Source organism: Ooceraea biroi, chromosome 5 (assembly GCF_003672135.1).
Source record: "Ooceraea biroi isolate clonal line C1 chromosome 5, Obir_v5.4, whole genome shotgun sequence".
NCBI classification, from domain to species: domain Eukaryota; kingdom Metazoa; phylum Arthropoda; class Insecta; order Hymenoptera; family Formicidae; genus Ooceraea; species Ooceraea biroi.
This window is the reverse complement of record NC_039510.1, coordinates 5,228,473-5,754,764: the sequence shown is the minus strand read 5'-3', so window position 1 is coordinate 5,754,764 and position 526,292 is coordinate 5,228,473. Positions and strand designations below refer to the sequence as shown.

Here is a 526,292-nt window from a genome sequence, read left to right as displayed (position 1 = left end):
CTCCCGTTTTATATCCGCCGGCGCGCGTATTCCGTTAGCGATATTCGTCGGCATCCTGATTATTGGCAAAACGTCGCGCGAAATAGCGACGGTAACAAGTCGTATGGATTATGCGAGACGTATGGGATCATATTAACTCGCCGCTGTTAGTTAACGGTATTATCGCGAATGATATTTTCGGTTAAATAAAGGAGTTGAACAATATCGCCTCGTGGCGCGGAATATCAGTATCGATCGTGCGTTCTGAATCTTTTTTTCTGTCTTTAGATTACGGGAGGAAGATTACTTACCGCGGCAGAGTCGAGACAAGATGAATATTTTATTGTTAGATTTAACTTGTGACACCGATCATAAGGAGGTCATTTGTATCATTCGCGTATCCGGAACTTTCCTGCGATTTATATGTTAAGATTACGATTGGTCTCTTACGTCAATTTGGTAATAATTAATTTATTCTTTTTCACACATTTTCTTGTACCGCATATTACCAGGAATAACATTATTGTTATATAAATTCTATCAAGTCACGTGCAACCAACAACTTGTACAAATAAATGTAACGTAATAACAGCAATAAACTAATAGCGGAGAACGCGAGGAGAAAGAACAGAAAAACGTGAAAAAAAAGCGCGGACGGGAATTCCGGGGCGACGATCGTACGATCTTTCGCGATTTCTCGCCGGTCTCTTGCTATCCGCTTCCTTTTTCCACCCTCGTGCAACGAAATGTAAAAAGAAGAGAGGGAAAAAACCGAACGGGGAAGAAAGTAGTTCGCGGCGTGCACGGCCGGCTCTCTCGCGTGTAGCCGAGTTAAACCGACGCGGCGGTGATTGATGACGCTTCGGTGTAACGATCGCCTCCTGCACCCGCGAATGTAGCGCCGGGTTAGGCTCCACCGGGAGACACGTACGGGGCCGAGAAGGAGAGCTGAGAGGGTAGAAAGAGAGCGAGAGCGCGAGAGGAAGGAGGCGAAGCGAGCGAGACGGATGGACGTAGGAACGAACGGAGCCCCCTCGTTACCCTCGATTTTACAGGAATTAAAGGGCCGATTACGCGAGACCCGTGCTGCACCTGCGATGATGAACGCGGATTAAAATCGCGTTGCAATTTTAATGACGATCTTGGGCTCGATCAAACGACGCTGCTTGAAAAAGCTGAACATATCACGCGATAATCCGAATCTTTTGGATAAGTCGAAACCGACCTACAATTAACATTTTCAATTATGTCACCGTTTTCAATTATGAACATCCCCTTGTATCTCTTTCTTGTAAAGAAAGATTAACATGAGATCATGAGATGACCTCGATCGCTTTTCAATAATGTAACATAAGTGTCTTCGTCAATGCGTCGCGCGTCGTCCAAATTGAATCACGATAGGCGGAATTTCGAAACGTAGCTGATTACGCCGGTATTTCCGGACTTCGTAAAATCGCAGAGACGTCGATCTCTCACGATCTGAAAAGCAAACGGAAGAGATCGTATGACAGCTTATTACGCGGACGTGTTACGGTGGCGGATTCGACGCAGCCGGAAGTCTTCGTGGAGCGCGTTCTTTACCCGCTCGCGATTCGCGCTCTGGCGAATTTACGATGAAATTGAAAAATTTATCGCGTCGAACGTCGTGCAGGAGGCAGAGGAGGAGCAGAGGGTGGAGAAGAGGGGCAAGAATTTCGACGAGGAGCGAAATTTATCGCTCGTTCCGCCGAATTCGTCGGAGGAGCCGTCGTTCGGGGCTGTTAACTGTCCCGCTGATAATGGGAAACGTCTGAAGACAGTCTGGTAGATACGTACATTTATACATATATATATATATATGTATGTATGTATATATGTATAAGGAAGAGTGGAGAGTGTGAGACGCGCTCCTCAGGAGAGGACCACGACCTGGGTCGCCAGTAACTAAAGCCATTAATCGCCCGCCATACCTGCCTACCTCGTCCAGTCATCCCGCCTTGCCTGGTCCGCCACCCGTCTGAGCATCTCCACTTGCAGTATCTCCCCGTCCCCTTACTCACTCTCTTGCTCTCTTCCTCTTTATCTCTCTTTCGAGAGAAAGATAGAGAAAGGAAGAGAGCCTTTCTCATTCTGTCCTTCCTCTTCTCGTCCTCCACCTCGTCGTCCCGTGCTCCATCTCGCATTGAGTAGCAGCCACCGTGGGCCTTGAGCTCGTCAAGTCGCCAGCTTGGAAATTGCTTTCCTCATTTATAACCGGGCCACTGTCCGACCCCCCTTCCCTCCCTCTTCGTTCGCCTTGCTCCTTTTCTCCATGGTCTTACCGGCCTTCCGCCTGTCCTCCCCCGCCCTCCCTCCCTGATGCACTACCCCTACCTGAATGTTCGTCCTTCCGCCTTCGCGCGTCTCCTCGCCGCTGTGTATCGCCCACCCCCTCTACCCCCATTTCTCGCCGCTTCGCTCACCCTCATCGGCCATCGACCCCGGTGTAATCTGTGTAGTCCTTCGGCATCCCAACCCTCCCATCCCATCCCTCCGACCCTTGTAAGTCGGCCGATTTTTTATCACGTTCCAGCTCGAACTCTTGATGGGCGGTGGTCGCAGCGGTGATGTACCGCAGCGCTCTACGATGGATGGAGGATTATGAGAGCGCGCTTTAACGCGGACATCTTGCGTTACTAACTGCGTCCGGTTATTCTCGAGGATGTAATTTCGTTTGCCAAGCCGCGCGGCTTTTATGTAAAAGGGACCACAAGCGGGAGAGATCCGCGCTCTGTTCCGAGCGAGGAAAACGTTTCGGGTACCGGGGGATCGAGGGGTTCGGGCTTCCCCGAGGGGGTTAAAGGGCGTATATAAAATATTTCCGGGCTTTCTGCTTCCCGTAACCCGGCCGAAAAATGAGTTTAACTCCAGATTGCGCGCCGCGTCCGTGTGCAGTCATGATTATCCGTAGCCTCGCGTCTCTACCTAATGGACTTGGGTTAACTTCGTAAACAGGATTAAGATTTCAAGCGGGCCGATATGATCTCTCCTTAAGAACTCAATTACACATTGCGCCCCCTCCCGGGCGCGGCTGAGGGGGCAGACGCAACGCAGCCGAGAGAGCTTACATGCAACGCGACACGAGGGGGCAACCCCGATTACGGAACGTTACGTTAGACGGCGGATTAAACGCGTCACGCCGCGCTACAATCGGCCGCATCAAAATTACGGAAGACCTACAGCCGATCTCGATTAAAGCGATCCTCTCGCGCCATCCTCTTTCGTCGCGCCTTATTTGCATACCACTGTTTGCATCGGACTGAATGATTTTGTAACGTTCGCGAGCAAACATTCGCGTCAAAAAAATTGTGCAATATCCTTTCCTAAATCTTTACTAAATCCTTTGTTCTATGGATCTCGTTTATTATTTCGAGAAGAATCGATTATTGGCAAAGAATATTAAGTCGCCGTCAAATCGTTTTTTCGAAAGGTTTTTTCTAAAAAAAATCCATGCATAGCACAGTTTATTTGACAAGATAAAAAGAGATCCAGCTTTTTACTTTTCTGTGCGCAAAAGCAATAAAAGATAAAATACAAATAAAGTAACGGTGTGCATCCTTGATTTTCACTTTTAGAAGATGATCATCAATTTCTCTCGTTCAATCGTTTGATCGTTCGGTGATCATCGGGGGATAGAGCGCACCTCCGTGGACCTTCGCGCGTAAATTCAAGCGAATTAAACGTACCGAAGATATGTGCAATGGTCAGTCAGGCACGAATATTAGGAACGCGAACGAGGAAATCTGGTTGAAGAAGAACGCGTTCTCGGCATTGCATCGCGTTACGTGTCTCAGCTGCGGAACGAAAGCGGGTGCTGAGTGTGCTGACAGACGAAACCGGCGGAGGACGGCGGGACAGGAGAAAAAGAAGGGTCGAACCGTCGGACGAAGGGCAAAAGTTGCGGGCAATTATGCGCGCTCTCGGTATCCGCAATTACGCGGTAGCAGCGTGCGGAAATCGGCGACTTCGCCAAGAGGATCAGTTCCCGACCGACTAACAAAGGAGAGCCTGCAGGCGGGACCACTCGCGAGGCGCGAAGAATAGACGTTTTTGCTTGAGTGGTGCCGCTCGAACGAGGCGATAAAAACGCTAAATATCCATCGAGCGCCAGGTTTTGATAATTTGTGTGGCAATGGAATTTAAGTTACATCAAAGGAGAATAGGTATTACTTAAATTGCATCGAATATTTTGATAAATTAGAGTGAATCAGAATCCAATACAAGATATAAATTATCGTGACTAGATACACTCTTATTTAAGTAGATATAAAGAGTAAGACACCTAAAACAGGCCACCTGAATATCTCGGCTGTTATTGGTGATATAAAAAAATGTCTCAGACCAAACTTGCATGGTTTCGAAGGACACATAATTTGTTCTAAATAGTTTTTTATTAGGTGGACGCGTAGAGGTCATATGAAGGTCAACTTCGCTTTTTAAATGGTATATGATTTTTTACGTACCATCTAGTAGAGCGTTTGAAGATGCGCACATTGATCTACGGGTCAAAATCATTCAAGGTCACTGAAGGCCAACTGCAAGGGAAAATAATTTACTTTATATTGCCTAGAGTTCTCTGCTATTAAAAATACTGTAAACTCAGAAATGAAAAAGTTCTAGCCCTTAGAAATTTTTTCGTTTTCCGCGAAGTTCTGAGTTGTTGTTATCATTATTTTTTATATTGCCTAGAGTTCTCTGCTATTGAAAATACCGTAAATTCAGAAATGAAAAGTTCTAGCCGTTAGAAATTTTTTCTTTTTCGAGAAGTTCTGAGTTGATAATATCATTCATTATTATTTATATTGCCTAGAGTTCTCTGCTATTAAAAATACCGTAAACTCAAAAATGAAAAAGTTCTAACACTTAGAAATTTTAGCCTTCAGTGACCTTGAATGATTTTGACCCGTAGATCAATGTGCGCATCTTCAAACGCTCTACTAGATGATACGTAAAAAAACATATCATACCATTTAAAAAAACGAAGTTGACCTTCATATGACCTCTCTCTACGCGTCCACCTAATAAAAAACTATTTAGAACAAATTATGTGTCCCTCGAAACCATGCAAGTTTGGTCTAACACATTTTTTTCTATCACCAATAACAACCGAGATATTCAGGTGGCCTGTTTTAGGTGCCTTATCCTGTATAGCCTTTAGGTGCAAGAGAGAGACGAAGAGGAAACTGTTCGTGACGGAGAAGACTAACGTACGAGGGCTGACTATGCGAAATTGACGCGATTCGATCATCGGTTTCGATCGAGCGATCCAGGCAGGAGGATGAAGGGCGAGTGACGAAGTAGCGAAGACGAGTCGACAGGATGATACGCGCGCACGCGCTTCGCATCGTCGAAAGGAAAGTCAAATCAGCCCTGAAAGAAGAGGACGACTGGCGGTTGGTGCCGAGGAGGATACCATCTACATTCTCCTCGGAAATTGACGATTCAAGTGACGCGAGTCGCGCTAGAGCGAGGAAGATGGAGAAAGAGGATGAGGGCAAGAGGCGAATGGAGAAACGATAGAGAAAGACGGATTGACCGGGTAGCAGCGTCTGTCGGGCGATCAAAGACGGAGGGTAGATGGCCGGAGCGCGGCGGCGGGCTGCTATTTATGCCGCTCGGCGGAATCGAAGGCGCGAATCGAAGCCGCTCCGCTGCGTCGTCGATCGAGCGTAGACGAAGAGCGACGCTTTTCGAATCAAAAGGGGGAGAACGAATCAAATGAACGAGAGAGCGAGCCACGACGACCGTCGAGAGCGCAAAGTCAGGCGAAGGTAGACAAAGGATCGCCGAGTCGCACGGTTAGACCAGAGGGGGCGGCAGGTTGGGAAAGGAAAAGAAGAAGGAGGAGGACGGGCGGTTCGCAGTAGGGTAAAGGAAGAACGAAGTCGAAGAAGATACTATCGACGCCTCTCGGAAATCGACGCACGGAACGAAGGCGCGAAGCGGACGACGGGAACGAGGGGCGACAAGCGGGTTGAAAGAGAAAGACAAATTGACGGAACGAACGACTGGCTCGAACGGAACAGAGCTATGAAGGAAGAAGGGAGGAAGGAAGAACGAGGGGAGGAGGCTGCGCTATTTACACTCCGCAGAAGTCGCCGAGTAAGAGGACTCGTTCCGGCGACGAGGAGGAACCACGCGGCAACGGAGACGGAGAAAAAGGAGGAAGAGAGGCATTGGAGGATACTGAGGATTCGACTGGCCGCGTATCGCGACGAGGGCGGAATCAATCGGAGGGAAAGAACGCTGTCTACGCGTAACTCTTCGGGGTTCGAGGTACAACGGATGTAAAACACGGTGCAGTTTAAGTTATCACGTGAATCTCGGAGGCGCGAGATTATGACGAAAGAAGAGAAAACGAGAAGGAAACGCAAGATACGGTGGTATCAACGCAATCTTTCAAACATTCGGAAGAAATGTCTGCGGTGACGGTAGTGATTCGCTCGATGATCGAGGAGTCGCTCGGAAATCGTAACGGTTTCGCAGCGGAATCCGAATTGCAATGCTAGGTCATTAAAGGAGCAATGCTCAACGCGCTGCTTGGCAGGAGCCAACGTAACCGCGCGTTCCTTCCAAGGAGATAGGATATACGAACAAACATAGACATTGACAAAAACCGGAGGTACAAAGATAGGCGAAGTTACGCACGGGAGAATTCGAGACTCGGGCGCTTGATTAAACGCGAGAACGGTGCGTGATAAACGAGCCAGCGGGGCGACCAGGCAGACAGATAGAGGAAGGAAGCATGCGAGAAAGAGAGAAAGAGAAGGACACATCGACGGAACCGCACTTCGTGAAGAGCAACCGGAGTCTGAAGACTGAGGACTACGAGAGGTGGAAGATGAAGAGAAGAGAAAGACTCTGGAGAAAGGGAGACGCGCGGGAGCGAAGAGAGCACTGCTATCTACGAGAACGCGTACGTATTCCATCGCGCGCCTCGGAGGCATAGATTGCAGCTTACGAGGAAACGGCGCGGGGAACGATAAAGAGTGGAGATGCAGGCGGAGCGCGAGGGGAGAGGAAGCAGAGAGAGAGACAACGATGAAGGTGCGCGCGTGAAGGGAGAAAAAGGGGAGAAAAAGAGACTAAGCGGAGCGATGGGGAAAGAAAGATTCCTGCTCGATAGTGTACACCGTGGCGAGCTCTCTCCCGCCCTCCCCCCCCCCCTCTTCGTCGTCACGGCACACACGTTCCTGCGGAATGAACTAGATTATTGGCTGAACCCTGACCGTGGAATTACGTATTCGGTAAAAAAGTTTCCTCTCGCGAGGAGAGCCAGGACCAAGCAGGCAAGAGAGAAACAGAGACAGAGACGAAGGATGCGTGCACGCCGATGTACCCTCCCTCACCCGCTGCCTCTCTCCCTCGTTCCTTCCTCCTTCTCTTTCTAGCACATGTGCGGTGCAAAGGATTCTCGTAGCTGTACGTGTGCGTCCGAGAGCGGTCGAGTGTATGTGGGTGAGCGTCCTGAGAGCTAAGGTGAAACCCGTAGCCGGGGTTGCTGAGGTAGGGAGGATCCGGGTCACAGATCAGCGGGCCCCGCGTGAGCGCCCAGCGCCGGGGAACCCGCGGCGGCGGCGGCGGGGCCCCTCGGTCTCATCGAGAGCGCGTATCGCGAGCAAAACCCGCGCGCTCGGTGTACCCGACTATCCGCTTGTCTGGCTTCGTTCTCCGTTCTCTCCGTCCTCCTCGTTCTCTTTCCTACCGAATCATCTCGAGTCCCTCTATCCTCCTCAGGAGGAGTCCTGTCCTTCTCTCGCGTCGTGATCATCCTCCCTTTTCCTTCGCAGGTCATCCTTCGCCTATCCAGTGCGTGCCACGGCGCTCCTCTGTCCTCCGTGCTTTCTACCACATTCCGCTCTGTCCTTTCTTCTAGTCTCTTCTCCTCGCCGTCCCCCATTCCTCTCGGTCCTTTCTCTGCCTATTTCCCTCTCGTCCCGCCGTTCGTTCCTCCACGCTTCACTCTTCTCGCTCGTTGTTCTCTCTCTCTCTCTGGCCGCGTTCTCGCCGGCCGACTATCCTGCCGATACGGCCGCCTACCTGCTTGACTACCTAGTACTCGGTACCGGGTACTCGGTACTCGGTACCCGGTACTCGGTATACACGGACCGACCACCGCGAAGTGGCGAGCATGCCACGCCGGAACCGACGCCACCCCGAGGCCCACCGCGTTTGTGCCCTCCGTCGCGTTCTTCTTCGCCTCCTCTTTCTCCGTCAGGAGGTATCCCTTGCCTCTTCGTCTCGGTTTCTAGAGAAGAAGAAGCGCACCAGGTCGAGACACACCATGAGCTCACGCACTCCACATCCCCTCCTATCTTCTCCTCGCTTCTTCGTTCTCCTGCTCCTGCTTCTCTCCCTCGAGTCTTTTGTTCCTTTTACTTCTTCTTCTTCTTGTTCTTCGTGTTATCGTCTCCTCGTAGTCTCGTTACGAGAACCCTCCTCCTCGTACTCATCCATCCGCCCCTCTTCCCGAACGAGTCGTAAACGAACGTGCCTCTTTGTCCGGATGACGTGATGATCCTTCGTGCTTTCCTCGGCGTTAACCCGGGTTACCCGAGGGTGGATGGCGGCACCCCGGACCGCCGTGGGATCATAATGTACGTCGAATCCACGCATCCTCATTTCCGCAGGGGGTTGCGCGTAAATTCTCGTTGCGTGCTCTTTTAAGCGATTAAGTGTGCTACACCGTCTACCTTGCGCTAAAACGGATCATGGATCCTCAAAAGACATTTGGAAAGAGATGTGTCATCGAGAAATTTCAACGTTGACATAACGCATTACTGCCGATTCTATCTCGATTCCAATTTCTCTTTATTCTCGCGTCGACGGCAGAGATTTATGAGGAACTGTTGCTCGATTGAGAGCGTTAATTGCGGAGACACGTCATCTCGCGCACGTGTCGCCAATTTCCAGTCAATCGCGTATCATCAATTGCACGTCTGGATCATATAAACTCGCTCTGTCTCGCGAGATCCGCAGCCACGAACTGGATCAGGTACACGTCATCGCGGTGCCCGTTTTCCCACGGATTGGCCGGGCCCCGTAAGGCGAACGGCTCCGGGAGGATTTTTGACGCTGCGGCCGCGCGGTATGCGCGGCGCGTTAATTGGATTGCTATATTAAAAGGTTCGTGTGCGCTCGCTCACTCGCTTACGCACGCACGCAAATGGCCACGCACGTTAATAATTTTGAGTTGCGCGAGCCGAGAGCGTACGTTCTAACGTTCCGCGCCGGCTCCGCTCCGACTAGAAATGCGAGCGGACCCCTGACCTTTCGCGATATACCCGTTACGTCGTGCCTCCACTACGCATTGCGCTCCTTTTTATTGCCGATCGGCGAGCGGTAATAACGTAAATCGAGGGCCCCGCGCCGCCGCTACGCCTAGGAAACGCAAAGGAGCCCGACCACCTTCGACAAGCGAATCTGCTTAAGAGCCGCACACGACTAGGACTCTCGCAACTCGGATTCCATCGGGATCCCGGCGCGCCGATAACGGGAAATCTTCCTTGAGTTACCCCAGGAATGCTCACGACATTGTCCGTTTCAACGGGCCGGATATATAGAATATCTCTCTCTATTTCTCTCGCTCTCTCTTTCTTTTCCATTTGTCTCTCAAGCACGTGGTTTTGATGATACTTCGAGTGTCCCGCGGATCATTAAATTAACCGCCATCCACGTGAAAACGGATCCTTGGAGAAAGACGTTCCATTATTTATCCTCTCATTATCATGCAAAGACTCTATTGGAGGGATCAAAAGAACAGTTGTCTCTGGATCACGATCAGTTTTGAGAGCTACTAGGAGAAGTCCCTCCCGTGAAGATACAACTGTGAGAATAACTGACATATATCACGCATCACGTCTCGTTCACATAAAACAATGTCACCTTTCACTTTCGCGTGGATGAAACCAAAAAGTACACTTTCCTCAGACACATTTTCGATATAAAACGACACATTTAACCGTGATCGTCCGACGAGGAGCGCGAGCAACATTATACTTGATCGATAATTACTCTCTTGTGTAACACGCACTGTTGCACATGTACAATACGGAATTTGCATTCCATGTAGTTCAGCCGTCCATTCCGCGTTTTATTAACAACATTATCGTTAATGCGGACATTAAGTATAGCGCTAAAAGCTTTCTCATGAGCTCCCGAAAGAAACGTCGTTATCGACATTATCCTACACAGGGGGACCATGACGAGGACCGCAGCTTCGGGCCCGCAGATGCGCCTTAGTACGCTCCAGCGACGTTACATTGTACAACATCGCGATTGACCGATATCAACCTAATTGCGGGTAGGATATAATCGAGATGCCGTTGATTGAAGTCGGAGCATCGGTTGAAGCATTGTGCCCCGTCCTCAGGGTTGACCGTAGAAAAAAAAAGAAAGAAAGAGAGAGAGAGAGGTGCATGTATAATATGTACCTATATGCACGCGGATAAATATTTAAATAGAGGGTACATACACAAGCGTATGCGCGTGGGGATCCGACTGCGGGACTTCCGCAACGCGCGACTCGAGTCACATGCTTGCGTACTTTTGCGCGCTTGCAATTGGCGGGATGCCGGAACACTTTGATGCGATATCTTCGCATCTGCAGCGCGAAAGAGACAGGGGTACTATTCAGTACGTAGCACGTCGACGCGATAAGGGCGCCCCGGGTTGTTTGATAATGTCGACGAGAAAGAACGCGCGCGGCTATATCGGCCTATAAATATCTGTTCTTAACCTTGGCAACGCTGTTCTTGGAATTATCATTGATAAAAATGCACTTTTAGATGTTGCACGTAGCGTTTGCCGTTCGCATAAGTCGGCAAGTCGCCGATCGCAGATAAGATCCGTATCGGCCGTCTTAATGATAAATAGCAGATTTCATTCGCGCTTGACATTCTATTCTGCTTTCGCAGCTCCTTCGGAGTCCATTCAGATGTCCATTGTTTCCGTTCTCTATTCTCCGATTTATTCAATTTTTCAGACGTTGCGCTATTCGCTGATGCATATGTATTATATACTATATATAATAATACTATCGCACCGCACGTTGATATTAAAATGATTCAGTTTTGACACATATTTAGGCGTTTCGTCGCGTATATGTAATTTGAAAAACGGAATACTGTGCGTATTTAAAGCTAATTGCGGAGCCGAAACGCGCGAGCGAGCGAGCGGTATTAAATAAACGGTTGTTGTAAATCGTAGAGATCCCTTTGGATCGTTAAAGAGTTCAATACACCGAGAACAAACACGCGCCGTTTCCGCGCGTTTCAAGAGAAGAAAACCGCGCAATGGAAAATCCGTGAAAATCACGGCGAGCGCGCACGGTCAATCACGGTGCCTCGAGCTTTTTCTCCGCGGTATTTTTGCAACGACAAGCCGATATTTTCGCCCCACGAGTTTCTGACGAATAATTAGAGGCGCGCGCTTTTACGCGAGCGCCGACGTACACACGAGCGCAACGGTACTACACAACGGTACCGAAGTATCCGTAACTTTCGCTTTGGTGTTCCATTACTTTGCGTATTCGCGGGTACGCTTGATACTTTCGGCTCACAATTTCTTAGCTGCGTAGTACTGCCTATCGATCGGCTATCATGACGCGCTATAAAATGATCTTTTTTATAGCGCGAGATAATCGCTGCAATAATATTGTCGCAAAATATCGTCGTGAGGGGGAAAAAATGGAAATTACGTCCGTTTCAAATCTCTTCGAATTTTTAATATCAAGCTGGCAGCACTCGAGACTCTCAGTTCCTCCGAACGCAACTTGAAAATAGTATTTCATAAGCTTCTGAGAAATCATATTGAAAACTTGAACTTTTGCGTGAATGTGTATTTGAGCGGATATTTAATGACGATAAACCCGGCTCGAGATAAATTTCTTTCCGATCGCAAGCGAGACGTTGACACTTTTTTTCCCCATGCACCAATGTCAACTGACGAGCAGCTATCGAGTGCACAGTGGGCCAGAAAGCATGCAAAAGCGGACAAAATTCAAGATTTCTTTAGACTTTTCTGAAATTCGAGGTACTTGAGGTTTTGAGGTTGCTGATAACGAATCTGACATGGAAAATTCAATATTCAAATTAGTGGATCCAATATGGCGGTCAATATCTATTAATTTTGATCGGATTTGTATGGAACTTGATATTTAATGGTTTTCAAGGTTGCTGATAACAAATCTGACATCAAAAATTCCTACTCCCTACTCGGAGCGTACAAGCGCCGCGAGAGACAGTGCCGGCACGGTAGAGCGGCCTATCAGCAGATGGGGCACCGTTGCGTAGGACAAAATATTTTCTATTTGTTACATTTAGAACAATGAGAAATAAACTAGTGAGATAAATTGTCGAACTTAAAACTTTGGTGTCTATCCGTCAAACTAGCTTTATATCGTGAAAAAATGCATTCTATATATTACTATTAATAAATATTCGCTATCACGTGAATTAATGCACCTTATTGTACGTATCTAGTCGCGTAATCGTAGCAAATCTGGGCGATTTAAAACTCATGTACACATAGCAAATTACAGTATTCGCAAAATATCGCCGAATAAGTTTAAAGTAGACATTATAATGAAGATCCTGACACCTTCAATTTTTTATTAGAAAGTGGAGTCTTGGGGAGCAGGAAAACAATAACCTGTACAAAAGCGAAATGAATAAAATTGATTTCACAAGAAGTCATGATACTCAAATCAGGTTAACGTCCACAGATCTTTACTAGCTTTTTCAAATTCAAATACCCGTAATACTGATATTACATAAAAGAAAAACCTTTAAAAGTGATAAGCTAAATTTTTCATATGAGAAAAAGAAATTATAAAGACGTTAGGAGACAAATAACATTTTTCTTGTTCATAATGCCCCTATATGAACAAATATTGAATAACCTGTAAAAACATTTCGCTACGGCCACTTCAACTACTCTATTTTAAGATATCGTGATAATTGAGTAAAAATTTGAGTGTTGGTTTTTTGCCACTTTTGTGAGTTTTCTGGCCCACTGTGGAGTGTCGGCGTTTCGTCCACGTCGTAAGATCGTGCGAGTACGTGCGTGTACGGAAGCGGACGCGCCGAGGTGCGCACGTCATTATGATGCACGTGCTGGTGCGCTTCGTCGCATGCGCGATGTGTTATGCTCGGCTCGGATCTCGACACGAAGAAGTCGATAGTTATAGGCGTACGAGATCATCGAGCGCGCGGGGATCTCGACACGCCCGGAGTTCACGCTCCGGCCAGCGGGGTCATTGGGCAGCCTACTCGACAACAAATCATTGCTAATGATCTACCCGTACCTTTGCAGTTACCGTGCCTTATACCGACCCGAGGCATCCCTCGCCGGACCTTAACAGCCCTCCTCCTCCTCTTCGTTCTTCTCTTTCCCGCTCTCCTCTTGCCATATTCGTCCGTGATCGTCGTGGAGTAAAATACGTGCCTGTGGAACGCACAGAGGCAGTGCTCGACCTGATACAAATTTGAGGAAATCGGAATGAGAATCATATGTCTAACACGTGATCTCGATATTCGATAACAATTTCAGATAATGTGGATGCACTTTATGTTGTAAAGTGACCGCGTGGTATTGCTCAATTCGAAAAGTCCATTTGTCTACAAATGGGCCAAAGAAATTAATTATTGTTTCCTCGCAAAGAGAAAAATTATGTGGATGTATCACATTCGGGAATACATTGCGGTCAATTTTCAAAATATGGATTCTTCATCATAACAATTTTTGCGGAATGGAAAGTTCGATAACGGACGTCGTCGTATTATTCGGTAGATTTTTACTTTAGTGCATGTTGCTTTCAAAAGATCTGTTTAATCATCAAATCATAATGAAGCACGTGCGCAATGATGCAACGTGTTGCTGCTAATGCACCGTCAACAAATCTCAAATCTGTCGCTCACTCGTAAATTGCCGCACGACGCTTAATTAAATACGAAGGAATATAATAGCGCGCGTGCGGCAATGGCGCGGGGGCAGAAACGGAGCAACAATTATAAGTGGGGGATAACCTAGGCCATATAGTCACGGAGGCAGCAAACGAGAATTACGCCAACTAAAACCTACCTACGATCTCGCCATCAAGAAGGCGGAAACGACATGGACGACGACGACGACGACGACGACGGATCGTTTCAGTTCGCAAATACGGATCTGTTCCGTACGCGGGCGTCCCCGGGGGTCAACTCGGGTCAAAGAGAACTCTCCACGGCGACATATATCGATGTCGCGATGCCCGGCGGGCGGAATCGCCGAGGGACCACTGCGTCCTTTCGAGAAACAGATCACGGGCGTCGATCAGCGTCGAGAGCAACGACTCGCTCGACCGAATATTTTATAATCCCCAAGTTCGTCGAGCCATCATTTCCTATCAATTTTGCGCATTAATATCCTTCTCCCTTTCGCCGCATCGAGATGGGATGAAGAAAATTCCACGGGTCGGTTTTAATAAGATTCAGTGGAAACGCGCGGCGAGAGTAGCGAACGGAGCGAGAGGAGCGATCAGCCGGAGCTGGTCAGTCGCGCCGGCTAATCGGGCGTTCCGCATCGCGCTCGTCGATCCGAGATATCGGCAGCGGTCGGCCGAGGTTACGGCGGGTCACGGCGACGTTCGTTCGAGCGGTTCCACCTACGCGCCTACGCTCGCTCTCGCCGTTCAGAGGCCGGCGAGCCTCCGAGGGCGAGGCGGACGGGCGAATAGAATCGAAAAATGTACGCGAGCACCGTTAGTCGTGCGCGAGAAGTGTGCCCGTGGTCACGCGTGCGTACGCGCTTACGTGTAGGGGGCCCGTCACGTGTATGTGGGTGCGACGACGCAACGGGCAACGTATCGCCCGCAGCCTGAGCGAGTAAATGTCCTTTGTGTCGCGGGTAATAGCCGATTCCCCGCGCCCGCTTTGCGTTAATAACGATCGCGGCGTTCGCGCGCACGGAACGACTCGCGATCGGACCCGCGCGTTTCCGTGTCGGCGAGCAGATGTAATCGGCCCGCGATTGCGACAGACAACCGACTTGGAAGCTGGACTCAATTCAACGCGGAGAAATGTCGCGGCCGCGCTCTAAATGCGTCACGTGGAAACGCGTGAACAATATCGTGATCGTATGACTCGACTCCATGAATTAATTGGACCACGATCAAACTAACGATATATTGGCGTCCGAAGGAGCGGATTCACGCGCGGTCGTGCGGAATCGGACCGCGTTTAGGCGCACGCACGTGCGTCCGCGCTCGAAAAGGGCAGTCGCGGCGAAGGGTGCAGAAGGGGACACGTAAAGGCGAACGAGCGGGGGTCCGTGGGGGGACGCAGTGGGCGGTTCGGCGTGCGTGCGTGATCGTGATCAGGATCGTGAGGCCGAGATAGCGAGGTCGCCATCATAAGCGTTCTCGTGCTCGCTGTACGGGGTGATCCAAATCTCACGGTCGGGCTCGCGGGATCGCACGGCAAAATTCAGCCGCGCCGACGAGAACGTGCCGTCGCGTTTTTTCCGCGCCGCGGAATTATCGATTCAACGACTCAACGACCGCCGCGCGTCCGCTCGATCTCGCGCTTCGCTTTTCTCGCCGGGATGCGCGCGATGGATTCAAATGCACCGTGATCACGAACACGCGGCGTAACCGGCAATTGGTTTACCATTCGGCGTCCGCTCGTTTTCTCGAGCAGTAATGCGATTCCAGACGTTCGGCCTGACCGGCGATAACTTTTATCACTCGTGTGACAGGGAACCGGCCGCGATCGCGCGATGGCTGCATAACGAGAATAGTCGAAAGGTCGCAAAGATTGATAGAGAATAATATCAGCATAATTCTTTTGTATATTATAAAATAGTACAAAAAAATATATGAATAGATATGTAACTAATAGATGCTAATAATACAATAAACTCGCTCGATTTATCTTCGCTCCAGTTTCAAGTTAGCGATTCATCTGCTTTTTTATGATCGGACATGAGCTAATTGACGTGAGCTCGTCGCAATTTGAGTTCCGAGTACCGCTAGGGTCAAATCCGCTTCGCGGTGTTACAATACATCCGTAAATCTCTCCCGCTCGCTCGCTCGCTCGCTCTCTCTCTGTCATTCGTCTCTTCAGAATGCGGCACGCACAATGCGACACTTTGCGATGATACTCCGCTGTCCGGCATTGTTTATGCACGCATAAATTATGACATGAGTTGTCGTGGTGATGAACGATAAATCGGTCAACGATAAATACCTAAGCGCGGAGGACGTGGGGGGTCGAATCTCGTGTAAATGTACCGAGCGGTAACGCCGCGCCCTCGAACCCCGATCAGTCAGTCGCCATGGCGGTTAATAACGTCAATGTCCACTTTTACGCGACCATTCGACGTCGATTTATCAGACAATTGTGACCCGGGCACGGTACCGATCACCGGGTGAGACCAGAGAATTGGACATCGCGCGTTAACAGATTCCGGTTATCCTTGGGTGCACGCGTGCGCGACTCGCCGCTGAAATGTCTTCGGAGATCGTTTTGCGGGGAGTAAAGATCGCGGGGTGAGGTCGGGTCGAGAGCGGTAGGCAACGAACGGAGAGCAGCGAGGAAGATGAGATTAAGAGAGACGCGCGCGGGGTGGAGCGGAAGGAGATAGAGTAGGAGGCGGAGCCGCGCGGTGTACGGAGGTACACGTGAAAGGAGAAGAGAAACAGGGGGAGAAAGGGAGGAAGAGGAAGAAGAAGAAGAAGAAGCGGCGGCAAAAGAGATGAGGGTATTGTTAGGAGGGCGGACGGAGGGCGGGTGGGTTCTGTCACGTTTCGCATTGCACGCACTAGAACTTTGTGCGCGGAACGGGCGAGGAAGAGAGGATCCACCGTTCTCCGCGAGCGCAGCATCCTGCGCGAGCGCGAGGAGCTGATCACAAGCGCGATCTCGCCGTCCCTGGACGCCGCGGAGGATCACGACTTTTCGACGTGATCCGTCGTGACGACTATATACCCCACCCGCGCGCTCATCCTCCCTATCTCTCTTTCTTTCTTGCGTTCGTGCCGATATTATTATTATATCCTTTGCCAGGGAGAGCCACGTACAGAACGAGCATTCCTACGGCGCGTATCTGATATATATTGCTCGCCGCCTTTTTCGCCGGCCGCTCCTCTCGTCCGTCGATTCGTCGCCCCGAACTTAATCGGGGAAAAACGGATACACGAACTGGATACCGCATGAGGCACCCGTTGCGAGAGCATTTCCGGGAAAAAGAACGTATCACGTAAAGAACGCAGCTTCTGGAGTAATAAGTTTTATTCCATTCTAATGGTGTCCAGAAACAAACTCGTTTTGCCATCATTTCATCTATGCGCGGACAAGATATTTTCCCGGCGGACATTTCGTTAATTTTAAATGTTTGCATTATTAAATACAAATCTTTATTAGACCGCGTGTTATATCCTCTTGCGAAAGTGCTAATCGAATGACGTTTGTATAATTCATGAAAGGAGGGGAAGAAGCTTTATAATCCGAAAATAACATGCAGCTAGGATCGTTTCTCGATGATATTTCCGTACGCTCTGATATCCGTATGATCTACGAATTTATGCAACGAATTGAATAGCACTCATCGCGGCGAACATTTTATATCACGTGCAGAGAGAACTGCATGTAATGTCGATGATATGGACGTGTTCCGTTCCCTAAAATTCGCTATTTCGAATTTGCCCTCATGAAAAAAATGTGCGCGTCTAATGGCTTGCGGTAATCATTTGCGTTCTCGCGAAACCGATCGTGGCTCACGAGCTTTTAATAACGCATATTAGAAACTGAGACATTAAGAACGGCGACGGGCACGGGGAAGAGCGGGGAAGAGTGGGAAAACGTGGAAAAAAATGAGATTTCTCGAAATGTAATTTCTGGCAAACGTCAAAGCTTTGCGCGCCGCGCCGTTCCCCCGAAGTGCCTGAAGTTTTAACAAGCTCGGTTCATAGAACCCTCGTATTTCTACTGCGAAACGAAGTCGGGTGGAAAGCGGATTCGTGATCTCGGTAATAATTCATGCCAGCCGCTCGATCCCCCAGAAAAATGAAAAAAGATCCCGCCGTCCTCTCATCGCTCGCGATTACCAGGGGGCGGGTTGGTGACCCCACGGTTTAACCGTCCCTAATCTAGGAGATGCGGGATCATCGTGAATCTCTCTCGTGAACGTTTGATTCTTTCATTAACGTCAATCCTGCACCGGTTAAAATCAGTCTCTCGCGTCGGATGTTGTCCATTTTCGTGTGGTCAGTTCGTCTAATATTTAATGTGAAATATTTCTCTCTTCGCGTAACCACATTACTAACAATAGTGTTTCAATGGAGAAGCTCCGAAAAATATATTATCTGTAGCTGCGAGATTCTCCGTATAAAAACCTCTACGTCTTGAATTACTTAGAATACAAGAACCGTCCGCTCCAAATTGATCGAATAACCAGTGAATCGCTCGCTGAATCTGCAAACTCTGCATGTATATCGGATGCTCGCGTGTATCAGGGGCCAAGTAGTGAAAGAGAGAGAGAGAGAGAAAGAACCAAGAGCAAGAGGCTGGAGTACCACATCCATAATTCACGTATGCTGCTCTCTGTTATTCAGTCGTGATGGCGGACTTGTTATTAAGAGGACACCAATAATGTTACCGGTACGGCTTTATTACGGCACTCGCTTAATGGGCACCGGTAAGTCAGGCTATCGATTTATAGCCCTAATTTATAGGGATTCAGTCATTTGCAAGCGTTCCTCGAGCCGTCAACGTGAGAGCGTACACGCGCGCGCGAAATGGCGAGAATTATTCGCGATACTCCCCGGGCGCGCAGGGGTTAATCAAGCCCGACCGTTACGAGTCTTCGAGATCGATCGTGGCGGATGAAGATGTGATGCAAAACGATCGCCGACTCGTGTCGGATAATGCGAGGATGCGTTTATCCGTGTTTCATCGTTAGACGCAGTCGTAAGTCCAATTCGCGAACGCAAGGCGAGCCGCGATGCGAAGAATGGATGCCGCACCGTTTCGGATCGACAGATCGCAAAGATAAAATTAAATATACTCGCCTTTTGACTCTGTGTGCTCTCCTACATAGAAAATTTATTAATATCTCTACTTTTATTTCCTTATTATATCCTTATATTATACCTATCCTTCTACTTATTTTCGCCTCGAAGTCTCGAATCGGTAAAAATAACATTTGTGAGATCATTCTCTTTTTATGTGACTTTTACAGAATGTCCTCGTATTTTTTATTTACGCTATAAAATGTCACGCTTGTTTTTTTCGCCTGTCGGTTCCTGTCATCTCGTCCATTAATTCGGCTAATACAGCTTTAACATTCCCTGCCTTTCATTTTTTTTTTGACATCGGGAAAGCAATTCTATTCTCAAACTCCGAGTTCTATCGCGAGCTGCATAGATCATACACACAGCGCGGCCACGGACCGGGACTGTTCTCGGACTCGCTCGCTCGCTCGCGCGCGAGGCAACGACCTGACTCGCGCCGCGTGATCCCGCGACGGCTACGCCTCTACTCGGCCTCAGATCGTGAGTCAGCTCTAGCACGGTTCGTGGCTCGATTGTGGGCCCAGCGCCGCGCATATCTTCGCTCGATTTTAAATTGGCCGACTTTTAATACGTGTTTGCTATTGCATGTGTTCCGCGGATAAGCTTCGTGCGCGGCCGACTCCACGCCGGCCGGCCTCGGCGCGGCGATTCATTTTGCCCTCCCTTTTCCGCCGCGCGCTCGTGTGCCACGGCATACACGCGCGGCTCGCGCCCTACACGGCGATATTTAAGGGACCGTTTATCGATCGACCGCCGAGCGACCGGCAATATCGATGCCGCGATACGGTAAATCCCAGGGCCGCCGCCGGCGCTCGCGGATCGACCTGTCTCGCACGTTAGCTTTCCGAAGCGTGGAAAAGCTCCGAATAATCTTACGGATCGTGTAATAATGCCCCGTAATACCAGCTCGATGCTGCAGTCTTTTCGTCTCACTTGGCGCGCCGTAAGTCAGCGCTTAGCTCGCGTTACGATACGTGTTTCTGATCAACGGAATCGTTGTTGAATGAAGAGTGAATTTTTCTTTGAAGATCAAAGTTCGGAATTATCATCATTGGAATCGTTGAGAATATCCGGTGAGCTGCGTTGCGTTTTACAAAATTATGCTTCTATACAGTATCAATACACTCAAAACAAAATTCTTCATCATGCGTCGGAGAAAAAATCATAACGTAACAGGGGCGAGGGAGGTAAATAAAATCTGACCCAAAGTCGAAGGATTAAAACTCGTCAGCGCGCGTAAGTCTCCGTTGCCCAATTACGTGAAACGAGTCGCTCGCGCTGGCTCATTACGCGACTGATGAGAAACGCAGGAAAATCTCCGGATGAAAGGAAGAAAGACCGCAATGCACGCGAAGAGACACGAGATTGCTCGTCCTGAAGCGACTGCTTCAGGATGCTCCAGGACGCGCTCGCAAAATAATAAGCTCGCGACTGGCGCGCGCTAAGTTGAGACCGCGAAATCGGCCAGAAGCGAAACCGGCGCGCTTCGCGAGTTGCATTATGTTGCAGAAGTTGGCCGATAATAATCTCGGACCGTTCTTTCTGCCCGCTCGGCGCGGCTCTTTCTACTTCGCGCCTCGTGACGCAAGATGCGATTCGCATGTGAATTATGTGGCGAGGCGCGTGGAATTAAAAACGCACGCGCTAGTTCGCCTCAATTAATCAGAGTAATTTACGCGCGCAGGAGCCTGGAAGCAATTAGGACGGTATCGTGTCGTGCGCATCGCTCGCGCGCACTTTTTCTGGCTTTCCTCCGACAGGCGCGCCGGAAACGCGCAGAATTTTCGTTAACGCCAGGAAATCACCGCGCGCACCTCGCCACAAAAATACAACTTTCCGGTTGCCGCGTGTCGCGGAAACGCGCGCGCGCACAGCACTGAAATCCGCGTGCGTGACTCGGTCAAATAATTTTACGCATATCTCTCTCAGGTAAACGGAACGCGTATATTTCTGGTCACGTTTCTTTCCAATCTTTCTGCACGGCTCCCAGACTGGTAATTCATCGCGACGAATTGATCGGAAGCGTGAATCGACGTCGTCGAACGAGGCCCTTTGTTGATTCCTGCTAGGCGACGATCTCCCGGCGAAAGCAACGCGAAATTGCACGTCACCGGCGCATACATCAGCCGCGTGCAGGTGCGTGTGCCACGGCACATCACGCATCATCGCTTACCGATGCACCGTTCCGATGGATCGCGGTGAATGTTGCGGCTCCGCCGCTGAGTGGCTAGAAAGCCAGCTCGAGAAATCAACAATGTGATGCATGCATTCTAATTAACGGATATACGCGTATAACGAAAATCTCTTCACTAGAGCCGAAGCGCGCGAGAGAGAAAACGGCGTTTCTCTCTAAAAAAAAGATATAACATATAATTCACACGCATACAAGAGCGTATCGCATCGAGAACGATCCGAATCAATCTTCGTAAAGAATCAAGATGTACAGAATAATACATCAGGAGAGGTATTTAATATGCGCGTTTCGCATCGATAAACTTTTCGACGTCGCGGGATTGCCGAGGCGCGCAGGTAAAAATGCAAAACTGCGGGACGTTGCAGTGGAGAGTTGCAGAAGCCGAGATATGACTACGAGGGAGAGAGATGTACTGGAGATATATTTTTTACGCCCGTGTCGATTCGCGTGCGATTCGATTTCGAAAAATTTGGTCGCCGGCGAGTTTCGTGCAAACGGTCCTCGATTGGCCGACAGGAAATACGCGAGCGGACAGCCTGCGGTGCGCCGGGGGGACGCGCGTGTAGCCATCGCGGCGTGCACCACTGTCGACCTATGACACGCACGCTATAAACAATCCTGCAAAGCAGTAAATGGATATGTGCTGTCACGCGGCGCCGAGTTGAAAACTGATCCGGCCCGATCGCGGCTCCCCTCGCGAAACGCTCATTCGATGCGCGACATGCTTCCAGCGCCAATCCCACGGGATCGCGGGTAAATATTTTTCGCCTCATCGGCTGGATTTTCCGCGACGCTGGACAGCCGCGATCACCGGCGCTTGTGCACGCGTGTTCGCGTGGAATCTACTTATTCCACCGTTGCGTTCTCGTAACATTGTCACACATGGTGTATCTTATGTATCCCTCTGTGCAAAGTGCAATGACGAGACGGAAGTGAGCAGGATTGTGCAGACTTCCGCGGCAAGGCGAACGAATGCAGTGTGGATCGCGAAAGGTAGGAGACCAATTAAAAAGGTCGGAACGTCGCAAGACGTTTAGAAGCAAGACTCGCAGCGAGTCGAGCGTTTCAGCGAGTGTCCAAGTCGTCGTCTCGCGCGACACCGGCGCGATTCCGCGCGTTTATTTAGATTTTATTACGGAAATTCGTAGCTCCGTCGCGAACTCTCCCCCGCGACCAGGCGGAAATCATATCCGTCTTGACTTAATAGTTTTAAAGGATGGTCGGTGCGCGCGCGCAGCAACTTTAAGAGGACTTCCCTCAATTTAATCCCCGGCCGACGAGAGACGGGTGCGCGGAGAGACGGTTCCTCGCACTTTCGGGAAGAGCAGCCGGGCGAAGTTTCTTTCGGTAAGGAGACGGACATGAAGAGCGTAATGCCACGCCGCTTTCCTTAGCGTAGTGGCGGATCCTGCCAGCCGGTTCGTAACGAACGTTCCGCGAACTTCTTAATTCCAGATAGGCAGGAGTTTGTCCCCGCGGGAGGGACTCCATCGCTTTTGTCTTTCTCTCTCTATCTCTATCTCTCGTTCTTCTCTTGCGCGATATCGTTCCAGTTGTACTAAAACCAGCTCGCGCGGCCAAGAACGAAACTACCTCTTCTCCTCTCAGCTCTCGGTACTGCTCTCTCGTCTCATTGTAACCGTAATCTCTTATTAACCCATTTCACCTGGGAGCTCCGAAAACTCAGTGTGGCGAGAGTGAGTGATTTTACACGTTCTCATTTAGTATCACATCCTTCTCTCCCTCTCCCCCCCTCCTCTCTCTCTCGCGCAGCTCTCTCGTTAATAACGCGCACATAATGATTTGCGATCATGTTCCCGCTTTACGCAACGTGATCATTCCCAATTTAGATTCAAGAGGATCGTCTATGATCATCGATCTGGTCCAAATTATCTTGTACGAAGAGTACCAATCATTTTAATTTCTGACGCATCTTATACGTCCGGCCACCCGAACCGACTAACTTTATCGGCCGCTTTCCTCTCTCTCTGCGAATAAGCGCCACACGCTCGCCTACCTCGAAGTTCACCTTTGAGAAACGGACGCGCGCGAGAGGAGAAGCGTAATGCTAAGCGACTTCGCGGGATAGTTGGTGCACGTGGAGGCGGTAGTTGCTTTACGGGAGCGAGTTACAAGCGGGATCTTCGTAAGCTGTAAGATGATACTCTCCTCTCTCGCTGGAGACGAAGGTCGTCGACGAAGAGAAGGCAACCAACACGGTGAAACTTTTGTTATTAAGACTCTCTTGAGAGGAAGAGTAAGAACGAGTAAGAGAGAGAGAGAGAGAGAGAGAGAGAGACCCGGAAAGAGAGATCCAGAGAAAGAGAGAAAGAGAGATGGAGGAGAGTCTCGTTGAATACCAGGGAATAGATGCGATCGCGAGTATTAGGAAACGAAGCCGGATTTTGTCGCAACTCACCGCACCTACATGCCGGGTTAGAGTCGAGCAGTTCACGTTTCAGAAATGCGACACGATACCGTACACATGACGCGAGCCGCATCGCAAGACGAAAATGTGCGGAACGATGGTTGACATTCCTAATTTTATGACGAACGCTCTCTGTAACGAGACCTCGATTCGCATCTCGCCATATATTTGCTAATATCGAATTGCAACATATATTCATCTCGTTTATTCAGTGTTTTTAATAACGAATGTATGTTACAACCCATGTTATTAAATAGACTAAAAAGACGAGACGATATGCTGAAACTCAATATATTCGATGACAATATTTAAGGAATGACACTGCAGATCGAATTCTAGATTTTTGCAAAAATTTATAGACGAAAGAGAAGGTAAACACATAATTCTCGCAGAGAAAAAATTGTTTTTCATGTGTTCGTCTTTTATCTGTTTCCAGCGAGAGGTACCCACGAGAGAATAACTGATAGTGTCCGCGAATACGCGCATTACACATTATCGCGCGATTATTGCGGTGCGTGACGCTTGCGTTTTCCGCGTCACCGCAAAATTCGCCGGCCGGTCCGCCAACGAATCAGCGAGAAAATTACGATGCGGATGGCCGCGGAAATCGGTCAGACCGAAAGGAAATTAATAGTTCGTCCCGGTCCGCCGCGCTCCTGTCGCGGGATGCGCCACAAATGTTCACGTTACCGTTTCTCGTTGCTCTTCCTCGCAAGGGAGTCGAGAGGATCCCGACGAATGCTCGTGAATTCTTCTTCTCGAGGCGCACATATAAATTTATCGTTTACTAAATTGCGTTTATTGAATCGATTCTCGTATGTATGTATAGCCAAGTGATGCGGCCTCGCGACTGCGTCAGAAGAGCGACTCTTTTCAGGATTGCTGCTTCACAATTAAAGTCCATATTCATTAATCACGTTTAGCGTTATTCGACATGCAAAAATAAGTTATTCTCATCAGGCAAGAATTTTACGCATCCGGATTGCGTTTGAAACCTACAATTTCATACTACTGACCGAGTTATAAATAAGTTATTCAGTGCATGTCCTCTCGCGTTTCGTTACCTCACTTCTACGTCCCGATCGTATCCAAACGTTCCCCGGCGCTTCCGCGCGCCCGAGATTCATCAACTGCGAGAGGATTAAGATTCATTGTCAGATCGAGCGTTTACCAACATTTCAAGGGATGTAAAATCCGGAATACAAATCCGGGAAATTTTTACGGCAAACTTTCTCATGGATTCTGTGTCCGGCTCCGTTCTCGCATATTTTCTACATGATACTCGCGCGGGGAGGGGCGCGCGGGTAGAACACGTCGGTCGCTTGGAGCTGTTTGCTCAGGTGGTGTCTAGAGCGGATGCTGAGGCAGATTAGAAGCCGTTTCCTCGACAAGGGTAATCTCAAAATTGGGGAGCCGTCGAAGCATCTTCTCCACTGAATCGCTTTCCGAAACCGGTCGCGGTCGCAGCGCAAACGCGTTCTCCTCGTGTTCTCCTCGCGTGCGTGCATGCGTGCATGCGTGCGTTGCGTGCGTGCGCGTCTGGTCCGTCCGTCCATCCATCCATCCGTCCGTTCATCCATCCATCCGTCCGACGGTTCGTTCGTTCGTCCGTCCGTTCGTGCGTGCATGCGTGCGTGCGTGCGTGCATACGTGCGTGCCAAGAGGATTCGGTCGGGATGAGTTCCTAGAAATGGCGTGCGGTATCATCCCGCTCCATCCCGGTGTGCCGTCAGCTGCGTAGGTGATACAGACACGCATGCCTCACACGCGCGCGTATCGTATCGTATCGTCGTATCCTCGCATCGTCCGCTCGCACGCATATGTATCCGCACAGGCGCGTACACGCGCGGGCGGCATTGCGGACGCGGATTCCCACCTCCGGGGTCGAGCAGGGCCACCGCCAGGTAGTAGGTTTCGTCGTCCGTAGCGGTGCCGGGCGATGCGAACGACAGGAAGGACTCTGGGAACGCGACTTGGTGGTGGACGAAGAGAAGCTTCACGGAGGAGGATGAGAAAGAGGAGGAGGAGGCCGAAGAAGCGGCGGAGCGCGGGGAACAGGGATCCACGAGGAGGATCGGCAGGGACGGGCGCGGTAAGGGAACGGACGAGGATGAGAAGGTGGAGGAGAAGAACGGGGTGGAGAGGAAGCAGGGGAGGGAAGAGTAGAAGGGCAGCAATCTCGCGGTAATCTAATTTCAGCGTGCGGAGGGTTCTAGGAACGCGGCGTGACATTAGCGAACCACCTTCAGCATCGTCCGCTCGTCCCGTTCTCCGCTCTCTATCTCTGTTTCTCTTTCTCTCTCTCTCTATCTTCTCCTCAGTCGCTCTTTCCATCTCCATCTTCGTACCTGTCCCTTCCCGCCTCTTTCCCGCTCTCTTTCTCTCTCTCTCTCTCTCTCTCTCTCTCTCTCTCTCTCTCTTCCTCTTTCTCGTTCTCGTTCCATCTACGCCATGCCATCTCCACTACCTCCATCGGCTCTTACGCCGAGGGAGGCTATCTCCTCGTCTGGTTACTGACGCCGAATAAAGCGGTTCGACGTTTACGTCGCGACTCGGCCTAACGAGTAACCGCTCGCCCTCCGCATCCCTTACGCTCGACAGTTTTCCCCCCTCGGAGATGCCGTATTTCGATATCGTCCAAAGTATCGGCAGGTCAGTTTCCTAATACCGAGAGATCTACGGTTCACTTTTACGCGGCTCGCCAGAGTATTTCCATTATTCTTCGCGCGTCCATCATTATTATTTGCATCGATTTTCGTCGGTTTAGCATTGCAGAAGCTGCGTTCATCGCAAACAGCGCTGACGCAGCGGGGCACCAATGCTCCTCGGAAAAGCATCGATGTTCACGGTGCTCGAAGGGAGTAAAAGTTCAAGTTTAACTCTCGGCCATGGCAATTAAACGTAGGCGATTCGGAGCTAAACGGACAATGTAGTTACGCAACAATGAGTTAATCTCCACAACACCATTGTTCCGACCACGCGCACTGACCTTACACTTCAACATCGCACTGTACTTGAGAATCTCCTCTCTATATTCTCATCATTATTGTTTAACAAATCATATCCATTCTATATAAATTCTGTAATACAAACCATGTAAAATTTAACTTTTTAATTAATAAATTCCAAACAAGCAAAAAACTTCAATTTTCATTAATTTATCAATTCATTTCATTTTTATTTTCGTTACTTTTATTTTTAACAATTTTAATTATACACAATCTTTATTTTTTTCTGTTGGACGCTTCTTCAGAGAAGAAAGTTTCATGAAAATGGATCCATGAACTCGTCGTTGCACAACTTCATCTAGATATCCTTACTCTCAATCGTAATGCCACACGGAACTCTCGTTACGGCCGCGTGGCCGATCGCTGCGAGGATCGCCGGCACCGGACAGGTGCACGCATAGGCAATTCGCGCCGATTCCGGGATCGTCGTGAGGAATGGCGCGGCACGGGTGGGAGATAAGTCGGACGGCTGTGTGACCATTACAGGGAGTAATAGCCAGCGCAACGTCAATGTACGAGAACGCGTCGATTCTCGACTCCTAACGAGGTGCGAATCTATCGCGGACAGGATCATCGTGATCTTCGTCCGAATCGTCGTCTCGCGTTGCCATGTCGCATTAATGACATCACGTAGATAAGCGTCAGGGATTTAGGAAAAAAATCTTGGTATTTAGTGTAGCATCCATCTGTGAGCGTCCTACAAAGTTTCTCTCAGACTGCTTTAAAATTGAATTAATAATAATATAAAAGAAGCAGGGCGCTAATAATGCCGCCGGGGATACGCACGGACCGCGCAAAAGTGAAAAACTTGTCTCTGATTTCAGCAAGTTCCGCGAGTACCTTTCTATGCAGTTCTTTACCTCAAAAGCTCGTCTCTTAAACGCGGGTTCTTTAAAGTTGAATGCGGTTTTTGTCGAACAACGCGCGGGAGGGAAAAAGAAAGAGATTAAAGAAGTACAAAAATATCCTGCAGGAATTTCGAACAAATTGCGCTGTGATCCAACATCTTGCAAATAATATATATATGCTGCAGTATCTTGTACGTAACGTATACGCATGTACAAAATATAATTATATCAAATATTGTATCGCATAATATATTGCACAATTATCAAATATGACACATAAAATTAATATTATTCCCGAGTATTCCCGAGAATCTCTCATTCATCCGGTAGAATCGACGAAACGCGGCTTTGAGGAGGACCGAAACTCGTTCGAGGCGGATCTTCGGGACGCGCCACCGCAAACAAAGGGGTCTTTCACCCGCTTTTATCTGCCGCGTACGCGCGTGGGTGATTTAAAAAAATCCCCAATCTTTCCCTAGCCTCCCCCGAAAAATGCCAATGCGCTCGCACGTCTGAAGATCTACGACCGCCCGTAAATCCGGGTTCTAGCGGCGGTTAAGTGACAAGCGTATTACATCCATACACGTGTGCCGTATCGTGACATTCGAACCCCCCGCAGAAGGATCCATAAATCGTGCGCGCGCGGGCCGACCGCTCGGCCGCTCGCGCGCTTCTCCACAAATCCATAAATCCGAAAATCCATAATTCGTTGCACACACAGCCGGCCTCCTGGCTGCTTGCACCCCCGCGCACCCCCGTCATGGAGGATATATAAAAAAATTTTCACGACGCGCGTTTTACAGCAATATTTTATGATTGTCTTGACCACGCGGCTGCCGACGCGTGTCCGCGTATTTCCCGCGTATTTCTCTTCACCGGCTCATCGTTCCTCATTTCGTTAGTACACCGAGAGTAATGGTCCATAATTCTCCGCGCTGGTATCGGATAGGAGAGGCCGAGGAAGGAAAGAAAAACGTAATTTCCGCCGTGAAATCGTGACTTCTCGCGAAAACAAACCGGAGATACTCCATTCGAATCTCTCGCGAAGCTTTTTGGTATCCGGCGAGTTCAGATGGACAAGATGATAGCGAAAGTAGCGCACAAAGTTACATATGTGCATAACATTCTGTTGCTGAGACGCATCAAATGTTACGTTTTTAAGATCCTACACAAAATCTTTATTCTAATCCTTTCCGCAAGCTTTGGAGCTTTTTATAAAATCTTCGAAGCTTTGCGACCAATTTATCATTAAACACGAATAACAGAAATGCACGTGCAAAAATTATGTGCACTTGGAATACATTTGGTAGTTTCCCGGAGACGTGCGATCGATGAGAGCGAACGTGCGCGAGAGAGGATTCGCGAGCCCGTAAAAGAGCGGTAGACGATCACGTAAATCACCACAGTGAACGGTTGGGTAATGCCGATTAGGTGGATGCGCCTCGAGACATCTTATACACACTGCCGAGACTGAATTCCGCTGGAACATTGCAGTCTGATCTTCCACTCTACTCGCGTTTCTCCCGCATAGTGATCGCAAGGGAGGATTTGCGATATTATTTTATATGTATCCATATTATATCTGTATTATATCTATATTATCTGATGAAATTTATATTATTTGGGCTCTCTGAGAAAAGAGATTGCAATAGAATATGTGCCAGTTATTAATATTATATTAATAATAAATATATGACTGTTAAACTAATTGTCTCTTTAATCTTTCAGACCACGTTACGTATTCATTTATTTGCGATTAAACTATGGTGCATATTAGTATTAATGTTACTCTCGCTCTGTTATTGATAAACTAATATTTATTAACTCACACGTGTCCTCTTATATAAAATTATTTATTTATTAATAACGTTCTCTCTCAGTGTGGCGACTGTTAAATTATCGCTGTTGGAACTCCAATTCTTTCAAGCTTATTTTGAAATTGTTACTCGCTTTCCATGTAATCGATAAATGATCCCCAGTCTGTGAGAGATTATGAAATCGCGGTGATCAACACCGGGCGATAATTGCGCGTCTCGGCTCAAGTGCATTTGATTTTCTAGCTGCAAAGCGTAACGTAGACATAACTGTGCAGCGAGCAAGGAAAACCGTGCCAAATATACCCACTCGACGCTCTCATCTCCATATTATTCCGTCACTGATTAATTAAGGTAACTCGCTTAAACGATCGCTACTACTCTGTTAATGCTTATTGATCGGCCCATGCCGCGTTTCATATTATCACTCATAATCTCGCGAGCGTTGACGCCGATCTGCTTGCTCGACCGACTAGTTTCGATCGCCACGTGGACGGACGTGGTTCGCTCTTTTGTTAATTAATCGCCGCGATTTCGTCGCCTCTCGTGCGCCGACTGGCCGCGCGGTTCAGAGAAACGACGGTCTGCTCGTCCAGCGTGACGGCCGCTTTTATTTGCCGCGCTTTTTGTATTATTACTCCGGATCCCATAAATATTGACGCAGAACTCCGTCCGCCGTTAACGTTCACTCTCCCGTTATTACTTGCTGTTACTCGCTATCGACGTGCGCCGCTTGCTCCCGGTTACCCACTCACTGATTGACAACGCGATGGATGCGGATTTATTCTGTCATATATGTAGCATACACTGCTCGATTTATCCGTGAATAACAGAATTTTATGTATTCGTATAATCATACAATATTATTGAAACATGAAAAACAATTTATTGCGATAAAAAAAGGCATTATAACAGCAGAAAACAGGTGGAATACATGCGATTTCCACAAAAGCTGGCTTCACCGCGTAACAATACCAACCAGCACGAAGGAACAAACCTGGCGAAATATATGTCGAGAGAGTTTCGTGTTTAAGAAGCGATACTTGTAGTCCCTCGCGTTTCCTCGCTCGGCTCGAGCCGAGTCGTTCGCCAACGGTGAACGGCATACGCGCGGTCGCGGCCGCTTGCGTAACGCGCGTAAACGCGTGAATCGCCGCCGCCGATCTCGCGCGAGGGGCACTCGCTCGAGTCCTCTCGCGATTATCCGATGTGAGCGTGTACACGTCGAGCAAGAGATGGAGAAGCAAGAGGAGAGAAGATAGGAGAACCGAGGTGGCGGCCGCGCGCTTCTCGTCCCCGAGGATTATTAATGCAGAGTTAAGGGGAGCTACGCGACTTATCGTTAGAGAGAGCCGCGTGTCCCTCGGGGGTCCCTCCTCGCCGACTCCAGCCGTTTCTGCGCGCCGCGCCGGAGGTTCACGATTCTCGCGTGACCCGTGAACTCTCGCACGTAACGAGATCTGTGCCCTCCCGCGTAACCCCTACCGCGTTGTTCCCTCCCGGCGGCGGCGGCGATGGTGGTGGTGGCGGCGGTACCAACACCAACACAACGACGCCGCGCGGCGTCGTGTGCGAGAGAGGCGGCGGTGGTACCCCTCGGTGCCCCGCACGCACGTTCACGCTCGCGGCGTTGTGTACGCCGGCTTGTACCGTGGAAGCACGCCTCGGCCGCCTCCGGGCCTAATAAATTATCCCTCTTATATATCTCCCCGGACCCCGGACCTCTCGACCATTTGAACTCCCGCGCGCCTCCATGGGTATACGTGCGAGAGGGGACCACCTCCGCCTACTTGCTATACACCGGCCGATGGCGCCGCGCCGATTGAATTGCCGCTGCGACGATACGAGGTGCGAGCGAGTGAGCGAGCGCGCACGCTTTTCTCTTTACTTTACGTCCCGGACTCGTTCGTGACATGTCATATTATTATTGCGATATACAGCCTCCGGTCGTTGACCCCCTAGCCCCGCAATGTACGAATCTATGGTTTCAGTAATAGCACTCGGCAGCTTGTGAAACTGATAAATTGAATCGATATCTCGAATCGATAAATAAACATTCTTCTCCCTTTAGCGGCTATACGAGTCATTATTACAGTTCGAGATTGAGCGGAGATCTTTTCTCATCTGCCGACCGAGGGGCTTCGTTTTCTCTATCTTTTACGCCTCTCTTTCTATTTCTCGTCTGAATCTCCTCTCACCATTGCCCGAATGCGTTGGTATTCTTTGCGCAAATTTCGCAGTTTGTCGTGGCGTTTCGCTAGATGCCTCGCTAGGATGTGAGGGAGGAAAGGGAGCGATGCATCTCTCCGCAATATTGCCCGATATACACTGCGCCGCCTCCCCGGCAACTCGCGGTGACTCCACGACGAGAGAATGCAAGGCGAGTGGTTCCTCTTAAAACGGCTGCCGCCTGCGGCGTACACGCACGCCGATCGAATGGAGCGCATCTCGATAGATCTCGTACCACCCGTCCTCCTACCTCCTCCCCCTTCGCCCGTCTGCATTAACGTCTTCCACCGGTGCGATTCTGCAGCGTCGAGTTTCCATTTTTCATATCCACGCGTGCGGGGTTTTGCGTGCGCGTTTCTCTCCCCCGTTTAAGTATTTGTCTGCAGAAAGGGAGAGAGAGAGAACGAAAGGAGAGCAAAGAAAAGAGGAGCATGCAGCTTTTCCCGAACGCTTTTCTTGCGTTTTCCATCTCCCGAGTGCCTCCTCCTCCCGCGGTCCCTTCTCCCGCGCTCTCCCTTCCTTTTTCGCGTATCCGCTTGCGGCTCTGCTCTTTTCTACCTCCAAGAGAGAAGTGCGTTTTCTTTCAAGACTCGCAAATACCATTCCCCCTCTCCTTCTTTCCCCGCCGGCCGTCTCACTCTGTCTCTCTCTTCCTTCTTTTCTTTTACCTTCACTCGACGGAACCAGTCCTCCACGCGTTTCTCGGCTTTTCTATTCTTCATGCTTCTTTCCCGCGCCTCCTCCTCCCTTTCTTTCACCCCCTCTCTCTCTTTCTTCCTCTCGTAGTTTCGCCGTCTCGTTCCTACGTTTTCGTCTTTTGTTTATGCATCTACCGATCTTGGAACCAAGCCCAAGCTGCTCTCTCGGCCGAGCGGGGCGATGCGTCAAACAACGGGGGTGGCCGCGCGCGATAAATCCCCGAAATCGACACGGACTGTCGACGGTAAAACGCCCTCGCGAATTATGTATGAATCATGTGAAATACGCGCGTGATCTCTCGCGACGAATCGATGAATTTACGAGCGCAGGGGATGCAGATTTTTTCTGAAATAGCGGCGAAGAGAAACAAAGAATTATGCGCACTCGACTCGCTCACGCCGATTCCAGGCGGACCAAAGAAGGATCCGCGAGTGCTCATCCGGAAGTTCCACGCAGCGCCGCCATTATCCGGGATTCGTCGGACGGGCAGTGGAGAAGTCGGTTGAGATTCGATGAGGAGCGAGTTTGCTCAAGAGTCCCTTGTTCCAGAAACGTACACAACCGTGCGCAAGGCGCAAAGTTTTCAACCACGGCTCACCGCTTCCCGTCGCCTCCACCGCCCGTTCTTCCCACCTCGTTCACCCCTTCGCACTCGACTTTTAATAATCCGGTCGCACGTCCCAGTTCCTGACCCGGAAACGTCGGGTCGTTACGCCTCCTCTCTTTGCACGCCAAGAAATCGACGACGAGTCGTCGAGATAATATGCGCGCACGCGCTTTGGAGTTTTTCGCCGCTTCCCGGCGCGAGATTAATAATTCGCGAGTGTCGCTTCGCCAGCCCGACACACTAAGCAGCAGCTTCCGGTCCAACGATAAACTTGACGCTACGCGATGGTCGTCGATTCGTCCTGCACGAAACACAGTTCCGCCCTCCTTGATCGCGATACGAATTTACCGAATAGATAGACGGTGCATCCGAAATCGCTCGAGCACTCCCACGTCGGTGCATTATCTCACGTAATAGCCATTCCGCCGAACATCTCGTTAAGTAGGTAACGTCGCCCTTAATCGCGTCCGCGGATGATCGGACAATGGCGGCCGCGACGTTCCTCTCCCGGAAGGCCCTTCAATTAAGGGCTCTCCGACATCGCCTCGGCGTCGCCCCGATCCGCGCTCCAGCGAATTGATTTCCATTCCCAGGATTTTATCGCCCTCCGAGTACTCGCAGATTCTCGTCTCTTTCTCTCCCCCTGCCTCTGTCTCTCTCATCGTCTCTCACCTTGGGTGTACAGAACCGAGCGCAGCCGAGTATCGAGGAATACGTGTATATAAATGAGACATGTATATCGACGCCATTGTTCTAAAGTCGTGACAGCGGCGGGTCAGGAACGCGTGTTGTCGACCGTGGAGGTCGGAGGGGCCGAGGGTGGACGGGAGGGCGCCGAGAGGTCTCCTCTCTCGCATTAGCATACCCCCGTCGCCGTTTCTGCCTCCACCTCTCTCTTTTTCTCCCTTTTCCTCTCTTTCCTTCTGCACTCTCCGTATCGGCGACTTAATCTCCCTCGATAACGGCCAGCTACGTAACGACAAAAATATTTCGACGGGAAAAAGTGGACCGTTAAAAAAAAGAAAGAGAGGAAATACTGTTCGCCCCGCGAATTACCTTGTGTGTGCACGAGTTAACTTCTCTTCAATCGCGCGCGGTTGCATAACGTTATGCGCGGATTTAATGGACCGACACTCGCACCGCGATATTCCGCTAAGCGGCAATCCGCGCGCGGAGACAGCGAAACCTCGTTAACGTCCAGCGAGTTTCGCCGGTCGGAAAGGATCAAGTAGATTTATCGTGTGTCAAGATATTTAATGTCGCCAGCTGAAAACGTCGTGGCGGACGTGCATGCGCCGTCTCTCGTAAATATTCTCTAAGGAGAGATCGACTGCGCGCTGTTCGTCAAATCACTCGTCAATAAAATATTTTCCGAAGAGAGAGCCGCGCTCTCGAGCAGTAAGCGGCTACGGTTGACGACGTGATCGGCTTATCGCGTCATTTGATGTCATTAATGACTGTCGTCCGAACGACTCGTCGAACGATTTTCCAGTCGCTCATAAAAATAGATCGTTGTGAACTATACGAACGATCGCGCCGCGGTCTTGCCTGTATTGCACGTTGTGGAACCATTTCTAAAATGGCGTTTGCGGAGTGATACATGGGGTCGTCTCTTCACGGGCGCAGCGCCGGTACTTAAAAGTGAGGAGAAAGCTTACGACCCCATGGAGTCGCTTTACTCCGCCTTCCTCTATTAATAATGCGTAGAAGACTCGACTGCGCACGTGGACGAGTCTCTCAGCCGGCTGGCGGTTTTTCCGTTCTCCAAGTGATGCGATAATCACGCGGTGACAGTTAAGGAAATCTGAACTGTCGAGCAATCGCTCGAGATCGAGTCAAAGATCGAAAATTTGGATACTTTTACGCTCGAGGAACGGAATGGAGATCGAGTGCGGCGCAAACAAATGATGCACCCGAACTCCATGAATCGCATAATTCCATGAGAAATGTTTGGATTGATCTGAAGGATTTCATATTTATGAACAGAAATTTACTCAGAGTTGCCAGTTAATCCATCTTTGCGTAATACCGTTCACGTACGAGACGACTGAAACTGTTAATTAATTCAGTTGTGTCGTCAGAATTAAAACGAGAACGAATTAATGAGAGAACGCGAGTCACGCGTATTCGTAAAAGGAAGACACGTGGAACGCGGTGGATCGCGCGATCCGCAGACGGTGCGGAATCGCGGCGGGGGCGCATTATCGAGGAGATGGCGCGGTGAAAGAGGGATGAAAATGGGACGCGTGACGAAAGCAAATGTGTACGTGCACGTGCGTGCCTGTATGTATGCGTATGTATATATCTGTGTGTGTGTGTGCGTGAGAGAGAGAGAAAGCGCGCATGCCGGAGGGCAGTTGCAGAAGGCTCGCGAGGGTTGGAAGCGCAATTTTGCAGCGTAAACCCCTGGCGTCGGGCCAAGGGCGTGTATCACCCCGCATCGGAATTCGTTGTCCCACGCCTGGTTACCAGCGCGAGTGTTTTCCGCACTCGACGCTTTTATCTCATCCTCCCTCGCCCTCCGTCCCGCCGGCCATCCCTCTCGTCTCCCACCATCAGCGGCTATTTACCTGCATAACAGAGAACACGAGGGAGACGTCCACGCGCCTCCGCGCATTCAAGGTCGCGTCCCAGAAACCCCGCGCGATCAGAATAGATCCCGCAGGATCCCGGTGGCGTTCGCCGCTAAAAGCGAATCCGCGTTACGTCCGATCATCGGAGAAATTAAAAATACCAATTTCTCACGAGGGCGGATGTCGCAATGTAATAGGGAATAATTAGCTCCTGACATTTTGCGCCAATCACTTTTACACGAAGAGAAATCGCAGTCGCGCCGCGATTGTAACCCCCGTATTTACAATTAATTAATCAGTTAATGCCGATTAATTAATCATCTAAAAGTATTCGCTGCAATATCTGCGCGATACTTTCGAGTGTATTTTGCGATGTATTTGCCCAAGGATTACGTGGAAATTATAGCGGGACACTCGCGAGCGAGCGCGTGGCTTTGGAGGCACCATCATCCAATTCCGGGAACCTCCCCCTCGATAATCGCCGACCGTTATTGATGATATTGGCGTAAACTGCCAAGCCGGACCGTGCACATTTTCAGCGAGCGTACGAGTGGCGTTGGTGGGTCATGGAGTGTCCCGCGAACTGACCGCCATTCGCGTCATCGTCGAGTGGTCTTCGCGTTCGTTTCGGTACGAGGGGGTTTACCGCGCACCCCTCGCGCCAGATGAATGATGTAATAATGCCGACACCGGAACGTGCCTCAATTCGCGCCGTAACGAGCGATAACGATGGGCAATGATATTCCGACGTAAATTTCAATCAATTCGATCCTTTCGTCTGAAGATTTTTTATGCGGAACGTTGAGAGGTGCACGCCGAGGAGATACATGCTAAATTAATGCGAGGATTTAGTTATTGAAATCGAGACCTTCTAGGCAAGTCTGACAAGGAGCAGACGCGAGCACCGCGGAGAATGAAATGGATTATTAAATATCCGCGCGTAATCGGATCGCCGTGTGTCTCTAATCAGTTTAAACGCTCGCGAGTATTTCGAACGCGGCCGCGATAAGATACCACGTTACTTTATTCCGCAGATTTACACGACGAATTAAGATCGAATCAAATAATCGAGTCTGCAACGGAGATTACTCGTCACGGCGCGTGATCGAGTGGAATTTTATCATCCCGCGTACGAGATCGCGCGAGCTCGACCGTGCGCGATATCGGCACGAGGCGGACTCGCACGGGTTTAAAACGCTGATAATGAGATTTCGCGAGGCCGGCCGTGATTTCGTGCGGCCCCGTGCGCGAATTATCGGGAGAAAATCCGGCGCGCGGAGTTTACTAACATTTTTCGATAACCTTTCGGTGCGTGCACCTCGGTATTCTCCATTTTGCCCTCTTCCCTCCCATCAACCCCGTAGTCGTTGCCCGTTTTATCGCGCCCACGTGGTACTCACGTAATGTAATAACCGGGTCGACGTAACCTACCCCAATAGTCGAAACGTTGGTGCCGCGGCAGCCGAGGAAATGGTGGATAGCTACGAAATGCGCGGAGATACCGACGTGATACCGAACCGTAACGCGATTTTCCCGATTATCTTTTCAACGTGAGTCCGCGGGGAGAACTTGAGCCGGATTATTGTGTTTGGGTCACGTTTTGCTTAGCCCTTCCTATGACGGAATCGCGAGGGTGCACACGGCGGATTCCACATTCGTCGGCGATCCATTAGCGTGTCAATAACATAGAAACGCAGTAAAGGCGTATTTCTCTCCCGCTGCGATGTAATTAATTGATAATCCTGCGTAATCTCTGCGCTCAGATCTCGCGGTCGTATTAATGGATGTATTTTGCAAACGTGCATCGCAGAATCTCTAAGTCTACGAGGAGAGTAGAACTGCTTTGCGACACACGACGACGTAACTTGTGCAATGTTGAAACTCCGAGGGCGTCGGCCATCGCCGCCTCCCTCCTAACCGTGATGGCTCCTTCTCGGGCGAATCCCCGCCGCGACCAAAGGGCTCTTTCACACCCAAAGGGTTAAAGAAAGGGACTTCCGGAGACGCGGTCGGAGAAGCGCCGCGCCTCGTCGAGCGAGTAGTCCGCGAAATGCGCGATCGGCCGTGATCGCTCTTCAGCTACCTCGAGCTCTTCTTGCTCGCCTTGCCGAGCCCTTCTTACACTAGCTTCGTGTGCTCGCCTGTTACCGCCCCTGCCCCCTTCCCGACGATTTACGCCGACCGCGCGATATAATAATGGAGGCCGACACGACCTACCGCAACGGAACGCGCGCGGAGGGAGCCAGACGAAGGGTCGGGGGAACGAGCCCCATCCACCCCGATGCGAGACTCGAGGGTCGTAAAACCCCCTACGCTCCAACTCAAACTCGTCCTACCGCCCTACCAGGCGGGACGGGGGAGGAGGACCCTAACCTGCCTCACGTCTGGCTGACGTTGGGCGGGTTGAAAGGGGCGACCGAGTGTCTCCCCTCGTGCCACAGAGACACACTTTTGTCGCGACCCGACCCTCCCTCGATTCCCGAGCCCTCACTCGCCCGCCTGCCCCTCTTTGAGATCCATCAACCGATATACTGCATTACTGCTCGTTGCTCGGGAAAGTCGACGCTCAACCGCGGTTTCCGCATCGCGTTTGAATACTCCGGAGATCGAACGCGCGGAACGAGACGCGAGTTGTTGATTTGCGATGGTCACTTCTGCTCAACACAATTAAACGGAAAAATTCGTCGGAAATTTTACTGTGATACCAAGAATAATTGAGAATAAATATTATTTTAACGTTCTGTGAAAAAATCTCGGTGTTATATAACTATTCGTATGAAAGCCTTTGAAAATCGATATCTCCATGTGTATATCAGGGAAATAGAGAGAGAAAGAGAGAAAGAAAGCAAACGAGAAGGGCGTAAATCAAGGGGAAAAAGGAGATGCACGGACCGCATGACGACGCTTAACAAATAAAGGAAAACGCGTGCGCTTGATTTCGAGGAGAAAAACTCGCGAACCGCAAACAACGCTATTTCCCTGATAAATACTAAGCGATCGGATCCCGCGCGATCCCGTAACCGATCGCGATAGCCACGAAAAAGCTCTTTTCGCCGTGGTAATTCGGGGCAATTAATCGGTCGAAGGTTTCGGCCGGTTCGGTAGATATTTGATGCCGAGCGGAATTCGTTAAGTTTAATTAGACGCAGCGACCCCACCGCGCGCCACAATGCGGTCGATTATCGGACTTATTAAAGATCGCTACCGTGGAATCCGTGGTGTACGAATACTTTCGAATTCGATCCGGCGTGGTCGTGCCGGAGGAATATAAATAGGAAGAGTGGAGAACGGGGCCGGGACGATGTAGAGCTCGCAGCTGAAAAAAAGAACTTGGCGCGAACGGAAGAGTGAAAGGGTGGCAGATAAGGCTAAAGAGAAAGAGAAAGAGAGAGCGAGAGAGAGAGAGAAAATTTCGCGCGCGCGAACTAATTTATCGGGCTTCGCCCTCGTATTCGCCCCTTCGGCGCTCCGTGGCGAAGTTTCCGCTCGACAGGCGGAGGAAGGCAGGCAGGAAGGAGGTCACGACAGCGCTTTAACCCTTCCGAAGCCATCCGAGACGATAGCGGGCGTCTTGACCCGTCCTATCTCCACTTTGCCGTGCCCTATCCTCCAGCGTAGCGTGACGTAATTCCACTCCGTGAGCCCAAGTTCGACCTACCTATCTAGACGAGAGAGAGCGACGTCTACGTGTGTGTGTGTGTGTGTGTGTATGCGCTCGCACGCGGGTGCATGTGTACGTACTCTTGCACACATACACGTACGTGCATGCACATGGAACAGACGCGCACGCACGCGCGCGGACGTATCCGAGCTCAACGTATCCGAGATTCGAGCGGGCAGAGAAGATTCTCTCGGACGAGGAGAGCAGAGAGAAGGAACGTCGTCGTCCTCGTCGTCGTTGTCGTCATCTTGCCCTGGCTATGTATTGGTCGCGTAGCTGCAGCCGTCAATACACTTTGCCAAAGGTAGACGCGTTCCGTCGTGCGGTATAGTCCCCGACTACTTCCCCGCAGAATCCTGCGGCCTGGTCGACTCTCTCATATCCTTCGGGCCTCTGGGCATTCACCGGCAGCGTCGTCGTCGTCGTCGTCGCCGTCGTGGGAGTTCTCTCTCCCTCTCTTTAGCTGCTCACTCATCCGGCAACGTCACTAACGACGACGGACATATTGGTATCGCGTCTCCTTAAAGAGAATCCTCTTCGACAACGTCGCAATATCATGAATTCGACAGTTAAGTAAACGAAAGTACACTATTCGCACTTAAAATAAAATGGATATTGGAAGTTTCTTGATTCAATGAAACGAGTATCGATTTCCGCATCATCGGAATATGCAGATCTTTATCGCTTTATCAACGTGAAAAAATCTCTAGTCAGCTGAGAATCTTGAAAAGTCACGTGGTAGTAAATTTTTCATTACAAGCGTACGATAAGTGTTGATTTTAACTGGTACTCTCTCTGAAATTACTTTTAATGTTTCGTAACGCTATTTTCAATCTTCTCGCTCGTACCCTCTTCTCGGCCGTATCCATGCTCGTTGCGCGGAAAAGAAATCAAGCGGGGATAATCCGCGCGCTTAAGTATCGGAAATAATTAACGCTGCGAGAGAAAGCGCCATCATAAATATGCTTCGCGGCTCATTACAGTATCCTCGATCCGCTATAAAATAGAGCAATCCGCTGTGGCTCCTTAATGAACTTTTAATTACTCGGGCACGCTTAAAAATCCGCGCGATGATCCACCACGATAAATCGATGGCCCCGCGTTTCGGATCTCGCTCCTAATGGCATGCTCGCATTCCTTTTTTTTTGTTTCGCGCAACGTCGAAATCGAGGCAGGTGGTATCGGACGAAGAATTCCGCCGCGGACGAAACTATCGGAAAAGCGAAGGGGTGGGTCGCCGATAGTTGTTCTCGTCGCTCGTCAATTTAATATCTCACGTGCGTTACGGATATTCGATTCGAACTTTCGCGCACTCTATACACTCGATGCAGTCCTCTCCCCCTCTTCCCCCGTAACTCCCTCTTACTCTTCGGTACACACAACATCGGCGGCAGTTACCGCGCGGCGCACCTCTCCTCCGCCACCGTCACCCCACCAGCAGTACCACCACCACCTCAAGAAAGTTTCCTCGCTGTTCTGCATAAACATTACGAGCAAAAGTGAAAGTACCCGTGGCGTCACCGTGGCAAAGTTTCGCCGCCACGGCGGGACGGCACTTGCACCCTCGATATCGTTAGAAATATGCCATTCGCGCGCGCAGCGGCGCGCCGCCGTCCCACTTACCATTCAGCCATTAAGTCAACCCATTACCATATACAACGTTGTATAACCCGTCCCCGTGAACTTCCATTACCATACGCCCTTTCCAATTGATCGCCGAATGCCGCTAATTAGTCGGGAATCAGGGTGGCGCAAGCACGCAATTGTAGTCGCGCGATGCGTTTACCCTTCTTTTTAAATTTTTGCATTAATAATAAGTGCGGTCGATTCCCTTAAAGGGCACGCGATGTAAACGCACACCCGTCTGCGTATTATGCTCATTAGCGTTGCGTAGAATCGCTCTAATTGTAAAGACATAGGGAACACACCGCCCTATGTAAATGCCCAGCGTTTCATATCTTCCCCGTGGGAAAGCATGAATATGCACGAGGCATGAGGGGTGGCTGGTGGTGAATGGAAAAATCTTCGAGCGCCGGCAAGCTTGCGCCCGCGTTTCCAGAAGCCCGTAGTTCTCTGCTTCGTGGGAAGAAGATCCGACGCGTTTTTCACGAAAGGGTGGACCCGCGTCTTCTTAATCTTCCCGGGACCGTCGATACGCCGAGTCCGGCGGAAGTTGCAATCCAGCATCGACGAACTAAGCATCGAGGGTGTTCGGGTTACGCGACGAGGAGGATGAGTAGGAGAGCAGAAGAGCGGGGGGACGCTGGAACGGTTGCAACGGAGCCGACTGCAGTTTTTCCACGGTGAGAAATAGGGTCTTGGGGTGTGTAAACCCGGTTACTTATGGAGGCCATTCCAGTCTGCGGGCTCGCCGGCCTCCGGCTGAGGGGTTTTAAGGACTTAGCTCGACATTAGCGTCCCACGGGGGTGGCGGCGGCGGGTCGGGCGACGGGCGGGCAGTGGATGTGGACGTCGACGATGTGGATGTGGAAGCGCCGGTCGTCGGAGGAGGAAGGAAGGAAGGAAAGCCGAAGTAGACCGGTGGAAAGGAGCGAGAGAGAAGGAGGGACAGAGGGAAAGACAGAGGAGAAAGCCGGAGGGAGTTACAGCGAACGTAGAAGACAGAGAGGAAGAGAGAGCGAGAAAGAGAGCGAGAGGGACAGAAAGCGAGAGGGACTCGTTCTCTCCGAGGAAGTAAGCTCTGGATAGGGTTGCGAAGGCCGAGAGTAAGGGTGAATGGTTGGCGGTCGGGGGATTCCCGGGGGGGTGAACGCGGGGTGGAGGAGAATCGCGGAAGCGCAGGGTGAGGCAGCGGTGGCGGCGGCGGCGGCGGTACGAGGAGGGGGATGGATGTGCGGCGATTTGGTTTCCAATCATGGGACGACGGGACGCGCCTCTATCGAGCGAGAGCAGAGGCCCGGCCATCCTGCCCCATCCTCTCCTTCGCTTGGAACCATGTCGGTGCGTTGGTGTGGTGCCGGTGCAAACCAACCCGACCCAACCCACCGGACTACGCTCTCCTTCGCCTGCACCTCCGCGTCTCAACCGACCGCCCTCCTTCGCTCTCCACTTCCTCCTTCTCTTCCTCCTCCACCTCCTCGTCCTCATCCTCCTTCGCCACCTCCTCCTGTGCTCGTCCTCGTCCTCTTCCTTCTCCACCTCCTCTTGCTGTTGCTGCTGCTGGTGCTGCTGCTACTACTGCTGCTGCTGGTGCTGCTGGTGCTGGTACTGCTTCTGCTGCTACTACTACTACTACTACTACTACTACTACTGCTGCCGTTGCCGTTACTCCTTTGCCACCCTCGGCCTGCCACCCACTGCTACCTACCGCCGTCCTTCGCCTCCACCTACTACTGCTCTTCGTCCTCCCGTATCCGTCCTTCGGCCTCCCAAACCACCACCCCTCCTCCCACGTCCTAACGCCGCCTCTGCTGAGACGATGCACATACACGGACACGCACACGTACCTACGCGTACACCTCATCCCCCTCAATGTCGATGTCGTCCGCACTTTTCCCCATGGTCCCCAACCTAGGGCAATCGCGTGAAATCTTAATGCTTTCCTCCGGTCGTCGGAACGTCCTGAGAGCGAGATCTACGTTCTCGATATCGCGGACGCATCGCGGAAAACGTTCCAATACCTCCAGTATCATCGCTTGCTGTAAACGCGTGAACATATTTTCGACACCCACATAATTATATAAAACACGAGAGTTGATATTCCGTGTAGATTCCATGATTAAAAGCAGCAGCCATAAATACGGAACACTCGATTCCTCCGAAAGCAAATTCTATCGGTCTTCACTTTGTATCGTATACACGCGAACCTTCCAAAGTACAAGAATCGAGCAACGCCAGCCAGCGCATGGAATAACAATACCGCGATACCACCGCGGAAATAATTATCAGACTTCGATTTCAACCACCGTGCGAGTGATCGATCCACGGTAGTCCGATAAAAGATAAAACCGACGAGGACGACGATGCAGTTAACATCGATCGTGACGTCGAACGCCTGTGTCCGTGTTTGAACAAATTTCCGCGGGTGCACGCCGGCTAAAAAATATAATTCCGGCGAGCGGTCCCTCCGCGCGGTGTCGTTTATTTATACGCGCGCCGGCGTTTCGGATGTGTGCACCATCAAAATAACGCGTGTAGATTCATAGCGGCGAAATGAATGCGACGTTTCCAGCGACAGTCGTGATTAGTACGACGCGCGGCGGGAGTTTTTTTATGCCGTCCCTGCGTGCGCCAAAGGTATTCCTGTGCAGATTGGCGATCGCCTATCCTTCTGAATGCGAGGCGCCTTCCAAACTGGTTAGCAAGAGGGTTCCCGCGGGGCGAACGCGAGCTCCCCGCGAGCATATCGTCCCTAATACGGTAATCGCGTTTGCCGCGAGCGACAACGCGATTAGAACGGATTAAAGATGTAAAGCGCTCTCGTGATTCAGCGCTGCTCGAGTATCTTGTGCTCTCCACGACGTCGCGATTAATCGTCGATCAATAAAAACTCAACGAAATGAAGATGTATATTATCGTCAGCGAGAAGGCTTCAATGCAATTTACAACTGCCTTCTATCAATTTAAATCATCGCACGTGTTGCATACATCGAGTATTGTTTTTTTTTTATTAAAAAGCCAGGAATGCCCATTAATGATATTTATTGACATGTCGTGACATTATTCACTCGCTGCTCTTCTCTCTGGTAAATCGTATTAAGACACAATGAGAAGGTACCGCATCCGTGAATGGTTAAATGCATTTTCATCGTTGTTCACATCGTTTCGTTGTTTACGGAAGGATGCTTTACAAACGTTTCTCCACGTTTCAACGAGACGCACCCCCATGGTCGAGCGACCGACCGCCACCCCCGGCTTCTCACTCCCGTCAGGAATGTTTAATTAACACACTTCGACCCTCTTCTCCTTGGGCTTTCATTACTGAAATTTTTCTGCCGGAAACGCCGCGGTCCTTCCCACGAGGGACTCCATCCAACTTCCTTAATCGCGTGCCCGCTCTTTAAGTATTATCAGTATGCACGAAGTGCAAAGTTTCGCGGTCGCAAGCCGCGGTTGGGAGGTGTGAGGAACAAAAAAGAAAGAGAGAAGAGAAGCCCGCCATATTTCCCGCGGAAATTTTTTCAACCGCCGATAATAACGTCGTGCTGGTCGTAACTCGTGGCCGAGTCTCGCGCCGAGGCGCGCGGATTCCGCGCGCGTGTCGGGAACTCGGATCGATCCGGCAACGACGAGCGAGCGAGCGAGTATAATCGGACGTGTACATTTTCCCGACGAGCGAGCGGAACGCAAACGGAACGCACGCGGGGTGATTAGCGACGATAAAATATTGCGAAGAATCGACGCTGCCGCGGTAATTGATCTAGCTCTTCACAGCGGTTCTCAGTGAGCGAGCGAGCGAGCGAGTAACTTGATCGGAAGTTTTATCTTCGCCAACTACGTGCGGAAGGAGATTAATCGCCGTGCAAACTCGCGGGAACTGCATCTGCTATGTTAATCACGGAACTCGCTCGACGGGGAAGAGAACCGCAATATCGTCGCGCGGACATTGCGAACGTAAAGAGAGCTCGGCGTTCTCCAGCCAACTGTAGGAATTAGTTACGCACAAATTAAGAGTTCTCCATAGCTAGCGTTAGATTAATTAATAATCTAATTAAAAATTCAATTAGCAAACGAATAAATTTATTCGTAAGGAATAAAAAAGTTCAGTATCCGTTACGCATAAATCTGGACGGAAATCTACGCAGCGTTCACGTTTACAGGTTGAACGATATTCCGTAAAAAGCATCTTTTTTCCATTGTCTAGAGTCTCGCAATCTCTCGCGTGGGAAAGTTGCCGTATTTATAACTCCGTTTTATGCTTATAAACTTAGATCCGCATCGCTTTCAGCGCTTCGCTCACGCGCATTCAAAACGTCAAAGGAGAAAGTTCAAGAGAAAGATCCGCTGAAGCGAGAGAACACGCGAGCGCCGATATCGAGGACGCGTCCGGCACGAAGCGGGGGTGGTCCGGAACTCGTAAAAGACATCTTATCGTAAGGGCGACCTTTCCATTCGATAATTTCCTCCCACGGGAAATACGCGGGGGCTGTTGCAGCCGTTGCTGCTGCTGCTGCTGGTGCCGCTGCTTCACCGGAATGCTCAACCCCAATGTCCCCCATGACGTCATGCCAGAGCTTATCCGCTATTATCACCCGTAGCCGGCATGCACGTTCGATTGCAAGGTGGATTGCGGGAACGGCAAGGGGCTAAAGGAAGAGGATAGCTGCGGAGGCTGCGGAGGGAAGAGAGGAAGCAGCAAGAGCCGACTCGTGGACAAGACGCTCTCACACAGAGTGCGTAGGGGTTGAGCACCCATTTGATGCCCTACATAGCAGAGAGTCTCGGAGACCGGGGGGTGGAGTGGGTGGGTGGGTGATGGTGGTCTGGGCAGGGACGAGGAAAGTGGCGTGAGGATGGTTGGGCGACGTAGGAGGCGAGTTCCGTGGAAGGAGGTAGACGAGGATCGGGGGCGGAGGTGAGACGCGCGGAGGAAGAGGACGAGAAGGACGGGAAGAGCGGGGGAGGCGGTGTAGGACGTTGGAGCTCTTTGGGGCTCTGAAAATGCAGCGTAATTTGTCTTTGTCTGGCGGGGGCGAGCGCGTAGTAACGGCGAGAAGGGCGGCTTGAGGCGCGGGGGAGGACGGCCAGAAAGGGTGGATGAGGGCGCGGGGGAGAAGGCGGTGGGCCACGGTTCTCAGTGGCGAGAAGAGTGCAAAGGGGGTGACGGGGGAAGGACTCCAGTGGCGGCCCGTGGAGAGTGATGAAGAGAGGGCTGCACGCGCAGGGACGACAGAGAAAGAACGCGAAAGAGAGAGAGAAGTAGAGGGATAGAGAAAGAGAAAGCGAGCAGAGAAGAGAAAGAGAGAAGCGGCTCTGCGACGCGCGCGAGAGGTGCGCGGAGGAGACGTGGGCGAGGATCGAAAGAGAAAGAGGGAGACGGAGACAGATTCCGTGCTTGACCCGCCTGGGATCGATGCGTTCGTCTGCCAGAACGCCGAGACGCCCGCGTCCTTCCTTCCTTCCTTCCTTCTCTCTTCTCTGCTCTTCGCTTCCGCTACTCGCCTATCTTACTTCGTTCAGTGGTCTTCGTCTCCGTCTCTCTCTGCCTCGTCTCCTTCCCTCTGTCTCTCTTCCTCCTTGTCCCTCTTTCCCCGTCCCTGTCTATCCCATTCTTCGTCTCTTTCTCTCTTTCCCTCTCGGTCGCTCCTTCCCGCGAGTTTCGTCCTCCGTGCTTTCACGTCGTGCTGCTGACGCTGACGCCGGTGCTTCTGGTATAGCTGCTACCGTTAGCGCTGCCACCCACACCCTCCACTTTTCCTCCCCCGCGCGCCCCTCCTCGGTTTCCACCCTTCGCCCTTCGGCACTCCTCCTTCGTCCCTCTCTACTCCCTTTTCGAAAAGCAGCGTCGTTGGCCGTCGGCGCAACGCACACGCCGTTAACCGCACTGCACAACGCGTGCAATCCGCCTCACCCGCCTGCCATCCACCCCAACCACCCACTACCGACCGACCGACTGCCACCCGCCTCCACCCGCCGCTCCTCGCTACCCCGCTCCTCCGCCCCACGGTCCTCTCTTGCCACGCTGCCTCTTCGACCCTCTTCCACTGGTTACGACACACCGCACACACGCACACTCACACACGTAGACATGTGCTTTTCCCCGCACGCACGTAGGTATACCTAGAGTACGAAGTAACACGCACGTATCTGCTCTTTCCAGCGGTCGCCTCGCCACTTCTCTCTCTCTCTCTCTCTCTCTCTCTCTCTCTCTCTCTCTCTCTCTTTCTCTCCTCGTCTCTCATTTCTCTTCTCTTTTCCCATCTTGCTTTTCCCTACGTTTGCCCTCTCTTGGTCTCTGTTGGTCGCTTCAGTATTCCCTCTCTCTCTCCCTCGCTCTCTTTCTCTCTCGACCTCTCTTGGCCGCTTCGCCTCTCTGTCCCTCTTTCTCTCTCTTGCTCTCTGCCACGCTTCGCTCCCTTGCTCACGCAAACCCAGGACCTACGGACCTAGGAACCGCACCCCGAATATCGAGCCGCTCTCTCCGACGTCGCCAAATGCTTTTCGGGAATGCGGCCCAGTCCGATATCCCTCTCGCTGCCTGCCTGCCTGCCTGCCTGCCTGCGGGCTTGCATTTTCGAGAGACACCACGCACACGTCCAACGAACCAAGTGGGAAATCGTAAATTCGCCTCTCGTCGACAAGCACGGTTTCGTAGCCGGGATTACACTCCGTGGTCGCTTTCATTTTTGCAAACGGCTAAGAAATAAGCTTGCATTCCCGTTTCTCATCCTGCCTTATTCAAAAGACCGGACTGATGACGAGACTTAAATGAGAACGATATTTATTATGCAATAACGATACATTTATCCACTGACTGACCTATCTCGACGACGGAATTATTACGTTAATCATGTTAGAACTTGGTATAACTGCAAACAGTTCATTAAGACCGGTTGACGTCAACGTCAATTAGCATAACTACGATTAAATAAATTCTCCTGCATCGTCTAGGTATCACGAAAAAAGGGACGAAATGAGATACAGAGACGACAAGTCGCGAAATCAGATTCGCGGACATCCGCGCGAGATGCGTGAATTTTTGAGTATGCACAGTATGAGCGAGCACGCAGCGAGTTTTTACGCAAGCGAATACATGTCCGAATAAGTTACCGTGTCCTCGCTGTCAAATTTCTGTGACAGGGTGCGAAAATCACGCAACGCGCATTATCGTTGGATTTGTCGAGCCAGACGTTGGCTGGAAACGCTCGAAACGTCAAGTCAAGTCGCGACCGGCCGCGCTGAATTCCGAACGCGCTGAAAGATTCACGCGCTGTTGTCCGCGAGTCGAGTCAGCGAACGCTGGGTTGAGGAAGGGGCAAAGGGCGAAGGGCGAAGGGTCAAAAAGTGGCAGTCGACCTACCGGTCGTCGTCCGCCGATGTCGTCGGTTACCGGTAGCCGCGCGAATTACGTAATCAAACGACCAGTCGAACGCTCCGCGTCCCGGAGCATCCCGCGGGTGCACGCCGCGATTTCCATCGCAGCCGCCAACCCTCCCGCCGCCCGCCCTCCATCCCTCCGCAATCGCGTTACATATTCCAACCCGTCCGATCCTGCGGCGCTTTCGCGAATCCTGTCACCGATCCGCGGCGTTTTATTCCCACCGATAATTGTATTTCCGTTCATCGCTATCAACGCGGACCGCGGATGCTCGTGTGCGAGGATATATTTACAATCCGACGGGTACACGGGGGATGGGTGAAACCGTAACGTGTAATGGACATGGAGGCGAATAACGAGAAATGCGTCTCGGGGCTACTGTTTTTGTTATTGTGGGGGTGAGTAACCTCGCTGGAGAACCGTCTTATATGCGTTTAATCGGATACGCCGGCGAGTAACGAAAGACAGTAATATCGAAATAAAAAATCGATCATTGCGTTCATTATTATCACAACGTAATATTCAATCTGTTATAACCTGATTTTTAATGTTTACCTGCGCTTCTTATAAGACGCCTCAAAACTTAATGAGCGTTCACCATTCTGTTAATAAATATATCGCTATTCTGCTTTCATTAATTATTACTTAAGGAAAAATATATTAATAAATACATTAATGACAGGCAACATTCATCATCAAATTATCTTTCTGCACACTCGTAAATCCCACTTCGAGTCCAGACTGTCTGCACAAATCATAAGTAGATATCGCGGGTTACACACGAACGAACGAGAGAATCCAAGCAGCATCGATAACGGATCGCGCGCGGCGAGGAATCGACACATTCGCTGCCTTTTACGCAACATCGAGCGCCGGTCGAGCAAAGCAATCGGACCGTTTCGATTCACTTAACGGGTAATATTAAGCCGCGTAACGTATTACGCCGGGGATGTAAATACACAGTAAAGTATCTTTACGAGCGCCGTCTACGAGTCCGCTCTTATCCGGGCGATAAAATTTACAGCGTGGCTGGTAGCGGGCTCGCACTCCCTTCCTCTCTCTTTCTTTCTTTCTCTCCGTGCAGACGGAATCCCATGCACGTGTACGAACGCCCATACACACACGCTCCCGTGTGTAGTGTGTATAAAATATCCATGCATATTTCACTCGGCACTCGCGACTTCACTGTCCCGTCTCGTCCACTGTCTGCACCTCTGACTCTTCCCATGATTTTATGCGCGTCGAAGTATGCGACCTGCCTTAACGCTTCTCGATTCGAACCGACTCGCTCGTTTCGCACGCGAGCTTGTAACGAGGTTGGGCGAACAGAACTTCTTTGAATTCTCGAAGAGTCCGGAATATTTCGAAAAATTCAGTATCGTATGTATAGCGAACGTATAAACTGCGACTGAATAATTTTCATTGTCGTAGTTTGTCTAAAAACAGATATCTCGCTATTTTTTATAATTTGAAATAAGATTGTATAGATGTGCAATTTTCGCGAATGTATTTGCATCATGTTTGTTGCGATACGAAGAATGCATTCTTCTTTAATATACAAAAGTATTGCTAAATCATTCGTGCTTAACTGTACGCCGTTCTTGTCTCTATCAGATTAAGATTTTAGAAAGGACCGTCACTCGGTCAACCTTCGTCTGAAGGTTAACGCGATTATACGCTTAAGATCTCGTTTGGTTGATCTTCAATCATCGTTGAACTTTAGCTACCATGTTTTTACCGAGATGCGCACGAGCAAACTAACTTTATTAAAGATATCAATATCAGCCCAAAAGTAGATCAATACTTAATGTACCTAATTTTAGATTTAATCAGTTTAGATTTCAAAAAAAATTCTTTTATATCGAAGATACTTAAACTTTAAAATCTACGTTTTTAACTCCTGAGCGAAATGGCTCAAATTTCATTTTCCCACACACAGTTTTCTCGAGTCTCCGAAGAAAAGAGCAATTGGTGGTCACCGTTGCGTTGAATTTTTTGATTGGAGGCAGATGGGCGCACTATGAGGAGAAGGCGCACTTTCGCGCGTGTGACGAGAGGATAAATGAGAGCGCAGGAGGTGGGCGGAAGGGCGAGAAAGAGAGGGCGGAGAAGGACGGTGGCGTTATTAGACACTCGATCTCTGGCCGAGCGTGCTCCCAAGCAAAACGCGCCGCCAGCAGAACAGTGCCGGTAAGTTCCGAGAAGAGGCGCGAGTTCCGGCTATACGCAAGTATGTATATGAGATGCACGGATGCTGGACGCGCAACACACAGGTTCGGGATACCTGCGAACTCCCGGTCGGTTCTCAGGTTGGTCCCGCTGACGACTCGAACTCGTAAAGCTGCCCGGGGACCGTTCCAGGAGGCCGCGCGGCATCGCGCCGGCCGGATGGAATGCACCCGGTTGAACAGATAAAGCCGGACGACGGTGGTGGTTTACGTATCGCGTGTCCCTACGACACAGATAATGGGGACACTACGGGTAGCCGGTGAACAACACCGACCGACCGGCCAGCTGTTATGCCCGCACGAATCGCCGCCCCCTCGGCTTCGGGCTTCTCCTCGCATGACAGATCCGTTATGCAATCTCCGTACGCCGTGTACGCTATCTTTGCAACCTCTACTTAACGCCGCGCTTTATAATCTGGAGTAATTGTCTTGATAAATTGACGATGATAATGATGATTCTCAATTAACTTTTTCGGGAAAAAAGCCTCCGATTGTTCTCGCAGTGATGTTGGCGGTTTGAGAAGAGATTTGCGTTAACTTGACTCCACGTATGTTCGTTCAGCGGATGAGACGCACGACGGTGCGCTCTGATTAACGAGAACGCTCAAGTTGCCGGTTTGCGCGCACGCATTCGTGTCGCGACACGAAGCGACGCGTGAGAGTATCGTGGATAAGGGGATGCATGAGAGAAAGAGGGAGAAGGAGAAAAAGAGAGGCGGCGGAGAGAAATTCCCGCGACGTAAATGGAGACGAAGAATCCGATCGAAGGAGTGCGTCTCCGTGGCGCCGTTGCGTCTCTGCGTGGTCGAGACGATAGTCTGGGAAGGTGCCGTCACGGAGAACCGTCCGTTTATTCAGGGCCCGGTCTTGGAAGGACTGGAACGCCCGGGGAAAGGGAATGGCTGCATAGATAGAACAGTCAGAGAGAAGAATAGATGGAGGAGGGCGCGTGCGGTTCTTACGAAAATGCACTTGTTTTCCGCGGCTTCGGAGTCCCGGTAATCGATAGCGTTGTTGTTACGACTTGCGGCGCCGCACGCGTCCTGCCCTTCGGGACATTCCTCCACTTCCACCGTGTTGGAGTCTTCGATCCTGCGATCTTGCGATGATCGATAGCTTCTCTCGCACAAACGAGCTGATGATGATACCTTTCTCGTCGCAGTAAATTTGAAGACGCTTTCGCGTATTCACGCGGGGTTCGCGGACGGTACTTTCTGCGAATCGCGGTCTCTCTGGAGATTATTCGGTATACCGTGTGCTTTAGGAAAAGATACTTTGAGCATCGACAGCGGAGAAATTTATTTGTCTGTACTTGAAAGGTAATTCTGCAACGCCTTGAGAAACAAAACGAGTCAAACGTTAAATTCGCATCCTTAAATCGTAAATCTACAAGACTTTGCTTCGGTCGGATCTGAACGGAGTGGACTGTATCGTCCACAAAAACTGTAAGGGCACGTAAAGTAATGTTCCGGATCAGATGTTCGCCGAGGAATCTCTCCGAGCGCCGACAACGTGTACGCTGGTTGCGTTTTCGACGACGGAGGTTTTCGCGATCGAGATGATACCGAGCATTTTCGAGCCGTGGATTTCCCGAGAGGAAGGGCCGCGCGGCTAAGGGATACGCGCGCAACGCGATCGGTCCGTGAATTCGACGTCTTCTCCCCGGGGAGACAGACGAGGAGCCGAGACGAAGGAGACCAGCGGGCGCCAGAGGAGAGGCGAATCGTGGAGAGCGAGGAAGGAGCGACAGATAAAAGAAGAAAAATAAAGGAAGACGGGAAAGCCGATGGAGAACGATGGATAAAGGGTCGGGGCGCTGCGGAGGCGAGAGAGAGGACTAAAGGACGCGTCTATTTGAACCAGGGAGACAAAGATAGCAAGGAACAGAGGAAGAGGGAGAGGAAGAGAGACAGAGAGATCGGCACCGAGAGTCCGAAAGGAATTAGATTTGCTCGGCGCTAGCCAAGCGCGACGGACAGAATGCAACGCAATCCGCCGGTAATTCGAAACGCGTTCCTCGGAAACACGGGGAATTATTCCTTTGGCACTGCTGGTGCTGCTGTTGCTGCTGCTGTTGTTGCCGCTGCTGCCATTACTGCCTCGACGATCCTCTGCCTCCGTTACCTCACAGCGCCGCTTCTCTGTACCTGGAAGATGACCGAACAAATCGCTCGTCCTCGCGCGTTCCGCTCTTGTGTCTCAACGCCGCGCCGACCGCGTATCGATCCGATCGGCCACTCCGAGGTGGGCACTCGCAGCGTCGAATACCGGTGACGGCGACGAGGCGCCGACGAAACGCGATTAATTAGATTCGGAAATAAGAAATCAAGTCGAAGAATTCTTCGTCTATTTTATAAATTTAATTTCAGCAATCTCTACGATTCCGTGCTTGTGCAAGAACGCACACACGTTTTTTTTATTTGAATGATACGTAGACGACAATATAATATAATATGCAATATTCGTGCTCTTAGTTATTATTTTTTATGCAATCTGTTAAAATAATGCAAATGATAAAAATTGTATTTTATTCGGAGAGACGATTTATATTTGTCTTCTATATCTTTTTTGATGGCGGATACTATTTGATTTCCCGACGACAATTTGGCGAGACTTTCGGCAAGAACGCGAAAGTGGGGCGCATAGCTCGAGAGTGGATAGCTGATTACCCCGTACAAATTGATCGAGCGAGCAATGCAATCTGGTTAGCCGCCGTGCTCTTCATTTACGAGTCCTCACAGGCACTCCGATGTGCGTCGAAGTTTCCTTTACGCTGCGGTGTTCGCGTGTGCTAAGCCGGAGATCGAGGGGATCTCTCGCTAGAAGCGCCGAGGTCAAGTAAGCATAAGTGCTTGGAGTCTAAACAGCCGAGCGCTCGCTAATTGTCTGGCGGAATCGATTCTGATCAAGTTCCAGTCCTGATGTGCGCGAGTCTGATAACGATTATACTCCTGTATGCACTAGCGGCCAAAAATGTATGATTTTTGTTACAAATTATCTATTATAGCTATGATAGATAGATAGACGTTTATTTGCACTCTGGGACAAGTCCCCTCAAGCGCTTGACAAAAAAATTAATACATAACAATTACACAACCATAGACGCAAATATCAATACAATGCAGTATTCCATATACAAGAATATAGAGAATAATAGTAATAGTACACGTGACGTAGACACTGCAGACATTACATTTACGACAAAATAAAGTACGACGTGAATTATCAAAAACGAGAATTCTAGAGTGACACGAAATACCGCTTTGCACGTCAAAAGAGAGAATGAGCAAAGATACGTTACGTATTTTAGAAAAGAGGTTTCTTCCTGAAATCACGTACGATCGGCACAGTGTAAGTGCTACTAAATATACCGTGATATTTAAGGATTAAAGAACGCGCCACGTTACCTTCAATAAAATATGTTTCCTCGCGCGATCGTGAAATCACGAAACCTACGATCGAATCGCTCGATCTCGGATGCTCGATCGTGCGGATCCCAAAGTGAGAGACGTGGATATTCGCGAATTCGCGAGTTTCGCGAAATCAGCGGATCGGCATGGGTAACGGTTAACCGCCAAGAATGGCAAATCGCAAAACGACCAATAATCGGCGGACGGCCTGTACTGTATAATCACGTAACCGCGCGGCGTCGCGCGACGCTAATAAGATCAACCGGTTCATTAGCTCGGGGGCTAACATTACTTCCGACTTGATCGCGCGCCTTGAGAACGGAAAAGACATCGGGAGACCACGGCGAAAAACAGGTTTCGAGTCTATTGCCGATCGCGCGAGTGCCGCTATGCGGACTTCTCCCCGTGTTAATTAAGTAATTACCGCAAATTGGGTTGCACGCGCGCGCGCGCGGGCACCCACTCGCTCGCTGCGGCATAATATTAATTAGCATTCAATTAATTACAGTTAATCGATTCGCCGTCGGGCCAGTACGCCGCGTCCCTGTTCCCTCGCGTTTATATCTCGAGCGATACCGATCTCCGTGACACTATCTCGTGCGGGCGACTCGTCGTGCATCACCTTGCGGGCAATAAAATCTGCGAATATTCTCTCGCCTGTCTCCCTTTCTCGATGTATCTCTTCTCTTTCTCTCCATTTCTATTCCTCTCTCTCTGTCTTTTCCTTTCATCTTCCCTCGTAACGCACCGGATTTCTCAGATACTTACGCGGCACACCAAGCCTTAATGATGGCGTAAACGTTGCCGATGTATCGCGCGATATTCGATCGCCCCGTTGAAACCACCTATAAATTAAGACGCGTAACGAGAGACGGTTGAGCTGGTGTAACCGGAGATTTTGCGGCGCGCGTTACGCGTTTGCATTAAGTCCGAATCGGGCGGCAGCCGATGGCTTATTTTATGACGACCGGAACAGGTGCCCGATATTCATGCGCTCGAAGAGCGACCTGCGACCCTTTCGGCAGAAATTGGATCCCGCATGTGAAGTGGCTACTTTCAGACATACGTTTTGCGATGTATTTCGAGTCATCTCGGCAATCCTCATTCTGCCTTCAAAAAGTATTTATGTCTTTTCTTGCGAAACTCGTTCCGATCACACGTATCTCTTTTCAGAGTTTTATAAAAGATTTAAAATATTTAAATGTACATATCATAAAGATATTTCCTTGGAAGAGACATGATCCACCTTGATGAAATATGCCGAGATCCTCGATGTTATCGCGTCATTAATATCTTTTGCAATCTTGTTACGACGTGCATATAATTTTACATGATCTGCTCGTATGGAAGACAAAGTGCCGGCTATTAATGCGATTCTCCCATTCGCTTCTCGTAAAGATCACCGGCGCATTTCGGTTTCGCAACAAGTAGCGTCGCCAGCAGCACGACCAAAGAAACGCCGAGCGACCCCCCGCGAGCGGAAGGGTGCGCCGGGCACTTTTACATATCATCTAATATCAACCGCGCGCAACACGGCGGCGGTGGCGAACCGCCGCAAAGAAAGCAACTGAAATTTAACTTTGTCACCGGCCAGAGCACCGTGTGTCCGCCATGTTCCGGGCATACGTCAAACCGTGGCCGCGCGCACAGCCTGGAACTTGAATAGCGGTGCGGCTGTCGCCACATTTAGTGTATTTTTACACCGTGGCCGCGCGCGTTCTCGTTGCGCCACGTTGTCCCTTCGTCCCTGTCACCCTTCCCTTCTCGTTCCACATCTTCTCCTTCTCTCCTTCTCTCCTACGTCTCTCTCTGTCAATCACCTCCGCCCCTCTCGTTTTCTCCACTCGGTCAGCGCCTCTCGTCCGTTCCCTCCCTCCGTGTGTGTACCAGGTAATTGGGTGTGAAATGAAATCTAACGAAAACCCTTTTAGGCGTGTGCACAGTCGCTCGACTGTCGGCAGAGTAGCCCAGCCCCGTCCCCGGCTCGCGCCACCCTATCCATCTCACCTCTCTCTCTCTCTCTCTCTCCTCTCTCTCTCTCTCTCTCTCCTCTTACCACTATTCCTGCCCTCTTCGCTCCCGATACTTGCGCACCTACACTTCTCCTCCTGATTCTCCGAGCTCCACTACCAGCGCGGGGAGGCAAGCGATAGACATCCTGTGTGTATCACGATCACAGCCAGGTGAGTATACCACGTCCGGGAAGGGTGGCGGGACGGTGAGGAGATGGTGTAAACGCCGAGAGGGAAAGAGGAAAAGAGACAGAGAGAAAGAGAGCGAGAGAGAGAGAAAGGAAAAGGCACGATGAGAAAACAAGAGACAGAGAGAAGAGTAGCGGGAAAGAGAGGGAAAGCGGGAGGGGGAGGAGGCGGTTCACGATCAAATAGTTTCCATTTTTTGTCAGCACCGACATCCGCCCTTTCTCATCTAACCGTGCCGCCGTCGCCGTCGCCGCCGCCGGAGCAACAGAATATTACGGGACGATGGTTAAACTCCTCTCTCGCGCCCATCTCTCCGCCACCACCTCGTCGTCCCTCCCGCCCCCTCGCTGCCGCCTCCCTCTCTTTGTCCGTACTTCTCTTTCGCCGTCTATTCGCGTAATACGTACCGTTCTTGCTGGACAACCCGCGCGATGCGATGCGACGCGCGACGACGCGACGCGATACGACGGATGGACGACGGACGCGGTAAAGTCGAGCTACGTGAAACGCATCCCGAAAACCGAATGCCGGATTAATTCCATAACGGCACCATGCTACCGCGCCAGAAAGTCACATCGTGACCGCGCAAGAACGAATAAACGGTCGGCGCCGTGACCGCATTGGCGGGACCAACGTTTTCTCGAATGAGACAAGACTAAGGAAGTTGCACGTGGTTGCGGTGCCCCTTTTTATAATTTTCATTCGTCAGAAATTTTAAAAGATCTTCGCGGCTGCCAGACGCGAGTGGAAACTGCAGTGCGGCGTTTCCCCGGCGCGCGCGACAAAGCAAACTGCGCTGCAAAGTTACAAAATTAATTTTAGTTACAAACGTCGGAAGATTAAATTTATTAGAAACATTTGGACGTCAAACAGGTCAATTGAATTAACGAACTCCGCGCGAATTATTCCTCTGTGGATAAACGTGGTTTTCGATCTTCAATTAATCGTGCAACAGCAGTGTATTCCTGCTAGTGTTTCCCTTCAGTGTTTTCCTCACCGGAAAATGCATCGTGAATTACAGTCTTTCGCTCTTTGTTTCTCGCCTCTGTACCTTCGGTACCCCATCGCCCAAAATAGCTTGCTGCCGTACGTATACATTTTACGCGCGCGCGCGCATGCGAGAAACGCATAAAAGTTTATACGCTGATGCACCGTCAATGTCTCGCCATTTTTGGAAAATCTCCGTAAGCTCCTCCGTGTGGCACATGTGTGTGCGCGCCAAAAATTACGCCTGTAAAACGCAAGAAGCCTCACTCCGTGCAGGCCATTACTATTACTACAACGTGGCGTATACTGTTTTACACTCATAATTCATAAAACTTGAGTCTTTTAATATCTATATCAAATGTTAAGATAACGCGATTTCAGAATCTGATATATTCATAAATGCCTGCACTGATGAGATTAATTTAGAAAATCATTTAAGTTATATGTCATAATTGAAAATATCCCTGTGCTCGTAAAAATCTCCATTCTCTACTTAAAATGTCCAACAATCACTGACACTATTTAACAAAGAATTACATGACAATATTTATAGATGTAAGAACCAATCTTCCTTGAAATGCATTTAGTTTTTGCCAAAAGAAACCTATCCTCACTATGAGAGCGAGGTCGCATGAAAACATTTTAACAAATTGTAGCTGTCATCAACACGGCATGCAATTATCAATAACATCGAGATAATACCACCATCTCAGGGACCAAAGACTGAAACAAAAGTTCCCCGAAACATCAAAGTAACTCGCAAAACACGAGTTTTACGCAAGTTGCGAGTCGCTCGCTCGAGTCGCGACGCGATTCCAGACGCAATCGTGAACGTCTCGGACAAATGAGCAGTAAGGACGCAGGAAGAGGCAGTGAGACCTCCGGTCAACTCAGGGGTTTGCTTTATTGGCTCGTAAACGGCGAAACGGAAGTCAGCAGCCCCTGCGGCCGCGGTAGCGCCGCGCACAGACACCGATGCCTTTCACGCGTATTTGTTCGCGGCTCTCCAATTACGTTCGGATTTCTACGAGGCGCATATAAGAATGGACACGTTGCATAATCGCGCATCCACCGGCGGAACGAACGAATGAACGAACGAACGAACGAGCGGACCGACGGCGAAATGAGACGAGCACAAGTGGCACATGAATCATTGCAGAGCGGAGTGGCTTCGTTCGTCCAGAAGCTAAATCCCTCCGTTAAATTTCAGCGACCGCACGGACGCGTCTATAAATTCGCGTAACGACCCCTGTCGCCCACGTCGTTCGCCTTACCGGGTGCAACGCGACTACCGTGCCTCGCTTGTGCGTTCACGATCGCAAGTAGCTTGAACGGACTACACAACATTCTCTTTTTTCAGCAATTATTCGGTTTAGAGGGGGAATATCGGTAACAGTTTGGTTCAATCTCAAATGGAAGCTTGAAGATCAGTTTTGCGAATTACGCGTGCTACTTTGTTCTATGAGCATGAAAAAATTATGATTATAATTAATAATATATAATATGATTAAATTATGAATCAACGGTATCAATGATGCATGTAAACACGAGCATTTCTTTTTTAGAAATTATGAAAGAAGCTGACGTCGAACATCAATCCAGGTACCAATTTGTTTCGGAGCGTAATCGTCGGAGTGTTAAGATAAACGCGCGGTCTTTATCGAGGGGGAAAAAAAGGGAGCGACGTGTGAAAAATCGGTTGCCGATCATCACGTGACGCACAGCCTCCTTTCTTATCCAGCGTAAGAAGAACGCTCCTCGGATCTTCGCCACGGAGATCGCGCGTCCGTGAAATTCCACCGTTTTTGTCAATCCCGCCGTGTCGAGACTGGCGTGGTATCCGGTGCGGATTTCGAGGCCGAATTTCACCGTTTTCCGCACTGTCGTGCGTCGCGTTCGACTTCACCGCCAGACGGAAAAAAGAAGCGAGTCGAAATCGCCGTATCTCTCTCTTTCTCTCCCTTTCTCGCTTTCTATTCTGTGATGCGCGATGTTCCTACGTCAGTAAACTCGCGTAACGATCGCCGGAACTACACTCGATAGCCTGAGATCGTAAAGACCGAGCCGTCACCTCGTTTAGCATTGCACTTACTGCATATAAGATATTCCAACAGATACGTGTCGGTGCGTCCGCGTTCAAAGGTAAATTAGAACTGGTGCGTGCGGTTCTCACTCAACTCGCACCGTTCTTCGAGATCGCGTATGCAATGTTTACCCTACTTTCGCACGCACCTCATCCCAGGGCGAGATACTTGAATTTCGAATTTTCGTGCGCTGTGCTTTGCACGATATTATTACGTGTCACAGTAAGCGACAGATTAAATTATTTCGGCGAACGTCGCGTGCGTTAAGTATCCCTCCAGTATCGCGACACTTAAGACGCGAGAATTTTCCAGTTATTAGTCACAAAACGCCGTAACTTTGGAGTCACTAACTGCAGCGCGACAATACACAATTTACGCAAATCAGGAGGAGACGGAAGGAGTGGTCCCGTACTCTGTCTCTGCGGTCTTGAATTATAATCATCACGTAGCGAGAGATCGCAGGTCCGCGATGTGCATATTCACGCGAAATGGGCCCCCTCTCACCCTCCCGAATGAATGGAAAATTCCATCCAGACTAGACGGCTCGCCGTAACTCCGCGATTCTGGGAGCGCGATGGATGTTCTTTATCACTCCTCGTCGCTGTTATCTTACTACTGGCGTCGGTAATAAACTCGAAACCTCGGATCGATCGGACGAAATATCTCTGTCCCTCCTGGCCTTCTCGTTCGCCCTCTCTATCTCTCTCCTTTTCTCTCTTTCTGTTTCTCCCTTTCGTTTTTCCGTCTCTTCTTCCTCGCAATTCTTGCCTCATCGAGCCGAGCGCGCTCGCACCTGTGCGGCAAACCTTCCTACGAAGGAATCGCCAGGCCGACGGTGATTGCACTCATCGTAACGGCAAGAATAAAAGCTGACTGCCGCGCGCCGGCCAGCAATAATGAGCTGCGTGAGAGACGTGGAACGGACGATCGGATAATATCCGGGCTGAGAAGGACCAGAGTGTTTTTTCTCGCCTCCTTCTTCTCGTCCAGGTAATAGCTCGGTTTCGCCAAATCGTCACTTTTCTATTATTCTCAGATAATGTGTAAATTGCTTTTATTTGCGTTATTTGATGCTTGAAACAGTACGGATAAACGTTTTTGTGTTGCGGAATTTATAGACTACTTCACCGCGAGTCTCCATCTAGCACTGATCAAGTGTTAAAAAAGTTAAGATTACTACTACAAAATTTTGTCTCGAACGAACAATAGTCTCGATTGCCATAAACATATCAAAAGTATTTTTGTGCCAGCCGCAAAGGATATCCAGTTCTGCTCACGTCCCGTAACGCCATTTCGAAATTGCGAGCAAAAATATCCAGGTAACAATTGAATCGACTCTCGTGCGACTCGACCGCCGGATATTTATCTCGCTGTCGTTTTAGCGCGTAACCTCGTTTTCGGCCGTGTTAATTGGGTCGGACCGCCGCGTTAATCTTCGCGCGATGATTCGGCAATCAGTCCGCGCCGCGTCGATCGTCATTAAATCCGCCCGTCCGCCAGCCAGCCAGCGGTTCGTCGCGCTCAGACCGGGACGGATTCAGAAATAGGTCCTTTCGCAGTCGGCGATTGGTCGAGCCCCGGGGGCTGCCATTATTGATAGCGGCGTATATAAACAGCCACGGAATGAACGATAAAATCGATACCTTCAGACAACGCGACGAATAATGAAAACGGAGCGCACGCCTCCGACACACCGGGAGCTTTGAGCGTCGCGACACGTCGCGACGCGACGCGAACCCAGAACCAGAGAATTGCATTACGCCCGGCGCTTCTCCCCCGTTTAAATGCTCGTTACTGCTGAAACGCTCAAAGTGGGTCCTCATAAAGCGCCAAGCGAATCTGACATCTCGCTCGTTAACGGCGGAACGACGTCACGCGCGACGTTTCCGAGAGCGAGTGCCGAACAACGAGCAACGATCAGAACGCGGCAGGAAAGAGAGAACCCTCTATCTCGCCACGAGTTCAAGTCAATTCGATTTCGGAACTTTGATCGCCGGAAAATCGTGATCCTAATCCTGTACGGAAACGTGCGTGTCTTTACGCTCGCCGCGTGAATCGCGCCAATTTAATTTCCGATGCATCGCGAATGTCCAGGCGACGCCTCGCACGCATTTCCGGTCCCGCAGCAGCGACAGGTCGCTTTGTTGGCCGGTCTATCGTCTGAGAAGCCGAAATATACTCGTACATGTAACGGTGCATCTTCAGTCGCCGCCGCCGCTTCCGCGTTCAGCCTGTACCGCCTATGGTTATACGCGTTTCTGCACTCGGTAATCGCATCCGTTTCCCCACGTTCTCCAAAAGCTCTCCTCGCACGCCTTTCGCCTTCCTTCCTTTCTCATCCGCACTCGCACCTTGCCGCAATCGCCACGGAACCGTAAAAGAGAAACGGAAGGTAGCGAGAGAGAAACGTGATGAAGACGAAACGAGGAGAAGAAAGAAGGATCGCCGAAAGGGAGACTCTATGACAAACCTTATGATAAATTCTTTTATCGCGAAAGTAATGGACAGAGGAGCCACTTCGGCAGCTCGTTGGAGATGATTCGATCGTGATTGATTCGATCGTCTCTCCCGACTACATCGCCAAGTCTGCGATAGTCAAGATCGCTATTTGAGCGGAAAGTGTCAACGTTCCTTGTAGAATACAGATGCGAGATTTGACGATTTCTCTCGCGGTTCGCACGTGATAGAGAACGTTTTGCTGCGTATAGGCGCAGGAAATCTGTTTGGAGTGTCGAACATGTCATAACGCCATTGAGACTCGATACTCACCTCGTCGTAACGGAGCGACGAGAAGTGGAGCAGTATAACTGGAGTAACTGGAACTACCACCAGCACATTTCCTATTTCTGTTGGCACTCAGTTTTTATTTTCGCATTGCGCAGCAAGAGAGAGATAAAGGGAGGAGGAAACCAAGGGGTGAAAATAATTACTCTCACTACCGTAACGCGCGGACGGAGAGCGAATGAGAGACACAATGCGGCAGGATTTATGTAATGGCAATAAACAGCATGATATACGGCATGCTCGTATGTGGATAGAAAAGGTTAACTAAGGTCAGAGTCAAGTAACGCCTAACAGTCGCCAATTATCTGACGCGCGAGGGGCAGCTCCTCTCTCTTTCTCTTATAGAAGAACTGGCCGCGAGCGCAGCGAGGAAGAAGACCAAGGCGACGTTCACCTTCGAGTGAGGCGGACGAGATCGACGTTCGCCTTCATGATGCGAGAGATAACGATTCAATCGCGCGATTCCCATCGTTAACGATCGCGAGGCGATGCTTGGAAGCGAGGAACGGGCGTTTCTCTTCCGCGAGGAGCGGAAAATTCATGTCACTGTTACAGTATGCCGCGAAAAAATTATAAAGTAACAAAGATAGAGTGACAACGTAATAAACGTATAAAAGATCGCGCAATGAAGGATCCGATCCAATCGCACAGCTCGCTACAATAATCCTCCAACACTTTCGGAGCGACGATCGCCGACGTCGATCAAGAAGGCCGAGTCCGATCGGGAACCACCGCTCGATCTCGCGCACCTGTGCTCCTCGGGTTACGGATAATGGCCGGTTGTCCAGCCCTGCGGACAAGACCGGTAGCCCTTCCATCCATATGTGTGTATATGTGTACACGCCCATCTCGCAAAGCTTATTCCTGAGCGAGACGTGTACACGCACACATACACATGACACCGCGTCGCGAGACGAGATTCTCTCGCTCTCTCACCTCGCTCGGGCTCTCGCGTTTCGACATCAGCTCGCAGCATCTGCTGGTACAAGACGGACATTCGCGTCACGACGTAGCATGAAACCGGCGTTCGTGGGGGGTCGCGCCCTGAGGAAGAGTCGAGGCGCTCGATCAGTTGCTCGTCGCAGCTCGGCGTTTCGCGAATTGTTCATTCTGGGATGCTTCTCCCGCGGGGATGGCGCCGAAGAATCTGCGGAACGCAGCGCTCGACGAGGGTGCTTCGTGCCACACGGCGCGATTTTAATTCTATCCCACGCGAGTCCGCGAGATGTGCAGCGGACGGATGTTGCGTTGCTGCAGGATGATTCGTCTCTTCAAGCGGCGATCTTCGACGAACGCCCTCGCGAAACGTCAACTGCGAGAGGTACGGCGCGTCCACGTGGTGGTCATCATCGCGGAAGATTGCTCCCTCGTCATGTACCCTGAGGGTGCAATCACCAGCGTCCCTCGTAACTGCGATCGTCCTCTTCGCGCGCATCGAACGGAATTCCGCAATAAGAGGAGGCAGTAATCGACTCGGCAAAGTGACTCGCCTCCCTGAATTATCGCGCGTTACAACGTGTCGACGAGACATTAACGCGCGCGAGCTAGATTGAAATGGAAATAATTTTCGCTTTACAACATAATTCGCCGGTAAGATAAATTTCGCGCTTCGTGCAGCACCGTTACGTGTTTCGGCGAAGGTAACGGCAATTTGTACTTGCGTCGTAACGCGTTTTATGTTTTCCCATTTGGACCATCGGACGGCAAACCGAGGCCAGTCTCGCCCACGAGCTCGATTAATTTGTCCGCTTCCAGCAATTGTCGCTTGACTATGCTCTACATGATCGGAAAACGCCCGAACGACACCATAAAGTTGCTCTCAATCGACGGTCGCCCACGCGACTCTGTTAACTAGTTCAGAACAGTTTTCTCAGAACGTATCGATTCGTGCACGATAGCGAGCCGCATAGGGCTAACGTTTGTCCATGCACTGCGGATGCCGTTATTAAGAAATTATCGATCACCGCATTGTCAAACAGTCGCGTTTTTCGTACGAGAGGTTTTTCGCAGGATTATCGCAATCCAGTTTCATCTATTGCATCGTACTCATAAATTTTCTCGCGAGAAGGAATGCCGATCAGCGAACGTCAACGATTCAACGGATGGTAGCCTTTAATGTACGGTGAAGCTTGCAAATGATTTTTTGCGAAATATTTCTGCTACTTGAGAGATCCTTAAATAAAGTTTCTACTGCATAACTTTTTCCGAACACTTTAAAATCACTTTAAATAAATCTCAAGCGAAAAGGATAAATTTATTGAGAAATGATGGACAATCAAACTTAATGAAATCTCGCATAATGCTGAAGAGCACATTTCTGGGATGCGCGATATATACATATATATATTCGTGGGTGAAAATTCTGATTAGATACATTCACTCGTTAAACTCACTCAACGCGAAAAGAAAGAGCGATTTAACTGGCGTTAAACAGTTTCGCCGGAGAACTCCTCAATCGTTTAACGCCAATATCGCGATAGGTGTAGTACCGAGAATCCTCTTACGGTTGAGAAAATGGCTTCAGCGATATCAGCTTCTGAAAGTGAGGGGAACGGGAAGGACGGGAGCAGAGCATATGACCGGTCGAAGTTCCGTGGCATTCGTGATACAATTCCGCGCAACTTTGTGACCCAACTTTTATTCCTGGCGAAGTTCACCTCTGTTTCGCCGTTTGCCAGAGAGAAACAGGTGGAACCGAGGGAGGAAGGCGAGAGGAAGGCAAGGGAACGCCTTGGAAAATGCGCAACAGATATCGTGTATCTCTCTCCTCATCGAGTCAAGTTTAAATTCAAAATTAACTTCTTGTTCAACACCCGATAGAATTAGATGGAATTTGATTGATCCAGTAGAATTATATCGACGTAATTATTCTCATCTAGTTATACGAGATGTATCACAAGCGACGAAATTATTTTTAACCAAATAGAGCTTGCACGAAGAAATTATAACAGAATTGACATCTTTCGGCGACTTCTTTCTATCTTTCGCCTCGTCTCTTCTCCACTCTGCTTTATATCTTTTCTGCGTATATGTATTTATATATTAGTTCTATTCATTAAATATCATTAAATCATTTAATCATTAAATTAGAGTTCCTTTATTAAATCAAGACACGCGCAGGATTAAATCCAACATATCGCATTTTCATCTATTCACGGCGCCGGTGGAGTTTAAGATCGTCCAGATCGTTTCGCTGCCAGGCGACGTCCAGAAAATAAGTAGACGCCGAAATAAATTAGTGTTCTTTCCCTCTTGTAGCTTCTTCTTTATTAGAAATTTCGCTTTTGGGGATAGCGAATGGCACGCACGAAGTACCCTGTACACGCTTCGTAACCAGCTGTCGCTTGATCCTCGGCGAAGTTCAACCTCAGCGAGATTCCGTGTTGCACAAGCTCCGCGCGGCAAGAGGGAGACGGCGGGGCCGAAGATGAAGGCAAGATAGCGGCCCAGGAGGAACACGGAACGGGGCACCCGGACGGGGCCCGGTATTTCTGAAATCGCCGTGCCTATATAATGAGCGTGCACGGCGAGTAAACGCGTATATGCGCGGCGTGCCGTGGCGCGAAGTTAATACAGGTGCATTCCTCTTCTCTCTTCCTCGCCGTTTCTTCTCCTTCACCCCGCCGCCTCACCTCTCGCTTCTTCTTGCCTCACAATAAGGAAGCAGTGGCGCGGGTCGACCTTCAAAGATTGCCGGTGCTGGGCAGCGCATGATAATTATCATCGCGCTCGCGCGCGGGCACGAGCGCGACCGGTGCGCACGTTGATCTTCTCGCTGCACGCCGCTGCATCGCGCCGGTGAACGCCTGTCCTTTTCCTCCCGTGCACGGGAGCACGATAACGCGGATCTGGAACGGAGCTCCTCGGTGTGCACACGCACTCGCTACGCGAACTCTCGACCTCGCGAACTTTCCGGCAGGTACGCGGAACCGATCGCCACAGGCTCACGTTGAAACGGTTAAAACGTTCAACAAACATGATCTTTGGTTTTCCTTTCTTTTTTTCAGGATTTTTTCAGACTTGTCAAATAAAAATATTTTTACGTGACACTGTGCCGACGTTTATTTCATGCATAATTTCTGCGTGCGGCCGGATTATGATAATTCTAAATTATGCAAAACTTTCAATGAACAGACGAAAGAGATTTCCAGGTACTGTATCAGATCCCACATCGAGTTTCCTGGTAGACACGCATTTACGCGAGAGAGCATCTCGCTTTAATCGATCGGAGCGCGAAGTTACCGCGAGAACGCCGCAATTGAGAATCTCGCGAAGTTCGCGAGATACGCACGTCTCCGTTCTTCCGCGGCGTATCTAGACAAACGACGACGTGACGCGTGTGATACATTGTACAAAGTTCGTTCTGTTAAGAGTACGCCGTTCTGGCGCCGAGAGCACGGCGTTGCGCCCGTTACAGAGACGGTTACGGTTCGCAACGCGTACGTCCTCACGAATGCAACGCGTTGCGCGCACATCGACTGGCTCCCTAGCCGTTCTCGTAGGATCGCGCTTTCCCGTCGCGATCGAGGATTCGCATTCGTAACATCCGTTAGACCGGATCCCGGCATCGGTGTCGAACCCGGAGCTTGGCGCGCTCATTTGCATTAATCGCGCCCGATTTATCTTGTCCGACGCGAGTCGAGCGCCGGCTCTTCCGATATTCGGCTTTAAATAAATAAAACCTCCGCGCCAGAGCTGCCGTGCATTCGGCAGAGACAGAGAGAGAAAGATAGACAGAGATAGACAGAGGTAGATAGAGCAAGAGAGAGAATTCCGAGATACACGGACGGACGCAATGTCCCGCGTGGTGTAAATGACACTCTCTCTCCGCGCGATGTAACTATGCACGCGGTAATTAAAATAAATATGTAAACGCGTGAATCACGTAATTAAATAAAATTAAAAGGAACGAAATCTCTGTCCGCTCTACCGATCCGCAACACTGAATCTGCCGCGTAAAACCTACCACAAAATGGAGTACATTTCGCGCGCTGGTCACGCGACAAATAAGCGGAACATGGATCGCGCGCATGGATGGAGGGCGTTGCGAAAGGCGAAAGGGTTGCGATCTAAAATCGAACCGCAAACGGATTGTTGCAAAGAGTGCGATGTGGCGCGCGCGAGAATCTCGAGCGCAGCAGCGGCCAGATGCGCGCAGCGTTGCAATTTCGTCCCGGATTTACTGGCCGGGTGCCCGGGGAGTATTACTTTTCGCGGAGGAAATTCCAGCGTCCGCTCCCGACTCCGTGCATACCGTAATGATCGCCTAGGTTTTTGCTTGGAAGCGGAGGATCTAAGCCCGGCTCGTCGATGGTATACGACACCGCAGCGAGTTTTCTCGGGTTGCACGCCGCGCGCACCGACTCTTTGCCAACCGTTAAAATCGTTTACAACCTTCGTACCTTGTAAACGAAGGCTGGTGCTGGCGCGCGGCTTAACTGGCTCGCTTGCGCGTCTCTTCGCGCTGCTAATGACGAGCGGCCCGAAAGGAGAGACAGAGAAAAGAAACGAGAGGCTGGAACGACGGGGTACGCGCGATCTGTATCCGTCGAAGGATCCGCGGAATCGCGGTGATTACGACGTACCGTGATTCGCGCGCGCCGCGGAATTTAACACCTTTGTGCATCGCGCGAATCGCCGGTAGCGACCCGCCGCGCCGTTACGGCGTTGGCGCGTCGTATTGACTTAGAAAACAAAAGGGATCGTAGGAGATAAAAGCCGCCACGAGAGATACACGAGAGATTATAACAGAGGGTAAGAAAGATGATACGTACAAAGGGGATGATTCGAGGGGCGATACGCTCGTCCACGTATCGGCGAACGAATCGAAACTTCGCTTTGGGATCTTCGGGGTGATTCCTGGTGATCAATCGGCACGATGTACGAGTCTACGACCAGCCGGCTTACAATTAGCGCTTAATTCAAGTGCAGTTTCAATATGTTAAGGTAACGCTTAATTAAATGTTCCCTCACGATATCTCGCGACGATCGATTTTCACGGGTTTACGGCCCCGGGTATCTTCAGCTGCCGTGACAGCGGAAGCCAATGCGCGGATCTATCGCGTGAAGTTACCGGGAAGGTGGCCGCCGGACCTCGGTTGCCAAGTCCGAGGAATTACGGTCTTCCTGTGTGTACTTCGCGAACGCGATGCGTATCTGCTGCGCCCATCTCATAATTTCCAGGGAGGCTAATTGCTCACGCACCGCGCGAGACGCGCGTATGTACATGTATTATATACGTGGGAGGAAGTTAGTTCGAAGAGCATCGGCTCGAAATTAATTTTTCAAGACCGGGGCGAAACGCAGCGCGCGCTCACACACGCACACAGATTACGTACGCAAGCACGAATGCACGCACGCACGCACGCATTCGCGCGCTCATACGTGCACACTGCGCTGCGCATAATTACAACGAGGGCCAGCTGCATCGCACTTGTCTCGGCAAAAATTACACGTCTACCCGATAATCGTCGAAAAGGTCTCTAATTACTCGCGGTTGGCGAGTACGGCGGCGTTTGATCCGTTTAATTGCGAGTTGCGCGTATACGGTTCCCTTTCTCTCTCCTCTCTTTCTCCCTTTTTTTCCATTATTCATCCCGCGCGCGATGAATCCCGCACGACAGGAATCGCTCGCCTCGTTACCTCGCGCCGCGCACAGTTCTCTCTCTCTCTTTCTCTCTTTCATCTTATTTCATTTGAAAATTCAAAACCGCGCGCTGGAAATGCGCTCCTGTCCGGTCAACACCGACGCGACGTAGCGCTTCGCTAATGATTTTTGAGCGCGCGTGAGCCGTGCCCCAGATTCTAGATAAATTTACCACTATTACTGCTGCCCTGCCGCCGCTGTTGCTGCTACTGCTGCTGCTTCTACTTCTACTACTACTACTAGTACTATTAATAATACTACCACCGACGCAAGGACGGATCCGGCTCTCTCGACCGGCCAAGATGCATTGCACCTGCGAAACTACCGACGGACAGATATTGGCATTTGAGAATCCGCCACAGGGGTGGCGGGCGCGCGCGCGGGGCCACGGGGGGTTCGGCAAGGAAGGAGGGAAATAATTATTCCATGACCGAGTGCGCGTCGATCGAACGCGAGCCGAGGTCGCCGGGCGGTTATCAGGCCACAGGTCCAATCAATTACAATGTTGTGCAAAATGTAGCCTACCTCTGTGGACGCGGACGGCGACGCGGGCCGGCACATCGGCGCAACTCCATCGGAAATCAATGAAATTCGCCAAAAACTACTGCTTTATTGATGCCCGACGGGTTTAAATAGCCGTCGCCGCCTCTTCGCCGTCGCGCTGACACGGCGAACGCGATTGTGATTTTCTCTCGGCGCGGTTCTCTCGAGAGCCGCGAGAAATGCTCTCATCTTCGAGCTCGACTACTGCATCGGCAAAATAAAGAGAGCGCGACAACGACGAGCAGCACGGTAAAAGCGATAAATTGATAAAATCGTTACTTTCAAACGAGACAGGTAGAAAAACGTGCATCAGTACCTTTCAGCATTCTTGTGTTTCAATCAAATGCGAAATGGATAAATATTTTAATATTTTCAAGCGTTCCCGATGTGTTTTTTCGAATAAAACGTATAAGATCGCAGTCTCGGCGAATCTGTCCGAACATAAAATTACATTAAATAAATAATAAAGACTTCACATCGCGGGACGTCTCAGTAATTATTCAGGAACAACGTAGCGCGTGAGCGCGCGGATCGTAACTGGATCGTACATCCGAATTATTACATCAGACGTTGGAGACTGTCGGGATTTACGGCGGCGAATGAAGATCGAAGTAAATCAGAGAGCGGATATATTGGACAAACCGCGCATGTGGGAAGAGGACCGAGACCCCAGGGTGACAAACGCTGCTCGATCCTGAGCGCGCGGACGATATTACACCGTTTCTCTCTCTTCTGTTTTTTTTCCTCTCTTTCGCAGCAAGTCGTCCAGCGTCTTTGTTCTCGTATGGATTTTCAGCCAAATGACGGCCAAGGGAAAAGGAAGAGTTCCGGGCCGGCGGCGGGCACGCTTCGGCGAGCTTCCCGCTCGTCGCTGGTGCGCGCTCATCGGACGACGACGCCTCGCCCGCGCGCGCGCGCGACGACGAAATTCAGCAGAAAACCGTCCGCACCGGTCCGCGCGCGAAATCCCTATTTTTTGCTAGAGAAAGAGAGAGAGAAAAAAAGAGGACGAGAGAGACAGAGATGGAAAGAGGGAGAAAGAGGAAGACCGAAAGGGCGACGGGGCGAGCGAATGCGACGAGCGAGGGAGAGGCGCCACGCCGCTCTGACCGCTGAAAATAATCCAAAATAAGTCGCCGGTATCGATCGGCGGCGGCCAGAAGGAAGGAGAGAAGTCAGCTACACGCGCGGTAGCGTGTGTCTCGCAGCGCACGCTAACCCACGAGCGTTGGATGTGCACGCTGATGTTCTGCACCACCCACCCACCCTCTCTCGACGGCACCCTGCCATCCTCCTACCCCCTGATCCCCCGCCAGCCCGCTCGCCGCGCTTTTCTCCTTGTCCCTTCGCGCCCTCTCGACGGACCTTATGAACTCTCCTCCTCCTTCTCCTCCTTTCGTTTCCCTCCTCTCGCTTTTGTGTTTCGTTTATCGGGCTTAACATGCGACTTTTCCCACCTCTCTGCCCTCCCACACGGTAATTCGTGTATATACCGTATACCGTGCGAATAAGCATCATGACGAGAATGGACGGCCGCTGATCGCACGAGGTAAGGCTCGCGTCACAGCGGCGACCGCGCCTCAATTAGCGACGTAATAGTGATAAATGTAACGTAATGATGTAACAGAATCAGCCGGACACGGACGAAGGAAGAGCGTATGAGATTCGAGTAAAATTAAAATGTCCATCTTGGACTACATTATTCTTATAAAAGAGTATAACAACATAATACATTTTCCACGCAACGCTTAACGTTTCCGCTTCAAGTTAGAACTAAAGGAAGTTCGAGCGACTTTTAACTACGTGTAAACAAGTCTGACAAGAAGAAGTGAAGAACGCGTTTCCGCAGGTGTCTCTCGTTACTATCCATTGGACAAAGAAAAAGTAAGAAAACCAATAAAAGCGGGAAGAGGAAGAAACAAATAAAATAAATTCTCGTGTTATGAAAACGATATCTCATTAGGCGGATGCCGAGAGGCAAGGGCTACTATCCCTGTCTCTGAATGTATTCCGTGTCAGAATGAGAACGGTCCCTTCACTGTGCATAAAGGAAGAAGCGCGCGTCCGTCATCCTCTGTTATCGCGATCCGCGTAATCTATTTCGATGGATTTAGCGTTAAAGAACGCCCGGCCGATTGTTTCGAAAGCACGCATCAGTGGGCGGAGGGGGCTTTTGTGCCGTGCCGTTAAAAGCGGATCCCGCTTTTATCTGGTAATCGTTACGCGCGTTCCCTCTTCCTCTCCGCCGTCGTCCGGCCGCGAGCATCGAAACGGGTAATCGTACTATTTCGCGGAGAGCACGGCCGGTCAAAGCACGTAATTCGCTCACCCGCCGTCGAGCTGAGGGGGGATCGAGCGGAAGGGCGCACTGGAGAACGGGTGTGCATTAAAAATTAACGAACTGTAAAGCGGTGCACCGCCCGGCCCCGCGCCTAGTCCATGCGAGCGACAGAGAGGAGAAAGAACGAGGATAAAACTGTAAAAAGAGGCGAACAAGAAGGAGATAAAGTATCGCGAAGAACGCTTGAGAATCTATTAGTCTTATCGCATGCTACGTGCGCGCGTATCGAAAGCGGATAAAATAATGATTGTGATCCTAAACGTCTCCGCTGGACACGTCGCATTGTTCGCACTCTCTACCCCTGTGAACCCTCCAGCGTTTCTTCCTACCGATCGGCGATGTGCCTGGCGATTGCACGCGAGCGAGCAAACGAGATCGGCCGCATGTAAATTTGATGATCGCGCGGATGAAAAACGAGCGGCCGCCCCGGCGCGACATTCCCCGCGCGCGGAAGGGTGACAAATACGCCAGTCACCATCGGTCTTGGCCCCGATAGAATTAACGCCGAGGCACACCTCTGGGAAATCTAGTCTGGGAAACGCCTCCTAACGCAGACGTAAATTACGCGGTTCCTTAAAAGACACGGCATAAATCACGCTAACGGGGCATCAATTTTGGGCGCGCGAGCGAGCACGAGCGACCGGGACGCGCAAAAAGTCGGCGCGAACGAACTACTATACGTTACAATTAGATCCGCGGGGAGAAGCCCCGTGCGGCTCTAGTCACTGGCAATTAATAATCCGGCCGGACACTTAATCACCATTTACCATGACGAATGTGCGCCGCGAAATACACTCGCGGCCCTTTTCGCGAGGAACGCGCTCGTCGCGAGACCTCGCGAGACGAGGAATCGTCCGAGGAAACCGGCGAGTATTTTAGCGCTTATACCATTCGATTCGTGTCACTCTGTATCAAAGGCACCCGTTATCGCGATGTTCCGCGTAGCTTCGGGCGGTAGGTGGAATGATAATTCCGCGGGTGGATAGTCCGTCCTTCCATAATTTTCCGATTTCATGTTCAGGCACACGGCACGGGCATCCTTGACGAATTCAAGCACGTGCTACCCCTCACTCCGCGATTTCACCGAGCGAGTTCGAGGACGACCTTACGCGTCACCCCGTCGCGCACGTGCGAGCCTCGACATGTGAGTTATACGATGGCGCGTGAGCGCGCGTGTGTGGGTGTATGCTCTGTGTGCCAAGAGAGAGCGAGAGAAAAAGGGAGAAAGAGACGTAAGAGGAGTACGAGCGGTACATGGAGCGGGGGAAAGCGCGGAGGGCGGATCGATATTAAAATAGTGACCGAATTCCGGCGTGCCGCAACCTACCCTAACGCCCTCGACTCGCCCTTAAACTACCCGCCTTTCCCCCGCGCTCCACTCGACCACCCTCTCGTTCCCTCGTTCCCGCCGTCGTCCCACGAAACCGCGTTCCCATTTTACGCCCCTTTCCGGACTCTCCGCTTCCCGAGACGTGCGCACAGTTATGGGTCTGGAAAACTTTTTCCCTCGTCCTCCCTTCCACCCCCTCCTCATCAGTCGCCGGGAAGGAAAACACCGTCGTAAACCGTCAGCCGAAATTTCCAGCCATCGCGAAAGAGCTCTCGCCAAGGGATGATACGAAGCCGCCGTGTGCGAGAACGTGTGATGCAAAAGTACACGTGGTGCCACGAGGATCGGGCGGACGTGTACGTCGCAACGGGGAAAACTTCTTCGGGAAGGTCCTCGGGCCGTGGGCCCTGGACGTCGCCTAATAAATTCTCCCTGTCATCTCCCCGTCATCCCTGTACATCGAGTTTATGCGCGAATTTTTCCGGAGACGGTAACGATGTCCCGGATGCCGTCAAATTTTCACCACGCGAACGCTCAAATGGATCTCCTGAGCGCTCAACGAGTTGTTCCGCAAAAATCCAATATTTATAATCTTACTCTTTTTGCAATACATGTTTTTTCAAAGTTACCATAATTCGTTACTGTAATTTTTTTGTAAAACTCATAGTAACAGAAAAAAGATCAATTAGTAGCCTAATGTCTGTTTTTTTTTCCATTTGAACCTGCTCCGCAAATCTGGAGACTTTGGAAACTCGTCGAACTTCGACTCGGCGAGACCGCAGCGTCATCCAACGTAGACGATTACTTCGCGAATCCGAGGGATAAGGGCGATGCTCGGTGTGATGCGGGTAGTGCGTGAGGAGATACTCGGCGGCGTTGCGCAATATCATCGAGAACACAGGACCCTGCCTAGGGGCCCGCATCGTATCGCACGCAAGAGCGACGCGAATGCGAGGAGCGAGAGACGCGAGAAAACGCCGGGTCGTGGCAGATAAGTATTGGCTTCTTCCAGCGCGTATTTCCCACGTCATTAGTATAACACGCCGGTATGAACTTTCGAGGCGTCGTGACTGCCGCTGGTAGAAGCGGCCGGTTGCTGCATTCCCCGGACGCGCGCGCGGCGGAGTCTCTCGCGCGAAATTCCACTGCGAGCTCGTTTCACCGCGTCGTGCGCGATTCTTTTGCGAGCACCGGCTTGTGCCGATCCGTTGTAATTTCGTGCACGCGTGATCGTTCGAGACGCGCGCGCGATCAAGCCGTCATTTCAAGCTCGGCGAACGGTCGAGAGTACCAAAGTCTCTATCTCTCGCAGACTTCCGATACTGGTATCCACCAAAGCGGTCAAGAACAAAATCGGGTGTCTGTTTACGACGCGGTTCTGTCCTCTCGCGATCCCGTCAATCCCGAGAATTTCCGCGCCGACGACGTTTCCGTTCGAGTTGCAACGGACGCGGTCATGGATCTCGCGTTCGCATGAGTTGCGACCATGTCGCATTTGATCGCTCGGGGAAAGCGAAGAGTATCTTTCCGGCTTCGGGTGGAGTGACGAGGGAGAAGGGGGAGGCAAAGATCCGCGGGAAGAGATCCGGTGACGCGGACGCGATATCGCGCGAATCGATCGAAGCCGCGGACACGACTGCTCGATAACGACGACGGCCGTTCGACGCGCTTTCCCGACTATAGAAAGGTCTCTAGCAGGTCTTTTCTGGGTGTGCGTTAAAGAGCCCCGTTTAACCTTTTACAAGGTGTAAGCGGGTCGCATGCCGCGAGTTCCCACGCGGCGGATCTTCCGCTCCGCCGGGGACCCGTGCATGTGCAGGGCGCAACGCGCGAACGCGCCCTGAGAGAGAGCACGAAATGTGATGTAACCGTCACGTCGCGCCGTTAAAAGCGCGACTACGTACTGTCGGCCGAAATAAATCGCACGTATTATAACGCACTGTTATTTGCTAACGCGCCTGAGGCTGCGTAATCGGCCGTGTAATCGGTCGCAAGTACCACCTCCCTTCGATCAGCGCAACCCGGATGGTCCTAAAAGCCCACGATACCAGCTGAATAATATTTGGAGCGACATTGTGGTCTAGTTATAGTGCGTCAAATTTGTAACCACGAGCAACCAAGTTCAAGTCCACTTGATAACAGAAATTTTATTCTAAGTTGGATCCTCTGTACATCGAATAATGGAAGAGATTCGAATATGGAAAACTCCGGGTTCCGTCTTTCGCAAGCCATTGGTGATTATTTGTTCAATTGCATGCCGCAATGCTAAGCGTAATATTTGCGTTTAGATCAAATTGGAATGGACCAGTCCGAAGCACATACTCAAATCAAAGTATTAACCCAGTGAGCGTGGCCTTCCAAGATTCTATTGGGTTGGCAAATAAGTTGGTTCGGTTTTTTAAGGTGGAATAAAATACAATTTTTTTGATACACGAAATAAATTTTAATCAATTATATATTGACCATTTTTATTGATGACTTCTTGCCATCTTTCCACCAACTTCATTATGCCGCGTTCGTAAAACATCTGAGGCTTATCGGCGAAAAACCAATCCAGGTGTCTTTTGACGTTCTCTTCATCCTTGAAGATTTTTCCGTTTAAAGAGTTTTGCAACGACCGGAATAAATGATAATCGGAAGGGGCCAGGTCCGGTGAATACGCAGGATGAGGCAAAACATCCCAGCCAAGACTGAGTAATTTGTTCCGAGTTGTCAATGATGTGTGAGGTCTGGCGTTATTGTGGTGGAAGACAACACCTTTTCGATTTATCAATTCTGGACGTTTTTTGCGGAGTGCTTGGTCCAATTTTGTTAACTGCGAGCAGTATATGGTTGAATCAATTGTTTTGCTTGACGGTAACAGCTCGTAGTAAGTGACACCTTTGAAATCCCACCATACGGAGAGCATGATCTTCTTCGGATGCAATCCTGCCTTCGAGGTTGTTTGTGGTGGCTCGCTGCTGTGTCCCCATGATCTTTTCCGCGTTACATTCTCATAGACGACCCATTTTTCATCTCCTGTCACTAACCGCTTCAAAAATTGATCGTTTTCTTGACGTTTCCGCAGCAAATCACAGATGGATATGCGAGTGGCCAAGTTGGCCTCGGTTAATTCATGCGGCACCCACACATTGAGCCGAGAAACGTATTCCAGTTGGCGCAAATTGTTTTCTACGCTTTATATGAGATATATTAAGTGCTTGGGATGGATTTTTATCGATGATAGCTTTGACATTACTTGAATCAATCTCGATCGGGCGACCGGAGCGAGGCGCATCATTGACGTCAAAATCTCCAGAACGGAATTTGGTGAACCACTTTTGACATACGCGTTCTGTTAAGGCATCATCTCCATAAACACGGCATATCTTTTTATGAGCCTTTGCAGCTCGTTTGCTCTTCTTGAAATAATAGAGCAAAATATGACGATAATGCACGTTATTTACTTCCATTTTTACAGCTACGCAGCACACACAATATTGATGTTAGTCAAACCAAAATTTACAGAAAGGTTATGTGAAACATGTACTTTTAAATGCACTCTGAAGTTGCGCGATAGTATCGAGAAAAACAAGAGTGAATTGGAAAGAAGTTGCACCGAAGCAAAAACCGAACGAACTTATTTGCCAACCTAATATATAATACACCATCTTCTATTCGACATTTTTTGACGGTCGTATCTTGAGAGACAGAATATTTTAGGCCATTACTGTCCCATCTAATAATACAAATCACACTTTTTGCATTATTTTTTTCTAATTCCGTAACGGCTCTTAAATAAATGATCAACACATCTTAATTCTTATCCCGATTGCCTGCCGCAACTGTTCAACATTTCCCTTTTCTCTGAACCATCTATATCCTGGACGCAGCAAGTGCCACAAAAAGCCAACATAGTACTGCACATTTTAGTAACGCTACACCGAAGATTCGCATCTTCGTGTTTTACCCGTCGGGTTTCGTTATCGACTAATCTCTTTTCGTATTTTGAAGGGTTCGCTTTTGATCACAATCTGCATTAACACCGTCGATCGTGAGACGCGAACGCTCCGAAAGGTTAAACGCACGTTATTCTAGCTAGCGAAAGACAGCCTGCGATCGCGAGGCGGAGTACATTACCGATCCGCGAACAACTTCGACAAGAACGATCGGAAATTGGCACGCAATCGTGCAAAGACTGCATGCAGGGAAGTCTATAAAATTATCAGCTGTCTATATACTCCGATTACTTATGCATCGTCGTCTGCGGCGGTAATCCTTGGTAATGCACCGCTATTTCGTATCGTTTCGCTGCTACATAACTTGACATATGTGATGAATATTTATAGAACCAACTTTTACCGTTGGTGTAATTCACGAAAAGTTTGTTAATGAAATCATTCACGTCACGCAAGAACGAATTAACACTTATATAAAAATTATTCACGGAAATGATTTGTCAATCAGTTGCGAATTACATGTTGGATTTTCGGTCTCCCGCTGGCGGAGGGTCCACGTCGAATCGATTCGCAGCTCTTTTGAAATACAGAACAGAACGGAGTGTTAACGCGTGGAAGCGCATTAATACAGAATAACAAGATATCGGTGACGCAAAAACGTCCCTGTGAATACAGAGTTTAATTATCGGTTATACGGCCCAATTATTTGTTCCTCATGAATTTTGATCAAAAGGCGGCATTACACGGCTACGGCCGAAATTAAACGCGTCGTGTGCATGATTAACGCGGCGGTGTGCGCATCGAGTAACGAGAGTGTCACTTCGCAAAACAGACCGTCCGTAAGTTTTATTTTTTCGCGACCGTGTGCGCGCGCATCGCATCGCAATTTAGCATATTTTCTTGACTCGGTTCCAGAGCGGCGCGTCGTTTTTAGAGTGATAATCGCGCCGGCGATCAATCAACTTTGCCCGCGATGGAGAGAAGGAAATAAAAGGCCGCAAATAAAACAACTTCCGACCAGGCGGAATAAAGCGGAATGGCGAATAAGGGAGGTACAAAAAAGAAAAGGAAGGAAAAAAAGAATAGAAATGCGAGCGCGGTGCGGGGCGTATTTGCGCTTTCGAGACGCCGACGAGGCGCGATGACGCGTCGGCCGCATTTTCGTCGCGGTCCTTTCGCGTTCGCGAAATGACACGTAATGTTCAATCCCCCCGACAAATGCACCGAATACTTGGAAAGATGTCCTGAGATGCAGGTGAGCAAGGAAATCGAGTTGCACCCCGTTCCGTCACGTCGCGCGCGCATAGTTGCCGAAGAACTTTACCGATGACGATCAGCGCGGGTAAACGGGTATATTTCAGAGAGTACTTTTTAGCACGCGACTATCCCATTATTTCGGAGCGCAATACACCAGCTGCCGCGCCGCTTCCGTGCGTTTTAAAAACCCTCGCGTCACTTCCGCAAATATATGACGCGAGAGAGAAGTATCAAGCGTCGCCAAGAGTGGAGGCGTGCTTCCACGTTAATACATTATACGTGTACATGGCAAGCGAGGGAGAGAGAGGAGGAGAGGAGGGATGTCGGGGGAAGAAGTCGGCACGATGAGAGGAAGAGAAAGAGAAAGTGAGGGAGAGGATATCGCCGATGGGAAGAGGCGAGGAACGGAAGATAAGTCATCCCGAGGAGTGCATGTATGTGTATGTGTATGTATAATCAGTGAGCGCGCACGACGGCCGGCTTCGGCTTGTCGAACGGGTTGTAACTCGCCGCCCTGTTACTCACGCGCTCGCGCGAAATTAATCAACGGTAAAGTAGAGGTAAGGTAGAGGTGTGCTTCGTCCGGCCGCTTTAAACGGCGCGCCGCGTACATCTGCATCGTTGCACGCGTGCCATTCTTCTCTCGGTCCCGCTCGTTCCATCTCGGCATATCCGCCGCCAAAGTGTCGATGGAGATGATCGTTTCGAGGGGAAGTTGTTTAACGTTTGATGTTTCACAGTTGACGATGATTACAAATCATACATGTCGTGTATGTGTTGTATTTACACGCCATGTAATAAACTTGAGTTAGTTCCTTGGATTCTGTACTGGATCTAATACCGACAATGAATGTATCGAGTCTATCTAGTGTTCATAAAATCGAATATAAATATACAGGGTGAGGCACCTAAAACAGGTCACCTGAATATCTCGGCTGTTATTGGTGATAGAAAAAAATGTGTCAGACCAAACTTGCATGGTTTCGAGGGACACATAATTTGTTCTAAATAGTTTTTTATTAGGTGGACGTGTAGAAGTCATATGAATATGATGGTACGTAAAAAAACATATCATACCATTTAAAAAAACGAAGTTGACCTTCATATGACCTCTACGCGTTCACCTAATAAAAAATTATTTAGAACAAATTATGTGTTCCTCGAAACCATGCAAGTTTGGTCTGAGACATTTTCTTCTATCACCAATAACAGTTGAGATATTCAAGTGGCCTGTTTCGGGTGCCTCACCCTGTATATAAAACGAATCTTCCGTTTCTTATACACAATATGCATATAATTCAATTGATTTTCTATATTATTTATTTCTAATATAATGGAACGTGATTTCTTCATTTAAATATAATTCTCATAAAGAACTATAAGGTGATATCTCATTAACTCATTTTTATTTCCACAAATTCGGCACAATTTTTTATTCAAATATATTTTATAATATTTATGGAATTATTTCCATAAAAAAAATCACAAATCGCGAAAGTAGACCGATATTAGCGCGGTCTCGAACAGGCAACAAAGTTTGGCTCACCCCCGCGGCGAACTATCGGATGTTTGCTTAGCGAATAGTCGGTTCTCGCGTTAAGATCACCAGACAGCCACGGTATTCCGTAGCGTTTCCCGCGCGTATATATGTATGTACATATATGTACTTAGACAGGCTGACTACCGCCGCGGCTGACTGACAAGCGGTAAGGCCGGATTGTTACTCATGCATTCGCGCGAAATTAATCAGTGGCAAAGTACGCGCGCGAGCGCATGTAGCTAAAAGGGTTTCTCCTCGCGGGCCACGATCCTCTCCTCTCTCGGCAGGACTCGTGTGATCGTGTCCCTCTTTTTGCAGCTCGCACACTACTTGGCCTTTGACTCCCGGGAACTCGGAGAAATCCAGATTAGATGGTGACCGCCAGATTAGCCTTTTGCCTTCTGGACTGTATCACGTAACGTAAAATGTCAATAATACGCGGCTATACATGTGGCGGCGGTCGCGATATACGTGCAATCGCATCGATTCTCCGCGTATTAAGGAGAATTTATAACGCAGGTATTCATATGTTCATAAAACTGCTGCTTGGATTGATAATCAATGGCAAAATATACGCGCGCGTGTTCACGTGCGCGTTCAGCTAAAATAAACTAAAACTCGGTCATAAGGAGGAGAATAATAATATAACTGCTTGAGACATTTATCGAGAAATTTTATCACGTCTTTCTCTTCGAGAGACTTTCTAAAAATTCTTTCAAGAAATTTTTCTGTTCATATGAGATGCACAATCCTCCAATACAATGCAATGTTATTCTACCTTTAAGCGTGTCTAACGTTCAAATATTCAATCGGTCGAGTTTCTCTCTCTCTCTCTCTCTTTCTTTCATTCTGAATTAATCAAGGGCATACCTACAGCCGCGAATAGACACATTGCCGTAGCGATTGCTCCCATTTTCCCGTTAACCCTCTCTTTCTCTCGTGCTGGTAGTAACGATCTTTCAGCAGCTACTCTGCTATCGCGCGTAAAACTTCCATCGAAGGTGTCTATAAGAACGAACGCGGCGTGCATACAAAACGACACCGTTCGAGATTAACATCAAACGCTGCCTTGTAAAACTTGCGGTGAGCTTTTTGCGTCCGCAAAGAGCTCGCACTTCGCAGTCGCGCGTCATACTTAGCGCGAGAGGAAGATGGCTGGCTAAGTACGTTCGTAGTAAAGCCACTTTCTACGCTGTTAGCCATGTTATCGTCAGTATCTCAAATTATTAAAATAATATGTGGTTAGCACAAGAAGTTAAACTGATACAGATTCTATCCCTATAATCTCGTATAATCAGAAAACTTTTCTAGTTTAATTAAGAAATATTAAAAAATTGTATTTTTAGAGTTCGACAGATCATTATTATCATTCTTTTGTAACCAATTGTAATTTAAAACTTCAAGTTTGGATGTACATTTGTATAATAAGTAATTTATGGCGTTTTAACGTGCCACGTTATGACCATTTTGCACGACGCCTCTCTAACCAACACAGGCCACCGGCGAATACCGTAAATGCAATAACGAGCGCGGTAGATACGGAATGCTCTCTCAGCCAGCCAGTTAAATAAGTCGACGCCCTGCCGACTTCCGGTCGAAGGTCGGCGGATAAATCTCGCGGGCGGCGGCGTTAATTGCCGGCCGTTTTCGGCGCGGCGTTTCATCATCCCCCGGGATCCCTCGTAAAGTCACCCCGAATTAAATACGCGGCCGCCACCCCCGTGTCCGCCGGCTATCGTCCCGAAAGAAAGGAGCTTCCCCGCCACACTCCTTGCCCCGCACGCCCGCCGGTGAATTAATTAGCGCCGCTTAATGTAATTTCGTGTGTGAAACAACGCGCGGACGTGAGCTGGCGCACCGGTAATGCCGGGTATACACCACGCGGTGGTGAGTTTAGAACATTTTCCCGCGGCACGGTGTATAAAAGTATCCCCGCGCCTGTCTTTCTTCATTCTTTCTCTCCTGTGTCTATAAACTCCACGTCGCGCGCGATCCTACCCTCCCTCCCGCCGAGGAAACTGCCTGGAAATACCAGTAATTTTCAAGTTATTCGAATTAATGTAGGGATCCCGCTCGCCGGGATCATTGAGCGATTACACGATGCAAATATTGATCGATGGACGGCTAACTTGCGATCAAGAGCAATACGCACGACGCGAGGCATCCGCTTGTACGGACACGAGCTGAATTACGATCAATTAATGCGTTCCGAAACGTATTATTACAATATAGAGGACAGTTTGCGTAAGAACATGCGTAGTGTCCGGCTTGTCGCGGCTCTTCCTCCCTCCTCTTCGATCTCAGCCGCTCTCTTTCTTTCTACCCTTTCTCTGGCCTTCTTCCTTCGGTCCCCCATTACGAAACGAATTATAGCAAAAATATCTCTAATCGCGGCTAGGTGCGCTGTATCGGCGGACGCGCGCGATATTATGTGTGCTTTAAAGAGCCGGTGGGTGAGAGGCAGAGAGAGAGAGAGAGAGATGATGATACGCGGGAGAGCGCAGGGGGCACGCTTTATCCATGCCGTACCGTGTAATAGCCTCGGACTTCCTGTTCATGTAAAGAGCGACGTACAGCACGTGCACACGCAACACGCGCATACATGTATATCCAGCTGAGTACGCGCGCGCGGTTGCTGCTCACCGTGGATAAAAGTGAATCGATAATGATACGCGGCCCAACAAAAATGCCGCCGCCACCGCCGTGGCATTGCCGCCCCCTCGACATCACACGGCCACCCCGTCCTCCAACCCCGTGGGAATGCACGCGGGCCACGTCGAACGTTCCGGCTGATAACCGTGTTACAATTTAACGCCGGGATAACCGGTGTCAGTTTCGTCGGCGCATAATGGCCCCTCTGTATTCCCACCCCCTTGTGCGCCGATTCGTGTGCCAAAGGCACAGGGGGCAACCGCCGTGACTCCAAATCGAATTCGAACACGATCGCGCAAGGCACGCGTCGAATGTGGATACGAAAAAGAGTGAGCAGGATATCCCCTTGCCATGATAGCATCCCCTGCGGAAATGCTTCCTCTCCTCTTCCTCCCTTCTAAGTAGATCATGTAACATGCAACTGTTTAGGTAAGCTAATTACGCACTTTGCAATCAGTTAATCATTATCAAAGTGTAACAGTATATGTCTTACGCACATTTCTGTATCGTTTTACATTTATTATTGAAATATACGCCTGACATGTCACTTTGCAAGGAAGAAGTCTCCAACCCTCAATCCGTTCGCCATCGATATCGATGCAGGATACAGGGAAAAACGCGCTCGTAAAAAATACAGCACGGATGCGAAGCCTCGTCCGGTTCCCGTGATTATCAAGGGTGAAGCGTGTAAATTCGCCTTTACGTACGCGCTCACGCGCGTACGCAAGAAGAACGTCCACGGCCGCGGCCTGGACCGCCGATCTTGCAACAAATCTATTTCCACGGCGCGCAAAAACAGAAGACACGCCGTGCTGGGTAATGAACTAATCTAGCGAGCTTCGCCGTGGACGTGGCGGAGGCTGGTCGGCCGACCGACCGACCGAGGGAGGGAAAAAGGAACGGAGGACTTTTGCCGCGGCTTAATAACATGAGTTTTTCCCGGCTACCGGCCGTAGTAAACGCTCGCGGGGGGACGAGAGATCGTGAGAGCGACGCGCGCGTAGCGAGAGCGTATCCCATCGCCGCCGCGGCTCCAACGGTCGTTCGACAATCGAAAGATACGCGAGCGTTGGGAGGAAGGAACTATAAAGTAACAATTTTAGAACTCGTAAGATCCAATTGGATTCTTGAAAGATTGACTCTGCTGATCAACCGCGGCACATTCATATTTTTATCCAATCTTAAACTGTATCTTCTTCAATTCTTGTTGAAAGCATCAAGTGTTGCTTGAACGTTAGTATTAACTGCTGTCCGATAAAGTGAAATGTTTATGTTCCTCTCGTGAATTGTTTTCGAATTTGCGAGGACAAAGGCTACTGAAATCTTCCATCTTTCGAGATTTAATTATAATAATGGACTTACAAAGAGACGAATCTCGCGAATTGCAAATTTTCTTCGCTCTTTCCCTCGGAATCTTTCAGTTGCCGAAATTGAGATATATTAGAATATGTGGAATAAATTTATTTATTGACGCGATGCATTCTAGCATATATGGAGATCGATGGCATTATACTCTTCGGAAATACGCGATAATACGGGTGCATTTTGCATGCCGACCGATCAATTGCTCTCCATGAACGAGCGTACGAATCCCGCCTTGTCGATTTATATACTCTCGTCGAGTGCGGTGAACGCGCGTGGTGCCCATAGATACCTACGAGCGCGAGTTGATCAACATTTCTATTCGCGCGCTTCCGAAGCGCAATTAAATGCATAATGGAGAGCATGCCGCCGTCGCAGCGTCGCCGTGCCAAAGTAATTAGAGGTATTTCGTTGACTAATTCCCGGATATCACACGGTGTAACGTTCGCGCGAGCGCTGCCTGCGCCGACTCGCCGCGAGTTTCATCGCGCGCGCGGAATAAGTTTAATAACCGCACGCTGCGCCTTCTGGAGTGCCTCAGTCACCGGATAGTCGCTCGTCGGACTGTCATTATCCCGACCCGACTCTCGCCCTTGCCATAAGCGCACGATTCTTCCCCCCCGCTCTCGGGATAATGACGGTCGCGAGGGTGGCCGAGAGATACGGCGTAACGCGTGACCGCTGCGTGCCGCGCACGGAATCACGCGCGAAAAAATCTCACCGTGCAGCGAGCCCGGGAATCCGGATTGCGGCGTGAGCCGTCGCGCGAGTGCGTCGCTTTAGATTACGCGCTCGCCGGTAATTTCCGCGTTACGTGACACTCAGCTTCCAACGCGACAAGATGAGAACGCAAGCAGCATCGCGACATCGTTTCGAGCGGAACACGTTGCGGAAGTCGCGCGGGTATCTTTACGCGCGGCAATCCGCGCGGTCGCGCGTCGCGGGGGTGCTCGCGCTACGATTTTCGACGGGCGAATTAACGTCGCAGAGATCCGCAGGAGTCGTCGGCGAGCGTGATCGCGCACAGCTTATGAAATCTCGATTTGACTCGGTGTATCCGACCTCGGCGGCGAGCGCGGTTGATCGAGCTCGTGTGCGTGCACGTCGCGAGGTGTGCGCTCGCATGCGATCGCCATCACGACACGCGAGCGAAAGAAGCGCGCGGCGTAGCCGCGCTTACCGCAAATACTGCTGCCCAAGTATTGATATTTCGCTGTAGATACTGCACCGGCCATCGTGACACTGTGATACTTTAGACGACAACCGCGCATCGATAACCGGGAAAAGCAGCAGCGAGTAAAAATATCGGCTCCTCGAAACGCCGAACGAGAGTGTGTATTCCGCGAGGCCGATATTTCTGATTGGCCGGTACGCTTTTACGGCAGGATCTAATTTCAGACATCGATGTCGCGTGGATTTTTAAGCCACCTCGAGAACTTGATACTAATCCATCGGGCAACCGCTCATTAATCGACCACTGCGAAATCAGCTCTGACCGATCACTTCGAGCGACACACGTGTCGTGAAATATCGACAACCGTCGCGATGCAAAGTGAAACTGACAAAAATACCCGAAAAGCTTGATTAAATTTAAGTATCCGTAACAGGAGCAAATGCGAAAGGCCGAACGATTCCCGAAATAAGGGAATGGGGGAACACACGGCATCGCTCTTAATTTAAGCGCGTTGTTAAGTAACGTCGGCAATTAGCCGCGAGCGCAACGCAAAAAACGCTACGTCGTGCATGCACGGTGATAGCGTTTTATAGGACATCGGACGAAAGGCCGGGGGGCGCAAGAAGCGGCTATCATAAAATCTCCTCCTCCATCCCGTCGGCGGGGGAAAGGCGGATCGTCCTAAGAGGAGAGCACGTAGCACGACGGTGCGTGTGTTTCCGGACAACGTGTGCATTACGTCTAAAGCTCCGTCGTACGTGTTTGCACGACCATGTTCGCGGATTCCTCCCCCCGCGGCAATCGTGGAGAGCTGCTCCTCCAGTACCCGCATGACTCCCAATCCCACGTAAATCAAGTCTCCGATGCGAGGGTAGCGTCGCCGTTCATCCCGCTCCTAATACCCGCGCCGCTCAAACGAGGTTTGCTCAAAGCCGAATTGGTATTACACACGCATTATCGTTATTATGCACGCCGCTTTATTATTATCTGCCGCGCGAGTGAGCGTTGCGCGATTATCCCGCGCAATCTCGTCCGAAACTGAATTTTTAATGGAAGGTTTAAATGGAACGGTTTCAGTGGTTGCGGCTCTTTAGGTGATTAAAAGAGGACATTTTGAGAACGTTATGATTGTTATATGTGTACCTATCTTTGCACTCTGTTTTTCTAATCTACAAATAAATAATTACGTCAGAAATAGAGGAGTGACAACCAAAGATACATCGCGCTATTCAAGTTATTCAAGAAATAAGATATTCTTAATGTTCCTAGAATTACAGGAATAAGTCAGACGTGCGAGCAATTACGGATTGATTGCACAGCTAAATTTTTGAAATTCGAACGATCGTATCGCGCAAACGAGAAAGAGAGAAACAGAAAACTTGTGTCATTCTGCTCTACGAGGGGAAGTCATTAGTTCCTTAAATATAAAATGACGATCCGTAAGATGAGACACGTCAATTTGTACCCTTCCTGGGATGCATGAAATCCGTCGGTTTATCTCAGAATAATCGCAGAGTTCGATGACATCGCGTGATTACTTCACGGTCGCCTGTTTTAATGACCACTGCCTGCTTGGCCACGTGGTATCGCGGCTCCCATGAATGTGCTTGGCACTCCTCCTCGACTCGCTCATTTTTTTCGACTTTGCAAGATCGACTCCGCCACGCGAAGAGGTCTGTCATAATCTCACAGAGAGATAAATCTGTACGCGATAATTGATTAGGCGACAAAAATAGAGTATTTCATATCTACGCGATTTACTATTGCGTCACGGGGTTACAGGAGGGCTGTAAGAATGAAAGAAAAATATGTGACTCCGTAGAACGTCGAACGTGTTGCATCACGTTCCCGAGAAAATGCATCTGCATCAATCAGACATTTTACAGTTTTTGTACATCTTGTCATATACGTAGCAATATAAAAACGTGAGAAGCACACATGTAGCCAGAATCTATACGTGTACATTGTTGATTCACCCAACAATCGAGGTATATAATTAAGGAGCTAGAAAAAAAATGTTACATCGTTATCATTCGCGCTAATTCCGTGTGTGTCATCGCGCCACGTCTCCGACAGCGTCGCATCACACGCACACGCATGCACACGCCTGCGGGATATCCGTCCCGCGATAATTAAACTCATCTATCTATCTGTCTCTATACCGTTTTTACATTGTCGTCAGAAAATTGAATGCCAGATTAAGTCCGCGCGCTAATGGCCTCGCCGAGTGAGCCGACGAGCGAGCGAGCGAGCGAGCGATCGATCGATCGCCGTGCGAGAAACGCAAATCGGATCAAACTTAATCGACCGGTCTACGTCCCTTCGCTCTATCTCGACTCTAATATCTTCCGCCAATACGCCGTGGTCGTCGGCCGAAGCCGTCGCCGAAATTTCGCCGCGCGAGAAGCGGGAATCGAAACGAGCACCGACGCGCGTTCCGCGTTGCGCAATCTAGCGCGAGCACGTCGCTTGCGCAACGTTCTAATTGCGCGCCGCGAGCAAGAGGAGTATATAGGAATCACGACATAATTAATACCTTACGCCGCGCGTAAATGCGTGTATGTGTGTACACGCGCGTACGTGAATGCGTAAATGCGCGGGTGCACGCGTAGCGCGGCTGCTTCGATTACGACGAATCACGCGGCCGCGAATCACGTGCGCGAATACGCTTTTATCTTCGCCAGCGCCGGATTCCGAAGGAATCGCGCGCGGAAGGATCAAACGCGATTCCCGGCCGCCAGTCCACATCATAAAGAGGAGGCTGGCGTGACGCACATTTCTGGCGTTTAACTACACACCGACCGTGCCAGTGTACGATTCGTGCGTGCGTGCGTGCCTTCCTGCATGCGTGAGCCGACCGGCTGTCACGCACGTTGCCGAAGGTGGACGGCGAGAGGGGGAGAGGGAGAGGTATAACGAAGATCCTATCTCTCCTCGCTCGAAGTGGCCTCGCCATTAGCGCTGCCGGACTCCAGAAAGGCCTCGTGTCCACGTCGGAGCCGATTGTGTCCGCACGCTTCTCCTCTATCGAGCGAAACGCGTGTCGATCGAAAAAAATCTCGCGGCTGCGGCCGGCAACTCGCGCGTGAAGCACGGTCCCAATGGAACGAACGAACGGACGTTAACTAATTTTTTCTTTCCCCCTCGAACGAAGCGTCGCTTTTCGCGCGCCTTTACGTAACTCGGCGCGATATTATCGTTACATAAATGCCAATCGGAATTAATTTTTACGAGTTTTACGCGCGCGAGTGCGCGCGGCAAAATGGCTCGTTCCTCTCTGTCTCTCTCTATCTCCCGATCGCCTTGAGGAGACTCGCGTTCTCGACACGAACGTTTGATTGATAATTTATAATTGCGCCGATTTATGTGTACGATGATTACAATGATGTACAATACATGAATCAATAACTTATCGCTCGATTATAATAAACTTCTCATCGACGAGAAGAGAAATAACCAGCACCGCGAGATTTAATCACATAATACATGTTTCGAATATTTAATGCAGCTTCTAATTATTCGTTCGTGCGCGATAGTAGAAACCGGGATCGCTTGCGTTAACGCATCTTCAGATTGAGCCAAAGATGGTACCGCCGGTCAAGTAATCTGCAACTTATTACGACACAATTTTTCTTTGACTTCGCTGCGAATGTAAATGTTGACTTGGACTATTGTCCAAAATGGGTAGATATTCTCGCTGTTCTTTGATTAATCGCGTATGGCGTCGAAAGGGCAACACGTAATAACGTAACGCGAATTAAACGGTGAGATGGGCAACGGCGAGCATTTCGGTAGCATTTCTACCGAAATATTCGAAAATTGTGCGCGATTAAACCTCCGAAAGCGGGCCGCGGGCAAGACTCGAAATACCATGGTGGACGTTATGTATAATACAATACATTCCTGCAGCTTCTCCATAAGAACCATTTCTCTGCGCGCGGCGAGTCTTCCGTGCGCGGAGATCCGCGTCTCTCCCTCGCGCGTAGTCGCGAGTATGTGAACACCGAAAACGGGATTAAATGCTAATCGCGGTTACAGCTGCGACAACGGGTTGGTCAGCCCATTCCCGGTCGTTTCGCCATTGTGCGAGAGCGGCGTGCACGCAACGCACGCAACGGGCGGCTCGCCGAACAGCGAACGGACGATTGGTTTTTCGCAGCGAGTCGCCCTCGAAATTGCTCCCCACCGAACGAACGGAACGGGTAGCCGTATGAATAATTAAGCGCAATTCAACAGTCCCTGATACTTTTATCACAGGACAGCGTCTCTCGCAATATAATACGGAATAAATTTTTTCTGCAATTAAATTTTCGTTCGCCGGCGAGACGACGATCCATCGCGGGAGCCACGGCTGTCAATCAGTCGGCACTCTTTCTGCCTCGTTTGTACGTCTTTCTTTTTCCTTTCTGCCTCGTTTCAAGTTACGCGGCACGGCGCGCCGAGGCTGGTAATTAGCATTTCGAGCTAATAAGAGCCGCGCGATTCTTCGGGAAGCCGCCGGCTCGGAAGCCCGAGCCGACTGCATTACGACATTACCGGTGTGTGCAGACTCATTCCGCTAATCTTGCGTAGGCACGCATGTTGCTCGTGCTTGTCGGAAACGCGACGTCGTCGAAACGTCCCTCGTCACGGAACGACGAGAAGGTGGTGGAGAAGGAGGAGAAGGAGGAGGAGAGCCTTCACGCGGTTGCATGCGCGCACACGCGAGCGCGTGCACGTAACGTCGCGCGATGCACCGCGAGGCGTAAGCCGGCGACGAGGAGAACGTATATACGTACACGCTTGCGTACCGCGAATTAAAGCCGCCAAAGTGCGGCCGCCACAACCGGTACTTTACGACAGCGGTGCACGATACCGTCGCGTAAATGCATAAATACTCGCTGCGGCAGCGACGAGTACCGTCACGATTACCGAATTCGACGATTCCGCGCGAAGCACGATCGCGGACCACTCATCGTGATCTCTCGTTGATTAGCTGCGTCCGCCCCCGCTTGTATCACGTACGACCTCGAACATCGTATCGCGGACGACCATCGATTGCCGCTCGTACGTGTCACGTGTCCGTATGCGTTTTGTTGCAAGATAGTGGAGGAGCGAGCATACGCTGCTGGATCGAATTTCAAACGGAGATTAAGCGATACTCCGAGTTAGTCCGGGATATGAAAAGATTCTCTCGCGTATCAAGAACGAAATGATTCTCCGAATGTAATGCGCTCTTAAAAGATTTTTCAAGAATCTGTTACTCGATATCGCGGATGGAAGGAGAGTTTTGCTAACACTACAATATACTCCGATACGCGAACGGACGAACATTGAAGTTGAAGTGATTTGAACGAGCCGGCTGCGTGGTATTTCTTTTACAATGTTCGTGCGTAATACTCGCTTGCGAGTGCTCGGTCTCGCGTGCATGAAGTGCGTCTTCGCAGTTGCAAACGCAGACTTTTCGCTGGAGCATTGCATAATTTTTGCCGTTGCGTAAGCGCGATGCCGAGGTACGCCGTTACGTAATCGTAACGATCGTCTTTTTCTCTCTCTCTCTCATCCTCTTTCTCGCTCTCTCTCTCTAGTTTTCTTCCTCTCTTTGCTCCTGGAAGCACCTGCAATCTATGCGAATACATCGCGCGGGATACGAATTTTATTGCGGCGCTTTTTAATTCCGCTCCTGTACCCGCGACGCTCCCGGATGTCGATGGCGACATTATCGCGGCATTCGCGCGGATACCCGCGCGATACCCGAACGCGCGCGTACGTGCGCTCACGCGGGAACGTAAATACATCGTAAATATGCAAATGCATTTATGCACGCGTATCGGCCATGCAAATACCCCTAATGCCTTTTGTTCGCGCGCGTCGATCTAATTCAAGCTTTAAAAGTGCATTACCTGTTCCCTTCGCTCGAGCGCGCGCGCGCGTCATCCCGCGAGAGCGTCTTCCTCGCGATAGGGAATCGTGTCCGTCGCGTTTTACACGCGTTTCAGTAATTCGATCGATGCGAGAACGCTGACCGAGTCTCATCAAAGTACCGAGTCGCGGTCTTCGGAATCCAAACCGCTTAAATCGCGATGGAAAGAGCCGTTCCAGCGGCTTTAGGCATCGGGCGAGACGTCAAACGCACAGATTGCTTTCGATAATCCAGCAATTACCACTATCACATCCACCGTTATTCCTTTCCCACCTCCCTCATCCTTTCCCGTCCCGCTCTCCACTGTCATCGCGCTCTTTTTGTGAGGTGTATTGCTACTTTGTTCTTCGTCCCCTGCCACCCCGTCCGCCTCGTTTTCCTTTTTCCTCTGTTCGCGACGCCAGCGACGCGGCGGCGCGGCGCCGACGGATCGTCGAATAAATTTTTTATCGCCCTCGTCGACGAGCCGGCTCTCTAACCCTTTGTAACCGCCCGCCCCCGCCTTGCCTCACCCCCGGGCCTGCCACCGCCGGGGTCATTTTCGAACGCGTTAAACGCCCCCGCGGGATCACCGCTCGACCGCGGCTCGACGCATCGAGATTCGTCGATTCTCTCCTCTTGGCGGTCGCTTTTCGACTCGCCGTGCCCCTCGATTGGCATTTACATCGCCGCGAGTGCTACGCGCACGCGGGTGGAAGAGAGTTAACCGCCCCTATCGCGTTTCTCATTTTTATCGGGGGTGGAGGATGCTCGGCGCGCGCCCTTTGCATTTTTCTCCTCTGCGGCGCAAGGGAATAATCGCGTTTGTTCTTCGCGACGTTAACCGACGCTCGATCGAAACGAGGACACGTATGTATCATGAATCGCACGACGAAAGAGTTTGCAACGAAAGGATGTTGGAACGTTGCGCGTCGAATTAATTGCTCATAAATGCAAGTATTATTCATTGTCCGTTGAACGATACTAACGACAACAGAATTTTGAATAGACTAAATTCTGAATTATAAGCAATCGAACAGAAAGAGACCTGATAAATAAAACTTGGAGGATACAAATAGATAATCGAAATCTAAGATTAACTGTTGATATTATTGATAACGATTGTCGGTTTGGATAGAACCTCACCTAATTGCCAAATGATATAGATATATCGCGGTAATAATAAAATAATTATTGAGAGAGATTTGCGAACTATACGTATACGTCCTATGCGCGTCTGCTCAATTATCCATGAATATCGTCATCGATGAGCCTAGGTAATAAGCGGACTCGTGCATCAACCATTTCCCTAATTTCGCCCGTGGCCGAGGTTCGCACGGTCTTGGGGCGCGATAATCTCTCGAAAATTGGCGAGATGCAAGCCGGCATTCCTCCGGCGGAAAAATCGAGCTCGCCGAGCCGCGAATATACACAGTGTGCACGGTAGTTATGTGCCTGCTACCACCTACAGGCAACCTGCACTTCAATCATTCATCGACATTATACCAGCAATCCAGAAATTGTGTATATTCAATCATTAGAATTAAATTAAAAAGCAACGAGATTTCGTCATTTGTTTAATTTGTTTAGAAAATCACAGGGAAAGACTTTACATTGCGTAGAAGGCATAATTAAAATTCAAGTTTACAAATCCAATCCGGGTCTGTAAAGAAAGATAAAGTAATAAAAATAAAATTATCTCTTCTTCCTCTCTCTTTATGGTCTTATATTTCTATCTAAATCTAAAATATCATGCACGTTTAAGAAACTTGATGATATATTAAAATCTCTTTTACAGATAGAGCAGTAATATTATTATTATCTCTCTTTTGTTAACACGATAAATTTAGACATCGAAAATTCTGTCAAAAGCACGATTCCACTTCGAAAACCACGTTCTTTAGAACGCTCAGAAGAAACGCATGATTTCTGGAACACCGCGTATACACGTGACGTACAAGTCGGCGATGTGTACGTACAACGGAGACCTGCCGAAGTCGTTCCGCAGGCAGATATTTACAGAGGCGAGCAAATAGTTCCCGATCTCCCCGTGCTTTTCTCGTGACTACTGTTTTCAGTTCGTGGTCGACTTCGATCGACCTTTGATCGATCGTGAATGCACGTTTAATCGAGCGTGTACGGAGTCACGCGAGAATGCACGTTCTCCTCTCCCTCTCTTTTTCTTTCTCTTTCTCTCTATCACTGTTTATCTGCGCGCGCGAGCATTTTTTTGCTGTCTTGGAGAATTTTCTACTTGTTCCCTCTCGGTATGCGACAACGCATTGCGAGGACAGCCACTGATATATCTATAATTACAACGATCCATCTAGAATTTAAACTCTACTTTAAATCGACACGGTCGAGCTAATGATCTTGCTATACCAATTTGATTTGTCATATCATAATATTCCACGTTCACTAAATTTATTCTTCGAAAACAGTGCATTCAAAAATCGACATTAAATAAATATGATATTTAAAAAATGTAAGATTAATCATTTTAGCATACTTATATGTACTTTTGCAGACATCACGTTTGCGTGCGAGAGATTCGCGTCGCACTGAAGCGATCTGATGCTCCATCATCCGATTATGCTCCATGCGTCATTCTCGACTTAGAGACTCACGTTTTGTGGAGTCCTCGCGAAATCGCCCGGGGCAAAGCGATCAAGACGCATTTAAGGACAGTCTGCGAGTTATAGAGGCGATCAGGGTCCGTCCGTCTGACGATGGGGGTCCGACTGAAAGACCAGGCTCAACCGCGAGTTGCGTCTGAATAGCTAATGTTGCGTGCGGAGATGTGCGTTCTCGCGCGAGGATGCACGCGCGTTCGAGGATGTACGCCTTCGTTCGCTTTGCGGCGCGCGTGCTATTCACGCGGAAAGGAAACGATCCCGCGAACGGTCTCGCGCGGTGAGAATGCCGTACGCGAATTAACTCTTTTGCGATGCGCGCGCGAGCTCGTGAGCGACCTTGGAGCTTGGAATTAACACCCCGCACATACAAAGGGTAGCCCGCCAACGTTATCATTATCCCTTCTGCCTTTTCGTTTCTCTTTTATTTTGTTTTTGTTTTTTAATTCAAACTTCAGAGTTGCCCGCGAGTCGGTCCAAAAGGTAGAAAAAGCCGCGCATTATCATACGAGCCTTTCAGAACCACACACTGCCCTCAAAAAACTTTCGCCCCAAAGTTGCGTAAAAAAAAGAGCGAGAGGGAGAGAGAAAGAGAGAGAAATATCCCGGCAACATTAGGTGGATTAGCCAGGCAGCGAGCGCTGTTTTCCAGCCGGAGAGAAAGTTTGTTCTTGAACAACGGTGTCTGCCTTTTTAATCACTTCGCACCTGATATAATTACGAAATGTAACTCTCATCGTTGAAAAAGAAACGAGGTTTCCGCATGAGATAGAGTTCGTTTAGCGCCTGAAACTAAGGTGATGTTTTGGAGAACATCGCGAGTATTCCCTCGCCAAAATTCGATCGTTACTCGCTCTTAGTGAGTTAACTCGCATCGTTCTCCTCGCCATTAAATCGTGTAGAAGACACCTGCAGGGCAATACTAACAAAATCCACCCTTCTTTTGATCTACAATATTTTTTCATGTCCCAATGATCAGATACTTTCCATGCCGAAACGCGTTGCCGCGAAGCATGATTCGCACGCTTCGGATGATTTCCAAAGCGGACCTAGGCGAATCCATCGTATTCGTCCGCCTCTCGTTACGGAATCCACGATGCCGGGATTTTCCGCTGGGTGTCCGCGCGTATCCGCGGAAAAACGGCCGCCAGAGCGGCGCGACGTCGATCCTCCGACGCGGGAAACGACTTCCGGCCGACGACAGGGGAGCAGAAAGCACGTCCTGTTTTTGCGCGATCGCCGACGAGTTCAATCGAGCGGATTTTTAGGAGCGTTGTACTCCGCGTCGGTCGATGGGGTAGCTATCAAGGATGATTAAGCGCAAGAAGAAGATGGCGAGCTTATCACATTTAAAACTCGGTCTCTCTCGCACGTAAATTGATTGCGCAATAAATTCACCGGTTAAAATTAAGTTTTATTTGCTTATCGTCACAAATTGGTCAAATTATTCAACTGTTCGCCGTGTATTTACTAAATCGATGGTTCCTGTTTTCGCGCAGTACTCAAACTTCAAGTACTCTTTTTAATCGAACTTCTCTACTTCACTTCGAGGATGAGGGCAGCTGATTCGTCGTCAAGGGAATTCTGGCTAATCCTCTCGACAGCGTGCTACTTTCTTACATGAATAATACGTTTCGAGACACGGTCGGGACGTCGTTAGACGTGGCCTTAATTCGACATCACCGCTCGAAAGACCTCGAGGGCCTCGCGTTCTCGATGGATTCGACGCGTCAGGATTAACCGTTTTACGTTAAAAAATAATGGCTCTACTTCTTCTTCTCTTTCTCTCTCTCTTTTACTCTCGTCTTCTGGCTGACATTCCGGTCACAGTAGCCACGGGCGAAAATTCCGCTTCGTTGAGAAGCCTCTAGCCTCCCCCAGCGGTGCACCTAAGACGATGATAATTATTAGCCGGGCAAAAAGGCCGCGCGGCGGTCGGACATCCTGCGTGCAGGTCAATATAACGCTATTTATGCGTTCTAAAACGCGGTAAAAACTGGATGGTCTTCGGCCGCCTGTAGCTCCCAGCCTGGCGTTTCCTCTCAAGCATCTTCGTTCGGTTTTCGCTCGTCGCGTGAATCGCGTTTTGCACGGGAATCGATGTAGGTATTAAAAAGAATTAATCGCTTGCCGCTGTCTTGTAATTCGCGAAATCTGGTTGGGAGGAGGGACTCTCCGAGTAATACATTAATCACGAAATTGCAGCGCGACTGTAATCGCTGGGGAATTTTCGCGTTCGCCGTCTCAGTGAGGCCGTAAAAATTGTATGCGCGCCGCTCTTGCGAAACTGGGACTCCGGTCGCGCATCGAATTATTCAAGGTGCTCGGCACGAGGGCCCGACAACGGAGAAACTATTTTCATACTCCAATAGCTGCATAATTGCGTATCCGTTCAAGTGCGCGACTCGACGTCGATTCAAGAACCGAGAACAAACGGCTTAAGGCTAGGAATGACGAGAACGAGTGGATATCGGTATCTTTGCGCCTTTGTTCCGAGTATTTTTAACGTCGATTCTTCGCAGCTGCGGCGATGACAAAGATAAGGTATTGGCGTACTTGAAACAACATGCAAATCGATGATTTTCCGTCACGGACGCCTCGATTCGCGGGAGCGTCTGAAGCACCAGCCGATTCATCCGAGAGGTGGTTACCGAATCACGAGCGACCGTGACGAATTGCTATTGCGAAAAAGCCGACCGGACCGGTTTCGCGATTCCGCAGAATTACGGAAATTACGGGACACGCGGGTGGCGCGTACGCGTGCCCCGTTATTTCTGATTATTTGTAGTCTAGAACTACGGAAACGCCAATTGCCGCCTTTATCGGCATTTCTGCTCGTCAATATGCTTCCATCGAACGTAATCATCGACTAGATTAAATAAACACTTGTACCATTTGTCGCGATGTTAGTTCAATCAACTCGATATCGGGGCTTCCTCTCAGACGGTTTTCTTCGTTTCAATCGATTCTTTTTCTCTGCCTGGATGTACGACAGATCGTCCGATCGTCGAATGGCCAGACAGCGTGAACGGAAACGTAAAACATGAACGTATAACGCGCGGAGACTGGACTTGTTGGCGTGCATATCACGCATCGCCATCAACGAGACACTTCGCGTGGCACGCCGGTGTGTTAAACAATCGTACGTATTATCGGCATATTATTGCACTACGTGGTCGATCACGTCCCGGTGCCGGTTCAGTGGCGCACGGCGAACGCCTCGATTTTTGCGATTTCGCGCCGATTTGCCGGTCGCAGTCCGTCAAGGACCGGCGTCTTTCTCTTTTTCTCCCTCAAGCAGAAACGTACGAAGTGTGCACAGCCGCGAGTTTCACGCTTATTACGCATCAACGTCAATTACGCGCCGGTAACTTTAATTGCGCGCAATTCAGCCGGCGCTCGTTCCACGTACGTCGCTTCATTCCGCTAACTTGGGGCAGCTTTAAGAATTCAAAAACGCGTTTTAACCGCGAGCAAGAAAGGCACGAACTCCGGAGGAAGCGGGACCAGAAGGCGTACAAGGCGGACGAACAGAAAAATGGAGAACCAGACAGGAAGAATTAAAATTTTCCGCAATTTCCATGTTGTCCGGTGTTTCTTCCACTTTATTTCCCACCTGCCCCTGCCCTCACGCACACATACCTACTGTACAGTTTGGAATTAATTTGGCGGAGTTTTTCCTCTCTGTCCCTCTTTCCGATTTCGACTGCCATTCTCGAGCGACTGATTTTATTATCCACGCGACGACGTTCCTCAGCGAGCGATGCCTCCTTCGACCGTCCCGTCGTCGTCGGCCGAGCGCTACCGTGAAATTTGTTTCGCGTGATGATTCATAACTGTCCGTAGCCTACTCATTTACTCTCCTAGCGAGTAGGCAGGCAGGTACGCACCGTTCGTTCCGCGACCTCAACCGCGGCGCGGCAGCTACGCGGAGACTCGATTACAAAGACAAGACTAGTTTCCTTTGTAGTTCGGCGGGGCTTTGTTCTAGGTATAATCGATACTTCTTGCGCGGCCATCTCGCAACGCAGCAGTAAGAAACGCTGGTGTTCTCTCGTCTCTTTCTCTCCGTCTCCCTCCCTCTCTCGCCCGCCGCTGCTTCTCGTCAATTCTTACATTCTCGTGATTTTCGTTATAAACGAAAAACATCGAGAAACATAACGATACTTAGATGAAAAAAAGTCGGAGGGATTTAAATTACGAGATGCGGAAATCTATGTTTATTTGTTAACTGTACGAATGTCTGTCTGCGAATTAAACTGTTGATAAGTGAGATGCAACGTTTTTGTACAGATCTGCATAAATATGTATGAATCGGTTTTTATATCGATATAATATGGATAGAATGTAATTAATTATAATATTAATGAATTTATTGAAACTTTTTCAAGACGATTCATTAATTCATTGTATGTCTACATCTAGAATTGTACTATTTTACAAAGCATGAATTGTTACACGCATAATAAAAAAAACAGACTTTCTTCCGCTACTTTTACTTTTAATAAAAAGCATCGTCGATTTTTTTGATAAACCGCATTCTCGCCTCGCCGTCGAGCTTTTGTTCGACTTTCATTCATCCCCAGCGCCGCCGCGCGCATATCGCCACCCGTTTCCCGCGTGTACTCCCGAGCATATTTTAATTCCGTAAAAATGATACCGTTACAACGAGAATAATCGGTGCGAGAGATTAACGAGCGGACGACGCGAATAAGCGGAATAACGCGATAAACGGCGCGTGTTTACGCGGAAGAGATTCGCGGCCGCGGTTGTCGCGGTTGTCGACGAAGAGAAAAGAGGGTGGCGTCTCATCCTCCTCCCTCTCTCTCTCTCTTCTCCCGTTCTCCTTTTTTTCTCTCGTCCGCTCGAAAACTACCCTCTCCCGCGAACTCGCGGCAGCTCGGGTATTTAACGGCGCGTTAAAAAAGTAATGCGGAAATATAATGGGGAACAAAGGGAGAAGAAAGTTTCCGCGCGCTCGCCCGCTCGCTCGGGCTTCCAACGGCGCGCGCCGCAGTTTCACTCGCCGCCCCCTCGCTATTTGGTTTGGATAAAGAGCTACCTGTTTGTTTACGTTTCGCTTTCAGCCGTTTGTACTCCCTCTCGACGGTGCACCACGGTGCGGCGAGCGTGCACGTGTATATGTGCGCGCACGTGTCCCATATATATGTATGTATGGTTCCCTCTTTCTCTCTCCCTCTCGCTCTCCGTTTTGCTCTCTCTTTCTCTCTCGTTCGTCCGTACCTCCTACCGCGCGTCTGTCATTCTCTCTCTGTCTCTTTCTCTTTCTCTCTCGGTCGCAGCAACGTAGTTGTATCGCGAACGATAAGCAGCCGCGTGTGCATGCAATCACGACGAGCGCGTGGATCCGTTTCGCGACGACGCTCTCGACGCGCGATCCCATGTCGTAATCACCCCGCGGCAAGCATCGAAAGCGAATTATCAGGGAAGCCTTGTTATTTTTGACAGGTCCGAAAAAGGGAGTGCGGAGCAAAGGAATACATCTGATCCGGAGCAAGCTGGGATACATTGCGCGTGACTTATGCGTTGATTAAAAGGATGACACGAATGTTATGTCATCGTAGAAATTTAATTATCCCCGTATCGCTATATCACATGTAAACAAATTTTGTTTAAGAGGAATTACGCAGGCGATGACCAGAAGCGCGACCTCGAATCTGAAGTTACGCAATCTCTCCGACAATATAATCCAGCAACAAGCTATCGGAAGCTATCGGGAGCTGTCCGATCGCACGAGTGGCCGCGACGTACGAACACGGTTCACAATGGCAACATCCCGGCCACAGCTCGCGTCGGGACGGCGGGCGCTTGTGCACAGAGACGCGGAACGCGGGTTGGCGGAGGGTAAGACGGTTCATCGACCAAACGGACGAAAACGTAACAAAGGGAGCGGAAAAGCCGCGACGCGCGTTCTCGAGAACGGGCGAGATAATAAAACGTGAAACTGGATGAACGCGAATCGCATACCGTTGTCCGAAGAATAGGGCCAAAAAGGGACGAAGGAAGCTGAGGGCGCGCGGGGGTTGAAACGCGGATGTTTGTATGTCTGCGTGCACGTTGCTGGATAGAGACGAGTAGAAAGGATAAGAAGAGAGATAAGAGGGCGAGAGACAGACAGAAAGGGCGAGGGAGAAAGGGCAGAGGGTGAAGATGCGTTCTACGGAGCTTCACGGGGTGAGTGGTTTGGCTCCGTTTATCACCGGGAGGCATACATTTTGCAGCGCCGTGACGCAGATCCCGAGACCGCCTCAGCGTCGCGACGTCGGCGCGGGCGTCGTTAAGCGACGCCGCCGACTACGTCGTCTGCGAGCGTTAAAAGCGCAGGATGCACGCGTTATCTCAATACCATCGATACTCACTCTCTCGGCACCGAGAGAGTATTTTTCACATCGACGCGTCAACCCCGGCATCAGAGTGACGTTGCCGAGCAGCGAGTCAAGTAACGACAGACGGATGTTTACAGCCGCCCTCAAAATTGTGATCTCTTGTGTATAATTTTTGAATATAATGTAATACAAGTGTTATTTGCACTAACTTTTATTGATGAATTGTTTTCATTGATTTTCAATGAATTCAGTCATCGTCGTGAATGATTTTCTGCCTGACCATCGTAAACGCGTCCGATGCGAAGAGCACGCTCCGCGTGCTCACATCTTTTTTATGAAAGGCGTCGATATACTGACTCTAACATAGACTTGAGCATGGAGTAAGCCGGAAGTAAAGCCCGCACTTTGAAGACGATCAAGATGTCCGCGTGCGATCCATCGTCGATCGTGGCACGCTCATGAAGATCTCGCGATGCTCTTGCAAGGCGGGAGCGCTTATTAATTAGCGCGGAAAACGCACGCTCACGAGACAAAGACGGCTTTTTTATAGCCGCTTTTTTTCGCGACCGTGAACGTCGCAGAAGCGTGTCACGCTTCGCGACGAAACGAAGCGAGTCGGAGCGGGTGGCAGACGAGCGCCAAGCGAGTTTCTCTCGTTTGCTCGACGTGGAATCGATCTGGCGCCATTCGATACGTAACGCGTACATGTTAAAAAGAGACCAACGTATACACAACCGAGATGGATAAAGCGAAGATCGCGTATCGGGCGTTGGAATTCCGGAGAAATTACTCTAATCGCCAATGCGGCGCGATTATGCGCGAGTGATGAAAAACGTGCGGCCTCTTTCGTCATAACCGGCGACTTTTAATCGATCCGACATCTTTTTTTCTTTTTACCGACATCTCAGACTACGGAGGAAGGGCACGAATCGGGCGGTGGGCCTGAATCGCCACGCCTGCGGGAGACTGACAAGAATTATTAGTGGGTGAAGGTAGCCAGTAGCTGAGTCGAGGATCAATACTAGGCAGACGTCCGTGCGGTGTAGTGGAGTGCACTTCTACACGGCTCTAGGCTAGGCTAGAGCTAGGAAAGGCCGGAGGGCTGACGGAGGAGGGGGTTGGAGGTTGGGTAAGGTTGGATCGCGGGACGTCTACGTAGACTCCGGTCCCCATAAACCAAGCGCCGGCTGACTTGACGCCGGTGCCGCCGTTAGGGGTTCCAGGTGGAGGCAAAAAAGGGGAATAAAAAAACCAGGAAAGAAAAGAAGCACCGATCCGAGGCATTGGACTTTAATCTCCGCGGAATCCTCTAGCGGAGCCCGTCCGATCTGGATTCGGCTCTCGATTACGTAACACGCGCGAATTACAGTGCGTAAAAGGGCACAGATTAAGTATCATAAAAAATTTCAATGTATTATAAAAAATTTCAATGGGATATCTACAAATCGCTTCATGTTTCGCGTTTCCGCGATAATTCACGAAGCATGGAATTCTTAATCGCGCTCGCCCCTTGCTTCTAAATGAAAACTTGATTCGCGACAATTGCGAAAACGCGATAATATTATAATATTACGTCAGTTACAGAAACACTTAGATTCCATTCTCTCTCTCTCTCGCGAGTGGCATTATCGCGCTGTACGATTTCCACAAATACGTACATTTAATTCGTGCGTTCACCGTGAAGTATCCTTACGTAACCCGTGCCCGCGTAACGCGGCACCGAGGGGGCGATTTTTTCGCGCTCGCCGCGACCGAAGCTAATGGCGATCGCTCGCCATTGCGAATTAGCGGTGGAAGGCCACCGCGTTCACGATCGATGAATTTTACGATCGGCGAGCGGACACGCGGCACACGGCCGCAAAAATGATCCCCGCAATGCACGAGCGGTGCAAGAAGTTGCGAAAACTAGTTAAACCGCTCCAAGGTCGGGACCGTGAAACTCGTGCAATTCGCGGTGCAATTCCGCGCACACATCATCCACTCGCGCGGATACGCTGCGGCGTGAGTTAGGTAACGGCGAGAAATATCGAAATTGCACGAGATTTTATTGACGTCGAACAGCCACACACGACAAACTATCCGAAATATTGGCAAAAACATCATGTAATTTAGTGATGTAATTTAGCATTAATAATCGTATTAATAAACCTCGACGATCATACGATTGAAAAGTTCATCGGGATTTTATTTCAAATTCACTCAAACAAAATTGAAAATTTGGGAGTCGGCAATAAGGATTAAATGCGATCGAGTGTTTCTAAAAGTTACGCGCGTTATTACGATATATCGGAATATATCAGAATCTCGTTGTAGTACAGGCGTTTAAATACAGGAATTCGAAAGTCAATGAAAGTTCTACGAAGTACACGAAGTAAGGGAAAGGGTCGCGTGGGCGAATTAATGATATCGAACATCCCTATATTTCAATACAGACGTAATTAGAAGATTCCCGTAGCCACCGTGAAATCGAGGCAGCGGATACGCGTGGGTGCGAGATTGTTCAAATGTTCCAGCGTAGATTCCATCTTGACGCAGTAGCTAATTTCCAAGCAGCGCATCTTGATAAAGTGAGTTCGCGTGAGCGCGAGATTAACGGGATCACGTGTTACCGAGAATCATATCCTCTAACGTAGACGCAATTAGACGATTCCTAAGAATCTACGCTTCGCGCTGACAGTCGAAACGTGCCGAAAAGTGCCGATTAAATTTTCCAAGTAAATTTAAAGACGAATATCATGAATCGGAAATGCAACTCTACGAAACCGTTTTTTTTTCGTTTTTCGATCTTCATTTTCGATTTTCATTTTTCAATTCATCTCCTCAGAAACATACGTTTTCAACGCATTATCCAACAGTTGGTCGAGAGGTAAAACGGTTACGTGAATTTCGCTACCTCGATTGTCGCGAGGAAGAAGCTTCCGCTTCGCGATCATCGAAGCGAAGCAGCGTGGGCGCGACGACGAGTCGCGCAGGGGTGTGAATGCACGTCGACGAGGGTGCGACGCGTCGCGCGTACACACGAATGAGTACACGCACACGAGCAAGCTCGCTAGCTCGCCCGGCTCGTCCGCCTGTTCCCGCGAATGCTGATGATCATTCACGCCACTGACCTACTCCGTGCCGCGCGAGCTTCGCCCTCCGACGCGACGGCTGGGGAAATGATGAGAGACAGGGAGGCAGACAGGCAACGAGAGAGAGAGGGTGAAAGACAGAAAGCCAGAACGAAAATGCGATTCGCATGCAAACGAGCGAGAGAGATATACGGGAAAGCCGAGGGCGAAGGGATAAAAGGGATGAAAGTACTGAGAGCGCGGGGAGGGCACGAGAGCGAGGAGAGAAGAGAGTCTGGTGTCTGGTCGGCAGGTCTGGGCCTGCGTAACGACGCGTGCACGTCGGTGCAAGTACGCGACGGCGGTCGAGGGTTGATGGTTTCGTGCGAGTCGCGTGGGATGATGCGGGGGTGGGTGACGACAGGAGAAGCGGAGGATAAGGGCGACCGAGGGATAACGGGGATTGGGGGACGGGGGAGGGTGCGGGAGGGCACGATCGGAGAGAGGGACGGAGGGCACGAAAGGAGGAGGCGAGTTGCAAGGGGGTGCAAGTCGGTCGGCTGTAGTAGTCGACGGAGCGAACCAGAGGGGTAGCGGGAGGAGAACGGGGGTTGAAAGTCGACCGAGGGGCGGCAGGGAATACGGAAGGCTACGATTGATCCGTGGTCGCTCTCCTCATCCCCCTCGGCCTCCACTATCATCCTCCTCCTTCTCTTTCGTCCGCCTCCGCTTCTCCGATGTCCCTTCCGCGCCCTTTCGTCCTCGGCCCTCGCCACCCGCTCCTCTTCGTCCTTCGTATCCTGCCTCAACGCTGCCGCGACCTCACGAATTCATTGTGCGCTTCCGGCCCTCGTCCTTTTTCTCCCCGGCGGCCATTAGCTGTCCGTTTGGGTCGCCTCTTATTAGCATAGTTGCAAATTCTACGCCACGACGTCCCGCGGCACAGTTGGTGGCCTCCTCTTAACGCTTGATTGGAGGCCAACGCGACGGTTGGGCACCCCCTGTACCCCCCGTTGCACGTTACACGCGTTGCCTGGAAACTGGACGCGGACTGGAGGAACGTCGCGCGAGGTATATCCGGTTTTCGGCCGCGCTGTCACCGAAATTCCGTATTTCCGGGTTTGCCGTGCCAGACTGCCACCCTTTTCGCGCGTTCCTTCACACGAAAGACCTCATCTAAAGTCGGCTCTTGCATACCTTTAACGCTAAAGTCCCTTGTGTGACTTTGCAATTAATTACGCGTATCGGCGCGCCGGTTGAACGATTACGATCTTGAGTGATAAACTACGTGCAGAAAGCATATGTACCTACGTTCGTGTTTCGAGTCACTCTAACGATAAACGCAAAGTCCGTTTATAATTAATTATTCCGACAAATTTGAACGGTTTTTCATTTTTCATTTAAAAGAATAACTTCCTTCTTTAACTCCTAATTCGCGTTTCTTTAGAACACAACGTATAAATAACACATGTACATTTCGAGATAAAATCCACGATATACGTGCGAAGCTCGTTCAGACTGAACTCGTTCCCTCATAAGAGACGTTAACGATCACCACGTGCTAAGGGTGTAAAACAGCGCGCTCGAGTTTGACCGCGCGATTAATAATCCGTTCGGTCTCGCTGATTGATGATAGCGCGTTTATCGGACGCCGGCGGCGACGATGGCGGCAACAACCAGTCCGGATTATCCGTCGCATTAAAAAGCGTTTTCGACGTACGCGCGCGCATTCATTCGGGTGTTACATTTCGATAAATGGAAACTTAAACAATCGGCCCGTAGAAATTGGCACGGGCGACGCCATATGACGTACGCGTGTATGTACTGTGCGCTCGCAATTGCACCCGCCACCTCCTCTGCCTCTCTTTCTCTTTCATACATCGTAAATAGAATTATACAATACCGAACGTGCTACCCATTAATTAGCGTGACTTCGCATCACGGGCGCACGCGCGCGGCTTTCATTCCCAGCGTTTCCTGAGCGAAATGTTTTTGCGCCGACCGAAACAAATTGCGGGACTTTTAATTGAGATCCATCGCGCCGATGATTCCGCCCACTCGAAAACATCTCATCCCCGCTCCGCCAGTCTGTCCTCCAGTGAATTTTATTAATATTTTCCGATAAAAATTGGCGGTATGACAATAAGCAAGGACTTTCCCGCTTAATTGACTGCTATCGAAGCCGTCAAGAATGCTCGCGGGCTTTACGCACCGATCTCAGTCTTCTCTTTACGATTCCCTTTTAATTTACTCGAACAAATGGATCCACGTGATTTAATCCGCTCGACGTGGCGCGTTCTGTGCGCTGAAATATGCGGACTTTGCTTTCGGGAAACGCGCTTTCCGAGGACGGAATAACGTGATATAGGGATCGCGAGCCGTAACGAGTTTGCCCCCACTGTCGCGTATTACCGAGAAGAAAAAGGGCTGCTATGTACGCACGACGAGATGTATTACTTATGTATATAGCGTGTCGAGGTCTGATTACACGGCTTGTAAAGCGGAAAAGTTCCTGCTGTTTCTTGAAATCCCGTATCGATCGAGCGCATCGGAACGCTGCCACGCAACGAAAAAACTTGGAACGCGACTCGGTCTCTCGCGCAAGCAAAACTCTCTCTCTCTTTTTCTCGCTGTATATATTATACTTTGTAGCGTAATGAAAGACGCGAACACGCGCGGCTGTAATCGGTTACATCGGCAAAGTTGCGTTCAGAAGCGGCCATTATTCGCAGAGTAATGAATATCGTTACGCAATGCGTCTATTACTATCGGATGAGATAATTTATGACGATTGAGCAACGAGAAAAATTATGTATCTCCATTGCGCCGCCACAAAGTGGTGGAATACATTTACAGTTATTTTGCGGCGGCCTGCTTGCATCCGCAAAAGGTCCGCGAAATGTACAGAATAGGTAACGCTAGTTCCTTTGGTGATTGTTCAATTACAGATTAGCCAAGTCGAGCGTTAATTGACGACTAAAATGGATAAATTTCAACGTTTGCGGGAAGAAACAGGGAAGAGTTTGTCCCGTTTGATTAACTGATTTATGCCAAAAGCACATATTAGAGTAATTTACATATCAAAAAATAAAGCTGTTTTTCCAGCAAGCTATGCAAATTCTATGGACGGCGATATTATTGCGAGTTCCGCGCTGATTGCAATGAATTTATTTTTTTTCTTTAATGAAAATACCGCATAAAATAAAATACCAAAATATAAAAAAGAAAATTGGATATTTTTAGCTCGCAAATAAATACATTCCGCGCATGCGGAGCACTCACGTTCGTTAAGTATGCGCTTCATTTATTCGATCGAACACTTGATGCACTCGTTATGTTTCTCGTTAAACTTTCATATTGTCGAATTACGCGGCGATGCAACCGACTATCCGATTCGCGATCTGATTTGACCCATCCGGTGAGAATCGGATTTTATTAAATAACATAAATATCTCTCTCTCTCTCTCTTTCTTCCCCCTTTCTTTCTCTGTTTATCTCATTCGCTATATTTGTGCACGAACAAAAGTGCGTATTTATATAAAAATATCGCAAGGTACTCATTACGCAACGTCTCTCTCGACAGGTCATCTAAGGGGTTACAGATTAGCATATAATATATTTTAATACTCATATTAACGGAGCGATTGCGCCCTACTTCTCTTCCCACGGACAGTTGTTTGTTCAATTTCTTGAAAAACTGCAGACACGATATGTGAATCGATACCTGCGCGATGGATACCTTCTATTCGTCTATTGTGACGATGCTATAGTTCCTTTTACGTAACGTTCGACAATGTGATGTGGATAAGTGAGAAAGATGACTCTAAAGTCGCGATCTCAACGACGGAATTCTACAAGTCTCTGCTTAAAACGAAAATTTTCGTGAAAGTTCCGGTTTCGTGATATTCTTGTTTCGAATCTTCCATGTTCAAACATCTCTTGCCAGTCGCGTCTTGGCAGTCTGCAACCACGTTCACGCTTCGAAAATCATTGCCACGCCTTTGAAGCGAGCGCCACTTGTTTTAAATTGGCAATTTTTAATTTAATTGGCGTCCGGCATGTGGTCGGTTTGAAAGAAAACAATTCCGAGCGGCACTTATTAACGATATTATGGCAGGTGCAGTAATAAATACGTAGCGCTACGTGATAAGCGCAATAAGCATAGCTATTTCTATATACACTGTAGAAACCGTTCGTTAGATTACGCACATTATCTCACGCCGGCGCGCAGCGAGACGTTTAATCCGTGAAGGAAAAAAAAAGGAGAAAATGTCGCGTCAGATAATTTGATATCGCTCGGTGTACACGCGTGTACGTGGATCCCAATTTTACTGCCACAATGCGGTCACCATATCAATACGCAAGATTATAAATAGGTTAGTGGGATATCCTCTGAAATTCTTAGTAAAGCACTCGGTCGATGCTATCCGCCGCCGGATTATGCGCAGACATGACCAGAGAAGCGAACATTAATTTCTCTCTTTTTTTTTCGTGAAAGAGAGAAACGAAAGAATCTTCGTAAATAATTGAGACGCCGTAAACGACACGTGCACGCGTACCGATTGCACGCTGTGGCAAAATAATTAATGCGGTAATCGGACTGGAAAGTGCTTTTTAGCAACTTTTCTATTCACTATTCATAGCCGATGCTTAAGTGCACGGTATCGCGATGAGCGAAAGTCGTTAAATTGTTGAAAATTTTCTAAGCCTTCGTTTCATAGACTCTCTTTTCTAAGGCTTGTGCTTGTAAGCTCTCGTGCTTTCGATCCGTATCAGTTTCTGCGGTTAGCTTAACGACGCGTTGTCCCTCTCGCAAACGACGAGAACGTTGGCGGCAAAAGACGAGACACACGCATCGATACGACCTAAACGTCACATAAGCGAAACTTTACGTTGCGTTTTTTTACGAAAAACGACGAGACAAGTAGTTTTTCCTGCGCAGAGGGAGTTACGGGAGAGACTAAGGCTTGCCATTGTAAAAGACGAAAATTGCGAAATTCGGCTCGGCAAAATGTTGTCCGCGCGCGTATTCACATTCGCTATGTATTCAGTTACTAACGCGTTCGCGGGACGCCCGTGTGTCTCGTATTTCCGCGATACTCAAGTACAAGTGCAAACGGGACATGAAATTAACGTTTAGCCGTTTAAATCGCAATGTTTACGACGCGCGTGACTATTTTAATCTCTTATTTAATTCCTCCTCTATCTCTCTTTCTTTCTCTTCCTCTCTCTCTCTTTCTCTCTCCGCGGCGCGCGCGCGTAACAGTGCCAGTTTCCGCTACCTCGTACTCTCTTTTCTATTTCTTTCCATTTCCATTTCCATTCCTATTTCTCTTCCTTGCTATATTTCCCGCCGCGGAAGACGACGACCGTAACGCGCGTATCAAAACGTATCGAAAGTAAATCCTGAACGCGTAGACGCGAGGTGAGAGAATAAATCGAGTCACCGGACCGCGTTCCGTAATCGTCGACGAGGAGAGATCTCCGACCCTGACGGCACGCTATCTCGGGGTTACCTAATAACGCACACGCTCGTTCGCTCGAGGATGCACTTTCGGGCGACGTCACCGAGCGTGTGCGTCCGATACGACTGATCGACCGGCCGGCCGTACGCACTTTGCGCACGCATGCACGCTCGCGCAAAGCAAAAATTAACACGGGCGAGAGCGGTCTGGCGATCCACGTTCACACGCAACGCGCGCGCCGCGCGTTACTTAAGTACGCGCAATTCACCGTAACCACGCGGTTATAAAAAAAGGGTTGCACAAAAAAAAGAAAAAAGAAAAGAGACATTGACATACGCGTGGTCGCGCGCGTGCAATCGCCGACGGCGCGATCGATGCGCGTCGCACACTCGCGGCCGGACGGCTATAATCGCGCGTGCGACGCGTGGAATCGCGGATACCCGAATGCAGGCTCGACAATGTCTGCCAGCTGCTTCTGCCTCTCTATTTCTTTTACCTTTTTTTAACCTTTAAATGAAAAAAATCGATCTACGAAAAAGATGGAAAGTACTGTTCCATTACGAAGCAATTTTCTTCCCGATAATTTGTTCGACTCGTAGTTCTTTTCTTCAACTTGGATACTTGGAAGTGTAGCGGAGTTGAAGTTATGTTTGTGATATTTAACGTGTCTGCGGGAAAATTTTGTTTGTTAGGTTGTAAAACTTTTCCTTTCTCTCGCGCATAATGGGAAGGATTTCGTTTAACGCTTTCTTGTCAATATATTTTATATACTTTCTCGGCGAATGATTGGTGATGTTTGCGCGTTGCGAAATGGCACGGCGATCGTGGAAAATACGCGAGGGTAATAAATCGTGGTAGGTGTTGCCTATTTCAGAATATGAAATTATTAATTACGCCTGGCACGCAAACGCGGAAAATATCAACGCCGATTGCGCCACGGATTCGGCCCTCCTCAGGTTGAAACACTTGGTCCGTGCGGTATGTACCCGCGTGTCGACTGTAAATCACTAATCTGCGCGTAATTTACGAGTAACGATCGCTCGATAGTGACCGCGAAACCACTTTTCTTCGTCTAAACGTGCCCGCCAGCGATACACACGCGTCGAAGTATCGAAGTGCCCCCCAGCCATTTTCAGCGAGCATCTCGATCCATGAAAATATCGCCGTAGCTTCACGCGGTACATATTCGTCATTATAATTATATACCCGATTGTGCGCATGTCATTTAAATTCGCAGACGATACAGCCACGTCCGAGTCGTCTTATTAAAATAAATTGATACGTAAATTCTGCCTCGGCGATGTTTCGAAAGAAAAAGATAATTCAAGCAGATACCAGAAAAGGCAGAGATCTTAATATGACCACGTTGTTCGTGATGATCCTTTGTACATTACTGCCCCAAGATAATGCACCACGACTAACGTCAGCCTGCAGCTTTTTGATTAAAAGCCCTCTATTGCGCTTTAATTAGCGATTTCTTTTGCGGGATCGATCGCTCGCGGCCGCAAGCGAAATGAAATGATTCAGATTAAAGAACACCATTTGTTTCTTGCTGAATACTTCTCTTCTTCTCGCCCGAATGAGTGCGAATGCAGGCGAGCATCGCGATTCGCGCGTTATCTAAGAATCTATATAAAAACGTAGTGCCGCGAGACTCGCGATAGACGAGTGCGCGCGGTGGAACTCAAAGCACACGCACAACATGCTCGCGCGAATAGGATCGCGAGGAGCGAGAAGTGAGACGCGCGAGAAATGAGAAAGGTAACCGGTATAGCAATAGATGTGTGATCGAGAAAAATAGAACTCACTCAGAGAGTTCCGGTTGTCTGTGAGGTACACGAAAGGGATTCCTCTTCAGCACATTCGTCAGACATCGAAGGCAAGTTCGCAGATGCGGATCGAAAATGTAAGGGACGAAAGGGTGGACAGTTTCAGCGAAGAAAGATGGAGGAAACCTACAAAAGAGGAGAAGCCTCATGTTTATCATCGGCAAGAGTCTGTACTCATAGTAAAGTCAAGATTGTCTTATCTGCGAGTGTATACAGAGATATACAGGGTGTTTCCTCTAACTGTAGCACTTAGAATATCTCCGCTTCCTTTGATGATATGAAAAAAGTCAAAGGACGAAAATTGTTCGATTCAAAGAGACTAGTACTCTGGTAAGAAAATTATTTTTTTTAATGTGACCTTTCACAAGATATCAAGGTCATGAACATTTTTTTAAATGAGATGGTATATTTTCCTTAACGAAATGATGTAGCTTGTAAAAAAACAAATTCAACCATACAGAATATGTTGACCTTCAAATCGCGATAAACTTAATTTTTTAGGTGTCCCCAAAAAAAAATCAAGAGGCGTAAGATCTGGTGATCGAGCCGGCCAAGAAATTCTTCCACCACGTCCAATCCAGCGATCAGGAAATGATTCGTTGAGTATGTTCCGTGCAAATGAAGTTTATCGCGATATTCCGACAACACCTGAAGATATGCGAGAAAGAATTCAGCGTGCGTGCACCGCAATTACTCCTGAATCTCTCAAAAACGTAAAACAATCGTTTATTCATCGAATTCGAAAGTGTATGGAAGTAAACGGTGATCATTTCGAACATCTGTAAAAAAGGTATATCTTTGTAGTTATACATACAATAAATAGAGTTTCTTTTCCTAAACGTGATTTTTGTGGTTCAAAGTCATTTGAAGGTCAACATATTCTGTATGGTTGAATTTGTTTTTTTACAAGCTACATCATTTCGTTAAGGAAAATATACCATCTCATTTAAAAACATGTTCATGACCTTGATATCTTGTGAAAGGTCACATTAAAAAAAATAATTTTCTTACCAGAGTACTAGTCTCTTCGAATCGAACAATTTTCGTCCTTTGACTTTTTTCATATCATCAAAGGAAGCGGAGATATTCTAAGTGCTACAGTTAGAGGAAACACCCTGTATATGTGCACGTACAGTGTGAGTATTATAAAATGTATCGCAAATACGCTGGAACACGCCGGAATGTGCTGTAAATGTACTATAAATATATTAAGATGTAGTAAAAATGTCAATTACACGGGAGCTTTCACATGCGCGAAGTTGTCGCTCCTTGTCGCAGCGCGCAGAAACCGCGGGAACAATTAGAGGTTATCGCGGAGTTCGTCGCGACGCGCTCGATGCATTCTCTGAAATTTACGCGTACCCGAGTGCGATGCGAGCCGAGGATTTTCCGAGGTGCAAGATTCGCGCTCCGTTTGTCCACTCACCGGGTCCACTTGGCGAGAAATCTCGCGATCGGGCCGAAGGAAATCGATCCGCCATGACAGGCGGGGGGAGGGCCGCGTTCCCGCGAAATCCGGCCGCGACGAAAGTGATTAACCTACGAGCGGCGGCTCGTGACGTAGGTGCGTAGCGTGAGATACTTTTACGTGTGCCACCTTCACCCTTCTCCCGCGATAACCTCAACTCGGCCACGATACGCATGAACGCGTGTTTTTTTGATCGCGCGACGACGCCGGTGCCGCGAATCGCGAGGATTCTCGAGGAAATCACGCGCGATGCTGCCTCCCACTGCGCGCGTGTATGTGCCGTGCGTGCACAGTGTACGTGAGTGCGTGCGTGCGTTCGTACATCCGTGTTTCGCGTCGAGTCTCTCACACGCGCGTCGCGAATCCGCGGTTGTGTGCGTGCTCGCACGTCGCGAAACTGCGAGTGTGTTGGTGCGCGTGCGCGCGCCCGCCGCGCCACTCCGTTGTGTGGGTGATGGCGCGGACGCGTGTGTACGCGGCGGTGCGCCCGTGAGCGTTTCACACCTGACTACTACGTGAGTCGTACGAGCGACCGTACGAACGTCATCGGACGAGCGCGGGCGCGCGGAAAAGCGCGAGTGACGCCAAAAATCGCGGCGGCGTACGCGCGGATTTATCGCGCGGCGCTCACGGCGCTGCGGCGCGCAGAATCGATTTATTTTGTCGGCACGGTCCGCGCGGCGAACACGGTAGGTTAGTTGACCGCGGGGCCGAGCGAGCGCTGAGCTGACAGTAGGCCGGCGACGTCACAGTGGGCCGGTTCGAGCCTTCCTTCGTTCGATTCAGGCAGGCTCCTCTATTCGTTTTACATGTAGCAAGGTAAATATTTTGGACGCGGTGCATTACGATTTCACGTGAGCGAACGTGGCCCAGTGCGCGAACAATATTTCTCCCGTTTTCGTCATTTTCGTCGTCTTCGTCGTTGTCGTCATTGCTGTCGTCGTCGATGTCTACGTCGACATCGTCACGGGGGCGGACGTTCCGTTCCTCCGTCCGCTCGTCCGGGCTTTCTTATAGTGACCGCGTGCGATCACGTCGTGACGGACGGATTTGATTTTGTCACCTTACGTCAGACGACGGACCAACGGCACCGAAACGCAAAGAGGGCGAGAGGGAAAAGAGAGGAAGGGAGAGAAAAAATGTATGTATTCACACGGCGGAGAGGGTGCGAGCAACGATTTTCACTGTGCGTCGCCGATGCGTCCACGTCTACGTTAACGAGCAACGCCGTCGTGTCCGTTAACCACCGCTACCACTGGCCTCCCGTTGCCATTGACGTTTGCCGCCGCCGTCGACCGCTGTCACCGCTGCCTGTCGCGAGTAACGACGAGTTTGCGTTCGGACGGACAGACGGACGGACGAACGAGAAAAGATAGGACACAGAGAGAAAGAGAGATTCACAGGCGAAGCAAGAGAGAAATAAAGAAAGCGAGAGAAAAAGACCGATAACGAGTGCAGAGGACCACGAGGAGAGGAAGAGAATGAGCGAGAGAAGTCGCGACCTCGCGTCAGGCGTGAAAACCGCGTTGAGAGACACGCGCTCTCTCCGCGGGTTTCGCGCTTAGGCGCGCGGCGCGCGCGCTCTTTTCGTGCGCGTCTCTCTAATTTTCGCGATCTCGAGGTCGATCCGTTCGACTCGCCGCGCGGTCGTCGCTCGTGCAGTTGCATTCGCGCACCGGAGCCGTCACGCGAAGCGCCAAGTGGCGGAAGAGGAACGTTCCGCACGCACGCACGCACGCACTCGGAGCAAACGTCGCTCTCGCCGCAGCGATCACGAGAGATCGACACGGCGACACGTGAAAACGCGTGCTCCTGACAGTTCGCGGCGCGTGCGGCGCGGCGTGGCCGCGCGAGTTTCCGGCAGTGATCCGCGTGATTCGCCGCGACTCGACCTTGCCGAAACTTCTTGTTTGGCAAGGTATGCCGCGCTCTTGTGTCTCGCTGCCGGGGGTTTCCGCTATACGTTCCTCCGCCGGCTTCACGACGTTCTTGACGTGCACGTTCGAAATAGTCCGCGGCTACCGCGTCGATGACGAAAGCTTTGCGGGAGGACCTCCTCGCCAGGAAAAACACGACGAGACGGAGATTAGCGGGAACAGAGCGCGTACGTCTCGGGGATGTTACGCTCTTGGCACGATGCGGGGAGCTCTCGCGCGTGCCGCGACGTAACGTGACGTTACGCGACGCGACGCGACACACGTGACAAGTGGAAACCAGTGCAACGCGTGTACAACGGGTACGAGCGAGGAAACGCGCGAGGAGACGTTAAACAGGAGTAGGAAGAGCTGGAGGAGAAACGGACTTCCCGCGCACGGCTTCCGTTCTCGCGCCTCCTGGAATCGTCGACACTCGTAATCGTAGCGTTTTGTGAAGAAAATCATTTGCGAAGTCTACTTCTCTCTTTTTCTCTCAGTCTCTCTGTCTCTCTTTCTTCCTCTCTGCCTCTCTCTCTCTCTCTCTTTCTCTCTCTCTCGGAGCTGAAAGAAAGGATGCAAAAATTGACTACGTAACAATCAGGAAAATTCTCGTCAAGGTTGCACGTTACATGACGAGAAGAGAACGAGAAAGGTGCAACGAGCGGTGCGGATGTACACGCGCGTGTGTCGAGAAGAAGGCAAGCGAGTTGCGAGAGTGCGTGTCCCGCGAGCCGCCAACACGGGCGGACGAAAATACCTCACGTGCGTCGAGAAATTGATGATAGAGCGGGAGAAGGAGAGAGAGAGAAAAATAGAGATAGAAAAAGAGAGGAAGAGGGAGGAAAACGCGTAGGGGGAGGTAAGCGGCAGGCGGTCGTTTTCGGAACACGATGAGGGAGTCGGGGAGGTGATCGCCGTGCAGAGGAGCGTCGTCGGGTGAGCGAGCAAAAGCAAAGCGTGAAATCGGTCCTGATCGGTAGCCGCGTAAATCTAGAACGATCGAACGGTCCGCTCCGAGCGAACGCGCCAAGGAGGTCTCGAGCATCGCGGTATCCTCTTCTCGTCGGTATCGCTTTGGCAAAAGATCGGCGTAGTGACGTAGTTTCCCCGCGGTGGGCCCTCGTTCCGGCAAATTCGTGCCAGATCGATCGGACGCGATCGATCGGACGACGTTACGCAAGAACGAGTCGGTCCTTAACGCCCTTCCGCGGCGATGATCTTCTTCCTTTCTTCGTTCTTTTTCTCTCATTCTCTCTTGCTTCGTTCTATTGTATTTAATGCCGTTGAATTTCACGCCCATGAGGAGTTTTCGTGAAGTTGCACGCAAAACGTCCAGCCTCGGGACGTTTTTGGTAGCACCGCGAATACCGCGCTGTCATGTGGATCAATGAGGCGACGTGACAGCATCGTCGCGAGTCTGAGAGACAACCTAGCGATGCCTAGAAAGCTGAACTGAAGCTACACGTAGCCTGGCGTGGAAACTCGGCTTGATTTCAAGCTTGATTTACCCGAGACTATCATCCGTGAGTTGCCAGATTCAGATGTGAAACTAGTTCTAGATTAATAATGCATTAATAACTCGTTTCTGCACGACACAATTAAATCCGAGCAATCGTGAATTCTGAGAGAGTGTCGATGCGGAGGAAATCCTTTTAGTAGAATCCCGGCGTTTTCTCTGCGTTTTCCCTGCGCTTTTCGTTTCGATCTGTCTCGACCGACGAGCCGTCGACTTTCCGTCCGTTCTCCGAGTTTCTTGACTGACAACGATCCAATAATAGGTACTCCGAGCGCGGCGCGCGCTTCCGCGCGGAATTTTCTCCCGTGCCAACATCCACTTGCCCTTGACGGGGCTGCCATCCCGCCGTCCCGTCCTGCCGCTCTAATTACTCGAATTCGCTCCGTAAAGGGGCTTAACAACTGCCGCAGAATCCGATCGCGCGCGATTCGAGCAAAATGCAAGTAATGGTGGCACACGTTACTCCGATCGAGTCCCGCGGACCGCCGCAAACCCCCTGCGATGCACGTATCCCGCGGTGTTCGAACCCTTCCCTTTGACTGCGGGAATCGGTTCCCAATTCGCGAATTAATTCAATTATCTCGTACGGATTCGATTGTCGGCTTCTCTGGCGGAGCACGCAACCGATTTCGCAAAGATCGTGACGTGTCGGTGGACGAATTCGGGATCCAATTCGCGGTGTACGAAGACAGAACAGCCTTCGCCTCGAAAGCGAATGTCTCCTCTGATATGTAAGAAAATGTTCTCGTCATCCTCGCTCTTCCCAATTATGGGAATCTCGCGGACGTTTCCTCACGTGTTCGAGCGCGGGACGTGTTCGGTCTCCAATTACGTCCCGCAGATCGCGTATCCTGCTTCTCTCACTCGCACGTCTCATTGTGCCGCGGTCCTGGCACGTGCACGACGGTGCGATAATAGCGGCGTTTCCGCGATCGACTCGCCTTGACAGAGACGGACCGCCGCGTGACGTATCGCCCGTGGCGCGAGGACGGAAATACCGAAGACGACGGCTACGTCCTCGTTCCCCGGCACGGTTCCATCGCGCCGTGCAGTCTGTCCTCGTCGAGGAACCGCGTGCGATGTTCGCACGCGTGTCGTCACGCCGCGCGTCGAATTTTACGGGAATCTCGATGGAACGAGAGTTCGCCGATACTTTTGCTTGAATACGGTATGCGCCGACGATTTTTCGTACGACAGCCTGATTATTCGCGCCAACACAGATTAGCCTGATAATTCTCGCCTCAGACTCGCATTTATCATTCACTGCACGCGAGGACTTGATTGATGCTCGTCCGTGTCCGAAACGCGCTGCCGCGAAGAGATCTCCGCCTCTCTGGCGGAATTGATTAAGCGGAAACTCTCGTAGACGCGCTCGATTAAGCGATGCTTCACGATTGTCAGTTTATAATTAGCTGTATGACAACTTTAGCGTACTCGCGACAGAAATTGGGAGATTACTGTAACCGTGATAAAATTCTGTGGTACTCGCCGTGAAGCGAAATCATCATTTTGCTGTTGTATATAAATATAGGCGAAATTTGCGTTACTTGAGGTTTGAAAATCAAATCAGCGATACGGGATGACGAGATTATCTGTTTGAGCGAGACGCTCAAGTTTTTATTTTCTTTGACAAGTTCAAGTTTGACAAGAAACGCGGAAATCATGACGTCTTTCATATTATATTGCAAAGCGAGTCATTAAAATTAATAATAACAAATATGTGACAAAAATAAAAGCAGCATTTTCAATCATAACAACCAATTCATTATTCATACTTCTGTACTTTTTTCTAAGCTGGCAAAATTCAAGATATTTAAGATCAAAAGAGAGAGAGAGAAATAAAGACACGAATAACAAACGAGTCTTCGTGGTAATACTAAAATCGATGAATAAAGCATGTACGATAACACCTAGCGCTCGATACGCACGTATAATAAATCGCGGGTGCGATTCTTTTGGCAATACGGCCCTGCACTCTAAGCAGCATAGGCATTTGACGTTTCGCGAAGGCCGCGTGTCCCAGCTCTCTCTCTCTCTCTCCCTCTTGCTCTCCGTCCGCGTCTCGCCCCCGTCTCGCCCCCGTCTTTTTTCCACCTCGTGCTCCGTCTGCCTTCCGCACGTACGTACGTACATACGTACGCGTACGCACACGTACGTACATAGTACATACAATACGTGCGCTCCGACATTTAACGATCGTTACGCGTTCAATTGTTCAACGTCGCCGAGAGGCCGCGCGCGCCTGACTTCCCTGACGAACGAGCGAGCGAGCGAGTCGAGCGAGCAAGCGAGCACACGAACGAGCCAGCCGGAGCCGCCTGTTTTATGCGGCGATACTTTCCGCCACGGCGCGTTATCGGCGTACGTGACATTGAGGATCGCCCGACGGAGAGCGAGAGACAAAGAGGGGGAGGGAGGGACAGAGGGAGAGGGAGAGAGAGAGAAAATTGCAACGTAACGCACCGCGTTAGCCGCCACCGCCACCGCCGCTATCGTAGATACCGCGACGTCGCGATGCGCCGCGCCGCGGCGTCGATCAGCTGGCGTCGCTCCGTCTCTCTCCCGCCACGGCACGCCACCGGCGTGCACGCTTCCGTCGTGCTCTCCTCTCGTCTCCTCTCGTCTCCTTTCATCTCCTCTCGTCTCCTCTTCGTCGTGCTCCACGTACGCGTGAAACCGCGCCGCTAATGGTGCGTGCGTACAGACGCGCGTTAGACGTTGCTCGTTGATTTCCGCGTGCGAATCTCGCGCGCGATGCCGTCCAGAAAACGACATAAGGATCTGATGAGCGGAGAAGTATATTGTAGATTCGAGAGTTGTCTTTGTTTCTTTTTTTTTACGAGGATGCGACTCGGCAAAGAATGTGAAAGCTCTTAGAATTTGCGGTTGCTCCATTTCAGCCTCTATTTCTTCCACTTTGGAGTTGTCCACTCGGCGCGATAGCGATCGAAGGAATGATCGAGGAAATAATCGTCACGATTGATCTGTAGCTGAGGTAATCAGAATGATTATTTTTCCATATGACTGATAATTTCCGTCGCGGCAGTCTGTGAATTAATTACCCTCGTGTCCATTATATTTCTCGCTCTTTTTTGCAGCTCGCGTTTCGACTTTCGTATACGTACATGTATCCGCGGTGCAATTTAGATTTTCTGTCTCTCTAATATATATATATATATATATACATATATATATATTCGCTCTCTAATTTATGTATTGCTTGACAGAAAGTCGTAACAATTATTACGCGACTAAATGGACAAGGTATAATAAATGTTGCCTTTCTATTTCCCGCGCTCTTTATCTCTTTCTCTCCCTTGCTTTTTTCATTTTCGTCAGATTTTTTCAAATCTACGAGATTTAAAAAATTAGCCAATGCACGCATCACGACGGCGTGAAAAGCCGTCATTTGGCTGCAACGAAGAAAGAGATAGATAGATAGAGCGATATTTTGTACATTTTCTGCACTGATTAACGCATTCTCGTGCCGCGAGGTCGTTAACACCGATAAATCAAAAGAAAGCGAGGCGTCCTAGTCTCCTGCCATCCAAGCACCGATCGAATTTTCATCATTTTCATTTTTCAAATAATTTTTTTACAATGTTACGATAAATTAGACGCAGACAGATGTATTTAAATACGATGTATTTAAAATCCTAAATTTGACTTTTATTTCCGCAAAATTTCAGCGATTTCTTGTGATTTAGAGTGATCTGTTTTAACTTTTTGCGATTAAAGATTTAAAATGCAAGACGATGTTTAGTGTTATAATATAAATATTTCAAGGTAGTTGACATATTTGTAACGTACAGGCAACATCTTTTCGAACTTTTATTTTATTCTTTCATTTCTTTCTTCCGTTTAGTCTCTTCATATATGCAGCTTACCTTTCGGTTTTCGCTAATTTAATATTACGCAAGCATTGTTCTGTGATCACTTGCAGAATCACATGTATAGTAGCAAGTTCTGACGCAACGCTTTCGAAGAAAGTGCGAACTAGCATCGATACCGTGCGCGCGTGAACGCGCGAATAACAGTCTCGGTATCCTGTTGAGCCTCAGGCATCGTTACTTAGCGTTCGTGATCTAATTATCGCGAGAGACGGGAAAATCGTACGCGGCGAGACGCGTGCGTGTATCACCACGCACTAGTGTATATGTCGGGCGCAGGTTATCGATTCATAATCATAATCGCGCGACAGAGAGACAGAGAGAGAGAGAGAGAGAGAGAGAGAGAGAGAGAGAAAGAGAAAGAGTTCGCCTGTTCGAGGTGTTACGTTTGCGAGCAATAAATAATAGTTTGTTCGATTCACAAAAACATTCGAGCATATTCTAATCTGTACGAGAAACTCGGAACCAGAATAAATCTGATTTCATAAGCTTTTTCAGTTTTCACGTTTTATCTGCACATTTAATTATATCCCATTCCATGTTTGTTCTGCAAGATACGGGTACGGTCTGTAACGTTAAGAAAACGTGATTCGTGACGCGAGGAAGTCACTCGAGATCCTTTCTCGAAGGTGCGAGCCAAGCACCGTTGCGCAGAGTGCTAGAATAAACTTTACGAATCAAAGACTCTCGGTCAGAACCGTTCACTCGTCCGCTGGTACCGAAAGTTGAACGGTAACCCCGATCCATCCAACCATCTATCCATCCATCCATCCATCCATCGGTATATGCCGGGTCGACATCGCGCTTCCATGCATATCGTAGAGAAAAAAAAAGCAACAAAAATTGCGTAACAGCTATCTATCCCGTTGTCATCCGGACCGGCCGACTTAAATCGGTTTTCCACTGGTTCCACGATCTTTTGATTGGCGGCATCTCTGCAGAGTGATTTTCGATGGGCACCGCCGATGGGCGGTTTTGCCTACAATCTCGACGTGCACTCGTATCGCATACACGTCGAATATATATCTATATACATACAAAAACACACACACATATGTATACGTATCGTGATCATTTTTAAAACGTGACGGAGACAGACGGGCGAGGCGCTCCCAAGCGACGAGATAGAGACGTAATGATTGCAATATTCCGCCAGTAATTGCTCCAGTCGGCCGCACTGTTGAAACATCATTCGCGCGCCCGCGCGATTCGTAGATTTGTTTTTCCACCCCTGGTTCCCATCTCCGCGTGTCGCGTCGCCGCCATGCCGTCGGCCGAAATGTCATTCTCGCCGGGGGAGAATTCGTTTTCTCTCTTTCTCTCTCTCACGCGCGTTCCCCCCCCCCCCCCGATCCCCGAACCCTATCCGACCCGCGCCACCGACCGAGCTACCCCCCCTCGAACCGCGTGCCGTTCTCGATGCCATTCATCGCGGTTCGAAATCGATACGTGCCATTAAATGCTGGCGATGCATTTAAAACGCGCCACGACCGATCGAGTCGCGGGCGACGCACGGGGTGAACGGGAGGAGACTGGGGAGAAGGAGGAAAAGGAGGGTGGCAGCCACGCACTCGATTAGATCCGCGAAATCGATCCTCTTTAACGCTGTTAGCGCATCACGAGTCATCCGCATGTATGCAGCCCTGATGTTCGCCAGTACTATTTCGCGGCGGAAGCAGTCGGCCGCGTGCAAGTTAGACACGCTGACAAGCATGAGATTTATACTTATGGCCGCGGCGAGACCTAAGACGTCACTTAACTTTTAACCGCGCTGCCACCGATCATCCCCGACTCTATTCCGGGTGCTACGCCGGCTGCTATACCAGATACCAAGTATCGACGTCCTCGTTCCGTGGCCTCGACGCGACCGATGCTCGGCGTCCTCGGCGAACTCGCACGGAGGCACGAACGTGCGTACGGCAAACAAGTGCGCATCTCTCGGCCTCCGCATTCCTAACGTAACGTAAACGCGAGTGTTCGTTACGTAGTCCTCGTATTAGCGTATAACCGACACGAGTCTCCTTGAACGCTGCTCGTCGATGCTCTCTCACGCTAACGCGACGATACTTTGTCGATACTTTACCACCTCCGTCGCAGGACGATACTCGGTTGCCCGCACGGGCCGACCTTACACGCCATCATCCTTTTACGCGAATGACTGGGAGAAAGGGCAGAGGAGAGGAGAACCGACAAAAGGGGCGAGCGGAACGGCGCTCACGAGCGTGTCGCGCGCGCGTGAAAGGATCCCCCTGGCAAAAAGCTCGCCGCGAGGGTATTAGTCATCGGTAACCGAGCGAAGCTTTTTCCTCTTGCCACTGTGGCACTCGCGCGCGATTCCCGCAGTCGTGACCGTCGCCTCGACTGATTTATGACAAGCCATCGTTATTTTCGCCTAGCCTGGAGTCTAGCCTCCGCCTGGTTCAAGCCAACCTGGCGTGCTCGCGCTTCTTCTGGACGCAGTCCGTCTTCCTCCCTCGCGTTTGTCTCCGGTTGCTCTTTCTTTCGTCCTCCCAGCGTTCTTTCTTCGCGATCTCTTCCGTGCTCTCTGGTCCTCTTTCCTCCTCCGATCATCCCCGCCGCCTGTTTGATCCTCCTTTCCTCTCGCGCTGGATAAATCTCTCGTGTTACCTGCGCTTAAGTGTGGGTGGGAAGGAAGGAAGGAGCGAAAGAGAGAAAGAAAGAGGAAGGGAGGACCGGTCGTTACCACTGGTTAACGACGGCGTTGGGTACTACCGCCGAACACCTCTCATCCCCTCGTCGGCACCCCGTAACCGAGCGAGATTGTGCGAGCACGCGAAAAAAAATGCCCCGTGGCCGTGCCGGAATGCCTCCGCGCGTCGCCGGAAGTCCGGCCGTTACGCGTCAATTTCGCCGAGTAATTGACTCGAACATCCAGATAATATCGTTATCCTTGACCGATACGCAGCCATCGTCGCTACCGCCCGCTCGCTTGCTCGTTCACTCGTTCGTTGCAGCCTCAGATTCATCTTGGACCCTCACCGATAGGTAGAAATCCACGGAGATCTACGGATCTCCAGCTCTGTTCGCGATTACAGCTTTTCTCAGGCTCGTTGATCCCAAAATCGGATCCCGATAATTTAGGCTCGCGTATCAGATCTCAGAGTTTTCGAATATCCGATCGAATTGTCAGCATCTCCGAAGACGATCGCGCCTCCGGCGCGCGTTGCACGATGATCTCCCGTGAACGGGACTTTTCGGTTTACTGTCAACCGCGCTGCTCGCAATCGCGACATAATAGCAATATAATCCCTCTTCATTATATTATATTACCTGCGTATGCATATACATGTGTGTATCCGTTGAACGATTCGATTATTCCTCGCCATTAATTTAACAAAATTTGCGTTACACCGCGCAGAAACAAAGCGTAAATTATTACCGCGATCAAAATTACCGCCCCGTCATTGCGGTCCGGCTCGTTACGAGTGAACGATTTGCTCATTCTAAAATTCATCATTTAATTATAATGCGTTACAACCGCGCTGTCACTCCGACGATAATGCCAGCTCGCCGCGTCGACTCCTGTGTTTCGGTCCGATTCGCGTCGATTTACCGTCGACCGACTCGCGACTGAATTTCGAAACGCAGACGAGAGGCGAAGGGACGTTCCGGAACTGCCGGATATCCTTCCAGTTCACGGGTCTTGCGACAGGCTCCGGATCGCTTTCTTCCATTTCAGCGAAAAACTTTGCCGGGGGATTTATTTATCGCTTTTGATCCTCCACGGCTTCGACATGAATGTCTCGACGAGCAAGGCCGAATTGAATCTTCATCGATTGTAATTCGTTTAGGATTCACTGCACAGAGGGTTGCTTATCGTTTATTTATATTTTACCGCCAGAATTCTTTGACTTTCATTTCCAAATATCTTCATTGACGGCCGTGTTTCCGTATCAAAGTAAGCGCCATTTTTCTGGATATGCTGTTTTCATGTTTCATGCTGTGGATGTGTTGAAGGAGCATTCGGTGGTTACTACGAGACGTCCTGTACATCTCGTCATTATTCCCAGCGTCTCGTTTTCCCTCTCAAACGGATGCGCCGACGTCCTTTTTCTCAGTCGGCAGTCGATAAACTGTTTGGAATGTCGTTGAAGTTGTAACGAGGCGCCATAAAGTTACGACTGCGTCTCCGGCGCGGAACTCTCACAAACTTCCGAATACCTCTGTCCAGGTAAAAGTTTCAGGGAAGCTTTTGCAGCGTACGCGCTTCCTCGCACAGTCGCACGCGTCTCCCGCGGGAACAAAAGCGCGAGTAATCCGACGCTTATTCACCCTTTAACGAATCCGGGACTCGATATTCTCTCAGCGAGAAATTTCGGCAACGAGCCAGTTCACGCAGGCATAATGTTTCACATCAAAAATTCGTAAATATGAAATATCGAGAATGCCAGCGGATTATAAAACGCAATTTTCAATCGAAGTAAATTTTACTTGAACAGAGACTTCATTTAATTAATTAGAAACCTTCATTTAATTAGATAATTGCTTTTATATCCGCCGCATACATCGTCGAGATTTGAAATAACAACATGCCACTTTAATCAATACAGTGGAATTTCATGCTTCTGTATCGCTTCATATTATTCAATTTACGGTAATTTCTTAACGCCAATTTATCTTTTAAACCGCTGATTCTCACTTTTTGCAGAGATTGCCGCTGTTTTTGATTCTGGAAAAAAGATACACATTTCTAGTCTAACGCAAATTAGCCTCTTGATTTTATATAAAAAAGAAGATAGTCGATACTTTCTTTATTTCCTTAGATAACATTTTCCATGTCGCGTAAATCCTGAAAATTTTCTGACTAAATTCCACGAATTTTTATTTTGATTCTTTTCCCAATGACGTCTCGCAACGCGTAATTGCCGAAGAGTATTTCAGAGTCCTGCATACACCGTTAACGTAACGGAAAATTACATCTCTTCACGTAATCCTTCGATCGACGAGACATTCTTCGAGTGTTCGTTCGATCACGCGGCGAAGAAAGAAACACCGGCAATAAGGCAACAGTAGCCTTGATTACGCAGCGTCGTTTCGTACTTTAACGATTAGCGATTACGTCGCTCGGTGATCGCCGCCACTGGTACGTACAAGCCGTGTGTACGTTCTCCAGGGGTACGTTCTCCTGTTTAGCGGCCCCGTGCCTTCGTTATCTGTGGCTTCGGCCCACGATATATCGTCATTAGCCGTCACGCACCGCCTCGCAATACGCACACGCCCGCTAATTAACGCGGGTCTTACGTCTCTTCCAAATAAATTTCCACGCAGCCTCTAATTAACTCGAACGTTAGGCCGAAACGAATTCGCTATCCCCCTGCCTCCACCCCTCGCTCTCTCATACTCTCTTTTCCTTCCATTCTTTTTCTCTCTTTCTCTTGAAAGCTGCAAATAATTTCTGAATATCTGACAATATATTTATGCAGGCTTGTTATTCCGCGATCGCACAAACGTCCCTCGCGTATCTCTGAACGCGTAAAAGTCAGCCCGAGCAAACAGGATGTCGGAAAAACGCAGCGGTGAATCGGATGATAGGACGATCGGCGCGATCAGCCTCCCACGTAGATTTAATTTTAGAGCAATCGATTGCGAATAATGAGCGGTCATTCCGGTATATGTCAGCGTGTCTTTAACATATCGGCGTCCCTTCAACCGTTATCATTAAAATGCCAGATATCGCGAGATATGAATGTACGCGTGGGTGCATCGTCCTGCGGAGGCAGAGGAAGTCGCTCTTAAAGTTACGACTCTGTAAAACGGCTCGCCCTAAGTTTCATCGCGAGTGTTATCGATTCCGCGCCCGTTCGCTCGTTGTGTTTTCGACAAAATGCGTTTATCGCGCGGGAAACGCTCCGTTATGCTGCGCGGGATTTTTCCGGACGCGCGTTTTGCATCGTGCGCGTCAGCCGCATCGACGACTGACAATAAATCGCATTTTAAGTGACGCTGTTATAGATAAAAAGGAAAAGATTGTGTTATCGAGTTGTTAAATATGGCGTGCATAATGCATAATCGCGACCGTTCCTCCTTCGCGTTAATTCGAAAAGAATCTCTCGGTGTTTTGCAAGGCTATTGTTACTATTTTTAATTTAATTGTCAGCGCTAACTCGCGTTCACTTTTTGATCGTCGAATTACACGAGCTAACTTGTTCCGAAAAATCAATGCAGAGATGCGGGAAGAATTAACAGACTGAATTAATTTTTGTTCTCGGTTTATTCGTTTAAATAGGATGCATCTTCATGAGAAGTTAAATAAATAAAGAATAAAATTAATAAGATGAAAAGTAGAACGTACAAAATAGACGAAAAACACCGAATTTTCGAGTAACGCCTTTACGCCTAAGGAGAAACTCTCCACAAAAAACAAAGTTCTTTCCTCTTGGTTACGCGGGTCTTCCGACGCCGAGGTGCGCCGTAGTGCATAACAGCTTGTAAAAACGCACACGCGTCGTTGCATATCGCCGCGAGAAGCGCCGCTAGTATTGCACCTTCTAATGACTTCGCGAAGAACGAAAAAGAGGAAGAGGGAGACAGATAATAATAAGGTAGGAGAGGAAAACAATGAGAAAAAGAGAGAGAGAGAACGAAAAATGAGGAAAAACTCCTCGCGCGTCTCCCTCGATGTGGAGGAACACGCGCACTCGCCCACGCCGGCTATGTGCATTCGTGCTGTTTGCGGAAAATCTGCGCGTGTCGATCGTGACGCGCATCTGCGAGTCGCGCGTGCGTGCGTGCCGGCGGCGATACGGAACGCGCGATTTCGTAAGACGCACTTGACGCAAACCAGGGACGGATCTGAAAAATCCCCGACCGGGCGACTGCCGCCGGTGTAATCGGCCGTTTTTACCGTAATCGTCGTTCCGCGTCACGGCACGATACCTGGAGTGCCGGATAGGAAGCGGAAACGATACCAACTCGCTCGGATACGTTTCGCGATTAATGAAATCATCGGGGGGGGGGGGGGGGGAGGAAAAGGGAACATGAGCGCGCGATTGCCGTGTTTTCGGAATTTTCTCTCTCTTATAGCGCTAGCAATGATATAAATATTTGCTCCGTTTATATGTAGATACGTTTGCTGTTTATACGTGTCCGAGCGATTTCGATGCGATTTGCGTTACGTAATGGTTCACCGATGCTGAGAATTCATTCGGTTGACTCTCATATTACCGTACGCAGGGTAAATACTTATCTCATGAAAATTTATACTTGGTAAATCTCGAATTAAAATTCAGTGGAACAGGTATTTAAATATGAGTCAATATTGTTATTTAATTATTCAAAGCCTGGTCAATGAGAGTTTCTTTTCTTTCTGAAATTTCTTACAGATAATTTAAGGCTACTGACACTTTGACGAGATCTAGCTGTCGAGAAATCTGCCACAATTAACAACAATTTCGCATATTTAATTTTGTCAAAAACAAATCAAACATATCAATTTTCACTCTTGCGAAAACACAACTAGTCATTATCTGAATGAATCTCAACGCAAGAAAATACTAAGAATATACTCATTATAAAAGAGTTATTCTGATTTCTTGATTACCCGTAAAGCGAGAAATACTCGCGTCTCAATACTCTCAAATGAAGATTGCTATATCCGTGAGAAGCGCTGCCACGTGCACCGGACACGTCTATTACCGAGGACGGTGCATGTACAGACGTAACAGACCCGTTACGAAAATTTTTGCGTAACGTGTCGGGCGCGAGAAGAAAATTCGCAGAGCATCGAGCCGCGCGTGCCTCCCACTCGGAGGACCCGATCTCTCTCTCTCTGTTTTCTTCTCTCTTGTCTCTTTCTTGACAGCGTTATCCATCCCACGCGCTCGCGCGCACACACGTTCGCGGACGCATATCAATTAACACGCGCCGCGACTGGCCGTGCGTGCGCGCGACGTGCGCAATCGCGAATAACGCCTGGCCTGGCTATGTGATATAATGTGTACGTACGTGCGAGCACGAACGCACGCACGCACGCATACACTCGCGTCACCCACGCACGCGATCGCGAATTTTTGCCGTACCGCCGTCGCCGCTGGTAGCCACCGGCTAATTTTACCGCGCAGATCGCGGGTGCAAGTGGAACGCCGTAATCCCGTCGATTTACGGGCGATTTACGCGACTAGATGGACCCGTTCTTTTGCTCCCTCTCCCTCCCTCTCCCTCCCTCTCCCGCCCCCGCCACCGACTCGATCAATTTTCTCTTATCGCGATATCGCGGTCCGGCGATTTCTTTCAGGCTCTCTCACTCTGTCTCTTTTTCTTGAACGCGCCCGATATTCTCGTAGCTTTCTGCGTAGGCGACAAAGAATGTCAGACCGCACCGAATTTCCTGAGAAGTGAATTTTCGTGGATGAGACATACCTGCGTTTAAATATACAATAATTGAAACTACAGTATCTTGATACCGCTCCTTGCGAAACGAGATTCTGATTATAAACAAGACGTTACAGGCCGGGACGGACAGCGAGATGCATCTCGCGGTGTACGTTGCCAAGTTTCGGTTCGAGAAAAATTACTTGTCACGCTCGTATGACGGAAAGATAAAGAGACAGAAACGGATGCTCCTCCGTGTACATTATTAATCCTAAATCACCGCACGGTAACGGCTGTTAATTGCGATGCGAGAATCACCGATAGCCCGATAAGCTCCCGTAATTAGAGCCGTGGTCGCCCATAAACGCGGATATAAAGATTCTCCCAAAATTCCACTAATTATGTGTCTCGTATATATTCTCTCTCCTGAACGGTCCCTTGAAAATTTTCATCTTTACTAGAAAGAAAAAAAACCACCCTGACGTCCCGCCTCCCGGTCGGTCCGCGGAATTAAACTCCGCGTGGAGCCGGATCTGTACGATAAGGTACCCGTATAATTCCGCCGACGAGCGGTTCACCGTTTTTCAAAGGCGACTCGCAGTGTTCTACCCGGGACGAACGTACGAGCGCGAACGAGGTACTCGCGCTCGTATCGCTCTAAACGGATTGACCCAGGGAAAATCTCTGAAATGACACAAATAACGGCAGGCGTGTGGGCCGTATCGGCTTACGTAACAATACGCGCCACCGCCGTCGCCGTCGCGAATCTCGGCAGAAAAATCGCGCAGGAAGATTAAGTACACGCGGCGGGACGGAAGCAGACGCGAGCCGTAGCGATCGCGACAAACCCAGGGAAACGCCAAGACCGAGAGAGCGAAGCCGGGAAATGTTCCAAGTCGGTCTCCGCGCGGCAGACCAATGGGATATCGATCGCGCAGTTATCAGGGAATTTTTTTCGCCGTCGAGAAATTTATAGATAAAAGGAAATATGGAGCCAGCCGGGAGCTCCGTGTATCTCTGTACTCTACGCGGTTCTTTCGGAAAAGGCTAGAACAGTCTTTTGATAGTTTTTAATCCAAATGTTCCGGTATACGAATGGTTGTAGCTTTTCTTTTTCACTTTGGATCACGAATTTATATATTAGCTTATGGTCTACAGTTGTATCTTGAAGAGTATTAATTTTCCGAAATTTATAAAACGTATAGAGTCTCTCGAGGGAAAATTTCTGCACTTGCTCGACGTCGAGATAAACGTCGTGGTACTGGCAGGGCGCCGAGCTTCTGCGAAATCCGATCAGACAAGCATGTCTCCGCTCTGTCGATCTCATATCGATAATTCACAATTACAGACGTAGGTTATCAGCCGGGAATGATCTCTCGGCGACAAGTCGGCTTGCAATCGCGCAAAAATCAAGCTTCGATTTCTATCTGGCGATTGTATTTCTGAGACACTCAGTTATACCGCGATGTATCAAGAAATAGCGGAAGACGAATACAGTTGGCAGTTAAAACCGGATCAAACATATCCGTCCTTACATCATATCGTAAAAGTTTTATCAGTAATTGATGCTTTCCTTGAAACCTACAAACAATGTGAAACTATATTAAAAAGAGAAAGATACTTATTTCTCAACATTGAATTAGTAAGAACAATAATACCGATTGTAAAGAGCAGGAATACACGTAATAATCTAAACGACTGAAAACAATCGACAATGCACTTAGATATCGCGCGCTCCGCTGGCGTTCACGAATACGCGCAATGCGTGTCGCGCATTCACTCCGGTTTCTTAACTTTCGCCATTAAGCGATTTCGCGCTGAGACTGGGCACTTGGACGAGAAGTTTGCGATGCATGCTGGAGAACTCGGCGGGATTGCGGGGTGTTTATCGCGCGGAAGAAGCAGCGGCATCTCGCGAGGCGCGCGTCCGCGTCTTCGGTGGCACGGATCGGCTTTTCGAATCGGTCTCTGCATTCGCGGCTGATAAACCGCGCGCGCGCGCGAGTAACGCGATGAAGGGCGGCGAGGGGGGTTGCATTTTTTTATATTTAATGCGGACAATATATCCCGCGCGATCGATGCGACGTGCCTCGTACTCGGCGTTTATGCGCCCGAGAACGTGCTGTATCGAATGCAACCGCGCGGTTATTGCGGAAAAAGTGATAACGGCCGGCCTAGGTTCGGCAGAAAATTATTTAAACGCTGATTCCCCCCTCCGCCAGCTTCTGCATATTTTATCCGTCTTTCTTTTTTATCTTTATTTTAGTTTTCGCTAAATAGGTATACGTAATATCGATTGCGGCAGGCCTCTGTCGCGAGCGATGTATCTGCGAGTGGTTCTACGTTGCCGGGCGCGTTTAATCGTTACTTTTATCGTTGTTTCTGCAAACACGCATTACCGGCGTTACCGTTATAAATTATTGTTATTACAAATTTGCGTCAAACGTGCGATGATCATACTGAGCCGCGCAAATTGCGAGCGCCGGAGATGTTATTTCAAACTCGCCGTGAATAAATTCATCTCGCGGCCGGGGATGAATGGGGCAAGCGGGGACCGGAGAGTGCGTACGAAATATGAGTGGAGAGCGTTACACACTTGTAAACACGTCAATCGATACTCTGACCCTCCCTCCGTGATGAGGCGCGTGTCGTTACACACCGTCAATGAATGAAAATGACTTGACGCGAGTCGGTGAACGCGGCGTGGAACCCGGCGCTTCCGGCGAGTGGGGAAAAAAAGACAGGAAAAAAGTTTCGAAGGTTCCGGTAACGACCGACGTTATAGCCGTTAAAACGATGAAATCAATGCGTAACGATCGTGTGCCGGCGCTATGTTTAGCCGGCGCGCGCGCGAGGGGCTACAGGTAATTCCTATAACCGTCCCGCGCGCATTGACAGGTGCAATTTATCTGAAGCCTGAATGCGCGGCGGGCGCGTGTGTATATGTATGAGAGAGAGGGGCTCTGTTTTAAAACGCTCGAAAACTGATTATTCGCGCTTCGACGTAGCCTCCCGTTCCCGTTTCGTGATACGGTAACCTCCGCGCGCGCGGGTTGTGGCGTATAATTGGCCGTGCGGTGTATAAAGCGGCGTCAAGGCACAAAAGGGATACCTCGCTATGGTATCCTCTTCTCGCTACGGTCTCTCCTCCAGCTGTCAATTCTCCGCCGTTCGGGGCATCTGGTCTCCCCATCGTTACGTAATAAACGGTGGTTTCTGCAAAAAGGAAAGAAAGGGAGAGCTGTCTTTGGGGTTGAAACGATGACGATTGTAATAAAACCCCGCTGCTCAATTGCGTCGCAGCGATTGCAAATGAATTCGTGGGGTGAGCTCTTCGCTCTCGGTCATCTGCAACGCAAAAACCATTGGTCCTTTGAAATTCGCGTTACTTTAGAGTTTGCTCCATTATTATTATTTATTTAATCGAAATTTACTTTAAATTTATTTTAAATAAATTTTACTTTTAACGAAGGAGAAATTAACTTGAAGTAATAATTGCCAAAATAAACCGGACGGTGTTTCGATCGGACGATGGCGGTGTGTGCATCGCAGCGAAGGTTTCCGTCATGCGTCGCCGTAATATCGCGGGGGCCGAACGGATCACGCGAGTATCGCGCGGTACGTACACACACGCCATCGCGCATACATCCGCGGATGGATCACGCAAATGTACGTTTACGCGAATAAAACGCTTCGCCGTAATTATGTGCGTGCGTGCGTGCGTGTCGCCCATCCTGGAACTGCGTACACGTCCGCTACACGTGTGTGCGCGCCGTCTCACGCATTAGGAAGCGGCAATAAATACAGCCGAACGCGTGGCAGAAGAAATAATAAAAGATAAACCGACGCGCGCGCGTATCGTCAGCTGACATCGGCCGTGCATCTGCGGATGTGCTCGGGGATGCGCTGGCATTAAAACGTGATGACGAAGAGCGGCGCTCGTTAAACAAGCGCTCGCAAAAGTCGATGCGTCGGCGGTGCATCAATACGCTGGAAAAAGAAGAGAGAGGAAAAAAACGGACGTTACTTGAATAATAAATCGCGATTACGTGTCAAAAATATCGCGCGTCGCTCGCGTTGCTCGCGCGCCTTCCACTCAATCGTCCCGACGAATATCGGATGTCTATTAATAAACGCATTTAGCGCGCGTGCCGATATCCCATGCGGAAAATTCGTGTGATTTTTCTCTCGGAGGGAACATCGGGACGCGCATGGTAATTGATGAAAGCGCGCTCTTTTTACTTTTCGTTCCCCCGGCAAACTGCACTTTAGATGGCTAACAAAACCTTACTCGTTTAGCCGTATCAAATATGAGCAAGAACTTGCAATAAAATACTTTGCTGTGCAGACCTGACATGTAATTACCAAGACATTTACTCTTAATGCTCCAACGACTGCAGAAAGACGCGAGGTAAAACATTGTGAAAATGTTGATAACGACGTACTGAGCTCGGCATTTTCCACGCGAAATCCTGCGTTCTCTAAACCGCGTTTCCAAAATCCATACGAAACATAAGAACGGAGGATTATAGAAGTCGCGAAGCGTGATACTGGGCCACGTGGTCGACGCCGTATTGTCGGCGAGAATCGTCAGTTGTGTGTACGCAGCGTACAAAGATCCCCTTCTTTATCATGCAGCAGGGTTGCGGGGTGCAGTTCAGACATGGGAAGTGAGCATTACTGCCTGAGGTGGAACAATCATCAGAGCAACTTGCTGGGTGTGTTCAGTCAACTGCTGGAGTCGGAGTCGCTGGTGGACGTGACACTGGCGTGCACGGAGGGACCGTCGATACGCGCACACAAAGTAGTCCTCTCCGCGTGCTCCAGCTACTTCCAGGCCCTGTTCCTCGACCATCCGAACCGCCACCCCATTGTCATCCTAAAGGACGTACGTTTCGCTGAGCTACGTACCCTCGTCGACTTCATGTACAAGGGCGAGGTAAACGTCGAGTACTGCCAGCTATCGGCCCTGCTCAAGACAGCGGAGAGCCTCAAAGTTAAGGGTCTAGCGGACATGACGAACATCAACGCGGCGGTAGCGTCCAGGGACGAGCAGCAGCAACAGCAGCAGCAGCAGCAACAACAGCAGCAGCAACAGCAGCAGCAGCAACACACGAGCAGTTCCGACACGTCGCGAGAGCATCATCGAGAACGGGAACGAGAACGAGAACGAGATCGAGACCGAGACCGAGACCGAGACCGAGATCGAGACAGAGACAGCATAAAGGAGACGAGCGGCAAGGATCGGGAACGAGAGACAAATGTCGCCGGCGGGTTGTCGGTCAAGGAATGCGAGCAGCAGCAGCAGCAGCAGCAACAGTCGCAACAGCAGCAGCAACAGCAACAACCCAGCATCACACAGAACACGCCCAGCGAGCCTACGGAGGCGGTGGACATGACGGATTGTCCACCGTCGCCCGCGGGACCCGGCGGCAGCCCGTGTCCGGGACCGCTCGCCCTCGACCGACCCAGGAGGGACTCCGAGGATGCGGCCAGCCTGGAGGAGACGCGGGCAGGCTCGCTCAGCCCGATCTCGGTGCATAGCGGACCATCCGACATGAGCCTCAGCAACAACACCGGTGGCGGTGCGCCTGGCGGGGTGCTGCCGTTGAACCTGCCGCAGAGCCGACTTCCGTCCCCGCACAGTACCGAGCCCCTCGCCGGCCCGTCGGGCTTACCTCCGGTCCAGCAAGTTCCGCTAGTAAGTAGCAACGAGATTAATGTGTCAGAGGAGGCGCAACTTAACTTTGCCCGGAAACGGGCAAGCGGGATCCGTTGGATCCAGAAGTCGCCGGAAGCTTGGCTGACGCGCTGTCATATTCGTATCTGATATGGAGGAACCATGGAATATGATTATTTAATTCTGAAAATTCTGGAATAATTAAAGGGTTCTTGATAGGGTCAATGATGACTGTAATTGTTAGTAATAACTTTTGATCATTTTTTAAGGGCTTCAGGTTGCATTTAGTACTATATTCTACTCTAAATTAATTAATGTTAGTTAGTTTAAATTAGTTTAAATTAATTTGATGTACTTACGGATTGAAAACGTTAATATTAGCTGCGGATCGGATGAACCACGCTTATCCGACTGCATTGCGAAATAATTCCGTGGAAAACTAGTTTCCAAATATCGATAAAACGCCAATCGGTCGTATTACATTGGTGGATTGTAGAACTGAACTCAAATTACAAATTGTCCCAAAACTCTATCATTCAAAATTGACACCTGGGATTTTACAATATGTCATAGGAAAATGTTGGCATGTCAGCGTAGACAGAAATTTGGAATTCAATAACATTTGCAATTATAACGACACTTTGTCTGCATGTAGAAAATTTCGATTCTCTTATGTAGAAATTATCATGACAGTTTTATGCACGTTCAGTCCATCTGAATCTGAATCTGAAACATTAATATCCAACGTTTAACATGCAAAATCAAAATCGACAGTAACTTCAATCTCAACTTATCAGTAGCGGCGCATTTATCGCGCGTTCATTATCTGAATGTAAATCCGATACATCCTCCCGTTTCAGTCCCTGAAAAAAGAAATGGACTGGGAAAGGTCAACCGAGGAGCGCAGCGTGAGCAGCGAGATATCTGCCGACTACAGACTCCCGCCAGATCCGGTGAGTTTCCCTTTTCTTTCTCCGGCGAGCCGTATATATATCTCTATATTTCCAATTTATTATTATTGACTACTTTTTATATATTCTCGTATATATCCTCTCTTTGCTCTGCATTTCTATACATATATATATATATTATACATATATAACCATATTGAGATAACCGTAATCGTCCCGCTCATTCGCAATCGTCGGCAGAGGCGGCGCGTTGCGGATGAGATGACGATGCGTACTGCGCCAAAAGCGTCCCTCCGAGCTGCAGCTGCGATTGCGCGCGTACGTACGCAACATATGCATTGTGTGTCACGCGTTACGTTATCATTAATGTGAATCGAATCACGGCGGGATCGTTCGTGACGTGCTCTATCCACCGCCCGTAATCCACGACGGACGACGCGGCTTTCAAGTATCGCCGGTACATACAGACGTACTTCGCTTCACTCCCCCGAAAATCCCGATGGGGTGATCGCACACGCACGTGCACGCACGCGGCCCCGCGTCCCTGTGTGTACGTGCGTGCGCGCCGAAAATTCACTTTGCATGTGGGTCTCTTGCATGCGCCCAAAGTGCTTTGCTGTTTGCTGCTCTCCCTGCTAATTCGACAGCATCGCCGCGCCATATTAATGATATCGCCGGCACCTCGAGGATCGCGATCGCTGATCCTTCACGATGAGCGAGACTCTCTCGACTCGCAATGAATCTCCCCCGTCGAAAATGTCCACCCCTCATTGATCGAGCTCCTTGAGCGTCTCGGCTCGCGCGAGACGCGTTTTTCAGAAACTGTTGTAACGTTGACGCTCCTGTGTCACGTTTTCTATCGTTTTAACGTCGAAGCGAACCCTCGGAAGTATCTTCTATACAATTCTCATATGGAAAATTATAGTCATGACTGTTTGTGTTGCGGCTGGAGCTGCGCAGTATATAACGTAACTGTCGTTTCCCACGGTGATCGACGAAAGAAAAGAGAAAGAGAGAAGAGAAAAATAGCGGAGAGAATCAAAGTTGTCGTGGCAGAGATCGCGCGAAGACTCAGAAACGTTGGTTTTACGAAGAATGGCTGTAAACGTTATGTACTCGTAAGAAAATCTGCCGCACTTTGCTAAAGGACGCACTTTCTACAAGAGCTCAAAGAACGCCGATTATTACGGAACGGGGTTTTAAAAATTTTAATGGCAGGAAAAACTCTGCGGTACTGTCACAAAATTTGCGGCCTTCTCTGTACCGAGTCTTCGCCCGAGTGTCGTCCGACGTCAATTTTGAAGCCTCATCGGGATGTAATAGATACAAGAAAAAACGAGATCGTGCTTGCTACTGTATTATCTTATATACCGTCTACTGTATTATCTTCCTCCTCGAACTTTGTCGAACACATTTTTCGAGTACATTGTCCATCACGATTCTCGTGCATATTTCCGTCACGTGTTCGCTCTGCCTTCCGACACCGGGATGCACATTCTCTTTCTCTCTCTTTTGCTCTCGTCGTTATTCGTTCATCTTTCCATTTACGCTACCGATTATACGCCGTTCGTCTGTACGATTCTATTCGCCGGGCCTATTTCTAAACACAATCAGCAGAGGTGCGAAAAGTGTCGGAATAAAGCGAGTTACTTCCAATCTGCTTCTTCAAGTAACGTAATTGTCCAGACTGAAACGACAGCGAGACACATTAAAGCGAGAAATAGAGCCAAGTTGCATTCATAATTAATTAATTAAAGAATACGACATCTTCGTCCGTCGGTTTAATCAGTTTCGCGCCTCTGCACCTCTCTCGCAGCCTCCTTTCCGCCCCCGTCCCCATCGCGCAGCATTCTTCTCCCTGCTTACGCGTGCAGCTCGCACCAAGCGCGTACCACCCGCATCGCAAAAGCTCGGTCCCTTCCACCTGTGTACCCGATATCTCCACGTGCTTCGAGGGAACCGAAGGGAAAAGTGCGCTCAGAACCTACCGCTCGAAAGATAGAGAGAGAAAGAGACGAGAGAAAAGATTGACGAAAAGCGAAAGAGACTACGGAAAGCCAGACGAATCCTCTCCCGTCCTGCCAGCCTGTCTTGCTAGCTCACTGTCAAGAAGTTGACCTTCGTTTTTGGCCATGGTTGTTTTTTACTACATTTATATATATATATACATATAAATATATATACATATATATATACACATACGTTATGTATACATCGCATACCGTTTGTACACTGTGGTATAAATATCTATATATATTTACATGTATATTTTTGTTGCAGTATATATATATACATATATATACATATATATACATATATATATTTATTTATTTACACATGTATATCTGTGTATATATATATCGCCCGGATTGTTGGCATATTCATTATTACCATTTGTCACTTTGTAATATCTGTATTTCGATTTGTCGTTTTGGTTGAGTGCAATGCCTCTTGCTACGACGAGTAAATTCTGCGGCGCGGCATAAATGCCGCGAAAATACGATAAAACGGTAGGAGGGACGAGACGGGGGGCGGGTTGAGAACGAGGCTGTGGGGGTTGTTATGGGCCCGTATATACATCTGTATCTCTGTTGCTTATATATACTTATATCTACGTATATATATATATTTATACATTTATTTATATGTATGCAAGATGCATCCCCCGGAACTGCCGCCGCTCGTTTTGCCTACGAATTTCTTGACCAATTTGGAGTCTGTTTCGCAAGATAAATCCTAACACATATATGCTTCTCCTCGTCAATATCAAGCATTTTCGTTACTTCGCTTTGATCAAGTTTATTCGGTTTGATTTAAACTAATTGACGAATCTGGTTCTGTTTACTTGAACTGTTTATTGTTTGCGTTTCGAAAAATTTCATCATTCAAGATTACACTTCAGATTAGCGACTGTTAATAAACCGCTTGTTCCGATTCGTGATTGCTGTTTTTGTCGAAAAGAAAAATTTTCCAATTGGTCAAGGAAGGAAAGTGGGTGAGAGGAATGGCAATGTGGAGCTTGGGGGCACTCTGTATACATATACATATATATATATATACACATCGTAATACACTCGAATAGTTTGTCATACATGTGCCTGGGGTGCGCGACGCGCCAAACAAAAATGAGCGTCAACTTCTTGTGAATACCGTCTTGTGTGCTGCCGAGAAGCGTCAGCTTCTCGCCACGCCGGAGACACTTTCTCCTCCGAACAAATGGAATTTGTGAATTAGACACGGAAAGAAAGAAAGAGAGAGAGAGAGAGAGAGAGAGAGAGAGAGAGAGAGAGAGAGAGAGAGAGAGAGAGCGAGAGAGAGAAAGAAAGAGACAGAGAGAAAGAGAAAGAGAGAGGACCTCGTTTAGTTGCAACACGTGCTTAGTAGTGTCAAGAGAACGAGCTTGCCTGTACCTTCTTTATTTATTTTTTTTTATCGAAAACTTAGATGCATTAGAGAGAATTAGTTGTCAGAGAACAAGAGAAAGAGAGGGAGAGAGAGAGAAAGCGGAAGGAGGGAGCACGATGCGAAGCGAAAAAACGTCTTTTTGTTTTTCTGGCGCTCGTCCCTTTCGGAAACGATGCGCCACGGTATATATATTTATAATAATAGCATACATACATATATCTATATAATATACATATATATATACATGTATGTAACATATATGTGCATCTGTGTATCCCTGCGGATCGAGTAGCGCCGAGACGAATGATCTGTCACGCGTTATTACGATGTATAGGGTAGCACAACGAGCTCGTAAAATCGTATCTTTTGGGACTAGGCCAAGAAAAAGATCAAATATATAGGCCGAGAAGAAAAGAATAGATCGGAATAGAGAAATAGAGCTCGAAGTAGATTAAAGTAGAGACAAAGAGAGATAACGAGAGAAAGAGAGAGAAAGAAAACGAGAGCAGAGAGAAAGAGAGAAAGAGAGAGAGAGAGAGAGAAAAAAGAGAGAGAAAGAAAGAAAGAGAGAATCGGAGATAAGTCTTTCCCGCGGGGGTAGAGAGCGCCGGAGGGGGAAGACAAGAAGTTGATGTTCTTGTTTGTTTGGTTGCAGGAGTTGATGGGTGTGGATGAGCGGGTGTTTGCGTGCATGTACTGCGGTGCGTCGTTCCTCCACCAGAGCAAGCTGACGCGGCACATCCTCTCGCACAGCCTCGAGTCGCTCAAGTACCGCGAGCAGGCGGCCCACCTGCAGCTGCAGGCGCAGCTGGGCCTCGAGCCCGGCATGCACCTGCCGCCCGAGGCCCACTACCCGGCCGCGGGTACGATCGAGCCGATGGACTTCGAGCTCGCGGCCCACTCGGATCCGACCTCCGGCGTCGTCCTCTGCAAGTTCTGCGGCAAGTCCTTCCCGGACGTCGGCTCGCTGATCGCCCACCTACCGGCGCACACCGGCGATCGGCCGTTCAAGTGCGAGTTTTGCGGCAAGGCGTTCAAGCTGCGCCACCACATGAAGGACCACTGCCGCGTGCACACCGGCGAACGGCCATTCCGGTGTACGCTGTGCGGCAAGACCTTCTCGAGGTCGACGATACTCAAGGCCCACGAAAAGACACATTATCCGAAGTATGTGCGCAAGTTCCTGTCCCCGAGTCCCGTGGACCCCTCCGAGGAAGAGGCCCCGCCGCCGCCACCGCCGCATCATTGAGTTCGCCTTAGCCTCAACAGCAATGACCGCCGCCACCACCGCCGCCGCCACCGCCATCGCCATCGCCATCGCCATCGTCACGCCGACGTCACCGCCGTCGTGGATGGTGTCATCGATGATGACGACGATGACCGTCGTACGGGACGCCCTGCTACCAATCGCCGCCTCCGCGTTGTCGCCGTCGCCGATCGCGCGAACGGATCGACGACGACGATGATGATGGCGTCGTCCCCGCTTCCGGTGCCGCCGCGACGCGTTTCCTCGACGTCCGCGTTCCGCACCCGCACGTTCCGCCCCGCTCCCATCCCGCACGTTCCCACCCAATTCATCCACGATACCACAACTTCTCGCCTCCTCTCGTCCACCTGCTGATCGAGACTCCCCGCGTCGTCGTCACCGAACAGCCCCCGGCAATCGCGCGACGGGGCAAGTGTAGCCGGTGGTGTTTCTAGTTAGTCCTGTGATTTTGGTTAGGATGGTTGGTGAACGCGTGTTCAGGGGGAGGGACACGTTAAAAACGAGCTCCCTCGTTTAATCAGTGCTTTAAGACGAAACGTTTAGCTTATTATATACATATAAATAGATATATATATATAGATATATATATATATATATATTATAAATTATACGTATATATATATCGATAAATTATTGGAGGTATATATATACATATATATACAACATAACACATATACACCCACACATACGATACACGAGCGAGATGGGGGGTCAGTTACAGAGAAGGAAAAGAAAGGCAGAAGAAAAAGCGGGACGAGAGAGAGTAAAAGGGATTAGGGTGGACAGGCGGAGGGTGGGACGGGGAGGGAATTTGAGCCGCCACGGTTGGTGCTTTTAAGAGATTTTGATAAAATGCTGTGAATATTATATTGATTACGATTAACTATAAACTATTGTAATAATTGTACTGACGTTGTACGATGCGACTGTTGTTGATACGATTGAATATTTTATACAGTTGACACGGGGGGTTGGGAATAGAGCACGCACGCGCGCGCGAGCGCGTGCTCGCGCTCGCTCACCGAAGATGGTAATGACACGACCCGCAACTGAGGGGGAAAAAGGTGAATGAAATGAAGGTAGAAATGTCCACTTGGCGAAATTCTACACTGTGCGACTCAATTCGGTGGACGCGTGGTTTATAAATTCGTAATAGGGAAAAAGCGGGAGAGAGAAAGAAAAGGAGAGAGAGAAAGACACAGAGAGCGAGAGAGAGAGAGAGAGAGAGAGAGAGAGAGAGAGAGAAAGAACGTGAAGCAGAGGGAAGGAGAAAATTTGTTACGAGTGCGCCGGTATTCGGTACAGCGGCCTCTTCGACGCGTATTTTCGTTCCTCGTTTTTCTTCTCCGCATCGTCGTCGTCGTCGTCGTCGTCGCTTTTGCAAATCGAAGCGAGTCGCCGTCGACCCGAATAATCGATCCGCCATTCTTTTACGCTTGCGACGTTCGAAGGGTGTTTCGCGCGTGCTGCGGCGAAAGTTCTCCGGAGTGCATTTTCCAGTGAGTTCGCGCGTGGCCGGCAACGACTCATCGACTCGTTGCAAATCCAATCGCGAAGAGGAGATCGGCCGATTCCTGAAACGCGGCATTACCCTCCTCGCGTTTCGCGACCTCCGATTGCGAGACTGCGGTGAGAAGTGGCCATTAAGACATTGTGCAATACGTGACCGCGCGACGCAACACTTACCACTTATGCCACTTTCCTTACTCGTAGTCGAATTTTTATTTAACGTCCAAGCTCGCGCTCCTAAGTAAGGTAGCTGTTAGATAGTCGAATCCCGCGCCGACTCGGTTTTCCGGGCGATGCCGTCTTTCGTTCCGCACTCCTTATTTATTTATAACGCTCGGAACGAACGGCGAGGCACTCGGACGTGCGTGCACTCGGGGAAACATGGTGGATCGCATTTCCACTCGGTGCAATTCACCCTATGCCGGTAGTGAACGGAACATCGAGCGTTCTTATCGAACCACGTTCAAATCGAACACGAGCGAACGAAGTAGGTTCGACGTTGGAAACTTGCAACGGGGACCGACACGGAATGTCACGGAATGTTCGATAGTAGGACGATATTTCTGCCGAGGCAGCAAAACGATACTTTCTGTCCCGCAGCTTCTTAAACTTTAGTGAGAAATATCTTGTGATATATATACATATATACTAAAACACAAAATCTGTTTAATTGTCGATTTACCACAGTTCTCATTCTTTAATAATTTAACGCGATTGATGCACAACAACAACAATAAAATTGTCTAACGTAACGAGCCCGATTAATTTTTCAGGAAAAGAAAAATTGCCCGAATTTTTATCAGCGATTTTACGTACATTTCGCGTGCCTCCCCTCACCCCTACTACCCCCCGCGATGACGTCCGAGTGATACGAGAACCAGTATTCGAGATACGCGCTTTCATTTTCCTATTAGGTAAGGTAAGATAATTAGTGCGCGCCTGTACGCGAGCGGATCAGCGGCTCTTCTTTTTTTTCGTCCTCCTCCCCTCGGTGGAAAACGGGCGGAGACGGCTTCACGGACCGTCGTCATCGGTGCAGTCGGCGGTCCGATTCCTCGAATGGTACAAAACGCAAGATTTACCCCATCGATTTCCTCGCGAGGGTAATTTAATTCGGCGTGACACGCGAGCGTACACGGACACGCGGAGCGGGCAGGCAAGCATGCGGACGCGGCGTCCTCGCGGATCCTCGAGAGCGGATAAACACCGGCCGCAGCGATTCGCACGCGATCGCGCGAGCTTCTTTTCATCCCTCTTCGTCTCTGTGCCGCCTGTTAAGGCGATTCGGCGAGCACATTGTATATTTAGCAGCCACTTACTTTCCGTCGTCCTCCGCGCGACGCCGCACCACCCGGGACCGAGCGCGGAGACTCGCTCGAAATCGATCGATCTCTAAAATATTCATCGCATTCCGTGCGCGGAGGCGTCCCGCGAAACTGCACCGAAGGAATCGCCCCGTGGAGGAACGGGAGGGTGATATCGATTAATCGAAGATGTGATAGGACGCGCGCGAACCCAATTCTGCTCGCTTTCAGATTCTCTTCGTCGCGAATGGACGATCCGCCGCGACCGACGATTTTACAAATTCTGAAAATCGGGATTTCTATATTACAGAATTTCTAGGGCCCTGAAACATCGCGCGTGAGACATTTCGAGATGTGGAAACAGTTACTTTCTCTGTGGACAAATAAATCTGCTTTTTAAATTTTTATATTACATATGTATAGCGATTCGATTTTAATGAGCGTGAAATTTGAGAGCACTCGAAGATGCATCGGCAAATTAAACTTATCGGGCTGCAGCGCGCTTGGCGCATTTCTCTCATTTCGAAATCGGAATCTGCGTCTTCGTCTCGATGATCGTGACCCCCCGCGACTTCTGTGATACTTGGCGAGCGCACTTATCGTCTCTTTACATTCCATCGTTGTTCTCTTAGTTTTAATGCCGACGGTGCGTCCCCATCTCATGTTCCTTTGATGTCCCCTGCTCGATTAATAAACTATAAGTCGCGGGCCTTCGGACGTGCGGGATTTAATCACGATTTTATTCCTTGGATAGCGTTGAACTTAATCGTGACGCACGATAGATCGTTGCCAGTTATCAGAACTCGTTTATTTTCGCAGAAAAGCCGCGCGCGTTTCAGCTCCGGATCCGTTTCGCCTTAAATCTCTCAAACGCGCAGCGCGCGACGCGTTCTCGGGGGATGCCCTTCGAGATGAAAAGGGAGGAACGGTCCGCGCCGATCTGCCGTGCCCGGAAGAGATCTCGCTCTGTCCCGCGAAATATAAATCTTCGCGTCTCGATTCGAAAACCCGAACGTAGGCGTGATTTATTTTACACCCGCGTAAAAAAACAAAAAAAAAGGAAATAACGGGGGAGAGGGATAGCGTCCGAGGTATTGGGCGCGTCTATCGCGCGCGTCAATCCGTTCGTTCGGACGAAGAGACGGACGGTAGGGACGCGAAGGGCTCGCGAGATGCGCGAGACTAGCCGCGCCGGGCGCGTAACTTTAATTAGAAATATTCGCTCGGCAAATCGGCGCGCGCCCGGCGAACGTGCGGCGGTTTTAATTAATATTTACGAGGTATACCGGGCGACCGTTAATGACCGGCAACCGGCGTGAGGGCGCATCGGAATGAGGGGCGCCGCGGAGTGATTCCGCACCCGCGAGCAGATTAGAGTCGACGTCCGGCAAATGGATCATAAAGTCTCCGAGTATCAGAAATGCCCGTCAGCGCGTTGTAAATTTCCGGAATACGATTAAAATGAAATCCGCGCCGTTACACAACGGGATGGCGACGCTTTTGCCCGTTTGCCCGTCCGTTCGTCCATCCGTCCGTCGTATTAAAATAATGATATCGCGAATTAAACATTCGGCACATTCGTTCTGTCCCTCCGCGCGCCAGCACTCGCGCGACTCCGCTCGGAGCGGCGTGCGTTTCCATCGGCGCTCGCGGTTTCCGTGCACTTCGCGCGCATTCGCACGTTCGTTCGTCAACTTATTTGTCTCAATCGCGTTTGTCGACGTACATTCGGCTGATCGGAATGAGAGGAATTGTCGCATAGTTTACATAGTCGCTATTCAATGGGTGGAGAACACTTTTTTCGCATTGATGCGCCGTTGCGTTACGCAAGACCAGAACGCGTAAAAGATACTTAAAATGTACTTAAACTGTACATGGGACGTTCATCCGCAGATTGCTGTCTTCTGGAAGATCTCCCTTCAGATCTCGAGCGCGCTTATTTGCGTTTTTCCATCGTGTCTTCTACTTTCTATTCGCGTTATCGTCGGCAATGATATCGCCATGAGTGTCCGTACTTGTCGCGGCAATATCGTCGCCGATTCACGTAATCGCGTGCGTGCGCACGACGTGGATGTAATGTTGCAAGAATAGAAAAAAGAAGATGAGAAAAAGCGCGACGAGCGAGAAAATGAAGTGTACATGAATCACGGCCACTTGAAATTCGCGACGCGACTCGGTCTCGCGATGTTCGCGAGACGAACGCGCTTATCCGCGCTAATTCGCCGCGTAATCGCGCAGAGCTACGCGCTTTTTTATCGTCTCGATCGTGGTAAACAGCCGAGGTGGTTTTTCCATTAAGAGCGTGCGCCGCCGTCGCCGTCGACTTATCGGCGTCGATTCTTTTCGCTGTCGCCGCCCGTTATCCGCTCGCTAGTCGGTCGAATCGATCGGCAAGGAAAACGCTGACGCCAGTAGGATTCCGCGGGCGTAACCTTGCAATCGCGAAGATATAAACGCGTGTCACACACGCGGGGAAGAAGAGCATAACGCGTGCATCGTCGCGGCCGTCCCGTGCGTTATCGCGCTGCGCGCGCACAGCACGACAGATAAATCACATAAATCATTAGAAATTGTAACCGTAAATATCACATAAATTAGATAAACAAGTCGTAAATTAAATCATAAAGTGACGCAGGAACGAGCGCGAACTCTCGTACGCGCTCGCTCAGGTGCGCGTCCGCTCACTCGCCGAAATTGTGAATTCGGAAGTCCGAACTGCAAACCTCGCTAACAACAACGTAAGACGACGATGTTCACAACTGATACACGCTTCTCAATGTCCAACGATCTCGCGGCATGAAACTCATGCTCGGTGATCCGCTTCGCGATCCGAGAACGACATCCTCGAACACGTCGAGCGCGACTCTGCTCCTAGTAATCACACGCGTTTTTTTCGTTACGTTGATGCAATTCGCATGGTCCCTCCTCGCCTCGAAGTCCTCGGCGTCGCTTGAAAGCGTGGATTTCCTTGCTCGCCGTCGAATTCCCGCGCGAGCCGTTTCGTTCGCGATCTTTGTTGTTCGTAACGCCAGCGTTATTCGAGATACAGAGAGGCCGGCGAGATCTCTCGTCCGTTAAAGTGCAATCGAGGGGAGAATTAATGAGCGACGCGACGCTCGCTGCTGGCGTAGGGTGCAATCAGTTAGCAAAGTTCCAATTAACGTAGGTTTTAAGTCATCTAACGGCTCATGCACGCGCGAGAGGGATAGGGAAAGGAAGAAAGAGAGAGAGAGAGAGACAGAGAGAGAGAAAGATGGAGATGAGAAAGGAAAGAGCGAATGTAAGATTTGACGTTTAGCCTTCCAGCGGCCACGTCGCTCACAAAGGAGGGGGCCTCCCGTCTCAAAGGAATCCTCTTTCCGACTCGGCGAGTCAACTCTCCGAGCGAAACTCGCTGCGAGGCACTCCGCGTCTCGCGATCGCAGATATTTCAGTCGTACGCGACAGGATGGGCGCACCAGCAAATGACTGCTACATCTCTTTCTCTCATCTCTGCGAGCGCTCCGCGCCCCCGTAGATGTCAAGCGATACAGATGTAACTCTTTCTGCAGCCGAATAGAACACGCGCTCCGGCCGATGCGTAATTCAATAATTACGAAGAGAAATTAAATACAGAGTCACGAATCAACGCGATCACTCCGATCTCGTCGGTACGGCTCGCTCGTTTGCCGCGTTCGGTTTCCACGCGGCTCGAGAAGGCCGAAATCGCGTGGCGATGCAGTAGTATCCCGCTTTCAGGAACGAGTTGCGCAGCGGGACTGTTTAACTTGCTTAACTGCTCGGTCACTGGTGCATCCGTCCTGAATGTCGAGCGCAGATCGTTTGCGAGGACGCCAAGCCCGTGTAACGCGTTCAGAGAGATCTTGCGGTTGAACCGAACGCTTCGTACGTTCCGTTAATGATTTTCCCGTCATTCTCCCGTTCCCCTCCGCGCTTCCTATCGCGACGTCTTTTCGATCTCATCATCATGTTCGCCGTGAATCCTCGCGAGAAAATGCACGTGCCTCGGATATTATTGTACGTCGGACTGTATTGTACATAGGCAGAGAGAAAGAGAGAGTTTGTACTTGTATATGTTGCATAAGTATTCGTCGTGTGCACACGCATACACACACACAGAGATATCCACATACGCAGACACATACACACACGTGCGTATACACTTAGGCTTTCGTTCCGTTTAAGTGCGACTTTGGCCAAAAATACTGAAACGATCGTGCAAGATGCAAAGGTCCCTTCGTCCGTTTCATAGAAACCCCCTTAATTTATCCTTAATTTATTATCATCGGAGCGAACCCGGAGAAAACAAAACGGAGAACATTGTCGGGGACTCCGAAAAAGTTGCACCCTCGGAGGCGATACCGCAGCCCTCCCAGTTAACTCCCCCCGTCGCCGTTGGCCGTAGGTCCTAGCTTAGTTTCGTAGCGTGGCTCTTGAGTTTCTGTTCTGAAGTTCCTAGAAGAAAGAAAACAAAAAACCCGCGTTCCAAACTCGACTGTACATAGTATCGCTAGCACGTAGCTCGTACCTTATATTAGGACCTGTAATGATACCGCGACGAACGTTGCGTTGCGTTGCGTGAGAGCGCAATCGCGACGACACGGCGAGGATACCCCGAATACTCGACAACCCCGAAAAACTCGCCCCGAAATACCGCAGGCCAGTCTTGAGCGCGATTATCCCCCTCGGATTGCGAGGATCCCCCGACCCGATGGAACCCGGACCGATTGAGTTTCCACCGTTTACTATCCACTTCCGTCCGCATGCGTTGTGAAATATATTTCCGTTTGTGGTATATCGTAGAGCGTACTCTTAAGTTTTCGCGCGCGCGCGCTTACCGCGCGTCAGTATGTTTGGCGAAAAGTCTGCTGATACATACACACACACACACACACATATATATAATATATATATACATACATGATCAGCCAGGGAGATGCAGGAACGTAACAGAACCGAAAGCACAAATTGCACATAATCGTACAATCGCGCGCTCGGAACTTCTCGCCGAAACAAACGCATTAACCGCGGATGGTGACGATCTTCTCTGGATCGCCGATTTTCTAGGTACAACTAGATACGATAACTTTATACGATATCAAGAAAATTTAATAAGAATTACTCAAAGTCCGTACGACGTTTATATAGATATATTTACGCGACGAAAGGGCGTTTTGTCGCAAGACGAAGACGCGAATTCGTAGTCGCTGCAGTAATCATATCGCGACGTGTGGGAATCAATAAAAGTATCACGAGCGGATGTCTATCCTGAATCACGCGTTTCCGACTTCAGACTCTTGTAATTAAGCATCTCAGTTATTACACTGTGTGCTGTTACCCTCCTGCGTCTCTGGCACGTCGAGCAGAGCGGAGAGACGCGAGATGCAGAGGAGCATCCGTAAATCGAGCGAGGCGCGAGATTTTATCCTCTTGCCAGAAAGTGTCATGATGCAATACACACACAAACACATATCGAGTAATAGACTAATTCCTAGTTAGAGTTCCTGTGCAGGGAAGAAGGCGGGCTCACACTCCGACGAGCGGACTTTCTCGCCCCTTCTCGCAACGCGATCACGGCGAGAGCCGGCAGTAGCGACCGACGCGCGAATCTCGCGGCAGATTCACCCCCGCATCGGATCACCTTCTTTTTCGCACGTTTCCCGCGACCGGCGTTCTATTTGAGGGAAATCCGCTGTCGGGAGCCGCTCCCGCGAATCATACAAATGGACGTAGCATCGTAGGGAGCGCCGTATAAAGAGTTATTTCTCTTATTTACTTTCCTTATCCTTTTATTCTCCCCGCTTCCGACAGTCGCTCTCAGATGGACACCGAGCATCACCGTTCTCTTTTGCTACTCGTGTGCTTTTGCTACTGGAGTACTGAAGCCGAGCGCGGAGACGGGGTGGAAGAAAACGATGACAGAATCGACAAGGTGGATGATGCGCCACCGTCCGAAACGGCGGAGCTGCATAAGAATATCGTCGGAGATATAGGAAAAAAGGCTGTCCATCTTAATATAGAACTTAATTAAATAGCGTACGAGAGAGAGGAACGATATATCACGAATTTTAGCGTATTTTCTAGAATTTATCTGATAATCAAGAAGACTAATTTTTGTCTCACGGTGTTTCCGTCGTAAAATTTACGCACGGTGGCGTATTAATCACGATTACGTGAATCCACGAGATCCAAAATTAATTTAGAATCCAGAGTTGATTTCTGGATTCTCGATTGGATAGACGAGCGCGTTTCCGTCTCCAGGTCGATTCGTTTGAGCGAAAGGGGAACGGTGATGCACGATGCGTCAAGTAGCTTCTTCTCGCAGTTTAATAATGATCTTCAGCGCGATTTGAACAAACGGGTGACACGGTGGTCGCTGAAATCCTTCGAGAGGTCTCGAGCTATCATCCGCAATAATAATCAACGTCGTTTCGACATTGTGCATAATATATCGCTTACGCATAATATTTACTCGATTTTCCTGCCTCTGTTTGTCCGTTAGGAGAGGATCGATAACGCAACATATTTATAGAGAGAATCGCGAGATCGCGTTCCCCGTTGCACAACGGACAGACAGCGCGATAGCGTTCCAAATACGATTAGCAATAAAAGACGCACGGGCGATCGTCGGGCGCACATCGTCGGGCCAGCTGGCAGAACACGGATTATGCTAACGTAAACGTAAACGCGAATCTGAAACGCTCGTGTCTTGCCTGATTTTCCGCTTCCATCTCGCGGAGCGCCGTCTCGATTGTGGTTTCGATCGTTCGCCCGCGCGCTGAGGGAGGCGCGGATTTCTTTATTCTTCTCTCGTTTAGTAGAAAACGTGGACAGTATTAAAAGAGTTACAAAGAGTTAAGTGATCCTGTCGGAGGTTGTTCCGAGCGTACGCGTGTATACTATAATAATTATCCGTCGTTAATTTTATATATAATATATACATACATATGAAAAAATATATATATATACATTTACACGTATATACATCTATATATACATATAAGAATACATCTGCGGATACACAGCGTGTAATTGGCAAGCACTTTAACAGAGTACAAGATATTAGGATTATTATCGTTCCGATCGGATGTTGCGTGCGTGCGTGCGTGAATGAGTGTGCGAGTGAAATTGTACGACTCCTCTTCGCCGGAGGTGACGCCGCGCGCGAAGTACGGACGGCGAAGGCGAGAACGCGTTTAACGTAGTAACAGGGAGCAAGAAGAAACAACGTCGGATGTACAATAATCATTTTTAGGTACTTATATACGCGTACGGATCCATAGCACGCGCGCGCGTGCAGATAAACCTTGGCGTTCGCCGCTACGTTGTTTCCGGACTAAAGTTCCTCAGGGGTGCATTCGCGGATTCGCTCCCGAATTCGGACGCGCCGCCCCGATGTGTGATGACGGTGCTTTGTTTCTCCTTTAATTGTACTATTAATTATTATTTTTTTCCTTTTTTTTATCACACCATCCATACGCGAAATATACTTAAGTTACGTTAGATTTATTTTGTTATATTCTAACATACACACACTATTATTATTATTAATTATTATTATTAATTATTATTATTAGTTATTAATATTATTGACTATTCAGTATATTAATACTTATTACGTATGTCTACATCATTAAGATACATGGATACCTATTTTCAAATACAAACTTCCGTTCACACACACGATACCTTTTTTATTTTATTCCTGTCACACCGAAAGCTCCGAAACACTTAACTCCCTTTTAGTAATCTCGATATCTCAATCCCCCTTTTTATGCCTTGTGTTCTCATGTCATTTTCTCAATGCGCCTCTCCCTCAATCATCATTAATTTTTATGCGCTCGTTCTCACGAGAATAGTACATCGTTCCATCTTTTAATCGTTCCTTAATTAAACTCTCGATTATCACGTCTCGATTATTACGTCACCAAGCGTCTTCGCTACGGATTGACGCATTCGAGCGCGAGAGTTTCATGACGCACACGTAACATCAACGCGTAACATCCGCATGACATAGACGAACCGAACGCCCTAACGTTGCGAAACGTCGGGAGGACCGCATTACCGGAAGCTAACGCCACGTGCTCGAGTTTCCCGACACGCGACGCGGAGAGATTTCCGTTCGAGGTCGTCTCGGGGATTTGATCGCGTCCCGGCTATCATCATCCGAGAGGAGAAACGCGGATTCGAAGCGAACGCTCGGCGAGGCCGCCGGCGCACAAGCAAGCATTAACGATCTTTAACGTCGGCTCAAAACCGGGAGGAGGCAGCCAGGCACACATACAATAAGTGGCATAAGCATACCTACGTATAGTATTTTATCGCAAGGCATAGGCGAGCAGCAACAGCAACAGCAGCAGCAGTACGTAGATTTACAATTACACGTAGGCGAGATAGCCTTTACACACAATACGCGTATTATCGTCGGTGTAACTGCTCGCGCGTTTCCGCTCTGTGGGGCAATGCGTGAATTTTCGACACGCGTCGCGCGGTCGCTTCGTTCGATCGATTGATCGCGCCGATCCCGGTAGGGGTTGCGTGCGCGTCCGGAGGATCGTTCCCACGTGATCGAGGAATTTTTCGGATTTCGGAGATTAGGTCGAAACGGAAGTGATTCGTAAAGAATCCCGGGAAGAGATCACCCGGAAGTGATGACACGCTCGCGCGTTCGCACGGCACTCGCACGAGTCTCGCAGTGTGCGTGAACGAGAGGTCACTCGCATATCAGTTTCTATTCCATATCAGAGTGCGTCAACAGCGGCGAATCGTCCAGATCCGGAAATGCTCGATCGTGGGGCTATCGCAACATGTGCGCGAGAAGTTCCCGTCGCGGATCCCAACGTGATTCTCGTAACTAATCCGCATCGTAGACGGGAGAAGAATGGAAGGGAGAAATGAGTATTCCAAATTCAAGACCGCAAAGATCCATGTCACTATATTCCCTTGAATATCAGGACTTGCGGAAGAATCGTCGAAACGTCGAAGTGATCTCGGATCGATATTTTTAATTCCGCCCTCCCCTCTCCCCCATCATCTTATCCGCCCCCTAGCCGCTCTCTTGGATTACGCGAAAGTCGGAAGATCGGCGGGCGATTATGTCTCTTATTAGCTTGTGTTTTTTTGGGGAGACGTTGACCGCTTTTCTTCTCTTCGTACATGTACGCGTGTAGAAAAGAGGCTGCGTTGAGGAGAGGCGTACTCGTAATCGTTGATGCCTTCCTTCGCACGTTTCCGGGCGACTTGTGTGTATTGTTATGCGGATGCACTCACACGGCGACGACACGGCGGGCAGCCCGCACGAACTTGGAACCAGGTCAGGGGATGAGAGCTTATGCTTAACGCCTAAAATTGAAATTATCGATTAATTTCGATCATAGCCGGATGTCGAGTATCCGGAGCGAAAGGAATGAACACGATGCTCGTGAGGCTTTATCGGCAATGTTACATCACCGATATCAAATACCGTGATAAAACTTTCTACCAAGTGCAAAATTATAAATCCGTTCCTCGATGGAAGAGGAAGGGTATAGAAAGAAATGTCGCTTTAAATTCGTTTATTGTTTATTCATCTAATTTTGATGACTTGATCATCAAGGAATCTTCAATTTTGAGTGAATTTGACATTAATGCAATATATAATACTTGGAAATTAAATTGGCAAGCAGCGAAAAACAAAAATGCAAATCGAAAGATGCTCCGGAGAGACATGTGGATGGATATTTATTTTTAAGATTAAAAGAAATTTTTTCATCCTCAATCCTTGACCTGGGTTGATAATTATCGCTGTTAAAATGGGGAGAGAAGTGCGCGAGACAGAAAAATAGTAATAAATCTTAGGATTAGCGTAAAACTGATATCCGATCGATATTAAGCGACGACGAGCAGCAAATTAGAGCTCGTTGCAGTAGTTGCTCATGGAAGAGAAGATCGAGTGATCGAGCGACAGAGAAACATTGTGATGGTCGAAACAGAGAAAGAGAGAGAGAGTGTGGAAGAGAGAGAAATTGGCATGATATTTTAATCCTAGAGTTAACGTAAAGACGCTCGATATATTTTACATTTTCTAACGAGGAGACTGACTGAATTGGGAAAAGGGGGTACACGGGTATCAATATTTCCGGAATCGGCGAAAGAGAGGCTGTCGCGATTTATCCGCGCGATCTACGCTGCACTTTCGGGTCGCGAAACAAAATTCCGTTAGACGCGAGAAATTCGCGAACGTCATTAATCAGCGGGAGAAAAATGCATCGTCGGAAATTTGTTTTCACGCGTGACTTCGCGTATTCCGGATGATCCACGATGACGTTCGGCATCCTCCGAGAATACACGCGCGGCGGGAGACAACGCCACGTTCGTTTTCGCGCGAGTTCGGGGATTCGATAGATATAATAAAAACGTGGCACGACGTGCAGCGGGAGGGGGACGAGGAGGAATACCGTATCACGGTCGGACTGATGTGTAGTTTAAGCTAAGCCTCATAAATTCTCCAAGTCACACGCTTGATCGCACAAAGAAGGTGTAACTGCGGATCGTTCGCTGCTTGGTGCGTACCCGCGCTCTCTCTGAGGTAGGATCCTTACCCGCTAATTAATACTCGCGATTAATTATCCCGGAGCGTACTCGGAACCGCTGCGCACTTTGTCCACGATCGGAGAAGCGTGAAACGACGCGATCACGTCGCGCGCGAGCGGCTAATTTCGACGATTCGCCTCGCTCAACATCTTCTCTTCTATAAACCGCCGTGAGCGAGCAAGGAGGGTGAACGAGAGGAAGAAAGATAAAGAAAGAGTGGGAGGGAGGGAGGAAGATAAAGAAAACGCCAGGCGAGTATAAAATGAAAATGAATATATCAGTTCACACACACATACACGGGGAGAGAACCTACTACGCAATGAATCCGATAGCAATAAATGTAAAAAGAGGCGAAAGAGGAGGCAACCTCGCGGAGACGTCGAAACGCTCGGTGCGATCGACGCTATGTATATCGTTTTCAACACGTACACATCCACCCCCGTTTCCGCGTCTCCGCCGCGATCACTCTCTTACACTATACATATATAAATAAAATAAATGAATGAATAAATGAATACATATATATGAAAAAAATATATATATATTATATGTCGAGAGATATTTATACTAGTATTTTAATAGTTTAGTATATGCGATACAATATATAAATATAAATATATATATATTACAAAAGAGAAAAGTGACGAACGTGTAATATACAAAGATCGAACGTGCGAGTGTGCGAGTGAGCGTGTGTGACTGAGGGAAAAAATGAGAGAATAACTGAGAGACACTGTAAATATATATAAAACACGCATAGAAATATTATATATATATATATATATATATATATATTCTATACGATACATTATATACATATATTGAATATGACTAGTGATACAGATCTATATATATATATGCTCTATGTATACATAGAGTTATTGTATACACCACCAGCATATAGAGACAAACATGTGAATAGGAATTAATCTAAACTGAAATTAACTTTAGGGCAATGAGTATTTAGAGACTAAGACAAAGTTTATTATTATGTAAAGATGCATAGGCATTATTATTACTACGGGGACACCTAATCATAATTATTGACATTATGATAAAGAGAGTTAGGCAGAGGGGGAAGAGGAAAGAAAACCTAGCGCGGAGAGAACATGTTGATAAAAAAGTTCTTAGGTAGGAATATATATATATATTATATATATTATATACATACTTTATTGTTTGTACATTGGGCGCGCACGAGTGCTCTCTTATTTTACTGTGATCCATGTTTTGTACGATTTTCGAAGATCGCATCGCATATATACCCACGTGGGTCGGCATCAGCAGGCAAAACGCGTCGCTTTTTCGCCACTCTTTACTCCCATCGACTCGTCGTACGTACCTTTCAGTAGAGCAATCGCGTCCCCGACGAAGACTCGCCCGCGTGCAGAATGCTATTCGCACCAGAGTAATGCGGAGTGCGCGCTAAAGTCTCGTCCGATCGTAGCGTAGCGGCAGATATCCGACGACCGTCCATCAAGATCCTCCCAATTTTTTCGAAGCCTCAGAGTGTCATCGTCGACGGCTCCTTTGCTGAATCACCGATTTTACTTGGCGATCACGACGACGCTCGTGTGATCGCCAAGTAAAATCGTGTTGATTGACATCGCGGATCGATGTCTGCGTTATTTTTGCCGAAAAACCGGACAAATTCGTTTAGGGAGATCTAGCCTTGAAGAACATACGTGTGTCTCTGTTTCACGCACGAAGACGTGTCACAAGACTCTTTCGGTGATAATGGGAGGCGCGGAATCACCCTGCGAACGTGACGATGAGACACGATTTTTGACGAATTTACGCTGTTATGATTTCTCTACCGATTTACGGATTCGCTGCAGATTACTTTCGATTATGCTTATATTTGATTGCCGATTATGATTATGCTATCGCGTTTTTCTCCGAACGATCATATCTTTCGCTGCAGACGCCAAATCGACGGAAGGGCGTGATCAATTCTCGCAGACTGACCGATCTCGAATGCGATCGCGCTTATGGAATCAAGCTAAACACGAAATTGTACAATTTCAAAGTAATTCTTGTTGACAAAAAAGACAATTGAATCTTGCATCAATTATTTAATCAATTATCGTGATACCATTGGCTTCGATGCATGAGAAAATTTTTTTTCCAGAATTCGGATTTGTAACTCTGTTCAAACGCGAAGCCTCGTAAAGGAATAAAGCGTCGTATCAACCCAATATCCTAGCGTATTCTCTCTCCGCATCGAATCAAAGTGAGGGAAAGGGCGGAACGGCGTGTTGCGCGATCATAGTGTTCGTGGACCGGCGTGTTCGTGAGAGATCACGGGGCGATCAGGCTCGAATCTGACGAGACCTCGCGTTACGCGGAACTCCGCGAGGACTGCACGCGCGTGTCCAAGTGTACTCTACGGTCGCGTCGAGGGTGCGGAGGGATGCGGTACGCGAGAAACGAATAGGAGATACCAGGCGGAGATGCCCACCAGCCTGATGCATGCCTGTACACGCACGTGCGCGCACACTCTCGAGTACGCCTTAGAGCGAGGAAGAGACCGAAGCAAATAGAAAGAGAGGGAGAAAGAGAGAAGGAGAGAGAGAGAGAGAGAGAGAGAGAGAGAAAGGATAAGTGGAGGGTAGGAAGGGATGCCTCCCGAGTTACCAACGGTTACAGCGATCGACCTTTCGCGCGAGTCGGTCGAGCGCACACGCGCGGACAAAGAAATCGGTAGCCGATATAAATTCGGGGACACGCGTGTACCCGAGAGCGGGAAGAAGGGGAGCGAGCAGAAAGAAAAAGAGCGGGAGAGAGAGAGAGAGAGAAAGAGATAGAGCGAAAGGGAGTTGAAACGGGGGTTGAGGGTGAAACGCGAGGGAACGAGAGAGGGAAAGAGGCATAGGTCAGGGGTGTATTCACCTGGCGCCGCCCCAAGTCACGCCTACCTGCGCGATTCCGAGCGTGGGTAGGCACGCCTACGCGTGTGCGGCCACCGACACGCGACGCGTGTACGGACGACGCGCACACGCGCGGCTCGCGTCCGCGTGGTCGTGCGTCCGTGTGCTGTACGTGCAGGCAGCCGTACGCTCGTGTGCGTCCGCCTCAGGCGGGTGTGCGTGGAACGGGAGTCCCTCCGGGGTCCTCCGTATGCCACGCTGAGGCCTACGCCTACCGCTGGCCTCCTGGGCCTCCGCACACACGTCCGGACGGCACGCGATCGACTACTGCCACCACTGCCGCCACCGTCACCGTCATCGCCTCCGCCGAGTCGCATCTGACTTCTACGGCGAACGCCGGCTGTTACTGCTAGCCCAGTTCGTGGCATCGTAGCGCGGGTCGCGCGTTTCGCGAGTTTGCGGATCGGGTCACCCGGTGACACGTTCCCGTGGCTGCATGTCGCGTTACGTTGCTACGTGCCCTCGCGACTACGCGGCTGCCAGCGGTCGGATTTTCAGACGACCGTCAGTGAGCACGTGTTATGCGAGAGCGTGATTAAAAGATCGTATCGAGTTGTTTCGAGCGAATAACTTATATAGGGATATTGGATAAAGTACATTTTGGCGGATACGGAGATACAGTTTTTGTTGAAGATTGGTAAAAGATTTGATTTGATGACGATATTATCGAAAAATTAATACCTAATCTTGAATGTTTCATACAAAAAGAGATACTTTGTTTAGTTTTAATCGAGGGATTTAATATTGGAAACTAGATAAAAACATAAACGACAGAGATGAAAAGCGACAAATGCTTACTTTTATAAATAGGAATTATGCATCAAGAATGAGAATTTATCATGTTGCAAGTTACTTTTATGCAAATTATATAAAATATAACAGCATATTTTCCGAGAAACAGATTATATATATATATAGAATTACTTTTTATAGAATTTATTTTTTTCATGATTTGACGATGATTTGACTTCTCGTATGTAAAAACCGTCCAATTGTATTTTGTATAAAGCTATATCTTGAGTTGTATCTGATCGGATAGCGGTCAAGCAAAAATGCTACTTTATGGACTTTTTAAGAGACTGTCATTTAATTGACATTGCTCTTCGGTATCTTAAATATGATATTAATTGCGTGATGGTTACAATCGATAATGTAAGCCAGGAAAATTAATTGGATCTCGAGCATGTCGCTTGCTGATCGTAGTAAAAATTGATTTATAAGAGACCGTGATTAATGTTACTGTACTTTGAATATCGGCAAATCTTGTCGATCACACGTGATAATCGTGTTGTGTAATTTAAAATAACATGAGAAAGAGTAATTAAATATCATATACAGGTGATGCCAGTTTATCAGATTGAAAAATCATACATAACACGGTTAATCCTACTATATTTTAAATTTCCAATTTCAATTTGATAACATTATCAAACATGCAGAATTATATTGACTAACATGAAACCGTAGGCAGAATTACAAAAGACAATATCGGGAGCAACATTAACAATATAAAGGCTTTTCATAAACGTCAGATCGGGTTTATCTACTGTAATTCAAAGAAATTCAATACTATGAAATGGAAATGCCAATCTGCATTACAAAATGTCAAAGTTCGAGCATTCGTCATAAAGTACAGCTGTAAAGCGAGATCCCTTACGAGTGTGATATGACCATTCCGATAAATGTAATAATCATTCCGATTTAAATAGAATCACAACGATCCAATCGATCATTAACCGTGCAATGCATTTTTTCATTTTTTGTTACATTAGTAGTTACTACAACTACAATCAATTTTCAAAAATGTAACATTATTTTACATTATTAATATTTAACATTATTTAATAATACATCATTATCACAATTTCATGCAAGTATAAATTGATCAAAACACGCGTCGTAAATGTTCGGAAAGAAATGCAACTTCCATTCCAACTTTATCAGAATACAGCAACATGGACAAAGAAACAAGATTTTACTTATTGCAGTCTCTATAATCGATCGTCGCCGATCCGTTTAATCGACGCTACTGTATTTTTTTCTTTTCCTTTTTTTACGAAGCTCGCGATTTTTTCCGCGGAAGCGCAGGTAGCCTCGCTCATGTCATCGTCATCGTCGTCGTTGAGTTCACATCCGCGCACGTGTGTCCCACATCTACGCGAGACGCAGGAGGAAAGGAGGGGCAGGGGATTGGAGGAGGACGCGGGCGGCATGTATGCAATAGCGAGAGATGATGCAGCAGCAGCAGCAACGTATATACCGACTCGTGAAGCACGTGCATTTCCTCCCCCGCGTCCTCCAGGGCGACGGGCCGCGGGTACGTGCCTGCTTGTCGCTCCGTTATTAATGGGATCTCTTCCGCGGGAATTCCGCCAATAAGGTCGACGCGCAGGATCACGGCCTCTCTCTCTCTTTCCCCCCGTCGCTCACCCCCGCGTTCATCCACCCACCCCCGGTCCGCGCCTACCCCTTATCGTGACGCTGAGCGGCTCGTCGAGCCGCCGTTCTTTCTTTCTTTCTCTCTCTCGCTCTATCTCTGGTCGAGAGATTTTCAAAGTGCTCCGCGTACATGTAAAAAAAAGTGTGGAAAAAAATTGTACGCCTGAGACACGTCATATCTTTACGGGGCGTGCAACACCCGCCGACGCTCGCTCGCTGACGCTCGATAGCCGCGTTTGATGATTGAAACCGATTTACCGCATCGCGATTACGCGCGTATGTGTATACGTGCGTGCGGGCGTGCGTACGTGGATACGTGCGTGCTTGCATGCTCGCGCGTGTAGGAGTATCTCTCACCCGTTTGTGCGCGGTATCATCTTTCATCCCGCGCGGCCGCGTGCGAAAGTGCTCGCGAAACGATCCAGGTATCTCGCCCGGAAAGCGGAAGATCGGAGACCGACGATTGTGTAACAGAGAGACGATCACGGATGGAGAACACGCGATACACGTAGTTTAAAATATCCTGCACGATCCGTTATATAAACTCAATTTTCTATGAATTCGAAATTATTAAAAATCCAAATTTTTTCGATTCTAATAATTCAACGCGAGAGCAACGTCTCGCAGCGAGCGCAACGTCTCAGCGCTCAAAGAGTGAATATGAAAAATAATGTTTCTTGTGAAAAATAATGTGTTTCGAGTATTCCGATTTGAAGACGTTTCAAAAACGCGACGCGCCGACCGCCGTCCGCTCTGAATACCTGCGTCGAAGGATATAATGAAAGCTAAGGATACCGAGAATCGCATCAGCATCGTCGGACGCGTCGCGCCTGTATTGTGCACCCGTGGCATATTTCGCGCCCGCGAGGCACATCCGTTTCCGTCATTGTTCCGCACCGGGCGGACATTGTACAACCGCGATACTCGGCAAAGCACGCTGTTCGGGATCCACGAATGCATTTTCGCCGTTTCCGCGTCGCGCTTTCTTCCGCGGGGGCGGCATACATTTCGCGCGCATTAACGGCTTTTTGCTGAAACAGATGTGCATCACGCAAACGGTGCAAAGGGTCCCCTTTTAAATGATTGCGCGATAAATTGGTAGATTTTTTTAACGTGTTCTCGAAATCACGTCGAAATAATTCGATTCGTTGGTTCGTTAATTGTTTTCCTTCTGGTATTACGGTCAATTCTGAAATTAAGAATTATTGATTCGTTATAACAAAAATTAAGAGTTGATTAATTAAATATCACGACTCTCGCGAGAATAACGGCCGTCCGTCGAGGCTCGATTACGGCGCAACCGAGTTCACATAATTTCTTTTTTTTTTCGATTCCCCGGTAAATCAACGGAGAGACGGAGAATGATGGAAAGAGAAGGGAGAGATCGCATATACACGTAGACACGTATGGAAAGACACACACACACATACACACTTATATACATACATACATATTACATTTACACGTACACACGCGCGCGCAGAGACAGGACAACGCAGTGTTCAATATTTTCAGAGTCACCCTGTAGAATCGGAATCTCGCATATAGTAACTAACAGATTGTATAACACTTAACTAAGCTTTCCGTAACGATACGAAAGGGATACATACGAACCTACGAGTTGTTATGTTTTCTACAGTAACGTTTGTACTACCGACTTACAACAATATTTGTACAATATACGATAAAGGGAAGATAAACGTACCTATACAACATAGGTTACCCAGATGCAATAACTTTTTTAAAAACGGCGTGTTACCGGTTACCGGAATATTTTTCATACTCGCGACGACACCCGTCGCGGCGCCCGCGCCCCGTCCGTCCGTCCGGTCCGCCGCGACGCGACGCGACGCGGCCGGTACCGCGGCGACCACTACTACGTTTCGTTTTTGTGTGCCAACCAGTGTCCGTCTTAGATTTTTGCTTTCCCGGGTCTTTTCGATAGTGAAAACGTGCTGTTAAACGAGAAGAGCGCAACGACACACGCGTTTTAACCCGACCTTTAAGGAATCGACGCCCATTGCCATTTCCCACCTTAGCACATCTCGACACCAAGCACCCACGCCCATTCGCTTGATTATTGAACATTAGAGAAGGAGAGAGGGAGAGAGAGTGAAGAGAGTATGCATGTGAGAAAGAGAGAGTCGGAAAAGAAACCGAAAGAAGGCGAATGTATAGTGTACACGGTGTAGTTTGTTAAAATGAAATAGAAAAAGAGAACGTTGTTCTCTCCGGGCGAGAGCGAGGGACAGAATTCGAGCGCTGACAAGAAAATGTTTGCGACAAGAAACTCCGGAAACCTATCTGTAATTCGATTATCGGACTTTGTGAGAGAAAAAGAGAGAGAGAGAGTGTGTGTGTGCGAGTGAGTGAGTGAGTGAGAGAGCCAGAGAAGAATTGTAAGCGAAACACGAACGCCAAGCGATGCTGTTACGAATTTTCTGTTCCGCGACGACGTCGACGCGCCGATTCGTCGTGGAAGATTGAGAGCAATATATACCCGCGCTTGTCGTAGCTCGCAGAACAAAGTAGCGTTTTTAGGAGACTCTTACACGCAACGATGTCACCGTCACGTTTTCTCAATCGCGTTTTGGTAGCCGCGCGATCTTCGATTTTCTGTCACGAAGAGGCGAAGATGCGAGCGTTAATGCGCGTCTCGGAAGTCTCTCGGTCGCATTCTGGAGATCGGCGAGTTTTTGTACGACGGTAAAATAAAATTAAAGATTATCGAAGCACAGGGAGAAGCAAAACGATTAAAACACGATGGAAATGAATCCACGATCTCGTTTTACGCGACACGTTGCAGCGAATCGCGCGAGTCACCTGTAACTTTATGCCGGACTAAATAAGTTGATTAGTCTCGCCGCGTGACGTAAATTATGTAATCGCGTTCGCACGGAATTCTCTTTAATTGTAATGAAGAAGAAGAAGAAGAAGAAGCGCGAGGAAAGAACGGTCGATGCAGAATGAAAACTTTCAATAAATGCAATTTTCCGTCGTCGGTCGCAACGTCATTGCGTTAATCGCGTTGAATTGTTACCGATAACGTTAATCAGACGTCCGTTTTTCCGCCGTTTTCCATCGAAAATTATCGCGGGGCATTATCGCTCGCTCAAAACAGCCGCGCGATTTTCTCGCTTCTCTCGCTTCTCTACTTTTCAGACACCTTGTACGTATGCGGTATCGCGTGATACTCGGAACTCCCGAGTGCGACCTTGCTGATCTTAGATATTATGGGCTGCGATAGGACACGTATGCGAGTTATCGAAGCGCGATCTCCTCGCTGCGGCAGGATAAAAAAAAGAAAGAAACTAAAGAAGGAAAAAATTGGATCGACCGAGCGAGCGAGCGAACGATGCGTCTCGTTTTCGGATATCCGACGATTTGTTTCTGCGAGCCGTTCGCGATATCGCGGCGACGTGATGTTAATTTCACGCGCGATTAGATAATGGACGAGCGACGATCTCGAGAACCCGAGTTCGCGCCGATCTCTGGCAGGATATTCTTGCGTGCACGTGTCGCCGTGTTGCTTAAATTATCGGAAAGCACAAAGAAAGGATTCAGGACGAGATTGCAGCATAATGAGTAACGTCCGAATCACTTAGGACCACGCGCAAGTTTAACGACTGAAAAACTGCGGGAAATTGGCATTGATTATATCGTAATTTATTTACGTCGCGCTCGCGACGATTAACAGTTAATTGCCGTTGGAACAAATTTATCTTGCGTTACGAAATATTGATTTTACAGTGTTCAAAAATGCTCAGCTTACGTCCGAGGAATCGTTCAATGATCAAAAATGGAAAACGGACTCTGAAATGCGCTATCGCGAACGACTCGCCGTCGAACACGAAAAAGGAGCGGAAAATCACAATGCTCCCGTTACGAGCGAATTCAACCCTTGACGCACAAGCGTTCACCGGATGAACGAGACGTGTAAGATGGACGCGACCGAGCGAATAATCCGAGAGTATTTCCATCCGTCCATCCGATACGTTTCAATCTGTACTGTAAGTGTTAGGGATATCGTTGTGTCGCGAGGCCCGATGTGTATTAAATCGCCCGGAACCAAATACGGCGAATAAATTGAATTAGAGCCGTGCGCGCGAACACGCTCGTGTACACGTATACATTCCGGCTGTGTGTCACGGGAATCGGAGCTGTTTCGGAAAATCGGCAGAACTCGAACACGACGTAGGAGCTCGCGAAGGAAAAGAAATAGAAAAAGGAAAAAAAGAGGGAAACCCACTCCGAAAGCCCACTCGCGTCCGTGAGAACTTCACCGAGACATCGACAATGCGTTCTGAACGTTTCCGATCATTGCGGAACGGCCACAACTGATTCGACTTGGCGTAAGGGAAAGAGTATAAAAGAGTAAAAAATAAAAAAAAAGAAAAATATACACAGACATACACATATACACACATACACATATACACACACTGGGTTTGTTTCGGTTCTTAGACGAACGAATGCATATCATAGTTGTAAATTAACGATTTGTGAAATAAAAGCTGCAAACTGTTTGTGTTAACAATACTTCACGTGCATTATACGTTTGCGTATGCCTCTTCTTGTCCGCCTTTGCTCGCCATGTCCCGCAAACCCTCTCCCCGGCCACGGGGCTGTGTCCAACCTCGCGTGAAACCCAGGGCGACATTGTGCCATGGGGATTGTCTGTCTATCGCTATCATAAGCCGCGCGCCCGTGCGAGACAAAGGGTAAGTGCATAGTTCATAATCTTCCATTCGCGCGTGAAACGCTTTCTGACGCGAGGCATCCTGCACCCCGCGGGGACTCGCGTTCGAGAAACGGACGAGTCGTCGAAATGAACGGTAGGAGCTCGCCTTCTCGGCGAAATTATTCGCATCGTGGGAATCGCACGGGAGAGACTGCATCAGACTCGTCGAAATAATTCGAATTATCCGATTATTCAGAGACAATCCGCAGTTTCGTGCTATTGCACTTATCTAATCAGAAAATTGTTCAATTTATGTAGTTAGCCTCGTGAAGTCATATCCAGATTACGATCGAAATTAATCGGGGTCTTGGATCATTTCAATATTGGGTCCTAAGGATCTTGAATCATCTTCAAATCGTTGCTTCAATTCTGATCGAAACGACTTCAAATTGTAGCTCAAATTATCTTCTGAGAAAAGAAATGAGATTGCACGACGTGATCATTCTTATTCTGTTCCAGGTCTCGCTCGCCCTCGGCCTTGAAGCGGGCGGATGGGGTGCGCTGGTGGAGCGGACAAGTGGCGCAGGGGGTGGCGGAGCGATCCTCGGGCACGGCGGCTTCACCGGCCTGGCCGGGTTGGCGCGTCGCTGCGGCGTCTGCCTGGCGACGTTCCCGTCGCCGTGGTTGCTGGAGCGCCACGCGTTGCTGCAGCACGCCGGCCAGACCAGCGACGACAAGCCGTTCACGTGCGAGCAGTGCGGCCAGCGTTACCGCTACCGGTCCGCATACGTGAAGCACCGCGAGCAGAATCATCGCGCACGGCTGCCTGCCGACAAGCTGTTCACCTGCGACGTCTGCGGCATGCAGTTCAGGTACCTAAAGTCCTTTAAGAAGCATCGTCTCAATCACGCGCTCGAGCGGCTGCAGCGCGCGCCCGAGCCGCAGAACAGCGTGGTCGTGGTCACGGCGCCGGCCGAGCGCAGCGACCAGGTGTCGAGCACCGGTGAACCATCCCAGGTGGAGACCGGCAGCGACACGACGACGAATCCGGGTGACGCTGAGGAGACGCGTGGTGCGTTCTCCGAAGGCGCACGTGGCGATGAGAGCGTCTCGGAGACCGCGAGCGTCCAGGAGAACCTCGGCGAAGCGGTGGAGGTGCAGATCACGGAGACCACCACGGGGCCCGCCGGAAGTGGCGTCGGCGGGGGTGGCGGTGGCGGAGGTGGCGGTGGCAGAGGTGGCGGCGGTACCACCAGCGAGGCCGGCGACGTGGACATGGATAATGCCGTGGACGACGACCGGCACGAGACCACCGACGCGATACTCGGACTCGTGCATCGCGGCGCCGTCGCCGCGGTGCGCGAGGCCGATCGTCGCGAGCGGCGTTTTGCCTGCCCGTTCTGCGGCAAGTGCGTGAGGTCGAAGGAGAACCTGAAGCTGCACGTACGCAAGCACACCGGCGAGCGGCCGTTCGTCTGCCTGTTCTGCGGCCGCGCGTTTGGCGGCAAGAGCGACCTGACCAGGCACCTGCGCATCCACACCGGCGAGCGGCCGTATCACTGCGAGATGTGCGGCAAATGCTTCGCCCGGGCCGATTATCTGTCCAAGCACCTCACCACGCACATCCACCAGCGCTAACGCGACACCTGACTCGCCGCCGGCGGCTTCCGCCCGACCGCCTCTTCGACCTCTTCCGTGGCGGTCGAGCGGAGTGACGACGATGTTCCTCTTTCTTTGCGGATCATTGCCAGTCATCGCCGGGACTCGAGGGTTGATCTTGCGAGGTTGCGCGAGTAGCGTGGAGTAACGGGAATGATGTGTCGACGACGAAGAAGGCCAGCGAGATCGAGTGATACTCGTCATCATGCACCGAACTTGCTGTCCTTCTGACGTTCTTTGACAGAAATGATTGTCGAGTGTCAGTTTGACGCTTGAATATCTGAATACAGATGCTTAATTCAATTGCTTATCCTCGCAAGATCAGTCCTTGAATCGCGATCTGCGATCGTTCTTGATGGCGCTACGGTGCCTGCTGTTCGAGATCGCCGAGCGAGTACGTCGAACGAAGAGGTGAATTCTACTGGTGTAAGGACCTCTACCGAGAGAAGAGGGATGCAGGAGGAAAGAAAGAAACGGACCGCGTCCATCCATCGCCGGCCCCAACAAGACGTGTCAATTACGGCGAGAAAAGGGAGAATCCGCTGCGAAACGCGCGCGCGATTGCGCGCGATTTCGCTGCTGCTGCATCCGCGACCCGTGCCAGCGGCACGTCCGACGTTGGTTTCTAGGCTACGATAGTGAGACTAACTTGTGATAAGGGATACGAAACCAAAAGAAGAAAAATAGAGAAGAGAAACGAAACGAAAGAGAGAGGTAGAAAGAGAGAGAAACGAAACCAAAGAGCGCAACGACGCGACGGCCGAAAAGCCGACGATCGAATGGCTTCCTTTTGTTGTCTTCTTCGTCTTCGTGCTCCGTCGACAAAGTGATATATTTGTAACGTTAATAGCTAAACCAAACGATATACTCGGTGTGTACTCTCGATATGTAATATAATTCGCGACCGATGAGAGATAACGATGAGATGCCGCGTGCGATAACGATAATTTCTCTCTACGCGAGCTCCGTGCAGACGCGAACACGTCGGTGGACCGTTTTTTTTCCTTTCTTTCACGCGGGTGAGGACCGATTTGCGCGATTACGAGAGGAAGTCGAGGTACAGCTAATGGGCAGATTCATCTTCTTTGTGAATCTATTTACAGAATTAATACGGAATGTCTCTCTTTAATTTCTCTATTATTAAATTGTTTGACACTTTATGTATTCGTAATTCTGAGATTCTATAATTTTCTTTGATTGTTCAAAAAACTGACTAGAGTACCAGATGCTCTTTAACCCAAAGAGCCCTTCCGTCACGAAAAATTGCACCCTAGCAATTAGTAGCGTATGCTTGCACGGCACGTTTGCATCCGTGGAAGCCGAGTCTTACCAAAGTCTTATTAAAGGCTCGCGATACCCACGCCAAGCGTCCTTGATTATGCTGTCAGAAGCGCGAGGCGGGGCACGCGAACGGCTTCACGTGAGAAACTTTCCAAAAGTCTCCGGCCCATTTTATTAATTGACTTTTATTCTTCGCGGACTAATATGAAGGAAAATGAAGTTTGATATAATCTCCATCTTGCAGCGGAAGGGTCAAGGGTCAAAGGGTATCAACGGAGCTATATAAAATGTCACAGAAACTATGTAACATCAATTTTTCATGGATAGAATCAGTCTCTTAAATAGTGACGAAATTAAAAAAAAAATATATATATATATAGAAATTTTATATAATATACGGATTATATATAAAATATACGGATACGACCATTGTACATCTTACCTCGAGGTTCCATTAGTCCATGAGGGTCGAACCGTTCATCGAACAGCTGCCTTGCTCGAGGATACCACCCGCGTGAAACGACGTGTTCGACGTTGGCACCGAACGGGAGGGCGAAAACCTCCCGGAAAGCGTTGCCGGTGCCTTTGAATCCCCGAACGAATGAATGAGTCCTTTCCTTGACGCGCGAGATGCGGATAGCAATAATCTATATATAATATATATACATATATATATATACTTATATACATATATTCTTTCGTTTCTCCCGTCAGAGATACCAGCGCGATTTAGGTTCGTCGTTTGGGAGCCGCGAAGTAGCGTCTTGTTGCACGGTCTACAATTCGGATCCTTCCAAGAGAGTTCTGTCCGCTTTAGTCGCTATCCAATCTCTTCTAGGTATATTTCTATACGTGTACATACGCGATATACGTGCACACACATACACATGCACACGAATAACACACACACACACACGCTGTCCGGTTATGCGTGAGCGCAGAACGAGAGTGGCCGGCTCATTCTCTCGGGATTTCGGTCTCGTAAGTAGCTTTAACTTCTGACCACTTCTCACACAACACACCCACCCACATACACACACGCACAAACCAAGTCCGATCGCGCGATCACGATCGCGAACGAGACAGAGAGGACGACGCGAGAGCGAGGAGAGATGAGAAGAAATAAAGAACGAAAAGAATCATCTTTATGAAAGGATTCCTCCTCTCTGACTTGGTCAGAACACTTATTTAGCCCCTAAGTGATACCGTATATACACGTAACGCATAGTGTGTGTACTCGCTGCTGTGTGTACCGTCGCGCGCTCCCGCTCGCGCGAGCGCGCGGGGAAGCGAAGTTGAATAACGAAGGTGCTACCTAACGAATAAGGGGTTGATCGCCAGATACCGGCCGGCCGGTACCTCTCACTCGGGTGACGAAGAAGGAGCGTAAGGAGATGACGAGAAGTGAAGAGAAAAAACTCCACGTTGCCGGCTTACAAGTCTACTGTGCCAAAAAAAAGGGAACTCTTTAGAAACGACGGAGAGAAAGAGAGCGAAGAGCAGCTGGAGAGCAAGAATGACAGACGGAGAAAAAGAAACAGAGAGAGAAAAGAGAAGAGAAGAAAATCTATTCCGTCGGGCGAAAATTCAATTTCCCTCCAAGACCGGTCCGGTGCTGCGATAGGCCAATTTAGTCCGTAATCACGCCGTATTATTATTATTATTATTATTACCGTCTCGATAAGGATGTAATTTAACGATTGGACGGTACGTCGATACACTGTCGTTCGCGTGGTCGACCATCGCGTCGAGATTTTATTAAGAGAAACGTGTCCAACGAATGTCAACGAGAACTCGCGGCGGAACGCGAAAAGCGTCTCTCGCTCGCGTTTGCACCGTTTTAATGTCCCACTTTCTCTCGCCATATATATATAAAATATATATATATATAAATATATATACACATATACTGGTCCGCCAGTAATAAGCTGGACGTACACACGTGGTCCTCGCGCGCTCGTGCTCGAGGAGCGCGAACTAGGAGATTAAAGAAAATAGTTCCGTGACGCCTGACACCCCGATCGTTAGTCCAACTGCCCAACTGTCCAGCTGTCGCTCTATTTTCGCTGTCCACACCGTTATCGGATAATCGGAGAAGACTGCATCGCGCGAAGCCGAGATTAGAAACGCGGTTCTTGAGTTCCAAAGCGAAATTTCCGAGTGTCCTTTTCTCGAGATGTCACGTTTATTTATATTGCAGTGCGATTGATTTTACATGTACGAAAATTGGTACTAATTTTATTTCAGAATATTAACCGGAATTTTTGAGTAGGAAATCGTGCGCTTCAGAATGATGTTGCTACATGCTGAAAATGCTGAATGCTGAAAAGATTTTTAACGGATTTTCTCGTAATGCCATTTCTGTAAGATTTTAATTTTGACGACCGGTAACTTTTTTGCAAAAAAAAGAATGCATCGAAGCATTGAAAACTTTCAAAGTTACTTTCGAATTTTACTTTTATTATACATTTTACTCATTTTACCGTTGCGACAGACTTGAATCGCGCGGTGTCCATTCTCCCGAAGCTTTCCAATTCATAATTCCCGAATCTTTTGGCTCTCAAAAATCTCGATAATCCCGGGGACTCTCAGCAATCATGCAAACTACATATGCGCTAAGAACACACGATCTCGTCAAGAAGAATCGCGCGATTTCACTAGAGTTGCGATGTAGCCACAGTGCCAAATGATTGTTCCGCATCCGTGGAGGTGGATCGGTCGGTGAGCTAATCTAGGGGGTGGCGTTTACCACTTACCGAATTTCGGCGCGGATCGACCCTTCGCCCCGTAAGATGGGAACGAATGAAGGTACGAAGGTTTCGAATTAAAGCGTCGGCAAACGCGAACCACCGGACGAAGCGCTCGCGCACGTGCGAGCTAATAACGCTAAACAGTAACTACGCGGACAATCTAATCTCGTTTACGGAGGGACGTTACAACGGGTGGCGCGTTGTTTCGCTCCTGGTTACCGTGTTAATTGTATTTTGTAGACGGCTGGCTCTACGACTCGCCGGGTTCACACATAATTGCCATCGTTTTCGGTCGAATCAACCGAGACAGAGTGCCGTGCACTGTCCGACAGCTGATATGGGAACCTCACGATTCCACCATAATGTTCTTGATGGGTGACGGCAAGGACGATGAAGATTCCTCCAGGGAAACGCGTTCTTTTTTTTCGTCCAGAGATAGGACGCGATCGCCAAATACAAAAGTACCTCGAAATAACGGTTATCCAATGTGATATCTCTCTCTGTATGTGCCAGACGTTTAGTATATAGCAGAGACTATACTAGTCACTTCTCGCAATTAGTTGAGGTCTCCATAGGAACCCGTGGAATCGTGCGCGTGGTAAAGTTGATTGGATCCAGACACGCGTGCATCAGGAACGGAACTTGTGTGTCCAATTTTTCGTTTATTGCTATTATATTTGCACGACGAGTTGAACAAATATCAACATTACCTATTAAATTTATTACTTTTAAACCTGTTGGTGCTACCGTATCAGTGTATTATATTATTAACAATAACATACAAAAACGAAAATCATACTGACAAATTCAACATCACAATCCTTGCAACAAACTATGATAATATTTCCATTTTAATCATTTTAATATTTTAGGTTCGATTTACATAAAGACATAATTAATAATAAAACAAGATAATTAAAGATAAAAGATGTCGAAAAACAGACGCGATGCCGGTAGCTCTTTCCTGATTTCTGGACGACACAAGATCACTTAGTTGCAACTTTTATTAACTGATATACGCGAATATCGAACCCGGTTCGTTCCTGGAGGCTCGTCTCGAAACTCACCTCGGATTTCACGAATCAATTAAATCGCGACACGCGCGACTCGCCATGTCTCGCACGTTAGCTCGCGTGATAGCCGCTCGTCTTTCAATCGAACCCCCGGGGTAAAACTCGAGAGTACCGCAGTTATCCCGCTACCGAATGCGACGCGCGGGATAATATATTTATCACCACCCCATGCGCGCCGTTCTCGCCGTTCTCGCCGTTTCCGCGGACGAAACGATCGCAGATAGTTTTTGACTCGCGCCGCGGCTCGTAACTTTCGGCTCGGCGATATCGGCACCGCGATATCAGACCGAGCTACGAGCATCCATCTGCAGGGTGCATGTCTCGGATTCCGAGTCAACCCTGGAAACACTGACCCCTTCCATTTATCCCGCCGGCTTTACACTGCAAAACCACGGAGCCATATTTTTCGCCGAACCATATTTTTCGCTACAAGTCTTTCTCATCTGTTTGAACAATTAATTCGCCTCTTTGTTTAACAAAAATTTTGATTCCGATATGTGATTATATATGAATATATTATATATTTCTATCCTCTGTAAGACTACATCTATATTTTATATATTTGAATATATTTAAATATATTTATATTTAATATATATATACTTGATATTAATATTTATATATCTAAAAGAATATATATTGAAAGTATATTTTTATACATAGAGATACATTACGTAATCACGTGTGACTCTGAGCGATAGCGACGGGGACAGGTTTTCGAAATTTTAATTAAAAAAAACGAGAACTTTTTAGGTAAGATTTCTCTTGGCGGCGGCTATGCTCGGTATTTCCAGGGTTGCTTACGTCTCGCATATTTTACGCAGCATCTTGTGCTGGTAAGTGCCACAATCACTACGGCGTAACTGCGATTGCAATTGCAAAGCGTGCGACGTCACTCGGAAGTTTCGGATCTTGTGCAACTCGATCTCCGCAATATCCCCCGTCTGAATCAGCGTCCCTTAATGTCCTGCAAATGCGTTTACGAAATTCACCCACCGGGAATTAGATCACTGCGGTTTTGTCGTACAAAGCGAACGCAGACTCCTTTCTTTTTTCCGATTGTCCTTCACGCTCATCGATTGCTAAATCGAGAATTATTCGAGGCTAAATCGAGAATTATTCGTGCTTTGTCTGGCAGTTTCCACCGTTCATGGTAATCGAAGTTATTTCATAATCTCTGTAAATATGGATGCTACGAAAACACGGGAAACCGCGTGTCTCATCGGGCAACAAAAAAAATACAATGAATTTTGATTCTCTGTAATACTAGAATTGGGCATAGTCGGAGTTATATCGATTTTGATCGTTTAGCATATAATTCTTTAAAACTTTCACAGAAAGTTCATCTTAAATGATCGATATTAATAAATTCAAAATATTTAATTCCTGAGTCAGTATTTTTGTATTCTGAGAAGAATAAATTTCGGACTTTTTGACCGGCGAATATGTCACAATCGTGAACGGTAACATTTCTATTCACCAATGTATTTACACGCGTTACAGACGTCGCGATTCATTGCAATACGTCTCTTTTATGGCCTATGTACGTGTCGGGCAAGTGCGAGCCGACGCGACGTTACGTGTCCTTATAAAAAATGGGATCTGCATTCACGAAGGATTTCTCGACGGTAATCGATACTCGTCATCTCGTCTATCAATTTTTATTCGGTTCGCTTGGCCTTTGAGACACGCTTGGTTTGATCATTCAATCTCCCGAAAATAGCAGACTAATCACGGTGTTCAGGCGTTATGGAATACATTGGGCATTTTAAACCACGTTTAAAGTTATATAGCTACAACACCAAGTAATATATATACATATATATATACATAAAAATATATACAAATATATACGCACGTATGTATTTGTACATATGCAAATTCTTATATATGATATGTATATATATAAATACATATATAAAAATATAAATATATATATGACGATAATATTATATATATATGAAAATATATTTAATGAATGTTCCTATATTTATACTATAAGTACATAAGTGTATTATATTGATATTCGATGGCGATTTCAGGTTTTTACCAAAACTTAAATGTCTGTTTAGATAGTAGCTACTATCGAATACTAGTTTAAAACGTTGGAAGAGCGAGAAAGAGGAGAGTGTGCGTGAGGAGGCGAGGGAGAGAGAAGAAACGAGAGGGCGATAGAGATAAACGGAGATTAATGGAAAAAAGGTTGTGTAGCGAGGCGACAAATTTCAGAATTTTCAAAGAGACGAGATAGAACGAGAGAGAGAGAGGGAGAGAAAGAGAGAGAGCAAGAGAGAGAAAGAGAGAGGAAAAAGGCACATTATAGGGCACGTGTATTAAACGGGTTTGCGTGTGTCGACGGCGAGGCGAGGGTCTTCCTATACTGACTGAACGATCAGATGTGATATACGCATAAGGATTAATTATTTAACTCTAATATATCGTACATATATAAATATATATGTAATTAATACTATATTAATATGGTTATGATATACAAACATTATATCTATATATTGTGTATAGGTAGATAGGGACATATACAATGTTTTTAATGGTTTATCTATGTTCCGAGGATATATACGCTAACAATAAGTGTATCTAGGTAGGAAGCTGTAAGAAGGTCTCTCGCCGTTAATGTTTGATCGATAGAGACCTCCGGCTAGCGCGAGAGTGATTCTATTCACGCCAGGAAACCCTCCATTGCGTACTTTCGCGTGCCCGTGTAGACGAGAGACCAGCCTTGCCAGCCGGAAGGAAAGTATCCGTGTCCCGACCACGTCGCGAGCGATATGAATGATTCACGTGTTTTGCAGCGGGGAAGCGTCCTCGCGCGCTACTCCGTCTGCCCGAGAATGTCTGCTCGTTCTGAGACGTCGTGGAGACGTCGATGAATATAGGAGAAACATTCGGTATTCCCGATATCCAAGTCAATCGCTGTTACTTCCCCGCGCAACGTCGCAGACATCCTCGATGACGTCTTGCGCGCGTCCCTCCATCGATGATTCATTTGCGAACGTGACTCGGGATCATTCTCTCCTCTGCAGGCTCTCGGACAGATTCGGGACACTCTCCACGTTTCCCCCGGGATAGTTTCGCGATCCTTCCCTCGAAGGGTAAAACCTCGCCGGAAAGACTTCCGTTACGTTTCGCAGACGTCTTTTACTACCGTCTATTTTTTTACACGTTTAAACACCAAGTGTCCACGGCGGTGTCCGCACCTGTGCGCGCGAGTTGAATTCTTCAGATGTGTAAATAGGTAAACGGCATCTCATTTTTCAGTCAATTCTAAACGTACACTTTGCTCAAAAGGAAAGAACCGAACGAAATGTCTAATACGTGTTAAGGATTCATTTAGAGTTCCATCGAGACATTTCAGAAAATCCGATTTCTCTGGATTTCGTCCGCTCGCCCGAGTGTCGCTCGGAAGGAGGCGCGAAACTAGGCAATGCAGGCTCTTCTTCACTCGCGAATCCACACGGCTGGCACGTAAGATTCTGCAGAAGAGGTTGCGGGGAGGAGGTAGGGGGTGAAGGGGGGAATTTTCGGGAGTGTTTCGATTTTCACGCGTTCCGTGCAATAACAGTTTGCTCAATCCTCGGTGTCCGTCGGTCCGTCCGTGCGGAACGACTATTCGTAGATTATAAATGAGACGAAAATAGGAAGAGACGGGAGAAAAGCGTGAGAAACGGAAGAAGGGTGAACACGCGAAGAGGAGGACGCGAGGACAAAACGCGCGTCACTGCGTGAAAAACACGCGCACGCCTGTGCGTAAGGCACGAAACGACAGTAGAAAGTAGTAGCTCGTTAATAGTAGCCATTTTTCGAACCTAATTAGTCGAACGGACTTTATCTCCTTTTTCGAAACTTCCTTCGAGTCTCTCTCGGTGTCTTCGGTGTCTATTCTAAAGAGATTTAAAAAGCGAAAAAGAGAAAATATAAAAAAAAGAGGAGAGAAGAAGTTAAGCGTCTAGAGCCTCGGTCTGTGTAATAGCAAGCCTAAGGAGAACCTTTTTTTCATCTCGGCGTGATTGCAAAAAAAAAAAAGAAAAAGAAGAGAAAAAGTTCCGATCGGAAAGACGAAGGGCTGTCGCACGATGTGTACTCGATGTAGCTTGCGCTTACAACTTTCAGCAAAATTAGTCGTCGCCGCTGAGAATCTATCCGCCCTACCAATCCGTCGCTGCTCTCGATGAGAGACGGCAAAGTCGCCGTTACTTCCTCTTTAAACGTATAACCGACCTGTCTAAAACGATCGCTGATCAGCTGACCGAAACCGTGGGCGCCCCACTTATCACGAGAAACTAACGTAAACTTGTAGATTGGTATAAATTTCATTTCTCATCCATATCAATCTTTTCACATAAGTAAATTTTTATCAATCTCTTATTTCGCTACCGACAGAAAATGCACTTTGTACAATGTTTAAGTTAACCCTCCACTTTAAATTAATTCTTCCTTTCCATTTCACGCATGTGTTGAAGTAAAAGATTTAAAAAAAAAACAAACGAAAGTTATATAATATCCACGGATATGATTTCCACAGGAACTCTGATACGCGAAACACGTGCACATGTACATTTCCGTTTACTCTTTCCTCCACGTGTTCGCAGCTGATACGACGGTCTTGTATCTAAATTTGCTCTGCTGGTTCGTTCGTCGAGGTTCGAGTAACTTTGCTGAAACAGTCACGCGCGATCCACCCCGTGGGTATCCTCCGAACAATCGACGATACAAGATGAAAGGCTCCGCAGGACGACGGAGGATCCCGCGTTTAACTTCAACGAAAGTCGATTTTGCAATCACTTCGCCGTCGCGAAGGGGAGATCTAATAAGTCGTGGCCGTATTATCGTAATTGTTTGTCGTACCTACCGTTAGACAATTAATTGTAATTTTAACGACTAGCGTAATTAACGCGATAGCTGTATCGTGCAAAAGGCGACGCCGCGGACGCGCGACTCGCGAGGCGGAGAGGCGGGTCCGCGTCGCCGCGCGTGGATGTTAGAGATATTTTTCAACTTGTACTAAATGTGATAAAACCGATGAATTGACAATGAGCAATCTAACTGTAATATATATACATACATGAATATTATATATATATTACTTAAATATATATATATATACATATACAAATATATTCTATATATATAATATTACGCGCGCGACACACAAATATTATATATATATTATATACACATATATGTGTCTGTCGTACAAGCCGTATAATTAGGGTTTACTGTAGCTAGTACGTGTTAGCTTATTAAAACGAACACACACACTCTCGTAAAATGGCAGATGGCGGAAGGGAACGCGCGTTTTGTGCGTTCACCGTGATGCGTGAGAAACGGGGTGGTGAAGCGAGGGAGGGGGCAGAAGAGGTGCGGGATATATATATATATATGTATATGGAGTCAAGAGTAATATCGTATGCCGTCTCGAAATCTGTCCACGAATTTTCCACTGACGCTGGGCGCTGTCGCGCAAAAGCGAAGAGAAGCGCGTCTCCGCGACCCTCCGGCTCTTCGGCTAACTAACTAATTAATTAAGAGAACCTGGAGCGCAACGCGCGAAAACAATGTCTCGCGAATCCTTGGCGCGCGCCGCTGCAACGGGATTTGCGATCGCGTCGCGATTTAACGTATAACGACGATAACGTTAAAGTAAGGAGCGTGCGAGAAGAAAGAAACGGTTTCGCGGGGAGAATCCGTTGTTAATTCATTTGTTAAGAGTTACTCATTCTTTTTTGTTGCTCTCACGTTGCTGCGTCATACTTGTTGTTACTGATTTATTGAAATTAAATTTAAGAGATATCGTTGTAGTATATTGTATCATCGATATGTTCCTCTAGATATTATTTGCTTCGAACGTAAAGTTCCCACAGCCGCAAGGCATAAAGCGACTTCCTGTGAAGCAAAATTTTTGTGCAATCAGGAGGCTTATTTTGTATGGCTTTCGTATTTAGATTACGAAATAACGGCAAAGACGAAGATACAAGATTATCCTTTTGTGAATCTTGCTTAAACGTTTTAGCGCGCGGTACCGCACACCGGAAGTGGAACGGACGTCGAAGCCGATCGCTTCGACCCTTATGGCGTCCGTTCTCCAAGAAAGGGTTGCGGTACTCAGCTGCGATCGCGACGCATGGATCGCGCAGCCACGTTCTCGAGAAGTGCGTTCGATATACATATTATTACGTATATTATAAACGGCCGTTGGTACAAAACGTTGCGTGACCCCCACCCCACCTGTGAATCCGATCCCATCGATCGCGAACGCCGATCCGTGATCGACGATCGATCGACCAAGCTACAAAGAAACGACTTAAGTGACGACGAATTAATTGTAGTGTTTTACGAGCCACTTGGCGCGGCGCCCCACGTCATTGGTACGCTTTAAATAAACGGGGGATATAAAAGTATTGTGTGAAACAAGCACATCACTATTACCGGTATATTATATACATTGTAACCGATTGTTGTCTACGATATAATGTTATTTTTCTAATTCATATTCAATTGTTATTGTTGAGCGAGCGAAAGCGAGAGAATGATAGAGAGAAAGTGAGAGAAAGAGGGTGAATGGAGCTGTGAATGACAGAAAGAAAGAAAGAGAGAGAGAGAGAGAGACACGGGATGATAGAGAAGCGGAAAAGAGAGAAGAGAAACGGGAGGAGAAGAGAGTAACGAGAGAAAAACGAGAGAAAGAGAAAGTTTGCGAGAGGAACATGAGAAATGCGTGCGAGTGGAGGATGAAAAAGAGAGCACATCGAATACTTAAGCGCGAATAATGTATTCGACCAGGATAAAATCTCTTGTACTTTCCATTTCCATTTGCTTCCCTTTCGAGCACACACCGTCGCGTACAACGAGTCTTTCTATGTCTTTCCCAAGTGTGTTGGCAGCTCGATTCTTACGACACGAAAACGAGAAAAGAGCCGTGTTGCGCCGCGCGAGAGATGCGATTATCAATTAATATTCATTGCTACGATATCGATCGAAGCCGAGGAGTCTCAAACGTGCCAAAGAAATATTATTCCCGCCCCATCGTCGCGAAACCATTGTATCCCATTCTGATCTGATTTCTCCATCTTACGTGTGAAGCGTTCTGAAGCTGGAATGGACCAGCTGCGCAATTTGTGAGGTTCACTCTAGCTGCCGCTTCGGACCGGTGGAACTTACTCTTCACTCCAGAAAAACAACGAAAAAAAAAAAACAAAAAAAGAAAAAGTCTGTAATCTCTCAAGACCGGTAACTTCCGACCTGTTCCTTTCCGCTTTCCGGAAGCAAGATACGTTAAGTGCACGTTATATACCTATACGCAACAGCGCGTATCCTCCCATGTGCGTCAGCGAATCCCGGTTTTCTGGAATTCTTCGACTTCTTGGCACTTTGGAACTTTGCGACTTGAATTTTAGCGGTAGTTTGTAGCGCGCGCGACCGCCGAATCGACCCACCGTCGTCCCAGTTTTCTCGTACCCCGCGGACGCACCCGCGCGCGTTCTCCATCCGTGGGACTTCCGCTTTCCGTTCGCCATCGCGCAGGCGAATCGCCCTCGCGACGGAGGGCGGAAATCGCGACGCGGGTCGTGATTATCAGCGCGACGGCGCGCCGGTCGTCTGTGATATACATAGAAAAGTCGCGAGCGCGCACAAGTATTGTATTTTTTGTATGGCTCATGTACGCCACGCCAGATAATTGTGATAAACCAGGTTCGCGGCGTCGTCGCACGTGGACGGACGACGAGACCGGCGTGCCCGACTTACTATCTGCGCTCGGAGACGCGACCCGGGTACTCGACTCGGCGGCGCGGGTCTTCCTTGATCTCCCTCCGGAAGCAAGAGAGAGAAAGAGAGAAAGAGCTGTGAGAGAGCGAGGCCTGTTACCGTTTTAGCTAGTACGGGGAGTGCGATGCTTCGACCCCCTTTTTCCACGCGCTACCCCGAGCAAGTTTCGATCGATCGTTTCCCGACTTGCGTCAGAAGAGTCGTCCTCGAGGAACGCGACGAGGACTTTGAGACGCTTCCGATCGCTCGGGAACACGTTTGTTGTTGCTTTCTTTCGCTTAATGAGGGAGACATTTTAATTTCTTAGCGTACTGGAGATTACGGAGATCGACGGGTCTCCGCACGAGGCAACGTTTCTTCTAAGAAGAGGCTATAAAGAGTTCAGAAATTCAATTTGATTTCTCGCTTCGGGGAAATCTAGCGAAACGTACCGCTTACTGGGGGTAATTTAGGGCGGTACGAGGGAAACGAACGCTGCCTTGTATTCTCATTTGTTTGTTACAGCTGTCGTAGAGCTTCGTCGACAGAATATCGCTCGCATGTTGTCTTGATTAATTATTGTTATCATCTGCGACTGAAACGAATCTTCGCCGAGTCTGGAAAGCGCGCGGAAGAAACATCGATTTAGTGTTTCGGCTTGAGCGAGCGATCGATTGGCGCTTTTATTCATTTCTAATCGGCAGTTCGCAAAAGTTCGCGAAAACGGTAAATTTCATAGATCGAAGAAAGAATTGCTCTCTCGAGATAGATAAACGTCTCGCGAAAACGAAGTTAACTCTAGAAATTACGTCCACAATGAATCGTACGAGTAATTGGCCAGAGAAGCCTGCTTATTCCAAGTTACGAGAGAGAGAGAGGGAGGCATAAAAAAAACTATGTCGGATTACGTAAAATTATTTGGTCGCGAGAAAAGGTCCTAAAAAAATCGCGGTCTTCCGCGCACGAGTTTCGTGTCCGGCGATCATTAATCGCGCAATCTGACCATCGGCCTGCCTCACATAAAAACTGCAAGTTTTATTCCGGTTAAGAGCGGGAACGTTCTGCGACACCGAACGCGCGCGGTCTTGCTCGCCGGATGCTCGTAAAGAAAGTGTTAAAGAAGAAAAATATATGTGCACGAAATCTACATTAATTCGAAAGAGAAACGAATAGAATGTGCATCCGTGGGATGCTGCGAGTACAGACTCGGCGAACGATTCCGCGACGAATCGATCTACGATACTCTACACGCCGTTTAACGGGACTGCGTTAATTATGTGATTTCATTACGCATAATTCGCGTAATTTTTTGTGATATTTTTAATCTGCGGGTGCGAGCGTCTGCGTGCGTGCGTAAAACAAGTGCGTGGCCATTCTATGTGCGTGCGTGCGTGTGCGTGAGTGCGTGCGTGCGCGAGTGCATGCGTGCGTGCGTGTGCGGTACGTTATTGTTGAATCCGGCATCGTCGACACGTCGACGAACGGAGGATATTGCGAGTCGTGTAACAAAGCTGTGGCACAGGTAGGAGGTGAGCCACGCGCGATAAACTGTCGATGATGATGATGATGATGATGATGATGATAAACGCTGAGGATGAGACGCGATGAAGATGATGATAAGGGTGACGATGAAATGATGGAACGTCTGGCACAGTGATAATCGTTATTGCTATCCTGTAACGTTTAATGTATATCAGTGTCGTGCAAAAAAAATAAGAAAAAAAAATTGTGAGCGGCTGAAGCTCCTCGGTGTTGTGGGTATGCATACTCGTTCCTAGCAACTCGTATGACAATTACTATTCGATTACTACTCATTACGATTGCATTGATCTACTTTAACTCTACACGTACACACTTTAAAGATAAATAAATACATTCTGTCCAATCTCACTCAAGCGCAATCCGCGCTCTGTCCGTTTCTTCCACCCTGCCGGCTACGTCTTCTCTTCCGCGCACGGCTCCGCGCGGTCTTATCAGCGAGGAGGTCTTATCTGGCGGAGGAAGGCGGACGCGTTAATCCGTGACGGGAGTTATCGAACACTCATGAGAACGCGATTATTAATCGCGCGCCTCCACGAGAGTCGGAGGGGCCGGATCTATTTATGGATCCTCTTCTCTCCCTCCGATGATTCCTTCCTTTCGTCCCAGGTTGAGAAAGCGGAACGAAGATACACAGGCGAGAACAGAGATAAGCAACCACATATCGCTTTATTAATCCGTCAACGGTGTTACATGATTCTCTTCTCTCTTCTTCGGTCCAATCGGCCTTTTTTTCTCTTTTCTTTCGGTTTTGTACAATGTTTAGTATGCTCGGACATCTACTTTCAGAGTTTCGGACTTTTGCTACTTTCCCAGACGACCCAGAAGAGTGTGTCATGAATTCTATTATCGTGGATTAATTTCTCGTCTGCCTAGAAACGACGTACGCAAAAATTGCGAACGCCCGGGACTACGTCTGTCCATCTACTATAGTAGTAGAAAAAAAAGAATCAAACGACGCGTTTTAATCTTACCCTAACGCGTCACGCCTGAGACGCGATTCGCTTTGTTAATCGATAGACGATTACGAGAGGATTACATTTCGCCGTCCTGCTGTTAGCGAAAGAAGCTGTCTACGAACTAAGGGAAACGGGGGGGGAGGGGGTTGAGGGAAGATTACCGTATATATCTTTAGTACACTTTCATATATCCAAGTGTTATTAACGTATCGTCATTACGCGCGGGTTTGTTACATTTATTGTTCTAAACTGGCAGATCGAGAGCACGTGTGTGTGTATACAGTGTGCCTCGTATTTCGTATTGTGATGCACGCGAACGTGGCTCAGCGTGTGCACGCACGCGGTGTGAGGCTTTCGAAGCCTCCGGTCGAAAACGCGATGGGCGCGCAATCGATATCGGTGACTAAGCGTGTGAAAAACATGACTAGCTTGAAAACGGCGATTCCACGGATCCGCGCGCGGCGCGGCGCAATATTCTGACGATTAATTGCCTGCGTGCCGGCATTTTGTTTCGCGTCCTGCAATTTGTTTGTTTCGCGCAACAATAGTCTCGGATTGCGGTATCGGAGCAGGTATCTGACAGCGCGATTGTTGCGCGATTGGTTGAACACGTACGCACACATACGTGCGTATACGTATGGTATATCCGCTTGTACGTATCTGGGCCACGTTATCATGCAAAAGGGATGCAGAAGACTTCAGATTCTTAACAGTCGTTAGCGCCGACCTCTACATCGACAAGAAGGACTCCTCGCTCGATAAAAAAGGGATTACCCTCTAAAAAACCTGATAGAAAAATACGTTTTATCATATCGTTTCCTTTTCTTTTTTTTATCACCTCTACGAGATGGAATGATGCTGAAAAATCCTGATGAAAAACGTTTCTATTCGCTCTATTCGAGGTGCGAGTACGAATTTCACATGAATATGAATAACATTCGCGCGAAGAAACGTCGGGTACAAGTTCTTCGTCGCTGCGACTCTACAGGCGACAGCTACTACATGCTAATGTCGTTCGATTTCTCAATCGCCTCGTGCGTGTTACAGAACGCACCGAAGCTGTTCTCGCATTCGCATTTTCATTTCACTTTAATCATTCATCAGAGAGCCGTTCCGGGCACTAAAATAACGCGCGTTACATTATGTATGCCACGTGGTATTAGTTTGATGAACGGAAATTCGATATGCAATAACAGAGATTCGATCTCCTCTCGTCCAAACGGAATACACTGTTGAATATGTGTACTCATACAAATAACGATTACGGATAAATGCAAACGGAGACTCAAAGAAACGGAAGAAGGAGACGAACGGAAGTGTTAAGCTATAGATCACGCTGAAATGCAGCCGCGTATCGTGTTGCAGATCTCGGAAATGCTTCGCAGATCGTAGACCGTGTCACGTTACTACGCTACGACGCGTTCACACGGTACGCATCACGAGGTCTCCCCTCACGTGAAAATATTTCGAGAAATAATTCTTACGCGCGCACTTCTACAGAGGCGCTTATCGCATAATAATAATAATAATTGCATGGATGATCGCCCACCTTGAAGCGCACACTGGTTTCACATTCTACAGCCGGACCTTCAGCTCCTCCATTCTCTGCTTTATTCGTCGTCGCATCTCCTTGTACCTGAAACGTCGAGTTTATCACGATTCTTACTCGTGCGAGCGCGCGCGTATGTATACTCGTCGCGTGTCGTATACTCACTTCTCCTTCAAGAGGAGAATCTGACGCTCCTCCTCGTACTGATAGCGTTGCAGTATGCCGTGACACTCCGCGAGCGACAGGTTGAGGAACTGCGCGACGTCGGAGCTGATCTCGGGCGTGGACAGCTTGTCGACCAGGAAGAGCCGCGCGACGTTCTCGTGCGGACCCAGGACCACGCGGACCTCCAACGGGTACTCGTCGTCCTTCAATCTTCTTTGCTCTGAGAACGAATGACATTGCGCACAATGGAGAGAGAAGTATTGTACGAGCGCCGGTTTTCTCTACGCGCGGATAACCATCCCAGTTGTCTCTTACCACCGTTGTCGCGCACGACGAACAGCGCGAAGTTGTCGGACTGGGCGTCAACCTTGTACTTGTCCAGCATGAGATTGATGACCTCCTGGGTGTTGACCAGACTCGTCACCCACACGGACATCTGCGAGCCGTGCGGCGGCGTGAAGAAACTGGTCTCGCGGTTGTAGAAGTGGCCGTTGATCGAGCAGCGACGCCGTAATCGGTTACGAGATTGCCGTCTGCCGCCTGGACGTCGCCTGATCGCGGTGGAGCCCTGTCTGCGACGCAGCACGACGCCGTCCAGCTGAAATCCCGATTCCAGAATCGATTAGTGCGCCTTCTTCCTTCAGGAAGAAGCGTAGGCAGGAAGGTTCGCGACGCAAAATACCTCCAATCCACTGTCCGTGGACATGGTCATGTTGTCGTCCTCTCGAAACTGCAGAGAATTCACCGAATCCGTATCGCTGTCCGTTCTGTGTCGCTGAAGGCAGTCGGGACCGGACAGCGAGCGATTCAAGCCTTTCTCGATCCAGCTGTCGTCGGTGCTGATCGATCTGTTGCCGACAGAGTTCTTCTCCAGGCTGTCAAAGTATTCGACTCTTCGGAGCGTACCGTTTCGATTGGAAGCTCCCGGATTGCCGACCGGCGTGTCCGTGCTGGAGGAACTGCCTAGGCTGTGCGTCGGCGTGCTGTTCACACTGCTGTCGTTATCGCGGCTGGCTGCCTGGTGATTAGGGCTGCTCGTCTCCGAGTTGTCGCGTGAGTTGTCCGACTGCTCGAGGCTCGACTGCGACGAGAACTGTGGCGTGTCTACGCTGGATTGCGAGCTTATCGATGGTAGATTCTCCGGCATCGTCTGGTACAACTTGTTGCCGTCCTCGACTTTCCGCTCAACCTGCAATTGATTAATGTAAGATTGACCGAGTTCTGTCAAGCCGAGACTCGTGCGGATACCGAGAGTGAGTGAGAGCAAAACCTGTAGGAGTTCGTCGAGCTCGTCCCACTCCATGTTTTTCACGTCCAATTTCATAGGCAGAGTGAGGCTTTTTAGGTGATCGGGGGACGTCGGGACGGATTTTGCGTTACTCTCCGCGCCGCTGTCCGACGTGCCACCTTTCGACAACTCATCGTCCGCCTTGTCCTCGTCCTCGAAATCCTGCCTCAATGAAAAACGCATTAGATGCACGCACGCGCATCAAATCGGGTAAGTAAGTAAAAGCGACGACGAACCTCGGTGACGCTGTGCCTGCACGAGTTTCTATTGCGCGCGGTGACCACTGTGCGTTGGTCGTCATCCTCCTTCAGATGGATCACGCCACGTACGCCCCAGTAAATTCTCAACGCACCCTCCAGTATCAATCTTCCATTGACCTGTTTTCGAACGGCATTTGTCGTAAAGAGATTTCGTACTTAGTAGAGCTTAGAGTGCAAACATATAAATATCTTTTCACCTCGCGACTTCGGATCCCGCCGCTTTTGCCCTCATAATACTGATTAAAAATTTTCAGCTTCGATTCCAAATGCGATCTAAGAGAATAACAATTATTTCCAGAAAATTGTACAGATTAAATAACAAAACATTGTGCACCAAGTAACAAACTATTTAAATTGTGGATTATACAAGATTAATATTTTTGAATTTGAATTCTTAAATTTTTAAAAAAAGAAGTTTGAATTTTTTAACCAACTCAAAGAGCTTACCTTGGTAAGGATGGTCGGCTTTCCTTTTTCCCGAAACTCGTGTGCGACTCCACTCTTGTGCCGTGTCCGAATAATTGAGGTCCAAAAAGTGCTCCGTAACAAGGAACATGGCAGTAAGGCACACCTTTGTGCTGATTGTGAAGATGACAGAACACATATTACAATTACGACTTACTAATTAAGTAATTAAAGGAGAATAAAATTAGTCTGCTCGTGTTACCTCTGCATGTTGTCCGGGATTCAACCGCTTCCCACATTCCTCACATCGTAAACATTCTGGATGCCAAATATATCCCAGAGACTGCTTACGTTCGGCTGAAAAAATTGATAGACTCGTCAAGGAGACGGTTCGCCTTAACTCTTCCTTGACATCATAAAGCTGACACTTGCATACTTGTCACTGTGCCATTACCGTTAAGATAACACATGTAATATGCATCCAGCAACATTTATTATGATAACACTCAGCCTTGGATATAACAGATAATTAAAATGATACAACGGCAAGAAGGGACAGTCCGGTTCTTTTAACAAAATCTATTCCCGCTCGTTTACTCGAAACAAGGCGCAATCGGAGATCTTCATGACAATTCTTGATGAAGCGAATCGCCAACAATACTTGTCAAAACGGGGCACATCGCTCCGACAAGTGCGAACCAGCGGAGACTCACCGAAATAAACGGGTTTTCCGCATTTGTGGCACTTCCACATGACGGCAGACGCTCAGCAGACCAGCGGAACAACAACGGCGCGTTTCCGTTGATATCGCAAACGTATTTAAATCATTTTGTTTATATTAGCGGGACACTCCGCTTGTCGAAAATGACATGCGGGCACGGCGTATACAGTAGCGCGACTCTCCCAATTTTCTGTTGGCTACAGTGGACTGCGCCTACGCGAAGCCACCCTGTCGTTGACTTGACTGTACTACCACCTCGTTTTCGAGTCAGAGACAGTGGAGGCTCGTAACGGAGCTTTCTGGAACTAACCTTTATAAAGAGTAGCGCGATTCTTGCAGCGTCCGTATTTCCATATTCCGCTAAATAAATCTCAAAGGATGGGTTATAAATAATGCAGGCGTTATAGAATAAAAAGTTTAAACAATTTTTAATAGATAGCACCAAAAAATTATGTAGATATCGCTTGTGTTCTTTCAAATGCACTTTCAATATCTTTCGATAATTAAGAAATAGTTGCATTGTTTGCATTTGTAAAAAAGCATGCAACACAATATTATGAAATAATCATAAATTTTGGGAAACAAAATACCAAATGGAAGATTAAGCTTAAAAGTACTTTAGTAGAGTTTTTTAATGATTTACAATTTTACAAGTTTCTTTCTTAAATTTAAGAGAGAAAAGGGACATCAAAATTCTTCGTCAATAGTTTCATCTTCGATATATAAACTATGAAGCAGGTACTTTATTTTATCGGTACATTGCCATAAAAACAGAAATATTGCAAATCTTCTTTCAATATTTGCCTCTTTCCTGCATCTCCATCGCTTCCAGTTGTTTCCGTTTGATATCATAATTATATTTGTTAATGAAATCTTCCACTTCTGCATTCCGCTTCCTACTCGTAGGAGGAAAATACTTTTTCTTTTCCTCTATCATTAGTTTCTCAAAGATCATTGGATGATGATAATAATGAAATATTCCCACAGGAAACGATATGTACATAAACATTTTAGCTACTTCGAATACCCAACCCATCTTTTTATGTATCTACAAAAACATAACATCATTGTAATTGCATATGTTTAATGCTTGCATATTCTATTATAATTGCTATTCTATTACAACTTCGAGTCAAGTCTTTTCGAATTTTTAAGTTCCACTCTCGGAGTAAAACAATGTCAGCAAATTACTGGACTGAAGTTATTACATAATAATTTACATTGTCTGAATAAAAAGTGTTAACTTCATTTTAATTATTATTATCCACAGAATTACATAATCACGGAAAATCATATTAATCACATAAACCGGTCGAAAATGACAAATCTTTTCATTCACGTCAAACGTACTGAACGTAAACTTACTATAATTTAACAACTAAGGAATATGACACCTAATCCAAAACTATTACAATTTAATTGCTAAAATTGCGAGAAAATTGCGACGATGTACCTTAGTTAGACATTTAGGAAAGAAAATTGCTATCAAGAAACATCGAAGATTTCTTAGGTTATCACACCTAACCTCTCTCTGCTATCACATATCTTCTTCTTCCTCTTCTTCCTGCTTATTGACTCATGAGATTATCGAAGGACGAGGTCTATATCAGTTTACCAGTCCTGTGTATCCCACACGGGTCGTAATAAATGTCGAATAACTTAAAACAGCTTTTGAGAGCGATTATTTTTCCCCAGGTCTTCGCTATCATAAACCATACAAAATATGTAGTACGCGTAGTTACTAATCCAAATATTCACTTCTCTGTGCTTGGATAGATCGTTTCTCTTGGCATTTTTATATTAATAATTTTTTGCCATTATTGACATTATGTGATATATTATATAAAAGATGATTGTACAATATATCTTCAGAGGATGCAGATAAAGATATAAAATCTCTGAAAATAACGTATAACGGGAATTAATCAGTTATCGCACCGCCGTTTAAAGGCACGATACAATACAAGGATCATTTTCGGACAAATTTATACTGTTCATGCGCATCACTCGGAAGACATGATTCGATAAGAAATAGCGAACTGAAGTGAGCTGCGAATTTGAATTCCGGAGCAAATTTTCGCTAGTAGGAGAACATATTTCGAAAGAAGTAAAGGTGCCTTTTCACGCAGCGAATTTTTCGCTGCGAATGATTTTTAGCGAGTAGCGAATAATTCACCACGAATAGTTTGTGAGCGTCTCATCTGTATAGTTGCATGTCAACAATAGTAAGAAAATATTATACATAGTTGTTTTGAAATGCTTTTAAATATTATATTTAACAAATATAGATTAAATTATTACTTTGTAGGAAAATCTTGAAATCTTTGTAATGGACGACGAGTCGGTTATAAACTGGACTTGGTATAACCACCAACTGCAGTGGTTATTGCATATGTACAATATGTACAATAAGCAAATTATTATTATATTGTACAGAAAAGAAAAGCCGCTGCAGTTGCAGCTACACTTTTACATTTGAGAAAAAGTGGAAAAAAAAGATATTGTAAAAAGAAATATTGGATAGCACCCATTTTTCAAGAAAGGAAAGTGCATGGATTCTTTCATGCTGTGCTACCTAAACTCGTTTTATACTACATTTAAGCTGGAGGCAATGCGAGGCGATAGCGATAGGAACAGGGAATAACCAATCGCGTTGCTCGATTTGGTCATCCGTACTCAAATCGTGTAACGCGATTGGTTATTCCCTGTTCCTATCGCTATCGCCTCACATTGTGTCTTCAGCTTTACACGAGCGCTACTTCTGTAGTAATTTACTCGAATTATAGTAACTTACGATAATTCTCTGCGTGTAAACGGGGTAAACCGATAATTCACTGCGTGTAAACGGGGCAAGTTACTATAATTCGAGTAAGTTACTATAGAAGTAGCGCTCGTGTAAACGTAGTATTAGAAGATTTGAGATTTAATAATTACATACGCATGTCTGCAACTCAATTTGAAAAGTTAACATTCTTAGTTGGAGCAGACATATTCGCTCCTTGCGAATATTCGCTACAAGTTGAAACTTTTCAGCGAACAGCGATTACTCGCTAGCGAACAGCGAATGATCACGTGACCTTCATTCGCGGCGATTATTTCACTGCATGAAACGGCACCTTCATGGTATACCATGGAAACACTGCTAGATATTACCACGGCCTCATGTTAAAATCAAGGTAGTAGTACGACTCGACGGCAAAACGTTCGTAACTCTATTTTCACCAATTTTCAACAATTTTCAATAAATAGTATTGTTCAACGACGAGATGGACTTTCGAATACAACTCAACAGCGACTCGAGAAAGCTTATTATATAATATATAATTATAAATATTATAACAATATTAGAAAGCTTATGAAATATAAAAGTGATTAAAATGTTCAATAAATGAAACAAATTTTTCATTAGTACGAAAAATTAGTTTTAAAAGTAAGTGTTTTTTATTTATCCCACCAACCAAACCGCTCACAAAGAGTCCTGGAACTAAAGGCGCATTACGTCAGGACTCTCCGCCGGTTCTACGCTCCCGGCTAAAAAGGGTGATTTTGTACGACCTACGTCCCCTGCCCCCAGGAGGTTCAGCCTGGTGGCAGGCCACCCCCGCCCACCCGGACTGCGCTCGTCCAAAATGCCGTGCATCCCTGTCGAGACCCGGCAGAATGCCCCACGGGTGGGTCATGCTGCCGAGTCGGTGACACTAAAACCGCGCCCGAGGATGGAAGGGTAGGAGACCCGCGGGTCCGAGAGCCCCGGCGGGAGGAAGGGAAGGAGGCCCGCGCGGGTCCGAGAGCCCCGCGGGAGGAAGGGAAGGAGGCCCGCAAGTCCGAGAGCCCCGGCGGGAGAAGGGAAGGGAAGGGTAGGAGGCCCGCGGGTCCGAGAGCCCCGGCGGGAGGAAGGGAAGGGGCCCGCGGGTCCGAGAGCCCCGCGGGAGGAAGGGAAGGAGGCCCGCAAGTCCAAGAGCCCCGGCGGGAGAAGGGAAGGGAAGGGTAGGAGGCCCGCGGGTCCGAGAGCCCCGCGGAAGAAGGGAAGGGTAGGAGGCCCGCGGGTCCGAGAGCCCCGGCGGGAGGAAGGGAAGGGGCCCGCGGGTCCGAGAGCCCCGCGGGAGGAAGGGAAGGAGGCCCGCGGGTCCGAGAGCCCCGGCGGGAGGAAGGGAAGGAGGCCCGCGGGTCCGAGAGCCCCGCGGGAGGAAGGGTAGGAGGCCCGCGGGTCCGAGAGCCCCGCGGAAGGAAGGCTTGTCGTTACTGTTCTTCTTCGCCATCTCGGACTTCTGGCGCAGTGTGGGAAGCCTCTAGTACACGCTGCGTGGCTTCTTCCCCGCACAATTGACTCTCGCATGCTTCACGAGATCATTTACGCAGATATACCCCAAATTCGCTCCGTTGGGCATCGTTGCTCGCTCCCGCAGCCTCGATCCTCGCCGCAAGATTGGAGCATCCAGTGACACTGGCGACGTGTTCGGCGCGATGTGCTATCAGTCCAAGGATACGCGTTAATCGCTTTTAATCTACTTAGGGCCTTAGCTCATAGTGATTCGCAGAAGGGAACGTACCTGGGAGGTGCCGACGTGATATTCGCAGGTTCGCGCCGCGAACGAGAACGATCGCGCGACTTGAAGTATCTTCGTGGATCGTACGTGTCAGGTTTACGTTGACGGATAACCCGTCCTGCCGCGAACGACGAGCAACGACGTACCTCCAGGACGGTAACTCTCTCTCTCTCTCTCTCTCTTTCCCTCTCCCTCCCTCCCTCCCTCCCTCCCTCTCTCTTCATTAGGCGCACCGGACGATACCGCGACGTCAAACCTAACCTCTCGCACGTAACTCGAACACCAAGATAAAGTTTTGACGGGGAATTTTGGAGGTTAACCTTTTCTCGCCCCGCATTTTTACGCATATTTAGGTTAGGGCCAGCGCACGTACATTGCCGTAGCACTTTATGTGACGCGTAAGCCATCGTGCGTTGACGCGAACAAACCTGTCAGTACATGTCAGCCGCGCAGGCAATGTACGTGCGCTGGCCCTAACTTAAATATGCATACGGATTCTTCTTTTTGAAGACATTTATGAAAAATGGGTCGGAGTGCTACTTGTGCAGTAATTATAAGGAAAGAATAAAATCAACCGACACGTGATCGACACGAACCGTAATCCGCATGCATATTTAGGTTAGGCTGATGGCAGAGAACGCGACGTAAGCTCTTACGTCGGACGTTAACGTAGTATGGTCCGCCGGCCGTACGGCGACCGGGCGAACTGAAGTCGGAAAGCGCCCGACTAGGAAAGACTGGATGCTCGGCGCGGCGCGGCTTATATACCCCCACTCGGTGGCGTGGTGGGGGTGTGACGTCACGTCGGCGGCAGTGGCGTAGCGCCGCGGGGCGCGGAGCATTTCACGTAACGCAGAGCAGTAGCGTAGCACACTACAAAGATGTATTTTAGGGTACGGTCCAAGTCACGCTTCGAAGCGCTTCTAGACACTTTCTATCTTCTTCTCATTTGACAGAAGGAAAAGGATGGAAAGTGTCTAGAAGCGCTTCGAAGCGTGACTTGGACCGTACCCTTAGATAACTTCTTCGCGATGGTGCTGCCATCGTCGCACAATATTTGCACAATAAAATGCTTTTTACAAAAATTTGGCAATTTGTACGCACAAAATTGCAGCGGCCACCACTCGGGATAAAATAAAGGAATATAATGAAGCTTTTAGAAGTGACTTTAGAAGCGTAATAAAAGAGAAAAGTATATGTGAAAATCTTGTACCTATACATACATTGTATCTTGTACTTATCATACATACATACATGAGTTTCACATATACTTTTCTCTTTTATTACGCTTCTAAAGTCACTTCTAAAAGCTTCATTATATTCCTTTATTTTATCCCGAGTGGTGGCCGCTGCAATTTTGTGCGTACAAATTGCCAAATTTTTGTAAAAAGCATTTTAATGTGCAAATGGCAGCACCATCGCGAAGAAATTCCCCGCGAATTCAGATTCTAGAGAGTTCAGTTTTCTTCGATTGGTGAGTCTTGATGTCAGAAAGACGTGACTAGTCACGGGGAGAGGGGAGGGAGAGAGAGAGAATTTAAATTGGCGCGAGTTTGAAAGCATCATTTCGTCGCTGCACTTCTGCATACCAACGAGAGAGGATGGTTTCATGGTGCGCGGTTATGTCGAAGTGAAAAGAAGTGAAGCGTCTTCGATGAGGTCTAGCAAAGGCGAATAAAAGCGAATGCGAAAGTTCACGACACACGTTGGTAACAATGCGACATGAATGTTTGGCGTTTGTTGTCGTTGTTGAGGCGCAATAGACGCGTTCGAAGCTCCAAGCTATGAGTGCCTTGATGTGATTTTTTGGAAATTACGAGGCAGTCCAACGGAAGCCATGGAAGCGTTATTGCCCTCCGAAGTAGCGCGTTTAGTTCTTGGTGAGTTCTGGTTTTGCTCAAGATGCAAACGCTAATTGTAACCTTTTCCGCGGGGACGCCACTCTTCTGGAAATTTGGCTGTATTATCCATAATGTCTCATAATTAACCGTTAATGTAATCTATTGCATGCTGAACGCTGCATGTTTTTATTTTACAACTGGCTTTATTTGCCTTGTATACTTGATTCTTTGTGTGTGTAATGTACAAATCTCTCAACCAAGCCATTTTGTGATTGCAACATTTTTACTGAGTATAAGTCAAGCCTGTTTAACAAAATCTCAGTAAACTAGTTTGGATTAATTTCAGTTGCATTCTTTACACATTTCATGTAAATTTTGGATTTGACGAGAAGAAAGGAGGAAATAAAATAGAAAATTCAACCAGAACCAATTCGTATTCCCTTTGTTATCCAGGAACATTTTCATACATTTTGTATCGTTGCTGTCACATGCCAGTCCATTACGTAATTTATATTACAGTCTCATCACGCAAGTTTATTTGGTTCTAGGTTACTTGGAGGATCAGAAGTGTACTGAAGCAGCGAAAATGTTTTTGGAAACATCTCCTCATTTGCAGGAATGTCGCATGGTACTTTCTCTTGGAAAGAGATTCAGTACCAAAGTCAGTGGGGTAACATTAATGGACATTATTGAAAAGTTTTCTGCCATTAGCACTATGAGTAAGCCATGATAAATTATATTTACTTCTTCTGTTTAAACGACAATGATCAATATATAAGTGATTGGATTAGAAATAGACTTACTTGTGGAATTTCTTAAGCATATTTTGGTTTTACACACATTCATGCACACGAGTTGTTCCTTGCAGTTCAAGAGCGGCTGAACAAGGCCACGGACTGCGAGCAACTGAAGCACTGTGGAGACTTAATAGAGCAGCTCAAGTTTCTCGTCGAGGAACCACGTGGCCAGCGATTCGTCGTAAACATTAATGTGCCTTCACAGGTAATTTATGATCGATCAATTTTGCGATTAATTTTTCTTCAAGGTATTCTAAGTGAATTTGACTTCTTCATTTTATATGGTTGATATTGCAGTGACATAATCTCTATAATTAAACGTAAATTAACATCTATGAATTATACAAAATATAATTTTTCCTCATATTTTACAGAGCAGCACGCAAACGTCAAATGGCTCTCCAATTATTGCAAGCAGTATGCGCAAAAGGCGGCACAGCAATAGCGAACGGATGAAGCGCGCTGTTAGCAAATCTCAATCGAGTGGATCGCAACAGTCGAACATAATGAGTCCACGTATGTGTTCCTCATTTAATCGCGATACTTAATTGCAATTACGATATTTAAATATGATATTCCTCAGCAAGCTGTCACAATCTCGAGACGACGCCATTGGAGAGTCTACCCGGGAATAACGATCCACTAAAGCAATTGGAGTGTAATATTGACGCGGTTGAGAAGACGGACGACAATGTCGCACAGGAATCTTATAAGCCGTGTAATTCCGAGAATAATAGCGGTGCTAACAACGCTGCCGTGCGTAACGGGAGCAGTAGTGCTCGAATGAGTTTAGGTGATTATGAAAATAGCGAACAGCGGTTACAACAATGATTGAATGAATCGATAGTTGATTTTATCTTCGCTTCTTCTTTCACGCAGACGATGTCTTGAGTGTGCCAAGCTGCGAAGTGGACGTCGATGACAAGAGAAAGGAGGAATGTTGTGTACCCAGTACGACGCCGAAGCAATATACCGCAGCCACGAGCACGGAAGAATTGTTGACTTTCTCCAGTACAGAGGTCCAAACCATTCCTTACGAAATACCCGAGTCGGAGTCGGAATCTAACGACGAGCCTATTGAGAATCTCAGTGTAAGTGAATCCCTTTTTTTATTTATAATATAATTATTATAATTTATAATATAATTTGTGATATAATTTTATTTATAATACAATTATATATCCTCACTTGGATCGTACGTCTCGCGATCCATCGAAAACTTATCTATCAAGAATGTAACGAGCATTATGTTAAGTGTCCATACATTTCATATACATTTCCAGATATTAACGAAAGAAATCTTGAATCGTACAGACTTACAAGAGTGTATTGCGGAGAATATCAACAAGGCGATCATTCCTACAGAACTATCTCTCAGAGACGAGAACTTGAATGAGTCGCTGGGCATAGAAGGCAATACCTCGATTATGGCCGAATTGAATAACGCCATTAAATCGATCGTCGAAGCGACGGAATCCGATCCAGTGTTTGAGAAGTTTCTCAATGACATCATCGGCCCACATGAAACCGACACGAGTCCGGAGGAGGACGGCGAGGGCAAGCTTAGTCCGAAGTCCCTCACCGAGTACGTATATCTTTTTTCCATTCTCTAAATTCTTACGTTACGAATATGCAATATTTCTAAAAACACTTTAACGTTCTCAGAGTACAAGAGAAGCAACCGGAGCCGGGTTTGAGCAATATTAACTCACCGGAGCCGATGACGGCAGACGTCCGAGTACCCACGGAGAGCGGAAGTACGCCGGACGTGCCTTTGAAACACAGGCTTCGCAGCTCGTCCAGGCAGCAGTACAACAGAATCGAGGATGAGATCGATAAAGCGAAGGATCAAGAGAGGGAACAGATTGCCTTGGAGGATCAAAACGCCGCTGCGGTGTTGAGCATCATAAATGCCAATATTATCAATGCGCCTGACGGAGACAAGAAGATCCTCGAGGGCGCGAAAGAACCGACGGTGACGAATAACGATAACGGACAAGAGAACAACGTACAAGTGACGGTACCTGCGCCAACTAAAAATGATGCGTCTCTAAAGCCGTTGGAGCCGCCTGACGCAAAGAGCACGGATAACGTTGCGCTGTCCGCAAGCAGCAACGTTGTGGAGCCTAAAGCGAGAAAGTCGACGGTGAAACGACCGAGACCTAGAAAGCCGAAGCACGATTCGGCGACTAGCGGCAACGAGCAGGCGCCGATGACGGAGCACGAAATCATGGCCATGCCGACGTTGATAGTGTGCTCGAAGGATGAAGTAAATAACCTTTTGATAAATCACACGTCGGCGTCCACCTCGCGCTTCATTCCGATCGCGCCGAAGGACCCGCACAGAATCCAGAAGTCTGTTGAGACTCTTTACCTGAAAACGGTAAATGTGGCGCACAAGATGCCGATAGTCAGGACACTGCCGCCGTTGACGGAGGAAACGAGTGCTTCTGCGGGCCACGCGCAGTTGCAAAACGCCAGAATGAGCAAGCCGTTGAAGACTGCGCAGGAAATCGACACGAGCTCGTTGTTCCGGCCACCGTTGTTCACCAATTCGTCCGCTCAGAAGCAGAAGACTCCCATGAAGGATCGTCAGTCCTACAACATCCCCATAGCCACAAGGAGCCCGGCGCCCAAGCTCATGGGCGGTTGGGATAAATGTAACGGCGTTGGCGTCATTATAGGTGACGTATCTCCTCATGGAAGTACCAGCGCGTCCTGCTCTTCGTCCGATGACAAAATCATACAACCGTCCAGAACGTTAGCAGCAAGTTGGGATGCCGATTTGCGCAAAAGCATCGAATTGAACAAGCAAGAGCCGACGGAGACGAAAAGGTCCGCGAAGAGGAAGCTTTGCTCGAAAGAGAAAACCGAGGGATTACACAAGAAAGTCAAGTACAATTCGCGATCAACCAAGAACAGGAACGGGAGAAAAACGTGCGAGGCGAACAAGGAACCCATCAGTTCAACTCACGATACAAATATCAACAATCCAGAAGAGAATCCTCGAGTGAGCATGAAAATTACGGTGAAAAGAAGTCAGTGTCTCGCTGACTTACCAGTGAAACCTGCAGCAGAGTCACGAAACAGCGAGCAGAATGCGAGAAACATCATTAAAGCTGTTTACTTCGCTGCGAATAAATCTGAAAAGATTTCGGAGTCGAGCAGTATTTCCGAGAAATCGGTAAAAGTGACGGATAATACGATAATAAATACAAACGCGAGTAAAAGCGCAGTCGAAAAGAAGCCTGTGAAGAAATATGCGCAGCTGAAGACGATAACGACCAATCTGCGGAAGAAATCCGACAGCGAGAAGAATACAAGAAATATAGTGGAGGACATCACACAGACATCGGAGATCTCGAGGATTTTATCTACGGACAATACGCAACACATGTTGCAATTGCCGGACATGATTAACCTGGAGACACCCAGGAAATTGGACAACACATCCGGTCCGCCGCCAACACCGAGGGTACTGAGCCCTGGCAGTAACGTGATTACGCCGTTTATCAAGGCGTTCAGCGAGGACTCCAACAGGATACGCAGCTTCATCGCCACGCCAGAATTTCCGATAACCCCGTGCATAGCTATAAGCCCGAAAGAGGAGACGACTAGGGACATACTAAAGAGAGGAGAATACAGTTCTCCGTACTACAAGCCCGAGTCCGAACAAGCTCAGAATTGCGAGAAGGTGCCTAAATCGAAAACCGATGATCCGCAGGAGTCACCGATCATATCTTCGTCGCACATACAATTGCAGTCAACGCACAACGCTCTCGCCTCTTGCAACGCTTATCAGACATCCACCTCGAAGCTGGAGATTACGCAGTTCGAAGTGATCAAGGAGAATCTGCCGAAGGAAGAAGCCATCAGGGAGTTGAAAATCGCGTCCACTCCCAAGGACTCGGCGAGTGCGACGGAGGTCAATACTCCTACCGATATCGATCATCACATGGATCTGATACAGATTAACGAGTCTAAAAGCGTGAACGAGCATCGCGAGATGATTGACGATAATTATGCTGCCGATTCTCACAACGATTCACACAATGATTCTGTCAATGACGGAACCGTGGACAGCAACAGCTCATCGTCATCTGATTCATCGTCTTCCTCCTCGTCCTCTTCCTCATCCTCTTCGTCGTCGTCTTCGTCCAGTAGCTCGAAAACGTCGGTGTCGTGTTCGCCTAACGGGAAATATAATGACAAGGCGCCAAGTAAAGCGAGCGTAGATACTAGTAGCGACTGCGCGGAGAAGAGCGTCGATGCGCTAAAGAATGCAAACGTAGGAGCGAACGATGCAACTGCGATCGCACCGTCTGACGCGTACTGCAAGAACAACGACGCTGTTTTCGTGATCAAGAGGGACTCGTCGTCGAGGAAGGTGTTTGCGATCGCGAAAACCGATGATGAAATTGGGGCCACGCTGAAGGAGACTCCCGTCAAGGATGAGGCACTGTTGAACGAAGTTGACATCTCGGAAACACCCAGCAGCTCTAAAGGTGGAGTGGAGTGTTTGATGACGAATTTGTCGACGAAAATAACGGCGATTATAACGGAAGACGAGAAACTGTCGAAATCCAGTAAATCGCCAAAGCGGAGAGATAAGATTGCTGTCAGGTCACGATCAAAATCGAAGCCGAGGATAGTGAATGTACAACGCGTCCGGTCGCCGTCGAAGAGTACCGTCGCGCTTGCAAATTCGATGAAAACCAGATGTCGGTCGGAGCATGAACAGCACGCGTGGCAAACCGACAAGCTCGCGCAAAAGCAGCAGCTCGAGGAAAAGAGGCAGCGCATGATCGCAAAAATCCGAGACAACGCGAAATCGAGCCTTCCTAGCGGATCAAGGCACAAGCACATTGTACGGGGAAAGATTTCCAATAATCTGAAGAGAGGCACTCAGCATAGTACAGCACGAAATATGCGATCAACCGCAAAGTATCAAGTATCGAAGTATACCACAAAAGTCAATAAAAACGTTAATAAAAGTGCTGAGATAAATGCACAAAAGGAACATAAATTGCAGGATCTCGCAAATGAACAGAACCCGGTTATCACATCAGAGAACACTGATCCCAGCTCAATGAATCATGAAAACAATAATGGCAAATCGCTCGAAGATCATGCAACGAAACAATCGCACAAGAACACCTGCGACATAAAAAATAATTTAATTGAGAATAACGAGGAGAGCGAATCGTGCAAGAATTCCTTGCCAAAGGATCAAGAAGATTCAAAAGGAAAATTAGGCGTTAAGGAAATCGCGGAGAAGGGTTGCAGTGTTAAAGATAACATTGCCAGAGAAAAAGCAGGAGAGACGCTCAAAGAGGACGATAACGCAAAGAACCTGGAAAGGGAGAAAAATTCTACCGAGAAGCACGTAGTCGCACACGAAACTGCAGAATCGAACAAAGCAAAGCAGAACGCACGCAATCAGACGGAAGATAAAACAACCAAACTGAGATTCGCGAATCGCGTCGACGAGACGCATTCAATGAAAATAATGAGACACAAGGTGGATCAAGTGAAGCGAGACTTGTTCAGCGACGACGAAAACGATCACCGTGCGCATTCGTCCGCGAGCGCGAGAAATGAGAAAACTAAGAGAATCGCCGAGACGAAAATTGAAAAGCCGGAATCTGTCGAAGTTCCAAGCGCAGTCGAGGACGTTGATACTAACGCTCTCGAGAATCCTAAAGAGGAGTTGTCGACTGTTCTCCAGTGTCTGCAATTAGTACCGGCGCAGAAAAACGAACAAACGCATAGTGAGGAGGACCAAACTGAGAAGCAGAATCAGCAGGAGCAAACTGAACACGAAATTGGAAAAGAAATCGGTTATGGGCTGCAACAGACGGCCAACAATTACAAAGCCGAGTATCATTTTGTGTACGACGATACGGTGCCGACGAGGAAGAGGCGGAGGAGATATAGCGGACACGAGCTACAGATCGAAATCAATTATGCCGATCTGTCCGATCCGAATCCGACTGAGAGCATAAAAGTGTTGAAAGCCACCGAATACGAGGAAATATTTAATCTGCCGCCGAAATCGAGGAAACGGACGATGAACAAGAAACCGTCTACCAAGAATGAGAAAGGTTGCGAGACGCACAGAGCGGACACTGGCACGTTCACTTTAAAAGACACTGCAAAACCTTTGGCCACGTCGTCTCCAGTAAACGAGTCGCCGAAGGCTAAAATGAAGAAGACCGTCGCAAAGACTACGACAAACAGAAGCGACGACGACGCGCAAGCTGACACCAAGCAAAAGCAAAAACTCGACAAGCATCAGGAAAAAGGTAAAAGATCGCAAACAATATTTTCTCAAGATAAAGTGAACGTAATTTGTTGGAAAAATTCACGTTGCATGAATAATGTCTCGGTTCCAGATGCCACTGTCAAGCATCGAACGAGAAAATTATCAGAAACAAAAGAAATAAAACCGGTAAGAAGATGATTTATATGGATATAGTTACGCTATATCTGTTACACGTATATTTGTTCTTCTTCCCAGATTGAGAAAAAGTGCAGAACCGATCCGCAAACATTACTCAGCAATGTTTTGGACAAAGTCGGTTTGGATGAATTCTTGGCTACTGTTCATGGACCTGAATAAGTACTCTCTGCATTGTACAAATGTATATTACACAACTCACTGTATAGATACCGATCTTCATGTAACATAATTCTTTCTCTCTTCGTTTTATGATTTTATTAATGTATACAGCGATTCGTAGCATTAGTACTTTGTTATTGCTTATTTTGCTAGTCTAGATAACTTAACATTTTTATACGCGCGCGCATATTTTTATACTTTGATTTTCGAATTATTCTATGCGATCGTACATTAACTTTTTAGCATAGTTAACTAAATATTTGCTTTTTTATAATGTTAAATTGAAGTCTCGTGTGTGAGACGTGTAGGATCATGTGTAAGATACTTCTTCCTCTTAATTTAAAGAAAGATTTCTCAAGTAATATTTTTAAAAGTTTGGAAGAGTGTAGATAGATAGATACGCGTGATGAATGCGTGGATCTACGTAATTGTAGACATAGTATTATAACATTGACGATTACATGATAAATTTTGTAGTAGATTGTAAGTCTAATTGACAATACCCATTGAATTTTGCCGTTAACGCGTACATGTAAATATGATATTTTGTGGTATACATAAAACTGAAAGTGTACAATATATATATACATATATATATATATAACATAAGAATTAACATGTAACGTCAACATGTAATTCATATTTGAATATTCCAGTAATTCTCAAGTTTATTTATTAATTAGTAAACGCAAGATTTATTACAAGTGTTTAACTTTACACACACAGCATTAATAATGGAATTCAACAAACTTATATATCACTCATTACCCAATTGTACTCGTCAAAAGTGGATAATTGAAAATTTAATTTGCAAAGTTTTTGGGTACGTAAATTAGATGCAACGTTGCTGAATTTTACGAAATCCGATGTACTTTTTTCTCCCAAATCAAAATATTTTCTTTATTCGTTATACAAATAAATAAGTATTGTTATATAAGTATTGTTTCTGAAGGAACATTCTCCTGATATTTTAAGTTACAGTTGTAATCAGATATTGAAAAAAAAAAACATAATAGTTACTCTTTCAAGACACGGGACAGGAAAGAGACTGGGACGGTTAGCTCCCAACGCTCTATCGTAAATAGAGAAATCACAAATTCAAAACATAAATGAAATTAAAAATATGAACGTTTTATACAGTAAATAAAAATTGGAACTCTAACACTTTGCCTTCGCCACTGTATCGACTTCCTCCACAACCTCCATGAACTTCCGCCACTGTTGCATGGTTAAGCAGATTCCTGTAAAAAGAGTATCACAAGGATAGTGTTAAATTGAACAAAACAGGGACATAAGATTTTCTATGAGCTAATTATTCTCTTTGATTACATACAGGATTATCGGTTTACGCATAAAAAGTTTATGGCTTGACAATGTTACCTTTTTTGCCAGGTTTCAAATCGCCATCCTTGTCGAAGTACATCTCACGAATATCCACGTAATATTTGCCCTTGAAGTTCCTCACATTTACTTGACGATTATTGCCCAAGTCCCAAATGGTATCCTCATTCTCCGATTTCGTCGTTTTACTGGACACCGCCTTCTCTTCCGTCTCCTTTTCCTTCTTTTGCTTCTTCTTGGTATGTTTCACTTCCTGCAAAGTGGCAGATGATATTACAAAAATGATGTCACAGAAATTGTAAATTATAAATTGAGACTTGAACAAAAAAAATTGAACCTCTTCGCTGCTATCGTCGCTGTCGGATACGTAAGCCTTCGATTTCGGCATCTTCGGTGCAGAAAGTACAGCGAAAATATAGAATCTAAAAAACATTCAATATTATTCTGTTTACCAAGATCATCAACTCGAGCATGGAGAATTAACAAATTAGCAGCTCATTCTCATTTATGACATACTTTGCCTGCGTTTAATCAATTTAATCAATTAGTATCACGTATAAATCATTGTCATACATAATTAAATAACATTTACATCGTACAACATACAATAGGTATATAAAATGACTATTTTATAACCGCTATGTGCAAATAGGCAAGTAAGAACATAACCTTATATTTTTCAGTTACATTTTATCATTTTCATACGACAAATTGATCAGTACTTGCACATATTTGCTAGCTGCAAATGAAAATTGCGGTCAAATCATTAACGCATTCATTAAATTACAGTAATGTACAATTATACGTATAATTATTTCGGAACTACACCAACCTGTTTCTTGGTTAAGATAATCTCAACGATCTTTCAAGACAAACGCGCGCAACGTGACGATAAACGATTGTCGCGCCTATGGAAAATTTCAGAACCTCGCGAGATTGTCGGTATAGATTTTTGCAATCTTTTCTGACTTTTAGTCATTGATATCAATTAATTCTGTCATAATACTTTGCAAAAACTAATTTTTTTTCATTTAAATTAAATTAAAATTTACTTATTTTAATTGTATTTTCCGATGACGAAATATAAATGTTTTTCGAAAATGTAATCATTTTATTTATTATTCTTAGAAAGTGTATGATGAAAATACGTGTGAAAGTTACAATGGAATGTATTTTATGATAGATCTCAAGTGTAATACATAAATAAAGATATAACTTTGTCTTCTTTATCTTTGCAATCAGTCCTCCAACAGTTTTTATTATTTCCATTAATAACTTATCAAAATAAGTTATAATTCTTGCGAAAAGCTGTACAATCGTCTCTCGATGTATCTTACAATTAACTTCGTGCATATAATATTTATTGTATTAATGCATATATTCACTCCCGGTGACGACCAGGAGAACAAACGTTAATTCATTTTATGAAAAACTATTACTTCCTAATGTGTAAATTGTGTTCCGTTACGACATAATTGTAAATTAAGATGTGAGGATTACTTGTATACATTATAATCGTTCTTTATTCACTCTCCTCTTTAGAGCGTTCCCTATCTGAGCGTCTTGATTTCTTCTTGCGTCGGCTTGGGCTCCTGGATCTCGATTTGTGCCTGCGAGATCGGGATCTCGAACGATGCCGATGCCTGGAGAACACGAATCAACATTTAACAAATTGTTGAACAATGATTAACGTAATGAAAATAAAAACTAATCTATCAAATCATAAGTTAACTACAATTTACAAAATAATTCTAGTACAAAATTTTCATAAAAAAGGACGGTTCATTACCGATCTTTATGCCGATATTGCGATCTCGATCGATCGCGCTCCCGGTCCTCATCCCTAGTCATCGAATCCCTATCTCGATCGCGGTCCCTCATCATGGAATCCTTCTCCCTGTCACGATCACGATCCCTGTCCTTATCCCTGTCTCTGTCTCTGCTCATAGAATCCATTTCTCGGTCCCGATCCCTGTCTCTGTCTCGCTCGCGATCTCTGCCGTCGCGTGGATCACGCGACTGCATCAGTGGAGGAATGGACGTTGGTGGGACCATCGTGGGTATCGTCTTGGGTCCCGCGTCCTTATCATCCTCGTCCTCGGTCATCGGGATCGCTAGATTCGTCGGCTGCCATGTCTAAAGAGAAGCAATAAAATTAATACTTTTACTTTTATTTCTCATCAAAGTCAAATTGTTTAACAAGTTAGAAATAAGGGCGTAATTGTACTTTCTAATTTTCTACAAATGTTTTCATACAGTGTGCTGCTCTCTTACCGGATCATTGCCCCATTGATTATCCTGTGTAGGCTCGTAGCTGTGATAATAGGGGTCTGCTTCCGGCATGTAGAACGGCGTAGGTTCTCCAGTGTATCCCGGCGGCGGCATGTCGAACGGCGGCATGCCCGCTCCGGGTGGTGGCACGCTCATGTCGGGGAAACCGGGTTTCCTCGAATATTCCCTCCTATCGGCAGTCATCACCTGTATAACGTTACCCTTCGGTGGAGATTTATCGAGATTCCGCCTAGAGGCCAAACCGGAACTGCCGATAACATCTATAGTTCCTGCCATTTTCCGTCCCGGAGGTGGGCCGGCTCTCTTGGGACCCATAATACCCGAGTACTTGCTATTGTCATTGGTTATCGCTACTTGGGGCACTCGCATGCCGCCTGGATTGCCACCACCGCCGCCCGCGTTTAGGATCAATCCCACACCGGACTCACTACGCATTCGCTTTTGACGCTCGCAGTACGCCCTCCACGTCTCCTCGTTAAAGCCGTAGTTAAAGTAGTCTGTAATGTCCGCGCCAGGCTGCCGCCACGGCTTATCCTCCAGTTGATCGAGGTTGAACTCATGAGCCGGTATTCCATTGATGACTCCGATGGTCTCGAATTCATCTATACTGAACTTCCCAGGCTGCTTGTTGAGCTTATCCGGCACACCGGATGCACTAGTTAACAATCCTCCTCTCTTGATATTCAGGCTGCCATACGCCGGCGTCGACTTGATGTCCCCGATGACGACATGCACGTCGTCGTCCGAATCGGAGTCGCTCGGCGCCTCGCCGTCCTCTTGGCTCGAGGCTTCCCTCGTTCCATTTTTATTCGCATCCGCATTGGCCTCTTCTTGCATATTATTTTGCAAGGATTCCTCGCCACCGCCAACAGGGGAGCCAGCATCATCCTGCACCTGTGGAAAGAATGCTTATTATTTTCTGAGAAGCGCGTTGATTGTTTACAATGTTCACTATTTATACAAGTTTTTTTATATATTCGACTATTTGACACTGTTTATTATACAAGTGTCACGTATAGGTTATATTATCCGTTTAGAGCAAACGTGCAAGTAATAAGGCAGGAAGATGCAATATGAATCATCGAGTGTATATTAAAGCTTCAAAATAAGGATTCTAGAAATAAAATAAAATGTCTTTATATCGTATTTTACATTATACTTTGCGTTCAACTTGTAGTAATTGATTGAAAGAGGTTATCTCACCTCAGACGGGGTCTCGCTGGGAACCTCTGCGGAACCTTGTTCCTCCTGAGGCTGGGCCTTTTCCTGAGTCTTACCGGGCGTTGAATCATCATGCTGAACGTCCGCTTGTGTGCTCACCGGCGTGTACTCCTTCGCGTCCGCCGAGTCCCCGTACAACCACTGATCCTCGTTCTCGTCCGCCATTTTTCGCAGTTTGTTTTATTTGGCCAAGTGCACCACGCCGTTTTGAACACAGAGTGCGACAGTAATAAAATGACTGAAGAATGACTACCAACAGAAGAATGGGAGGTAGCTAAAGCTTTCTAAACCGCTCCGTTTTCTTCAAAGTATTGAAAGCCTTATTTTCGAGTCGTGACAAATAAGTTATTTTCGTGAACTGTTATTTGTTGGTTTCGTAATTGTTATCGCTCTCCGAGCTCCCGACTTGAAGTGAAATTGACTTCAATCAACAATAAAGAAAAAGAAAAATTGTTACTCGAAAGTGCAGTGTACTTTATCAACCGAATTCCTGCCCATCTCCTTTCTCGAGATCAATCAGAATCTCATGATCCCGCGCCCATCGCTGGGCGACTCTATCGAACGGGCATCGACCGCTCTCGCGGGAAACCCGAATATCGCATATGGCTTATATTCAGAATATTCAGAAGCTTACAACGATAAAAGCGCCTTCAACGTAGCCTTTCCGCCAATTTTTAAGTCACTTTAGAGGTGTTTTCATCATTGTAAGAGCGTTTTGAATATTTCTATATCAAGAGTATCTTTTCTTAATTAGTCTTAAGATAAAGATTTTTCTTTTTGATTAATAGCACCTAAAGAACAATCTGAAGAGCACTTAAGCCGATTCCAAGCATAAGAAAACAAGCATCGAGTCCTTTACACGGGATCATTTATTTCGTCTACGTAATTCTCGTCTACTAATCTCTCTATAATCGCCTGCAGCTGGGATATAATAGTCTTTAGAGTGCGTATTTGCTTGCGGGAGGAATTCAGTTCACTCTTTAAAGCTGCTACTTCGTCCGAGTCGCCGTTACTCCTAGTATTCCTGACATTTATTTCTTGTTTCACTCTAGATTCTAGCTTCATGTTTTCCATGATAATCTCCTCCGATAAATCGTTGCAGTCAAGGGCAGTTGTGACCATTTCCGTTTGCCTGGGCATTCTGTTCATGTCTGTTTTATTATGAGGGAATACGGTGGGAACGGCATTCCATTTTAATAATTTCTTATGATCCGCTCTTCTCAGTTCAAACTGATCGTTCGTAAAGTGATCCTGGAAGAAATAAAAGAAGCATTGCACATCAAAACTATTTAATTTCCTAGAATCTTTAAGCACAGATCTTATTTTATTGCAAGCTGTACAATATACAAAATTATTCATATAACATAATAATTGTAATCATACAGTGACAAATATTCATCAAATCCATTTCTCTTGCCACACAAAACATTGTCAAGATGCGTTACTTCGCACCAAATTTTAAGTAGCGCTAAAAAGGCAGTGGATACTGCAAACGACGAATTTTTATAATATAATATAGCTGAAGGAAGCTCACTTGGCAAACATATGCATGCAGTGGCAATGGATCTCTCTTGATATTTTCTATCCATTGTCTCCTCCTGGTGCTGTTTTTACTTCCTTGGGGCAATTTATAGAGTTTGTGCCCTTTTTCTGCTCTGTTGTGACATCCTATGACACAGCAACAAGGCATTGCCAATGTAGATACTCGACTTCAAACTCGTTCCCCCAATTCGTTAGATTTATCTCGTTTATTTCTTCACTCGTTACGCAGTATTAAAGTGAGCACGGCTCCCTCATCATTTTTATTTGAACATACGAATTTCTCGTGAACGTGTTAATGTCAATTCATTAAAACGTACTCTTCTTAATTCAGAGACTATAAGAAGAAACATACAGAATGTCGTATTGAAGCTACTGCGCGTTGTAACCGATCAACAACTCTAGCAGAAGTAGCGAACGCCGAACAGTGCGTATCAGCTGTTCGGTTATCAGTGTTCGTAAATCCATCTGTGCGGACGCTCGAGCTGCTAGATGGCGAATGTGCGGCCTCACGCGGATCGTACATGCACAATCGCTTGTTTACCGGCGACACGAGGTGTAGAAGAACTTGTATCAGTTGAATTTCGCGATGAATGAAGTTAGGATGTTGCCGATCGTAATGCGTAGGCTGTTTAGCCGCAAAGCAGCGAAGCCAACGAGGTCAAGAAAGCCAGAGATGTCTTCTGAGCTAAAGGAGCCTTCGCTCGCCGGTATTCGTGGGAAGCTACGATTAATTGAGGAAGAGGATATGGAGATTTTCGATGCCGAGGACATGAGCGAATTCGAGTCAGATTTCATGAATGTCAGCGAGAGTCACAGGATGCACGAGAGGTATGCCTTATATCGATACGAAAACCTTGCGTTCGATGCTTCGTTGAAGCATGTTTCACGTGGAACTATTATCACTTGTATTGTAACCTAATCTGAAGAATTAATGTAAAAATTCTATATAGGTATAAAGTACAGCATGAAAAGAAATTTAAACATTAACAAACAATATTTTTCAGGGAAATGTGGCAAAACAAGGAGCGTCTGAAGCAACAGATCACAGCCCAAAAGTATTTCAAGGAAAAAGAGCCACGTTTTCTGACATTTGCGGAGACAAATCTAATTCGCAAGTTGCATGAAACTGATCCAGAAGAATGGACGATAGAGAGACTCAGCGAGAGTTTTCCAGCTCTACCAGAAACTGTACAAAAGATTTTGAAGGCCAAATGGGCGCCTAAGTCGGTAGATAGGGTCATTCAGTACGACAATGCGGTGGTCGACAATTGGAAGAAGTTTCAAACTGGAAAATTACCGGTGAGTCCTATGCTTGGCAAACATCTAGCAAAGTTCAAGAACAGAAAGATTATCCTGACGGACAGGGAGTCGCTGGCAAAACAATTTGTTACACCCAAGCCGGAATTCGCGAAACCAAAGAGTCAATTATTCTCGAACATCGTACAATCTTGCTTGAACGAAAGACAGAGCGACGAAAGATTATTGCCACAAGGGGATAATTCAAATGGAGCCTCGACTACCCCCGAGCATTCTCATCAAACTCACGATTCTTCCAGTATAAATATTAAATCTGATGAATCCAGTTTTGCAGTTGAAGATTCGGAGGAATTCACGTCGAGTAAAAACCGGAATCTTGCGTTACTATCGCAAGCAGATTCAAAGAAATATGATTTAACGCTGTCTAATCGGAAAAAGGAGACGAAGCACGATGACGCACTCCCGTTTAACGAATTCGTGAAAGCAAAGCTGGAGGATATATACAAGGAGTGTCCACAGGAAGGTATGGTTCTGCTGGATGTGTATAAAAAACAGCTGAGAGCTGCAACTGATGCAGCGGAAGTTAGTGCGGAAGAGACCACCGAGTCGAAACTTGTACGGAAGTCTGACAAAAGCGAGCGTGCAGTTTCTAAACGTGAGAGTAAGGCGTTGGATTTCACATCAACTAAGGAGGACGCGGTGGATACATACGTGAAAGCATGGAACAAAAAGGCAGACACGCAATTGGAGTACGCCAAGCCAATAAAGATCGCGAAGCACCTGCACAAACCTGGCATGACGTACCGGATCAACGATTGCTATTACGATGACGACGGGGAGTTCCTGTATCGCGTCCCGGGTGTACGAAGCTAATTGCGACAGTTATTCCGTCATTCGTGTACATAGTTAACTAAAATATGTAAATATGCATATAACTATGTAATAAATGTTTTGCATCATTGTTTTGTCTAATATAAATTTGTTGAATCTGAATTATTATGTATCACAAATATTCAGGTGTGTGTGTAATAATATAGTTTAATTTTATTTACTTCTGTTATAAAATACCTATTTTAAGTTTAAATATTTCATTTCAAATATTTCGATTTTAAAATGATCAACATTTACAAAATACCAAAATGAGCGATTAATTTAATTTTTTTTAACAAAAATCAATACTTTTTTAAATAATCCTATATTTAATTGCACTACATTCTGTAAGTCAAATATTTAATAAAATATAATATCGTCACGATACAGATGAGAAAAGATAAGTACAGGAAGTGCAGCTAAAAAGAACATGTGTTTTACGTTGGTATTACTGAATTAATACAGAAACAGTTGCGGCAATGTTCAATGTGCAACACACGCCTATAAACATATTAACCTAAAAATACAGTGTAATGTAATAAATACCGCAGAGTATTAAATTAATATTGTCATCGAGTTAACACAAAATCCTTATTAAACATGGTGTCCGTAGCAGGAGCGATATTTCGCGTCAAGCGACACATAAGTTAGTACTTACCTCAAAAATAAAAAATTAAACATGGTTATGATTTTGTTCCACTTGTTATTTACCAATTTCATACGCGGAACATTACACATATTTTCTGGAACATAAAATTCATTATTGATGTAAGTTATTATACGAGAACAAGCACCAGTATTTTGTATTATCTGTGATTGTAGATTACGGTGTCATGGTTAACGGATTTCATCAATTTTGTGCGTTGAACCATAAGTGGAGGTGGAGGTACAATTCTTTCTAAAAAAATATTTCTTTCTTAACATAAAGCATGAATGTACATTGCTCTAAAAGTGATAATATAGTAAAATAATTATATCTACATTTATTTACATTAAAAAATATTAAAATAAATAACTATTATATGAGAGATATGTTATTGATATGTTCTACTGCAATATTATTAATGAACGTTCTAAAGTTAAGATGAAACACGGTTATTATATATTATTCTGTAGTTTAATTAACCCATTTCTTCAGGCAGGGGTTAACAAGCAATCCAACTACGTTCGGTCCCCTGACAAATCTACCGGATTATTCATTTAAAGATGGCAGGCCCACACCACTTGGAACAAGACAAAAAACAAGGATGGACACGCAGAAGCAATACGCAGTACGTAAAATTAGCTGGAGTTTATTTTATGAATTAATTCTCCCTGTATCTCTTATTCGTGTTGTGATTTGTAGGAAAGAATTGTTAAATTAGTGTCGGAGATAGATTATGCGGTCGATAGGCATGCTCGGCAGCAAGAAGAGGAGAAACGGGAGAGGCAACGAATCCTTGATAGTAAACTAAAACCCAAAGGTGATTTACTGCTTCAAGAGAGTAAGGTAAAAAAAAGTAGTTCTTCTAATTGAAAAATAATATATCTACCTGAATAAATGTCGTTGTATAATATATACTTTTGCATCTGCCTTATCATTATCATCTTCCTATCTACGTGCGATCGATAATTTGATAAAAAATCGATAGTTGCAAACGTGAAACAGAAACTTAAAATCTAATTCCGATGAAACACGTGATTGATAAAGGAAATAATGTATTTTTAATATGTTACATACATTTTCGCATATAACACATTTATATGCTCATATAAAACACTTCCAACTCACTCCTCCATGAATATGATGGTGTCGTGCTAAAATTGACTACTAACTTACTCTAATTGCACCATCGTTAATTTCGATTGGCAAGTAATACGGATACGTAGCCCGCCGACGTTTTTAGTATCTGAAACATTGGTTTTATCATACTAACATGTCGTAAAAACTAGAGATTTAAACGAATAACGATGCCTCGGGACAAATTGATTATTAAGAAGTCGTAAAATGCACTCTACGTCATTAACAATATTATTTCCTGATAATTCATGAATGATTGTATATTGTATATTATACTCACGTTGCAAAACGTGGCCATCGTCATCGGAAACGTCTTTCCCGCCGTAACGTGGAGTGGTTTGTTCGCACGCAGCATCATTAGTGTTAAGTTTTTCGCTTTCTTTGGCTCCAAAGTGTACCACATGTATTCGTACGTAGCGTGGTGAACTTTTTCACACTGAGAAAATATGATTTACACATAATTCTGACTGCGAAAAAGTTAATTCGATCGAATAGAATATATTCAAATCATATCATAATATATTATAGAAAGATTGATCTTTATTGATTACTTTGAAAGTACTTATATTAATTAAGCTCTAATGCAAACTAAAATTATTTAAATATTTTAATAGGCAAATTATTATACAATATATTATACAATTCGGATGATGTAATGATTCACGGCAAAAACTAAGTTACGAAATTTATTTTTTAATCGATATAATTAATTAACATTGTACGTTATTGTTGAAGCTATTATCCATTCTTCTACCTACTTGTGACACGAGAAGTTCGCCGACTGCACAGTATAGACACATGTGCGTTAAAACGGTCACACTAGCAGCAACGAAATTAACAAATTGCATAACTGATAATTGGCCTCCTTCTTTCAAAACCTTTGGATATCAAATTGGAATTTCCTTTATACTTTAACATCATTAATGCATTTTTTATAAATACATCTCATGATCTACATTCCGTTATTCATAATTTAAATTCAGATTGTACATTTTTTTTAGTAAAATCACACTTACATTAATTATTAGAAATCCATGAAGACAGAATAGTATGCCAAATAAAAATGTCAGGCCGAGCAGCATTAAATTAAATGTATCATCAATTATTTCAATGGATCTGCAATTGCGGAAGGCAGAAATTGAAATTTCGCACGATATTTGCAAACTGCATGATCGATATTGATCATTTACACGTTTGTATAAATTAGTAACGTTACTTAACAATTCTTGATAGCGATAATTATTATTTCTCGAAACTATTAAATAAATATTATATACAATATATGTTATAAGCTACAATCGTGAATTAGAAATTTTTAGAAAACTGCGTCAACTTTTTATCAAAGGCAGATTAAGTGCCGGCCGTGATCCACATCTAAACTCGAAACTCGCTTGCGGGAACCTGATCAGGCGGATGTGATCTCTGACGTTGTACTTCAATGTCGCTTTAAAGTCCGGATCTCTCCTCAAGTTCCGTACTCGCAGGTGCAGGTTCTCCATCTGGCCGCATATGTGCAGCATCAGCAGTCCGAGGAAGTTGTCGACCCCGGTGTAAGATATACCGGATATAGTGAGCGCAATCCCTTGTGCCAGAAATGTCAGCTCGAATTGCGGGCTCCTGGTTACGTCGTGCAGGTAGTACGTCTGAATTGGCAAGGGTCTACCGGGATCCGTGAGATTTGTCACGAGCCTCAGACTCATACCAAGAGACGAGAAGCCGAGGCCGAACACCAGCGTCAGGAGTATCAGGACGCCACCGCATATAGCGAGTATGCGAGTGGTCTTGGCACGTTTCAGCATTACGTCTCGCTCCTCCTTCATCTTCGCCCTCATCCAGTCCCTCGCGATCATGTCGATCAACGGTGACAAAGCTTGATGGGTGCACCCACAGAAAAGATTTCTGGACTTAATGCTATTACTCTTTAATCTATCATAAAATAAGATCGCTATAGCGACAATCATATTTATTATTGAAAAGAAGCATATTTTAATCTTGAATAGAAAATTCGAAAATCTAGATTAAAATAATCTTGGTGCTATCTCATTAATTTTCTCAGAAGGATTTAGATAAAAATTTGTAGCAAGTTCACAATATTCTTGATTTAAGAATATTGTGAGATCTAAAAGACATCTTATTCTATTCTTGTAAGAGAATTTGTAGAATCTGCACAAAACGGCCAATATTTATGTGTTGTAATCGAAAATCGGGAAAGTGTTTCTGTGTATTTCTGTGTTTCTGTTATTTACAATGATTAAGTGCAATACTCTACAAGAAATATTAAAAAATATGGAAATGTCTTATCTCGAATCTTATTTCTCAAGTAAGTATATTGTATATACTTACTTACATTTCCACATCTTTTAATATTTCTTGTAGAGTATTGCACTTATTCATTGTAAATAACAGAAACACAGAAACACTCCCGATTTTCGATTGCAACACATAAATATTGGCCTTACTATAAAGTGGCGCTAATGTCAAATTATTCTACATACAAAAATATATAAGCATAAATTTGTATATGTTACTCTTGTCTCAAGACAGTAAGACAATCTCATTTAATTCGAGAGAGAAGAATAGAAATTACTGATTTAAATTAAAAATTGTTTTATTTTCATATTTTTTATACTTGTAATATGATTAAATTAGTCAAGAATATTTTTCGTCTTGTTATCAGAAATCCTTTCTGAGGGTGTGGAATTATAAATAAGTTCCAAAATTTAGATCTTACAACACATCTTCGTATTTCTCTCGCGCGAGTTTATTGGGAAATTGATATACTTGTTGTCGTATAGTTTTGGGAATCTCGAGAAAATTCGAGAGTTCGCGAATAAATTATCGAATGGTATAGTGAGGGCAGGAACTAAAAGAAATAAATAACTTATTGAGTAATACGTACCTGCTCTGTTACTCCACATGATTGCAACTTTCAATATCGTGATCAACAGACAGAGAGTGAACTGCAAATTATCTATCATCAGCATCATGTCGCCCCATACCCGTATCAGTGACATTATGGCCGGTATTGTCAGTACGAAGACCAGCGTGATCGCATTGAACAGCAGTTGAAATTTCGACGATAGTTTCTCGCGTGCCTTCTCGCTGTTCTGCGGCCACAAACCGACGAATTTCAGCATGCGGCGATTCAGACCAATTGCCCATTCTAGATCTATATGCAGTCAATTAATCAAATATTAAAATACATATTAATATCTTCTATCCAAATATCACTTTCAAGTACAATACGTAATTTCTCACATTTCACAATGTAATATATCAAAATATAAAAAAATTAATCAATTGCGTTTAAGATATTCCAGAGATAAACACTTTTGAAATGTTAATTGTACGGGATAGTTGGAATCAAACTGAAGACGTTCAGACCTCTCGTATGATTAATTTCGATCAATTTTATATAAGATTTTGTGATCACGCACTCAAGAAATCGAAGAAAATATTTTTTAGATATTTATATTTGATGCAATAATTGCACTACTATATAAAGGCTATTTTGCGCTGTTTATTCTGGTAACGAGAAGATAGCTAGTACCATTGTAGTCGTTTGAACGATCCATGCCATTCGTCAAAGGGGTACTGTCTTCCTTCGTCAACGATATTGTCCCCACCTTCGAGATATCATTTTATCACGCATGTCGGCGAAATTCTCGCAAAACTTGCGAGGGTACGCTGCACCGTCATAAATATTGCAGCGGTCAGAATGAGTATATGCACTATAATCGTCTCGTCGACGTGCCCATCCGACGAAAGGGGTCGATGAATAAATTACGATGGCGAAGAGCGCGCGAAACGAGCATTCGGAGTTCACCGACACCGGCGAAACGTTTACCTTCGTCGTTTCCCTTTTTTTTCCTCCTATTTCGTCGCCGAAGACCGATCGTACATGGAAAGCCGTGTCCCGTGCACATGAGAAATTTCTTACGTTTATTACGAACTGCGACGGCACGAGCAGACGAGCTGGGCCGTTGAAAGTTTCAGAGGCGCGCGTGCAGAAAATGTGCAGTTTGTCGGACTTTTTTTGCGTTGCTACGAAGTTCCGCCGTCGTAGATAATTGCCGTTTGTTGAACACTTCGATTATATATGCATTATTAACGAATCCTCTGAGCTGTGAGACCGTTTTCATCGGGATAATTGGAGCGCAGAGCGAGGACGATGGCGAAAGAATAACAGTGACGATTGTTTATTAGCAGTGCAGTGTTAATCTAGATAATGAATAAAAAGGAGTGAATATAAATAATGGTAATAATAATAATAATGTATAACTTGCAGCATAAATAAGATGCGTTCAAAATCGAGATGTTCAAAGTGAAGAAATCGGATGCGTGCCGCTCTTACATTATTCTCGGCTGTAAAAAGAGGAGTATAAGGATACGTTCCCGCGACGAAGTAATTACATTATATTATAGCAGCAGAGTTAAACGGAGGAAAAAGGACTCGCGAGAGCAAAGTCGCGATGATGCTCTAATGAGCCCGTTCGACAGGATAATGTTTTGGTGTACGATTTTATTTAGTTGTTAAGTGGCCCGCTTACGAGCTCCCCTCGGCTCGTACGAGGGAGCAAGATGAATTTTACGACTGTTCACTATCGCTCGATCCGATTCAGAACGAGAATCCGTATCGATGCAGGATGCATCTTAAGTATTTTCCTGCTCGAGGTTTAAAAATATCACAAGGAAAAATATATTTAAGTATGAAACTTCCCACGAATCTGGTCCGTTTTGCGTCATTGGGATTGCGGATGCAAAGCAGCCAGGATCCTTTACGAGATCTTGGAGGAAAAAGGATCAATTCGATTGCTCGCACTCTCGAGTTTCGCATTCTTCTTCTCCTCGTATTGTCGATCGTGAATGTTTTGATTACATGCTTGTTTTTAATTTTAAGACCGCGGCACTTGTTACAATTTATGCCATATACTGGATGGTGTTCATTCATTAATTATGATGATGGTCGGCTTCACGGAAAAACGAGCATATCACGTACAACACTGTGAAAATTGCGGTAATCATCCGCAAGATTTGTATTTGCCACGCGTGGCGATGCCGTACGTGAACCGCATGTGTAAAAGATTTGTCCAGACGCTCATTACGCAACATCACTCACGTGTCTCGCTCTTTCATGAATGATGCTTACGTGCACGGAGAATTGGGACATTGACGCACAAGATCACTGATCAATGATGAGCCAGCTTTTATTTTTACATTGGTAAAAGAATTTTAGCAGTAAAAGTAGTTGTGTTATAATAATCGATACGGATGAAAAACAATTTTTTCTGATGGATTGCGATAGAGATATGTCTGTTAAAGATTGATAAGATGTAAGCCTTGATATGTAACTGACCTATCGATTGGCTTTCTATTTTCGTATTATAGCAGGAGGGAAATTGTTATCACAGCTGTGAAACCTAAAGCTCTGCGACAAGCAAAAGTAAAATTACAATTCTCCTTACTTTTCTATCATGAATGCACCAGCTATAATGAGCGCTACTTTTCTCCTAAGATAAGAAAGCTTTTCAATTACATGCATTTTGCATTAAAAGAAAATCATTATTAAACAAAAGATAGTACTTGGGCAGTGTTTAATGCGCCGCTACGACTATCGTGAGGTAGGATTTCGTGTTGGGAGAGGCGCGGATGTTGATATTGCTCCTGGACGATCCTAGGCTGTTTGATTCACCGCATGTCACCGCGTAGCTGCCGTTGTCATTCACCACGCTGACGTAATGGATGATCCCTGATAAAAAGAAAGAGAAATGTGCAAATATAAAATCAAAAATATTAATAACGTTTCATTTATTAATTAAACTAAGTTACAAAAAGTTCTGTGACACGATACTATTCTTTTTACCATTAGTAACAGACATCGTCAGAGTACTTGAGGCGATGGTGTTCGATGGATTGTTGAACTCGACTACGCGGCGGAAAATCGTCTCGTCGGAGTATCGTCTGCCGAGCTCGAGATTTCCGATGAATCCATTACTGTACACTTCAGGCGCCAGGCTTTTCTGTGTGAAAACACATGGAGCTTTCTTTAGTACATAGTGTCTGACAATATCATAGCAAATACAACAAAAAAAAAAATTGTTCTTCAATATCTTTTTCTGGATTGTGGAAGATGAGATTTCACAATCTACCTCAATATTCCAGCGAAGAACGCCGGATAAATTTTTAATAAATTTTCGTATCGTAAAAGCTGACAATTGACGAAAAATTATATTTAATTTCTGTACACACATACTACTACCCAGTAAGCAAAATGTGTGCAATCTGCCAGCAGATTGGCAACAGATTACTGCAGAAGTCGATAGCAAATTGGCATCCGTTATGTCCGCATTAGGATAGTGATCTGCCAGCAGAGCCTGCTAACAGACTCTGACAGCAGATTGGCGGCAGAAACCGAGCAGGATCTGTTAACATCTGACGGCAGATTGACAGCAGAAACCGAACAGAATCTGCAGCTTTTGGCCATTCATATTTACGATATATTAAAGCATGTGTTTACTTTTAACACACTATAAATTGGCATTTTATATTATCATGTGTTAAAAGAACGCATTTGTTTGTTTGTTAAATTAAAATACATTTGGCTTGATGTGTCTTTCTGACAGTTCGTTGCATAATCTCTCTCTTATTGTTAATTTATTCTAATCTGAAGTCCGAATTTTGCTTTCGAACTTCAGATTGCTTGTGGCGTGCGTGAACTACATGGACGTTGTCTATGGGAGCCTCTGTGCCGCAAGTGCAACAATTTTCAGAAAAATTAATATTATCGTGCCAAGGCGCGTATATTAACTTATATAACTGTTAGGCTAAATCTTAACATCGAGTAAGAACTCAACGTGTGCACCGCATAGCGGTGCGGAGCGAAAACACATATTCATAGCCGTGTAAATTTGAATACTGTCAAAAGCTGCAGATCCTGTTCGGTTTCTGCTGCCAATCTGCCGTTAGATTCCGCGTGCGCAAATCTTGCTCGGTTTCTGTCGACAATCCGACTTCAAGCCATGTTTGCAGATTCTGCTCGGTTTCTGCCGCCAATCTGTTCTTAGATTTTGCGAGCAAGCTCTGTTGCATTTCTGGCACCAATTTGTCGAATTAATCGTTAATAACAACTTCTGTATCAAATTTGTTGTCTTTTGGCTGGCAATAGTTGATAGCAGATAGTTAGCATCATCTGCTTTCGGCAGACTTGGCTATCTGGGTACATACACATATTATATATTCCCAAAGTTTTATTTCAAAAGACACGTCGTAAGAAACATCTCAAACTACGCAAGATATTTTTACAAAATTATGTACGACTCACCAGTGCGGTTTTCGGCACGACGTCCTCGTCGGCAAATTCGAGTTGGATATTCTTGTTGTTGGACAGGTCGATCGCGCGGACCGGCAGCAGGAGTGCCAGGACCGTGAGGAGCGTGATGACGATCATGCGGGCCATCGTACCGGTGCGATGCGATTTGTGCGGGATGCGAGGCGCGTCCGTTTCTTTTATAGGACGCTCCTCGAGCGCGCCCGGTCAAGGTGAGCCTTGCCTTATCGGTGCACGCGGTTACTTTAATGATTTCTCCATCGCGCGGCCCTAACGCGCGATCCTCCCCCGTGGAATACAAATAAGGGAAACGCAAGCGAGCAATGGATGAACGGACGGGGCCATCATACGTGAAGCCGGTTCGTCTGGTTCGTGGGGGCCGTATCCGGACGACGAATTCTCAGCGATGACCCTCGAGAAGCTCCAATGTCAGTTGTACATTGATATTCAAGTCGAATACTCGAGGCCACGATGTTTCGATGAACACATGCTTGGGCAGGGAAAAGCACACTGTTCCTTTTTTGTTAGATTTGTGGCAGCTGTCGAGTAATCGAATGAGCGAAGGAAAAAGAATGAGCTTGTAGATCTGAAGTCTGGGATGCTCAAATCTGTGAAGAAAAATTTACTCCGTATTTTCTCTGAGACTGTTGTAACAAAGAATGATGTGCTAAATGATCCAATATTAAAAGACTCTCTTTGCATCAAGATGTGGTTTTATTTAAAAATTTTATTTGATTTTAAAATAACCTTTTTCGCTGACCACTTTCTGCATATATACAAAAGTTCATGCTTGTATCAAAAAGGAGTTAACCTTAAAATTGAAATCCAAAGAAAGAAGTATTTAAATGTTGTTGTTAACAACAAATTTTTATATTAAGAGTTATTAGTACGCTCTACTTATAATTAAAATTTCATTTACTATGTTTTTACGAGTCGTACTATAATTTGAAGGATAAAGCATTATTTGCCACTGAATATCATTGTTTGCAAATAAAAAGATTAATTCAACTCATTGCTGAAATACACTATCTAAAAATAAAACGTTTCCTCATTTGCTACTGCAAATTCTACTTAAAAATAAAAGAATGTTTTGTCTCTCTTTCATCATTGAGTCGTACTACTCGAAACAAAAGTTTCTCCTGCCATATCATCGAGTTATACTACCATCTCATTTTTAAGTGGAAGACGATGGAGGCTCGTAGCGGAATATTTTAGAACTAATATTAGGAGTCGGAGACGCGTGCGCTCTCTACAGCGATAAGATGAAACTGAGACTGACGATGACGAGCAGTCGTCAGTAAGGTTAAAAATGGCGCTCGCTGAGGTTTGTGGTATCAACTCCGTCGTTGATTTTGGCTATTCGCGAGAGAAGAATAAAATTGACGATGAGATCGAGGGGTACACTAGAAATTTCACCAACAATCTTCAGTTGGCCGTGCCGCCGTTCGTGAATGTAAGTATGCCAGATGCAAATGTGCAGTATCATGCGATGGTTTGACGTATAGGCTGCAACAAACTGCACAGTTATTAAACGAGATGAAACAAGTGCTTTGTTATCGTCACAGTAATTAGTAATAATAATAATAATCAACAACGTTAATGTAGAGTTTTCTTTCTAAATTCTCTCTCCGTGCTCAAGTGTTATCGTTCATACGTTAATAAGAGAAAAGTATCCTCAATTGATATCGATCAATTGATTGTTAAATTGAAATTGATACTACGTTTTGCCTGGAAAATAGCGAGCTTAGCTTGGCAATCTTTTATGTATTTCTAGCCAGCTGAAACTCTTGGCCGTATAGCTCAAGGCACCGACGAGACTGGAAAGCACTTGAAAATCAAATTCGATCATGGGACCACAACTTTGGGTTTCCAGTACCAGGGTGGTATCATCCTGGCAGTGGATTCACGTGCAACGGGAGGGCAATTCATTGGTAAGGCTTATCGCGTCTCATCTCGGCTGACATGAAATTGTCTATAATAAGAACAAACTGATATTATCATCTCACTCTTCAGGTTCATCTAGCATGAAGAAAATAGTAGAGATCAATGATTATCTCCTCGGCACTCTGGCTGGAGGTGCCGCTGACTGCGTCTACTGGGACCGCGTGCTGGCGAGGCAGTGCCGCATGTACGAACTCAGGAACAGAGAGCGTATCTCGATCGCGGCGGCGAGCAAGCTCATGTCGAACATGATCTACAATTTCAAGGGAATGGGATTGAGTATCGGTAAGCTACTCGCATGGCGACTCGCATAAATTCCATGTGTGCCGTACACGGGACGAGGATTTACAGTACGCATGCAATCCTGCAGGTATGATGCTGGCTGGTTGGGACAAGCGTGGTCCCGGGCTTTACTACGTCGACTCGGAGGGCACGCGCACCCCTGGCAAGGTCTTCAGCGTGGGTTCCGGGTCGGTGTTCGCGTTCGGTGTGCTGGACTCTGGGTACAGGTGGGACCTGACCGACGAGCAGGCGTACGAACTCGGACGGAGATCGATCTACCACGCGACGCACAGGGATGCATACTCGGGCGGCATCATAAGAGGTCGGTTATAAAATAATTCCGCGTTTCTTCGCGATGTTTGCAGTGTCTGGATATGCGTTTTCCTTTTGCAGTCTATCACATGAAATCGACCGGCTGGGTGCACATCTCCGACGAGGACTCCAAGGATCTGCACTACGCGTATCACGCTGAGAAAAAAGCAGCTAAGGCAGAACCTAGCACTTCCTCTTAGATGTAACGTACACGTTCTAGACAGATTAATATGTTCATGGAATAAATCAGAATAAAAGATGGTTTCTACTTGTGTAATTTATAATAAATCATCGTATCTTGATTCCGCGTCTCTTTCATTGCGTTACATTCTTTTCGAGCGCATAACTTTAATGTTCATCGGCAAAATATGTATTTGATAGATAAATTAACTGATTATCTGTCGTATAACTTGTATATTTTGCTTTAATCTTGTTCAATATTTAATTGCACTCGAAATTTTCTAGTAAATAAGGCAACGAACAGTCCAAATGTAAAAACTGTAATGTCCATATCTCTCGGCGTGAAATAAATTCACACTCTTAGATACAGCTGCGCGTGTTTAGCACATCATTAACTAATTATATCTAATAAACGTAAAATATTTAAATACGACTGCAACTAATTAAGTCAATTTAGTTGATACACAACTAACATAAACGTGCTTAATTTAATTTTCCTACATATTCTTTATCATATGTGATATTCGCGACAAGAGGAGGGATAGCGAGAGGGGACAAGCGATATCGGCGTAGAAGCATCCCCTCTCCGCGCCGTGACGCGTCTCGGCGGGTGCCGCCGCTGTATCGCTAGCGGATCGGCGGAAAAGAGAGAGCGCGCAGTGTATGTGCGTTGCGTTGCGGTTGCGGACGAACGAACGAACGGCGAGGCGGCGGTATCTGGCCGATACTCTTCCATCAGGAATACTCAATCGACAGCGCGGACGAGTCTGACCGACGGTCACGACGAGATGTCGAGCGGAGCGGACGAGTGCAAGCTGGAGCTGAAGGCTGGGCATCCGCCGGCAGGTTAGCGCCCGATACGTACATGCACCCGGCCGTATACGTCGCGAGGAAACGCGGCCCGGCCCGGCCCGTGGTTACTGCGTCGATTCGCGATGTCGCGGGGCGGGCGGGCGAGCGGGGGATCCACCTGTCGATCGCGATTCGGCCCAAGGTCGGCCTTTCGTCCGCGCGATTCTCTTCTACTTTGCCTTCTTTTTCTTTAACACCGCGCCGCGCGGTTCTCCACGCGGTTCCGCTCTCTTTCAGTGAAGGCGGGCGGCATGAGGATAACGCAGCACAAGACGCCGAAGGACGAGCGCGAGACGAAGCCCAGTAAGGACGTCGAGGAGAGCAAGCCGTCCAGCAGGTAGATTGATAGATCTGCGGTCTATTAATATTCGCACGACCTCGCTCGCATCGCGACGCGTGTCGCGTCGACGTGGTCAGGATGCTCGTCCTCCGACGCGGATTTCATGATCAGTCGCAATTCTACGAAGACGCGTGGAGAAGCATCTCCGGCGTAGCAGCTGGTTGCACGCGGCGATGGCGACTCGCGTGCAGGGTCGGATTTAAGCGAACGACGAGCACGGTTGTTGAAAAATTGCCGAGAAATCGATCACCTAAGCTCGATCAATTGATCGAATTTTAATAGGTCGGATAGACGTGCGGTCCAGTGTCTCAGCTTCGTCAGATTTTATCACTCACCGCGCTAGAATGTCTAAAAAGTATTAATAACGCTAATCGTTTTGGCATTATCGATATTTCTCTTTCAGAGGAAGAGCAAAAGTGCATATACATATAGATATCAGCATCGTCAATCGATGAAACGACTGTTTCCGATTGAGTACGCTTGTATCTTCTTGTAATTATGTTCCTTTGTTCCTTCCGTATGTTTTACAATCGCGTTTTATTATCGCTCACTCCGAGCGGGACGAGTACGCCGATGCATTCATAAATCCGATCCTGTTCACGATTTCTCGAATGTATTTCTATAAATTTGAATAACTCTCCATGTTTTTAAGCACGAGGCGAAAAATTGCGAAACACGAAGAAAAAGAACTCACGCGTTTCCGTTCTGATTAATCCATTCCTGTCCGTCGCCAATATACTGTTGATAAGCAAAATTATCTGCGTTTTGTGCATTTACATAACACAAGGTTACGCAATTGAAAATAAACGTGGGTTACATCTGAAGAAACATTTGCACAAAGAGAATCAATTTATGTGTTTCTGCAAAAGCGCACGACACAACTGAACCCGGAATAATTGGAAGCTTAATAATGCCGCACGAAAACTTTCACAGAACTTCTGCAAATAATTTTGTATTAAAACGAATGATCTTAATTTTCCTCGCGCAAGAAGCCGTAATACACATTCGCTTTCGAGATAACTTCTAATTCGGCGGCGTTAATCACTGTTTGCAGCGATAGCGATAGCAGTATCGTATATAGAGATACTTGCGCTTAATAGTGCATCGACATCTTTACTTAATCCGTACTAAACACCGCAATTATCACTGCTGTGCTATACTCGGTATCACTTACGATAATCAAGAAACCAAGCAGCACGATTCTCCAGATATAAATAAAAAAAATACGATATGTATTGCAAAAATATAGCAGAAGCTTCAGAATTATCATTTCGCAACCGATTAACGTCGCCGATGTTTCTTGCAGATGCTTTCAAGATGTTGCGAAAGCAAAAGCAGAACATCTAGGCCATCATAGGCCTCTATCCTCTCTAAACCATCTATGGAAAACTAAAAGCTTAATTCTGGTTGCAGTCCGCCGAAGACGATAATGATCAGCGGCGCCCCGGCCAAGGGAAACGCAGATTTTCCGCCGGAGGCTGTGCAACACTTCCACGAGAAGCCTACACCGACGCACGACGCACGGCCGGCGCATTGTTCACGTCCCATCATCATCCAGCAGCCCAGGAAGTGAGCCGCACTTCTCGAGAGCGTACCGAATTGGCGGGCCACGGTCCGCAGAGTCATTTCGTTGAGTTTATGAGAAAGAAGATTATAATTATATAAATATATATATATATATATAAATCTATATATGGGAGATAGGTATATATACAGCGTACTTAAAAACAGAAACAAATTTTTATGGGGACTAACTGAAGAATTTAGACGTTGCGGCGCTCGATTCCTTAACCGATCCGAACGGGGGTTCCTTTTTTTTAAAGAGATATACGCAATAAAAATAACATTTTAATTTCCTACTTTCTACCTTTTAAGTTTCTGACTTCTCCGCCTAGATAGATTCGCGATTGCACAAGCAGCGGAAGCACAGTGTGCCGAGTTCGTTCCTGGGGACGAACGAGACTCGTGCGACGGTCGGTTGAAGAATCGAGGGAGCTCGATTTCGCGCGTTGGGGGCGTCCAGCCGCATCGCAAGAGATACTATATCGTTGTTGAGAAACGAGAAAAGAAACGTTTATTTTTTTGGGACGCGATTTCTGTATCGGCTGTATTTAACGAACGGGCTTTCGCGAGTTTGTATTTCGACTCGTTATCGGCACATCTTTATTTTATTATTCCTCTTTCTTTATTGCGCTAGAGCCATCATGTTTTCTTTTGCCGTAGATTACGCAATTACATTATTACGATTATAAATATTAGCGTAACATAGACATCACGCTTTACATGATCACTGTTTTTCGGGGACCAGTATGCATCGCGACTCGTGACGGAGCCCTTTTATCGTTTACGTTTAGCCGCGCCTTCACACGACCTCACATGTTTCCTTTTGTCCTTTCTTTTTACATTCGTTTGACAATAGGATAGGAATCCGTAGTTTTGAATTTCAGGGAATCGAGATATTATTCATTAATATAAGTGTTTTCAAGCGTGTAAGCGTCGAGCGAGACTCGTAGTTGGCGACAGTTTGTACAACTATTTGAGAGAGAATAAACATTCGTATATGTACAAAGCCCACTATCTTGCGTTTTAATTATCCTATCTGACTCGTCAGAATCCTTACTAAGAGTATTGATATACTATCGATAGCTATCGGCCCTTCTCACGGCAGCTTTAACGTGTAACTTTGCCAAAATATTTATTTGTACACATATACTATAAATTAATAAAACAGACTAAGAAGAGATGATTAACAATGTACGCAGATGTATGAGTCAACAAGACCTGAATAAAAGGCAGTAACAGCTCTACTGATACTCGATTCTGGTACAGTGCTCGCCTAAAATCCACAGTACAGTATCAGGAATCGCTATTGATTTTTCTCGGACACGCTCTGTTGCTCGACGTAAGTCATCACGGTGTTCGAGATCGTCTGCATGCCGTTGGTCACATGGGTCGGAGTCTCGGACAGGAATTTCATGCTCGCCATGACTCCCTTATTCCACGACGATCTCATGATACTGGAAAGATCGCTGGTACTTGGCAGCGGTGGTAGCTACACACGACAATTTAATGACACCTTTTTCCCCTAAATAATCACCTATCTAAAAATAGCTAAAAAGGGGCACAATGCAAAAAGCATAAAATAAAGAGTTTTTTTATATCATTGCACGTGTAAATTTAAATATTTAGAGGAGAATCCCCTATTATGAGATATGCTCCTAATATGAGATAATGGGGTTTCTGCTAAACTAGTGAGCACCATCTGTTAGTTCCACCATGAACTTATTACTCTTGGTGTAAAATGTATTTAGTGAAAAATTCATTGTTCGTTATTGCGTTTAGCTTTTGCAAGAAACGGTTTGTGAAATTGTGAACATGTCAAAGGAACTTGAGGTAAGTCTTTAAACCTTGTTTATTATATAATAAAGAAATGGTTGGCAATAAATTCAGTATGCAATGATAGAGTAGAATCGTAGTAACAGGAAAATACGCAATTTGTTGAATTGCTTAATTGTAGAGGTTAGATTTCATGATCGCGGAACCGCTAGGCGTGTGGCTCGTATGAGATATTCAGGATACTCTTAATATGAGATAATTATTGCTCGAATATGAAGATTATGTAGTGTAATAAAAAGAAAGAAAATACTACTTAAGGTTAAAGAAAAGTTAATACGAATTTATATTACGAATTTTTGTGTATTTAATTTTTATAGAATCTGACTATGGAGGTTAGAGATACGAGGAAGCGTCGACAGTGGAATCGTGAAGATTTGGCGAAGGCTGTGGCAGCAGTATTTTTATAAAACTATCTAATAAAGTTTTTTAATTGCAATACTGATGTATTTTGCACTTTTAACACCGATTTCTCGAGGTATCTTATATTAGGAGCACACTTTCTCGATCCTGCGTAAAGCTCTTTTTTCACATTTTTTTAATTTTCAGAAAAAATAATATTTAAATTAGATTTTTCATTTCACCAACTTAAAGCTTATTAAATTCTCTTCAAGATAACGTATTACATTTTTAAATTCTGCCTATAGATTTCCTTACATTCGGCAAAATCGATATGGTATCTCATAATCGGGGACTTTCCTCTACATGTTCACATCATTCAAATATTAACATTAGCTATCAAAATCAATTTTTAATTTTACTTGATTACTATTCGATAATTAAGCAACAATCGTTAACAATCGGATCATTCATTGTCACTTTTCGTCGAATTCAAAGTTCAAAATCGAACGACTCAGTTTAAATTAAATGTGAATCCAAACGCGCTACGTATTGCTAACCTGACACTCAAAAATGGGACTCACCTCGCTCACGACTTCCTTCGGGATATTGTCCTTAACGTAAGGCGCGATGTTATTGTACATCCTTCCGTACAACTGCACAGTGTCCTCGGACTTGGACCACAATCCCTGCTGGATGCTATAGTAAACCATTCCGCCCGCGAGGGAGGCTTTGACGGCGAACCTGTGGACATTAACCTCGTCGTGACACATTGCAAATCATCGCGGAGCGATGTGGCGGCTGCGAGTACCATGACAACGTGTTCTCTCTAATCCTCAGCGAATGTACTAACCGCACGATGCCCATTATTCGGTCAGAAATTACTCCAACGGGTGAATTCGATGCGAAATGCGACAACTCGACTCACACACGCTCGCCTGACACGCACATGCGAGAATGCGGCACTCGCATGAAGTTGGGCACGAGCCGCACGTTTGATGTGGTCGATCAGTCGATGTCCTCGAGAGCGATTCGAGATCGGGTTAACCTAACGCTATGCGTTCTATTCGCGCACGCGCGTTCATGCGGTGCCAGTGCAGCGCTAGCAGACTCGGGGAGTGGTGTTCGATATTGTCCAATTTTTCATTTTCGGTTTCCTTTGTGTTCTTTGTGACTATTTGACCCATTGAAACCTTTCGGAGCCACTCATACCTGAGTCCGTTCTTGCGGTGTGATTTCTTACAGTGCGTTGTTGCGCACCGCGCCAAACTGCACCGAGCTACGTCAACGAAAACCGCATTATTGTTAGTGGTTGAATGAAATTATCTTTTTTTTTCCGTCAGTCGTACGCACGTTTTCCTATTAATATTGTGTTAAAATCATGAAATGTTGACTGAAAGTATGTGAAAGTAAGAACGCAACGTTCGGGATTATATTGAGGCAACACCTTAACCCCGAGATTGACGATGTGGCCGGCGGAATATGTGGGTTTAAAGGTACTTTTCACGAAAATGACATCGTGAGGTTTTGCGCGCCCGATGATTACTCGCTACGAGGAATTAATGTTAAATTCTTTGTTGCAGCATATCGAGGAATTACTTACGTGTGGGATATGTTACGAGTACATGGACACCACCGTTGTAACTTCGTGCTCGCACAATTGTGAGTGATTCTGCAAAATGTTGTTTGTTTGTTACATGCCTGTTACGCATCTTCCACAATTGCAGATTGTTCCCTGTGCATCAGAAAGTATCTGCATTACAAGACGCAATGCCCGACCTGTTCCGAGGAGACGTACGAGAAAGATTTACGAAAGAACAAGATCCTGGATGAGATCATTGAACAGTACTTGAACGTCAAAGAGGAGCTTGAGAAAACATTTCGTGCGGAGAAGACACCAACCGCAAGAGATAAGAATTCAAGAGCCGAGTGTTGGCCGAACAGCGATGAATATGAGAAAAAACAAGTCGCTTCCAACACAGACGAGATGTTAAATAAGGTTTCTGATAGTCCAGTGTTAGGAGGTGGTACATCATTAGGTGTGCCAACACCTTGCGGGCGAAAGGATCATCAGCAAGATGCGTCTACTCCCAGCACCAGCGCAGACCTTAAGATACCATCAATGTTTACACCCAAGAGTAGAAAGGGTTTTCGAAACGAGGAGAATTGCCAAGTGGTGACATGTCCAGTCTGCAGAGTAGACGTGCCTCAAAGTAACATAAATAAGCACCTGGACGATTGCTTAAAAAGGGATCATGCAAGGGCTCAACCTGAAAAGTATGTAATATTAAACTTGATTATTATCTCTTCAGTTTGTTAAAGAGAAAATTTATCTTAAAAGTTTAATCTTTCCTGAAATCTTTACTTGATTTCTTGCCAATTTGCAGCGATAAACCAAAACGTAAACCACTGCCAAAGTTAGTGTTAAGTTTAATGAAAGACAACGTGATACGAAAGAAACTGAAGGAATTAGGCTTGTCGTCTCAAGGAGACAGGAGAGCACTAGAGAGCAGACTGCAAAAATACACTGTTCTTTATAATGCGGAATGTGATAAAGCTAGACCGAGGCCTGTGCCGGAGTTGATTAAACAGTGCGAAGAGGAAGAGAGTTTGGAAAAAAAATTACAAAAACCGTCCAATGTAAGTACATAGTCGCACATAATTGTTCTATATATTTACTCTTACAATTTCCTCTCATGTAGGTATTATATTACATTTTTTTCAGAGACTGAACGTTAACAGACATACAGAGCACAATGTTCTAGAGCAACAGAGAAAGAAGTATCGTACGTATCTCTAGGTCGCTTGCAGATTGTAACGCAAGCAGTAGAAATCTGAATTTTCTTCTTTTTATTTCCAGTAGCCGACAATAAAGACAGCTTCAATCACTTGATCGCGAGGATAAAAATGCACACCGATAGTCCGCGAAAGTTGCCCGTTAGGCGCAACATATTGAGCGGGAAGAATCCCGGCGTGCCGTACAAAAATTGCGTCGCGAGTAACAGTCCGACTAGCGAGAAGAGCGACTTCCTGTCTTTCGAATCCGGCAATTCTCGCGTCGACGATTCGGATTCTAACGCGTCGTGCTCCTTGCAGACGTACTCCAGCGAACATCCCACGAATTTCTTGACAGTCGAGTTGTCTTGCTCGTCCAATGATTCCGACCAATGTGCTTCCAACGACTCCTCGAGTCGCTCGCGTGAAGCTAGTCCACTCTCGTATGATACTGTTGTAAAAACGGAGATTATGGAGACTGACGAATCTGTTGAAGCTACTTTAATGCACGCAAAGATGACTTCCAGTTACTGGCCAAGCGAGCGTGACGTTTCGGAGGATAGATTGGCCGATGAAAAGGAGTCAATTCGCGAATTTATCGGAAGCGAATCTGAAAATAGGGAAAAAATTGCATTATCTGCGAAGAGGCGCAAACATGGTGCAACATACAGCCCGGAGAGACACGTTACACGTTCCGAATCGGAAGGTAGACGGCAAAATGATTCGCGCGATGAAGACTCGATTGTGGAAAACGGCGATGATGATATTCGAGGCGATTATGGTACGTAACGTATGCTTAAAATTAAAAGGAAATTGAATAAAATAGGATCTACTCTTGTTTCGTGAATTTTTGCCTTGCTGGAGCTTGATGGAAGCCTTTGTGAAAAAAGGTTGACTTTTGCAGAGAGATCGAGACGCGAGCAATTACACGTAAATCCGAAGGAAAAGTACGAATCCGGCGGTACAAAATTCGAGAAGGAAAATTTGGATTCATTGGACGAGAATAAAAAAGTTTGCGGTTTTCGTAAGCGAGAGCGTGAAATGACAATCGTGTTAAGCGACGATGAGAAGAACGGGAACAGATCGACGAGTATCAGAAAATCAGCCAGGCTTGGCCTCAGCGAGGCCAAGGGATTCAATAATGGGAGATTTGGTGAGGACACACGAAACGAGGAGGAGAAGCCACAAAGTGGGAAGGGACGATTGCGTGCAACTCGTTCGAAAAATCCGCGCGGTTCCGTGAAGGAAACTGTTAAATTGAAGAATGGAGTCAGCAAAAGAATGAAAAAGATAACAACGTAAGTTGAATCATAGAATTGCGATTGAGAATCAATTTGTATATTTTTTGTTGAAAATGGAAAATGCTATATAGAATATAACAGCGGAAGACGCTGAGATTTTTGATTAATGTACAGTCATATAATTTTGAATATTTGACTCTTGTTATAATAATATATTTTTACTAATAAACATAGTGCCTTTAATATATAAGAAAGACGAAATAATATTCTTTTTTCAAAAGATGAAGAGATAAGAGCAGAAAAATATATATGATAGAATCGTAATGTATGTTGTTATCGAACATCCTTCTGCTACTTTCATGCAATATATTTCTTAATTTTATACAATAATATATATTGTCATATCTGTCATTTTAAACAGACTTCTTCGCAAAAGAATGTGATTTATACTTGATTTATATTTCCAAATATATCCAGGATATACTGAAATACGCATAATATTCATCTAATAATTAAACATATCTGCAACCTTCTGCCCAACATTTTAATATAATAAACGTATCGACATTTGGTAGGAAAGATATCAGAATTTTTATCAAAGACATTAAATTTTATTGAATATTTTACACTATTCCAAACGGAGGGAAAAAGGGAGGCCAACAGTGGATGAAACGATCGACCGGCGCAAAGTCGACCAACTTACGTATCTTGGATAACCATAAACGCTAACAATAATTTAATGAGCACGACGCGCGTAATGTCAAAATATAGCTACCCGTCTTTAACGATCACTCGCAACGGATAAAATATCTGCCTTTGATATTACGCAACTTTGATATTAATACACTTTGGTATCGATTTATACAATTATACAGTCAATTCTATGTACACACGCACGCGTGCGTGATCCGTTCTGATAAACTCTGATAAACTCGTCTAACTTTGTTAGATTTGCAGGCGCGCTAACTACCGTAAATGAAACGGCTCTATCACATTCATTACATATCGTTCTCATCTAATTCTACTTAACATTATATCATTACATTATTATATCATTACAGTCCGCATGAAATCTTACAGTCGAAACCTTTTCCTCTCAGCTTGTGAGGCGCGTTATTACTACAGGAACGAGAAATCCTCTTCATATTCGGCAGAAACGTCGCTAAAGACGAAATTCGCGTATCTTAACGAACTCTTACGATCTCCCGTAGAGACTTGCTTTGTAGAGCAAAATAGTCGACGTTTCTCCTGCGAGTTTCTCATTTCTCCTCTGCGCGGCTAGAAAATGATCTCTTCTTTTTTTTACGCGCGTAAAATATCATCTTCGCGCGAATCCACGGTTGACAGCAGTCTCTGTTCCACCGCGGTATGGCATCACGCGAGGTAGTTGCTCGAAACGCTGAAACGTATGTATGTGCTGCAGATGATTCTATCTAAACTTCTCCGTCTCGGCGTGCGATCATCGGGCTTCTCTCTACAGCGGGAAGATCAAAAGCGTTGGACTTCGTGCGAGACGTTACGCTATAAGTAGCTGTCCGTCGCGGTTCATTTCACCGCTCGATTCGTCAACGATTCGAATTAGCGACGCTTGTTCGTGGCGTTCAGGATTGTCTTTTTGACTTTGATTCGACGAGCGACTGAGGAGACGGTGTCTCTGAGGAAGCGAGATACTATCAACGGTAAAAAGATCGCCGCCGCCGTAACAAAAGGCCAATTAGTCTCCTATTACCTAGCTCCTATTACCTAGCCTACGTGGAGAAATTTCCTGAAAATAGATTATCTCCCCCGCTCGGGCGCGAAGAAACTATGTCGCGCTCCTTTTTATCACACGCAATTTTAAGTATCAATCTGCTGCAGATTCTCGCCTAATTATGGACGAAGTTAAGTTAAAGCTGAAGTGTGGAAATTAGCTGCCCTACACGACGATCTTGCCCCGCGCGGGATTAATGCGCGCGTGAGATCAACTGATTCAGCTTTATATAAATTCGCGATGTATAGTACATAAGTCAAGCTCTTTCTACATTCATCTCCTTCGCACAATTCTTACCTCTTTGTTCAATAATTATTGAATACATAATTTACGAGGATATGTAGGATCAACTACAAGCTCTCTTAGACTTAGCTCTCTTAGAGTTTCTTCTGCTTTCTCAAGAATATCTTTCAAGAGTATCTTTATATATATGTATACATACACGCATATCGCAGTTTCATAGAAAGACGAGATCGCCTCCGCAACGGAAAAACAATGTGATTTACGTTCCATCAAATCTCGTCTCGCAATATTTCCTAATCTCACATTTTGATTTGCCCTTTGATTCTCGAATTTGCTGCTGAAGCGCGCGTTAATATCGTAAGAGAATACAACAGGCTTTTCGAGAGTATTACGTGATCGGGAATCATCATTAACGGGCGCCTTGAATGAGATTCAAGATGTTTCGACTATTCTACAATTAATGCGCAACTCAGGTTGCCAATTCAATTATGTTGAAAGCTCTTCTCCGGGATAACAGCCAATAAATCACGTTAGAGTGCTGCAATTGCAGCGGACCTGAAGCCACAAATGATACAAGTTCGCAGCTGAACATTTGACGTGCCCTCTTGATTTCAAATCTTCGTGGTTTCCCTTGAGAAATTCTCACAGATAAACGGATATTCTTTCGAAGTCATTCTTGATGATCGTCAAATTTTTCTTATATCATTCTCTTTCTGGTCTTGCACTCTTTAAACTTAACCAGGACACCAAAGACGATCTTTTTCGCGCCGTCAGCGGTGTTCGCGCTGGCTCCTTGATAGAAAATATGATAAGATTATCTTGAGAAGATACTTCTTCTTTCTCACGGACGATCTTTCATCGTTACTCACAGTGGCGAATTTAGTTCTCGTTCGTCGCTGAAGATTTACGGCATCTATTGTGTCTTTTTTTCTTTATCTCGAGTATTTATTTCTTATTGATTATTCTTTTCTTATATATATTTCGTTGAAAATTATGTCTGGCTCGGTTTCGCGGTGCATCTCTTCTATACGTCAGGCTTCCAAATTGTCAAATCCATCACTGATTAGGCATACGTTGATCAAATCGTTCCTTTTACGGTTTTTTTATGTTTTAATTATTTCGATCGTGTACTAGATTTACGTCACGTCACGTTCTCTCGCTTGGACTTCCTCATCACAGTGATGCCTATCGAGCCACGTATTTTGCGCAACAGATCTATTATGTCAGCGGTCGACATGTGCTCCACGCTCTCCTCGTTAACCTGGCGCAAAAAGAGAAAAGGATTGAATTAAAAACGAATTCTACGATATTAATGTATTTTCAAAGTGGATACGAGCAGTCGTAAAATTCAAATAAATTCAAATAAAAGGTGACTCAATATTTTATCATACAACACTGATTTCTTTAAACTGATCAAGCAAGGTAGAAAATCAGATAACAGCTCAAGGAAAAGAAATACAAGACTCACCATCAGCAACACGTCACCCTGCTTGAGCCTGCCATCCTTGGCCGCGACGCTATCAGGATGCACGACCGATATTACCGTGCGATTTCCTTCTGGTTGCAAGCTGAAGCCCAGCCGGCTGTTCCACCCACGCGTCAGCTCCACCATGAACACCTGTAACAGCAAGAACGTGGATTGCGCAACATTGCGATGCAACATTCTCGCGTTCCTGATCGCGCGCTCCGACATAAAAACTAATGTATCCGACAATAAAATGAATGTACAAAAATAACAATGTACAGCTTTGTCATTTTGATAAGATGGGTCGTACGTCGATAGCGAAACCGGACTTCGAAACCTGCCCGCGTATCTGTCAGATACGCAGAGACGGAAATGCAACATGTATCGTGGAATTCACCTCGCTATCCTGCTTGACGTCTTCAGCGCCGACAACCGAGTCCGTGGTGTCCCTTCCGGCGTCCACCTGATCATGATCGGCGGCTTGATCCACTTCGTCGTTCGGAGCGAACATCACGCCCTTCCACTTCAGCAGTCCCTTGCTACCAGCTGGATCGTCCGTTCCCAGGATCTTCCCTGCATGACGTGACAAAAAAAATTGGAAATCGTCGGAGCGAGAGTAACGGCGATTGACAGCCGCGCGAATCGGTCGCTACTTTTGCGGCGGTGCGCACAGAGACTGTTATCTTATCTTTCTTTCTCTCCCTCCATCGGGACGGCTTTACGCCTTCAACGAGCGAAATAGCGCGTGATCGGCAGATCGACGTTTCTGCGCAAGCAGCAACGATCAATTGCCGAAAGCTCATCTTGCATTAATCGTCTTAAATTTATATTTTAAGAAAATGGAGCTGCTGAGTTTATAAGCTGATTACGAACTTTCTGCAGCTTTACCGCATTTCCGTAACGCGTAATCCTTATCCCTTGAGATTTGAGACTTAAGATCTGAGACATGGACTTGAGATCATTTAGCAGTAAATCTTTTAATATATACATCCACGTTTATGTAATAAATTTCAAGATTAGAGATTTATTAGCAAAGCAGGTTTCAATTCATTCAAGCTTGATTTAATTAATTAAGATATCAAAGTTAAGACTATTAAGATTAATTACGAATCAAGTTTCGCATGAAGACCAAACGAGTATTAAAACGAGCGATCTAACGAGTATGGGAAGCAAATAAATTAGCCAGAATCATTAATCGATCAAGACTTGATCCCATCAATTCACCCGGTTTTCCGAGCATAAAACGAAAGCGATGAGAAAACGCGGTATAAAATTACATAATTACCCGGTATGTCTTGATCGCTCGAGTGGGTGGCCTTGCTCTTGGGCACAGCCGGATCGCTGACGGCACCGCCACAGGCCGGATTGGCACTCTGATAGGCTGGATTCTTGTAGCTGAAGGCGGCGGTGCTGGTGCTGCTGGTGGACGACAGCACTGGCGGCATCGAGGCCGGCTCGGATGGCAGGTCGTTGTCGTGCTCGTCGCTTGACAGCACCGTCACGCTCCTGTCATCGTTGTAGCTCGGTTCAGCCAGTCGGCTGCGCTCTGCTTCGGCGAGGATCACGTCCTCGCCAGGATATTCCCCGTCTGAGTCGACGCTGCAGAACTGGAAATGTGGCTTACCCTGCGGCGCCGACAGATCCAGGAAACGTGGTCTGGCGACTGTTGCGTTGCAGGGCGTCATCCTCGACGTGCCGTCGCCGTCGCCGTCGCCGTCGTCGTCGCAGACGACGTAGAGCGGCGGCGGATCGATTATTATGTCGGTCGCGGGTGTGTTCGCCTGGGAATTGGTGATCTGCGTCCGCACCGAACACTGATCCGAGTCCGACGTAGTCTCCGCCTGGCTGGCCGTCGACGACGACGTTCGCACATCGTGCAACTTGCTCTCAGAGATCTCTGTGGAGAACGTAAACTTGTCATGAACAGACTTGTCATGGAGAGACTCGATGCTATCGTCGAGGGTCGTCATAATCTTCCACGATACCAGATAATTCCGGGAGACAAACATGCGGTCGTTACTTTAACGTAACCAGGAGGTCTCTGACGTAATAGCTTGTCACTGTTAATTCTCTCAATTTGTACCAAATTCCTTTCTCCTCTCACACAAGAGACGTATTTTGTAAATCGTGATTACCAAGGAACGTTTAGAAAAATTTATATCAAAGAATTGATAAATTATTATCAATTCTTGATATTCGTGATATAAGGATTATTATTTATTTTTATTGATATCAGATAAGATTTCCAGATTAATTTTCACATCAATTTATCGCGTTGTAATAATTAATTCGCTAATATTATCAAAATGATCCCTTTTGATTGACGTCGATTCCGCATAATTTTCCCGGTTTCACCGAAAGCCTACGTGTTACGTCAAAGCTGCTTACTCGTGCGTTTCTAATTAATTAGGATATGGCAATACCTTGATCCATCTCGGCAGTGGGAGTACGTGTGGCGAGTCGACGCAGTCTTCGTGGCGAATTGCATGATGCACCGGGCGATTGCTGCTTGCAACTGCTGGATCCGCTCGACGTACCGGGTGACAGTTTGCGAACCGCCAAATCGCACAACATATCCACCGCCTCTTGTCTGCGAGCGTAACGTGGAATACAAGAGTCATAACTCGTTGAGAGCATCGGTGCCGAATATATGGTGATCTCGATGTAAGATATTGTGAAACGAGCACAGACTCGTCTGTGTATCGCGTCTCGACACGATCCACGATCTTTTACCGGCAATATTCTTTCACTGATTTCAAACGGAAGGAATAAATTGATTCCGTATTCGATTATGTTGCTGAGGAAACCGATTGCGCGATACACAAGATTCCGGATACACAGCGTAAAGGAATATCCGCCAGAGATAGAGTCGAAATCACATTTGCCATATCAAATATTCTTTTATGGGTCGACGAATGAAATAGAACTAGATAACAGACTGACGACAAAGAGAGTCTCTCTGAATTTCCTTTAAATATTTATGCGCTCAGAGTTATTGCCACTTCATCCACTTACACATGCTTTGATTTTACAGGTTTTCCTCGTTTCGATATTTGATAATATTTTTCTTTCATTCTCAATATTCGATATTTTAATACTTAAATCTTTGAATTATAACAAAGCGCGATTAATCGTTACTAAAGGACATTAGCAATTTAATAATTTGCAGAATTAATTTTCATTAATCTTAATTAATTTTTTCATCTTTTAATAAAAAAACTCATATGAGAAAAATTTGCTTTATATCTTCAATTAATTTTTTTCAAACTTTCTCTCTCTCAGTTTCATCATTCTGTTATAATACTATAAGTTAAATATAAAAGAGAAATAAATATAACAAATAGAAAATAAATAAGTAAAGATACCTCAAGCTCGTTCGTGGTGGACGGAGAGGATGATCAGGTTCTGTCGGCGACAGCGCTGAGACCGGAGTTTGCGCCAGGTCGCGGTACAGCCGCAGCTTCACCGTCGGTCCGCACTGTCTCAGCAGCTGGACTGCCTCCTCGTGCGACATCGGTGAGAGTGGCGCGCCATCCACTGCGACAATCTTGTCACCCGGTTGGATTCTTCCATCGCTCAACGCCGGTTCTCGCACCAGCGCTCGTACGTAATGACCTAGGGCACTGCTATCCACCTTTCTCAGGGTGAAACCTAGACTGCCGCCAACCTTCGTCATCTCGATGTCGAACTCCTGTGAACAGTTACGTTTATCCTTCTCATCTGATTTATCTATCTGCCGTAGACTCTCGCGAGTCTTCAAATCTGTAAACTAATTAATTGGGAGAAGTAATTAATTAATTTTATGTTAGTAGAGAATCGTGTTTGCATAAAGAAGCGAAATACGTTTGGTGATCTCTGTAGAATTGGTTTCTCTCGCCAAACGACAGCAAACGCTCGAAAGCCTTTTTTCGATGCGTGACTCCATGTCAAAAATGTCAAAAATAGAAAAGGGAAAATGGAACACACTTTTCGAGCTATGCACGAAAAATATTCATCGGATTGGTATTCACATATGCATTCTATATGCGGAATTTTCACACGTGGTCGCACGTTTCGCATTTTGCGCTAGAGAGCCATGGCCTTGCAACAAGCGATCCTACATATGCATCGACTATTGTTTATGAATATTACTTTCCGCGGATCGATATCAAAGTCCCCTTGAGAATTGAATATTAAAATCGTAATATATGGTATAAGGGGATATTACATGCACTTATCGCCCCACTTCGCGAATATTACACCCTGAACGAAAATTACCTCGAAGATGGATCGAGTTTCAAAAAACGGATCTCTGTAAATGAAAGTTTCTTTTCGCGGTACTCCTAATCCAATTAGTCAAGCGTTAATTAATCGAAAAGTAGAAAACTAACTGCTTTTAATGTCAAAATAAACTCGTTGCATGATTAAATCAATCAATATACATTTCTTAGAAGATGCATATTATGGTTAAATCATCTTCATGAATAATTATTTTATTTGTACATCGCTGCGAGCAATTAAACACTGTAATTATATTTCCAGTGTCATGCTAATATACGTATTGCTACTATTACACAATATTTAATCGCGTCACCGATAATTCATCTTTACTGAAATTTACATTCATATTATCGCATTATCATATTATCATATCGGCTACTCTCATGATCGTTGAAATTAGCATTTATATCACCATTAATCACATTTCCAAAATCGATATTCCTAAAATTCTTAAAATACATTCCGAAATTTTCAGGAATATTACATTAACGATGCTAAATCCTATTCTGCGTGAAATCTTCTTTTTCTCCAATGTGCAACGAGTTATCTACGGAATTAAATCATCAGAATTACATTATCCATTATTATGTATTCACCCTGCAATTCGCGACAAGCGCGACGGACCATCGTGTATACATTTATGGAAGCATTATCATTTCAGAGGAGCAGTACTTACGCCGCAAGGCTCGATCTGCAGGGGCGGCAGGGGGTTGAGTAAACGTAACGACGATGGCTCCCGTCTTGCCGGGGGTGGCGGCGGTGCACCGGGTGGCGTGACATTACTATCTCCTGGAAGCCGACACACCACCAACTCGACCGTACTGGGCGTCGTACGCAGAACTTCGAGAGCCTCCTGCAACAAGTAGCATCGGAATAAGATTATGTGAGCTCTCCGCGTTTCTGCTTGCTTCTCTTCGCACGGATAACGCTCTCGAAGTCATCACTGCGACTAAGGATGTTACTTCTAGCGAAAGACGTTACGATTTTTGACGGTTTAAAAAGCCGAAAACGAGTTTGTGTTTTGCAACGAGCGCGAGATCGTCATCTCCAGAGTGAAACTTGACGATATAAACTCGATGGCGGTAAAAGAAAAACGATGAGAAATATTCAAGATAAATTTTAAGAGAACCATAATGCAGAGAGAATTATAAACGATTCAATACTTTTCTCTACCGATAAAATTTTTTAAAATTTCTAGAAATGAAAGAGAATTATTTTACATCTATAATTCTTCTATAAGCTATCACTTCGTTTTCTTTTTTACTGTACAAGCACGCTTCAGGAGAGTTACATTCGCAGGAATATAAAAATCCTGAGACGTTCATCGCACTTGAGAAGACATAAACCGTACTTCCTGTTCACTTCTTCGTTCTAAGACAATTTTGTAGATTTACTTCCTTAAGTTTCTCGCCGCGTGCGCGCTCGGTTCTCTTGACGATCTCGCTTTGTGGCCGCAGCAACGACCGCGGTTGAACGCGGACAGCGATAATAAAACTGCCGTTTCCTACTGATGTCCTGCGGTAAAGCGGACCGATTGAATTAAGGCAAAGTCGACGTTTTAGCATCGGACGCGAGCCGACTCGCGAGGCGTTTATGCGGGCGCGCGCGAGTTTACGAGGCGGTGCACACGCTTGCTTGTTCCTGCGTGCTGGCCGAAGGAGGCAGAGTATTGCTTTTGCCCTCGTGGGACAACCTGCCAAGTATACCGCCAAGATAACGTCTATCCTCTCGCCGGGGCCCGCGGGCGTAGCTGCATTATGCTAATCCAATGCAAATCTTCAGGAGAGCCACGGCAGAGCACAGCGAAGCTGAGGCCGGCCGTAGTCGGGATACTCGGGATCCTCCTAGCAGTCATTACTAGCGCGAGCACCTCGCTTCGCTGCGCTAATATCGTTCAAGCCCGTTCAATGGAAATAGCCAGCGCTTAGTTACTTCCTGTTCGGAAACGGACATTGACATCCGCGTCCGATATATATTCAATGAATCGACGGAACGAGCGTAGATCTTTGCGCGAGAGTGAATTTCAATAAATCTATATGAATTATTAATGTCAGAGGAGCTTGATTAGATATGCGTCCGATGTAATATGTAAAAGCTTTCCATATTATTTATATCTTTCTGCTGAGATCGTGTGGAGAGATATCGAAAACCGGTGTCTCTCCTGGCTCCCTCGTGTGGAACATGTTCCGTGCGCTTCGGATTTAGTCTGCATCAGATATAATCAAATGGTATCTCATCCTCGCGAGTAAATCTGGTCGACTTGGTACTCGCGGCGTTTGCGAAACGTCGTTACAATTTGCAATCTGCGAGTTTCCGTTCATCAACTTCGATTCATTCGCGATTCCCCGTTGCAACCGATTGATTACTTACATAATTGGTGAGGCCGGTCAGCGGGACCCCGTTGGCAGCCAGCAGTATGTCGCCAATCTGGAGTTTGTTGGACATGGCAGCCGGTTGCTGCGGGAAGAGCCTCTTCACCCGGACGGGTCCCGCGGTGCCGCCACCGGAAACGCTCAGCCCGAGGCCGCGACTACTCTTCTGCAGAATCACGCGGAATGTGTTCTCTGAAAGTTGTTCAAACATTTTTAGCGTGTGTTTGCCAGTGTCCCTCGACAGCGTCACGTCCCACTGAGAAACGTTTCGCTTATCTGCTTCACGTTGCTTTAACGACCTACGAGCCCTTCGCGCGCTTCGAGACTGTTCGGAGACCCTTCGCTTCAGGGGTCGCACACGCGAATCGTGAGTTAAATCAAACTCCTTGAGAGGAACGAGGCTTACGATTTAATTTTATTCGTGCTGAAGACAATGACAATGTTGTTTATAAAAAAATTCATCACAAAGAATAGTGTTTAGTTAACTGCCATTGTGTCAAAATATTACATAACGATATGACGTAACGATACCGATCGCGATACAGAGGAGGAAAGTTTGCCTCGTCAAATCGAGAGTTTGATCTCTCGACATAAATCTCGCCTCGTCAAATCGAGATTTTGATCTCTCGACATTGCGGCCTGCAAAATGTGTGCAACGCAATTCGTGGTTGCTTTCGCTGGAGTGACGTATGGGCTAATAATATTCGGCGCTAGAGAGAAAGACACATAGAGCTGTAGAATAGGAACAATTACTTTCTGTGTCGCGGTATTTTGTGCAATTTCGCGGTACGGCTGCATACATATTTCAAGCGCCGCGGTAGCTTTCGCGGAATGCTTCCTGTCGGTCATAATTTTCAAGTGGCAGTCGCTCGGGGGACACGTTACCGAAATATGCGTGAGCACGTGCGTGTAATATGCGTACGCACACGTACACGGCGCGTGTCACGCACGTCGCTATTAAACTCGTCGACAGCAAAGCGACTCTGTTCAGGCGATTGTTTGATTTTGCAAGTTTGATTTTATTACGGAACCGTACCCGTGCCTGCCACTTTGACGTTTAAAGCTGAAGTAGTCGTATCGCGAAACGGAACGCTCCGCGCCACTTAGTACCAATTAAAGTGACGGAGAACTACCTACGGCGAACACGCTGCAGCAGAACTCGATTCATCAGAAGTTCGAAGCGACGTGCTAGCACTAAAGAGGACGACAAATTTGCGAGCAAGAGCAAATCAGTGGCGTTTCATGGGAAAGACCCTCGACTCCCGATCGCTTCGCAGATCCTACACGAGCTGCATTCGCGGAAATTTGGTAAAATGTACCGTCACTTTTACGAATTCGATGGAAATTGAATATTACCTTACATTATACATTGCACGTTATATTGTTACAATGGTAATTATATACGTTACGCGTATCCTATTGCGTATCGTTTCGCGCTGCAACTGAGTTTCATTTCGCTAACAATAAATTGGAATATCGCGGCTTCGCAGAAGGCTCGTTATGTAACATGATTTTCTTTTGTTTATGCAGAAATCAGCGCGACGTGGATGCCAGCTTCGGAATTGACCTACCTTCCGCCGGATATTGAGCCGATCTAACCGACACATCGCGCGTATTGTTCACTTTGTTAACTTTGCTCGGCATTCAAATCGGTACTCTCCCCCGCGGCGCGTCCCCGTCTTGCAAAGGGGGCAATTTACGTTTGCCGCGTTATTGTCTGGAGTCACACGGTGTCACTCGCTTCCCGAAAGAGAGACCGGGCCCGGCCATTGTCGGAATCGCTTCGAAATTGCAGCACCACCCTCTCCGCCTCCTCTCGTTCAATGGATTCCCCGATCGCTTGCTAAACGTCACGTGAAATTGCATGGCCGATTGCAATACGATGATTTTCCTTCACTCAGTGCCGCGCGTGTACATTGTTTTCACTGCGCGCACGGCCATTACAATTAAGATCATAGTTGCTGACAAGGCGACTGCAACTCTCTCCTTCTCTCTTTCTCTCTGGAAACTGCCAGCCGAGGACCCACAATCTCTGCCCCGTGCTTCCTCACGTTCCGAGAGCGATTATAAAATTAGCTTTGATAAGCAAATTATCCTGATAAGCTGTTCCACGATCGCTCATTAAAAGCTGATAAGCTCAGAATTAATTTAATATTAAAACGGTTATATTTAATTTCTAATCATTTAAATTCCTAATTAGTTTAACCTAATTAGTAATCGTCTCGCAAGTTACGATAACTTCAATAATTAATTTAAATAATAGTCGCTCGCCTCGCGCGAAAATCATTAACTACATTACTCGAATTATTATTTATATTTAGTCGACTCCCAACCGTTAATTAACCCGATGCCAGACGATTCAGCCTGCGTTGATTAATCGCAGTCACGTCATTTCTCATATTTGTACACGCGCGCAACTTTCCCGTATCCAGAGAAGGCAATTGCAGACGGAGTTATTAATTAATCAGATGCATCCGACGCAGAGTGAGAAGCGACGCAAAACGTATATCCCGATATCTCCCGTCATCGTATCCTCAATCGCGACAGTTCGTTCCGCAATGCGACCGGACAGATGAATATCCCGGCGCGTCCGCTTCATGTCGCATGGTATTCGCGCGAATCACTCTTCCGGCTGCTTTCGGCTTGACTTGAGATGAATGAGAAATGAGGAAAAGAGATGCAGACAATTGTCGCAGCCACCTCGAATCCATGCCCGGCGTCATTCCACATCTCGCAAATCGAGACGCTCGCTAAAAACGATCCGATTAAGGAAACGATCAATTATCCGTGATGGGGGTAGCATGAAGAAGGGAACGAAGGCGGGCGAACGGACTGCTCGTTTAATTAAGACTACGTGCGCATCTAGGTTGGTCAGCGGATTATGTAACGTGCAAAGAGAGAGACAGAGCGAGAGAGTGAGGCTCGTGAAAGGGGAGGAAACGCCGCGGGGTTTACCTCGTTTATGAACGACACTGGCTGGCCTGGCCGGCTCGGTTGGCTGGACTAGCACGTGCACCACGTCCGTTATGGAATCCATTACGAGATAGTGGGATGCTGGCCGCGGTCCGCGATGAAGATACCGATATTTATGGGTCTAACGCGCGGCGAGCCGAGCTGAGCTGCACATTGCTTGCCGTTACCGTTTCGCGAGGAAGAGGACGATCGCCGGAGACTCGCAGCAGAATCGCCTCGCTCTTCGGAGCCGCGGATCCCTTGGTAATCCTTTTTCAGCCTCTGGCTCCTGTGATATCGCTGATAATGGAGCGGCTCTTAATGCGGCGCGGATGATTCGCCGATCCGCTTCGAACGTTCGCCCGCGTCTCGCTTTGAACGGCAGCTGGACGTAATGTTGCCATGATGGAGATTCTTAATCACGGTGGATATTCGCATGTCTTCACCACGTTGAGAACGTCGTCTCAGACATGGCTCGAACTTAATAACGCTGATTTAACGTACGAGTTCCGCGTTTCTCGGGGCTGCAACTTTCTCGTTCCATCGCGCGGAATTGCGTCCAGATCCGCGATCTTTTACTGTTTGCACCGACATGTAATTAACGTCGCGGTCGTGAAAAGCACCGGCCAATGTCAGTCGTAAAATGAGGTCCTCAAAGAGCGCGATGGAGCGTGCAAACGAGACGAACGGCGAACGAAGCGCGAGAGTACGTTTGAGTAGTCCGGTGGTACCGGTCTTTTAATGCCGACTTCGTTACTTGCAGATTGCCAGTGACACATTTTGCCTCTTTCTCCCTGCACCTTCTTTCTCTTTCTCTCTTTCTATCTTATCTTTCTCTCCCGACATCGTTTTTCTTCCTTTTCCATCGTTCGATCCGACATTCTAGTCCGAGGTTGCGGCTTTTCATCGGCGAAAAATGCGTCATTTAATGGCAAACGCGGGCAAGAACTCTAATGTCGTTGGCGCGCCGAACGAACACGCACTTAACGAGCGACAACTGTTTAAACCGGCTCGTTATATCAATTTTAACATTTCTACCTCGAACATCTTAGTTCGGGATATCGCGGTATTTTAAGAACGCGCATTCGCGTCGATTCCTTACAATTTCGTAGTTTAACATTATTTAATAATTACATATCGAATTCTTCTGCTAAGAGTTCACTCCGATCTTTTTGTGTCTGATTCGTTCGCAGCGAAAATTCTCACAGATAAATCCAACGAAGCTTTTCGCTTTTAACAAGACTCATACGCGATCATCTTGCATCCGCATTGCATGAAGTGGCATAAACTTCGAGCTACAAAGATAAATTAAGTGATTCTGCGTGCGAGAGAACGGTGGATAGTCGGTCGAGGAAGGAGGTGCGGCGGAATGCAATTTCAGTTCCAGAATTTCTGACAGGCCGATATTTTAACTATTTGGCGTGGGTCGGGAGGAGTATACGGATCATTACTTTTCCGCGTGGAAACTACCGGCCGTGGGCCTATGTAAGGTACCCCCGATAAAGAGACGAGACCATTATCTCGCCTGCTCCTACATTCAATTTACCGCCACGATTACTCTTATCGTCGGCTACATGCGCCGCGCGAATATCGGTATTATCGCTGATATAGACTCGCGCTCGGTGCCCTCTTCTGCCGTGAATACTCTGCGAGTTATATTTAGTCGCTCGTTTAGCCGAGAAGAATCGTCGAACTTAATATCTCGGCCATGAAACGCACGCCGATTGCCTATCTCGATTTCAAGAGGACATTTGCAAAAGGCCTGGCTCTTCATTGCGACTCGCTGTTGAATTTTTTTCTGAGAGACGAATTTAATTAACGTACGTACGTGTGAGATGGTAATTCGTTTGACCGAAATATTTCGTCCGACTCGCCAAGAATTCTAAAGGCTACGTAAAACTTTACCACACGTAAAACACGATCAGAGTTTTGCGGAGTTGGAGAGAAATATCGCTATGAAATTTACGATTCACAGAAGAATCGGGGTGGACGCGAAGGGAGCGTGCGCTCGGTTTCACGATGAATATCAAAGTATCCGCGCGCGTTTATGAATCGAAATGAATCATGAGACCGGCCCATTTTTATCGGGTTACGCCTCGGCGATCCGATCGGGTTTCGTGCGTCGCAAGCGTTGGCTTGAATTAGCTTGAATTACGATACAGTGCACCGTCGTCGTGCTCGTGCGTTCTATCGTCGAATACCTCGACGATAAAGCGCCTCGTCCAGGCTGAACGACACATCACACGGATACATTTACGCTGCGTTTGAAACCAAGTGGCGATAACCGCATTTGCGTTGCAAATACGCGTGGAGAAATAGAAGGAGAGAGAAGAACCGTTCGCGATTATCAGCCACTCGCTTGAGACGCACGATGTCAACGCGATGCAGCCGCAAAGGATTGCCTCGGTTTAGCCGAGATTAGATCTTAAAGCCGTCGTCGTGTATCCTGAATTGCTCGCACGGCCGGTCCATGCGGGTAATTAACACCCGGCAATGTTGATAGTCGCTCGATTGCGAGCGAGTACGTTGCAACGAATGAATCTAATAGACGTTTACATGGAGGGGACTCAGCTTCGTAGCTTAACAGATAAGTAAAATTATTGAGATGCATTTGCGATATGTAAATACGTGATTTGTATTATATTACCGTAATTGATACTGTAATTTATATATTCAGCGGGATAATTGATTAGGACACAGATAGTACACGTTAATGATAATACTTGATTACGTTAATTATCGACTATCACGAGGATATCCGGTTACGGTAATCGATGTATAATAGTACCTGAAAATTTATGAAGATAATGTACAATAATAATTTCAAAATGCGCCGAATTGCAATTTTATGAAATATTTCGTGAAATATTATAAATGCAAATTTCACGTTTCCGAGACGAGAAAATAATATAATTGCGGAATATTTCCGGTGATCCACGTCAGTTCGGCATATAATCATCGCGATTAGCAACAAGCACACCAATTGCCATTCCTATCTGCCGATCTCAGGCGATTTCACTTTTTTTACTGCCCATTCGCGTCGGTAGTAATTATCAAGGTTCACTTTATCCCGAACTGAAGCGAAACGGGCACAATAAAACGGATCGAGGTCTAGGCCGTTAGAGCCGGATTATATTTCCGCCATGATGAAGCTCGAGACGATTTCCGCGGCGGTAATTAAGCTTCGACGAGTCGACTAATTCCATGCCGAGCAAGATTCGATCGAGAAGATTCGCTTTCTTCCCAATCCGTGGATATTCCGAGCGATGACTCTCGGATTTACTTGGCAGCGAGGATGATTTTCCCGATCCAGATTTATCGTTACGTTTATTGCCGGCGGCGTTCGTTTCTATCGGCTTTGATGTCTTGGAGGATATACGGCAGTCCTATCAATAAAAAGTAAACTTCATCTCGAAAGGTACTCGCAATTCGACTGCGGCGAACTCCTTAAAATACCTTGAGAGTCTTCCCGATAACATACGAAGTTTTATATCCGTAATCGTAAAAAGTTACGCGGGTAATTTATTGGGAGCTTGGGAGATAACTGCTTTTAGCAACTATAAACCCTTCGGTCTCGTAAACCATCGAAATAAGGATTTCCACGACGAGATCAAGACCAGTATATGCACGTGAATGCTCCTTCATACTTCATTGTTCACTATCATGTACGTCTTTTCGGTCCAACAAGAAATGTTGCACATCGTAATTTCATCATGTTACAATCACTTCTTTTCTATTCACGATTCAAGTTCATGTTCGTTCAAGTTGTGATTTATACACGTTCGAGACAGAAACTAATAAACTTGACTTTTCGTAAACGGGAAGACGAGTAGTCTTCGATACGCGTCACACGTGGTCGCGAGATATCTCTGTCCATCATTTGTCATACGATTCTCTACTGGTGCACCGTCATCCAGACTCCGCTTCACCATTTATTAAATCGGCGATAATAAATATCGAACGAATCGCGGAATACCAACAAGGTCCCGGAAGCGTCATCCCGGGAAGAATAATCGTGGCAATGGCATCATCGGCGAGGCATAATAAATCGGGAATGCAGCGATCGAGAGGAGGAAAGATATCCTCTCTTGAGTTGTGATCTTTTTTAAAATCTCTCTAGGATCGACCTTTCTTCATTTGTCATTGTGATGTATCTTTGCAAATATTATTACGAATTATTACTGAAACATATTTTTGTTCTGATTTTTTGATAAATTTGAAAATATATTTCCGAGATATATTAAAATTTCTCGATATTTTTTGATATTTGATGTAAAACAGATTTTTAATTATTCAGGTCGCTAAATTGATATTCTGTTGCAGCAAAATACGAGTATAATAGATATCATGATACCGTGTTATTCATTTGCACTCTTGTTTGGGACAATTCCCTAGTGCAACAATCGCATTGTAACATTGTAAATAATATAGAAATGAAACACGTTCACGTAGTCGGTAAACTGGTGATCTCTGAATAATTCACGTAATTGTCTCAAAATTGCCACTACTGCGTCATTTATCACATCGCATTAATATTATGCGCGATGCGTGACGTCACGTTTATTACTATATTAATCTTGGCGATGAACAATTTGTAGAAAATCACGGGAAAATTTTCGGTCTCGAGGGTGAAAACTTGACATGTCGTTCCTTTTTCTCAAGGGTAAAATGGTTAAACAGCCATTGTCGTCAACACCTCTCTGCGTTGCATGCTCCCCCGTTCGTGTCGTCCGTTTGTCGCGCGAGACGTTTCCTTATAACGCAATAAAGAACAAAGATCGCCTCGCAACGGATATCGTCGCCGTAATTTCGTTCTGATCGATAATACGTCGAGCCGAGCGTCGGGACGGCGACCGTTATTAAAGCTCCGGGGTTTTTTTTTTCGTATAAAAACGAATTTCAGAGAAGAAAATACGGACACACGGCGTCAAACCCGAATAAACGCGACGTGTTGACGTGCTGTGAATGGAATATATTAAATGAATGTCGTGTTTCCGAATGCGTATTTACAGCTGTCTCGAAATAGCATCTCACCGATAAAAAAAGAAAAACACGTAATGACATATAGTGTCATTATTACTGAACAATGATGAGGATCAGATGAGAACAATCGGGTTGGCTTGAAATTGACATCGCGTGCATTCCGTAAACCGTCGCGATGCGATTTAATCGCATCAATTTACACCATCGCTCGCCGATTAATGCCACCTGCCAACTCGGTTCGATTTATTCACAGGTCAGCTCGTCGCGGCGTGTTGCGCGATTTTTTACGGGCTCGGACGTCGTCCGTGAGCCTGTTATACGATCGCATTATAAAGCACCGGGTCGAACCGATTAAAAAAAAAGAAGCAAGGGAACGGGGACGCCCGCATGAAAAGGAATCGTCAGGAGGGACCAATGCTTTTTACAGGGAACATAAAAGTGGGTACCAGTGGGATATAACGGCGACGCGGGGGACATTAAACCGCGATAACGCGATCACCATCGACCCAGCGATAAATTATCCAAGAGAGGGTTGGAGAATCGCGTGGCTGAACTTGGAAGCTCGCGGCTTGATCGGAAATCCGCTCGAATGTTCCATTGATCCTCTCTCTCTTTCTCTCTCTATCTCTCTTTTTCTTTGGCGACAGCGGCGTGCTGTTAACACGCGCCTCGCGTGATTAATGGCGCGCTTTATTAAATCGCATCGTAAGACAGTAACGAGGAAGAGTTGCCCGCGGTTCCCCTGTCACGACGCGATCTCGCGGCACTCGCGGCACTTGGGTTACTCAATAATGGATGAAAGCTCCATGAGAGGAACGATGGATTGATCTCTAATAGAGGAAAGAGCGCAGTTTGTTGGACTACGTGGCACATTCTGCCTCCATAATTTACGGTGTTTCCGCGAAAAACGGATCATCGATCATTCGGGAATACAGAGATTCTCTTCATAAAAGATCAGTTTCTAAGATTGTTAATCCGTGTAATTTCTTACGAGGCACCGATCTGGGTTTTGTCATTTTTCAAATTAGCTAGATCAATGGTGGTGCCTCATTGAAACTATCCTTTAAAGAAGAGCTTCATTCCGGTTCTTGTTCCAGTAGCTCTCAATTGTAAGCTTTTATTTCGAGTAGTTCTGCTTCGTTTAGCGGAAGCGCTGTGGTAATACGAAAGAAATCAGAGAATAACCAAGGGCGGAAGATTAAAAAGAGACTCGACCAAGCAGTCGCGAGCCGCAACCGCATTGACCGCAGTAGTGGATCGCAGATTGCAGTGCATCTGACAAGTCGCACGTTTATTTATCGCCAAGGTATTATTGCCGATTCCCCGGAGTCTCCCCAGGGAGTTCATGGCACGCGATCCCGCAGGATCACGCTCGACGACAATCATTCACAGGAGCGGGCCGCGTGTAGGAGCGACCCGCCACCGAATCGACGTTAATGCACACACACACGCAACACGAGAGGAGCCATTAAACCACGATAACACGATTGCCATCAGCCCGACCATGGATTATCCGACGGGCGGAAGGGGGCACCGGAAAGCGGTCGTACCTGAAACCCCGGACGTCCGTGGCCGTTCCGTCGGCGTGCCACTCAGAGTCGGTTTCGTGTCGACGGCGTTTATGCAGAGAGGACCGACAGCCGCCCCCCTCGTTTCGCACGAGAGGAGATATGCAAGTATGATTTGCACGAATTTCCAGACTTTAATTGCAAGCAGAAGATATATTGCGAGCTCGGGTGGTGAAAAATGGACGGCGTTTCTGATTAGGAAGGCTGCCGAGTTTGCGGAATTCTAAACAAGAGAAATTTCATTTTTATAGCATAATTTTGTCATCAATCCTTCCATGTTCTTATATTCTTCATACAGTGATGATTCCATGACGTTGCATAATAAAGATCTTTCGTTCCTTGCACGTATTAATTTTCACGTTCCTCCCTTATCCTTAAAAATCTCTTATCCAATTTACGCAAAGTGTACGTAATCACGTTACATCGTCTGCAGCTTTTCAATCAATGATGCTATTGAAGTACTCGATTACTAGTCTCATCATATAATAATTGAGCCCTTCTTCTTTCTTATTTATTACATTATACATTAACTTTTGCGCTTTTCAACTTCACCCATCACCCACCATTCGATTTATGAGATTCGTAATTGATGCTCGCCAATTACGCTTTCTCGGTCAATGCACCGTTCGCCGACTAGCTGTTTATTTCACCCTCACACCCAGCGCTTGTGCCAGCCCCGCGTAACAACAATCTGTCAGGAATTGCCCGGTGGCCGGTTCGATGCGGCGTGCACGCCAACCCCGAGTAGAGTGGAGTCGAGCCGAGTCGAGGAACCGAAATTTCCCTGCCGTGCGGCATCCGGTGGAACGTCGTACGGCAGGAAGGGTCCTCGTATTACCTAGGCAATCGGTCGACGAAATTATTCATGCTGTGGCATGCTACGGGGTCGGCAACCAGGTACCGCGCACCACGCGACGTACCCCACGGCTTGGCAAGGCGGACTTCCTGGCGAATTACGATCGGCGCCACGCGCGGCAACGAAGCACAGGTCGTCGATCGGAAATTACCTTCGTGCGCTGGGCGCTGGGAATTAAGTTCCGGTGTTTTTCAGTCGTTCACCAGCTCGCTCGTTCGTTCGCGGCGGATGATCGACACGAGCGCGAGAAAGGAGCTGGAAATTCAAGTCTGAATCGCTTTCGTGTGGATCCTTTCGCTCCGATAGATGCACAGGGATCTTTTTCATGAATAATATGCAGGCGCGGAATATCAGAGCGCGACGCGATCATTATTGTTTTCGCTGTCTTCCTTGATAAATGCAATTACAACGCGCAATTACGCGTCGGGGATTAGCTCACTTCTCGCGCTTTCAGATATTTACATCCGCAGATTCTTATGCAAATGAATGGCGGTTTTCGCTCGCAGTTGCTTTTAAGGACCTAACACGCGGGTTGTGGATGCGCGGTTGGAAATGAAAAAGAATCGTTTTCTTACTGTGAATCTCTTCGCGGGTAAACGCAGACGAGAGAGAGAGAGACAGAGAGAGAAGATCGCGAGATGCATGCCGGTTTGTCCATTCTTCGGAAAGCGAGTCGTTTTTCTTCCCGCTCGTTCATTAGCATTCAACGCGTTACGGTTTTTCCTCATTCTTAGCGGGGAATTATTAGGCCAATTAGGGGCAGGTATATGCAGGGCACACAATGTGCGGAAGTCGCAAGAACGAACCGTGAAGTTGCCTTCTCGTTTGAATGCATCATGATCGAACAGGTTGAAAGTTTCCGCCGTGGACGTTCGCGCGCGAAAAATTGCTCCCTTACGATTCCAATTTCCAGGATTAGTAACGTTCGTCGAACTCGCGGCGCTCTCGCGTACGAGCACTGCAGATCAACCCCCGGATTTTTTACGATCTATTTTACGCGTACAATTTACTCGCAATTCCCCAGTGCATGCAGTCGTAGATTTATTCTGCGAAAAGTTCGTTTTTATATTGACAGGAAGAAATGATATGCTGCGCAGAGAGCTCCGTTTTCAGCCTCTATTGTAGAATCACTATTTCCACTCAGCAAGTTATGCGTTACACGTCTGCTAGCGTGATGCATACATAATAAAAAAAAATATGAAATGAAATATAATAGTAAAGATAATGCGGAGTATAACACAGTGATAAAATAAGGTATCGAGGGAAAAAAAGATCGAACGACTATCACAGCAGAAAGTGATGATTTTCAAGGCACCTCTTTCCGTCACGCTATTCCGATGACGAGGGTGAGTTACGTATCGTATTCCTCCACAAACCCTCACTCCACTTTCCCTTTTATTTTCCACCTCGTTTCCCGGCGTTCCTGCATCAGGAAAATCGATTGCAAATGTGGTGGTTTCACACAGAAATGGACCGTCATAATATTTCAGCGAGCTTGTAAAATAAATTTCGGCGCGGCGATTCGGTTCTATTTTCAATTTGGAAATTTTCAGTATTCGAGGAACGTAGCCCGCGAATTTGTAAAATTATCCAGAGTCCCTTTGTCGCCAGAAGAGATAAACTTTTTACAAAAATTCTCTTTGTGTAACAAACAAAGCTATAAATAAATTGAGAGAGAATAATATTTTAGTCTATTAAAATTCATTTTGTAATTTTTAATTACAAGTATTAAGTAAGATTATAAGTAGATATTTCACATGAGGCATTGATATTTAATATTTGATATTTAACCACGCATTATTAAAACATACAATAAAATAAGCTTGAAAGAACAACGTTGCTGCATTAAATGTAACAAACGAGTATACGAGTAATCGTTCGTCACTCGGAAGTAATTATAGAACGAAAAACCGAAATTGTTTCCGGCGGCTCTCTGGACAAAACGACCGCATTAGTCGGACAAATGTCATCCTGAGTCAAGAGATATCCAGCGCGTCCCCGAAAGTACCGTCCAATATCCCTCGACCTCCGTATTACGGTCAGTTGGCCATCGGTGCAGCATTGTCTGCCGGGGGATACTGAAATTAACCCGCCGCGACGTACGTCCGACCGCGCTGACCTTGTGACCCGGCTGGAGACACGCGCCGAGGACATACGTCGCGAAACCGTGAAACAATATATAATAGTTAGCCGTCTCTTTCGCACTTACTCTCCCGACACGGCCCCCCCAGGACAAATGGGTCAATAGGTGAGACGCATGGAACGTACGTCGAAGTGACCCAGTTCGGAATAAGGCGAGGAGAGCGGCCGTGCAACGGCCGTGCGATCAATAGCGCATTCTTGACTTAGAAAACCTACCGATGTCAGCGAGAGAAGGCGGCACCGAAAGCGGACCGCTTGCGGATTCACATAGTGCCTCCGGTATTTGTCGCGATGGATGTCGAACGAAACAGTGAGAGAGAGAGAGAAAGGGAGAACGGTCCTCTTTTTCCGCAAAACCGCGAATCCGAGGCAGCGGGTCGCAGCGGCGTCGACAAGTCACGTACGCGTCTCGGCGACTTCGACAAATTACGCGGTGGAAATCGCGATTTCCGATTACCGTTCCTCCCGATTCCGATTTTATTGGCGGTCTCGTTAAATCGGGCCGATATTTCCTCGCGACATCGAAGCCCCGTAGCTCGTAGCTCTCGCTCGACGAGCGGAACCGGGAAAGAAATCTTGATAGCCGGGGAATTAGGCATCCGGATGAATCATGATTCTCGGTCGTTATGATAGAGCCGCGTCGAGATTTACTAGCAATCTTCTTGGAGACTTGAAGTGGCTTCATCGCCACGACTGTCTTCCATTCATCTCGATTACGTCCGCGCGATTGGAGTTTTCTCATTAACGCAAATGGTGCACAAAGGCGGCCGAACGCTCCGCTGATTCCTTTCGGTAAACTGCGGCGGACAGAACGTGAGGATTCGCGATACAGAAGACATGAGAAAAATACGAGTTTTAATTAAGTTCCGGAGAAACCATGCGAGAGAGAGAAAATCCCAGAGATGACGATTAAATCCCTCTGCGGACGTGAATTAAGAGAGAGAGAGAGAAAAATACGCGTGTCGGAAACCCGATATCAAAGAAATTCTAGGATTAATGACACAGGTATGATTTGAATTGATTCTACCATTCCTGTGAATACTGGAGACGCGGATGGCCTGCCAAGACTCGAGTACTGGCTCAAGTTTGGCTGACGTTTCGCCGGTATTCGCGTCAGGAAGAGCATTCTGAATCGAGTTCCTGATCACTATGTGAACTGAATATTTCCCAGCCGGGAGCACGGTTCTCTGCATTGGTATAATACCAAGTATAAACAATCCACACCGCGAGTAGCACAGGGATCGCGTAACGAAGATCCGTTAACGAAGACGACTGCTTATCGATTTAGCGGCATGATGTTGTCTCGTTCGACGTTGTCGTGGTTGCTGTTAACCCGCAACAAACAAATGGATTAGCAAATACTGCTGCACAATGAGGAACGTAATGCCGGATAGTTTGTTTATTAGTTTCGTGAGTTTGCTCGCCTAAGTAACGTTTAACGCGGCAAAGTTTCAGTGCATTATGCACGATTCGACGATCTTGCGAGCAAACACGCGCACGAGATGCACGTGAAACGAAGGGCGCCTCTGATTACGTACACCCACGTTGAGAGAGGAAGAGGAAGAGAAGAAGAAGGAGGAGGAGGATAAGAATGCTTCATTAAGCATCGCTCTTCGATTAATAGACCGCCGTTTAAATGGAGTGGCTTGGGAGTGCTCCTCGCAGGTTTAAAACGCGGCGCCGCGTCCGCGCTTTTAATTATCGTTTATCGATTTTTAACACCCTCCTCCTGTATGACGACCCGCCACGCCGCACTGGGGCAACGATGTGATGCATTAACGGGCACAACCTCGTAATTTCGTGCAGCCGGCCAGATCCCGCAAATATCAGTCCGCGCAAAGCAAACCGCGCGGTCGTGTTCGTTCGCGAAGGACCGCGAATATACGATTCTGGGTCAGGGCCTCTCAACCGGGCTCGATCGCCGCCCATGCACATATCCGGAACGTGCGAAAGCGCCCGCCCGACCATCGCGCGGAAGGATCTCGCCGTCGCGTCGAGCGGATCGTGCGACCCGCGATTATACGTCATACTGCTCGAGCGATCCCATATCACGTTCGCAAACTCGTACTGTTACGGCACCATTGAGCTTACTCGCCAAATGCGTAATAAAATCGAATGGTCGCCGGGAGATTACAGGGGTGAAGAGCTCGTGATCCCGCTTCTCGCGCGTTTCAGGAGGTTTCAGGAAGAGCTGATTGACAAAAATCATGTTGCACAAGGCGGCAAGTTCCTTCAAGAAGAATGACGCGATCATCTTCTTCAGCAGGAGTTTTCTTGCGAAACACCGCGCGATTTGCGGAGGAGAATCACGATTGCGCGGTGAACGCTTGGGAAGGGACCTCTTCGGAGACCAAAGAGCTACTTTGCCGCCACTCTTTGGTCCTTGAGAACCGCTGCCTAAGGCAGAACACGTAGACGAGAGGAGCGATGGATGCACGGAGTAATAACTAGCATGCTGTGCAAAACTCGTTCGAGCGCGATAAACAACGATGTTGCTACGTTAAATTGCACCATTAACGCGCTAAGAACAAGTGTCTCCACGTCGCGAGAACATCCGACAAGATGAAATGAATTTTTTCTCGCGCCGTTCGATTTAATCTCTCCAACCCTAAACACGATCTATTTTTCATAAGAAAAAATGATTTCTCTCGCCTGTCCAACTAGATATAGTATCGGCGCAGGAACATATGAATTACTAAAAAAATAACGGAAAACCGCCGCGCTAAATGCCAAACGTTACGTTTTATCGTGTTAAAATCAAGAAACGTCAATTGTTGTACGAGAACGATGTTGTCGCTCCTTTAATATGTATATAAAAGCAAACACAAATGGAAGCGGAAAGGTTATTATAAGAATTAATCACGAGCCGAAAAGCGGCTACTCTTTTCCGCTGGTACTAAGAATAATTTACATTTTAATAGCTGCCGACTCCTTCTTTTCTTCGTATCTTCCTCTTGAATCGTTGCGACAACGAAGCGACGCGAAAAGTGACGCACGGAAATAATTCCGCGGATTCGTCGCGCAGTGAGCAGCTCCTTCCAAATGCATGAGGGTGAAATTGAAAATATGTAGATTTTCCGTGCGCGTCACGGTAACAGACACACCCGTGCGAAGTGCGCGACCGGCGATCGATCAAATCGCCTTACGATCGGCCCCATCACCGGAAAGTAAACGACACATTATTCGTTCCAAAGTTTCCTGCGCCAAGAGAGAAAAGTCAAGAGAGAAATGGAGGGACTTTTTCCAACAGTCGAACGTCATTCTCAACACGCGTGTTATATGTAAAGTTATGTAGATTCGTCGGAATCTGACAGGTTCCTTGTCGAGGCCCGGGGCGCGGGTTTACGAGAATTCTAATTAACGTAATTGCGCGATGGCGCTCCAAGATTTCCCTGCATTATGGATGAGTTGTAACGACACTATTTTTTATCAATTTAGCCGAGACACGGAAGATTACGGTTCTTTTAAACGTTAACGAGGGAAAATTATTACTCCCTCGTGACTCTCCGAGTGGAAATTTATGAACGGGGGAGAGACGACAGGCGATGACGAGGACGATTGATTGATCTAGTCACGTATCAACAACGTATTCGCGAACAAGTTGGATCGTTAAGCTCCTTTAAATTACGGGATATACTTCACACTGTGTCATTAAGTATCGTGAGACACGTCAAAAACGAGCGTCGCGCGCGCGTTGTAATTGACAACCTGCACCTTTCTCAAACCCGCGATGTACAATCCGTCCCGCGAGATTCGCGCGAAATTAACCCCTCGAGATAGAAACGTTCGGCTATTCTGGGCAGACGCGCAATAAGCCGCCTTTTCGCGTGAATTCGTAAGCGTATAATCATCGCCGATCTAAGTGAGAGATCGTCTCGATCTCTTATAATGTACTCGCGTTATAACATGGTAACGTTATAAGTACTTGTAATGTAGTCGCGTTACTGGCGATCGCGATGCGCGCGAGAACGAATTAATAAGAGAACCTGAATAGAAACTGGAAGTTTTACAAAAATTCCCCCGGCCGTTTAAAGTCGCGATCATTTTGCATGGCGAGCACGTTCTTCATTCGTTCATCATCGCCGAGAGCCATTCGTTTTTATCAGTCGCTCGTTATCAATTCTGTAGCCGCGTGTAGCAAGCAGCCGCACATGACGATGTAATCTTCACAGAGAGAAAATCGCGATCTTCGAAAAATTTTCATGATTGATCTCGAAAGGATATGAATAGTTCGCATCTCGAAGTAGAGTGTGAGAGCGTCGTCGCCAGTCAAAAGTGCTTTACTCTTGCGTGATCCATACCGCCAAGTCTTCCGAATCTGTTATGTGAACATTTTCACTTATGTACTTCATTCTCTTCGATTTTCTCCAGAATCATTCGCTCAATGAGCCTTGCACGAGCGAGTATATATCTCACACGGCCGCCGTGAATTATTAAAGTGAATATCGCTTGCGAACAATGAGCTGATTATGCTCGAGCGAATATTAATTGCACGTTACTTATACGTGCCGGATAACGCATACCGTTGCTTTCTCGCGGGGAGAGACATCCTCGTTTTAATTCACGTTGCGCGTAACGCGGAAAAGAAATCTGCATCTAACAGGAAGACATACATATACTATGAATACATCGATAATAAAAATATCTACGAAGAATCAAATAAAGAAACTATCTTTTCTAAATAAAATAGAAACGAAAGTTTCTCTTTCACAAACTTTTTAATCTGCGAGATACTCAACTATGCGATCAATGGGAGACTTAAAAATAGAAGACCTATTTTTTGATCATGAATATTTCTACAGACTAAGCCATTCCATCTCTTCTAACTCTAACAGACATCTTATTCCAACTAATATTTTGATATCCTGATACATATCAAAAAATTCGAGGCTGACATTTACGGACGCTCGAGAAAAATGACGAGTGAGGTGACATCGCTGTCTATGATAATTTACCTGGTGTCACGTTTGGAAACGGTTGTCCCGGCAGCGACGGAGGATGCTCGTCCTCTGGCGATCGCTCAGATGCATATCCCTGGTCCTGCGGCTCGCCGCTCATCAGCTTGTTCAGCTTCAGGTCGGGGCACTTTCCAAATTGCTGGCGATGCTTCAGCAGTTCGCAGTCAGGTTTGTGCATCAACTTCATCAGTAGATCATCGTCGTCGACGTGGGCGGCAACATTGGCAGTGGCGGTGTTCACTATGCACGGCTGCGAGGATGACGAGTTCGATCCCAGACTCCTGCCGCTGCTGTTCCGCGCATCCTGCTTGCGCTTCGGCAGCGTGCCGACCAAGTCGAGGTCCGAGTTTCGTTGGCATCTGTCCTCGGAGGAGACACCGCGGCCGTACCGCCTTCCAGAGTCGACGAGCACCGTGTCGGCGCTGCGATTTCTCTTCACCGAGTCGAAGTTGCCGTGACGACATCGCACCAGATCAAGATCGCTTTGCTGATACCTAAAACCAGATCGGGATCGTTAGATTATTGATTCTCCATCGGAGGATTCCGTGTTTGCATTCGCCGGAAGGAAGCTGGGCATTGATGTGAAGAACTGCTTTCTCAGACTTGAACATCGCAAGAGGAATGTATGACAAGCTCGAAGCGGGGAAGCTGCGACGAGAGGGTGTAAAGATGTATGCGTGAAGATGTGCGTGATCGATCGGGTGATCGACGGCGATTGAGGCCCGTAGGGACGTTCTCGGGATTCTCCAAATTGCCGTGTCCCATCGCAGCACGTCCCATCGCGACGTGAAATGTCGAGATCGTGTGTATAAGCGAAGGGCGATAAATTTCAGGAATTTATTAAGGGCGATATTAATCCCAACATGTCGTAAGTCCGTAACATCGCGCGCAGCATTCTCCCGTGACGTCGCGTAATACAAGTCAGATAAGTCTCTACATTATTTGTGAGCTGTGTGATCCCATTCAAGGATAATTCTCGAAAGTAAAACGAGAGAAAATAAAAGGAGAGAAAACAGAAATGGATAAGAGAGTAACTTTATAATACGCTTCAGCGTTCGCTTTTATACCACTTTCCAGAGTGACTCTCGACAATATTCCTCTCGAACGAACACTTGCCATTGGTCATTACGTACCTCCAAGGATCATTCTCGTCCAACGAGTCTTGTGATCGGTGCTTAACGAGATCCAAAGTGCCGGTCGGCCCGCTGTCCGAGAAGTGCACCCCTAACGAGCGTTTCTTGTGCGGCAACGTGCCGCCGAAGCTACCGCTGGTCTCGGACATGTTGTTGTTGTCCCGCTGATCGTCATCCTTATCATCCAGGTGATTCGGTAAAGAGCCGCAAAATTTATATCTGCGCGAAAAGAAACAGATAGATATATTTATCCGGACAGATTCCAGGTGCGAACGATCGGCTCGCGTGGTTCCGCTAATTTGTAACACGTAGCGTAACGTAATGGATTTAAGCGCGACGTAAATTTGCGCACGTGACAGGATCACGTCGGTTTAACCGCCATCGTCGCGGCCGTAACGTCGGCACGAAGGCGAACGCGGAAATAAAATAGAAAAGAGAGCGAGACGCGTATGAACGATGAACAAAACCACGTGAGGCGCGAAGGAAAAATTCCGACGTGACGGCACGTTCGCATGCTATACGTGACATACGTGACATACGTGACGTTCGAACAAGGTGAAATCGAGCGTACCGGAACCGAAATAAAAGCTGCGGATATCCGTAAGGTATCCTGTCGCTTCCGTGCGCGCAAATTGTCAAAGAGTATGCATGCATGCTCTTTTGGTACAAAAAGAAATATCGAAGACTGATGGAGATATTTTTTAAACCTTTTGGATCTTTCTAGGTCATTAAAGACAATGATGGTTTTCAATTTTTATCTCAACTGTAAATATTAGGTCGATGAATAAGTTCTTGCCGATGGGTCGATGAATCGTCTCAAAAGTTGATTCCTTCTTCGACGTGGTATTCGCATATTGCTGGAAAGATGGGAAAAAGTCGAGCTCTGTGAAGTTGGTATCCCGAAATGAGAATTTAAAAAAATTAATATGGCATTCAATTGTCCACAATTTGTCCATATATAATCCACCTTGCAAAAAAAAGTAAAACTAAACTAAATAAAAGAATTGAAGAAATGAGCTAATTTAGCTCTGTGAAGTTGACACCCCGAAATGAGAATTAAAAAAAATTGAAATAAGTTATATAAGTTATTAAATAAGTCGTCGTCGTCGTCGTTATTCGGGCATCTTTTTTGTACCCTTTCTTTGAAAAAATAAGTTTTGTACGGTTTTCTATCCATTGCCGTTATGTGTTACTCCAAGATTGCTGAAAGATGAGCCAAAGCTCATGACATAATCAGCATAATGTTCCGACACGTGGCGGCACGTTTCGTATTTACTCGGCGCGATCGTGTTCACGTGTGTCTCATAAAATACCTTACGTGACACGCACCGTACCAGCGAACGGTATAGGAACTTTACTAATAATTCGTACGTGACATCATCCGCCGTAGTTCGCTTTCACGCCCGGTGGATAGCGGCGAGTGCCTTTGCCTGCGCAAACCTCCGTGGTATGCATAAGCGCGCAGAACATCTGACCTTTCACCGGTCTCTCTACTTACTTCAACCTCTCGTCGCGGAATACCGCGGTTGGGAGCCTAAAAATTCTATCCGCTTCCTCGGATAAACATCATAGTGCAATGATAAAAATAACGGTACCATAATGCGACTGCACGTGGCCGAAGACGCGACGAGAGATCCAACGTTAACGCGTAACATGAAAATTCGTGACCCGAGTTATTACGGAATGATAGTGCCATCTGACCTTTCGCCGCGCGCGTGCGGTCTTAATTTTTAAATTAACTTTCCGTAATCTTCGCGGTATGGCGTAGAAAATCCTGCCAAGTTCCTCATTGTGCCGCACTCGTAATTCCTCGCGAAAGATAGAATGCGGCACGTGTATAATCGCGCTATCACAGAATGAGATAAATAAATAGCCGCTGTCACCGCTTTACGACAATTTTATTTCGGCGCTATGACTTTTCATTTCTCTTCTTTTTATATTTCCACGTAAAACTTAGAACACTTTTCACGGCATAAATACAACAATGTAATAACGCAACAAACTTGATGCTTCCCTTCGGAGTGGCTTTCTACATCTCCGGAGTGGAAGGAATTACCTCGCACACAGCCGAAAAGCGCTCGACATTCCGTCGCAGGCTTAAGTGAGCGAATAGCGGGGTGGCGATTCCGCTTCCGCATATTACTGTCGCTGCCGGATTAGACAACAGCACTTACGCAAATGAGATCAGGAAGCGCGCACCGGCGCCTTTTAATATCCCCCTATCCTCCCTGGCGAGGTTGCTCTTTCAACGTACCCTTATCCTTCCCGGCTCCGCACCGTCCCCGTGTAAACGAGGGTTTAATGGAAGTCGCCCCAGTTCAACGACTGGCTGACCTTAGAAGAGGCACTTTAAATTATCTCGCGGCCTGCAACTTGTTACAACCGGAGGCACCGTCGAGCTATTGTACGTAGGTACGGTTTGTACGTATGTATAGTTGCACCCTCCTGGTGTAGTGAATGCGTAAGGGAAAGAAAGAGCCGCATAGGAGACGCTGACGCAAGTAGGTTCTCTTGTTTTGTACGTTGTCGCGAGATGCAGGACTGTTTTCGTGCTCCGGCCAAGTTTATTCGAACTCTCGTTTCGCTTTAAAACGCGCCGTCGTTGCTTTAAACACCTTGCTTGATTCAATTGTTGTCAGAGACGGAATTCTCAGGCTCGTGCGAGTACGCGGACATTTTGCACAAAGGATGTTTAATTACGATGAGTAATATTTGCGAGCAAAGAATTCTGCGTACGTGTGTCCGTCAATTTAGTACGATTTCATTTACAGCGTAAATTTGCGTGCACGTGGAGACAAACAGATTATTCAGCCGCGCCTTTTGCCATCCCTGTCGTCCCATACCGCGTGCGCCTCGACAAATATCGCGACACCGAACGAGAGATCAATTAAGATACAGGTAAGCTGGCGAATGGCAGATTAAACATCGCGGGATGGCATCTTCTGGGTAAAAAATAGTCGGTAGTTCGGGAGAACTTATTAAAGTTGAATTAACGAGGCATCTCTGTCCTTGACGGATTCGCTAATAGTTTTTAGATGGTACAGCGCGCAGCCGAGTGAATGCAGTGAAATCAACCGTCAGCTTCTCTTCTCCTCACGCCCAGCCCAGTTATTATGGCGAACATACGGCGGATGCAAATAATTATTAATTTAATAGCGTGGCGGACGCGCGCTGCAGGTTGGCTGTTTTCTGCCGATTTATCACCGTCATCTATCTACCTTATCAGCGTCAGGACATAATTCACCTTCGGATTAACGATCTCGGTCATTGGTGGCTAGCAGCTAGCATCCGTCGTTGAGCTGGTTAGGCGAACACGAGTAAAGAGGTATCACCGGCATACATGGTGTCATGTTTTCACGGCGACCTTGTTATCCGTTAATCGTCTTACGCGGCTTAACACACTCGCTACAACACGTTCGACTCCACCGTCGATGGAGGATCCTGGCGTCGAAGGATTCCAACGTTGAAGGATGCTACGTGTTTTGTTATCCCTCGCAAACTCCGCGTCGTCTTCATCGGCTCGTCTTCCTCTCTCTCAGATTTAATTAGCACGTGCTTGCGGATTGGGGCTTCATCACTTCGCGAGCGATCCCACACCTCGCGGCTGAATTCAGCCGTTCGCGGTTTGCGCGGCAGACACCGTCCCGATTATCCGAACTAATCAAGAAGACGAGATAATATCAAAGAAGATCTTGTCAATCGAATGGAGCGATATATACATAATATTTGTTTTACATGCTTTTGTGTCATTTGTAGTTTCCATTGCAACTTTTCGTTGCAACAAAACAAATGTTGCGTGCATTACCGTACCGTACATTACCGAAATAATGTTAACAGACTGGCTTGTAGTCCAATTGACGTTGCAAGTATTTCAGAACACTTTATACCCTTTTTTCTTTCAAATAAAAATAAAGAAAGAGCGTTTCGAAGCATCTTTTCATAATTTATCACGTCTTCTCGATATGTCGATAATGTTAATCATGATTTGTTTAATCAATTTCCATCTAAATAATAGCGCTTTCGCATCCGAATTCGGCAGTGACTCCAAGATCCCTTTAACTGACGTAAGTAACGTGCTAGTTTTCTGACTGCTCTCCCGGGTATTCAAAAGCTATTACGTGAATTAGTAGTGCCAGACTGTCGACCAAAATGGAGTATAATGACACTTGTAACTATTAATGAAGCTACTCCGACGCTTCGCCGCAACGTTTCCTTTGTTGTAATATTCGACGATATTATCCGACGATACAGGGTGAGGCACCTAAAACAGGCCACCTGAATATCTCGGCTGTTATTGGTGATAGAAAAAAATGCGTCAGGTCAAACTTGCATGGTTTCGAGGGACACATAATTTGTTCTAAATAGTCTTTTATTAGGTGGACGCGTAGAGATCATATGAAGGTCAACTTCATTTTTTTAACTGGTATGATATGTTTTTTTACGTATCATCTAGTAGAGCGTTTGAAGATGCGCACATTGATCTACGGGTCAAAATCATTCAAGGTCACTGAAGGTCAACTGCAAGGGAAAATAATTTACTTTATATTGCCTAGAGTTCTCTGCTATTGAAAATACCGTAAACTCAGAAATGAAAAAGTTCTAGCACTTAGAAATTTTAGCCTTCAGTGACCTTGAATGATTTTGACCCGTAGATCAATGTGCGCATCTTCAAACGCTCTACTAGATGGTACGTAAAAAAACATATCATACCATTTAAAAAAACGAAGTTGACTTTCATATGACCTCTACGCGTCCACCTAATAAAAAATTATTTAGAACAAATTATGTGTCCCTCGAAACCATGCAAGTTTGGTCTGACACATTTTTTCTATCACCAATAACAGCCGAGATATTCAGGTGGCCTGTTTTAGGTGCCTCACCCTGTATACCCAAGGTACTTGCAAGTCTCTTATAACAAAATGTTTCAGTTGGTCAATTCAAAGGGAATGATTTATCTCTCGCAGTTCCCGCAATGGAAACTCATGGAAGAAACAGACTTCGAAACAGCAAAATTTCAAGCAATAAAAAAGTAAAAAAAGTAAAATAAAGTGCAGTTGCTCCAGAGAATTTAATATTTTTTTAATAAAAGATACGCGCGTTAAAAGTCAGTTTTCTGTCGATGAACAAAGCGGCAATAGATGTAAAAACGTTAGAAGAATTCACGGTTTATCGTCAGAAGATCGTGGGTAAAGACCAATTCACATCGGTAACTGAAAATGAGTTCCTTTCTTCGCACGTTTGACAAGCATCGTACGAGTGTCGTGCAAATAAGCTTGCTTAACACTCTTTGAAAAGTGGAAGGAAAATATTTTGTCATTTCTAATTAATTCCTCAAAGTGATTGCGTAATCACGAGATTTTATTGCTAAAAATTGTAATAACGACAAGTATCTCGCGCAAAACGATAAATTAAGCGTGAAAATTACGTTACTCTCTCGCCTTGTGATACGTAACATAATATATTAATATAATTTTGAAATTCATAATATATATACTTATAATATATAATATATAACTTAATAATATATATACATCGTTGTAATTGATTCAATTGCGTTACGATCTCATTTGATGCCTGCTCGTTGCACATTGAATTTATACGTATAACTTTTCCTTTCATAATATATAATAAACGTGATTTATACGCTTCATGTAATTTATAATTGCGTTTTCCGATGCTCTTTTTATTACAGACATAATAATCGCATAGATATTATGCAATTAATAATACATTCCCTATACCGCATCCTAGTGTGACACGAAAATTAATAGATCAAAACTAACTAAATTAATCAAACCTTGATCAAACGATTATTCACATGGCTATGAATTTCCATCGTGTATTTGTCAATTATCTGTGGTCCTGAAAATGTTCATAATTCACAGATTTGTGTCAAGCGAACTGTCGGCGTGATATGGATAGTGTCTTAAGGGTATCGCACGAGGAATCGATCGTGGATTGACCTTTCCCTCCGTGCGTTACAACATGACTCTCCCCCACGGCGTTTCACCGGCTTTCCGAGTCGTTAAAAAATTAACGGTAATCTGCGAGGCTGCATTACAAAGAGGGATCTAATCTTCCACTGCGAGAGAAGCGCGATTGAAACATCTCGCTTCCTTCTTTTTCCATCTAATATTTCATGCTGCTTAATCCCACCTTCTCGTAGTTACCACACCACGACTTTGTATCCGCGTACAGCTTCAATCTACTTTTAATCGGATTGCGATCTAATTTCCCATTCATGCTTCGGTATACGCTTTAATATCTTGCTCAAAGAACACATTTCGCGCGATAAGGAAAAGTGATATTCGTCTTCCTTCTGCTTTGATGAAAAAGATTAGATATCTAAATTAACGTTAATTTTACCAAAACAAATTAACGTTAAATATCGCAAATAGTGCTCGAAATTAATTGTAGAATTGTAGAAATTGTAGAAATGAGAAAGAGAAAAGAGAAACGCAACCATTCTTCATCTGTTCATATTCTTCATCTGATGAAGAAGGAGAAAGTTTAACGAATTTGAGAAATTAAGAAATATGAAGCTACGACTAACCTTTCTCTCTGCGCACTGGAACAGGGCACCAATATCTTCCCCATGCTGTTGAGCTTTCCCTTAGGATCGCACAAGTTTCCGGAAGACTGAGTGCGCCGGCCGGTGAGGCCCTTTCCGCTGTGCCTGCTGAGATTCGAGCCCATCGTCGACTCGTCGATTGTTCCGAATACGTGGTTCGCCTGGTGATTATCTTCGCAGCGGTTCACAGCATTTCCAGGCGTGTTCTCTTTGTTCGGCCAGTCAACGAAGTAACTGTCAACCTGATCCTTGGCACTGACCCGACAGGATACCGGTTGCGATGGCGGTGGTGGCGCCGGCCGGTTCCTCTTGCCACCGGAAACGGGTACCGGTTGCAACTGCGACCTATTGCTGCAGCTGCGGCGACGATTGCTCGATTGCTGCTGCGAGTCGCCGTTCACGGACAATCTCTGCACCTTCCAGCCCTCCTGGGTGCTGCTGGTGGACGGTACTGTCACCACTTCCTCGCCTGCAACCAATCAGAGCGATCATTTAGTTAGTTTCGAGAGACAGCTTAGATAAAGAACATTTAGATAGAATAAATTTCAATCATATCAGTTAATTTCCCTTGGTTTTACGACCGCATTTTCCAGCTAGAGACATGCGAAACTATATTTGTTCGGCTTTGATCGAGTTCATTCACATCCGATCACGTCGGATGCATCTTATTCACATCGTGCGCGTGTCGCGTGCGGGCGGAGGTTTCAGCTTCGAGCGGACGAGCGGCTTGGTACGGAGATAACATCGCACGTCCAAACGCGGTCGCGACTCGCGTGCAACTTTTGCGCAAACTGTAAACCTGTCTCATGTCCGCGATTCGCGAAACGTCAACTGTTGTTTCATTTAGCTGTTGGCCGCGTCGTGACTTTCGCGATAACGTTTAAAAAGGGAGCTAGAATGCAGAGCAGAAATACAACAGAGAAATTTTCGCGCGTGATCTTGTAAAGCAGTGATATAAATTTATTTTACGGATTTAAGGATAAGGATTTACGATAGGGAAGTGTATTGTACTTTGAGTGGTATACATTGAGTACTGCAGCTTTAGTAGCAGAGTATATCTTTTCTTTGCTGCTGCTGCTGCTGCTTCTAGGTTTACGGGAAGATAAAGCATTGAATAAATTAAGGTCGAGCCTTAGCGTATCGTGGCGAAATATTTCAGGGCGCGCGATAACGGTAGCCGTGCGCTATAAAGTAGAATTTCAATCCATGCGTTTGAATTTCGACCAAGTGATGTTTTACATTGATAACGTCGCCCGCAGAATACCGCGCATCTGGACACGTTTGCAATTCATGCGGCTTTGCGCAAAGTGCAGAGTACACCATGTATCAAATGGTGCTCCGATCCGGACAGCTGCGTGCGGTTTTACAGGATAGGGGTAATGAGAGTATTCTAATTAGCCAAATGTTTCGAAATTTCTTCAATTACATCTACTAACGCGGAATCACGCTTGATTAATTTTGAGTGAATTTTAAATCAATTTTTCTTTGACAATATTTCATTTTAAATTGATGACATCGTTTGATGTATAAAGCTCCAGCACAGATGGAAATAAATGACGCTCTTATCCTTTGCACTACAATATTTCAACATTTACTCTTCATTTCGAGATCAATTATGAAAATTAATAATTGGCAAATCGCGAGGAATGGTTTTTGCCATTGCACTGGCAAAAACCATTGCTTTGATTCAAAATCCGTTTGGAATTCTACAATTGATGATCAATAGCCGGCGAAAACGGCATATACGGCATGAACAGCTTATCGATGTTCATTGCGTGTGGATTATCAGATGGATGAACGATTCATATCAATTTCGCTTTTGGAGGCATTTTAGCTTTCGCAACGGTTGCGAAACGTGAGTCGCGCTCGCGTTCACGGCGTGCTCGAGACACGTTGGTGTTATGTCTATGCAATCCGATTCTGCATGCTGTGTGCCCGCGGTCCCAGTCACTAATAACCATCGTGCACACGGCTCGTTGCATAACTGTATTATTAATGTGTTCGGTATGCGTGCACGTGCATCACGCGCCTCTACGCAAAGCCGGCTCGTATCGCGGAGCCGACTTGTTGAGTCTACGAGCGGAAAGTTTTAATTCGACGCAAGAGAATCAAGCCAGTAACGGTCGTCAACGTGCCTACGATAGAATGGGAGAGCACCGGTGAGCTCGGAGCTGTAACGACTCGATTAATTGATCGGCCAGTCGTGAATTACGACGGCGCGGGCGTTCCGGCGAGAGCGAGCTTCCAGACTCAATGCACACCGCGAACGTAATTTTCTAAGGACGCAGATTGCAAGGTCTCTTCCATAGAGTGCCTTAGACTTTAATCTCCGAGAAAGCAGTATTAAGGAAGAATCGCAATTAAAGATTCAAAGTAAAATAAAACTTTTTTGATTGCTTCTTTTTTTCTTGCGCGCATTTAAACACCTTGTGCATTCGACGTACTAACATTAAAATGGAAAGCTAATTTTAATTCGAGGCGCAATCGCAGCAGGAATGCTCCTGCGTTGCTCCCACAAACGGAAGGTCGGTAATGATTCAAGGAAAGAGTCGGTCATTAACACGCACGAGGAGGAAATGCCTGGGAGTCATACTTCGCATGCTTGTACTTGATTTCTTGCGGGAAAAGTATTACGTTGCCAGTACCGCGGTAATCGGGACGATCAACCGTTAACGGTAATCGGCTGGTTAGTTCACAGATATGCGACGTCCGATGTGCGAACACTATCGCTAAAATTAACTGGCAAACCGCATTTGGCGAATAGAGTAATAGCATTAAAACCTCTCTCGAATCAATCTCATCTTTAAATTGTGAGATTTATTTTTTTAAAGCATATAATCGCATGATATTTAGAAACGGATTTCTAAAAAGATATTTCGGTCTACTTGATGTTATTTCACTATTAAAAATCTGCATTTTAAGTACTTTTTTATGCAGCGCTCTTTCTTTATCCTGAGACGATAATCAGATCTGAAAATATTTTCTCCATCTACGAGTGATGTAATCTGAAAAGGCGCGTAAAATCCACTTTTATCTTAGAGCCTTGTTCGCGCGCCGAGTGTATTTTCCTTGGATTATTTGGAGCAGTTCCGCCCTACGTGTAGATACAAACCATTTCAGATAATGTCGTCGCTGGGATAACCGATGAAAACATCGCTTTGCGGCGCAAACGACGAGGGAAATGGGGAAGAAGAAGAAGTCGAAGATCGGCCGTGACGAAGACGCGGCAACTACCGTGAAAAGCTTTATAACGTTTGCACGGAGTTTTAAGAGGGGTCGCGCGGCGAATTTACGCCTCCTGAAATACCGAGGATGCTCTTCCGCGGCTTCCCTCACCGAGTGAAAAGAGTCTTCAAGTGAAAGGCGACGAAAGGCGCGGTGCGATTATTCTCAGCTTAAATACGCGGGTCCTCGTCGGCACGTCGTTCATCTCGAGAGCTCGACGCGTAAGAAGCCTCTTCTCCAACGTGCACGCGAAATCACCGTTGCGTCGGTAATTGCATCCTACCAGTGCGTGACGCGTTTATAATGCGTGCATTCATAATGGCGCTCGGGAGAAAAAGATGCACACGTGGCGAGCACAGAGTGTTTTTTATCTCGACGCAAAATACGGATGCGAGTTGCGTTGTCCGCGGGAATAGGAAATCCTCTCGGTATTTTCCGTCCGAAAAAAATCACGTTTTGCTAGTGAAGATATCGCCGGTGCCAACCGTATTGTTCCATTCGGTACGACCAGTTTTAACAAGAGGACATTTTTGCCGGAAACGACCGCGTCTAAACTCGGTGTCCGTTGCCGGATAAAGCGAAATGGTCCCTACCTATCGAATCATTGCGTGTACCAGCTGCAAAACGATGCTGTTATGGGCTATTATCGCGTAAATATGGGATATACACAGAGCGGCATTAAATCGTATCGGCTATTGAATCTGACAACAAATTAACAATTAATTGCTAATTTTAGAGACACTCGAGTTTCTCGAAAAATTTATGTGGTTTCAGAGTCCTCGATATCAAAAAGAAATTTTATCTGGAAAATCCTTTCTGCACTACGGTTTCCGCGGATAAAATTAACTTCGAGAAGCTTTTCTGATCTCCAGATATGCACACAAAGGATATTTCTCTATTCTCTTTGGCTATGTTACAACGTAATCGGGAAGATCATTGTGAGCGTTTCCTGCTGAGAAAACGGACGCTTTCGTTTACGTTCGGACGGTAACGTCGCGTCGTTGATTCACGAGCAGTCGTTTATGGCGAGTAATGACAAAGAGGAAGGTACGTTTGATTTAATCAATGGATCGATCCTAAAATCGCATGTTGGTCGATTTTACGAGAGTTCCGCGCGTGTCGACGACACTGGCAATTATCTCGAACTTCTCCGCAGCTACTGATGGTGAATAAAGGAGATGGATAAATGCGGGAAATTGACGGGAACCGTGCGGAAAATTATTGGTGATCGTAAAGAAGCCAGATAGCTGAAATTTATTGCACGAAAGTCGTGCGCTCGTCATGCGTATTCTTAAATCAGCGTGCAGCTTTATTTGTATGCGGACGTTTTTAATTATTTTAATATAACGGTGCATTTAATTGCGTTTATTATTGATAAAACGTTTTGTATTTATACTACAATTAGGTCAATAGCCTTCTTGAACGAAAGAGTTGTTGAACAAGTAACAGAATCTTCCGGTAAACTGAGTTGTGCGCGGAAACTAGAAAAGTAGATGTTAAGTTTCTAATGAAATCTGATTTTTCTGTTAATTGCAAGCAGTCCTTAAGTCCGGAGTTTGTTACTTCGCTGCGTGTAAAATTTGATTCGAGAGACTTAATTGCCGGGATATTTAATGCCGAAAGTTGGAAAGTTGCTGCAAATGACTTTCTATTGAATTTTCACTGTAGAGAACGTTCTCTAAATTTATCCGGGAATCGCTTACAGGAAAGAAAAATGCACGCTCTTTCTGGAAATAGTGCCTCTTTCTAAGCATCTCTTCCCCGTAATTAATAACCGTCATCGCTAAATGCTGAATTTCTAATGGTACAATTGTTCTAAGCTGAATCGCATTCTCCATAAGGTCAAGAATAATTTACGTTACCATCCGAAATATTATCGCGGTTTCGCAGCCGCATTTATTCGCGAGTAAATTGAGCGCGGCTTCGCTTGTGAAATATTCAGTGTCGAATTTGCCAGAGAAAGAGTGAGAGAGATGAAAGGAGAGAGAATTCGCAATGTAGAACATACCGGACCGGTACATACACATATAGGTATACGATATAAACGCGAGTCTGGCATTGTAATTACTTCATAATTAGTTCCAAGAGAACGTCACGCGCTAGCAGAATCGAAATGCTCGCGATCCACCGTCACGTAATTGCCTTTGCTCTTGTATCGACTGACAACGCCAGCGAAAAACAATCCGAGATTATTCGGGACGGATGAGCGCAAATAGCTGGAATAGTTAAGTGTACGGTCGTGCACTAATTCGCATTATGCCGAGCACGTGCTCTCCGATCGCAAACGCAAGCAGCAGCAGCAGCAACAACGGCAGTGGCGGCAGTGTGCTCGTGCGGACGGAAACGCTACGCTAGAAAAGCCATTTATATGCCAATTAACCCGCGTATCTCTGCCGCGGATTTATTATCGTAAGGTCAAGGCGGCCGCTGTGATGTTCTGGGTAATTAAACATCGTTCGCGGGTCTGGGATGTATGATACCAGGCCGTGCTATTTTACGCACGAAATATACAAGCTCTCAAATATCGTAGCATCGTAAGAGTGGAAGGTCAGCAAATGAAGAAAATCGACCAGATGAATGGCGAAGAAAGGACGGCATATTTCTTATCTCAAATAAAAAAATATTGGTTTCGTACATATAATAATCATAGTCGCGTGTACAAACTTTACAGAAGAAAAGAGAAATTTCTGGAGGAATGAAATGGCTAGAAATATTTAAAGGGAAATGAAAAATTGGTAGCAGTTTTATGTAACTCGCAAGCTTCGTAAAACTGAGCTACTAGAAGCTTAATATTCTTAATGTATTTTCTTTTCACGAGATTTTAACCTTAGATGCATTCAGTTAAGAAAGTTATTTCTGCGACTCGTTCTTCGATCCAGACCGTGGCAGCCATAGCAGTTAATCTAATAAAGACCTCACGAATGGTGGCGACTGTATTCAAAGCTACATTGGAAGAAACAGATAAGCGGAATGCTCCGAGGATAGAATACACCAGGAGAAAATGGCTTAAATTAGCATCCGTAATAGCTTTTGCAGGAGTTTATCTACTTGTAAGTTTAGGAATGCTCTCAGAGCGAGAAAATCGCGGGAGTCAAGAGTTCCATAAGTGCACGGGATTTAATCTTCAAGTTCCAAGCTCGAACTTGAACGTTTGCTTACTCTAGGTTTCTCTCCCTATATATAGAGAGAATTTCCTTATCTAAATATTCATTATACACTCAATCCTGTGGGTGGGCTTTCGATTAAATGCACTTGATCGCAACATTTTCTGACAATTACCTTTACACTAACATTCCGCGAGCAAATGAGAGTACGTCAGATCACATGTTTCCAATCTCGGCGTGTGCGAGAAAATCGACGAAATTAGATACATTCCGCTCAAGATGGTTGTACATATACTTTTGCACGTTACCCGCACGATTTCTCGATAGTATTGCAACAGCGCTGCAAATCGACGTTGTTCTAGTTAATTAAATACCGTTTGCCAGCCTCGGGGAATATCGACGATACGCAATTACGATCGGGGGAGCGGAGGATTATGCAAATGTCGAACGACGCGATGACACGGTGATAGCAGGCATAGCTCGTTCGGTGCAATCTCGCAGTTTAATCAGCATCAGCATGGATTCCCAAAAGGGCCATAACTCTCCCGATAAAATGATCACATGACGTTTCTTAATTATCGAACTCCTCTCATGCAAATCAAATGCGAGTGACAAGCTGAGAATAGTTTCATCGAGCGAAGAGATATATACCCGTGAGTTTACGCTCTTGTTATCAGAGAGAGAATGCAAAGCGAACGTGACAGACACGCGAAGGAACGTAAATATGTAAAATTTTATCATACCTGACATAAAGTGTTCGACAAGGCGTAGAAGAAAACGCGACACGTTGTTAAAATCACTAATGTCGACTCACGATAGTCGGCTGACGTTTAGACTCATCGACTTGCTATGAGTGACGCTGATAACGAAAGAATGCGCATTAGTGACACGATTGATAAGACACAAAGCGCTGTTCACTTTCGTCACAAGTGGAAGATTAAAGGTGGCGGGAGAGTAAACAGATTTCGGTGGACGTGAAGCGCATACACTTGTTTCGATTTACGCTTATTCGTAACTGTCCTGAAACAAATTTATTGATGTTACGCGATAAGATATTTTTATAAATCTTCGATTATCGCGAGTAAAATGGGTAATCGCGGAATCTTGAAATCTGTACTCTCTGTGTACTCCAAAAGTAAGTATCCAAAAGTATATATTATGCATATGTTTATTCATATCTTAATGAAAAAAGTCTTTAGCGCGATGAGATAGCGTTTTTAATTATTAGTATAGATTTTTTCCGTGCTTCTAGAAAGCTAAATTTTTTCTTCTCGAATGGCCAGAGCTCCGAAAATCCCAATATGACCTCGCGGTTATAACGTTACTCCGAATCGATATTATTTCGCTTCGTCAATGTTTTATCAGCCACATTTCATCCACGTAAGTTTTTCTACAGAATCATCAGGCCGAGGTTCTATTTCCGCGGAATTCCGTTACCGTTGATGAAACCTCGCGAGAACGTTTCGCATTTGGGGAGCTATATTTTTCTGCGCGGAACCGGGGCGATTCGGGTTGTGCTTTCGACGATTAGTTTCGAGATTGGTCGACACGAGAGTACGGTTGTGTAACACGATGCATGCAGTGGATAGATCAGGCTACTCCACCGTATTAAACGTGGTTTCTGCATTCGCGCGGGTCCAGCAGAATCCGGAAAGCCGGCGTAGTTTTCGGAGTTCGGTTCGGCCGAATGACTATGTTTAAAGTTCCCCCGAGGCCAGAAGTTTCGACAGTTGGAGCTGCCCGGCGTTCTTTATCTCGCCAACAAGAATACGGCGGACTTATCGAGCTCGTATGTCTGCCTGCACTCCGAGAGCTTTTACTATTCGGAGCGGAAAGAGTCGGCTCGTGCCTTTCGTTTGCCTTTCATTCGCGTCGCACATCGCGCGATTTACTGCACCAGCATGGTAAACGAGAAACACGCTTCGAAAAGACTGAGGCAGTCGTCAAGCGATCCTGGAGAGAATTCGTTCTCTGGCTCTTCAATAACAAATGTTTCCAAACTATCAACAGCTGCTGAGAAAATCGTTTAATTCTGTTAAATGCGATCGAGAACAAAATATCTGACGAAGGTACAATCTTATTGTTTAAAATATCTGTAAATAGTTCATTTTTCAAGGATAATTACATGTATCGAATTATAACACAGCAGAATCGTTGGTATTTATATTTGACATGTGATATTCCCATCATTGTTACCGCAGAAATGTCTACATTGCCGCCCCAATTAACAATTCAGCCGACCAAATTATTGAATCCTTAATGCTGCTGTCAAAACAGTATCGCGTGGTATAATTAGAGCTGAAATCGGATCTGCTTAATTCAAATTTGCGGCAGTGCTCGCTGAAGTTTCACCGGCCTGTAAATTCGATTCACCGAGCGAGGACTTTGTAACGTTTCCTTACTTGTCATGAAAATCGTATGTGACGTACTTAATAGCGGCACGCAATTGTGCATGCAATCTCATTATACCGCGGGTAAACTAATAACGTTTCAGTGGCTCTCCAGCAATTCGCTGCAAACTAATTTAAAGCAGTTAATGCTACCAAAGTCCTTTCGCAGTTCCGCGAATGCCAGCAACTTTGGAGATTGAACTGTGCCTGGCAGTTTTATGCCTACGATTTCACAAGGCGCAAGTTGTCAGAGTATTTTCAAACAATTCCAATATAAAATAGGTATATAAATAATGTGTGTACATTCGTGTACGTTGCATGCTTCTTATTATTAGTTTCTCTCAAAGAGAATTTTCTATAGACGAGTTCGTTACACATCTCTTATTTGTTTTTCCACTTATGAAAATCTGAATTACCCAGTTATATCAGAATTTTCATAGTTCCTATCACACCTCAAAACTAATGATAATTGATTGTTAGAGTGCATCTAATTAATTCAAAGACAAAAATTATTTAAATATTACGCACACACATACAATAACGTAAAAATATTTACAAAAAACTAAGCACATTTCTCACGATATTAGATTTATAATTTTAGTTTTATATACATATATACACATGTACTCACACACTCAGCGAATTAAGAGAGCAAACCAAAGAGCAAACATGTGACAAAATGTATAAATTTATTATCGAAATAAATACGCGTAAATTTCAGTTTGTCTATGTAGAAAACGGTAAAGTTCGCGTGATAGTAAAAACGTATCAGATCAAGTGTTTTTCATAAGTGAGTTACGAACGGACGATTGTATATGTTTATACGCGCTCCGGAAGAACAAGTCGCTCGCGCCGTAGTTTTTGCTCGCGTCCTTTCGCGATCAGTCACCTATGTAGCTTCGCCTCGGTTCGGAGTATCGTCTTGTGACGCTCGCGCGCGTAATGTATCGCCGGTCGAAAATCGTATCGTTATGTTTATACGCGCTCTGGAAGAACAAGTCGCTCGCGCCGTAGTTTTTGCCCGCGTCCTTTCGCGATCAGTCACCTATGTATTGGGTTGTTCGGAAAGTTATTTCGTTTTTTCAAGGAAAAATGAAAGGCGGTTTTTTCATATTTAGAATAAATTTTATTCAGTGATGTATTGGCCATTTTGTTCCACTACCTTTCGCCATCTTTCTGGCAACTTTAAGATTCCACGTTCATAGAAGTCCTTCTCCTTATTGACAAAAAATTGAAGCAAGTGATTTTTGACGCCTTCATTTGAATCGAAGTTTACATTGTTCAAAGAATTTTGTAGAGACCGGAACAAATGGTAATCGGATGGTACCAGATCAGGAGAGTATGGTGAGTGTGGTAGCACATCCCATCCAAGCTGTAAAAGCTTCTGGCGAGTGACCAAACTTGTGTGTGGTCTGGCATTGTCGTGATGGAATACGACACCTTTCCTATTCGCCAATTCTGGTCGCTTCTGCTTGATGGCAGCATCCAATTCATCCAACTGACGACAATACACTTTCGAATCAATCGTCTGGTTGCTTGGTAGTAGCTCGAAAAATACGATTCCCTTCCAATCCCACCATACAGAAAGCATCATCTTCTTTTGATGAATATCTGCCTTCGATGTCGATTGAGCAGGTTCATCTTGCCTGGACCATGATCGTTTTCGCTTAACATTGTTGTAAACAATCAATTTTTCATCTCTAGTTATGATTCACTTCAAAAATGGTTCATTTTCTTCACGTTTCACCAATGAATCGCAGATGGTAATGCGTCGAATCAAGTCAATTTCCTTTTGAATTGTGTGGAACCCAAATATCGAGCTTTGAAACGAATCCAAAGCGTTTCAAATGATCGTAAACGGTCGAATTCGATAAATTTAACTTTTCAGCAATTTCGCGTGTTGTTATGCGACGGTTTGCATCCACTAGAGCCTTTATTTTCTCGTCATCAGCTTTAATTGGCCGACCTGAACGTGGTGCATCTTTCAAATCGAAATTTCCAGTACGAAATTTCGAAAACCAATTCTGACACTGACGTTCACTCAATACATCTTCTCCGTACACGGCACACAATTTTCTTCTCGCTTGCACTGCATTTTTACCCTTTCGGTAGTAAAAAAGCAAAATATTACGAAAATGCTCACTTTGATTTTCCATGTTTGATGTAATGCCAAACAAAAATTACTTGACAGATCGCAACACAATAAGATACTAAATGACGTCTGAAATGTCAGTTGTCAAAATATAAAACGAATTTGTCGCTTAGAGTAAGGTTAAGTATCGAGGAACGCGACTAACGACATCTCTTTGTGAAAAACGAAATTACTTTCCGAACAACCCAATAGCTTCGCCTCGGTTCGGAGTATCGTCTTGTGACGCTCGCGCGCGTAATGTATCGCCGGTCGAAAATCGTATCGTTATGTTTATACGCGCTCCGGAAGAACAAGTCGCTCGCGCCGTAGTTTTTGCTCGCGTCCTTTCGCGATCAGTCACCTGTGTAGCTTCGCCTCAGTTCGGAGTATCGTCTTGTGACGCTCGCGCGCGTAATGTATCGCCGGTCGAAAATCGTATCGTTATGTTTATACGCGCTCCGGAAGAACAAGTCGCTCGCGCCGTAGTTTTTGCTCGCGTCCTTTCGCGATCAGTCACCTGTGTAGCTTCGCCTCAGTTCGGAGTATCGTCTTGTGACGCTCGCGCGCGTAATGTATCGCCGGTCGAAAATCGTATCGTTATGTTTATACGCGCTCCGGAAGAACAAGTCGCTCGCGCCGTAGTTTTTGCTCGCGTCCTTTCGCGATCAGTCACCTATGTAGCTTCGCCTCGGTTCGGAGTATCGTCTTGTGACGCTCGCGCGCGTAATGTATCGCCGGTCGAAAATCGTATCGTTATGTTTATACGCGCTCCGGAAGAACAAGTCGCTCGCGCCGTAGTTTTTGCTCGCGTCCTTTCGCGATCAGTCACCTGTGTAGCTTCGCCTCAGTTCGGAGTATCGTCTTGTGACGCTCGCGCGCGTAATGTATCGCCGGTCGAAAATCGTATCGTTATGTTTATACGCGCTGCGGAAGAACAAGTCGCTCGCGCCGTAGTTTTTGCTCGCGTCCTTTCGCGATCAGTCACCTGTGTAGCTTCGCCTCGGTTCGGAGTATCGTCTTGTGACGCTCGCGCGCGTAATGTATCGCCGGTCGAAAATCGTATCGTTATGTTTATACGCGCTGCGGAAGAACAAGTCGCTCGCGCCGTAGTTTTTGCTCGCGTCCTTTCGCGATCAGTCACCTGTGTAGCTTCGCCTCGGTTCGGAGTATCGTCTTGTGACGCTCGCGCGCGTAATGTATCGCCGGTCGAAAATCGTATCGTTATGTTTATACGCGCTCCGGAAGAACAAGTCGCTCGCGCCGTAGTTTTTGCTCGCGTCCTTTCGCGATCAGTCACCTGTGTAGCTTCGCCTCAGTTCGGAGTATCGTCTTGTGACGCTCGCGCGCGTAATGTATCGCCGGTCGAAAATCGTATCGTTATGTTTATACGCGCTGCGGAAGAACAAGTCGCTCGCGCCGTAGTTTTTGCTCGCGTCCTTTCGCGATCAGTCACCTGTGTAGCTTCGCCTCGGTTCGGAGTATCGTCTTGTGACGCTCGCGCGCGTAATGTATCGCCGGTCGAAAATCGTATTGTGTCCAATAGACAAACGTCGGGATTCGATATTCGTGATCGCAATTTATATATATATATATATATCGTGTGCTTACGTGTTCTGGTCGCCATGTTTCAGTGTCCACTTTCGTCATTCGCAATGGCCAAAACTCGCGGCAATCGTAGCAATCTGTGCGTCGTTTCGTCTTATCTGCTCGTCCAAGATGCGTCGCGCGATCGAGCGAAAGCCGGGAATGCCGAACGAATTTTCGAGCTGATTTAAAGCACGCGACAGTGATTAGCTGTTTTTTAATGATCCTCCGACTCGTGATCGGCACTTTTCGTTCGCCTCGGAACACGATTGGCAAGGTGCGACGTGAAGTTGCCGTTGATCACCCCGAATATAGATGTTACCCATACAGCACACAAACGTTAACTCAACATCTCAGAAATGTTGCATAGCAACATTGCAATGTTCCATCAATATCGCAAAATGTAGATTCGACGTAGAAAAGATATTGCATAAATGTCTAATGTCCGTTGAATTGCAATGTCTTGTAGATATTGCATTCAACATCTACAAGACATTGCAATTCAACGTTTAGAAACCTTTGTTAGATCTTAGGATTGTTCTTTTTCGCTGCACTTCTGAACAGTGCAATAAGTTAGAGCGAAACAAATATACTTTCTTTCAAGGTGCGATTTCATTGTGTCGCTCGTCGCTCATTTTTAGTAGAGTGGGTAAAGGAGAGTGTCGCCAATTAACCGGAAGTCGCCATTGTCAGACAAAGTAAAACGATATTAAAACGTCACTACTACTTTAAATGTACACTTCCCAACTACATTCACCTAATACCTATTGACGGCTAACCGGAAATTGTCTGTAAATGGCGGAACCAATCAGCATTAGGCATGTATATTGGCGACACTCTCCTTTTACCCACTCTAATTTTTAGCGTCAAAACAGATCACGTGATCAACATTGACCAATGTCCAGCGTTAATTTTGATCACGTGACTTGTTTTGACGTTAAAAATGAGCGACGAGCGACACAATGAACATTTACCTTCATTCTAACTTATTGCACTAGTTCAGAAGTACAGCGAAAAAGAAAACCTATTGATTTAACATTATTAATTAATTATTACTAAATATAATATAATTATTTATTACATATAAGAAGAATGACAATCTTTAAATTGACCGTTAATTAATAAAATTATTTGTTACATGTTGTTTCAATGTTGTAGCAACATACAGAATCAATGTAGAAGAATCAACATAAATTCAACGTTGAAAAAATATTTATATTTTAATATTCAACATTGTAACATCTTCGCAACGTTATTTCAACTTTCTGTGCTGTATGGGTTACTAGTTACTAGTAATATGTCATTTGTCGTCGGAGCCAGTGTTCGTTGCAGTGATTAATGTCGCTCCGCGTTATCGAGACGCGATTTGAATTGACGGAGTGTCGAATAAATGTGCAGAATAATTGCAGCGCGTGATAATGATTAACCGTTTTGTCACTATTATTTTCGGATTCGCGATCAGTTCTTATTTTCGCCACGAAGGTGCCAGCGAAGCATCGACGTGAAGTTGCCGTCGATTACCCGGAATACGTGCAGTTACTAGTAATACGCCATTTGTCATCGAAGCCGGTGTTCGTTGCAGCGAGAAACATGCTTTCGTTATTCGCTTGTTCGAGATGATTTTCGAGATAATTGAAGTAAGTGATACCAATTAGCCATTTCGTGACGATTTGCAGCTTCGCGACCGGTATTTCTGCTGTCGTAAAATGATCGACGTAGCATCGACATGAAGTTGCCGTCGGATCGATCTTCGTCACTTTATTTTACATCGCTCCGCGTTATTTGCGTTATTTCGAAGCGATCGAAAACCGAGAGTATTCATTGGATTTTCGGTATAATTGAGGTATGAATAGTATAGCTGCTTTTTAAATGATTTTTAGGTTAAACTTCGGCATTCTCGTTCGCCTCGCAGAGTGTCCGATACGGCATCGGTGTGAAGTTGCCGTCGCATGTCCCGTGAAGGCATTAGAATCGCGTTTTTACAAATGTCGGACCGTGTGGAACAACGTCGAACATTCCGTGTCGCGTTCATCCGGTTGTCGTGAGTGCATCCGTGTGTCGTGGAGTGCCGTAATAGATGACGGGTGATTATCGTAACGCGTTAATTAGCCGCGTGATCGTAGTTCGTCGCGTTTTCCCCGATCGTCGTGTTTACGTGCGAGTGAGTGTCCAGAACAACAAAATCATCGACGAGCGAGATAATGGCGGCGACAACGATGACGGTGAGTTAACTTGCATTTACTCGAATTTTGTTTATTAATATCAACCGCATAGATTTTGCATTGTTATGTGGTAAATACGCGTTATTCGAATGGATTATTCTCTGTTATTTAATGGCAAGCAAATATTGAAAATGTCTCAATAAACTAATTCTCGATAAAATAAATCTCGGTAAAGTAACAAAGTGAGACAAGAGAGTATAAGGTGTACTTACTACGAGCGTGCACGAAACATTTGAACAATAAGCAATAATTACGATCTAGTAAAGTAAGCTGGCACAGTGCCGTTTAATGTGTTTTCCGTATAATGTGTCAAAAAGTGAATAGTCATATTTTATGATAGCTGTTAATTTAACACGCAGTATTCCGTAATGATTTTACGATGACTGTTAATTTTATCGTCGAGGAATGTTGCACCGTCACACGCGCTTCATCGTCAACAATTGCCCCTATTTTCTCCTCACCAGCGCGCGTATTTTTCTGCGAGGTGGCAACGGTTCTTTCCGCGCCGATAATAATTTTGCACTTATACGCAAATAATCGAGAGGAGAGGCCGGAAATTCCGGAAATATTCAGAGCAATATTCTAGGAAAGAAAAGTAAACGTACCAGTATTCCGCTCTCCTTTTTAAAACCGCAAATCTATCGATCGCCTCAACAGTCCGCGTCCGCACGGATAGATAGCATCATCCGTTAAGTAATCGTTCGGCGAGTCTCGGTCGCAACGCTCGGATGCTGCGTCGTTGCATATCTGGTCCCGATCGCCCGAGGCGGCAGGTCCCGTCCCGGGCTGGCGAGTCTAAGTGCCTTGATTTTTCTTTAACGAGTCCCGATCAAAGCAAACGAGCGGTATAATCGCGCAAAGTCGACGGGAGAAAGAAGACGTCGGAGTTAAGTGCGTAATGAACCTGCTACGGGCGCGCGAATTTCCCCTCGTCTCGACAACGTTCAAAAGAGCGCTCGAAAAAAGTCCTTTCCAGAAAAGGGATCGAGTGCGACGTAACGAGCCGTGGGCGAAGTGTGCCCCGCGATTAATTAGTCCAGTTTCTTTCACGAGTATCTCGTGTCTAGTTTACTGGCGATAATAGGAAAAGAGGAAAGAAAAGATGGGGAGCGCGAGAAGCGGAAAGGTGTACGAAGCGCGGACGGACAAACGCGGACGGAAAGGTGAAGGGCTACGCGGCCGGGATGATGTATAGTTGTGGCAGCTCTTGAGCATCAGAACGGTAATTTCATAGCCGGTTGCGCCGCGGAGGATTTATACTCGCGGCGGACGCCTCTCCGCACTCGCTCGCGCGAGTCGCAATCGCGGGGATGAAGCGGCGAGAGCAGCTGCGGCCTCCACTTGCGCTCCGTTGCTGTTGCAATTCGCATCGCGTCTCGGTGCATAATGTTGCCGATTACGGCGTAGCGCACTTAGCATTTGCGTTCCCGATCATGTTGTCGCGATAGTGCTGTTCGGTTGTTGATCGTTTCTCTTTGCAAGCTGCGTGTGCACAGAGCACGACTACAACTTCATGGAGCTTGTACTTTGGAATAAAATTCACACGTGACTTTGAAAATAATGTTTAATATTACATGATGCATACAGGGTGTTTCCTCTAACTGTAGCACTTAGAATATCTCTGCTTCCTTTGATGATATGAAAAAAGTCAAAGGACGAAAATCGTTCGATTCAAAGAGACTAGTACTCTGGTAAGAAAATTATTTTTTTTAATGTGACCTTTCACAAGATATCAAGGTCATGAACATGTTTTTAAATGAGATGGTATATTTTCCTTAACGAAATGATGTAGCTTGTAAAAAAACAAATTCAACCATACAGAATATGTTGACCTTCAAATCGCGATAAACTTAATTTTTTAGGTGTCCCCAAAGAAAAAAATCAAGAGGCGTAAGATCTGGTGATCGAGCCGGCCAAGAAATTCTTCCACCACGTTCCAATCCAGCGATCAGGAAATGATTCGTTGAGTATGTTCCGTGCAAATGAAGTTTATCGCGAAAATTCCGACAACACCTGAAGATATGCGAGAAAGAATTCAGCGTGCGTGCACCGCAATTACTCCGGAATCTCTCAAAAACATAAAACAATCGTTTATCATCGAATTCGAAAGTGTATGGAAGTAAACGGTGATCATTTCGAACATCTGTAAAAAGGTATATCTTTGTAGTTATACATACAATAAATAGAGTTTCTTTTCCTAAACGTGATTTTTGTGGTTCAAAGTCATTTGAAGGTCAACATATTCTGTATGGTTGAATTTGTTTTTTTACAAGCTACATCATTTCGTTAAGGAAAATATACCATCTCATTTAAAAAAATGTTCATGACCTTGATATCTTGTGAAAGGTCATATTAAAAAAAATAATTTTCTTACCAGAGTACTAGTCTCTTTGAATCGAACAATTTTCGTCCTTTGACTTTTTTCATATCATCAAACGAAGCAGAGATATTCTAAGTGCTACAGTTAGAGGAAACACCCTGTATATTGCAATAGATACAAGTAATTTTTGTCAATACGCAGTTTGTCAAAGTGATCGAAAGTTTTGAAATACACCTGCGCGCTGTCCAACGCAACATCTCCGCGATTGAGTCATGAAACTCGTGGGGAAGCTCGATTTCACGTTACTCAGGTTTCGTTAAAATTTCAAGGCGACGTAACACGCTGCGGATAGACGTTTTCACGTGGCGAACGTAGTTCTGTAATGCAGTTGTCGTGATGTCGTTTCACCATGAATGCGTTCGGATAGTATCTCTCTCTTCTCTCGAGTGCAGAAGGCGAAAACTTGCGCGGCCTGCACGAGGGCGAGTCGAAGAGGATGAAGTTTTGCGGTGATGTATCGCGCGGCACGAATCGATCCCCACAGGGGGACAGGCCGGGCAAGGCAGCAAGTATTCCATATTACCAAGTATCCGGAGCTTGTTGCTCGGATATTGCTTACTTGCTGGCCTGGTATGTAACTTACGTGTGAGCTCGCGCGTACACGTTGCACGCTACACGCCCTGCTTTTCGAACGGCGATATTACGTGACTATTCCGAGATAGATACATCATCCCATTGCTTTACCTCAAATACCTGGCAGTTCACAAATGAGATGGCGCGATTGCTGTTACTGGCGTGTAATGCGGTTTTATAAACGCTGCTTTTACGTTCGATCGATTATAATGATCTTGTCGGACGTTATTAATTTCCTATGTTAATCATTGTCTATTTTCTCGTGCACGCGTTGGAGAAATGAATGTTTCCTGAATGCCATTTTTCTATGTATTTCCAATCATCGTATCGCTATAGGGACGCACTATTCAAAACGTTTGTTGCAACAGTAGAAATCGACGGATGTGCATCCAATCGCGAAATGTATATGTCCGACTACTATTCTTTCTCCATTGCACGTTGTGTGTGCCGGTGTTTATCGCACATTGGCCAGATTGAATTACCTGTCAGCATTTCTCTGTGATTTTCAAGCTGCTGCTCGCGTTTCATCGTCCGCAACGCTCGTCAGTTCGTCGCACAGGTAATAAAACGCTCCGAGCGAATGAATCAGAGCAAGTTGTGTTTGTAATTGTTGCTGGCTTAAAAAGTCTTCGCTTCGAATGATATCATCAGTCTTTTGTTTCTCGCTTCACTCGGACTTTATTCAGGCGCTTCAGCAATCAAAGCAATTATATTTTATCCGATTGGTCAGGGAAAAAGACACGACGAATGCAAATTAAAAAGAACTTTAAGCGTCAGCTTAAACATTCGGAGAATTCGCTTCCTTCTTTTTTCTTTTAATCCGCATCGTTTCGCTTGATATCACACCATAATACGAGCACCGCGTGGAATTTGCATTTCGCAAAAGCTAAGCCGCGGCAAAGTTAGTTAATCAAGGACACGGCGAGGAAAACGGCGAGAAACTAAAGCGGCAGGTAAACCGCGCGTGCAGATTGAACAGGTTTCGATGCTTTCCGCCGATATTGGAATAACGTATCGAGTTTAGATAACGGCGTGTGATGAGGGATATCTCGATATCGATCTACCTGGAGAGGCCGCGCGTTCTCGTGTCTAGTGCGATTTTTATGGAACACACACCCACAAAACCGTCCTCATCCATCAATGTTAGCACTAATGCAAGTATTCATCACGCGTAGATGTTCATGTAAAATGAGTTTTCGTGTTACAAGCTGTTATACATACGGTTTAGCAAGTTTGTTGTATACGATGAAAAGTAAAGAAATATTATAGGAACATGAGTGATCTTGTTTTTTTATCAGCAAAATAAATTTGTACAGAGCTGTTCTCGTAAATATTAATTAAAACTAGATGTTAGCTTCAATTCTTTGGTAAAAATTTGATGTCTGCAAATTAAACAAATAATTACTTAAGTTAATTTTACCCTTAGTTAATTTTACTCAAGCTTTTCGAGACAGTTTAGATATTAATTTTATTTGCAAAGAAATGATTTAATTATTTGGTAATAGCGCACTAAATTTCATCGAGGATAGGAATTGCGATACTAAATTTTCGTTACGTCGAAACTGTTCATCAATTTGCCGTAGACAGCGTTTGATTGGTGCATCAGTCCTTGTTACGGTGAGAACTCGGATTGATCTTCGTTATGATAGAATTTCGCTGTGTAATGGGCACGTCCTGGCTCGTCATGATTCGCGAGTGCAATATCTGATACTGGTGCGGGTGATAAATCTGGAATTAGATTAACGCGGAGGCAATCTTTGCGCAGCTGGCTGCGAATTACGTGCGGAATACGGGTAAGAGGGGGCGGATAGCAGCAAGAAAGTGTCTAATTAACCTGTGTGCACACGATGCAGGAGCATCTTGGCGCTCACTCGCTCGACGAATTATCTAGATTGTTGTTGCGAAAGCGCGGATTCGCAGCTAATAAACACATTACGCTGCGGAGAATGATGCACGTGAAACGCGACTAAACGTGTTCCCACGTGCCGCGCCGCGGAAATTGTTAGCGCGCTGCTTCTCTCATTACCGGTATTTATAATATTATTTTCCATCTGATTAGCGAGCGACATGCGGAAAAGTAGGACGTACGATGTGGCCAATAGCATCATCAGGAATCAAGATTGCTCCTGCATCGCAAATTTAATGCAATTTGTCTGCCGTCAAACAAGTCTCGTGATTAGTTACGACTGTTGTGCTCGTACAATATAGTTAGTTACGATCGCCGATTGCCGAGTGCATTCGTTACGTAATGGTCGCATCATTATCTTCGGCATGGATACAGATCGTATTTAAGGTTCGAAGAACCGTTTGAGAGAAAGAGAGATGAAAGATTTTCTGAAATTACACGTAGCTGTTTGTTACGATAAAATTTCAAGTACCCCAACCTCGTCAAAGTTACTATGCAAAAATTGCGCTTTGTTGCGCCGATAATTGCACCGGCCGCGAAAAAGGCAGGAGAACGTTCGCAGTCTCGACCGACCGACCATGCGTAACTTGCACTTATCCTTGAATAATGTATCGGGGGAGGTGAATCGACAGGCTTGCGGGTGAGCATCGCGATTCCGTTCCTCCCTCGGGTTGGCCGCGTATGCGCACGTGGTGGGCGGACTGGTTTCGCAAATGATCCTTCTGCAAAATTCTATCTCTCTCCCTCGGTCGGTCGTTACGCGCGTTAATCGCCAAGGTGCTCCGATCCGTGCAGCCCGATTTACTTTTCGACCTGGATCTGCTAACGACCGCGCGGCTTCGTCTCTCCTTGTGCTCGCCCAACGTGTTCAACTGGTATACTCGATCTCTTAACGTTTTTTTTATTCCGCAATGTTACTCACGCATGTTTTCGTCGTGCACGCTCACGTTGCAGAAGCCGGATAATCGCGTCGCTGAGTCGTTCGATGAATCTTCCGATCCCTGCACGGATCTGCCAACGACACTTTACATTCCGTGATCTCGTTTTTTTCCGTATTTTTCGATGGCACGAGGCACACGTTTACGCAACCCGTCAGGCTTTCCTCGTGGCCGTAATGTCGCGACGATTTTGCTGCACGCACATCTCGGAAAATTGTCCTCGTTAAGAAATATTTGTCCACACATTTAAAGAAGCCACGAACCGTTCCGCGCAGCGTAAGAAACTGGAGCGTGCGAGAGTACTGCTGCACTTTCGACCATTAACACTAATGACACGGCGTGTCGTTTCTTTAATCGCTGCTCGTCGTGCTTTCGATGTGAATGCGCTCCGCGAATGCTTTCCCGCGTCAAGTCAGAGTGTATCGTACGTCGTCACTGCTACGCGCGATGCATTCCGCTCGCAGTGTGACGAACAGCATGAGGTAGCAACTGCAAATATGTTAGGTCAAAATCCGTCAAGGACTTGCTGATTTTCGGCGTTCTTTGATGATCTTCTCGAAATGGCTAGTCAAAATCGCGCAGGTCGAAGAAACCAGATTGTTCAGGATTCGAGCGAAATCCAGCGGCGCGTACCTTTCGTTTGCGGAAACTCCGTGGAGCCCAACGAGAGTCGAAGAAAGTTGCGCCTCGAATTTCGGCACTGCATAGCGCCATGCACGTTCGCGGGTAGAAATAACTTGCGCTCCGAAATGCCGACGGAGACGTTTATTCTCGGGTTTATTCGCGCGCGCACTCGCGCGTTCCTGATCGGAACGACCTCGGCGGCGTGGAGTTCCTTAAACCGGGCGCGCGAGGAATCAGCGATCCGTTCAATCAAGATGCGCCGCTAACGTCCGTTTGTTCGAACGGCGCACGCGAGACAGCGTACGCCTGCTGCGCTGTTCGTCAGAAGCACCACGAGATTTCTGCTCGGCTCGTCACGCTTCCGCCGCGTGTTTGCTGCGCGTATTCCCTCTCACAGTAGCACGAAATTGTTCCTGGACCTTCGTCGATGATCCCGCGACCGGAGGTATGATATCACCACTGACAGCATGAATCTGCTGTTCGCTCGAAACGAAAATGTGCCGAAGCGCGCGCGTAGCTCTCAACCTATCCGAGCGCTGATCGGTTCGTCGACGCGTGGAATTGTCGTGACGTTTAATCCAGGCGATCAAGCGCGCGATTCACAGAGCGGTGCCAAGCTCCCGGAACGATGTTTGATCCTCTTGCATCACGGGACGCACACCAGCGCGAGCGTCTCTTTCAAACGACAATTTTGTCGGATAGAGCTTCAAGCTATTCGAAGCTGACTTTACGTGAAAATGATAGGATTTCTCGAACGCACGTTTCCCGTATCGCGGTAATATTCTGCCCAACGTGCGATCGGAATGACTTCTTAAAATCTCAACGGTGCAACTTGTACAACATTCTGAAATTTGTTCGCAATTTTTCACTGGAGCGGTTCCAAGACGATTCAGTTTGTAGCGATTGATCGATGCACAGGGAGTCTTTGCGACGCACGATCTTTGCAATCCTTTGATCTCCTCACAGAGCAAAGTAAAACAAGCACGACATTCGCTCGAAACAGGTCGCATTGGAGCGCTTCCAGGTCGATCCAGATCGGGTGGCGACTCCACCGTGGACGTTTCAAGCTCGTAGCGTTTGGTCGTCACGCCGAAACGACGACATTCCTCGAGTGTCGGTGTATTTCGTCACGTTCGGATGATTCTCTCGCAAAAACGTCGGAAACGAGCACTTCGCTATCACTGCGAGACGGTCCGAGAGATTCCACTCGGTTGGACCTACTCCAGGTCGATCTAGATCATCACCGATCTTGGACGTCTGGACGTTCGATCGGCGCACCAAAACGGCAAAATTCCACGAATGACACGCGTTTCGGGGCATACGACGAGCGAGAGAGAGACAGAGCGGAATGAGCACCGAGCGAAGGAGGAAGCAGGAGGCCGCGCGAATGGCCGCAGGCAGGTATTTCGGAGCTCGGTCGTTCGTACGGGGCCCAGGTTCTCCGGATGACTCCACGGGAGGCTGTCGGAATGTGTCGAGGCAAGCTGGGCTGGCTGGTTCTCCGGTCGCGGCGGCGTGCCTGAACGAGCGGCCGAGTGTCGAGGCTGGAGCTCTGCACGATTCTGAGGCCCGACTACTCACTACTCGGCATCAGACTGCTCTCTCTCTGTCAGTCTGTCTCGCTCGCTCGCTCGCTCGCTCTTTTCCCTCTCCGCCGGTACCCGCTCGCTGCATGCCGTTTTCCGTGTGCACGTGTGTGTGCACGCGCATAAAGTATACACACGTATGTACATGCGAACCGTCGTCGCGCGCTCGGTCTCGCCTGTACCACGCGCGCGTACGTCCGCTCGTTCGTCCGCTATACCCGCCTTCGGCTCCGGCTATAAAGTAGGTACATACTCCGCGCACCGGTCGTTAGTTGTCGGCCACTTGGCGACCGTACTTGGGGGCCCCGTAAGGTGGGGGCGTCGTGTGCACCGGCACCTTCGGTATACCGGAGACGTACGCGGAGATGTGGCCGCATGAGCTTTATCGCGTTAAGTTCGTCCCTTGCTCTCTCGTCGTCTCTCTTTAGCTCTCTCTCGGTACCTCTCCTTCTCTCTGCCGGGGTATTCCGGGATATCTCGCATACCTATGGATGCGCCACGGGTGTCGGAGTCTACGTGGGTACTACGCAGTCTCCTCGGTAATTTATGGGTTCGGACGCGGGCAACGTCTCCGGTAAAGCTCCACGCATCGCCGTTCCTGGTTGCGTAAGAAGCGCGAAGAATACGGTACGCGCGCGATGGACCGATACGCGCCTTACTTAGGTTCCGCGCGGTTCTGGTAGCCGTCCGATTGCGTATTCAGTACGCGTGTGCTCGACGAGATTTACGCGTGGAAATAGTACTTGCAATCTTAACGTTCTGCACGGATTGATATATAGAGTTTGGGTTGATTTGTGATTTGCGACTGGTCTAGTTCGTCTAGTTTGAGACTAATTGTAGAGAGATATCAAATAATCGAAATTGTAATGAGAATGATCATGGTAAGGTACAGAGAATAAAGTTGCATAAATTATAACGATGGAGTGATGGATGGAGCGGGAATTGACTTAAGAGTGTATGGTATTGTAATATAACGAGAATGGCGCCGGGAAGGATATAGAATGTTGAAGGATAAGGATAACAATTTTGTCGTGACTCCTTTACGATTTTAGCGTCAAAGTTTCGAGTCTTCTCGTGTACGTTGGAGGACAGAAATATGTAGTGTCTTAGAAATTTATAGGTCTGCTTAGTGTCCTTAGAAAATCTTGGACACACTCGAGCCACTTGTCGCTGCGTGAGAAATGTGGAAAAGTTTTGAGCGCGATAAAACGGGACGTTAGATAAAGCGAACGTTCCCAGACTATGCTTTAGGTTTATTGTGACGTTTATCGTGACCGAGAGTTTTAAACATTTCGAGTACCTTCAAGCCCTTGGAATCGTGCACTGCATCGCGATTTAGCGAAATTGCAGAAGGATGGAAATGCGTCGCGACGCAGCGTAAAGTCGTATCACCAAGCCTTTTAGCAATCTTGAATCGCAAACAGGTGGTTCGAATTATTGTTGGCGTGCTTATAACTGTAATTTTGATCGGCGAACGGTACACGTAATCATATAGTGGAGGAGAACAAATCGACATCCCGCGTGGCTGAGCATTAAGCCGGTGGCTACTTTGTTGCAACTTCCATTGCGAAATCGTTAGGGGAATCGAACTTTCGCGAAATTCGCGATTATCTATGTGTTTTTACTTTATCTATATTTACGATAACGATATCTCGTGCCTGTGCAACACTTGAGTAAAGAGTATCTGATAATTGGAATAGCTGATTTCTGAAGCAATAGTCACATCATATGTTATTAGTGTACGAGAAGAAATTTTTACGCAAGTAAAAAACTCTCATTGAGTTTTTACCCTTAATCCCGCCCTCTCATTTTATACGTTTCCCATATATTTCAACGATTTTCGTTCCTGAATGCATTAGGACGATCACGTTTCCATTAAGTCAGCAAATATTTACGAGACTCAGTTGTGCCTGTAATTTACCGGAGTACTCACGGGGATGAATCGGAGGCAGCGATACGCGCCACCGATTAGAACAATCGGAGTAGAACGATAGCTAGACGCTTCGGCAGATCTTGCGCGACTCATATCCGTATTTGTTGATTTAGGACGATGATAAATTGCAAACGCCACTGTAGCTACAGTATTCGTTCGCGAAAATAAATCGCATCTCAGTATTGACACGGTTTGATGTAATACTTCAATCTTAAATGTACAATAAACATATTACACATTGCAATGACCGCGTAACGTCGAAGTAGTGCCTCGCAATCGTACACTTTATTTAGATTCCGCCTTATCGCGAATTATCACAAATTAACGCGTATCTTGAAGCTCAGTTGAGCACGCACAAATACCCAAGCATCTTCGGGAAGTTCGTCATTTTCCAATTAAAACGGTATGATGCAACGGATGCATCGGCGCGTTGAATTGTCAGGACGAATCGACGCCGAAACCTTATAATAATAATAATAATAATAATAATGATAATGATAATCACTTATGTGCATGTTGCATGTTACGTGTGCATATCAAATGTAAATTTGAGATACTATGGTCGTGCGCGCCGTGATTCCCGGACGATTCCAGGACGGTGGTTGCGGGACCACGTCGGATTCCATGCATTGTGCGGGAACGTTTATCCCGCAGCAGATCGAGACGGATGCACGCGGGGATGCGAGAACACGGCTGGAAATAACGTGGATGAGCGAAGTGCACTTCGTGATCGTCGAACGTTCTCGTTATGTCGTGGCTGCTGCCGTCGATTTCCTCTCTTTAACTCGTTCGAGGGCTCGATCGATCTTGGCATTTCTATTTTCCTCGTGGTACATGCGATCGTGCGACGATCCTCCTCGCGTGAATAATTCCGTTTTCAATTTCGTTTCGCGAAAAGTTGCGAGCTGTGAGCTACGGGCGATGGTAATTCTGTCTCGATTGACACGGTAACGCAATCGCGCGCGGGATGCTCGTCGATCCCCGGCGGCTTTAATGAGCGATTCGTTTAATGAGGGATGCGTTTAACGAGTCTATCCGTTGATCCACCCAACAGTCCCGCGCGTAACACACCGGAAGTAACGATATATCCTATAATTATACCTTCTTCAATCGGATTCCATTGCAGCACTAGTTCGATCTTAGCGCGGGTTTTAATTACTTTATCCTGGTAGTCATTTATCTCGATCCGTCGCTTGACGTTTCCTCGAGGTCGCGCAAGACCAGACGCGCTCGTCGCGAGATAAATGATTCGAACGACGCGACGTAATTCCACGTGGCTCCGTCGGACGACCGCCGTCGCCGCTGCATCGGCCTTCCGTTTTCTCTTTTTTGGAATCGCACTTTGCGCGTCGGGATGCGTTAGCAGCCAGGAAGGAGCTTTATTTTATTTATACGCGCGCAGCTGGATCCATCACAAAGAGGAAAAAGAGCGCGGGCCGCGAGGGTCGCCGCGAGCGAGCAGCAGCGAGAGAGGAAGACGAGAAGGCTGGGAAAAGGGTGAGACGGCGGCCTGGAATGGATGGAATGGCACGCCGAGCGAAACGTACGCGCGCGAATGTTCCGCACACACTTGTGGGTGCTGACATCCAATTATTATACTTCCTCCTCTCGCGTGCACGAGGCTTCTCATCGTCGCGTCTCGCCCTCGCTAATTCCACCGGCGGGCAGCGATGGAGCATCCTTTCGACTTCGTATTTGCTCTCATTCTCGCTCTGTTAAGCCCTTAGCACGCGCAACGTTACTTTCGATCGCTTTTCCACGACGGTGAACTTCCCTTTTTTTTCACTTAATTAGTACCGTCACACTTTCCTCGAGGGAGACAACAGAGTTAACGAGCATTTTCGAAAGCTTAACAACGCGCGGTTTCGTCACGCGGGCTTCGACATCTTCTTGATAGTATTTTCGAGTTATCGGATTATCGTAGAAATCATGCTCAAAAGAATTATAATGCAGCTTTCCATATTCGCGATGAGTCACGATCAATTAATTATCCGGACTGCGAAATCCACTGTGAAAGAAGGAACGCGTGCTCTGCATATTTTCTTCTCATTTTCAGCGTAAGCTCATGCTTCTTGTAGCTCGTTCTTGTATTTTGTTATCGAAGCTTATCGTAGCGATTAAATGGATAGCGTTCAGGATACTTTGACGTAGCTCGGAATTGCCCCGGGTGACCTAATAATTATTCGTCTCTTCTCTCGCGCGAGCTGAGGATTCGTTGGACCAGAAAAACACGCGAGTCTATAGGGTCTATACATATAACGGGTGGACTGGTATCAGCGAAATGTTTTGCAGCTGCGAGCGCGTCAAGTCGAGAATGGATGCACTTCGCTTCCACTCGTGTGTCTCTTTTTTGCCTCGGCAACCCTCTTCTCGCTAATTCGGTCAGAGTCCTCGATCGAGCACCCTCTCAACGCGGGCGATACTCTTCGATTATCGAACCGTTCTTCTCGTCCTTGTCTCGTCACGCTCTCTTCCGGGACCGTAATCGTTTTACGACCAGCGTACCTATAATGATTGAATTAATCTGCAAAATTTTCAGAGATTTTTCCGGTCGACCTTGATCGCGCACGAACACGTGCCCGAATCCGAATAATTCGACCGTAAAACGTCACGCCACGGTAACAGCATTCTGCGCGTCCTGGTTGGCGTAAAATCGCGAAACTTGCCAACAACTTGGTCGCCCGTTCCCTCGGGAGTTACAAACTCCTTTCGTTGAGTCTTTCGTGGTGTCCTGTGCAATTGAGCATCTCCTCTCGAAACGGTATTTATTTTTATGTCGTTTTACCTCGTTTTCGCGGCCGTGTAACTCTCAATTCGCTCCTACGCTCTTAACGTAAAATCATCTTTGCCGAATAGGTCAAATACGTTTAATCGTGAGCTGTAATTTCATAACTCGCGCAAACTGCTTAAGGAAATCTGCGAAAACAAAAATTACACACGTAAAATATTAAAAAAATTATTTTTACATGTATGAAAATACCTTTTCCATTTTATTTTTTAGTTTGTACGTTACAGACATTTTGTCGAAAAACCGGTTGGCCGTATGACATCAGGGGCATGTTGCGTTGTTCATCCGCAGCACGGATGTGCGTTTTTTTTTATCTGGATGCTCAAACAAATCTCATATGACCCGTGATTTCCGCGATGCATTAAAAATGATATCCGGAGTGGGTTCTCTCGGCCCTCTCGTCAAGCCTGTTCTCCGCCTAATTCGGCCGGAGTGTTCCCTGCAATTGAGCATTCCCGCGACTCGGCATTCACTTAACACCGGCGTCTCGACATCGCTCGGCGTATACGCGGACGAATAATAATACGCTGCACCCTCGGGCGAAATGCATCACGGAATGCACTCAGCGCGGCCGTCACAAGTACGATCTCGCCATTGTTTGGACGGAAACTCCCAGTCGCGCCCGGTCATGTGAAATCGAGACGGCATTTCCGATGAAGCAGATCCCCCCTCGCGATTAAACGTTGCGGTCTGAATCGCGTTGATTCGTTTTCGGTCTCTCGGTGGAACTGTGCGCGCTCGCGATTATTTTTGCGGATCGGAACTTTTGCGTCCGTGTGTGTGAAGCTGGCGTATCATTTCGCGGAAAATCATTAATTATTGAGAGTTCTGGCTCCCTTTTTAATAGTTCTAGAGTTCCTGATAAGTTAAAGTTTAACCTAATACATTAAGGCATTGTACATGTCCGGAACTATACGAGAACTGTTTTAGAATAAGCAGAACTCTCGAAAATCGACCAGCGTCTCACATATATCTCCGTAGATACGTCTTTCTCGGACGATAAATATTTTTTATTAAATAATTGTTAATGTTTGCATTCAGAACTCTTTGGAAAATGGTTAAATATGTTCAGAACTACACGAGAAATATTTCATAAAGCACAGAACTCTCTAAAATTAACCAGTCGTCATTCCCTTAAACATTTTTTAGCTTTAATAATTATAAAAAGATGAAAAAAAAATTTTTTTCGCTAGAGCTCTTTCTAGAACTCATGTAGATCTTTTAAAATCTAACTGGAATTATGGAGGAAACTGTCGCAGGACAAAGTGAGAGGCTGCGTGAAGTTGGCGTCTCACTTTGCACTATGCGATTTTTTCGCTTTAATGGCCAGAACTATGTGTTTAACCTATCAGGAACTCTAGAACTATTAAAAAGGGAGCCAGAACTCTCAATAATTAATGATTTTCCGCGAAATGATACGCCAGCTTCACACACACTTTGCGTTCGATTTTCGATGCCGAACGCGCTCTGAAGATGGGAAATATTATCTCAGCAAATACTGCCCGACGTTCGTGGCAAAACGTGAATGTTGCAAATAGAATGCACGGATACTACTATATAGAATATAATCGACGCTAAGTGCAGGCGGTAGGAAACGGTCGAGAGGATCTCTCGGAAACTGAGTCGGCGTTCAATAAAAGCCACGTGTGAAACGGTTAAGAGTCGTGTCTATAGTTTTGTTATGGCCAGGAACGATTTAATCTCGAGTGCAGCACAAGATCTCCATTCGACTCCGCAGTCTGTATGCGAATGAACCGTTGAATTCTAAGGGGAAACCCTTCAACAAACGATTTAAATTGTTCTTCGAAGCCAGCCACGCGCGCCATCGCCTCGTAATGCCGCGTTAAAGTTTGCACGGCATGAACGATCATTTTACGATGAACTACGTCTTGAGTTATTATTTGCAGAATGATTTGATGTTCGTGTTTCTCGTTGATTCTAACCAATCTTTCCTTGACGGTGTATAGCAATAATGGCAGCAATTTAATGAAGCGAATCTATTATATCTTAAATGCAAAGTATATTACATCATATAATAGTATTTACGGACTATTAAAACATTGAAAAAGAACACAAGATATTAATATATGCAGAATAATGTATCTAATAAAAATAGAGATAAAATTGCATCGTAAATTGATATATCTATTTCTTATATCATTTCATATATGTAACACATCAATTTATGATTATAAGATTCCTCAAATTAAGAATTTAATATGAAATAAAGTTTGGTTTTGTTAACCTCGATCGCAATATTCAAATTGATAAATCGTAATGATAGAAGATGGATCGCAAAAGTCAGTTTAACCGCGGTTCGGCACAAGTGCGAAGGCCGAGGGAGGTAAGGTAGAGCTAAGAGGACGCTGTCAATGACTTTGGCGTGCCGGAGAAAAGTAAATATAGCACAGCTACCAAACCAGTTCTCTTAAAATAACTTGCGGTCCTAAGGAGCGCATTCTCCATCGCATCGACGGCTTTTTGGTACTGGAGAATGCACGCGATCGACCGCTGGACGGTGCTCCGAGCTGACGCGAATGTGCAAAGCTATACTTCAATACGATACGAGACATATTTCCGTTCTCCGGTAATATCGTGTCGCGTGAAAATCTCTGCTTTCAATATTAACGTCTCTGGAAATTCATATTTGACATCCACGAAAAATGGACATATTTTCAGCTTGAAACTCGTTCATAGGGATATTAGAATTTAAAAAGTTCTAAGAAATCTAGTTATTCGTAAACATAATTAATTTTATATCTATCAAATTATGTATCAATCTATAAAATTTATTATTTTTAAGTTATATTTTAAGTATATATCTTCCAAATATTGATAATCACTATTATTACGCGGAGTATTTACCGCAAAGCGTCCAGTTTATACGCCTTCCATAATCCTGGTAACTACTACAGTCTACTAGTGATCCTACGTGCCCTGAGGTCGAACTATCCATAGTTTGAGATGTACAAGGTGCTGGAATAATAGAAACACTATTCCTAATGGCGTGCATATTCATAGAGTATTATACTTCGATCGCAAATTGGAGCGAATAATGGATGCGTTACAGCGGTACGTGTAGCTATCTGATACAGAATTATTCAACGGTTGTTAAATAGAGGCCAACGTGATCGTTCGCGTGGTCATGTATCAGCCGCCACGTGAAACTTCGAACACGTTTAACGAAGTGTCGGAAATTTCGTTCAACATTCGACGCGTATCGATATTAAAAGGCCGTGAGATATACATCACATTACAAAGATGGATTATGATCGACACACGCGGGAATTAAATAATTGATTTAATGCATTAATTATTATGAAACAATGACATTGGCATTTATATTATTACATATATTTATAAATTACCACTACATTAATAATCATCAAAATCAACTAATTGCTTATTTAACTCGAGATTATGGTATTTCATTCAGGATTTTGTTTATAACAATTAATCTGTTTCAAATTAAAATATGTTCTATAACAATGAGATCTTTATGAATGACTGAGAATTCGGAATTTGATATGTTCGCATATGCCATACATTTTGCTTCTCGTAGTATTTCCCGAACTAAGTCATGAGTTTAAGAAAACTCATTAAAGCTAAATTAGGTTCTCAGTCTCGAGGGTTTCCTTAATCATAATTATGTTACTTTCTGCTTTTTAATCGGGATAATTTCGAGCTTTGAATTAAGATGGAAAGGACGAACCACGATCCTTGCCGACACTACTGTTACGAAACTAGCAGATTCTCGTTGTTATCTTAGTAGGCTGGAACTTATTCATCTTCGTCATCGCGGTAGTTTTTGATTCACGTCGACTTAAAACGTCCGGAAACTGGATCTGTTCGGAGACAAATGCCGAGTAAGTCTTGCGATACATATTCGTCTCAAGCGAAACTCTCGACTTGGCGGCGCCGCGGCTGCGTCTCAACTTTTATTTGCGCTCCCTGTACCTTATTATGCGGAGAATTTATCTCGAGGATGCATATTTCGCAGCTCGTAAAGTGGCTCGACGATGGTCGCCGGTCTTTCATCTTCTAAACAACTGCATCGTCGATTTTAATTTTATTCTGTGCGGTTGCGGGAAGGATCTCGTGGTTTTTTTACGATTCGTTGTCCGTGCAAAATGTAAATTTTACGTCAGCAGAACGCGGTATTATGAACGCCGAGAAAAATGCAAACTGCGAGAGTTATGAATAATTCGATTCCGCGATGGAATTTAACGGTGTTGCTAATATGCATTTAATTTTCTTTAAGTGATTATTTATCACTGTATTATTAATGCGGCAATAAATTATCACAATTATTTAACAGCGGAAAGTACCTGTTCAAAAAGGCTAAAAGGATGATTACATTTCATGGTATTACAATTAAGTTGTTTGATCCATCTTTGTACAAGTCTGAACTTGGTTTGAAATACAGTAAAAACAACGTGTTCACGATGAGAATAATGTTGTTCGCGTGCCCGCTTATTTGCACATTTATAGCCCAGGGCGCGCGATGACGATGATAGCTGCGACTATCAGCAGCAAGGCAAGTAATCGACCTTGCTGACGCGTTATATACAGGGACACGAGTCATTGGGCGTGTTCTCGATACGCTGAAGGATCCCGGTGCAACAGAGTCAATCTACCGCGACTATCTATCGCGCTTAATCGTGTGATACGCGTAGACGTAAATTGCCATGTCAGTCAGGAAATCCTGCTTGACATTAATCGCTGCGAAGTAATTAAGAAGTAAATTATGCATAATACAAATGAAATCAAAATGTAGTAATAAATATAATAACCCCGCAAAGTGTTTGTACAAGCAAAAGCCGAAGCGAGATAAAATTACTCGTTTGACATCTTAAGCATTAAGTATTCATATTGCAATTAACGAAAATTAAATTATAGGTACATCTTATTGACACATATATCGTGTTTAAATAAATTCGTTATAAATTCACGACAGAAGGATAGGAAAATATTGATACAGAATCGTCGATGCATCAAGGGATCCTAGACAGTGAGAAAACTAAAGGAGCAAAGAAGGAAAATAAAACATCACCGACGCATGGAGGACTTCTTTCCCTTGAAATGCTCGAAACTCTCGCGACTCGCTCGGAGGCACGGTAGATAAAGAGCGCGACGGGGGTGAAAAAAACCGGAAGAGGACCCCGCCGTGCTCGTCGCAGCGTCGTTTCGCGTCTGCAACACGCTGCAATTATTTAGCCGAACGAACCTTCCGCTCCGTTCGTCCGACTGCGCGCGCGCGCCACTCCATTTTTGCCGGCTGCGAGATACTTTCCTCCCCGTGATAAATCCTCGGCGTAATTGAGCGCTGAGGGCGGACGAGAGTCTCGCGGGAACGTGTCGGTATTTTTCTACGGTGGTGCCATTGAAAATATTCCGGGCCGCGGAAAAACGTTAAGAGAGGCGAGACGTTGGCGGACGCGCCAAAAAGTTATCTCCTCGTTTTCTCTTCTCTCTGTATTTTAACAGTCTTGATTACCTGGATAATTGTTTTTTGCGCATCCCTGTTGCTGCTCATTGGCGCGATCGCGGTTGCTTTGCGTTACGTTTTCTGAACATTATTCGCTGCAGTTTGGGGTTTGTAATGTCTTCGCGTAACACTTTAGGCGCACGATCGAAAAGCCATAAACGCATTTTATGATATGACGCGTTATATAGGTATATGAGCAACTTTGTGAAATTCATGGATCGGAAAATGATGCTTCCTGGTAGTAAACCTCTCAGGTAATCGAGTAGGTAAAACGAACGGACGTCGCAACTCAGTAGCGACGAGAGAAACGGAATTTTCTGAAACGGGGAATTTTACATATGCCCGTGTGTGTGCCCGTGCGAGATTCAATAGAGTATTTGTTCAACGTTACGGACAAATCCGTTCGATTTAGTTCTTGTGTCGCATAACGTTTGTCTTGCAATTCCGTGTCTCTTATTTACGATGTTGCAACTCCGTGTCGAGGAAAAATTTAATCAGTATTTGCTATTGGGGCCGAGATTGCTTTTAGGTTTATGATGCGAGACGTCTCTTTAATTCTCGTAACAACGTTCTTGGCGTAATTGCGAGCCGGGGGTAAACGAAAATTTCATGCCAATCTACGAGAAGGAAGAAAAGATCGTTTCATCCTGGATTGCAGAATTCAAAAATAACAGTTTGGCCTTTCGTGCTTGATATTGTTTCGGTAGCGGTGTCGAGAACAAGTGAAATTTTCCGCTTTCATGAAAGTGGATATTCAATTCCCAAAGCAAATTCCCGAATGTGAAACGTATATTTAACGAAAGTGAACATAATGCATTGATGAATAATGAAATGTAATTTCGCGCGGTTTTTCTCGTCGCATTTAGTGCACCAAGGCTCTTATTTCGCGGCAATTAGCGGCAAACAGCGCGGACAGGAAAATGCGTGCTATGGCTGATAGAACGGCAATTATGACGGTAGCCGGATTCGGTGGTCACCAGTATAAAGTGGCGCATAGCAAACACGTCCAATTGTCCGAACCGGCGATCCAGAAACAGATGGATCCCGATGCTAGGCCGGATAGGCACAATGTACGGATGTATGGATGGCTGCTCAGGAATGATGTAATTGCGCCGGCAAATGGGAGTTACGCGACTTGACTCGTGCGCGATGCATCGTGACGCTTTCACGCGGAGGAGTGTACTTTTTCACGTTTTTTTTCGCTTTTTGCGTTTCCTCCTCGCCGAGCATGCTCGCTGAATTTTATCGCGTCAGGGTACCGCGCGATGACGCGTATCGCAATGACATGCGTCGCCGACGAAAATTTTCGCGAGCTACAGTAGAAAGTACAATGAAAATACTGTATGTGAAACATAAATCGCCGAGAGCCGTATAAATGCAAAGTGGATTTTTCCGATTTAACGGAGAATACACTCGAAATTCACAGTGTGTATCGAAAACGAGAGACGTACTTGTTTCCAGCGGAAATTCTCAAAGCCGCGCAATGCTGCGCGGAGAGGTTTACCGTAAAGTTTCGCCGTAAATTATGCGACGTAACGTTACGGTGCAAGAGTTCGCGTGCTCGAATGAAGTCTAGACATTCACTCCAAGTCCATCGTTATTTCGTTATTGATTTTAATCTTACGTAAACGCGTGCTGGTGGAAAGTTGCAATTCACTTTCAAAGTTTGAAATTTTATCTCGTTTAATCTGGCAATTCACGAGCAGATGTATCGGGCTTGTTGTTTGATCAATGGAGGGGCATTGCACGCTTAGCTCGCACAGCGAAACTGTGCGAACGCTTCTCGTGATCGATAACATTTGTTTTGACGTTTCTGTAGCATAGCAACGTAGAAACACCGTCGATACTTAAAGTCATTGGACTTGGAATGTAAAGCACGTGAATAAGCACGTTTTTAATGCTTTATTATTACAGCATTTTTCGGACAATCAATCAATGAAAGATTTTTTTATTATTTTAAATATTGAATGGTGTATTATATGAAAAGAAAGATTTACGAGAGTTTATGATTAAAATAAAAATAAAATGTTGTGTAAATGAGAAAGCTTTCCGCGCGGAGACGAATGCATGAGCAGAGTTACACAGAGCAATGACTTAATTTGACAAAGTATCGATCTGTATTGAAGCCAAGGATGCACAACAAAAACATCCTTGACTATTTACTTGTAGAAAAATCGATTTGCATGTCGTATATAGTCGATCTTAAATTGAACGAAGCAATTCTGAAGAAAATTACATTGAATCAACTATTAGTCTTGTCAAAGAGAAAAAGTGGAGTGCATCGCAAATGATGTGCGATTCTCGTCACTTTGTCTACATTATCACACTTTTACATGGAACTTATGAGTAAAATCGCTTGGATTAATAAAATTGACATTAATTAATTCGCGAAAAGTATCGTATCGTTAATGCACCATTTCGGAAGTATCGTTTGAGCTCTAATCGTGTCCTTTGTGAAATGTAGCCGACAAGAGAAGTGCAAGGATGAAGCGGAGCTACATCGATGATTCCAATCGTGACGGTGCCAGGTCGCTGTTTTCGTCGATGGACTACGAGGGATTCATTATCGGTGAGTGCTTGATTTTTACATGTGTAGAGTAGCGGTAGTAGCAATAGTAATATTGAAAAATCGCATTGATTCTCTTGAGTTAGTTGGTTTCACGATAGTATGATGATATTGATTACCTAGCGTGGATCGTCTAAATCACTTACGGATGAGAGAGTCCGTAACATCCGCGGAGATGAACACACGAGTTGATTCACATAAAGCTTCTCTTCTTCTTCTTCTTCAATAGAATGGTATCAGAAATGGTCTCGATATGGCCAATGGTAATTTAGTCACATAAAGCAATGACTTACTTTCACAAAGTATTGATTTCTACTGAAATCAAGGATGCACGAGAAAAACATTATCTGTTCGTAGAAAAATCGATTTGCATGCAATCGATGTTGAGTCGATCGAATCAATTTTGAACCAAATTGCATCGAATCAACCGTGAATTTAGTCGAAGCGCGAAAAAGTTGAGCGCATCGTGATTATGACACTCGTACGCAATTTACTTTACGCCCGCGCTCAGAACTTTCTCTCCCGCAAGCAATTTTTCAATATGAACATAATATCACGAAGAAGAGAAATAAGTACTGCTACTGCTACTACGTTTTAGAAGAAATAATCGAATTTACATAGAAGTTTTAGAAAATTAACGCCGTTCGTCGCTCTTTAAAACAATATTTCGAATTTTATTAAGGTTTCTGTCGTACAAATTACACTTCTAATATCTATTATCTTCGGCTGTTTAAGCACATGCAATTCATACAGATACACGTAATCTTCTAAACGATCGTTGGTTTTACGCGGCGTGATCGAATGTCATCACCGTGTGAACACTTCCGATCTTCTCGTCATTCTCGTCATCGTCGTCGTCATCGTTGGTGATTCCATCATTTGAAACGATGATGGATGCGCGATTCGCTCGCTCGCCTCGCGCTGAAATGCTGATGACGCGCCTCTCGCCGCGGTGATTTATCGCGAGGAAGCGGTGATGTTAAAAACGTGCGCGAGCACCCACTTGTACTCGCTCGTGAATGCACGAGCGGAGCGGAGCCGTAATTCGTCGGGTAAAACGTCTCGTCGTTTCCGCGTTCGCGAGACACCGAACGCCGCCGCGCACCATTAGTAATTTACAGTTTAACGCCCGTGTGCGGCCAGCTCGGGGTTCCTCGCGCACAACGAGCCCTTTTTATCGACTCTCGAGTTCTCGTGACATTAGCCAGGTCAGCACGACGACACGCCAGACGCTTCGCAGGAATCCGTCTCACTGTGTGTCGTCCCGACGACGACGCTGCGAGTGTAAGGCGAGAGTGCCGCGACGCGAGCGGGAGTCTTGGAGAGACAAGGCTTACATTTGTGTAGCGCTCGGCTTCCAATCGTCTGCTAATGCATGTGAAACGTACGCTCGTGTTATCGCATCTCTTCGTGGTAACGCAGCCGACTGCAAACCTGCGGTTCTCGATGCTGTTGACCTTTCCCTTCACGGTGTGTTCTTGCATTTTGTCGATTAAAGTTTTCCACGAGAGTATGAGTATTGTCATGAGTATCGTAAAAGTCATCCAAATCCGCCAAGCCGGTTGTTCCGACAGGATTTTATCGTCAAGAGACGGGGTGTTAGGAAATTTTATTGCAGGAACAACTGCTTCATTGTGGGTAATATTTTTTGATATTTTTTTGGAATATACTCGAAAGCGTATTGTGTCTCGATGTATTCGCAACATGCTGGCGGGAAAAACTGCGCAGTCGTAGCTTTTAATTATCGAATGACGTAACCTAATTGCAACGTTATTAGTATTTGCAGCGATTCGCGTGAAGCTAGCCGCTTTTTTATTTTTATGCAATAATAACTTATGCATCGACACGCCGGTGAAAGCTCGGACGTAGAGTCGAATCGAATCCCATCACCGTCTCAATGGGATCGTGCATTACTTTTCACGGGATAAAAACGCGAGCCATATCCATATAAAGTTTCGCCATTCTGTATAAGCACGTTTTATTGTGTCGGAAAAAAAAACATCACCCTCGGTGCAGCCGCTGAAACACAGCGGGGGTTTGTTATTTAACGTGCATCCATCGCGGATTACGAGCGCGCGAATAAATGAGGATAGCCTCCGTCATCTCATTACAAATCCAATTCAGAAGTCCGCCGCATTATGAATCTTCCTTAATTTACCCAGCAACGTAAGCCCTTTGACCGCATCGGCATAATGAATTAGATCACACAAAAGAAAAGTAGGTATGTATGTAAAATACACCAGGGGAAGCATGAATCTTCATACTGTTCCACCGTTCTGAAACGGAAATTTCTCGCTCATATGCGTGTGATTACACGTGGTGAAACTCGTGAAACTGTTGATATTTAGCGCGACATTATTGCCTTTATGCGGAAAGAATCCTCAGCGGTTTGTTCCGCGGGAAAATATTATTAATCATGATGTATACGCATTCACGCTTTTTACGGAATCAGATGAAAGCCATGCAGCAAAAAATATTTAACACTCCGTCACAATGTTTTTAATTACCTCGCGCAACTGTAATGACACACGTGCGAGCTTTAATGACATTCTCTCGCTGCACAACGTGTAAAGTTCGCGTTTCGTAATTTTATTGATCTAATGATATTACGAGTTTCGCGATTTCAGTATGTTGGAAATGTAGACATACGTAATCGAGACGAAAGACTTTTCTCGTTAGGAAGATGTCGCGCTTTTTTCCTCTTGACTTGAATTAAGTAGAAGCAGCGCGTGCAAGTTGTGCATAAGGGGGACATTTTCCGCGTTGAATAGCGAGCTTCTTGACCTGTCGAAATCACCCTGAAGTTTCTAGGCTAATGACAAAATAAAATTGCGGCGACACAACGACGAGGATACACCGGGAAGTTGCATAACGCTCATCTCCCTTCGAGATAGCTCGAGGAACGTGATCCATTTTGCACGTTCATCAGGAAACTTCGTCGGTGACGGTGAGTCATTTAATCTGCGCGCGGAAAAGAAATTTTGAGGCATCTCCCTACCATTAAGCTTCACGGGCTTCATTATTTCTATGTTTGTCGCGTCGCGGAAATTGTTCGTAAGAAGAATTAAATTAAATTCCGTAGAAGCTCAGGCGATTCGCAAACAGGTTGCATCTCTCCAATGTACGCGAATCTCGTTCTTCTCTCTCTCTCTCTCTCTCTCGTCGGAAGGAGCGTTAAATGACGCTTTTTCGTGAAAAAACCGGTGTTTTGTGTCATGACAGTGCGAAATGTCATAAAGACGATTCGATATAGCACACGAATGAATAAAACGGGTTGTAAGGCGCGAGAAAGGCACGAATCGCTCTGGGAAATCCGAGCCGCGGTATAAATCAAATACATTTACTCGAGAAAATGCCGTTCGTCTACCGTTAAATTGAAATAAAACGTCGTTCTTTGATGTATCGAGAAGGAGCTCTGCATCTCGCTCACCATTATTCGTCAAGTTCTTTATCATTTGTTGCAGTATGAATTCTTTCAGTATGAATCGGAATTCTCGCAGCCTGCAGATAGCAAAAATAAAATTTGTTCTAGTTACATTCAAGAATTTTTATAATTGGAGTGAAAAAAGTGATGCTTTTCGTTCCCATGTATAATATTTATCGTTTATTTCGTGCGTTAAACTCGTTCGTTAAATTCGTTCGTTAAAAATGGGGCATGTAAAAACTGCAAAAATCCATTTGCGCCAAAACTACAGTCGGTGAATATCACTGCGGAAGTTTTCTCACAGATTTTACAAATGTTCCTTGCTCGCGTTTTCTTACAACGCTGGTAGGATGTAACAGATCCTTCTCTCTCTCTTTCTCTCTATCTTTCCGTTGTGTATGCCGACTTCCCGGCATGTGCATGCGGCTTTGATATCAAAAAGGTTAAGTCGCGTTTTGTGGCGGATTACTGGCTAAGAGCCAAAGTACACTTGAGAGCTGCGCGTCAGTGCCCGATTTTCCCGATCCTTTGCCTCATTTTTGTGAAGCCGAGCTCTTTGATAGCGCAATAGCGGGATAGCGCCTTTGCTCGACTTTTCTGTTGGAATTTCGGAACCCGATTTGTCTGTGATACGTGCTTCAAAATATTCCGTCATCAAATTGCGGGACTGCACCACGGTCGAGGTACCAGCGAGGCAACTTAAATCTGCTTTTGATGAATGCGACACGGAAAAATATATATAGTGGCACGTCAGTAAGCACAAATTATTTACATAAAATACGATGGAGCTGTGGAGTATCTTATTTTTTGCGCGGAGTTTTTTGTTGAATAACATTTTCCGCTTTCCGCTTAGGTTTTCTTTACTTTTTAAAAAAATATCTCTACCAAGTGAAAAAAAGAATCGATTAACTGACTACGTTGCTAAAACCAAGTAGCTAAGGTGAGGCAGTGAGTGAATGTTTTTCTTCAATTTTCAAGAAAACTGCGTTTTGGAAGTTTAAAAAAGTCGACTGACAGGTTGCGTTATTCAGCTAAGACAGCTAAGCAGAAGTCAAACTTGGAAATATTTCTCTTAAATTTCTTGAAAAACCTCGCAATTTAAAAATTCAGAAGATCAAACTTTTCATACAATGACTTATCCTTCCTATCTTTTCTAATATCCTTCCGATTAAAATCGTTCTGCAAAATTTAGAGGGGTCGGATAAAACGTTAAAATATTAAATCAAAATTTCGATACTTCTCGAAACAATGCTGTGTTGCGACGCAGGATAATTATAATCACACGCGAGGCGACCGACGTCGTGCACGTCGGCGCCACGACGTGGACCGGAGAGGATTGGCCTTAATAGCGAGGCGCTTTATGCGCTTAGCGCGCTTACGCGTGTTGCGAGGGTCGTGTCCGTGAGTAACCTAGTATTGGCGCACGAATGGACGATTATCGATCAAAAGTTCGTGCACGAGATTTTCCGGGCGCTATCAATCTCCCGATATCGCGCCTGCCTGCACCGCCGAAGATGCAGCATTGATCGCGGTCGTTTGCTCACGCGGTGGCTTGATGCGCCTCGGGACCATCGAAATTTTGGGGACATAAACGTTTTTCGAAAATACACTCACTCAGTGAACGTGCTCCTGAAATCATTTACGGAGTTATACAATTTGATCTCGGTTTAAATCAAGTGGAATATAATACAATGTTAATAATAATTACCTCGTTGTGAGATTATTAGCTTTGTTCGTTTTATTTGCGTTTAAAACATTACTTTTGCACAGTTTTTTTTTTGTAACTTTCCGATTAATTTTGACATGACTTGACCAAATTTAATCAAGATTGTTACGTAATCTTATTTTCTTATTCTTTTTGCGCTGGTTTAAGAAGTGAATTACATTTCGCTGAATAGGAATGAGATATGAATGCAAATATTTTATAATCCGAAGCGTCGCTGTTGGCTTCTTTCTTGTCTTCGGTAATTTGCCCCCAAAAGTAGTTTAAGTCATGGCGGATACGACGTTCATTTTGTCGCGGCGCGGATCCACATGTGGAAAAGTGCGGGATACGACTGTAATTTGTGTTTCCTCGGGAAATATATTGGGTCTTTCTACCCACGACGGTATGCTGGCACATAGGAAATAAAGTGAGGACGCGCAGCGAAAGGTAACTTCATGCATTTAAATGCGCTCCGAGGGTTTAGAGCGCCCTGAAAATTAGTGGTTAAATTGAAGGTCGTTAGAATTTTACTCTAGCAAAAGCGCGAAGATTAAATGGAAGCGCATTATGCACCCCTGCAAAGACTGCTGGCGTATATTGTGTGTCGGTGGCACGGAGAATACTACCTCTTACCCATTAAACACTTTATTGAACATTATGCGGTTAGATGCGCAAAATAATCCGTATAAATTTACGTTATTCCAGCGATTGCTGGTATTACGAATTCTGATTAATATTTGTCGAGTATATAGAAGGGCACGTGGAACATTTATCTCATAAATACTTTATAAACGTCCTCATAAATTAATTTTCCGATTAAATAAATTACAATTTTCGGCGATGCATTAATCTCGTAACAGCGCAACAGAAGAGGCGTATTTATGCGAGACACGAATGTGCGAGAAACTTTCGCAGTCGTATTTTATAAAAATTCCCTGGTCACGCTCCCGCTCAAACAGGGAAACTTATCTCGTTAAGCCTGCGGTCGAAGCATATTTCGGGACATGTTCCATATTACGAAATTTCGGGAAACGTGAACAAAAGTCACATCCGGTGGACCACGATTAAACCTTCCAATCAATGTGACAGTGGATTTATCGCGCGGCTGATCCGTCGCTAACCAGAATTTCATTTCGACGGCGACGTGTACGCGCGGTATCAAGCTGTGCTCGCGCGTCAGTCCGCGCTTATAATTAAATTTCGCACGTGTGCCATCTTCCGTCGTGGCTGTAACCGCGCGGACGCGAGATTCTCCCTCATTCAGGACGCCAAATGAACTTGTGGGAGAGCAAAGGACAGAAAGAGACGGAGAGACAGAGAGACACTAAATGTGTATAGGTGTAATGTATCGCGCGCGGTGCGCTGATAAATCGCATCCGCGCGTCCGGGAGATGCTGTCGAAATTTCATGTGCGGCAAAAACCGCTGTTGTATCGGAAGCCAGAACCGGCGGTCGGTGTCGCATTAAGGCCGCCGCGTTTACGTAACATAACGATATGCAATTAGCGAACGAGCGCGAGTGTTCGAGCGTGAATTGTCGCTCTTATCGAACGCGACGCGTTTCGTTAAAATGCGTCCCGTTTCAGAGTCACCCGATCACTTTGTGGTAACGTATGTAGGCGGGGTAAATTATTCGCGGTGGTTACCATTTGTTCACCGGGTATCGTTTAATTAGTGGCCAAGTACAGGGCGATTAGGTAATAAAGGGCTTTCGATCGGGCGCGCAGAAGTAGCGCGATTCCGTTATTTATGCTGAACAGTAACGGCTAATCGATATAATAAATTACGTAACATTATATTATATTATTATATTATATTATAATTTTTTTCTATATATTTTCTGCAATATATTTTTCGTATATATGCGAAGAGCGTGTTTCGCGTGATCGAGGGATTAATGTCACATTATTTATTATCGTAACAAACGTGCGACCTCACGCGAGCAATCGTAAAATATCTACGAACACGTGCATTTAGAGTGCGTTTTCGAGATATGAAATCTTTACGAAACTATTTATCATCCCTGTCATATTCGTGTCCCCTGGATCCTCGTGGAAAAATATTACAATTTTATCCGTAACGGTGGATAAAAAGTGCACCTGCGTCTTCGCACGCGGACACACGACGCATAAGATTACCTTGTTTCAGAACAGGAGCCGTAAAGTGTCGCGGAAGTAAATGCCGAGTTTTATATACCTATACATACACGTGTGTGACTATGGTCCTGAAAATATTTACTGCTCCTCGAGAGAGAAAGAGTCGTTATCCATTTTTCCACCGTCGAGAGTCTGTCGAGCGTATTTTACCAGTCCAAACGTTAACAAAGATTTTCTCTTTCGACGACACGCGTCCAAGAAAATGTTCATGAGCGTGCGATACGTGAAAATTATATTTTACGCGGCATCGAAACGTCGGCGCTCAAAGCGATTTCTCTAAAATTCTTGCCGGTGCAAACGCGGGTGTATGTTCACGCGAAATGATTTTCGAACGTTACGTTATATAAATCACGTTATAAATCACAATGTCAGGTACGTTGCTGAAAATGCACAAATTCGATCAAAGAGCTGGAATGCACGGAAACAGAGTGAAATTTGCAACCAGGCAACCGAGTGGAATCACGTCACGATATTTCAACGGCAGAAAATCTTATTACGCGTAAATAGCGACGTTTATAATAACGCGGACATGTATATCTTGTGCGCGTGTAATAATATGTAATTGGAAAAGCTTCTTCATTGTCACAAGTTTTTCATACCTTGATTGAAAGTGACGGTGCACTCTTCACTCCAGATATGAAGAGATATCACATTTCGAGCCAAGTTCAAGTGCAAACGAGAAACGAGCAGCGAGACGGGTCGTGTGTATTTTTATGCGAAGTCTTTAGTTGAGCGGAAGCACGATTATCGTATCTCCGTAACGGCTGGAATACCTACTAGATTATAGATCATACCATCTATGTACCTATTTTCCTACCTAGTCGTTAGGTAGGAAAAATTATCCAGCAACTAAAAACTATTATCTAGCTACGAGATCGAAAATCAGATTTAGTAGTTTACTGACGCTAATCCGCAATGTCAAGTATTTTGCATGAAATAATTTTTTAAATTGCTACATATATTTCTGATATAAATCTTTTTAAAAGTATATGTGTACGCGTGTGCATGATACATTTGTGCGCGCGATTCATTTATATTCTGTCGTAGTCTCGCGAACTTTTTCAAGGCGAGACGATTGCACGACGAGTGCTCTTTGTTGCACACGGAATTCTTCAATGCATGAAACTGTGGAGGAAAAAGTCCTTGCGGATTTTTTATTTGCGTAAAATAAAAATCGGCATGTTCTTAAATTAAACGTTAGTGTCAGCAGCGCAAAGTGCCTACGATAAAACTTTGAAACGCTTGAAGATGTATCATTCAAACGTGATCATCGGTCGTCCTGATTTTAAAATCACATTTCAAGAGAAACGAATTGTCTCAAGGTTACCGTAGAATTAAGTCGATGGGAACTTCTTGGCACGATGAGCGCGTAAATTTTTCTGAATCACGAGATTCTAATGACTCACAGTAGAGATATTTACATCTCGGAACTACAACACGGTTCATCCAAATGTAAGCGAGCTTGAAGGAAAGCCAGATTCGCATAGGCAACTATTAACGTTGACGTTTCAGTCGCGTTTCTTCTCCCCTTCTCTCGTAAAATCATACGCCTAAGTTCACGCGCGCCGTTACGTCCAAGTTATTAAATTATCGCATTCGCTTTATTACCGTCCGTAAAAGATCGCTCGAAGCTTGAAACTTAAATTGAACGTGTCGGGTTGAGAGAGAAACTCCTGAGCTCGCGAGTGTCAGCACCGAAGCGTTGAAATTCTTGTCGACGATGGAGCCCTTGCGGGACTTCAGGATAGATGATCCTCCTGTTCGTCGCACAAAAGGGTAGCTACAAATGTCAATTTAGACTCATCTCGTAACATCCCGCGTTGCAGAATGATCGGAGTTCAAAATGTACACGCACGTTGCTGGTAAACAATTGTAGGAACATGTTTGCAGGAACAATGCAAATATCCCTGTGCGCTCGCGAAAACGTTTCGCGTTTCCTCGTTTGCCCGAGGACGCCACTAGCTCTCTAACGAGAGAGCCCGCGGTCGGTGATTGACGAATCTTGTCGGGGAAAGAATAGAGAAAATCGCACGGCGATGAAAATTGCGCGTTACCGCAATGTGGATTGCGTTTGCCGGGCGTGCAACATGCATGAATGGCATACGGTGCATCATCGACAATGCGCCGACGATGGCGGAATGCAAGAGCTGCAGTAAGCGCAGATCGCTTCGGAATGCGGTTGTTTGGCGGGCGGCGGTATTCTGCATGGAAATACAAGGGGAGATCGCGGTCGCAACAACATTTTCCGCGCCGCGAATTCCTGCTCGAGGCTTTTTCCTCGGAATCGGAAAAAGTTTGTCGCGCGCCGTACAGGAGGTACACGGACGCGGTGCAAAATACATTCGAGCTATCTCGTCAATTTACGGTATCTTGCTTTCCCTCTCGGAGAAAATCGCAGGACACACAAAAATATTGCAACCACGTAATTCCACGTGTAACTTGTAATTCATGCTTCAGATGTAAATTTACAGACATGCGTTTTATGTTACATACTTGAATATTATATCAACTTTAATGTAGACACTGCTAAAATGTTTTAACATAAATATTTGCATTTTTTCGTGTACTGTAATATACAATATAATTAAATTTATGTTACTGAGAACATTGTCATTAATATTATTAAGAGAAGTTTTGCGGATTTGCGATAACCGGCGAGCACGAGAGCAGATATCTATCGCGAGTATCTCTACGAATAACGGAGCGCGCGAAACTCATCCGGGTGATTTATGCCTGTTATCGATGCAACGTTTTCTCGTCCTCCAGCTAGATCTAGATAATTTATTTGCACACAATCGCGCACGATTGGCCGCGCCGGCGGTTACCCATAATTTCAGAGAAGTTTGATTGCACGACCGTGATCGGCCGACTTCTGATTCCCGATTAAATTACACCGCTTGCGGACCGACAGAAGAGCAGCACTCGTACGTTTTATCGACGACCTATGGATGCCATTCACGTCGTATCGTGGCCTCGCGTTTGGCAGATCGCGCGACGATAACTTGCCGGGAATTTTTGCGAGTCAGATCGAGTTGCTCGCGGTTCTCTTGGTTTCCGTTGGAGAACGTTTCGCACTTGCGACCGAGTACGAGTGCACGTATAAATATTCGTCGTAATGAGTGAGATTTGTTACATTTTATCTTTAACGCAAGAGCTATTTTTCCTTCATTACAGGCCGACTGAACCGTGCTCGTTTTAAAGCTCGGTAATAAAAGCGGCAAATGGAGGAATTTCCACGACAGAACGTTAGCGGTAAGCCGTCGTTAATCTTGTCTCATGGACCGCGGATCGTTGCAGCTTGTATCGTCGCGCGCGCCATCATTCGATTTCTTGCCATTAAAAGTAAAACGAACTTAGCCGCGCCTTGGCCGGTCATTCTGATTCGCAGGGAGAGATTGGTCGCAAATTACCACACGTCCTTGGCAGGTGCACGCCCGTGAACTTTCGTCATGGTGAAATAATTCTCTCTTCCTTTCTCTCGTACGCGCGCACACACTCTTTCTTTCTCGTCAAGAGTCATTAGGGCATTTAATTATAAATCGATAAAAGTCGATCGGCCTGGCCGATGCACGCGGATAATTGGCTCGTTAAAAGCAATTAACGCGTCGTCGTCGTCATCGTGAATACCGGCCGAGCTCATTACGGCTTGTAATTTATAGGAATAATGGACGATTTTAAGCGCGCCGTTCTCCAACGAGCGCGATTCATGTTGGGTGGATTATCAGACAATTAGCGATTCATTTTTCGTCTGTCGCTAAGCGCTATTGTAATACGATAAGTTTACTCAAGTCCAGTTAGTCGAAGTGTACTAGAGAAGTTTTACTTTAAATATTTGAAAGCGTAGCGTGATATGCATTATAATTGTATCGGTTGTAATATCGATTACCAACAATGCAAAAATACGATACGGTTTCGCGCGATAATAACAAAACATAAATTTATGATTATATTTGAGAAATTTGGCGTTAATCGTGCCGATAAATTGTAACTTTCATATGCATCTGCACGCAGGAATAAACACTAATAAACTCGTGCGGGAACAATTACGTGTGACTGTTGTTTAAAAATTTATTTTCATATTACATAATGAGAACCGCAAATGTTGTGAGTTCCCAAAGCGGGCTGTAGGGATATTCATGAGCGCCGCGTGATAAAAAGAATAAATTAAATCATCCACGTGAACGTGAAGCCTTCAGAGGTAAATCCATGGTGCCACAGCTGCCTCTGATGGGTATTTATGTAAAAAATGTGATAAAAAATTTCTGAAACCGTTTAACGCGCGATGCAAATTAAATGCTAATTAGATAACGTCGCATCTTGAGGTGTTTACAGCGATCGAGACGGAGAGCTGGACGTACTATTACACTGTTCATTACTGAACTCGACGAATTATGTCACGTGTTCTTCGTGGCATGTACAATATGATACATAAACCTAGGAAAGCGTCAGATTTATGGGTAAAATAAATCGTTCTGCTTGTTTCGTTCTTCTTTGGGAAGATTTATGGCGCTTGAATTTTCGCATGGCATGCTACTTCTCTCGATATTGTACAAACCCGATCGTGTAATGTATATTGAAAGCATTCTCCCTCAATATCATGGCATTTCGTTTGAAAAACGCGGCGATCGATGAACAGGTACCGGTCGTGTTATTCGAGCGAGTATTTTTCACGACGAGTTAAAAGAGCTTTACACTTTTACTAGAGCTTATTTAAAGGCAAAGAAAAGGATAAAAAGCCAGATTGTGTCGGGCGCTGGCGAAAAAGTGTGTATTCGGCGTGAATGTTGTAAGATACATTTCACTGGTGCGCGTTAATAAAGTCGCGCATGGTACGGGATTTAAAACGTTGAGATAGAATTGCGGCTGCGGCTGAGCTCTTTCGCGGGCCGCAATTATGGTTCAGTTATTTATCAGTGTGTCGTAGCGATTCATCAAAACGATCGCGAGGTGCGCGCGCGGTGGCTCTTTACGAGAAATTACTATAAACCGGAGCGTCAAAATAATTTGAGTGACTTGACTTAATCATGTATGGCAATCTTGTCCCATTGCATCAACATGCAACCCGCAGTCCAAACCACAGCCACGTTGAACTATTAACGATGAAGCACATGGACATCCCTGTGCTATGTAATTATGTAATTGTGACCTAGGAGAACGAATTTTGTTTTTAATATTGAATCTTAATTTAATTTTGATTTCACTTCTCATTTAAAGTCAGTATTTTAGTCAGTAATATTTAGTCTCTTTATATCCGTTTATTGATTTTCAATTAATATTACCTAGCTAATTGAAAATCAACTCAAAGTAAAAAGTCTATCGCATCGTGATATATTTGACATTGCTAGAAATGGAAGTCATCGGAAAGTAGATGGATAATCAGAGGAACGCTAAGATCCGGTGACATCTTCGTCTGTAACCCTCGTCAACTGCGTACTCCTCGAGAATTCAAATAAACGCCTGTTAAGAGCGTCGTAACATCGCGTAAGCCGATCTCTCGAATGGAAATAAGAATTCCGCTGCCAGAAATCTTACGCAGCCAGAATTTTTATCACGTACGATAGCCCGTGACTCAACAGGATGGCGTGGACACAAAATACGTCACTCCCCTAGACGACGCAGACGAAGGATCGCAGCTTGATCCTAAGGCACACCTTTCTCGTACGCTCGTTGGATGAGCAAAATCTTTGTAGGCGCGCCGTGAATTTCCATAGAATTTCTTTTAGATTTATCTGAGAATTTTTCATGATTTTTATATGACTTTTGTTGGTCAATTTTGATTTCAATTAAATCAACAATTTTTACTGTTTTTTTTCTCTATTTCTCTCGGATTTATTCAAACAGCTCCGAAAGCTTTGTACAGACGTTTAAAATTATTTCGTCGCTTCTCACAAATGTCCTTCAGACTTGCATATTGCATGAGTAGGAAAAGTTGTTAGTAGTTAACCAGTTTGGAAATTACTTTGTGGATAGACGCGCGCTTACAGCTGAATTATTACAGTACACACTATCTAAGTTAAAGCACGAGTACATTACTACAACAACGCTTGTGCTTTTAGCGTACGTAACGTAGAAATGCCGCGTTTCTCATAAGCGAAGAACGAAGTCTGTGGTATACTTTGAAGCACTTCAACTGTCTTGTTATATTTCTTGAATGTATTTTCGCGGGTATTTCTAGTCTTCTTTGTACCGAAAAATATATATTAAAAGTTGCCTTACAATTAGCAAGAAAGAATTCTTTCACGAATAATAAAAGGATTTAGCTAACGACATCTTTTAAGTGCTTCCGTTTCCGTGCCAAGACACGCCTAGTCTCAACCGATTGAAAGAAAATCGCAAGCGTTTCCAAATTAGATTCCAAGATTCGCTGTCTACCGGTTGCATCCTGCGCCTCCGATCATTTCTGACAAACGAGAATAACGAGAACGGCGCAGAACAATTACGCGCGGAACGAAGGAAAAATATCCGGAAGCTGTGGCACGGGTAAACCGAGGTGGAGAAACGTTTGAGATCCGAAGAGATGCGGCGCTCGCTCGCGTGGATACGAAGAGTGCGCATCCGCTCTCTCGCGCTCGCTCGATGGGAAGCTGAAGCCTGAGGAGACGACGTGTGGTAGCGTTCGCTTCGACATGCGATCCTGCATGTAATCGCCGTTGCCGCGCGCATTCTTGCATCCCCTGCAGGACGTAAACGAAGGGAAGACATTATCCATTGTAATCGCGTTTCGCGAGTTTCCAACCCTCGAATCCGAGTGGTGTATCAGGGACAGAACGATGGAGCCGGCAGGGAGATGTGGCAATTTATTTAGGGCAGATAAGGGAGGTGCCTGATACCGCGCGTCAAACTCGCATGGTAGATTTACACACAGTCCTTAACGTCGTCTTTCGGTGTATCGAGCGAGCGAGCGAGCGAGTCAGCAAGTGTGCATACGTTTGCTATTTTATTAAGTTATTTGATATGATTGGTTCCCTCATGCCTAAATGTCGTAATCACGAAATCTCCTCGAATATTTATACGCGAATATTCGGTTCTTAAACGTGACGTGAATCACGTAACCGCATTGACACGTTTTTAGTCACGATGTTGAATTGTACATTCGCATGTCGAGCTTTTCTCGCGATTCCCTCTGCAACGTGTGAATAAAATATTCAGTGATTGGAATGTTGGGACGTTTGCGCAGAAATGGAAGCTGAAAGATTTAGTTAAAAAATGAGATATAATCGTGTACGTAATTTTTTTAATTTTATAGTAAAAATTAACGAATTATTTTGCGGTGAACTTTTATTGCTGTTATTTCGTTAGGAAATTCGATGTGACGTTACGTCTCTCTTGAAATTTTGGTACACATGTTGGTACTTCCGTTTCGGACGATCATTTTTTTCATCTTGCGGTCAGTTCAAGATCATCATCATCATGTGGTTGCATGTATATTGTCGTCGCGGCGAGAATAACACCGAGACGATAATCGAGTCGATATAGCCACGAAATGTTACTCATCATGCTGACGCAACCGCCGATGTCAAGGCAACAACTCGATACGATCGAAGGACCCGTGCGGTCTGTGCTAATAAACGGACTATACGTGGAAACGTTACGGGATGCTGCGCAATCGAGGATACACGGCGCTTAACTGCGTAAGAGGATCTTGCAGCAAAGAAGCTATAGAATAAAATTATGTTCTATATTTTTATCGCGTATTTGTCGCGTTTCTTGAAGAGATCGGCACTAAATTTAGATCAAATTATAATAATTCACATGTTTCAATGCCAATCGCGTGCAAATTATATACTTTACATTCATTTAATTAAATCATTAATTAGTGTCGATATTGAGCCAACGTTTGATCTGTATATGCGTAATTTGATTTCGTTTCCTTTGAGATTAATCCACGATCTGCTTGTTCTATCAATAGCCTGAATCTTGTTTAAGCCGCGATCTGTCAAACACCGGGGGATACATTACAGGGCGTCATGCCGAGGGAATCTGTCATAAATCTCGTTAATCCCATCGTCCTTTGTCACGGGGATACGCATTTGTGCCGTAATGAACGGTTACGAAGACGATCACTCGAGTTTTCATCGCGGCTGAAACCGATAGAGTTTTTGCCACGGCGCAAAGTTGGCACCTCGATAATTCCTGCCTGAACTAATTCGAGCTCATTTTCGCCGTAACGTTTAATGCGGCTACGCGAATATTGAAGCGCGTTGTATTCCATTTTGCCTGCTTCATTAGCTTTTCGTTAATGCGTTACCCATATTACTATTATCCATATTCGAAGTTTCGAACCGATTCTATTATCACCGTTTATTATCGTCACCGTTAACCTGGTTCTATTTTATATCATAATTATCAACACCATGTATTTCGCGCATCGTAGCTTCCGACTTGCTCGATCTAACGCGATCGAAACAAATAAAACATCATCTTTTTGTCTTGTTCTAAATTTTGGCAACGAGAGATACTTTCCTCTCAACTGTGCTGCGTTACTTCCCATCATTTCCCATCGCGAATTCTCAAGACGCAAGAAATATTTACGGTGATTGGAGCCGAGCAGTTTGCCGCGCGCAGTTTGTTAGCTACATTCGCCCATTCGTCCGTCCGTCCGACCATCCATCCGTTTACAGCGAAATTTCGTATCCGAAGTTACGACCAATCCGGGTCTTGATTACGTCAATTTGCGCGTCGCTGTGCCCGAGTTTCTCACGCAACTCCGGCCGGACTTCTCGCCCGAAATCCTCGTGAGGGTCACAAGGTCGTGCGGAGAGAGAACGGGGATTAGGGGGGTGGAATCGCGCCGAATCTGGGTCAGGATCCCCCTTTATTCGGCCTCTTTCCCGTTTGTTCTCTCTCTCTCTCTCTCTTTCGATCTAGCTCTCACCGCCGCCTCCGCACGTTCTCGTTTCTCATTCTTTCCATTCCGGACCGTTCCCGACGGCTTTCCCGGATTCTTCCGGTGATGCCATCACAATGCATAACGATGCATCGTCCCCAAAGAATACTGGCGACGCTCCATTCAATGTGTTCCCAGCCCACTTTCGCGAAAAAAGATCTCCGTCTAGACACCCGGTCCATCTCGAGATGGACTGGACGGGCTGTCGAGATGGTCACGGAAGAACATACCAAAGACCAAACGACGTCAAAGTTCGTTACGGTCATACATTCTAGAATCGATTCTCTCTATAGAAAGTCCCGGAGGATTGGTTTTGTGTGTTAATCCTGGGTCGTTTAGGAATATCTGCAGATTATACTTGCAAGCGCAAACAGAACAAAAGCTTCCCGAAGATTGCCGCAGTTTACATGATGTAACAACATATTTTGAAGCGTGTCTAAAAACTTTGACATCCATTTTATTATTGTAAAATTGATGTGTTTTGTTCCACGTAGTTTTGCCCGTGCAAGAAACTTTACATTTATCATGCGATTTATTTCAGATATAACTATTATATTGGCTTTATTTATATTTTGTTGAACAGAACGTGAAGCTCCAGATTAATGTGTACAGAATCTAGTATAATTTTAACGTTCTATAAATTCGTTCCGTTAGACATTGCTATACGCAGGTCGTATAGGATGGTTTTTTTACGAAGCTCGCCTTCAGCTCACGTCGACGTGAACTTGCGTGTACCTAAAAAAAGAAAGAGGGAAAAAGGGAGAACAGGAGAGAACGCATCAAATATTTAAAATGAGTACGCGAGTATAAGCAGAAGATGCAATTTTCCGCTAGCCCGTGCGCATAATAACTACGTGCACTCGTTATCAGTCGTTACTTCCGATGTACGCCCTATACCAGTCCTCGCGCACGCATTCGCGCGTGAGTGAGTTTCGCACGCGCTTCACGCACCACCTGATCACGCGTCTTAATTTAAAACGACCAGGACACTCGTGGAATTCACGACGAAGCTTCGAGAGGAACACCGCGACTCGCCATTGCCGATGCACGTCGACCGACGTTACTTCTACGTCGCTGATTCAACACTTCGATTCGTCGTGCATGTATTATAGAAGCTTTTACATTTAGACTCGATTAACCGCCCTTGCTAATCCAAATCTTTTCTTATTTAATCATCAGTATTACTCTACACTCATTGCTAACAACGGCATTAGACATTATTTTATTTATTGTATATTTCTCCTGCTTACACAAAGATGTACAAATTTACGAAAGGACAACGAAATCCTTCTGCAAATTTGCAGCACTGACCAACACGCAAACGCGCAAACGGGTAAACGAGTTTTATCCATACACCCGGCGACGATCTCGCAAACTTCGGTTCGGTAGCATTTGAACCATGCTGCGGTTTCTGGTAAAGTCTCGCGGTCTGAGCGGTATCGGTGCACCGTCACGTACAGTTTTCTCGGTGAAGTTTTGAACGTACCGTTTACCCGCGATCGGGGAAGATTTAAGTCCGATGTGAGTCAGATGTTTACGCGGGAAGATCTTTTTAGATTGCACGAAACTTGAAACTGAGTGTTCGGTTGAAGATCACGAACTATGTCGAACGTGAACGATTGATGGTTAGTTTCCTAGACGTATCGCGTTGAAGAGATTCCAATCACGAGTAACGTTATGTAATTGCGTATGAATAGTAAAATCAGCGGCAGTTTAGCTTAATGGAATTGTCACGTTGAAGTTACGTCGGAGTCGGCAGTTCGCAAAATAATTTCGGAAAAATTGGAAAAACTTCATTTCTGCCGTACAAAAGCACGTGCCTTTCAAGCCTCAAAGCTTGAGCTTGAAGCACCCTTTGGAAAAAGTGTAGAATGCTACGCTGCGTCGCAGAACCGCCGGCACAGTAGACGACCAAGAATAGACTCGATCATGCGCGAATTTGACCACTTTGATTTCACGTGAATCTTTTCAATTCTGCTTCGTCACCTGGTCAATGAAGGCACTCTGGTACTCGCTTTGCAGAAGCACGACATCGCTAAAAATACTTTGATCTGTCGCGACTCGATCAAGTGATCAATCGGTCGGACGCGTCATCCCGCTTGGAAGACGTCCTAGAACCGATTCTTTACTGTTCGCTATTTGTAACAATGCGGGAGTTTCTTGTGCCCCCGTTGTCGAGGTTCGTGGCTCGAGATTAAACCTTGCGCGTCTGATACCTATTAATTTTCATCAACGCGATCTTATCCGCGCGACGACGTTCCGTAGTTTTTGCGCGTCGATCATGCCGTGGACAGCGTGACGGTGGTGTATTTCTGTTCCCTCCCAAGGCTGTCCGCAAAGAAACGGCAATCCTTGCATTGTATTTTGAAAGCGGCCGTTCCCTGTGTGCGCCCGCATCATGGAAAAGAGAATTTCCGTCGACAAAACGGGACACTCGCAGTTAACCGAACATTTCCGCACGTTAATATTTTAGCGATTGCTTTATAATAGTTCGCGCGAATTGATATCATTGCAATAGATATAATTTAAAAGCTTTCCCGCGGATAAGCTGAATTTAACAAAAGCGAAAGCAAGCCATCGATTAGATTGAAGGAATCATTGCCTGAGCGGCGTGATCATGATTCTCTCGCTTTTAAGTAAATGCTGAGAATGGAAAGTCGAAACGGGAAAGTCCAACGTAATCCATCTAACGTTCTTATTAGCACTCACGATTTTTCGTACGGCGATTCACAGTAGCCGGGACTTAACGACTGGCTGATGCACTTGGCTGCTCCGCAGTTGGTGCGCTGCACTTCCGCTGCACAGTCCATCGCGGCCCATCGCGGCCCATCTCGTTTCCCTCCGGATTCAGCGTCGGTTAAACGTTGGGGCCCGATTTCCGTTCACTTTCGCAGGCAAAGACGGCTCGTCGTCCTCGATCGCTCGTTGATTCTCCAACGAGAGCGGATGCACGCGTTGCACCGAGCAAGGACTGCAGCGCGTGAGGAAACCTTTGGAGGGGGAATGCGCGAAGGACAGCGTGCTCTTGCTTGCGGGAAGGTTTGGCCCTTTTCCCTACAGCAATCCGGACACGCGCGGAGATCCTGCGACGAGGAATATTTTCTCCGAGCCACGAGAAGTGACCGTGAGCTTCGTTTCTCGCGAGATCGATCGATCTAAGGGCACATTCGTGGGACGCATCGATGTCCTTTAAACTTCGCCTCTTTTCGTTTCTGCATACTCATTTTCGTGTACTTCTGCGCGCAGCCTACAGGCGATGCAGGAGGTATTTTTAGATCGAGTTTATCGGAGAAAGGGACGAGGAAATCAGTGGCGGGTCCTTATGATCAGGCGCGATAGTAGGATCCGTTGTTAGGAAGAGCTTTACTTTAATCACCTCCTCGCGAAGCGAGGAAACTAGGGAATGGGCGGTGGTAATTGAAGTCGGTACTTCACACAATCCAAGTGCGTCAGAAAAAAAGGCACACGCGTATGTATATACAGTTTTGTCAATTCGTACACACTCTTGTGTCAGAATTAAATAATTGCGATTACTATAATTAATACATCTCGATATCCTTTTTTGTAAATTCACTCTATGCACTCTCGATTCACCGAAGTTACTTCTCGCAACTATTCGCGTTATGAATACCAGCCATAGGGATTGCCAGCGTCGCGATCGATCTTTCAGGCAATCGCACTAATGTTGTTTCACGAAGTGAAAATTCCGACATGTGCACAATCCACGCGATATCTTGACGAAAATGCAGTCGTCCTCGCAGCGGCGCATTCACTTTAATCACCACGCGCTGCCGTGCCGTCTCGCGCGTCGTTACCCTCGAACGATTATGAATGAAAATCGTCAGCGTCCTCCTCGTTTCCGGCGTCGATCGTGCATGTGCACGATGTGCGTCACAAGGAAGAGTGCGTTACTCGTTACACGCCTCGTGTACGTTCGTTTTCGGAGCAGGACACCAGATTCGCTATGCGACGCGTGTGCATGACACAAGACCTGAAAAGATTTTCCGATTGAAGGCGCGAGCCGATCATCGTCCGGTCGATCGGTCAGACACGGACAGGTGCAAAAGACACGCGTGAGAAGGTGAAACGACGAGCGGACGAGCTGTGCTCGCATTCGCACCTGACACGGTGCGACACGGCTCGCGGCTCGCGAGAAACTGGCGGGCCGTGCGCCAACGCAAACTCACCCAAGTCTCTCTCTCTCTCTCTCTTTCTCGCCGCCCCTTTAGAACCAACGGCACCGACCGACGAACCTTCCGTCCGTCCGACCGACCGATCGACCGATCGACCAACCGACCGACCGACCGACCGAACGAACCGAATCGCCGTGGAGGAGCAGGTACCAACAGCACCATCCTGGTCGGTCCCTTCCCGTTGTACCCGCGCCGCCGCAGCCACCAACTGCCACCCCTATCCTCGTACGACCTTTTGACGTGCATCCCCATTTACCCCCGGACTTATTCCAGGTCCGGATCGACGCGGTCTGAACCCCGTCGTACAACAACAACAATGGCGGCGACAATGAATCCTGGCACCTGTCAGACGCTTTTCTTCTTGCATACTTTGTCACACTTAATACCTTTCTTCCGGGTCGGTCCCATCTCGGCCTCGAGCGAGCGTTTTTATTGTGCGCTCAGGATATCAGTGGAATAACATGATAGTTTATTGAAAGTTCATTGTGAGAAGCATGTCGAAGAATTTTAAAGTGATAAACTCCGGAGGAGGTCCTCTGGAGAAATATTACAGGCGTCGAGCTCGTCAGGCTCAGGTATTTCGGCGGAGAAACGTTACTGCACCTAAGAAACGGATATCGATAACTGTTGACACGATGTTTTACTACAATTCATTGTTTTTAATGTCATTAATAATGAAAAGGTTGACGGAAACCTGAGTGTAACGTATTTTCAGTGATGCAACCTGAGTCTTAGTTTGTTACTTTAGTTTGTTTAACATTGTAACAAATTGGAGATTTCCAGCTCTCTCACCTTGGGAGAATTGTAATTTCCTGCGACCCTCTTAATACTAGCATCAATCCGTGCTATCGGATTTAGTACTTAAATCTTAATCTTAAGGTCGTATCTAACAGTATCATTGAAGAACATTTCGCTCGAGACAATGCATTTTGACCTACGCCGTGTAGATTAATAGAGTCGTCAACAAGGGATATTTTTCTCTCGTTTTACGGCATTCGAAGAACATTCTTGAGCATTTTCTTGAATCATCCTTCACATCTTGTCTTTTTTTGCGTCTATTTCCGCATTATAAATAAAATAGCAAAATGTACATTTCATATATTTCATGTAAAGCGGTCCCGACAGTAACGCAAAATTATTTGCTTTAACGCAGATGAGATGATGACGTCAGGACGTTATATAGGTTTATAGAACGCGAACTCTCCGAAGAGAGCACGAGCGCGCGCAGCGAGCATGCGTCAAGCTTGCAACACGTACGCGGATTGAAAACGCGCAAAATGAGAGACATCAGTCGATTATTGCGTCACACTTATTAGCATACGCGATGCTAATTAACCACGTGCATTTTCCAGAATTCCTCGTGCGTGTTTGTTCAGACAATTACGGCAGATCTAGCCAAAGAAATGCCAGGAGTCAAGTAGCAGCACGATTGCGACGGTTGCGACGCGTACATCGATCGATAAGCAAAGTCATTTATTATACTCCGTACAATCATTTATTATAATAGCATGACTAATCGTTTATTTATTTGCGACGATAAACTCGCGAGCGTGTCGGATCGCTTCGATCGTAATCACGTGATTTATCTCGCCGCCGAGACACTCCCTCCGTTTAACAGTTTTTCCGTCACTATCGAAACGCGCGTCTCGGCGCTTATCGGCGTGATAAATTATTGATAATACGCGCACATCATCAATTATTAAAGATCAAGGAATTAGTTTCGGAAGAAATCACGCGAGCTGAATCGAGTAATTCGATTGGCGAGTGATCAAATCACGGGCTCATTCCGGATCAAAGCAGAGCGTTCTCGTTCGCTTTCGGCGTTCTCGTGAGATAACGAGGGTAAAACGTGCACATTAAGAAGAACTGGGGAACTAATTGCCCGCGTCGGCGGAGGGTCACTCGACATCCGCGAAATAATCAACGGGTCTAGACACGACCTGCGAGTAAAAGCAGTCAACGTGGATAATGACAGTGCGAGCACGCCACGAATACTAGACGAATCTCGCAACAATTAACGCGCAGCTGATGCGCGAGAAGCGGGAATTCGGCTTTTGTGTTCGTCACAGATTATTACAATTTGTCTGGCAGGCCACGGAGGAGCAGAGGAGACGCACGCGTGTAACGGCTCCGTCTTTTTCGCGTGAACCCGCGAGCCTTCTTTCCTCGATTCCGACGAGAGGAACCGTTCCCGCGCGCTCATTCCTCACGTCTGTCCGTCTCGATTTGCGAACAAAAGGCAGGCAGGGATTACGAACAATAAGAGAATCCCGGCGTGTTTCCGCGCTACGATTCGGCTTCACGCCTCGCGAAGTTTAATCCGCGTCGCCTATGGATCTTTCTCTCTCTCTCTCTCTCTCTCTCTCTCCCTCTCTCTCTCTCTCTCTTTCTTCCCCTGCATGTCGCTGACGTCATAGCCATCGTCGATGCGGAATCGCGGAAAGGAAAACTTATGGTAATTTTAACAGAGATGCTCAGTCGATACAAAGTTTCTCCTTTTAACGTTCATTCGTCCGCGATCGCGCATCGAGCGCGCATCTTCGTTCTTCCCAGCTCGCTGGGAAATTCCGAGTAGATCTCTCACGCGATTTTCCACCGGTGCGATGCTCCACGAGAAGGTTCTACTTGTGCTTGATAAAAGTTTCGTTCGCAGGTACCGAGATCACACGTGCATGATTTGCGACGATTCGCGAATGCGGCCGTCGCACAGTGGGCTAAACTCGAAAAAAGCTGGCCAAAAGTAATAACTCGAAAACATGACGTTTTAGAAAAAAATGTTTCAAATAAAAGTTATAGAGTTTTAAATCAGGTGTTAGATAATAATACTAGTATGACCTTGAATAGCGTTGCCAAGGTCACGCAAAGGTCACCTTGAATTTTTTAAATGGGAACCTCCAGTTTTCATTAGATATTTTTGTAGCTTACCTCAAGAGCTTTTCAGAACACTATAACAAAGTATTTATCCGTTAAATACTTCGAAGTTATGAAGCTTGAAAGTTACAGTCGCTACCGCGCCGCGTCGTACGTTTCGCGGCATTTAAAAATTTCACGGTGATCTGTACATGATCTTGACAACACTATCAAGGTCATACTGGTATTGCTATGTAATGCTTCACTTAAAAACCTACAACTTTCATTTCAAACATTTTTTACCAAAACGCCAAATTTTCGAGTTATTACGATATGAAAATTAAATAAAATGAAACATCCTGTATATAACGCAAAGGTGTGCGTTGGTGTGCACAATTCAAACGGAAGTACTTAGTTTGAATCCTACACAAGATGATAAAACAAGAATCCCAAACAGCCTTTTACAGCTATTTAAAAAAAATGATATTGAACTTTACTTCTTTCTTATATTTTAAGAAACCAAAAACTTAGATTAACACAAATTGATGAACAAACATTTTTAATGGTTATAACTGTTTGGGAAAAGAGTTTCAATTCTATTTATAGAGTAAAAAGCAAAATTACTTGCATCCGTATACAAGAATGTAAGCTGTAGCCTATACTCATTCATAATTCGTTTTTCGGAACATTAACGCGTTGCCTCCTATTAATTGTTGATTAATGGAAAGGAAATTTTTCCTACGAAACTCCATTCACATTTTTGAAAATACTGATATCCATGAATCAAAAAAGGTCGAAATGCACAGATTTCCAAGAGTTGAAAAAATTCGACTTTTGGCCAATTTTTTTCGATTCTAGCCCACTGTGCGTCGGTGCGAGGCGAAACGTGCACGACGAGTCCTCTCTCGAATCGGACGATACGAAATTTTATTACGTTGCTCTTATTCTCGCAGGAGACGTCGAGTTATTTGGATCGCCATTGTCGCGGAATTCGCGGAAGAATCGTGAATGATCGCGAAGGTGACGCGCGCAGGTATGCGTTGGCTGACTGACGGGGAGACAATTGCATCCGCGGCGAAATAGAGCGATGACAGATACGACAGGGAGATAGGAAAGGAGAAGCAAACTGAACTGCATTCTGTATTCGACGTACGATTTTCGTGGTGGAAACGATTTTCCCGGTGGCAAGTACGGTCGACCCTCTTTTCGGAAGAACGAAACGGTGCGCGCGATTCAGGCGTGGTATTCGTCTCGTCGTTTATTCCGCACGCGCCGAAAATAAAGGGTCAGGGCGAGCAAACGGCTTAAATTCAGCAATCAATAGCGTAGTACACGTATACGCAATATATATATATATATAACGCATTCATGGTTGCTGCGCGCCGTATCTTACGCTGTTACATCACATCTTGCAATAAAAATAGTATAATAAAATAGTATAACGTATGAAGAACGTTACTTGTTTTAATACGACTCATGAAATTAAATCTCGTCGCAATGCAGATGTTGCATACACGAACACTAATGATAAAATAACTTATAATATAATATATTGTATTATTCATATTATTATATTCGTAATATTACATGAAATTATCAACAATTTTGCAGCATTATGCGTTTGTAACATTTGCGTTATTATTCTCGAATCTAACCAAAGCGTCCAATTGCAAATATTCAGTTTCAGCTATTGTAGTTTTAACAGACACGCTAAACAGGTGCCCTCAAAGAGAACTGATTTAATTGAGGTATTCTCGTCAATCAAATCAATTTTATAAATAAAGTTGTGCATCAGGATTGAGATTCTCGGTACATCGACGCGAATCAATTTTACCGTCAAAAATAGATATTTCACCCGCTATCCTTGCGTCAGTCAGTGTGGTTCGTCCATAAATTACGTATTCATGATCGTAGGAGTTGAGACATCAGACGCGACCGTTATGCAAACAATGGGTATCGGCTGCGTGAAATAAAATACACGATGGATGTCGTGTCGATGGATGACGTAAAGTTATTCAGTTCGCCGCGGCCGGATCGCGTCGCGTCGCGTCTGAAATTCACCTCGATGCATAAAGTCTCCCCTCGAATCTCCCAACGGCGGATACATTTTACTTATACTTTATTCTTCGTCGAAAGTTCTTCACTCGCGACTTCTGTTTCTTTTTTGTTCCGTTTTTCCCGTGTGAGGAAAGGAGAGAACGTGATAGAGATCCTTATGCCGTTCGACGGGTCTTCCGAATTACTGTCCGTGATTATTCGGGAAAAGGGACGTTTTCCCCGGTCGCGACGGTGGCGTAAATTCGTTTTTCTAATCACGCGGAAGTTGGGAATTTCATTCGAATTAGCCGAGTGAAATGGAGGCGGACGTGCTGCAGAACTTTTACGACCAGCGCGCTCGCCCAGTTCGCTCGCGCACTTGAAAAGGGGAATGGCTACGGTTTCAGGGACGTGACTCATCGTGACAAGGGGTTGCTCCCTTGATCTTCCGAGTTTCCCGATTCCTTCCGCTTGCCTTCTTCGCGTGATCCGCTGCTTGATTTTACAATGTTCGCCATTTACGCGCGACACGTCAGTATACACAGTCCGCGATAGATTCTATCCGCAAATCGATATAATGCCTCTAGCAAATGTGACAATTGCACATGCGAACGCTAATAATAAATTTAAATTTTAATGAATGATTCGATATATTCATGTGGTCACAACGTTATGATGGCACAATGCGATATGACCTTTATCAGTTATTTATATTTGGTCACTTTTAATTAACTGATTTCAACTGTATTTGATCTAGAATACAGGGTGAGGTACCTAAAACAGGCCACCTGAATATCTCGGCTGTTATTGGTGATAGAAAAAAATATGTCAGACCAAACTTGCATAGTTTCGAGGGACACATAATTTGTTCTAAATAGTTTTTTATTAGGTGGACGCGTAGAGGTCATATGAAGGTCAACTTCGTTTTTTTAAATGGTATATATTTTTTTACGTACCATCTAGTAGAGCGTTAGAAATTTTTTCTTTTCCGAGAAGTTCTGAGTTGATGATATCATTATTTTTTATATTGCCTAGAGTTCTCTGCTATTGAAAATACCGTAAATTCAGAAATGAAAAAGTTCTAGCCCTTAGAAATTTTTTCTTTTCCGAGAAGTTCTGAGTTGTTGTTATAATTATTTTTTATATTGTCTAGAGTTCTCTGCTATTGAAAATACCGTAAACTCAGAAATGAAAAAATTCTAGCCCTTAGAAATTTTTTCTTTTCCGAGAAGTTCTGAGTTGTTCATATCATTATTTCTTATATTGCCTAGAGTTCTCTGATATTGAAAATACCGTAAACTCAGAAATGAAAAAGTTCTAGTACTTAGAAATTTTAGCCTTCAGTGACCTTGAATGATTTTGACCCGTAGATCAATGTGCGCTTCAAACGTTCTACTAGATGGTACGTAAAAAAACATATCATACCATTTAAAAAAACGAAGTTGACCTTCATATGACCTCTACGCGTCCACCTAATAAAAAACTATTTAGAACAAATTATGTGTCCCTCGAAACCATGCAAGTTTGGTCTGACACATTTTTTTCTATCACCAATAACAGCCGAGATATTTAGGTGGCCTGTTTTAGGTGCCTCACCCTGTATATTAACCGCGCGGTATGTATTTTTCACTTTGCTCTGCTTCATCATACAGGAAGTTTGTTCTTTTATTATTACAGAATACGATACGTCAATAAGCATACGGTTCTTTAAAGCGCCGTGCGATTCACATGACGCTCGAGCACGGGAATTAATTCCTTTAATATAAATGATACCACTATTAATGTCACTCGCGCTTTGTAAGCGCAATGGGCCATGATATCCGGTGGACATTCGCGTGCGCATCACCGGGCTGCGTTGTTTCGACATGCAAGTAATAAAAGCTTTATAGCCATCACGTTGTAACACGCGCGCGTTTACGGCTCGTCGAGCGCGGGCCAATGTCTCCTTTCGGAAAGGTGCACTGCGCGCTGTAGTTTCTGAAGCTCCATTATCCCCGTGGCCCCGGTGTGATACCTTCGAATTTCGGAGCATTTACTCGAACACATGGAACTACATTTACGACTGACTGCATTCTGTAGACACGACATTGATCGAAACAGGTTTCGATGTTCAGAAATCCCGATCATTTGAGAGCTGCGGAATAAAGACGCAATTAAGAAAGAACTATACGCCATTATTGAATAAAAATTTGCTTGCGTGGATTTGTTGTACGCATTAAATGTGTGTATATCAATATGCAACATTTTATGCTAATTTTAATTTTTAATTTTTAATTAAATATCCAATTTGTAAAAATGTATATTTTAATTCAATGATTAGTATTTTTGTTAGTTTAATACAGGCGATATTTTTAATTACTAATTACGTGATTCGTTAGAATTCGCTGTGTATCGAATATTTTGCATACAATCCTTCAAAATGTCGAACGTGACTCTCGCAAAATTTCCGAGACGAAATTTGCAGCACGATTATGCGCAGGTATTCTGTTCGTTTGTGGTGCATATGCGACGCGATGTCAGCGACATATGCAAGCGCTTGGGTTACAGCTTGTGTTTCAGCGTCTACGCGGTTGCCTGCGGTCGATTCGTGTATCTACAATTCATCCAGAGGGATGGATGTCGCATTATGTAATCGGCATAATGTACCATGCCGAGATTGCATGATCCAGTGTAGCGCTTCACTATCGTTACCGATTTGAGATACCCGCGAAACCGCGATTTTAACTTCGGCAAATATTTGCTACGATAATCGCGCCTGCATCGCTCGCGCGAGCGAGCGAGAAAAAGATTTTCGTCGCAGAAAATTCCAATGTTCTTAACGAGATGCCTTACTCTCCCTCTACTAGTATTCGTATTTGCCCCGAGCGATTTTGCGAAAATACCTCCCGTAAAACGACAATTTAAGTTCACAATTTCACAATCACTTAGGCGTCGCTTCTCTCCTCCGGGAACTTTCTCGCGGCTAACTCTCGCTGAGCTACTTTCCTGCTACTATTACTGGCTACTCTTCCGAGTATATAATATTTCCGCGAATTGTTGCCGCGAGCTCTGCCGGGCTGCAAAATCCTCGATGCTTTAACTGCGCTTGCAATGGCATAAATCATAAGTTGCAAAACTGGATAGTTTTATTTTCTCTCTTTGTCCATCGTGTTTTCTCTCTCTTTCTCTCTATTTTCCTCTCTTGTGATGCAACTCGATTGAATAAATCGACCGACGAACATTCAATCGCAGAATGACAAGCGAACGCATTGCGTGTCATTTTTTATCGCTGAATAATTACTGTACATTCGAATGATTGCGCGTGATCGAGCATATAAATAAAACGGGCTTTACATACCGGCCGTGATCTCTGCTATTCGAGAGCGGTATTCATTGCGTTGCATCGTTGTAATTCATTACAGCGATGCATGTGCGCACGATGTGCAGCTTTGTCGCTCGCCGAACGAGTGGACAAACGAATACAACCGCGAAGGAAGAACATGGTGAGCGCTAAAGCGGTAATTCTTTCCCGGCATTTTTAAATAGGACTACCGCCAACAATACGCCACACTGTGTGTGACGACAGCAAGAAAATGAATCGATAATTCTGCCGTCATGCGACGTCCTCGATTTCAAAAGTGAACTTGTCTTACACGTATCGAAAACACATTGCAGCTTGGTGCATCGTTGCGTCGCTACGAGTGTGTTATTATTTTCTTGTGAAAAAGAGTGTCTGAAAAAAAAAGTTTTGATCAATTTTTTGCATCCTCGTAAACTCACGGATAATTTATGTCTTTTGACATGTTTGTGGAGATACAGAGACCGAAAGAGAGAAAGAGAATTTATCATTTTTATTAAAATGAAATGCTAACTTTGCTAGTGGTATTGCTTAAAATAAAACTGTTCCTGTTTACGTAAATACATTCCCTCTGTTATCAGTTATATCATCCATTATTCGATTTCGTATTTGTTCAGTTTTATCATTTATTCAAATACAAATAAATTCTTTGCATTTATTTTGCCTTTGTTTTGCGAAGATTTTAATTAAAAACTTCGCGCAAAACTTTTACGATCGAACAACACGAAATATAGATATTATGTTTACGGAATAGTTAATTATCGTTTTGCTCAAGATTCGAGAGCTATTCGAGAACTTTTCTCCAGGAGAAAATAAATATAGAAAGCTCGACATATAGTTTATTTTTCGTTGTTGATCATAGTACATATTTATTATATAATCATTCGATACGAAATATTATTTATTCGATTGACTGACTTGGCGTGTCAAGATCGGATTGGATAAAGATGACATTTCGGTGCATCTTATCGGTGTTCATCTGGAGTTGATCATAAACTCAAACAACTTCGGCGTTTCGAAAATCGAACTCTCGTGTCGGGTCAAATATCGCGAAATTGCTGCGAAAACTGGTTTCGAATCGTCGTTTTAATTTTTGCCAGTTCTTTAATTTGTTGTATATAAAATCTGTACAAACAGTCCTTAGATGAAATTGGTCTGCAATGCATAACGGTATGCGCAAACATTCCAGCATCTCGTTTCCGATGGCGAACTGTATCGATTGCATTCGTAAGTAACCGCGAGCAAGTAATTTATGATTTATGCCACGCGTAACGAAATTGCGGAAATAATTCACGATTTAAATAATTCATTTCAATCATGAGATAATCCACGGTATATTTTATTATCCGGGGTACATCGTACTCTTTTCTAGTGCCACTGAAAATGAAACAGGGGATATTTTAAATCGATATATCCGTAAATTTCACTGCGCGAGATCCACGTGCGATATTCCGACTAACTGCGAGCGTGGTGGAGCGGAAAGTAGCGATATACAGGTGATCGTTTACGTTAATTGTCACGTGTAATACTCGCAGTGTAATGGAACCGTGTTTGACGTAGTTTACCGTGCGATCTGTGCATTTAGTAGCGAGAGCGGATGCGCGAAAGTGCTTTCCGTGTTATTCTTTCCGCCCTTATTTCCCTCCATCGCGCACTCTATTATTTGTGCACGGCAGATGTCTCGTATGAAATGCCACTTTGTTCGAATACAATTTAATATTCCGCGAGCGGACAATTGCGTAATTGCGCGGGAACAGTTGTTTCCAATCTGTCCTTTTTTGCCGCAGAATCGTCCATTCGTCCGAGCGCCCGTTAAATTTTGCCGTGAGAAACCAATATCGCGTAACAGCTCCACGCGGAGCATTTCAATTTTTCACGGTGCACCTCAACTGCGAAGTATAATCGAATTGAGGTTTAACTCACCTCCTCCGGAAAAAAAGTTTGTAGCTTACACACGTGGACGACCTTTTTCCACGTGACTCCCCATGGAGATAAAGTAATCCGTTAAAAAATTACTTTTGCAAGCTCAACAGCAGAAATGTCAATCTTTATTTCTCCAACTTTTTGCACTCCCGAAAATGACTTTCTGAAATTAATGTATTTGAGAAAAACAATCGCGTACTCCTGAATGAAAAGAACGGCGACGGCAAGTATCACTTAAAGTGTATCTATTAAAGTGTATGTAATTTGCAAAATGGGCGGAAAGAATGGATAAACGTCGCCTTGTTTATTTATTTGTCGTACATTTCGAGACAGGAAAGTTTTATTATACACATGCACTCTTGGCACGATGAAGTAATGTTTACGCTCTAGCGGAGTTACAAATAACGGAACGGTGGTCGGGAAAGGCGACAGTTTGGCGAAGCAGTGTTTGCACTTCGGCTTATAAAGTTGCTTTCCCGCAAGCACGTGCGCGCGCGCGTGGAATAGTGCCGTCTTTTATGTATCTTTCGTCAAAAAAGCGCGAAGCAACGTCGCCGCGAGGTAGTTCGGCGATAATGTAATTGCACGTCCCTTAATGTAACTTTTGCATCAGGCCGTAATTGAACTTTGATACAACGGGACTCTCAGGCAAGTTCTCGCAGATTCCGGATTCCGGAAGTTTGTCGTCTCCGTCCTTTATTAAAGCGTTCGACGAGGACCGGGAAACTCGTTACGTCGTCGCGGTTGTCGCGCAAACGATTGACGTCATCGACGTAACGGCTTCGTGGCAAACGGAAAGATATTCCCAGGTCGAATCCCCAGGTGAAGAGAACGTCGATTCGCGATGATGGGATAATGGAGGCAAGGAAGCGTCACCTCGCCATTCCGATAAATGCAACGCCGCCACCTTTGAATGAATCGTACGAAAAGCGCTGACGCATTCGCACGCGTGAATCTGGCGGGCGTTTATACGCGATCAACTGCGATTATACCGTTGTAACGTCGCGCGTGTGTACACGTATGCAACGAACACCGTGTGTACATGCGGTGACGCGAAGGGTTGCTTTAGCGGTTTAACTGATCAAAGAGCGCCAGCGAGAGGGATGGAGATGCTCGTTAAGCTCTCCTTATCGCGTGGAAGGCTCTTTGACGCAGTCGTTGTGTTCGTCGAGAACACGAAAGCCGAGAAAGCCGGCGATTTTTCCCCCTGGTTCCGTTTCCGCTTGCATTATCCTGGCCGATTATATTATCGCGAATACCGGCGACGCGACGTAGGCGCTCTAAATTGATCTCGACTTTGGCGAGATCCTCCGAGGATGTATCCGGTGTGTCGAAAGATTTTGATTTTATATATACGTACGTATTTCACCTACGTGCACACGTTTATGCATCGCGTGGTTACGTATCGGGACGCGAATAGATGGAAAGAGGGACGCAGTTTATCGCGTGAAAGACGACGATGTCGCTAGCCAATTGTCTATCTGCCAGCGTCACAAAGCATCGTTTAGTGCCTTGCAACAAGTCCGTTGATATTTGGGAGTTCGCTTCGATAGGTACATCAGCTTGGAGTATTTCGTGACAAGGTCGCCGACTGCACGAATTGCACCTTTCGTATCGCACTGCGTGAAACGCGGTCATTTCCGCGCTCGGGTTGATTCGGATTTTACAAGTCCGATCGGCCGTAACGAGAAAATAATTGCACATCGACAGACGTGACGGGCATGTCAAGCTCCCGTGTCGCAAGCACGGCGGAAGTGGTCGCCTGATTGTCCCGCGTGTTCCGGTGGGTGAAAACCTGCCATTCGTGCTGACGTCGTTCGCGACATCAAGCTTATTGTTCATTTTATTATTGTTCATTTAGCCTGCACTTCTACGTTGAAGTTATGTATGTACTTTTACACGCGCGATTGGATACCGAAAACACGCTGCACTTGATCGCTGCATTCGATTGGATTTACCTGCTATTGCTACCGGAAACGAACGCGCGCACGTGATTTCCGGTGTTCGCGCGATTGTTCCACCCGTCCGTAAATCTCCTGAGAATTCTTGGTTCTCTTTGGCGCTTCTTACGAGGGGCTAGTAGCGGAAATGTTGCCGCGCGCGTGTCGACTTCCGCTCCGCGCGTTTGTACGTCCCGTGATTCGGCGAGAAGGGAGAACGGAAGATGTTTTACCTCGCGTTAGCGATCGCCGGACATTCCACGTTTCTGTCCTTTTATTTACGTATGCAAATGCCCGGAAGCAACCGTGATGCGTTTTAATTAAGACATCTCGCCGGAATTTCAGGCGCGATAATTTCCCCGAAGCGGAAAAGGATTATTTGATAAACGTGCAATTTATTTCATTCAACTGTACACGTTCCAGGATAATATTGATTTATTAGCATATCGAGTTATTGCTGCACTACCAGCAGTGTACATTTATGAAATTATTATTAAATTTAATTTATGCAGCGATATTCTCTCTCTCTCTCCTTTCTATTAAATTTTCATCCGAAATATGTTAATTGTGTCATTCAAATTATACACGACCTGTGCGAAAATCGCCGAGTTTGGCACAGCTCTTAATTAATGAAATAAATGAGACTCAATGAGAAACGAGAAAACATTGCGATGCGCAATATTTTCTCGCAAAATACACAAGTTCATCAGCAAGTAAATGAGAGTAATTATTTATCAGAATTACAAATGTACGTCGCGAAAGTTTTTAAGCTTGATACGATTGATATATTGGATTATAAAATGCATGATATATTGTTGAAAATTGAACGAGACGTTTGCGATGGAGAAATATAATTGCAGCAGAACGATCGTAATAATCTCTTGATAGCAGGCAATGAGTACGTCTCTTTCGGACGAGCGCGAATTGAAATATTCATTTCGCCGAAGAACGCAGCTGACTGGATGCTGCGCTGCTTTCAGATTGAAACTCAAAGCGGCCTATGAGTCAAAAGATCGCATATCTACGCCACGTTTCTTCGTCGTAGTGACGAGACAACTCACGCGAGAACGGAGAGCGGACACGGGACTCGGCGCAAAAGCACGCTTTCTTCGTGATTCCCATAAACCCGGGAGCCTTGCCGAACTTTTCAAGCCAAAAGTTTCAAAGTTTACGTAAGGCCTCTGAGAAGTGACAATGCCCCAGGGAAGTTTTCGAAGTATCCGGTCGATATTTCTCCTTGGACGTCGAGTCTCTGTCCGAGAATCCGGGGGAAGGTCGCGTTTTATAATTCACGAAAGTTAAAAGTTAATGATTGGGTAAATCTCGCCGCGAACAAGGCGAGATTTACCCAACGACAAGACGTGGCTGGTGACATTTCAATGATACGGGTGCATTTAACATTTCCATTTGACGTGACTGACGAGTTGCTACCTCGACTGTTGAAATTATTTTCAGCGTTCGTTTGCTACGAGCATCTGACTAACGAGCATTCACGACGATACATTTACTCGCGAATTGCTGGATAAAATAATTACGATGTATGTATAGAATTTCGCGTCGCTTTCCGTGTAACGAAGACATTTCTCGCGATTTAGTGTACGGTCAATACCTCTTGTCGCTCAGGTAAATTTAATTACCTACCAGAGGTCCTAGTGTGCGGTGCAAGTGGAAATCTCATCAAAGTTTGAAAGGCTGACAGAACGGATATTGGAAGGCTACGGGCGATCAATCGCGGGAAAATCATAAGAAAATTCATCGAAAGCGAAAACGGTATTTTCCGTGGCACCAGATCGCCTCGTGAAAGGAAGGGAAATTAACTGCCACGAATCTGAAAGATGTCTGGATACTCTGTCAAGTCGCAAGAACAATGTAGATTTTCGATTACTGTAAAATACCTCCGTGACGTACTTATCTAGCCATTGCACGGTTTTATCGTACCGAGAGATATTTATCATACCTATAATATCGCGTGTATTTTGTGCGCTCGATTTCGCTATGATCGCGTGGATTGTGCCGTTATATTAAAAGCTGTTGTCAAACCGTAGGATATCGTGCAATTTCGCCTGATAAGATGCGAAAACTTGCCGTCGTATTTGGATATTAAATATTTTTGAGATACGAGACGCGAAATACCCGCCGCGCATAAATACAAGCGGATACAATGAAGGCGAGCGTGCTTTCGCGACGGAACTTTTCACATTAGCAAAAGACAGAAGGGGCGATATCGGGCCGTACCATCCTCTGCGGGGAGATAGTTATGTACATCGCAATGTAAATTAAAGTTCTCAGGCATCGCGCTCGTAATTACTGCTCCGCCGGAGCAGTTTCGGTATTTCCCCGAGTGGTATTCTTCCGAAGCTCTCCTCGCGCGTTTCACTTTCTCGCCGTACCCTTTTCCCTGATTTAGACTAGCTTCGAAGGATACGCTTCCTGAAATTCCTCACGCCCGAATATATTATCGTGCTCTTGGGGAAACTACACGGCGAAACAAAGATGAAGCGAGGTGCTAATTTGAAATCCGTAACATGACGCACGAAACATCGATCGTGTCTCCATATTATTGTATTACGAGGCATTGTGATTACTCGAGGGATCGCGTCCGTGTGATCCGCCGTATTTGCATGGCAATGACACGATTATCTGAACAAGATGGCTAGTTGTTAGTCGATAAGCGATAACAATTGGAGGAACGCCATTAATTATTATCGATGACTATAAATGATGAAATTGTGTGATAATTCGTAGGAATGACGTAAATTATTCCGAGATCGCTGATTCCATCTGATCGAATCGTTAATTATCTCGCGTAACATTTTACCTTGTGGGCTTTTGTCCTTCCGCCTGCGCCGATGCTTCCTCCGTTGCACCTCTTCGACGTAATTTGAGGACGAAGAGTCGCCCTGGGTCGGAATCTCGTGGCTCCCGTTCGCCACTCTCCGCGCCTCCTCCTGCCTTCTCTTCAGCAGTTCGTAAACTCTCTTGAAGTAATCTCGGGTGATGTCCTCGTTCGATTTATTCGCGAGCGAGCCGACGCCGTTCAGATAGCCGAGATCACCATCGGAACCATTTATTGTAGAGTTGCAGTCGTCTGTGTGTTCCTCCGGATTCTCACTACCGTCGACAATCTTGAAAGTGTCGCTCTTCTTCACGTTCGAGCGGGCGTACAGCTCCCGATAGTCCTTGAGGACGCTCTTCGGGAGGATCGTATTGTAGCCGAAATCCGGGGAATTGATGCCGATCTCGTCGTCGCGATTCTTCGCACGGATCTTGCCGACGATTGGCGATCGAAGTCCGTTTGTGTCCCTCTCGTCCATCAGCAAGTAATTCTCCTGCAGGCTGGTGCCGGGTCTGCTGCCGCTGTTGTTCGACGACGTCTCGTCCTCGGGAACTTTGGCGACGGTGTCTCGCCGCGCTGTCGGCGCAGCTTCCGCCTCTTGACGCGAGATACGCTTCTCGTCTCGCTCGTGAAGTGGGTCCACGCAGTTTCTCAAGTTTTGGCAGACCTTGCAGTTGCGCGAGGAGCAGAGGTCGCGTTGCAGGTCCTTCCATCTCGGCTTGTTCATGAAGTCGTCCTCCTCGGGCACTTCTCTCCCCGTGCCTCGGTGGAGCCTCTCGCTTCTCTTCCGCTCTTTGTACTCCCGCCAGGACCTCTCCACATTCTCCTGGCTCTTTATACGTCTCGGAGGATTTCCGAGATCCTTGAATTGTTGTTCGTTGTCCGCATTGATCGCCGCCGCCGCCGCTTGTCCAAGCAAAACGTCGCTCTTGGTCTTTCGATAAATCTTTTTCCTCTCCACACTTGACGATTGCCTCTTCAGCTGCGGTTGCGATCGATCGTCCTGCCCAGGTTGATTATCTGAAGGCTCCCTCAAGACCTCGCTCCTCGATCGCCGATAATTGCGTAATTGCCTTTGAAACAAAGAATCCTCTGAGGACTCTTTGCAACTCGTCGTCGGCTTTTCTTTCTCTGATTGTTTGCTGGCTTTCAACCTCTCCCTCGCGAGCACTTCGGGATCGAATCGCAGAATATTCGTCTCGCTACGCACTTTCCGCGTTCTGTAGTTCCTGCGATCGCCCTCGTGAACGTAGTCCGAGTATCTCTTCCTGATCCCGGCGTTTCCGAGCGTTTCCGGAACGGCGGCGCGAACGAGCGCCTGTTCCATATTCATCCGTCGCTGTATCTTCTCGCGTAGAAACGCCCTGATCCTCACCAGTTCCTCCTCGTTCATGTCGTCCTTAATCTTGCGGACTACTCTCTCCACTTCGTTTGTTTCCGAATTTGTCATCGTCGCCGGCTCGTTCCACAGCATGGTACTCCGAGTACGCAGATACGGTTTCATTGCTTCGCTGTCTCTCGAACTTCGTTTTGTTTCGAGGTCGACCGTGTCGCTCCTCTTCAGATCGCGACTTTCTAGATTCCTTCCGCGCGATCCGATTTCAACCCTATCCTCAATCCCGCCACTGCATTCTTCCTCGCGAACCAGGCTCAGCAGATTCTCGCTCCGACTCCTCAGGTACGCTTTGACCTTCCTGCATCTGTTCTTGGCGATTTCCTCGGTGGTCTTGCCGATGGTGCTGCGCGTCCGCAAGTCGTCCATGATCTGCTGCCGCAAATAATCCCCGGCCGAATAGTTTTTGAATCCCACTCCCTCTCCGACGTTTTTCTCGCTCTTCGTCTTCCGTGTCTTCGGGTCCTCCGATGAATGCCTCTTCCCCTTGCTGCCGCGGTTCTCCTTGATGTTGATATCACTGCGCGACTTGCGCGGTGCAAAGTTACACGTGCCGAATTTGCTGCTGAAGCCATCGATGTTGCGGTTACCTTGAATCACCGTCGCGACGCACGTTGACGCGGACGACGTCGACGGCGAAGACGTTTGCTCAGTTTTGCTGCGCGAGCTGGTTCCGGATTCGTCGACGGAAAATTGCTCGTGGCTCCTCAGGCCTTCCTTGAAGGAACCTCTGGCTCTTTGCGCCGTTCGGCCAGTGGTCTCTACCAGGAGTCGACCGTCCTTGTCGAGCAGCTGGATGACGGGCAACGCGTCGGCGGATGTCGTCAACTCCCACTCCCAGTGCAGCGGTTTCTGCACCTTGAGCCGGATGACCGGCTCCGCTGACTCGTCGAGACTCGTGGAATCCGGACCGACCGGACCGGAGGCCGTCGCGTTGACGATCGGATGGGCGTTCTTCATGGTCCGTCTTTCTCTCTTCTCGCTCGAATAATCCGCGGGAAAAACCGCTGGCTCACTCACTCGCTCCCTCGATCGGCCTGATTAATTCCTCGTCTCGAACGGGTTCGTCGCCACTGGGCTTCTTAACGGACCTCGTGCCGTGGCTCGATGAATTTTATGGTGCCCCGAGGAGGAGTACCAACCTCCGTTGCGTCTCGGTGCGCGTTCGTTCACGTCGTCGATTATCCGGTGAATATTTCCTCTCTTGACGAGACAGTCTACAGTGCAATGAGAAATATTTTATGCTCCTAGCACGAATATAAATATTTGTTTACACTATAATTAGTAACGTACAGAATAAGATTCTGGCTTTTTTCGCCACATAGTTATCACGATCGAAATCGCGACGTGACACTTCACGATCGCTGATCAAGAGATGATTCCGGATCTGGAGCGGACGATCGGATTGCCAGTCGTTGGACCGTTCGCGCGCTTGGCGATAGAAAGGCTCCGGAATAAAACTGCAGTACCGTTTTCCGAGCGACCGTGCATAGCAAGCCATGCGCGCTCAACGATTCGTTGTAATCTGTCGTTACGATCACATGATCGACGACGATCGCGAGAGGACGGGCTGCCGATTCGCGCTAGCGTTTGCGGACCCGCCGCTTCTAAGTTGCGCGCGTGTTACATCGCGTTATGTAACGCGACCTCGCCAGACTTGGCAGCCTGTCAAATTCGCGGCGGCGGTACAGCCGAGTTGACTTTCTTCCTTCGTCGCGACGAGAAAGAGCAGGCGGATGAAATGGAAGAACTAGAGAGAAAGAGTCACACGTATGTTTCGCGTCTCATCCGCGAGTCGCGTTCCGTCTCGTCTCGTATCGCGAGCGGACTCGAGGAAGATCCATCTTCCGCGCCGCTAGTAATTCGCTCGTAATTTGAAAAGATGTAACGGGAGATTGTTCAGTCCGTGAAATGATACCGCACCGTTTGTCGTTGTTGCGATAATCTCTGTGCATCCGTGTCGCCCGGGGTGGTGGGTGTTTAGTATCGACGCGCGTATTTTTAACGGAAACACGTAACACTCTGTTGATCGAAGTAAAATTTTCCAGCGTCCGTTGATGGTACAGTGGCGGCGTTATTTCAGTTCCATTATCCGTTAACGGTGAGCACGGCAATATGCGTTGCATGTAGCGCTGTACATAGCGATCGACGAAACGTCAGTTAATCAACGGCATGCCCCGAATCGCGTCGTGGAAATCGCAGACCCGATTTTCCGGCGCCTACACGGATATTATGCCGGAACACATACGTGGACACGAGGAATCGCAGGAGGAACTTGGAAAAGACAGATTTTAATTCTCCTCGGAGTTTAATCGCGCACGGGGATTTTTTCGCTCGCTCGCTCGCTCGTCTCGTCTCGTCTCGCTTCGTTCGTTCGTCCCGCTTATCGCGGCTTCCGCGCGCGTTCGGGCACGTTTCGGAATCCCGATCGATGAATGATACATCGATCAATCGCGTGAGTCGCGCGCGGCAGGCAGCCGTGTACCTCACTGACGAGATCGACGCTACTCGCGCGAGAGAGAAGCGTTCGGGACTGGGCAACGCGGCACTACTGTAAACGCTCGCGCGGTGGCGTCATGCCGATCCGAAAATAAATCCCGCGGGATCCATCGGGTAGTAGGGTGCAGGAATTCCGGCACGTGGAACATGTCACGAATATTCAGCGCAGAGGCTCATGTGTGTGCGTTTTCGTTTGCCCGCCCGCACCAGGTGCGTGCACGAGCGACGCGAGATGCGTGGGCGAATCCGCACGAAAATCCCGCTTGCGGTTCGCCTCGTACGTGTGAGATTACGAATCCGAGCGCGCGTGAATCGTTGTGTAATCTGCATTACGTGCGGAGCAGAATAGAATAGTGCGCATCGGTGATCGTAAAAATGGAAAGCATGAAGGGGTAGTTAGATTAAAGGTATTGGAGCGAGGAATCGTAATGAGAAGCGTCGTAACTTTACGAGAAGTCTTTAAAGTGGTGTCGCGTATTAGATTAAAAGGCTTTGAAGTTCTCTTGGATTCAGGCACTTTATCTTGAGGATGATTTTACGACGGGACTTTAGTACGGGCTCGTATAATAATAACTTCTGCACTCTATACCTTTGTGATGATAAAGCAGGTGTCATTGTATTACGAAGTATTAATATTCGGGATATCTATCGTATCACGAATCTTATTTCTTGAATCACTAATTTATCATAATATAATTTTCGAGTTCATATAGAAACGTGAGTTTGATTTCCCTTGAATCAACAAGTTCACGTTGTAAACATGCGTTTCTGAGATAATCGTGAGACTAATTTTAGAAATCTATGTTTACTCGGTCTAAAACTTCTTCATAATAATAGTGGCAATGAATAATAGTCACATTTTAGAACTGTCAGCATTTTGTCACTCATTTATTTATGGTTTCTTTAATCATCCGAATTGTTGAGGAATTAATAATTACTAAATAATAATCGATGATAAATAAATAAATTTTCGCGACATGCATAACAAAATGTTGTTTTATACATAAAGTGAAATTACTTTTGTACGATCTTAAATTCTCATGGAGATGCTTAAAAGGAACACGTAATTCTTCAGTCACCCTGTATGCGCTTTTGCTGTCAAACGTGCCTCTTTCTGGATACGTGACGTTAGTCGGCAGCTGCGATCGATGCATCTCAAGGATGGATCAATGCTCCGCGAGAAATTTGCTTACGATCCATCTTGGAGCAGGGTCGACGATCGACATAGATGCGTGTACAGATGCACACACGCATCAGGTACGTGTGTAACACGAAAACAGTATTGCAACTCTGATCGGCCTTCATCGTCTTTTCTGATGCACTTTGAGCTTAAACGCCAGCGCGCAAATACAAAAAATGAAATATTACGTTGTTTAAAAAAAACTCCACGTGTTGTTGAAGACTGAAGACGTTAACAATAATTTTAGACCCGTGTCTCACGTTGCTTCCGCCGCTATGCGAGTGAAACGAGTTTCGCGAACAGCACTTTGGATTAGCATATTTCCAGATTCGCATAACGCGCCGCTGAGGAGCGCGCGCACTTTCCGCGCGAGTTGCATCTCATATTTATGACGACGAAAAAGATTCGACTCGAGTCGCACGTTCTGTGCAACCAAACTCCCTCGTGAGGCGAATCGCTCTCGCGAGTCGTGTCGGGGGAGACATTTCAGCGTCGGGAAAAATGCATTGCGCGCGTCACGGTGTCAGGCATCATGAATAAAAAATCGGTTGGCTGGCCTTTTATGTTCGAGCGTGTCGACGTCGATTTCGCCGAGCGATCCGCGGTTGCTCGTAACAGGCTCTTTATTTTTACCCGACATGGCCCCGATATCGCGTCGAGTCCTCGCGATGTCGCGCTAAATTCGGATAAGGAAGCAAGCGCGCCATGTACGTCCGCGCGGAATCCGCGCGCGTGCGTTCGTCGATCCGAATCCGGTCCGCGATTACGGCTCGCGAGACGAGTGTCCTTATCGCGATTCGAGAACGTGCGGAGGAAATCAACGACAGCTGGTATCATTAGAAGTGGAGTAGAAATCGCGCGCGACGTCTCTCTCTATATTTGCACCGAGATGGAGTTCACCGCGTGTCGTTAACCGATTAGCCGCGCGCGAGGCGTCGTTAAACCGCTGCGCGCTTACGTAACTCGCGGGAGATGAGTCAAGAGGTGTGTAATTGCCAGAAACCGTCGTCTTAGTCATCTCCAGCGATTACGTCTCGCCGAAGCACGCGTCCCCGAACAAATTGCGGAGCTGGCGAGGGAGGCGACTTCGCGCCACCTCTAATTATACGACTCGCGCTTGTAATTTAAATATCGCGTCTCATCGGAGAACAGGTTTACCCGAGATGCGTGCAGTCGTCTTAGTGACGAACGTGAGGTAAAGGATGTTACAATCTGACGAACAGTGAGAAACAGCGAGATCGGTCTGTATTGCGAGCGGAGCGACGACTTTGTGGAAGAACCGGCAAGTGGAAGAGAGGTATTGTCGTACAGCATAAAAAATAATAATTTATTCAGCATCTCCAGCGGAGATACAAACGTATACAGTAAACTACCGGGTGTTGCGTCCCTCCGAAAAAATGTATGTAAATGGGAACTGTGGCGTGCGGCTTGACCACAAACTGCATCACCAGATACGGGCCAAGCGCGATGCTTTGGCACACCTGGCTTCGTGTTCACTTACATAAATCACCTAAACGTTACGGAACAGCACTCGACATCCCGGGCCTGAAAACGCATCGAGGGTAAAGAACGACGAGAGAGATTGCTTGGATTTAGTCGTTTGCACGATCGCTTTTATTCTCACCTACATGCTACGTCTAACAAATCTCACCTAGCTTTCGTCGCTGGATACATCTCGAATGTACAGTGTACTCTTCACCCTCTCATTGGCTCTTGATTCGCCACGACTCGTCGCTAGAGGATGTAACGGAAGTCTATCGCGAAACGATACAGTGGATTCAATTGTCGTGAGATTGTTCGAAGCGCACTGCTCACCTAGAACGGTCTCGATATACGAACTAAGGGTGATCGCGACTCACGATTCCGACTTACGCTAAAATCGATCGTGTTATCGCGGCCACCGACATGCGATAAGCGACACGATTAGATGGAAACCGCCATTCTCTAGACTCCTTTATTGCTTTCCCCGTACAGAAGCTGCTTCGGATGCGCCTATGTGAAAATCTGCGCTTCGCGAACACATCCACGCGTCAATTAATGTTATACAAAACGTGTGCATAATCAACAAGAGATAAGGGAGGAAAGGGAAAGGGGAGAGGGGTTGGCGACTGCTCTCACATAGCATTTTACAGAATCGTCGTGTCGCGTAGTGACATACTTACATTTACGCTGTGTACATGTATAATATGATAATGATAATACGCGTAGCAAGTATATATGCGCGCATATGTATAGATAATAATACTAAATCAGTAATAAGCATCACCAGCATCACGCCTAACTGCGAGGCGTCTCGCAATCTCAGTTCGCTCGCCGCGCAGACTATATAAATCATAATACTTACATAATAAGTCAACAGAACAGTTACTGTTACGTAATTACAGGCGCGTCACGTCTCGTTTATCGCGGAATTGCACGTTTTCCGAGGGGATCGCCGTGTCGCGTAATACTGTATCCGTCGTAAAGAGGACTTCCAACTCGTGACACTACCGGATCCTCGCTCGCGCTCAAGCTGCTCGGACAGGAACTCGACGTAAGAGGTTCGTACGCAGCCACATGATCCAAGACCGCGCACGACATTACCGTATTTCGACAGAGGATCCGCTTGCTTATGGTTAAAATCAAATATTTTCGCGAGGAGCGTTTAATCGCGCACTGCTTCCCGAGAGAGATCCGTTTCTTCGGAAATGATTATATATAGCTCTCGTGTGAGCCACTTAAACGGAAGTACTCGACTCGCCACCCGCGTGAAATCGCCGTCGGCGGAAGGCGCTTCTCGCGGTGCTTTAACGCGCGGTCCATAAATGTATCAAGTCCGGTCAGACCCGCGGACTGCACTCGGGTCCTGAATCCGGCTTGGACACGGTCTGCGCTAAATGACCGTGCCGAGTAGCACGTATGCGCAACATAAAAGGCGCAACAAGTGTATCTCGCCGTTATCCTATTCGTAAATTAGAGCAGTGGGACGCGTGTGGCTTTTCCGATACCCGGTTCCGTCGTCGAGCACTCGCGGAAAGGGTGCTCGATGATAACGGAGCTGCAAAACGCACACTGGAGATTTCCTCTCTGGAAATCTGCGTCTAAAATATTCACGGAGCGCGAGTCGACGACGACGACGCGCGGAGCTCCCGAGGAAGATCTATGCGAGACCGAATCGTTGCATCCTGTGTTTGATCGCACATGCTCTTTCTGTACAATAATTCGACTTTAGAATCTAATGTAGCGTACTCGCAGTTTTGCCATATTGCTCCAAGACGAAGTCCGTTATCATGAAAAGTGCCATGAATATCCATCGGGTATGTTGCGTGATGTATACACACGAAATAAGACATCTCAAGATTTCATCAACCATCTCGTCGTTGCTAACGTTCAAGCAATATTTCAAGTACGAGCAATGAGCAAAGTGCATGAAGAGATGTCCTTATTTGCTCCTGTGCTGTGTACCGAAAGTAATTTTGCGCCGATGCTGGAAGTTAAATCCGGCACAAAAATGGTGGCACCGAGGAAGCCGGAAATTAGAGTATTTTATGAGAGTCACAAACCGAACAATTGCCTGGCGGAAAAGAAGCTATTGTCTTCCCATAAATCGACGGAATTTGTTCACGGTCGGGAATATCCAGACCATGCTACAGTTAAAGCACTCGAATCCGAGCGGTCCGTTTGCCGCGATAATTCACCGTGATTCTCGAACCCTTTCGGGACACACGGTGAATTTGGTCGTTTGCAAATCCACTCGTTGCTTTTAACGGACACGCGCGTGACCGGCTTATTGGCACCGAATTCCGTGCGTCGCGTATCTCGCTCATCGATAACATGTCATATCCAGCTCACTGAATAGCTTTGACGGACTAAAATAATGACTAAAATAATGGCTAAAATAATTTTTAAAGCAGAATATTATGCATGTATAATTATTGTATATAATTTATGTCGAAATATGTGATTTTCTCAAATTAATAATAATAATAAGTTAATCTAGTTTTATGATGAAAAACTAAGGAAAGTAACATGTTAATATTTTCAAATACTGGACCTCGTCTTTGAAATGAGATTTTAATTCAAACGTAAAATATATTCGTACATTTCATACACATTCATACACACGATGCACATTAACAAGCGTTACTCCTTAGCAAGCGTTACATAGCGTCGCAAAATCTATTCCTTGATTGGTGGCGAAAATTAAAACATTCACAGGGATTCACGGCGGATCGGCACGATACAATTTCTTTGAGACTCGGAGCAACGACGGCTCATAAAAGGCCTACGTATTATCTATACAGTACAATAAAATACGAGCTGTGGGGTTTCAGGTTTTGTAACGAAGCGGTTAATACCTGATTTCTCTCCGTGATCGGCTACCGTATGCATCTGAAAAAGAAACAGCAGATTATTTTTCAAGTAGATGACAAAGTTTATTTTCTACTAAAGCATTTAATGAATCATGTTGTAGTAAAAGAAACTTCAATTTGAGGAGCTCGGTAATGAATACTTGAAAGTATATCAGAACTTGCGGAACTGTAACATCGCGAACGATATAATCGTTATCGTTATACTCGACGAGCATTATTAAACGTTTTAACGAGGACTCACCGACCTGAGCAACAGTCTCCCGCGGAAAGAAATCCTTTCTGGCGTCCGGTGGTTTTTCCAACTTCGCGATTTCGCGAATCTGTCCCTCGGAATCCCGCGACGACGGTATTCCAAAGGTTCTCTTCTTCCTCGATGCATTCGCGTCGACGATCCTCGCGGATTCCTCATCCTCGTCGAAAGTTTCCGAGCGGATCACGATGAAGCCGCCTCGGAACTGCACCGACTTCTTCACGCTAGTTTTCGCGAGTGGCACGTGTGTCTTGTCGGGCACGTGCGAGCCGTTCCTCTCACGTTCCCTCGTAAGTTTCAATCCTGTTTCCTGGTTATTGGGGGAATCTTCCGGCATCCTCGAGGAAAGTCGCGTCTTGTCGAACGACGTTTTGAGATCATCATTTGATCTCGCGTCTCTACTTCCGCCTTCCGTTTCCTTCCCCTTCGTCATTATTTCCGGCCGCTGCGGGCTCCTTGTGGTGACGGGTGCCGCTCGGTTCTTCGTGGACTTACGTTTAGCTACTTTCTGCCTATCGTTAATTTTAGAATGTCCCTCGACGGTCGTTGCGTCGCCCCGAATCTCGTAATACTTAACGAAGCTCCTAACTTTACCCGAAGTTATCGTTACAACGTCGCGCAGCGATTGGTCGTTACTTACGTTAGCTACGGCTGTTACGGCCCTGTTATTGTCATTATTATTACAAGGGATTATGGAAGTGTTTTTCCTAGCTATGGCACATTTATCGTCGCTACTCGTCGCGTCTTCTGCCAGTGATAATGCCGACCGACTCGCGATTTTTCTTGGATCAGCATCGGCCTCGTCACTCATCTCTTCGTCAGTCTTTTCTCCGACGCGACTATGAGCCTCCCTCGAAACTACCTCCGCGTGCTTCACCACGTTCTTCACGCTGACTCTGTGCGATGCGTCCGCGATCATCTCGAGCTCCTTGCTATCGAAAATCTTGTTCATCGTCGCGGGCGCCCCGATGGGAATTTTCTTTTGAAATTGGTTCGCCTGCTCGCATTCAGCGCTTTTCTTCTTGAGTATCGTCTTGGGAGTGCAAGCATCTCGCGATTTCTTGGTTTCTCGTTCGGCCTTGTTGACCTCACTTTCCGTATTCTTCGATGGTTTTTCGATCCTCGATCTCGCGCGGATATCTTCCGACTTGACGTCTTTCTCGCCGACTTTCGATTTCGCAGGGCTGTCTTTTGCAATTTTATTTGTTACATCGAAAGATGCTTCTCCGAGTCTCGAAATCGCGACATTTTTATTCTTCGCGATTTTCTCACCAATCATTGAATCGAGTTTCGTTTTCGTGAAATCCTCTTTCATGATTTTTCCAATGGTCACCGTGTCGTTTTTCATGTCTATATTCTCGATGCTCAATCCCAGCTTACAATTAACCTCAACAACATCGCGAACTTCATTTCTGCATTCTTCAAGTGAACGCGAAATGTTGAAACTCGCGCTCCCGTTCTCTGTAGAGATTCTATTATCGATCGTGACTGGGCGAGCAATAATATTTTTCTCGTCGTCTATCCTCGCTGATCTGTTATTCTCGGGACTCACTATTTTTAACTTTATGTTACTGAAGTTGCAGAGCAATTCGTTCAGCACGTCATTCTTTGCGTCACTGGCGCTTTTATTCCTCGATTGCGTGGACTTTGCATTGACACTCGACACATCGATGGTTCTTCCTCTCGTCTTCTCAGTATCCATTAGAACTTTTTGGTTTTCCGTGTGCGCTTTTATCGCATCATCGAAACCGTACAAGTGTCTTCTCGCGCTATCCGTATCCAATTCCCGGATTTTATTCATTGATTCGCTCGGCATGCTTAATTCTTTATCCACGCTTGATGAGGACATCATAGTTTGAGTAGAAATTGCCGCGCATTCTATCGAGATGTCTGTTGGATCGTCGGCCAGCATGGTCTCTAAGAAAGAATCTCGCCTGATCTTCATGGGAACGCTCTTTGTAAAAATCTTCTCCAACGGGAAAGCTTTCTCGCAGTCATTTTTGGAATCTGCAAAATCGTTCGTTATTCTTTCTTCACTCTCTTCGATTGACGATTGCTGAGAATCGAAAAGACTCAGCGATTTGTCCGCGAAATCGTTGATGGAAATTTTTTTGCCTGACCCGTCCGCGCAGTTATCTCGACTCACATCGTCGTTTAAAAGACTTTCGAGTGATTCACCGATGAAGACCCTCTCGCTCTTAGTAATGTGATCCTCTTTGATATCATTTTTGTCGGATCTTTTCGAAAATATTTCTTCTTCTCGGTGCGTTTTTTTTTCAGTTATTTCCGCCGCGTTTGCTTCTTCAATCCTACAAGCCGTATCCGTACTCTCGTCTGTGAAACGAATGTGCTCCGCAATTTCTGAAGAAGCAACCAATGTCTGCTTTTGATCCATTTGCTTTGCAGCGCGTCTCTCGCTCGCATCAGTTTCATCTACTGACATCACTGTGCTTCCTTTGCCGATTCTGAAATTCTCGATATGTTCACTCCACGATATCGAGTTAGAATCCTCTTTGCGAATCCTCTCGTAATTAATGTCATTCCTTTTATCGTAATAACACGTCTCTGGAGTTGCCTTAAATATCGCGTCAACGTTGCTTGCATCCGCCAGCATAAAAAGATCGTCTTCTTTCGTTGCGAAATTTCCTTCCTCGGCGCTTAAAGTGCACGATTTATCTCGCGAATTGTCACCACGATCTTTTATTTCCCGGATCTCGGTCAACAGCTGCACGGAAGAAGTGGCACTTTGTTCACTGACTCGTTCATTGCCGAGAACGGATTCGTAACTTCGCAAATCGTCGCACGGCACATCAATCTCTCCATTACGATCGCGATTGGACTTGGCAGGGCTCGATGATTCAATCACGAATCGCACCTTCGTGCCTACACGATGATCCGAGTCGTCGTCGTTGTCGAAACTGTTGGATGATTTTCTGACGTTGTTATACGTTATACAATCACTTCCGTTCGTACTGTTATCGAATGCATCGCCGCCGAAACGATTCCGTCCGCCCAGACACTTTTCGAACGGCAGGTTTGTCGTTGTCACGCGGAAACAGACATTATCATCATCATCATCATCCAGCATCCCCCGCAACTCCGTCTCGCATGAACCACCGAATATCTCTGAATCCGTGAATAAACGCGTATCTCCGAGATTCGCGGCGGATGTCTCATTCACAGGATCATCTCTTCTCCATGTGGCGGACATTACATCTTCAAAGTCGCGCAGCGTGAAGAAAAGCGGTGGATATCCATCGCGCGCTGTCCGCTCGGACGATGCAATGTCGCGAGAAGACAGAAACGGCAATCTCGACTTGGAAACTGGACCATCATTTACATTTTTATCTGTCATCGAATTTTCTCTTGCGGATGTTGTATCATCGTGCGATTTCGTAGACTTTTTCGCGTTGATCGTGATGTCGGTGTGGTATTTACTTTGATCTCGCTCGTCGACGTTTTCGCTTTTCATGATGTCGCATTGTGAGCGATTTTCGACAGCAAATCGTGATCTGTTCCTTCGATGTTTTCCTGGCGGAGGTGGCAAAGGTGGCGGATGTTTCTGCTGGAGTCGTGCGTTACCATTCGCGCCTTTTGTCGTCTCGCTGCTCGGCGCGATTTTCATCTTACGCTTCATTCGCCGCGGTGGCACGGGTGGTTCAGTCGAGTCTCCGTTATCTGTAATGGATAAAGCGATTTAAGATTTTAGAGAAGAATTGTTTAATTCTGATAGAAAAAAGGAAATTTTCAAGGATTCTTTCGGGAATAATAGATTACTTGGCAATTTGCAATTAGATCGTCATAACATTTGTTGCTATTCTTACAATTATGCATAATGTGAAAGATGATATTAAATTCTTCGCTTAACGGACGAATTGTAAAATATAAAACGCGAACGCGAGGAAGTAACCACAGCGTCGAACCGTCCGAGACATACTAAAGGTGATTCCTTAGAAATGACTCGATAGACCTCCCCTTCCTGATACACGGTCAATAGCAACGCTTATATGCCATTGCCAAGCCTTAATGTCATACTGGATCTAATTTCATTAAGAACAGAGATGGAAAAAAGATCGCCAGAAAATCAAATATCACTACAAAAAATTTTCATTGCGTTTCTATTGTAATATATTATACGTAATTGTAAAAAAATATTGACGAAAGCATCTAATATATTTATTTTAAGATATGTTTTCATTAAAAGCGAACTTAAGAAATATGCATTTGTTTTAAGTGCATATCATTTGTGAAGTTACTTGTCGGATAATTAAAAGAGAGAGCGAGAAGTTTCTTTTTTATTTCTGAAAAATGAAATTACGATCTATGTAATAATATTTTCTCTTGGGCGTGAATGAGATAACATTCCGCGAACGGAATACTTTGATGACTCTGAGCAGGGCTTCTTTAAACGGATAACAGCAATTCGATTACACAAGGCGAACATCGAGTTGTTTCTTTGACATGGCCATGTATGGTCTAATAAGGAAAATATAGTCTTTTCAAATAGAATTTTTTGCAAGAGTTTTTGGTGTATAGTATACACTGTATACGTTAACGAAATTACGTATGAAAATATACATGTGTATATAATTCGCGAACGATAGTAATATTAAAAATTGTTCACCTAAATGAAAACTTGTCGGCTTGTTCTACTGACGTCGAAGTCTTCTAAACTCAGCAGCATACTGGCAGATTTTAGCGCGTTATTGTCAACGAAATCAGTCATGTATATGCTGTTCGCATTATTGTGGTTGTCCATGGCGCTGGACGCAGCACTGCTGTATGCGCTTGAAGTGTTTTGCACGGATGCTACGTCCGTGGTCTTCTGAACGATCCACTTGTTCGTCATGCTGGACGTTTCCGCTTCCGACGATACGTCAAACTTGATGTCACTGCGAGCGAAAGAGAGAGAAAATATTAATTTCGCCGATGCGATAAAATTTTTTCACTTTACAGAAAAATAAGGTAATAGCTCACCGATTAAAAAATGCAAAAGCAGAGAGAGGAAGAATTTCATTAATTATGCATTTAATTAAATTAAACATTTAATAATATTCTGCATTTTAAATACGGTTTATTAAAAATTTTTAGGATCGATCATGTATTATTAAGTTTTATTTATTTTATTTATTAAGTTTTAAGTACTCACTGTAAGTAATTGCTTTCTACAGGGCCATGGTCCTGACCATCTCTCGATTCCGTGCTCTTTCGGGAAGTGGGTTGTGATAGAACCAACTCGATCGTTTCAGACGAGCTCTGCAACATCTTGAGAGCGTCCTCGTAACGAAGATTCAGCAGATTCTGTCCATTTATCGCTACGATCTGGTCACCTGTCGAGAAATTAATCAAAATTAATTTTTATTTCAATTTTTTTATATCTTTTTGTGTATCATAATTATTTTAATCGTTATCTCGATTGGACGTCGCTTTTTTAAGCGATTATTGTGTTTGCGAACCTTTATTCACGTTTCCGGCCATATCGGCTGATCCGCCAACAGAAACCGCCTGAACGTAAACGCCACCATCGTTACCCTCCGTTACTTGCAGACCTATACTGCCGCCGTGGCCGCGTTCCACCTTGATCGTGTGCAGAATTCGTTCGTCCACGAATGATAATTCCTCCAAACGTGCCACCAAAGATGCGGACATCGATTCTTCCTCGGGAACTCGGAACGTTTCATCGTCGGTTCGTATATCGGTGTCTGGAAAAGAAAACAGGTTTAAGCGAAACTACTTTAATAACGATTTCGATAATAAATATTTAAAAACTTGAAATTATGCGAGAAATAGCTAAAGTTTGTTTTTCGCACACAGATGATAATAGAATTATCCGATTAAAAATAAGTTTTGCTTAAAAATAAAGAGTTAGGATAATTTAGAGTTTGTGAAAACCCGTATCAAATTTTAATATCAAGATTATATATAATATAAAGATTTCTAATTATACATATTAAGAAAAATGTATAAATTTGTAAAATATACAAGAGAAAGGTATTTTCAAGCAAAATATATTTTTAATTGTTACGCACTCAGCACGTATGCTTCCGGCATGGGCGATTCGGCGGATCGCGCCGACAGAGATTGGATGGACGATTCAGTATCGGATTTTAGAGATAGCGATTCCGTGTCGTCGGTAAGCGCGGTGTCTTTCTGCGCCAAACTGCTGTAAATCGCGCGCGTTCCCATTTTCACCCCCAACCGACGCGGCAAACTGGGTGTACGGAAACCGCCAGACTGCTTCGGCGTGCCATAGTTGGGTAAACTGGATGCCTTCATCTGTAACAAGGATATAATTCGTCAAATGGAGAAACTTGATAAATGTTTCGAAAGAAGTTTAACATTAAAAGTTTAATCCAAATTTAAATTAGACTACCTTTGGAAACAACGAAATTATGCTGAACGATTCATTTACTTGACATGCTACCTTTTGCAGCGTCTTCTTCACATCTGTCACGTTCCAAACTTCATCCGGAACCGGAAATTCGCTCTTGCTCGACAGCCGAACCTTGTTGATGGCGGCATACAGCTCTTCAGGATTGTTAGGTTTATCCAGCTGCTTGATGCTGTTTGTTATGACTTTTGGAAGTGAATATGTGCAGTCGGTCTCGGTCTCGCTTTCTAGACCGGGGCGGCCGTAAAGTTTCTCGTGCTCCAACTTGGTTTCCTTGGGTTCTAACAAGATCTCGTTCGATGTCGTTAGACCCCTTTCCGATTCTTCCTCCGTGTCGCGCGACTCACCCTCCGGCTCCAATCGCACATTTACCTGCGCGTAAAGGGCGTCCTCCTCCGACGAGTAAAAGCCGGGGTCGCGACGGATGTCTTTCGTCACTGCTACTACGTTGGCGTCCTTCTGCGGATTCTCATTTTCTTTATTCTGGTATTCTTCCAGTTGCATCGGATAATTTATCCTCTGCTGCACCTTGACTGTGTTTGCAATCGCTATTTTGGTCCTGCCGTCGCCGATTTTAGATTTCAGTGGTGTAGTTTTGGATTCTGTTGTTAAGGGTATCCCAAAATCTAAAAAATGACGATTGAATCTTTTCTAGATTTACATATTATTATTGCTGGTAAATCTGTAAACTTTCCGAAGGATTTGTTCACGTTAAATATTCTATTTTGAAAACCAATAAATCTGACAAACGAAATATATTTCAGTAACATATTAATTAAAGAATCTGAATCACATTCGCGCTTAATGACTTTTGCCAAATTATCGACATAATCGTCGCAAGTTTCAATTCCCGCCTATGTTGCTAACTGCGAGAAGATTTTCACGGGAACGGGAAATCGCACGCGCGCGCGACCAAGTGTCGTAATTCAGCTAGTTGCTTGCCGCGCCTAACTTTCGCGAAAGTTCGAGCTCGCAGTGTTTCAGCAAATTTAATCGGGAATAGGAAAGGGCGCGTACGCTACCTTTGGCGAGGCCCTGAAGCGACGTCAGCTCCGAGCGAAGTCTCAGGAAGAACTGATGGTGCAGGGAAGTGAGCTTGAAGGCGAAGTAACTTCTGGAAAATATAAAGGGTGCTTTACGTAGGTCGTTACTTGAAAATGGTGTGTGGGCGATGCACACTCGATACACGCGTTTGTTCGCGCGTTTCTCTCACCGTCGCGATCGATCTTCCGAATTCGCGACGAAGTCGAACTTACTTCCGATGATCCATCCGCAGTTTGAACTTGCACCGTCTCCCGTTCAGCTTGCTGTACACCACCAGACAGCTCTTGCTGTAACTCAACGTCTGCACGTCCCGCCACTGAAAGTGGGCCAGTTCCGTTCTCTCCCTCGGCTCGCCTCCTCGCTCCAATAGTTTCAATCCCTGCGCGTGTATCGCCAGCCATACGTTGCTCTCTGCTTTTCTCTTGCCGCTCTTGCCGCTGTTCTTGTTGTTGTTGGTACCGTTTATACTGTTAATATTATTATTAATATTATTATGATTATTGCACATCTCGTCGCGGTTTTTTTGCAGTTTCTTTGCACCCCTCCCGTGTTCGTCCGCATAAGGATTCATCGGTACGTTCTCGCGCGAGTCTAATCGCGGGATTCCGCCGTAAAGGGGACCGGTCTCCCGGCCGGGGTTCTCCTGGCGATGTGCTTTCTCCACGTCGTTGTCACACTTTTCGAACATTCCCTTGCCCTTTCTTTGTTGCGCCATCAGTTTCTCGAGCCCCTTCGTGTCCACCGTGGCGATGTAGTAGTGCGAGCCGTAATCCGGCAGGGACTGCGCGTGAGTTATGAACATCTCCTCGGCTTTGTTCGAGTCCATGCCACGGCGATCCCGATGGGCGCGGTGTAGCTGCGCCCGAAGTGTATCGGCGTCGACGCAAGCCTGCGATTGATGCCGGTCCGCGCTCAATATCAAGGATTCCGGCACGTAGTGCTCGAGCAGGAAGTAATCGCCACAGCCGTGCTCCTGTGGGACACACAACAAAGCCTCGATGAGGCGGTGAAATTGCGCGGATTACGGCCGGATCACCGTCGCTCCGCACCGTAGTCCACGGGTCGAAACGTTTCCGACATTATTTGCTTAAGCCCTTCCTAAGAGCTTATTAATGCCGTGCTATTAATAACCGGGCCTGGAGTAGTTTAATGACTAAACTTAAAGCCTTGAAATTAATGCGCGAAGTATTCCCCGTCTACTTTCGGAATATCGTACGGTACGGTCACAATTAATTTCTGGCCTCTATTTCATTCAAAGTTTAATATTTCTTCGATAGTAGGATTTTTAAGATTCTTTTTTTCAAATTCTTGCGTTTGTACATCCGCGCGAATATTCCGAGGTTTCATTCCCGCTGAGTTAAGTGGAAGTTAATTGCATTCCACGACGCGAACGTGTAGAATCTTCGCGGGAAGTCGTGACTATTCTCCCCGCAGTATGCCACAGATACCTCCCGTTTCACTTAATCCCTATTATCAGGAGCTTAACGATCGCTCTCGAACGTTTCACCGTTCCATGATGTAATTTCGTTACAAATATCGCGCGCGTCATATGAAACTCGCGTTAACTCACGTTGACGTTGTAGTTTCCGAATTCGGCTTGAAGCGCGAGGCCCGTCAGATTGATTAATTCAGGATAAGGGCAAACCAGCTGCTGCTCCAATATGCATCGTCTTATCTGTAGGTACAGCAGGTGCTTCGATATCCAGCTTCTGAAAGCAGCACAGGCTTGTTACTTATAGCGATCGAAGTTGGAACGCGTTAGTGTTAAGAGTTACCGCACCCGTGAATGTACCTGATACCACGGAGGGATGGCAGGAAGAATCGAAGTCGCAGATACAGCATGAAACTGGTCGGTAGACCCAGGAGACCCTTGCTCTTGCCGCTGCTCAACCATCCCGGTGGCGCGACCTTGTTCAATTTCGTGTCGGGTGGTAACATCGCGAAATCCCCAGCCAGTAGCACAGCTAGACCCAGGGTGAAGTTTTCGTCGAGGTTCTCCGCTTGGACAATAGCCTGGAAGGATTTGCGAATAACGTGCGGGATGATACATGGCATACCCGTAACCAAAAACGATTAAGTCCGATTATAAATTCAACTGACGGCTGTTTTAGTGTTTTAGAGCGGATAAATGCGATGCACGAGGTGCAATGATTAATTTGTTGGCATAAATATGGCATATGCATACGCCATATTTGCTGATGAATAATTTCCGGATGTAAAACTGAGAATGCAAATTTGCAAACAACCAATGTTATTTTTCTGATTTCGCGTTGCCTTTTTCATTTATACGGATCACGTAAAACATAAGCGGAGAAAGCTGAGATAATGGTGTTCGTAAACTATAATCTCTCGTGGAATTATTATGCGAAATTAAACAAGCAATTAAACGCAGAGAGACGGCGCTCGCGATGCATTTGATTGCTCCAAAAGTTTATTGTAGCGCGGCGCGATATCTATTTCCATCGCGCGCGATGTAATTTTCTATAGGCGCGAATTTCCGAGAATAACCCAATTTTGCAAAGTTTACGATGGGCTCTCGAGGTCTCGAGTGCCTTGCAAATCGGCTATTAAAAATGCACGACAAAATACTCCAGTCACGTCTGAAAACTTGAATTGAGTACCACATACAGCCGCGAACTTGAGATAGCGATCTGTCTTTTAAAATTATCGAATCTCAACAGTTTATATCTGTTATTTTCATTGCTTCTTGATTATACAGTATTATTAATTATAAGAAAAGGTCAATGTGAGCATTCTATATGTCTCGTATAGAATGCGATAGTCTTATATGCATATAAAATTATAGACAAATTAATCTATATTATTTCTCCAATTACTATGATAGTTTCTATTCTATGAAGTAAAGTTTTATTCATTTAGCTAGTCTCATGAATGATTTATGATAATGGTTGATACTTTTACGGGTAGTTTTATTGGTGGTATCACCAGGTAAAAATATCTGTCTTTATATCAGACTTGGATAAATATTGATACAAATAAATTTTTATGAGACCAGAGGGAATTGCATGAGACATTTGTCGCGATCGCATAACTCGTGGTTTGTGGATTTGTCGTATATAATGATTAGGCTTGGCGGCTCGCCAGAACTTCTCGCGAGTTCACGCCGGAATTTGTGGTCTCGTAAACAACCGGCCACGTCTTGGCTTTCGCGGCCCGGCTGTGGATTTGAGAGGCCACGGTTCACGAGTATTACGATCGAAGCAGTTCCGCTCGAGAACTTAGCGGAGATGAAGTATACTTCTTAAAGGATTTGCACTAGGGTAGTGGCAAAATGCGCGCGCGGCAAATAAAAGCAAATCATTTCTTCGCCGAGATCTCGAGACGCTATATATCTCACTTTCAGGTGATACAATTTATTAGCCCGAGGAGTGAATTTCTCGCGGGAGAAAGGTTCCACGCAGTAGAAGAATGTGCGTTTTTCAAGAGTATTATCAAAGATTGCTGATAAAAGTACTTGCACTGCTTTTGTCTTGACTTGGTTGATTTACTGACGCTCGTTACATCGAATTTGCGATGTTTGTTATTTTTACATGTTAAATCTCGTGTTGTAATACTGACATGTTCAAGAGCGATATTGATTGTATGCGAAGATACTTTTTCATCGAGCGATTTTAGTTTATTCAGATATAATTGGCCGGTAAATTGAGTCCCTTATCGGTGACGGCCACTCTCCACAGTGAATACTCGATAACTTGCAGTTTTGATTGAATTTTCATCTGTGTTCTTTCGAATACGACGTGATATGTCGAATTTTAATAATAGTTTTGAAGATCGCTTCTCACTTGAGTAATTTCTTCATTTATGTTTAGTCTTTAATATATGCACACTGTTTATGAAGGATTTAAAATATTCGAAGCATTTTAATTTGTTACGGGATTACTTACCTGAAATAAATCTCCGGCAGTGACCTTTTGAGGATCGCAAGTTACCTCCACGCGTTGTCCTGTTAACATTATTACGACTATTCTGCCAGAGCTGCCGGCCTACGCAATTAAACGAGTTATTAGTTTACAATCATTGTACGATCCTGTGCAATTTTATATTATTTAATACGGATTCATTCATTTAGGTTCATTTATTTTGCACCAAAGGAAATGTCAGACTCTTATTCGCGAAATGAAATTAATTATTTCACAAATTGCATGAATGATGCATTTCCGTTAATGTTACCACGATATTAGTATTTGCAGTTTTTATCCAAGCAATAAAGCATATTTTACAACGACATACAATCCAAAATTTAAAATAACTATTTCGTTTAAGTAGAACTCATTTACTAATGATAAATTTAAGAAGATAAATTATTAATTGTTACATTTAATTAAAGATAAAGCTTTTGGAATACATAATAATATATGCAAAATTCATATTGAAATAATTAATATCATGCATTATAACATTCAGAGAATGAGAGAAGACCACGTGTTGAGTAAAAAGGGATGTCGTATAACAATCCGGTATGGTCTAGTGGCTAGGATACCTGGCTTTCACCCAGGAGGCTCGGGTTCGATTCCCGGTACCGGAATTTTTTTGTATTCGCAATTTTTATGAAAAGTAAGTCAGATAATAAGATTGAAATTATTTTATATACTTTTTATCAAAGATTTGTATATTTTTTTAAATAAAATGTTAATAATTGTTTATAAAGATTTTTATAAATATTGAGTAATAATTAAAATATTTTGAATATTACTTAGGATCGTGATTTTAATAACGCATGCTAAAATGATCTTTTAAAGAGAATAATCTTATTGATGACTGATATATATATATCAATTGAGTTTATTGATTACTCATTGATATATAAATTTAAGTCTCTTCCATGTAACTCCGGTATGGTCTAGTGGCTAGGATACCTGGCTTTCACCCAGGAGGCTCGGGTTCGATTCCCGGTACCGGAATATTTTTTTTCATTCAATTTTGTACGAATATATGTATATTGACCGAATATTATTTTTTAAAAATTAGTTTTCAACTATTATATCGACATTTTATTATTCGGATGAAGTTACCATTAACATTACTATTGGTCGTCTCGTTATAAATATAATATAAGCAAGACGATTATATAGTTGTTTTCAGATGACCGAATGTCAGCAGTGTGCAAAGACTATTAAATTATTAAATTTTATGATAGATAAATATGAAATAATAATCATTTAAGTATTGAAACACAAATGGTAGACACAGAACTAAACTTTGTAAAAGAAAGACTACCGAGCTCCGGTATGGTCTAGTGGCTAGGATACCTGGCTCTCACCCAGGAGGCTCGGGTTCGATTCCCGGTACCGGAAATCTTTTTTTGCAATTTTATTCAGCAGAAAAAAGCAATGTCAGAAAATAAAATTCCCTGGATAATAAAGTTTTATCTTTTATCAATTATTTATACTCCTCTGTGTTAAAAATGTGCTTTTTAAGAAAACAAAGGGAGTGAATAAGATTTAGTATAAGACATTTCCATTAAACACAGATGATTGCTATTGTGTCTTGATAATTTCAAATTGATGATAAATTTATGTTAATAATAATGTGAAATATGAATTATCGTTTATCTCAAAGTATAGTAATTCATCTGCGTTCTATCCTTATTTTAATATTATTTTCGTACCTTAACTTGACCTACGCATAGTGTTTTCGGGGGCTGATTGGCACGAACCACAAATTCAGGTCCTACACATTGCGCTTTGTTGAAACTTCTCATGGGTCCACCCAGCGTCCTATAAAGGCGCGACGGTGCCCTTTGCACTGCCTTTCCACGTCGTGCTCTTGGCCCGTTCCTAACCATAATTCTGAAAGTTTTTGCAAGATTTCATTATTATACTAACAAGCTAATTATCGTAATAGTGTCATCAAATCATATTAGAAAAAAATATTTTGAAAAATTGTAAAATTATAAAAAGCGACGTAACCGGTTGATGACGAGTCGACGGATGTTGAGGTGGTCAGACTCGAGATTTTTCTTTCTCGTCTTTTTGGCCACGTTGATTAATATGGACTAAAGCGGGGGAAGCTTTTCATTCGACATAACAGACCGCGATGCACCTAATTATGCAGCGGACCGGAACTCTTACGGCAAAATTTCGCAGACAGACGTCATGTGGAACGCGATCCGCTATATATGCGGCGACGTTAACGAACTCTCGCACCGAGTTTAATTAAACTTTAACTAGGGTAACCCTCCCCCCGGATGTTTTTTAGAGCAGTCATTACTAAGTGCCTTCTTGTTTTGTCTCTCTCTTTTTCCGTTCTGCGCTCCGTTCCGTCTTCTCTCGTTTGTGAGCGAACTTGGCGCGAGAAGAGCGGAAGATAAAAGGTCGCTGGTTCTCCCGAGGCCGAATCAATTTTCACGATGCGTTAGGTATGTAATGCCCACGGGAGAGAAGTAGCCAAAGCAATCCGTGAGCGCAGTCTAAAGAGTACAAGAATTGCACTCCAAGTTTTGAAAAGGCTTCATTTAAAACTTTGCAAATTAATTGGTTATTGATCGATCGTGTGGATGAATCGAAAATTTACTCGTGGAATTAGTTACGTTCCGTGGAAATTTTTCAAATGGACTTTTATAAAAATTTCGCCGGTGGCCGAATTCAAACACTTGGTTGAATTTCTTTATTTTTAACGCCAACAGTCGCAACTTTATTTCGCTTGCGGAATTGGACGTCAACACCGAAAAAGTCATTGCAGTATCCTACATCGAGAATTCTCTCTATGTCGGAATCACATAAGCCGTAAAGGCGATTTCATCGAGTTAATGGTTGGCTGCGATCTAATTGTTAGATACAAACAAAAGTTGCGTCAGTTTTCCGCCTAATTGTGCATGCACATCTGCATTCTATTTCCGCTCGACTTTGGATGTAAAAACGGGGCTTCGCGGGTCTCGCGAAGGTCAAAGGTTTCGTCGTCGACGCCACGTTTCGACCTTTCCCTACGGACTGCTGCGGGGGCAGCATTCGACCGGCATGCATTTAGACTGCAAGTGGCTGCATCATCCGGCTAGTTTCACGCGCCCGGGGCGTATTCCTCGCGCTTCGAAGACGCCACGACAGTTGAGAATGCCAGGCGAGAACAAGCTCTCTTTGCGCGAACAGTAGTTTCGCGAGCCCGCCTAACTCGGAAACGTTTATTAACGCGAACGTATGACTGGGAGGCAAAACTTAATAATGCGGGTCGCGCGCGAAGACCCCGGAACTGTTTGACGTTAATTCCCACCGCCGCCTCCCCCTTTACACGCGCCCTAATTTAACGCCCCTGTCCTCGTCGCAAGAGATTGATGAAATTCCGGCCGGCAAAGTGTGAATTTCGAGGGGGTAAACATATATAAATTTCGAGATCCTTTATCACGTGGCCTGACATTATCTTGTACAAAGTTGCGAGTTCACTCGTGTTCTCGCACGACGCCTCGTATATCGGCGTTGTTTAACGGAGCTCTGGGACTCTGGGCTTTCTGAGGACCGATTCTTCTTCTTCTATCTTTTTACCTCGGCGAGATATCGAGCACGTTAGCGAGACGTCTAATTAAAGGAAATCATACCGGAAAGTCTCCTTTTATCTTTTCCTTCTGCCTCGCGACAAACGAAACCGGTTATTAATTAAAATTTTGTTCCGATAGCTTGAACGGCTCATAGTAGCACGTTGCATCAGAACTGTACGTTTCTCTCTTGTAACGAGTAATAATTCGTTATTTAATCTCGGAACATGCAATTTTCTTGATTCTTTTATTTTGAGGAAGAACTGATTTCAACAGACCACGGTGAATCAATGCAGATAATTGATTACGCAAATACAAACTAGGAATAAGAACAAGAGATTACCTGGGCGGTTTCGCCGGCGGTTCCGGTTGGCTATTGCACTCCGAGTCGGATAGAGCAGTTTTTCTCAAAGTGGTGATAATTCGGGGTGGCTTCGGGGGTCCCTGGAGTCCCCTGGGTCTCATGGAAGACACTGGATTTTGTTGCCGAAGCGTCTGTTCGTCATCTCGCGCGACGCAACGGATCTCGCTGCACGCCACGCTCGGTTGCGACAGACGCTTGAAGTCTTCGTCCGCTTGCGTCCTATTCGGTAGTTGGGGATTCGAGTGCTGCCTCTGCAGCAGCATCCTTCCCGGAGGCGTTCGTCCGTAAATATCTTCGCGAAGGCGCTCGTTCGGTTGCGTAGTTACGTCGGGCTGCGAGCGGCCGGTATTCGAGGGATGCCTGTTTCACACGCGCTCTTACGATTATCTATTATTCGATCAGACACTAAAGAGAGAGTCTTTTTCAGGCCCTTTAAAGTGAAAATGCGATCGGTTTTGACTTTGTTTGACTTTGAATTTATTGTTTATTATCTCGAGATATTAAATAACGTCCGTTCTCGTAAGATCTTCCTCAAAGCATTTTTGGTCTGTAATAAAAGATCGCGAGATCCACATGAACGATACCACTAGCGTATCTCTCGCTCACAAGGAAACGAGGGAAAACTAAGTTCTCCTGTGTTACAACAATGTTTAACATCGCGAGTTAAGAAGTTGCGTAATGCAACCGATGTAAAACGATTGTGCGCAGATTAATTAAATTACATAAATTATTTCTATTATTAGATGCATGATTGACACACGCACATAATAATAATTACATTAATTATTATATTTATTAAATTACGCAAAGTTTCGAGTTACACGTAAAACCGGTTGGCGCTCATGAAGCATGCGAATATATGGAACAAGATCCGCACGTACCTGTTTATCGATGATGAGCCGCCGTAGATCTCGTCGGCGCGACGGATCGCGGATGCTTTCGCTGATAGTCCATTGACTCGCACATCCTGCGAGCTTAGGAAGGGTTTAACTGGCAGGGCGTATATCGGATCACTGTAGACGTCCCCATCGGGATTACCGTCGGCCGTTGCGCCTGTCGTCACCGGCAGGTTGCCGCTGCTCCTGGTGTGCTGCAGCCGCGTGTAAACCGGCTGCGAGTACGTCCGCGAGTGATGATGGATTCGGTGGCGTTGGTGATGGGTTGTCGCCGGTCCGAGCGAGCGACTGCCGCTCTGGATGTCGAGCTGCGATCGAAATTGCGTCCTGTGACCGTTCAAAACGACCGTTTCTCGATGTTGCTGCTGCTGCTGTTGCAATTGTTGCTGCGACTGTTGCTGCGAGTCGCACAAAGTCGTCAGGTTTGGATGCGACTGGGAGTTGCGCGATTGTGCTTTGAAGAGCGATCCCTTTGCGTGATAATGACCGTGATTATTGTGTCGGTGATCCTGCTGATCCTTCGCCGGCTGCTGCGTCGGATCTTGCTGCTGCTGCTGCTGAAGCGGTCGAAATTGATTGATCGGATGTTGCACCGGGTCCTGTTGCTGTTGCTGGCTCGACAGATGTTGCCCGACACGAGGTTGATGTTGAAGAGATGTCAGTTGACCGTTCGCAGCTTGGACGTGGTCCTGTTGCTGCCATTGCATATGATGATGGTGATGACGGTGATGGTAGCCATAGGTCTTTGGGTGATTCGATTGATCGGCGACGCTCCGCGTCGGACAATTTAGAATGTTGAGCTGATAGCAGGCTGCTCGCTTCCGTGCGGCATACTGTGGCGATCTCACTACCTCTCGATACATGTCCATCACTATATGCGTGAAGGGCTTGGTTTGCAAACGCGTCCGATAATAATACTCGGATATTACCTGCAAAGCGAGAATATGATACCACATCATTGTCGAGCCGCATTGTCGACGAGCGGCTTTCGTCGATATCTGATATGACTGGGCTGGCTTCAGTGGGAGCGGAAGCTTGGCATAAATTATTGTTTGATTAAGTAATCGATTACGTATGATCAAACCACTTTATATGCTCTGTATTTACTGCGTAAAATCGGAATGCGCGTGAAATAAGAGAGGAAGCTGTGGAATCTATAAACATTATTACTTTTTTCAACATATTATATTATATTATATATTAAATATATAATGAGAACGTTCAATAATCGCTTTGATGTCTAAAGGTAAAACGAAGAGAAATACTTTTAATGTGATGCATTATACTGGATACATAGACGTCAAATGGAGGTCCATGCAAATCTGAAAGGGGATCATTGCAGACGTAATGTGATCGTGCGCCGATGCGTTTATCGTGCTGCCCAAGCGAGCCGATTATCTAGTTTTGGAACTTTCGCGTCGTGCCAGATGAACTATTGGCTTAACGGAACAATGGCTGAGGTAGCCGGGATTCTCTATAGATTCAGTAAGCCGAGATCCACGGGGAGAAGTGCCACTATCCTATTAACGCTTTATTGTACTCCCACCGGTGATAAACGCGAAACTTTACGTAATTTAAGATTTTTCGCGAAAATCGTGTAATGGAATGCCCGTTCACGAAAACGCCGAGAACGTGTTCGACCAATTAATCAAAACGTCAATTTCGGGCGTACTCATTGTGGCTTCGTCGCTCCACAATCAACTTAAGTAATCGACTTTAAGCAGGTTGACTCAGGCAATACGCACGTTCGTAGCTCTCCATTTCTAAGAGAGCTCGTGGGTAATTCCACGAGATCTTTCAGTCCTTATGTTGTTACAATTGTTAAAGATGGTACACCTTAAGGGGGGAGCCTGCTTTAGAACGTTGAAAATAAGGTATAATTTTACGAATTGTTTTAGAGAAACTATACAGCGGATCATTATAAAACTTTGATGCATTTATTAGTACATGTTTAAAGATAAAAAAAATTATTTTTTTATTTGAATATATCGCCTGTAGAGGTCGTCCTGGAGGCGTCTTAGTGCAGCCGGCATTGCAAATTGGTGAGCATTCTCCTGCCTCCAAATTTCATCCAAACTGAAAAATTGAAATATTTTCTCGTTATTTATGAATTCCCATCGTCGATGAACCAACCTTTAATATTCATAAAAACATTAAGTTAAACAATTACTTTTGCATGAAAAAGTTCAACAACTTTGCCTAAAAATTGTACTTTTGTGTTCTAAGCTCCACTATTTTGGCACTTTTCAACTTTTTTCTTCTCTCTTTGGTTCATCGACGATGGGAATTCATAAATAACGAGAACATATTTCAATTTTTCAGTTTAGACGAAATTTGGAGGCAGGAGAATGCTCACCAATTTGCAATGCCGGCGACGCGGCTGCACTAAGATTTCTCCAGGACGACCTCTACAAGCGATATATTCAAATCAAAAAATAATTTTTTTATCTTTAAACATGTACTAATAAATGCATAAAAGTTTTATAATGATCCGCTGTATAGTTTCTCCAAAAACAATTCGTAAAATATACCTTATTTTCAGCGTTCTAAAGCAGGCTCCCCCCTTAAGTTGACAGGAATTAGTCCTCCTCGTCTCTTCACAAAGAAAGCCGCTCAATAAGAAAACGAGTGTTATCATCGTTGGATAAAGAGGCAAATGAAATTTCCAGATCAGTCAGAGAATGTAAAATACTCGGAAGCGAAGCGTAGTAGATAAGATGGAAAACCAGATTTTTTCATTTCGCTGACGGGAATTTCCTGGCGCGTCGAGGCGACGAACGGCCGCGACACGTTGTGATTCGCCATTCTATTACCGTCGGGACATTCGGAAGTAAGCGACGCGCGCGGCAAGAGTAATGGTTGCGAGGACTATTACTCTTAACAAATAACGGCAGCTGGTGCCCCCGGTGACTATCGGTTCGTGCCACGACTGCATCCATGACCCGCGGCGGTGAATTCAGCGGCGGCCTCTCGCCTTAACCCCGACGGCGTGTTCGGTCCGCCGGCTGCCTCGCGCTTTATCTACGCGGATAGACACGACCGGGCCGGGCGGAGAGGTACTCGAGCGGATAATTTATTGGCCGCCGAGGAATCCTCCCGTAGAAATTGCGGTTCCGCGTTACGCCGCGTTTGCCGCGTGCCCTCGCCTCTCGTCGCCTTCTCTCTCTATGTCTCTCTCTCCTTCGCTTTGTCGACCAATTTCATCAATTTCGGAGGAGAGGAGGTTATCGGGGTTGCAGCTGCGGAATTATCGCGACCCGAGATGGACGACTTATTACGCGCGTGGGTGATAACGACCGCCGCCGTTTTTGAGATTGCCCGCCGTTAATCATCAGGGGTGCGGCGCGAAATTATCATAGCTATAGGTACTGCTCGTATGCAATTTCGCGTCCGAGGTTCCGCAGCTACCGTCGTGCCTCACATGCCGTCCGCGCCAACCCCTCCGGGAGGATCCGCGGAATTGTGCGCGCGTATACCCACCCGCGAATTTGTTCCTCGTAATGTCATAAGGCCGTACCTAATGACGTGCCGCGGCTGCATAAAGCGATCCCTCGGGTACGAGATTTGGACACGCGATTTAGCTCGCGCTGATTTATCGGCGACTTCACCGCGCTTGCACCGCGACCCCTTTTAATCTTCATTCCCCGGCTCACGTAATTAATATGCTGTTACGTGCACGCTCGCGAGATATACGCGTGTGTGCTTCACGTAGAGACTTCTTGACTATGTTCTGAGTCAATACGTGTGAAGATAAGATGAAGTATTATTGCGGATATTCTTCTTCTTCTTGTATAAACATTGTCTTGTCTCGTGCACCAACGCAAGTTGCCTGAGGTGCAGTCGAGGTAGAGGAATTGCATCTTTGTCTCGCATTCAATTTCCGCATTCCGCATTCCGGTTGAAGTAGATCGAAAAATTTCGGGGAAGCATCACATCGCTCGCGTGCCCCACGTTCGTGCGAGAACGCACCTCAGCGTGCCGCATCCTTGGCAGGACCGTTTCAGGGTCGGATTGCAACGGCGATGCAATGGGTTCCGACTATACTCTCCTCCGTCACGTTATCCATTTATCCTAATATTTACATTTTGCATTTTCCATATGTTTGCTTGTCCGATCCAGATCATTGAAACGCACACGTGGAGGCGAGTCACGAGTTCGCAGTCCACGATAAAATTGCATCTTGTCATTTATATATCGATAGGTGTCGATACCCGGGCGTGCAAGGGGTGAAAGGGAGACCGAGGGAAAATGGCACTCGTCCGTGTGCGTCAACCGTTAATTCCCGCGGCGTGCATAACGAAACCCCGAGATCACAGATCACCGCGTTGGCACCGCGTCTGGAAAACGCATCCGATGATTCGTGATTTAATTCTAGTACGCAAATAGGGGAAGAGAGGGTTCGAATTAATATTAATTTCATTTTGTTTATGCAGGCGAATTGCGGTCAACCGGCGGGAATTAATTAGATGCGATGCGATATTTATTTGCATTCTGCATTTTGTGCAAAGTTTATTTGCTTAAATTATAGCACACGGAGTGGGATGCAATTGATGTGCGGTATCGGGAGCGATTTGACATTTGCAAAAATAAACGTGGCTTTTTGCGTAAATATTGTGCACGAATCATCGGATCTTCGCGGCGGTACAAAATATTTCTCATCACGTGTGTCATTTCTATTATCTTTTTCATTGCGAGCTGCTGTTACACCCGCATGTATGAACCATCACATACGGTTGCTTGACGGAGCAGATATCGATTCAATCTGCTTTTTATACATTCTGATGTGTTTTTTGACGTATACTATGACATTGCGGTTCTGCTCCACTTTTCTTTATTAATATGTAATAAAACCCCAGTCTTATGCATAAATGGGAGCCAATTAAGACATGTTAAATTGTCAGAAGCCTGAATTTTGCGGATAGTATTAGTTTTTATTAGAATTATATTTCTCTTTTTGGCAAAGAACGGAGAAATTACGTTATTTCATACCTCACTGAGCGAATATTATTATGAGATGAAACATTCTCTCGTTGAAAATTTATATTATAGTAGGAATTCAAAATGAAAACGTGCATACATGTGGATAAAGTGCTTGACGATATATTTCGGTAGTTGATAGTAATTTCGCGTGCGCAACCTTTTTACGTACTAAAGTGGAGATCCGCGAATTAACATAGACTCGATCACATTATAGTTATGGTTTCTGTAGTCTTGATTGTATGCATATTCGTTGAGAATTAAAAAAAGTTATTGGTAGAGACGAAAAATTCTAGACGTAATTGATTGAAATTTATTCTCTTTCCTGTATTTTCTGTGCTTTTAACATTGTATTCTCAATTGTAAAATCACAATGTAATTCAATCAATCTTTGCATTGAAGTCGCTCATGTACTTTGCCATTGCTTTTGAATGCATTTCAGTAAATTTCGGATTTTTAGTTTCGCCGAGCGACTCGATGTTCAAGATTTTACATTTCAGAGAATAACAGAGAATAACAACAATAGGTAAATTTCGCACATAATTATGATAAATTACTTTTTGAACTTTTAGAGCGAAGGGTCGAGATACGAAGCAATGTTGCGTAACATAATTCTCTTATTACTTTAATGACGACAACTCGCTTCGCTGTATTATCCCATTTTGCTTGTTAAAATTACGAAATGGTCAGTCGTTCTGATGTAATATATAAAAGATATATAATAATAGTTTTCATACATATATCTTTTTCTTGTCTTTAAACGACTAGTTCTTTTAACAAATTAAAAGTTGCTCCTTTCTTAAGAGAAAAAGAACGAAATGCAATTTCATTAAACACGATTTACACAACTTTTTAATTGTCGACATTAAATATCTTGATAAACTGACTTAAACTGACATTTTATTAGCGGAAACTTTCAAATTGTTTATTGATATTAAACTTGTCTAACTGGGTTACCATTATAAATTGAATCCATATTTCTCGACTTTGCAACTTCTCTTTTTCTAAGTTTTTTCATGATATTCTCTCGTTTATAGATAAAAGTATAAGTAAAGGATATTTGCACATCTGAACATTATCAATCTTTTTGTTAAATAGAATTTTCTTTTATATGTAATCCAGTAGAGATTTGTGATAGAAATATATAGATTTTGAGTTTTTTTATTTTATTAAATTCAAATTTCATTTACCTAACAATTTATTTAACAATTATATCTTCTATTACTTTCTTCATATGTCTTTGTTAAATTCGCTAAAGTAATCTTCGAAATGATTCTCATTTTATTCAAATGAAATGATAAATTACTCATAGTTAAACTGCCGTAACGCAATTATCATCTCACTCGACTAGATTTTGACGCATTTATATCTTCTTTATTCTCAGTACAAGGCTGAGTGTAAAAACAACTTTTTATCATATTCTCTACTTTTGAAATTATTGACAAGAAAAAAAGACTGGAAACTACGATACATATATGAGTTCTTGATTATGAACACATCAACATACCCTGCATTATTAATAACATGCTACTAATTAATACATGAATTATTTTCATAATAAAATGAGTATTGTTACAGAACGCGTCGCACGCACACAAGGCTCCGTAATTCGTGTTTAACGTGTTGATTTAATTGTATCTCACGAAGATTCGAGTGCGTAAACTCACTATTTATTTAACTGGAGCCCGATTGCAAATATCTCGATTAGCTCTCACTGTCGTGATCGTATTAAAAGTATCACGCACGGTGCGAACGTGCAAAGTTTATAGATTGTATTATAAATTTAACGATGAAAATATATACACAAAATCATGTTAAGAGACAATTTTGTGTCGCGCGTGTCAATGCGGCGTCAATAAATGATTGCAAGGCACGAAGGATAACGCATAATTGCATCGACATCTAATTAAAAAACTCATTTTTACAGATGTTGACGATTAGTGATAGTGATAGTGATAGTGTAGTGCTTACGATGGGCTGAATGCAGCATCGAGGGATCCACTTTAGATCAAGCAGAACCAGCTGCGGTGAGTTCACAATTTCACTACATTTCTATGCATGTTTTTTTGCGGTTGAAAGTCGACAGCATCCGTTAAATTACTCACATATTGTGAATCGCGATAAATATTAATTAAATTTATTAGTAATTTTTGAATCTAACCGAAGGGAAATTTCAAGAGCTGCAGCGCATAGTGATTTGCCTGCAGTGAGAATAATAGATAAAAAAGCAATTTGTCATTATATAATCGTGGCATTGCCATAGCGGCGAAATTTCCTGATGCTGAACGCACAACGGAGTCGGAGCGACCCTTAACTTGTAACTGCAACTAAACGTTGCGGTAAACGCATTCAGTCCCGTGTACCGTCCGTGTTCTCGAAAATCGAGAGCTGCTGATATTGTACGCGCCCCATTTCCCTGCTTGTGCAGCTCGTGAATTTCGCTTTACACAACGATCGTTTAGATCGCGATACTGGCCAAACATTACTTTTCGCAGCTGTCAGAGCTGAACCGTTAATATTTAAACAACACGATCGCAGCAATGGGATACTTTACTATCGCGGGTCCTCATTATATTTCGCCTATGCTCGATCGATCCTCCGAATTATTCGCTTAAGTATTCTATTGAGGAGATCAAAAGGATCGAATAAGCGACATTGCGGGATTCTCTTCACCGCGGTTAATTTCATCTCGGTGCGGCTGTCGACTGCGTGGTTTACGCGTCTAACTTGGGTGATATCCATACAGAGATTAATCGATAGACCGCATAGACTTAATCATGGACACGACACCACGCGGCTCTTGGGTGTACGTCGTCGACCTGCATGGAAGCCCGCTTTAATTGAATCACCCATCATGGAGAGGGTGAGCACGCCGCGCGACATTTGCGCGTCGAGACGGCGGACGGGAACGATGCTCGAGGCGCACGCGGCCATCCATGTGATTTACATGACGCGGAATACGGACGTGCAAAATGTCGAGACTCGAAGAACGAGCAAATCATATTTGATCACTTGGTTTCCAGAAACATTCAATTTTCTATAAGAATAGTAGAATCCGCTAAACATTTTGAATCCGTGCTACGAGTTTTCTAGCTTTATATTTAAACGATATTCGCAGGTCTTCCAAGCATCATGTCTCAAATCATGTTTCAAACCAGAGACATTTAATTATTCGTGTACGCATTAGGAATTTAATCATTCTACTTGTCTGTTCTTTATCGTACAAAAGATAAAATATTTTAAATACAAAGAGCAAAATTTTCTATTTGAAAATAAGCCGCATTGATTTAAATGAAAAATCTATGCGTTTAATCCGTCCGCAGTTGTTTCACTCTGACACGTATGCAGAAATTACTCACCATTCAGTAATTGTGATATGGAAATTAATTTTGCTACATGCTATCACGTGGGCTAGATTGGGATATTGTTAGCCATAGACAACCAAGATTGCAGCCGCGTGACGACATGTGTCCAATAATGCATCAGTTCGCATAAATAGAACAACTTTTTTAATATAATATAATGTAATAATAATTATTCCTTAATTATAGCATACTTCGAAAAACTCTTAATTTAATACACTAATACAGCATTCTGTCCTGAGATCCATTCATTATCTCGCGTTTGAAATTTTCTTCAGCTGCCAATGCAAATGCATCCGAGATAACGCTTCATTCGAGATAACGTGCTTCCAGAAAAATGGATGCAAGTGCGAGAGATGCATTAAGACAGATCGCAAAAGTGCATGGACCTGCTTTATTAGCAGAGGGTGAAGGACAGCTGAGTGCACTGTTGTGCGCATCGTTAGATTACATGTACCAGTTTCACGTATCGTGCTTATCCGAATACGGGCGTACGGGCGTGTCTACCAGTGAAACGATGAAACCGTGGACTCGGAATCTATTTGGCGAAAGATACATACTACGTGCGGAGGGTGACTTACGCGCGTCGGGTGCGTTCGCGCGCGCACGGAATGAAATATCGAGAGCTCGCGTCGGTCCGATACTCGTCGTGATTTATTTCGAACGGTCGATAGTATGAGCACAATGCGCACAACGAGCTCCAAAATTTTGAACTATCTGGCCGTGCCCACGCGGCACAAAATCGGCGGCAGTCTCGGGGCTTTTATTAGCAGATTGTACATCGCTCGGCGCGTTCGCACAATGCACACCAGTTATGTAACGCGGACGCGAGTCTGTGTGGGTGAGTGTGTGTGCGTGTACGCGTACTGATGATAAATGGAGTTCGACAGCTCTTTTGAAGAGTGCGAATGAAACGTGCTTGATTCAGCGCACGAGTAAGTAAATATTATATCGGGATTAAAATAAATTGGGAATACTGCCAGAAATATCGGCGATAACATCACCGGCCGAAGAAACCCGCAAGGATAGAGGAATTCCGATAACATTCGAAGACTTACGTCGAGTAGATTCATCAAGGAGGCACGTCTGCGAGGATCGGGTTCCGTCATAGCCGCCAAGACCGACTGCAAGGCGGATGTGGGCGAAACGGAAACGGTCCCCGTCAACGCCGCTACTCTAGGAGTCGTATCCAGTAACGCTCTCCCCAGAGAGTACATCCACATCTGTAATCAAAAGTATATAGTATAATATTCAATGCTCATCAGGTACTTTAAAAAATAAAATCGATCAAACTGTGCTGTTCATATCAAACGTGTAATAAATAATTCTTTCTCCGAGAGTTACGCTTACGATATTTTGAATTACGTTCAGAATATATACGTAACGCATTAAAAGAACATTCAGATTGTCCGTTATTTTCCGAGATTACCGGGTCCATTTGTAATACATTTCATATTTTTATGTATTTAAATAAGCTGCATTAAAGTCATCCAGTTTTTGTTGATCGATGTTGAAGTACTCCTCGTTGCAAGCCTGCACCTTCTCTTACATCGACTGGAATTGTATGTAAAATATCCAAGAGTATTATTAAACAGGCAGAAATATGCTCGCTAATTTTGTAATAATTTTTTTGTGGATCTTGGAACGCGCTTTCTTGATCCGGATGAAGTTTTCTATTGTACCGATGAATAAATGAGTGATTATGTCGACGAGATGAAACCGACAAAAATATCTTCGTCGAATGAGCTTTCCCGATTAAGCTTACGATGAATTTTGGAACGCAGTTCTTGCACCGAGCAAAGGCCTGTGTATCGCTGGGGTGGATAAATTAAAGAGCGATGCTACCCTGAGGAGAGGTATAGCGTCCTCGGGCACGATAAATCCTCTCGTACCGGTTAGTCTGTGTATCGCACATGGAAGAATAATACATCAATCTCGGATCTCGTGAGCCGGGGTTGCTTCCGCCTAAAGCGGATTTAATAATCGGATTTTTCTTATTTCCATGGGAAGCATAGACACGCGCGTACACACGTATACATCTAAATGCATCTAGGAAGATTATGTAGATCCAAGAGGGAATATCAGTTGTCGATATTTTTACTTGTCGCGAAAAAGCACTATCGTCCGATATTTTAGTCGATAGCATCGTGAAATATTGTCCATATAAATTTTGCGTACTTGGATACTTGAAAAATAAGCATCGACGGTTGAAGTATCGTCGATGTCTCAACTTAATGCGCACAGGATAAATGACATACACGATATCAACGACGCAAAAATCGGTTTGCTATGAATAACGTTTTACTGCGAGAAATTCTTAAATGTTACATCTCTTTTAATTACTTCTGTCGGTGTTTTCTGGTTTGTTATAACGGTACGCGAATATAGCCGGCTTTTACAATTAAAAAAGGCGGATTCACATCGCGCACTCACATCAAACTGCATCGGCTTCAGACTACGATCTCGGCGCTTTCTCGTTTATTCACGTGAACAGGAACGGCAACCACTGCGTTGTACATACAGAATTACGACATCTGCGCGCGACTCTCACGTACATGTCACCGAAATCATTCTAACGACCCGCTTGTACACCGTGGCGCGCGATGAAAAATGTAAGAGCGACAAAGCCGCCGGAAAAGGGAGCACATTTTCGCGCTAGCTTCGTGTCGTCCAGGTAATCGCCGTTGTATACCGTGATGCTGTGGTGGCCCGTGATGCTGCCGGGCATCCTGTGTTCTCCGGAAAAGTGGAGTCGCGACGTGAACGTCGAGCACAACAGAGCTCTGTTATCAGTGACGGCTTTAGTATTCTGCACCGAAAGCAGTTTATATTAACCAAGACATTATTCAGAAGTTGAATCTTCAGCTGATCCTGATAGAAATATTTTTCTGCTTTTTTTTAAACCAGATTAATTGTACAAATGCAGGAATCATCATGTCTTGTTTAATCTAATTTAACCTCATATAACAAAATTACGACTTTATAATTGCTCGGAATTAAGATTCGAATCTTTTCTGCTCGATTCAAGGTCTGCTACTGCTCTTTACAGTGTCATTTAGAATTCGGAGCAGGTTACGAAGGGGTTACACGGGTCACCGTCGCTCTTTCTTTCCTTTTCATTATATTACGGAAAGAGGTTGCAGGAAAAGACGGCACTTTCTTTCTGCGCTTTCTACTACGTTGCAGTCGTCTTTCGTTACCGTCTTCAAGAAGTAACGCGAAATGTCTAACGAACTGTTAATTATTTCTAGAAGCGTAGTAAAATTTGTTATATTTTATATTGCGCGCAATGAAGTCGTATCTTTTTTTTATCTTTATCATTTTTTTATCGCAACGGAAAATCTGGAAACCGTTCTTTCTCTCTATACGTATTAATAGATGTAACGTTGAACTATTTATGGAGCATTAATACATTTATGAGGGCAGACTCTTTTCGTGATTTCCCGCAAGAAGTTCCTCATCGTAGATCTCCAAATCGTAAAAGCGTAATGGTTCTTATCTCTCGTTCTTTTCTCGATGTTTTACTCGCTTCTTTCATATAACTCCATCCTCGCCGCTGAATCTCCGTCGTAAACATCGACGGTTTTATTTCCACGCTGTGCCAATATAGGTATACGGAACTGTGGTGTTCTTCCGTCATAGCGTGTCAACGTAAAGTACCTACGTGCAATCGCGTCCGTTCGCGTGATTAACGAGCGATACGACGGGATCAGGGATCAGAATGGTGCGCTTTCCTGGAGAGACAGACGGTGGAGATCTCGGAATTGCCGGTGTAAAAGAACAACGAAGTTTATTTATCACTCGCGCCGCATTTATTCCCCGTTTAATCTGTAAAAGATAAATACCGGAATGTGCGCTTTGAAACAACGGAGCTATCGGACCGTTGACAGGAAGAAAGAATGGTGTTCGAGAGGACAGAGGAATGAAAGGGGAAGTGGAAGCAGGAACAGTAGCAGAAAATCCGACGGATGCGACGAAAAAGAATTGGAGAATGTGGAAATGGCGCCTAGCACTTGATTGCAAAAGGTGCGCGAAAATTGGCGTTGACCATCCCTTGTCCTATTCCCTCCCTTCGTCCTTCGGGTCTTTCGGAAGGACCGTCTCGCGAGCCGTCCGACGTCGTTAAAAATTCACTCGGCGTTGAAACGCGGAAGTCCAGCGAACAAAAAGAGTCGTCAAGCCATCAAAAGAACCGCCAGCGTGGCGGCTTAATCCCCTTCGCGCACTGAAAGGATTTTAATAGGATGCGTTAATAATTCTGTGCGCGATGCTCTTTTAATTATGCCGTCGGTCTTACGCCTCTTCGTAAATACGCTACTGTAATTTGCGCGTATAATTGATTGACCAGCAATACGGAGCAGTTTTTGATACCGGTGTGCAACCGTTCCTCGACCGTCATATTTACTTCGTGCAATGATTTGATCCTATTTCGAGGGAGGAATATTTACCTTTATCGTACATAATACCATTAAATTCGGCATTGGATATCATATTACGTGATTGTCTGCCCGAAAGCTCGTTCAAGCTTTTTGCGAATTAGAGCAATATCATTCAGTGTGGGTAGACCGATCGGAGAAAGGGAGGATTTGCTGGAAAATAAAGAGAACGTAGTGAAATGCCACAATCTCGCGGCATTTACTAATCATATTGTTTGGACGTCATCGATAAGCAGGCATGGGATAAAAATAGCGGAGTACATCAGTTCTCCTGGCGATTTATTTCGAAGACAGACGTTGCTCTTGCAATTGATTGCAATGAGGTGCAATTAGTTATTGAATTAATGGCGCGTCATTAAGCGCGCTGAACGTAACGTACTTTTTCCGAATCCGTGTCTGAATAAATGCGACCGGGTCGATACTCTGGCGGCAGATACGCCCGAGCGGTTTCCGGTGGTGCGAGCTGCAGCAAAACCCTACCACGTGGTGTCAGCTCCAGTGTATGCGGAGTCACCACTGGTCCTGCCCTCGAACCACCCACTACACCTCCATCTGGAACAAATATTAATGATGAATGTGAGATTGTTGTCTCGATGTTACGAACTTGTTTCTTACCGTGCCATTGTGCAACATGGCGAGAACTTGGCAAACGTACTTTTAAAAGTCAGAAATGGTCACAGAGATATTTTCTCGAATTAATAAAATTTAATCTTTTATTCATCACGTGTAATCTTTTATAGTATTAAATAGCAATAGGTAAAAACACAATGGTAATGGCCAATAACGCGATATTATTCAATGAAATCTTTGAATGCTTCATAAAGGCAAAAGTTACATTTAAATATAGAATTACGCGCGTATTTTTTCCTGTAAAAGTTGACATTTGTTTAAATACGTTTCCTTAAAAAATTTCCACATGCGACATGTATGCAGAGAAAAAAATAAAATATAAAGTTTTGAGACGATGACATTTAGCACATATATAAATATCAGACGCATAAAAATTCTCTTGACAAATCCACATGCTCATATTGTTTCAAATTACAGAAATTCCGTTTCCTTCTTCGTAAATGTCAATCTGGAGTGCTTATACAGGGCGAGGCACCTAAAACAGGCCACTTGAATATCTCGGCTGTTATTGGTGATAGAAAAAATTGTGTCAGACCAAACTTGCATGGTTTCGAGGGACACATAATTTGTTCTAAATAGTTTTTTATTAGGTGGATGCGTAGAGGTCATATGAAGATCAACTTCGTTTTTTTAAATGGTATATGTTTTTTTACGTACCATCTAGTAGAGCGTTTGAAGATGCGCACATTGATCTACGGATCAAAATCATTCAAGTTCACTGAAGGTCAACTGCAAGGGAAAATAATTTACTTTATATTGCCTAGAGTTCTCTGCTATTGAAAATACCGTAAACTCAGAAATGAAAAAGTTCTAGCCGTTAGAAATTTTTTCTATTCCGAGAAGTTCTGAGTTGATGATATCATTATTTTTTATATTGCCTACAGTTCTCTGCTATTAAAAATACCGTAAATTCAGAAATGAAAAAGTTCTAGCCCTTAGAAATTTTGTCTTTTCCGAGAAGTTCTGAGTTGTTGATATCTATATTTTTTATATTGCCTAGAGTTCTCTGCTATTGAAAATACCGTAAACTCAGAAATGAAAAAGTTCTAGCACTTAGAAATTTTAGCCTTCAGTGACCTTGAATGATTTTGACCCGTAGATTAATGTGCGCTTCAAATGTTCTACTAGATGGTACGTAAAAAAACATATCATACCATTTAAAAAAACGAAGTTGACCTTCATATGACCTCTACGCGTCCACCTAATAAAAGACTATTTAGAACAAATTATGTGTCCCTCGAAACCATGCAAGTTTGGTCTGACACAGTTTTTTCTATCACCAATAACAGCCGAGATATTCAGGTGGCCTGTTTTAGGTGCCTCACCCTGTATATTGAAGAAATAACGTTACATCGCTTCCGTATCCATGTTTTACCGTGCATATTCAATATCCGACAGATTATTGAACAGGGAGACCGGACTCGTATTGATTTACGTGATTTATTGTCACAGTGATCTTCATCGCGACTGCCGGCGACAACAGCGATACTATGATATTTGCGATCAAGAACAGAAAAGTATCGGCGGTTGTTAGACTTAAACTGTTCCTCTCGAGAGGTGCGTGTACTAGAAAATAGATCGTGATGCTATTTTCGAGATGTTCGAGATCTTTTGCGAGCATTAAGCGGCTAGCAGAGGCTTTGATGCATGTTCCGTTGTTAAGTCGCACTCTGTCGGGGAAAATACTCCTCCAGATCGCGCGAGTTTTTGAGATCTCGTTGAAAGAGACTTGTGAGAAAAAGCGCTTCTTGAGATTCCGCTTCTGTAAGGCGTTCGACGAATTACGATTTTGAAAACAGGAATCAGAATCAGCATATATTTTTAGACCATTCAAAACATGTAAGAGGTTGAAAACAATCGCTGAATGGAAGCTTTGTTACATTTTCCGTTAAAGTGAATTTTTATTAAATTTGATATTTACGTCGAACAAAAGTTATTTATCATAAAATTAATCTCGAAGCTTGATGAACGACCAAGTTTCACGGATGAATCGGCCGACATGACGCAGGGCTTTGCTCGATGACGCGATTAATGTTACGGAAGCGTAGTCCTCGATTACCGGATTAGCGGCGTCGCTTTGACGATCTACGAGCCAGTCTTATGATGCTTTGCGATTATTGAATATTTAACGTCCGACGTTTGACTTGCTCAGAACACCGATAACGTAATCGGCACGATACATGCGAGTTAGCGGACGTGCGGCCTCTTTGGGCCTTTGTCCTGTGATCAGATTTGGTGCAATCGATTCCGTCGGGTTGCATCGTCCGTGATATCCCTGAAATTCCGTTTACAGTTTCCCAGGCGTCATGCCGCACGTTTAAACACAGAAGCGAACAAATCGTGAGTCTTGCGGATGCGTAATTTCGTATTGTCGCGTCACAGTTTCATTTATGCCAGTTCGAAAATATTATTCCGTGTTGTGTAAAATGTAATAGTGTTTTCGCAAGTGTATTAATTTCTCGAAAGTGTACCCATTATAACGAATTTGTTTACCGCCGCAGGCGATGAATCAACAGAACCGCAGCATCACGTGCGTCGCGAATGGCGTTTTGATTAAAAAAAATCACCGTAAAATATGGAGAAATTTATTTAACGTGCGTGTTACGACGGTTGTATTATTATAATACAGATGATTGCAAACAGGTGTTTCTCGTCGGATATAATAAAAATTGCAATACAAGAGTCCGAGGTAGAATTTTAACGAGGCTCACGCATTTCAAAATATATTTGCGAACATGCGTAAACGCTGTTGTAACTTTTTTTCATTTTTATTGTTTATTATAAATGATAAAAGTGCAGATCACGTAGAAAAACAACAGTAGAGAGGCAAGATTTAATTGGATGATCTCTTCGTTGGTTTTCGACAAAAAAAAGAACCCTCGCGTACCTCCTCGATGCATCATCAATCACGTAACTCGGTCGCTGAGGATTTTTGGCGCCGGAGGGGTAGATGAGGCGACTGGATGCGATTTTTATAGCGCACCCCGTCATACGGAAGGCATTTTTTTCGGCACCACCGACGTCCGTCGATGCGTGAAATAAACCGGATATAAAGAGGGGTAACCCGTAAGAGGACTGCTTCGTCTCTCGCTTCGGGGCACCCCAAACGCTGAGAGAGTAACGATGCGAGAGAGGGTTGACATAACCGAGCGTGGATTATCTGTGATATCTTTGGTGACATTGACGAAAATGTTGAAGAGGAGCATCGATGTATTTAGCGGAAATAGTACCGCGTGATAATATTTCGTAGTTTCTCCGTGAGAAACAAGAATTCTTCCCTTATCGTAGGGATGAAGAATATGGTTAGTAATTTTTCTCTTCTCAGTGTGACGCTGCGCGAGAACGCCAGTATTGTATAACGTTATTAGTACATTAGTAGCCTTTTAGTACCGATTCTTTCGATAACGAGTGCTCGATGAAACGTGATCGCCTTTGGGTTTTTTGGAATTTGCAGTAATTTCAAGAGCATTGGTGCTAAATTATATTAATAGAGTAACGTTAAATTTTAGATTTTTGAATTGATCGAGATAATTCCACGTTAATTAATATTCACGATTATCGGTAAATCTTTTCTGCAATAACATTCCATAAAAAAAACTGTAATACTTTAATATAACAAATTTAATTAAAACATCAAATTATTCAGGTAATATTATCAATCACTTTTACTTAACTTTCTTTAATTTTTTCATTATTTGTGCAAATTGCATTAGCATCTTTTTATCGAAATTACGAGTTGATATCGTTAATATCACGATATTTTATTGTGTCGTACGATCATGATTTGTTACTCGGACCCGCAATCAATCATACACGCCAAACTACTTAGTTACAAAATGAAGATAATAATTAATTCTTTGACTAGAAAGTTAGTTAGTTGATAGGTGACAGGACTTAAAGACTTAAAGCCATCCGGAAGTTGGTTCACAGGTGCGCGCCCGGGATCCTTGCTCGACAAGGGGATTTTCTGGAAACCGTCCGGATTATTTACCGCGATTGCGCGCCCCCGTCGCTCCGAATCATTTATTATCGCTTGTAAAACGCACCGCGCACTTCTTTCCCGAGACGTAATTGGAGGAAGAGAAATCGCATCAAGTCCGGGAAAGATTGAGGAAACCACGGGTCACTTCAAACACCTCTTTCTCCGCGAAATCTCATCTTCTTCTGGCATCTCGTAATCGTGTTTTCTTCAGTCATCCCGATCTGCGCCTCCGGTTGTCTCCGATGTTGACCCAGATGGCTGCTGCTCGTCGATCTCTTTAACTGCTTCTGATCGAGGTAACGACGGAAATCGATCGGAATCGAATTTTACCTGCGGCTTCTACGTCAATACATTCACCACCAAGCGTAATTTCATTGACTTTCCGTTCACGTTAAGTGGATTATTAAAATTCATCATAATATGTCGGTATAGCAATTTCCATAATTTTAATAAATACACGTATTAAATTGTTTATAGATGCACTTTGTCCGGTTTGCTTTTCTGTTATTATTAAACTGTCATTATCTCTTGCACATGTAAATAATTGCGTGTTATACTCATAATATTGTTTAACATTATTTATATATCATGTGTCGGTGAACGTGTTAAACGAACATCGCACAGTCATTAGAAAAGCGACTAGGTCCAAGGTGTTTCTTCGTCATTTTGTAGGAACGTCAATCGAATTTTTACGCTAATACCGTTTTACTTGGATGTCATAATAATGTCGCGGCTAAACCGTCGCGTTTTCCACGCGGACTTTTCACATCGCTTTTGTTTAACGGCAAATAGTCTGACGCAAAGTGCCAGACCATCCATTATACTAGTCCCGTTATAAATCCCGTATAATTCGCCATCGGGGTGCTAATTCTGCGCGTGTCACGGACATTAACAGCCTAATGGTGGGCTAAAGCGCCTTGACACGGAGAATATTCTACCGCTAGTACGTCCCGGTAATTTAGGCAAGCGCTCCAACCGACAAATTCTTCCCTCTCCCTGTCCCATAAGAGCACGAAGGAAAATTAGTGAGGGCTGACAGAATCGGCATGCTAAATGCGTTGTGGTACTTAGCGTATAGTGTTTTTTCTTCAAGAATCATTCCTCAAAAATTTTTTCCACGCTATCTCAGAGCTGCGCTACCAGCAATATGTACATTTTTCATGTTTCTTTTCTTGATTTAAATAATTTATATATTTTGTCCATTATAGGTGAGAAGAAGCAATCTCTCTTTCTCTCTCACTTTGAATGCGATTGTCTGCAAAATCATTTGAGTAGGAAAATCGGAAATGAGACAACAAATGAGTAGGTGCTTAGATAGCATTAACTGTTTCGATATGTGTAAACTTGTTTCGTGATGGAAAGGGTTCCGGCTTAATACGAATAACACATAAAGCGAGCGAAGATGATCCATCCGCAAATCCCGGAGACTTTGCGGAAAATATTGTTCGAGCTGACCGCGAGCCGCCGTTATGTGTGACCCCGGCTTAACCCTCGGATACGACCACCGTTGTCGTGTGAAACGAAGTACGGGCGCGGGCGCGAAGTAACGATATTTTTTCGATTATCGAAATTTCGCGGGCGCAACCCCTTCGCGCGAGATGAAGCGCGCTCGGCGTCGCGCCGAGCTCGCGTCTCATTCTTGACTTGCATAACGCGCGGCTTAATAGGCGTGTTTACAATGTCGGCTATTCGGGCCCTTCGGATCTTCCTGAGATCGCTGTGAGGTATCCTGCATGCGATTGCATGCGATGCCGCATAGCATGACTCACGGGCGGTATAATAAACGGTGCCTCGCCGGCACCGCAGGACCCCGGAACTCCACATACCGAGGATGCTCCGACATGGCGAAAACTCCGTTTCGTCTGTGACATCTCGACTGAATCTTAAACGTTCCGTCATGCGCAATAAATACGTAAATTTCCCTCGAAATCTGCGAAAAATCGAATGTCGTGCTGCACGGAGCGTCGAATTTATTTAACGTATGTGGTAGTGATAGACACTAATTGTGGATAATCAGATATATTTTTTAAAATAAATCTTAGGTAAGGTTACGGTATTAATACCGTGCGTGATAATAGTGTAATATTATTTGTAATATCGCTATTTTCGAGACGTTGCCAAATCAGCGAATTAACGTCGACATTGTTAATATCGTTGAACATTGCTGGAATGTCTGAAGCAAAGAGACTGTCTTGACGGTATTACTACGTTTTCCCTGTCGGCCCTCTGTGCGAAGAGCGAACGTGCAATTTTCCGTACGCGTGCCCCAAGGATTCATCCGTGTGTGACAACGATGCGGCCGCGCATCCTCGAGATGCGAGGCGCTGCGCTTTTCCTCGCATCGCGGGAGCTCGGGATTGCCACGCGAATCCGCATGAGCGTGAATGTTTTCAACTCGGAATGCGGGTCTTATGACACCGTCGAGAATCATTCCTGCCATGTAATCGCTCTCGACGGGGGAGGAAAGCCATCTGCAGCCTTCGTAACCGGCCGACCGCGAAAGAACCGCCCTTTCCGTTGCCCTTTTCTTCGTCAAAGCGACGTTATCCAGCCGCACGTACGCCTCGTGGCAGCGAAACTCGGAATTCCGGCAGGCAGAGCCCTTTGGTCGTGCGCAGAGGAAAATGTACAGGGACTTTAATAATGTCGGCAACACACAGGACGTCGGTGCCGTCGGCGAAGACCCATTCGTCGCCGTGCAAACAGGGTCACTGGTGAATCCGAGCGTGCACCACGTGTCTTTGAAACATCTTCGTGCAATGTTCGTGTTAATAATACCCGGACCCGACATGACACGCTCGTCGTTGTTCCAGATGTTTTCGACCGCATCTGTCAAAGGCGTGCGCTCACATCGACCTCATCGAGTATTGCGCTCCTTCCATGCTCGTCGTCCTCATGCATCGCCGACCGAAATCCTTCCATCGTAATTAATCGATTTTTAATTAGTCGACTGTGAATGCCGCGCAAACCGACGTTCCATTCTCTAGTTAGAAATTATTGTCTTATTCGCAGTAATATGAGCGAGAATCAAATTACAAAAATTAATTAGCGGTTTGCAAGCGGTTCAAAAGAGCTAACATTTGTGAAATGACGAATAAAGGAAGAATCTGAGGAAATATGATCAATATCTAATCACAGGAAATTAAGAAATATGTTGAATAAGATATCATGCATTTATTTAAACACATCTTATACATTTTATACATGGAATTTTGGAATAAATTTTAAAATGTTGATCGAAGGCTTTTGGATGTCAGGAATCGAGTTATAATGGTGATTTCTCGTCTGCATTTTGAGTTTGGGGAAGAAAAAGTTGTCACGGACATGCTATGATGTATAAATTACTGAAAATACTGAAATGTAGAAAATGTGGAAGAGCGCACATTCATAACGTAATACTTCTTTCTCATTAATCCATTCATTTCTGCGTACTATTATATCTCTTGCGCGGTTAGAATTTTCAGTGAAATTTTTGATGTAGAACTTCTACTCTAGTTATATAGATGTCGAAAAACCGCATTCGCGATGAGAAAGCGCGCGTGCAGATCACACATGCAGGCAGTATTCACAGAGACAAATTTATCGAATGCTTATAAACGCCCACGCGGCATTCAAAAGGTTGCAGTATAAAGAGAACGGGTGGCTTAGCACGCAGCGAAAACGAGGAAGCGTGGTAATCGCGATATATGAAGTTGACTCGGTTTGCGTCGAGTATGTAGCGATCCATAGAATCCGCGATGTTCATGCGAATCCTTCGATAATCTGCATCCATATTACTATTCGGTCGAAAATAAAAAAAGTACATCGAGTCTCAAAAGAGACCGGGCAGTATCGTTTTCCCCATCTTCGTCCGACGGATAACGAGACGAAGGGCGAGCATCCTAGGTAATCCCAACATGATGTTCTGATTCGTATGAGACAGAAATAGAAGATATGACAAAATTTGAAAAGGAATATGGGAAAATTTAACGTCCGTGACAAAACTCGGAACAGTATCTGAAAATTTGACCGATAGTATCAATAAGTTATTCTTATATAATACTTATATATTTTGCTATTATTTTTATTAATTCCAGCACCCGTGCGTTTGTGAGATCGATTCACGCTACGTATCGGCGGCACTTCCTTAACAATGTCCGTTAGCAGATAGTCCTTCACCGTGTGTTCTCAACTACTGCAACGTGCAATTTACGATAATAGCTTTATGAGGAGAGAACGGTTGCGTTATATCACGATAGCAGCATCATCGGTTCGCTATGTTCGTAACTCGATCATCTGCGCGAGCGCGGGATTCCGTGATTCCCTTCTCCACCAGACTCGTCTCGCGCGTGGGAAATACCTTCGTCCGTCTTCCACCTTCCCTCCGCCGTCTTCCCTTCGAGATGGCTAGTGACTTCCATCTCGATCATTAATTACGTACCTGCACCGGTACACTTCGAACGTCTTTTGTGCTTAACGACCTTTCTAACTCCTCCTTCACGGTTTACGAATGCGTACTCGAATATTCCAGACGGATAATATTCCGCGATTCCTGATGAACCATTCAAGACAGCTCCAACTCATGCTCGAAAAGTAACGAAATTTGGGGATGAAGTTTGTGGACTTCGACGCGATCTCCAATTTCCTGAATCCATCGCTTTCAACAGTTTGCATCTTAACTTGTGCGTGCGTCTCAAATTAAGGTTCTCAAATTATAATTTGTCAGACATTAATGTCAGACATCAATGATGAGAGTCGATTATTTCGTCACTATCTTAAAATGTATTTCATATTTCGGTGACTTTATGTGTAATTAGAAGTTAAGAGAATTAAATCAACCTGCGATAAGAGAGCAAGAGAAGTAAGTAAGGCAAGTCTGGCTTCGGCTTTGAACGGAGTTTGTCGACCCGGAAAAATGGTCCGCCTTGTCCGGGGAATCTTGCCATCAATGGGTTTATCGCAGTCGTCGGTTTCAATTCATTCATAAAGCACACACGGGTCGCTGCTCGCGCGTGCTCGCGCCAGCAGACGGAGCGGAAAGGCCAGGAGGAAGCGCCGGGAAAAATGGGAGACGTATGCAAAGTACGCGGTATATTTTACGAGCGGTACGTTTCGAGTCGGCTGGGTGTTCCCTCGGGCAACACTCAAAGAGGCCGACTTCCAGGGCTTGCTAGAGCTTGCTTGCGGGGGTGAGCGACCCTCGTTCACTCTTGAAGCGAGATGTAGCCGTTAATGGTCTTTCATCTGCGTCGCGTCATTTACGCTTGGCGGGCCTCACTAGATTCACCACTAAATATTTACTCCTCGAATTCCGTGTCGCGCTCCCTCCGCCGCGGGCTTCGATTTCGCACTTTGACTCTTCTTTTCTTTTTTTCCCTCCGCACGATAATTGCATCATCGCGTTGCCCTCGGCGTGAAAACCGATTCTCGCAGGGACGTGGTCGATTTGGCTAATATAATTTCCGTTCACCAATTTCCGAAGCACCGACTCGCTACTTATTTTCTCACTGGAGAACCCGTGCTCTCGCAGACATCTCCGAGTAAACAGAACTTCATCTCGTTCGTCCTCCCGGAGAATCAGAAGTTTTTAATCTCCGCGAAACGATATTGACGGTCGCGGTGAAAACGGAATCGAAATAAAAATGCGACTCATTTCCGTGCTACAACTGCGCTCGATGTTGTCTCTCCCTTTTGCCGATACTGTTACATAAAACTTTTTAGTAGAACTCAATTTCGAGGCTAAATTTACTCTAGAAAGACGCGAATGTTCTTTTTCTAAAAAGAAATTCTATTAGACAGATACATGTAAATCCCGCGTGCATTTCGTCAAATCATACTGACTGACGCATATTCGCAGCAAATTGCCCAGAGACGCGAATCATTGTTACATCAAGCAATGCAAATTTTTTTATCGCTAAAGGGTGTTCTGGTGTTCTTTGCAGCGTGAAATGTATTCGTTACGCGTCGCTGTGCTTCGCGTGTCGCTTTTCTCGATGCAATCTACCTGCAACTTCGGTCGCGGAACAGAGGATTGCCATTAAAGGTACAGACGCCCGCGAATCGGTGGATTCACATTCGTTTCGATGTAACGCCAGGCCGATGGTGTGGCTAATGCGACCAGAGTTAAGTCCACTGGGGAACTTTACTAGGCCGACCGATGCGACGAGAAACAACGGTGAAAAACCGTTCGCAACAAAACTACGAAAGTTGAGCGCTAGCGGTTTTGCACCTGTCTTGTCTCGATACAGGACTAAGGACTAAAAGGATACGGTATTTTTTTGCGAGAGGACATTGCATCGCGACTCGTGTTCTCCGTTATTGCTAATCGATGCGCATATAAGCTGCAATCAAGGGCAGCATTTGCAGCGGAACACGCGTCTTCGTGTGTGAATTGTCGCGCCTACCGTAGCGGAAAGTTATGCGAGTAACAGGAAGATTCGTGGAATTTCGATTATTTCCATATTCTCCCTTATAAAATGAAATTCCAGCCGTGCGAAAACTGACGCTGTATTATCGTGCGTTCGCCTTGCGGGTCGAGTCCCGGTCGCGCGTGATTTTTCTCGATATCCCACGGTCGACCCAGATTTTAATAGCGTTAAAGTCGTGTTAAAGCCGCGTTAAAGCTGCTCAGCTTGCCGATCAAACTGTGGAAATTATAAAAGCTTCGTATCGTGCTTGTCACCTTGGAAACTAGGATTAATTCTGTATGAAAGTGACGCAGATACGAATGAAATTTAACGTACGTCCAGCAATTAACACTTGAACTGTTCAGCTAATTCCGAGTCCGTGCTAGCATTTATTTCTTATATTAATATATATATATATATATTACCTATATAAACAATATTTTATTTTTTTTTCATTTAATATTTCCATAAATAGTTAATATAATAAATCACTTCTACTTAAGTTATTAAAAACGTCGGCGATATATGAGTGATGTGGCCACCCAAATGTTAATATAAAAATGATCGGATTTGCTTCGCATAATTTTGGAATATGTAGTTGATTTCCAACGAAGCTTGAATCTCATTTAGATAGATCTGTCGGGGCTCGGCGCGAGAATAAAGCCCAGCTTTAAAATGACAGAAATTCCTCGTGCGAACTTTTGAAGATTATGCTAATAACTAGTTGCCAGAATCGCGATAAGCCACGCTACTAGTAGGAACCAGGCAGAGCATATTTTTCTTCCACACTCCTGAGTGGAAAGAGGCGCGTCAATATCAGACTCCCTTTTTAAAAGCGCTCACGCCAATAATGCTGGCTCTGATCCGCAGGGAACTCGTACCATAAATCGTCGGTCACAAAGGCAGATCGACTCGACATTTTCCGTGGCTCTCGCATTTCTCCCTTTTTCTGCGAGAACTTTAAAGCTCCGAAGGGCACTAGCTGAAATGTCTCTCGCGGAAGCAACTCGGTGCCATTAGAATCAAACGCATCTCAAAATAATCCATGACAGATCTTCTCGTGATGATCACATCGTTCACAGTGTATCGCTCTACGAACGGTCAGTTCGCGAAATGCAATTAATCACCGACTACTCATTTCATTTTTCTCGAGTCGCTTTTCCATTGTCGATCCTCGGTCACTGGAGAACCTCGCTTTGCTCGCGGCGCATCTCCTCGTTTCCTCGCGGGATTTTTCCCCGAGCGGACAGCCGTGTCTCACCCGCCGAATTATACCCAATGGATACCAGCCGGCACTAAATAGAATGACAGGCAGGAGGATGGGAAGTTGAAACGGTCAGTGTTTATAGGGCAGACAGAAACGGAGGGCTCCGGTCGGCAATCCGTCAATGTCGAAACTCGCATATACATATATCCGCGCATATAGACCAGGGCGAATCCTCATCCTTCTCCGTTCTCTGCCCACACACATACGCGCACCCACGTCACACCCACACGAACGGGACACCGTCCTGGAATCCGCCAACGCGGTTGGGAAATGGGTGAACGGTTGCGGCGCTTCATGAATCTCTAAAACAATCCTCGGGCGCTTTCCGCTTCGATGAGGTGTCGACGATACTACTCGGGAATAGCAAATATTCTCGGCTTTTCTTGGAAAATTTGCTTTTCGGAATCATGCAACGCAGCACTTGTCTAATACAATGTCGTGTGCCTTCTTTTGCCTTGAGGCTTTGTTTGAGATCATCTGCTGCACTTGTCCCCGCAGAAGAGTTATTGCAATATGAGAAATGCAAAACACGTTATTCGCGACAATCCGAATCGATCATCAGTTCGTTAAGTATGTTTCCATTTCTGAATCAGACTCGGGCGAAATTTAAGAAGTTTTACCAAAGACAAAGTATTTAATAAGATATTTATCACAATAAGATATTTTTTAATCAAAATGAGAGCTCTGGTCAAAACTGAGGATCTTGGCATATAATTTTTCTTTCCTTTACTCGAATTATCCTTTATATGAATTAGATACGTTGAATTTATTCGTCGCGACAGCTATGTTGACTACTCATAAGTCCGGAAAGAAATATAAATGTCTGCATGTCCACATCGGAGCTTTCGAGCCAAAGCTTTGGAAGGTTTACCTTATTTTCCTTAACGCGTTATTACCTGAACGAAGATCGATGAAAGAACACAATGCAATGTAACACGAGAGATTTGCTTTGACCTTTGGCATCGTGCAGGCGCGGGAGATGCGATGGTATGTGGAAAGAGCGACCTAATGTTTGCTGTATACGCATGATCATCAATCACGTGCGAGGACATCGTAAACAGCTATCACGACTGTATGCACTTACGAAAACTCACATTAGCCAAACAGTTACAATAATTTGCCGTCAATAATTAATGTTACACGTTAATTGCATGTAGAGGACTCACTCTTGCGTCTTCAGCCACTCGGCTACAAAGAAGACTAATAGAATCATCATTCGGCTTCTCACTACTATGAATATATTTTAACGACATTTGATATACGGAAATGATCTCTAACTATGTACAAGAACATGAAAATTGCGTGTGAGAGAAACGTTATTTCGAAAGAATGTAACAGAAATAAAAAATATAATATAATTGAGAAATGGACGACAGTGCACTTGTTCTACATTTTTCCTCTTGAAAAAATTCAGTGCAATTTACTCGAGCTTTGCATGGAATCTCGCAAGTAGCGACCATTGTTCTCCCTGTCGAGCAAATCTTCCCCGTCAACTTCCGCCAGGCGGAACGTTCCGTAAGCGGCGATCTTGCGTTTCGTCCCGCGTCTGTAGCAAGATCTCCGTCAGTTTCGGCGAGCTTGCATCTCGGAAGAGCAGCGAATCGCGTCTTCGTTTTACGATATCGACGAGCGGGTCCGAAGTCATTTGCGGAGATCGACTACCGTGTCCCGGATGCGAAATAACATCCATCGCCGTTAACAAAAACCGACAGTGATAAATGACGCGAACGCGAACGCGAACGGTTACGCTATACAATTTATCCGGCGAATTTCTTCTTCCCGTTGACGGAATGCAAATAGCATCGATAATTAACGTGTTTAGTATGCAAATCGATATTTCCAAAAAACGAGCAAACGGAAACCCGCGACTGCCGCGGCTCGACCGACCGGAATTACATTCGATTTTACCGGAGGGTATATCGTGGCACGCACGCGAGCTTTTTTGCGCGTAACTCAATTTTAAACGCGTTTATGTGCATACGTGGACCAACCGATGTGGAAACCGTTTCGCTAATGATCAGGCGACGTGATTACGCGAGCCGTTTCTGTCCGCTTGGAGTGCAGTCGAGCTTTATCGGGAAACACGTCGATCCGCGCACACCCACCTAATTTCCTTAGAGCTTAAATTTTCGTAGAACGGAAATAGTTTATCGCTGGAAGCGTTCCGACATTCCTGCTTTCTAATTTACACGGGGACCCGTCCGAGCGATCACGGAGATTGACTACTGACAGAATCAGACATCACTGGCTTGTATCGATGAACGGCACAGACAAAAACCATATTTAGTCGAAATACCGTCACATTAATGAATTAATAATACATAAATATTATTAATACATAAATAATATTAAATAAAGAACGAATTATACGAGTAATTGTTATAATATCATTTTTATTAATATTCTCATTACATCTATGTGAACACGAATTTTTCATGAAAATAAATTATAACGTTATTAAAGAGATGAGTTGTGTTTCGCGTTGAGTTCATATTTAAATAGTTACGGTCTCACATTGATTTTAATTGCTAATTAGCCGCATTTAATTATGCATTTCTTACGCATGTATCTTAAATATTGAATCTTTTCACATATCATAATCTGTTTTCTCTCATCTGCGAAATTACTTGCCGCACACGATAGGTTTATTTTTTAGTGCATGGAATTATATAACGCGTTCCGTGATGAATATTCAACTTACTCGAGAGAAAGAGGTCCTGGAGGGCCTGGGCAGCCTGGCAAAGGAGAGCCCATGTTTCTGCAGCAGCGAGACCTGTGCCTCGCAGGGCAAGGACGTCTCCTGCCACCACTGCGAGTCCTGGGCCCCCGGTCACGTCTGTCGGCATTCTGTAAGTAAGAAATAAGAAAAACATTTTCTTACTATATTTCATGAGTATCTAAAAATTAAGGATTCAATCATTTAAAATTTTAATGATTTCTTTTTCAACACTTTGATTGGCCAGCTAATTTCCAACGTGAGCCTGTGACAATGTTAATTTTGTTTCTTACATTAATGTATATCATACAAATATTTTATTTTCATTAGATATATCTTATAAATAGTACTAAATAAAATTATTCTTATTAATTATTTCTATTCCTAATTAAGTTAATGAAACTGTCACGTTTTGCATGTTCTGTGACTAACAGAACTGTATGAGTGTTAATAAGCACGGCGCTGTAACGATGAGCCCTGTAAAAATGCAACATGAGTGTTGAAAGGGTTGCCGAGTACGGATTTGGTGAACAGGTAACGATACTTTATCTTACTTTGTCGGAATGAACACACACAGGATTGGGGAAACTATACGTCGGGGCAACACTTGTTTCCTAGTCCGTGTCGCGAATAAACAAATGCAAACAAGCCGGGGCGTGCATATTGAAGGTATCGGGCTTGTTGCTTGCTAGCTGCGTTTATATTAACCCCTTTGAACTCTAGCGTGTCACCGTGGTTTGACGTACTAGCGAACGAGGAACCATTTTGCGAAGGTTACTTAGGTTCCTTCATTTCCTTCATCCAGCGCAATATAGCCGCGTAAACAGGGAGCGAGAAGCTTTCCGTATTCCGTCGCGATAAAAGCTAGATTTATTACGCGACGCAGCTTTAATCTTATTAAAACAGCACATCAAGAATAATCAATATCTTCGCGTTAAAGTAAATGCGATTCTGGTGTATATGTGTATGTGTGTATGTGTGTGTGAGACTGATTTATTAAATCAAAAAATAAATATACTTCTTATTACTTTTCATCGTATTATTTTTTAATGATACTTTTTACGGGTTTTAATGATTTTTTAGAAAAACTGTTATTGTGCTCCAAAAATGAAATTAAATTGAAATATTCCGCAAATTACATTTTGCCAGGAAACAGGTTTCTATCGCTATAAAACATCTTCTCTATGTCGAGGAATAAGTTCACGAGAGAATCAAGATGCACAGGGTTTACGGATCGGAAATGTAAATTCCGTATTCGCGCGGATTTATTTTTAATCAAACCGCGCGACAACGTGCTCGTTCCTTCGTGGTCTTTGTCCGCATGCAAGCCCGGCATTCGCGAATCTCGACGTCATATGCACATCCCCAGGAACAATCAAGAGATATATACCGTCGTCGGAGAAAACAATAGACGTCAACCTCGTTTTCAGCAGTGTTCTCCTCCGCGACTGCTCTTTGAAGCAAAGTAACGTGGGCTATCGTTATCTGCCCTTCGCTGTTCCTCGCTGATTTCCGCTCGACCACATTGTGGGGAAGGGCTCTGTCGTGCGCACACGCTCGAGTGCAAACGCGCGTGAAACCTGTTTGGATTGCATCAAAATTTAATCCGCTATTCGGTTGTTACGCCGAGCGGTTTAACGTGAGAATTTAAATCTTCAGATCCGTCGTTTCGGAAAATGAACGTGGAAACATTACATGCGATTTTTGCGAAAATCGGAAAGAAGCTTTGACCCACTCTAACGGTTCACTCAAAATTGTGTTCATCTTTCTCCTCAACAGTCGACCGTTACACAATTGTAATTGTGTGCAATTATGGTCAATCGGATGTTTTCTCGCGCCAACATGGGAAAAATGTATCTTCAAATTGACTATTTGCCGTATTATATTTTGAATTTCTGTTGCGCAGAGATTTGCCAATGTGGGATTTCCCGGCCTATTCCGATACTCGTTCGATCGACGTGGCGTTAATTGTGGTTAACTCCATTGTAGGACGGCTGCCAATCCGCGGTAGGTTTGATTTTATTCGATCATGGAAGTATGATCGCATTCGTACCGCTAACATACAGGGTATCCCATATTTTTCATGGCATATTCTTGTAACCGATGTCGAGACAGTTTTCAAACGCTGATTTAGACCCTTTTTCGATGAGAATTTATTGAGTTATGAGTCTTCCAAGTTCAAGTATTGCCGGCACTAACATTATCCAAGATGTATCACGCGGAGGTTGTCCGGTTATCTCATACATTCCGTAAATTTTCCCTTCGATACGTATCGCTTATATTTTTTATGGGCAGTTACATTAACAAAGTTGTAAATGAAACGTGTAATTTACGCGATGTTATTTTCCTTCGGTAATTAAGCAGCGTTATAGAAGAGAGGCATCGCGTTCCGGTTGCGCGATTGTGCGATCGCGGTTATTTATAGCGTGAATTATACTGTGGAATAAACGCCTCGATTAACCGCAAACGGCACATTTCGCGATCCGTCTCTCATTCAATCATAGTAACTCGCGCGCGCGTTTATCGCGTGTCATCTTTTCGCTCGTTTCCATTCGACGAGTCGTCGTAAAATATATTGAGAATCGCGCGATGATGGATATCCAGATACGTTCTGCAGTTCAAAGGGCCATATCGCATTGTGACAACGGGATTTATTACGGATATTGCCCTTTGCCTCGCGCAGTCACGTCTCGATATTTATTAAACTTTACTTTCGCGATTATTAGCGATTGTTTGTTTGATATCACGTTGTCACTGATAATAGCGTCGTTTCGAATATTCTTTTAATTTGATTACGATTACGCGATTCTCTTGTTTTAATTTGAATAAGTTTATATTCTCGTACAATTTGTATTTCAAATTGATTTAAAATTGTCGAGAGATATTGCTGCTTTTTTTTCTTAGATATAGTGTTTTGGGAAGCTTGATAAATACATCAAAGAATTATTAAAGAACTTTGCGACAATCACTACATTATTTGATATAAAAAATTGACTGGACATGTTCTTTTCTTTTGATTAAAAATATTCGTGAGTTTGTGCTTGTTTCCGCTCTTACTTTATTCTTGTCGACTTGTCGAAAAGTTGGAGCATCATCCAATTTTGAAAGTTTCAGCCTTCATTCATATCGCTGTTTGCACTACCTTGCAGCATCGTGCTTCAAATCTGATTTCTCCAGGCGAAGAAACTCGCTGAAAATATTAATTTTCTGCGACAAATATTCCGTCTCGCGAAGCCGGGCGCCGTTTTTCCGCGGAGTCGGCTGGCGATAAAGGAAAACGTCGGCGGCAGCAATTAACGAGCCAATTCGGGTAATGGCACCAAAACCTTCGTCGTTACTCAGTGTCGAACAAACGCGAAAAGTTCGTGGTGAGAAAAATCTTTCATTAACTCCGAATCGCGCTAATGTGTACTGTGAGATATTTCTATGATCTCTTTGCGGTTTATTCGTGACATTGCTATACGGATATCACTTAATCATTTTCACACGTGACAAAATTGATTATGTATGCAATTTTAAGTCGATTATCTTAATTCTTTAACTACTATCCATCCGGAAGCTCGCTGCTCTCACTTTTGACTCTCACTTTTGTGATACACTATCTATATTTATCACTGGCGCGCGTGTATTAAAACTATAATCGGAGATGTGCGCTATTTTAAACGAGCCTGTGGCTTACTTTGTACTACACTGGGTCATTCCTATTGGATTATTCTCGGAGTGCAGCGAGCAACCGTGCAACCATTCATGCAACTCGGTCGTCCTTTATGCAATGCCCGAAGCAGAACGTCGTTGAATTATGCAATATCCGAATTCGGTCAGTTTAAAGAGGCAACCTTGAATGCTTCCGACAGATTCGATACTTTGCACATGGTTTCGATAATCGGTTCCAAGCTAATCGAACGTCAGTTGGCTGTACCATTTACCATCACGCTTCACCGGTTAGCGTTATTAATTATCGTTACTAGCTACTGCACATGCTGCTAATGAAAGCGTTTACATGCGCTGTTTCCAAATCATTACACCTACATTTTTCCGCAAGAATGTTTGCGACGGAAATGCATTTATAATAACATTAAAATAATTCTGCAAGCGATCGCGGGCGAAATTAATTAGGGGCAATCGGTTCGACATCGGTACGAGATAAATGCCACTCAGATTTCCAAGCGATTTAATCAGCCAGCACGAATCAAGCTGCACAATCCACAACGCGCATGGTGCCAGTTCCATCGCGATGAAAGCGAACGAGTGTCGCATGTAACACTCTTATGAATTTCCCAATCACGACGGAGAAGGTCGATAAAAAAACAATTTAATCGAACCGGTGTATGATACGTTTGCGAGTAGTTCAGTTTGGAGAACTGTTTCAGTTTTGGTGAATCCTTTCGATGAATCTACCGGTTGGTCTATCGGTTAGTTTATTTGCGAATCATGCGATCAATATTGACCTGAGTCGGTCTGCAGGCACAGATTCGATACCGCATCCCAATTCGCATAATCAACTCGTGGTCGCTCGGGTGTTCCTCTTACCTTACACATTGTCGATCGGCGAGTTGCAGCGCGACGGCGTTCGCGCCGCGATGATCTCGTGCGGTGCGAAAGCGTGCGCCCGGGTGCCCGGCAGGTAGTACACGAGGCAGGAGACCCCGATGAGGAACAGGAAAAACAGGAACACCAGGTCGAACATGAGCAGGGAGTTCAAGGTCATCAGCTGCATCGTGCGCGTGCAACTCGTTTCACCATTACACGCGTGCACCCACGCAGTGAACGGCTGACCAATCCGTCGCGCCTACTATCCACGATTTCTTTTTCTCTCTCTCTCTCTCTCCTTTCCTCTTTTTCTTCTTACTCCATCACGCGCTATGGTGTTCGACGTTTCCTCGCTCGAATGAGACTCTCGCGAGCTCGCGATGTGCTTTTGGTGGAAGCGATCGCCTTCAGACTGCGACTAACGATCGACGATCTTTGGTGAATCAGTCACTCGAGATGGTTATATCATTCAGATTTCATTAGTCGCGTTAACGCGAAACAATTAAAACATGTTACACATTCGCGTATCGATTTTGGGAAATTTCATACGAGAGACTCGATTATGATTCGCGGTAATTGTGCATTTTAAAAGTATTCAATACTAATTTAATATCTATTTTATTCAGTTACATTTTTCGTTTTAATAAACGAAAACCCTGTCAACAATATTCGGAATGAAGCTCTAGTACGATAGCACTTTTAATGCGGGAAAGAGCGCGGAAGAATTAGTCAGCGGGCAATTATGAAATTGTATATGTGGGAACGCTTCAGAGACGAAACGCTACAGGGATGAAAATAACGGAGGGTGGTTTTCCCATTTTGTCATATTTCGTGCGATAGAGGTCGAACCCTTTCGGAACTACCTTGTCGCGACCGTCAATGGCAAGATACCGTGGTGACACTCAAAACATAATTGGATTTTCCACGAATTATTATCGAAAGTTATCAAAGTCAGCCGTGCCGGAATTGGCGAATGCAACGCATTATCACCGGTAGGAATGTACATGTCGATATCGAAGCGATTATGGATAGCACTTTCCGCACCGAAATGAGCGCGGAATAATTAGCCTCATTATCGATTCCGTTTATCTACGCGCGTTCCACCCTTCGAACAGCGTCGGCGCTTCGTTTCAATGGGATTGCCGTTGGTTCCTTTGATTCGTACAGAATCCGCGTACGAATCGGTTTTATTCCGCGAAATCCGCGTAACGATACTCTGCGATTACAGACGGTCATAATTCATTTGACATTGCAAATGCATGATTATTATATTATATTATATTAATCGTCGAATTGATCATCAATTGTTCTTAAAAGGATACGTGGATTATCTTTCATAAATAAGCAGTTTGCAAACGTTTATGTAAATGTTTTTTTTAACGTTTTATATTGTAACGTCATGAGATGTTAATGCTACCGTGGTATTAATATAAATATTGTCCTCTATTCTCTGAAATTGTGCTTTTTAATGGATTTGCGACTCATGTTTTGTCTCCGCGATTTTGTAAAATGTCATCAATTAAATGCTCGTAGTGCATTAATTCATCGCGTAGCGAAAATGAACGATCTTTCCTTTGGCAAACTTACACGTGACGTTGGCGATTCTCGATGTTCTCTTATCGATTAGATCGCGATACACCTCCGTGCACGACACAAGTCCCATTTCGGAATAGTTGCCGCTAGAACCTTCCGAAACGATGCGACAAGCGAAAAACAGTGAAAAACAGGAGCTTCTCGTTCAAGCGATACATGTGTGAAAGAGACGAGAAGATCGGCGATCCAATCTTTTCTGGCACAATAGCCAGCAGCCATTGGCTCAACGGCGGAAAGAGATGCGCTTAAGAGCGAAAGACGGTGTGGCACGAGCAGACCGATCGATTGACGATTAGTTGCAGTTCTAGACTTCGGCCGCCTCGAGGATTAACCGAGAACGCGGAAAACAAAGCTCATAAATTGCCCTTGGCGAGAACTAATGAGAAAATGCAACTTGCATTCAGCCGTTTCGAGAGAAATTAACGCGGAATTTATGAAAATTAGAATAACAAAATATGTCTCGATTTGAACATTCGAATATTATACTATTGTAAAATATTAAGCGATACGGATATATGTACACATCGGCAACCGCGTTTATCAAATCTTACTTCTTCATTGGATTTTTATTTTGACTGTTAATATATAATATTTACCATTTTGACTCATTATTCTTCCCCGATACGACGATTGGGGAAAATTCGAATTTTCAAGCTTGATTTCATTCTTTTTTCGACCGCAGTCGAGTGGCCAATCGCGAACGAAGAATTGTCCGCATTGAAGTGTCTACACGCGGTCGAGTGATTTTCCAGTTACGCAAATTTTCCAGTATCCGCCGGCCCGCTCAATGGATCTCACTGATGCGCGCTGACTACCGGCGGAAATTTACGGGATGACATAATTTCCGCGCGACCAGCTGCGCCCAAAAAGCTCGAGGCCTCGTCCTCGTCCTGATCGCCCGTCCGTCCCGTCAAGTGTCCACGATAATCCGCGAATCACCAATTGCGGAAATACCAACATCATGGATCGACATTTCGAGAACTTCGCGTTCGCTACGATTCGTTGCACGAATCCGCATTTATTGCCGAATCGGAAATGTTTGCCAAGGAGTATTTTTGCCATTGTGTGTCTTTGAGTACGTATCGTTTCTCGATACATACTCAAGATTTATAGAGTTTCCGCTTTTAATTACTAATTATGAATCAACGCAGCAGAATATTTCAGATTTTGCATTTGTCGTAATTTTCTAGCAGCGGATTTACTGTTCACGGATTTTTCGCGAATCTTTTTTCTCCTTGTTTGCTGCTTCTTTATTAAAATTCAATTTACTTAACTTGATGTACCGGACCTTTTAAACAATGTAATACCTTTCACGATTTGCACAACGGAGCAGCGACAGTCGGATAGCGCTTGAAACCAATTCAGAACTACTATTAAGTACAGGCGGGAGTCACGGACGGACAAAAAAGGAACGGGGAAAATAAATCTGCCTCTCCTCTTGCCGATCCGATGGCCGACGGGGAAATAAAGAAAGTAATAAAATTATTCCATCAGCGGATTTAACTTTTCTCCGGGGTTAAATCCGCGTGGATCGGACGGAGCGTTCTTAATTTGAACTTTGCTTTGAGAACGGCGCCACTGCCGTTTCTTCTTTTCGAGCGAAAAGTTCTGAAATGGTCCTCGCGAGGAAGAGTTCGCGAAATTTACCGGCGTTGCACCTTAACGGTAGACAGGAAAGACGAAGACGAGAAACATCGCGTACGCGTTCGCCAGATGTTGTTGCGTGTCTTCAAGCTCGGAAGCGTGACGTGCGCGTGTCTTGTGCGACATGTGCATAGCATTCCGTTCAAACGCACCGTTATAAGATGGAGAATGGATCACATCATGATATTCGAAAACTTTCCGTTCGCCCTGTCGATCCATCATTTCGAATGTCCCCGTTTATACACGAGTGAAACACACTTTCTGATTTAAAGACACGCTTGACGCTAAAGAAGATGACGATTCATTTCCGTTGCAATTTAATTAATACATCGCGACCCGTTTTCCCGATAATTGCGTTTTCTCTGCGTAAATGCTTTCTCGCACGTTTGTCGCGGCAATCGTTCCCTTGGCGAGCAGAATATTCAGGAAAGGAGTCAAACGAATCAATGACATGCGCGCTAATTTGCGGAGCTGGAAGAACATAGATCACGCGGTAAATGACGTGTGAAGATAGACGGAAAACATGGAAGTGTACTTTGATACGACGTTAGGTTTTGCGACTCTGATGCGAAAAAGAAAAACGGAACGCGAACAGCAGCGGCGACTCTCGATACCCGACGAAAAGATCGAAAGGATTGGCGTCTTTCTGATCGGTGTTTTCCTTTTTCTTCGGCATGGAAGAAGTTCGAAGGTGGTAACGGCGACGAACGACGCTGGGTATCGAGTCGGGATGGAAGAAGAGTTTATGCCGCTACTAAGGAGTTGCGACAGATATAGACCGCGAGATAAACGACGTATTACTGGTATAAAGCGGCTTCCTCGACGCGCGGCGACAGCTATACCTGACAGCCGCAATGTACCATTGCACTCGTATCATTCCCATAGCCTCTTTTCTCGATCCAATTCAACGAATCCGTGGTATGTGTCGCGTGGATATGTATGTATGTGTGTGCATGGGACGTGTGCAAATAACATGGCGAGATCAGTGTCGAAAATTTTCAGAGAACTTTAAAGACGCGAGAAGAAATGATCATCGAAAAACGCACGAAGCTGCTGGTTTTCACGCCTTTTTCTTTAGTCCATATGTATTCGCTCGCAATGATGTTGTCTTTAAAAAAAATTATCCTTACGTATTGAAATATTTTATGTGTAAAAAGTTTCGTGCATTACGTGCATCTACACTGCGACAGAGGCCACATTAATCATTTCCTCTGTTGTGTAAGATTATCGAAATGAAAATCCCATCGAGTGCGGAATCGGATCGGCTTGCGCGCGCGCATTTAGTGCTTGAATTTATTTTCTGGATTATCTAATCGTTCGCCATTTGAAGCGATCCATTACGCATCGCAGTGATCTCCACGCATTCCACGCGATCGTTACGAGATTTTCGTTCCAGTTTTTCGTTGGGAGAATTCGCTCGGCAGCATTCTCGGACAAACAGACAGACAGATGGACAGGCGGGTGGGCGGGTGTCAAGAGGCGCGAGAGAGAAATTCTCGCATGAAAAGATTTAATAGGGGGACACATAGGCGATTTCCGGGATTCTTTATATGATACGTGAGAAGAACGTTTCGGTTTCGGAACTGTGGAAAGAGCGGCCGGCGTGCACGGGCCGCGTTAAACGAATCGCGGCGTCATAATTTCCAGCGGCGGGATCGCGATGATTTAATTTCGCCGGAATGAAAGATAGCGCCTCCGCAAAGTGGACCGCTCCTGCACGAGGAATTACGCCGTGAATTTACGCCCGGCTCGCGGGACGAACGTTCCGCAAGTCGCCGAACTGGGCTCGAAAGCCGCTCGAATTCCTTATCGAATTTCCAGTACATTGTTCCCCGCGGAAAATTACAATTCCCAGGAATATGAGTCCTATTAAATCGGGACTCGTGAAATGGCAGAAGTTATTAGGTTAGTAATGCGCGAATATTAGATGCATAGGATCGGCTGTGATGATGCAAATATATGTGGAATTAGCAACGTACAACTGATTTTAATTAAAATTAAAAAAATAAGGAGTTTGGTTTCCGTATAATAAAAACTATTCCGTTTTTTTGTCAATGCAAGATATTTGATAAGTGCATAAAAGATGATTACGTTAATTTTTTTCGCGCTGGATTCAATGAACACAGTTTGACTATCTATTTTTTCTTGCATACGAAGCTTTTCGCGGGACATAAATTGTCCGCGATTCGATCTGTTATTTCAGCCATTCAGGTTCGTTGCGCCAAACAAATCTACTATCAATGCAGTATATTCGAAGCCGATAATTTTATCCTTCGCTCGGACGTTGAACTGACGACGTCTCGTTTCGCGAGAGATTGTTTCTTTTTATCTCGCATGAACGCAATCAACGACGTTTTTGCTCGAGGTCCTTTTTTGCATCATTTTACCCAGTAATTAATCCTGCAATAACGAATCCCGTTATGAATTATATTTTTCTTGCAGCGGAAATCCTCGTCCATCGTCGGCCTTCCGCCGTGTCGCACAGCAATAACCTCTTCCTTCTTGTATCCCTTATCGTTACTTTTAGAATCTTTCATCAACACGATCGGTTCCTGCAGCAAGGCCGCAAATTTAATTTCTCGTCGACGCGAAAATTCACCCGATCCAAGGCGGTATATCGCTCTCCTCGGCAATTCTTCTACATTACTTTCAAGCTATGCTCTTTTTCACTCCACGTACCGTATTTCTTTCTCCTTTAATTCTTCTTTTCAAAAAGTCTACCGCATTTCGGAGCAATTAGAAGTAAAACTTGTCGGAATATTTCGTAGGTGACGTTTCCGTACACACCGATTCGTTAAAGAGAATGTGAAAGAAGTGTGAAATTAAGGAATCGAGAAAAGAAGAAGAAAGATGAAACGCGAGGACCATTGTCTGCATTCTGCGAATTGCACTATGCGGCGCAACCGCGTGCACAACTGACGAATTTTCGCACCTTTCGAGTGCAGATTAGCGGATGATCGGAAAATACACGTGAATTCGTAAGAAATTAAATAATCGAGTTGCTTGTTGGAGCTAAATGAAATTTTCGCCATCAGACTGAACACGACAACAAAGCGCGATGAGAGAAAAACGATAGTTCTTTCCCAAGGGGTTTCATTAGGAAAGCGATCGGTTTGCAGATTTTAATGAGGTGTAGCGATCAATGGGGACCGAAACGAAGAATTTCCGCGTTTTGTTAACGGATATCTGGTCCTGCTTGTAGCAGTTCGCGAATTGCACGGTGATATTAATACCGCGTCTCTCTCTGAAACGGGGTAATTTTTTACATTTTCGGTAGTTATCTCACGTTCGTGCTTCAGCTGCGAGATACATGAAATGAGATCTGAAATTTTACGCGTGTCCCTGAAAGAAACTTAACAATTACATATGTATCTATCGTGAAAAACCGGTCTTTCCACGCGAACACCAGGCATTTGCGGAATGACGTGTGTTTGCAGTATGTTATAATGAGACTTTTAATATACAATTTTTCCATCGGTCAGTTTGTGTGTGCGTATATGTGCACATAAAAATCAAATTGCTGGTTTTAATTAATTAATTAACTCCTATGTACTCCTTTCGTCTGGTGGTATAGTAACATGTACCTATTCAGCAGCATTCAAGCAGAAAAGCGCCGTTCCGGAAACATGAACATTTTCAGCTAATAACTTCGCATGTGCGCGTGTTAAAATTAAACCTTGAATTTTGAAATAAAAAATTACTTTTAAGTTTAACGTTACTATATTTCGAATTTACTTTGAATTTATTTTGAATTTATTACATTTGAATATATTTTTATCTCGCGCTGATTGGTTGCATTAATTATGAAACTAAATTTGCAAACTTGCAATATAATTGATTTTGCATTGATTGTGGTGAGTATGGATATTATAAATACGCAATTAAATACAAGATCGTCGATCGATCAGTGCGATTCTCATGTGCTCATTAATACGGCGTGAATAAATCACCAAAATACTGACAGTGATTTGATTGACACCAATCGCGTGAGGAACTCTTAAAGGGAAGCTGCGAGATGAAATATCGACAGTATTTGTACTGGCAGCAATATTGATCACGCGAGAGCCCTTTAAAAGAGAACGCACGCATAACCGCGTTCGCGCGAAAATGATTAACGTACGCCGTGCAACAAAGGAGAAAGTCGAGTTATGCAACAAATGTCAGCGTACCGCGCCACGTGCTTGCCTATCGCAGTATAATCTGTTATCTCCAACTTTTATCCGCTATTTTACCATGTTACCACGTACCTTATTCAAATATTCGCGCTACCTCATTTGTAAAAAAAAGAATTTGAAATGGAATCACATACATCTGATATTTGTGAATATGAAAAAAAGAATTAAATATTTGTGAACACAAAAACGTGTAAATGTAAAACAAAGAATTAAATAAATTTTATTTTTTGCATTCAATATTGCAGTTTTCCGTTTTTCCGATATTTCCCGCGTCTTCACGCGCGCGCGCGCGTTCGCGATATGCGCGATTTCTCGCGATCTGCATTCTGCTGTGCGAACGTTGCGTAGGAGTATACCGTCAGCTGTCCGATATTACGGAAATATTGCGCGGAAAATCGTATCGGTACCGACGTGCCTCCGGTTTTTATCTCATCCGTGCATCGTTTCGGACTTCGATGAGGAATACCACCCACTCTTGTGACGACGCTGAACCCTGAACTTTGAGTCCGGAAACCTCATCGCGCGGTCTCTAATGGACAAAGCCCGGTACAGTATGTAGCCCGGAATGAAAAATCGAAAAATAGAGAGGAATTTTAATTCGTATCAACTTGAACTTATTCGTCAAAATTGCTGAGTACCAATAAATTTGAAATTTTTTTACACGACATTAAGAATTAATGTTAAATAAATAATTGCATATGAAATCTGAACGTAAGCTTAATTGCTTTATTCTTCTATTCTTTTCGAGCAGAAGGCTGTTCACGAATGATAGAGAATTCGTAGTGAACGAAGAGTGTGATACCTATTGCGTAATCACATATAATTATCGAAAACTGTTCGAACTCTATCTGATATTTTCCCAAAAGTTTGCGAAATGTTCGAAAGAACTGAAGTCTGAATTAGGTCTGGATTGTTCTGTCATAACGTACGATTTGATGCTACCGATTCAAAACGCGAGGCGGATGATGGAACTCGCGGATGGAGCACCACGTGGTATCGCCGCGCGATGTCGGGATTCCTAATCGCGAAATCGTCGCGCGTCGGTGAGACGATCCGGCTCGCCGCACTACCGATCACCGATCACTAATTGCACTTTGATGAGGCTTTGCTCGATGTCGGCGCGAAAGAATCGAGGTAACGGAGAGACAGAGAAGTCTCTCGGAAAATTGATTCCGATTCAACGGGAAATCCCGATCGCGTTCGGCCGCGAGGCGATTTCCACGCGCGCACGTGAGATTTTCTCTGATCGGACGTGAAAGCTTCCTCGCGAAGTCTGCCTCGCGACCAGGGAGTTGCTCGCGACGTGAATGCCAGATGAACACTGAGGTACGTTAGATCGGGCGCCGGGTTTCAACCCCCATCTACGCGTACCCCTCGTTCTCCACTATTCCGCCACCCCGCTTCGTCCCCTCATCGGGCGCGCATCCACCCACGCAACTGTTGCGCCCCCGCCCGTTCCCGTTCATCCCTCGGATGCTTCGCGGACGAACGCATGGCCCGGTGAGGATCGAGCCACGTGAACGTCGATCGATCGCATGATCATACGCCGGTACCCGTTAAAACGTTCATATGAAAGTATTGAGTTAAATGCGATTAATTAACCGACCGTTTCGGCCAGCGATACCGTTAACTTCGTTAACGACGATATCAGTACTTAAAAGAATTAATTAAATATATCGACCTTTCAATATTTTACGCACGTTCGTAGCGCCACTACGAATTCGATTAAGCCGTCGCTTTTAGAACAATTCCTGGACGAAGGACCGGCGATACCAATCTAATTAATTACCTTGCAACTGCGAAAGGTGGATTAAATAGTTTGCGATTAGGAAGAGGTGCGCGGAATACATTTTGGGGATTTCCGGATTTCATTATCAAGAGTAACTCTTCACGCGAACTCTTCTAACGCGTAATGATGTCACGAAGTAGATAGATACGTGAAAAAATTAATCTGGCTATTTCATCGCATCGTTTATTTATACAACAGAAAACTCCATCTCGAATATAATACGAGTACGCTACTCGTGGGGTAACCGTTTAAATTCACATCCCTGACGCGGGACCAACGGGAGAGATGAGGCTGACGGCATTTTAAAATCGCAACGCTTGCACGATGCATGCGCGTGCGAGCGAGCGGTTATGAAAAAACGGAGGGGGCGGATCGTGAAAAATGTGTTAATCGATTTCTTGCGGGCGTGAGACTGGGAAAATGAGCGCCGTGTGTCGATGTTCTCGTTGCAAGATCGACGACGAGGGTGACGGTGACGATAATGCACGGCGTCTTACTTTGTAAACTCGGCGCAAACGGTGCATAAAACATGTCGATGCGCGTAGTTTGCTGCCTTTAGTCGGTCCGCTAACTAATTAGCCTGGATTTATTAACGGCAGTTTTGCAACAGTCGTAGGATTCTTACGGGCGGTCTTCTGTCTCGAGGGCGCTTAATTAATTACTCTACCCAGTGAGGGCGGAGAGATGGTAATAATGCGTTCCTAATTAGATGCGTTCGCGCTCACGCGCGCGCGTGAAATACCTGCGAACTTTTACAAGCCGATACGGGAAAGAGAGGAAGAGAGAGAGAAAAAGGAGAGAAAAAGAAAAAGAAGGAAATCGACCTGCGGGGTACGCGACGAGAATGCACACGATTTAATAATTTCTCGGATTATACTCCGCGTATCGCTCGAGAATCGGTGATGAATTAAAAGAAATTGACTTTTAATTTTATAGAGACGTAAAAACGTGGAAGCGGATTCGAGTTCTCGTTGATCATCGTGAGAGTAGAATCGAGTTCCCCTTGATCCCGTTGAATTGAGAAGATAAATGTCGTTTTCGCGTGTTTACGACGTCGAATGATCGAAATTTGTCGGAACGACACCGACAATCAGTTTGGCTTCCGTTTCTTACGCTACCGTTGCAGACGCGAAGTCTCTCGCGGAAGTCAATTTCGACGATTCTCGCACATCGTTTGGACTTGCGGTCCCCGGTAATGGAGCATGATCTCGAGGACGTACGAGGCGTGACGTTCGCCGACAATTTCATGAATAATTGAACATCCACTTTAAGCGGACGGTGACGTATTGGCGGGGTATCAGTTCGTCCTGCAAACAGAATATGCTAGCCAGCCGTCTGGGCTGCTTGATTGATTAACAGTTTGCGCTGAATTTTCAGTCACCATCGGTATCTGGCAGTGCAATCCGTTTGCAGTAGGTGATATTATTTAACTCCAAGTATACATATATATACAGAGTGGCCCCACATAACTCTTAACAGCTGAATATTTCGGAAACTATTTGTCAAATCAAAAAGTTGTTTATGAGAAAGTTTTATGTATTCGAGGGGCCTTTCTAACTACATAAATATGAAGTTACCCCCTTTAAGGGGGGCAGGGGGTAACTTCACAATTTCAAACGGGACCCCCTATAAAATGTTAGATGGTTGGGTTCTACGGGTAAAAAAAAGTAAATTTTGTTAAAAACATTTTTTTGTCAGATGTTTCTGTTAAAAGATATGGCGGTGTAAAGTTTCGAAGCTACACGAAATCAAAATCACAACACACTGTTTGTTTATTTATTCAATTTATTAAATGTTCAAAATGTCCGCCATGGACTTGTAAACATGTATTTATTCGAAGCAACAAATTACTCCTAACATTTTTTAACATTTCGGAAGTCACTGAAGCGCAAGCGTCGCGTATCCTTTGCTTCATATTCTCTTTCGTCGTTGGCGGTTCAAACATAACTTTCTCCTTCACATATCCCCACAAAAAGAAGTCTAATGGTGTTAGATCGGGAGATCGAGGAGGCCATTGAACAGGTCCACCACGACCTATCCACTTGTCTTCAAATTTTTCGTATAACAACTGTTTGGTGATGTTTGCAAAATGTGGGCAGGGGCTTAAAGGGGGGCAGGGGCTTAAAGGGGGTAACTTCATATTTATGTAGTTAGAAAGGCCCCTCGAATACATAAAACTTTCTTATGAACAACTTTTGATTTGACAAATAGTTTCCGAAATATTCAGCTGTTAAGAGTTATGTGGGCCACCCTGTATATGAGAGTATTCTCTCATTGTAATGTCTGTGTTTACTTTTAGGTAAATCTTAGGTCAGTACAAACATCTTTCGAATACACGTCGAAATTATAATCCGAAGTACAAATATAGCGAGATTTATTATTTCATTTTATTTTCTGATGTGCAAAATCTCGCAAGCAAAAGGATTAAGAAGCAGGTAAAATTGCACGCGGAAAACATTGTGCTGGATTTTCCGCCGAATCAACTTTGCAATTAATGCAACTTTGCCTTTTAGTTTGCGTCTGTAAAAACCACGTTATGTAGTTCACGGTTTACGATTCGCAATACAGAGGAGGGTTGTTGTCTTTGTCTAATCCTAACATGTTCCTTTCAAATCTGGTTCAGTTTGAGAGTGTGTCGGAAGTAATACGTTAGTGGCGATATTTATAACTACATGCTATTTTTCGCTGTAAATCAGACCGCGATAAGTAATAATACCGTAAGATAGATATCGCGCACCTGCTACATCCGATACTAGCAAATAGTTGCTCATTTTGCTCGGCAGATCATACACGTTCGCCGGGAGCGTTATTGCTCTACCCCCTTTAATATCGATCAAGATGAAGAGGGACTTTCGCGTGACTATCGAGAGCGTTTAAACACTTACATTGACGCAGGGATCTTTAAGGGAGCAGTGATAAAGTTTGCGCCGATGACGAAATGTAATTATGAGGAATTTTAACGAGGCTTCCGGCGATGCCCTGAGTGAATAGGAAGGGAAACAACGCTTTTAGGACTATAATGAAAACTGCCATAAACCCCTCCTGGGCTCTTCTTCTGCTCGACCTCTGATTTCGTTCTAATTGCGCTTTCACCTTCTTTTTCTTCTTCTTCTTCGTTTCTTTTTACACTTTACTTACATTTCCATTATTCTTGATTTAATTGAATTGCCGTATTCAAAATCAAAGTTGCTTTTAGATTTATTCTCTGTGCATTTCCCGAAGTATTTCGAATTTTTCTTTGCATAAAGATCTATCAAGATACAACAAAAATACGAGATATTCTAGACGAGCAGGACAAAACATTCACGCAGCAATAAAAGTTATGAAAACGATTAATGACGGACGAAATTATCTCCACGCGTCTTCGTTGGCAGCGGATTTTCGCGCTAATTGGGCATCAGTTTTGCAAATTGAATAATTCGTCGTGCGCTTTTTTAGACGCGCGAATCACGAGCGCAGGATCGAGCGTTAAAACCGGTATGTCAATAATTAAACGTGGGGAATTTCCAGCGAAATTGGTGAGCGTTTTGAGAGCTGCCAAAAAGTTTGTACATCGCGAGTGACGGCAAATCCGCGCGGATCCTCCGCTTGAAAAGAGCAGCCTGTCGCGCTCCATAGTTCGCGCGACTCGCGTGGTGCAATTTGGTTAAAACGTACAACCGCTACGGCCATACTTTTACGCGAGTAAAAGCGCGATTTAACGGTCCTTATGAGTGTATTGTATTTCACGACCACGTAATTGCGTGTGGCTCGAACGCAATTTCATCGTTGATCGCGCGAAGTAGAGAATATTTCCCGGCTCGTGCGAGCGATTAGCGGCAAGCGAGCGAGCGATACGAACGCGGTGGAACGACACGGCATTAACGCGCGTGCTACGGCAATTGACGCTTTTAGCTGAAACGGAATTGCCGATGGAATCTGGTAGCCACGTGCACGGGGAGAATTACCAAACACGATGCCGATAATTACGAAATTTTCCTTCTTTCGCTTTTGCATTTTTTTCCTCTCACTTTTATTAAAATCTACTATATTCTGCAGGAATTCGTTTAGCATATGTTCGATAACGTACACGTGCAACATTCTTAATCTTAATAACGAGCCAACAAAGAAAGAGAGAGACATATCGCTTTGAAACTTTGGCTATTGGATATCGGTGTTCTGTGACGACGTCGGGTAATACTTTCGGGGAAAATTGCATCGAGCATGCCGTATCGTCCGCTACTGTCAGTGGGAAATGCATCTATGATCCTTTGGCATTATCGGGGAAACGAAGTACCGGATAACCGTGTTACGAGTCAATCTCTCCAGCCAAGAATAAGCAGTTCCCTGGAGGCTTTGATGGAGAGACAGCACGAGTAGTTCTTATTCCGGTCGCGGAGATTCGACGAATCCGTTTCGTTCGCATTTCATTCTGCAGCTAGCTTTAATTCGCAGAAACAATTCTCGTCCGTGAATCGCGATTCGTGATTCGACGATTTATTTGTTTATTTATTTTACAGGAAAATTTCTCTTTGGTACATATAATAAGAAGATGTGTACAGTTATCAGAAATCAAAATAATAACCAAAGGAAATAAAATAAGACAGAAAATAAGCGTTTTCCTTTGTGTTCCCCTTTATTTTTGCATAAACGTTCGTCTCGGTAACACGCCCCGAAGCACATCTCGAGAAAAATCTCTTCTTCCGATGTTTCTTCGGCAGGAAATTATATTTGTGCCGTTATCTGGATAACTCTCTATCATCGCAGAAGAAAGTCGATGATGCGAACGTTTTCTCGCATTGTATTCAACTTTCCGCTATTCATGCACGTCCCCTCTAAATGGGAACCGCGTGGTTCTGTTCGTGATTTTGGACAGTTCACATTATTGATTGTCGTGAAACACGGGAAACGTTGCGATCTAATCGATCGGAAGATGACAAGGTCAGATTTCACTTCCATTTGCTAGTGATTTATTAAACCGCACATAGCAATTACCGGCACTTGATCGTCAAATGATTGTTCAGATAAAAAAATTGGATTATTAATCCACATAAACATAAAATAATATCAGAAAGAAGATACATAATCAATTATATCAAATATTTATTAAGAACGATCAATACAGAAACATAAATCACAAAAATTCCGACAAAAAGCATTATTTGCAGAATCACATTACTTTTCAATTTCTTTATTTGTACCATAATTCTCATACAAATCTAATAATAATTACACTCTATCTGCCATTTCACTTCTCCCTCTTCGTCTCAAAATATGCATCTTGCTCACGTCACGTTTGAATATTGCTATATTTTTAAATAAATTAAGGAACAAGTAAGATTTAGATTCCTAACGATTTCAGCGTGAAAGCCACAGAAACTCGATTAACGGTACTTGATGTAATTTGCGAATAGTCGTCGCAACAGAACGTAGTAGACTTGACATAATCAAAGTCTATTCGCGAGATTGCACGACATCGCACGTGAGGTTGCAGTGCAAGGCGAACGCAGTGTTGCGCCACGTATTGAATTTACCAGACATTTTGGAGCGTGCTGTCACGCACCACGCGAGCTTTGGAGAACCCTCGACGCTGCTGCGAAATCTTGTAATGAGCTTACCAAGCCGAGAAACCTTACATCGCCATGCCCCGCGGCGAGGCAGAAGCGAAAAGCGGCAAACCGTTGATGGCAGTCGTTGCGTGCGTCACGTCGCCAGGGATTTCACGTTCCGTAAAAAGCTGTAAAAGAACGCGAGCTGCTCGGGATCGACGGTGACTCGTGTACGAGAGATTCGCACAACGTTCGCGATTCTGAAGATCGAGAGAAAGACTCGGAAAGAGAGAGGGAGAGCGAGGTGAGTCTCGAAATGACTGTCGAAAATGTTACATTAATTAAAAAATCGAGAAATGCAAGAGTCGACGAGAGACATGAGAGACTTGTCCTCGGAAAATTTGACACTTATCCGATCTACAAGTAAAATAATTTTCCTTTGCATTTCATTTTACCAGCCTTTGGACATTTAAAAATTGGACCAATCGAATAAAAAAAATGTTTTAGTTAAAGCTGTCAGATGCTTCCTGAGGCATTTTACGTTGGTAATCGAGAGATGATGCTCAGTGAAATTTCTTCATGGATGAACGTAAACGATCGCACATTGCTGTCGCACATTGCCTTACTGTCGTCTTCAAAGGCGATGAAGTCAAGTAGCACGGTCCTCGTAAATTCGCCTCTCCAATTATAACCGGCTAAATATTTGACGACGTTTTGGGACGAGATGTGTAATATCGACGACAGTTGTTGAAGTTCACCAACCGCGGTTTACGTGTGGTGCGTGAAAGCGACGGAATGTAGGGAGATTAAACTTTCACAGCCACCAGTACAATAGAACGATTCGACTTACGACAAAGGGATACACGAGAGAACGAGGACTCGTCTGACACATCGTTCACCATAGAAATAATCGCGCCTAACTCCACACCGTCTTTTGCTGGTAACTGCCGCACCATTGCAATTGCACTTTGCTCGCGTTTGAATTCGCGTGCCTTGTTTTATATCGCGCACCATTGTGCGAATAAAAAAATAAAAAGGAATAAGAAAGACTTCTCTTAATAAATTTCGATTTGCAATTATACATGAAAAGATAAATTTTAAAATTAATTATTATAATAATTGCGTATCAATTTTTTAATGTATAGAGCAGTCTAAAGATTCGATTCGAATCTGGACAGGAATCGGAAGAATTTTGTTTCGTCTCTTTTGATACCGTTACCGACGTGCTATCATCGTATCAGCTCGGTTTCATTTATGTGCGCATCGTTTTCGATAACGGACGAGGCCGACCGACGCGCGCTCGAATAGGAATAATGACCGAGGCAACTTTTCTAACTGGGTGTTCGACGGACGACTTCGGAAGTGGAGCATCGGACAGCGTTGTACTGTTACCTCGCAGTGACCAACTTTCCGCTCGTGACGCAACACACTGAACCCGTTTAATTATGGGACGAGCAATTATGCAACTATCGGAGCAACGGTCGATACCTGATGGACCAAGAAGTCGATTTTCGTTCATTATGTTGCCAACACGTCTTCTGTTCACGTAAGACATCCGTCTTTCGTTTCCATAAAAGATCTGCTCGACCATAGTCGGATCGTGCCGCAACATTCGACTGTAATTACTCCAATCGTTGCAAATTCATTTCAATAATTCCAGTCTCGTGGCTTTGATGCCATCCATAATTATGTTCCCTGCGGTGATTTCGTGCGACTACGCGCGAAATTTATTTGACGTTTATTCGGCTCTTCATGTCGTCCCATGAAGAAGCACGCGATGTCGAGGCGTTCGAGAGAACCGAAGCAAATCAAATCACTCATTTATCGATTCGCTTGGTTGCTATCGGAGTAGTACCTTCGCCAGTTATGAAGGCCTCGATAAGGCGCGCAGAAGGTTCCCCATCAAATTCAATCGTCGGCGTTAATACTCTCCAACTAGGAGGCTTCTGTTTCCACCGTTCGCGGGACATCGTATCCCTATTATTCATCGTTGAACTGCAAATAATGGGGCAAAATTTTGGTAACTAACCCGTCATTGGAGAAACGGAGTGGAGATCAGCACGGGAGAGGGCGGGAAAGGAGGGAAATGGAGTATTGTACAGAGAAACGGTGAGGTCTGATGAAGACTGTTCTCCGTCGATAACGTTTCTGCTACTCGTCCTCGCAATTTACTCGGTACGATACGGCGAACTTTGATCTACGCTCGTCTTCGTGCTTACGTTTTCTTGTGCGTTCTCGATCGGGAGTGCGCGAGATAAAAACGAATGATTGTTCAAAGTTGCTTCGTGCCCACGTAGTACAGTCATTTGGTGCTAAAAAAGGGGGTTACCTGGAAAGTTTTCCAGGAGTTTTGATATTTGGCATTTTTATAGATTTCGAGGTACTCTTTTCGAATTTTCACTTTGCGACCTCGTATCTTTGCCGCTTGCGCCGCCATATTGGAAAAATGGCGCCCAAAAACGGGTTTTCGACAATATGTCCTTTCCGGCTCATTTTACGATGAAAATAGTTATGTAAGAAATTAAACTAGAGGAATTTTTCTATAATTTATGTCTGTGTCATTTTTTTGTAAAATAAATAGTTTCGGCGTACGAACGTCGCAAAGTTTACTTCAACACGTACATTAGTGAAAAATATTATACTACGCATTATATGGTACATGTATTAATAAGTTATGTTATATGCTATATGTTATATAATGTTAGTGTTATTGTGTTTGGGATCCACGCAAGCGATAGATATCTTCGGTACCGACATAAGACAAAATGCGCCGTCCTGTGGTGCGATTCGAACTCGTTATATATGCAGTATCGTTATTATTTTGTTATCGTTGCGCAGTTTTTCTATATGGTAAAAGACGATACTACATAACGAGTTGCAGAATCGCAGTACTGTGGCACACTTAGTCATGGCTTCTAAGCAAAGTAATTGTTTTATTTGTGAAAATCTGTTAATAGGAAGTGAGGTATGTGGATTAGGCCTACTGGAGATACCACAGGTAAGGAAAAAAACGCACTATATACTCTACCTCATGGCGTGGAAATGAGTATTTTCCGCCAATACACGTGTTGAAGTAAACTTTGCGACGTTCGTACGCCGAAACTATTTATTTTACAAATATATGATACAGACATAAATTATAGGAAAATTCCTCTAGTTTAATTTCTTACATAACTATTTTCATCGTAAAATGAGCCGGAAAGGAGATATTGTCGACAAACCGTTTTTGGGCGCCATTTTTCCAATATGACGGCGCAAGCGGCAAAGATACGAGGTCGCAAAGTGAAAATTCGAAAAGAGCACCTCGAAATCTATAAAAATGCCAAATATCAAAACTCCCGGAAAACTTTCCAAGTAAAACTACCAAATGACTGGACTAACAGATCGGGTAGATTAGCTCCGAGTTTGCACGCGTGATGATTGATGCGAGCGAATATTGCACGGTTGCAAGTATCCGCAACTCTTTTGACTCGTCTTGTGATAAATAGCGTTGAATAGCAGCGCTCTTTAATGAGTCATATAATATAGCATTGTACAAGTAAATAACTTCAGTTGAAAAATTATTCGAAATCACCCGATGAATCTAAAAATCTGACAAAGAGAAATCGGCATTTAAATGTGAAAGATGATCTTTATTTCTGAAAAGCGCGTACCTCCACGCTGTTCAGCATCAGAATCAATACTTGCAGATGATCGCTGCATGGTCATCATGAAGAAACGCGGAGGCAGCGAGAACAAGGGTGGTAAGAGTCGCCAGAATGAAACCGAGAAGTTGGATTCCGGCGATATGAGCGATGATGAGAATCAGGACTTCGGGAACTGGCTGCGGTCCAGCACCGGTGTCGAGATGATGCGGCTCTTCGTGATCGCGAACTCGATCTTAGTTTTCGTGACCATGGCTTGGCCGAATATGAGAGAATCCTTCTACATCCTCAAAGATTATCTCGTGGGTGAAGAGGATTGAATCATTCTGAAGATTGTTTAGGGGTAGTTATGTATTTAGTGTCGCATATTTAATTAGACGTAAACATACATTTTATATGATTTAACATTATTTCTTTAAAATAGATTTAATTATTACGATTGTAATTAGCGCGTTTATAACGTCAGCTTCGTTCTCTTTGCATTGTTAACTTCAAACAAAGCTGTTAACATCATATTCGGTAAACATCAATGTTTACCAAATAGGTATCGAACTAATAGCAGATTGCAAGCAGATATTTTACTAGCATCATTCCTGATTGTGTTGCCTATTACGTTGATTGTAAAAGTAGGACGCGAGGAATTATTCCGTTCGACTTTAAGATTGGCGGGAGATCAATGCCGAGGAACGGCAAGCGAGGAATAATCGTCAGCTTTCACGAGATTTAATATTCTTGTGGATACCAGAGAAAGAGGAAGAAAGAGAGAGAAAGCGGCGGACATACGCCCGACAGAACTTTTTTTCGCGCGGTATTTGAAAGTCAGATGCTGGCGACCATGATGTTGGCATAAGATAAAGTTCCTCCCTGTATTTTTCTTGCCGAAACTTCTCCATCTCCGAAGAAGCAAATCTTCCTACTTACAACTTTCAACAAAGTCAGCGAATGGATCAATCGTTAAACCCTTTTAATTCTCGCTTAGCGTCGAGACAGCCTGCTGGCGCAGTCCCTGGGGGAAGCGTTATTAAATCCCACGATCAACGCGTCGCGTCGATCCTGGCGGATTATCACGGCGGGAATTAGCTTGACGCGCGGATACACGCAGGATACACTTATCGGCCGCAACATATTACAACATACACTGCATGTTGCAATTGCGTCTCGATAATCGATCGCGACCAGACGTCAATTAGTCCGAGGCTTCGTCATGTTGGCGTTCGCCGTTCGCGGGGTGATCCTCCTCGGCGTGCTGAGTTGGTACAGCGCCACCGTATGGAGGATGATCGACGGTTATTTCAAGGACCAGTTCCGCGCTTACTTGCAGGACGAGTATCGCCGACATCCGCGGATGCAGGCGGACGTCGAGAAGGCTAGGGACGTCGATAAGGGGTCCATCTCGGACGCTTTGCCGGCCGAGCCGAGTTCAAGCCACCTCGTAGAGGAGACCTACGGTCCCGACGCGGCAACGACCGGCACGACGACAAAGACGACGACGACGCCGGCGTCGTCATGCCCGGCCGACATCACAGACGCTTGTCGGCGGCTGCCGAGTCGCTCTGCGACTGGCAGGAAGCCGGAGGAAGAGGTAACAGGTGGCACCAGCAAGAACGCGGTTGCCGCTGCCGCCGTTCGCGCGGATAAAAATGCATTCCCGGAGAACGCGGCGCTGGAAAGTAGGAAGCCGCCGAGTAGCAGCACGCACGGCGAAGGACGGCGACCGAGTACCATCAATCAGGACGCCGACCGTGAACAGGAGGCGATCGAGGGAAGGAGCGAGGTCGTCCTCACGTCCTCCGCATCGTCCCCGCGACGACGACGCGAGGGGGGATTCCCTGGCGGCGGAAGGAAGGGGATCCCGAGCGGAATGTCACGACAACCGTCGCGGAAACGAAGAGTGAACACGATTGTCCTGACAGACGCGGATTTCGCCGGTGCGAGGACCAGCGATGATGACTTTTCGGAGTTCGAGGAGGAAGAAGAGGATGGGGAGGGTCAGGGAGTCTTCAAGGAAGGGATTCTGGTATCGGAATTGCCGTTCAAGCCCAAGGCGGACATCGGCGACTTGGCTAGGGTCACTGCGGAAGAGTTTTGTCCTTTGACCCCGGAGGACGAGGCTTCCTGCGGAGAAACTACTACGTGGCCATAATTGCGTTCGATCGCGATCGAAGAAGGATTTGCGCTTTGATGGAGTGATCTTGAAGGGCTTTGGTAGGAGTAGATTGAGCAAACTACGCTGACGATTGCGATTATTGCGACTAGAATTTAATTATCATTATTAATTTAATTATCATTAGAAATGTATGCGCAACTTTATGAGGGATAATGATAAAGTCGCGCAAGGTAGAAGAATACATTCTGGAATATGGCATCCAGAATAATGATGCATAATCATCACACTATCTCTCGTTCTATGAATTAGATTAGATCTTAGTTAGATATATCTTATTTCCGTGTTAATGTCTCATGTCTCTAAGTCACGTATTGTACAAGATGCATGTGTACTTTTAGCTTGAACAATATTTCCTCTTATTACTCGTACTTTGTCTTGGCAGCATGCTAGTAATAAATCTTTATGTACTTGTTTATCCATATGCATAATTTGTCGAGAAGAAAACGACTCAGTCGAATGTAAGTTTTCGCCGCCTAAGGATGGGATATTTCAAATCCAGGACAAATGCGATTCGTGAGTTGAGGAGGGTCAGACAGACTGTCCTTTGACCTTGCGGGAAGAGATTCTACGAGGAGAAACTATCAGTGGCCGTGAGAAGTCAGAGAAATCGCGGTCTGCGACGCGATGTATTGGTTCAGCGGGAAAATTGGAAACGCGCGGCTCGCCTGTGCGTGTCTTGCCGTAAGTACATGCTGAAGGATAAAATTAAAATTCATATGTGGACATCGCGCAGATGCGTGTTATATAAGAACGACAAACATATCGCGGAATGTTAATCGCTGCCCACACGTGGAAGACCTTCCGTGAGCGCGATTTGACGAAAGAAAGAGATCGTGGCGTTTCAAGCGGCCTCGTAATAAGGCGTTGCTACATTTGTGAGTTTTAAACAATCGTGATTAAGTAATAAGATCCCACAGGCGGCTGATAGTAAAGAAATCACGCCGCGCTGCTGCTTACTACGCGCGAGAATGCACTTTTAATAAGTGGAAGTATAATCATGCTCTCATTTTCCAAGACAGAGAAAATCGCGCTGGTATGCGGCGGTCGAACGAGGAAAATTTATTTTGTTTGTAATTTGCACTTAAATTAACAATGGTGTTCTCACTACGCTTCTTTGTACTTGGCCAGTGTAGTTTCCATTCCTGTCATTGAAATTAATGATTTATCAACGAATACCTCAACCAACGGTACATGTAAATTAACTGATTTACCGGTACAGTTACTGTGCGATGCGGTGCAGATACTGATGCAAATGCATTAAGAAAATTTATTCATTATTATTAAATCGTACGCAGTAGCAGCAGCAACAGCTGCTGCTGCTCAAGGCCGTTGCAAATAGCTTTTGTCTTATAATTTATGTTTGCGCCACTTCTCTAAACAAGCCTCTCTACTCCTGACATTATCTTGAGATTATGAGTTTTGTTTTTGACTTTGTATTTCATATACAAATGTAGCATACGAGTAATATCCAAAGAGAAAGCTTTTTCAACATTCGCTGGCGCTCGTCTGGTGCTCGTAATGTAAATCGTGAATTTCAAATGAGAAAATCCTCTCTTCCCATCAAACTGTCTGTGTCTGCCATTTCTCTTCCTCTTCGTTTCGCTTTAGCGAACACGACTTTTCAATTATCGCGAGTGATTAATACGATACGATTAATATGTCTAACACGTCGACATGATCTAATGGCATGCGACATGGTGGCATACGCCAATGTATCCGATGGTTCGTGTTTAAGAATTTCGCTTGTGAATAAGGGGAGCCATAGTAAAATTCCCCCTATTGAGATAGACAGATTGGAATCTATCTGTTTCTTCTCTCTCTCTCTCTCTTTCTCTTTCACCGGTCCCTTCTTTTGGAATGCGCTTCTCGAGGGTCCCCCTGCATATTTCTGACCATAGGATCATCCGCAAGATCCCTCTGGCAGGTCCCCCTCTTCGACTAGAATTTCTGGATCTCATTTCCATCCGTGCTGAAAATACGAGCGTTCTCGTGCGAGCGCGGCGTGCTGGTCGTCGACTTTCAAAATCGACGGTTCTCGACGGCGATTACGAAAATCGCGGGACAAGTTTGTAAGTTTGTCCACGAGTGAATGCGCTGAGCTAATTAATATAATCCTGGGAGATTTACGGGTCCCCCCTTGTCGGTTCTCGTGCCGGTTCACGCGCGGGAAACGCGAGTCCTGTTATCCCGCACTAATGCGTACGTACTCGTACGACGGTTCTTGAAAGTTACCATTCATCAAAATGAGTTTAATCGAGTTTTATCGAGCTGTCTGCTTTACTTTCGAATAGTGTTTGCACGAAAAACAGAATAATCTCGCAGCTGACGAGAAGCTTTCCCAAGATGCGAAGATATTGCGCGATCTAATCTATTTCATCGACGTTGCGATCGCTTATTATGTCAATTAAATATTGCTGACAAGCTGAGCATTTTAATTATTCATATATCTTAATAATTCACATATAAATATTCAACAATGAAATATGAGTCACTCTAGTCCTTGTTTCTGTGCGCATGAATAATGCGCAAAACCTCATCAATTTCCTCATGGAAGATTATCGTTGCATCTATTCAGATTCAAATCTGGAACAGAAACGATTTGCGATGTAAATTCAGACTCGAGTGTCTCAAGTCCGCGTTATTGCGAGAGCGAGTATCTCAGTTCAGGCTCCTCCACTCATCGCGCGAGTGAGGAAACCGTATTGCATTTCCTTAAATCTTCTCATCCCGCATTCCGCTTGTGCATACATCGCACATAAATCTGCGCGACGCATCACGGACCCGAGAATCCGACGTAACCGGAGCGGTTTCGGCGCGCGACCTTACGCGCGCCGTTTGCCGTATGTACGTGCTTGCAATCGTGCACGAATACCGTTGCATTAAGGTCGTTCACTTACCCAGCAACCGACTCGCAAGGTGCTACGTGGGTCGGTTTGTGTTTGCAAGTCGCGGAAGAAAATGAATACGTTCGCGGACGCGTGTCATTTTCCGGCGCGTGTCGCGTTACGCGCTCGCTCGCTCGCCGGAACAGCGAGCGTTGCGACCGAAACGAGTTCACAATCCCGTAGAGAGAGTCTACTACCTGCTTGCTGTGGGTGCTGCGTGATCATGACAATTTTTACGTGACATTTCGGGCCCTCCATCATCACTCGTCGTCGTATTCGGACACGCACGTGCCTCGGTGGGATACCGTTGCTATCGATTGTTCGATTTTGAACGCGAACGCTTTTATATATATATATATATATATATATATATATGAGAATATATATGGGCAGTAACGCTACGTCGGCGTGACTTACTCGCTTCATAAAAAGGAAGAATTATAACCAGCGGATGCTTCCGACAATGCTTGATTTTACTGCCCGAAATGCTAGTGCACGCCGAGCGGAGAAAGACGAGAGAACGAATACATGCATGTAGAATCAGGGAAGGCGATGTCAGGAGCGAGACAATGGCTTTAATTAGATAACACGTAGCCCGACATGATTTGATACCGATACCGATTTGGTACCTGTGTATCAGGTTTCCACGTTACGCTATCGGTGTACCAGTTGATTCTGGGATAAAAGCGCAGAGACGTAACATTGTTAACATACAGCTAAACAATGAGATTGCGTAATTGCGATGTCACGCGCATTCCAAAGTCGCGGAAATTCGATTTGACGAGAGCTCGCCATCATGCTCACTGAGAATTACGAATGCGTTACGCAGCGAATTATGTAATCCCGACTCTCCGGCTCTTTCGGAGAGCCAAGTGCATTCCAGGCGTCATCTGTTCGAGTACGCGTGTTTATCGATTAGCAGGAATATCGTCGAGAGATGCAGCGCTGTCTCTATCACGTAAATCAATCGCGCGCACGGTTTTAATCAGCGTCGCAATCAAACGGAGCGAGACGCCAGGTTCTCTCGCGAGCTAACGAAAAGCGTCACGTTCGCGGGCGCGAATCGCCCTAATCGTCACAACCTAAATCACGCGCGTGACCAAACCACCGCGAGATTCAATTAACTGCGCTCGCGACTGTAACCGATGCATCTGATGATCACCATTAGAAAATCCATTAACGGAGCTGGAGCCGAGTAAGAGGAAGAGGAACGACGTTCGCAAAAGTGAAACTAGGTTTTCTCTGACGCTGCTTCGAGACGCGAACCATTTTACGCTCCATTTGCGTGTCTCTCGCCTAATAGCTCCGAAAGTCCCCTCCTTTTTCTCATTCTTCGTCGCCGCAAAGATTGAAAACGGCGGAAAAATCGAGGTTTCCAGACTACTTTCTTTCCGCTGACTCTGATACCGACAAACTGGAAAAGTAAGGTGTACGACTAAGACTTATCGCGAGAAAACTGAGGACGTTAGGTCTCGTGACGGCGTCAGAAGGCATCGTTATTTTCATGAAAAATGTATTTTCCTATCAACGTTCCGATGCCATCGAAATTCTGCTATGAAACAAAATGATGCGCCTTCCGCAGACGATTAGGCACCAAGGTCTCTGTTTCTGGGACGTGCTGTGGGTAATTGACGTGAAAGCGAGACGAAAACACGGGTAGCCGGGTTACGTACGTGCACTTTGCCCGCTGGCACGTTTCAACGGTACGCGGGGGGATAGTAAATCTCTAATATTACGAACGATGAGAGCGATCGCCGATCGTTATCCCCGAGGCGAGCGTAACCGTATACTTCGCGCCTGAGAATCACACACGCGATTAATAAAACCCTATCTGTCTATCGTGCCCACCTCTTTTCAATCGATCGCTCCCCGGAAGTGGCACGGGATATCTCGTCCGCTTTATTATCCTCAACGTGCAGGAGCGGGTACGAGAGAAGCGCCAAATCGGAACGCGTCCGCGCGCGCGCGGGAAGTCGTTTACGAGAGATCGACGAAGACCACCGTAATGAGGCCATTGCCGGTGCATTTTCTCAATTATGCTAGAAAATTACCCCGTCCGTGCAACCGCTCCGCTCGGCGTTTCCTCGCCGCGGAACGAGACGTCACGTCATTACGGCACGCGAAAAGACATTTTTTCGCGACATTCCTCTACTGGACATGAAGCGCTCAAATGCAAACGACAAATGCTTCGGCAGGCATCGTTGCTTCGTTGGCAAATTCTTGCGTCTCGTGATTTCGATCGTCTTTTTTTTAATTTTGCGAATTTTGACGTTGACTGGCAATAATAATAATTGCATTTCCGTGCATATCGTTCATTTCTCTGAAACGGCAATCGAATCGGGTAATGTCGAATATCAAGAATATCGTGAATATCGAATATCAAATGTGATTTTATTATTGTATTATAATTGTACTGTCGTTAATATCAATTGAATTCATTAATAATATTATAAAATTGGATAAGTTGTTATAAAAATAGTCCTTGTTCAGGGACGTCCTATTGCTTGAAATTTGAGTAACCAACTTAGGAAACGAGGTTGATGTTACAGCGGGCTGTCGCGTCTGGTATTGTTATTCGCACCTCGACAATGCTGTTAGCATTCCTCCGACATATCTACTTTTGACGTCACCACTTTTGAATGCAATCGCTACCGTGCACTTAGCGAATGTCAATTGCTTCGATTTACACGTCCTGTTGAAGAGACAGTCCTCTTTGCGGTGACGAAAAGCATACGTCGGTACCGAATGTCCCAATGCACATTTCAATGCAAACGTGAGAGCCAACAGTCTCTCGCGACGTTATCGCGTTGCGTCATAACGGCGAGAAAATAATTAAAAAAAATTCGTTGCGGACCACGCTCAGTGAGGACGAAGAGAGTGAAGTTGGTCGCGTTGGAAACACAAGACGAGATAAGGGTACAGGAGAGCAGAGAAAAAGGAGAGAGCGGAGGGAGAGAGGAGAAGATGATGAAGAAGAGATGCGCCGGTACGCATCGTTCAAAGGACCTTTTGGGCTCCCTCGGTCGGAGGGGACTCGGATGCCTTTCGTTGGTCTCTCGGACGGGGCCCCGTATTGTCCGCGTTGGACCACTCGCAGCGAGCAGGAGCGGAGATGAAAAAGGGGGGAGCAGAGATCCCAGTGATCTTCGGGACCCCAGCAGGGCACCCAACTTAACCTAAAAGCAAACGGTTGAAACGGAGCAATCGAAACGGAGTGCACTCACCTCCTCCAGCACCTCCTCCTCTTCTTCCTCCTCCTCTTCGTGATCGCCGCTCGTTCGTGCCGTGCTGCGTCCCGGCGACGCCTCCCACGTCATTCACCGTCGCGACGGCGGTTACACGGGATTTTGTATTGCGGAGTGCTGCACCACTAGGGCACGATAACACTAAAATGTGACAGTAAAATAATAGTGCACAGTGATAACACAGAATGGACGGGCCGCTTAGCGCGTCGCATCGTCCTGCGCGTCCCGCGTTTCAAATGCGATCTTCGGCGCGGGCGCGATCCTCGGCACTCGCAGAACTCGCAACTCCCTCTCCCTGCGGTTCCCCTGTGGTTCCCCTGTGGTTCCCCTGCGGGGCCCCACTGGTCGCGTCGTTCCGCGCGCGTTCTCCCGTTCCCTCAGAATCACCGTCCCCGTGGTTATCACCGCAACGATAATCGCGGCGTTGTTTCACTCACGTGCGTGCGTGCGTACGTTCCGATCACCGAAACGCAAAAAATGCGAGACTGAGAGGACCGCACGCTCCGAGGCGGCGGGTAAGTGTGACAAACGCCGACTGTCTGATCGCTTTGCCGTTTGACCTGCCTGCGAACTGACCAATCGCCGTGCAGGTGGCATCCCGCTGGTCCCCTGCTGACGGCAGGCGACCAGGAAAGGGGCCCAATCACCTGCCACGCAACCTGCTGGGCCCCACTGGGACTCGTTCATATAGAATGGTCTACGGACCAGGGTTTAGCTTGGTTAGCGAGAATCTACCGACGCTGGTTGGTCGTTGGTAACTTAGTATCTCAACCATCAACGGATGGTGAACTGCTTGGCGTTCCGAAGCGTTATCGTCCAGCAAACGACGTCTGCGGGTTCAGGAAGGCGAAGCAAGGCGGACTTCGAAGCCTGAACGAGGTTTCCTCCGTTACCAACTGATGATAGTTTGATGCTTTTGAGATTCCACAAGAGTCAATGCCATGATGTATACAGCAATACATTACACGAGTACAAATTAAATACAGTCTTTCATCATAAAAAGGAATTTTTGGAGATTTCAATCAAATTTGGAGGCAATTATTAAATATATCTCCAATTGCTAAAGATGCTGATATCAGCAAAAATCGGATTGAGTCTCGACAGGGCGCAATCATGCCGCGCTTATTCAATGAGAGTGCATCACGCGTGCAAGAACGTGTGCCGAGCACGACACACTTATCACCTGCGACCGTAAAACAATGCGGAAATCGCTCCTCTCTGGGACAAGTTTGCGTTTAGCACCGTATCATTTCCGCGTGTATGCCGTTAACTGCTTAATCCCTATCTCCTTAACGCAAAAGTTGCCTGCGTGCACATCAAGTTTCAAAAGTCCATCCTGTCGATAAACGCGAGATGCAGCCTCGCATTACAGTAACTCGAGCACGTAAATATGCATTACACGATCGGGTTGCCAGGCGTACGTTTTTTTAAAGAGGAACTGTCCTCTTCTTCCGGCGGCTCAGAAAATTCCCGCCCGAAATATTCCGGTCTATAAGTCTCATTAAAGTTCTCACGGAGGAGTTGAGAAAAGAGAGGAAGAGAGAGGAAAAGGCAGGAATAATAAGCAGTGCTATCGAAGGATACCAAGAGAGAATATAACATCTGCGGTCATTCGCGGAACCATGAGGATAGAAAAGAGAAAAGAAGAGAGAAGAAAGAAGAGTAGAGGCAAAGATAGACGACAGAGCTAGACAGCAGAGAGGCGACAGAGATAGACGCAAAAAGAGAGAGAGGAGCAGATCGATTTTTTCTTTCAATTAAAAACAAGGAAATAAAGAGTGTTTCAAAGCATTTTTTCATAATTTATCATACCTCCCGAGTTAATGCTGTCGGTATCTTAATCACGATTTTTTTAGTTCCATCTAAATGATGGCGCTTTCGCGTCAGAGTTCGGCACTCACTCCAGGATCTCCTTAAATTACAGTGATTTAATTAGCATGCATTAGACTCGGCGGCGCAGATCCATACGTCTGAAATACGACACAGGTGCGATCTGCTCGTCTGCTAATCGAGAGTTCGAAATGGGACTTTTATGCAACAAACCCCCGCATTAAATAGTAATGTCTATATGTACAATTTTGGTACATTATTAAGATCGTTATTAAAAATATTTAGTTTAATTGATAGAACGTCTGTTTTATTTATTAACGACGTATCTTGAGAAACCGCTGCAGACTCTACATACGGAAAAACGCGCGCGCAATAATTATATCGTATCAATTATGTATCAGCAGCATTTATCGCCAGATCAGGCGTCACATTGTCGCGCGACGATAAGCTTCGACGAAAGAAAGAAATCCCAGTAGATACGCTGTCTCAAGATCGTTGCCGGCGATATCGTTCAGCGACGTCGAAAATATAACGCGAGGCTGGCGTCGCGCGCACGGTGATGCTTCAAGGCTGACCCTAGGTACTTATTGTATCAAGTCTCGTTAACGGAGATGTTCATTCACTCGCACCGGCCAGATGACCAGTATGGCCCGCGTAACTCGTCGCCACCGCCGCGTCCCGCTCGTGTCCGCTCGCTCACGCGCGGTGCGAAAGTGCGCCGGAAACGACGGCTGCCGGACCTCCTTATCGATGATATGTTCAGCCTGACGTATTATCAGTGCCCTATCATGGAAACGCAATCGGTGTTGTGCCAGCACGTTTGACCACGATGGCGGCGCTGGTCCGTCTCAAACGCGGCAGCGTCCAGTTGAGACACGCGGCACTCGAGGTCAAAGGTACGTGTGCGCGACCTCAATTGACCGAACCACCACGATTCTCCGGGACGAAGGGATTGACAAATGATCCGCGATGGACGCGTTGCATCTGTCCGATTCAGAGAAATAAGTAAAATTATTGATTATTCGTATCGTGTCGAGAGTGTATATCTTGTGCGCGATCGCCATACGATACGACTGCACTGTTCCAGCTGGAAATTATTCGATTAATGCGATTCTTCCGTGACGGAAATCTCGAGATTACGGCCACATCCTGTTGGAAATTACAAAGTCGATGTTGACGTTGCGCCTATTGCCGGTTATTGATCTTTGATTGCACATCCATTTCGTAATCCACGCGAGAGACAGATCAATGTCGGGATCGAGTAGCAGGATCGCTGTTTCTCCGCTCGGCGCTCTACTCAACGAATCGGAAACGTGTTTCATCGTTTTATTTAAAAATTGGCTATTTGCGTTACATCATCGCATCGAGCCAAAGTCGAGGTCGACCACAATAGGTGCGGTTGAGAGTAGTGGAGAGATAGTGTCAGAGCCAAACGCCGGGACTGATAAGAGCGAGATGTGGAAGTCGATCTCATTATTTTTGTGTTCTGTGAGATGGCAGACTTCGTCAAGAGAGGTAGCGTGCAGTTCGTCAAACGTGGCAGTTGTCAAATAAAGCTCGCTGCGCAAGAGGTTCGAGGTTCGTTTAATTTTAATCGCCGTAACTAATTTTATCGTCGTTACGTGAGAAGTAAATTTATTTCGCGCCGTCGCGCGGTCGACAATTTTGTGTAATAATGTTAGTATCATGGATTTACAACGAATTATTTAATGTCATGCGATTAAATAATAATACGATGGCCATGGTTTGCAATTTACACTAAGAATTAACAAATTAAAATTAAGATGAAAATTCGCTTAACTTAATGTCCTATTAAGAAAAACTCAAGAACTGCCTTTTAAGTTTCGAATCAGTGCGCAGAAGCCATCGTGCTCGCCGTTTGAGTAAGTTATCAAAATCAAACATTGCCGTGTTCCGATGTTTGGAGACTACGATAATGGATGTACACACAAGCAGAATAACTTCTTCTGCTACTATTGCATTTCTAATTTGTCGGGAATAACAATTTCATGAAAACTCTTGATCCTGTCTAATTAGCAGAATGTCCGTGCGAGAATGTTTTAATAAATTTTGCTACTAATTTAATGATAAAAAATTGTAGCAACAACATGTGGCTGTAATCAGATCATTAAAATATATTAAAAATCTTCCAGTAATTCTCGCTAGCAAGTTACGATTTTTTATCTTATTGTTAGCCAAGCTTTTAACTGTGTTTGAGTTTAATCGAATTGATCGCAGCGCGATTATCACGATGTATCACATAATTATATTGTTACTCGCTAGCGGCTGTACGAGCGCGACACATTGTTGCCGCATTGGTCGCAGTTGGATTTGCACTTTGCGGCGCGGTCGAAGTCAGCTCCTCCGTTGCACTACTAGCGAATCAGGAAGACAATCATGCCATCATCGACACGTCTTGGCACTGCGACATGCTGGTCAATATCACCAGCCGCAATCGCACCGAGGACTTCGAAGTTATACTCATGGAGGTACACAAATGTCATTGCCTAATATTCCGATGCGTGTTTCGTTCAGTGCTAAATATAGTTTCGTCTGCCTCTTATCCGCCTGAGAAATTTTTGCCGGTCGATATATGTACATGTCAGCTAAATGAATTTTGCACTAGTCATTGCTTCGTCTAAGTTTATTTTAATTATTCAGTCTAATGTCTTAAAGTAATTTTTATAAGGAGAGAAAAAAGTAAGGAGACCTGTAATGTCTTACGAAATAACAGAGACATTTATTATTAACATTTTGAATAACAGCTACCGCAGGAAGAGCGAACGGAGTCCATCATGCGCGAGGCTTTTCTATGGGGACAGGTCGCCGGACCGATCTTGGGTGGTTGTCTGGTATGGGGCCGATCCGGACCCTCCATGGTGTTCTCACGTGCGGTTCTCAGCGCCTGTTTAGCATCCCTATTAGTACCCGCGGCCTGGCGCGGACCATCGCATGTTGCGTTACGGTTGTTTCAAGGATTGTGCACCGTAAGTCGTTGTCACCAGCTTTACAACCTGTGCTCGATTATTGCACAGCGTTATGGAACGACATCACCGCGACAGATCATTGCGACATTCGTCTTTTTTAGGGCGCAACCATGCCTGCTGCTCACATGCTCGCGATGACCTGGTTTAAGAGCAACCACAGGACCTGGTACTTTAGTTGTTACGCAGGTACGTTGGTAGTTCGCGATCGCGGTAGGTTTAAACGACGTGCGAGCGAGCGAGCAACGCGTTGCTTTCAACGTCGTTCCGCAGAAATGGCACTCTCGATGGAAGATACCTCGTGCACTCTCGTAGGATACTTTTTAAAACGTTCCAGCGAGCGCACTCCGTGTCGCGCTCTCTGGTTCAAGGTAATCGACTAATCCTAATTCCCATGCTTGAAGCCGTCAGCGTGGGTTATTGCCTCACCGGATGGCTGGGCACCGCGGTGGTGCGGACGTTCGGCCGCGATTCTCTGTGCTACGGTCTGGTTCTCCTGGCGCTCTGCTGGTACTTCGCCTTCGGTCGATTCGTCAAGGATACGCCGAAGTCCTATCAACACGACACGAACGTAAGCGATGCTCTCGTAATTCTTTCGAGATCCTCTTGCCATTCCCTCGCGATTCTTTCTCGACACGTTTACACGCGGGACACTTCCGCTGTCGCTCTCTTCTCTCATGTGAGTCGATGTTGAACGTGTTAATTGGCTGCTGGAAGGCTCTTCTGTGTGCGAACGCGATAGAAATTTTCCATTCGCTGATTAGCACCTGTGAAAAACTCGTCGCGACAACCGCGCGGCATAATTTAAGACTTGCCACACGTAGATGTAATTTACAAGACAATTTCCGAGTTGCGAGCGGAGTTCACGAGATTGCTGATGATCTCAGGCGGCTGTGATACCGTGGGGGAAGCTATTGAGGTCCGTACCCGTCTGGGCGTCCGCGGTGGCGACCATGGGCAATCAATGGGGCGATGCAACGCTCGCCCTCGGCATGACCAAGTACCTGAAGCTCATCTACGGGTTCTCCACAGCTAACGTAAGTAACTTGCGTTAGTCAGATTTATTGTTAGCTAATATTTTAATTTACTCGAAAAAATTGGGTTGGTATTTATGGACTAATTATATAACGGAAAATCGCGTTAGGGATGCGTTAAGGAATCGAGGACTCGATTCTCCAACCGATCGATATTAGGGAACAGCTGTTAGCGCGTAACAGATCTCGTTCCGTTATTAAATTGCAACTGAATTTAGGACTCGGTGTTGACTACGTTACCTCACATTGGTCACTTCATGGCTGCATTGACCTGTGGTCTCCTGGTGGATCATGTTCGTGAAGCTAAAATAGTCTCCACGACCACGGCGAGAAAGTTGGTCGTTTACACAGGTGAGTATTACGCATTACGCCTACGACTCTACGAAATGCGTGCGAGAATTTCAGTCATCTCGATTCTTTCATACACACACTGGCAATAATGCCCGTTTTCCGCTCTTAGAAAACTCCGAATGTGAGAGTGTTTCGAGTTACAACGCGCAATGTTGCAATATGGAAATTTACAGGAAATCCAATGTATCGTTGAGATTACTGCTTATTACTAAATTACTCATTATGAGAACACCATTGAGTTTCAATATCTCGTCGGATCACGTTTACGGAAAAATACGAGACCAACGCGTATTACTCATTTCACTCGTCAGGAGTTGAAAGAATCAATCATCGGTATAATTCCGCCTTCGCGAGCAGCAACAGCAATGCCTTTCACGATCTTATTAAGATAACCAAACGATAACCAAAGACAAGCTAATGTATTGAACAACGAACCGGAAGTTTCATATCCGCGATTTCCTCGTCATTTCTCACATCAACGACTTTTCGACTTGAGCTCTCATTTAATCGATATCGAATGACGTTTCGTCCAGCGCACTTTATCCCCGCGGCCCTTCTCTTCGTCGCCGGATACGCCGGCTGTCAAGCCCTGGGTGCCGCCTGGCTGGGGATCGCCGCCCTTCTGGTTTCCGGTACGGCACCGGCCGGTGCACTTGCAGCTATAGCGGATCTTGCACCTGCGGAATCGCCAGCATGCGCCGCGGCCGCATGCGCTATCTGCTCCACTCTGGGGGCCGCTGGTCTCCTGGCTGCCAACTACTTTGTTACCCAGGCCCTTCACGGATCCGTAAGTCTCTCGAATCCGCTACGACCGACCGGAAGCGAATGTAATTTGTAATTGGTTAAATGGTCGCGTTACGTCCTGCACGTGCGTTGCGCAAGAGGAATTTAGCGATGAGCCTCTTTCTCGCGCGCTTGTACACCTCAGCTGACTCATCTTGTAGCTCGCTATACGTAATTGCAGGCATTTAGATGTCTTATATGTAATTATTGTTTCAAATTGTTTCTTCAGCTTCTCTGTGATGGATCACGCGCAGTGCAAGTACAAGATTTTCTTTCGATTGATCTGCTTATAGCATATATTTTATTTCTTTAATTTTTCTTAATTCTTAATAGTTATTTTTTATTTATTTTCTTAGCTCTCTTTTTTATTTTGGCTAGGTTTTATCCCAAATTTCGATTATCTTATTCAAGTTTGACGCGAAACTAAAGCTTGACACAAGTGATGCTGAAGAAAGATTATCGATTGATTCCAGATCGCTGGCTCCTGGCGATTGGTCTTCGGGGTTGCGTCTGTCGTCCTGCTGACGACCGCTGCTGTCTTTTTGGCACTTGGCAAGGGCGTTCCACAACCATGGATCCCATCCGTGCCGAGGCCGCGAAGTAACGACGTGATCTATGAACAGGACACGTTGGAACTCGATCACGAGGACGTGGGCGTGCAGACCGAGCCCTTCGTGCCCTACGCGCTGGAGGACGACATCGAGAGCCTGAAGAACGTGCCTCGCTCTGCGTCGATACACTCGAAGATCTCGATAGCCTCCAATTGAACCATGACTGTTCAAGCGGAGAAAATTCCTCGTGCCATTTTTGTGTCAAGGATGCTCTATCCCTTCGGATGATCGCGGTAGAGAAGTGTGTAGTAAGTAATATCATATGCGAGTGCACGTGTGAATAATACGATGAATGTATATAAGTCTCGAAAAATGAGAATCACCTATTTATATCATTAAGATAAATTGTAGTACTCGAACGATACATATAAAAAATATTGGAAAAAGTATATTAAAATAAAGAAGTATTGTGGAAAAAGAACATTAAAAGAATAAGAAGGAAGGAAGGAAATAAAAACGAGAGAAAAAGAAAATATTAAAAATCTAGGTCCTATTTATTACATTTGGAATTGTGCATGAGTTTACTACGATGACCATTTCAATAATCATTTTGTCATGAGCAGTCGCAGCGTGTACGAGCTTCGCAGGATGCAGTATGATTTGAGCTGCCGCTGCTCCAGATAGAATTGTTGCGAAACGATGCCGTGGGTAACGACGGGTAGATGTGCCGACTGATAATCCTCCTCGCGAGTGGAAAGTCGACGAACGATAAAAGCATCGACATTGTATGCGTCACGTAGAAATTCGATGCGAGGGAAGTCGGGAGAGTACCGAGCATCGTATTCCATGCCTCGGATCACGCTCGCTTTCCGTTATTGTCGAAGTTTCGCCTCATCGAAACCGCTGCGATTTTCTCCATTATTTCCCAACTCGTATTACGGACGTACGCGTTACGCGCGCTCTGTGAGACAATGCGTGCGCCCTCCGACTTTCTACGTCCGGTAGAAAGAGCGAGAGGAAAGCGGATATAAACGTCGCGGCGCTCTAATTAGAGCAGCTTCGAGCGGGCTCTGTCCTCTTATCGACGCCAATCTCGTCGCGGGGACGTCATTACACGTCAGCCAATGCATGCATGGAATACCGGAAGACGTACGTGTGTAAGATCACCGTCGGCACGAGTGTGTCTCTCTTACGGCGGCGTGGCCTTTCACGTGCACGCGTGCATATCCGGCGCGCACGGGCGCGCGAAAATCGAGCCGTTATTCATGGTATCCGCGTAAAACGCCATGCCATTCGCCGCGATTTGAGATACTTCGCACGCCGGTTTTTTACGCGCCGGAACTCGTTTGATCGACATTCCCGCGCGAGTGTTGAGTCAACATTGGCTTGGCGATTATCGTTCGCGTGGAACATGCCCGGGGATAATAATTTGTTACCATTTCCTTTTATATTAATTATTAATAGCCATATGTTTGCATTTCTCTAACAAAATTTGAAGTTCATACTAGTCTGATCTTTTTTTAACATCTTAATGTTTGTAATATTGATGCAAGAACTCGGGATACTTTTATAACGTCAATAGCATGATGTATAAAGATTGATTATTCTATTCTCTTTCCTCCGATGAATCAATTACGTACATATCATCAATAGATTCGTCATGATATTTTGTCATCGAATCGATCATCGTCTAGCCATTATTCCGTCATTCGTGCAAATGGAACATTTGCCGCGCGATACTCGTTGGCCTCCAAAGCTTTCGTCCTGGGCGTGAAAGACGTCGCGCGTACGTAACGTTCGCAGTTTTCGACAGAGAACAAGCGAGAACTCTCCGAAACCGCGTGGAAACCGCACGAGATCTCATAGTCCCGAGATCCCTGGCGGCCTCGGTCGCATACTCGCTCCGTGGGTCTATGCAAGTTCGTTGTGCAGATCTAGGGAGACCGCAGGCAAGAGAGTGTCGCAAGTCGCGACGCTAATTACCGGCAGTAGACGCGTTACTATTCTTTCCCGGTAACGCCAACTCTCAGGGACTTATGAAATGAGTTCTCACAGAACGCCTCAGTCTAGCGCGTACGACTCTTTCTTTATTTCTACGCGTATATATATCACACTATGTACTCTTACGTAACGTATTTACAGTTGCAAGCAAGGAGCACGCGTAGGAGGTGTCTTAAGGGCTAGAGAATCGTACTGGGTGCTGTATCCTGCGTGTACTCCGCGTGGAGAACGGCGTCTCGTGGGATTTTTCTCGGAATGGCTCAAGTATGGTGCACCAGTGACTTGACGCTCATCAGTAAATGCCAGCTCCAATTTTTTTCTCGTTTCAGCGTGATTACGTTGTGCGGTAAGTTTCTCCAAAATTGTGGACATGATATGCTATAATTATGAAGACATACATAAGTATCGTAACATTGTAAGAGAATTGAAACTGTCTGAATCGACTGGAACCAGTTACTGATGATTTCATATCAATTATTTCGACATTTTTTCCTTTCGTTATTCATTCATTTCAAGCGACATAATTTTAGAACGCAAAACTTTTGCAACGTACGAAACATTTAATTACATACGCGGCAGTTAACAAACATACGAGAAAACGGTACTCCTTCTCAAGAGAAAATTCAATTATCTAACACATGATTCCTTAATCAGCCGCATCCATTATATCATTATTATTAGCCGTAGATATAAATATGCGACGACGAAAGATAGATATGCGCGTCGGCGAACCCTGGGAAACTGTCGTGCAGAAAATAGGTCGGGCTGCGCGTATAGCGACGATTTCCCTCTCGTGAAACTGATTCGATTCATTAACGACACGAATGCGTCCGTCGCGTGCACACACGACGGTGAGTCCCTGCTCGCAGACGGACATATCCGTTCTCCAGAAAAAAACCGCTATCGTTGACGTAAGCTGCTTTGTCATGCTTAAAGATATTACCGTGAGAATTCAATATCGTTCTACTTAATAACTGAAACATGAAACATATGTACGTGTGAGTAACTATGGGTATTGCCGCTCAAACACTTTGGATTCGTCTCCTTCTTGACATTATTTAAATTTCCAAAGTCAAGGAGCAATATGATCGTAGAAATCAGAAGAAGATTGCAGAAAGATATCTCTAACAATTACAATACATCTAAAGTATTGCAATACATTTGCGCAGTTGCTTATCGAGTTTCGTTGCGTCTCTTCCTCACAGAGAATAACGTGATAGCTACGATACGCAAAACGCTACAAATAACAACTTAGCTCGCAGTTCACTTGCAGCGATTAATACTCGTTCGCGAGGAGTTTCCTAAGTCGCTACATCTTCTTCCTCATGTCCTTCTCCTCGTCGTTATCCGTGATGATCTGCACGCTCCTGACCGGGCCCGTCTTCCTGTACCTCGACACCGGCGTAGTCGTACTGGTCACCATGGTCGTCGGCATTATCGTCGTCCGCTCGGCGTTGATCGCCAGGTTCACCATTCTCAACAGCAACGCCTCCCTGATTGGTGCCGGCAAGATCTCGTCACTATCGTCTGTTACATCCGCGTAGAATTTTTGTCTGTACACGCGCTTATACCTGCCATCGTTGTAATCGTCGTACTGCTGGTACAATGGATTCAATGCCCTGGGGTATAATGGACGTCTAAGGGCTACGCGGTCGCCGTATTGCGCCTGCTGATCAAATACCAGCTCGGGGGGTCGTGGGATCGGCGTCTGGTAGCCCACCGGATACGATGGGTACGGTTGCTGGTCGTACAGCGCGTCCTCCAGATAACTCTTCGGGTAAGAAAGCGCCCGCACACCGTACTGGCTCACCAGCAACCTCCTCAGCAACGCCTGGAAGTCGCGTCGACTGAGGGGAGGCGCGATCGGGTTCGGTGGTTCCGGCGGCAGTGTCAAACCTCCGGAGGTACGATAAGGATACTCGGGCGTGGTCGATTGATAATCCCTGTCTTCTGGACGCGCGAGCGCGCTCGGCCCCGGGCGCAGAACTGGCCGCTCACGTTGTTCAGCTTCCGGATAGATCAACGGCCGCATCAGGGGCCGCGGACGCACGTAGTTCGCGTTCATCGCGATCCGTGCTTCATCCTCTGGATCCGCCACGCCGGCATTCTCCGCTAAGTAATGAACATTTGCGTCCGTGGTGGACGCGGTTGGATAGATCGGTTGCTGGTTCGGCGACGGCGGCGGCCTGAACAGGATCCTGCCGATCGGTATCGCTCGGTAGATTCCTTCTTCATCGAGATTCCCCGGTTGGGACTGGACGAGTATCCTGGGCGGTAGTTCCCGCAGATATTGATCAGCTTGCTGCCGCAGGAAGGCGGACTCGGTGCTCGTCGGTCTTGCGTAGTCGCGACTGTCCAGAGGTATCCGGGGAGTGGTACCGCGCAGCAGAAGCGGTTGCGAGGACACGCGTTCTTCTTGAGGAGGCTTCGTCTCGGTCTCGTAGAGCCGCGTTCCATCGTACTTTGGTCCATCGAGTCGACTCGCCCCTAAAGCCTCTCGGTTCAGGTAGATCTTCGGTCGGTCCGTGCGCACGGTGGTGCTGCTGACTCTCCCCTGCAGGACTCGCGACGGGACGGTCGTGGTGAAGAGAGGTCGCGTCGTGGACAGAGAGCCGCCGTAGACATCGGAGTGATCGTCACCAGTATCTACGGTGGGTTTCGTATCGTCGTGGAGTTGTCTCCTGAGATTGTTCCCGGTCGTGATCTTAGCCTCGTCCTCCTTCTCCACGAAGTCGTCGGAGATGGGTGGCAGGCTGTGCTCGATCGGTCGCTTGGCAAATACGATCCTGCGATAGACGCCGCTTTTGTCATCCGTGCTGGGTCGGTTGATCTGCGAGTCTTCATCATCGGCGGGCTCCTCTATCACAATCGGTCTCTGCTGACCGTTGATGATGAAACGCGGCCTGCTCTTCAACGTGCCCTTCAGATAGTGGCCGAATATCGTCTTGGGCGCTTCCGTGGTGCTGGTGGTGGTACTTGTAGTACTGGTACTGGTCGTTTTCCGCGCTCGAGGGATCGATTGCACGACCGACGACTTGGTCGACGCCTCCGTCGTGGTGGCATACACGATGCTCGGCTTCCTCGTGGACGTGGACGTACGATTGACTCGCGGTATGCTCTGCACGACCGACACGTGTTCCTGCATCGGCGGCATCGTGGTTGACTTAAAACCGGTGCCGTTTGATGATGAGTACGAGACTCTCTTTATCTCACCATCAGCATCGACGAAACCGAATGTGCCCTTAATGTTGCCCAAAACGTCGCGACTCTCGACCTGACGAAACAAGTACAAGTGGTACGTTCGTGCAATAATTGTGTTCAGTTAAACAATATTGTACTTGTAAAGGAATATAAACTATTATCTCGCGCTGATAAGTAATGAAAACATATTTAAATGATTTTCGAAAATTAATGATAAAATCTGAAAATTGTTTCTCGAACTATTTATTGACTCTTAAACAATGTGTTGTAAATTTTACAAGTATAATGTATACATATGATATTTATATAAATGTATACATGCAAATGTATAATTGCGGAAAGCGATTAGATTCTCTTACGCGATTGTTCGAATTAACAGTGACATTGGTATTAATATTGTTGTTGGCATTGCTACGTATCGTTACTATAAATACAATCGCGAGAAGAAAAATAACTCGATCCGTATGATTAACGTCCGATGCATCCGTGGGAACGCAATTTTCACAGTGCGATGCAATTCATGATGCTTAAGAAAAAGCCAGGCGCGGTCGACAATTATCGCACGTCGTGCTTAACCGATCACGTAATTACCTTGAAGGATCCATCGCCGGCCTCGTAGCCGTACGTGTAGGAACCGTCGTCGTTCACCTTCCTGATCTGCTTCAATATCGCCACTTGATGATCGTGCTGCGTCTCCGAGGTTTGCTGGTCCGTGACGTTCGAGCAGCCGGCGGTCGCCAGACAGAAGAATGCCATCAGCCATGGCGTCATCTTAAAAGCAAAATGCGTGATTTCCTGTTCTTTCCGCGAAAGAAAACGCGATGACGCGACTATAACCGTGAGGTGTGACTATGCGTATCGCTTGTGAAATATCGCATATCCATTTACGTCGATTCGAAGCGAGAAACTACATGAAGCGTCGAGCTTCGGCTATCCGCGACGCGAACTACGTACTCGTATCGAGCATCGATTTCTTTCGTGAAGTAACAACGCGAAACAACGCAAGGCTTTCTCAACACGTATTCGTATCCACACGCACACTTGTCACTCTAGACATTCCGCGAAAAACGAATTTCCTTTCGAGTTTGCTCTCCGAAAATGCTCCTCAGAACGAGTCCCTGAAGACGTAAGCGCGCACTTTCCCACGAGCACCAATAATCGAATCCCGCGGAAAAGGTATCGTTCGCTCGAAATGGATCGATCGGATCGTGCGCGTTCAGATTGACTGAGAGACTGAGCTGGAATCTCGGTTCGCTGATCGGATCGAATCAGATCGGACACCATGAACAACGCGCTCGCGCACACGGAGTACTCGACGGCGGCGTATATACCTTGCTAGAACTGGAAACCATGTTACCGCGGATGCGGTGAACGTTCTTAATACCGCGTGGGGTGTCGGGTGCCGTTATATATAGGGTGACACAATAGGCAACCACTGGTTGCCGCCTCCCACCGTCGCCGCGCCGCCACGCTCAACCTTGATGACCCCTAAACGTTCATTAAGACGCCTGGCATGCCAAATGACAGCTCTTTCGTAGACGACGACGGTAAAAATGCGCGCGCTCCTCCAGAAAATACACGACAATAAAGAGCGGTTCGTGTTGTTTGTTCATCTCGATTGCGCGCTCCGCGCTGTCGGACGGAATTGCCCAAGCCCAGAAAATTGCTCCAACGAGCGCGGGACGGGAAAAATCGCCGAATGATCGAGCGCGAAAACAGACGCGTTCGAGTAGCCGCATGCTCCGTCCGTTCGTCAAGCAAATTAACACTCACGATTTCCGTGGTGCTCAAGTTTCGCGCGGAGATTTCGCGACGCTTGTTTTACGCGTACGTCCCCTTTCTCCCAATTAAAATATACGCGACTTAGTCTCGCGCCGTCAACGCGTGAGCCGGTAATTTGTGATGATGCTTACGCTGAGTGAATTATATTCTTACCTTTTTCCCTTTTTCGTGTACGATCCCGGACGTGGTTCGTCGTGGTAATTGTTGGAAGCGCGAAAAGTCGCGCGGGCGCCTCCCCGAAGAAAGCGCGCCGAAAATGACGAAGGGGAGCGGAAGTGCTCAATAGAACTGACAGGAACACACGCGAAGAAGTTTGGCTTCACGGGGACAAGTGAAAGCCACGTGGGAGTTGACGGCCGAGCAAAAACAGTGGAGTAGCAATGAAAGAGAGAGAGAGAGAGAGAAAGGGAGGGGGGAGGGAAAGAGGGAAAGAGAGGGGCGGAGAGGAATAGAAGGAGAGAGAGAGACTGTAAAATCTGTAACAATAGTTCCCATAGTGTGCAACACGGGTATTGTGGTATTCGCTCCACTCTAGGCAGACACTCCCACAGGACAATTATTACATCATGCAATTTCCTCCGAGGTTTCGTATCCACTTTTTTGATGCCACCTTGATATGCCGCGTGTTCGCGGACGTATCGGCTGTCTATCTCTCGACTCCTCGTCACACGTTTCCTCCGCGAAGGATTGTTGTCTCAATCGGAGACTAACGACTTCTCTCTCTTCCGAAGGCCCGCAAGCGAGCACTCGCAACATTGTCGATGGACCCCATTGAAATCTAACTAATAAAATCTACCGGATATCCGGAAAAAGTCCGCGGGATGCATCGGGAGACGCCCGCGCTTTCTCTTGCTTGCTGATTGCTCAGCACTCACGGAGTCGATCCCTTTGTATTTTTGCATTTGGCGAAATTGATGGATTGATCGAATTCTAAATTCTGTTATTAATCTTATTTCGTTGATGAAGAATTTTTCGACAAACTTGGAAATGTTAAAAAGGATATTTTTATGAAATTATCGCAATCACGATTCAATTATAACAATTAAAAATCATCGACAATATAGTTAAGACAATAAAGTTAAATCTTCAAGTAAAGCACATTTGAGATCGAACGAAAAATTAGATCTCGTTATCTATTTACGCTCGTGAGGCTTAATTCACCAAAACCCAGTTATTCCTGACGTTATGTAACACTAATTAGGTCTCCCGGTTAAAGTTTCCGCCAGGGAAACGTCGGCTCTTAGTATCTACATTAGAAACAGCAGTTAATGTACTTTTGTTTTGTTGTCTAAGTATCAGTTTGTTAGGATTGCAAATTTAGAGAGCACTTTTACTCCCCCAAATTGTGACATGCATTTGTAGTTTCCGTCGATTGCTTAATTACTTAATATCTAATTTCTCTATATGGCCGGACAACCTGACATTTGCGTGATCAGTTTTTTCGGAAGTAGTAGGCGAGTACGGAGTTAATTGTAACGCAATCACCGGTTGCACATTACGTCGGTTGTATCTCGAGTGACGCGCCCACTTCGTTACTTGCGAGAGCTCTCGCATTATACTTGCGAAAATCACAGGTTCGTGCTCTGTTTTCGGCGGCCAACAATGCCGAAAATCCACGGAAACCGTGCCGCTCCTTATTACCGTAATGCGTTGTTTGGGCGCGTCGAAATCTACGACTATCATGCAGCTTGCGAAACAACACGTCTTAATTGAGCAATTCGCAAGTGTTTGAAGAGTACGCGAGATGAATATCAAAACATAAATTAGTAAACTGTAGCAAATAAAAATAAAATTCTTAAAAAAATTGAGTCTTAAAAATGAGTGATTATTTTTTGTCTTGAATTTTTTGAAATTTTTGAATTTTTGAAAATGAATATATTTAAGATAGTGCACGCTTATGTAAAATTTTCTAAATGTTGCAATTCCAGACACCACCGTTCGCATTTCTAAGGAAATTACAGTATGATATCAGCAAAAGAATATGCGGCTATTCTGGGAACCGATTTTTATTGATGTCTTTATGTTCCGCGATGCACGGATCGAGTCCTTTTATTATTTATAGACTCATTATCCAGCTATAACAGTGTAGTATTAGATCATCGCAAAATGCTTTTCCCATCCTAAATACATATTTTATCATCTGTAATGAACTAGTTCTTACGTGCAGGTATGACTCGTTCATAGTGTAGTGCGACGCCTCGATTATGCCGCCTTTCCTACAGCTCTGCGCAGCGTGACAAAGTGCGTCAGGAACTACACTACATTTTCAACGCAAAAAGATATTAATCTTTTCCTGCACAATTTACTACCGACATCGAATGATGAAGGAAATATTTCTGTGGGAGAAAAGAAAATTTATGTGAAGGAAAGGAATTCACAACCTCGCAAAATAATATATGAAAATAACAGTATCAAAAGATGAATAATGAAAGGATATGCAAGATATTTTCTTTTTTTAATGCAAAATTGATTGATCACAATTCTCTCACAAAGAGCGTAATGCATGTGTGATCCACATGTGGAACGTGTATATTTGCGCGTGCTTATTGGATTTTGGTTTATTATTGATATCTTTTTAATTGACGTAATTTTTTGGTATTATCTTTTTTTTAGGAAAACAGATAAAATAATTAAATAATTAAACCCGGCGCGTGTACTCGGCATCTTTTTTTTTCTTTCCTTGGATTATACGTACGCATGACATGAATGTGGATCTGACACGTGCTTCTGGCACAGCTCCAACCACTCAATTACATTATCATTTCCGTGAGGGATCTCGTATTGTTCGCGTCTTTCCGCGAGCAACATTCTTGGCATACAATGAAAGCGAAGCTTCACCGCGAAATTATTGTAATTGGATTACCTCAGAGAATTACGCGGCAATTGTCATCTCAGTGTACCGGGTGCTTCTTTCGCTAGCACTAGTATCGGGTACGTAGCGCATCTAAGTAACATAAACGTCGTTAAATTATGTCAATTCGCGTATTTATATTTGCCACGCGTAAGTAGCAAGAACCGAATGGCTGTCGGCATCCTGCTGACATTTATCGCGCAAGATTGAGGATGTTGCGCATGAACGCGTCATCCTATGATTCGCGTCTTGACATCCTGCTTGATTGATGAACCACGTTAACACTCGCTAATGAGTGCCATTATCTGGCCATTACGCGTTTTATATGTGGGACAAATTTTGAGAATATTTTAACCAATTATGAAAAATACCTAACGTTAGTATCTATCTTTTTATTTCTCTTTTGTATTTAAATGTGTAGCTTTTCTTTAACTACTCGGGAAGCTCTCGAGAGAATCTCGTATAAAACAACGACGTACTTATTTAATCTCAAAACGTGTAATCTGAGATTTTATTGCGGTACATTTTTGCCGTTACTAATGCATCGTTTGCTCAACGGGTAAAATATTGCTCTCGTAGCGATTACACGGCAGCGATGATGATTATGAATTCTCACAGTAGACAGAGATCACGGAGATATGCGGTCGTTTGTTAAACGATAGTAGCAATTGTCCCGCTCATCTTCCACCGGTAAAATGGAGAGCGCGTTTAGAAAGCAGCGGTGAAACTTTCGCTAACAATCCGTGGTTTACGTTAACCGCAGAACGACAAATAAACCGTGACCTGCAATATCACGGTCCACTGCGACCGAGTTCAAGGTTGCACGCTTACAAGTTGGCACAGATCTCAGAAAGCTTGAATTCATCAGGAATAAGGGAAGAGCATTCAAAACAATCCGTTCTCGTTATCAAACCTTTATTTATTTCCACCTATTTGCATATCGATACATTTACAAAAGTGGCGAAACGTACATTGCAATTCCAGGCGAAATGTTCTTCTGGACGTTCTTCCGTTGCGCATATTTTGTAACAGGGAGTTCCACGGCTACACGAGTCGATAGAACTGATAGAATGATAGATAGAACATGATCTTGTCGACGTATAAATCATTGATACAATTTACTCTCGCGATTGTATCCGCGCTCGCGCACTCGTCTCAAAAATTAGATAATACACTTGGCAGCGGGCAGTCTCGCGTGTATAAAGCCGTTCGGCGTGGTTTGATTTAATATACTTCGCTCGACTCTTTCATTTTCGATGACTTTCACCGGGGCGCTTGCAAACCACTTTTACCGCAAAATGGAATCTGCGCGCGCATAATGTATATCTCTGTTTATTGAGGCATCGGCTTGACAGTGCTTGAGAACGAACGTTCATTATACATGTATATATTCGAATAGTAAAAACTCTTTTAGACTTATTATTAACGACGTTACGAAAGCGTGCAAATCCTGCGTTCGAAATGCTGCGTCGTCGAAACTGACATTTCATTAAGATTACCTTTCAGGCGAGACTAACGTCTTGCACGGTCATTATGCATATCGACGTTGATTTGATAATGGTGACGATAGTACAGTCCGATGAGATGTGAGATTTATTTAACCTTTTCAGGAAACAATTCCCTTTCTTAAAATGCGCAGCAGGAAGACAAGTCGAATCAAACGCGAGGCGCGAAATAATGGAAGCATCCGCGAGAACGTCGGAAAGTAGCAATTAAAGTCGCTGCTTTGACGAATAGAGGCCCGAACGTCTCCTCCTCAAATCGATTATCATTGCATCAAATCGCAAGATATAATCTCACAATAATCTAGCTCGGATTTACGAGCACTAAATGCGCATGATCGCCCGCGGTTTCATGACGGTGATTTCATGACGGCACGTGATTCATAATCGGAGCGGAGAAAACGCCGCAGGTGGATAAACGCGTAGTTCGTACATACTCTCGTGATGTAACGACGTTCACGTGTAATCGCGCATGCGGCCTTTCCTACTTTCCTAATTTCTTCCTCGAGCGGAAGCGTTGTCCACTCGCTCGGTTCCGCGGCACGAAATGGAGAACGGATCGGACGTCAGTCAGTCAACATTTCATCTCACGAGAATTGCACGTTTAAATGTCCAGCAACTCTGAAAACCACGAAGGATCCGCTTCCTGAACGAATCGTGCGAGATAAAATTTTTCGCGTGCGAGCAAAGTACTTTCATTCAATGAGAAGTGAAAAGCTCGGTTGAAAGGAGAAGCTAATCTTTGAGTATCTATGAAAAAACTCTTTTGAAATCAAGAAGGAAAAGACCATTGACGCTTAAGTATTTATCTCTTTTCATTAAACTGTCCGTTGCGGTTGTTATTCATGAGAATTCGCTTATAACTTGTAATTTTCTTATATCTTATATGAGTTTTTAATTTGATAATGACTCATTGTCGATGCGGCGTTAGATTGATTGTTAAATAATTATACGCGTTTAACTATGAGATAGTAAACAGGCGTGTCTTCGGTTTCCTCGTGTAACATTAAGATATAAGTCGCACGGTTCATGGTACACCGTCGTTCCGCAATCGACGATTTATGGAGGAACGCGGAAGCGGAGTCGGTCACATTTGTCGCGAGTATCCGCCACGGTTGTGATTTTATGAAAACGAGCGCTCGACACGCCTGAGTTTCTATTCGTGCGTGCTGATATTTCGGGCCCACGGTGCGTGTCTCAACGAGCGAAAGTGGATGAATGATACTTGGGAATCGGGGTAAATGAAGTGACGGCGCAGCAGATTTCCGCAGTGACATTTTTCTTTCGAGTACTCTTACAAATATAATATAAAAAAGAAAAAAAAGGAAAAACAACTGACGTAACGTGAAGACTCTTCTCCACGAGGATCTATTCGCAGTTATCGTGCGTATAGGTTGCTAAGTAGCCGCTATATGCATTAACGCTAACAAATATTATTTACAATAATGAGTAGGCAATCGTTGCTTTCAGCCGGTCACAGCTACGGCGTGATCGCGATTAAATCATGGGGGTTGTCGATCGAGGCATCCCTTGCCGATGTGCAAGCGCCTCCTTCGGAAACGCGCAAGTGTTTGCAGATTCAGCCGCCGAATCGCGATTTGGGATACGTTTGCGAGTACGGATCGTAATGGAGCTAGATAATAATATTAATAAGATAATAATAATATTAATCGAAGGTTCAGCACGACGTCTTTCAGTCACAAATACCAGAGGCCAGAGCGAAGCGTTACGTCAAGCATCAAGCAGAATTGATGGCTCTTGATAATCGCAAATTGAATTACGCAAATTGGATTCATCTTCCAATGGATCCAACATCAATCCATTCCGTTGAATAGAAAGATTGATTTTCGAACGTGCGCAATTCATGACCGAACGATACGTGCCTGAGTCTTACGTCCACGTAAGAATAATTAACGACTGCGAACGTCGCGGTAAGAGCTCACGATTCTCGTCGGCGTGCGCGGCCCGCTGCCGTTTCCCGGATTTGATATACGTTTCCGCGGGACGCATTGGTCTCGAATCGATTCTCACACTTGTGACAGAGAATGCAAATAGAAAGTCGACGGCGGCGGCTCAGGCGCGAATAGAATGTTGTCCCTACGCGAACCAGACCACGCCAATAAGAGCGTATTGTGGTTTCCTCGACGATCGGGCTCGCGCGGTGAACCCTGCTCGCGGCAGGCTTGCAAAATTCCACGTTGCAAAAGGCCGAGCACACTTCCTAGCGACGTTCGCGGTATCGGACATCGGAATCGTTAGCCGCCGGTCGAGACGCGAACGGCACGCGGTTCGAGTAACGTAACAACACGTCAAATCTGGAAACTCCGATTCGCGATCACACGCGCGAGAGAGTATGTACCGTGTCGCGGAACATCAGATCGTCCTGAGATACTCCTATCGCGACGTTATGTCATTCCGCGACGAAGACTTGCACGACAATCTAAAACAAAACTGAACAGATTGAAAAAATTCTGAATTATGATTTTGATTAAAACAAATAATGATCAAATGATAAAATCTAAGTAATGTACAATATTGATGTAATTATGTAATCAATGCCTCTTGTAGCACTTTCCTCTCGTGATTAATCTTGGAATTTTGCACGAGACCGTATGAATCGAACGCAAAGGAATGAATAATGTTTTCCTTTCGGAATGCACTTCTGATGTATGACACGATAGCGTGGCGCGCAACAACATTGCCTCGACATTGCGCGGTCGATCGAAAGTATCTGGAAACGCGGACGGATCCGATCCTAATTATTCCCTTCCGTTTGATCGCGTTTCACTGAGCCTTTCATGCGACTCGATTCTGCACCGCGGATCGATGTTTTGTAATCGAGCGCTCGAACGTTATTACGCGGCTTGGGCTTATATAGGATCCCGTGCATAAAAGGTCCGCGTCGACGAGCGTTCCGTTAACGTCGCGGAACCTCCTTTGTACGTTAGTACGGTGTTGGGGACCGGTGCGAGAAATTGCCACGGTAATACATCGTACGCGTGCGTGAGTATTGCGTCAGGTCGTTGGCTTTCACTCTCTAACGTGCCTCGTAAACCTACACTTGGCTACACGTGTATACGAAAGAGAAAGAGAGAGATACTAGGCTGGAAAGAAATGCTCTCGGCCTGAGAAACGAGAGAAACGCCCGTTCGCCGTTAACGCGATGCGCGAATCAATCAAATTTCGCCGCTGCGAACGCGAACCGAAACGATTTACGGTCACCGTCTCATTTGAATTGATCTTTTCTTGCTCGTACAAACGAAAGAATAATCGCGACGAGATTGTCCGAATGAGAAATCGCGAATTTCAGATATACAAACGAAGATCTAATTTTGGAACTTCTCCTATTTTTCATTCACTGCCAACATCCGCGTAATCACACGCGCGATTCCTTCATCCAATATCACCTACGTGATATTAATTAATTCTTTCAATTATTCAACGAATCGTTCTCTGATCTCATCGCCATTAACGCATCATATTGTCGTTCGCTGATCGGGCGGAAGTAGCGCAAAAAATGCTTCGAGACGCTCGTTGGACGGAAACGCGAACGGATATGACACGCTAATGTCGTGTATGCTTGTCGAGACACGAAAGCATTACCGAGAGAACAGGCTGATACGAAGAATCCCACGTTTGCAGCGAGAGACGAGAATTGCGGAAGGATTCGCGAACGATCCACACGCGATCGGCGGTTTTACGCGATCGATGCGACGATCAATGACAACGAATATCCGCGGCATGCATCGCAATGTTAGAAATCCCTATGCCGCATCTGTGTTCGCGGGCGAAGAGCGCGGATTATGCCAAATATATATCGCGCACATGTTCCCCACGCATCAAGACGCTCGTGTGTGTCTGTGTATGTGTGTATTGCGTGTGTACGTGTGTGCCATTCGCTCTCGGCAATATACTTCATACATATCCCAGCGCGCGTGTCGCGCGTCTCTACGATAATATACATGTAGACTATATATATATGTATATAAAATGCATATACTTATATATAATACCCTCCATACGCGCGCGGAACGTTTTACGTTCTACCAGCGCGAGATCCCACGGCGACTTGGCCCGCGGGGGCAGAGGGCGAGGGCGATTCGAGGAGGATTCGGGGGGGTGGATGGTGGGGTGTTGTTAAACGGCGCGATCGAGGAGGATCGTCGACGACCGCGTCAATAATTGGCGCCGCTACCGCGGAGAAACTGATCGATCTGACCTACTGAGAGGGACGAGCTGCTGGCGGAGCCCTTCAAGGGCGCTGCCACGTAATAGAACGCCTGGGGTTCCCTCTGCGACTCGAGCAACTGGAGCCTGTGCGGATGTTGCTGCTGCTGCTGTTGCTGGCGGCGTTGTTGTTGCGCGTACAGCTGCTGGGATTGCTGCAACAGCTGCGCCTGCTGCTTCCTGTAGAGGACTTCCTGGGGTTGGGCGACGGTCGGGGCGGGCGCCGACTGGGCCGGCTTGTAGACCGGGCTTGGCCGCTGGACCTGATGCTGCTGTAGCTGCTGCAACTGCTGCAGACCGAGCTGCAGGGACTGGGGCTGGGCTACGAACGGTTGGAGTTTGTGACTGAGGCTGAAGTCACCCACGGTTTGGGGCAGTGTCTGATAAAGCTGGGTATTGTACTGACCGGTCGCGGGATCGTACACGAGCTCCGACTGGTAGATGGGCTCGGCGGCGGCGGCTGCGGCAGGCTTGACTCTTGGGGCGGTTTGGGACGCTTGGTGGATCTGATGGGGCCTCGCGGAGGTAACGGGGGGCGCGGCGGACACGTGCGAGCCGACTGTGTTCACGTAACGCTCAAGCTCGGCGGCGAAGTCGAGATGAGGGGTGCTAGCGGCGGCGGTCGTCGTACGCAGATGTGGCGACGCTGTGGGGTGGGTCTGGGCGTAGATGAGACCGCCTGGGCGCTCGGTGCTACTCGGGGATACATATTGCGCAGCCACTTGGGCGACGTGGGGTCGTGGGGTGATCGCGACCGACTGGGGCCTGGGGTGGCGAGTGACCGGTCGTCGAGTGGTCGTCTCGAGGGGTTGATAGACATTTGAGGCAATCGTGGGCTGACCGCGCAGAACGGGCGACGCGGTGGTCTGATATTGGGGGGTCGAGGCTAGCCTATAGAGGGATGGACTGGGTGACGCCGTCGAGGACTCGTAAATGGCGGTGGACGGCGTGACCTGCACCAGGGTCGTCGGTCTTCTGAAAGCGGTGGGTCGCAGTTGCGGTTTCAGGTCGTCCTCGGTCAGCTCCTGGCTCGCATCATCGTCCTGAAGTTGATACTCCGTCTGGAAGATCGTGGTGGGTGCTCGCGTGGTGGATGGCTGATACGAGGGTCGCACCGGAATCGGTCGAGGCACCGGCCTCACAGCGGGGTAATTCGCCGGCCCAGGGACTTCCTCTTCATCCTTGTTGTCCGACAGATCGTCCTCGTCTTTAGGCGCGTTGGGGTCGCATGGATTACCCGACACGTACGTGAACTCTCTCTTGTTACCGTCCGGATCGATGTAACCGTACTTGCCACGCACAACGCAGTCGGTGCCGCGAGTCTCCTCCTTGAAGGAACCGTCGGCCGCCTCGTAGCCGAAGGTGAAGGACCCGTCATCGTTGACCTTGTTGTAGTTCCTGATCGTCTGCACCGGTGGCGGCTTGGACCCGTGCAGCGTGTCCTTCGATCGTGGCGATGGCAAAGCGCGAGTGCGCGGTTGGTAAACCGCCACGCTGTCGAAGTCGTCCTCGGCGGCTTGGTTGTCCTCCGCCTCGTAGTACACTTGAGGTTCCGTCACTCGGGGCCGGATCTGCACCCGCCGCGCGTTTGTTAGGGCGAGCAGACACGCCGGGATTACCTGGGAACAAAGAGGAACTTGTATTACGACAAACGCGACCAGGACGTGATGCGTGGCACGATAATTAGCGCGTTGACGTTACGCGTGATGCGCATGGAAGAAAGCCCGGTTCGCACTCTCGCGCCAAGTCGAAATTTCGGAAAGTTTTGCAAGGTGAAAACGGGAAGCGAGACCGGGCATTTTCGGTGGAAATCGAAAGGAATTTGTGTGAACTCCACACGAATGCTGTGAGAAAGTATCGCAGTAGTCTGAGAAGTCTGCGAACTGAGAAATTTCTCCTGCAAAGGCCATTCTGATCTTGCAGGGTATCATTATCAGTTTTATCTTTCGGGAACATGCTTAAACGTTTCCACTTATATTTAATCAACATAAATCACTCTTAATGTGATTCGTTGCGGGAAAGTAAGTTTACAAGGTACTACGTTTAATAAAAGAACACCAAAATTCTATATCGATGAGCATTCGTGCGCAACGAGGAACAACGGAACAAGTAGTGCTTTATCAGCATCTGAACGTGTGAACGAATGAACGTGTTAAGCTACAGTGCGATGCAAACTCTCAAGCCATCATGGAAACGCGTGAGCTCGTATCGAGTGTCAGCTGCAACGCACAATTATTCCGGGAGATGACGTAACGCGGTGAAAAGCATTTTCTCGTATAATCGTGAAACTGAATCGCGTTTTACACCGAGTGCCTTCGGTCCTTATTAATCGCGCGCTTTATTTGCATTTCAAATGCCCATCAGCAGTAACTTTGGTAGTCTCCTTCGCAATATATAAAGAAGAAAGCGCCCACGTGCTCTTCGACGTTGTTCCTTCGCGTTCGGACTTTCGAAAAGTCCGTCGCGGAAGCGATCAAAATCGGCGATAAGGGGCCTCGTGCAAAAAGCAGGACGTATGTTTATTGAGCAGCATTTGCGGCCGCAACGATTCTCCCTTTCTCCTAACGGCCTCCGGGGCCTCACTTACTAGACGAGGCGTGGTGCACCGTGGTCGATTGCTCCCAACCGGGTATCTCGGGGGGGACCCGAATGTGTCGGTGCGCCTCTCACTGTACATACGATCGACCGGCAACCAGCCGCAACCGTTGATTGCGGAGCCCTACCTCGGCGTCACGATTTTCCTCCAACCCGGACCAGATGGAGGAGAGTCATTAGCCAGTACACGCTTTCAGTGATCCGGACAGTTGCGAGCGAGAGCGCGCGCGTTCCCTGGACGACGATAATGACGACGTTGCGAGTCTCCACGTCTCGTTCGGGGCCCTGAGCCGCGCGCGCGCGCCGATAATCGGCGAATCGGCTCACCCCGCCGACGATCGAAGACCTTTCCAATTTTCAGGGAGCGCTTCGGAGCGGGCGGCTAACGCAGACGATTTCGTTTGACCACAATCGTTTGGCCGGTTGGATAATCGCGCGGTTTACCCCGATCCTCGACAACGATCGACAAGCGTTCGGAAATCTACCCGGAAATCCATTTAAGCCGCGCCGAAACGACTCGCGCGAACCGCTCGCTCCGGGCGGTTGCAAATCTGTAAATGGTAGTGTTCGCTTTCCGACAGTGACGAGGTCCAGCGATTCGCGAGAGGGTTCTGCGTATCCAAGTACCCTTTCCTTCGCGATCGCCTCGTGAAAGGTGACGAAAACCGGAAAGCAGAGCGAAATTCCGCTGCTGGAGGCTAATTCTCGCTCTTGGTGTCTCGGTTTCTGAGATATTACCATTTTACGGTCGCGATCGCGAGTCCTGGCTCGGGGCGATCGGAACTCCGAGCGGCGACTTTCGCATACGAAATGCTCGGCGTCGATGCTTACGACACCCGCTGTCCATTTATCATGTACGCGCCGAATTCGGCCGGGCGGTGGATTTCGTCAGCGAGGGCAGCGCGTGCGTCGCGAAGAAAGGCATCGGCACTCATTTTATTATCACGGTGTCCGGCGGCGTGTGGAAATTAATCAGCGCACGCTCAGGAGAGCACGCCGCAGCATACCGTATCATTCGAAAGTCTCGGGAGACGACGTGCCTTCCAGCCTCAAGGACGACGACGGATCGTGTGCCAATGCGCGATCGTCGAATGTATCCCCCGCGTCGTCGTCGGCGAAGTCGAGCGATCGATCTTATCGGCATTCGACCGGCGTGCGCGAAATCGTTTCACGGAGCGAACGGGCCTATCGCAGCGGGATCTAACGACTACTTGGTATCCGTCCAAAGAGCCGTTGTTCTCCACGCTGTCCTCCGTAAATGGTCGCTGACGCGCAAAGGCGCGGATCGTTTCACTCGCGAAGATCCAAACTCGTCCGCGGCGGGCGTTATTCATGTTGAGCGTTAATTAAAGGCGGTCAGAGATAGTTAATCCGAAACGGCCGCGAACGCGAAAGGCTCTCATTAATTTCTCGCGTGTCGTCGCGCGGGCTCGTAAATTAGACTCGCGGGTAAATTAGATTCCCGATTCTTTCGAGCGACGGTACCACGGTATACCAAAGAATAATGGAGCCAGAGATAATGGAGTTTCTCTTTTCTTTTCTCCCCTGCCGTGTCTATCTTTTATATTGTATTCGTAGAAGCGGTAAGCGCGTTTCCTGTGGGTCGTCGCTAGGTGTGGTTACCAACGCCTGCCTTTTGTGCTCGCGCGCGTTTTGCTCTCGGCTCGGTTCAAGGAGATCCAGAAGCGGCCGGCCGCTTCGACAACGACGGCGAAACGCGCGCCGAGTTACGACGCTCTGGATCTGAATCTCCTTCTCTCTCACGGTAGGCACGCCGACCGCGCGCGCCAGCCTCGCCCCGTATTCGGGTCAGCCGAGTAGTAGAAATTACGTAACACGTGTGCGCCGGGGCGGTTCCCACCGCGAGCCAGCTTACCGGAAGTCGGGACCACGTTTTGTCAGTAAGGACGCGCGGTCAGCCTCGCGAGGAAAGCGCGTGAGCGTGCGAGATGTAATACATACGGCAATCATGATCGAGAGCCGCGGAGAATATCGAGGGACTTAAATAGTTATCCAGCTAAATAACGAGATCGCACGATAAGAGAAATCCTTCATCGTATTATATACATACGTGCATGCGCCGGAGAGTAAAATAACGTGTAATTTAAACCCCCAGCTAACTCGAGAACGATTACCGTATATCCCGGCGCTTTAATTAAACGCACGTACATTGTTACTTTTACCCGTACAAAATTAGACATTATAGCGACCGAGATATAGATTGCGCGTTCTTTCCTCACACCTCGCGCGAACGGAATTAAATTTGATTTGATCCGCGAGAATAATAGCCGACGGTTAATCCGCTCAGGAATCCCGAAGTTCTCGCAACGAGGAGTTACGCGAGCGGTGATCCAGATGCGATCTGCAAACGCGGGCACCGCCTTTTACGACGTCGCCGATCGGGTGTGCCACCCCGCTGCTCGTTGCTCGCGTTTAACGAATGCCCGCGAGACGCCACGAGCAGCGGCATTCCGCTCGCTCGAACGCGAGCGATAAAGAATTTAACCGCGCATGCCGCTCGCGCGCGAGCGTTCACCGATCCGCGAAACTCGCTCTCTCCACGCTCCATCTTCTGCTTCCTCCTATTAATCGTAAGCGTACATACGTATACGCGATGCAGATCCGGTTTCGTGCCTGGAAACCAGACTGACTGAGAAACCTAACTGGAAGACCAACCACCGGCGGCCGACCGGGCCACCGCGACCATTTCGCGTGCGGCGATTTCGCTCGCGCCTCTCGCGATAAAGCCACCGTGCCGATCGTTACCATCGCGGTCACTTAATTTCACGCGGAGTGCAGCTTGACGGCAGGAAACGATTAATAAGCGATACTACCACTTTGCTCGAGCGCGACTCGTGGGCTTTTCGAGAGGATGAAAGAGCTCGGCACCGCCGTGTGGGACCGGTCGCAACCGAGCCAATCACCGGATCCGCGATTAGCGCGGCGATCTCGTAACGCGCTCTCGTACGGGGAGAGAGACGGAGGGCACGACACACACGGTATCGTTGAAGGGAAACGTTCGCCGCTGGGTTTCACGATAGCGAAACCGACCGATCGAGTTCTAATGGGCAAACGTAACGGTAAAAGCGTGCTCGCGTTGGCGTCGTCGAGCGGGATAGCAAGTGGTACCTTTCACGGTGAAGGTGACGCGTCGGTTCCGCGCGAGAAAAAGATCAACGCGTGATCGACGGCGACCGGTTGCATTTGAGCAACCGCGTAATCCGTCACGAATGCACGCAACACGTACACGAACGAATACGTGTTCGTTTTTACGTGACGTAGATCCGACGCGGCCAGAAAAACGAGAAAACGCTCCTCGCTCCTGCGGCGTTTCAGGAAGTCGCAGCAGGAAGTAGCTGGAACAATTCGGCTGCGACTTTCCTCGCTCGGATTTGTTCCGGAAGAGGGAGGCGCGTACGTCACTCGTTCCTGATTAACTGGACTTGCGCGTCACGATCGGTAATTAGCGTGAATCGGAAATTAGCGCCGTAATGCGTCTCGAACTCTCGACGTAGTTAATTAATTGCACGCGCGCGAGCAACAGGAAGAGAGCGCACCACCCGCGCGGCTTATTTCATTTCGAGTAAGCGTAATGACGTAACTACGTTCGACGGGATGCATGGGAACGCGTCGTGAATCCTCTCTGTCCGCTCGATTATTTATCGATGAGTATGAATAAACAGCACGCGGAAAGTAATACACTCGGAGCGGAATGCCGTTTCCGGCAGCCGCACTGGCGGATTGCGGAACGTGTAAAAAAAGCGAGAATGCTGATTCAGGCGCGAGATGATCGAGAGGCAAACGCGATACGATCTGCGTCGGGATCGTTTGGTCGCTACGATTAAAATCAATTAAAGCGCGCGTCGACGCGACCTCAAAAGCCCAAGAGCGCCGCTCGAGGAACCGATCGATGGAACGGTCGAGATGAGAAATTGCGATCTTCCAGCGATGCGTAATAACCGCGAACGGTGGAGCTCAATGATTTAACCTTGCAGATTTCTTCTCGCATATCTGGGAATCGAGGCGTCGTCGTCACGTTCGATCAGACTTTGAGAAGAAACGATACGGTAAACGATCGGTGAGCGAGCGATGCGGGGAAGGAAGGGCCGCCACGGTTGAAATCAACCGTGTCACGAGAATCGAGCGTTAACGCGAGTGAATAACGTCGGCAAGGATAGGCGAATGACGAAAGGCAAGACCCAAATAATCCATCGCGTCTGTAATTATACGGTGACGTAATGCCGATCGACGCAATCCAATCGAGATCGTCAGCGGAGGAGGTGGATCAAAGATTGCATCCCAAGGTCCTGCGCAATTTTTACGCGATGGATTAATGGGATCGAACGCGCGCGCAACACGCACACAGCACGCACGAGGGAACGCTCCAGGGAAAACGCGAACGAGCGTTCGGCACAATAATGGGAAGTTACGAGACCGTTTTTTTACGAGACGCACATCCCGCTTCAACAAAGAACACGGAGCGATACGTTAATTCTCGCCGCTGCTGTCGAAATGTCTAAGTAAGATTTTGAGAGATAAACGGGACGCGTTTCCGAAACTTGTTCGCATCTCTTGCGTGCAGAAAGCACGACGTGTAGATCTCGGTGTGATAACGGGCGTGCAATAATAAGTACGCGGACGACGTGAAGCGCTCACATTTATCACGAGCGAAAGTCACACGTGAGGCATCACGATTACGTGAATGCGGCCTCGTCAAGAACGACGCATCATAAAGATTCTACGAAAAATCGGTCTGACAACCTCATTTTCCCGGGGGACGTACGTTTCCCGAGTCTACAGTCTACGGAGAGCAGACTTTCTCACGAGAAAGATCGACTCCAGGATCGAACCGCGGCGCGGATGAAGACAAACATTCTTCGCTGCACGGAGAAGTTCTCCTCTCCTCGCGTAATGTCCTCGCGGGCGGTGCATCCGCCGGAAACGAGAACAAGGTGAAGGGGATGCAGGAGAGCCGGATGTAAACGCGGTACGCCCGCCATAAGCTCGCATCATAAACGAGGCCGTAAAGCCGCGATTGTTCGCGATTGTTCGCGTCTCTCGTAAGATCAGGACAGATATCTGAAAGTGCGACTCGCTTCAAAGTCGACGCTCGGAAAGCGACGCTTGCAGGCTCGTACGTTATTTAAACGCGGGACGCGTTCTGCGAGCTCATGACTCATTTGGTATGGGTGTCGTGGCCGCGCGTTGGCATGCCGCTCATGGGGTCCGGCGTGCCCTTGTCGTTTTAGCAGCGCGATGATCACACTGACCGATCTGCCGGATCTATTCGCGCTCCTATTTGCGTCCCGCGTTCGCTCTCACTTTCTTCCGGCTGATCGAGGAAACCGATTCGCGTTTGCGGGCAGTCAGCCTTCGCGCGCCCGCTCGCGCCGCTGGCTTTCGTTTTTCAGCCCGTCGTTAGAATGTCACTCGGTCAGCGTACGCCGGCTACGTGCTTTTTCGGGTCGCCACGCGGGAAAGTCGAAAGCAGATTAATAAGCAATCTGCCGTACTCCAATTTCCCCCGTGCTTCGCAACTTCGTTTTACACTGCGCGGTCCCTTGATCGATTTGCAGCTGACTATTCGAGCTCGACAGGAGTGTTGAAGCGCGAACGGTTCTCGAATTACGGCCAGTGGAAAGTCGACGGTTCTTTTTTTTTCTCTCCGAATTAAGTCTTCCTCGTCATACACAGATCGAGTTATCCCTCAATTAATTCCAGCCGGAGTTTCTTTGAAACAGAATCTTGATCGAAAGGATAATTACGGACGCGTCTAATATTGAACGTGTCATTGATATTTAGTATCGAGAACCACGCGAGGAATAGCGTTTAGATTTACCCGACGATCGTATCAATCTAACCGTCTCATTATTATAATTGAGGGTTTCACTTTTATCGCCAGACGCGAATTCAACTTCGTCGTTGCACGTGCGGCAACGAAGGCACGCGCGTAACGGTTTCTCCGATATTTCTAAACCATCCCTCTTAGTACACCTCGCAGCTCTGTGTGGCGAATGCTAATGCGTTTGCTCGGCCGCGTTTGCGTGCATCCACAATACCGGGCGTAATTATAACACCACCGACGGCGCGGGGCGTTTCGAAAGGAACGACCGTTCGGCGTCGTTCTAGAAGGATCGGCATGCCCTTAATTTATGGATTTGCTCGCGCGCGTGTTGCGATATATTCTCGCTCTCACATTTTCTTCTGAACTGGCCGCCTAATGGGACCACGGGAGCGGCGTCGCGGCCGCGCGTAAAAACGCTGAACTCCGCTTCAGAATGCTAATTAGCGTGCCGGATAGTTGCGTCGATATTTCGCGCTCAAACCTCACAGTTGTTCTTTGGAAAAAAAATAGAAAAAAACAAGGGTAAGATGCAAAAATTATATCGTGCAGCGAGAAATAGTACGAGCTTTCGCCAAAATTGCACTTGTCTCAGGTCGAGCCAGCTGATGTTGGATGAGCCGACGTAATTAAGGAGCACGCGACAATCGGTTTCCTGTTGCGTAACGTAATGTTACGGGAAAAAACGGTCATACTTCACGACTCTGGATAGCTCCGCGTGTTGAAGCGGCATGAAATGACGCTTTTAAGGCGCGTGCCGAAGAATCGCGAATGGACGAAGCCTCTCCGGTTCTCAAATCGTTTATCGCCGAGGAATCGCCGCGGAAAGCGAATGTTTGCTCCTATTAGTTTCGCTTTCGCAATTCGTCGTTGCGAGGTTTCTCTACCGTTGCTGTCATCGTCGTCGTCGTGATCGTCACCGTTATCGTTATCGTCAGCGAATTCCTACCGGGCACACCCAGTTGATAATCTCGAAGACAATCATCAGGAACGGTCGCATCATTTTTTTCGTTTTCTTTTCGCAAGTGTTCTCGCGTGCGCGTCGTCGTCGTCGTTTGCGCTCGAGCGACTTTGATCGGCTGGAAGCCAGCGGAAAAAGCGATCTCGTCGAGCATTTCGATCCCTGAAGCAGACAAGCTGCGTCATTGGAAACCGAGGTTTCCATCGTGGTTTCTCGCGACTCGCGAGGAAGAGCGTGTTTCTCGCGTCGAGACATCTTTCTACCTTCGATGTCGACGGTTACTCATCGCCGAGCTTTCAATCGGTCCACACTATCGACGACAGGATGTTGATTCGTGTGTCGCCGCGGAAAGTCCCGCGAAAAGTTCCGCGAAAACGAACGTTCCATATTTGCAATCGGTGAAAGTGCCACTGATCGAGCCGCACCGAGCGCTCAGGTACGCCGATTTCTTGGTATCAGCTTGAGGCATTTCGACGAGACGCACGCACGTCTCGAGTTATTCCGGATCATTTTCCACTTGCGACGAGTGTCGCAGACCGTTTTTCTCGTCGTTCTTCCGGAGCGACAACGGTGCCGGGGAGAAACGAGCGCGACACAAAGACAGCTTGTGAATTAATAAGCGTCTAATTGTCGCGTTTTTACTCTCAAGCCCGCGCGAGGGGAAACGGGAGAGATTCGGAGAAATCGCGGCGAGTTGAACGTATCCGCGGGACAAACATTTCTTTGCACGATTCGCGAATTACGCTTGATGCTAGTGGCAAGTACATAGCATCGAGTGAAATCGACGATTATTAAACGCTCCCGCGTGTACTCGGTTGAAGTCAAGATTATTTACGAACGCGTAAGGGAACGCGGCTGACAATTAATAATTGTGCGAGCCCGTAATCAACGTGATCTAGTCGAGCCTGTGTTCGAATCTTCCCAGCCGACAATTGTCGATCGTATAAAATACCGTCAATCTTCCCAGTGAGAACTTGAACAACCAACAACGGAAGAGACGCGTCGACGGCGAGAGGATCGGCAACTCGGGGTCGAAAGTAGCCGCGAACAGGGTGAATCACGACGCGCTTAATGACTTGACTGCAACAGCAACGCACGCGAAACGTAATGGACAGAGCTTTCACTATCGATCAATGGAGCATCATGGAACCCGTAACGATCACGTTTGAAAACCGAACACAACTTGGTCGCGACACGACGATGCCGCCATGAGAGAAATGGAGGTCCGTAACGAGCGAGCCTGCGGGGCACTCTTTGCGGAGGTTTCGCTGCGAATCCGATTCCCATTCAACAAAGGATCGCGTTGCCCAACTGCCCGGTTGCGGATTCATTAAGGTGCGAACTGGTGTCAACGGCTGTCTGCATCGCGTACATTTAATTCACGACCGGTCGCGGGAAAATTGCAATTCCGAGGCCGACACTTTCCATGACGTGCTGCCTTTTGCACAAGCTAACGTTAAAACGGAGGGTGGTTTCCCACGAGGGAAATTGTCGTGATTGTATTTAGAGCACACTGGCTAGGCGGACGTGATTCACTTTCCGTTAATGACGCGTCGTCTATGAATTTATGAAGCGCCTTCGCACGCGAATTGCAACAATGAACGAGGTAGATCTTATCGGAGTACCGACTTTCTTGCGTTAACGACGTTTAATTTGATGCGGGTCACGGGATAATGAGCCGTTTTTGATACGATGCCAAGGCACAATACGCAATTAACGTTTTAACGTAAAAGGTATGGGCGCCGTCTGCAGACTTGATAGAGTATAATGAATATATTGTAATATAATTTTTATAGCGATTTTAAAATTATTTATTATCTATACAAATATAAATACCGATTAACTAATTACTATACTAATTAGATAATATCTCGATATATTAATATTGCAAGATAAAATTAATTAAAAACAAAAGGTACACGCGATAAGATCTACGTAATCTTAGTATCAAAAAATAAAAATTATCAATACAATATCCTTGCAGAAGAGAAAAATTGATTAAAAAAATCTCGTGAATATTAATGTAAATATAATCTCGTAAATGATCAATAAATTATTCCCTACAAAAAGTAGAATTTATTTCGCGCCTATATCTTACAAATTTAACGTTTCATCACATTACGAGCATTTTACGAACGTCAGAAAGAAATGGGGCACACCGAGTCGCAAATCACAGTCCAAACGTCGAAATTCCAGTGGACGTTCGCGTTCTAGACGAGACCAAATCGACCAGAGAAACGGGAATGTATCCAGAAAAATTCATTCACCCGTTCAACAAACAGTATAACCCGAACAGTATATCTCGCACGTACCAGCAATATAATCCTCATGGTGCACGCGTCGCTGACGTGAGGAGAGGGGGGTGATACCACTTGTCGGGGAACGGTCCTCCGTGAGTTTCACTGAGAGAGTGCAGCCGTATAGTATCCCGCTCGGTCCTTTATAACCTACACGAAGGCTTTTGCCTATAGTGGGGGCCCGACGTCGGATAGTAACGTCGTCCTCTTCGGGTACCGCGACACCCGCGAATTAGATCCCGGCCAGGGGGCTCTTCTGTGGCGGAGGGGACGGCGATCCCTCCGTTGGCGAACTACCACTGCCGAAATTCCTCGTGATTACGTGCACACACGTTGGTGATGCTCGGACACGTAGATGTGGAGGAAGGAGACACATCGATCTCTCAAAGGGGGATACAAGGAGTCGGACCGAGCAGCAGGGTCGTGAGAACCGCGTCTACGCGCGCGAGCGCTCGCGCGCGCACACACGGGCAGCGGCTCCGCGCCGCATTGTGCCCCGTGTCAAATTAGATTGTCAGCGGGTATCGCAGGGTACGAAAGGTGGAAAGGAGACTTTGATACACGACGGTAAATGATACCCCCGCAAGAAGAGGGCCCGGGACCAACCTGCTCCCCCCCCCCCTCCCACCCGTGAATGTGATTAGAGCGCTGGCGTTTTTAATTATCGATCAGCGATCGATGAACCGATCTGTTACACGGATGTATAACGTATACCTCTGCTGTGAGCGTTTTGCCGTAAATGATCACGCCGATGATCACGGATATGATTAAGAGCCGACAGTTCGACTTTTCGGCGGCGCGAGATCCGCGAGAGCGCCGACCGACTTTTCGCGCGATCGGATTCCGAGTAAAACTGGAATTGAAAGTCGGAATTGAAAGTTGGGATTGTATTATCATACAACGGACTTGAAGTCTTTCTCTCTCGCTGTTAATGGTATTCGACTTCCCCGTTCGTCTCTCGCGAGCCGGCAAAATGATTATCAATTCAAAGCCGCCGGTTCCACCTTGCCTAATTATAAACGGAGTGCGTGCAAACTACGTGCATTGTGTGAGCGCGTACGGTGGATTGGTATGATAGTTTAGATCGGGCGATAGAGGCCAGATCGAGCAGGGTCGTGAGAAAAATCTGCACACGTGGGCGGATGTATTCGACATACACTCGTGACTGATATACGTACCGTTGAGGCCGTTTAATACCTTTTTCTTTTGCTACACAATTGCATTTTGATCTTAATATTAATCAAGATACAATATGCTTCACAGTGCTGAGGAATTCTAATGCAAAATGTGTTCATTTTCTAGATAGACGTGATTGGAAACGTCGGTTTCGTATCGTATCGTATTATAAAATAAATGCCTGAGGAAATATCTTTTATATGAGCGAATATAAAATAAAGGAAATTAATATAATATAAAGCGAAGAAAATTTACTCGTTAATTTAAATACTGCTTAAAATATATAATCAGTATAAATTAATACATAAATTAGACTTTAGAAATCTACTACTTTTCGCACTAATGTAATTTACGTATTCCTCTGATAAACCGAATGTAAGTTTATACCGTACAATCGTAGTTATATTTTTTCTCAGACTTTTTTTCCCATATTTTTTCCCATGGAAACGAATATTCTTCGATCTAATATGCTATATCCATTAATGGCGAATAAATCGAAAGTCTATCTTCTTATGCTGAAACATTGATGGGAATCCCCGCGGAAAAATGATACATTGTGGCTCTCACTGAACACCTTTATCTTCATGCAATTGAACGAAATAGGAGCGGTACAATTTGCAGTAACGAGATCGCTGGTTTCGCAGGAACAATGTTGGAGCGCTAATCCATCGGATCGCAAGTATTATTCGCCGAGTACACGCGCTCGCGCGCGCGGGAGGAAGAAAGCGACGGAGAGAGAAAGACCACCGTGAATATACCGACTTAATATCGCGGCTAGCGTCTCGGATGCCGCGAGAACACGATGTATATTAATTCGGGAGAGCCAGCGTGTAATTGATGGTCCGTGCTTCTTACGAAGCAGAGCGTTCGCGCGATCTGTGTAAACTTCAGGCGGCGACAGGCGCGCTTTCGCTCGTTTTGTGCTGCGAACGAGCGGAAGAGCGCTTAACATAATCGGCCTATTCATCGACTCGTATCTGTCAGTCGTACTCGCAATAAGGAAGAAATGGCGAATATTGGCGATCGCCCGTCGATAGATTGCCGCTGGTCCGCCTGGAGTCATCGCGACTAGAATATTAAAAGCAGCAGGATGCGATCGTGCGATCGCTCGCCGGCTGCATTAATCGCGCTAATTGCATCCTCGCGTAATTACGGGATGAAATGAAGCGCGCGTTAGCGCGTTTTGCCATGGTACCGCTGCAGCGAATCGGTTGACTCGCTCGTGCGCGAAAGCCTGCCGTTCTCGGGTTCGGATGAAGTTATCGCAGAGTTTTATGGGCAATAAGTAGCGATGCATATAAACATCGATGAACCTTGCCTTATCGTTCTGGGATTAATCGATATCGATAGCGCGCAGCCGGTTTCTCTGAGGAAACCACTCGCGGTCGCTCACTTTCGTTGGAGCGGATGAAGGCGTTACTCGAGTTCGTTCTCGGTACTATCAATGGAAAGACGAGGCGTGTAGAATGGATGAGTGATTCGTTCGCGCCACCGCTGCCGCCGGCAGCGTGGAATACGGTGTTATTACTTGGCGAGGCATCGATTCATCTCTTCTCGCGAGGATAGGCGCGTGCCCAGACTCTCTCGGTTCATTATCAATGCTGCGGCATTTTGCTCAGCTGATCGTTTCGGTCGCGATCGAATTGATTAGTACCATGAAAAGCTTCATTAGTAATATTATTCGATTGATTGACTTGCACCGTGATAAGAGAACGACATTATCAAACCTTTGAACACGATGATTGATAATTTATTAACGCTTGTAATTAACATGTTTGCTATCATATCTTTTTGTTTTACTTTTTGTTTCATTCGTGGTAGCGAAAGTGTTAATGACGATCAATTTGGTTGGTTTCCGTAAATAACAGAAATCTCTGATTCTTCGCCCAATTTCTTACAATTTACGAGTCATGAATGTGTATTTCGATGTAATAAATCAGATACAAGAATTAAAAATTAGATTGCTTGGATGTACATGTGTGAAATTACATTAAAAAGAAAATATTTTTTAAGGGAAGAGAAGGTAATTGAAAGTAATTTGTAATAATTGCTAGAACGTCATGTGTGTATGTATATATATGTGCGTGACACGCACAACGATTACGTTCGACATTGCCGAGAACCATATACAGCCGTGCATGATTCATTATCAATGCTGCCGCGTTTCCTGGAGCGATCGCGAGCGGATTCCGCGACGCTCAGCTGACCGTCTCAAAACTTTCGAAGGGGAAAGTTATTTTCACGCGGCTATTTTCACACTCGCAGATCCCGGTCTAGGTGCTCATAAGCGCGTTACATATCTTCGTCTCGTTATCCCCTCGTAACTCGCGTGCGGCTCGCAATTTAATCGGTTTTATTTCTGGTGTTACGTAAAAATTCTTGTGCTCGGATACTATCGCTCGCCGTTACGCGTTTACTTGGAATTCGCCGTTATTAATTATCGCGAGAATAGAATTACGAAACGCTTCCTCGCGATCGCGAGTGACCGGCGTGTTTTATTGAAGAATTCATCAATATATTTCTCCCCCGCAGAGGAAGATCGACGATAGTGCGGAAGCGAACTTTTTAGAGGAGACAATTACGTAAAAAAAGATTCGAAAAATCGTGCTTTCCGTGCTGAGATGCAACTCATTATCAAGTTCTCTTTTACCTGATGAAGACTGAAACGTCGGAACCAAGTGACGAAAAACGCGACTCCAACCCGGAAGTCAATTCCAATTGTAATTGATAAAGAAAATGCATAGCAATCTTCTGCATAATCAATTATCCTGTTTGCAAATGGTGCTGATAGAATGAACCATCGGTGGAAGTAATGCCATGAATGATTGCATCGAGAATGTGTGATTTTCAACGCAAATTACAAATTCATGAAGGATACCGTGTATCAACGTCCTTCCGGCTGGGATCCAAAGATCGGAGCCCTCCCGATGAATCGAAAAACAAGTTTACATCAAGCCAAACAAGACAATAACAAGAGAAAACGTTCCAATCACTTCTGCCAAATTCTTTACCTTGCGAGGCTCGATCGAAAGCCACGATCGGTTGCATCAACGTTGTAAAGTTCGCGCAATTTCGATGGAGTGCATAAAATCAGCCGTGATAGGGGAGTAGCCCACCAGCCTGTCTAATGTTGAAATCCAGTGGAGGATTGTGCGTGACTCGCCTAGCTGACAAGTGTCAACGACTTACGCCGAGCTATACGTGATTTCGTCGCGATTACGAGTTCGATCAGGTCGATAGCGCAATTAGCGAAGCCGAGTAGCTTCAACAGTTAAGGGGGGAGCCTGCTTTAGAACGCTGAAAATAAGGTATATTTTACGAATTGTTTTCGGAGAAACTATACAGCGGATCATTATAAAACTTTGATGCATTTATTAGTACATGTTTAAAGATAAAAAAATTATTTTTTGATTTGAATATATCGCCTGCAGAGGTCGTCCTGGAGGCATCTTAGTGCAGCCGCGTCGCCGGCATTGCAAATTGGTGAGCATTCTCCTGCCTCCAATTTTCGTCTAAACTGAAAAATTGAAATATGTTCTCGTTATTTATGAATTCCCATCGTCGATGAACCAAAGAGAGAAGAAAAAAGTTGAAAAGTGCCAAAATGGTGGAGCTTAGAACACAAAAGTACGATTTTTAGGCAAAGTTTTTGAACTTTTTCATGCAAAAATAATTGTTTAACTTAATGTTTTTATGAATATTAAAGGTTCATCGACGATGGGAATTCATAAATAACAAGAAAATATTTCAATTTTTCAGTTTGGATGAAATTTGGAGGCGGGAGAATGCTCACCAATTTACAATGCCGGCTGCATTAAGATGCCTCCAGGACGACCTCTACAGGCGATATATTCAAATCAAAAAACAATTTTTTTTATCTTTAAACATGTACTAATAAATGCATCAAAGTTTTATAATGATCCGCTGTATAGTTTCTCCGAAAACAATTCGTAAAATATACCTTATTTTCAGCGTTCTAAAGCAGGCTCCCCCCTTAAGATGCCAAAGACAGTCAAGATCGCAGCAATCGTGCCTTTCCCAAGAACGAGTGTCAGCAACGTGTTTTACACACCGCCAATTTATCGACGCACGTATGTGTATGCCATTTGCGTAACACGCCGCCTCTTCGTCAATCTCCTCGGTCGTTGCATCCGCGACGCCGAGAGGCGCCTCCTCGCATACGAGAAGGTCAACGCGCATGAAGTAATAGTCGGCTCGCGCGAGTAAGTTATGCGTTGCGAGGCGATGCCTGGCGCGACGCCACCACGGTGCCACACGATTGCGATTTGTCCTGTAATCGCGAACACGGTGCCTGCACTTGCCGATGCAAGTGCCGACCGATGGAGCCCTTGATCGTATGGCCGCGCGAATCCGCGCGTGTCCTCACCTTGCAAATCGCGATACGTGATGGGAAAAAAAAGGAGCACGTTTATTATGTACTCCGCGGAACGCGCGGCCCTTGAAGTGCAACGCGAAAGCATAAATAATGCAAATGGACGGGTGAGATTATGCGAGTGAGATTCTCATCGCCCTTGAATACGTCAGGAAGAAAGGCGAGCCTGGCGATGCTCGAAAAGTGACATACATAAGAGAGAATCGCAAACGTGCATAAAAATGTGAATTTAAAATCGCGAGTCAAGATTACGGTGAGCGGCTAAAATGCAAAAATAACGAGCGAATTAGGAAATATCCGCCGCGTGCGACTTGCGTACGATTATTTCTGGTCGCTGGTTGCGAAAGATGCAGGAAATAGCGGGAACGCCAGAAATTACGGGATTCGTGCAAGGTCGCGGTTTTACATCTCGAGAGAGCTTAGCATACTTGTCGATTCGCGCGCGTGAACTTTTCGCGCCGGATCAGTCGCACTGAAAACTTTTCAAGATAGAAAAGTAGCGCGGTCCCGCTCACCTTGAGACTTTCTGCGAACGAAAGTGGAACTCCTTTGTTCGGTGCAACCAGCCCCTCGGTTGTATGACGGATATATCTTTAGAAATGACGGATACTTCGAGGGGTATCGGTCGAATCATCGCTGCGGTGAAATTCCGAGGGAAACCGCGAAAGCCGCTCGTGCATATGCAGACGAGAAAGATGTGGGAATGCGAGGATTCGGCAGAAGGCAGAGGATAACGAGCTGCGCCAGATGCTGTGCGACGCGAGAATTTATCCTGTGAGAAGTTCAAACGATCTTTCTCTTTTTCTCTCTCTCTTTCTCTCTCTCTCTCTCTTTCTTTCTCTCTTTGTCTCCACCCGTGGCACATTTCGCAATCGTTGCCGAAGCTGACGCGAGAACAGATAAGATCGCGACCGCGCACGCAATCGTTTCTATAACAATGTGGCTTTGGTTGTCGTTAGGCGATTCTTAAATCCTGCATGCGCGAGCATTCGACAAAGGTATAACGAGAAATGAAAACGATATTGCGTGAGGCAAGATACGAGACGTTTGAAGTTTGAAGAAAACGTCTACGGCGACTTCTGAGATCACGTAAGCGAAATCGTGTCTCAACAAAATACCGAGTAATGAGCATATTTTGTATTTGATATTAAACATCTGCAACTAGAATTATTTCCTTACAAGGAATATCGAGATGTGAATGTTTGAGGTAGCAATTATTGAGGAAGAAGTTACATAACGGATGTCGAAGCTCACAGGCTCCTTGTCGGAACGTTACGCAATCGAATGGGCGGCACGATTATCGCATGCAATCCGCGATCAATTAAATTTTTTGCCGCCTTCGTAAATGTGAAGGGCGATACGGTAATCCAGAAGTTCAGTGCAGATTACCGCGCCCGAACAGTGGCAGGACTCTCCGTACTCTTTCGTGCATTCGACGAATACGAACGAGAGTCCTTACGTCCGACGAGAGCGTAATTGGAAAGGTGAAATCAGGAGATTTTATTGCGCCGGCACATTGTACAGGAATTTTATGCGTTTCATGGTAGATGGCGGAATTTAGTATTGGCCTCACTTTATTCCACTCGAATTACCTTACAATAATCTAATTACAGCGGCAAGCGCGCCCAGTTTACATGCATTCCCGCGAGACCACGTCGTGAAAACGCGGTTGTAACTCGGATCGCAACGGTGCCTCAACGTCGAGTTCTCGGCGCGAGCGCTGCATTTTTTAAAGAAAAAACAAAAAAAACAAAAGAAAAAGAAACAAAGGTGGACGCTCAAAGAGAAAGACGAGAGATTTTATATACACTCTTTTTACAGAATGGGGTTTTCACACCTCCTACTATCACCTAATTATTATCGCTCGTTAATCCGAACAAATTCCTTAATGAATCATGAATCGCGTAACGATAATTTTTATGGTTGATACAAATAATGATGTCGAATTCCCTAACGTTACAACTCGGTGAGTATCGGTGAAAACCGTTGTGAGATGATTGTAACTGCGTAGCAGGAAATCGAGGACCTTGGTGACCCGCGAAGAAATCGGCGTTCATGTAGTCTCTAGCTTTACAATATAACTTTGTTACATAGTTCTCTATCCTATTTTATTGAACTTTTAAAATCAAAGAGAATAAAGAAGAAGCCTCGCGTCCATTTAGTCCATGTGACGTACGAATTGATCTTTGCTGAAAATTATTTCTAGTTCCGCTGTCGACTTATCATTATTCGCAAAACAATCTGTAGATAATGAGATTGTCTGCATCATAATGCGCGCATTTTTAATTGTTAATCAAAGAGTATGGAAAGCACGATGCGTCACATGGACAGAATGGAGTCAGCTTAGCTTCCGACTCGTGACTTCAGACGTCAGTAGTGGTCCTCGATCTCCGACCATAGCGGACGATCCAGTCGCGGCGATCATAGATCACAGTGCCGGCCGACTTTAGGGAGAGTGAGCCATGCCGCGATCACGACGAGTTAACAATTCGCGTCGTCGGGGCGTTGGCGTTCACGAATAGAATACAAGACCAACACGCTCCGGTGCGCGGAAGAGGACGGGATCGATCGTTAACGCCAACTCGTGATCTGAATTCTGGACCTGAATTATGCTGCATTTGCTAAAACAGAAGTCTACGCCAATACGAGGCGGATTCCTTGTGTGTTATATAAAAAAATAAAACAAAATAAAATACGAGAATAATCTCAAAGAGCATAACATCGTTACGAAACGCAATGAAAAATGTCGTTCAGGTTCAGGTAACGATTGATCCCAGACTCTCGCGCTCTCCGGTAGACAAGGGGGGCAGGACTAGTAGACGACTACTACTTGTAGTAGCCGAAGCTGATGTCGTGCAACGGCGGCGCCACTCCTTGCGGCAGGGCGTAGTCCCTGGCGAGCTGGTCCAGGATACCACCGCCGCTGCGGGGCTGCGGCTGGGAACGGCGTTCCTGCTGGTTGGGCGCCGGGCTGAATTGCGCCGGTCCCTGATTGTAGAGCTGCGAGGTTGGCGCGGGCTCTTCGTAGCCCGGGTTCTGCAGCAGAGATTGTCGGGGCGCGGGGGCGGCTGGCGTGAAGATGGGTGGTTTCGGAAGCGCGGGTCTACTCGGGGCTACCTGTGCGGGTGCGTATACGGCCTGAGTATGCGATTGCTGGGGTGGCGGCTGATAAGCCGGGCGTGCTGCTGCTCGTTGCTGCTGTTGCTGTTGCTGATACTCCTGATACGCTGCCGCATCGATGGCTTCTTTGCTGGTGGTCTCGTCAACGAGGGTGGGTGGCGCGACGGTGATACCCTCTCCAGCTGGCTGGAACCCGTACTGGTTCGCGCCGTACTCGACGATGCGCACCTTGCCGGTATCGTCGACGAAGCCGTACTTGCCACGCACATCGCCGGTCGGCAGCTTGGTCTCGATCTTGAAAGAGCCGTCCGCGCCCTCAAACCCGTACGTGTACGAACCGTCCTCGTTGTGCCGGTTGATCTGCTTCAGGATCGCGACTGGCGGTTTCGCGTTTGCCGGTGCGGCTGCTTGTCGGGCCGGCACGTCGTCGGTCGCGTAGCTACGCGGGGTAGGCTGACTTGGTCGTTGCGAGTCATACTGGGCGTAATCGTCGACGTAATTGCCGCCGGGTTGCTGCGCCGACACCGCTAGCAGCAACGCGGTCAGCACCGTTGCTACCTGAAACACGGAAGTGCCGTCAGTTCTCTCCGCTGATGCCGCTCGCAGTTAATTATTATTCTTAGAACGCGCACCTCCGCGGGATACGCTGCCCCGCGGGGTACGCTGGAGATAACAGAGTCTCGCATTTTCATTAATTTACATATTTATGGCTGGCTGCTCGCGCAATTGGGCCAACCGCGTTTCCCTTACTGCTCAAAGAGTTGAGTTTCGGTTTGATCTCGACGGTGATATCAAAGCGCTCGGCGAGTAAATACTTTCTCGCGAGTAGATTAACTTATGGTGGTTCGAGAGACCACATGGTGCAGGGAGAAAGTGATTATTACCAAATTTTTCTTCTATGAATAATACATATTAGAGGTAAATAAATGAAACTTTCGTGAAACTAGTTTACATAAGCGTTTGTACGATCGTTATTGTTATATTAAGTAAAATCAATTCTCTATTGCACAATGTATTACATTGCAGATAAATGAATGTCCGTTTTATTTTTACAACGGCAGCAAAAAGTTTCGAAAAACTAATCGCAAGACAAGTAATTGCAGATAACAATGACATTTTATAGCCTCGTTCTTTAATTCCGCTAGAGTCGGCGATTCCTTTTTTCTTCACGATTCTGGCATTTGGTTTTTTGCGTTTTTGCGCGCTCAGGAGAGAACATTAAGGTTCGAGGGGAGCGAAATAAGGCGGGGACTTATTTCTTTAAGTGTACATCATGTTGTTACGAGTCATTAACTTCGCGCGAACCTAAAGGCTGTTCAGCGCGTTGGAACCTTAACCGCCAGATCGGGATCGCGTCGCCATCGATCGGCAACAGATTGATCGGTGCATTCGCGCGGTTCTCCGAGGTGTGCCGGATTCCGCGATCGCCCGCGATTGCGACAGAAAACGGGCTCCAAGTCGCGGAACTCACATTACGCACACGTACACGCACACGCGGACCACACGGATTTGCCGATCGATAAATCACGTTACACTAATCGTGATCGCTTACGCGTGACCGCGTACATGCCGCGCCTTGTCCACTCCGGTGCGCGATTACAGACGCGTGCTGATTCTAAAATTAACGAGAGTAATTAATTAATTCATCCAATCTACATAATATGCTTCCTGTTACAGTAAGTCAACGGGCGTGAAACACGCGCGCGAGGAAGTTGAATCAGACTCGATTTCGACTGATTTGGAATATATTTGGTTTTTAATTAGTCCTTTCCAATCCTCTGGAAACCACATTTCCTTGAATTCAGGTAGTCATCTGTACACGTCGTCGTTACCCTGTCAAATTATTTTTACATTATTTCTTTTTATATATCTGCTATCAATGAACGCAAACATTCGCCATTGCCCCGAAAGATAATCTTTATTTCTAATTATCTTTAATGTACTCTACTTACATGTACTCTAAACTTTGTATGTATATTTTATTTTTAGTAATTGTAACTTTCTACTGAATTTAACTTCCGCGATATGAGTAAACTACTGTTTTCTTCTTCTCTTTCTCGATTTTCATAATTTAACGTAACGCATTCTTTCACAAAGAGAAGAATATTTCGAGCGCGGAGGGCGTGTATTTTCACCACGTAGGAAATGAGGAGGGAAAAGAAAAAGAAGTAGTTTATATCTTACACAGTGCGGTGTAAGATACTTTCTGCGGTGCGGTGAGGGTTTAATTAACGATGGTTAACCGACGATGTTGGTGCAAGCAAGCCTTGCGGGAACCGCGCGCGTCTCTCCAGCTGGTCATCGCAACGCGAGCGTTGCGATCAGACATAATAACGGATTATATAATCCTGTTTTCCCGTGCGCGCAATAGACGCGATATAAAAATAAACGTGCCTCGCGGCGAGCGCGTCATAATAGGTGAAATCCTAATACATTTTTCCGCGTCGTGGAAGAAAGTAGAAAATGAGATCACAGAAATTACGCAACACAGCAGAACTTGCACATGTATCGATTGTTTCGTTTCTTGCCGTGGACTTTGGAAGGAATTGCAGTAGGGTAGAAATATCATTGCTTGATATAAAAGACATAAATCGAAAATTAAATAATCACGTAACTTTAATATGTAATTAAGTGAGACAAATATCTGGAATTTCTTTCTAAACTTTTCTTTCAACTGTGAAGTTCTTTTTTATTATTTTCATTAATAGTAACACGCATTTTCACAATAATTATACTCTTAAGCATAGATATTCGACTTTTATCGGCAACGATTGCAAAGTCACAGAGAAGGAACGAAAACTCAGAGAAGCTCAATCAGACAAAGGGATGGCCTGTATCGAAATAATCAGAACGAGCTCCCGCTTCCTATGACGTAAATTTTCCAAGCTTTTCTCACAATACGGATTCAAACGCACTGATCACAGCCACAATCACATCACACACGGCTTCCGTTTTCTCTCGCGCGTCGCGTCTCTGGAGCGGTTTTGGCAATGGATCCGTGACAGGGTGAGAAATGCGGCTACACGGGGGGACTCTATCCCAAAGAGGGGTAACAATGATGACACCGATGATGCTGATGATGACGCACTCAGAATACATACCGTCGCGAGGGTGTGCATCGTGTTTCCCGGTCGGTGGTCGTGTTAGTGTGTGTGAATGTAAGTAGGCAGCGAGGCTAGAGTACCGGCGATTGCTCGAACTGAGGCCCTCATATACCTTACTGGGACCCCCCCGTTCCTGCGTACCCTCGCTCTCCCGCCCTGTGCACTCCGGTGCTCGATCCGGGGGACTTTCACTATCTAACCGACTACTCCTGTACGCGATCGCCTTGTCTCGTTACAGCACCTTATATTCCCCTAAATATTCCCCACCAAGCTGCCTTCTCGGTTTCTCGGGAATCTGGAAAATCGCTCGACTGATCGCTCTCGAATCGGATATGCCGACAGAATTTCATCGTTGAGCAACATGAATTAAAAAACGCCCGACTTCAGATATCCCGAAAGATATATAGGCATCGTACATCGTTTCCGTCATTCGTTGAACAATCAAAAGAGAAATGCGGTTCCGGTAGCCGTGACGGACGCATGGCGCAATTGGGAGAGAATTCTTCCTGTCTGTTTTCGTCTCGCCAAATTTTCTCGTCGATGAACGCGAGCGGATTGAATTTCCATTTAGCTGCCGGCACCGGCGACGATCATGTAACCCGCCCCCGGCGAAAAATCGGATCGGTTTTGTGGAACTGGTGTGCCGGGTTTCTAAGGTGGGATATTATGTAAAACTGCCGATCCAGATCGGAGCCACGAAGGAGAAAATACGCACAGAGGGGCGCTGTTTCGAATAATTCGACAAATGCTTGAGTTCTTATCACCGGCCGCCGTCTCTCCCAGCCGCGGGATAACTTGCAAAAAGAAAAAAACATGAGCGAACCTTTTTAATCTCTTTGCTTCGTGTCGCTCGACCTTTCGCGCGTGCAAAATTTTAAATATAAAGTACTGGACCACTGACTTGACGGGTTCTGCAACGCCCGTATCATGCATGTTCCTGCAATCATTTGGAACGCGGATGCTTTCGCTACTAAAATGTCTCTGCTACTTGTCAATCAATAATATTATTATTCCGACTTGACATTTTTGTTATTTTTAAAGTTACAACTTTGCCATTTAATATTTATTTAAATTTTTTTTTATATTTTAAGTCGGATCAATTTTTCTCTGTTTTATACATACACAGCTTATACAGTACTTGTATACACAAATATATAATAAAACCTGAATTCTAAAGATGATCACAATGCCTGAATTTATTTTGCCAAGGTAGTTGATACGAATTATGAGAATATCGTGACGCATACTTGACCATCAACCGTTAGAATTAACGGGCGGACGTACACCTCGTTTTGTTCTGCTCGCTGCGCTATTTTGAAGTACTTGCCACCGAAATCGCGCTTCCGTGGAAACTCGCGTGCACTACCGTTCACTGGCGAATCAAGTGTAATTGACCGCAATTCAAAGCAATCGACGATATTTTACGTAATATCGATCTCAACAATACGTCCCGCCTGGCGACACGCACTCTCGCTCGCGTTCAAGTGGTATCACGAAAAAGAGAAAGTGTTATTACATATATCGCCCCTACCTGATTTTTACATGAAAACGATTCACCAATATATCTTGATTTAGAAACATCTGTAGTTATTTACTTATTTGTAGCGCTTTTACGTTTGTAGCTGCATCGTAGAAAAAAAAGTTACGCTAGTTTAAATGTAAGCGATACGCAAATTTAGCAACACTGTCGATTTTTAAAATATTTTTTTTAGATATCGTTTAGATAGTTTTAGATATCTGAAATCCACTCGCTTCTCATCATCATTTGCACCACGTACTGAGACATTAATTCAATAATTAATTTCATATATGCAAGACATTGCATTTCCGCATTGAGCGCTAGAGAAGGAAACATTAATCTGCAGGCGGTTCTTCGCGCGAACGTTCTGCTCGGTTAGATTCTCATGTTAGATTCTGTGTTCCGTCCGTGAAAATGGAGAGCGCGCGGCATTGAGCCTCAAAATACAAACGGCGTGAGTCCCGTTCGTCTCCTTGAAACTGACCGAACGCAAGGTTGAGCAGCGATTCGGTAAAATGGAGTGCGGCCTTTGCGAGTGCCGGGTGGAGCCCGGTCACTCTATGGCGGCGCATTTTCACTCAGCGGGTTTGCGAAACGCGCCGCGTGGGTCTCGCCTGTGGAAATTGTCCGGTGGATCGACATTTCGCGACTTTCTATCGGCATATTAGACGGCCGAGATACCCACCTCTTACACCGAATTGCCGGATTTTTCTCGCCGCGCCATTTAATATTGATAATGCCGACGACGTGTCGGCGCTGCCATGCTCGCCGACATTTCTGACACAGTTTTAACGCTGCACTTATTTGATATTTTACGAAACCGCGTTGCATAATGCGCGGACACGTATGTTACGAGATGCAGACGCGAGCAGGCATGTATGACGCGAATATACATGCGTAAGGAGCAACATGCATCCCTCGCAAGAGAGGAGAGCGAGAAAAGGAGGAGGAAGGGAACGTTTTTATTTCCCATGCCCGCGCCCGTGATGCAATCGCGTCCTCAAGGTCCTCGAGGCGATTAAGACCGCCTCCGCCGGTGCAGTTTAACGATGACTTCCACGGGGCGTGTACCCCCGCGATTAAGACCCACGATAACTGCCCGCGAACGACCCAGATTACACTCGCGTTCGCGTTCGCAGCTTCGTTTCGTCGAAGATCTGTATTTTGCAGCGACTCCAATGCCACTCGGTGAAAGGCAGGCCGGAATCGGTCAATCCTACACGATCACCAAAAAGAGACATGCTTTAATCCCTCGATGTACTGGTTTACCTCAACCACTTGAATCTTCGTCTTATGAAACGGCCCGATCGCTTCAATCTTGCAACTTTGTGGCTTTCAGCTTGATACGTGATCTCGTCGACTTAACGCGTTTGCTACCACCGTGCGATTGGAAAACCGTCCACCACAGACCACCTAGAATTTTTTAATTTTTTATATTGGAAATGTAGATTTTTCTGTCTTTATAAAAATGGAAAAAAGAATTGTTACATATGTGACACTGGTCTCTCACAAGAAATCGGTTACATATGTAACGCCAGTAGCAAACCTGTTGATGATGTTCAAGATCGACGACACGAGATTAGCACTCGATCTACGAGAAAGCGATTAGAAATTGGACATTAGCCGGATAAATAAACATCCCAGAAACTTACACGGGAGAAATTTCAAACCGCTAGATTTCCAGTGGGAGACTTCTCAGCCGTCCAATAAATCAACAGGTCATTCAAATTTGAATATTCTCGTAACAAGCCGTTCCATATCGAGCTGATCGTTATTAAATTATTGCCTGACGTGGAAGTGGTCGCGTGGATACCTGCACAAGGATACGTCATATAATCCGCTGCAAGGTATGCGAGGTATAATGGACCACAACCGAAGGAACCTCGCCTTTCACGAGTCTCCGCCGTTGGAAACAATCGCGCGGTGCCGCCAGCCCTGACATTTACCGATATAGATCATCTCGAGTCGAATTAGTTCCTTGATAGGCGATCGCATGTCCGGCAATGCCATCCGCGATCTGATGAAGCGCGTGCTTTCTCTCCTGCATCTCGCGCGTGTGCGTTTCCCTATTTTTCATTACGTAACTGTCACGGGCGTTGTTGCAACGGTTCGTAACGAAAGCTGATCTCTGGCTCTCCGATCGATATCCCACAGCGAGATGCCTAGGAAAATAATTAAAGAACGAAAAAAGCGTTCGAGCGCCATCGAACGCGTCGACGATTCGGTTCTTCACGGCAGCGTTTCGAAATGTGTGATCTTTCGACCGGCCAATTTTTCTATCTGCTCAGCAGCTTCTTCCGATTGAACGTCGCTTTCTATTTTATGCAATGGTCAGAAACGTTTGTCCGCGCTTAACGACAACTCGATCACACTGCTTGCGCGGCAAGTGGAGTCCCGCAAAAACTCGACGGTGCGGTATCAGTGCTCGCTACCAAAGAGAACGTGATGTGATTAGCGCTTGCGGGCTATCTGAAACGTAAAAGTCGTTTTACCGTCATGGCACGCGCGCGCGTGTACTCAGAAATGGACGCGATTACGCGCAAGCCTCCGTTCATCTTATTAATGTATGTTTCGCATTCAGTCTCCAGATTTATCATAGCTTTACGTCCTGGTAATTTAGGAAGGATGTTCCAAGAATAGCAGGATTATCCCTTGGGCAATTTCCTGAAAATTCTTTCCCAACGAAATACGCAATGTAGAAAAACGTGTTAATTAAATGTCGAAAACGGAAAAAGTAAAAGTGAATTGTGGGAATTCCTGATGCCATCAATACGTGATCCCATCACGCCGCTAAGCTGTTCAATAATAAAAATTAATAGCGCTTCGAGAGATGGATGTTAACGAGAGGGAAATGCTAATTGAGAAGAAAAGGAACTCGTAAAGAAAACATATCGCTTCCCACGTTAATTAGATAGATTGCAAGTTCCGCGCACTCTTCGACGTGAGAAACGGGCGTGGATGAGGACACTGTCTCCTCATGCGTCGTAAGCGATTGTAATTTATTGAAGGCCACGCCTGTGAAGTTTCGACTCCACGAGTAATCAACAGCGGTTCGTCACACGTGACGAAGCGGATGTTGTTTCTCCTACTTTCAATCTTTCCCACGTATAAACGCGATTCACAAGATGCAGCATGTTTTGACAAACTGAACTGCGCAGATTAGATGGATTAAAGGAAGATTTGAGAAACGCCGGGAACGCTATTAATTTTAATGCATTATAACATTATTTTACATATACAGGGTGAGGCACCTAAAACAGGCCACCTGAATATTTTGGCTCTTATTGGTGATAGAAAAAAAATGTGTGTCAGACCAAACTTGCATGGTTTCGAGAGACACATAATTTGTTCTAAATAGTTTTTTATTAAGTGGACGCGTAGAGGTCATATGAAGGTCAACTTCGTTTTTTTAAATGGTATGATATGTTTTTTTACGTACCATCTAGTAGAGCGTTTGAAGATGCGCATATTGATCTACGGGTCAAAATCATTCAAGGTCACTGAAGGCCAACTGCAAAGGAAAATAATTTACTTTATATTACCTAGAGTTCTCTGCTATTAAAAATACTGTAAACTCAGAAATGAAAAAGTTCTAGTCCTTAGAAATTTTTTCTTTTCCCGAGAAGTTCTGAGTTGTCAATATCATTATTTTTTATATTCCCTAGAGTTCTCTGCTATTGAAAATACCGTAAAGTTAGAAATGAAAAAGTTCTAGCCCTTAGAAATTTTTTCTTTTTCCGCGAAGTTCTGAGTTGTTGTTATCATTATTTTTTATATTGCCTAGAGTTCTCTGCTATTGAAAATACCGTAAATTCAGAAATGAAAAAGTTCTAGCCGTTAAAAATTTTGTCTTTTCCGAGAAGTTCTGAGTTGTTGATATCTATATTTTTTATATTGCCTGGAGTTCTCTACTATTGAAAATACCGTAAACTCAGAAATAAAAAAGCGATACGAAAATCATGCTTCCGTCCAAGTGAACAGGTCGCGTAAAGGTACACGGGGCACATACGTGCACTTGGCGCGAGACACTACCGTGTCTCTCGATTACGTATTATCCTAATGAGGGATACAAAAGTGTCTCTCGATCGACTCGGAGCGAATCGAATCGCCTTATAATTACGTGTATCACAATAAAAAGCCGAAAGTTATACGTGTTCATTACGCTGGTAAAGGAAAGCGAGTTCCGTCGACATCTGGCACAGCAGACCGACTTGTACCACGCCTTGCATCAGAATGTCTTGAGAGTGAACGCGGAATCGCGGATACCGCGCGCGTGCACAGTATCGCGATAAAACGCGCATATCGCAAACGAGGAAATGGAAACTTCGCTTGTTATCAAGTCAGGATATAATCGTTACGCGCAACGCCTGACGTTTCTATCACTTATTTTCAAGAATTTATTTTCACTCAATGATGTCGAGTAACGTTATGGAACTTTGTAAGTTCCATAACGTTACTCGACATCTTGCAAGGCGCGTGCTGGTCAAGCGTGCCCTGACTACTCACTGTTGCACAATGTTAAATGTAATATTACACAGTCGATGAACAAATTAGCCATTGATGTACACGTGGCAATTTTTCTTAACTTTACAACATCTTATTTCAATCGTTTTCTTATTGATTGCAAACATGTCATCTTGATGTAATTAATACGAAATTCTTTGCAACGATTTGCGGCCTCCTATTTGGAGGTACAAGAGCAGAAGGAAAACTTTAACACATTTTTCTCTTAAAGAACGGATGTGCCTCGATAATAACCTGCTCGATCAAGAAAGAGAGCGAGATAGGAGGACGAAGGGAAGGCGGAATCGAATAGATCGTGGATTATATTGTGAAAGGTGGAGTTGGGCAGTGATCCGTGGCACTCTCCAAGTATCAGGTATGCGCAACGTGTAACCCTCGTGCGTGCGGATTAGGATCCAGATCCAAATGCTGAAATGCGTGATGGTAGCCACGAGCCAACAGTTCCTGTTATACCCACGCAGACACTCGCGAGATATCGTCACTGAATAGATGACGATATTGTGTTGCATGCAAATTTAAGAAAAATATGTTCTAATCGTATTTTATTGCATCGCTATGCTTTTAAATCAGTCAACAAAGATCAATTTTATTCCTTCCTGATTCTCGATTAAATCATTTCAAATAGTTTGCTATCACTTCCGCAAGACACGCTCTGCTATTACAATCAAACTTTACGTGAAACAATTATAGAGCGCAAGATATATTATCTAGAAGAACAATGTGTCATAATAAATATAAAATGTGAAATATATATATATTTTCAGACACATTTGCCGTAATTATAGACATAAAGATTGGCGACTGATATAAATCGCCAGAGAAAGACTTACGAAAAATGAAGGACTGCAAGAAAGAAATAAAATATAAGAAGATATAAGAGAAGAGTTGATTGGCAAATTCGGTCTCTCGTCGATTCACAATATTCGCACGGTGTAATTTTTATTTTAAAATCATACTTGGGAAAGGCCGAGCGCGAAGCACTTACGGGTGCCTTCAGTTGCACAACAATAAGAGCGCGGATAAAATTCCTGGGTGTGTCGAGCATTAGCCCGATGGAGAGAAAAAAATGTTAACTGCGTTTTCAGCCATTAAGTAGGAATCCGGGGGCCTCCGTTAGCTTGGCGCGTGCAACTGGAATTTATTGCTGGCTGCTTACATCGACCGACTTGGCTGTACGGTTACGTATCGATCAATATCGTCGCAAGGCCGCCTCCAAGTCGTTCACTGACGCGTTCCTCAGATTCTTGAATCGTTGAGTCAAGTCAATCTCTCGTTGTCAATCTCTCGCAAATCCTATTCGCTGATCTGCCTCGCGCAGATCCGATGAGGCTATCAGGAGCAGCTTGATACTCCTATCCCTGATGAAATAAACCGAAATGTCCACGAAACGTGAGAACTAAAGTGATCAAATACGCAGCTTCAACCCGGAAGAGATTACAAATCTGATTGTAATAATCAATAGCGTGAAAGCCTCGAATTTGTAATTAGTAATATCGCAATAATTCTACGCTAACACGCGATTTTTACATGACTGCAGCTGCGAAAGGAGGAAGTGAAAAACACAAATTAAAGATAGAAATAAATGAGTCACAACGAGGTACAAGTTTCTAGTAAGAGAGCCAGAAATCTCCAAAGTGGAAGATGTTCCCCGAAGGGGAGGTGTCGAAGAAAGAAGAGGTAGAAAGACATCGCCATCGTGTTTTGCAGAAACTCGCGACGATGAAAGACAATGGATCCGTATAGAATAAAATAGAATAGAATATACCTAAATTAATAACAAATACAGGCTAATGCAATCGTGCTACTATCGACTATTTAATTAAGAATTATTATACGTTCCATGTTACACTGTTTTTGCGCGACTTTCCATTTGGATTGCGTGTACCACCGGTGGTGGTCCACGCTAAACTTTCCATTCAGACTGCTTAATATTTTGAATAAACGAATATTTATTAAAATCATTAAATTATTATCATAAAATATATCATAATATTATCAATTGATACATAATTATTATTTATACAGTAGTCACGGATGGACGGTGTAATTATGTATCATTCATGCCAAATACAAACGTAACGTCATAAAGCAGAGCTGCAAAAACTTTCTATACTTATTGATGTCGATTTTCTGCATTCTTAACACATCCGATAACAATATCCGAGAATATCCGTGGAAACCATCGGAACATTTCAAATACTCAATTCATTCAAGAGCACGTGTGATAATCAAACGAATAATTTCCGCATAATCTATATGCTGTATGTACACGCGATGCGGTTCCTCTCTCTTTCTCTTTCTCTCTCTCTTTTTTTTCTCTCTATTTTTTTATCGTCTGTAATTAACCGTATAGGATGTCAGCCCGGCGTGGACGTCGATGTTGGTCGCGGCGTGTCCTTGAGAACCGGCCGGAATTGCGGGCGAAGGATACGCTGGTGGCAGCTGCCGACCTTGATACTGCGGCCGGTACTGCGTTCGATATTGCGGCTGATATTCCGATTGGAACTGCGGGTCCACCGGTGCTGGTTGAGCGTAATTGACGAGTGCGTTATACCTGAAAAGAGAGAAATTGGGTCAATCGGCTCAATTGCGTTCCCGCTGAAGGCGCGACCGATTTCCCGCCAAGTCACGAGCGACTCGCGATCTCTCTCGAGCGATTCACTTGACATTTATCCTGCTGGTTATCTCGTTGCATTCTCCGTGCTGAGCCAATCCTCCCGCGCGCAGAATTACTCGTCCTTAATTTTTGACTTTGCATAGTGACAACCATGCGTATTTGTCGGTTGGTCTCAAACCAATACTATTCTTTTATTCCTAGCTTTGTACACTGCAAAATAATGTCCACTTTAAATATAACGGAAAAAAAGGAATTTTTTTCCGCTTTTACTTTAAGTGTGAAATTAAAGTGGAATCATATATATATTATATATTTGTCTGATCATCCGATGGCAATTCAAATTCGTCACAATCACATGCAGTACATTTGTCTCGAGGATTACCACGTCGATCGATTCCCATATTGCTTGGATTACGACGATTAGACAAAAATATATGTCTAACACTTTATAACCATGTAACTCTATAACTATAAAGATGATCAGAAGAAATTCACGCTGCTGCCATATTGCGAGTTGCCATAGTTACGTTATTTTCGTCCGCTTTAAATATGTATGACCGAAATCGTAACCGATGATCACATCCTTTATAATATCCGTTACAATGCTAGATTATTACCAGTCCTATTTATATAAAGGATTTTATATTATATATATATAATTTATATAGGACTGGTAATAATTTAGCATTATAACGGATATTATAAAGGATGTGATCATCGGTTACGATTTCGGTCATACATATTTAAAGCGGACGAAAATAACGTAACTATGGCAACTCGCAATATATTATATATATATATATATATAAAATAGCGGAATCATATATATATATATATATATATATGATTCCGCTTTAATTTCACACTTAAAGTTAAAGCGGAAAAAAATTCCTTTTTTTCCGTTATATTTAAAGTGGACATGTTTTGCAGTGTATAATTAATTTTCAGAATTTTTGTACGTTATAATTCATACAAAAATAATTGCAAGTTCATTCAAATCTCATCAAGAACCACCAAGATCTCAGTAAAGAACCACGTTAGATGACTTTGAGATCAGCTGTAAGCTCCGTTACGCTCAATCGTGATTACCAGTTACGCGAGGTAATTACTTTTCTTTGTGCACGGAGTGTAGTAACAATGCCTCATTTACGGCCTGCTTCAAACCACGAAACATTCTTTTAGTCCTAGTTTCATACCGATGTTACGCGACGATTACATCACCTACCTCGGCCGATTGTAAGCCGGTGCAATTTGCTGCGGCGGATTGTACCCGATCGGCTGGTGCTGTCGATATGGTTTGGGTGACGGATCGTAGCGTTCTCCATTGGTGAAACGCGGATCGGTGTAGTAGATCGACGGGTCCTCGCGGTATTGTCCGTCATCCTCGGGCTCGTGCCCCGAGTTGCTGGCCCCGGCGATGCTGTTGCCGGTCAAGGTTGGCGGGGGTACATTTATTCCAGGACCGACCGGCTCGAAGCCGCGCCTGGACGCGCCATATTCGACCTCGCGCACGCTTCCGGTATCGTCCACGAAGCCGTACTTACCGTAAACCTCGCCGCTCGGGTATTTGGATTCGATTTTGTACGAGCCGTCCGCTGCCTCGTAACCGTAACTGTAGCTGCCATCCTCGTTGTGTCTGTTGGCAGAAGAAACAGTTGTATCACAAAATTTCTCTTTGCCGATTCCATCATGTTATTCCAGCAATAAAATCATAAATTAGAATGATTATAAGAAATACATATTATTGTCATTGCGATACAATAGTTACGCAAAGGTATTCGAAGGTATGCTGGTTGCACGTTTATGTAATATTAATCTGGCACTCACTTGTTTATCTGTTTTAAGATAGGCACTGGCGTGGTCACGGGATACGGTTGATTGTGCTGGCCGACCGCAAGGCCGAGGGAAACCACGAGAAACACCACCTGATCACACGAAAACGTTGGCATTCAGATCACTTTCCAACGACGTCGCACGCGCCTTAGCGTTCAAAGAAAGTCGATCGGAATCGACGCGACAATGATGCGTTTCTTCTGTCATTGTGAGTTATCAACGTAATTTAATTTAATTTTAATTTAATTTTAATTTTTCGTAATTTAATTTTTCGCGCACTTCCATTTGTCTGACAGACAAGATAAATAAGAATTGATTGAAAAACTCATCGACGTGTCAAACCGTCACTCTTCGCAAAACAATGCGATGATGCGAATGTAACTGTCATCCTAAAACCAGTTAATCACGATTTTTCTGTCACCTGGAAGATACCTCAAAAATTTTATAATACTAAAATATGAAATTTTACGAACATAATGCACCTGTGTATATTAAATTTTATTTTTTAAATTTATTTTACAATAATTATGTCATAATTAAAATCAATCAGAAGAATTAAAATAATTTCGATCATGTCATTCACGAGTAAGCGGAAGAAAGAGGACAAACGGTACTCACCGGAGGATACATGTCTGGTTGTTGATGAGGCAGAAGTGATTGTGTGTAGAATCGCGCTATACGCCAAGCGAGTCTACTTATATAGGCTCCCTTCGGGAGCGGCGGGGTCCGCCCATGGGCCCGACCTCCACCTCAGCCTCAACAGCGATCTAGGTACTCGGTGGATTTGCCATACAAAGAGACTGAAAATTCTCCATTGCATCTCTCGTGCTCTTGCATGATCTTCATTCACAGCAACGCCACATCTATATCCCACTCGTGGAGCTCAGCAATGCGCCGCAATATCCCGCTCGTAGAGCTCGACAAAGCGCTGCATAACGCGTGAATACCGGTAGCGAATGACGATGATCATAATCGATCTATTGTAATACTGTCATGGCAGACGCAGGTGCTTTTCTCACGACGTCTACCGCGGAAATTATGTGAGACAGGGCAAAAGTTAGCTCTCGCTCTCTCCTTTGAATTCTCGAATACCTACAGCTGCAGGGATATCCCTTCGTTATCGTTGTCACTATCATTACGGTCATGATTATCAGTATCTGTTCTTCGCGATTTCTCCGAGATCTTTCCTTATCGTTTCGCCTGTCTGCGTTTCGTGTGCCATTAACTTAAATTTTTCTGGTTTCCAAGTTTCCAAGTATGGATAAAAAATATTTTATTGTAATATTTCACGTCGAAGTTCGGCATGTACGTGTTGTAGTCGTTAATGCTAATAATAATTATTAAGTCGGATGATGGGGACACGTATTACATTGTAATAATTTTGTATTATTATTTCTCAGCTCGAGGAAATTATATGTAATCTCATAGAATGCATATTACGATTGACGATAAGTAATTCCACCACGTTCCGTTACTCGAGTGACTGGCGAGCACGCAAAGCCTGACATGGTGTTAACCGGTGGCATACCCTTGACCACATATTAAAAACCGCCCTTGATTTTGATAAGCATAATTTCGCGCAGCGCAAGTTAATATACGCCTCTGGCATATTCGTTTCAAAATAATTTCGAGGACGGCTGCGTTTACACGGGACAGATTATTTGTCAGAAACTTCAATGCCAGAGATTTCAATGCCGGTGATTTCAATGCTGGATATTCTCTCTCTCTCTTCATCTTTCTTTCTCTCTATCGATGCAGGTAGTTAAGTATTTCAATTATTCCAATTGTTCTTTTCAGCACTTTCTTTAATTAATATTTCACCGATTCGGACATCAGACGTTAATATTAAAAACCGATTAATTTTAATCGAATTAACAAAAAGATTCTGCTACGATATATTTGTTCAGATCGTGCGTTATTCGTGTTTATTCTCGTTTATCTCTGTTACGACGTCGAATTGTTTGCAGTACATCGATCGCTTCTTGCATTTCCTACAGACTTATTGACGAGTGAGCACACTGAGCCCGGGTGGCTTTTCCGCAATATTGCGGAATCGGAAAACGAGACAACGCGCAAGCACCGTGCAAGCGATTTCACATTTTGCGATACGCAAATCGTACGAGTGTTGTTTACGTAATTATACGAATCGGCGGGTTAACCCAGAACTTTCCCGATCATAAGAGAACTTCTTGACATTTAGCCTAGCCGGTAATAAGGGCGACGCGGAATATCACGGCGCAACATAGTGAAGCCTACTGCTTTTTCCGTCTTGCTGCGAGCGTGGCTTCGCTCGTGAGAATCGTACGGCGTTATAAAAATCGTAGTGGCGAGAAATAGTAGTTTGTATATCGATAGCGCGCTAACGATCACGCCGCTAATTATTTCTTGTCTTTAATCATGCAATCGCCATGCTTTGCATATGATGACAGTGAACTGCCAAATGATTGACAATTTAATCTCGAGCGAAGTTTCACGAATATCTATTTCATTTTTATTTTTTACATTTCGTGCACATCACCTATTTCATACTGCTCAAATGTTTAATTTCATTTTACTTAAATTTCTCTTTCTGATTAGTCTTTTATCGCGATTTGTCTATATCCTCTTTACACTCGTGTGTTCAATGAAAACATGAAAGTAACTGATCAAGCAGATCAATGTAAAATAGAAATTTATCTGCAAATGACAGAATGATACGGTGAAAGTGAGTGAGGAACAGCGGCCCGGAATTTGAGCAATGACAAACAAAGCGGACGGGATTCCTTCGCAATTGAATGACAACCGTAACTAGAGAGCTTATTTGCCTGTCCCATTGATTGCATGTCACACTTGTTATCTTTATGCAACGCAGTTGTAATGCGTATGTCGTAATGCGTATCAAAAGACACGGTAGTGTCTTGCGCCAGATACACGCCCAAGCGATGCACGAGCGACGAGTCAGATCGTTGGATCGTGTAGATCTGATCGTTATCGCGTGTAGCAAACCAATTCTAAATTGCTATAATCCTTTTCGGGAATGAATTGGATTTTCTTCGTCGGGTTCGCGGCTAACTCAACCTCGTGCATTATTGATAGACCAACTCGGAAATATTATACATGGATATGAGAATATTACGTAAGAATCGATATCAGATTTCCGCGACAATAACTTGTCGAATGACAATCATAGTAATGTTTTATTTGTGAACAAAGTAACATTTAAACATGTACATTAACGTATAATATTATTATAATAAGAATAAAAAGTACATTTAAGAAAAGAAATTTATTAATACATTTTATTAATAAAAAAGAAAAAAATATTTAACACATAATGATGATTAAATAACGTATTTATATATGTTAATAGTAATATATTTTATTAATAACAAACAGAATAATTTTGAGTAGGAGGTTCTCCATCAGACCGTAAGGTACCGACACTGTGATCTCTTCAAGTGCATGTAGAAAGAACGCCCAAGCTCAGACTTTCATCTCGGCTTTGCTGCGTGAGGCAATCAATCGGTAGGCTCTCTGAAGTGCTCAGTTCCTTCTATATTTTCTCGAAGGAAAATGATAAATGTCACGAGAAGATTCTGACCCGAAAAATTAAGCAATGCTATCGACACTTAATCTCTCAACTTCCTTATCACGCGATCTAAAGTCACCTGGAAGAATCTAAGTCCACGAAAATCATCAAAATGTTCCTACTGAATCACTAAAACTTCCTCGTTGATATATCTTTGATTAAAATAAAAGAAGCTTTCAGTCCGTCAAGAATTTTGTCACGTTGAAAAAGCAACGATGGTGAACCACATTAAAATTCGATTTTGTTGCAAGGAATTGTGAAAAAGTTTCCGTAAACTTCAAGCCTACGGAAAGTTCTTATTGTTGCATTCTTCAAACGTGACGTAGAATGATGATATCACATTTTTATTGTATTCTTTTCTCGCAGCAAGATTTTCAGCTTTACTGTCCTCTTTATATGCCTTTTGTACGTTGTCATTATTCCTAATACTCATGCTGAATACGAACGGTCTCGCTACAATTTACTTCAACTTATCAAGTACATTGTGCATTACGACTCATGTAACAGTAACGAGATTGTCGTTGAAGCAACTTAGAGAATGAGCTACCAGTACGCCAAGATGTTTTTGCAGGCGTTGAGATGAACATCCTCGGATCCAATTATACCCCGACAGTTTCGATCACGAGGACATAGCAGTGCGCACAACGGTGCTCATAATTAACAGTCGAGTCGATTAACATTGTGGTCGCGCACCAGTTGCATGATTCCCCGGTAACGAGTCAAGTGCCATTTATTCCTGTATCATCGACGGCCATCTGTGGCAGTCAGGTTCCTCAGGTGGTCGCCGCACCACACGATATCGCCGATATAATTTACAATGGCGCGAACGTAAATAACGAAAATTTCCGACTGTCGAAAGGGGCTATCTTCAAGGTTCCAACATGGCATGGATGATAATGACAACCGGAGCTACAATTACTGTCGGTCCGGGCGTTCGAATCAAGGATGAATCACGGTATTGACGGGTGGTCGCGCGGCTTCCTAGCGACCGGTTCGGAGTTCTTGTTCAAATTGTTTCATCCTGATACATCATCATCGGCAGCCAATCATCGTTCGCCCGTGCGGTATTTCGTTTGTGATTAAGTTGCACCTGCGAGATCGAAATGTCACGGATGACTATCGACGGTCCGCGGACGCATATGAGCGTGTCATTAATGATCGTGGGCCACCCGAAACGAGCAACGTCACTACCGATCGTTAAAAGGAGTCTCGAATGTGCAGAGCGAGAAAAGCGGAGACGTGAATCTTCATGAATTTGCTGCGCAACGTGCACATTGGACTGAATGAAAAAGTTCTAGCCATTAAAATTGTTTTCTTTTTCCGAGCAGTTCTGAGTTGATGATATCATTATTTTTTATATTGCCTAGAGTTCTCTGCTATTGAAAATACCGTAAACTCAGAAATGAAAAAGTTCTAGCCCGTAGAAATTTTTTCTTTTCCGAGAAGTTCTGAGTTGATGATATCATTATTTATTATATTGCCTAGAGTTCTCTGCTATTGAAAATACCGTAAACTCAGAAATGAAAGTTTTAGCCCGTAGAAATTTTTTCTTTTCCGAGAAGTTCTGAGTTGTTGATATCTATATTTTTTATATTGCCTAGAATTCTCTGCTATTGAAAATACCGTAAACTCGGAAATGAAAAAGTTCTAGCCCGTAGAAAGTTTTTCTTTATCCGGGTAGTTCTGAGCTGTTGATATAATTATTTTTTATTCTAAATAAATCGTTAGATTCGCCAGGAACAGTACTAAATAAAAATCTCTTGTCAATCGACACAACTGGCCAGTTCTTTATTAGATACACGACGTTTCGACCTTAGTTCAGGTCCTTATCAAGCGTAACATACAGTTATTTAATTCTTAGTAAATAACTGGCCTAGTAACGTGCGCAATTGACTCTTCCTATATGGTTTCCCCATCTTCCTCGAATGCGGTAAAGTGGTTGAATTCACATTGTACGCGGGACTCGAATACATTCGACGCCGCATTACGCGTGAAACGCATGGCACGATACGGGATCAGTAAAATTGTAAAATACATTCGGATTTTATTGTTGGAATTTTTTGTAACGATTAATATCGCGGCGCGCTACCGCTCTCCGTGTGACGGCCGTTTTCTCCGCGGGTGATCGTCGCCGTCGCGTTCGGAGGCTATTCTATTTTCACATTACGCTTTATCTGTCGATCTGCTTTGCGATCGCGCCTTTAAGGATGCTCCTGCTCGTTGCGGGAACGCGGCTGCTGCTACTGCCACGCCGGTAGGCATCACCTTCGTCAAATTAACGGAGATACGTTATTATCGTCGCATGGACGCGCGACGAAACCGCCGGTTAATTTAATTGCGTCGCACTTTATCCAGCATCTTAGGCCACAAAACAAATTGTCCGACGAGATTTTAATCGATCCATGCGATGTCACTCGCACCCGGCAATAAAGACCGCAATAAAGAGGAGCGATACGGGCGCGCGTGATTCGCGAGGAATCTTAAACGCCGGACGGCTAACTCGCGATATTGTCCGGCTGACATTGGATACGTGTGGGTTTCGTTTTGCGAATTCCTCATCCATCACTCGTAAACGAGAAATCAAGGCAATCCGCCGACGCGCCGTTCTTAATTCGCTCGGATGTAAACGGGCCTCGTGTTGCGTGTACCGCGCGCAGCGTCGCGTAGATAGCTCGTTAAACGCTCGCGCGATCCTTTTCCGCCGTTGCACTCGCGCGCCGAGCTTGTCCCCTGCCGATCGCGCCACGTAAATCCAGCCCTCGTCCAATTAGCTCTCATTTGGTACGTCCTTTGCAGTGATATGTATTATTATGCGTCGAAGACAAACATCTAGCGTCGTTTACGGTGCAGCGCGCGTAATGAACGCGGTAAAGACGTTGTCCGCGGAATAGATAATGACACGATCACCGGCGATCGGCCGAGATTAACGACGTCGATAAGCCGGCTCGGGCGTAATTCGCGCGCGAGCGTGAGCGATCGCACTCGGCGGACATTATTAATCGTACGGGTGTAAACGCGTCTGAATTAAACGTCACGACACTCACGTTATCCTCCAGTATATATGTGTGTGTGTGTGCGCGCGTGCACATAAACGACCAAAAGAAAAAAAACAGAATTATTCTCGCGACTCAGTGGCCTCAGTGCCACAGCTCGATTCGGTAATTTATCGAGATTTCGGGACACGAGGAGATCCCTCGGTGAAGATAAACTTGAGCAAGAAGCCTAGCCTCGGTTTCGTCGGACAACGTGTTGTCCGGTTAACGTGGTAACGACGGGTCATCCCGCGTACACGATGCTTTGCTATCACACATTCGGGTCGCGACGGGTGCGAAGAGCGCGAAAATGGGACGGCGAACCGTTGCCAAACCGTCCCGGGGAGCAGCATTATGCAAATCGCGCGCACCGATCGAGCACGGGTTCCTCCGGCACCGTTGAAAAATCGCCCGGCCGAGAGAAATCCGACCCGCTGCTGAGGTCGTGTCGGGACGTAAGAAAAGAGAGCACCGGTTGGCCTTGCGAAAAATGCAGATCCGCGCACGCGGATCACGGACGATCCGAATTATGCGGAACAGCATCGGCGCGAGGCAAACAGAAAACTGGACCGGCAGAAAACGCTCGACATCCCTCGATGTCGCGCCTCGTGACATGTTAATCCGCGCGCGAGGAGCGTAAAGATCAGAAAAGCAGCCTGACGTCCCGCGGCGGGGTGCGGGGACTCGCATCGCGATCGCGATCGCGATAATTGCGCGAATCAGTCTCGCAGATCGGTATAATCGGCGGCGAGTTTGTTTAAGGCGCTTGGCTTGAAACGGCGTATGGACACAGCCGGACGTATGGAGAACGATAAATCGTGGTAAGTCAAAGCGGCCTGCGCCTCGAAAGGACTAAAGCGTACGTTTTATCATGTATTTATGAGTATCAGGAATTTTTAGTGCTTGTTGTGTGGAAGCACTTTTGCGACAGTATACTTTAAAGCAAAAGATACGATTATTCATTCTGGCGGATAGCGAGGAAAAATATCAGGTATAAATCAAAAGTGTTTCAGATTATCAAGTAGTGCTTTAAGAATGCGGTGTATTAAAAGTACCTACGATATAATAAAAACATTCTTTTAGAAAGTCAGGATTTTTAGTAATTGTCATCTCAATGCATACATCTGCAGAAAATGATATGCGGAATGTTCGCTGAATTGCATGTCACACGACGAATTGCTCAAAGAGATCCATCAATCCCTCTTAACGAGTGAACACGCGCGGAGGCGCAACATAATACAAGAAAATAATGAACGTAATATTGAGACTGATGGATGGTCGTCGACAGGTAGAACGAGCTCACGATCGAATAACTGTATAATTAATCGAGCTGCCGGAATTTGCGTAAAAGATATCCGTCATTCGAACGTATGGAGATTTATGATTCCCCATACAACATAAACATGGCATCGTTAATCTTCGCCAAAGCATGAGGGACTCGTACAAATGCATATTTACGAATGCATATTTACTTATGGACATAATATTGTCTGAATTTATGGACATAATATTGTCTGAAGTCTCGAGATTCTTTGTGAGTCTCAGCCGTAATGATCGATATGACAGCGGTATAGCGGTAGATGTATGTCGTCGCGATAACTACCTTTGTATTACGCCTTATTATACTTTATTACATCGTTCTTTGCATAGAAGGATTAATTTCTTCATTGCATATTTCTTATTTTTTATTGAAAATAGAAAATAGAAAATAAAAAATAAATAGAAAGATAAGGTCTTCATTGCTGATTTTCGTGATTGTCTGGTTTGTATAACGTAGAGAAAAAATGCAAACGTTACGTATTCAGTATCGTCGCCGCGCCTCCACGCAAGATCGGGGAACGGACGGCCGCGTGGAAACGACCCAGGGCCCCGGGTCCCAAGGGCCTTGATCGGAATGCCGGAACGTCGGAATTCCGCGAAATTCCAGCGTGAGCCTTTTTATTCGCCAGATTCTATTTTCGTTATAAGGGGCAACGCGCGTATATGTTAGAACCGGAGCCTCGTCTCCCTGGACCTGATCATGGGCATTAAAAGGATCAGACGAGTGGAGGAAGGTTTATCGACACTTGGCCCGATCAGCCACCCCCGATATTCTTGTCCGAGCGACGAGCGCCGCCAAACTATTTATAGAGGGACGGAACACGTGAGAGCATAAAAATTCGATGCTTTGGTCGTGGCCACGTAAAAGTCGCTGACACCCACGACGATGCACGGCCAACTCAAATTTCCCTCCATCGGTGGTCCTCGGACGTTTCCTCCGTCTCTTCGTAAAAGTATCATTTTTCCGCATGATGGCGAATCGTGCAATTTAATCGAAATCGATCGTGCAATTAATTTAACAAATATATAGCAATGCAATTTTTGAGACGAGCTCAAGAGCGTTGAGATATTATTTTTCACTCAGAGACGCTGCTTTATTATAAGAGTATGCTTTATTAATGCCTGGCGGCGATTTTGATATCGATCTAGCTGAATCCCGACCGGATCGCTACCACTTTTACGCGCTGCCGCCACACGAAGGCGCATGTAACGTAATGCAAAAGTATCACGGAAGCCGGACCGCTTTTTTGTCGCGTTGTTGCACTCGCGAGCAGGCGGCGTCTCCATTTAGGACGACCTCGCTTGATTCGGTCCCAATCGATTTAGCGGACTCATTCCCATTTATCAGCGATGTTTACCGATACAACAAGGCCGCCGCGAGCATCCCGCCTCCTCTCGCTCTCGTCGATTTTATTAACTGTTTGTGCAAGTACGCGCCGACGGAAACGCCACGTGACGCGCCATCCGCATCGATTACAAGCCCGGACTCTTTTAATCTTAATACGGATCTCCGTTTGAAAGCCGCCGCTGATCCACTCACTGATTCTCTCCGCGGGATTGAATCGACGGGATTCAAGGAGGAAGTCGAGCGTCTCTCCGTGTGTCAATCGAGAACGAAAATTCTGCGAGTTACCCCAATTTTTTTTAAATTCAGAAGCGATGCATTCAGGGAAATTAGAAAGGGTACCATTCTCGACGCGGGCAGCACAGTGTCTCGAGTGTCTCGATGATCCTCGACCGGCAAGCAACAGGAAGCGAACACTCGCGAATCAAGCCAATTACGTTTGCGAGTGATTCGCCGATAAGTTGAGCACGATAAACTCAGTGGTTTACGGGAAACCATCGAAGCTCGTAATAAACGAGACTGCGAGACAACGAGAAACTGAAAACGACTTTGTCCTTTTCGTCTTGGCAATCGACGAGCCTTGTCGCGGAGGATCCGATTCGCCCGTCAACCGTGGTTCGCCGAACGATCATTTAACAACTGGTGCCGATCAACGGCGAAATTCGTAAACGCGATACGTATCTACGTCCGTAGCTTACTTGTTCGGTGCGGGATATTTACAGCGTCGGGATTTCTGTCCGGGTACCAATGTATATTCTGCGACCCTGAACGCACGCAACGTTCACCTGGCCCCCATCCCGTGCAGGGATACAGCTATCCGGTTAAACGCCGAGCGGCAATCTTAATGTCAATCTCCGGGTCCGGGACCCGCTACCGTCTTACGTAGGGACCCACGAAAACATAATGAAAAGTGTCACGGAGCCTCCGTTTTTCTTTCCCCCGAGTCGGCTCCCGGGTACAAGGGTCCGGTACTTGCCGTTCCCCGCCCGCCGATTAATTTCAAGAATGCAACGCCATTTATAACGAGCCGACATCCTGCTCGCTTAATGCGCTTGCAGATAGCTCGCCGGGCCTCCGTCGTCCCGACCTCGTGCGCGCAACTGCGCCGCATGCGCGTCACCATTTCTCGGCACAGCTTCGCGGCGACACACCATGTCCTAGCAGCATACGCAGGGATACCTGTTTCGATGAGTCAAAAACGAGGTGGTGACTGGAAAAAGAACGAATACGCCGTTTCGAGAAGAAAAGCGCCACTTTACAGCCGCAGGCTTTGCTACACGCAAGGAAGATTGCGGAATGTTCTGAATTCATGTGCGGAAGCGTGTTTGACTTTCTTTTGCAATCTTGGCGATTTTCTTCGGAAAAAGTGGATCGACGATTGGTCTCAGGCTAGAATTTTTCTTATTATTTCAATTAATGACAATCACTTTTATTATATTATAGCGATTCAAATGGTGATTCACACATTGTTTGGGGGAACAAACTGTCATATGCTTTCACAACGGAACGCAATCGTCGCCCGCGAGTCCGGTATGATATTTCACAAAAATCGTCGGATGTTGCGGATTGATTCGCGTAATTTCATGAGCCGATGAGCCATTTGCGATGACGTTGAGCTCCATAATTAAGGCAGTCCCCGTTGACTCACCGGATATCGATACGTGGATACACGCGAGGCGAAAGTTTCTTTGAGGCGCGTTATTCAGGGTCACTCGCGTCAGAAGTAATGTAACATCCCATTAAAATCAGAAATATGCTCGATATGTCGTAATTGGAAAGCATTCCTCGCATACACAAGCGCTGATTTTGATACATTTGCCTCTTTTGGTCGAAACTGAGAAGACGTTTATTCAAAGGAGCACTTCGTCGAGCTGCCTTTTATTGCACGACGAAGGGAAGCGGCTGCTGAAAGAATTTTGCGGCGCATCGCGTTACACGCACGCAATTATCACTGCGGAGCCGGGCGTCCCGCTGAATAGGCAATCCTGTTAAAAGCGGACCTCGTTTAATAATCCTGCTAAATCCACGTCGTACTCGGAGGAAATAAAGTTGCGATTTAAACCGGCCGACCGTCGAGATTTACGGCAACTTCGCGCGAGCATTATCACCCGAACATTCGCTGTCCGTCCGTGCGCGGTCCCTCGCGAGTGCAGGCACAACAGTGTGAAAAATGTATAAGCATTTCTTATATGTATGTGCAAGAGACGCGAAAGAGAGAGAAAAATGGGAAGCTAAAAGCTACACGCGACGCAGATCGCGTCTAAAAAGCTAATCAAATCTGACAGATCCGTATTCTATGCCTCGTGCGAAACGCGAGATAGTTACGAAATAGTTCATATGCCAGAGCAAATGATCCTATCGCATAAATCCCGTCTAGCACTTTTCGCATTGATATCGGATATCAATCAAGATATATCGGGAACGAATAAGGAAATGGTTAAGTGCTTACAAGATAAATAGAGGGATAAATGAAATATCTTAGCCATTTGAGATATTGCGCTACGTTTCCGTTAGATTATTATTGGAAAACTACCTTTGCACTATTTATGTATTGCTAATTGGGAAACACTACCAACAAATCGACACTACGCACAACTAAAAGATTTACAAGACCGGTTTTTAGTCTCTTAGCAATCGACCTGAGATCCGCGGCAAGTAATGTACTCGCACGAGTGTTTGAAATTTTAGAAATCAGCCATGTATTGCGCGTTTCCGCGTGAATCTCATGAAGGTGAGTCTCACGAGAGTCCGAAAGTTCGACTGTCGGTTAGAGAACGGTCTAGTCTTTCCTTTTGCGGAGAGATCAGCCCTCATCCCGGCCGTGAGAGAACCAACGAGAGCCGAGTGACTTACGGATACATTGTAGTCGCCGCGGAATGCAATTACATCGTCTGCGCGGACACGAGGAATGCGCCGAGAATAAATACGACGTTTTTATGGCGCGGAACTGGACCGCAGGCGAGACTGACGGCCCTCGCTCGTACTTTTCGACGATCATTTTTGCGCCGCATGTTTAAACAAGACGAGACGTTTGTTATTCCTCATCCGTCACTCGGTGTCGTTTAAGGCCGCATCGATTAAACGAAATTACTCCTCGAAACCTCGTCCATCCGTCGCTCATTCGCGCGTTATCTCCCAGTTTTGTATTTGTGTCTGCACCATGTCGTGTATTTATTCTCGTAATGAGATCACCCTAAATTTTAACCCTTAAATTAATTTCGATATTTTTCTTTGACGAATTAATCAATCGTTTCCTTTTTGCGATGTGCCGCATTGTCGCGATTAAAGTTTGTCGGGTGCGGTGGAAGGATTTCGTCTCGCCGTCGATGGTATCCTCAAAGCACTCGGCCGGGCGGCGATTTTTTCACCCCAGAAACACCTCTCACGCTCCGGGTTATCTCTTCGAGATACGGATCCTCACGGTCCGGTCCTACGTATCTTGACCTTTCGTCGGCGAAATCACGAGACAATGCCGCCGCTCGCGCGGGAACAATGCGCGTGCCGGCGCGGATATGCCTAGGTGACCTCCGATACGAGACCTCCGGCCGCAACGTCCCTTGAATTCCAGCGATGGGGCCGCGGACGAGTGCACAGGCACGCGAGTAATGCAGATAAAGGGGAAATTTAGCGGCTCGCGCGTGTGCACGCGCGATCTTCACAGTTCACGGCAGTCTCGATCTCTCGACCTCTCTCCGGGAGGTGCAACGATCCTCGCGAGATACGCCAATACCATGAGAATGGATGAACCGATCGATGCCCGGCATAGTATATTGATTCGGCTCGATTCGAACGATCTAAAATTCCGTACCTTAAAAAAAGTTCCGTTGCGATTCTTCATTTATTTGCAGAAATAAAGTAATTATTTATGTACTAAGTCAATAAAAAAACTTTAATAAACCAATAAAAAACTAAAATTGCTTGCATATATTTCCGAGAAAATATCAATTTTCCAAAACGCCAAAAATTAAGAAATAATATTAATTATTTGGAAAAAGCAGTACCGATATGAGAATTCAGGATTGATTTATCATTCAGATTCATCCTGGATGGAGCAACATTCTTGCGGCAGGTTATACTGATACTTATTTCTCTGGAGAAGGATTAATTAAAGAATAAGCTTATTCAAGACTCGAACTCCCTTCGACCCTCTTTCGTTCCGCTCTTATAAAGAACGGTAGTCGGATGAAGTTGCGAGAACGAAGTCGCGTCGGGATGGCGCCGATAAATCACGGTCAATCATCGCGCGAGCGGGATCGCTGCGCATTCCGGTTCGTTCCTTCCAGCATTTGTCCGACTCGTGGACCTGCTCGAGTGTAAACGCGATCCAAAAATCCGGTGTAACCTGAGTTCGGAAACGCGTCCGGCACGAAAAACCCGACGAAGACGGGATCCTTGCCTTCGCAAACGCGCCATCACGAAGGTCGTCCCCGCTCGACCGCAAGGCCGGTTATTCATCCGCGCCCGTTGTACGGGGATTTCGTTAAATGTGCCTCGTACTTCCCGCCAGTCATCGTCGTCATCATCGACCGTTGTAATGCAAGGGAGAAATACCGGAGAACGAACGGTCGTTCCGAGAATCTCGTGATGCCAGTTCCGCTTGTCTTCTCCGCCCCCTTGATTTTTGATTGCGACCAATGATCTTGAAAGATTTCGAACCGTACCGCCGTCCTCGAGATTAGGACTTGCTTCTGGCGAGTCAGTTTCCGGCGATACGATAATTTCGAAATAAATTACGTCACATGATATTGTTTGCATTTAATTGCATTTTTGGACTTTATGCATGCTGCATGAAAAGTGGAAGTACTCTTTTGACTTTAAGATCATAATATCTCTCGTCTTATAAATAGATGAAGATATCGTTCAAGTCTCCTCAAGTATCCAGCAACCAATAGCAACCAGTTGAGCAGTAATTAACGGAATTCTTAATTGTTCTTCAAATCGACCACGTATTTCATCGATATTATCATCGATCGTGACCAAGGATCTGATCGGCACCATCGTCGCGACGGGAGCGTCGGGGCGCGGGGATTGAGAATCGCACGTTAGAGAGAGGGTAGAGCGGAGCCCCCTCGCGAAGGAAGCAGAGAGGGGGCCCGCGGATAGAGGCGATCGGCTCTCTCGGATCAGCTGTGAGAGCGGCGTGGCGCCGTCTGCTGCGGCTCTGACCCGCTGTCAGTTGCCCAAGCCCTGTGCTACGGTTAGGACCGCGTGTAATCGTCACCTTTTGAAGGAGCTACGTGCCGACGAGGCCAGCCGTGCGTCGTCCTCGGCAGCGAGCTCGTCCGTCGTCCACTCGCTCATCGTAGCGAGTCTCTCATTGCGGCGAACGACGAGTGAACGAGCGATCGGGCATCCAAGACAGGCGAAAGGCCGACGACGCAGCGATCGACAGTCGAGTGCATGATCGGTCGTAATCCGACCTCGAGGATCGGATCGTTAAATCGTTACTGTCGTCGTCGTTACCATTATAATTATCGACGACGACGAAATCTCTGAACGAGGGATTCCCATATCCTCTTGCTTACGTGACGAGGAAAGGAGACAGGGCAGCTCGCGAAGCTCGCGGACGTGCTTGGTGAATCTGATTGTCTTCATTCTGTGCCGTGGGGAAGTGAAAACGCGTCAGCGGGTATCATCGTCGCGTGGATCATCGACGAGCAGCTCCCGGCGAGCGGCGAACCCGGGGAGGGCCCTGCTAGTTGACTCGAAGGGGGCGAACGATCCAGGATGATCTGGTAGAGGAAGAACGACCGGGCGACTCCCTCGTACGAGAGCGCGAGAATGGCGTGCGGCATGTCGGTGGATGCGACCGCCACGGGCACGGCGCTTCTCCTGCTGGTAAGTTGCTGCGTGTTGCTACTTTACGAGCGATCGGGTCCTGAGCGGCCGATAGCGCGCGTTCGCGAGGGCGTACTCGATAGATCCGGACCTCCTTACGGGCCTTGCCGTCCATTACTACTTGAAGCACTCCGTCTTTACGAGGTTGCGCGGTGGGATGATAAATCGGTCGCCAGAATCGAAAAACAGCGAAAGATAATCATTGTTGATATGAAATAATAAAGATGAGATATATTACAGACCACTTAAAATTAGTAAATCGACGAAGCGAGGAGCGAGTGAAGGCGATTTTGCAGCGCGAACTTAGGAGAATCCGCGGAATAATGTCCCGGTGCGACTTCGCGACGACGCGACGCGACGCGAGGGTATCTAAAAGGAAAGAAACGACGAGAAACGATTAAATACTGGCTGTTCCACGCGCGGATCTCCACGATATCGCCGGCATTGTCCCGAGTCCCGCGAGATCCTGACGCGCGTAAGTGCTTTCGTATGCAGAGTGGCATTCACACACGGCACGCGTCGGCGTGCATACGCGGCTCGAGTCAAGGATACCGGCCGTTATCTAGCCCGTGCTCGCTTTATACTTACATCGAGTGGGTACATGCTCGACGAATGTACATGCATGCTGTGCTTGTCATCGTCGTCGTCATCGCAGCCGAGCGCTACTTTCGTTCATGCAAGGCGCGGAATGTTCAGCTTTAAGTTTGGGTCCTTTGCGATTACGTGCTTTTTCTTACGCAACGCCACGTAAAATGGGACGACGCGAAAATTTCGTGGGCCCGTATAATACCCGCGGTTTATAGTTGAGAGAGAAAGGGAGAATATGCCAAGTTACACGGAATTTACGGGGAAAAGTCGCCCGACGAACGTCGGCGTGAACTTTTAATTGACCGCGCTATCAGATCGCGGAATGTCGGGATCGAGATTAAATTGCGCTCACGAGCGGTGAAATTACTTATAATTAAATAACGTGACTTACGAAACTCACGATGGAATCCATATAATATGAATTTACGCGAGTGTGCAATTTATAAGTGAGAAACGATATTGAAAATTGACGTTACGTGTAGGATGAGTCTTCAAGGAGGACGAGGAGGAACAGGACGTTTCCTCGAAATATCGAAAGAATTCGAAGCGGGAATCGCGCTCGAACTGGCCGAGCGAATGAACATGTACATGTGTCGCGATTTGCGCGAGCGCCGCGTTAATTTTCCGTGGGCGACATGTATAATTACGCATACCGCATAATTAGCAACGTTGCTCGCTGCTTCTCGAGGTTAAACTTTTAAAGGCGCTGATGGAGAGGTACATTAATTACCGATTAAGCTTCCCGGCTGCATTAATCGCGCGAATCAGCTCCCCTTCGAGGAGACGTTCATGCGAGAGCACAGTTGTAATTAATACTTAATATAAATAAAAGGCAATTTTTTTGTGTCGACTTAAATGATATCGCGCTTGTGAATATAATTAATAATTAATATTCGAGTCCGTGCCACGATGATCGTTACAAACGAGCCTGGTCAGCTCGTAAATGACACTCTTTTGAAAACCGAGAAGATTATAGATTGCGAGGAAATTATAGATTCAGACATCCGCATTGATTTTATGTTATGCTCTTTCGAGATGAACGTACAACGTATGTATTTCTGAGAACGTAAGACCCATGCGGATCAACTTTGTAGCAACGCGTAAAGCCACTTTGCGCGTCTAATTAAAATTTCATCAATAATTACCACTCTCGCTCGCTCGTAACGAGTTAAGCTCGTTACCACGAGCCCGCTTTAATTGATCGATCGAGAATACTCGCATTCTCCTTCTCGCCTGGACCGAGTCTCTTTCCTTGCGAGTTAAAGGTCCCACTGCGCGCGAATCGCGTGATTGCCGTAATGATGCTCGAGTTCAAAGCGAGAGAGATATTTCGTGCAAGCGCATTAAATTATATCGACGAATCCAGTGGCGGAACGCTCGACTATTCAATTAATTAAGACGCCGCGCGACGATTGTCTGATCGCCAACTGATCCAGTTCTCCAACTGCCAACTGGTTTGTCCGCGCGACGATTCTTTACGAGGGCTCTACTACGAGCGCAGAATTTCTCGGTGCATTTCGAATATCGTAACCGATTTTTCTCCATAACGGCCGCCGTTGAAAAATCGCGCACGGTAAAACGAGATTTATGACCGCATAAAGTACAATTCGTTTGCAACCGAGAGAACGAGAGCAGCGGGATTTGAGAAGCGCGCGAGCGAGTTATGATCCCGCACGGAATTACACGTAAAATGAATAATTAATTCCTTAGGACATACCGCGACACGAGGGCGGGGCGCGACACACGTGTATTATTTTACGCTTGTAATTGACTGGTTGCGCAAGGCGACGTAGGAACATCTCGCTAGTAATGATTTAATAAAAAAAACTTGATTTAATACGAGGCCTCTTTCGGCGAATCAAACTTTCAAGTTCGGATACTTGGAATACGAATACTCGTGCAATCAAGGTTCTTTTCGAGATAATTTCTGATGAATTTATGTAACGGATCAGTCCATTTTTTCAAAACTTGATTTCCTGAGCGCTTGAGAATATTACTAGCACGAAAGATCGACGATTTTACGTAAAATCCAAATTCACGAGCTGAACAATTCCTGCGTTCCCGCACGGACGATCTCGGACACGTGTGTATGCGCGCGAGTTTTCCGCTCCGTCCCACACGCGTCCGCGCCGTGTGCGGTAGTGCACCGCGTAGGCAGATGCGTCTAAGAATTCGCGGTAGTTTAAGATGCAGTAATTTATCCGTGTACGCTCGGAAAGAGTCGACCACGCTCCCGCCCGGTGCGGAAGAATCGCTCGCGTACGAGCGAGCGAGGCCGATGGCACATCCAGCTGAAGCGCGAGGAAAGGCTCTCTGCCGCGCGGAGACGGCCGGCCGTCTCGCCTAATGTCGCAGTTACGTACGTAATCCTAGCGCAAAGTGCACGGGCCTGCGGAACAGGCCGGGATCCTCGTCGTGCGAAATGTTCCTCGGCCTGGCATCGCGTTCCGACGCCGGAGAAATACGGCATTTTCCGCCGGCTGGTTCACGTTACGACCGCTATCTCGGGAGTTTTTTCACGGCGCCGCAACAGGAAACGTCGCACGAGAGTTACCTCGCGCGCGAGAAAAACGCACTGTTATGTCGGGGATTCTCTCGCCGAGACGTTTCCACGCGGATTCGGTCACACGTCGCGACGCGAGTTCCTGCTCCACCCGCCCGGTAAACGCTAGCGAGCTTTACAGGCATTAACAATACGAGATTAACAATGCAAGCGAGTCTCCGTGGCTTGCTCGCGCAGTCTCCACGCGTTAATTAAGATACACCAAGAGCGAACGGGCCGCGTGAATGCAAAACTATATTGACGACACTCCGAGACCTCGCGCGAGTCGGAGCCTCTTCATTCGCGACGACAATGGCGAGCGAGCGAGAGACGGCTTCGTTTAATTAGCACTCCTGCGTGCGGCGGAGGTTCAGGATAATTGGATAATGAGCGGTTTTTAAAAAATCAATGCTGCGCACAGCACGCGGATTAATCCGCGACCGGAAGTGACGAAAATCGACGCGCCGGCAGCATCTCTTTCTCTTTCTCACGCTGATTTTCTTTCTTTCTCTCTTTCTCGCGCCGGCTCACGCTTAATTAGACGGTACCGGGCGCTCAAGAACCGACACGAAATGAGGAGGTGCCTGCTTGTGGCGTTAACGAGGAGCGACCTCCGAGCTTGATCGATGAATCCGATAAATCGCGGATGCCCCGTTGTTTCTTTTTTCCTCCGTCTCTCTCGCTTTTTAATCGGAGCGTAAGGCGCTCGGCGGAGTGCATGAGTTACTGTTGGAAATACGTCGGCCCGCGCATCTGGTTTTCAGATTAATAACGTAAAAATGTTGTTGGCAAGAATATCGCACCTTCGTATTCCAATAAATGTCGATGTTGATATGTGAGGTCGCGTATGTGCGTGTCTGCGTGCGCGTTGCGTGCGAGCGAGATTATCGCTCAAGTCGCGTTTTTCAAATCTGACGTGTGCGGTTAACACTGTTGTTCCATTCTCCAACGCGTAAGCGCGATACGTTCGCTCGCGCCGTGATTAATTAAGGAAGTCGCTGCTGCACGCGCGATAAATCCGCGCGCGCGTGCCGCGCACTGACAGCCTTACGCTGAAAAATCGTGAGAGGAGACTGGGTTGCTTTAAAATTTGATGTTTGAGCAGTGCGATTTGTCCTGGACATGCGATGTCGTTTGAAAAATTGCTAGACCGTAGACGCTCAATTTGCAGGCCGATACGAGTGGCTTTCCCGCAGGCAGAAACTGTTTCTAGCTAACGAAGAGATTTATGATTTCGCACAACGAATGATCATTTTCCACGCACGTAGGGTGCGACGTGTGATCTTTGTCTGCGGTTATCGCGATTTGTTCAAAGTCACGGCCACGCAAAGTGACTTCTTCCTTCTTCCGGATCGGTGCGTTCTCTACAAAAATTCTCACCAAGCTACCAAGCATATCATTTAAGTAGTGGCTTATCTTGAATCATCTATCTCGCGAGTGTTCTTTCGGGGTCATTATGTTTGCTTCTTCTCTCTCTCTCGATTATTAGTCGATAATCCTCTTTCGATGCTCGCCCAGTGCTTACGTCCAGTATCTCGACTTACACTTTTTTAATCGCGGAAATGCGCGCTTTTGCCCGCAAGGTCCATTCCAATGCCAATCTGTAAGTTTACTCCTTATTACTTTCGCATTCACCGAGCGATACTCCTCTGTGTATCACGTAATTATTTTCCCGCAGGTATCATGAGTTTGAATTTTATACATCGTTTTAACAGTCACGTCCATATAAAGCGTGTGCATATTTCAATATATGTCTTTATACGCGATATAACTGCGCGATTCCAACGTAGCATAAAGCGGTTTCGGGCGGAAAAAAGGCTTGCTCGATCGAGGATACGAGGCGCTCATCGCCACAAGGCGACCTCCGGCTAAAGAACGCTAAGATCGGAGGAGAAAGAAAGAAGTCTCTCTTTTTGCCCGTGTGGCGTTCCAGGCTGAGGCGCGTGCTCATTGTTACACGAGGAACTATCCACGAAACCGGTCCAACGATATTACAGGAAATTTATCGCTCTTGCCCGCCAGCGGACGTACGCCACGTCGACGTCGTGGAAACACGACGCAACGGTACATGCAACAATAACCGGCCGGATTGTCGAGGAGAGATCCCGCGCGGGATCGCCGAAGCGATTGGCAGAACGCGCGCATTTCACGCCACCGTTTCGCGAGATCGCGTTCGCCGAACGATCGAGCGGGAGAAAATCCGCGCAAGAACCGCGCGCCGGCCGCCGCGGCCGTAACACTCGTCGCGGAATCTAGGCTAATCGCGGAGACACCGCGGCAAAAAATCTCGGTCTCTCGGTGAAGCGAGCGGAGTAGCTCCGCTGGATTTACGACTCGTTTTTACACCTCGCGGAGGGAATCGAAAGTTTGCGGAAACGACGAGCTGCCGGAGGAATCGTTTGCGAGGGACGACTACGCTTGTCGGAGTTCAGTGAATGATCTACTCATTGCGCAGCAGCACCTAATTTCCTAAAGCGAATTTCTTTTCTATGTATTTCGGTCAATCGTTCAGCCAAGTACAGGCAATGAGCCTCCTCGACGAGACTCTCGTGCGCGCTTCGTCGATTCCGCGTTTTTCAGATGGAAGTACTCGTGCGTCGTTCGCCGCAATGTCCCAGGTGCGATTTATTCCGCGGAGTCTCCGGCGTATCTCCCTCGCGTTTAAATCACTTTATTCTGCATTGTGCAACCGGGCTGATCGCCGGTGAACCAGTAACCAGAGGTGAGGACGAATGATTCACGCGGCGCGCATTCCGCGCTCGGCTGCTGCGGACCAGCCCGGCTCGGAGCGAGTCTGCCTCGCTCGTAAGTCGGTAACCTCAGGACGGCCGGTCTGTAAATCACCCGACGGCGGTGCGCAAAAATGTACCCCTTTTGTGCCGGGGTTGCATCGCGAGCGGGTATGCATGCAGCCCTGTTAGGAGTTTGGTTATTTAGACGGAGAGGAGAAAGAAAATTATTTTTCGCACGCTCATTCGGGGTATATTAACGCCTATTTGTCCCTATTTCTAACAACATCGACGTTTTATCGTTGTACTTAACAACTGCTTTCAAGCTACTATTTATTTTTGTTTATTCGGGAAACCAAACGATTTCTTGTTCTTGAAAACAAGTCTCGTTATTTTGCATTCCCGGTTAGAACAGACTCTTTATCTGGCATTGCATGCGAGCGAACCTCTCGCATGTCATCTCTTCGCGTTACCGAGAATGCTCGACGATCATCCAAGGAAGAGTTTCAGGAATGCAGAGATCGTCAAACGATCGGATATCGGAATTGCGACGCTAAACCGGCGTTCAGGCACGGCGATACCGCGTCAGAATGCAATTATATTATCGTAGCTGTACGTGCAATAATATCGTGGCTGACCATATAGCCGCGATGCACGCTTCGCTAATGGGATTAAATCACGATTAAGGTGCGCATTCACGGAGAAATTCCGGGAGGGGGCCACCCCCGGTTCCACGGGAACGACGCGGCTAATCGCGCGGTACCGTACGACCGTGGCAGGGAAAACTACACTACAGAGACGTAGAGCTGAAAAGATAGCCGTGTGTTGTACGCCACGGGATACCGTTAACGGACGTAAAGACGCGCGGAATTCCACGTTGCATTGTGGCGAACGCGCGTGTAAAGCACGATGGTGCCTCGATAACGGTACACCGTAACAGATAGAGAGCGCCGGCTTGCCGCCTCTGGAGGAGCCGACGAGCCTGCGTGACCGCCATAAGATGTCCATGAAAAAACGGTAACAGTTGCACGAGAGATGATCGTCTACGGTATCCGGATCGGGATGGAAGCGAAGCGTTCCGAGTCGCTTCGATCAAATTCCATCGACGGTCGTGAGAGATGCGAAGGAGGATCTGTGTGATGAAGAGTCCGATGATTGGTGATCGCAGGATGATCAAAGTCTACAAAGAGGAAAAGGACGTACGAGATTTGAGGCTTTCGTTGAGGCTGTTGATTATTCCAATCGGATTTGGCTTGCCGAGCAAGCCAACTGGAGCAGCGTTTCTTGTCACTTCAATTTCGACATTTCGTGAACCTTACAGTGCACCTTATCAAAGAGAGGAGTGGCCTAATAATACATAAAATAACGTATGATTACGTCAATTATGATACATCGTCGTTTGATACGTTGTCGTTCTCGTTACGCAGAACCAGGATCGGTGATGATTGCTCTTTTCTCCCTCGAGAGGTGCGTCGGAAGTCGCGTTATTAACGGCAATCTGGGGCCGTCTCGTATATTGTTGCGCGCGCGAGTGCGTTTCAGAAAGAGAGAGAGAGATGCAAAGAGGAGATGAGAATCGAGTTTACGACGTCCTGGTCTCCCTCTGCTCCGGTACCAGCAACCACGGACCGTAAGTGGCCTAAGTACATCGGCCGGGTGTAAATTACCCGCCAGCCGACGGGACAATAATGGCGGATGACACGTCAGATTTTCAAGGACCGCGTGATATATTATCCCACGTCGCTCTTTGATAGCCATTCATCGCGGCGCGTCGTTTAATGCGCCTTCAACGGGTTCTCCCTTGCATTCCCGAGTGTCCCGATCGAGGCGGGGCATTAAACGGTTTCTTGTTCGCTTCGATTCATTAGCGCGTCGTTACGTTTTTTACTGGCTCTTTCTCTTTTTTTTTCTTGGAGAACGAGCAATCCCGCGTGCTTCCGTGTTCCCTCCGATGACTACCGTAAGATCGATGATGAATCAATTTAAACTTTAATTGCACTTTATGATGCAGCACACGTGACGGTAACGTGAATATTCGCTGGCATTGCTCGACGTTGCTCGGCGTTCATTTAAATTGTTGATTCCCGCGGTGCAACAGGCACGATTAACGCGTGGACATTTTCTCGCAGGACATCCTGTCGACAAACATCCGACACTCAATCCCAGTATTGTCCCAGTGGAGCTACTGGGGACTAGTTGGAGAACGAATATACGTTCCGCTTACCCTTTAACCCAATTTCCGGCCGGGCTGATGGGAAGCTTCCGTTAACATTTTTATCAAGAGCAAGATTCCCCTTTATGATCCGGTGAGCTGCCTTCCCGCATTTCTCGTCGCCATGATTAATCAAGACAATAACACGGTTGATATCGAATGGCAGAGTCGCTGTTTCTTCCTCGTTATTTTTTTCGTTGTTCAAAATCATGTGAATTATACTAGCATTCAATTAAAGAACTTTTGAAACAGGATAATATCGTAGTATTAAATTCTTATTCGCACTCCGAGTAATATATCTACTTTTTTATTTTATCTGCGACTCGCGGGCGCAGATAAACGTATTTAAAATAATGTTTTTTTCGCGTTCTTGTCACCAAACGTTAAAAATAACGACGCGCCAGAGGGAACCGCGCTTTTAGTAGCCCGGACAAGACACGGAGCCGCGATCTCGCATTCCGGTAACGTCGCCGACCGCCGAGGGGTCTCGTCCTGCACGCGCACGCGAAACTTTCACTGTCAGGATAATTCAGAAGACAATGTGTTCTCGCTTGCACCCACGATTCGAGGCGGCTCGGATGGCGCCAGATATTTTTAAACCAGGACGATAACGGCCGACCGACCGGATTCCGATCGCGGACCATCGTTCCCCTGCCAAGAGAAGAACTACCTTGCGAAATCGCAGGATCGCCAGGAGGGAGATACCCATCCTCCCCGTGTTACGCTACGCGCGACTTGCTTCTGGCAGACGACGCGTCGATGGTCTTTCGATTAATCGTAAATTTTAGGAGAACAGGGAGGGATGAACTAAAGGAAATACAAAATGTAAAATAACTTGCAAATGTTGAGGAAAAAGATATACAATGAAAATATGACGAAATTGAAAAACTGACAAACACGAAGAAACTTGCGTTTGTTGTTCATGCGTGTTTGCGTTACGGATGTGTGCTGCACGGGCTTTGTGCAGAAATGATTAATGCAAAACCGGGAATAAATAACAGTGAATATATTATTTATACCGAGTGGAGCGCAGGTACATTTTTGTATCGCGGGGTATCTCCAGGTATCTTCGTCGCAAAATAAAAGATCGTGACTAGCATCCAGAGTTTAACATTCAGAGTGCACGTGCACGAGAAAATCTGGAATATATAAAATCAACACTCTCGACGCGCGTCTAACGTTAGTCTCGGCTTCGCGAGAACGGGATGGCGTTGTGCAAGGGCAATCGGCACAATTTAGTCGAATCACCGAACGTGTGGATGCTAATCCCGAATTATAATAGAAAAGAGAAAGAACCGGAGTCTCACCTACATTTCGCTTTGTGTTCACCAGCAAGTCTATTGAGCGCGACAACTTTTCGTTAGAAAATCCTGCCTACGCTCATTCACCGAGTCACTGGTCCCGTCAATCGCAATGCATTGTCCGTGCGAATGTGCGTATAAATCCGCGACCGGCAATCCCAGCCCCGGTGACACTAAGCGACTTATTAATCCTTGCGAAACGCTGAAATGGTAGTTGACGTCGAGCGATCAAGGATCCGATCTAGATTCGCGTCGTTACGTCACTTGTCTCTTTCTCTTTCTCCAATCAGTATTCGTAAAATTTTAATTGCTCGCTAATTAAATAAATCCCGAACAAAGGCTTCATTCAAATATAATAATATTAATCTGAACACACAAGAACGTAAGAAACGCGGTTGGCGGTGCGCGTATATTACAAGCTTTCGTTAATTAAAATTGGATAAAGGTTCCAACGTTTCGATTCTGTGGAGGAGGCTCTTCAGCGCGGACAATGACAAATCCAAATGATAATTATGAAAATTGCTCAAGTCGCCGGCGGCCGGGCGCCAGTTTACTCGAGTCTGTAATTTTCCTCAGCGTCGTGTTTTAATCTCGAGAATATTCAGTGGTCGGTGTGTCTTATCGTGCAGGCACGGGTGTCTCGAGGATCGTCTGACAACCGCTCGGTCCCGCCGAGAGGAATACATCGGCGTTGCGGCTCCACCGAGCGCTTCGTCGGTTAGCGTAATTCACGGGGGATTACGTTAATCCAAGCGATATTTCCTCGGCGCAGAAGCGCGAATCATTAATTCCGGATGATTCTAACGTATAGCGCCGGCCTAACAATTTAACTTACCTCGACTTCACCAATGCGGTGAATTTCGCGTTAAGAGGGCTTAATCTTGGCGGAGGACGGAGAAGGGGAAGGCGCTTATCGCTCATGTCATTTGCATGTGACGTCTCTCAGGCAGATCGTCGATCATAAATTTTTCCAGCGTCGCGCAGAAATGTACGACAGCGCTGTTACGTTCGGAGTTCGTTTATCGGAGGGACCCAAAGGGAAGGACACGACGTAGCCCTCTCGCAATTTGACAGAGCGAAATTGCGAATCAAATTAATCCCTTTTAATACACGACAAAGAAACTTGGCAACTTTGTCCAATTTAATCCTTCTCTTTAGAAATATCTTCTCTTTCGTCGTTATTCATATGAATATATGCGCGTTCCTTCTGTCGCGGGCACTTAACGTTTGCTAAAAGGAAATGCCCGTGAAAACGTTTAAATTCTTTCGAGGGAGTTGGAATTCGCGCGAGAGGGGAGAGTCCTAGAGAGTTCGAAGGACTCAACAAGACGTAAAAATTCCTGGCTCCCTGTGGAACAGGTAAAGGGCTCACATGGACATGGATCTCTTGCCTCCCTCGAGCTGTAAAACATTCGTCGGCGGGGAAAGCAGGTAGGAAGGGCGAGGACTCGCCGCTATTAATAGAACTGAGCTTATCTCGCTTATATATAGCCGCAGGGTGCGCAGTCACGGGGGATGCGTGTCCCGACGGACAGATTATTCGTACCGGTTTTTTGACGTGGTGTGCGTCAATCGTCCGGCGGGAACATTCGGGAGATACGGCGAGATGCGGCATGATACTCGCGGCGAAAACGCGCGCTCCTCAGCAAACCCAAGCCTCTGCAAGCCGAGCAAGGTTTTACGATCGATTCGATCTTCGTCCTGAGCATCGGAGGACTAAAATGCGCCTGGACGTTCGCGCGAGACCGCTCAAGATCGCGCGTAATGGTAGCGTCGAACCGTCGCGCCGATCGTCGCCCCGTTATTTATACCCTCCCCCATCGGGGGAGGCAAGGCCGAGAAAAATAGTCTTGAGCATCCACGCTCTCATACTCTCGTGCGCGCGACCTTAGCTCGTAAATCCTCGCGCACGCTGGAAAGTAGATCGAAGATTGCGTCGACCGCTGCTGCACTGGCTGTTGAGTCTTTTTGTCTTGTGCGTCGACAGGTCGATATACCTTTTCGAAGAGATCGAATCTGTTTTTCCTGAGGTCGGTCGTGCCGCATTCCCTCTGCTGGTCCCGTCGAGTTTCAATTGCGAATCCGCGAGATCGTTCATGGATATCTGCGAAAATGTATATTACATTTTTCGAGGATCCCGTCTGCCTCCCCCAAAAAATCCGTTCTACCGGATCGTGATGTACGAAGCACCACAACTCACGCGCATTATTCTCTCTCGAATTTGCAGGAGCCTTCATATTTACGTGGAATGCATTTTTTGCGTCTGCCTCGCTATCCGAGCCAGTATCAACGACGCCTCAATTAATTATGTCGTATTTATCGGTACACGCGCAGATCTCACTAGCCAACAACGGCGACGTCAACTTAACGATCGCAGCCCCCGGACCCCCTCGGAATGCGCCGTCGTGTCGGATCCCATCTCGCGGATCTCTTCCCTCTTTTTTCCCCGTTCGCGCCACTTTCCGCGCGATATCAACGTCGGGAATCGAGTCGCGCGGCGGGGCCGATCTCACGCGGGAATTTCGAGAGGATTTTTAGTGTCCTTATCTCGTGATGCGGCTGTTTCTTGCGTCATATATTTGGGCCGTTGACGCCACATGTCGCGGCTGGGTTGGAGGACCTCGGCAAGGACGACGGCAGGACGAAGACAGGTCCTGGGTGAACAGCCACGTATGCGTCCTCATCTTCTCCTCTTCCTCCTCCACTTCTTCGCGCATTTTTCTCCCTTCCGCGCGCAGGACTTCCCTCCTCGGGATCTTCAGCTGGCTCTTGACAGAGCAACGCGATACATCCTGGAGCAATCAACCCGGCATGATCGTCGACGATCTCTGAAACCGAAGAGATTCTGTGAAGCTGGAGAACTCTCGAACTTGCTGTGATCCGCAATTTGCTGCAGTAAAAGCAGAACAATTCTTTTCTTTTATTTATTCCTATCTTAATTTTTGAATAAAAATAAGTAAAAATCCATGATCCTCGCTGTGTTTGGATGTACACATTTTTTCAGTAAGGCTTCCACTCGATGAATTCCTCAAATCTAGTAGATTATTTGATTTTACCCGCCGATGAAATATCATTAGATGTTGGTCCCGCGGGCTCCCGGATATGTAGGAGTCAAGATAAAGCCTCCGCGCGTCTTATAATCTGCGTAATGTCCGCGAAAATGTCATTTGTGAAACCCCGAACGGTGGCGAAAGGCACGACGTGAGGCGATTTTTTTCGACTCTTCTTTCTTTATTTCTTTCTCTAAAGAGGGAAGAAGGCGGTATGTAAAGAATTGACTTTTCATTCCTCAAGGTAAACCTGGCAGGGCTTCACTTAAACCGGACGGATAACCTTTGCGCCGCGAACGCGCGGAGTAGTCTTACGGGCAATTAAGCGGTCTTTATGGGTGTGCAATGTGACATATTCTCCCCCGTGCAATTTCTCCGGCTAAATGCAATGTGCGCGCGCGCACGCGCCGGATAGGACGCACACATGCGTCACATCGTGTTTTCTTCGTTTTAACTGCAAGTCATCTCTGGCCTCTTTCTCTCCTCTTACAAAATCCGTTTTCAAGGAACTTCGCATTGTGAAAACATTCTCTTTCTCTCTCGGAAAGATCACAATTACCGGATCATCTCGATCATCGGGTCTCGAAATCCTCGCGAGTAAAGCGCGACTAACGCATTACTCAAGGCTTCGAAATAGCACCCATGATACATGCGATATAAACACGTATTTAATTTAATCCGAAGCGTCCAGCGCGAGCATTCCTCTGGCCACTTGCCACGAGAAGACGAGTCGTTTAAATCGAGATTGGGTGCTTAAACGAAAGTTACCAAAAGATCGTGGAACCAACCACCGCAAACGGCATCGAACGACCTTCGCGAATCACGATTTCGATCCTCGCGAGAACGATCTGGACGGAAAGAGGATCTTTTTTATGCGGTCTGTTCGCGACACCCCATCGTTAAATGCCCGTCTGTCCCCTTCACGCCAAGATAATAACGAAGGCTAACAGGCAGCCCTTTCCTATTCCTGAATTATGGTCTCGAATAAAGAGATCGCGGGGAAACACGCGCCGTGTGGATTTACGGCATGGCGTTTCTGAATGCAGACCCGGCTACCAGTCTAGGATCGAAACGACCAGTGATATCATCATGGACTATCTTGTATAAATCTTTCTTCTGATATTTAACTGAGGTTGAGATCGCTCGAGGCGATCAGGAGAATGTATGCAAAAAAGTCTAAACGAATGTAGATCTGACGATTAATATTGTCGACATGCTAAATTTCTATTACGAATCTTGGAAAATTTCATTTCTTGCTAAATATTTTCTTGTTGTCTTCTTTATTTGCATAAATAGTGAATACAGTTGCAAACCTGTATCTATATTAAATCATATTTTTGTAGTATGTACAACACAGGCGCGCGCTATGCGCGCGCTATTTTATTTTTCAATATTAATAATGTTTTCGAATACTAATATTCATCTATTATTTATTATATGCACAATTATCACACTCTACCAAATTGTTAACCTCCACGCGAAGACATTTAACACGGATTTTTAAGAGTGGATTTGGCATATTGCCTAGAGTTCTCGACTATTGAAAATCCTTTAAATACAAATGAAAAAATTCTAGCCCTAGAAATTTTTTCTTTTTCCGAGGAGTTCTGGGGTATCTATATTATTATTTGGCATATTGCCTAGAGTTCTCGATGATTTAAAATTCGTTAAATCAATAAATGAAAAAGTTCTAGCCATTAAAATGTTTTTCTTTTTCCGAGGAGTTCTGTGCTATTTATATTGTTATTTGGCATATTGTGAATAGTTCTCGACGATTGAAAACCCTTTAGATAGAAATGAAAAATTGGTCCTCCAATAGATGTATTATTACCATGGACGCATCCGGGACGACGAGACGACGTGCGAATGCGATTTATGGGATCTAACTCTTTCGGCGAGAAGAACGCGCATGAACAATACGAGAGAAAAAGAATGGCGCGCATCACGTTTCACTTGGACTCTAATTGACAATAAAAATAATACGCGACATATTTGAATACCATTCTTCTATTGAATCTGTAATAAATCCGTTTAATTTTCTCATCGCTCTTCGCGAAAGTTGCACGAGTTGTGCCGGAGGAGTTGTGAAGAGTCGCGATTTAAGAAACCACTGAGACGCGCGTGTTGCCCGGCAAAAAGTTCCTGGACGTATATCATCGATGGCATAAAGCGGAGTCTCTTCAAATGCACGCGAGATGCTCGTTTGCGAGAGATAGAACGTATTAATTCTCCAGTTATGTACCAGGGATGCTGGGAGTCCCGGAGCACCCTTGCGCAACATACATTTTAAGCGCGTGCGTTGAGTCGCGCGCGGCTGCGTCCCTACGCGCGTTTATGAGAGATAATGATTTAAAGTGTCGTAAGGTGTCATTTACATCGTTAAATTAATTCACGGCACCCGCCGCGGCGGTCCGATGTTCGAGAGCGTTCCCGGCGACTTTACGACGCGGCTCGCGTGCGTTCCGCATCGTCGAAAAACCGCCGAGTCGTCGTCGTCATCGTCGTCATCGAAATGAGAATAGAAAGGGAGGCCCCCCCGACGTGCACCGACGAACCCCCCAGCACCGCGCATAAAAGCAAACTTTTACTTTTCGCAAAACGGACTGTCGTTATGGCCGGCCGACGAATGTCCCATCGCTTCCTTAATAAATTTAATGTCCGCGTTAAGAACTTTAATTATTCATAAACCGTCTGCGAATATCCGCCAGCGATACGGCGGAGCTGTCGCATAAAGCGGGCGCATTAACGGCGCGTACGCTGCGCGTTATCTTCAAGCGTATAAACGGTTTCTCCTCGCGGGCGGTTTTTATTTCTTATTATTTTATTATCCTTATTAATTTCGCCATGATCCTCTCGTGAACTTCAGCGATACCACCTCACATCGCGTGATGCACCTATGTGACGTCCATGCGCGCACTCAGGGGGAGGATTTTCGGAGCAAGCGATCTATGCGTACGATGTAGACAATCTCTCGCGTGTTCCGGACCGAAGAACCGCCCATGAGTCTCCCATGAGGTACGTGGATACTCTCGACACTTCCATCGGCGAATTACTTCTTTATTTCCCTCGTGCCTGTCTGCACGCAGCGCGAAAGAGGAGGCGAGGCGCACGCTCGCGACAATGGATAAAAATCGCAGTCGCCATTAAAGTCACCTCGTATTTCCCGTGATTTACGACTGCACGCAATGCATGGAGGGCGCGCAGATGCCGTTACATATATATACGCAAGTATACATATACATATATCTACTTCGTTGTTCTCCTCGTGCACCGCGCTCGCCAAGTGTGCGCGCACTCGTCTCCGAGAATAATTCATGCATATGACTATTTCCTCACCCTTTTACTCTCGTGGCTATTTTCGTTTGCAAGACCGACCCCGAAATCAGGTCCGAGCACGCGTGCTGACCTTTTGGTTCACGCGAGCGGAGACGCGAGTTCGTGTCACGGTCATCCGCAGACAGATAAAAGGGGCAGCAGCATACATTAGCAACGGGATCATTGTTCATCAGTCACTGCCGGAATCTGGCCCGGTAATCAAAAAATTTGGCACGACGAAAGAGCGCCTTATCGAGCGGCGCGATCGCTGCTCTCCGTCCACTTCGAGCGTGCTTAATCGCCCGGATACTTACGCTTCTCAGTCTCTGTATTAATAAATTTACATCCCGCGCAATTTGTCATGGGGACGGAGCAAAAAAATATCTCGGTGATCCGTCGCTCATAATGCGCACGCGAGCGACATAATGATCGCCGCAGTGAAAAAAAAACGTGGAGATCAGACGGCGAACGCGCCTCGTCGATCAAATTCCGAAATGGATCTACGATGTGCATTAATTTAATTTACATTCGAAGAATTTTTGCCAACGAGTCTAATAATCCAGCGCCGAGTGTTTAGAATCTAATTAGACCTCGCTTCCGCAGAATTAACAGTTTATCGAGATCGAATAACCGAACATCTCACATCGCTTTTTAACCTGCTGCTTTATAATCTCGCTGACGATTGTCGTTGCATCAATTCCGCGTTTTTCAGCGTTCTTCAACACCGTCGATTCCCACGTGTGTGGGAGAAAATTCCGTTCAGGCGAGGCGTCCTCGCACAAAAAAAAGAAACGAGATGAATCGCGATGCTGCATATGGCAGGTGCAGGACGGCGCGCGCTTACCGAGCTTACTCGAGCGTGCCGATAAGGTCCGCGACCGCGCGGTGATTTCAATGCGCGCACAAACGCTGCAGCGCATTGAAATCACCGCGAGTACTCAGCTCGCTCAATGTTACTACCTATAATCGGCGTGGCGGTATCCGACACTCTCGGCTTCTCACACGCGTGATGCGAAAATAAACATTCCCCTCGAGATTGGCGCTCGCTGATTGATCATGAACTATAGAATGGAAAAATGCCTCTCTTCTTTATCCGAACCGTTATTATCTATTATACATCAACGTCGTTATCCTCCTCGGAGATCAGAAAGAGGAATGAATTGACGGCTCGCCTCTGGAAATTCGTGTCTCTGAAACGCGCAAAAGTTTCTCGATTATGCACGATATCTCGAACGTTTTTTTTTATCCTCGAGCGGATTTAGTACGCGGATTGTCTGCGCCGCTATTCACGTGCGCTTGAACCTGCTCAGGAACACGTATGTAGAACTCGTTACATGGATTTCACGAAATCGCACGTGACATTGGAAATTGACGGATTGGTGGTGTGGTATCGAGAAAGATCTCACTGATCAAGATGATCAGTGCAATGATCAGCGCTAGTGATCTTTATGGTTCCTATTTCGCAACGAGCTTTCGGGGAGGACATTTGTACGATGCTAACATACGCCACGAGAAATTGTTCAGCGAGATTAATCGAGAATCTGCTGTATCGTGCGACCTATATTTCCATCGAGAGATGCGCAAATATGCGCGATCGCGCGCGCGCGTAAAGATTTGTTCAGGTCTCTGCGATCAACCGCGACTTCTTTCTCCAGTCGGTGGCACGAGTGGTCGGCCAGGCCTCGGCGTTAATTAAAATGTCAACCGGTAAAAGAATCACGTCCAAGGCGACACACGTCATTGCCTCTAAAAACGGCGAAACGAGCGGCGGTACGATTAAATTATACCCTTCGCGCCGCCTCGCAGATACGCGAGCGATCAGATCGGGAGCTAGTTTCGCGCCCTTTCGCGGTTTACCGCCTATCCGTCGCCTTAAATCATACGCTCGCGCGCGAGGCCGATAATTATTCAGCGCCGCTGACGTAGACCTGTTTTCCAATACCGTGCGATTTTCTCCCCACATCAGACGAGTCCGGCAGAGCTCCACTTTTATTATTACGTGAAAATTGCATTCGTCACTCGAAGGATACAGCACGTGTCGTCGTCGCGATTAAAACCCGCGATGAAACGCGCGTGTGCCTGACCCGCGTGTCGGCGCGCTGAAACGACGCTCGCTTAATTGTGGAGCATCTTTCCCGTTGTTCAGCCTCAAGTTGAAGTCGCGCTTCGACCGCCGCGCTGTGCTGATCACGGTGTGCGCGATTTGCCACAGGTTGTGCAAGTGTGCGTACTATGTAGGAGTACCTTGGGGTATCGGGCGAGATATGCCTTTCACATAACTGTGAGTAAATGCCAGGCCGCGCGCCGGCGGTTCACCTCCCGCGCACCACCTCCCAGATGAGACCTATCCTCTCCATCTATCTATCTATCCCGCGTCGTGCAACGAGCAATAACTTGTTCCTGCGACGACGATGTTCCGCAAGATTCAGAGAAAGAGAACGAAAAGCTGCGATTCTGACCTGTATGTATAACTGTTCACGCACCCGCGTGTGACCGACTTCGGATCCGCGAGTGCTCCTGGCTGGAGTAATCCTCGTAACAGTCTTCGTAAGCGCTTTTTAATAACTACTAGTAAATCATTGATATTGCAGCAGCTTCTACAGCCTGATGCAATTTCAAGTTATAACAAGTGAGACATTAACACAACGGGGTTACCTGGAGAATCCATCAAAGTCCCCCGCGACGAGAATGGTATAAATAAATGTTTAAGATTAATTACTAATGCAGCGAGAACTGAAGGACGTTCGCTGCAACGAGGATTTTGGAACTTTCATCGTGAAGTTACGACGATGATTTCTTCAAGTTCATCCTCGAGAGTCCAGGACAACGCTGATTCGATAGCCTGAAACCAAAGCTAAAAACTCCGAAAAGCGTTATCTCGCAGTTACGAGTGAAAGTTCAGCTCGACGCGTTCGATTCAGCTTAGCAAATAAGCGCGCTGTAATGTATTATAGAAGCGTGTTAACGCGTTGCGCGATTGAAAGTGTCGGCACACGACGATGCCGGCGAGGCTGGTATCGCGAGGTATCGCCGCGTAACTTGGACGCTTGGATCTCATGAAACCCCGAGGTAATACCCGATCTTCCACGTGACGGTATTTTCCGCGGGAGCGCTAAACGACCGCGCGAAATCCAGCCTCGCGGATCGATCCTCCACGTGCGACACCGCTCGAAATTACGAGCGACGCCGGCCACGGATGATGACATAACTGTCGTCGTGTCGAAGTTAACGTCGCCGTGTAACTGTAACCGTGATTAAACAGCCGTTGCAATTAAATGACTTGCGGTACTCGTGTCGCACGTCGCATTGATGATACGACGAACGAGACAAGATGATCGATAAGTATCGTGCCTGCAAAAGTTGTCCGTCTTAACACGCTATACAGACTTACATATTGTATAATATTGATTTTCGTTACATTGTTTTTTTCTTTAAGCAGGTGAATAATGAAAGCGTGATCCTAGAGATACGGGAATCTGTTAACTAATACATTTATACCGGATAACACTGTTTATTCCGTATCGAATTACGAAACAGCTTTTGGAAAAGATAAAGCAGAAGAAAAGGTAAAACCGTGATTCGTTCTGATCACTCCAGGATACCTTATCGATCGTAAATCGAGGTGACATTTTGCGGGACATGTTTGACGTCACGCGGCCCACATAACAGCGCCAGCTAACTTACGATTTTCTTGCGACACTTGCGACACAGAGCTAAACTCGTTACTACCCTTGTCTTTTCGCTCGCACTAAGCTGTCGTGAAATATAGAATCGGATATCCTGTTATAGATTTTACGTCGAGCGGCTTTAGTGTCGGCGTGAAGGCCGGTCGTTCAACGGGCACAGTGGATTCTATTAAGCGAGCGCATAAAAGCAAAAAAAAAAGCGGCAGGAGTGACGGTAATAATTGATCATTACTATACGCGCCGGCAGGAGCGAGGACTGACTTAATTAATTCCTCCGGTTACGCGCCTCGCACGATTACTCTCCGCGCCTCGGAGAGGACGATTATTAAAATGTTCTGGCGGGTGCGCGCAAGGGGATTTGAGCGGAAATTATTCTCCTCTCGTCGCGCTGTCCTTCCAACGTCATGGTACCAACGTCTGATACACGTCTACCTGCGCATGAGCTTTATCCGAGTTGAAGCAGCTTCTCTTGATGCACGAAAGAGAGCAAAAATAAAAAGAGAAGAAATTAAAAATCCTCCTTGCGAATGGCGCGAGAGAGAATATCGTTCTCGAGAGCGCGGCTTGTCTCGTTCTCGAAGAAAGGTCCTTGTCCCTCGTTCCTTCTCGTCCTTGCGACGGACACACGCCGAATGCACGCGCGTGTGTCTATGTCTCAATTAAATTCCGCCTGGGAACCGACACGCCGACGATATTCCGCACCTTCGCGGTGAGATGCGAGCCCGACTTTTTCATTTTTTCCCCCTTAAGTAACACGTCCAAACATCAAGTTTTATGCCCAACCGCCGGCCGGCGATTGGCACTGTTCTTTGGCTCGGCCGCGTTAGGGTTTTTATGAAAGAATTGGCCGCCGCCAAATGTGGTCGTCAACCATCACGGAACCAAACAACGACGTCTTCGGCGGTGAATTCGACGGGGAGGAGGAATTTAAAGTGACTCCTGTCGCTTGAATCTTGGGAATTACGAGCAATGGCCTCGAAGCGCCCACAAAACAAAATAAAGTACAATAATAAATAACAGTATTAATCGCTGAGAGCACAGAGATAATTAACGCAGAACTTCGGAAAATGACTAGAAAAATGAAATGATAAGCTGTAACGGCCAGTACGGGTAAAAGTAAACCCCGTAAACGCAAACATGTATCGCTTATGGTATCGTGGCGTTTAGAAAATTGCCCAAGAAAGAGATCGCGCGCGGAAAAATAATTTGGGCGTTTCAGAAAGTGTGTGTGGCTTTAGGCTTGCCGCTCGGTTGCTCTTAAGTTGCAGGTACGCGCTAGGCAGGCCTTTCACGATCACGAGCGCAACTCGTGCAATCGCATTTACCTTCAACCGAGCCGCGCTCTCGCCCCGCTCGCACGCGCGAGTCGCAAGTTTCTGCAGAGTGTCGGCTGGCTAAACGTCTCTCTTCTTGCTCTGCTTTCCTGACGTAATCGCGCAAGGCCGCGACGAGAAATCGCTCCGAGCACGGAGCCGTCCGCGCATGTGGAACGCTTTTAGAGAACTGTCAATTCTCAGTGATACCCGGCGACGTTGTCGCGATCACGTGTCACCTCGCTCGTTTCTCGATGTTACCCTAATCAGCCCGAATCATCATTATCGTCGTCTTCTTCGACGTCATCGTAGCTGCGGAGGATCACGGCGAGGAGCCAGGCTACTTGCCGATTTCCGCGCGCACCGATCGTCTCCGGCGCAGCACAATAATCGTTTATCGCTTCATTCGCCGGCCATTATAAGCAAGCACCGCCAGTAATAACGTCTCCCGCTGCGACCATATATCGTCTCCCGCCAGAGTTACACCGCCACGGATATCGAAGGCGAACGATTTATTAACCTCTCCCGCCCCCGCGGCCGTCCTCCACTCTCCTCCCCTCGTCCTGCCGTCTCTCATCCTACCTGCCGGCTCCGTTCCGCGATACCGTATCTCCCGCGAGTAATTACTTGATGAATCTATAATGCGGCGGTAATCAACCTGTCACGGGCAAGAACGCGAAACGAACGGCCGCCTCCGCCTCCGCCGGCGGCTGTGACGAATGCGAGGATTTCTTTATTATTCAATTGCGCCGGATTATTAAACCGATTTCGTCCGCCCGCGCGCATAAATTGACGTCCATTTTTTCTCTTTTCTTTGCTGTCTCCCTGAGTGGGTGAAATACAGCGCGCATCTTTTTTCTTTTCGCGCACTTCACCCTCTCCTCTTTTCTCTCGTGCGTCTTCTACCAATGTGATGACCGTATTTAATACCCTCACTATCACTGTTGTGATTAGAAAACCATCACAAAATATCTCATAATTTTTCTATTTTTAATAAGATAAATTCTATCTTGATAGAAATGTGATAAGCGGAAATACGTATCTCTTGATTCAATCCCTTCGTCTCTTTTTAGCCCTTTGAGTGTTAGCGGCGATTATATATCGACGACTGAATTTATTAATCATATGTACTCCGAAACAATGTTTTGCAGTATTTGATAGCGGTAGATGATTGTCGTTACTACTTTGCAAGTCATGCTCTCAGGAGATTTGAGGCCCCGTCTCTTACGCAACCGCAGTTTTTATCCGATTCCGGTGGGATCCTCTCTTCACGTCCCAGAGCAAAAAACCAGCTTCTTTTTCAATGCAATCCACCGCGATTTTCGAACTTTCTCTTCTAGGGGCAACGCCTCACGCATCGGACGAAGGAACGTAGTTTTCTCAACGGTTCCGCAAATCGATCTGCAAACAAACCGACATTTTCGTTCTCGACGTGTGGCCGCAAAAATGTTACAGTGGAATTTTTGCGCGACGTTGAGCGAGAATCGCGCAATTACAATCATACCTTATCCGTAGCTGGCGCAATTTTCTGATACTTCACTTTTATTGAGAATCAGTGATGCGAATACGAGCGTCAGTCTCTCGTTGTTTCCTCACAAGACGGAGTCACCCTTCATGACACCATGACCTCGCAATCTTCTAATAAAGGCTCAGCAGAACGAGCGTCGAAGCATTTTCGAAAATGTGAAAATGCATTTTCAGCGCGACTCGCAATGGGTTTTATAAGAAAAATTCCTTACTTTTAAAGTCTATGAAATCTGCTCCGAAAACCGGAATGGAATCACGATGGCGTTTGGACCCGGGCGAGGCCGGTAGCGCAAACATGTTTAATCGTCGATGTATAGAATTTTTACATTTTCATGATAAACAAGTTACGATCTGGAGCAGAAAAGTTTACGTGCTAATTCGCTGCAAGTTGGAAGGAGACAAGATTCAAAACGCGATTGATTTAATATTCGATCGAGCTTTGATTAAATATTGAAGAATGTGAAAAATATATTTTCTGGAAAAGAAAGTTTGCTTTCCAGGACAGGAAAGACTTCCAGAAAGTATAAGCATCCAATCTCTCGCTGGATAATTAAAAAAGATTTATGCGTTAATCCCGTGGCTTTTATTAGCTTACCGATGCGGTAATGTCAAGTGATTCCTGCGGAATTCGCGTCCCGTGAACTCTTGCAACGAGCTGAAATGTTGCGGATCGTGCAAGACAGTTTTTCCGAGTTGCATAACGACTCGATCGGAAATCTCGCGGTTCCTCCGGTCCGCCCGCGCGTGCCATATCACGCGTGTAAAACGCGTGCGAACACGCTCTCACCCGCACATGCCTCTTACGTAAAATTATTTAGAAGCTGCGCGTGTGGGAGGCCCGTGTATTTATACCACAGCGACTCGGCGCACGAAATTACGCCACTGTGGCCATTGTGTAAGCATTGTCGAGGTACGCAGACTAGTTAAACTTTCGCTGGGTGGACGGTGAAAACTGACCCTCGGCTGGTCCCGCCGATGAAACGCACGATAAACGCACGTTGGACATCTGACACCAACCGATGGATACGTTCAATGGGAAAAATATGTCAAGTTACTGTCAGATATATGTTCGATCGTGCTTTCGAAGAGCAATCGAATCAAAATGAGTATCAAAATTTTGATTCTTCCTTAGCATTCGCGTCCTCGAGAATTGTTTAAATAATGCAGCGTGAAACTTGTAGAAAAGAAATTACTTCCAGCAAGGAAAGAAACGGAATTTACCTAAAATGTATTCGAAATTGAAATTGATAAATGAATAAGTATATCAATAAAAGATTCCTAAGAATTAAATTAAGATCGAATAGATCAACAACGATAATTCTATTTGACATATGTAACGATTTCTTGAAAGCAAGTATTGTCTAATTTGAAAGGACTATCATAGAGCCTCATAGCTTTGGCAGACGAGTTATAGGATGCCGATGGGAACGATATGGGATAGATAGATGCGCGCTGCATAAGATCTCCTATATTAATGGTAACAGAAAAAAAGGAACGTGCACCGCATCGAATCGCGCGGCGGAATGAACCGCACGTTACGTCTCTTAACGCTCGTGCACGTTATTTGAAAATCACGCTGACCCCCACAGCGAGAGTTAATCGCGTTAGTGAGTGGCTTAATAGCGGCGTCCGCCTCGTTTATCGCGATCCTCGAGATTAACCGCGATTACGAGTATTCTGATTTAGGAGAGAGGCGGCTCCGAGAAAGAAAGAGAAAGAGTAAAACGCGCGCGAGTGTCGAGCCACGTAAAAGACGCGGTATGCGGCATAATCGGCGTGCGAGGGTCCGATAAAAGCAACGGGTAAACGCCGATTCGTAAAGACGCACCGATGCGTGAATCCGGGATCGTTATTTTCGGATTTAAGGCACTTGAGCACTCCGAGATCGTTTCGCAATTAATAGCCGTGATATCTCGGCGAATGTGCGCGCCTGTCTCTCTTTCTCTTTCTTTTTCTCCATGTAATTTAATTACGTCTTCTCGCAAACCACTCGCAAACTGCTCACGGTTTTCGATCGTGTGCGGACAGTACGTTGTATTATATTATAATATATTACGATACTTAACATGCACACGCGCGTCGATATTATCGGTAGTAGCGGATTCCCTCTGAAAATCCTGTCATCTTTTCGCGCTCTTAAGCTTCCTTATCGCCTGCGCTGATCTTCTGGGCTTTTAAGATCAGTCCACCGATATCCCGTGACTGTCATATCACGCTCGCACGGATCGCGTAGAAATCTCAATGAATGACACGTTCAGATGATGCTGTACGCTCTCACTGCGTAGGAGCGTGCGTTTGCGTGGCACAGAATGTGCCGTAAGTGTGGGAGTCACGGGTAATTTTGTATTTTGCTGCATCTCGCATTATCGCGACTTGCATGATACGGATCCCGTTCATACGCTCACGCTCTTCCGCGTTTAAGGAAATGACCGGATCGCGAGCGATCGAGAATGGATTCTAGCAACAAACGGGATCCTGAAACTTCGAAGAGCGAGAAGGAGCTTTCTGTTAAGCATGAAGACTCTTGTGAAATACGCGCGATAGCGAGTTCGAGCGCGCGTAATTGGGCACGATAAGATAAATATTGTACACTTTGCGAAGTTCTCTCGGACGATATTTGAAGATCTGAAGATCTGGATTCCGAGTTGCAGTTCCAATTCGAATAGAACGAAAAATTAAGCCGCGTATTACCTCCGTATATTCCGCGTGTCGGGAGCGCGATGCTGCAACTGCGTTGGCTGCATTTTTGATTATAATACACCGGACGAAAGGGGGAAGGAGGACACGTGCAAGGAAGTCGACGCAAGGCGGCAATTATTTGCAACCATCGGAAAGGAATCGCTCGCATTGAATCACGAACGAGTCGGGTGAGATTCGTGAATGAGAACGCCTCGCGCAGAGCGCTCCAGAAGAGAACTGCGGCACCAATCGCAATCTACGCCGACTATGCGCGTGACGTAAATGGGGAACTGTAATTACGATAATATCGCGAATTGCAGAATTTGGTCTGATTAAGTCGCGAGTGTGAATACTAAAGATCACATATCTTACTTAATCCGGAATGAAGTTTAACGGATTTAAATTTGTTTCGCTGAAGTTTAATTGCTGCGATAACGAAACGTCGAGACATTAATAAATGATAAGGCAGGCCCCGGCCTCGAGAATCAAACTTCATTAAATGGAGTGCCGATTACGAATGTAATGAAGATATCTGTCTCACTTATATCTTCGCGGTAATATCTGCGGATTTATGTGTATGCGTTATATATACGCACTCACACACGTACCACGCCCAGCCGCAACCTTGATCGGGGCCTCTTTCGCAGATTCCTCAGAACCTGATACGCCCGTGTCAATTTGTTTCACATACCGCCCGTGAGCGATCCCTTCGATCACTTCGCTTCGCGTCGGCATGTCCGCGTTGCCGGATACAAGGCGGAGGAATCCCGAAAGGAGAGCAATATTTCCTCCAATGAAGTAAGATCTCTCTGGCGAACAAAGCACTCATTTACACGGGTAAGCGGCAGCAAATCTTTGATGAGTATCTCGCCACGTTTGTCTTTTGGCTATTCATTAATAAGGACTTGAAATTATTTCATCTACATGAAGATTGCGTGCTATATTAGGCAGAGAATACATTGAGAGTATTTAAAACCAAGATGTATCTGGAGATCTACCTTTTGTGATGTGTGATACATTCAAAACGGTATATAATCGCGGATCGTGAGTTATCGGTTCGCGTTCTTGTCCACCTCGGCATATCTTGTTTAATTGGAAGAGCTAGGAAGAGAGAGAGAGAGAGAGAGAGAGAGAGACCGCGGACATTACACGTTGAAGAGAGGCTACTTCTCGTTTTCCACCTGGCTGAAAGTAGGACGCGTAGGTATATGTCCGAAGGGACGCACGGGGCAAAAAGCGGTCGAAAACGAGGGCGAGGGCATTAACTTGACTCGCGCCCACCACGCGCGTCTCGTACGCACGAATCCGTGATTCTTTGCCGATGACGGGATCGTCATTTCAAAGAGACGAGCCGCACCTGCATATTGTTTACGGCACGAGTCGTCAAGTATCCGTCGGATAAATCCGTCCAGCTGCAGGGGACGTCGTCACGCTTCTCGCGCGGTACCCACGCGAATTCCTGCGCCCGTTTATTAACCGGCCGTATCGCCGCGCGTTGTCGATCTCGCGCGAGCGAGCGTTTAATCAGAACATCGGAACGCGATCGCGCGCGTCGTCTCGTTCGTCCAGGTGCGTTCGCCTCCGCGGAGACCCTTCCGGACATTGTAATTCCGACGTTCGTAAATAATTGAGAAAAAAAAACGAATAATTATCAGCCGGAGATCGTTGCCGTGACAAAGAAATTACGAACGATTCGCGATGACATCGATGCTGCGAGGAGACGTTTTGCTTACGCCAGAATGCGTGGGATTCTGCTTCATTAGATTAGATTACCGTTAGATTAGCGTTATTCGCTTTTCACCGACATCAAACCGCGAATTAGATCCTCGTTGAGAAGCTGCGCGTAACTAAGCGTAAAATAACGTATACCTGTTCCCGGTCGCAGCACTGCCTTCCAATTATCGATCATACGTAACTCATAGATCTGCAATGACTCGGCCGTTGAAAGCGCCGTTCTCCTCAATTCGATCTCCGATATCGGCGCGATCGGGAGAGTAAAACGCGCGGCTTCTCGCGCGATGTAACACGGTCGTGCATGATAGATGGAAGAACGAAGGAATAATCAATATAACGCGAAATAACGACTTTGTTAGCGCGCGAAGGAAGCGCTCGATCTCGCGCGGATGTCAGGATGACGGGACAAATTACCGGCGATACCGCTCGGTACAAATATATTAGCGCGATTTATCGAGTCCATCTCGGGCGGACCAGAGAAGGAAGCAACGTGGCTCTCGCAATGAAGACAATCGGCCGCGCGCACATTGTAAATAACAAATAATTGATTGCAGGCCTTGGTGCAACGCGCGATAAACCTGCCGCGCGGCCTCTCGCGTAGTAATGAGGTATCGCCGAAAATAGAAGGGTGCGCACGCAGGGCAATGCACGAGAGTTGGTGATTCCGATAGGGAGCAACGAGAACGCGCGACAGTCCGATTTAGCAACAATCATCCGTCATCAAGCGCGTATCAAGCGTCGCAGCGCGTTGATGAGCGAAGATCGTCGCTCTCGCGCTTAATAAACGACGCTGTCGGGCGCGAAGCGTCGATTACGCTCGCTCGCGCGATCGCAGGCGTGTCGGTCGCGGTTGGAACGGTTCGAGCTGGCTGGACTCGGTATGACCTCACCTCCAGCTCGCGGTGTCCGCATGACAGCACGTGTTCTCCTTTCAACAGGAAACCGATCGTTCCATTCGGCCGGTCGATCGACCAGTCCCGAGCGCGCGCGCCTTTTAACATCCCGCGCAGGTCCCGCCAAGCCCCGCTGCATAAATCGGCGCGATATTAATCCTATGCATATTTATAATTCCTCTCGCGCGCGCCGCGCCGATCACGCCGATTTATGTGAACGCGCGCGAGCCGAAGACAGTATGATTAATCCCGCTCGGCAGCACCGGGCAAACATCGACCGGATCACGTCTCAAGAGTCGATCGCTCGTTGCGGCGGCGATAATCATCCCGGAGGAGCCGGCATTAATCATCCGCGAAGAATTAAGCGTACCGGTCAAGCGTTCGGGGCACGTCGCCCATGGGGCCCGGTACTTTTTCATCCCAGTGGCTGGTGCACGGGAGAATTGGTGCGCTTGAATTTCACGCGCTCTCGGGGTTTCAAACTCGGCCTCGGCGATCGATGCTGCGGGCGTTCCTGGCGTTTTGATGGATCGCCGGTGTCGCGGCCCAGGTAAATCACCGAATCGAGATAAGCAATATATCCTGAAAGCAATCTGGGTTGCTTTTCGGTTGTCGGTCGTATAAATTGTTTCGTTAGTCGTGAGACTTGCGGCACCCCAAGCACGAAGGGCGCGGCCCGATTCCTCCAAACGGTATCGAGTACGCGTTGAATTGAACGCATTGAACAGCCGTGAGGTATCGCGACTGCCCGCGATGCGATTGTAGACGGCCGTAACACGTGTTTGTTCACGACGACGAGTAGAAACGGCGCGTCTATTCGCGCGGGACCGCGACGAGTATTGGCGCGGCGCACCGGTGGTACCGGTTTGCGGATCTCGACTGCTTTATTCGGAGTAACTTCTCGGTCCTCTCCCGCCGTCCTCTTCGCCTTCCGTTTCGCAATCGCGGGGGCACGATAAGCAATAAAGGCGCGGGCGAGGATAAAGCCCCGCGCTGTAAATCGCCGCGAAATAATTGCAGCCGCGGCCAACATTAATAAAAGAGGTCGAAGCAAGAGATGGATACCGTAACGTTGCATTCTTGGACTGGCAGGTCCAACGGATTCATCGCGACGACGAATAAAGATCTCACTTTTCATTGTGCTCTTTCCCGCATTCCCGAGATTCCTCTCTGCTCCTCCGTGCGTTTTCTTTCATTAGTCTCATTACGTGATTTTATTTCGAAAACATGGAGATTGGGCGTTCGAGTGAGGAGCGTCGACGACGGCGTGTCGAGAGAAAATACTGCATCGCTCGGTGCATCATAAAGGAGCCACGTATACACCCACGCCGCGGGCCTCTCCTGGCTCTCACCCTTCTTCTATATCTCCCACTATATCCCACCCTTTCTCTGCACCTTCGTTTCTCCTGTTGCTGAGGAGCGATGTCATCAGTAGCCGCTTCGCGCGCATTCCGTATGATCATGCTCCAAAGATCGGCAATTCTAAAACGAAGTCAGTATCGAAGAAGAGCACTTTCTAAGCAAATTCAGATAGATTAAAAACCTGCAGATGCAGAACACTTAACAGCCACGATCGCGAAGAAACTAAACTTAAAAAAAACTTAAATCTTTTTATCGAGACGACAAATCAAATTTATGTTGCTCGATGTCGGATTATTTGGTAATGTTGTTAATTATATTCATTGTGATTACCTTTCACTTGATTCGCGCGCGGAGAACCGCAGAGTCCGAGCGACGTTGAACACACCGCGCTTAATCTTTAAGCATCTTAAGCAGGCGAACCGTCACTCGGATCGGGGCAAGGACGGCGGCGACCTTCCCGCAGAGCCGCAAGAGTCCGCAGCACACAGAGACAGCAAGAGGAGAACCCGGGCAATAAAATCGAACTTCGGCAGGACCCCCTTCGCAGCTCGCAGACTCGCATAATGTTGCGCGATAAAAGCGGAAACGTATTGCCGCCCTCCGCTTCGTCCGCGCCGGCGCTCTTTCGCGCGCAACCCCGTACTATCACGCAATAACGCGTACAGAACGCGCGGATCGCGAGATACACGCACTTTGTTACCGCTCGGGACGCGCGCGATAGCTAATTGAATGCGTGAACGGTCGGTGGGCCCCCGATCTCGCCGACGTTAATTCCACGACCTGACGCGAGACCGGAATAATTATTCCCGCCACTTAAATCTCTCGCGCTTAACGTTCCCCGCGGCACACTCGATCGGGCATGTTATCTCGGCCTCGTGAACGTCCCCGGGATTTTAGAAGGGTGCATTGGCGTCGCCGGATCCGTCCCTCCGGATGGACCGAAACTGAGAGCGTACGGATTGTCGCGCGGAATTTTGGAATCTCTCGCGCGATCGAAATACCGGATTCAATTATTAGTACGGTATGTACACGTCGGCCATGCAAATCCCCGTATTTCGCATCTCTTTTACAGCTCGCAGCTTTTCGTGCGTAGTTACTTATTCAGTATGAATGTACAATAACTTTGCGCCCGATATCGGGGAGACGTTCCACATGGGAAGATTTCTTTTGAGAAACACTTACTTGTCAAATAAATTCTCCGCTCCGAGTGCGTGAGAGGATGCGTGTGCGTCTCCTTGCTCCTCGCGGCGCCCATGGCGCTCGTCCGCGGCTCCTCCCAGTGCATCCTTTCTCCTCGTGCTGTATGTATGTGTGTGGTGCATGTCGCCGGGCAATCGCGTAATAAGAGATAAATTAAGCGTTTATGTTCGCGCACCGCCGCCGCCACCGCTATCTCCCGGACGCGGATTCGCCGGCACGTGAGAAGCACGCACAGCTAATTGCCATCGAATTTGCCTTAAAATGCTCACAATGTTACGCTGGGCTCATTAAGATTCGAATCGAGAGACAGAAAGAGAGAGAGAGAGAGGGAGAGCTGAGAGAGAAAGAGACTCGCTTTTGTTGCTGCTCCGTCGTCCGAGGGAGACGTCCTTCCGCACGATTGCTCCAGGTTTTTCCCTCGCAGCGGACAAGAAGCAGCGAGACGTCGATTTTTCACGGCGACCGTGAAGATCTTGGATCCTCTTTTGTCAAGAAAGCGTCACGAGCACGTCGTTTCCGCGTCCGGGGCCGGACCGTGTCCACTCGATCGCTCAAACGTTCGCAGTCACGTAGCCTCCGCGCGGAGATGATCACTATAATCGAAACGTATGAATACAGATCGCCGCAGCGTGCGTATACGAACGCCTCGGATGCGGATAGCGTCGTGGCAGACAAAAAATCGCTGAAATTGCTTCAAGGTCCGCGAACGGTCACGAGATCTCGCGACGCGTCCTCTTGCTAGACCGTCCTCTCAGCGCGGATAATGGAGCGTTTCAGATCGGTTTCAGATTAATTGGATTCTCTTGATCATCTTGAGCACCTCGCGCGATTCTCGCACCTGGTGCCTCGCGTTTCTCGGGTTTCGCGACGAGATTCCGCTTCGAGGAGGATCGGGCGTTCACCATTGTTTGCAAATGCGGGAAGATCTCCGGGGCGCGTAATGGTTCCGGAGTTCTATTAGACGCCGGGGCAGCTGCATTGAGCGATAATCTCGGTGGCACGGCGGAGAGCGAGGGGGTGGATCCCGATAAACCGTAGCACCGCTCCCGCATAAATCACGACGCATCCGCGACGGGTCAGGCCTCTTACCTCGTCAAGGTCGCGGTTACAGGGTACTCGCAAGGCGCATCCAGGTATCTCATTACGCTCGCGATAGCCGCTCGCGTGTCTCATTATGTACAGGCGTGGGACCATACGGCGGCGAGCGGCGATTGGAAGTCGATTAAGAGAGCGATCGATAAACTTCGAGCGGCTGAAAAATCAGACGGATATTTAACGGACGATAATTACTCGCGTCCGGTGCATAATTCACATGCCCCGTGCTTGAAAGTCTCACACCGGCGAGACGCGATAGCGAATAGATCCACGTGCGATAGAACGCGCGCATTGCATGGAGAACGCAACGTTTCGTATGGTGCAGCGCGGACCTCGACATTCTCCACCTGAATCGGCTTTCTCCAAGGATTATTCGTAACAAAGAAGATGTGATAATAAAATAGATTGGAATCTATGTAATACAGCTCGAAAGGCAACCAAAGATTTTGAGATTTCATTTATTTTAGATGGGCACAAATCGAATCTTTTTTGTCTCACTCAACAATTGCAATCAATGCTTCCGTAGCTGCCGCGAGAATTGCGCGAGATTCAGCGAGCAAGAAGTAATAAACGCGCCACGAGAACGAAAGGCGAATCTGTTGTAAAAATGTTGGAGATTTCCATCAAGAGAAAGAGAGAGGAAGAGCGGTCCCGGCATGTCTTTTTGGAGGACTTTATAAGCGATGCACACACCTGTCTTTGCGTCCTTCGTGCGTCTTCGCGAATGCGGAACGCGTAAAACGCGCTTTATCGTCCATCGTCGACGTTCGACACGACCGCACATTTTTTCCGATTCTTCAGGTTTCTTCAGAGGAGACGTTTGAAGTGCGTCGCGAGCTTGTATGCCGATTTCACGTGTGTTTAACGACGCCACAAAAGGCGCGGGACTAAAATGTTGCACCCTATAAACGACGTCAGCCGCGTTCCTCGACGGACTCTTTACTCGCACGTTACGTGGCAATTCGGGCGTCGATACGACTTCATTTGCTTGCTATTATTTATTCGTTCCAGCAATGTAGCGTAATTTAAACGTGTACTTGAGCTTCCTGTTTACTGCGATGGTTCCCGTCTACGAGATTGCGACTGAAAGAAAGACAGCTCAATTTGAATTTTAATGTATATGATCACAAGGTGAATACAAAATATTGCATATGAAGACATTCTTGTCAGCAATGACTTTTCCTCAAAGTATCGAGAAATGAATGAGTCGCTGGAACGAAACTGACAAAAATTTGCAGTAAAGCAGACTCCTTTTAACAAACTTTAAGATCTTACTCAAACAGTCTTTAGAGTATCTCAGTAGTGTCAAAATGTTTGGTATTAAAATTACGGAGAAAATATAACTTTAATTAAATCTCTGGAAAGAAATAAGAAAACTTAAAAGTTTTTTTTATTCGTCATGAACCGTCGCTTATCTTGCTAAGTGAGCGTATTCAGAGCATACGATCAGAGACGTGATATTAAATGATCGCTTGCTTTTCAGGTACTGCTTCAGGCGGCACTGGTCTGGGAGGAGGCGCGCAGCGCTCCGGCGAAGAAGAGCGACATACTCGCGGGCACGGAATTCCTCTCGGTCTTCATAAACGGCGCGATGGCGCCGACGCCGCAGCGACGCCGTGGTTTCCGGCGCGGCGGTCATCGCGACGCGACCGCCGCAGCGGGTGACAGCGCGACCGCCGAGTCGCACCAGCACGAGGCGTCGATCTACCGGATATCCCGGAACCCCATCGGCGGTCGACCGATCGCGGTGTCAAGGTCGCAGCCGGCGAACGGCCGCGACGAGGTCGTTCGCTTCTACCCCATCAGCCAGCGCACGCTGGAGAATCGGCAGCAGAACCTGGCGTCGTTGATTGATGACCTGAGCACGCCGGGTGGTATCAGCTCGACGCGTCTGACCCCGTCGACAACGTCGACGACGATGGCGAGCGCGCCGCTGGGTATCCGCGATTGGACGACCTCGTTGAAGTCAAACGGGACCAGCGGAACCGGCAGAGGAGTCGTCAGCCGGCAGAAGGTGATTGGCGTGAGCGTCACGTCCACGGTGGAGGCGACTCCGTACAAGGTACGCGTCGAGCACTACGACGGCGCTGATGCAGCGGTGGTGACGCGACCCCCGAGTTCGGTCGAATTGCCGATTAGAGAAGCAGCCAGGAGCACGACGAGAGGTACCAGTCGTCCAATGCTATCACCGTCTACTACAAGTACGACGACGACGATGACGGCGGTGACGACGCCGCCGTCGCCATCGTCAGGATTTGTCACCGAGGAACTCAGCAACATCGTCTCGGAGTCCAACAGGAGCGAGTTCTCCGTGGACGAGGACTTGCCGAGGACGAGCTGGCGCGGTCGCGCGACCATGACGCCGCGGATCCAGCAGACGCCTGCGTACGTGCGAACGAACGGACGTCAAGCGGATGAGAATCAGGATGAAGAGGAGGAGGAGACGAACGAAGCCACGCGTGTCATCGACGTTGATGCGATCACGTTGCCAACGGAGATGAATTATGAGCTGCCGGTGAATAACGCGGAGCCGCGAGAACCAAACCAGGAGCCGTCGGAGGCGCAATCCACAGATCGCCTTCAGGGTCGCAAGATGGGGCGCCACTATGACGCGCCACTTTACAATCGATCGGGTCCGAAGACATACAGTCAGCCGTCTAAATCGTACAAGCCCGCGCGCGCCTATAATGAGCCCGCCAAGGTGTACAGCGAGCCGGCCAAGGTGTACGGTGAGCCTGAACGAGTGTATGGTGAACCGGCCAAAGTGTACAGCGAGCCTGCCAGGGTCTACAGCGAGCCAGCGAAGGTCTATAGCGAACCTGCCAAGGTCTACAGTGAGCCTGCCAAGGTCTACGGCGAACCAGAGAAGGTCTACTCGGAACCGTCCAAGATCTACTCGGAGCCGGCTAGAATCTACTCCGAGCCGGCCAAGGTCTACTCGCAGCCGGCCAAGGTGTATGGCGAACCCAGCAAGGTGTACGACTCTGAAGGCCAGCCAGTGGTCCGTCAGCAGCAAGGCGGTGAGCCTGATGAGCAGAACTACGAGGTGGACGAGTCGGTCAGTGTTGGTAGCAACGGCAACGTCCATGGTCCGCAGTTGGTGACGGAAGAGACTCCAGGCGAGGACGGCCACAAAGTCGGCTACGTGGAGGAGGGTCAGAACTACCGAAAATACCGGGTTGAGGAGAGGACACCAGACGGCTTCATTGTCGGCGAGTACGGTGTAGTCAGTCACGATGATGGCTCGCTGCGCGGCGTCAGATACACCGCTGATGGCACCATCAATCCTCAGCTCATCTATGATGCCCTGATGAAGTTCCTGGCTCTCTGAGCGACGAGGACGAAGGATGCGCCGTGGTGGAGAACGCAGCGACGCGCCATCAGGAAACTATGAGCGGCCTGAATCGAAGCTCGTGCAATGTTGAACCCAATGCAGTCGGTTTCCTCATTTACCAGTCTGCGTTGAGTCTTCCGCAGATTGCGACGTAACGTGGTGTAACATGACGTAGCTGGATGATCGAGGATAATTTAAGAGGCTTGTCGTGTCTTCGTCAACTAATCCCTGAGGTCTAGTTGATCTGTCGTCGACAATGATGGTGTCAGAAATATCCATCTGCATAATATATCTCTTCTTTTCGATGACGAAGACAACAGCAACGAACCGGCGAATCGCGAGCTTCTTCGGGATAGCTTCCACGGGGCGGCGTCGTCAAGGGGACGACGAACACGACTGATTCTCTTGCTCTTGCCAACTCAACTGCCTCAACAATTAATTTTAAGAACGACACTTAGGATCTAAGGAAGAGCTCCCGCCGCATGTCCTGGTTGAGACGATCCGTGTGTCCGGACCGCTATCGATCCCGAGGATCGATTCAAAGTCGTCTGGGACCGGCGACGCACCGAAAGTCGAATCTCGAATGCACGGTCATTGCGAAACACTGACAGATGAAAGTTACTCGCGCGGCGAAAGTACGAACTTTTGTGTCGCGGCGCAGCGCGATGGCCTTTGACGATTGTGGCAACCGATCGAGACGGTTTGTCGAATGGAATTAGCCATTGAATTAACATTATCACGATTACGCGAGATAAGCGTGGGAAATTAGATAAGCGCGAGCGTAACTCGCGAATTCGAATTTTAAGCCTGCTCCGACGATGATCCTTGCGCGCGACATCGATACGCGTCCTCGCTGCTGAATATTTCTGGATAACCGAGAACTCGTATCCCCTCTCGCCCACCGTTGCGTCTTCGTCGAGGATGTAACCGCGACGGATCCTCGATCCCTGATCTCTGATCTCTGATCTCGGGTGAAGGAAAAAAAATCTCGCGCCGAATCGAACATGCCGCAGAGATTCGGAGCTGATGCTCACGCTTGGACACGTCCCGCGTGAAAGGACTCTCGCAATGCGAAAATAACAATCCACGACGTCTTGTTTTCGTAAACCGACGATCTTTCTGCCGATTTTTTAAAATAGCGAATCAGGAGCGTCAGGGATCGCCGATCGAACGTCATGATCATGCGATTTCGTGTGAATCATAAGTGAATCCTGTCTTTTGTACGCTAGAAATACCGGTGACAAGAGAGACCCATATCGATCGGGGATTCCTCCAAGCCGAAGGGGATTTGACGAATTGTTTGCTGCAAAAGTTGACGCCGGAACACTCATTGTCAGATTTCTCTGCGCGTTTTTCTGCGTCACTTAAGAAACCAAATTTCATCCCCTATTATCAAATATTACTTATTATTATATTAATCTACAATTCTACAATTCAGATTTCAAATTCTACGATTCAGATTTGTTCGATAAACCTTGCATCTCGGTCTAGAAACTGTCTCTGTCGCGAGATATCGAAGTCGTTTAAGCACATGGAATAAATTAAACGTGCCCAAATGTTCCGGTGTCAACAGCCTCCGGAGTCATCGACTGAGACTCCCCTTCTCGCGTGCTTTTTTACCGCGGTCACGCTTCTGCGATGAAGAGGTAGACGAGGAAGTCGCAGTTGCCAGGGCCCTCGTCCGCGGGTGGTCGATGGACCGGAGCCTCCTCCGTTCCCCGGCGGGCCCCGCAGCTACGACGGACTGACCGACTTGTCGCGGCAGCGTCCCTGCGTGTCTCCTAGCTCCTAAGTCGCCTAGACGTTAAGGCTGTTCCGCGTCAAAGGAAGTATCTCAATCAGCGAGAAGGCTCGTTTCAGCTCTTTTGCAGCGTATCATCTTTGTTTCGCGTTTTAAGCTGGCTCATCCTTTTTCTCTGTCTCTCTTTTTCTCTTTGTTTCTCTCTCTTATTACCTCAGTTCTTTGAGATAGTTCCTCTCGCCACGCAATATATCGAACGAGCGTGCTCGTATGCTCATATCCTGAGTAGCGTCTCGTGAAACTCGCGAGAAGCGTGTACGGGGTGTCCCGCAAACCGTCGCATCTTTCCTCTCGCGAGGGTGACTCGGTCCGAAGATAGTCGAGGAATCTCTGCGAGCAGCGACGTTATTCTCGGGACACCCGAGGTATACATATTCCTCGGGTATCCCTCGCGTGTATTGCTCACGTTCGTAGGCTAAGTAACGTCCCGATTATTCTATTTTACTCCCCCGTACGTACACTCCTAAAGCATCCCGATATGTTACAGACGGTATCTCTTAAGAAGCCTCTCTCGTGTATAAGGCATGCATCCTAGAGGATAAAATATTTACCATTAAAGCGTTACATATAGTCCTGTGCAGCCATCGCCATTTTTCAACAGCGCACAACTTTGTAATAAATCCATTATCGATGAAAATGGTGTATACTTCATTCCAGGATAGAATTCTCTCTGCCTCCTTCCTCCTTCAATCTGCAAATTTATCGTTTTAATAAGAAATTAATCTTTCTAAAATTTTTCTAAGCGTCAGAGTAAATTATTTTTAGTAAAACGAGTTTGCGAGTAATTAAACTGAATATTTGTCAATAATTTTATTATAAATCTTCTTTGATTTTTGATGCTACAGTAG

The 526,292-nt window shown here is 46.1% G+C and overlaps 26 protein-coding genes, 3 long non-coding RNA genes and 3 other non-coding genes across 44 annotated transcripts; 15 read left to right on the top strand and 17 right to left on the bottom strand.

The window, feature by feature from the left end:
* Window positions 1–105,679: 105,679 nt before the first annotated feature.
* On the bottom strand, window positions 105,680–111,807 carry LOC105287553. Its single transcript, XR_003406543.1, has 2 exons — window positions 111,025–111,807; window positions 105,680–109,915 (listed from the first exon to the last, which is right to left on the bottom strand). It is a non-coding gene; the product is annotated as an uncharacterized LOC105287553 (long non-coding RNA).
* Window positions 111,808–111,928: 121 nt separating this feature from the next.
* Window positions 111,929–178,025, top strand: LOC105287556 (longitudinals lacking protein, isoforms H/M/V). 2 transcript variants are annotated; one of them, XM_011353167.2, is made up of 4 exons: window positions 111,929–112,076; window positions 131,549–132,611; window positions 133,451–133,543; window positions 162,128–178,025. In XM_011353167.2, the coding sequence occupies exons 2-4, from the start codon at window positions 131,574–131,576 to the stop codon at window positions 163,244–163,246; spliced, it is 2,250 nt and encodes a 749-aa protein (XP_011351469.1). In that variant the 5' UTR covers window positions 111,929–112,076; window positions 131,549–131,573; the 3' UTR covers window positions 163,247–178,025. The 2 variants fall into 2 exon arrangements, with proteins under 2 accessions (XP_011351469.1, XP_011351470.1); XM_011353168.3 differs by lacking the exon at window positions 162,128–178,025 and adding an exon at window positions 137,562–151,758.
* A 299-nt stretch (window positions 178,026–178,324) lies between these two features.
* LOC105287557 lies at window positions 178,325–183,240 on the bottom strand. Of its 2 annotated transcripts, none has more exons than XM_011353170.3 (10): window positions 183,014–183,240; window positions 182,563–182,657; window positions 182,343–182,473; window positions 182,093–182,168; window positions 181,872–182,012; window positions 181,618–181,797; window positions 181,030–181,536; window positions 180,663–180,945; window positions 180,348–180,567; window positions 178,325–180,269 (listed from the first exon to the last, which is right to left on the bottom strand). In XM_011353170.3, the coding sequence occupies exons 1-10, from the start codon at window positions 183,051–183,053 to the stop codon at window positions 180,209–180,211; spliced, it is 1,734 nt and encodes a 577-aa protein (XP_011351472.1). In that variant the 5' UTR covers window positions 183,054–183,240; the 3' UTR covers window positions 178,325–180,208. The 2 variants fall into 2 exon arrangements, with proteins under 2 accessions (XP_011351472.1, XP_011351471.1); XM_011353169.3 differs by lacking the exon at window positions 183,014–183,240 and adding an exon at window positions 182,737–182,979.
* A 397-nt stretch (window positions 183,241–183,637) lies between these two features.
* LOC109611549 (protein PET100 homolog, mitochondrial) lies at window positions 183,638–184,725 on the bottom strand. 2 transcript variants are annotated; one of them, XM_020034385.2, is made up of 2 exons: window positions 184,547–184,725; window positions 183,638–184,069 (listed from the first exon to the last, which is right to left on the bottom strand). In XM_020034385.2, exon 2 carries the CDS (start codon window positions 184,055–184,057, stop codon window positions 183,815–183,817), a length of 243 nt encoding a protein of 80 aa, XP_019889944.1. In that variant the 5' UTR covers window positions 184,058–184,069; window positions 184,547–184,725; the 3' UTR covers window positions 183,638–183,814. The 2 variants fall into 2 exon arrangements, with proteins under 2 accessions (XP_019889944.1, XP_019889943.1); XM_020034384.2 differs by having other exon boundaries at window positions 184,475–184,721.
* A 144-nt stretch (window positions 184,726–184,869) lies between these two features.
* LOC105287558 lies at window positions 184,870–185,518 on the top strand. The gene is made up of 2 exons (XR_895478.3): window positions 184,870–185,246; window positions 185,330–185,518. It is a non-coding gene; the product is annotated as an uncharacterized LOC105287558 (long non-coding RNA).
* A 737-nt stretch (window positions 185,519–186,255) lies between these two features.
* On the bottom strand, window positions 186,256–187,729 carry LOC105287559. Its single transcript, XR_895479.3, has 2 exons — window positions 187,572–187,729; window positions 186,256–187,490 (listed from the first exon to the last, which is right to left on the bottom strand). It is a non-coding gene; the product is annotated as an uncharacterized LOC105287559 (long non-coding RNA).
* Window positions 187,730–189,081: 1,352 nt separating this feature from the next.
* LOC105287564 (serine-rich adhesin for platelets) lies at window positions 189,082–197,836 on the top strand. The gene is made up of 10 exons (XM_011353173.3): window positions 189,082–189,448; window positions 189,958–190,128; window positions 190,278–190,411; window positions 190,581–190,722; window positions 190,790–190,999; window positions 191,086–191,297; window positions 191,490–191,791; window positions 191,872–196,511; window positions 196,602–196,657; window positions 196,727–197,836. The coding sequence occupies exons 1-10, from the start codon at window positions 189,406–189,408 to the stop codon at window positions 196,826–196,828; spliced, it is 6,012 nt and encodes a 2,003-aa protein (XP_011351475.2). The 5' UTR covers window positions 189,082–189,405; the 3' UTR covers window positions 196,829–197,836.
* LOC105287560 (activated RNA polymerase II transcriptional coactivator p15) lies at window positions 197,698–199,098 on the bottom strand. Of its 2 annotated transcripts, none has more exons than XM_011353171.3 (4): window positions 199,002–199,098; window positions 198,507–198,591; window positions 198,209–198,422; window positions 197,698–198,069 (listed from the first exon to the last, which is right to left on the bottom strand). In XM_011353171.3, the coding sequence occupies exons 2-4, from the start codon at window positions 198,555–198,557 to the stop codon at window positions 197,987–197,989; spliced, it is 348 nt and encodes a 115-aa protein (XP_011351473.1). In that variant the 5' UTR covers window positions 198,558–198,591; window positions 199,002–199,098; the 3' UTR covers window positions 197,698–197,986. The 2 variants fall into 2 exon arrangements, with proteins under 2 accessions (XP_011351473.1, XP_011351474.1); XM_011353172.3 differs by lacking the exon at window positions 199,002–199,098 and adding an exon at window positions 198,686–198,970.
* A 168-nt stretch (window positions 199,099–199,266) lies between these two features.
* On the bottom strand, window positions 199,267–203,644 carry LOC105287566 (pre-mRNA 3'-end-processing factor FIP1). The gene is made up of 5 exons (XM_011353175.3): window positions 203,217–203,644; window positions 201,665–202,933; window positions 200,444–201,355; window positions 199,959–200,305; window positions 199,267–199,812 (listed from the first exon to the last, which is right to left on the bottom strand). The coding sequence occupies exons 2-5, from the start codon at window positions 201,845–201,847 to the stop codon at window positions 199,692–199,694; spliced, it is 1,563 nt and encodes a 520-aa protein (XP_011351477.1). The 5' UTR covers window positions 201,848–202,933; window positions 203,217–203,644; the 3' UTR covers window positions 199,267–199,691.
* Window positions 202,538–203,372, bottom strand: LOC113561937. Its single transcript, XM_026969600.1, has 2 exons — window positions 203,217–203,372; window positions 202,538–202,933 (listed from the first exon to the last, which is right to left on the bottom strand). The coding sequence occupies exons 1-2, from the start codon at window positions 203,370–203,372 to the stop codon at window positions 202,538–202,540; spliced, it is 552 nt and encodes a 183-aa protein (XP_026825401.1).
* Window positions 203,645–203,720: 76 nt separating the features above from the next.
* On the top strand, window positions 203,721–205,455 carry LOC105287565. The gene is made up of 2 exons (XM_026969733.1): window positions 203,721–204,052; window positions 204,229–205,455. The coding sequence occupies exons 1-2, from the start codon at window positions 203,811–203,813 to the stop codon at window positions 205,352–205,354; spliced, it is 1,368 nt and encodes a 455-aa protein (XP_026825534.1). The 5' UTR covers window positions 203,721–203,810; the 3' UTR covers window positions 205,355–205,455.
* A 342-nt stretch (window positions 205,456–205,797) lies between these two features.
* LOC113561985 (39S ribosomal protein L52, mitochondrial) lies at window positions 205,798–206,909 on the top strand. The gene is made up of 4 exons (XM_026969734.1): window positions 205,798–205,997; window positions 206,174–206,237; window positions 206,490–206,622; window positions 206,697–206,909. Exons 1-4 carry the CDS (start codon window positions 205,952–205,954, stop codon window positions 206,865–206,867), a joined length of 414 nt encoding a protein of 137 aa, XP_026825535.1. The 5' UTR covers window positions 205,798–205,951; the 3' UTR covers window positions 206,868–206,909.
* Window positions 206,910–207,033: 124 nt separating this feature from the next.
* On the bottom strand, window positions 207,034–212,216 carry LOC105287568 (odorant receptor Or2). Its single transcript, XM_011353182.3, has 7 exons — window positions 210,682–212,216; window positions 210,031–210,300; window positions 208,533–209,001; window positions 208,148–208,247; window positions 207,890–208,009; window positions 207,412–207,567; window positions 207,034–207,240 (listed from the first exon to the last, which is right to left on the bottom strand). The coding sequence occupies exons 1-7, from the start codon at window positions 210,704–210,706 to the stop codon at window positions 207,187–207,189; spliced, it is 1,194 nt and encodes a 397-aa protein (XP_011351484.1). The 5' UTR covers window positions 210,707–212,216; the 3' UTR covers window positions 207,034–207,186.
* A 105-nt stretch (window positions 212,217–212,321) lies between these two features.
* On the bottom strand, window positions 212,322–215,659 carry LOC105287567. 4 transcript variants are annotated; one of them, XM_011353177.3, is made up of 4 exons: window positions 215,206–215,659; window positions 214,453–215,066; window positions 212,995–213,151; window positions 212,322–212,880 (listed from the first exon to the last, which is right to left on the bottom strand). In XM_011353177.3, exons 2-4 carry the CDS (start codon window positions 214,585–214,587, stop codon window positions 212,726–212,728), a joined length of 447 nt encoding a protein of 148 aa, XP_011351479.1. In that variant the 5' UTR covers window positions 214,588–215,066; window positions 215,206–215,659; the 3' UTR covers window positions 212,322–212,725. The 4 variants fall into 4 exon arrangements, with proteins under 4 accessions (XP_011351479.1, XP_011351480.1, XP_011351481.1 ...); XM_011353178.3 differs by having other exon boundaries at window positions 215,378–215,659; XM_011353179.3 differs by having other exon boundaries at window positions 215,398–215,659.
* Window positions 215,660–215,728: 69 nt separating this feature from the next.
* On the top strand, window positions 215,729–217,542 carry LOC105287569 (proteasome subunit beta type-5). The gene is made up of 5 exons (XM_011353183.3): window positions 215,729–215,911; window positions 216,233–216,389; window positions 216,472–216,684; window positions 216,770–217,003; window positions 217,075–217,542. The coding sequence occupies exons 1-5, from the start codon at window positions 215,768–215,770 to the stop codon at window positions 217,191–217,193; spliced, it is 867 nt and encodes a 288-aa protein (XP_011351485.1). The 5' UTR covers window positions 215,729–215,767; the 3' UTR covers window positions 217,194–217,542.
* A 258-nt stretch (window positions 217,543–217,800) lies between these two features.
* LOC105287572 (death-associated protein 1) lies at window positions 217,801–220,938 on the top strand. Its single transcript, XM_011353186.3, has 3 exons — window positions 217,801–218,019; window positions 218,263–218,362; window positions 219,779–220,938. The coding sequence occupies exons 1-3, from the start codon at window positions 217,962–217,964 to the stop codon at window positions 219,936–219,938; spliced, it is 318 nt and encodes a 105-aa protein (XP_011351488.1). The 5' UTR covers window positions 217,801–217,961; the 3' UTR covers window positions 219,939–220,938.
* Window positions 220,546–223,085, bottom strand: LOC105287570 (MICOS complex subunit MIC13). Of its 2 annotated transcripts, none has more exons than XM_011353184.3 (3): window positions 222,909–223,085; window positions 222,682–222,841; window positions 220,546–221,417 (listed from the first exon to the last, which is right to left on the bottom strand). In XM_011353184.3, exons 1-3 carry the CDS (start codon window positions 222,962–222,964, stop codon window positions 221,232–221,234), a joined length of 402 nt encoding a protein of 133 aa, XP_011351486.1. In that variant the 5' UTR covers window positions 222,965–223,085; the 3' UTR covers window positions 220,546–221,231. The 2 variants fall into 2 exon arrangements, with proteins under 2 accessions (XP_011351486.1, XP_011351487.1); XM_011353185.3 differs by having other exon boundaries at window positions 222,951–223,084.
* Window positions 223,086–223,188: 103 nt separating this feature from the next.
* LOC105287573 (E3 ubiquitin-protein ligase RAD18) lies at window positions 223,189–226,599 on the top strand. Of its 2 annotated transcripts, none has more exons than XM_011353188.3 (7): window positions 223,189–223,593; window positions 223,681–223,759; window positions 223,844–224,374; window positions 224,485–224,737; window positions 224,823–224,883; window positions 224,958–225,653; window positions 225,777–226,599. In XM_011353188.3, exons 2-7 carry the CDS (start codon window positions 223,710–223,712, stop codon window positions 226,172–226,174), a joined length of 1,989 nt encoding a protein of 662 aa, XP_011351490.1. In that variant the 5' UTR covers window positions 223,189–223,593; window positions 223,681–223,709; the 3' UTR covers window positions 226,175–226,599. The 2 variants fall into 2 exon arrangements, with proteins under 2 accessions (XP_011351490.1, XP_011351489.1); XM_011353187.3 differs by having other exon boundaries at window positions 223,825–224,374.
* Window positions 226,600–226,710: 111 nt separating this feature from the next.
* On the bottom strand, window positions 226,711–334,596 carry LOC105287577. Its single transcript, XM_011353198.3, has 12 exons — window positions 332,074–334,596; window positions 261,349–261,835; window positions 254,796–255,014; window positions 253,660–254,156; window positions 236,202–236,395; window positions 234,508–234,684; window positions 232,937–233,262; window positions 231,995–232,161; window positions 230,857–231,468; window positions 229,969–230,144; window positions 229,575–229,724; window positions 226,711–229,367 (listed from the first exon to the last, which is right to left on the bottom strand). The coding sequence occupies exons 1-12, from the start codon at window positions 334,442–334,444 to the stop codon at window positions 229,248–229,250; spliced, it is 5,496 nt and encodes a 1,831-aa protein (XP_011351500.1). The 5' UTR covers window positions 334,445–334,596; the 3' UTR covers window positions 226,711–229,247.
* Window positions 334,597–338,745: 4,149 nt separating this feature from the next.
* On the bottom strand, window positions 338,746–398,987 carry LOC105287574. The gene is made up of 20 exons (XM_026969430.1): window positions 398,447–398,987; window positions 390,233–390,650; window positions 385,688–385,833; window positions 371,101–371,273; window positions 367,344–367,508; window positions 357,932–358,875; window positions 357,030–357,410; window positions 354,830–355,010; window positions 353,106–353,204; window positions 350,993–351,213; window positions 350,771–350,909; window positions 349,413–350,173; window positions 349,179–349,270; window positions 348,190–348,782; window positions 347,795–348,041; window positions 347,222–347,467; window positions 346,915–347,095; window positions 346,452–346,657; window positions 341,761–345,434; window positions 338,746–341,534 (listed from the first exon to the last, which is right to left on the bottom strand). Exons 3-20 carry the CDS (start codon window positions 385,830–385,832, stop codon window positions 341,439–341,441), a joined length of 8,544 nt encoding a protein of 2,847 aa, XP_026825231.1. The 5' UTR covers window position 385,833; window positions 390,233–390,650; window positions 398,447–398,987; the 3' UTR covers window positions 338,746–341,438.
* Trnae-uuc lies at window positions 353,675–353,746 on the top strand. The gene has a single exon. It is a non-coding gene; the product is annotated as a tRNA-Glu (tRNA).
* Window positions 354,051–354,122, top strand: Trnae-uuc. The gene has a single exon. It is a non-coding gene; the product is annotated as a tRNA-Glu (tRNA).
* Trnae-cuc lies at window positions 354,444–354,515 on the top strand. Its single transcript has one exon. It is a non-coding gene; the product is annotated as a tRNA-Glu (tRNA).
* Window positions 398,988–401,861: 2,874 nt separating the features above from the next.
* LOC105287578 lies at window positions 401,862–408,947 on the top strand. 2 transcript variants are annotated; one of them, XM_026969738.1, is made up of 2 exons: window positions 401,862–405,265; window positions 408,651–408,947. In XM_026969738.1, the coding sequence occupies exon 2, from the start codon at window positions 408,662–408,664 to the stop codon at window positions 408,923–408,925; it is 264 nt and encodes an 87-aa protein (XP_026825539.1). In that variant the 5' UTR covers window positions 401,862–405,265; window positions 408,651–408,661; the 3' UTR covers window positions 408,926–408,947. The 2 variants fall into 2 exon arrangements, with proteins under 2 accessions (XP_026825539.1, XP_011351501.1); XM_011353199.3 differs by lacking the exon at window positions 401,862–405,265 and adding an exon at window positions 406,028–406,507.
* An 850-nt stretch (window positions 408,948–409,797) lies between these two features.
* LOC113561987 lies at window positions 409,798–410,954 on the top strand. The gene has a single exon (XM_026969737.1). It carries the CDS (start codon window positions 409,810–409,812, stop codon window positions 410,746–410,748), a length of 939 nt encoding a protein of 312 aa, XP_026825538.1. The 5' UTR covers window positions 409,798–409,809; the 3' UTR covers window positions 410,749–410,954.
* An 8,411-nt stretch (window positions 410,955–419,365) lies between these two features.
* LOC105287581 (sialin) lies at window positions 419,366–424,914 on the top strand. 2 transcript variants are annotated; one of them, XM_011353206.3, is made up of 9 exons: window positions 419,366–419,628; window positions 421,016–421,221; window positions 421,498–421,719; window positions 421,821–421,905; window positions 422,121–422,287; window positions 422,604–422,753; window positions 422,969–423,101; window positions 423,635–423,888; window positions 424,358–424,914. In XM_011353206.3, the coding sequence occupies exons 1-9, from the start codon at window positions 419,562–419,564 to the stop codon at window positions 424,649–424,651; spliced, it is 1,578 nt and encodes a 525-aa protein (XP_011351508.1). In that variant the 5' UTR covers window positions 419,366–419,561; the 3' UTR covers window positions 424,652–424,914. The 2 variants fall into 2 exon arrangements, with proteins under 2 accessions (XP_011351508.1, XP_011351507.1); XM_011353205.3 differs by lacking the exon at window positions 419,366–419,628 and adding an exon at window positions 419,656–420,310.
* A 56-nt stretch (window positions 424,915–424,970) lies between these two features.
* On the bottom strand, window positions 424,971–431,335 carry LOC105287582. 2 transcript variants are annotated; one of them, XM_020034408.2, is made up of 3 exons: window positions 430,229–431,335; window positions 428,008–429,710; window positions 424,971–427,929 (listed from the first exon to the last, which is right to left on the bottom strand). In XM_020034408.2, the coding sequence occupies exons 1-3, from the start codon at window positions 430,406–430,408 to the stop codon at window positions 427,746–427,748; spliced, it is 2,067 nt and encodes a 688-aa protein (XP_019889967.1). In that variant the 5' UTR covers window positions 430,409–431,335; the 3' UTR covers window positions 424,971–427,745. The 2 variants fall into 2 exon arrangements, with proteins under 2 accessions (XP_019889967.1, XP_019889966.1); XM_020034407.2 differs by having other exon boundaries at window positions 424,971–429,710.
* Window positions 431,336–435,170: 3,835 nt separating this feature from the next.
* Window positions 435,171–451,778, bottom strand: LOC105287583 (mediator of RNA polymerase II transcription subunit 12). Its single transcript, XM_011353208.3, has 2 exons — window positions 451,710–451,778; window positions 435,171–441,618 (listed from the first exon to the last, which is right to left on the bottom strand). Exons 1-2 carry the CDS (start codon window positions 451,725–451,727, stop codon window positions 439,948–439,950), a joined length of 1,689 nt encoding a protein of 562 aa, XP_011351510.1. The 5' UTR covers window positions 451,728–451,778; the 3' UTR covers window positions 435,171–439,947.
* Window positions 451,779–454,189: 2,411 nt separating this feature from the next.
* On the bottom strand, window positions 454,190–458,728 carry LOC105287775. The gene is made up of 4 exons (XM_011353540.1): window positions 457,868–458,728; window positions 457,579–457,597; window positions 456,981–457,392; window positions 454,190–454,262 (listed from the first exon to the last, which is right to left on the bottom strand). The coding sequence occupies exons 1-4, from the start codon at window positions 458,126–458,128 to the stop codon at window positions 454,190–454,192; spliced, it is 765 nt and encodes a 254-aa protein (XP_011351842.1). The 5' UTR covers window positions 458,129–458,728.
* A 91-nt stretch (window positions 458,729–458,819) lies between these two features.
* LOC105287584 (pupal cuticle protein 27-like) lies at window positions 458,820–463,502 on the bottom strand. Its single transcript, XM_026969843.1, has 2 exons — window positions 463,485–463,502; window positions 458,820–460,941 (listed from the first exon to the last, which is right to left on the bottom strand). Exons 1-2 carry the CDS (start codon window positions 463,500–463,502, stop codon window positions 460,090–460,092), a joined length of 870 nt encoding a protein of 289 aa, XP_026825644.1. The 3' UTR covers window positions 458,820–460,089.
* Window positions 463,503–471,846: 8,344 nt separating this feature from the next.
* LOC105287586 lies at window positions 471,847–474,806 on the bottom strand. The gene is made up of 4 exons (XM_011353210.2): window positions 474,599–474,806; window positions 473,975–474,072; window positions 473,373–473,783; window positions 471,847–472,084 (listed from the first exon to the last, which is right to left on the bottom strand). Exons 1-4 carry the CDS (start codon window positions 474,608–474,610, stop codon window positions 471,859–471,861), a joined length of 747 nt encoding a protein of 248 aa, XP_011351512.1. The 5' UTR covers window positions 474,611–474,806; the 3' UTR covers window positions 471,847–471,858.
* A 13,572-nt stretch (window positions 474,807–488,378) lies between these two features.
* LOC105287587 lies at window positions 488,379–526,081 on the top strand. Its single transcript, XM_011353211.3, has 2 exons — window positions 488,379–489,083; window positions 521,793–526,081. The coding sequence occupies exons 1-2, from the start codon at window positions 489,027–489,029 to the stop codon at window positions 523,638–523,640; spliced, it is 1,905 nt and encodes a 634-aa protein (XP_011351513.1). The 5' UTR covers window positions 488,379–489,026; the 3' UTR covers window positions 523,641–526,081.
* The last annotated feature ends 211 nt before the right edge of the window (window positions 526,082–526,292 follow it).

What these genes read in the sequence shown, in the direction of transcription:
- LOC105287574 (XM_026969430.1), bottom strand. Translation starts at nt 385,832, where the DNA reads ATGCCGACAGACGTGACCGGGGGCCCAGGACTCGCAGTGGTGGCAGGA. An exon ending in GGCTCATCATCGATAAACAG is followed by an intron (nt 357,411 to 357,931) that starts GTACGTGCGGAT and finishes CGTGTGAAACAG; the next exon opens with GCATCCCTCGAATACCGGCC. An exon ending in GCTTCAGGGCCTCGCCAAAG is followed by an intron (nt 348,783 to 349,178) that starts GTAGCGTACGCG and finishes GTCATTTTTTAG; the next exon opens with ATTTTGGGATACCCTTAACA.
- LOC109611549 (XM_020034385.2), bottom strand. Translation starts at nt 184,057, where the DNA reads ATGGGTTGGGTATTCGAAGTAGCTAAAATGTTTATGTACATATCGTTT.
- LOC105287573 (XM_011353187.3), top strand. Translation starts at nt 223,564, where the DNA reads ATGTGGCCGGCGGAATATGTGGGTTTAAAG. An exon ending in AACTTCGTGCTCGCACAATT is followed by an intron (nt 223,760 to 223,824) that starts GTGAGTGATTCT and finishes CCACAATTGCAG; the next exon opens with ATTGTTCCCTGTGCATCAGA. An exon ending in GCAAGGGCTCAACCTGAAAA is followed by an intron (nt 224,375 to 224,484) that starts GTATGTAATATT and finishes GCCAATTTGCAG; the next exon opens with CGATAAACCAAAACGTAAAC.
- LOC105287565 (XM_026969733.1), top strand. Translation starts at nt 203,811, where the DNA reads ATGAATGAAGTTAGGATGTTGCCGATCGTAATGCGTAGGCTGTTTAGC. An exon ending in AGTCACAGGATGCACGAGAG is followed by an intron (nt 204,053 to 204,228) that starts GTATGCCTTATA and finishes AATATTTTTCAG; the next exon opens with GGAAATGTGGCAAAACAAGG.
- LOC105287572 (XM_011353186.3), top strand. Translation starts at nt 217,962, where the DNA reads ATGTCGAGCGGAGCGGACGAGTGCAAGCTGGAGCTGAAGGCTGGGCAT. An exon ending in GGCTGGGCATCCGCCGGCAG is followed by an intron (nt 218,020 to 218,262) that starts GTTAGCGCCCGA and finishes GCTCTCTTTCAG; the next exon opens with TGAAGGCGGGCGGCATGAGG. An exon ending in GAGAGCAAGCCGTCCAGCAG is followed by an intron (nt 218,363 to 219,778) that starts GTAGATTGATAG and finishes TTCTGGTTGCAG; the next exon opens with TCCGCCGAAGACGATAATGA.
- LOC105287578 (XM_011353199.3), top strand. Translation starts at nt 406,453, where the DNA reads ATGGACCAAGAAGTCGATTTTCGTTCATTATGTTGCCAACACGTCTTC. An exon ending in CCAACACGTCTTCTGTTCAC is followed by an intron (nt 406,508 to 408,650) that starts GTAAGACATCCG and finishes CAATACTTGCAG; the next exon opens with ATGATCGCTGCATGGTCATC.
- LOC105287582 (XM_020034407.2), bottom strand. Translation starts at nt 430,408, where the DNA reads ATGACGCCATGGCTGATGGCATTCTTCTGTCTGGCGACCGCCGGCTGC. An exon ending in CCGGCGATGGATCCTTCAAG is followed by an intron (nt 429,711 to 430,228) that starts GTAATTACGTGA and finishes TTGTTTCGTCAG; the next exon opens with GTCGAGAGTCGCGACGTTTT.
- LOC105287557 (XM_011353169.3), bottom strand. Translation starts at nt 182,791, where the DNA reads ATGTTGCTGGATGCATATTACATGTGTTATCTTAACGGTAATGGCACA. An exon ending in GCGGGATCCGAAGTCGCGAG is followed by an intron (nt 182,013 to 182,092) that starts GTGAAAAGATAT and finishes GTTCGAAAACAG; the next exon opens with GTCAATGGAAGATTGATACT. An exon ending in GCAGGCACAGCGTCACCGAG is followed by an intron (nt 181,798 to 181,871) that starts GTTCGTCGTCGC and finishes TCATTGAGGCAG; the next exon opens with GATTTCGAGGACGAGGACAA.
- LOC105287577 (XM_011353198.3), bottom strand. Translation starts at nt 334,444, where the DNA reads ATGAAGAACGCCCATCCGATCGTCAACGCGACGGCCTCCGGTCCGGTC. An exon ending in GACGAGAATGATCCTTGGAG is followed by an intron (nt 254,157 to 254,795) that starts GTACGTAATGAC and finishes ATCTGGTTTTAG; the next exon opens with GTATCAGCAAAGCGATCTTG. An exon ending in AGGGTGACGTGTTGCTGATG is followed by an intron (nt 229,368 to 229,574) that starts GTGAGTCTTGTA and finishes TTTTTGCGCCAG; the next exon opens with GTTAACGAGGAGAGCGTGGA.
- LOC105287560 (XM_011353171.3), bottom strand. Translation starts at nt 198,557, where the DNA reads ATGCCGAAATCGAAGGCTTACGTATCCGACAGCGACGATAGCAGCGAA. An exon ending in GCGACGATAGCAGCGAAGAG is followed by an intron (nt 198,423 to 198,506) that starts GTTCAATTTTTT and finishes GCCACTTTGCAG; the next exon opens with GAAGTGAAACATACCAAGAA. An exon ending in TTTGAAACCTGGCAAAAAAG is followed by an intron (nt 198,070 to 198,208) that starts GTAACATTGTCA and finishes CTCTTTTTACAG; the next exon opens with GAATCTGCTTAACCATGCAA.
- LOC105287566 (XM_011353175.3), bottom strand. Translation starts at nt 201,847, where the DNA reads ATGGCGGACGAGAACGAGGATCAGTGGTTGTACGGGGACTCGGCGGAC. An exon ending in CCAGCGAGACCCCGTCTGAG is followed by an intron (nt 201,356 to 201,664) that starts GTGAGATAACCT and finishes TTCTTTCCACAG; the next exon opens with GTGCAGGATGATGCTGGCTC. An exon ending in CAATATCGGCATAAAGATCG is followed by an intron (nt 199,813 to 199,958) that starts GTAATGAACCGT and finishes CGTGTTCTCCAG; the next exon opens with GCATCGGCATCGTTCGAGAT.
- LOC105287587 (XM_011353211.3), top strand. Translation starts at nt 489,027, where the DNA reads ATGGCGTGCGGCATGTCGGTGGATGCGACCGCCACGGGCACGGCGCTT. An exon ending in GCACGGCGCTTCTCCTGCTG is followed by an intron (nt 489,084 to 521,792) that starts GTAAGTTGCTGC and finishes CTTGCTTTTCAG; the next exon opens with GTACTGCTTCAGGCGGCACT.
- LOC105287569 (XM_011353183.3), top strand. Translation starts at nt 215,768, where the DNA reads ATGGCGCTCGCTGAGGTTTGTGGTATCAACTCCGTCGTTGATTTTGGC. An exon ending in CCGTGCCGCCGTTCGTGAAT is followed by an intron (nt 215,912 to 216,232) that starts GTAAGTATGCCA and finishes ATGTATTTCTAG; the next exon opens with CCAGCTGAAACTCTTGGCCG. An exon ending in CTCGGGCGGCATCATAAGAG is followed by an intron (nt 217,004 to 217,074) that starts GTCGGTTATAAA and finishes TTCCTTTTGCAG; the next exon opens with TCTATCACATGAAATCGACC.
- LOC105287567 (XM_011353177.3), bottom strand. Translation starts at nt 214,587, where the DNA reads ATGGCCCGCATGATCGTCATCACGCTCCTCACGGTCCTGGCACTCCTG. An exon ending in TCGTGCCGAAAACCGCACTG is followed by an intron (nt 213,152 to 214,452) that starts GTGAGTCGTACA and finishes GTTTTCACACAG; the next exon opens with AAAAGCCTGGCGCCTGAAGT. An exon ending in GACGATGTCTGTTACTAATG is followed by an intron (nt 212,881 to 212,994) that starts GTAAAAAGAATA and finishes TCTTTTTATCAG; the next exon opens with GGATCATCCATTACGTCAGC.
- LOC113561987 (XM_026969737.1), top strand. Translation starts at nt 409,810, where the DNA reads ATGTTGGCGTTCGCCGTTCGCGGGGTGATCCTCCTCGGCGTGCTGAGT.
- LOC105287564 (XM_011353173.3), top strand. Translation starts at nt 189,406, where the DNA reads ATGGAAGCGTTATTGCCCTCCGAAGTAGCGCGTTTAGTTCTTG. An exon ending in AGTAGCGCGTTTAGTTCTTG is followed by an intron (nt 189,449 to 189,957) that starts GTGAGTTCTGGT and finishes ATTTGGTTCTAG; the next exon opens with GTTACTTGGAGGATCAGAAG. An exon ending in CGACAAGCATCAGGAAAAAG is followed by an intron (nt 196,512 to 196,601) that starts GTAAAAGATCGC and finishes TCTCGGTTCCAG; the next exon opens with ATGCCACTGTCAAGCATCGA.
- LOC113561985 (XM_026969734.1), top strand. Translation starts at nt 205,952, where the DNA reads ATGGTGTCCGTAGCAGGAGCGATATTTCGCGTCAAGCGACACATAA. An exon ending in AACCATAAGTGGAGGTGGAG is followed by an intron (nt 206,238 to 206,489) that starts GTACAATTCTTT and finishes CCATTTCTTCAG; the next exon opens with GCAGGGGTTAACAAGCAATC. An exon ending in ACACGCAGAAGCAATACGCA is followed by an intron (nt 206,623 to 206,696) that starts GTACGTAAAATT and finishes TGTGATTTGTAG; the next exon opens with GAAAGAATTGTTAAATTAGT.
- LOC113561937 (XM_026969600.1), bottom strand. Translation starts at nt 203,372, where the DNA reads ATGCCTTGTTGCTGTGTCATAGGATGTCACAACAGAGCAGAAAAAGGG. An exon ending in TGCATGCATATGTTTGCCAA is followed by an intron (nt 202,934 to 203,216) that starts GTGAGCTTCCTT and finishes TATTTCTTCCAG; the next exon opens with GATCACTTTACGAACGATCA.
- LOC105287570 (XM_011353184.3), bottom strand. Translation starts at nt 222,964, where the DNA reads ATGGGCATCGTGCGGTTAGTACATTCGCTGAGGATTAGAGAGAACACG. An exon ending in AGAGAGAACACGTTGTCATG is followed by an intron (nt 222,842 to 222,908) that starts GTACTCGCAGCC and finishes TAATGTCCACAG; the next exon opens with GTTCGCCGTCAAAGCCTCCC. An exon ending in CGAAGGAAGTCGTGAGCGAG is followed by an intron (nt 221,418 to 222,681) that starts GTGAGTCCCATT and finishes TGTCGTGTGTAG; the next exon opens with CTACCACCGCTGCCAAGTAC.
- LOC105287556 (XM_011353167.2), top strand. Translation starts at nt 131,574, where the DNA reads ATGGGAAGTGAGCATTACTGCCTGAGGTGGAACAATCATCAGAGCAAC. An exon ending in CGGTCCAGCAAGTTCCGCTA is followed by an intron (nt 132,612 to 133,450) that starts GTAAGTAGCAAC and finishes CTCCCGTTTCAG; the next exon opens with TCCCTGAAAAAAGAAATGGA. An exon ending in ACAGACTCCCGCCAGATCCG is followed by an intron (nt 133,544 to 162,127) that starts GTGAGTTTCCCT and finishes ATTCTGTTCCAG; the next exon opens with GTCTCGCTCGCCCTCGGCCT.
- LOC105287581 (XM_011353205.3), top strand. Translation starts at nt 420,226, where the DNA reads ATGGCAGACTTCGTCAAGAGAGGTAGCGTGCAGTTCGTCAAACGTGGC. An exon ending in TCGAAGTTATACTCATGGAG is followed by an intron (nt 421,222 to 421,497) that starts GTACACAAATGT and finishes TTTGAATAACAG; the next exon opens with CTACCGCAGGAAGAGCGAAC. An exon ending in TGTTTCAAGGATTGTGCACC is followed by an intron (nt 421,720 to 421,820) that starts GTAAGTCGTTGT and finishes CGTCTTTTTTAG; the next exon opens with GGCGCAACCATGCCTGCTGC.
- LOC105287586 (XM_011353210.2), bottom strand. An exon ending in ATCTTAAAACAGATAAACAA is followed by an intron (nt 473,784 to 473,974) that starts GTGAGTGCCAGA and finishes TTCTGCCAACAG; the next exon opens with ACACAACGAGGATGGCAGCT. An exon ending in CCGGCTTACAATCGGCCGAG is followed by an intron (nt 472,085 to 473,372) that starts GTAGGTGATGTA and finishes CTCTCTTTTCAG; the next exon opens with GTATAACGCACTCGTCAATT.
- LOC105287568 (XM_011353182.3), bottom strand. Translation starts at nt 210,706, where the DNA reads ATGGATCGTTCAAACGACTACAATG. An exon ending in CATGTGGAGTAACAGAGCAG is followed by an intron (nt 209,002 to 210,030) that starts GTACGTATTACT and finishes GCACCCATCAAG; the next exon opens with CTTTGTCACCGTTGATCGAC. An exon ending in GATCACATCCGCCTGATCAG is followed by an intron (nt 208,248 to 208,532) that starts GTTCCCGCAAGC and finishes CCGCAATTGCAG; the next exon opens with ATCCATTGAAATAATTGATG.
- LOC105287775 (XM_011353540.1), bottom strand. Translation starts at nt 458,128, where the DNA reads ATGTGCCACGGGTGGAGACAAAGAGAGAAAGAAAGAGAGAGAGAGAGA. An exon ending in ACGAAGAGGCGGCGTGTTAC is followed by an intron (nt 454,263 to 456,980) that starts GCAAATGGCATA and finishes CTCCAACGAAAG; the next exon opens with TGAGCGACCGCGAGTGGTTT.